Raw genomic sequence first — 408,424 nt, 5'->3', positions numbered from 1 at the left:
TAATCAATAATTTATCACAAAAGAGCCCCAAATATTTTATTAACAACATCCATGTAGGAATGCTACTGAATTACAGCTACTACTGGAGAACAACAGCACAATTTCATCTCAGTCTCAAAATTCTCTTGCAAAAAAGAAGATCCTCCAGGCAGAGGGCAGGATATGGGAAGTGCCCCTGCTTCACTGGGATGTGCAGGGAGAGGCCAGGCCTGGCCTTTTAATCCCTCATGTCAAAGCACCTCCCACAATCAGTTTTACAAGCCTGGTTTATCCACTTCAGAAGAACAGGGACGAGTTTCCCTGTAGGAAATGAAAATGGCATCCAGGTTGTGTGGCTGTTTCAAAGGGGGCCACAGCCTCGATTGTGCAGGTTACTGCCACAGGCCATGGCTCTGCATCCATCTATCCATCCATCATCCATCCATCATCCATCCATCCATCCATCCATCCATCCATCCATCCATCCATCCATCATCCATCCATCATCCATCCATCCATCCATCATCCATCCATCTATCCATCCATCCATCCATCCATCATCCATCCATCCATCCATCCATCATCCATCCATCCATCCATCCATCCATCCATCATCCATCCATCCATCATCCATCCATCATCCATCCATCCATCCATCCATCCATCTATCCATCATCCATCCATCCATCCATCCATCATCCATCCATCCATCCATCCATCATCCATCCATCATCCATCCATCCATCATCCATCATCCATCCATCCATCCATCCATCCATCCATCATCCATCCATCCATCCATCCATCCATCATCCATCCATCCATCCATCCATCATCCATCCATCATCCATCCATCCATCATCCATCATCCATCCATCCATCCATCCATCCATCATCCATCCATCCATCCATCCATCATCCATCCATCATCCATCCATCATCCATCCATCCATCCATCCATCCATCCATCCATCATCCATCCATCATCCATCCATCATCCATCCATCCATCCATCCATCCATCCATCCATCCATCCATCCATCATCCATCCATCATCCATCCATCCATCATCCATCCATCCATCCATCATCCATCCATCCATCCATCCATCCATCCATCCATCATCCATCCATCATCCATCCATCCATCATCCATCCATCCATCCATCATCCATCCATCCATCCATCCATCCATCCATCCATCCATCCATCCATCCATCCATCCATCCCAGTTCTTCAGCACTCTCAGGGGAATGGAGTTGTGGAGGTGTCTCACTGCTTTTGGGGTTGTTTTTACCTTTTTATCTTTTGTGATTCATTTTTTATGCTTCCCTCCCTTCATTTTGATCCTCCTCATCTTGCTTTCTGCATATTTTTTGTTTTTCTTCACCTTCAACTCCAAGAAGCTTTTCCTTCCAAAGCATTCACTCCACCATGTGCTAGTTCAGGACTCTCCTGTAGCAGCAACAGCTAAATCCTCTTTTTACTCCTAATTTTTTCCTCCTTGGCAAGGGTAACCTAACACAGCACCAATTTTTCTCTGCTCCTACAGACAGAGGCTGGCACACACTGGGTGCTTGGTTTGCTTTGAAAAGCCAGGGAGAACAAATCCTGCAGCTGGAGCACCTCTGTGCTGGGAGGTGTGTGCAGGAATAGCTCGCCCTGGGGGTCACCTGTGACTGGGAAAATATCCAAGGAATGAAGTGATGAGGATCTCCCAGATCCTATCAGGGGCGCCTCTGAATTTTGGCCCCGCTTCCCCCAGGAGTGCTCTGGAAACTCTTCTCGGGCATTTTTTAGCCAGAGAATGTGGGAATTGGAGATTCTTGCAGGGATGTGCCCTGCATTAATCGCTACCTGTTGTCATTCCCCTCTCCCTCCCCTGCCCTGACTTGTCACCGTGTCACTGTCGCAGGTCACAGCTCAACCCTCAGTTCACATTTAGGTGCGGAAATAATTTGATGTAAAGGGCACCCGCGATTTGAAACGATGAATATTTGACCGTGTGACAACACAGGCGGCTGGCTGGGCCTCTGCTCACCAAATTAGCGATTCATGAGGAGCTCCAGCTCACATGGCATGGAAAGGTCAGTGTGGAGGAGAGAATTGGGAAGGGAGCAGTGTGGAATCACTTACCTGAAACCAGCTCAGCACACACACACACCAGCACTGAGGGAAACACGGATTTCCATTCCTTCCCCCTTGCTTAAAGGAGTTTTGAGAAGGAATTAGTGATTGATGGAGACAGCAGGGAAAAAATGAGAGGAGAGATGATAGATTGAGTGTAAATAAATCCTTCAGACTATGATACTGTGATGCTTTGGTAACATTAGCTCCAAGGGAATGTACATTAATTAATATTAATTGTCAGATGGGTTATGTTATGCTATGGGGTGTGGAGTACGAGAAAAAAGGAAAGGAAAAGAAGGAAAAAGAAAAAAAGGTGGAAAGGGAAAGCTGTCTGCCCTGCTCTGGCAGAGCAGGATTTGCATCCCTTGTGTAATGAAGAGAGGTTAAGCCACTTCAGAGAACGGAGCAATTTCAAGATAAGAGGTTCTGCTGGGCAGAAAGCACCTCTGTAACACTGCTCTCACATCCTCCCAGATCAGCTGTGATCCCCTCTTGGATATCCAGGAAACCTCACTGTAATCACAGCATTGAGTATCATCCAGATTTTTTTTTTAATTCCCCTATGTGCCAAAATGCATGAGGACTTGTCTGGGCTTAGCTACAGGGATCTACAGTTTTGGGGCCTCCAGGCTAAAGTTTTTCCTTCTCAGAGTAAACAAAACAAAACAAAAAAGCTTTTCCCTTTGAAATCTGTGTGTCCCCAGGCCAGCTGCTGAGACTTTGTGTCTCCAGTCCTCCCTCACTTCATTAACTCTCTGCACAATCAAGATCCTGCTGAATTGTGGCTGCAGTGGCAGATTACAGTCCTCTATAATTAACAGGCATAGATAGAGCATAATTCAGCCTGACCTTTAGCCACAGAGCTCTGCTCTGCTCTGCAGACCTCTGTCCCAGCCTGCAGACATGGAACAGCATCCACCGGGGCTGAGCTCTGAAATCAGCCCCTGGCTGTAAATCCTGCTTGCTGCACATACTTGAGAGATGGAATCTGTGGATTTCCCGGTCTCCAAGGGCAGGTTTCACCCTCTGTGCACGCCTTGGGCTGCCCTGAGCAGCACAGTGTGTTTGCACCACGCTGTGACACCCAGGAAATGCAATTTGAGATCAGCAATCTCTGATCTGTTACCCATAAATTCACCCCTGCCTTCCTCTCCTTTGGTTATGATTTTCCCTTCCTGTCCTAAAGGTCCCATAATATTGGATTCATCTGGAATTTCTGTCCCAAAACTGTGAGTTGGCCAATGCAGCTGGGAAGAGCAAGAGGGGGCAGAGCAGAGAGCCTGGCTGCAGTTCCTGCACTGGCCCTGGTGCATCTGTACCCCAAAATAAAGAGTTCCCAGTGCCCAGCTGGGATCCAGCAGAGCCCAGGGACAGGGACAGGCTCCTCCTGGGCTGGCAGTGCCCAAGGCCAGGCTGGACAGGGCTTGGAGCAGCCTGGGACAGTGCGAGGTGTCCCTGCCATGGACTGGGTGATGTTCAAGGTCCCTTCCAGCCCAAACCATTCTGGGACTTTCTGACTTTGAAAACCAAGTTTCTCCCTTTACTGCACACATAAAAAGGACACACTGAGGAAGGTGGGGTTTTGTGGAGATATTGGGAGTAACGTGGTCCTTTGTAGAGAGCCTTGAACTGCTATGGCAAATCAACAGCATAAAACATGGAATTAAACACTGAAACCGATTTTTTTTTAATAAAGAAAAAAAACTAAACCAACTCCTACCATGTCTGAATGATAAAGCACTGTAACATTAAATTCAAGCATAAACAAAACTGACAAAGCCATCCTGAATTTCTTTATGCTCTTAATAAATGAGATGCAGGATTTTCAGCCTGTCCCAGGGATAAAACAATCAGAGAGAGCAAACCCCTTGCACTCAGCTGTGTTTGGGGAGCACTCCCTGCCAGCATCGTTTGTACCTGGAAGGACAGCAGGGCTGGTGCTGGGTGCCACGGGCTCATCACATTCCTCCTCTCCTGTTTTCCCTGCCCAGTTTGTCCTGCTGCTCCACAGGCAATATAATTTTGGAAAGCAGCTCTTTTTCTCGAGCAAGGCAGGGGAGTGAGCAGTGCTTTAATGCTGATTAAGCTCCATGCAGTTCTTTATGGGGAAGCTGCACAGAGCCCGTAGCAGGCGGCTGTCACAGGGCCAGGGGTGAAAAAGCCAAGAGGAGCTCAGGGAAGAGCAAACAAAGAAATCCACCCCTGCAAGGATCCAGGACCTTAACAGCAACAACAGCAACTCTGAAATTCTTCAGCAGTTAAAACACAAAGCCCCAAAGCTCACACGTTCTTTGCCTGCAGCACAAAGCCTTGGTCAGGCAAACACTGAGCTCTCCATGAGCAGGGACAGCAGGAGCACCCTGCCCACCTCGGGGCACCCCTGCACCCCAAACACCCCAAACCTGCAGCCACATCATCCCAGGAATGCAGGGATATAACCCTATACCCCCAAACCTTACAGCCCCAACATCCCAGGAATGCAGGGATACACCCCCAAACCCCCAAACCTCCAAACCTTACAGCTCCAATATTCCAGAAATGCAAGGATACATCCCTGCACCCCTAAACATCCCAAACCCTACAGTCCCAACATCTCAGGAATGCAGGGATACACCCCTACACCCCCAAAACCTTACAGCTCCAACATCCCAGGAATGCAGGGATACATCCCTGCACCCCCAAACCTCCATCCACAACATCCCAGGAATGCAGAGATACACTCCCAAACCCCCAAACACCCCAAACCTACATCCACAACATCCCAGGAATGCAGGGATACACCCCCAAACCCCCAACCTCCAAACCTTACAGCCCCACCATCCCAGGAATGCAGGGATACAACCCCAAACCCCTAAACACCCCAAACCTACATCCACAACATCCCAGGAATGCAAGGATACACCCCCAAACCTTACAGCTCCAACATCCCAGGAATGCAGGGATATAACCCTACTCCCCCAAACCTTACAGCCCAAACATCCCAGGAATGCAGGGATACACTCCCAAACCCCCAAACCCTACAGCCCCAACATCCCAGGAATGCAGGGATACACCCCCAAACCTCCAAACCTTACAGCTCCAATATTCCAGGAATGCAGGGATACATCCCTGCACCCCCAAACCTCCAAACCCTACAGACCCAACATCCCAGGAATGCAGGGCTGAGGGGTTAAATCCATCAGAGTGTCCAAAGGAGAGTTATAGGGTGGGTAAGGGTTTGGAGGGGCCAAAAGAGGAACATTTGAGGTCACTGGGGTTGCTCAGCTGGAGGAGGCTGAGGGAAGAACTCGTGGGGGTCTGCAGCTCCCATCTGTGACAGGGACAGCAGCCAGGGATGGCTGGGGCTGGGCCAGGGGGTTCAGGTTGGGTTTTAGGGAAAGGTTCATCCCAGAGGTGCTGGCACTGCCCAGGGAATGGGAACAGCCCCAGAGCTCCAGGAGTTTGGACAGAGCTCCCAGGGGTGCCCAGGGTGGGATTGTTTGGTGTCTGTGCAGGGACAGGAGCTGGATCCCTGTGGATCCCTTCCAGTTTGGGATTTTCTGTGATCCCCTGGTTCCCAGCTTTACCCCTCAGGAAATTACCCATCAACATTTTCCTCTTCCAGCCTTCCTCCAGGAAGAGGAAAAACCCCACAAGCTGAACATTCTTCTGTTTTAGTACCACATGAGCAAATACCTTCATAAAACCCAAACAAATAAACAATTTTGGGGATGTCTGCACAGCCCCAAACCTCCACAGAGAGAAGAAACATCATTTTAGGCTTTCCCACAAATTTCAGGACTGAGAAGTGAAGATTTTCCAGCAAGATCCTTATATCAGACAGAACATTCCTGACAATCTGTCAGGAAGGTGCCCTGTGCTAAAATCCGTTTAAATCCAACAAATAACCCATTAAATATGTGGGGAGGGTTGGGTTTTTTTTTTTTTATTCCAGACTAGACATTGAGAATAAGTGCTTTGATGTGTTGCCTCAAATTTCACTGTCTCTCTGAAGACAAAAGAAAGACAAAAAGCCACAAATTTTTACATGTCTCACAAGAGGACAGCATTCAACTCAGACTAAAAATTATGAAGTCGTATATTTTTAATATTCCTGTCTAGCTCTGCAAACCACAGAACAATGCAACATCCATCATCATAAAAGCTGGGGCAGTAAATTAGGAAGACAGCATATTTGGGGGCATTTTTTAAAGAAAAATAAATATTCCTAATGGGAAACTTGAGAGAAATCATTAAAAATTACTGTGGTATCCATCACAGGAGAATGAAATCAATTAGGTCTTAATCTCCTGTTATTTATGAAGGGAAGAATGAAACAGAACTTCTTTATTACAGGCATTTTCTGTTAGGTTCTGTTGCACAACTTTGAGCCCCAAACACAGCAAAACCTCTCAAAAGTAAAACAAATAGGAGTCAAATGTTGGTTTTGTAACAGCAGCTAATGGGGTTAGATAGAGAAACATCCCATAATTATCCATCTTTCACACACTTGGACTTGGGCCATGACATAATCCCATTTAGGCCTCAGAGTTGGGTTTTCCCCAATGGCAAACACCAAGATTGGAGATGAGCTCCCAGCAGTGTCACAATCCAGGGTGGGGGAAACTCGTGGCTGATTCCTCTGCAAAACATCACTCACAGAGAGCTGGGGGGGATGTCCCACCCAGGCTCTGGGTTAGTCCCCAAAAACTGGAGATCTGCAGCACAATCTGTCCCTGTCACCGGGGCAGGGCTGGGCAGGACAGGGCTGGCATGGGGGACAGGAGGTGGCACTTGGGGACGTGGCACTGCTGGGCTCAGAGGGCTTTTCCAACACAAATAATTCCAGGAATGGAAGGTTGGAGCCCCTCTGCTCTGGCTGGGAGAGCTGGGGGGTTCACCTGGAGAAAAGGAGGATTCAGGGAGAATTTAAAACTCTTGCAGGGCCTAAAGGGGCTGCAGGAGAGCTGGGGAGGGATTGGGGACAGGGATGGAGGGACAGGACACAGGGAATGGCTTTAAGCTGACAATGGGCACATTTAGATGGGATTTTGGGCAGGAATTGTTCTCTGGTAGGGTGGGGATGGAATTCCCAGATTTGCTGTGGCTGCCCCTGGTCCCTGGCAGTGCCCAAGGCCAGGCTGGACATTGGGGTTGGACACTGGGGACAGTGGGAGGTGTCCCTGCCATGGCAGGGTGGCTCTGGGTGGGATTTAAGGTCCTTTCCACCCCACTCTGTAACTCTGGGATTGTTCAAAGCCCGTTCCATGTGTAGCCTGGGATTTAACCAGAACATTGCTCTCTTCTCATCAGTTCTTCCCCCAAATCATGGCAAAATCTGTCTCCAGCTCATTTCCCTGCCTCCCTCCGCAGTGTCACAATTTCAGAGGACAACCCCGTTACAAAACCAGACTTCTGTCCTCAGTCTGGTTTCTGTTTGACTCCCTGGCCACAGTTATACATCACAATAAATTAAATGAGTGCTGAGGGACCTTCCTTCCAGACACCATTATCAGGCAATCAGAGAATTAGCCCACATCCAGACTGGACACTATTCCCCTGGCCACCCTTTGCTCGGGATTTTTATGAATTTTCCCCACATCATGGATACAAAGTGCTCACTTCAGGGCACAGAAAGTTCTGGAAAACCACAGAAACATGAAATAGAAATGGATGGCTCCCCATTCAAACACAGCTGCAAGAGCCCATTAGATGGTGAAATAGCAGATGGCCCAAGGAAGAAGTTGAAGATAAAGTGGTTTCCAAAAAAGTTTTTTGCTGTTTTATACCAATTTTTCAAGCCAGTTGCAGACCTGAAATATCTCCAGAACCATGGAGCAGCCTCTCTGTGATAGGTGTTTGTACCCCATAATTATATATTAAATAAACTCTAGTCATGGTAAGATACTGCAGAAAATAAAAGTATTTTAAACATGAAGTCTGAAAATACATCCTGAGACTTTAAAAAAAAAAAATCACCAAATTTCTGCAACTAAGAGCACTTTTACATATTCCTGTCTATGCAACACCACCCTCAAAGCAGTTTGTTGCACTTCTCCTATTTTATATCGTTTTATATAACTCTGTGTATCATGAGAAAATTGGTGCAGTTTCTTCTTTTTTTTTTTTTAATTTTATTTTTACTTTTTAATCACTCTGCAGCTGGTAGGGAGATGATACACCTCATTATCTTATTCTGTGGGTCACCTAAAATGAGTATTAAGTCATTCTACCTCCCACAGCTTTGGTATGGAGCCAGGGAGAACTCAGAAAAGTAAAATTCCTGACCTGAAAAAAAGAGAGGAGGCTTTATATTCTCAACATGAAAATGAGGTTTCATACAGAGCCATGGGGTGGTTTGGGTTGGGAGGGTCTTAAATCCATCCAGTGCCACCCCTGCCATGGCAGGGACACCTCCCACTGTCCCCAGTGTCCAACCTGGCCTTGGGCACTGCCAGGGATCCAGGGGCAGCCACAGCAAATCTGGGGTCTCACCACCCTCCCAGGGAACAATTCTTTCCTGATATACATGACAAACTTATTCTGCCACAGCTAAACTGAAAATGCAAGAGATAAATCCATAGCATCCCAAAATACCTGGAGCTGGGACACAAATTCCCCTTCCAGAACCCAACACTGGCACTTCAATCTCCATGGGCAGAGTGGCACCACAGGCTCCTTCTGACAAGGATTTTGGGCAAGGATTTTTGTGATTTTGGTATAAATAGAGACATACTTAAAGCAAATCTTAAAGGATATTTCCATCCATGCACTGAGCTCCTCTACCAGTAGTAAATGTGATGAGTTTTCTGTAGCTTCTTTCATTCTGATCCGGTTTCTATGCTCACATAAATTTGCATTTCAGCTGAAATAAATGCCCTTTTATTCAAGGGGCTGCAGCTGGGGAATGGGGCTTCTCCAGCCCCCATTTCCTGGTGCTGACCTGTGGCCAGGACAGGGGGACCCCACAGGATCCCAACCCAGACACAAACCACACAGGCTGAGTCACAGTGACCCTGAGGGACACCCCTGCACCCTGGTGGGCTCCAGCAGGGACAAGTGGCCACTCAGAGCTCCTGGGGAGACAATCCCAGCCCTCAAAGCACACAGGCTCTTCTGTCCCTGCAGATGACACCAGCTGTATCTCCAGCCCTGCAGCTCCCACTGCAAGGGCTGCAGCAGGGAATGGTTTCCTCTGGAGAGGGCTGCCAGGAACTTTATCCCTGCTTTTGTGTGCTGTTTTCCTTGTAAATCAGCTCTCTCCCAGAAAACATGACACTAACGTGACCAACAACATCCAACAATAAAACCCCTCAAAGTCTTACCCAGACATTGTCCTATCTGAGCAGCTGAGTAAACTCCAAGATGTGACTGATGACTTGCACACACACACACAGAGGAAAATATTTGGGTTTAACTGGAACCCTCAGTCCTGGAAGTTACAATGACTCCCAACCTTTAATGAGGTTTTTTTTGTGGGGTGAGATTCATGATGTCAGCAAACAAACACCACAAATAAACAGCAGGTTTTGCACACCCCAGCCCCCTGTGCTTCACTTCCATTCCTGCAGAATTGCAGCCCTGGGGGTGGGTTTGTGTTTGGGAGGACAATGCCAAGGCAATGACTGCTCTGCAGAGGTTCTGTGCCTGACCACCCCAAACCATCCCAAATCTCCCCCTGTTCTAAATCCTGACATGTCCCTCCCCAAGGCACAGCACCAACAACCACAGGACTTGAGCTCAATCTGCAAATTTCTCCAACAAGAAGGAAAATTCCAGCTTGACAAGGGTGGGTGACCTCCAATTTTCCTGGTGCCTGCTGGTGAATGGGCTCTTTGAAGAGCCTGTAATTCCAAAAGGAGGTGCCACCACTTTTTCCCCAGCTCTGAACTTCCTTCAGCTGATGCCTGTTTGTCCAGGGCTATTCCTGGGAGGCTCCTGTTTTCCTGAAGTGACATTTTCCTGCACAGTCCATTTGCTATCACAATGATTGGATTGTAGAGCTGAAATGAATGTCAGAATTGTTTGCTGGATACATTGCCAGATAACTATTTTTTTCTCAAGCCCAGAAAGAGAAATTAGGTTTGCAACAGAGATAATTTCTGGTTTTCTGAAGCACAGGTTTTGTACCATGTAAAACATTCCCAGACAGTGATTTGCATCATGCATTTTCCTCACTAGCTTGTTTGTACAAAAGAAATTCCACCTCAGACTGCCACAGATTTGTCCTGCAGGTTTTAAAAATCATGTTTAGCGAAAATAGAAACATTTGAAAATAACCCTTTTACAAACCCAGAGGATGTTTTTGTTGTTGTTTGATGCTGTGAGCCATGGGGAGGTGAGGAGCAGCAGGTGAATGCTGTACCTCAGAGAGGGAGAGAAAACCAGGTCAGGGGAGGTGTCATTCCCTGGACAGGGCATCCATGGTGGTGCAGGGGGTGAAATCCCACCTGAAGCCTGTGCTGTGCTTCCCAGGAAATGCTCACATCATTCATTTCCTCACCTGGGCACTGTGGTTTCCAAGGATCAGCTCCTCTGCTGATGTCAAATACACATATTTATTTACATATATTCACACGTGGGAGTAGGGACACACCATGGCTGGTAGATTAAACAATTTCCCTTGTATTCCTGCAGGAGAAATGTCTGATTTCCATGGAAAACACTCATTTCCAATGAGGAAGATCCTGTCTCTTCCTGTCTGCCAGAGAAAAAGTGGGAAAAGTTTTGGGGTCCCTTGTGGGCCCCAGCCCAGGGGACACCCTGGGATTGTTGTGCTGTGTCCTCCATGGATACCAAACTCCAGATGTTTTCTCTCCAGGCTGTGGCTTTAGGGTGAGACTCCAGGCAGGCCTAAGGGCACACACTAAAGCAGGGTGAAGTGTAAATAATATTCCTCTATTTCACAGATGTGCAGGAATCCTGCACCTGAAGTACAGGCTTGAGGAACCAAAGCTGCATTTTCCTGAAGTAAAAAAATCAGGGAGTGAGCATTCAAGAGGGAGAAACTCTCAGTTTCTGCTGAAATACAATAATTTGGGCACTGATTCTATAGGAAATGTCTCTGGTCATAGTGAGCAAGAACTGGGTGAAAGATTTAAAGGGAATCCTTGGTGTCCCTTTTCTGAGATCTACCTGGAGTCATCTGTGCCCAGCCTTGGCTTTGGTTTCCAGTACAGAATGACTTTGGTTAAAAAGATGTTTTTTCAGGGAAAACCACTGGCAGGTCTTTCCTCACTGCTTTACCTTCCACATCCTCTCCCAATGGATTGAATTATTGATGAGTTCTTGAGGATATCTATCTGAAATGTAATGTATTTGTTCAACAGATCTGTGTCTTCTCTGAGAACAAAGATTAACATCATTATTCCTACGTTAGCTGGGAAGCTGAAACACAAAAAGGCAAAAGGATCCAACAGAAACAGAGCACAAAATATCCCCAGTGCCTGTGTCCAGCACAGGTCACCCAGCTGGAGGTTATCCCAGTGGCTCACAAACATCCCTCTTCCAAAAAATCCTGACCTCACATCCCAGGCTGGATTAGGAAAACAAAGCAGAACTATCAAAGGCCAAATTCCAGCCTCATTCAAACCCCTGCTCAAAGTTTGTGCAGCAAAATTTAACACTTGCAGTGATTTTTAGGGGCAGTATTTTTTTTTCCCCATGGGATTTGTGGGTGCAAAGGCACAACTTCTCAGGCCATTTCAATAATTGTTTTATATTTACCAGCACCAAATAAAAACACAGCACTTGGATCAATATTATCCTCATGCTTTATTCCATAAATAAACTCCATTGCTTTGTGAGCTGCTTGTTTTTACTTCCAACATGTACAAATAAAGATTTAAATATTTTTTTGGAGGAAACATGACAGCTGGTTTGAGTTCTGCAAGTTTTGATGCAAACATCCTTCTTGGCACCACTCCTTCATCTGCCATTTCTAGAAACACTTTGTGCTCACAGAAGTGGAGTAAAACGCAAGTTACAATGAAAAACGTGAAAAAATGTTATAAACAAATACTTAAATATTGTGTTTTAGTGGGAGAGCTTGCTAGGTAGTTTCACTCCATGAACAGGAATGGAGCTCTTCAGAAAGCTGAAATATTGGTCCCTTTTGGAATGTTAAGCATTAATGTGAAACTGCTGTGGCTCTGATGATGTGGTAATGCTATTTCAACTGGTTCCTAAACATAACAAATAACAGTTTTCTTCAAGGATTTAACTCACAGGAAATCAATTAATAAAATACTTCAGAGAAATAAGTTTTCCACATCTTATAAACACTGGGCTATTGCTACAGAGAAGTGTACTTTAAAAAAAAAAAAAAAAGATTAAGATAAATAATACCCCTGTAATTCAGTATTTGCATCAAAAATTCTTAAAATTATTTCCTCTGGGTAAACTGACCAAAAGGTGATGCTCTGCAACAGCTGTGCTCCCTTTTAGGCTGTTTTTGATTACTTGAAAATTGCCTTAAAATTTCGATTGAAACATAAATGATCTTTCTTTATACAAAGAGCCAAAGATAAGAAAAAATACCTCCAGGTAATTGAGATAACAGTTAATTTTATGGCTTATCTAGCAGTCAAAGGCATTCAAGATCCAATTAGGATGATGGGCAAGAGGCTCCTTTGTCACTCCGTGTTTCTGTGAAGGAGCTGGTCCAGTAATTGCTAGGAAAAAAAAATGCAAAAGTGCTTTAGAATAATGTTAAAATCCATGAGGTGATAGAAATCTGTAGGGATACAGGAGGTGAGACTTGAAATTCACTGAAATTTGCTCCAGAAATAAAAGGGAATCCTCACCTTTTTAAACATCTCCACACGCAGCCTGTTACTCTGGATGATGATTCGCTTCTGTTTCTCTTCTTGTTTCTTTTTCACCTCAGGTAAATTGTCATAAATCCTGTCAGGAATTCACAAAGCCAAGTTCATGTCATCCCTGGGGCTCACAAATAATTATTTTGTCTTGTAGGGGATGTTTGCCTTCCGTGCAATTCTTGTAATGGGCATCTCTAAGTACCTGAATTTGATTTATGGCACAGGAATGATAAATTACTGACAGTCATGGCTTGATACCAGATCTGGCTGGTTTCAAATCTTGCTGAAAATTCTGATTTTGGAATTAAAAAAGTAAAGAAAGAGATGGGGGTCAGGTGATTTCAATGCAGCAGCTTCTAATGAGCTCAGTGAAGTTGGTTTCAAATTCCAGCAACAAAATTCAAAACCAGAATCTGGGCTGTACACTTTTTTTTTTTTTTATTTTTTAATGCCACACAATTAATATAAAGCAATCATTTTCAAGTAATTTTCTAAAATATAAGTAGTAAACCATCATTATAAGTTTGCAAACTGTTGACTTTTTTTCACTGTCATTAGGAACACTTTTTACCAAGGGCAACACAATCTTTCCATTCTAATAATAACAGGAATTGCCATTAAAAAGGTGACTTCTGATCTTTTCTCATTAAAATCACTGATAAAATTCCCAGGATTTGGAAGAGAAAGTCCAAGTCCTGCTTTTGCATGAGCACAAAGCCTGTTTACTTCTGGGTTCTCCTCATGATATTCTGCAATTCCAGGTTCTTGAAGCAGCCTGTTTTGGCTGGGGATTGTATTTTGGAGAAGAGGAATGGGACACATCTGAAAATGGGGATTAATTCCTCACAGTGGCTTTTGCAGCTTCCCTTGCATGGAGTGAGAAGATCAGACCCCACAATCCTCAAATTTTGCTGTCATTCCCACCCTCTGTGCCATAATCAGGGGGAAAAAATCCAAAGTGACCTCATTGCTTTCCATTTTTGTGTGTTCAACATGAGGGACCTGCTGAGGATTTGCTTTTCATGCCATGGGTGCCCCATGCTGTCAGAACCTGCTGGAAAAGGGGGACTCAAAGGGCAGGGCTGCCCAAATCTGAGCTGATACAGCAGGAAAAAAAATCCATGGAGAAACTTTAAACCAGTGGAATTTGTACCTTTTAGATCTCATGTGCATCTCCTTCTCAGGAATGACTCTTTCCTTTGGTTTGAAGAGGTTGTCTGGCAGAGAGAAAATAAAGTTACTACTGGAGATATCTGCTTTTACTGAAATCCCACATGTCATAGTGCATGGAGCCACAATTTGCCATTTCTGGTTAAAGTTTTGAAGGCTTCAGGCCAGAACCAAATCTCCAAATCTCTCCAAATGTTCCCCACAGGTTCCTGCAGGCAGTTGCACCCTGGCTGCCTCAGTGTGTCAGGAACCTGCCCTGGTACAGTTATTTCTGATTCAATTTACACCTGTTTTGCAGGGCTGGGGATAATTGTGTGAGTTTTAGAAGGAGGAAAATCACATTACTCCTTCCTGATCAAGTATGAAGAGATCTGTGATAATTCCAATCAGCATTTCCCTGGATACAGGAAAATAATTTCTGATCTGAGCAGTTAGTGGTTCCCAGGAAATGTGATTTTAACACTTTCCTTGCAAAAATGGGTCCTGGATGGGAAAGGAGGATATTTGTACAAGGTGGGAAGCCAGGAAAGAAATGAGATTACTGTTGTATCTCTGTGTGAAACCCGTGGGATCACAGAATGGTTTGGGTGGGAAGGGACCCTAAATCCCATCCCATTCCAGGCTGCCATGGCAGGGACACCTCCCACTGTCCCCAGTGTCCAACCCCAATGTCCAACCTGGCCTTGGGCACTGCCAGGGATCCAGGGGCAGCCACAGCAAATCTGGGAATTCCATCCCAGCCAGGGAACAATTCCTGCCCAAAATCCCATCCACCCATCTCTTGTCAGCTTAGAGCCATTCCCTGTGTCCTGTCCCTCCATCCCTGTCCCCAGTCCCTCCCCAGCTCTCCTGGAGCCCCGTTAGGTCCTGGAAGGACTCTGAGCTCTCTGGATCCTTTTCCAGGCTGAACAATCCCAAGCCTCTCAGCCATTCCTCACAGCAGAGATGTTCCACCCTCCCAATCCAAAATCAGAGGAGCTCTGCAGCACTTTCAGTTCTGACCTGGTGCAGTTTCCAAAGCACAAACTGGGAGAGGAGAGAGGCTCTGAAGCCTCCTCTGCCTCAGGAGTGACTTTTCCCCCCTCAGCAGTTGTCTACACTTAATCATCCTTGTTAAATCTTCAGTACACACAAGCCCCATGCTCGATTTGCTAGGAAAACATCATTTGTCTTTTATTTATTAGTGTTCTAACACTCATTTGCATGTTGATTCACTTAAAAGGAACAAACACTTGGATGCTACTGCTGTCCAAATTACTCTGGAAGTGCAGGGAGCAGATTGTGTGTGACCCAGGGACACCTTCCACCATCCCAGGCTGCTCTAAGGGATGGATTCCAAAGAGACTCTGAGGAAAATGCTCCCAGAAAATAATAAATCACCTCAGTTATAAAAATGCTCTTTGTGAAGCCACAAGGTTTATTCTCGTGGCCAAACCTTCCTGCAGCATCTCCCAGCTTGCTATTGATGAGCAAGAAAAAAATCACATGCAAAGGTCAAGGCTGATCCTTGATGGATTGTAGGGTGAGGATTCAAAAGTTAAATGAGAAATAAATAATAAAATTGGTAGAAATGAGAAAATAAAGGTGGTGTGTGCAGCTAAATAGTTGTTAACCCTCAACACTGAGAAGAAAGTGCATTTTAAAGGGGAAGAGCAGCAAACACTCAGAGCTGAAATAACCTGCCCAGCTCATCTGGAGACCTGAATTAAAAGCCTTTTCCAACAAGCAAAGAGCAGATGGGCCATGAGACAGACAATCCCCCAAGCTGAGAGGCTTCTAAATTGTGTTTTATCACAATTTTTAAAAATTATCACAATTTTTATCACTGTTCCTTATCAGGTTTCACAACCTTGGATAACTTTTGGAAACAAAAAGTGAGTGAGGGAAAAGAAGGGATTTCAGAGCAGCCCCTCAGCATCAGCAGGGATACACCAGAGTTCAATAAAGCTTTAGGCAGAGAGGACTGAATCACCTCCTTGGTGTTTTATTCACACCTTGTGACACTCCTGAGCTCCTGGCACTTACAAGTGGTCTCACATCTCCACTAAAACAAGCTGTAAATGAATGTAAATGGGTCGTCCTTGTAATATATTTTAATTAATGCTAAACTGCACCTCCAAGAGGATGAGTAACTCTCCTGCTTGGGAAGTCAGTAAATATTTAGACAGAGAACAGATAAAATGATTGTGTTGGAACCAGCCCCTGACTTCCCATTTAGCACTAAATCACTGGAGCACTTAAAAGAGAAAAACAGTGGCAATATTTATCAAAATATGCATAATACAGATACATTTTTTAACATGAATGTGAATTCTCAAAGTCTGGAGCTAAAATGTGCCTCTGAGAATGTGTGAAAAGCAAAGCACTGCTTGTGGTGGATCTCTAATTTCACTCTCTTTTGCTGAACTGACAAAATAATTCAGCAAAAACACATTTGCCCAGAGAAATCCTAGGATACAGAACATTTTTTCAAACACTGGGGTTTTTTAAATCAACAGTACCCTAAAAAATAAATCAGCCTTGAATCTAAGATAGATGTGGAGGTGATGTTCAGGTCTCTCCTACTACTGCTGAGACTTCTGACCCTCCTCAATATTTCAGTCTTTATGGAAAGCATTACTAATATCTCTAAAAAGCTGTAAAGTTGAGAGGTTTATGAAAACATTTTCATATTAGAATAATTTTGGGATAGTGTTGCTGGAGATTTGAGTCCTCTCTATCCAAGTAATAGTTAAATGTTCATGGATTTTATTCAGAAAAACAAAAAAAAAACATCTCACCTGGCCTTCCTAAATATTTCTAATATCATTAGAGCATATGATCCTAAAAGGTTTTTTTTTCCCAAAAAAAATAGCAGCTTTTGAAGAAGGTGTGGCAGAGTTAATATTAATTTAATAACATCTGTAAAACAGGTCATTCCTCTTTCTAATTCCATTACCTGACTGCAGCTTAGACTTGATTCAGAGCTGCCAGCCAAAAAGGCCAGAAGAATGGGTGGCACTATTAAAAGTATTAAAAGGGAGCTGGGAAATGACCCAAATGACCACGAGAATACACCTGAGGGGCTGCAGGATTATTGCAAATTCTCTGATTGCCACCTTCTCCTCCCTCAGTCCAAATCAAAACCACCCACCCCTGGAAAAGCCAAAAGAACCCAAACCCCTCATCCCCCAGGCTCCTGCAGTCCCAAAGAAACTTTTGGGGAAACAACTGAGAGGATACAAATTTTTTTTTTCCAAGATATTACTAAAGATTGAGGGCTGAACCTTCAACTTGTATGGCCAATTCCAAAGAACAGCCACCCCTGAAAGGAAGGGAAGGTGGGGAAAAAAAAAATCCCCAGATGTGGCTGAGAAATTGCATTAAACCTCCCAAAGTGCCTGTGCACACCAGGATCACAGGGCTGTTCATTATGCAGATTTAAAGGCCTATAAACAGCTGGTAGTCCTGTCACTGCAGTAATTACATTACGCTTTTGGAGATTTAAATGCAGTTATTTGAACATTGTTTCTATTCAGCTCGTCACAGTGGGATCTCTAATTTGTTCGACACAGTCAACAGCAGAGTTGTCTATCTTGGACTAATTAGCACTCTCAAAATTTAGCAGTACCCATTACCCAGCACAAAGGCTGCCTGAGAGTTGCAGGTTCTGTGCCTTCAAAGAGCTCTGGTGACGATGAAATCTCGTGCAGGATAAACATTTTCATTTTTCCTGAGATGACTTTCAGCGTTTCTAAAACCCTGCTCGTGAAGGACAATTAAAAACTGGTAAACAGCTCGTGGTTCTGAGGAGGGGAAGGTAAATGGGAACTGCACAGATGCTGGTATTTATATGGAAATGATGTTGAATGCCAATTATTTCTTTCTCTTAGAAGAAATGGAAGTTGTAACAACACTGTCAAAACACAGGGAAACCCTCTAGTCAATGATTTCATGTTATCAATAAAGATGTTTTGGGTTGTTAGAATAATCTCTCTGGGAGAGAGAAAAATCTCTGCAAGGTGCAAATTATCTTACTGGAATAAAAGTTGCAAGACCTGAGAGATGCACATGTACCAAACTTATTTCAGAGAGAGAGAGGAGTGCAGCAAACTCCTCAAAACACCTTGGGCTGCCCCATTTCCACCTGGATAAATCAGGCACCACCTGTCCCCATCCTGGGCCACCCTCCTGTGTGGGAGCTGGGCAGGGAATGGGAATGGGAATGAAAAATGGGAATGGAAATAGAAATGGAAATGGAAATGGGAATGGAAATGGAAATAGAAATGGAAATGGAAAATGAGTTCAGTAACTGCTGTCACAGTCAGTGCTGGTGCTTTGGCACCTGCTCCTGCTGGGTTCCAGTCTGTCCTTGGGGTCACTCTGGCAGGGTCAGTGGAAATTAAACCCATCAGCCAAGCTGCTCTTGGGAAAAAGAGCTCTGGAAAATGTGTGAGGGTGTGCTGGCAATGAGCCCTGGGAACCTCAGAGCTGTAAAGAGCTTCATCCCCACAAATTCACAAATTGTAGGACATCAGGAAAGAGAGTAAAAAAAAAAAAAAAAAAAAAAAACACGAAAGTAAGAACAACCCCAAGATCACAGCCTGGAGCCCAGAGGTGCCATCAGCACAACCCTGAATGTTTAAACATTTCCAGGCCATCCTTTCACCCTCCAGTTCCCAGTGTTGTTCCAGGGGGTGCAGCTGTGAAGGAGCAGCCTGAGTCCCCAAACCAGGAAAGCTGGGGGAGGGAATCTTTGCATTTCAGAGATTTCTTGAGAGAACAGAGCAGCTGTGGCTGCCCCTGGATCCCTGGAAGTGTCCAAGGCCAGGCTGGACAGGACTTGGAGCAGCCTGGGATGGTGGGAGGTGTTCCTGCCATGGCAGGGGGTGGAATGAAATTATTTTTTAATTTTCCCATCCAAACCATTCCTTGAAGACTTTGCCTGGGCCAAAGCTTTTTGGGGATGCAGGACTCTTTCTCCTCTAAGATCTGCTGGGAGATTCCCTCTAAAAAGATCCATCAGCAATGGATCTGTCACCAGCAAAGACATCAGTGCCCCAGGTCAGCCCTGCTAGGAAAAAAAATTCCCCCACTCTGGGTCTCACTGATGACACTAATCCAAACAGCAGCACCCACCAGGACAAATCTTAAAATACCAAATACCAGGATAAAGAGGGAGTTAGAGATGCTCAGCAGTGTGACAGAGCCCTCTGCACTGCAGCCTGCAGGGCTGTGCTTTTCCAGGCATTCTGGACTTCCAGTATTAACTCCAGCTCTGCTTCAGTGACAGACATGTGACATTTCTGCCATTATAAAAATATCAAGGTCTCACAAACAGGAAACCATGCATGGCTACACAAAGGCAGATGAGTTACAGAAACCAAAGATTCTCTCTAGACAAATTTACCTTTAATGACCAACCACTAAAAGATGGGAATAGTCGTTAACTTCAATAATTAATGAATATATTTCAATATTATGATTTTATTACTCATTAAACAAGCATAAAGATTAAAATTTCATTATAATTTAAGGAGAAATAGGTTTAGCCTTTCATATTTTGCTTCATAAATTATTTGCAGAGTGGTTTGGGGGATCTTCAAAGATGATCAGACAGAAGTGGGAGATTTTTGCCATTTCCTCTAAGATAGATGACAACTCCTGGGCTGCTGCTGGCAGAGCTTGGAGTCCTCACTCTGCACTGAGAGATCTGATTCCAGGTAAATTAACTTGGATAACTGAAATGGTGAATTAATTCTATTGAGTCTTTAAGACAGAATTCATGCTTTGTGCTGAGTTTCCTCATGTTTATTTAGCTCTCACTATAAAATCCCAGTAGGTCTCTGATGTAGGACAGAGCAGTGGAATTTGGAATTCCCCAGGAGTCTCCAAGAGCCCTGAAATGGGGCTGCACCCACCTCTCCTGCACCACCCTCATTCCCCAGGGAGCCAAAAACCTGTTTGTGCTTCCCCAGGCTGAGGACATCAAATATTCCCTTTCCTGCATCCTCCAGGTGTCTTTTTAGTTTGTTTAATCTTTCCAATTAATTTACTTTTCGGTAGAATAATGTATCTTCAAGCAGTTCCAGATTTAAAACCAAGATGTGAAGAGGAACACCAATCAATCAAATAAATCTTTGTTCTTTAGTCAACTGAATTAATTAACATCCAGATGGCAATTTTAAAAAAAAATAGAAAAAAAGAAAAGAAAAAGAAAAGAAAAAGAAAAGCAATTTGTTTAACATCTTGAGCTTAGATAATATTTACAGAGGTGCAGTATGGGAGGGAAGGGTTTCCCTCTCTGGGGGTTGAGGCTGTTTGCCACAACCTCACAGCTTCAATTAGAAAATCACAATTTGCATGCCTTGATTCAGCAGGGCTGGGCAGAGCAGAGCTCTTCCCCAGCTCTGGGATTTCTGACAAAAGTGCCAAATCCACACCTATCCCAAATCCCACCTGCCTCCCTACTGTCACCTCTGTCCCCAGGCTGACCATTCTGTCAGCTGGCAGGAGGTGAAATGTCATTTATTGCCATCACCCCCACCAGCAGCAGCACCTGCACCGTGCTGAGGAACACAACTGCAGGTGACAGTGACAAAAAGTCCCCAAGGAGCTCCCTCCCATCTGGATCTCCTCACCCCACTGCCCCATCTCTGAGCTGCTGATTTCTGCCACCAGCCCCTTCACAGATCTGGAGAGAGACCCAGCTGCCCAAAACTGGAGATGGAGCTGGGATTTCCAACCAGGGAACTGCTGCTGCTCACAACTCACCACTGAGAGGGTCAGGGATGGTGAATTGTTTCTTCCTGCTGGCAGTGGACGTGGAGAGCTTGCGGGGCAGCGCTCGGGGGGTGCCTGGAGGAGCCTCCCTCTGCTGAGCCCTCCTCAGCTGCACCCTCAGCTGCAGCCTCTTCTGCCTCTTCTGGGAGCGGGAGATGAACTGGGGGTTGTGGAACTCCAGGGCTTCCTGAGGAAACAGAGGAGATGAATTCTCACAGAGTGCGAAGGAGGGGAAAGGTGTGGTGGGCATGGGGCTGAGTTCAGTGAGAGATTGTTAAAGTGGTGAAAATCAGTTTGGGCTTGGGTTGGAAAGGACTTTAAAGCTCATCCCACTCCTGCCATGGTAAGGACACTTCCCACTGTCCCCAGTGTCCAACCCCAGTGTCCAACCTGGCCTTGGGCACTGTCAGGGATCCAGGGGCAGCCAAAGCAAATCTGGGAATTCCATCCCAGCCCCTCCCCATCCTCCCAGGGAACAATCCTGCCCAAAATCCCATTTACTCTGCTCTCTGGCAATGGGAAGCATTCCCCCTTGTCCTGTCAAGGTTATACATGTCTATGTTTCAAATTACAGATTTTTACATCCAAATCCAAGTTCTTGATGTTTTGCCTGTTTCCTTTTCTCACCCCATCACCGAAGCAACTCGTCACTGACAGTTCACAAACTTTCCTGTTTATTTAGATTGTCAGATCTCTCCGTGGCTGATCCAGAAAGAAAACACTTCCCAGTCAAAGGCTGCTTCAACATTTAGGAATGTCTTAGGACAGGAGAAAGGAGCAGAGATGGGTCTGCAACATGTGCTGGAGAAAAAGGCAGGAAAATCCATCTGCTGCTGGAGCCTGGTACCAGCCTGGCTGTGTCCACATCTACAGCTGGTGCTGGGCACTTGGGAACTGGGAATTTGTAAATTCTCAAACTCTTAACAAGTTCCCCCAGAGAAACAGCCCAGTATGGGGAGCCTGGACAACCAGACAATCAAGCAAGTTCTGGCAGTGGATACAAACTGCCAAAACTTCACTGGAGAGGGAAAAATCAAGGAATGTGAACTTCTGCCCATAACAAGTTCCCAGGAAGCAAACACCATCCACAGGGGAGAAGGGAAGAAAAAACAAAAAGGAAAAATAAAAATAAAAATAAGCAGGGAGAAAGGAAAAAAGAAAGATGCTTTACCCGCAGTGTCCATGGGGTTGCTGGAGTTTTCCCCAGCTGGGAGCTGCCTTGGGGCCAGGTGAGCAGGTTTTTCTCCCAAGTCACACCTGGAGAGGAGGCTCTGGGCAGTGGCACCCTGGGCAGTGGCACCCTGGCCAGTGCCACCCTGGCCAGTGCCACCCTCCTGCCTCGCTCCCGCTCCTGCTGTGCCTCCAGCTCCTCTGCTCTGTCCCTCCAACCAGGGAATTCACAATTGCCTTGGAGAGATTTAAAAGTTCATTAGGAGTGCATGGCTAATTTTTTATTGGGTTCTCCACCTCATTAGACAGAGAGGGCAATTCCTGAAATGAGAAAGCCAGGCTGTTATTAACAGGCCTCATTAGGCACAGAGATCAGATCTGATGGTGGCTGCTCCTCGCTGCCCTGTGACACCCGAGTGTCTCACATCACCCACACCTCACTGCGAGGAAATCTCAATTAAAGCTCTCACTCAGCTCTCCTTGCTGGTGCCTCCCAAAATTTGTGCCATGGAAAGCCAGGGGTATCTTGCTGTGACCTGCAGTTGGAGCTCATTCCAATTTATTGCAGAAAATACCAGATTGTTACGGGCTTTAAGCACAAATCATTTCCCTTTCACCACACTGAGTCTTTCATCAGCACCACTCTTGATTTGTTTTTCCTTTTTTTTTAGTCCAGTTTGTTTCCTGTCATTCCTATAGATCCATTAGCCAGTGGAAAGACTCCATTAAAAAAATAATCAACAAAAGGTTATTGTGCATTATAGGGCATTACTATGAAAGTTGTCAATTCACATTGAGAAAAAGAGATTATTTTCTAACCTTATAATGAAGTTTTAATGCTCACTGACTGATACTCCCTGTTCAAATTAGGACCAAAAGAAGCTGTGTGCTCAAAAATCAGATTCTCATTCAGAGCACAGAACAAATCCAAAATAACAAAGGAACTTGGGGAAGGCTCCATATGAACTATTTGAAAAGTCACACTGGAGTGCTCCTTCCTTGCCAAATAATTTGATTTCTAGAACTAAATATCTGGGAATAAAGCCCGTTACTGTTTTATTTCAATTTTTGGTTACAATAAACTTAAAATATTTTCCTCTTTATGACATATTGTACATATTATATTGTACTTAAAAAACATATTAAAACGATCTGTGTTGGGTACATTTGCCTTATAAAAGCCTGAATTGTATTTCCTCCCTAACACTGTTCTCACCAACATTTTGGAATAAACCTTGAAACCTGTGAACATGAAATTAAATTCCTCCCTAAGCCAGGTTTACAGAGGTGTGGATTAAGTTGGGCTTTGCCAGATCTCAGTGGATGCTTCACTTTTGTGAAACAAAGTCGATTCCAGTTAGAGGATTGCCATGACTGAACTTCAGGCACTGAAAACAGCATTTATGCTTCTAAACGTGTGACATTCAGTAGCTTTGTGCTCAATGATGACAAATTTTGCCTACCTGCTTACAAAAAATTCTCTTCAGAAAAAACAGCTGTAAGAAAAAAGGTTCTATGACCATTACAACATTTTTAAGGAATAAGTTTCTCACAAACATATTGATATTAAAACCATATTAATTTCAGTCGTCTTCTGCAAAAATACCTGGTGCATGAATACAGCTGCTGGTGTCATCTGCATTTTAGCTGTGAGAATAAATGTTGGAAGTAAAACATCCCAGACACTGCTGAACCCAAAGAAATTATGTTTCACTCGCTGAAATCTTGTTAATAATCACAGTTCAGGTTGTTGTGTCAAAAAAAAAAAAGATTGAAGGAGTGAAAGAAAGGTATCAGAGCAAGGTTGTAAAAATAACCTCACTATTTGGTTAGGCTGGGGCTGCTTTGCAATTTTAATGCTTTTCCAAGATTTTCTTGGGAATCTAAGCCTATCTTGGTCATTTGAATCTTGTTTTCTATTAACCATAGCAATGTATACAGTCAGATCAGCTGATTGATCTCTCACCAGATGACTCACTCAGCACTTAAAGCTGGACAAAAATGGCCTGACTTTCCATTATTTCACTTTTTTTTTTTTCTCTGAGACTGATCTCATCTCATTATTGAAACCATATTCCTGACAACCACAGTAGGATTTGTACCTTACATTTTAGGAGCTGCTCTTGCCCGTGAACATTTTCCTCCCGGAGGATTCTCGATGACGCCTTTGTGTTGCATTCACTGCTGGAGACAGACATTTTTGGTTTCAGGACACCCTGTGCTTGGATCTCTTTGGGTTTGGAGGTGTCTTTGGAGGGATCTGCCCTGCTGGATGAGCCATCAGTAGCAGCAGCAATGGTTTTTCTGGAGGCTGCATCTGGAGGGGAGCCAGGGGCTGTTGTGCTGCTCCTTTTCCTGCTTCCCAACAGCATTGGTGTTCCTGTGAAAACAGAAAAACAATCCCAGATCCTATAGCATGGCTTGGTTTTTTTCTCAGCCCTCTAATCCATTTAATTTTTACTGTCATGGCAGGATCCTGAAGTTGTAGGGACTGAGCAATGCCCTTCTCATCAAAAACTTCCATGGCAAGGCACAAGTTGGACCTTTTGGGTGCTGGTGCCTGCTGTGACTTTGCACAGAGGCAGAATGGGGCATGGGAAAGCTGGGGATGGGAGATGCTTCTGAGGCAACCACTGCACTGCAGAGGGGTTAAAACCCTGATCCCAAAACTTGGTTTTCATCACTGCCACCACTGAATCCGTAACGACGATTTTGGTGAGGTTCGAACAATTTCAAATCCTGGAATCCTGGAACGCTTCCAATTGAAATGTATTGTAAAGATCATCCATTCCCACCCCCTGCCATGGCAGGGACACCCCCACTGTCCCAGGTGCTCCAACCCCAGTGTCCAACCTGGCCTTGGGCACTGCCAGGGGCAGCCACAGCTGTGCCAGCCCTGCCCACCCTGCCAGGGAACAATTCCTGCCCAAAATCCCATCCAGCCCTGCCCTGGGCAGTGGGAACCATTCCCTGTGTCCTGTCCCTCCAGGCCTTTGTAAAGATCCCTTCATCTTTCTTGCTGTCTTTTTTTAAAATCAGATTTAACCCAATTATTTCTCTGCTCTTTCCCATGTCTTGGTTGAGGACAGAGTGAAGATTGGAAGTGTTTTTCTCCTTTGAGCCAATTCCTGACAAAGGGTGAGGCAGCACTGCAGGGATTGAAAGAATTTGTGGATGTGGCACTTGGGGACATGGGTCAGTGGTGGGCTTGGCAGTGCTGGGGTGATGGTTGGACTCGATGGTCCTGAAGGGTTTTTCCAACATAATGATTCTGTGATTCTGTGCTTGACACTTCTTTATCTCAAAGTAACTCGCTAAAATCAGATCCTGCCTTGTGGGAAGTTTTCAGTTCACTTTCCCAATCCTTAATCCACTCACAATAAATAAGAAATATTCTTTTCCACAAAATTATGATCTCCTATGCATTTTAGTGACCTGGCTGGCTCGCTGGCTCACGTCTCTTTTCAACCATCCAGTATTTCTGAGGAAATCAGAGGCATTAAGATACAGCATTTACTGTTTTTCCCTGTCCCTGTAGATCAGAGCTTGGAGCACAGAATCACAGAATTGTTTGGGTTGGCAGAGCCCTCTGAGATCATTGACTCCAACCAAAACATCTCGAGCTCCTTTCTGTAACTGCCCATCCAGTGAGAAGGAGTCAGCTCCTCAGGGGATCCTCTCGTGAGGGATCCCTGAAGATCAGCACAAACAGAAAAAAAACAAACCTTGTTTTTAATTAAATTCATTGAGATGAACCTCATCCAAATTTCACAGCCTTACAGAAAATCTGGTCAAAGCAAGGAGGTGCACACAGAGCTCCCAAGCTCTGGGGTAGCATTCAAGCTCTCCTGCTTATTTTTCTCTGTGCTTTTCATACATTGCAAATATTTCCCTTATCTTCTGTCCCAACCAAGCTCTTCTCTCACATGGAAACAGTTCTGATGCAAATGCTCTCAAGAAACTGGACAGACTCAATTCTGTGCATCCCCTCAGAGCTCATCCAGGGACCTGCTCCTTCATTCCCTGGCCAATCCCAGTCCTGAAGTCACACAAAAATGTGTACAGAAAGGGGGGAAAACACCAGGAGAGATTAATGGGGTCATGGACTCAAAGGGTGGCTGTGGGAGAGGCAGGAACAAGCAGTGGGGTAGGAGAAGATGAAGAAAGCAGCAGGTAGCACTGAGTAACTGCAGAGCAGCAGGGGAGGAAGTCCTTTCACTCAGGCAGCCAAGAAATCAAATGGATAGAGGGGGAAAAAAAAGGAAGGGAGCTAAGCCACAGGAAGAACCTGAATGAAAAACAGATTATCTCATTAAATCACCTTTGAAATTAAAATAGTTTACTGGCCAGCAGTAAACAGAGAAGAGAAGAAAGCAGAAAGGAGGAAAGAGTTTCTGCTCATCCATGGCAGCATCACAGTGGGAGATAATTTGCCTTCATATCAAGAAATGGTCTGTGCAGCAAATGTGTGTTGTGAAGCCAAACAGCTTCACTGACAAATTGCTCAAGCCAATGCTGTGTCCCCAGGAGGGTCCATTTGCTGCTGCTGGGCTCCCCAAAATCAGCAGGAATCATCAGGGGGGTCAAATGGGCTGTAAGGGAGAAGAGTGAAACAGAGGAGAGCAGAGTGAGGGAAGGAGAAGGCTCCAAGCCACATCTCTAACTCAGAATATTGATCTGAACACAAGAAAGAAGAGCTGCCTGGAGTATTCACACTCCATTTACTCCTAACTACCAGCCTAGCTCTCCATGGATATTGGCTTCCAAGTGTAAGTACAGCAACCTTCAAGAATGGACAATTAAGCTCCAGGAAATTTCTCACACTTTGTGCAAATGGAGAAACCTTCCCTTCTCTCTGCACCACTTCCCTGCTCACAGAAATGCCACCTCCCAGCAAGGCCTGGGCATCCCCATGAAGATGTGGATTAGGAGAGAAGGAAAGGAAATCTGTGACCAAAACTAAGAATGGAGCCTAAAATTTGAAAAAGGGGATGGATGCTTCTTAGCATTTTTATGATAAAAGTTTGCCTTGAGAAAGAATTTAAAAAACCCCCAACAATTCCTGATGAAATTCAGGAATAAAATCAACACATCCTTCCTTGCATGAAAAGTGTCTTCCTTGTGGATCTGGTTCTAATATTCTAACTCAATCTTAATCCTTATTAGATTCCCAGTATGGTGGGGATATTTTTTTTTTGTGGTAGTTAATTAAGGCAATAAAAAAGGTGCATCTTGTTCTTGTCTAGCACTGAAGGCAATCAGAATAATAACAGGGTCAATTTGCTAAATTCTTTCTTCCAGCTCCCTCCTGAATTAACCTTTCCTTTCCAAAGGTGCAGCCAATCCCTGGGAAAACAGAGCAAAGCAAACCAGACAGGGGCTCCAAAAATCAACTCCCTCATCCTCAAAGCAGCTCTCAGTTACTTTAACAAACGCAGATGCAAATGATATTTAGGAATAAAAAAAAAAAATTAAAAAAAAAAGAACAAGGCAAAGGTACTTAAAGGTAAGATCACAGCATTTCACTCTGTACACCCTGGACCCGTTTTTAATATTCTGTGTGGGGAATTAGGACTGTTACTCTCATTAAGACTATCTGGAATTGTATATCTAAATCCCTCCACCAACCCAACTTGAAATATATATGCCCCACTGAGAATAGCCAGAATTGCAACTGGATGACCAGAAATAGATGTTTTTTCTATTATCCCAGCTGAGGAAAGGCTTTAAAGCTGATGAACAAAGACATGCAAGTGCAATGCTTTGGGAGATATGGGAGAGCAAAACTCAAAGAAACAGAAAGCAGAATGACTCCCTTAATAAAATTCAGCCAGTATAGATTGTAGTTGTAAAAGGTTCAGCTGCTCATAGAAGAAAATTTAAGGAACAAAGTCATAATTACATCTGGAGAGGAGTCATTTTTTGCCCTGTGCAAGAAAGATGACAACAGCTCAATTTTTAAATAATGACTTAGTGAAAACCATATGATTTTGGAGGAGTTAAAAATATTCTGTAAAACCAAGGATAGGTTTTCAAAAGCTCCTTAAAAAAAAAAAAAAAGGAAAAAAAAAAGGAAAAAAAAAAAAGAATCCTTGATCTTGGAGTAAAATAAGTATATTGTTTTACTGTAAAGTATCTTTTTACATTTCCCCTCTGTCCCTTCGGGGGGTTTTGCTAACGGGAAGTGACCCTGCATTACAGCAGGTTAAACTTGCCTTTCCTTGAGACACACACAATCCAGGCAAACATCCCCTGCTCCATTGTTACTGCTTTCTTTTTTCCCATTTCACTTTACAGCAGGATAATTCAGCTTTTCATCCTCACATATAACACTCTTCCCAGCGTTCCAGCGCAGATTTTTGATGATTTGTGACAAAGTGCTGCTTTGAAAGTGGCCAAAGTTCATTTCAGCAGAGGCAGGGCTGCAAACCCTCCCTGGCCACCGAGTCTGAGAGGTGGCTGGGGAGGGGACACTGAGTTGATTCCCTGTGTGTCCCTAATGAGATCAGACACTGGAGGCAGATTTACATCCCAGAGCAGCTGCTGGGGGTTGTTGTAATTTAATAAAAGCACATCCCGAGCTGCTGAGCTCTCCCAGAGCTGATGCTGCCAACACCCCAAGCAGAGAGGAGCAGGAATTAACACTCCTGAAATGTAAGAAATTTCTGCTTCCTTCAAGATTTAGCCCAGTTGTAGAGACCCACAGGTGCCCCAAGCCATCCACAACCCCGACAAGGCTCCAGGCTCTGTGTGACACAGACTGATGGCTCAGCCCTTATCATGAATCAAGGGTTGGCACAGCTAAGCCACGGGATCTTAGATGTGAGCAAACAGAGCACATCATCTCAACAGCCTGGTAACCCAGAGAAATGGAAACATTGGGAGCCATGACAGCATCATTAGTTATGCCAGGCTTTGTCAAAGGATGCAAGATGGGATGGAGGATTTATTTCTGATCACTGCTGAGGAAAAGGCATCACTTGTCATCAGTCAAGGAGCTGCACTTGGCCAAGGGTGCCAAGAAATTCACATTTGGACTAAAATCCCTGCTGAGCAGCAATGAGACTTCTGTCCCCAGCTGCCTGGTGATGCTCCTCAAATGACTCACTTGCAAGAGGCAGCATCAGCTGCTGCTCAGCATTAACATCCATGGAAACTACCTGAGTTCCTGGTAATGCAGCTCTGCCCACGCTCCCTGCTCAAAATGTGACGTTTAACAAGGTCTTGATTCACCTTTCCATAAAAACCTGGGGCAGGATCCTGGGAAACAGGGCTGGGCCCTGTCCTCACTCCATTCCCAGAACTGTCAAGATCCAAAGTCAAGGTAACTTTGCTGGCTTGAGGAGAGAGGCTCAGCCAGCCCATTCCTCCCAAGGAATGTGTCATTGCACCTGTATTAATGCTTCTTCAAACAGCCCTGCCTGCTGGGGATAAAGCTTAATTATCTCAGCTATATCAATAACACCTCAAGATAGGAGTCTAGATTAAAAAATTATCTCTAACAAAAAAAGCTTCTCTTTCTCCTAGCTACTTCTTTTGATTTTGGTTTGTTTTTTTTTTTTTTTAAACCATGTTGACAGCTGTGGCCACATTTCTCAGAAGGAAGAGGCTTTCTTTTGGCAAAAGCTAATATTTGACTGTAGAAGGTTGTAATCATTTAAAACAGAAAGTGTACCTAAGAGCTGTTAGGCTTCAAACCTATAATCAGTTCTAAGTAGGAAAAGCTTCTTAATGTCAAGGAACAGCTTGTTTACTGAAGGCTTTGGGCAAAATTACTGTAGTGGCTTCAGAGCAAACAATCCCAAACCCAGCTAATCACCAGCCCCTAACAATCAGCCTCTCTGTGCTGAAGGCCAATTTATTTTCTCAGAGCACTTTTCAAATAGTTAATTGAACTTCTCCCTTGGTGTTAAATAAGGGAACACCACTTATCCCAGGGGGACAATGGGAACCAGTGTGCAGCTCCCAGTCTGGCTGCCATGGAGAGTTTTGGTGGAAGAAGGGTTTGCAGTGGCTGCACCAACAAAATCCTGCAATTGAACAGCTCCAGTTGTACCAGGGCAGGTCCAGGTTGGGCAGCAGGAGAAATGTCTTTGCTGGCAGAGTGGTTAACCCCAGAAACAGGCTGCCTGCTGAAGTGTTCCAAAAAGCAGTAGCTGTGGCACTTGGTGATGTGGTTGAGTTGGCGTGGTGGTGTTGGACTTGGTGATCTTGGAGGGTTTTTTCCAACCTTATTGATCCTGTGATTGTGTGAGAAGGAAACGTTCCTGCCTGCACCTGCAGGACACTCAGGGTCATGAGAGGTTAAAGTTGCAGCAGAATATTTTGGTGGGCAGCTGATACCCCACCCACACGATTTCAGGTGACTGCTCACACCAGTGAGCTCCCAGCATCCAGCTGCTCCACTACAGTGTCTGTGTATTTCACCAACATTTTTCCCTCCTATGAGCTGGGAGAGGATGAAAAGAAAGAACATTTACTGCTGTATTTCTGAGACATTCCCTGTAACAACCACAGACCCAAAACCTCTGAGTTAGAAATCCATGTTTGCATTTCCAGGATGTCATGCTAGAAACTATCAGACACTATTGTAGTGACTCAAGGAGTAATCTGATGCAGTGTGACTTGAGAAAAAAAAATGTTCAGGATGATTCAGAACATTTAAATGGTGATTTGCAGGGTAAGAAAGGCATGGAGCACTTGGAATTCTCATCATGTCCCAGGCACCTAGTTCAGCTCTTTCTGACAATTTACCGCAGCCGGGCTGAGCCAAGTATTCATTTCACAGACTGCACAAGAGTCGTTCCTAGTTTAAACCAAGTGTGAATTAGGGGGAAATGAGGCCCTTTACTCCACTGGCATAATGCAGTCACTGAATCCACAGAGCCCATCTCTTTTAATCATTATTTTAATGATTCTGGTACTCTGCTTGCCCGGAGCGCTAACGAGTGACTCCTACCCTCCAGCCTTTCACTTCAAATTGTCTCACATCCTTACCAACTCTGACAGCTCAAGATAGAAATGTCACAGAATCACAGAATCATACTTGGAAAAGACCTTTAAATCATGGAATCCAAAATGGAAAAGAGTGGAAGAATCAAACTCTCAGTTTTCATGTGCTGAACTTCAGCTCGGATCTTCAGACAACACAAACATCTTTGGGAAAATCCAATTTATAAGTTTCACTCATAAAAATGTGTTCTGTATCATCATTACCAGGGCAGACATCCTTCTGTCTACCAGAGAAACGATGGCCTTTCCACCCAACTGCTTCTTTGCTATGTCCCATAACAGAAAACTGAGCCTCCAATCCTCAAAAGGCATCTCCTGAAGGAAACTTCAACTCCAGTCAAACTGTTTTATGATCATGCCCTTAAACACACCAAACCAAACAAAAACATCCACAAGAAGAGCCCAAAGAAAGAAACAAGCCCCAAGAAAACCCAGCCATCTCTGTCTGCTCGTTGCCTTAAACCACAGAGAAATTGAAAAAGAGCAATTGGTTCCACAGGACAGTGATGTCAGCCAGGGTCACTGTGACATCCCAGTGTTGTCACTGAATGCCAGCTCTGGCTCACACAGCCCTGAGCAGCACCCTTCTCCCCTGCTGACATCTCCAGTGGTAGCCTTGCCTCCATATGGCAGGACAGGAGGTGACAACATCTGTCTCCTGATTTAATAAAGAAGTAGTTTAAAGGAGTGGAATATCAAAGAACATCCCTCCTGCTGATCCCTTCCTTCTCCTCCACCCTTTGTCCCACCAGATGATGGGGAAGGCAGCAGGCCTTGGAGACACAGAGCAAAGCTGAAGAGCTGCAACTCCAAAAAATGCAAAAGGGCTCTCCAGAAAAGAAGAGGCATCCCCTTTCTTCTACAATGAATTTAAAAGCTCCAAGATAAAGAGAGGCAACTGCTCTGGCCCATCACACAGGCTGGGGTCTGTCTCAAAGGCTAGCCAGCATCTTCCAGAGTCACCTGGGACAGGATTGCCAGCTCCTCACTTGAGTTTTCAACACCTGAAATGACTGAATCCTCATTTTCTGGGGATGCAGCACATGAAGGTCACAGCTCAGTGTAACACGGACCCAGTGACACACAATGTCTAGACTAAGGAAAATTGACAGCCTCCTCCATTTTAAATTTATCCCAGATGAAGTGAAACATCAAAGGAGCTGCTTTTAATGGGCTTTTTGGCATGTGGTGCTTTGTTCTGAACAAGTCAGCACCAGCTGCTGTGTCCATAATGCCAACGTCCCTGGCCAGGTTCCTGGCTGGTGTAAATCAGTGTCACCCCTCTGCAGGCACAGATTTCACTTGGTTGACATCAGCTGAAGATTTGGCTCCTTGTGCTTAGCAGGTGCAAGCTAAAGTAAAATCTCCTGTGCCATATTTCATATTTCCCCTGTCTTCAGCACCAGTTCTGCTGCACACATTTGCAGGGTGGGGAGTTAATTAGCATCAGCTGGAGCTGCTCAAGTTTCTATACAATAAATTCCATATTGTCAGGAACTGCTTTCCTCTAATTGTATCTTGTTCATGTAGATATATATGCATACATATTTATATATATATTTATATTTACACACAAACAGATCTTGTCCTCTGGCTTATTGCATGGTTACCTTCCCATAAACAGAAGATGAGGTGAGAACACCAGACAGGCCACATTCCTTCATCAGAGCATTTCAAATAACATTTAATTAATGAAAGTAAATACTACTTATAGCCTTCAGATTTCCTAATTAGCTCATTCTGATTATCAGGCTGATATATTAGTTTAAAGGTGACCCACAAGATTTTTTTGATGCATATATGTCTTAAATAAGTGGAGCTCTTCAGTATGTATTTAAAACAAAAATATATTTTTGCTTTACAGCTAATTTTTGCTTATCCAAGTCAAACAGCACCAGTTGTTCTGATTTTATTCCAGTATGAGTAGGAACATACATACATGCATCAAAAAATGAAAATAGATCTTGAAACAAATTAAAGTCTGGTTATTTATCCCTTGAAAATGCACTGCTGACTTCAGCACTTGTTAGCAAATAAGTTCAAGAAGTAAACAGAAGTCTGTAATCATCTGGGGCCATTCAGCACACCCAAAGCCCAGATCCCATCTCAGTTTTCCCCACGCACTGCCTTGGGTTGTTTTAATTAAGCAAATTATGCTTTCAAGTCACCTGCCACACTCTGGGAAAAGAGATGAGCCATTACCGAGTCTCTGCTGTGACCTGCTCACTGCTGTGCCTGTGTCCTGCCCCTGCCAAGCTGAATTCTGCCCCATCCCTGAATTCTGCAGAGGGAGTGTTGGGAGTGCTCCCCTGGATGCTCTGAGGTGTCACAGGGGCTCAGGCTCTGCTGGCACCTTCATCACAGCCACCCATTGTGTGTCATCCCCTCCTGCTGCTGGTTCCAGCACGGAACCCTGGCAAACACCTTGGAGCTCCCTGGGTCCAGCCATCCCTCCAGCACTGCCAAGGCCACCACTGACCCATGTCCCCAAGTGCCACACACATGGCTTTTGGATCCCTGCAGGGATGGGGACTCCAGCACTGCCCTGTGCCAAGCCCTTTCCAGGGAGGAATTTCCCCAATAATAAACACAAACCTCCCATGGCCAGCCTGAGGCTGTTCCTTCTCCTGCTGTCCCTGTTCCCTGGAGCAGAGCCTGGCCCCTCACAGAATTCACAGAATCACCAGGTTGGAAGAAACCTTCAAGACCATTGAGTCCAACCCGGCCCTAACACCTCAAATAAACCATGGCACAGAGTGCCACATCCAGGCACATCCAGGGATGGTGACTCCACCACCTCCCTGGGCAGTAATTCCAGTGCTTGATCACTCTTTCTGTGACTTATCCAGTAATATCCACCCTGTATTTCTCTTGACACAGCTGGAGATTGTCCCCTCCTGTCAGGGACTTGTGCAGAGCCACAAGGGCCCCCTGAGCCTCCTTTTCTCCAGGCTGAGCCCTCCCAGCTCCCTCAGGAATTCTCCATTCCCTTCCTAGCCCCCTCAGGAATTCTCCAGCCCCTTCCCAGCTCCATTCCCTTCCCTGGACATCCTCCAGCCCCTCAGTGTCCCTCTTGTCCAGGACTGACCCCAGGATCTGAGGATGCTCAGGGATGGTCTCTGCCCTGGCCTATGGCCACACTGTGGCTGATGATTGTCTTATAACCCTGATGTCCCTAATTTTGGGTGGTTTACATGGGAATGTGATCCATGATTTTCCCTTTTGTCATCTCCCCCCACCCTCGTTGCAGTGGGATCCAGCACAGCACCCACCTTCCAGACTGGATCCACCCTCCACCTCACTGGTTATTCCTTAATGTCTCTCCACACCAGTTTTGGGTGTGCCAACAAAACATGAACAAAAGTGTAGAGGTGAGCAGGAAATGTTTTGGTTTAGGAAATAGCTGAGATATGTGAAGGCACTCAGGCTTGAAGGAGTTCAATGTTATCTAAGCTCAAAAGGATAAATTTAGATGTTGGCATTTATAATCTTCCCTAGAAAAGTGATGATATTGTTTAATCAAGAGGTCAAAAAGAATTTAAAATTGTCCCATTTTCTTCTTTTTCTCCTTTTTAATAATTCAGCCTACAGCCCAGTAGGTAATAGATAGTGAAAGATGGATGGAGAACTAGATATTCATGGGGAATATATTCCTCATGAAAGGTAGGTGAGAAATTAATATTAAAAATGTTCCTGTCTTCAGCAGAAACAAGACTAATCTTTTCATTTCTCACTTACCTTGTATTTATGAGGCATCAGCTGCGGACAGGAAAGGCAATTGCAGCATTGCCTGAAAAGCAGCGTTAGCAGGTTCTGACAGCTTGTTAAAAGCTGTGACCAAAGGCAGGGTGATGCACATCCATCACCCCTGGCAGGACCTGTGCAGCCTGGCCCTTGGCCACATCTCTGAGGGGTGGTGGCTCCTGTGGCCTCAGTGGGACCCTTCACACGTTCCTGCAGCTGCCCAAGGGATGGAGGTGTTGGCCACTCACTAAAAATGAACACAGCTCTGTCCTAGGGCTCTGTCCTCCCATGGTTCAAGCCTGACTTCATTATAACCTGGATTTTCCAGCACTTGCAATCCCATTTCTTGCCAGGTAAGGGAAGTAAAGGCCCAAAGCAGTGGAGCCAATAGAAGGTACAGTCCACAGTGGGGAAATATCATATTCCATCCTTGGGATGCTCCAGCATGAGCCATGGCTTTGAACTCTGAGTCCCAGAGATTTGGATTTCCAAGTGTAATTCTCAGCCACGAGCAGAGCCCAAGATTTACATGTCATTAATAATCCTAAAGCATCCTTTTCATATGTGGCACATGGTGGAAATACATAACTCTGGAGATTACCTGGCCCAGCCTCCTGCTGAAAGAAGGGCCTTAGATTGAGTTATCCAGCTCCATGTACAGCCAAGTCTTGAGCAGTTGGATTTGGACATGAAATAATGAGTAATACAGTAAGTAGAGTCATCATTGCTGCAGTGAAGTCACACAAAAGATTAGGAAAAAAGACACTCCAAAGAGCCATGACTCAACTGGGCCTAGAGGAAACAGCAAAGCAGCCCCAGCACCTGTAAAGCAGAGAAGCATTTGGGTGCTCATTCCAACTCAGATCCTAATAAAGCAACCTGTACATCCTGCAAACTGCATTTACAGATCTCATACAGACAAGTGTAGCCTTGAAAGTCATTTTTCTTTTTTCTTTTTTTTTTTTTTCAGCATAGTGATGTTATTACCACTTGTGTTTCTGCTGGCAGGAAGCTCTTGCCTACAGCTGCAAACCAATATAAACTCCAACTTTCTGGGTCATCAGAAATGTAATGGACAAAGTGCTCTCTGCAGTTACCTCATCTGTAAGATAACTGTGTTAAAGCACGAACACTGTGGCAAAGCTTGTTCCCTGCCCCTTCTTTGCTGGGTCTCCCTTCTTTTTAAACACTTCATTTCACAAACATTTCATTGCATAAACATGGAGCAGAGCAAAGCTTAACGGGAATGGGTTTGAATTAGTAAACAGCAGAGGAAAAAGTATCCAAAATAACTGGGACTCTAAAATGGGATAAAAGTTCTTCTCCAAAAGGGTTGTCCAGTCCTAGAGGGATTTAAAAACCCTTTGGATGTGACACTTGGGGACATGGTCAGTGGTGGCCTTGGCTGTGCTGGGGGCTGGCTTGACTGGATGATCTTAAAGGTTTTTTCAAACATAAAAGATTCTGTAACTGATAATCTCATACCAACACTTCTCCTCCTCACTTCACCCATTCCAGAAGTAAAAATGGCTCAGTTTTTAATTTCTCCCAGGTTAAAATCACACCATTCCCTCTCATTTTAAGGACCAGTGTGGATGTCCCATGCCTTTTACCAGGTTTCTCTGGGTTTAATGGTTGATGGCTGTGCACAAGCTCATTACTTGGATGCTCCTGCTGAGAAAGGCTGTTGTGTTGGAGCATTATTCTGGTTGTTTATACAAATGTCACACAGGAAAGTTGTGATAAGCTGATAAACACCTCCTTACATATTACAAAGGGTCTCAGCAAGAGAAATGTATATCTTTGCATTCTACATTATGGCCCACACAAAAGGTGGAAGCAGTTAAAAAGGTAACACTTCCCATGTTTATTTACACCTATAGTCTTGTGTACACAAATGGTGGAAGTCCTTTATCACAAACCAGTATTTCTCAGCTCCTTACTTCACCAATTTCCTCCTTTCAGTAAAACTCTGGAATAATGAGCAACCTCCCAATTCACTTTCTAATTATTTCTAGTAAAAGTGGTTCTTCCATGCTACCATGGCATCACTAAGCCCAGGGAAGGCTCGGTTTTAAATCTGGTTTATCACAGAGAAACTCTAGATAGTGTTGAACAAAGCCTTGAATACATAACACTCCCCATGGAGTGATAATTAAAATTAGGATGGAAGCAATGAAATGTTTCATTTGCTGGTGCCATCCCCTTATATTTCTATCCCAAACCCTTTAGCACTGGTTGGCATCTTCCCTCTCCTGCTCCCCTCCAACACCACACAGCCTGGATATGCTTAGGGAAATAGAGGAATATTTTATCTCAAAGGGAGAGCAGCAGAGACTGCAAGGATTTGCACCTTGCCCAGCCCTTGAGGCAGTCTGAGGCTTCTCATCTTTCTGTTTCCTTCCACTTGCACACTGGGAGGATGAAGGTACAAAGGAACCTTAGGAAGTGGCTCATGTTGGTGCACTGACCCTTAGATCAAAAAGGCCATACAAGAACTGGGTAATTGCAATTAAATGTAGCCCAAGGCTGCAGGATACACAGGGGGTGAGTTTAATTTTTGTGCTTTTGGTAAAAAACAGACTCCACTCATTGACAATCTGCCCATCCACCTTCCCTTCCTGGGAAGGCAATAAACTCAGCTGTGGCTATCCAAGTGTGCTGGGAGATCCCAGTGCACAGGAGCTGCACCACTGTGGGCAGGGAGCAATCCCCAGGGCCCCTCTCCCTCCCCCAGGAGCAACGCTGCAAAGAACATTTTGTGTTTGCAAAATGCTTGGAAAGGTTGGGAACAAATGTGTTCAAGATTTGCAAACCTTTTACCTGGTTCCATTAGGTATAAAAGCCTGGGCTTATTACTGCAGCCTTCCAAATAAAAGCTGAAAACAAGATCATTTTTAATTGCAAGGAGCACAAAACCAAGCTCAGTGCAGTCATCTCCTTCTTAATTTCACACCTTGAAATTCAGCCCTTATTCAAAGATAAACCTAATTATTTTCAGGGGATAAGCACCTGCAGGTTGCTTGGAGAATAATAATAAAATACTGTTATAAATGGTGAAAAAAAAGAGATTTAATGCAGAAAACACGAGGGATTTTTCTCTCTCAGCTGATGAGCAGCACGCATCACTAGCATGGCAAATATTCATGGCAGTGCTGGAGCTGGAAAACCTCTGGGTTGTGCTTTAACTCCCCGAGCCTCTGCAGAGCAGGGATTGCTGTTATCTGCTCTCACAGAATCCCTGTGGTGGGGCTGCTCCAGCCTGGAAGCTCTGCTCCAGCAGCATGAGCTTTATGGAAATGTCTTACCTGCCTCATGGCTTGGGTTGGGAGTTTGGAGGGAAAGCCCAGCGTGGTGCCTGCCAGGCTGCTCATCCTCTTCCTCTGCTGCCTTGGGAGGTCCTCTGGGAATATCCACAAATGCTGCACGTCCCGGGGCAAGGACACTTTGCAAAGGGTATTTGCTGCCCAAATGTCCTTCCTTTGTGTTCCCCCTCTCAGTTACCTTATTTCCCATAAAGTCTGTGCTCAGGTGTGATCTGAGAGGAGCCCCCTTTGCTCCTGGGAGCTTCCTTGGAGCTCTCTCCTCCATGGGCTCTCCATTAGCTATGCCATCTACTCCATCTGCTGTTAATCCGGACAAACTGCACTTCAGCCTCAAGGACAACGTGGATCTGTACATTTTTTGGCATTTAGCTCGGGGCTGGTCAATGCACACATGGAGTGACTTGTCTAGATAATAGATGGTGTTTGGACACGGCTGAGACACCTGGAGCTGGACACTGGAGATGAACGAAGGGACAATTTTCTCCCTCCCATCACTGCTTTGAAGACCCACACCATCCTCCTTGATTCCAGGGCCAAAACGATGCTTTGGGAGCTCTTCACCTGATTTTGAGCAAGGCTTGGGAAGCTTTGCAGGAGGTTGGCTTGCTGGGGGAGGCCAGCGCTCGGGGACAGCAGGGACCCTGCAGGGTGTTGGGGACACGGTGTGGGGCTCCTGGGCAGCCCCAGGGCCACCTGCCAGGTGTGCAGAGCCCACAGGAACTCTCCTGGCTGTGACAGTGATGGAGGCAAAGCCTCTCTGCTGGCCGGGACGCTGGTGTGCACTGGGACAGTCCGATGGTGACATGGTGTCTCCTAAGGATGTCTGAATCTCTAATCGGCTGGGAAGCACCAAAAATGTTCTGCTGATGGTGGCTGAGCCGTGGTCAGCACACGATGGCTTTGTGGGAGAAGCTCTGGGCTGGGGGATCGGAGCCTGCATGGGCAGACAGGGCTGGCTTCCTCTGATTCACCCTCCAGTCTGTGCAGGGATTGCTGGGGAAATCAATGCTGTGCTCTGGGAAGGCAGAGACTCCTGCAAATGAAGAGATTCCCAGTTATCACCATTCTCCATTATCCTGTGTGCAACTGTTTCTCATCCACCATCTACCACAGCAGGCAGTTTTGTTCAAGATCTCTTGTTAACTTTCTATTCATAATAACTTTTTTGTAATTTAAAAATCCACGCGCTTGAAATCAGCTCTGAATTGTCTGGGAGGCTTCAGTGAAAACTGTATCACTCTGATGAAGGAAAAATATTACCATTTAAAACCTGTATTCCATAGTATTATTTTGAGTATTTAAATCCTCACCATGGGTGGGATTGGTGGATGTTTAAAAATGGACATGGCAAAGACAGTTGCCAGTTTCAGAATACAAACTCCTCTTTGATGATGATCTGCTGGAATTTAAAATGCCTTTAAGTTTATTGTGGATCACTGACTTGTGACATCACATGCTGCAGAGGACAGGTGAGCACCAGGGGCGTGACAGCTTTACAACCTCACCGGTTCTAGGCATGAAAAACTCCCAAAAAAGTGATACAGTTGCTCACAAGGGCTCTGGGTACTATTTTAATTAATTAGTTCCCTCTTTGTTATGATTCCTTGGTGACACCTGCCAATGATGTACAAACACATGAGTACAAGACTGATTGACAGAGGCCCAAAGACTGACAGTGGCCCAGATTAATTTTTCCATCCATGGCAGGAAACATCCATCTTAGACCACATCTGACTTCCCTTGTGGTGACAAAGGAGGTGCTTTCATGTTTCCAGCTCTCTGACAAAGAGTAAACCTGAGTTCAAAGCCTCCTGCTATTATTATCTATATAATCTACCCCTCTGGGCACCTAAATCCCATGCAATAAAGCATCTGGCCCAATCTCATTGCTGCTGTAAACTGGCTGATTAGATTGCTCCTGCCCTGTGTTCCCAAACAACAAAAAAACCCCAAAAATCCCAAACACAACACTGAACTGGCCTGCAGATTCTGAGGATTAGCTTCCCAAAGAAAGGAAAAGATGGCACTGAGTTCAGGTGCCATCGACTCCTCCTGGCTGGGAATTCACCCCAGTCCCAGCTGAGTGTCTCTATCAATAGACAATCAATGGATAATCAATGCCAGGCTCAACAGGGCTTCACAAAACCCAATATTGCTCTTCCTCCAGAGGACTGTGAGGGTGACAGTGCTGTGGGTCCCTGGCCATGGTCACCCTTCTCAGGGCTTGGGTGACACCTGGACAAAGCCCAGGGGGAGATGATCTTTAAGGACCCTTCCAACTCAAACCATCCTGAGCTCCCATGAAACCACCCCTGGGCTCCTCCTCCATGCAGGAAAAGCTCACCAGAAAGTTCCTTTGCATCCCTTGGGAAGGAGCCTCTTGGGAACCCAAATGGGCAGAGGCAGATTAAGAGTTTATTAACGAGGTGAAATGCCAGATAAATTTTATCAACTCTTTAAACCAGCTGCCTGTGGTTTGGACAATTCAATAATTTCACAGCCTCAGGGAAAGCATTTCTTCCTCCTCTGTTTCTTTCATGGTTTGTAACAACATTTGCCTCATATTTTCTTCACTTCATTTACTTCTACCTACAGGTTTAAGACCTTTGCATGCCTTCCAAAACTCTCAACTTCCCCCAGATTTCTACAGGGCACCAAAGAAGAATGTTCCTTGAGAGACTTTATTTTGGATGCATCTCTCATGCTCCAGTAGTTAATTTGACATTTATTTCTTTTGTTGAGAGCTGCACAGATGGAGACATCCTGCAAGAGTCCAAAGGCATGTCAGAAATGCTCCTGATTAGCTACAAACTCATGCACCAATATTTTAAATAATTTATTTTTCTTTTTTTTTTTTCCTGCTGAAAATATGTATTATTTCCTCCTTCCAATCTTTAGCAAAGAAATGGATTTTTAAAGTTTGCCCAGCTGATCCTGTGCTCGTTGGGAGCTTTCAAGCTTCGCTGCACCTTCTGAAAAAAATCCACACACAAAGTAATTGTGGTGAGCTGAAAACCTCAGGCTTTATCCTGAGGACATATCAGGCAGAGTGTACTGATATTTGGGATGTTGCTTGATTTAGTCTCGTGGGGGGTTTTTTACAACTTATTTTCCCCAACAAAAAATACAATTTTTCCCCCTCACCAAGAGCACGCAGAATCACAACCCTTAACCATCCTTTTATTTGGCTTTTCTGCTGCTTAAGCTAAGCTTAGCTAAACAAAACCAAGTCCAAACACACTGCTCAGCAATCAGTGCTTGTTTTTTAAACCCTCCTGCCTTCTGCTCCCCAAAGAGAATTTATTTATTTTACCTTGGTAGGGCTCGATTTTCCCTGCACAGCACTCTGCTGCTGAAGGGCTGTGCATGTCCTCTGACCATCGGGGTCCCAGCACTTTGGTGTCACCCCTGGGGAAAACACAGAGAAAGGAACATCATTGTCAGTGTTCTGGGGGAGATGAGTGAGGAAATGTGCTTTTAAATGAGAGCAGCAGGAGGGAAAGAGTCCTGGCCACGACCCCTGGGATCTGTTTGTGCCCCTCCATGGAAGAGGCTCTCAAAACACCCCTGGGATCCTTTGGCAAGGATTTGGACAGTGCCACACTGTGTCCAGGGCTGATCCAAAGCTTCACTATCTCTGCTTTTGATTTCCATGGCTTCAGGTGTGACTGTGGAGGGGCTGGGAAATGTGGATTTCAGCAAACACCCCCTGGATGAGCTGGATTTCACTGTCACCTTCACATTTAAAGAGCTGCAGTGATTCCACAAATTCCATCACACCACAACACTCCCAGCTCAGTGATAACTGCTCCACCAGCCCCTCAAACTCTGCCTTTGTCACAGGTTGTTTTCTGTGAGCACTGTTCTCTCTCTGCAGCTTTTTACACGGAGCTAATTTCCATTTAACACAGGCTGGGCTATTGCACTGATGCATTACGTCTGCTGTCAGCTTCTTTGCCAGAAATTACGTTACTTTCTAGTTTGTATTAAGCATCCAAAATTAATTTTCAGAAATTCTCCATTTGGACTGAAATCTCCTGACATTCCTGGCTGTTGTTTTACAGCAACATGTCACACCACTGGTAAGACCTTTTGTATTATTTTTCTTCCATCCAGGCAGGCTGCCACAGGAGAAAATTTTTTGCTAAGCAGAATGTCAGTTTATGTGTTACATTATATTAACAAAGGAATATAAATCAGCTCCACTTTAGGAATTGTTTATTAAACCATGCCCACCACAACAGAATTCATCTCCTTGGGAGAAGGAGAGGAGGAGGAAGGTATCAGATCTATCCCAAAAGAAATCTGTAGTCCCACCACAATATTTAGAGGGTGTTTGATGAGCTTTTTGTTTTAATAAGGACACTAAAATATGCTTTAACACTTCCCTAGCACAACTCCAAAATATGAATGCCACCATGTACCTCCACAGCTGGCGTGAAGGAACAGATTTGTTTTTGTCATTGAGCAGCAGAGTCCAGAGCCACAGAGCAAACAGCCAAACTGTGGGACAAAGCAGAACCCAGAAAACAGCCAGAGCAGAGCCCCACTCCATGGTTTTGGCCAAGGAATAATGCTGGGCTGCAGTCAGTGCAGAGGCAGCTCTGGCACTGGAAACTGCGGGCACCAAACAGGGGTGAGGTGCCCTTGGAGCCAGGGCAGGATCAAAGGACAAAATCCTGCTCTGCTGCTGGGGAAGCCTCGAGGAAAGGTTGTTTTGGGTGTATCAGTGAAATGACACACTGTGAATTTGTGCTGTGGTGAATTACATGTGGGCACCTTCATGGTGAAGAGCAGCCACGTGTGCTCTTCTTTATTCTTTAAAACAACTAAATAGGGAATAACTTGCAGAGAGGGTAAAGAGGAAATTCTTGGATTGAGTAAGACATTAATAGAAAAAAATTGATAAAAAAAACACTATGTAATTAAAGCAACAGCTTCCACTAAGTTATCAGTAATTTCCTGAAATGCTTTGCATTAAGAACCCCACAGTTGTGTCAGATCAAGGAGGAAACTACAACAGGAGATCATCAATTTCAGAAAGTAAACTTTTCAACAAGGAAATGCAGGGGCAGGGCAGGATAAACCAGATCCAGGCTCCTTCTTCCATGAATTTCATTCAAATGCATTTCCAGCACCAGAGAAAGACTGAGGACTGCAGGGTCAAGAAGAACCAGTTGTCAAAGCCCACACTGCAGATTGCACATAACAGGTAAATTGTTCTTATCCAAGTAAGCTCCTGTGATTAGCAATAATCTGTGGGTAAAACCTTCCAATATCCCACAGATCCCTTGGAATAGATAGCTAAATTCTTGCCTAAATTTGAAAAGTAGCTGTTTCTGGAGCAGGAGAGGCAGGAAGAATGGAGGTGAGAAGAAGAGGAAATATTTATTTTATTTGGTAAATCATTCACAGTGGAGTTTTGCATTGCCTTTTGTACCCCATCCCATGCAAGGACATTCTCATATTGCTGTAGGAATCCTACAGCTGGAAAACACTCAGACTTTTGGCAAGTATTTGCTGAGACAGATTAAATGGCATTGGTGGCAAAAGCACTGGCATTTATTGTGATATTATTAAATCTATCCTTGGAAGCTTCAAGTTTGTTAATTCATGTTAAGAGAACAAGCAAAAAAAAAAAAAAATCCCAAACCCTTAAAAAGAGCTTGAATCTGTGTTTGCAGTGAAGGCACTACAGGGAGCACAAGGCTTTAGCTGAGATGTGTCACACACAAATTCAAATTCTCACTGCTGACAAAACACATTGCCCCGGAACCCTTGTTACACAACAAAATGCAAAGTTCACTTTTTCCCTGGTGCAAAGGCATGAATGAAATGGCATTTCAGGTACTTTCTGTCTCTGTGGGGAGCAGGAGAAACTTATTTCTCTCCAAGCTGAAATCCCAAGGGTTGGTTTAACCTCCCTGAGTTAAACCTTCCCTTCCCACCACAATCCACATCTCCAGCTTAAAAATGGGAGATGCCACGGGGGACAGAGGAGCAACTGCTGGCACACAACCTCTGTCCTTTGACATCTTCTCTCTTTTTCATTTTCTCCCCTCCCAAATCCTGTTTGTTGAACCAAAAGCTGTTCTCCTTGGCAAGGCATCTGGACACCCGGCTGCAGCCCAGGGTTTTCCTAATTACAGAGTGCAGCTGGGACCCATCCCCAGCCTCCAGCGCCTGGATCCTGCCTGGGGCCAGCTGGCAGCTGCCTCAGGTAAGGGCTCAGAGAAGATGTACAGTAATTTCACAACTATAAGCCACACCATTTTGACTAAGATTTTGGTCTGAACCCGGAAGTGCGGCTTATAATCAGGTGCGGCTTATATATGGACAAAGAATGAAAAGTTGCTGTTTTAGTTTGGAGGACAGGTGTCTGCTGAGAAAGGCAGCAGCCTCTCTTTGAAATGGAGAATGTAAACCCCCTCCCTCCAAATTATTATAATTTTGAAATCAAGGGGCTTTCAGGCAAAGATACGGGAATAGGAATAACAGTTCTTTTCTAGGGAAATTAAAATAGAAATACAGCACTACAAAGAACAAACCCCAAACCCTGACACAGTCAGAGTACAACCTGACACCCGTCAGGCAGGGTGTTGGCAGCAGTCCCATTCCATGGTGGCTGCATCCTCCTGCAGTGACAGATGTGGCTCAGCTGGAGCAGTGCTCCTGTACAAGGTGCAGTTTCCCTCCGGAGCTCCAGTGGGGATGTGGAGAAATCCGGTTTTCCTCTGGAGTCCAGTGGAGAAAGGGGCTCCCTTAGTGTCACAAAACCTCTGTTTTTATCTTGGTAAGAAATGTTGGGCTCTTCCCCCCGGCTGGAGCAACTCCCAATGGGATGCAGTAATTTTATCAGTCCCACAGTGGGACTCAATGGCCATGAGCAGAAAATGACTCGCTGGAGGAAGGATGGGTTGTGAAAAGATAAAGAACAATGCCCTGCCTGGTTTCAATGGATGGCCCATTAGCAGAATATCTCCCACGGAGATCAGGATCACTGCCCCACCCTCAACAGATGGTGATAGAACAGATACCTTTTATCACACTCTGTAGTGTAAGCCAAGACAGTTGCTGACACCCGGATGTGCGGCTTATAATCCTGAAATTACTGTACTTGTAAACCAGCTGAAGTCCATCCATCTGAAGCCCAGATCCATGGCAAAGGTGGGGGTGTTTGGCAGGTCCAGGACAGCCCCACACTGAGCCAGCTCAAGTTTTGTGTAAAATTTGGGGTTCATGTAAAAACCGTGGAAAATGCTGGTTTCCCAGTGTTTCAGGCTGGGGGACACTGTTTGGTGACAAAACAGATGTGAGAAGGACATTGAAGGGCTGGAGTGTGTCCAGGGAAGGGAATGGAGCTGGGAAAGGGGCTGAAGAATTCCTGAGGAGCTGGGAAGGGGCTGGAGAATTCCTGAGGAGCTGGGGGGGCTCAGCCTGGAGAAAAGGAGGCTCAGGGGGCCCTTGTGGCTCTGCACAAGTCCCTGCCAGGAGGGGACACCGGGGGGATTTGGGATCTGGGAACAGGGACAGGGACAGGAGCAGAGGGAACAGCTCAGGCTGGGCAGGGGAGGCTCAGGGTGGAAATTTGGGAAAATTCCTTCATGGAAAGGGTTGTCAAGAATTGGAATAGGCTGGCTGGGGAAGTAGCAGTATCAGCCCCGCTGGAATTGTTCAGAAATCTTGTGAATGTGACAACTGGGGACGTGGGTTAGGGGTGACCTTGGCAGTGCAGGGGGAATGGTTGGACTCGATGATCTCAGAGAGCTTTTCCAACCTGAATCACTCTGTGATTGACACCCAGAGTGGCACCAGGCAGAGCTGGAATCACTTCAGACCACTGGCCCTGGCCTTGTCCCCAGTTTCTGTCAGGAAAGGTGAGTATTTCAGTCACTTACTGTTCACATGCTGACAAATGTCAATGTGTGTCAGCACCTCTGGTTTTCCTTGTTCTGCTCCAAGCCCTGCTTGCTCTGCACTGACCATGTCCCCTCTGAGCCATCACCTATCAGTGGGCTCCTCTGGAGCCTCCAGGAACCTCCAGTGCCCCCCTGGAAACACCATCAAACAGCACTGCAGAGCACACACACTGCTATCAAAGAGGAAAACTTCACTTCACCAAAAAATGACCTTTTTTGGTGATCTTAGCTCAACACCCATGAGAGTGGTGAGGGGAGTTGTGCTCCCACCCATGTCCATGGCAGCAGGATCCCTACAGCACTCAAAAAATCCCCAAAATTCCTCAATTTCCCCACTTAGCACCTGGGAGCTAAAGGGCAGGGATGGCTTAGCTGCAGGGTTGGCTATCAGAGAATCACTCTGCTAACACAGTGTCTTCCTTCACCATTTTTTTAAAGCCTTTTCTTCCTTCTGTGTATTATTCTTATAGGAAGTAATCCATACTCGACTCTGTTTAAAACATTAGAACTGTTTAAATTTCCTCGTGGCTTTTTAAAATTCAAATACCTGCAGAAGCCTGGAGGAAAAAGAAGTGTCATTGTTAAAGATTCATCACATTCCCTGCTCAGTGAGGGCTGGGAGAGATCATGGTTTGCTCCTTCAGATCTGAGGTGAGTCATCCAAAAAAACCCATCCGGACATTCCGGATACATGGGAGATGAAAGCCAAGCTGGAACGAGCAGCAGAACCAAACCCATGTCTTCTGGTTTTCTTCATGTGTCAGAAAGAAAGGATTTCATAAAACTGCTCAGCCTGGTGTCATCTCAAATCAGACTGAGCACTGGAGTTCACATTCCCAGTATGAAAAGTAGAGACACAAATGCTGAAAATTCCGTTTATCAGAGTCCTTGCTGATGTCAAATTGATTTATAGGGAATTTACCCCAAAATGGTGTGTTTAGTTGTTAGTGGAGAGAGTGCTGCATCCAAGAAAGCCTTGGCACAGGCACATGGAGTGATTTGGGTTGGAAGATCATGGGCAGGGACATCTTCCACTATCCCAGGGTGCTCCAAGCCTTGGACACTGCCAGGGATCCAGGGGCAGCCCCAGCTTCTCTTGTCCTTCACAGACATTCTCCTGAGCCTCCTGAAGTGATGCTAAATTCAAAGAAGAGGGGAGGGGTTACACTGATAATCTCTGCAGGATCTGACATTTAGCAACCTTGGAGTAAGGCCAGGCAGGAATTTTCACCAAGGTGCCTAAGGAGAGCATGGAACCATCCTGAGAGCTCAAAACCACCCAAAATCCACATGGGATGTGCTCATCAAGGAGGATGACAGAGGGACAGTCCCTCAGCCCTCTCAGAGCATCTTTGCTGAACTTATAAAAGTCACCTGCACTCCTTGACAACAAGGGTCAAACAGCAGTGTGGGCTCAAGCAGGGGAAAGCAGCTCCAGCTCTTTCCTTGAAACCTTTCTTGTCATGAAAAAATAGTCAAACCAACACAAACAAGCACTTTGCCACAAAATAAAGCACTTGAACACAGTGGCACAAAATGATGGTGCTTTAAGGCAGCTTTGTGGGGAAGGCTTTCAAATCAGAGCAAGCCTAACAGCCTGAAATCATTGCAGCCTGAGCAGGATTCATTGTGTAAACAAAATAGAAGGTGTCAGGATGGATTTTCTTCTGTTACAAGTGAGATTTGATAAGTGAATTATCTCTCCCTGCTTGCACACCTTGGAGCTGTGCTGGCTGCCTGCAGAGACGATTACAGGATCCACCATGGAAGGGACAAATGAGTTCTGGTCTATTATCAAAAAGCCACAAGTCATAAATGTCTCATTATCTGTGCCATTAGAAGCAAGGTGCTCATCAGGGGGCTAGAAAGAGGAATTAGATCTTCAAACCCACGCATGAGTGAAAAAAAAATGGTGTTTTCATTATGCATTGCTGTTATTCTTTATCTGCAATTAATAATATTAAAAGAGGGATCACCCCCAGCACATCCATCACACAGACAAGATTAAGAAAATTCTTCACTTTCTCCCTTTTCCCTTTCTCCTCCAAGTTTCTTTTTTTTTTTTTTCCTTTTACTTTTTAAAAATTTTCAGTGATGTGCTGTTGGGCAATCCAATATTATCCATACATAAGGGATCCCAGGGAGGTTTTGCCCTGGAGGTTTGGGACTGTGTGGGAACAGGAAGATCAGTGGGAATCAGCTGGAGAGGAGAGGCTGAGAGGCTCTGGATGCCCCCCTGGCATGGGAAGCAAGAGAGGGGGAAAAACCAAAAGCAAGGCACTCCTCAGAGGTTTTATGTAAGAAATTTGTAGCACTGACTTGTGGGTTAGAGCAAGCTGAATAAATATATTCAATATTTCAATATGAACATTGGATGTGCCAGAAGTTTGTACAGAAAATAAAGTAACAGGAGACAGAGACAAAGAAAGGAGGTGAGTCCAGGCAACACCAGCACCTAAATTTTTCTAATTTTAGGGAATTCTGAAGACAATTCCTGGTTCAGAGCTTTGCACTGAGTTTCATTAGTACCTACTGTCACATTATTTGGTTTATTGACCACTGAGCACTCAATATCCTCTCAAAATAAAGATATAATTAACAGAAACATTCCATAAAGAGCTGATGGAAGGTTCCCTTCACCCCTCTCAGAGTCCCCTTCCCAACCTGGCATTAAAACAAACCCATTTTTGATACCACATCCATTTCTGGAAGTCCAGGAATGCTTGAGACAGCCAGAAAATTCTTAAGTGACTGTAAACATAACAAACACAATGCATAAGCAAACAAAGGCAAAGCAGTTCCACAGCCAAAAAAATTATATTTATGAAGAGTGATTTTAGTGTTATTATGAGTATTTATGTAAAGGTCATAACATACATAGAATTTGATGGCACAAATGGATTCTGTAAATAAAAATTCCGCCCGTGCTGCTCAGAACTGGTAGCAATTACAAAATGTACACATTTGCTCAGAGCTGCTTGTGCATAATAAGAGCTCGAGGTTTTTTGTGTGGACTCCCAATTCAATATTTCTCATATTTACCTGCTTTTGAAAGAGAAACTCAGAGAGGACAAGTGCACTGCCTGTTATGTATTTCATGACTCAATATATATCCTGCTGCAGGGGTTTTTTTGAGATGCTTTGGCTTAACAATGGTATTTATTGATTTCTTTTTTTCATTTTAATCCTCTTAATACAGCAATGACTCCAGAAAGCGATGTGTGCCGTGGGTACAGATGTTTTTGTGGAGGTATCAAAGGAGTGATTCCAGCCCACATCTCTATCACTCCCATTTTGTTTGCAAAACAAAGAAATGGGATGTTCAGGAAGCAAATTTGACACTGAACGATTCGTGCAACAAAACAAAACTTGCTGGAGCTTCAGCCATGCCAGATTGAATAGAGATTTTTTTCATGATACTTTTGTACAATAGAAGCATTTATATTTTGTGTAATACTTGGGATTATTCTTTCTTTCTGGGAAGTCTTTCACATTAACTGCTGTGATTACAGCCATCACAAACTGCTGATAATAGGGGATGCAGGGGGCTAAAACCAAGATTTAAAATAAAACCAGTTTTCACAGGATAAAAACACAATAGCCAAGATTTACATAACTGTGAGGCCCCAAAATTTCAGTTTCTAAGTTGCTGATGTGATCACAAATAGTTTTGCTTTGCATAATTTAAGATTATTTTGTAGGTCCCTCTAATTTATTTCAGTTGCCATGGACTTGCCCTTATTCTAAATCTAACAGCTGAGTTAGAATAGAATAACTTTGCAGTCATTCCACCACATAAAACTTTTCAGCTGGTGAATTATTACCAGGATTTGCCTTTGGAAGGGAAAGCAGAAAACCAAATCTCTATTCATAACATTCTTTTACTACGTACCTGCACTTTGTTTAATCTTGAAATTATCCTTTTTGGATTCCATTTCAACAGGTGGAGAAACACAGATGGAGATTGAATAATAGAGATTAAAAACAAAATGTTGCCATATGACCATGAAATAAGGCATGGGGGCTGTTGGTTTTATCCCCAGATTCAGCAGAACACAATTGGCCATTGCCTTTTTTTTTTTTCTTTTTTTAATCACTCAGGATCTCAGCTCTGAAATGCTGCAGAAAATCTGGGATTGATGATTAAATGTGACAGCTCTCAAAGCCACAACTCCTGGCAGCTTTTTGGATGAGATGTGGAGTTTTCTCCAGCTTTCCTTGGGCTGGGGATGGCACCTGGATGGGAGGGAGCAGGGCTGGGGCTGTCAGTACCCAGCCCAGGCAGCCCTGGCTGCTTCTCCAAGAAGAAATCAGCTGCTGCCTAGCAACCACCCAAACCTGGTGCCTGTTTGTGTATTCCAGTTCTTGTGCAAAACTGAGCTCAGATCCCAAATTATGGCATTCAACAGGAACTGCATTCAACAGCAGAGCTGCAACAGATGCATAAGAAAGAGCATTTCCCTTGAATTCCTCCTTCTCCAAGGTTGTGTTTGTAAAATACACACACACACCCCAACAAATTCAATGCCAGGCCATTCAGAAGAATATTTCAATATGTGAATAGTTGTTTTTCATAATAGTTGTCCTTCAAGAGCTGCTTCCATGAATAAAGTCATTCATATACCTTTACATTTTAATGATGATGTCACCAAGAGTCATACAGGAACAAACTTGAAGTGCCACGTTCTCTTGGGCATGACACAAATTTCCCTGCAAAAAAGTTGTCCCTGTGGTTTAGAAGTCCTGATTTTTTTTTTCTTCATTATTATTTACTGCATGTGAAACAAGTAAGGGGAAAAAACCCAAACAACAAAAAACCCCAACAACCCTTTTGCACCTGCTTGGATCACATTTCCAGCCTGATTTCCAAAAGGAATTTGATTTATGCCCTCTCCTTCTTTATGCCCAACCTGGGTCTGCTGAGGTTTTGGCCTCTTTCAAGCCCCTTGACAGAAGGGTCGATAGCTGATCTCCCAACAAGCTGACATGAAAATCAAGGGATTTGTGGGATGAGAGGCTGCCACAGGTCACCAGATCATCCCTGTGTGATCCATGGACACTTCTCCCTTGTCGTGGGAGCAGAGAGGAGCACAAGGGGCAGATGGGAGAAGGGAAGGGAGAGGTGGGCAGGAGTGAGGAGCAATATTTGGGTTTGGGCTCATGGGCTCTGTCATGGAATGGCCTCTTTCTTGTCAGCCTGGATTTTCCATTTCACATTCTTGTTTTCATTCTCTAAAGAAACATGGGAATCTCATGGTAGGATCATGGAAATTGAGGGGCTCAGAGAAAATCTAATAATGCCACAGCTGCTTGACCCTGGTAGTGGGGTACCTTAGACAAAACCATGTGCAACATCTGCCCTGTTTGAAATCACAGAGCAAAGTCACCCTCCTAAATGTGACAGACCCAGCACCAGATTCCCAGATTTTTCTGCAGAGAATGCTTGGAATGATGCCCTGTGAAGTGATAACTGAGCAGCTCAGAACAACCAAATGCTGAAACAATTCTCTCTCCAAGGCAGATGAGGTGGCTGGGGATGGTTGCCACCAGCACCACTTTGTTTGTCCTGCAGTTGTTCCTTCCCACGACAATCTCTGATCCAGAGCCAAAGCACAAACCATTAAATAACTCAGCTGCACTCTTCCCCCAGCCAAATCCTGGCCCTTCCACATCCAACCTTTCCACTGGGTGCTCTGGGATGGGAATTGATCCCAAATGTCTCTCCAGGGCCACCAGTTACAGGACACAGACTTGGCTGAATGTGCTTTCAGAAACTTGTTTGGTCACTATTGATATTCCCTGTTCCACCAGATCCTGGGAATGAGCTGCAGGGCATGGCTGAGCCTTTCCAGGCTCTGCAAGGAGCACTCTGAGCTCCCAGCCCTGTGCTGGTGACACCGAGCTCAGGTGGGACGTGGCCAGGTCAAGGGCAGCAAAGAAAGGGGGAATGTTCAGTTCTTTTGGGAAAGCTGCAGCTGGAAATGTGGATTTGAAATTGTACAGCCAATCCACATGGCTGCAGCCCTCGGGAAAACTGAGTGCATCTTTCCTCCTCCTTTCTGCACCCACATCTTCCTTTTTTCCTGATTTTCTTGGACCAATAGGCTCAGGTGGACATCTCCATTGGATTAGTTCCAGTTACTTTGCTGAATTTACAATTTTAATCTGATGGGGTTTTTTGCTTGTGTAATTTTTGGGGGTTTTTTGGGTTTTTTTTTGGTTTTTTGTTTTTTGGGTTTGTTTTTAAGGATGTGATGTGTTTTTATCTGGGTTTGGGGTTTTTGCTTGTTTTGGTTTTTTTTGGTTGTAATGTACCTTTTTTTACATCCACTCCAAAAAAGTACCTTGGTGGCGCTTACATCCAAAGGGAAACTGGAGAAAAGCCTGGTCTTTTCTAGGACAAGTATAAATGTGTGCTGGGAGCACTCCAGCAGCTGGCCCACCCCGAGAAGAAAACTGGCCAGTTTAATTTCAAACCCTGCACCATGGATCCTGAATTTTCTCTCCCCAAACACATCCACACAATCTGGATGGTGGGAATGCTAAACAGATGTGGACACACAGGGGTTGAATCTAGAGAGCATTCAAAGGGGTTGAGGCAAAAAAGCCAATATTTACACCAGGAGTATTTATTGTAAATTAAATCCAACCAACAGGAGAGACAAACACTGCAGGGATACCTGCAAGGGCATTGGGTTAAAGTTTTGTCCTCTTTAAACAGATTAAAAGCCAAGCTTTTTAAATTCTTCCCCTTTTAAAGAGCAAAAAAAATTTAAAATACACTCAGAATTATGTGCACTTTTTGGTGCTTAGTGGGATAAAGGTCATCTATGATGTAAAAAAAAAAAAAAAGAAATCCCAAGAATTCCAACAAGTCACTCATTGCTTTAAATAAAAAGGCAAAAATGTTTCTCACAACCTGAACTGAAAGCATGATTTTGGAGGATGTCTGGTCTATGTCATATTGATTTAAAACCATTTTATTACTCTAAATGTAGCACAGCTTTAGTTAGAAGAATGTGAGGATTAACACCTTGGCCAGAATGCTGATAGATGTGAGAATATAGATTTATATACTTCATTCAACAGTTAAGGAAAGTTTATTAACTCAAAATTAGGTGGATTTCTCTAATTTATAATGGACTGTTTATACTTAAATAAAATACTGAAATGAGCACAAGATGTTTCTGTTCCTTGGGTGTACACTGGTGTTTCTGGCTGTGCATTGTGATATTATCAGGATTTTTCCAGGGTTTCCAAGGTTGAGAGTGTGGGGTTTTTAATTGGGATTTTGGGGGATTTTGGGTTTATTCCTCCAGAGAGCAGTTCCAGCTCTGTTCCCTGTTGCTTTTAAAAAGCAGTGGCTAAATCAAGGTTCTATTGATTTCCTTGCAAATTGACAACTAAAATCTCCACCAGCTCCAAACCTTATTGTCCCCAGCCCTCTCCTTTCCTAACAAAGCTTCCAGGCCATGGTTATCCTTTGCAGAGCTGGATTAAGATCTGCTAAATGCTCAATTATACTTCACTCTCTTTCTTTATACTTTACTCCTCTCTCTTCACTACACTTTCTGCACAAAGTGTAATTAAATCCTGAATCTCAATGACCATCATTAGGATAATGATGATTCCTCCTTTTGGGACACAACTCCAAGGCTAGGCCAAGACCACTAGAGAAGGAAGCAGGGAAAGGAGGGTGTGAAGTAAAGCTGCCATAAAATCCAAAATTTCCCTGGAGGAGGAGTTTGCAATAGCTGCACCCACAGCAGGTTATGGTAACAGCCTCTCTTTGTGGGGACAAATAAACAGCTTTATGTTCCTGACCTCCAGCACACACAATCAGAGTGCAATTGGAGTTCTTTGCTGCTCTTTAGATATTCATTTCTCTTCCCTGGTGCTGAAAAGGCCTGGCTGAAGGCAGCTTGTGCTAGATTAGGCTTCATGCATTACAGACTCCAAAGATATTTTTTCCCCTGCTCTCAGAAGGTGAAAGTGTTGAGGCATTTCTTTTAAAGGCCTGGTGGAAATTATTGCTCATTAAATGAAACAGCTGTTTGACCCAGGCTCAGGGATGCTCTCCCAGGCCAGGCTCAGGGATGCTCTCCCAGGCTGGGCTCAGGGATGCTCTCCCAGGCCAGGCTCAGGGATGCTGCTCTAGGCCAGGCTCAGGGATGCTCTCCCAGGCCAGGCTCAGGGATGTTCTCCAGGCCAGGCTCAGGGATGCTCTCCCAGGCCAGGCTCAGGGATGCTCTCCCAGGCTGCGCTCAGGGATGCTCTCCCTGAGCTTCCTCCTCAACTCCCATCTTCTCTCTGCTGCTCTGCTCACCCTTCCCTGGTTTAACTGAGCCAGGCTCCAGCAGTTTAGCTGGGATCCCAGCAGGGATTAGCAGGAGCTCAGGGGTGCAGCCTGGGCAGCAATAATCAGGGTTTCAAACACGCCTGGTGGGAAGGGATTGTCATTTGTGGAGCCAGTCCCTCTAATGCAGAAACAACCCCCGTGCTCCAGGAGAGGATAATTTGGCAGCTCCAGTCCCAGTGGCTCAGAGACATAAAATCCAGCCTCATCAATGTGTAAGATTAGAAGTAATTAGCCCCCATATGGTAAAGTCATCGCTCAGGAACTCGGGGCTGTCTGGGGACTTTGTGTAACGATGCCTCAGGGACGACTGAGATGGGACCTTTGACTTCAGTGATTTGGAAGGGGCTGAGACCTAATTAAATCTGCAAAGATGCTGTAACTGCATTAAAAGGGATTTTTAAATATGAGCCATATTCCCTTCCACTAAACAAACTAGGTGTATTCCACCCTGGAACAGGGAGAGAATTAATCAAGGGACAGCGAGCCAACTGCTGCTGTGTGGCTGCCAAAGAGAAGATGATACAGGATTATGTAGAATTGAAGAACATTTAATAAGAATTGAGGGATATTTACAAGAATTGAAGAATATTTAACAGGTTTTTTGCAAGGATGAGGTTTCATTTAGCTGTGGTGAAAACCAAGCACATAATCCTCATTGTAAATCCAAGAGACAATGTGGGGTTCTTAAAATCTGTTTCTGCAAATGTTTGCCTTACATAAAGAAAAGCTAATTTTCTTGTAAAAATAATATACAATTTAATTTTTCACTCATTAAAAAAACCATCTTGCAGCTTTTCAAAGAAGGGTACACAGAGCTGTTATATTTCTGCTACTGAGCCCCACACAGCACTTGCCATCTCACTTTTCCTTAAAAAGGTTTGGCACTTTGTACTGGAGAAAAGAAGGATTTTAAGTTCTCTTTTCAGCAATGATTGCCTCATTTATATGATCTATCTTTTCCCAAGGATAAAAAACATTCACTGTATGATATGAATATTTTTCTAGCATAACCCAGCCTTTTGTTAGTGCAGAGCTGGATCCTCAGAGCTTGGCAGGTGAGTACAAAAGTATTTTCAGGGCATGAACTCAGAGTGGGACAAAGGAAACATCCTGAGAAAAGAGCATTGGGATGACACAGGCAAGTTTAGACACTTCATCATTCTGCTTGAAAAAGATTAACTAAAACAGCATCAAACTCATGGGTGGGCAGGTCAATGCTGAGAGAAATCACCATTTAGCCAAATAGCTTCAATTTTATTTTTCTAAAGTCTTAGAAGCAATTTGACCTTTGCATTGATGATGGTGGTACAGTTACTGCTTTTACAAAAGAACCATCTTCAGCCATTCCTGAGTGAATTCAGGGTTATTTATATCTAAATTATGCATTATTATTATACTGAAATTACCCATTGCTATTTATACTGAAATTATCCATTGTTTGGACTGCCTATAAACCTGTGAAGTCAGTAATCTTTATTTGAGCCAAACTTGATGAACAAACCTATAAATACATTCTCTCACAGAACACATCTACAGCCTGTGGGATGACTCAAAGCATGTTATTAACATGATCCCAAAAATTATTCAGTCAGTAAACATCACCCTAAAACAAAGAGGTGCCCCATCCAGCCTGGCCTTGGACACTTCCAGGGATTCTGGAGCAGCCACAGCTGCTCTGGGCTCTGCACTGAGCGCCCCAAACACTGCTGGGCTGTGGAAATTAATCCCTCATCACCATCACAGCTTTAATTCCAGCATGTACATGGGATGGTTTCTCCTCTGGGTGTCATTCCTGGGGATATCCATCCCTGAATAATGCAGTTCCAGCAGCATTTCTTTATGGGCTCTCTCTTTCCAAGAACAGAAAATTTAACCAGTGACTGTTTTTAGTAGAGAGGCTTGATGAGCTCGATGGCTCCTCAATCACCAGGAGAAAAATCAACAGCAATCAAAGTGCTCTGGTATTTCAAACCTTCAAGTGACCTTTCAAGAGGATTTCAGTTTGAAAATACAATATGAGGAAACTCTATGGATTTGGGAATTCATCTTATAGCCAAAGCCTTTGCTAAATGTCTCCTGCTAGAAATGTAGAATAAACAGCACAGGGGATCAAAGGTAGGGCAAAAAAAAATGAAGGAAAAGGTGGGTGGTGACCAGCTGGTGACCTGGGTCAGATATCTCAATATTTGTCTTCAATTCTGGGTATCAGAAATGCCCCTCAGCTTCCAGAAGATCAATCCCAGTTAGACAAACTGGGAAATAGGAGAGGGACACAGGAAACAAAAGAAAAACCCACACATGAAAAACAGTCCCACTCTAATGGCACAGGAAAAGGCTCTGAAGAGAAGGAAAATTGGGAATTTTCCTGGGAAAACCCTGGGGACTGAGGAGGAGGCTGCAAAGAAAGCCTGGCTCCATCCAGCCCAGAATAGAACAGCAGGTAATGCTTTTAAAGTTGAGTTTTCATGGATTTTTTTTTTTAATTGGGTGGGTTTTTTTGTTTTTTCTCCCCAACTAAAAGCTCAAGAAAAGTTGGTTGTAAAAGCCTCTGTATTTTTGGACAGAATGAACAGAGAAAATCTCAGGTAAAAGAAAAAAAATTGCAAAGAACAGTGAGGACAAGGAAAGCTGCATTTGTACCTGGAGCTTAAAAACAGCAATTGAAGCAACACAAAGTGTGTGAGTTTGAATATGAGCACCCAGCACAGAAGTGCTGAGTAATCCAGAGTGCTGCTTAATAAAAAAAAGGGATCTTGATATCACAGAAACCTCAAAATTAGGATGGGATTAAGATACATCAGAGGATAATATTAAAAAAAACAAATAACCCAGTGTAAATTACCTTGACAAGACTGAAGACCAGGGTGACAAAGGAGCAGAGCAGGAAATTAAATGAAATATAAATTAATAAAAATAGTGCAGTGCCTCCACATCTCTCTAAACTGATCCTAAACAAGAAGAACTCTAGGAACTGATATTTTCCCAGAATGGCCCAGAAAGGGCAACATTACTGCAAAATACTGACAATAAATAAGTTGGGAGGTGTCAGCAAGTCAAAAAAAAAAAAAAAAAGCATAGAGATGCAGTAAAATCCCAAAATTCAGAAGATGCATAAAGAGATATGAGGAGATGTGAACCTCCTGGGTGCATTAAAAGAGAGTTTTTCTGCACAAAGTGCAATTAGATCTCGAATCACAGTGACCATAATCAAGATAATGAAGCAACTGATGATCTACAACAAAATCCTGCCCTTCCCAAAGAGTAAATTGATCCAATCACTCCATTTCACCATTATTTTGGCATGTATAAACTGCAAAACCCACAACAGGAGGAGTTCATAGCTGCAGCCCTCTGTTGTATTTTTACAGAGGAATTCTCTCACTGAACAAAAGAGAAACAAGTTTACTTAAGCCAAACCACCATGCACTGGTGTGAGGAGGAAATCTCTGCTCTGAAATAAAAATTAAGTTGTTTATTGAATCACAAAGCAGCACATTCAAGGCTTTTGCTCATCCCCTGTTACAGGAGGATATTTTAGAGGAAAGGGTCATAGGTTTCACACTCCTTATTGATGTTGGGAAACAATGACAGATTTATTGCAAAGATCTGGCAGCAGCAGCAGTGAGGCCACTGTGCCCCAATAAAGAGAAAATGTTCATTTACCTGTAACCCCACCCCAGTGAAACCCTTCCCTACCCAACCCTTTGTCTGGACTAAACATGTATTTACCTAATAAAGCTCGAATTTTGCATCACTATTCAGCTAATTGGAGGTTTGCTGTCATTAATTTAGATAATAGACATTCATCTCACATAAATAGCTTCTAGCAGCTTCTTTAATTTAACCTTTCTTTTGGCCTCCTTTTTTCACTGTCACACAACCAGCAATTGAGAGCTCACAAATGACCTCCTGTGCCACAGCCCTGCCATAACAATCCATGGGAGGAATTTCATAAAACAGATTAAATTCTACAGCGTTGGCTTTGATGAATTAGGAGAATTTGTTCCCTGCAGCTGCTCAGAGTTAATCTTTGATTTTTAGCTGAGTGCTGGAAAGAGTAAACCAGGGACACGTTGTAGTTTTGATACCTTCATGGCTGAAATGGAAATAGAGCCAGAGCATCCACAGAAACAAAACTTTTAAAGATTTTTGCCTTTTATCTCTCTTGTCTCACTGCTTTAAACAATATCTGAGGAGGGACTTCCCATGACAAAGTGTTTCTGTATAAATTTTGAGATGATTACAATTATTCTGTACTGATTATTCCTCCCTGCCTGGTGTCACATCACAATGAAGCAGAGCTGAGAATCATTTGCCCACAAAGCTTCAAAGGTGGCAAATGATCCCAAGGTAAAAAATGAGCTCCAGCACAGCAAATCACCCAAAATGTTTTGTTCAACATTAAATTATTATTCACCATTTAAATTAAGGGTTGCAAGGGAAATTCATTCTGAGCCTTTTCCATTTCCTTCATACTCACAATTTGGCTAATGAACCACGAAAGCAATTAGTGAAACATCTCAATTTATAGCAGGTTGAGGTAATCTTCAGCCAGGGCACAGTTAAAACTCCTGCACTGTGAAAAGGAGAATTTTCATCTCCTGGAGCAGCTCTGGGGAGTTAAGGAGCCCTCCCTACACAGAGAGAGCATCAGTGATGGCACAGTTTGTCATTTCTGGCTGCCCTGAGCCCTGGCAGTGCCCAAGGCCAGGTTGGACACTGGGGACAGTGGGAAGTGTCCCTGCCCCATCAGGGGGTGGCACTGATGGGATTGAGGGTCCTTCCCCACCCAAACCATGGGAACACAGCAGGGATTTCCACAAGACATGGGATTTTTTTTAGGCATTTATCCCCTGCAGCTCAGCCAAACACTTCACACAACATCTGGGAGCAGCCACCCAAAATTCCCCAGCACTGTGGTGTGCACACAGCTCCCCAGCTTCAGAGGGATTCATTTCTGGGGCAGAGACCATGGATGGTCCTGTGCTGATCCTTCTGTGCCATCCCACTGGGAAAAGGGGAGAAGCAAAACAAGGGGAGCTCATCCATGGGAAGTGGAACCTGATTCAGGCAGAATTAACGAGCTCCAGAGCAGGACACAATTCAGGAAACGCAAATGGAAACACTCAGATCACTACAAAAATGCAAGAATTAATTCAATCTACTTAAACATTATTGAGCTGCAATCAACAGACCACTCACAAAAGAAACCAGGAGTTGTGAACAGCTTAATGCAAACAATTTTTCAGCACAAAAAAAACAGGGAATAAGGAAAACAAGGCTGCATAAGGAGCAGGATACATTTTGGAAAATACAGGGGCAATAACATAACTTAGTGGTGTGCTGCAGTATTTTGCCTAGTAATGATCTATGTCTGTAAAATTTTAAGGGGACATAAGTTGATTGGTATATTTGTTATTTTAAGACTTTATGATAGATACTCCTATAGCAAGGATTTGGGAATGTGCAACAGACATGGGAAGTGGGGGTTTTTTTTGTTTTTTTTTTTGTTTTTTTTTAATTCAGTGCACCAATAACCAGAACTTGGCTAAAAAAAAGAGAAATACTTAATTTCAATTCAACCAAAAGCTCCCCCTGAGGCTTGGGTGCTGGGTGGCAAAATCAGCCTCTCCTTTTTCCTTAGAATAACAAAGAGAAAGGAGAATGAGCTTGACTTTATTTACAGCAATACTAATCTTAGGAGAAGCATGAGGCTGGGTAATTGAGTCAGGAATAGGAGTGGAAGTCTCCTGTGACAGCCTGTAATTGTCAGAGTTCCAGTTAAATGCAGCAGACACGGATTTAATTCATATTTTGAATGCCTGGACAGTGCCTGGATCAAACCTGGCCTCCAGCTTGGTCCTTCCACTCTGATACAGAGAACATTAACCAGAAAACGACCCTGCTAATTCTGCACTTGGTGCTGAAAATATTTCATTTAGAGCTGCATCAAAAAATCCATCCCCTTAGCAACTGGGAGACTCCTGCTCGAAGCAGGATGGGGAAGAGGGGGCTCTGGGAGTGACAGAGGCAGGCAAGGATTCTGTGGGTGTGAAATTGCTGGCAATTATGTCTGAGCACTGGCTGCACATGTTTTTGTTGAATGTGCTCAGATTTACTGGAGGAACTGGCCTGAAGTATTTACTGAATTCTGGGAGGCCTGATTAAAATAAACTCTGTTTGAGACACTTGTACTGCACGGAGACTCTGGAGTGCAGGGAGAGCTCTGGACGTGTCAGACACCAAAACAACAACAAATTAAAGAAAGGAGTTGGCTCAGGAAATATTACTGCTGGTTACAAGCTGAAATGCAGTTGCTACCTGAGGAGCACAAAGGGAAGGGGAAGGAACATGAGAAGCAATAAAGTGGAATTAGGATGTGGCAGAGCAGCTTCTGCAGATCCACCCAGGAAATGAGCACAGGTGATGCAGACTAAATCATTCCATGGTGTCCTGCCATTCCCACCCAGGCTGGGAGGGTTGGAAAGGCAGTCCTGGGATGAGGGGAAAATTCCCCTTCCTCCCTCAGCTGCCAAGCCAGGGCAAGGCTCCATTTACCAGCCTGGAAACGCAGGAGCAGCACAGGTTTCCTGGCAGCTCTCTGTTCAGGTTTCTCCCCTCTGGATCTCTCTGACCTTCCTGGGGGAAGGAGCCACCAAACCAGCTCTTGCACTCTGCACAAGCCCCAAATCCCTCTGCAGCCCTCTTCCCTTGGAGGTTTCCATCAGCCTGCCCAGAGCAGAGCATTTGATCACGGAGAGGTTTGCAGGGAATGACCATTTGGGAGAGGGACTAATCCCACCCAGGCACTGTGGAATCACACAATCCTCAAATGGTTTGGGTTGGAAAGGCTGGAAAGGGCCTTAAAGGCCACCAGAACCCCTCCTGCCATGGGCAGGGACACCTTCCCTAATGCAGTGGTGCAGGAGCTGTGACCCCACCGTGCTGCATCCCCTCCTGTGCCAGCCCTGCAGGGGAGAGCAGCAGCACCAACCCCATGGGGCCCTTCTCACAGCCCCCAGCGAGAAGAGCAGGGGGAGATCCCCTGCCTTCATGGAAGAGGGCTCAGAGATCCATGTCCAAGCCCTTTTCTCTTCCCACCTGCAGGAGAACAGGAGCTGCAGTGGTGTTTGGCTCCTGCATCCTCCTCCCACCTACAGCAAACCAGGTGAGCCCAGGGTTCCCCCAGGACAGGAGCAGGAGGAAGCTGATGCTGATTCTGATCCTCTCCTCTCCATGAAACCTTTGTTGATGATGTGGGCACCAAGGAGATGACAGAAGTGTGGCTCTGGCAGGGATGACTCCCCAGGCCACAGCAGAATTTTGTGTTTCATGCAAAGCTGCAGGATGAGGAACAGGTCATTCCCCCAAACATAAAAATACTGCTTTGAGCACAGAAGCATCTTCCTGCTACCTTACCCATAAACTCCAGCTGAATCTGCTGTTCTGAAGTGTTTATAGGTAATATCATGAGAGTTTCCTTTTAAAGAGTTTTATTTTACAGCTGAGTTGCCAGCTTGTATCCCAAAATCTCAGGTTTTTGTGGGGGTCTGCAGGACTGATGTGCTCAATTTCTGCCTCTCAGACTCTACTGTCTGCCTTCCTCAGTCATCCTGCTACGAGGCATTTCTCCAGGAAGGTGATTTTCCTCCCTGTTCACCATATCTCTGGCAGAAAATGCATTTTAGTGAACTAATTAAATAGAGTTGGATTGTACATCAAATATCAGTAATAATATCAGGCACTAACGTCCTGGCTGCTGTGAGAACAGGTTGCAATACACATTGTACCTGTAATACATCATTGGGATAATGATTTGATGCATCTGTGCTGTTAAATCCTCCCTTGGCAGAGTGGCCAGCGAGCAAAAGGCTCTGGAAAATATTTATGGGAAAGAGGAAACTGGAATGGTGGAGGGAAGGATCTTCCTCTGTGTGCTGTCCTTCCCTGGATTTCTCCTCCCACCCACATTTCAAGGCTTGTGTGAGGCTGTATCCCCAATTTTCTCCTCTTTTTCTGACCCTCCAGAGTATGAGCAGCTCTCCTTTTCTGTATTCTACTTATTAATTATTATAATTAAACTCCTGTGTAATTAAAATCTAGAGTATCCCAGAAAAACCTGAGCTAAACCAGCTTATGTTTTTAAAATGTTTTTTTTCCCCTCCCAAAGGATTCCTGAGTCCTTCACAAGCTACAAGCACAGAATGATTAAAATTAAAACTTTTCTTGAGTTTAGTTTTAATTCTGTGAGAGTTAATTTAATTGAGTAGAAGACACATTGATAACTTTCCCTCAGTTCCCATTTCTGTGGAATAAAAAGAGGGAGATCTTAGCTAAGCAAAACAGTGGCCCCTGGGAGAGGAAATCCTTGAGATGCTCAGAATGCAGCACCTGCAGGCAGAGTTTCTTCTCAGGTGCAGAGAAGTAAAAAAGGATATTTTTTGAGGAAGAAGGGTTCTATTCACACCAAGCTGTGATCTCCCCAGATCCAGAATACTGAGCTTCCAGTGACCCATTCATCCTCTAATGTCCATAATTCCCCAAAAATAGCCATGAAAAGAAGCAAGGGGAATTAAGTATAGTAATAAAAACATAAAGGACAATAATGGACTCCTATAAATTGTCACTGCCCAGCTTCATTTGGACACTGGGGATGGAAGCACAAGGCTCACATCCATCTCCATTAATATTTCCAGCCAAAGGTTAAAGAACAGTAAAACGAACTGAGCTGTCAGAGAAAATACATATTAGCATTTAGATTAGCAGTTATTATCTCCATTTCCCATCAGCAGAAAACACTGAAATACGTGATGATGGCGTCAGATGTTTTTTCAGAAAGGTTAAGGGGTCCCTGGATTCAAAGGGCTGGGGAAGACTGGCCTGGGAGATAAATGGCCTGGCCCTGGCATGTGCTGTGCATCCCCAATACATCTGGACTCTGGAATTAAAATTCATATTGCAGCAGCAATTAAAAGACAGAAGTAGGTCAGGAGCTGTTGTTCAAGGCAATGTGCAGGCAAGGGAAGAAAGGAAAAAACCCAAAGCAAGCAGTGTTTGCCTGCAAGAAAATCCTTGAGAAACTCAGGATTAGGTAACAATGAGAGGATAAAACAGGGAGAGTTTGGGTGGGTCAGTTCTGGGCTCAGCAGGCAGAGGCTGCTCTCAGGCTGCATGGGGACATCAGCTCTTATTTTCCATGGATCAAGTGTTTTATTGTCCCTATCTCCAACCAGGAGATCCTCCCTGGTGCCACAGGCTGGGACAATTCCCACTGTGGGAACCACAACCAGCTCCAGGCATGGAAAACAGCAATAAAACCACATTGCTGCAATTGCTGTTTGGAAAAGAGAGGAATTTGGTGCAGTCACCTGCAGGCTGGCACAGACCCTCCCTGCAGGCTGCTCCTCTGCTTGGGCAATGCTGCACAATTCATGCAGGTGAGGGATCCATGGGCAGCTCAGATTTAGTCCTTCAGCCCCCTAAAATTGAGCAAAGTGAGAACCCAGCCACCTAATATTGATTAAACCTTGCTTTCAGTAAAATCTATTCTTAAAGGTGTCCTGTTGACCAAAACTACACGAAAAAAAACGTTCTCTTGTTCTGTAAGAATTTGTATGGGAACTTGTTCTGTTAAAGTTTGGCTTTATCCAGGGAATTTAAAAGGGAAGGGAAAGAAAGGCAATCTAAAAATATTTTAAAATAATTTTTAAATTTTAAATAAAATAAATACAATTTTTATTAATTATTTTATAATTATTTAAAATAATTTTAAATTATTTTTAAGAGCAGCAGTTGGTTTCAGAAGAGGCAGGAGCTCTCCATGTGTGGCCCTGGGCTCTGCCTTGCCCTGCTTCCCATGGGAATTTCTGAGCCAAGCCCTGCCAGGTATCTCCCCAACCTGCCTGGCAGTTTGTGCTCAGCCTCCCAAACCCATTTTCCACATTGGCAGCTCCAAGTGGCACCAGGAACCCAGAACAGAAGCAGAAAACTCAATGCAATCAAACCCAAACAGATTTCAAACCCAATCCCAGAGGTGTCCCAGAGCACCCATAGGGATTGTGGCCAGAATTACCTTCTGTTGCTAAAACACTTTTTTTTTCCCCATATATTTATCCTACAGACACAAGGGGAAATGTATCCATGTTCTCTTTTCTCCATTCTTCCAAAAGACAGCCAGAGTAATTGTCAATAGCTAATTTTGTCACTGGTTATTTTGTGTTTTCTGCCCCTCAGAAATCCTCAATGACGGGCTTTAATCACCAGCAAAGTTTCTATACCTCATTCCACCTCCTGCCATGGTTTAGTTGTTTGTGATACAAGCCTAGGCAGGACCCTAATAATTATTAATGGCACCACCCCATCAACAAGTGAGGATGCAACACTTGGAGCTGTTCATACTTTGCAGGGAAGGGAAGAAAGAAAATCTCTTTTTCCCCACAGGAGCTCACCCAGCTTGTCCCAGGTGCTCAGTGCATTGCCAGGTGTGTGACTGACGTGTTGCAGCATCACCCAATTAACAGGGTGATTAATGCACAGCCCTGATGGCAATCTGGGACCTGGTTGGGGCTGGGACCACACACAGAGGGGAGGGTGGCTGTCCCAGGGATGCACAAATGAGACAAGAGCAGCTGTAGCAGAGAAGAACACCCTTGAAAATGCCCTGGGGGGATTTTGGGGCTGGGCTGGACCACAACCAGAGCTGGGATTGTTGGGAACTCTGCTCCTCCAGGCTCATGGAGGACAAGGGAGAACCTTCATTTTATAAATATGCATTTCAGTTTTACCTGCTGTAGCCATGCATTAAATACAACACCCACACCAGCTCAGCTTTTCCACTTCAAATCACAAGATCATGGAATAATTGGGGTTGGAAAGGACCTCCAAGTCACAGGATCACAGCAATATTAAGGTTGGAAATTACCTCTAAGATCAAGTCCTTTGACCCAATACCAACCATGACAACCAGACACACAAGAATGATACATCAATAATCACAGAAATCACCTTTTCCATAACACATTTTTACAAAAAAACCCCAAACCCAACTGTTCCACATCACTGCACCCACAATTTTTGATACCAAAAGGCTGAGCATGTTTTGGCCAAACTGGAAAAACTTTTCAACAAATTTGCTTGAACATCCACCTCTAAAAGTAATAAAAACTAAAATGGGCACCTGACCTGTGCCCAGTACCAGCAGGAGATCCTCAAAGAAAAATTGCTGCAGGTGTGGTTTGGATTTTTATAGCTATAATTCAATTAAGAAGAGATATTAAAAAAACATACCTTCAAAATGTATAAAATTCAAATTAATGTGCAATCAGTGCTTGGGGGGTTCTCCAAGGATTTGGAGCTCTCCATGGGCAGGGGTCAGGGACAGAAAGGGACCTCCCTGCAGAGAAGTGATGCTCCTGCTGGGACTCTGCAGGGAAATCCTGCCCAGGGCCACCCCAGCCTCTTCCAGCTGCCTCTTCACCCCTTGGCACTGGGGACATTTTATGGCTTCCAGCTCCCTGCTGCCCATGAGAGCCATGGAACCTCAGCATTAAACTGCAAATAAATTCTGACAATCCACTAAACCTCGTTTTTAAATATTAACCACCGTGCAAGAAAGCTGATGGCAGAAAAGCAGCTGGTTCTTGAGAGCTCCATGCAAAAGCCAGGAGAGACTTAATGCCAACTTCACTTAAAAGCGTTTAATACCATCTGGAATCATCACCCAGTGCGTTTTTATTAGTATTTTTTTTTTTTTATTTTGCCCCATTTCTGGGTGCTCAGAGGAGAATTTCCCCCCACAGGGAGCAGCTCAGCAGAGCAGTGACTGCAGAGGTAACTCCCCACCACTGCTGGCAGCAGCACAAACAGCACCAGGAGCACTTCATGACTATTTATACCTCACAACCCCATCCTGCTGAAGGCTTTTAGGTAATTAATTTTCCTCATTAACAGATGCACTGCCTGGGGAAGGGCAGGCAGGTGTTCCTGAGCCCCATCCTGGATTACAAGGCTGGGAGGGCAAAGCTCAGAAATGCTGAGCTGGGCTGGTGAAAGGGGCAACAAAACCACCACATTTCTATAAAAATGTGTCCTTCCTGCAAGGTCACAGAACATAACAGCCATAAAAAATATTCCCAGGGCATTACCAAAATTCCCTTGTGTTTAAATCAGATGGACAATGTTTCTCAGTGTTTTTTTTCCTCAATGTTTCTCATCCCTTTTAGGTAGACCCAAATATACTTTAAGGGATATCAGGAGTTTTTGGTGCTAAAGTTGCATCCTATCCTAAAAAAAACCCAAATTTTATACATCCCATGGACCAAAAAAGTGATTTGCAAACACAGAGAGCAGGGAGAGCCAAAAAACCACTTGGGGTTTGTCCCTTCTCCCTGCTGCATCTCATCCATTATCCCATTTTTCCTCTTTACATCAGGTAAAGCCTAATTTAATATTATCACTAATGCATTCAAACACATCACCAAGAGCTGTGCTGCTAAAATTGCACTGCAGAAAGAATAATAAAAATAAATAAAGCAGGTAAAACATTGTTATCTCCTTGGAAAAGCTGGGCCTGGTGCTCCAGCACCCAGTGATGTCTGTTGAAAGCATAAAGATTATTTTCCTGAATAAGGATTACTGCCATGATTAAGGAGTGCAGGATTACATCCATTCTTTGCATATCTCCTGTTGTTTACATATCCCTGTTTTCACCTCTTGGTTTTTTGTTGGTTTTTTTTTTAAACACTGGGCATTTAATTACTGTTAGCACCAGATATCATTGTGCTGGACTTTTATCCCTTCAAAATTTGGCTGGGTTTTGGATGCCAAATAAGAAATGCTTTTGTGACCAAAACAAAGGAAATAAAGCAGAAGCAGCAGAATCTGGACTGTGCAATTAAAAACAAATAAAAAGAGAGGGAACTTGTTATCCACAATCAAGGCTTATTCAGGATTCATCTCACATCCCTGCTCCTACCCATGGCCTCTGCTCTTGGGAGCTGATTGTTTTTGTATCAATTTTTTAACTGTGCCAAGGACTGAGTTACCTGAGAGCTCCCAGGCACTGCTGACACCATCTCTGCTGGAAAATAACAGCACTAAGACGGGTGGAACAAATATTACAGGTAGGCTTGCTGTTAATGATTAATAAATAAAAATGCTTTCATGTTTTTCACCTTATAGAGAAGGGGTGAGAGTTGCTTTAGTTCATCACTGCCATGTGCTCTACATATAAAATATATCTGCTTCCTATCCTTAGGAAAACTAAGTTACTTTTCCACTGTTTTGTGGTAAAACAGAACATTTAATGCAGAATTATTAATTAAGAACTAAATGCAGGGCTCAGATCACATTCTCAACCCAATGAGAAATGTATTTAACTGAATAAAAAACACCACCACAAGTTAAACTTCCAGCAGGAAATAACTTTTTTTTTTTTTTAAATGGAAAACAAAACTCCTTTCAATTTCTCACATTTGACACCAAATTACATTAATCTGTTTGGGAGAATCATAAAGGGAACATAAATATCTTTAGTTTTAGCAGTGTGAAAACTTAAATACCAACAGATAATTTCAGAGGGCTTGGTCATAACTTTATAACTTTATGATTTAGAGTGCCAGGTCTGCAGGTGCTGTTTACACATTGCCCAGAGTTTAAAAGAGTAAACAAAACTCCTTTCAGTTTCTCACATTTGACACCAAATTACGTTAATCTATTTGAGAGAATCTTAAAGGGAACACAAATATCTTTAGTTTTAGTAGTGTGAAAACTTAAATACCAGCAGATAATTTCAGAGGGCTTGGTCATAACTTTATGATTTAAAGTCCCAGTTCTGTAGGTGCTGTTTACACATTGCCCAGAGTTTAAAAGAGTAAAGAAAGCCCGAAAAGGCAGGAAGTAAGTGACTTAAAAAGGAAAAAAACTCCAAAAGAACACATCCCAATTTTAGAAGGAGTGTCAGAAGACAGCAAGGAGCTGCAGGACGCTGAGAACCCCCCGGACTCACCGCAATTCCCGAATTTCTACGGGCTCAGGGTGCAGAACGCGGCTCACGGTGGTACCCGGAGCATCCCCGGGATGCTGTGCCCTGCTCCTGCCACAGCCTGTGACAGCCACAGCCAGCAGCTGCCAGCACATCAATTATTCACCCTCCAGCAGCAGCTGCTCTGCTCCGGCACAGCGCTCACTGCCTGCTTTGTGTCCCGGGAAAAATGATTTAAAAAAAAAAAAAAAAACAAAAACCAACCCTGCGTCAGTCAGGAGTCTGAATTTTCAGAGAGAAGTCAGTGCAAGGGTTGAGTTAAAGCCTGTGGGTGGATTCAGGTGTGTTAAGCCACTCACATAAAGTGGAGGTGTAAAAAAAAAAAAAAAAGTTTAAGTTTTAGGATAAGTAAGTTTTAGAATGAGCTTTAAGTGCTTTTAGTGAGCAAAAGGTCTCAGATAGCAGAGTGAAAGTGAAAGTTCTAGTGAAGGTTGAAAAACATAATCTTAGATATTAGTGTTTTCCTTGAGGGGCTCCAAGAACATAGTTTAGATATAACAGAGCTGTAGTAAGAATATTGCTTATTTAAAAAAAAAATAATTAAATTTTTTTCAGCTAGAAGATAGACCATATGTGTAATTTATACATAACCTGGTGTGCTAAGAAACCAAAATTCTAATAGGTTAGGGAGTGATGGTCTGAGTTTGTGTCTCAGCTTGTTGGGAAGTTTCTATATAACAAACTGGGGAGAGCTGAGCTTTTTTGCCATTGCTTTTTGCCATTTTGCTTTTGCTTTGCTTTGCTGCTACCACCATCAACACCCAAGAAGAAGACAGGAGCTGCCACAACAACATCAACCCCACCAGGATCTCCAGGAGCAGCTTCTGCTTCTATCTGGGACTTTTTACCAAAACTGAGCATGGATTTTAACGTCTGTGACTTTGTTTCTGCAATAACCAACTATTAATTGTTCATTTAATAAGACAACCTGACAAAGTTGGTGCCCAGAGCAGCAGAGGTTTAACCCCACCCCTGCACAAGGGAAAACCTGCCTGGGGATGATTTGAGTCCTGGTTGTGCCCTCTCACTCTTGGCTGTTTGGTTTTGAAGTTGTCTCCCTCCCTCTAAGTGTTCTGGAGCAAAGTGGAGAGGAAATGTCCAAATAATGCTGCTTGCACATATTTCTGTAATGACCTCCCAGACTTTTAAAACAGTGAACACCTGTTTACCAAAATGTTCCTGTTTACCAAGATGTTCCAAGCATGAGGTGGGGGAAAACATGCAGCAAGTTCCTAATTGACTTAAAAATCCATTGCAGTGTTGTTTTGGAAGTTATGTTTTGAAGGTGGTTTTTTTTTTTAATTTTTATTGCAAATTTTTGAAATAATCAGTAGGTGCAACATTGTCCTCGATGTTTGCCACCCAGAAATCATTACTAACTGAATAGATTAACAATTGAATAATCATCCTTCTGATAATTGATCACAAGACTAATGCTGGAACACAATGAAGGATTTTTAATCATTTACCTGTGTAGTTATGCAATGCTTTAGTGGGGTAAACAAAGATTGACTTCATTTTCTCCAATACTCTAAGAGCAACACTGCAATGTTACATTAATTTTGACATCCATATTCTAAATAGAGCTATAGAAAAACACTGCTCAGAAATGATTTGAACTCACTAAGGAAAATTACAAAAAAGTGATTCTGCTTTGCTGTCCAAAAGGAAACTGAGAGTTAATTTGATTAGAGTGCACCAAGGGTTTTTCAAGGAGAAAATACCTCCAAGTACTTCTGAGGTAGATATTTCTTTGGAGACAGTGATTACCTGCTACAAAAATGTTCTGAGTACACCAATGACCTCTGCATTTCTTAGATACCTTTCTAGAAAATATGCTTTTGCCAAACAAACGACTAAATTCACAGAACTTAAAACGCAGAGAACATAGGAGCAGATTCCTTTAAATCCTTTCAGAATTGCTTTGTGCTCCTGTTGTTCACTGAATCTCCAGTACCTTCCTGTCAGCTGCATGTGGTGATTTTAGCAATCTTTAAATCAAAAAAATAAATTGCAATGATTTCAGGATTTCACCCAGAGAACCACGACATTGTAATGCAAATGAGGCTGATGAATGTTTCATGGCAGACTTCAAAATGTTTGCTGCTGAGCCTTTCTGGAGCAGCCCAGGTGGATGCACTTTTCCTCCCACCTTTTTCTCATTATTCCAGTTAGGATAAGAAAGAAAAACAACTCGGGGCACAAGGACACGAAATAATTTGATTTTGCTTGAGAATTATAAATGAAGCTTATTTCTGCCTCTAATGTTCTGGCTCTGGACAGGTTTAGACTGAGAAAAACACAACTTTATTCAGTGTTTGATGTGGATGGGATTGAATGACTTTCAAGACTTTGATCACCAGCTTAAAACTGCAGCAGGGACAGAAGGGTTTGTGATTATCTGCTGGATTTTGGCACAAACCAGGATCTGCTGTTCCTTCCAGATTGCAGGTGCACCTTGGGGGTGGTGATTGCAGAGATCACTGCTGAGGTCACCCCCTCCTATGGTGGACTTGTGACAACGGCCAAAAAAAATGTGTTTTCACCTGAACTGAATGCTGGAAATGTCCTTTAGGATGTGTGCAGCATGAAAGGAAAGGTTAGGCTGCAAGAGAGAAGGCAGCCAGACAGATTTTGGCCATGCCAGCCCTTGGAAGTGTTTCCCAGCAGGATGCACCGAGCCCAGACCCACTGCTCACTCTGAGCACTAAATATCTCTCATTAAATGATATCTGTGAGCACTAAATGATCTCTCTGAGCATTAAATGGTATCTCTGAGCATTAAATGCTATCTCTGCAGCTGGGCAGGGCATTCTGCAGCCCCATATCAGCTCCAGCCTGGAGCTGGCACATCCTGCCACCCCTCCTGAGGTCTCCAGGGGATGGAGAACAGCAAAGAGTGTAAGGGGCACAGAGAAGGGGAAGGGAATTGCTGTCTGTTGGTGCTCTGTGAGTTTTGCCTGGATAAAAAATGGATTGACAGAGTTGTAGCTCAGAGTCCCTGTTCAGACAGTGTCACACATGCAAGGCAGTGACAAATTGTGCTTGACTGTGCTTGAAAGCTGCAGAAATGTTGAGTAGCACGAGCAGGGAGATGGGGTTCCTATCCATTGCCATCAAAATATCATCTTTTAGTGCTGATGACAGTTTAATAGCTACTTCTGGATGGTGGAGAGCATTGTGAAGTGCTGTCACTGTGTTATTAACCCAGGCTGGAGCTTCCCTGCAAATCAGAGCAAAAATCCACACAAAAGGAACTTCTGAAACAGTTTTAGATTAAAAGTGTGCTGGTCACAACAGGAATTGTATCTCTCTGTCTGCATCTCAGGGGGATCCAAAAACTCTTTAACCCCTGATTACATTATCATATCCTTCCTGAGATCACAGAATCATTAGTGTTGGAAAAGACTCCAAAACCATCGAGTCCAACCATTAACCCAGCACTGCCACACCCAGCACTAAACCACGTCCCTGAGCACATCCCAAGGGCAAACTCCATTCCATTTTAAAAATCCAGGTGATGGAATTCTGCTCAAATCCAACATTTTTAATTCTGTTGTCTCCTCGAGGCAGCTGAGGTGGGGTGTGGGTACAGGACAGCTACACTGACCTGCAGCACTGTGTGAGTCTGCACTGCCCATGAGAAAATGCAACTGTGCAAAGCTGCACCCCTGGATGCAGTGCCTGAAATAATTCCTGGGATAGACAAAGCTGTGCCACACCTTGGAAATGGTTTGCAGGGCCCCAGTGAGTGACAGCTCAGAGATTTGTGTGATATCGCACAGGCTCAGCATATCCTGTGGCTGGGGAGGGACACGGTGCTGGTGTGACCACAGAAAAGGTTTGGGATTCCAGGGATTGGAGTGTGACTGCCTATTGATACCTTTAAATTAGCTATCACTGTACTATCTGCTTTCTGTCAAGGTGCTGCAGGAAATCACTGAGATGCATCTGGGAGGGGAGTGAATCAATTCCCTGCTCTGCTGGGGGCTCACCCTTCCCTGTTGGCTGTTTCCCAGCTCGTCACCTCACTTATTTCCCCTTTTTTCCCATTGTTCCTTGGCACCATTGGCAGGGAATGTGTTCCCTGCTGGGACACCTGTCTAGAACTGCCACCTCCCCAAGGTGGCACCTGGCTTTGGGATGAGATTCCCAACATTTTCCCTCTGTAATCAGCACTGGAGAGGAGCACCTCGAATCCTGTCCCCTCTTGGGAGTCCCTCACTCAAGAAAGGACATTGAGGGGCTGGAGGGTGTCCAGGGAAGGGAATTGAGCTGGGAAGGGAATGGAGAATTCCTGGGGGAGCTGGGAAGGGAATGGAGAGTTCCTGAGGAGCTGGGAAGGGGCTGGAGAATTTCTGAGGGAAATGGGAAGGGGCTGGAGAATTCCTGAGGAGCTGGGAAGGGGCTGGAGAATTCCTGAGGGAGTTGGGAAGGGGCTCAGCCTGGAGAAAAGGAGGCTCAGGGGGAATTTCTGGCTCTGCACAAGTCCCTGCCAGGAGGGGACACTGGGGGGATTTGGGATCTGGGAACAGGGACAGGAGCAGAGGGAACAGCTCAGGCTGGGCAGGGGAGGCTCAGGGTGGAAATTTGGGAAAATTCCTTCATGGAAAGGTTTGTCAAGAATTGGAACAGGCTGGGTGGACAGCAGCAGGAATTTCTTCCTGGGAAGGACTGGAATCATCAGGACAGGCTGCTCAGGGAGGTGGTGGCATCCCCATCCCTGGAGATCCCAAGGAATCCTGGATGCAGCACTCAGAGCTGGGGACAAGGTGGGGATCAGGCATGGCTTGGACTCAATGATCCTGGAGCTTTTTTCCACCCAAAATAATCCTGGCATTCTGAGGCACCAATCCTGTGGCAGGTGGCACCAAGAGGGGAACGCTCCAGGACAGCCCCAGGGAGCTGTGGCAGAGCTGCCAAAAAACATTCTGCTGGAACATCATTCCCCATCTGGGGTTTGCTTCTTTTTTTTTGGTTTTGAAGTCTCAGAAAAAACCAGAGCATTACGAAAACGTCAAGCTGTGAGAAGAAAAGTCAAAAGGCAGAAAATTCCAAGTTAATGCTGACTCCTTAATTCACATCATTAACTCGGAGGCACGGCGGAAGTCTGGGCAGCAGCCTGAGCTGAACTCTGGTGGGGTTGTGGATTTGCACAGCCAAGGGAGCACAAATTCCTGTGTGGATACAGGAGGGGAACTGGGACTGGCTGAGGAAAGGGGCTGGATGACACTGGAATGGGGAAAAAAAAAAAAAAAAAAAGAAAAAAAGAGGGGCAATCAAGAGACAGATTTCCTGAAAAATTAGGTGAGGAGGTGAGAGAAAAGCTCATCCCAGAGAAGAAAAAGATTAAGGACACTGACAAATGAGGGAGCCAAGAGATGAATTAAAAGGTGGGCAGGGAAAGGCAGATACTTAAACAGGAAAAATAGGGATAATTGTGAGAAAGGCAAACCCAACAGTAAGTGAGAGGAGAGCACTTGGACAGGGATCTGGGATGGACCTGGCACAAAGCTGGGGACTGCACTGAAAGGGAGAGGAGAACAAAGATCTCTCAGACAGGGGGAAATGCAATTAGAGCTGGGAGAGACTGAAGAAGGAAAATCAAGAGGAAAAGAGGCTCAGGTTTGGTGGGCAGAGGAGTCAGGGTGTTTTAGGCTCTGTCCTTGCTGGAGCTCCCATCCCTCCCTCTGCCCAAGGCTTGCTGCACATCGACCCTGCTGCCTGAGCCCTGGCCTTCAGTTCTGCTTCTTATTTCAAAAAATTCTAATTACACATAAGAAATAGAGCCTAAACCAATCATTAAGGCTGCAAATGAAATACCCCAAAGTAAGGAAAGCTGAAGAAAACTGAGGAGGGAAGGGTTTTGCAAACCCTGTGGTACATCAATATATATATTGCTCTTTTGCTGAAGATCTTAGAGCACTCGGGCTCTTTGAAAATACACACAGCTGGATACTTACATTTAATTAAATAGTTTTTAAGATAATGACTGCAGCAATTTTGGCATAATTCACAAGTAAAAGCAATCAAACCCAAAATTCAAAACTGCTTTTATTCAAATATCCAGCATCAGTTACAGCCTCTACAGTTTTCGATGGAATGGGAGCCATAAAACTCCATTCCAGAGTTTACAGTTGCAATAAGAACAGATTTATGGGCAATAAGAAGTGTCTGTGTGCACCTTCTTGTGCCTTTCCTTTATTAGGCTAAAGCTGAGACATCCCCAAAAACGTCTTTAATTAGCTCAAGCACTTCATTTAACAAAACAAGCAGTTTAGAACAAATATAAACCACTATTCTCCAGCCACCACGCACAGGAAGCAACTATTATTTGTGCAAGATTAATAAAGTCACAGGTGATTTTAGAACAACCTAATTAAAGCATGATTTAAACCTAAGAGCAAATGGGTTTTCATCAGCACTGGATCAAGGAAAAGAAAATATTGTGTTAATAAATACCCTGGTTTTGTAGAATTCCTCTATGTTGAGAGTGGGTATGAAGACACTTTGGAAAGGAAGTTGCTTTGCTTGTAAAGCATTGCAATAAAAGTATTTGTGGGATTTATCACAGAATGGTTTGGGTTGGAAGGGACCTCAAAGACCATCTCATTCCAGCCCCCAAAGAGGAGACAGGTCCTACCATCCTTTTTGTCATTTGATGTAAGTTCTGCTGGAGTTCAGCGATTTCTGTGCTTTTCCCTGCACATTTCTGAGGTCCTTCTCAGGCAAGCTCTGCTTTCTCACTGCACATTGCAAAGTGCTCATCTTGACCTTGATTAACCTCTGTTAGAAATCCTCTCTGACCCTGACAAACCCCAACCCTCCCCACTGACAGCCATCCTTCTTCACAGATCATTTTTCTGGCTTGCTGCTCCAGCAGAATCCCTCCCCTGCTTGCTGCCCTGCTCTTCCCTGTTCCTCGCAGCACAAACCACCCCGGAGAGGCTGATCCCAGCCCTGCTTTTCCCTATTCCTCCCAGCACAAACCACCCCAGAGAGGCTGATCCCAGCCCTGCTCTTCCCTGTTCCTCCCAGCACAAACCACCCCAGAGAGGCTGATCCCAGCCCTGCTCCCATCCTGGCCCAGCCCTGGCTGCTGCCAGCTCACCCCTCCCTGTTTGGGATTGCATTCCATGCCAGGCTTAATGGACTGAAACAATTCCCCTCTCAGAGTCTAAAAGGAGACCTGATTTTCCTCTCTCCAGCCCTCACTCTGAGGTCACCTCTGCTGCCAGAATAAAACACCAAATTCCTCAATAACAGTGCAGGACCTGCTCTTGTGATCCTCACTGTGACCTTGCATTTCCCTCAGTTTTTGGGACAGCCACCCATGTTTTCCCAGCTTTTACTTCAGCCATAAATTCTCTGGCACTGCTCCACTGCAGTCTCTGTTCAGTGCCTGCCCCATGAGCTGAGCCTGGCCAGTGCTGCAGGACAGATGGGACTGTGCCTCCACTTTGGCAGCCACAGCAAAAGAAATAGATCATCACAGACAGGAGAAATGTGATGTTTTCCCTTTCATGTTTTCAAGGGTTCATTCAAGGCTCACAGAGGTCAGGAAAAACCCCCATGAATTGTGGAGTGAATGGTACACAAAATTAACAACAATATCTGTAAAACAGGATCCCAAGATTCCCCAGTGGGAAGGGACTCAGATTCTACTCCTACAGCCTGGCTCAGGATTTCCCCCCAGCACACCTTGAAATCCCAAGGGTGGGGATGGAAAAGCTCCCAGGCAGCTCCTCTGCCTCCATCCTGGCAACCCACACATCCAGCTCAGAAATCCTCATCTCCACAGCATGAGAGGCTGCACTGAGCTCTAACACAAATCTATGTGGTTTTATAAAAGAAGAGTTAACATGTGCTATTTGCACTAGAACTTTGGAACTGCCTAGGAAATGGAATAGCATTGGATCACAGCCTTAGAATTACCTGTGCTGCTCAGTTCTCCCGTTACCATTTAACCCAGACATGATTATTCTTTTTTTTCCAAATAAGATTATGAAAACACAGATGCTGCCACAAACCCAGGAGTGCACCCTGCACCCTCCCCTCTGATCACAATTTCCTGCTGCTAAAATCTTTCCTGGGGTCTGTTTTAGACAGAACCATCCTTGGTCTGAGTGGAGCAGGTGTGAGGCACTGACCCTGCATCATCTCTGCTTTTCCATGTAAATTGCTGGGGCTCCCAAGGTTTTGATTACTTTGTCCTCAGCAGCAACTGGATCTTGTATAAAAGAAATTTCCAGGCACAATAACCTGCCTGACCTGAAACAAGGAGCAACAAGAAGCAATTTCATCGTGTTGTGTGTGGGGTTTCACGTCCTCCCTTTGGCCACTTCCCAACCCAAGGCAGTAAATTAATTCCCAAACACAAACTGCAAAGGGCTCTCTTCACTCCTCCGTGTCTTGTTGCCCGATTTTCTAAGAAATTCATGACCTCAGTGAATAATTCAGGAGGGAAGAGGGAGCTGGGAGAGGACAGAAGTTTATCTGGCTGCAGAGGGGAGGGTGCTGTTTCTGAAGAGGTCACAATGAGGGCAGGTCTCTAGAAGATCAAAACTTAAGCAGGTTGATGAGGTTGATGGCCGTGGTTATGAGCTGGAATTTGGGAGAACACAGCAGTGATAAGGATGACACAAATGCAATTCCCACCTCTAAGCTGTAGGTGACTGCATTTGAATTTTTGTCTCACAAAAAACATGAAATACCTGGTGCAGGAATTAAAGGCAGAAGGATTTGTGATTCCATCTTAAAGTCCTGCTACACTTGAAAAAAGAAAAATTAAATGGCAGGCAAGGAAGGAATCCATATTTCATGGGACATGATCCACAGATTGTGTCCACTTGGATCAATATGGGAAATCACTTTTGTTCCAGATGTCAGCTCTTCTCTCAGATATGTACATTTGTAATGAAAGTTTTCAATGCACATTTTCTGTGGGACAAAGTTCATGCCAGGTTGTCACAGGAAAGGCTGATGGACCTTTCAAAAGGGAAATATACCTAGGAGGGCTAAGTGTAAGGTATATATATTATATATATATATAATTAAAACATATCTAATTGCAATATATACCTATATAAATACACAAAGTGTGTGAGAGAGATCTCAGTCATACAAGTTCTGAACATTTCAGCTTAATTAAACATCCCAATTTAATTACACAGCAACAAAACAACTTCCAGCCTTGGGAAAAGCCAGCTGCAAACTTCTGTCTGTGGGATGCCAACCTGCTGTGGATGCACAGGGGCTGGGGAGCTAAAGAGGGATCAGATCTGGGACACAGTGGAATATTTTCCATTGGATCACAAAAGCACAAACACAAAGAAACGATTCCTTATCACTCTTAAAAGGCTTAGTTCTTGCAGGAGCAGCCCAGGCTGCAGCAGTGTTGTCACAGCTCTTTAATGAAGTGCTGCTCCTGGCTGCTCTGTTTCTGCTGCTGCTGCTGAGCAGAACCTTCCAAAAGAAGCAATCAGGGCTGGGTTTACTCAGCTGTGGCACTTCTGAGCTGATTTAAGCACTCTGTCAAAATGGAGTGAAATTAATTAATTCACTGGAGAGCTTTGCCTTCTCCAAACTTAAGGAAAAAGGAATGCAAACGAGCGCTGATCAGATCCACAATTTTTCAGGCAAGATGTTCTGTTTCTGCCCAAATCCAGAGAAGGACAATCCCAGTCCTCTCCCCCTGGAATAAATTTCCTCCTCAGTGGCAGCTCCTGTGTTTTGGGTGTTTGGCTGCTCCCCATTTCACTCCCCAAACTGTTGCAGGGCTGTGGAGGCACTGGAGGGATGAAATAAAAGACAATTGGAGCTGGATGACTTCCACGTCCAGCTGCTGGAGATGCTGAAGCAGACAATTGCCTTCTGCTTCTTACTGAGGCTTTTTGGGGTTTAAGTGCTCCTTGATAGCTCGGTACACAATTAGAGGTGGATTAGAGAATGTGGTAATAGGGTATTTTTGGTCTAATCTGCTCTCAATTGTTAATATTAATTAAAGGAGTTCTTCCTCTTACACAATAAACACGAGCTACTCTTTAAAATGACTTTGTAATGATTTTAACTTCCTAGCTGCTTAGTGCTGCTTATTTTCAACTACTTCTTTTCCTTTTTTTTTACTCCTTAATTTTATTTTTTTTTCCCCAGCAGAAACCATGGCAGGAGCCTGACACACATCACAGCCAGGTGAGGTCATCTGATCCCAACATCATCTCATTCAGAACTGGCTGCAACTCATAAACCCTCGAGTTGTTTTTTCCTTAATACAGCTGTCAAACTCACACAAAGAAAGAGCAGAAAAAATACAAAACAACCCAACCATTTCAGAAACTGAGAAGGGAGATGCAGAGCTGCTGTTCCAGCTGAATTCCTGGGACAGTGGAAGGTGTCCCTGCCCATGGCAAGGGTGGGACTGGATGAGCCTGAAGGTCTCTTCCAACCCAGACCAGGCTGGGATTGCATGAAATTCAAGAAAGAAGCACTAAAACCCTCCTGCTCTCATTAGGAGCTCACCTGTAACAAGGTGCAATGATCAGAGAGATTGTTCCTGTCAGTTAAATTAACTCTGGTTATTAGGTGAAGAAAATATTCTCTTGTAGAAAAATAAGACAAGAAGCTGTGTCAGTACTCCATGAGCAGCACACACAGGGCAAAGAGTGCTGGGCCTCTTTGGGAGGGAAAGAAAGACAAAAAGAGAGAAAAACAGCAAGAAAAGGCAGCAAAGAGGCATCACCCAGGGCCACAGAAAAGATAAAGGGAAGAAAACCTTTCTGATACTGAGCACTGAGTGTTCAGTACAACTCCAGGCCTGCTCTGCCCGGGGAATGGGAGTGGGAACATTCCCTGGGAACAAGCAGGGGCTCATCAGAGGGTGACCCAGCTCCATCAGCACTGGCTGCTCCTGATGGGAACAGCCTGCAGGACAGGAAAACTCCGAGCCATGCCTGGAACTCACAGCGTGCTTTTACTCTGATTGCTTCCCAGCCACGCTTTTTGATTTCTGATGCATCACGTTGGGCTGGAGAAATGAATCTGCAACAGGTGAGAAAATAGCTGGGCTCATCATATCCATGAGAAAAGAAAGGGGAAGTAAGCAATACATGCACCCCAGGCAACATCATAGCGATAAATAGGCAATAAATCCATCAGAGGATTAAATGGTAGGGCAGAGGTTCCACAGTACAGTTTATAGCGGTATAATTTATATTTATAAAATTATAGCTCCCTTATAAACTTCAACTAATATCTATAAATGTATAGATACATAAATCAACTGTGTAAAGCAAGGAGAAGAGTCTTGGAGAGACTTTTGCAAAGGGTTTGGGTTTTAATTCCTAAACAGGTAAAATAAGAAGCACAGAACAAACCCAGGACATTTCTGTCCTCTACCCACTTCCAGCCACCCTCAAATCCCATTTTCCAGAGGAAAACTGCAAACCCAGCAAGTTTAGTGAGAGAACACAAAGAAAATCCGCCCGATCCAATCTGAGCCTCCTCAGCATCGCCTTTCAGAGGTGGGGTGGATGCTCTTACACCGTGTCATTCCCTTTATCTCGGGCTGCATTTCAAGCTCCTTCTCCCGATAACAGCATCTCAAGGACTCGGACTATTAAAGTTATCGGCAGTGATAATCGCTGTCTCCGCAGGGAGCCCGTGTTCTGCTCCCCCTCCTCCCTTTGCTGATGTTCTGCATCCCTCTCTGCGCTTTTATGGCAGCTCTGCCTCCAATCCCCTCTTCCTGCGCCTGTTAATTTTTAAAGGCACCTATCTTTGTCCATCAGCTCACCTCCATCTGCAGCAATCCCTCATTTCACTCCAGGCTTGCCATAAAATCATCCACTAATGCCTGTTTGCTGTCCAAACACCTGCTGTGTGTTCCCAGCCCAGCCAAGCTGCATTTTGCTTTGCCTCCCTCCCCTGCTTTGTGTGCTGACACTTTTTTCCCTAATTATTTTATTTACCCAGATACTTTTTCCAGTCGGGGCTCCCATCTTCACAAATCTCTGTCATGGATTCACCACTTCAAACTTCACTTCAGATGTGTTTAATAAGATCTCGAATCTCTGCCTGGTTCTGGGTGTAAATAGGATGTGCTCCCCAATTTGTGTAACAGAAGTCTTTTTAATCTAAGATCACTAGCATGAGTCCAGCGCTGTAGGTGCAATTAAATGCAAAATTAAACGAGGACAATTTGTCGGTTTTGAAGGAAAATTTGAGGAATCAAATTATTCAGAATTGCCTGTGTTTATGCTTTGCTGTGGGAGGGTCCCCAGGTTTGATATTGGACACTTTTGAGCACAGTTTTGCTTCTGGTTCACATCTCTCTGCTCCCACAGCACAGCATGAAACTCTTCTGAACTGGTCAAAATGCAAAATCATCCCCAGTTCTCAAAGAAAATAAACCTGGTGAAACACACATTAAAAAAAACTCCTTTCTCCTCCTAGATTGTGGCTCCACATCTACATCCTTTACGGCCCAGGGAAAGCTGAAACCATCCATGAATCCGTGGGTGCTGGAGCAGCATTTTCCCTGGATGCAGGGATGCCCAGAGGGGCAGCAGCTCCTCCTGCAGAAGCCTTGAGAAGTGATTTCCTCCTGAATTAGCAGGGAGTGCAGCTTGCAGCAGGTCCCAAACCCCTGTGCCACCTGTGGCAGCAGCCAGGACAACCTGCCCTTGTGTGAGCCAGCACTGAAGGCTGCATAAAAATGTGCCTGGGATGTAAACCCCAAGCTCCAAGGGATGCATTTTCAGCCTTGATTTATCTGCAGGCCACTCTAAATTAATTATGGCAGGGAGTTCTCCCTTCACCTTCCCGTGGTGGCAGGGCAGAGGTGCCTGGTGTGGCAGCCACTCTCTGTCCATCCTGGCATGGACACAGCAGGGTCTGTCCTGTCCACTCAGCTGTGACCCCCAGAAACCCTTCACCTGTCCCCTGAAATCCCTGAATTGTGGCTCTTCTGTTCCTGCAGTTCCTCTCTGCACCACAGTCTCCACCTGGCTCTTCTCTCCCACCCTTCTGTCGTTCTTCCACTTCTCGAGTGCCAGCTGGGCAGCCCAAAATGTTCTAAGCTCTTTCCCAGACAAAATCCTCTCGTGGCTCTCCAGAGGCATTTCTGAGTGCCCTGGAAGGAGGTTGTGTGTGAGGGCAGAGTTAGCCCGAGGGCAGGATGTTCTCTTCAGAGGGAAGGAAGCCTAGAGCAGGTGAATTTATCAATTCCAACCTCCTTGAAGGGTTCTTAGCACCAGAGGATGGAGAAAAGCCAGGTTAGGTGGGAGAAGTCACTCTCAACAGTCTCAGGTGGGTTCTCTTGATGTGCTCCAGTGCAGCAGAAAGGAGAAATCTCCTTTCTCTCTCCACCTCCCCAAGGCTCCCTCCATGGGATATCTGGGATATATATGGGGATTTCTCCAGGAAATCCTAAGAAGCTGCAGACCAACCTTCCACAGGGAATGTGAAATCCTTAACACCCTGCATGGCTCAAAGCAGAGGTGACAAGACTCTAAACCAAAGTGGGAAAACCCCCAGTGCCAGCACAGAGCAATCCTGGTTTGACAAGCTGCTGTCCCAGCTCTCTAATAACTCCTCTCCATGAGTGCAACAGCCAGCAGCTCTACTGGGAATCGTTTTTTCTTTTCCCTTAGAATTGGTTAAACACGCTGAGGGAAGGAAAGAGAATTTTTTTCCAAAAGAGAAAAAGACACAGCTCAAGTTGACCCGAGCTCAGCCCCCACATGCCTGGTAACATGTCTGCACTCTGGCTTGTTCCTGAATGTCAAAATAAAGACTCTGAGCCGGAGCTTAATAATTTCCCTGGAGCACCATTGTCCTGCAGTTTGCCTTTCAGTCCTGCACTGCTGCCAAGGGAGAGGTGAGGGAAGTGAACCACTTTATTTATTGAGTTGGTTGCTGTAACCATTTAAAGCGAGCTCAGCATCGCTGCTGCTTTGGGCTGGGCTCCTGCAACGAGAGGTTTTCCTTCAGATCTGCGTAGGGAAATCTCCCTGCTTTCATTGCACAGCTTTGTCCTGGCTTCAAACACATCTCCTGACCTGAGAGAGGATTACAGCACCTTTGATACCCCAATTAAAATGGATCAGGAGGGGGAAGGGGCGATTGATCCTGCAGCCCCCGTGCTGGAAGTGCTGACTTGTGCCCATGAGCACAAACACTGAATCACAGGGATCAATAAGCAGAGCTGGAGTCTGCACTGCTGCGGGCAGCACGGCAGCCCTGCATGGCAATTACAGAATCTGGCTTGGTTTACACCTGCCTCAACAAATGCCCTCTAACCCTCATCCTTCCTACCCAAAAAAACCCCATTAGCTGGCCTTTGAATTACCAAAATGGCACATTCAAAGGGAAAAATACCTCAATTGCCTGGGAAGTGCTGAGAGCTCTGTGTTATAAACATTCTCGTTTCAAACTTAGGGGTATTAGGGAAGTTGTTCTTAAATCTACAAAGCTTGGATGTGCTGTGGAGAGAAGGTTTATAAATGAATAAATGATTCATCTCTTTTGCTTTCTGATGCTGCAGGCAGGCAATTAAGTGGGATTGAAGTTGATAGTTTAGGGGGGTTTGGAAGTTCTTAATATGAAAGATCACAACTACAAAATACTTATGAATTATAGAAGAGGCCAAGGGACAGAACGGTATAGATTTTAATGGCACTTGAAAAAAGTGCCTAGAGGAGACAATAATGTGGTTTTCTTAGCTGTGACCTCGCTGAAAATGATGTAAAGACTAAAAGGGCAGAGGGAAGTGGAGGAGGATGTGTTGTTACATTTTGGGTGTGTCGCCCTTTGGACAGTGAGCACATCCTCAAACTTCCTCCATCTGCATTTTCCCCACTGCCAAACCCAAGGACTGGGCAATGATTGGGGAATTGTGGTGTTTGCTGACTGTAAGACAAAGCAGGCAAAGTATCTTCCTCATCCCCAGCTCAGCTTTGCAGGTCAATATTTACATCCCCTCCGCAAGAGTCAACACCAAATATTTGGGATGAGTATTTCATAGGTAAATATCAATACCAAATATTTGGTTCAAGCATCTCAACATCCCAGATATTCGGGGAAAGCCCGATTTTACCGCCTGCAGCTCGGAGTAGAGTGATGAGATGTTTTAAAAATAACCTTTAATTTTTCATGGGCAATTTTGGGATGAAAGAAAGCAAGTTGTCGCTGTACTTCCTGCTCAAAACTCCAAATTTTCAACCCATTCCAGCTTTTTCAGCACTGAATTAAATTTTTAATCAGATATTTACCCGATAAGCTACGTCAGCTCTTTCTCTGTGTAGGAATTTTATCTGTTGGCTTTAGAATACAAGGAAAACTGAATTTGAGGTCAGGATCCATCAAATCACCAAGGGGAATCTCTTCATCTGATAACTCTGCTTTGTTCTTTCCTTGGGTTTTTCATCCCTTTTTTCATCTCTCACATAATTTTCATTTATTTCCCAAAAATATTGCCATGAAGACTTCACCCCCCAAAACTGAGAGTTTTAAGAGCTGGGTATTGAACTCTATAAATTCCACTACTTGCAGCTCGTTCTGTTGATTTTTCCCATGACAGGAGGTTATGTGGTTTTAATGGAATATTAGTAGTGTGGCTACATTAAATGCCATTTAAAACCTCTTTCAAAGTGGTATTGACTGTGTTGGAATGAGACTATGGAAACATCCCAGTGATGAGAAATAAGTGTGAACATTGTATTTTCATCACAGCATTTTCAAACTGATGCAGAAAACCCTGATACATAAAAAAAAAAGAGCCCTATGAAAATTATCATATTGTTCTGAGTGAATTTGCCTTTCTATACAAAAGAGCTAAAAATAGACTCGTTAATGTATTAACAACAAGGAGAAATATTCCAAGTAATTATCAGCTCTCCCCATGTGTTGAAAGCCCATTTTGTCCCGTAGCTGTTTCAATCAATACACTATTTATTTTCAAATAACCATGCACTAAGGATCATTTGGACACAGAGCCCATAAATACACATTACCTCATTATCGACCCTCTCTGGCCACTGCTGCATTATTAACATTTCACTGGAAGAAGCAATCAAGCTGTAAACAGGAGGAATTTCTAGAGTTATTCTTCCCCCGAATACTTTTGAAAGGATGACCAAGCGTGGAATTTTGCCCCTAAGAATTACTTTTCTCTGTGATATTCTTTACAGAGAAGCAAATGTACCCAGTAGCCAGTGAAATGGGAAAAATACAATATTTGCAAAGAGGGAATGTACACAGGACAGTTAAACTCGATTTTTTATCCAGGGATTATCACTTGCACATACATGAGAACGCCGAATTTCGGTTCCAATGCACCCAATTGTTTTAATCCTATAAATCCAATTTTTCCAGTTGCTCAGTGAGCTGGAAAAGGAACCAACGAGCCAACCAAGCCCTGGGAGCAGAATCCCTTTGCTCTGGGCAGGGCAGCAGCGTGCAGTGCCATCTCTATGCAGCTCATGCAGGGAAATTGTGCTGCTTTGAGGTGCTCTGGGATGACTGACGGCTTTCCCATAAAACACCAGCCACTGGGGGCAAGAGCAAAGGCTGCCGTGGCAAATTGCCAAGAGCTGGAGGGCTGCACCTCATTTGCATGTAAATAAATTTACATCGTTTTTAAAGCCACTGTAAGGAGTGCACTGAGTATTTCTTGATGGGTTTGTCAGTGTGATCTCCAGAAATGAAAAGCTGGCTGTGAGGGGCTGCCCTCTGTGCCTTTGGGGTCATGTCCTGATCCTGATCTTGGCAGGACCTCCAAGGTTCACCCCCAGCTCCCCCCACCTTCACCCCAGTGCAGGTTCCATCACTTAGGGCAGTGCCATGAGCATCGTGAGATCTGTGCCCAGATAACTCGGGCTAAGCCAAGCCCAAACCAGCCCCACTGGTACCACAGGAATAAAATTATTGGGGTACAGACTCTGTGTTACTGCTGAGTTTGCAAAGTGCACTCCCATGCTGATGGTTAATAAGAATATGATGAGTTTATGGTGGGTTTAGATGGGATTTTGGGCAGGAATTGTTCTCTGGGAGGGTGGGCAAGGCTGGCACAGGGTGCCCCTGGATCCCTGGAATGCCCAAGGCCAGGCTGGATGGGATTTGGAGCCACCTGGGACAGTAGGAGGTGTCAGGGTGTGTAATGAGATGAGTTTTAAGTCCTTTCCCACCCAAACCAGCCTGTGGAATTCTGTGACACATCTGCATCCCTCCATCCGTGTGCTGGCACAGGGATGCGGCTCAGGAAGGATTAAATCCATTTTACATAAACCCAATTGCAACAAGTGAGGGCAGAAGGTGTGTAGGGATGCAAAGTGGAAAATTACTGGGGGAAGGAAAAGAAGATTGAGAGGACAGAGGCAGGTCCGTGTGCCAGCTGCTCTGCAGAGGAAGAAAATGGGAGGGATGAGTTCAAATCTTTGGATTTCAGATTTGGACTGAGGCTGGGGATAATGCAGAAGTTTCCTGGCAGATCGGGCATCTGCTGGCAGGAGCTGCACTCAAGGTGATCTTCTGGGGAGCTGCTGTATTCACTCTGTTTCCAAAGCCTGCACTCCTGCTCCTGCTGTCAATAAAAATCCCTGCCTGAATAGATAAGCCAGAGCCCCGTATCTCATTAAGCCTGAGAATTCAATCCTCTGCTTCAAGCTCTGTGCTCCTATGCTACTTTATATCATTAAGAAATATTGCCCAGGCTGATCCCTTAAATCCTTGTATTAGCCAGCACAATTAAATCTAATATGGATGGAAAAATGGGAGCCAGTGGGATTTCTGCATGGTGTGAGCATCCCCACGTATGTGACTGAAGAGTGCACAGGCAACAGGTTAGAAACGAGACACTTAGAAGCCCTAAGTCATTCTATTTTAAATAGCTTAAGAAAATGCTGAGGCTTTCTCAGGATGGATTGTGGAATACCTTGAAGTGAGACCCTGAATCCCTGTGCTGTCACTCTTTTTCTCCGAGGAGTTATTAAGTGAAGCATCCAAAATAAAAAGTCAGGCTGTGGAGCTCCTGGGGGTTTGTTTCTCTGTCAGACAGGAAACTCGGTGACTTCTGAGTTCTAAAACAATGGCCTAAACCTGCCAGCCATTAGCAGTGGTACTTAAGGAGATTCTCAGATAACCCTTTAACAGAATATGCAGTGATTAAGTCAATTTAAATGATTCATCTCCACTGCAGCCTGTGAGACTTGTACATAACCAGCCATTTGCATAGCAATAAAAATCTCCATTTCTTCTCACAGGACAGGTTTATAAGGATATTTCCAACCTTAAAAATGTCTGTTCAAAAGTGTTTTTTTTTTCACTCCTCCTTTTTGCCAGATGCTTCTGCTGACAGGGGAAGATCTCCGGGCAAAGCATCTCCTTGTGCAGTGCCACAGGTGAGTCCCTGGGGAGGAGCATCCCCAGCCTGGCTGTGAAGAGGCTCCGAGGGGAATTTTACCCCTGTGCCATTTCTGGGCTTGGAGCATGGCCAGAGCATCCCCACAGCTCTGCAGTCACACACACAGAGCAGCCCTAATGAGCCCCAGCCCTAATGAGCCAGCCCAAATTAACCCCGAGCTCGGTCCAAGGGAATTGCTGAACTCCAAAGGTGCGGGATCAGATCCTCCCAGGTCTGAGATAAATCCAAGGGCAAAGCTCTGCCAAGCCAGGCCCTGGCAAGGCTGAGTTTGCTGCAGGATGCTGGAGCAGCACAGAGTTGTGTAACACCCCCAAGCCTGCTCCCCCAGCCCAGGCAATTAATCACTAATTGAAATTGCTTCTCCCCAGCTGACCCAGAGCCACAAGGATTAAACCAGATTTCGGAATGCTAATTACACGACATCATTTTCCCAATTATTCTTAAAATTGGATTATCTGCCGGGAGATGGGGTGTTTGAAGCAGCCACTAATGAGCAAATCATGCATAAAAAAACTTGTTTGTTATGTTGGTGATTGAACAGAATAAGGTTGCAGGCGTGAAGTCATGTCCAAATAAACAAAAGAAACCTGAGAGATTCTGAGAGTAGCACCAAGATGGAATTTAGGGAGCTTCAAAAGCTGTGGCAAAGGCAGAGAATGGGTTTTTCTTCCTTTTTCTCCCATTGTCCATCGATGGCTAAAGCTGTTTCTGGGTTCTGGGGTGTTCCAGGCTATTTTCCCAAGAAATTATTCTGTTATCTAAGTGACTAAGTTGCTTATAATCCATTTTCAAAAGTGGAGCTTAAGAACACAAATGTGATTATCAAAGAGACTCCACTATTGCATTTTTCTGTGCCTGCCCCACCTTTCTGATGTAATCAAGAGTGACACAAAAATTTAATTGCTCCAAGTACTCTCTATATTGCAGCAGCCAGAACTCTTTAGATTCCCTGCACAAATATTATAACTCCAGTTTTAGTCCCTTTGTACTTTTGTGGCTGAACAGTTTTGCTGTCATTCCAGGGCAGTTCAGGAGAATATTCCAAATGGGTTTCCAACCCAGGAATAATTCTGGAGATCCATCAGTCCCCACCTGTCTGTCTGTCTGTCTGTCCACCACCACACTTACTGAAAACATTCATTGCTAATTTTTCCCCAATATCCTTATAATTCAATTCCACAGCCAATTTCAGCGCTATTTTTTTTCTCAAGGATTTAAGACAATTATTGCTTAAAAAAACCCATCAAAAAACCCAACAGAAATCAAGACATGAATGCAGTGTGAAAAAAAATAAAGTTTCCAGGGTACTTGCTCCAAAGCTTCAGATTTAAGTCTACAAATAGAAAAAAATACTCCCTTCTCAACAATGTAGAATGTTTAAGTCAAAGTGGGATCTGCTTTAAATCTAATTTTTTTTTGAGTATGATTTCTAACAGAGAAACTCCAAACTCCTTGATATAACCCTTTTTATTCTCTTCAAAGGACATAAATTTAAAAAAAAGTTTTCAAAAACTCAGGATATTATTACTCCCTGGACTGATAAGTGAATTGTGTGCTGTCCTTCACAATTCTCCTTACCATTTTCAAGGTCTCTCTTGCCCACAATTAAAAAAAAAACCTCATATCATTACTGATACAATTATTTTCTGATGTAAAAAATCTGTTATAAGTTTGAAACTTACATTACAGGCCTATTCTATATTAAAAAGAAGATGTATAGCAAGAAAAGAATGAAATTACAATGCACTTTGTACAACAATCAATATCTTTGAGTCAATCTCCCATTTACATTTTTAAACTCTTTTCTCTTTTAAACCTTAAGACAAGACTTCCATAGCAACAGAGGCAAGGTCTGGCTCACACTGCAAGGAATCCTAACAAAAACAAAATAAGAAAAGAACAGGGGGTGATCATTTATTTTTGTTATTTGAATGAGGCATATTAACCTCAGTAAAAAAAAAAAAATCCAGTGTTTTTCTTCAGCCCAGCCATCAATCAAAATAAAATAACATATTCTGTTAATTGCTCTCTGTTATTCTCACAGTTTCAGGGGAGTGCAGGGAAATTCTTGTTGGGTTTAGGGGTTTTTTTAAGCTGAGATAGAAATCCTGACATCTCTGGAACAACAAAAGGGAAGTCAGAGAGTTTTCTGGACCAACTTGAGTGGCCAATGTTTGACCCAGGAAAAGCTGTCCCAACAACTGAGCACCTCTAATTAATTTTTTTAGTAATCTTTTTTTCTCATTGAAAATTTCAGTTTCCATAGTTCCAGGTTCAGTGAAGCCTCCTTAGGGTTTTCAAGCTGCTGTGGGGATGGGAGGAAGGTGCTCACCAGCAGTGGGACTTCTGTCAGATCCCCACCTGTGTTTCCCACTGGATTTACTTTTTCCTTTTTACTTTGGTGATTTTCATGGAGCTCAGTGCTGAGGATTTCCCTCAGACAAATGAGATGAAGAAGGTGGCAGAGCATTGGCTTCAGTGCCAATATTTTGCATCCACTCAAAGGATTGTCTCACTTCTGCTTTTTGTTTTCTCCTGGTTTCTGTCTAATATCCCTTCTTTTTGCTTCCTGTTTGCTTTTAAAATTATATCCTCAGTAATTGCATACACAAACCCTATAAATGTTTTTATTTTTGGGTTTTTTTTCCCTTTACATTTTACACTGTAGGTAACACATCATTGCTTTTCTTGCCTTGCTGGTAAAATTTTAAAATCCCACTGTTTGAGGCAGCTCATGGTTCCTGAGACCTTTAAAAAGCAACAAAGCCAGAAAACTTATTGCTACCTGCAGTTCCTTCCCTGCACCTCTCTGCCCCTAATCTGCTCCTTGGGAAGCAGAGCTTGGCCAAGCCAGGCCCAGCAAAGCTGGAGCTGAGGGAGCAGGAGCCCAACAAAGGCAGAGCTCCCTGGGCAGCAGCAGGGAGGGATTGCTGCTGGAACAAGGAGCTGCACAGCTCATCTGCTGTGTGGATTTTTCCATGGTCCTTGGAGGCTCCATGAGGGAGATGTCAGGCAGAGAGCAGCAGAGATTAGTCTGGAGTGGAATAAGGGCTGCCTGCAAAAACAACCTTCCCATCCCATCAGGGAAGTCACTGCCTGCCAGAGGAAATGCAGAATTGTTTGGGTTGGAAAGGATCTGAAGATTATTCATTTCCAACCTCCTGTATGGCAAGGACACCTTCACTGTCCCCAATGTCCAACCTGGCCTTGGGCACTGCCAGGGATCCAGGGGCAGCCACAGCAAATCTGGGAATTCCATCCCAGCCCTTCCCACCTTCACAGGGAACAATTCCTGCCCAAAATCCCATCTAAACCAACCCATTTTCAGTTTAAAGCCATTTTCTGTGTCCTGTCCCTTCATCCCCTGTCCCCAGTCCCTCTCCAGCTCTCCTGGAGCCCCTTCAGGCTCTGGAACCCTCCTCTGTCATTTGGACAATTTCTAAATTTTCAGCAGTTTGAGGCTTTGCTCCATGCAAAGAACACACTCTGGCTGTGGATCTTACAAAACCTGTGCCTCTTATTTACCTCTTATTTAACCTCTTGGCAAAGTGTGAGAAAGCCTTGGAGAAGCTGTCCCACAGAGATGACACTGGTGCCACCCCACCCTAAATCCATTGGAATGGATGTTACCTGCCCTACAACTCTCACTCGTGCCACTATATTTCACTGAGCTGCTACAGTGAAATACTACTCTTTTTTTAAGTGGTTTGCAAGAAAAGATTGTCATCAATATTTAAAATTAATATTTTCCATGAAAATTTAATTGTGTGCTATGGTGGTTTTAATCTAATCTAGTCAGCAATCTTCAGATAGTCCCAAAAGGCAGCAACAGCATCCCAGGGGACCAATTTTTTCCTTGCATTTTCTTTGCTTGGAACTACTTTGTCATTTAAAAATGTTTTGTTTAGAAACCCAGATTTACCTTCTGCCTCATCACTGCCATTTCATTATGCTCTTTATGTGTAAACAGAGCGCACTTCAAAGAGCATATATCATTATTAATAGTTAATAAAAGAAATGGAAATAAAAGCTCCACAAGCTGGTCCTGTAGCTGGGAAGCAATTCTCTGCACTTTATGGGAAAGGCTTTCCTTCCTCTTAGATGTCCTTGATGACTCCTGCAGGGACATAAAAACCACCCCCTATTATTGCACTTACTGGATATATAATCTTCAAATAATGAGCAACAGGATGAAAACAACTCAAAGAATTCTCCTGGAGCATTTTCCCCCTGTCTTGCCGAGGCCAGCAGTTCTCCTTGATGAAGGGTTAGAGGATCAGAGTCCCAATAAGCAGTTAGCTGTGGAATTGAATCCCTGACACATCCTTCTCCTCTCCCCTGAGCTAACTCTGCCACCAAATGAGCCTGGGATATTGATGGCTTCAAAGGAGCTGCAAAAATGAAGCAACAAGCCACGGTCAGCCAACATTCCTAAACACTCTGTGACAGAATTACCTTCAGAGGGGGAAGATTTTGAGCCTGTAGTATTTTACTACAAAGTGTAATGAAGCCTGCAGGGTCCTGTGCCCACCATAGCGAAAGCAGCTGCAGGGGAGAGCTGAAATCCGATTTATTCCCATTTTTGTGAACAGTTCTTAGCTCAGCAGGAGATGCTGTGTGTTGTTTATAATCCAGCCCCCAGGAGTCACAGCACTTGTGTGGTTTCCATGAATCCCAGCAGCTCCTTGAGGCCCTGCTGGGAATGGATCTCCTGGTGCTGGGCAGTTCCCAGACATTTGTATAAATGCCATTTTTGAGGCTGAATTCCCAATGCACTGCATGCACACCCTCACTGCCATTCCATGGGTCCAGCCAACAAGGAGCTGCCTGTTATCCCATTGGGAACTGAGCAGGAGTCCTTGATCAAAGGACAAATACCTTTAGACTCAGTGATTCCCAAATCATTCTCTTGAAAAGCTTTAGCACCAGCAGATGGTTTTGGTGGTGGGATATTTATTTAGCTGCCCATATTGCTCTCCTCTCATCAATGACAGGCTCGTTTTCCTTCTACTTAATTAAGACTACCTTCAAAGAGACCCTTTTATAAACAAATTAGGGCTATCTGACTCAGAGTTTAAAATGGAGCAGTGTTTGATCAATACAATCGATTGAAGAGATCTAAACTCATCTCTGGGATACTCTGTTCCTGTCTTGGAAAGTTTTTAATGCCTTGCTGAAGCAGAGGTTGAAGTGTGTGGCAGGCTCTGGCCTCTTACAGCATTAACTGGGCACTTTTGAATGAGGCAAAGAGCACTGAAAACCTTCCAGCAGAGTCATTCCCTTTAAATAACCATGTGTGGAAGGGAGGTGGGAAGCCTGGAATGCTTTTAGGAGGATCATGCAGAAGGTGATGCTGATGACAAGACAAATGCTTGTGTATTTTTAGCTTCCACAGAATGCGGTTTGGCATTAAAAGAAAAAAAACACAGAATGAAAAGAAAATCACAGATAAAAAGGAAATCACAGAACCCTTCAGCCAGCTATCCATCCATCCATCCATCCATCATCCATCATCCATCCATCCATCCATCCATCCATCCATCCATCATCCATCATCCATCCATCATCCATCCATCATCCATTCATCCATCCATCCATCATCCATCCATCATCCATCCATCCATCCATCCATCATCCATCCATCCATCCATCATCCATCCATCCATCCATCCATCATCCATTCATCCATCCATCATCTATCATCCATCCATCCATCCATCATCCATCCATCCATCCATCATCCATCCATCATCCATCCATCATCCATCCATCCATCCATCCATCATCCATCCATCATCCATCCATCCATCCATCCATCCATCCATCCATCCATCATCTATCATACATCATACATCATCCATCCATCATCCATCCATCCATCCATCCATCCATCCATCATCCATCCATCATCCATCCATCCATCCATCCATCATCCATCCATCCATCAATCATCCATCCATCATCCATCATCCATCCATCATCCATCCATCATCCATCCATCATCCATCATCCATCCATCCATCCATCCATCCATCCATCCATCCATCATCCATCCATCATCCATCCATCCATCCATCCATCATCCATCCATCCATCCATCCATCCATCCATCCATCCATCCATCATCCATCCATCCATCCATCCATCATCCATCCATCCATCATCCATCCATCATCCATCCATCCATCCATCCATCATCCATCCATCCATCATCCATCCATCCATCCATCCATCCATCATCCATCCATCCATCCATCCATCCATCATCCATCCATCATCCATCCATCATCCATCCATCATCCATCCATCCATCCATCCATCATCCATCCATCCATCCATCCATCCATCCATCCATCATCCATCCATCATCCATCCATCCATCCATCCATCCATCCATCCATCCATCCATCATCCATCCATCATCCATCCATCCATCCATCATCCATCCATCCATCCATCCATCATCCATCATCCATCCATCATCCATCCATCATCCATCCATCCATCATCCATCCATCCATCCATCCATCCATCCATCCATCATCCATCCATCATCCATCCATCCATCATCCATCCATCCATCCATCCATCCATCATCCATCCACCATCAATCCATCCATCTATCCATCCATTCCTATCTTAACACCAAGACTGAACTGGAAACACTTTAAATTTATTTTTTTGTCACAGCAGGGAATTCAGATTCACCATGTGGAGATCTATGGAGATTCACATGTAATGGATAGATACATTATTTATTTCTATTTCTTGCATGGAATGCAGTCTTGGAGACATGAACCTCATTTGTGCTGCTTTGATATAAAACTTTACAGGCTTGTTCTCATTATAAAAAATATAGATTGCAATATATCAGTGAATTTAAAGAAATTTTTAATATCTCCTCCAGAAGAACTTCTCCAATTGGTATATTCTGAATATTTTACCTGTGTGTATGAATTTCCTAACCAGGGAATCTGCATTCCTGCACACATCCCTTATATTCATTTCAAGATGCAGACAGCACTGCACTGCACAGACTTTAATAAAAAGGACCTAATTACACTGCAAACCTAGGAGCAAAATCAGCCTAAAGAAGGAGCAGTAACTGAAGAGTTACCAGACACACAGAAACTACATCTCTGTCTCACTAATTCAATACTGCCACCTAATTCCTGACAGTAACTAACAATTTCATGATAGCTGTCCACCAGGAAATTCTCTTATTCTCACCAGGAAAAATCTCTTATGCTGGAGTAAAAAACAGCTGCTGCTGAGTAGGCTTAGAAAAACACTCACTGTGTCTGTGAATCTCTAGTCTCTTGTTTCTCTTTTTTATTCAGTGTAAAGTGCTCTTTTTGCTAAGGAAAAAAATAGAGTTTATAGATAGAATTCCTGCATTTCCAGCATTTGGGAATAAAGGATGCTGCTCCAGGCTGCACTGGGATCCATTTCTACCCCGTGCCAGTAATCATTTCAATGTGATATTGATATCATACATTTTTGGATGGTTAATTTAGTTCAACTTTATCTGTGCCAAGATATCAAGCTGATAATTGATCTCCAGCTTTGTTCTGCGGCATTAATTAAGTTTTAGAAAAGCTTACAGATCAATTTATTTGAGTTAATGCAAATCTGCACCTAGAACAACACGACTCAGATATTTATCACTCTGCTGTTAGTCCCTTCTCATGCCTCAGCAATTCAGGTTTACATCTGGTTCAAGTTTCTCTAATCTAAAATAAACCAGCATGAAAAAGCATTTGATTTCTCATTTAGATTCTCGATAGCCTTTTATTGCAAAGATAACTTCCCTTGTCTGATTTGAAATGGTGAAATTGTTGGGTCAAAAGTAATGAATAAAAATGTTAGCACTCCCAAGTTTTTGCAACTAGATCTAAATAAATTTTTTCGGTTTTTAAAAAATTAAAAGCAAGTTTGGGTTCTTTTCCACACAGGAGATAACACAGCATTATTAAAGTTGTGCTACAACGATGATTAATGTTTATGCCCTAAAAATATTGACTGCAAAGGCGTTGAAAGGTTGATGTGAAAAGCTCCTCACTGTGAGGACCTGGCTTGACTTTGCTCTTGCTCAGCCCCTCAGGTGTGGATGGGGATAAAACCAGCTCAGGCCAGACCAAATCAGCTACAGCAGCACCAGGTTTGTTTATCTATTCTTCAAATGTAAAGGATGGCTGTTTCCAGGCGGATTTATCAGAGAATGGTTTGGGTTGGAAAAGGGAATTTCAAGTCCGTCCAGTCCCACCCAGGGACACCTCCCAATGTCCAACTCCAATGTCCAACCTGGCCTTGGGATCCAGGGGCAGCCACAGCAAATCTGGAATTCCATCCCCACCCTGCCAGGGAACAATTCCTGCCCAAAATCCCATCTAAATCATCCCAATTTGAAGCCATTCCCTGTGTCCTGTCCCTCCATCCCTGTCCCCAGTCCCTCCCCAGCTCTCCTGGAGCCTCTTCAGGTCCTGGCAGGGCTCTGAGCTCTCCCTGGAGTTTCTCCTTTTCAGTCCCAGCTCTCCCAGTGTGCCCTTTCAGCAGGATGTGGATCCTGCTCATGGATCTGTGCTTTACAGAGGCCTTTTGTTTCATTTTTGAGTTTAAACAAAGCTTCCCTTTTCTTCAGTCACGCCCAGGTGCTAAAGAGTTACAACTCCAAAACATCCCTCGATTTTCCCACAGCTTTTTTTTTTTTTTGCAGAGTCACGGTTTTCTCAATTTTGTTTCAGAGCATTTAAACACATTTAAAGCTGAGCTGGCCACAGTGACCTTTCAGCACAGCATGCAGAAAACTCTGACTCTGGTAACTCTGTTTTCACTGACTGTTGCACATTTCCCACTTTGCAGGATTTCTCTAACAACAAATCTGCAATATAGGGATGGAAACATTTGCCCACCTTAAAATTTTTGCTGGAGGCAACCTGGATTTTCCTTAACCTGTATTTATTTAGTATGATTTTCTATCAAGCTGATAGATGATAAAAGGGAGGATAAAAAAGGGTTTGTAAAACATGAGCTCTCTGTATTTTTCATGAGAGGATTTTTATGTACATTGTGTTAGGTCAATGAGGTGTGAATTTTTGCATAATTAACAGAGCAGGATACTAGTAATTAATCAGATGAGATACGTGCCAGTAGGGCCCCCTTTGTCAGAAGCAGAGAAAATGGCTTTAGGAATTTTCCCAACATTTTAAAATCAGGAGTTTGTATAATGTGAGATGCCTCTGCCAAGCCCTTGCTGGGTAACTCCCCACAGCCAGGACTGCCTTCACCAGCAAAGAGTTAAAGGGTGAGAGTTTTCCTGAAGAAATTGGTGAGGTTTTGCCATGTGGGTCCCACCTTTCTGTTTCTCTAATTGCCCTTGCCTGAACATTTCCGTGGGGTTTTTTCCCTCATCCAAAACCCCACGTGGATCCTGCTCTGTATTGATTGTGTTCATTGTACAAAGTGCTGACTGCAGGAAAAGGATAAAACTCTGCTCCTCTTGGCTTTTCCTGACTTCCATTGGTTCAGGGAGGTCAGAGGAGAATTCCCAACTCCACCTTCCAAATGAGCTTTGCTTGGGAACTGGAGATTGCTCAGATTGTGACAAACATCACAAGCTGCTGCTCAAACAGCTCCACAGCTCGAGGGATTGGCAAGGCCAGCAAATTCAGGGCTTGGTCATTGATTTTTGGGTTTTCCTATTTGTGGTAATTTTAATCTGGGTGTGGGAATGTGTCTCAAGTGCTTCCCTTTGTTTTCTAGGAAAATAAATTATCATGGAATGACAGGACGGTTTGGATTGGAAGAGATCTCAAAGCCCATCAGTCCCTGGGCAGGGACCCCTCCCACTGTCCCCAGTGTCCAGCCCCAATGTCCAGCCTGGCCTTGGACATTCCAGGGATGCAGGGGCAGCCACAGCAAATCTGGGCACCCTGTGCAGGGCCTGCCCACCCTCACAGGGAGGAATTCCTCCCCAAAATCAAATCTAAACCAATCCTCCTTCACCCTAAAGCCATTTCCCTTTCTCAACCTCCAGCTCCTTGTGAATTGTCTCTCTCCATTTTCCCTGTAGGCTCCCTTCAGGTCCTGGAAGACCACAATAACATCATCCCAAAGCATTTTTTTTTTCCAGGCTGAACAATCCCAATTCTCCCAGCTTTTCTCACAGCAGAGCTGCTCCATCCCTCTGATCAACTTGATGGTTCCTTCTTGCCTTGCTCCAACACCTCCATGTCCTTCCTGTGCTGGAAACTCAGAGCTGGAGGCAGAACTCAACAGAAAATCTTAATTCCAGAATATACCAGTGCCTGCAAAACACCACAGCTCCTTCTGTAGCTCTCAGCTGGTGGAGGGAGAGTGGGCGAGTCAATAGCTGCACTAGACAGCACTTCAGTCTCCATGAATTAAGCTGCAATTTGTATATCCTACCTGGAATTCGAGTTGGATATTTATTTCTCCAAATTAGCTTAGCCACAGTAGTGGTGCAGATTCCCATTGCTATATTTGATGGGGGTTTTTAGTATTCAACTTGAAAACTGGGAATAAGACAGCTAAAAGAAAGAAAAAAAAAAATCACTCCAGCTTCCTCTGGCTGTAATACCTGAGGCAAAAGACCCTCTTTGAAGCAATGAAATGTTTCAGCACGGTGTGGAAGGCAAGATGTGCTGAGGGAGCTGCAAACATCCTCAGCCACTCCCAAAATGAGGGGCAGACAGAAGGAAGAGCCTGAGCTGCTCCCTCTGGAGCAAGTTTGGTGTGAAAGAACCTTTAATACCAGACAACCCTTGCTCTTCATCCTCCTAAATTAGAATTTTCCTCCTTGGGAAGGAAAACTTGGTCCCTTCCAACCCAAACCATTCTGGGACTGACCCTACAATTCTTGGTTTTCATCACAAAATACTCTGTGATGCTTTTTGCATGAGCGACTGTAGAATGTTCTATTCTTCAGCTTTTACTGACAATTTTCTCCCTCTGGAACAAAAGATTAATTTATATTTTCCTATTAATAGGCACATTTTTACAGTGCCTGCACCACTGGAGAAAAGGGGCAGCACAGCATTATTTTTTCTGTCTGCTTACTCGATTATTGTGGGAGAAATAAGCTATTTTAGAGATGCCTTCCAAAGTAGGTCAGGACAGAACGAGAGAGGAAGTCTGTGAGTACCTTTCCAAAAATAAGTGATATCCCCTGATCTGAGGCAGGCTCTGGGTGCCTGAAAACCTCATTGGCTGCAGCACTGCGTTGAGAGGACTGTTAATTAGGAGTGAAAAATTAATTACCTTCCTCTGCCTGCCCTGGGGCTGGAGGTGCTGCTGGCAGATGGGCAGGGCTGCAGCAGCACTGGTGATGCCAAAGGTGATTGAGTTTGGATTATTTGTTCTGAGCTTCTGATTTTCCTCTTTTTTGGGTTGTTTTGGATCGTTTAGGGAAGATTCATCTCCTTCCTCAGTCAGGCCAGTCTGTTGATGAAGCCACCAAGTGGGATGCTGAAAGATTTTAATAAGATATTGACTGAGGTTGGGTTTTTGTTTTTTTTTTTTGGTGGGATTGGTGTTTTGTCTTTCAAACTTTGGAGTGTCACTGGCTTTTTAAGATCTCTCCAGATCTGAGCCTTGGTTTCTCTCTGCTTCAGCTCCCTGCCAGTAAAGCAGATTAATCACCTTTCCCCATCTCACAGGAGCAGTGTGTAAATGAATCCATGAAAAGATTGCCAGCTGTCCCTATATCATTTAACGAGAAAATATGGGTACCTAAAATCAACATCCAAAAGCCTTCCTGGCCAGGGCAGAGAAAAACAAAGAATATTTTTCCATGCCAGCAGCCAGCAAGTAATTTTGAGTGTGAATAATTCTTTCCTTCAGAGACAAGCACCAAACACATGCACTGAGCTCTGGATTTCACTGGAAATGTGGAGTTACCAAGTGTTCCACCAAGGCTGATCTTGCTCATTAATCCAGAATTTGGCATTGAGGGGATCAGAAAATAGTTTGTTTAATTGTTTTTTTTACTCTGCTTCCTTCCAAGTCCATCTTTTTCCATTAATGAGACTCTCCAAAGCATTTGGAACCAGGCAGACACCAGGAATTCACTCCCCTGATAATGTGGATTGCTGGCACTGGTGTGGAGCTGCCAAAGCACCACTGCCTAAAATTGTGCTCCTAAAAGTCAGTGGCTGAACTCTGGCCTTTGTTTTCCTGCTCTTGGGGGTCATTATTCTATTCTATTCTATTCTATTCTATTCTATTCTATTCTATTCTATTCTATTCTATTCTATTCTATTCTATTCTATTCTATTCTATTCTATTCTATTCTATTCTTTTTATTTTTTATTTATTTTTTATTAAACATTTCTCCAAGCCCCAGCAGTTGCACCTGAGCCTCCAGGTTTTTTGAGTAAATTCATCCCACACACTCAAACTCTACACACTAATTAATAAGGCTTCATTTATTAAATATCTGCATACATATAATTATCTTAATCCTGTGATTTTGGAGTCAATGATTTTTTGGTTGACCTGATGGTGATTTTAATGGGATTACTGCTCCTCACCTGCAAATAGAGGAAAAACAAAGATCTTCCTCTCCTCTGCTGGACAGCCCTGCAGACCCAAATATGCCAGCTAAAATATTTATGTCTCTGCAGAATTAAAAATGAGAATTTTATGTGTCCAACAACTCATTGAGGGATTTTTTGGGGGGAAGTATTTAGTAAGTTTTTTGTGTTGGAGCAATGCAAAGGACTCCAGGCTCCTGGAAGTCTGAGTGAGACTTGATTAAGCTGAAAAGCTCCTTGCTGGAATTGCTGTTGTCATGTCCACATGAGGATTAAGCCCACGACACCCTGGCACTCTGGCTTTTAAAAGGTTCCTTCACTATAAAGCAGAATTATCTGACTTCCTTGGTGGTTTCACCAAGTTCTAGCTCATTTTTAACATTTCTGCTCAATTTTCAGCAGCAGCTCGACTTCTCAATATCCCAAAGACTTGTGGAAAAGCCATTTACTCTCGTGCTCCCTCCCCAGCTCCTCAACTCCTTCCCAATTCCTCCTGGCTGGGATGAACCAGGAATCAGAAGAGGTCTCAGCTTGGGGATGTTTTGCAGCAAACCCTTCCTTACCTTGTCAAGTGAAATGATCATTGCAGTGTCAAACATCCACCCTCAGCCCTGCAGCTCTTTTATTGGCAGGGGATTTGTGTAATCCAGCAAACCCCTGCTCCCCCCACATCCACCAGCCCTCACATGCTGGGAGAACATCCCAAAAAATGCTGCTTTTCCTTTTTTCCTTCCCCCAAAAGCCTTTTTTTCAAGCTTTGACTTTGTGTAAGAACAAGAAGGCTGCAAGAATAAATAGCCTTGACTTTGAGAAAGGAGAAGATTTTTAAATGAAACTTCAGATTTCCTTTAGATTTGCTTCTTCCAAAAGAAAAATCTACAAATCCTCACCTTTAGAGTACAGCATCCCTTTCTCTTTTTTTTTTTTTTTTTCATTTTGCTGCCAAATAAGAAGGAACATTTTTGCACAAAAAAAAAGGTGTGCACATAATTTCAGTCCCATTTATCAGCAAGTATTCTGTAGCAGGACGTGGCTTTATTGCTTTGTAGCACTATCACACAAGGTTTTAGCAAAAACTGCCATTGCACAGGTGCTTGGGAAAAGCTTCCAACATCCTCGTTGTGGATTTGATGTGTGGGGATCCTCAGTGCCTGAGTGGAGCCCCAAACTCAGGACTTTAAGGAGCTTTCTTTTCTTCAAATAGACTTGATGGGTGCTTTAAAGTGAGATAAGTACCCCAAATTATTTACCTTCGAAGAGTTTGATTTTTTGTCATTTAAATTCCCAGTAATTCCTGTAGTTGGTGGATTAGAAGTGCTTTCCTCCTGGACAATAAACCCATGTCTTTTACCCCAACCACTTTACACCATTATCAAAACCACTTGAAACCTTTAATTCTCTGACAGTGAGAAGAAAATTTATGAATTCTAAAGAAAGGTCGTTTGTACATCCCTGAGCAAGTCCCTCCCCAATCAGGGCCCTGCCAGCTCTCAAAGAGACACAGAAAGGTCTTTGAGCTCCTGTCATCTCTGGGAATAACAGCATCAATATGCACCGAGGTTAATGCCTCACAAAGGAGCAGGGATCTGCATATAACATTTATCAAAAGATGTGTAAATGAGCCGTATAGGAGTCTCCTACAATGCCCTGCATAATTTATTCCGTGTACAATAAAAAGCCGATCAGATTTCACGCATGTTTACTTTGGGAAAGATAACTGAACCAGCCATGGAATACAAATGTGGTTCACAGTAATGTGTTTATCTACCTGACATTTTAATCTTGAAAACTTTCTTATTCCCATTGTTTTGACAAAGAGGTTCCCTTTTGTGAGAATAATCTCTGCCCAACACCAGAGGACTTGCTTTGTTGGAGACACACAATATATCTGGGGGTTTATTAGATATGCACAAGTGAAACAAAAGGCCCATAGGAGCACCATTTATATTTCTGATATGGTTTATTTTCTTTCTTGAACTTTGAAGGAGAGGAAAATTAATTGAACCTGAAGTTTTAGAAATAGAGAAATCCTGGTTTCATAACGCAGAGGCGAAGTGCTGCAATCTTGCTCCTTGAGCAAGGTCCTTGACGAGTCAAGTTGGGCCCTTGTACATCCATTTCCCTCTCTAATTCTGACCAGCTCCCATTTATCCTTTCAGTATGAGTATTAGCTAAGAGAAACATGCAATTTAAACTTTTTACAGTTCAATTTCACATTGCTTAGGAATCAGTTAGTGACCAGCTTCCCCCATCATTAAATATCCTGATTTCACCAGCTGGGCATTTTTACTGCAGCTCTGAATTTACCCTCGTTTTTACCTTAGGTTTGCTGGCTCTTTTCTCTTTGTTCTCCAGGGTCTGGCAGGTGCAGATGAAGCTTTTCAGTTTTCCTCTCCCAGTGACTTCCCAAGGTTTTCCTCACCATGTGAAGGTTTGCAGATCCCGAAGGGGAGGATCAGCGCTGCTGTTTGCTGAGCCCTTCAGCATCCCCTGAAGAATCCTCCGTGGCTGCAGCTGAATTTCCCAAACCCTCCATGCTGGAGAGAATCCTGCTGCTGTCAGGGAGCTCAGCAGAGGAACAGACCCTGCTTTGTTCCCAGTTCAGGTGTTCCAGGCTCTTTGGAGCTGCTGCTGAGCTCCCTCTTTCACCTCCCCGCCCAACTCCCTCCAGTCCATGGGATCAGGTTCTCAACCTGCTGGATATAAAGCTCCAGACAGAGATTTTGGCCTCATCCCCAGCAGGGTGACACTGCCCTCCCAAATCCTTGGGAGTGTGATATATGTTATGTTGTAATTCGTGTTTATGTGATATAAAATGGTTGTATAAAATAAAGGAATAAAGAAATGAGGAAACTTTTAGCCACAGCCAGGGAAGGATTGCTTCACCAGACTCCAGCACCCATGGAGAAAAGCCTTGATTAGCATGTTAACAGACCTAGGGCAGACCTGAAACTGCAGGAGAAAATCAGCAATAAAAAACATGCCAAGTATCACCCATCAGGACAGCCAGGAACCCCCTGGGAGAACCACATATCAATACCAGTTCCTGTAAATCCAATCATCTCCCCCAGGAAAAATTACATTCCAAAACCTTGATTACCATAAGAGAAAATCAACCCTCCCAAGGAAAATGGAAAATTACACCTCAATATTGAGGAGACCCAACCCTCCCAAGGAAAATGGAAAATTACACCTCAATATGGAGCAGACCCAACCCACATCAGGATTCATCAATGTGCTGGAAGAACCTTTGTCCAGGGCAGCACCAAGAAAAGGATTTATCTGAATATGAGAATCCACAGCAGAAACAAAAGGGACTCTTGCCCCAGGCCAGAAAAACTGTATAAAAACAGACTTCTCAGGATGGCATTGGTGAACACAAGGGGATCTGGTGTGACAGAGGCCAGATCATCATGGTGTGTTCACCCAGCTCCAATCCCAGGCTCACTGTTTTCTTTTTCATTTGTGACTTCCCAGGACCGTGTTTTCAGTCACAAAAACAAAACTTTCTATTTTACTATTTTAATTCAGCTTAATTCATTTATTATCTATAACAGGAGCATCCTTGGCCCTCGTTTCCCTGGTTTGTGGGGCTGATCCATCATCCCAGGGTGATCAGGTATCAAAGGCACAACCCCATTTTACTCTGAGTTACTCTGAACTGAGGATTTCATTGCAAACACATAGCTGTGTTACTCAGCCCTCAAATTCCAATTTTAAATCATTCTTTAATTTCTTCTAAAAGGTCTGCAGAGCGCTGGAGTTTTGCAGAACTCTGCCAAAGCTTTTTTCCCTTGATTGATAAGTGAACGGGCATATAGATACTTAACAGAACAAAACTGTTTTCATAATTTACATTATCATGGTATTTTGTCATCTTCAAGAGGCTGTGTCTGTCTGCTCTGCTGTGCCAAAGCACACAGTGACAGCTTCAACAGGTCCTTGGTTAATATAGTGCTGCTGAAGGGAAGAATTCTGTGCTAAATCCAGGCAGATTCACTTAAGTATGTAATACCAAAAAAAACCCAAAAAAATAATTGAAACAAAACGAAACAAAAGCAAAAACAAAAAACAAAACAAAACAAAAAACAAAAAACCCAAAAAAACCCCCCAAAAAATGCAAAAAACAAACAAACAAAAAACCCCCAAAAAACCAAACCAAACCAGATGTCATTTGAAGAGTCAGTTTAAAAAAAAAACAAAAAACAAAAAAACAACCAAAAATTCACTCCTTGCACTGCAGCCTCCACTGAGTCATGTTTGCCCATCCCAGCCTCCATCAGGTGGAACTGGCTTTCCCCAAGGACAGCCAGCTCCTCCTTTGCACAGATCCTCTCATTCTCCTGTTGCAAGTTTTACACCTTTTCTTTTCCAGCAGCCATGAATTAGGGTATAAATATCATTTCTTCATCAGTTCACAAGTGCTCCCCATTAAATGTGCCCAGATAATGCAGTCACTTGGCTTGGAAAATCACTGCCAATCACTCCTGTCAAACTGATTTATGCTACAACATGAATATGTCAGTAACTCTTCATTTAAAAAAAAAACAACAAAACTTTTTTTTTGGCAGAGAGGAAGACTTCACCAGGGGGATTAGCACAACCTGAAGAAGCAACCATGGAAACCACACAGAGATAATGTCCCAGGAGACAAATTTCCTTCCCATATAAATTTAGATGGCCTGTATATGTTTGCAGCTCCCTCCTCCAGGCTGTTCAGCAGGAGATGATCCTCGCTGATTATTCTCAACTCGGAGCAGAGATGAGACTGAACGTGTATTATATACATTAAAAAAGAAACCCCTGTTTCTTTTCAAGCCCTGAAACACTTGTCTTTTATGTGGAAAAACTGCTACAGCAGTGTTTTATTCCGGCAGCCCAATTGCCTCTGTGTGAGTCATCCGAGGAGTTAAGTCAGCGAAAACATTTGTGATAATACAATGAACCAGCAGAACGGGTTTTGCCACAATGAGTGGATTCAAAAAAAGGGCCCTGTGCTTACACACAGCTCACTCTGGGTTTACTCACAGCCTGCTGCAAGGTTTGGGGCAGATGGAGGTCCTGGTTCAGGTAGATTTGGGGATATTTCAGGTGATTTTGAAACTAGGCTGGGAAAACCAAACAAAGAGATGAAAAATAAAACGTAGCAGCAACAAGTCATATGGATGGAGAATGCATTCATTCTGGTCCATAGTGCCAGTGAATTGGAAGTGTTAAAACTGGGGTTTCAGGGCTGGAACTCACAGGGCAGCGGAGGAGAGAGGCTCCCCTGGAGTGCAGGGGGTTTGGGGTTGGAGCATTTGTTCTTTCTGTCCAAAAATTTAAAAATTTTATTTTGGAAATGGTGCTGTACTTGGGTCTGTCAGGAGTGATGTGGCCTGCTCATGAGCTGGAGTCCTTATTTATTTCTAAAGAGTGTCCAGGGGAATCCCAAAGCCTTTTCCAGCCCTTTGGGGGCTGGGCACACTCTGCCCCTGCTGCATTTCCACACTGCCAGCTCCATGGGACCCTTTCCCCTCCGTGCTGATGGAAATGCAGGATTTTGTTCTGTTATTCTGCTCTGGATCATGGTGGAGTTTCCAGGTATTTTCTGGAATCAGGTATTTTTCTGTATCACCAATACAGGTGATGTGGGGTGTCCATCAACCACTGCTTTATTTTTTACTCCTCAACACTTGCTCTGGACAAGAAAATATTTGGATTTCCAAACCATTCCCCAACTCTCCCCATGAAAGAAGAACATACTCAGTTACCTTTGGTGTAAAATCCATGTATTTTATCTCCAGTGCTCAGGGATTAACCTGCTCTCTTGCAATGCAGTACAACTCACAGTGTTTAATATGGATTTAAGCATTTCAATAATGAATTGCTTTTAAAAACTAAAATAACTACAGGTGCTCTATGCCAGATATTTATGCCACTGAATTCTTAATCTATTTCAAGGATGATTTTTAATCTATTTTATGAGAGTAACATTCACTGTCATGAAAGATCATCCACTGCAGGTGATGCAGCATTTCTGTGCTGAAACCTCAGGATTACTCTGAATTTATGAACTAACAATTTAGTTTCTTTTGAAATGCTGATAATGTGGGGTTTTTTTGTTTTTGTTTTTTTTTTTGCTTCTAGATACATGATGGGCATGGTCAGATACGTGGTTTTGTACAGTTTGAATGCAATTTACAGCTAAAACCTGTGGGAAACAACTCCTTGTTTTTTCCAAGAATCATGATGTGGATCAGTACTTTTTGTCACTGACAGGTTTAAGATGGGTGTTGAAATCTGAGAGAGAGAGAGAAGGGAGAGATCATAATTTCCATGGGAGAGCATGAACTAATTCCTCCCTGGGCTGTTGAATTCTCCACTGAAATCCTGATGCAAACCCTAAGCAGCAGCAATGGCTCCTTGTCATTAAATACCTTGTGAACAGTTCCAGTGTAAATGACAACCACAAAATCAGAGTCACTTCCTATTTTTTGTGTATAATTATCATAAAATCACAGTCACTTCCTATTTTTCGTATAAAATCATGATAAAATCACAGTCACTTCCTATTTTTCATATAACATCATCATAAAATCACAGTTACTTCCTATTTTTCATATAAAATCATGATAAAATCACAGTAATTTCCTATTTTTTGTATAAAATCATCATAAAATCACAGCCACTTCCTATTTTTCCTGCTTGTGTTTGCCTACTAAAGCACCAAAATCTTTTAAAACTTCTAATGCTTTTAGAATTTTGAACAGAGAATGGGGAGATTCTATCCTCCAAAATATTTTAAAACTTCTGATGGTTTTAGAATTTTGAATGGAAAATGGGGAGATTTTATCCTGTGGAGAGGATCAGCCCTAAATGCTTGAAGCATCCAGTCTCTAAAACAGAGAGAGAAGAGTTTTGCTCTCACTGCTCCTGTGTTAAGCTTTGGTTGAACTCAGCAATTATTGGATTTAGGATTTTTTCTGTCCAACCTTTTGTCTCAAAACACTTTCCTTCTGCATCTCTCACAAGGATTTTCCTTGAAAGGCTCTGTAAATCACTAAAATCCTTGGGGGAAAAAATAAAAATAAAATCCAGTTTCAAATCTCTGAAAAAGTTTTCTCTCCCCAAACCAATTCTGAGCATTTTGCAAGTCCCAGTGTGATAAAATGAGTCTGTGTTTTCCCTGCTGGGACAAAGGCAGCTCTGTGCCAGTGGTGCAGATGGGGTGGCAGAGGGTGGCTGCTCCTTTCCTGAAAATGGGGTTGGGATCACAGCTCTTCATGGTAAAAAAAGACTGCTGTAAAAATTCCCATCCAGCTGCTCTGGGGAGCTTTGTTTGCTCTGAATGTAAATTATGTGATAATGGGTTTGGGTTTGGGTTTGAGTTTGGGTTTGGGTTTGGGTTTGGGTTTGAGTTTGGGTTTGGGTTTGGGTTTGAGTTTGGATTTGGATTTGGGTTTGAGTTTGGGTTTGGATTTGGGTTTGGATTTGGGTTTGGGTTTGGGTTTCGATTTGGATTTGGATTTGGATTTGGATTTGGGTTTGAGTTTGGGTTTGAGTTTGGGTTTGGGTTTGGGTTTGGATTTGGGTTTGGGTTTGGGTTTGGGTTTGAGTTTGGGTTTGAGTTTGGGTTTGTGTTTGAGTTTGGGTTTGGGTTTGGGTTTGGTTTGGGTTTGGGTTTGAGTTTGGGTTTGGGTTTGTTTGGGTTTGAGTTTGGGTTTGAGTTTGGGTTTGAGTTTGGGTTTGGGTTTGGGAGGACCCAAGCTGAATGTTGGAGCTGCCCAGACACAAAATATCCTTCTTGTATCCATCAAAGCATCTCATTGAACCCCACAACTGGCCAGAGCCCTCCACATGAAAGCAATGAAATTATTTATTTGGTATAAATGAGATACAAATAATCCATCAACCCACTATATTTTTGGTTATTTTAATCCAATTTTTGGTTCAAAAGGGAGGAGGACCTCTTTATTATCACTCAGGGATTTAATTTGGTGAACTGCAGATTTGAGGCATTTAAAATGTGCACAAATACACCAAAATGCCAGGCAGCCTCAGGTGTACCAAGTATTTCTTGACACAGTGAGACATCACAGCACGAAAGGGGAGAGGACAGAACCTCACCATTTCCAGAAAGAAAGGAGGCACATCCTGCTTTGGGCACACAGGGGTCATTGCCAGGGCCCAGGGTGGCCAAACATTCCCAGGGACATTTGAAATGGGGCCTCTTTGGTCTTTTCTTCAGTGGAGAAAATCTCCTTGTAAAGAAAAGCCAAGCACAAACCCCCTCAGAATGATGTGTGTACACAGCTGTGAAATCAGAGCACACAGGTGAGCTGAGAGCATTGTCCTGAGCTCCACTGTTATTTATAGAGAAATAAAATCTAACATCAACCCTTGCATCACGGTAAATTTTGGTTTCTTTTGGATAACGGATCATAAAAATATAGATTTGTCAATATACAGCAAGATATACCTCAGCAAAGCAGGTATGGATTTAGGCATTAGGATCAATGGCCAATCAAAAGAAGATCAGTGTTTAAAGAGCATTAAAATGACCATTTTAATAAAAACAGCAGGGGAAAAGCAGATTAAGGCTCAGGAAACCAGTGCAGCTCTGTTCTTTTCATAACTACACTTCAATATTTGCTTGAGGAGAATGAGGGGACCTTGAAGCAAAAATTGTAAAATCACTTATTTGCACTGGTAAATTCTAGGGTCAAAAATCAGATTTTTTTAATCTGTTACAATTTCCTAGTTTTACTGTCCAAAGGAGAATTTTTACATTGCTTTGAGAAAATTTTACAGCCAAGGGTGCAGGGTTATGGCAATGAAATCCCAGAATCATGGAATGCTTTGGGTGGGAAGGGACCTTAAAGCCACCCAGGGTGCTCCAAGCCCCTTCCTTGAACACTTCCAGGGATCCAGGGGCAGCCACAGCTGTTAAGAATCTCTGTAATTAACTTAAAATTCTTCCTCACACATCTTTGAACTTGATTCTTTTACTTGAATACTCATATGTATTTAAACTTTATAATATGTACACACTTTTATATACATTTATATCTATATAAACTTCTATGTACATTTCCCTAAATATTCAATATTTCAGACCTGAATCAGAGGTTAATAACAACTGATGTGGTAAAAGGATGAGGACCAAATTTACTTACTGATCTGCTGGGGATGAGAAAGTCAGAGTGTTGTACCAAAGAGAGGAGAGCATTTTTGTACATCTCCATCCTGCTTGTCCCAGTCTAAGCATGATGCACTTTCTCAGGATTTTTTTGGAAGTAGTTATGATAAAAAACAACCCATCTTCCTCTGCAGGAGTACTCCATTCCCATAACTTCATTTGAAAATATTCCTTGCATTAAAACAAGCTCTGAAAATACCTGAGTAACACTGAGGCTGCCAGCAGTGACCTTGGAGCACACTCAGTTTTCCTGGCAATGTTCTCACTGATTTCAGCAGCTTGGAGTGGTGTTTGACTGTGAACCCCCAAAATAAGAGGAGTAGAATGATGTACAGTAATTTCATTATTATAAGCTGCACCATTTTGACTAAAATTTTGGTCTGAACCCAAAGTGCGGCTTATAATCAGGTGTGGTTTATATATGGACAAAGAATGAAAAGTTGCTGTTTTAGTTTGGAGGACAGGTGTCTGCTGAGAAAGGCAGGAGCTTCTCTTTGAAATAGAGAATGTAAACACCCTTCTTCCAAATTATTGTAATTTTGAAATCAAGGGACTCTCAGGCAAAGATATGGGAATTAGGAATAACAGTTCTTTACTAGGGAAATTAAAATAGAAATACAGCACTACAAAGAACAAACCCCAAACCCTGACACAGTCAGAGTACAGCCTGACACCCGTCAGGCAGGGTGTTGGCAGCAGTCCCATCCCATGGTGGCTGCATCCTCCTGCAGTGACAGATGTGGCTCAGCTGGAGCAGTGCTCCTGTACAAGGTGCAGTTTCCCTCCGGAGCTCCAGTGGGGATGTGGAGAAATCCGGTTTTCCTCTGGAGTCCAGTGGAGAAAGGGGCTCCCTTAGTGTCCCAAAATCTCTGTTTTTATCTTGGTAAGAAATGTTGGGCTCTTCCCCCTGGCTGGAGCAGCTCCCAATGGGATGCAGTAATTTTATCAGTGCCACAGTGGGACTCAATGGCCATGAGCAGAAAATGACTGGCTGGAGGAAGGATGGGGTGTGAAAAGATAAAGAACAATGCCCTGCCTGGTTTCAATGGATGGCCCATTAGCAGAATATCTCCCATGGAGATCAGGATCACTGCCCCCATCCTCAACAGATGGTGATAGAACAGATACCTTTTATCACACGCTGTATTGTAACGTGCAGCTTATAATCAGGTGCGGCTTATAATTGTGAAATTACTGTAATTTCACTTTTCACTGTAATTTCTCATTTCACTCTATTCCCTACTTACCAGGCTCCAGTTACCAAAGAAATAATAATTCCTTTCCTGGACAGCCAGTCCCAGGGTTTATCCTTTCTTAAGTGTTGTTTACAACCCAGTTGTGCCATTTCTTCTGCCAGGAGAGATTTCATTCCTCAGCCACCCTGAGCAGGGTCCTGTGCTGGAGCTGCTGGGATGGAGCAGCGCTGGGGGCTGTGAGAGCAGCTCAGGGATTCTGTGCTCAGGGGCTGCTGCTCATCTGCCACAGTGGCAATCAGTGCCCAGCCAGGCCAGGAAATCATTTCTATTCTGGAAACATTTTCTTCATGCTCTGCACAGAATTCTAAAAGCTCGTTACGGAAATTAAAAATTAACGCGTGCATAATTCCGTGTTTTTTGGGCTGGAGCTCTGCCCCATCAGGGACAGCACACACAGGGACAGCAGCAGCTTTTTGGGACCCTGGCCCACTGAGGGAGCTATGGGAGGAATATCTTCCTTGGATCATCACTCTGCTCTAAGTGCCATGACAAAAACACGGGAAGCCACCAGATGTCCAAAGTTGAAACAACAGATCTGGACTGATCGCTTGGAACTGGGCTGGGACAGGGGGAACATGTGCACACAGTGTGCAGTGTGGGGATTTAAAATCAAATGTGCACACAGTGTGCAGTGTGGGGTTTTAAAATCAAATGTGCACACAGAGTGCAGTGTGGGGTTTTTACACCAAATGTATACACAGTGTGCAGTGTGGGGTTTTTAAATCCAGTGTGCACACAGTGTGCAGTGTGGGGTTTTGAAATCAAATCTCTACACCATGTGCAGTGTAGGGTTTTAAAATCAAATGTGCACACAGAGTGCAGTGTGGGTTTTTTAAACCAAATCTCTCCAGTGTGCAGTGTGGGGTTTTTAAAATAAATCTCTCCAGTGTGCAGTGTGGGGTTTTTAAACCTTAGTGAAAAGCTGGTTTGGCTGTAAGGTCCATCTGATCACACACCTGGTGTGTCAGCCACTGTTTATTTTGCCTACAGCATTTTCTTAATAACCTCTAATGAGAGCTGAATTTGCCCTTCATTTGAAACCAGACATTTCTGCAATTCTCTTTTCTTCCTCTTAACATTGCTGCAGCTCTCATTCCTCTGTTGTGCCTCATCAAAGCACCCCTTCCCCAAACACATGTTCTCGTCCAGCTGCAAGGATGCATTTTTGAGAAAAGAGAAGAAATTGGAGTTATCTGCAGAAATAAAGAGAGAAACTCAATCTATTAGATAAGCTCACACAAACCAGCCATGCATTCAAAATCTTCATGGGTCGTTTAATAATTAACTGGATTCTGAGATGCTGGTTGATGTCTTTTAGCTCAAGAACTTGTGCTTATTATAGGCACAGTCCAGAGTGTTTGTCTCAGGAGAGGAGAACACAACACCACAACCTGGAGGTTTTATTCTTCTCTATGCAAAGAAAAATCATGGAATCATGGAATTATTAAGGTTGGAAGAGACCTTCAGTGAGTACTGCCCTAGGGAGCCTGTTCAGTGCTCAACCACCTCTGGGGGAAGAATATTTCCTGATAAGATTTATTTATAGATTTAGATATGTATTCATATATATATATATATATATAAATAATAACTGGAGTAAAAAGATAATTGAAACACCAGCATTTTTTTTCTTTAAATATGGATGTCCTTATTTGTTAAAAGAACCACAAACCATTAAATGTCCTCAAGGAGGAAGAATTCAGACAATATGTTAGGCTGGCTGGTGAATTCCACTTAAACCCCTTCTTTTAGATCCCAAGCTGTATTTATGATGAGCTCTGTGTGCTTAATCTGTGGTCCGTGTCCATAACCCTTGAAGAAAGGTTTCCTTTCACTGTAATTAGCACTATTGTACAAGACAAAAAGTGCTAATGAGAAGTAGCCGAGGAAAAGATTTTGCTTTGTAAAATCCCATTTCAGGGAGCCTTCCCTGGCTGTTCCTGCTGAGAGAGGGGTCTGTCCCTTCACTCAGAGGGGCACAGAAAAGCACCAAGCATGGAACTGGGTCCAAAACTGAAATATTTACACCCAAATCATTCCTTCCTCATCTTCCTTTGCCTTGAAGGAATCACTTCCCATTTCCCCAATTTCCTATTGCAGAAGTGTTTAAACTGTCTGGGTTCCCAGGAAGAGAAGGTAAATTGCTGTTCCTATGAGAGTCCAGAAATCCAAGTGCACCTGAACCTCCATTTCCCCACTGGAAACACAGGGATACAGCACAGGGACACAGGTTTAGTGAGTTGTGCCACTCCAGCTTTGGTCCTCAGCTTTGCTTGGGAACTCCACTTGTCTGTGCCTGCCAGAGGAGCATGGAATGGTTTGGGTTGGAAAAAACCCCAAAACTCATCCAGAGCCACCCCTGCCATGGCAGGGACACCTCCCACTGTCTCCAGTGTCCAACCCCAGTGTCCAACCTGGCCTTGGGCACTGCCAGGGATCCAGGGGCAGCCACAGCAAATCTGGGAATTCCATCCCCACCCTCACAGGGAACAATTCCTGCCCAAAATCCCATCTAAATTCACCCTCTTCCAGCTCAGAGCCATTCCTGTGTCCTGTCCCTCCATCCCCTGTCCCCAGTCCCTCTCCAGCTCTCCTGGAGCCCCTTTAGGCTCTGGCAGGGCTCTGAGCTCTCCCTGGAGCCTTATCCTCTCCAGCTGAGCTCTCCCAGCCCTGGAGCATCTCCACAGCTGCTCTGGAATCTCCCCAGCAGCTCCAGATCCTTCCCGTGCTGAGGAGCCCAGGGCTGGATTCAGAGCTCCAGGTGGGGTTTCAAAAGAGCAGAGCAGAGGTGAAGAACCATCTCTCTCATCCTGATTAAATATAAATGATACAAAGCTTTGTAGGTCAAATAATTTACAATTTTAAGCTTGTTCTTCGGATTTTGCAAAAGGGGAGAAAATTTACAATTCTAAACACCTAAACCTACACTCCATGGAAACTTAATGGTTTAATTTTTTCTCTTATATATCTTTTATAAACTCTCCTCTGAGAGGGGCTCCCTGCCAGATTTCAACAAGACCCTGTGCTGCTCCTCTGCTCCCAAACACGACAGTGCCAGCAGCACCTGGGCTTGGCAATATCCTTCTGTCACCAGGAGCTGGGGAGTGTGTGCAGGGCAAAGTGAGTGACAGGGAGATGTGATTTGGGAGTGTCAGGCTTGATGGGGAATGATGGAAGGAGTTTGTTTCCTCGGGAGAACTTGTCACAGTCATGGGTGAGGAAGTGATGAACGGTGCTTTGAAGGAGTCTCATCCTCTCTCCTTGAAATCAATGTGAAAAAAAACCCAAAAACAAACTTCCCAGAGATCATTCCCTCCCCAGAAGCTGTTTACGTAAGAAAAATGCATCAGGAATGAAATTCCAGGGGAACTTTTTATTCCTGTGGGGATTTTATTTCTGGTTTAGAAAGCAGGAAGAATTAAATACATAAATATGTATATATTTATATACATATATTGCAGAAGTTGTACAAATAGTGGTTGAAATGAAGAGGGGATTCCTCCAGAAGCCCCTCATTGAATCTCACACTCAACTGCATCCTCACTGACCCTCAGGCTCAGGGATTGCTTCCCTGTATCCATGAGTTCTTGGCCTCTCCAGGTTTGGAATTCCACAGCATCCCACACTCACAGGGACCAGCCTGAGCCTCTGCAAAGTGCCAAAACCCCCAAACCTTTCCCTTGCTCTTGTTTCCCATCCTTTCTCTGGAATTCTGCCCCTAATTCTCATGCTGAGCAAGAAACCCATCCCTGCTGTCCTGGTCAGATTTTGTGCTCCAGCACAGTTTGGTGTTTTCAGATATTTTTAATGTGTAAAATATGAGGAAAAAAGGAGATTACAGGAAAGTTGGGCAGGGACTTTGGATAAGGGATGGAGGGACAGGGCAAGGGGAAATGGCTTCAGACAGAGAGCAGATTTTAGGTTGGATTTTGGGCAGGAATTGTTCCCTGGCTGGGATGGAATTCCCAGATTTGCTGTGGCTGCCCCTGGATCCCTGGTAGTGCCCAAGGCCAGGTTGGACATTGGGGTTGGACACTGGGGACACTGGGAGGTGTCCCTGCCATGGCAGGGGTGGCTCTGGTTGAGTTTTCAGCTCCTTTCCAACCCAAACCAGTCTGGGATCCCATGAAAAGCAGGTGCATGGTAAAAATAATTTAATTAAATAATTAATTTAATAATTTAACCTATGTAGTGGGTTTTGTTTGAAGTTCTGGGATGCTCACTCCAAGGTGGAAAAAATGAAAAAAACCCTGTAATTATTTAAATTAATAATATGGTGAGTGAGGAATATAAAAATTGGAGTTTGTTCTTCTAGACAGTTGTATATCTGCTACCTCATGTGCTCATGTTTCACTCTACAACTGTCCTTTGCTGGATTTTCCCAGTATTCTGCTACTGCCAGCAGTCACCTCTCAGTTCAGCAAATATGATTTTATTTTGGGAAATTTTTTGGTTTGCAGCTTATATACTTTAAATCTACTATGTGCATAGTGTGCAGTAGTATTTATAGACAATGTGTATATGTATAATATATATATATATATTTATGTACATGTATAAACACACACACTCTCTGTTCACCTCCTGGGAACTTCCCTGAGCATTCCAGGAGATTTCTTTGCCCCATATGTTCAGGAAGAGAGCACAATATTGCACATCAGGCAGAAATACCATTAGAAGAAGTTTCTTTTAAAGCACAGGTCTCACAAACTTCAGATTTGTAACTTTGTTCCACTTTTCCAAGTAATAAAATAAAAATAAAAAAAGAGTATTTTAAGGTTCTATCACTCAACACCAGGGGAATAGAGAGGATACAGAGCAAAAGTTGTGATCTTTTTTCTTTGGTGTCCCAGATAATGTACTTTCATATTGCTGACAATTTTTGCAAGACTTTTCTTCCTTGTTTCTTGGGAATGGGTAAAGGCACATCACAGGCTGAGGAAGGGCTCCATCATCATCTTCCCTCTTTCTTTGTTCCCTGTCTCATTGTGTAACAAACCCACTGCAAAATTAGTCTGGGGCTTCAGGCTGCCTCTCTCTAATTTAACCATTAGGAGAAGCTCACAGAGCCCAAAACATCTCATTTTATGAGAAACACTCAAAGCATTTCTTTTTGTTTTGTTTTGTTTTGCTCCCTCCACAATTTTATTTTCCTGAGCATCAATTGAGGGAGATAAGGCAGAGTGGAATTGTAAAGGGACATAAAAATGATTTGTTTTTTCCCTCTGTGTGGCCAATATTGAGAGGTGTGGGCTTGGGGGACCCTTTAGGGAATGTGATCCTCAGCCCACCTTGTGCTGGGATAGAGGGAATAATGCTGAGAACACACTGACATTTTGGAATCAAGGACTTCTCAGTGTCCCAAGCTCTGCCTGTGAGGAGCTGCAGGAGAATTTGGGAGGAGCATGGGCAGGACAGGTGACCTGAAGTGACCAAAGGGACATTCTACACCTTCCAGTGCCCAGTTTATAAACTGGGGGAACTGGGAGCCACCAATCACTGCTGGGGCACAGGAACTGAGCAACTCTTGGGACTTTATTCCCCCTTCTCTCTCTTCTTTATTATTATTAAACCCTGACACTCTGCAAAATATTTCTGGTTACTTTGAGTGAAATAGCTAAAAGTTATTTTAGCTTTTGTCCTTTAAAATGAATTTTTTAAAGCCGCCAACGTCAGTCAGGCACAGGAACAGTCCCAGGCTTTGCTCACCCTTAATAAGAGCTGAAGCCTGGTGGCTTCAGCACATACATTAGAGATTCTCCAGCAATTTTTTCACTCATTTATCTTTCATTCAGCAGAGTTTGGGCTGCCTGCTCCCCTCCCTGGAAATAGGAAGGAAAAACAGAGCCACCTTAATCACCAAGGTAAGGGGAATGAATTCTTTATGAATTGCCCTCCATATTTTCTAAGAAGTGAATTATTCCTTGCATTTCAAGCTAAAATAAAAGTTGGCTGAGGGAGGAGAGTTGGCAGAACTTTGGCATTTCCTCTGAGTTCCTCTGCTGGATTTACATTTCAGCACTGGCCCAGCCCCATGGGATTCCCATTTTTAAAGGGAATTCATGGATGTTCCAGCCTTGCCAGCTGGCCCCAAGCATGAGCAGCCCCCATCCAGCCCAGATTTCCAGCATTAGTCCCATTCCATACCCTGGAGGAGTTTTAAACCACTCCTGGATCTGGGGAAAAGGTTCCACTTGCAGCACATTTATCCATCAGGCTTTTTTTGGTTGAATACATCCAGTGGTTCCAAATTATTGTGGATTATTCCAAATTGTTGTGGATTATTCCAAATTGTTGTGGATTATTCCAAATTGTTGTGGATTATTCCAAATTGTTGTGCATTGTTCCAAATTGTTGTCTCCTTGATGGGATCAGGGAGAAATCCATGATGGAAATGCCATGGCAGATGTTCCTGTATTTAATATTAGGTCCCATGAATTAATACACTGCAATTTCTGCAGTTTTTCCAGAAAAAAAAAAAACCAACTTCATCTTCCCACCCATTTGCAAAAGAGAGAAATATTTGTTATTGTTAAAGGAAAGCAAGAAATCAACAGAAAGGGACAATTAGAGAAGTTCAATAGATTCAATACTACAAGAGATTAATTCTATAGAGAGGAAAACAGAGATCTGATGGGTTCATTGTTCATTGTTCCAGTAGTTGCTGTTGGATTTTGCCAGAAGAAATTCAATGTGGCTTTTGCAATTCAGTTACAGACTTTAGGATTAGACCTAATTTTGCAAATATATAGATTTGATTTCACGAGGTGTTTCACTCTGAATTTGGGTTTAGATGGAGACAATGTGTAATAAATGTAGAATCTGAAGGAGCAAAAACCTTCTGCAGTGTCACTGGTCCTGGTATTTTATTGCACATGAGCTGGACCCCTGAAGGAGAGGAGGGATCCAAATTTTCTGGAAACACAGTTTTAATGAAGGAGTTCATCCCTTTGGAAGGGCTCTGAGAGGAAAACTGACCACAAACTTTTCAGAAATGTTGATTGCATTAGATTAAAAAAACCAAAAACCACAAAACCAGAAGAGAGATTTTCCTCTCTTAATCCCTTCAAGTGAGGAACAATCTTCACAATTAAAAAAAAAAATACACATTGCTCTCCACGTGATACCTGAAAACATTTGCCATCTCCTGGGGGCTGGAAGAGAAAGAGAAAAAAGAGAGAAGAAGCTCATGAAATATAAAATTACCCTGGAATCCATATTAATGACTGCAGAGTGTTTCCAGTATCCTCCTCAGGCAGCACAGGAGGAAATCAGCAGCCAGGGAACACTGGGAGAAATTCTGGATTTGCTGCAGCAGGAAGGGAAGGAATTCCTCCCTGGGAAGGTGATTCTCCACCTCTGCTCTTGTGAAAGAGCACCTTTTATTGAATCCACAAAAAAGAATTTATATGTTGAAGATGCAGGCCTGGGGATGACTCCTGGTCCACAGAAATCCTTTCACCTGGCAGATTTTTGTCCAATAATGTCATAAAATAAGAAAAAAACACCAATTGTGCTGCTGGATATCCCCAGACACCAACAGAAGATGGAGAATTGCAAGTGCCAGGCACAGGAAGAGGATTTTCAGGGAATAGCACAATTCCACCCTGCTGAAATTTGATAGATTTGTGACTTAATTCCAACTGACCAGGACAAGGATGCTCATAGCAAAGGTCAAAGGGAGGCAGGGATACAGGAAAAAATACAACCAAGAGCCACAGATTGGCTTGAAGGAAGGAACAGATAAAAGAAATTCTAGCAGAGAAATGATCTCCTTAACATGCCCAAAAGGCACAACTAAAATAAGAGCAGAGAGAATAATACAATTAAAAATATGTTTATTATGACATTGTGACTGAACCCAAACTCCTGAAGGACCAACCCCTAAATTTCTTTCCATTTTTGAGCTCTTAGTGATTGATGCATTCAGTGTTCAAAATGTAGCTTTAATTTATTCAAATGTCAGAGACACCACAGAAAATCCAGCCACTGACCTAGATTTATCCATTCCCATGCCTGAAATTTGGCTTTCATTGATAAAAGATAAAAAGCAATTTACTGTTTCTTGAACTTGGCCATATATAACAATAACAGATGATTAATTATTTTTAAAAGCATTAAGTTTAAGCACCTTTTCATTCCCCCTGCAGGTCAGGAAGGCTGTCTGTTATGTGGGTGATAGGATACAGAACAAGATACATAAAAACCCCTGGCAAAATCACCCTGGGGTTCCTTTCTTTCCAGCTGGAGCCGCCTTCTTTTCCTAAATTGAAAAACCAAAATTAACAGTTGTTCCCTGTTCAGTGACACACGCTATTTGGGGATTTTTTTAGATTTATATTTTATTTTAATTTATTGAAACAAGTTCCTGTGGATCTCTGCTGAATTGCCAGAAAGGGGATGCACAGATCTTTATGTTTTTCTAAAGGATGAGAAGCCAGTTTACATGGAACATCAGCATCACAGAATTGGTGCTGTCTCTGAACTGGTTTTGCCCACAGGAGCAGATAAAGCTCTCAAATTCTCTGGGAAGATCCAGGGTCAACAGCTGGAGTAAGGGCAGCTTTGACATCCATGGCTGGTACCCAAAAACCATGGAACACAGGGAGCACACCAGGAAATAACCACACACTTTATAACTCTGGGGACAATCCTTTCAGTGCAGGGGAGGTTCCAGCAGTTTAAAAAATTGGGAAGGATCAGGGAATTTGGTCCCAACACTCCTTATCTGAAAAGGGTCCTGAATTGCTGACTGATGTGGGTGAATTGTCTCTGCTCACTGCTCACCCTCCAAGCTGCATTTCCATGGATGCATTAATTGCACCTGTCCAAGGGACAGCAGAAAATGTCTCTGCCATGGCAGGGGCGGATCTGGATGGGATTTAAGGTCCCTCCCAACCCAAACCCCTCTGTGCTTCTATAAATCTGCAGGTAAGGAATTGCTGTTTCCCTTAGAGGCAAGGGAGAGGAGGTGCAGATGGGTGGAAAAGGTGGAATCCCTCTTTAAGGTGGAAAGGGAAGCGAGTCAGGCAAGCATGCAAAATAGCTTCTTACAACATCTGTGCATCAAATATATTTATCCAAACTGCTGCAGTCAATCTTTTCCAGCTGAGTGTTCAGCAGTTCAAATCCCTACAAAACCACAGTAAGTGTTCCAGGAAACCAGGGAAATATTCTGTAGTCTAAGGGAAGGAAACTCCAAATCTCAGAGGGAAAAACTCCCTCTCCAGTAGCACCAACTCACCAATGGAAGAACTGAATTTCTTTCAACACTTCAATGGGTAAATTGGAACTCCAATATTTCTTACAACTCATGATGACTTGATGTGTCTGTGTTTTTATATCCACATTCACTTCCCTGATAAATTCTGCTAATTACTGGCCTGATGGGACTGACTGGCTTGGGGGATGGATGTGTTCAGTGTCACCAGAATAATGAAGAGCTGATAAGAATATCTGAGCTGCTCTGCCCAGCAACTTCAGCTAAATATAGAGGAGTGGGAGTGGATGGAAGGCTGCAAGGAACCAGATCTGTGTTCAGCAGTTCCTGGAACTCCACAAACCCAGCCAGGTCTCCTGGACCTTCCCGTGGCACTGCAGCCAAGCCAAGGAACGTTAATTGACGCATCTCTAATTGCACCTAATTACTGACTCTGAATTACTTAGTGCAGCAAGAGGGAGCATAAGCAGAAGTAATGGGATTAAATTAAGACAGGGAAAAATTAGGTTGAATATAAGGGAAAATTCGCTGGCAATGAGATTCATTAGGATGGCTCCCAAGGGAAATGTTGGGCACTGCTTTGCTGCAGACACAGAAAATTAAGTTAAACCCATATTCAGGAAAATTACCTCGATAATTTGGTACGTCTTTTCCACTTTTAAATTATTGAACTCTTCAGCAACTCAAGTGCTGCTCAAGTTTTAGCAGGCAGTTCAGGTGCCAGCCCGTCCTCCCAGCTGAAGTCTCTGGGGAGATGATTGCCCTCAAAGCGCTTCCAGGAGAGCAGACCCTGTACTTATTCAAAGCAAGTTGTACTTAAACTTTACTGCAAAGCCAGCAATGCTTAACCCGTGGTTAAGTAGTGCTTAAACGCTCCCCAGGGTGGCAGTGAGGAGGCAGACAGTTATTTTCCCACTCTCAGATTATAATTATCTCCTGCTCTCCCCAGTAGAAATGAGCGATGGCAGGACATGGGGAGATAGGAGAAACCTTTCAGAGGAGGCATCCTCAGCACCTGCTCTTTCATCTCCTTTTATCATTTGACCCAGGAGAAGTTAACTGCAACAAGCTCCAGAAGGAACTGTGAGCACAGAGAGACAAGTGCAGAGCCAGCTTTTATCGTGACATGATTAATGATGTTTGAGGAGGCTGTGAGTGGCAGGGGGGAGAAGGAATCCAAACCAGGGAGTGAAGACTCATCCCTGCTGCTCACACTGTGTAATGCCACCTCCAGGCAGGCAGGGAGCTGTGAACCTTTACAGGCTTATTCTTTATAAATCCTAAATATGATTCCTTTGGAATTGCCTGAAAACTTCAATGTGATGACAGGACTCAGAAGACAGAAAAAAAATCTCCAACTGTGTGGCCACTGGTGCTTGCTGGGTCTATTTATCTTCATCTGCTTAACAGCTGATGGGGTTTATTTGAGCCTTTCTGGTGTTTAAATTGTACACCAGCAGCCTCAGCAGAATTGGGGGGGATTTTTTGGGGAGCTCAGCCAGCCCTCACTGCCAGCAGGATGTCAGCCTGGAGATGAGATGATGCCCACTCCAGGAATTACCAACATCCCAAAACAGCCTGGCTGCTTCCAGAGTTCATGGAATGATGGAAACTGCACCCTGGAATTCAACTGGAATATCCTGCACAGCTGAAAATAAAGGGAAATTGCTCCTGTTTGGAATAAAACATGAAAGAACACACACTGAAACCCAAACAGAATAAACCTCCCTGGGTTTGTGTTCTGCAGTGCTGGGAGAAGCTCAGAGAAAAATAAGGAGTATATTTCCAGGTCTTAAACACTCACACAGACAGTGCTACAGAATGAACACCCATTATTCCCTGTTAATTTAAGGCAAGGTGTGCCAGCAAACAAAGGCAATCCTAAACCCTTCTGCCTTATTTTGCATCTCGTGATCTTTACAAAAATGAAAGGAAAACATCTTAATTGTTGTTCTGCAGTGCATGAGTTACCTTTTCCTCCTCCTGAGTCACTGATTTCTGCCTCTCTGGAAGCTGGCATCCATCAAGGTGAGTCAGTTTTCAGGAGATATTCTGAATACCTGGTCATTTACAAAGCCAGCTGAGATTTTTCAAGGTCCAGACCATACTCACAGACTTCAGCTGCTCCAACCCTTTGCTGCCTTTTCTCAGAACTGCTCCTGATCAATTGGAAAGCTAATTTAAAGAGCCTTTTTTAAACCTTTATTGATGAACTTGAGCACGTCTCTGTAATTTATAGCAGCACACTCTCCCAATGAATCCCCAGTACTCATTTTTCAGCCCCCACCACCAACATTGCAAAGTTCAGTGATCTATGGCAGTTTCCAGAAGTTATTATTCATTTTACCTGGCACAGCACTGAGGGCCACATTACCCCTTCACCAGTAACATCATGTCCTGGGATTTAATTGCAGTTACTGGGCTTGGATGCATTTCCAGAGATCTGCTCTCACCACTGAATGACTCTGCCTTTCATCTCCTCTGAACGTGGAGTTCTGAACCTCCAGCCTCAAATTCCCGGTGGGCTGCAGCAGGAAAGAAGAGTGGAACATAAAAAGCTTCAAAGACAGCTACTTCAAACTCCTGCAAACTGGCATCTCTCCCTTCCTCACCCATTTTTCTCTCACTCTTTTGGTGTAACTCTTGGTTTGGGTTTTAATTTTCAGCTCAATTATTTTATTTTTTTTTCCCCCCACCTGTAGAGGAAACCAAGAGTTTTCTGATTGTGTAGGAGGTTCCTCTGTGGTCATGTGGGCAAAATCCAAAGGAAAAAGAATAGGTTAATAACCAGGTACAACCCCTGTGTTTCCTGCCAGCTCTAGGTGGGCACTTCCCAAATATCACTGGGTTCTTTAATCCTCAACAGCAGCACTGCTCAGATCACATGGGAATGATGAAATTCAATCAATTCCTGAAGGTTTTATTTCTGTTTTTGTTTCCCACTGTGCCCTGGAGGCTGACAAAAGGTGAGGAATGATCTCTGGTGGCACTGGTTCACATTGCTGTGTCCCCTTTGGGAAATCATTGGGAAGATTCCCATTGGAATCAAGCTGCCAGGGGACAGGATTAGATGGGATGTTGGGAAGGAATTCCTCCCAGATTTGCTGTGGCTGCCCCTGGATCCCTGGCAGTGCTCAAGGCCAGGCTGGACATTGGGGTTGGAGCAGCCTGGGACAGTGGAAGGTGTCCCTGCCAGCAGCAGATGGAACTGCGTGAGTTTTCAGCTCCTTTCCAGCCCAAACCATTCCATGATTCTGTGAAATTGTGGTTGTGGTGATGCTGAGAGCTTTTCCAAGGATCTGTGGGAAATCTCAGGGGGAGATTCCCACTGGCTGCAGTGAATCCAGACCCCACTGCTGCTCCTCAGCTCCACTGAACTCTATTTAAACAGAGCCAATAAATTGCACCTCTCCTGGTAACCTCCAAAAGAAACTCTGGGTTCAGGTTTACATTAACTCCAAAAGAAACTCTGGGTTCAGGTTTACATTAACTCCAAAAGAAACTCTGGGTTCAGGTTTACATTAACTCCATAATTAGAGTGACAACTATTAAAGAGTGCAAATCCTTATTTATTTGCCCAGCTGTTACCAGCAGTGCTCAAATACTGAGAGTTACAGATACTTTAACTTGATCTGGGTTTGTTTGTACAACATTGTGAATAAACAGTACCAAAGCTGGCAAAGTGTGACATCATCCTGTGTCATACCTGCAGTGTGTGGGAGGCAGACAAGGGAAACTGGAGAATCCAAAGCCCACAGGCTCCCCTGATGATGAGGGGATTTGTTCCTTCCATAACTCAGAATGTCACAAAAGAGCAATGTAACATTATGCATTATTCTCAATAAACATTTACACCGAATTTAAGGATAATTATACCTTGAAAGGAGGCAGCCAGGGTTTGACAGAGTTAATCTCCCACAGCTGATTACTCAAATTGACTTGACTTTTACTTTGCACACAATCACTCTCCCCTCCTTCCCATTTTCTCTTTCCTTCCTGCTGGAAAGCAGGGAATGTCCTGGGATCCTAATGGAGCCTCCAGAAGAACTGATGGAATTTTTAAACCCTCCATATGTTAAACCCTCTAAGGGGGTTGTGTGGTGACCTTTAGGGACAGCCACCACATTCCTGGTGGCATCAGAGGAAGCCCTGATGTTCCCACTCCAGACCTGCCACACGAGGATTTTTTATTTTTTTTTCAGGATCAGAAGAAAATTCTGGACTGTGCTGGCCCTGTGCACGATGTGAGTGCTGAGATGGAACCCAAGGAATTTCTCTCTCATTTGAAGTTCAAAATTGAGTCAGCTGTTATTAGCCCATGATAATTGCACCAGCATAAAAGATGGGTGAGAAAAGATAAAAACAGCTCTGCACAAAGTTACAGTTTTCAAATAAAAGAATGTGCTTAAGCACCATTCTCCTGCACACCAGTAAGTCTCTGCTTTGAAGGATCTGTTTAATTATCTCCTTTGTTTAAACCCTTGAGGATGCCAATTCAAGAGCATTTTAGGGAAGAGCACTCCCAGAAAAATCAAAAACTTCTGGCAAAAAGGCAATTCCACTTGTATTTTTTTAATATACGGCTCTCAAAAGTGTAGTCACTGGGTTTTGGTTCCCATCAAAACATCCATCCTGAAGGGAAATGGAGTGGGGTGCAAACATCACCTCCAGGAGCATTTTTGGGCTTTCAGCTCCATGAGGAGCAGGGGGCAGGGCAGGAGCCCTGGCACCAATTAAGGAGAAATGAATCTACCAGAATAATGGCTATTGATTATTGACATTTATTTCTGATAAAATGAGGAGAGTCAGCAAAAGGCAGAGGTGTTCCAACTAATGTGAAAGAAAGTCAAAGCAGTCACTTGTTCAAAGCAGGCCTGGGACAAAAGGAGCAGCAGCCACAACATCCAGGGACACTCAGAGCAACTCCAGGGCATGGGGAGCTCTGCAGAACCTGAGTTTTGTCCTGGCAAAGGTGGCTGGGCAGGCTCACAGAATCATCCTCCCTTCCCTCCCAGACTGAACCCTCCACTCACCACATTGTGCTCCTGTCCTTGAGCACTTGGGGATTTTTTTTACAAAAAAAACCATCTGGAAATTAAGGCTGGAAGGTGCAGGGCAGTTTTGCTGCAGAGATTTTGGAAGAAGGAGCAGAATCCCAGAGTGGTAAAGGGGTCACTGCAATGGGAGACCCCTCTGCCCTGGCAGAAAAGGAGAAGTGACTGATGGAAGGGGAAATTTCTGACCCTATCAGAGGGACAGGGAGGGCACAGTGCCCAGGTGTGCTGGGGAAAGGAGGGATCCCAAAAAGGAGCAGGGGAAAGAAGGGAACGCTGTGGTTGTGCTGCCTGGGAGCCTTGTGTGCCCTTGGATCTATCCCATGCCCCAAATTACATTCAGCCATCTAAAACCTAATCCTGAAATTGCTGTTCCTGAGTATGGGCTGGGATATTCCTTGCAATGTTTTCTTTTATTGTCTTTATGACCAGATCTGCTGTGGGGTGGGCAGGGAAGCTGTGGCTGCCCCTGGATCCCTGGCAGTGCCCAAGGCCAGGTTGGACATTGGGGCTGGACACTGGGGACAGTGGGAGGTGTCCCTGCCATGGATGGGGGAGGAATGGGATCAGCTTCAAAGTCCCTTCCAACCCAAACTATTCCATAATTCCATAATTCTATGAAAACCCCAAATATTCATATTCATATTCATAATTTTCCTATTCAAATCAGACTTATCAAATATATAAAATCCCACACTTTATTACAAAAAAGTATCTTCCACACTAGCAAATTGTCTTATTTTACACATAGAAAGTTATAAAGGCTGTAAGTTTGAAAATATATTAACCTTGGAGAAAAGAAAAATCATTATTACAATGCCCTGTGCTATAGTAGAAGAATTTCTTACATGTTTAATAATAATAGTAATAATAATTATAACAGCAATAATACATGCTGAATTACATGCAGTGCTGCAATATTTTAATACATAAAAAAATTGTATACTTTAATTCTCTGTTTTTAAATTTTTCTGTGGTCCCAAGCAGAGCAATCAAATCACAGAGAAGCTTTTGAAAGGGAAAGCCCTGGCAGGGTGAAGCTGGAGAGAGGGAATGTCTGTCCTGGGTGATTTCCATCAGTAAACAACCAGCAGCTCACTTCATTTGTTCCTTGTAATTCCTCCAAATTACCCTGCATTGTGCCTGCAGGGGACAGAGATCTCCTCTCTCCTCCATGGCACAAGGCTCTGTTCTCTTATTTCAGTGAAATCTCACCAGAGAACCAATTTGAGCAATTTCAGCACAGAACCCCCCTGGGAAGGTGCCCATGACACTCCAGTTTCTCAGCTGATGAGAAAAAGATTTTATTTTCAAATTGCACCAGCTCCACAAGGCTTTGCCACAGGCTCTGAAATCAGAGATGTTGGTGCTTGCCATGAACCACATTGCCAGACTTTGCAATTCCTTCCCTGCCACAGCACAGGAATGTTCAGGAAACTCCAATTTATTCCCAGAAGGTTCCCTTTGTACGTGGGCAGAACAATCTCACAGTTCAGAATTAATACTTCTGATATCTTTGAAGTTCCAGCTAATTCTCTGCAGATTCTTTCTGAGGCGTTTTTGGGATGTTCTTGCTCGTGGTAAGAACACCCATGGGATAAAGAGACATTATGAGAAATATTAAAGGCACAGAAAAAAAAAATAATAATGCTTTTCAGATGAAATAAGTTGAACAAGGAAAAGAATGAGCCTGTTATCCTTGGAAAGAATCAAGATGCTTTTTCAAACATTTAATCCCCTGTACTTCCTTGAAAAAGATATCAAGGCTAAAACAAAGCATTGTGATTTTGACCCAAAAAAGCAAAAAAAAAAAATCTCCTATTTTGCTAGCAGGCACCTTATGGCTTTTTGAGGTTCACAAGGACCCTGAAACAATTTAACTGCATTACAGTTCTGCATATTCATAAAGATATGCTGAGCAGATAACAGAGCAAATGATTTAATTGAAAAATCAGCCAGTGTGAATATTTTTTCCTGTGAATCATGGAAATGCGACAAGATCTGTTAATTAACATAATCTCATTTATTTGACATTATTCTTGTCACTTAATATAATCTTCCTACAAAGAGGAAAAAATTGAAATTACCAAATTATTAAAAAAAAAAAAAGAAGCAAAGAGAAAAATATAAATGGGGAAAAGGAGAAAAGAGAGAACGCCCTGGAAAATGAGCAGGGAAAAAAGCAAAGGGAAAGAGATTAAAAAAAAGAGAAAATGGGGAGAAAAAAAACCCAAAACATTGAGAAAGTGCTTGGGACTTTGTAAGGGTGAGGAAGGAGATAGAGAGAGGCTGTTTGGGACCAGATTTGGAAAACTGGGGTGTGGAAGAACCAATCAATATAATTTATCAATCATTTATCATTTATCATTTACCTTCAGGAATTCCTTCTATTTGCCACCATTTTTTCCCTTCCCTTCCAGGGAACAAGGGACAGGACAAGAGGAAATGGCCTCAAGTTGCACCAGGAGAGATTCAGGTTGGATATTTGGGAAAATTCCTTCACCAAAGGGTTGCCCATCTGAACTTGTGGTGCTGCATAAATAACAAAAAAAAGGAAATAATGCAATTTATCCAACGCTCAAGGCTGCAAACTCATTTAGTCCTCAATTACTCCTGTTACTATGACCACAGATATTTAAATGGGAGATAAATTCTTATAAAGCCAGTTGTTAATAGACACTATTAACTAAAATTTCTATTCGTAATTGTAGATATTATTAAGTGTGGGAACTGATAAAAAAAGAGAAGCCTAATTGGAAAATGGAGATTAATTTCATTACAAAGAATGTGTTGATAGAACATGCCTTGTTTGGCTTCTCCAAATAACTGGATTTTAGGGCTGAGCTGTTTGGGAGGAATGTTTTCCTCCCAGGTCAGGAAAATCAGGAGGAATACAGATTTAGAAATCCCATTTTTAGTGCCATTGGAAGGAGAGAGGGATGGATGATGGATGATGGATGGATGGATGGATGGATGGATGGATGGATGGATGGATGGATGATGGATGGAGAAGTTTTCAAATTGTATGGGAAAATAAGTCTAAAAAACCAAAGCTGAATTAAAGACAACTAAAGAAAAAATGAAATTAAATCTCTGCACGACAGCAGGGCAAACAGACTCCTGTGAAAGTACTAAACAAACCTGAATTCTCTGATTTATTTTACAAATACTTGTTAGTACAACTGATCAGGATATATAATTTTTCATGGCTGTTTATTACAATAAAATGTTCTTTTAAAATCCACATAAGCAACGTGCAACAAACAAACTGTGAGAGCTTTATGGCTGCTCCCTGCAAAGCCCCATTTATCACCAAGACTGAAGGGAAATAGCTCCAAGAGTGATATCAGAATGAACAGGCAGGGGAAAAAAAAAAATAAAGAATTATTTCTTTATTTTGTTATTTTCCCAAGCAGAGAGGGAAAAAAAATAAAATCAGGAAATGCTTACAGTATTTGTTCTGTCATTGACAAAATCCCCATAAAAGCAAACAGTAACCCACAGGATAAATTGCAGAGCTTTTTATTTCGCAGTATTTTCACTCGATTGAAAGAGATGCTTGTAAATGTACATTCTTATTTTACCAGATTAAAACCTAATTTCAATAAGGACTGCTTGGAAACTGCTTTCATAGCCCCACTGTAAAGCCTTTTACTTTCTTTATTTTATGACTATGACTCCACCATTCACATTTTATATTCTCCCTGTGAGACCACCACACACAAAATAGGATTAAAGAGTGAATTTTGGGAAGTCTGTTGAACCAGAGCCTTCTCCAGCCTGGACACTGATGCAAGAGAACATCTCAGTGTTAATTCATCATCCAAAGGGATGAGAGGGAGCTTTAATAGATGTAAAATCTTATTTTTAGCAAATTAGCAAAGTGTCCACAGGTTCATTACTCACAACTGTGACAACGCTTTGCTCAGTGCTGGTGGCTGCTTGATCTAGAAATAAAAATGAAGAATACAGGAACATGAAAGCTCCTTATGCTCCTGCTTCTGGAATGTGAGGCAGTGAAATCATTTAAATGGCAGGAATGGCAAAACCACCTTTCTGCAGTTCCCCAGCCCAGGCAGCCTCAGCTTGGGCAGGTGGAACTGGTTTTTACCCCTGGGAAGCAGCTCCCCAATCCTAAATCCAGCCTGGATTACTGGAGTGAAACATATTCATGGGATTGATTGAAATATTCTGGTTAAATGCTCTCCTTTTATATGCAGAAAACATACTCAGCTGGAAGGCTTCTTTCTAGAGTTTAACAGTGGTGGGAGAAACAACTAGGTTGGAGGGGACCTCAAGGATCTTCTGGTCCAAACTTCCTCAGCAAAAGCCTGGGAAAGATTTACCTGTGGGGAAAAATATATATATATATTTTTCTACTTCATAAAAAAAAAGTTTCAACTGATTTCTGAAGTTTGATCAGTGGAGTCAAGGCTGCTTGAAGGTTTCCAGCGTGCCCCTCTGCCCTGCAGAAGGGGAGAACAGCAGAATGGGTGGGCAGGTAGGACAAAAATGTGGGGAAATCCAACACAGGATGTGCCAGTGGTTATAAATACTTGTAAATAAACCAGAGCTGAGGTGGGTAATGAAAGTGTCAGCCTTGAAGAACTGCCCAGAGTTCAGCCTGGCACAGCTGCCCAGGTTTCCTTTGGCAGAAAAAAAGAGGTTTTCTCTTCTACCTACATGACCTACTCTGTCCATGTTTAAAGGTGAGCTGTATTATCCTCCCTTCACTGATTGCTGGGGGAGACTGGATGAAAACTCAGCCTAAATATTCAATATTTGAGATATTTCAGGTGGGTGAGCTCCACCATGGCCAAGTGTCCTGACAGGAATGAGGAGAATGGTCCTGGCCCTTCCTCTCCATGCTCCCACAAAGGCTGACAAATTCTCCTGAAGGATTTCCCTGATGAAACCCCCCTGGAAGGATTTCCCTGATAAATCCCCCTGGAAGGATTTCCCTGATAAATCCCCCTGGAAGGATTTCCCTGATAAATTCTCCTGAAGGATTTTCCTGATAAATCCCCCTGGAAGGATTTCCCTGATAAAATCCCCCTGAAGAACCAATTCCTGGAGCAGAATGCAGGGTCCAGAATCCACACCCCACATTGGCTGCAACATTTATTTTTCCCATTATAACTGCTGGAGCTGTTGGATAAACATTCCCAGCTTTCTGTGCTGCGATGCCTGAGCAATAAGAAAAAATTCCTGCTACAATTTCATCTATTTCTGTATTGCAGAGAGCTGACTTGGGGTTTTTTACATCCCACCTCACTCATCTAAACATGCTGCCTTCCCAGAGCCAAACCCAGCACCTCTGCACCTGTGCAAAGCAAAGCAGGATATAAAAGGGAGAGCAGGGACACAACCCCAAATGGCAGCAGTTTGCCCTCCCTTTTCAGGAAAAACAGGATAAAAATGGGATAACAGGGACACAACCCCAAATGGCAGCAGTTTGCCCTCCCTTTTCAGGGATTTAAACACATAATGTGAATTTGGGAAATGGGCCAATTATTCCCCTCAGCCCAGCCTGTTGCTTCCTTGATGATCCAAGCTGGTGTTTTACTGGGATTTGTGCCTCACAGGGAAGGCAATTGCTCAGCTCACACAGGGACTTCAATTTATTTGTCCTTTCAGCAAGGAAATTTCCTTCTCCTGATGATTGGGGCCATGGGTCAGTAGTGGCCTTGGCAGGGCTGGGTTAATGGTTGCACTCCACAACCTCAGAGGTCATTTCCAGCCTAAATGATTCTGTAATTCCCAGCATCCAGTCTCCAGGGATACTCCTGGTGAGAAAACCCTGTGATCTGTGGGTGGCAAGTGGATTGGTTAAATTTGTGTTTGCACAGGTGGGAACAGCCCCCAGAGGTGACAGCCTGGCACAGGAGGTGATGCTGAAATCTCTCTGTAAATGTTCCTCTGGGAGTTCTGGCTGGGGAAAGCTGCAGATTCATTTGTGATCCTTTGTGATCAGATGATTTGTGAGCATTTCTGCCGCCCAGCACACCTCCAGCTAGGCAGCAACAAAGCAAAGAATATTTCTCGAATATTTCTCCCCAAACCCTCATCTCTGCCAGGTACACAACCCCACGAGTTAAATTGTTTCTGCAACATTACCACCACAAACCTCCCTCCTCAGGGTGCACTGAAATCCCAAAAATGTCCTGTGTGGGCCCAGGAGTGCAGTCCCCTGTGGATCATTACTCCTCAGAACATTCTTTAGCCAATTACTGGGGCTCATAATTGCATTTCTGCGTAATCCACTCGGATTCATTTGTCAAACACAATTTTGAGACACGCTGTGTGGAATGCTTTAGTAAATTCTAGATGTTTTCATGCACTGCCTTGTCTTCTCCCACTAATTTGGGATTTAATTAAAAATGGAGTCATCTTTGCTTGACATGATTTGTTCTTTACATACCCACGGAAATGATACTACTTCTAAAATTAAATACAACTCTGAACCCTGCAGAACCTCCACTGTTTTCTCTGAGGATTCACATCTCAGTCAACAGGATTTGCCTGGAGAGGAAGAAAACTTTAGATCCTGAAAGGCTCACGATGTTCTGTCTATTTTTGGGCTTTCCTGCTGTATTTCTATCACACAGCCAAAGAGCAAAATGGTTATTATTACATAGTTTTTATGTAGTTTAGATTTTCACTCTCCATGCCCCAAATATACACTGATCTATAAAGAGTGAGATCAGACTTCTTCTTTCTTTAATCATGAGGGAATATCTGGTTTATTAAGTATGACAAGCCTGTGGTTTGTCTGAAAGTATCTGAAAATAGGATAATTATCAAGGTGAATTGGATCCACATGGCTATGTCTGTACAATATTTAATATTCCAGCACAAACTTTAACACCTTCTTACCATTTTTGTCCTGAAATTGAAACATTAGCAAGAGATTTCTCACCAGAGATTCTTCATGCAGAGTTTCACCAACTTTTGTCAAAATAAGTTGCAGTAAATACTTAAAAACTTACAGAATGAAAAAAAAAAAAACGTTATTTGTTAGAAGAGGAGAATCAATAGCATGTAGCAATGGAAGGCCTAGTAAATCATTTCCTGCACACCAGTTCATATTTACTCATAATTATGATTCACAGGAGTGCATTCCTGCAATCAAGAGACAGGGGTGCACAGCATGAAGAAACATTTAGCACCGAGCAGACTGCATGAATAATTGCCTGTCAGAGTGGCTTATTAAAGGGAAACTACAATTTTACAAGACAATTCTTGTATCTGCTTGTCTAATCTAAAGACAGAGGGCTGTACAAACGCAGAGAGTTCAAGGAAGAAATATTTCTCGCTAGAAGTTGAGTTTTTAAAGCATTAAAAGAACAATCAAGGTGTGACAGCTGTGAGATGCTGCAGCTCGGACCTCTCTAAATTGGAAAGTGAATCCTTTGTGTTGGAGGTGGCAGCACAGGCAGGGAGAGGAGGGGATGGAAGTGTGGCCATGGAAACCACACTCCCTCCTGATGTCACCCATGGGATGTCCTTGGAGATGTCCCAGCAGATGGACCCAGAGGGTGACAGCAACCCAGCCTTCCCCAGGGAATACTGGCATCACTGGAGCCTTGCAAAGTGGCATTTTCCCTCTAAATTCTTTAGAATTTAGCTATGGGAACCTCCAAGGAGCACCTCATGTCCCCTCTCCCCGGAGTGGAGGGCAGGGACAGCTCTCAACATCCCCCAAAGCTGTGGGAGGGAAGAAGCTGCAAATCCTGGAAGGAATCCTTCTGCTTTATTCACCCAATTAAAGAGTTTCACTTCTCCTTCTCTGACTGATGCAAAAGTTCTCAGACAACAGACTGAATTTACACAGAAATAAATTTAAAACAGGACAATGCTGTGTATAATTTAAATTGAAATTAAATTTAAAACAGGATAAAGCAGGAAAAGATTCAAAAATTAACTTAAACCCCCCCAACAACCCAAACCAAGCAAAGGTGCCCTAAATGAACTCATGGCCTTTGGTGAAAATCCAGCTCCATGCAGCTACTTTGGCTTTTTAAAACCATCCTGGCATTCTTTTTAAAATGGCTTTGAGGTGATTGAGGTGCACACCTGGTAAGTGGGAGAAAAGAATACTTCATTAATAAAGAGCAGTGAGAATGAAAGGAAAAGGTGACTTTATGAGCCTCAGGAACAGCACCTGCAGCCCTGTGGAGAGCAGCAGCATTTAGCCAGGCTGGCTTTAACACTTGTGATTGAGAGGTCTGAAACCTGAAAGCTGGGCCAGAGCTAAATCCCACCAAAACCAACGTGGGATTTCCATTGATTCCAGGGAGCTTGGACCAAGGCCAGGGGGGAGAGCACAAAGGCAGCAGCTTTAAAAATGCTGCACAAAAAGATCTTGTCCTTTGTTCCAACAACCACTGCTGAGACTTTAAAGCCATGTCCTGGTCCCTGCCTGGGTGCTGAGGCTGTCCTGGGTTTGATAATGGTCAGAATTTGGATTTTCCACTGTGAAATACACTCAGGCAATTTATGTTAATAAAAATCATAATAAAAATCATCACATGGAAACATCCTGCAGTCACTGAAAGAAAGCTTTGCTCCTTTCCAAGTAATACACTTGATAATGTTTCACTTGCAAAAGAAAACCTAATAACTTTTTTAATAACAATCTGAGGGAACTTTCAGCTGAGGGCTCTCGCAGAGAACACTCAGACTCCAAGAATAGGGGGCTTGGGTTAGAAAAAATTATTACCAGAGCTGAACATTATAAAACTGCCATAGTTTCCAGAAAAGGTTGTAAACAAATTTATTAGGACCTTTTCTTCCGAGAAATACATTAAAAACAATCAAAGTAAAAAAAAAAAATTAAGTTGGCCACTGAGAAATGTGTCTAGACAAAGCTTCCATTATATGATTTAACAATCCTTGGCAAATGCTGCTTAAAGATAAAATTGGATTCCCGTCCAGAATATTAATACTTTTATTGCAGAAATATGTGTATTTTAGAGATAAAAGTACATATTCCTAGACAGATAGATGATGAACATTGAAAATGGCCTGGAACATGGTTTATTTTATCAGTGTTTCTCTCTCTGTCAAACAAGTAAATCATTGTTTTTCAGGTGGAGGCTTCTGATGAGGAGGAAGATTTTCTCATTTTCAGACAAGGGCTTCTGTATTTCCATTTCAACCACTGTCAACACACATTGGTGAGTAGTTCCTGTGGCTGACACAAACAACTTTTGATTACAGAATGAGGAACAGCACTCACAACTTTCCATTTCCAAACAACTCCACATAAATAGTTTGTAAGCTGAAGTTTGGGCAGAGCCAGAGCAAGCTCAGGAATACAGATATCAGCTTTATTGTGTTTGACTCATCTCAGAGCAGGAGCCTGCTGGAAATAAAAATGTGACATTTTTCCAACATGACAGGAGAGAATTTGGAGATGTTTTCCTAAGCCAGACAAAAGGAAGGCACTGAGCATTAGATCAGCTCCTGTCTTTTTTCCAAGGTGCTGTTTCATGTTTGGCAGCCAACTCCAACCAGCTCCGTGCTCCACGTGGAAAACTGAGCCTGGTGCAAAGCACAGCAAATACCTGTCCTCACTTTCCAGGAATCCTGGATCAGGGGAAGCAAAATTCACCTGGTTTCATGGAAATGTAGAATGGTTTGGGTTGGAAGGAGCTTAAAGCTGATCCAGTTCTATCTGCTACAAGGGCAGGGACACCTTCCACTGTCCCAATGTCCAACCTTGGGCACTGCCAGGGATCCACCCTCCCAGGGAAGGATTTACAGAAGATCAAACAAGTGGCTGAGTTCCTGGCTTGCTCTTTGTCCCCTGGTGAAGATCACACCTCCTTCTGGAGAAGCCAGCTTGAGCTGCTTCAGTCATTTGTGAGCTGCAAGGTTAAACAAAATTATTTGGGATTTTCCAAAAGGAACTGGACCTGCCATGGGAGGTGTGGAGCTGCCACCCCATCATCTCCCCTGAGAGTGGCTGAGCTGAAGACTCCATCCAAGGGCAGAGCACAGCAAAGGCTTTGTCCTAAGGCACAGCTGATAAAGTCTTTTTTAAAAGACTCTTTAGGAAACCAATCCTGCTCTCTAAGAAAACCTACCAGAGCTTGCAGTGAGAAATCCATTTAGGAACCCAGTTTTGGAGAGCAGCCAGGGAGACATAAAGGTGCCACTTGCTCCCAGACCCTACCAGTGCTGCACAGTTCCCCAAGCAGGGTTTGCTGACTGCTTTGGATCAATCCCTTGTCAAAAGTGATGTCAGCCCCTTGCACTACACTCAGTTTCCCTTCCTAACCTGGTCCTCCAGGGGCTCAGATGGATAAAACTTGGGTAGAGAGTTGATGGGATTTTTTTTCTTTCCCTTAGGAAATGAAAATTTTATAGGTGGAAGCCATTTGTGTGAATCCTGCCCGCTTCTTCGCTCCCACAAACTCATTTTCCTCGCTGCTTCCAGCACTCCATATTCCAGTAAGCAGTTTTTCAAACCTTCTAACAGGTGCTAGTACATCATGTTCCCTCTCTGTCATTTCTCATTGTCATCTCATCTCGTTCATCAAAGGATGAGAGGGAACATTGTCTGCAGGCCGAGGAAATCATCCAGCCTAACCCTGCCCCAGCTAACGTGTCACTTTTGGCCTCAGGAAAATCACATCATCAGGAGGTGACAGAAGTGGCCTGGCATTCTGAGTTTCTCAATTTCTGAATGCCTGTCACATTTTAAAAAGCTGGCCTTAGCTCAGCTGCAAATGGAGATCCTGAAACCTCCCTGGATCACAAGAGAGTTAATATTTGTTCACTGCTTTCAAAATGTTAAGTGCAACATGAGTGCTGAGCCTTATTACCAGAAATAATGGATGTTTGCAACTCCAGCCTGCACTCTTCTGTGTAATCATTATTTGGCTTCTAATAAGTAACAGCTTTACCAGAATACAGTCCCAGGAAACATCTTTTGAAAATGCTTTTATTTTTCTGTGAGTTTGAACACAGATTTAAAATCACAGACCTGTTGGAGTTGATATAGTTAAATTTTATTGACTTTCTGGGAATGATTCATCCCCGACTTGTTACATCCAGCTTTTTGTTTCGCCAGTTATATTTGTCAGAGAGTTTTGTAAATTGAGTTCATAATCTCATTTTGAGTGTAGACATCAAATATATGAAAAATGTGCCAGTAAACACCAACAGAAAAAAACCCACATAAACCCTTGTACTGTTGGTTATTCACAGGTGTTGCAAACAGAAACAGGTTGCCACAACAGTGAACTCTTAAGTTGATTTGTATTTTAGATTCATTTGTACAACCCTTTCCCTGAACTGCTTTGGGCTTGACTGTGAAATTTGTAAAGATATTGCTGAGCCTGTTATTGTTTATAAGAATTAAAGCCCAGTTTGTGCAAGGAACTGCTAAAAAATTAACTTTTGTGTGCTTTTGGAAATAAGAACATAACATTCACGTGAGTGAGGGTATCTAACTCCTGTTGGAAGTCCTTTAGCTGGGAATAAAAAAGTTTATTTAGATTTGGTGAAATTTCTGGCTGCAGAGAGTTGGAGAAACCTGCAATTGCTAAGAGGATTTCAGCTGCCTCAGTCCTGCAGGAATGAACATCCTAGGAAGGGCAAAAATTCCCTGTAGGGAAAGAGCTCATGAGTTAATGTCCAAGACATCAGATAAAATGTCCTTAAGGTGGTGCCTGATGGTTTTGACAGAAGATCTGCTCTTTATGTAAATGATGTTTGCTCAGTGATAGCCTGACCCACCATAAAACCCCACTGCACTTTCTCCCTGAAGGATGTGAAACCTCACACCCTGGCACGGTCAGAAATCAGATTTCCCCCTTCTGCAGACATGAAGCTGCTTCCATTTCTTGTGGCATTGTAAACCACTTTTTATCACAGAGCACAGGATGAAACACCAGAGCATAAACTAAGCTGTATCCATAATAACCCCACCCTTCCAAAACCACATCACTTTGGGAAGCCCTGTGCTTTTGTAGAGTACCTGGGACATGTTCACACATCTGCATCTAAACATCCAACCCCCCCAAACAAGATTCCTTGTTTCTTCTGTGACTTTCAGCTGCAGAGTCTGAAGGAACATAATTTAGGAAACAGTCCTTTTCATTATGTACAGCCAAGCCCCATTTTTTAGGCTAAAACATAAACAGTTTAATAAAATAATATTACTTAATAAATTAGTGTCTTCAGCTCCTTTCTGGACTTCTCTCTGAAGGAAATAATTAATCACCCTCTAAATCCCTAACAGCCCCATAATCTCTGAATATAAAAATTCAAATGCAAGAAGGCAGAAAGTGCTGATGGAGCCAGCAGGATGGAAGGAGAGATGCTCTTTTTATCCCCTCCCAAAGACCCTAAATCAGTGCAGTGACTGCAATGTACATCCCAGGAGCTAAATAAATTCTGATGTTGCCTTTGAACACTTCTGCTGGCAAATGAAGCACGTTGGGCATCCCAGATGTCATCCTGCTGGAAGAAAAGCTGAAGACACACCCAGAAATAACCAAAATGGGAGTGAGAGGAAGGGGAAACATTACTGAGTACCTTCCAAAAACACAGAGCTTCCCTCCAGCTCTTGTCCAGCTTTGGCCAGGTTTGTAAAGCCACACCTTGGCTGACAGGAGCCAGCAGGAATGGCAAAGGAAATGCAGTTTTGGCTTCTTAATTCTCCCTGAAAGTGGCTGCAAGAGACCCCCAAGCTAATCAGACACATCAGCGATCTGCAAAGCCAAGGCTGAAGTCATGTTTGTAACAAATTCCTGCAGTTAATTTTATTTCCACCCTGATTCATTGTAATACATTGTAAACCAGAGTGTTTATTAAAAGCCTCTTCCCACCAGGTGTAAAAACCTCTTATTTTGTGTACACCCAAACACGGAACATGCAGCCAGTCACAGACACAGAGGTCATTCACCCCTCAGGGAAATCACAGCAAAAATAGATGATCAGCAGCTGCAATGGAAGCCGTAAGATTTCCAACACAATATCTTTAGTGCAAACAGAAAAGCCAAAAATGATTACATTACTTTTTTATAAGTCCACCCATCTCCTCTTGGGAGGAATATTTCCAAGAAGAATTTGCACTGTGAGTGTACAAGAACTACTTAATGTTTTGTCTAAAAATGCTGAATTTACCTACAAGGCCTGTCAATGCAAAAAAAAATACGACAAAAACTGTGATATTTAACTGAGCTGGAACAAACATTCCCCTGGTGTAGTCATCTGCAATAACCATGAAACAAATCTTCATCAAATCTGTACATTTATGGAATATCTCCTTTTTTATTGCAAATCTGTCTCAAGCAGGGCAGCAGCTCTGTTTCCATTCATCCTTTTGAAAAAAAATGCTGTGACAAGAATTTCAAACATCATTCATGGCCAAATACTGCATTTGGATTTCTTGGAACTAAGAAATGAAAAGGAATGTTCCTTTGCTCCAAGAGAAGTGTCTCCAACTCCGTGTGATGCATTAAAAAAATCAGATGAGAACCCCAAGAGCTGACATAAGGATGTGATAAAACTTTCAGGTTTTATGGAAAGAAGCATTTTTCAGTTTCCTCTTAATAAATGAAAAACACACATGCACAGTGTGAAGAAATATATTATGCCTAAGCATGTAAAATATGTCAGCTTGAACATTTTACAGTTTAATGAAAATGCTTTTTTCAGGACAGTTTATATTACGTTTGCTGGAGAAAAAATAAAAATCTTTTATTTTCTCCATATCACAGTCCAAAAATTACCATTTTTTCCTAGCTGTAAAACCCCAGCACTGGGATATTTATGCATGGTGAATTAGAAGCATTTTTTTACTGGCTATCACAATTTTAATAGCATTAGCCCTACTTGTAACACATTTTCATTAAAATGAGAACGTGGAAAACAGTAAAATGAATATAGACCCTCATCAGTAGCAGAGAGGCTTTATGTTGGTCAGGGGATCAGCTGTGTTATATTTGTTACAGATCATGATCAGTCAACAGGACAGACCTCTTCTTTTTCACTGACTCCAACATAAATTGTGCTATTGCATGGATTTAATATGTAGAAGTTATAAGTAATTCTTTAACTTTCATTTTATTGAACCTGGTGCTTCCTGCCTTAGGCTTGTACTTGATCTTTGGTGTCCATATAATTCCCATTTTGTGCAGATATAGAGGTAAGCTGGGACTAAGGAGTGCCAATTTGGGGGAGAATTTAATTTAACTCTTGGTTAACACCTGAAGAAAGCTTGGCAGGAGCACATTGCCCATGAAGGGAAACTCAAGTGCTCCCTCAGAACAGAAACAAAAACACCTCAGCTTTGAACCCTGAGGCCCAGAAAGGACAGACTGCAGCAATAACTCATTTATTAACTAATTACAGGTTTAAATTAACATCAGTGCCCTGCTTTGTGTCCCCTGCTCACACCCCAGACCTGCAAAGCCACCATAGGTTATCAGTGATGTAAATGAGAAGTCAAACAGCTTCCAGATTTACAGATTGTTCCAGTCACAGCCTCAAAAATCCCCAAAGCACCTGAGGCCTGAGCAGCTCTGGCAGTTTTGCTGCATATATTTAGGAGCACCACAAAGATAACACACCAGTTGTATAAAAGGGTGAAACATTCATAGCTGGAAATAAATATTATTGCATTTCACTTTCCCTGGTGCGGAAAACCAAAGGTGACTACAGGCACAGAGCGAGCACATCCAGCACTTCAGTCAATTCACTTTGATTTCCCTTATGAAAATAAAGGTGTGAAATCAAAGAGCTCCCTTGTAAAGTTGTCTTTGGGAAGGCTCAAAATCATTGATCCATTAGTGCAGGATAACAAGGACAAGCCATGACTGAAAAACTTTTGATGTCCTCACTCCTGGGCAGAATGAACAAAGGTGCAGGAGCTGGCTGCATCAAAATCCCCTGGGATTCTGCAGGACAGCTACAAGAAAATCTAGATTAGTTTGAACATGTTGGTGATATCCCAAGGGTGGGAAAAGGGAAGGTACATGGAAAGAGGAGCAGACTCATTCAGGGGGCTGAGTACTTGATCTCAAAACCTGACAGCAAAAATGCTGTTGCAGAAACTGGTCCCTTGCCATCCACATAACAAAGAAAATAAGGAGAAAAAAAGATTCAGTCCTGGATCTATTTTAATCCTTAAATTTGTGCTACAGGGCTTCCCCTTTGGCAGAGGACTAATCCCACCAAATGACAGCCAGTCAGTCATTTCACTTCTCTTTATTCCTTTTAAGTGTTATCCCTCTACTGTTTCTTGACTTTTACACACTTTATTTTCTGCTTCGTAAAGGTTTTAAATTTTTTTGTAAATAATGGTCCTGGATGTCTCCAAGACTAGAGGGATTGGGAACAGAAAGTTCATTTCCCTTGCTTGCTCTTTCATAATCATTTATTCCACACTTGATTAGCCAGGAGATGCTAGATTTGGACACGATTTTGGACTTCAGTCTAAAAACTAGAAGATTTATAATCTTTATATTCTAAGCCCTGATGTCCAACCTGGCCTTGGGCACTGCCAAGGATCCAGGGACAGCCACAGCAAATCTGGGAATCCCATCCCAGGTGCTCCCCACCTCCCAGGGAACAATTCCTGCCCCAAATCCCATCTACATTTACCTTCTTCCAGCTAAAGCCATTCCCTATGTCCTGTCCCTCCACTCCTTGTCCCCAGTCCCTCTCCAGCTCTCCTGGATCCCTTTAGGCTCTGGAAGGGCTCTGAGGTGTCCCTGGACCCTTCTCCTCTCCAGCTGAGCACCCCCAGCTCTCCCAGCCTGGCTCCAGAGGGGCTCCAGCCCTTGGGGTACATCCATGAGTTGCTCTGGACTGGCTCCAGCAGCTCCACATCCTTTGGATGTTGGATTCCAGGGCTGCAGGCAGCTCGGCAGTGGGGTCTCACCTGAGCTGGGCACAAGGACAGAATTCCCCTCTTTTGTACTGCCCACGTGTGGGATCAATCCAGGACTCGAGGTTTTTTTCCCACATGACCGAGGCATGCCCAGCTCTGAACACTAGACCTCCGAGCCCTTCTCCATCAGTTCCTGATCGGGTTTTTCCCAACACAGACACCACCACACTTAGCCCTGTTTAACCCTATAATGTCCTTACAGCCCCGCTTCTGCTCGTCCAGCTCCCACGGCAACCTCCAAACGTGCATCTCGCTCCAACTACCACACATTGGAAAAAAAGCCCCAAAAACTTGAATTTAAAGCTGCATCCCCGGGGAGGATGAAGGCAGAAACTTTCGGGTAGAGCACAACTGGGTGTACCCGGGACAAAACCAGGGATAGACTGGGACACAACCGAGTGCACCTGGGACGTAACCGGGGATAGACAGGCAAGGAGGGACAAACCGGGTGTACTCAGGATAAAACCATGGATAGGCTGGGAGAGACCTGGAACATAACCGGGTGTACCCGGGACAAAACCAGGGATAGACTGGGAGAGACCTGGAACATAACCAGGTGTACCCGAGACATAACCAGGGATAGGCTGGGACACAACCGGGTGTACCTGGGACATAACCAGGGAGAGGCTGGGAGGTACCCGGAATATAACCGGGTGTATCCGGGACAAAACCAGGGACAGGTTGGGACACAGCCGGGTATACCTGGGACAAAACCAGGGATAGGCTGGGACACAAGTGGGGATAGGCAGAGAGGGACCTAGAGCACAACCAGGTGCACCCGGGACAAAACCAGGGATAGACTGGGAGGGACCTGTGACACAACCGAATGCACCTGGGACATAACCGGGTGCACCGGGGACAAAACCAGGGATAGACTGGGACACAACCGAGTGCACCTGGGACATAACCAGGTGTACCCAGGACAAAACCAGGGATAGGCTAGGACACAACTGGGGATAGGCAGAGAGGGACCTGGGATACACCTGGATGCACCCGGGAGATAACCGGGAGAGGCTGGGAGGTACCCGGAACATAACCGGGTGCACCCGGGGTAAAACCGGGGCTAGGCGGGGAGGGACCTGGGACACAACCGAGTGCATCTGGGACGTAACCGGGGATAGACAGGCAGGGAGGCACCTGGGACAAACCGGGTGCACCTGGGACAAAAGCAGGAATAGACTCGGACACAACCGCGTGCACCTGGGATATAACCAGGGCTAGACGGGGAGGTACCCGGAACATAACCGGGTGTACCTGGGACACCACCGCGTGCACCTGGGACAAAACCGGGCAGGTACCTGCGACACAAGCGGGGCTAAGCGGGGACACAGCCGGAATAAAGCGGTGCCACCGCAGCGCTCCCTTTGTGCGGAGCGGAGCGGGGCCGGCCCGGCCGCGGAGGGCACGCTGAGGGGCGGCGGGCCGGGCCGGGCTGGCTCCGCCCGCACCACATGACTCCATCGTCGGGAGAAACTTTTCCCGTCCCGCGGTCGGAAAATGGCGGCGTAGGGAGCGGGGCTCTGGCATCCCGGCGGCTCCCGGCGCCATGACCCGCTGGGTGCCCACCAAAAGGGAGGAGAAGTACGGCGTAGGTGAGGACGCGCCCGCCCCGCTCCCGCCTGTTGCGCACGGGGCACCCCCCGGCCGCGGCCTCCCCGTCCCGTCCCTGCCCGGCTCCGCGCTGCGCTCCGCGGCCGGGATGGAGCGCGCTGCTCCCCGCTCCCCTCCGGTTCCTGCCTGCCCCGCCCGGCTCCTCCTGGCTCCCAGGAACTCGAGGAGTTGTGTGGGAGCGCTGGGAGAAGTTGCGCGTCTCGCCGCGCTCCCGTCGCTCCGCCAGCGCCCAAGCCCCGAGTTGGTTTGTGGATGCGCTCCGAGGGGAGCCCAGCCCGTGCCCTGTGTGCTGTCCCTCCGTGGTGTGCGGCAGTGTGATGTTCATACAGATGAGGGCTTTCCCTGCGCGCTGGGATCCATTTCCTAGCGCTGCTTCCTTCCCGAACAGAGGGGGATTGTTCCCGGCTGCTGCCTCGGACATCCCCGCTCGCCCCAGCCCCGCAGAGCTTCGGGCAGGGCTGTGCCGGGAGGGCCCCGCACGAGCCCAGAGATGTTCGGAGCAAAAGGTTTTATTTTGGGGCTGCGGCGCACAGAACTTTATTGGCGTGAATGAGCGTTTGTCTGAGGGAAGGAAATAATAAATCTGACTGTTCGAGTGGGAAACGCGAAGTTCAATGCACACCACAGTTCTTGGGCTGGATTGATTGTGAACAACTTTTTGTGCAAACCCGCGGCTAAACCTCATGAACAAAGCGAGCACGAAGAGGGGAGTTTCTGGGGCTGAGTAAAACCTGAGCGAATTGTAGGAATTAATTCTAAATTCTGTGTGCATGTTCCTAGAAAAGCACAGCTCGACTTTTAAAAGCTGTTAGAAAATCCCAGTTACACCGTGTGGGCAGTTCCAGCACTGAGGATGCAGGACAGACACAGGGAAGCACAAATGCCACCCATGGCAGCTGTGTGTTAAGTTTCTAAATTATCTCTCTGCTGTGGGATGGGTATTTTGGAATGTCCGAATTGTCACGTAGTGTGAGCTGAGAGACACTGGAAAGCAAGTTCCCCTTTTGCAGGAACTCTGTATGCTGGGGGTGAGTCCCGGCCCAGCTTTCCAGGAATGTTTTGAAATTGATTTAAAAGGGACATGAAACAAAAGGAAAACAAACATGAAATAGACTGATGGTTTTACAAGATGTTTGTGTGTCTGCATCTCCAGTGTGGGGATTGCATGTGTAGTGAGAAAACTGGATTTAAACAGAACTTAAGAATAAATAACTCCTAGTTTGAAAAAGCACAAGGTGGTGTGCTCACTTGGTATTTTTTGTGTCCGCCTCTCTGCAGAAAAGTTTGTAATGGTTTTGTAATAGGTTTGTGTTTCTCTGGTAGTTTGTTTTCCTTTCCTCATCAAACTGGGGGATTTCTCTGCTGAATGCCAGGGATGTGAGGGTTGAAAGTGGATGAAGTGTCACAAGGACATAAATCAGATTTAGAGCTAATTGAACTTTGGATTCCCTGGCCTGTGCCATTCTGTTACAGGCTGCTTTGGGAGGGATAGCTTCTTTTTGCAGTCCTCCTAAAGAAAATGAATATTCAGTTTGGTTCTATGTGTTTTATGGACCTTTATGTTGTTAAGAACAGGCGCTGTGAGTCTTCTGATGTTTTAATTTTTGCTGCTTGTGGAAGATGGAGGTTGTGGAGAATTGATGCAACAGTTATGTAGTCCCAAACAGAATTGGAGATGTCACTGTTAACCTGAAAATTTGTGCTTGAGAATATTTTTCTTCCTATTTGCCATGACCAGCCCTGGGGCCTGATGTTGACTCAGTATTGTCTGACAGGGAGAAAATCTCTAATAGGAATTCTAATGGGACTTGGTGAAAGATAATGTACAGTCCGTTGTGTGTCTCATCAATCCATGCAAATATCCCCAAAAGGATGGTGCCACAGTCATTCCAGTGGTGCTCAGTGTCAGGATGAGGAGCAATGGCCATGAACTAAACCAGGAGAAGTTCCACCTCCATGTGAGGAGGAATTTCTTTCCATGAGGGGTGGCAGAGCTCTGGAACATCTGCCCTCCCCTCTGGAGACATCCCAACCCACCTGGCTGTGTTCCTGTGTCACCTGCTCCAGGTGACAGGTGGGATGGACTGGATGATGTGCAGAGGTGCCTTCCAACCCCAGATATTCTGGGATTCTGTGTGCAGAAGTACAGGAAGGTGTGTTGTGGTTATGTTTGTTGTATCACAGCAGTGGGAGCTCAGAAAGATATGTCTATGTACAGAAATGTGTATATATGAAATACACACATCTGTTTATATAACACATTTCTATCCCTTTTCCACCTCCTCTGGTACATCCCTATGCACAACAGAGTTTTCTTAACATCTGAAAACCTGAAGATTTACTGGTTGTGGTGCAGCTGGAACAAATTATACCAAGAAGCCTGCAGTGCCAGCTGGTGGGACACAGGTGTGTTAAGGAGCACTCCCCCCGTGGCACAGGGGGATTTGGGGATGCTGCTGCATGCCTGTAAAGCGAATTTGCTGCCCCAAGCCTCTGTGCAGAGGCATTATCTCAGCAGGCAGTTGAGAGAGTGACTCAGCTCCGCTTCCTGAGAGCTCAGGGCGTGCGGGAGGCTGCAGCAGGAATGGGTGTGGATCTCATGGGATAATACAGATATTAGGTTAACATATGGGGAGCCACACGAAACAGGGAAGTGATCAGCTTCCTTGGAGAGGCTTGTCCCAGTGCTCTGGATCCTTGTCCTTCATCTCAGCCCTTGCCCTGAGCTGTTGGGGAGGACTGTGGTTGTGTGGAGGGGACCATGTGGGTGTGTGGCTTCCTCCAGGGGACATCAGAGGCTTCCAGAATGTCCTGAGAGCTGCTCGTGTCCCCTCAGTGTCACAAAGTGGCTGTGGAGTGTGGCTGCTCAGTCTCCCTTCTTTCCCTGCTTTTAGTGTGGTGTGAAAATTGTACTTTTGGTGGTTTTCCTTCTGCTGGGGAAAAGGGATGTAAAGAATTGCTTTGGGAGGTCTGAGATAGTGCACAGTGGCTGTGGCAGCTTCCAAATCCTGAATTCTGCTGTTCTTTGCCCCTTTTCCTTTATGCTGAGAACTTCAGGGAGAGGTAGAACTGATGCTACTGTGGTTAAAAAATATTGTATTTAAAATGTCCAAAGGTTTGTGTCCATATGGAATAAATAGACAACTGCTGTGGTAGGTTAATTTTTTTTTTTCCTCATTGAATAAATGGGGAAATAAGAAAATTAGTGCCACGTGCCCTTGGATGATCAGAGAACTTCCCAGTTCCATAGCTGGAGTCCCCATCCCTGAAGGTGTCCAAGGAAGGACTGGATGTGGCACTCAGTGCTCTGGGCTGCTGACAAGGTGGGGTTTGGGCTTGTACTTGATGGTCTTGGTGGCCTTTCCCAAATTCAGTGAGTTCCAGTATTTTTGTTTGTTCCTGGTGAGTTTTTATTGTGTGTCATGGCTTGCCAAATAATAGCAAGCTTAATTTTAGATGAGGGCACTGGCCACACTTCATGGTCAGGGTGTTGGAAGACCTTTCTGAGATTGAGATAGCTTTTCCAAAGGGGTTTGTGGAAGTGCCTTCAAACCAGTTTTATAGAAATACTGATTTTATTATAGGGCATGGCTATAATGAGTTGGTGAACTATGAGGTGATACGAGGATCATGATTTAAAAGTTTTGCAGCCAAGTTCTGCTCTTGTAATATTTTTGAATGGGGGGGGAATAGAATTTGTGAAGAGGAGAACTGGTGAAAGCACAGGAAATCCTACAGCCAAGCACTGCTGCTGCTCCTCTGCTGCTTCAGGGAGGACTGTGTTGCTGTAGGACAGATTTAAGGCTTTTGTGAACCCTGGAGTTACAGTCCAGGCTGTGGTGGCATGTGGAGACTCTTGCTTGAGGTGATGATCTTGTGCATATTTGTACCTTAGAGCAAGGAAGGAAATATTGTGAGGAAATAGAAAAGGATGAATCTTAGGAATGCATCTTAGTGATTTTAGTGCTGCTGTGCTGTGAGGTTTGGAGCTGCCTGGCAGGTCAGGAGAGGTGACTGCTGTTAGTGACAGCAGGGCTGTGACACACCCCAAACCCAAGGAGTAAAAGTGAGAGTGTAAAATTAAAATGTCCATGGAAGATTCGCTGCTGCATTGATCAGTGTTGGAGTGAGCAGGTGCAGGTTCAGTTTGTTAGAGCCAACGTGGGCACCCAGATTAGGGTTCTATTTGTTATATCCCTCTGCTGTGAGGAAAGGCTGGGAGAACTTGGGGGGGTTGTTCAGAAGAGTTTTGGGGTGACTTCATTGTGGACTTCCAGTACCTGAAGAAAGATGGAGAGAGACAGTTGATGAGGGATGGAGTGACAGGACAAGGGAAGATGGCTTTAAAATGACAGCAGACAATTTTAGATTGGATGTTGGGAAGGATTTGTTCCCTGGGAGGGTGGTGAGACCCTCACACAGCTGCCCAGATTTGTTGTGGCTGCCCCTGGATCCCTGGAATATCCAAGGCCAGGTTGGACATTGGGGTTGGAGCAGCCTGGAGGGTGTCCCTGCCCATGGGAGGAGTGGCACTGGATGATCTTTATTATCCCTTCCAACCCAAATCATTCCCTGCTTCTGTTTTACAATACCTTGAATTCCCTGCTTGCTGAGGGGATGCATTTCTGTGCTGCCCCATCCCTGGTGTCTCCTGGAGCAGAGGGAAGGGGCTGGAGGTTGTCCCACCCCTCTTCCCACAGCAATGACCCGAGTTGGACTGCAGGCATGTGCTCAGTTCCTCCCAGTTTACTCAGTAGCTGCTCTTGTTCTCTGTCAATAAACACTTGTTGCAAACAACAGATTGGAGAGGGATAGCCATACCAGATAAGTGCAGGGGAGTGTGGGTTTCTGTTTATTTTCATCCAGGCCAGCAACAATATTACAAGCTGGGATTGTTCTGAGAAATGATTCCTGATGGGATTTTCCAGGATTTTTTTGTTTCCTCTCATGGAGCATAACCTGATTTCAGTAGGTAGCCAGCTCCTATGGCCGTAATACAGAGCTTTTATTTAACTTTGCAAAGAAAGTTTTCAGTCAGTTTAGGGAATTTCCAGCTGCTAAGTTTACTCTTTATCCTATAAAATAAAAGAGGAGGTAGAAAAGTGAGGTTTTACACTTTACATGGTATGCAGTATGGCAGTGACAGTAGTCAGGGGCTGATTTAAGGTGTTTGATTTGGTATTTCCATCCCTGGCAGTGCCCAAGGCCAGGTTGGATGGGGTTGGAGCACTCTGGGACAGGGATGGAGATGGATGAGCTTTGAGGTCCCTTCAACCCAAACCATTCTGGGATTCTCTGGTTTCAAGTAGCACCTTGGTGGGTTTTGTGATGATCCCTTTATTGTTCTATTGGAAGCGCCTGACCTAGCTGCTCTCCAACAATGCTAATTTTGGGCTGTTTGCCCCACTTGGCACAGATTTCCTTGTGTTACAAAGGCATTTTCCTTTCTGCAAAGGCAAAACTTTCAAGGAACAGGGAAAACAAAAAGCTGAGGCAACTCAAAGTCAAACCAGGAAGCCCCTCTGTCAACTTGCAGCTACAGGAATAAGGGTTGGGATAATTTTTCCTTTAAATGTTGGTGTTTCTGGAGTTTGTCCTGTGCTGGCTCTGGAGCACAGGGAGGATCCTTTGCTTTGTCTCATCCTGCAGGACTGAAATCCAATAGCTCTTGTTGAACACCTGTGTCCAGCTGTAGATAAACAGCTGAGGCTGTAATTGGATGGGAGCTGTGAGAAGGAACCGCTTCTGATCCAGTTTGAAAGTATTTATTCCATCAAAACTGTCACTTTTGCCTCTCTTGGACTTCCTGCACAACCAAAACTTCCTCAAAATACCCAGTGGAGCTGCTCCTCCTTATGGGTGTTCTTTGGCAGGGTGATGGACCACTGACAAGTCAGTTTTTTTTTTTTAAAAGCTTAAAAGCAGTTTTAATCCTATTTTCTAGCCTGTGGTAGCCCCCCAGGCTGTTCTGACAATAGTCATTTTCTGAGTAAGGTTTTAATGAATTCCTTGATGAGTTATTGGAATACTTTCCTCCTTGAGCTTGTGAGGGGTGGAATTAAAATCATGCCCTGTTTAAACCAAAAAAATGCTCAATAAGAGATAATTCTTGTAATTCTGAAACTTTGTTTCCCTTTTCAGACTGTAGTTGTGCAAACATTTATGTATTTATAGAATTATCTGCCCATGTTTATGTAATTTGTGCATTAAATCTGATTTCTGATGTAAAGATTTGCAACACAAGAAGCAGCAGTTGCTGCATTTCAGTTTCATCAGCAGAAATATGAAATATCTCTGGAAGTATTTTTCTGCTCCATAGAGCTTTGTAACTAAACTGAAATAATTACATTGAGAACTATTATGTGTAATCATGTACCATATACATAACAAAACAAATGGATGGAGAGCATTGGCTGCCATGCATGAATTTGGGGTTTTTTGTATGATATTTTTTAGCACTGCTGCCTTATTTCAAGTGCTGTTTATATTATTTGAGCACAACCCTTTTTAGAACATGTTTGCAGAGGCTTTTGGTGGTTGATTTTGCCTGAGGGTGTTGGAGTAGCAAAATGTCTTTGTGTTCCCCAGTAGAAAATACCAACAAGTGACTGGAACAGGATTTGCTGTGTAATTTCTGAACGGGAATGGCAGCAAAATTGCACATAATCAATGTTTGTGCTTGTAGGCACTTGGGTTTTTGAGGCACTCTGTACATCCCTGCTCTTGTAGTAGCTGTGCCACTTTTATGGATGTGCTGCACAAATTATTGAGTATTGAGGTGGAAGAGCTGCTGGAGCAGCTGCCTGGCTGAGCAGGTGTGGGGGTTTTTGGGCAAATCCTGTTATCCCTGAGGAGTCCCAGTGGGGATGGCATCAGGGATTCTCTTCCTCCTGGCTTGACCTGGGGAGTTCTGGCTGGTTGTGGCAGAGCATTTGGCAAATTTGGCAGTGCAAGGTGGGCACTTGGGACTGGAGAGAGGCTCTGGAATACCTGAGAGCCTCTCCAGGCACGCAGCTGCAGTCTGGGAGTGCAGCCTTAGGTGTTTGTGTTTGCTCTGCCTTCCTTGTCCTGCTTGTCCAAACAAAGCACGGAAGTGCCGGCGTCACTGGAGCTGCGTGGAATAAAATCAAATAACATCTGTGGAGGGAGTGGGGCCTGAGTGTCCTGGAGAGAGAACCCACACTGTACCCAAAGACCTTCAGCTGTGCTGGATTAGGAGGGTTTTCCCCATTTTCATAAATGGAATTAAAAACAGAATTAAGAGAGGACACAGCCAGCCTTGGTGCTGTTGGTGCCTCTGGGAGTTGCAGAGGTACAGGATTATGGAAAGCTCCACTCCTTACCTGTGTGCAGCAGCTTCCCTGCCTCCCAGCTGCTGCTTTAGCCTTGAGCATCCTCCCAATAGTGCCAGCTGGTCTGCAGGAAAAAATGTTGGCAGCAGGGAATGGTTCAGGGCATGGCGTTGGGTGCTTTTATTGAGTGTGCGGTGTCTGTGTGTCAGAAATGAAGTGGAAGCAACTGGTAACAGAAAAAAGTGCTCCTGTAGTAGACCCTGACACAGGAAATCTCTCAGTGCTGAGCCAGATGGAAGCTGTTGATGAGAATTGGAGTTTCTGAGTCTTGAGGCAGATGGTGAACGGTTGAAAAGGACGCTTGCTTTCAGAAAAATCTGCTGTGCATATGAGTGCAGTGAGAAATCCTGCCCCTGCCATGCCTGGGATTGTGGAGCACTGGAAGGGCTCTGGAAGTGCTGTCCTCTGAAACACTGCAGCTTCATGGCTGTGAGAGATGCTGAAATGTGTCACTGGGCCAGGAAAGTTAGAGATAAGGGCCTGTGGGAATGTTTCTGTTGATAAATATGAGGTTAATCTCTCAAAATAGAAGTGTGTGAGTGAAAGCTGACATCAACATGACATCTTCTACTTTAATTACTGTATTCTGAGTAATGGGAAGAGCTAAAAGAGGATGTGTCCAGCAGCTCTTGCTTGATTGACTTTGACTTTTTCCTGCTGCTTTGGGGGGCTGTGGGAGAATTATTGTTCTTTTGCATCAATGTGTGGCTCATTTGTAGCTTTAGTGTAGAAAATAATGCTTACACTCAAGCCTTTAGTATGCTCTAACCTGTGGTAGTGGTGATGTTACCTGGTGTCCAGCCTTTTTTGTTTTCCCTTTTAGCTCTTCTTTTGTCATTACACACAAATTTCCACCAATTTTCTGCAGGCATCACCTGTTGCCTTGTCATCTCTGCAGGAATTCCTTCCTTCCTGCTCACCTTTTTTCCCATTAATCTACTCCCAGTTTTACTTGTTACATTTTTCTTGCCACAACTGGTGGATGTTGGTGTTTCCATCAATCCATCACTTTCTTCTGCCATGAATCTTATATGGAATAGACTTGAGAGCCTATTTTATTTCCTTCTGTCTGAGCCTGGTGTAACTTGTGGGTTTGTTTTTTGGTGTTTGTTTTCCTTCTGTGGGTTGTCTCAGAAGTTTCCAGTGTGAAGGATAAATGGTGTGACTCAAAAAAAAAAAAAAGTGGTTCGTAGCATTTTTAATTTTTTAGTTTTGGAGGTCTTTTGGCTTCAGTTTCTCATCAGAGTTGATCTGTAGAAGGTTTATTTTGGCATGGCAGGATCCAGCTTTGTCCATCTGCAGCTGCTGACAGTCTGTGTCCCACCTCTGTGTCACCTCCACTGGGCTCTTCTGCACTTCTTTCATGCTGCTCACTGACATTGGGCATAAAGGAACCAAACTTTTCATCCAGGCTATGGCAGGAGTGTGCACAAGAGCAGCTCAGAATTCCTGCAGCACTGGGACTGCCTCACAAACATTGACATCTTCTTAAAATTAATTTAGTGACATGTGACAAAGCAGTGAGTAAAGATCCTTTTTCCAGATATTTCAGTCACTGAGTTTTGTTGGGGTTTTTTTTGTGAGAAAACAGTTGTCCTTGCTCACAGTGAAGGGGCTGGAGATGAGAACAGATATTTTTTGTGGTGCAGAGATATTTCTTGGCCAATAGTTTCCACAGTGCATGAGTCAGACGGGACAAAACACCAACCCCAAACTTTTTAATGCAGAGCCAAATATTCTTTTGATATTTATTACACTGTGCTTTGTTTATTTGTATTTGTTGCTTGTGTTCTTGAGTGTTTGACTGGAGCTGAGACTCTAAAAGGATTTAAAAAGCACATTAGATGTTTATCTGGGTAATAGGGATCCTGAGGGGTCCATGTGTGGATGTGACTTGGGGACATGGTTTGGTGTGACCATGGTGCTGTTCACTGTTGGACTGGGTGAGCCTGAAATCATCATCGTTGGAAAGGACCTTTAAGATTAGCAAAACATTTTTGGGAAAAATCCCAAAATTTAAGATTCAGCTGAGTCTTCAAGGAGTGACTGAAGTATCTTGCTTTGAGCTCTGTGGGGTAGGAATTTGTATTCCCAAAAAATAAAGACTGGATCTAGCCAGATAAGCACATTTCAGTAAAAACTTGAGAGAATGACTCAGTTATGGTGCTGCTGACATTGTTGGAAGTTTTGTGTGGGCTCAGCTCTGGTTTGATTTTCTAGTTGAATGTATTCTTGAAGTGATTTATTAACAGATTTTTAACAATCACTTGTGCTGCAGAGGAGGCCTCTGTTTATTTACTGGGCTGTGATGAGTGATGGAACTGGTTCAGATTTTTGCCTTAAACACAAAGTACAGTTCGGGTTCCTGCAGCAGCTGCAGTTTGCACAGTTAGAGCACACAAAGGTGAACGTGTTCTTGGCTGAAAACCAGGAGTTTTAATACTTTTAGGGCTTGAATATTTAAAATATTGGCATAACTGCAAGCTTTTATAGTCAGAGTGTGATAGCATCTATAACCCAGCGTGCTGATCTTAAATCAAGATAAAAACTTTTAAGACCAGGAGTTCATGTATTATATTTGTAAAGTGCTGTCTGGCTGCTTCCATAACATTTACATAAAAAGTGTGGAAAATAAAAAATAATTTTGTGGCAGGGAGCTAGAATAATTGTGTGCCAGCTGAGGCTTTCAGGAGATGGGTAGTGACAGCTTTGAGAAATGCCTGGGTAAGCTTAGTGAAAGTAAAATATTGGTGATCATCAATAAAATCTCGAGTTCTACAATGGTTTCCCTTCCTCCTGTATCTGCATAAGACAGAGTTTGTGTTGTTACCTTTGCATCAGCAGCTTCCTCTTGCTCTTGGACCATTCATGGAGCAAGAAATGTTTTGAAAGTTGAAGTTTTCTCCAGAACACTGAAGGCTGCTTAGCAAGAGGATTGAGTTAGATTCCTCCAGGAAAAGCACAAATGATCTCCTCACCTTTTCCAACCCAGGTCCTGCTGCTGGGTGCTCCTGGTGGCTCAGAGGATGTGTTCACCAAAGCTAGCCAGGGCAAGTTTGTGATTTATATTTAAAAACAAGCTGGTTTGCTGCACATGAATTGAGTGTGGAGTGTGCTGGCTGTCACTAATTTGGTTTTTTAATAATTCTGTTTTGAGGTAGAGGTGCTGCAAGTAGAACTGAGTTGAATAGTTGAGAAATAAGAAAAAACCACTCATTTTAGATTAATGCAGTATTTTTTCAGTCAGAGAAGCAAATGCTTTAAGGTGAAGTTACACTGTCCAGTCTAGCACAAACTTCTGCTGCATGTTGGAGCTTTCCAAACAGAAACTGGAAATTGAAGCAGATTTTGGGGGTCATGGCAGGGAAATCAATCCCCTTAAGCTCTGTTTGCAGTGGAGCAGTGCTGGGAGCAGCAGGGATCTGCTCCTTGGCCAGGAGCTGCTCTGGCCCCTGCTCTGCCCCAGGCATGTGCTGGGTGCTAATGCCTCACCCCTTTTCAGGCAGCTCTTGGAGTGGTGCTGGGAAAACAACCTGCCAAAAAGGGGGAAAGAATAATCAAAATAATCCCTCTCTTATAGCAGAGGTTAGTGAGTTGCTGCTGGGTTAGTGGCACTTTAATCACCCTCCTGGCATTAATGTGACACCATCAGGGGGTTTTTAAAATACATTTTCCTTGGATGATTATGCTTGGGAAGGAAGGAGTTACGTATTTGAGCTATTCTGAACTAACAAGGGTAATTCTGAGGCTCAGGGCAGTGAGGGAAGTAGCTATAAGGGTTATTTTTGATGTATTTCAGTAGACTGAGGGGTGCCTTAGCAGTGGGGAACCAAGTTCTCACCTGGGAATTCCTGTGTACATCTGGGATTGATTACTGGGCTGCATCAGCTTTAAAATATTAATTTATTATACTATATGCATATTAAAAATAGTTGATAAATTTTAATAATAAAAAAGAGTTGGACTTGATGATCTTTGTAGGTCCCTTCCAACTTGGAATATTCTGTGATTAAGCTAGAAAAGGTTTTAGAATTATTAAGTTAACTCATGATGAAGTGAATGGTTGTGAATATACAGGTGGGTTCTTACTGTGCCAAAATTGCTCCAAAATTGTGGAGCTCAGTGTCTGGAAGCAGAGATTTAGAGTGTTCCTCTACTCTGGTTTTTCTTCCTTTCCCAGAAATCTGTGAAGTTATGGAGCAAAATGTGGTGCTGGGGCTTTAATGATCATATCAGTTACCTTTCCTTTCTTCTTTCAGAATGAACCCAAAAAAGGGTGTGGGTTCACAGGATTGCCCTGAGGTGGGAAAAATGGATTTGCAGGATATGAGCTGTGGGAGAGCTGCCCCAGTCAGAGGGAGCTGGACAGTGACCCTTTGTTAGGGCCAGTGGCCGAGCCAAGTCCGCTGGAAGCTGCCTGCAGCATGTGATTGCCCCTGCTTTGGAGAAAAACAATTTTTCCCTGTTTTTTTTCAAAATGCTGCTCTTCTTTTAGTGCATTCAGTGCTGTTTGACTCGCTCCCAGTTCCGGTGGGAGGTGCGAATTCGAGAAGAGTGTCGCTGATTCCCATTTCAAAATTTCCTGGTTTCCCATTTCTGCCGTAGCCTGGGTGTTTGGTGGGTCACACTGGGGCTCTCAGCAGGTCACTCCTCTCTCTGGGTGTTCTTTTGGGTGAAGCAGAACAAGTTCCTCAGGGTTTATTTCACTTGGGGTCTGTCTTGCTGTTGGAGACAGTCTGATAAGGTGATGGCAAAAATAAAAAAGGAATTGAGTAAGGTTTGATGTGTAAAAAGCCTCAAACTCCTTCATCTTTTTTTCTCCCAATCCAGAGGCTTTCCTGAGAAAGGACCAGAGGAATTTTGATTTTGTTTTCCCTTGTAGAAACACAGAGGAGGAAGAACAGTAGGAAATGAAAGCATCTTCCCATCACCTCATTTCCTCCTCGCTTTAGGCTCTGTGCTCTGCATCAGCAGCTCGGTGTAGCACTGAATTGTCATTTTCTTCCTGTTTCCACAGCAGTGCAAGAGCAGTTTCAGTGTGTTGAACTTGATTTTTATAGTCATTGAAATGCCTGGTAAAATACAGCTATGCCATTAAGCTCACTGCTGTAGTAATGCTTGGTAAAAGATCCTCTTAGCACAGTTCTGCTCAGTGCAATAGGAATTTCCTGCCATGGCAAGGGAGAGGATTTGGGACTGCTCCTGGGGCTCTCCTTGCTGTTGATGGAGTTTTGGGGATTCTCTTTGTTACAGGCATTAATGTTTTCCCCTTTGCACAGTTGTCCCTCTATCTGAATGTCTAGAATATTTTTGTGTGTATTTTCCTCCCCCCCAGCCAGGTTGCCTGGCTCTTACATCCTGGGTAATTGCTCCCTGTTTTTCTCCTTCCTTCATTTCTGGCATTGCAGCACAGTGAGGTTTAATGGGAGATAAAAATAATCCTTTTAATCAACCATTTAGATTAGATTTTAGGAAAGCTTTTTCCATGTTGTCATAAAGGGGCTGCCCAGTGGCTTCTCCTGGAGCTGTCCTTGCTGTTGATTGAATTTTGGGGATTCTGAGGCTGTCCTTGTTATTAATGGTGTTTTGGGATTCTGTGGTGGGACTTGGGACTTTTCCTGGGACAATCCTTGCTGTTGATGGAGTTTGGGGATTCTGGGGCTGGGTTTGTGACTCCTGGGGCTGGATTTGGGATTCTCCTGGTGCTGTCCTTGCTGTTGATGGAGTTTTTGGGATTCTGGGGCTGGGTTTGGGACTTCTCCTGGGGCTATCCCTACTGTTGATGGAGTTTTTGGGATTCTGGGGCTGGGTTTGTGACTCCTCCTGGGGCTGGGTTTGGGACTCCTGGGGCTGTCCTTGCTGTTGATGGTGTTGCTGTGTCCTGAGGTGCTGGCTGAGGATGGGGTGGGTGCAGTGCTGCTGCCAGGGATGCAGGGATGTACGGGGATGCCCAGGGATGCAGGGAAGAGCAGGGATGCCCAGGGATGCAGGGATGTACAGGGATGCACAGGGATGCAGGCACACAGGCAGGGTGGGTGTGGAGCTGCAGCTCTGCCAGTTCTGGTCACTTCTCATCTCCTGGGGAGCCTGGGCTGGAGGATCTGGCGTGACTCACCCCCTGCCCAGGCACATCTTAAGCTCTACCAGCCCTGGCCATAAGCTGGACAAGTTCCTCCTCCTCTCCAGCCTTTAACTCTTGTCCTTTTCCTGCCCAGCAGACCCCTGGGGGCATTTTCTGCATAGCAGTGTTGAAGCTTTTGCACATTTTCTAATGACCATGTGTAGAGGTGGTTTTGAATTTTCCTTAATTCCAAGCACTGAAATCCTTTGTTGAGGCACAAATCCTTTCATGGGTGAGCACAACTAAGGCTCAAATGCTGTCCTTGCCTTCCTGGAGGATGTGCCAGAGCAAGAGCCAAGTTCCAGCTCCTTAGTAGCCCCCAGTGAAATGTAGGAGGTCTGAGGGAGTATCAAAACTCCCTTACTTTGTGATTCTGAATTGCCACAAGACAGATGCCAAAACATCTGCCTCTGGATAATGTTTTGTGTTAGTCTAAATCAGCATCTTGCTTTTCCTGCAAGAGCCAGTATTGAGAGCTCGGGGTGATGTGATTACTCTTTGCATCCAGGGTGTTTCACTTAATGGACTTCTTAATATTAAAAATCAATTTGGATGTTCTTGATTGTACTTCTTGTTAGCTGTGCATTATGGCACATTAATAATCCTCTTAGTCAATAATGATGTGTATATATATATATTTTACCACTAGTTTCAGCTTTATACCCTCAGTACTTGGTGGTGAAGTACTCTGAATACAGATTAGCCAGAAGAAGGGGGGGAGCTGTTAAAATGGTGACTGAGCAGCTCACTTCATTAGCTCCCTAAAAATAAAGTGTCTGGCTTGACAGGGGGGAGGAAGGAAAGCAAGAAACTGAACTTGTTTCTTGGAAATCTTGACTTCATCCAGAACTCCTCATGTCACAGAATCCCAGATTTATTCAAGTGGGAAAAGAGCACCAAGATCTTTAAATCCAGGTTGTGTCTGAGCCCCACCTTGTCCCCAGCCCAGAGCACTGAGTGCCACCTCCAGTCCTTCCTTGGGTACCTGCAGGGATGGGGACTCCAAACCTCCCTGGGCAGCCCCTGCCAAGGCCCAGCCACCTTTTCCATGGAGAAATTCCTCCTGGTGTCCAACATTTCCTCTCCCTGTCCCTTTCCCTGGGAGCAGAGCCTGACCCAACCTGGCTGTTCCCTCCTGTCAGGGAGTTGTGCAGAGCCACAAGGTCCCCCTGAGCCTCCTTTTCTCCAGGTTTGATTTCTTTCTGTATTTTTAATTAGTGCAGAAAGGACAAGTGAGCATCTTGTTTTGCTCTACCATGGTTCTCATCACGGTGGTTGTACCTGGGGAAGGCACCAAGCCTCAAGTTCGGATTGTTCTGCATTTCTGAAGTTTCCTCAGTTTATTCATTAATTCATGTTGGGTAGTGAGTGATGAGACACCAGATGTGATGCAGAATGCTGTGAAACCTGAGGTGTCTGCTGGTGCTTCAGAAAGCTTGGTGGCCCTTCACTCTTGGTGTCCTCACTTTGGGAGAGGGATTGCAGGGCTGGGATTGCAGGCTGGAATTGCAGGCTGAGGACTTCCAGACTCTGCTTTAGAATTCTCTCACATATTCCCTGTGTACTCATGGAGGAGTTTCCAGGTGAGCCATTGTGTGTTTCTGAATTTGCTGCTCACAGAGGGCAGGAGTGAAGGGAGCTGTCTCACCTTTGTAAGGGAAACTGGTGATAAATCCTTTCTATCTACTTGAACTTGTGGGATTTAGGCTAATCCTGTGATGAAAGTCACATTTGTGGATTGAATCAATAAGATTAGAGCATCACTGGGCAGGAGGAACCTCAAGCTGGATTTTCTCCTTTAGCTTGGTGGTAGCTGTTCAGATGTAAGAATTTCTCCAGGTTTCTCCTCTCTTCAGGAAATTAATTTTTTGGGAATAACAGAATAATTAAAATATTGAAAAAGAACTCTGCATCAAGTTTAGTGAGACAAGGAATGACAAAACCCAAAGTGAGGGCAAGAGGATCTACCCTTGATTAATGAACACATGAAATAATTTTCTTTAACAGTTCTCAGGTGCAACTCCTGGGTCAAACTGCTTTGTTTCATTTTGCTTTTCCATTAGCCTCAGGTGTAAAAATTAGAAACTCCTCTGGGTGAGTAGCAGAGCACTGAGAAATCTGCTCGAATACTCAAATCAACCATTTTCATTTTAGGGAAAATAGGAAAACCTTCAGGTGTCTTTTAATACCAGAGAATTTACAAAAGCCTTTGCTTTCACCTCTGCAATTTGTCTGCTTTTATTGAAAAAACTCAGTTATGGTTTAGGGATTTTTTTTTTTAAAGGCAGTATAAAAGAAAGCTGGTAATGTGTAAGTGTAGTTTGGTTTCTTTCAGGAGTTTAGAATGATTAATACAGCCTGTAAAGCAAAGTAATACCAGGGAACATTACTCTGTAACATCTTTATGGTATGTTAAGATATCTCACCTTTTGTACAGTCAGAAAAAAAGCTTTTTCACTATAAACTGGTGTTACCTTTGTTTGCTTTTTCTTTTTTTTTCTCCCCCTTCTAGTGTTGGCCTCCTCATTTTTGTGATGTGTGCAGATTGAGTGCAGCTCACAGAGGAGTTTGTTTTGTGTTCTTGCATGGTGAAAGGGGGCCTGGTGCAATTCCTGTAATGTCCTGTTCATCATTCCTTCTTTTATCAACTCTTAGAGTTGAAAACATGCCTCTTTCTGTGCCCACACTTAATCCTTTGCTTTTGGGACTCTCATGTGGGTGTTGGATTTTTATAAATTAAGCAAAACATACTTTAGTTCAAAAAAAACCCCCAAAAATGAAAAGTTTTAAAATATTTTAAATGGTAGCTCAGGATAACAGTTGATGAGACAAAATGCAAACACATCAGTTTCATGCTCTACTCCTCCAAACTTTGGCTTTTCCTTTAATTAAAGCCTTGTTGTTTGCTCCAATCAAACATTTTCTGTCACAGCATCTTTTTGATGTCACAGTGCATAAGAAAAATTGCTGTGAGGAGGAGTTACCTGCTGCCTTGCAGGGGAGTTTGTGGTGCAGTTCAAGCCTTGCTTTGTAATCACAGGGGTGGAATGCACTTTATAGTTATTTTGGTTGTTTCCTTCATGATCTGTCAATGCTGTTGGAAACCAGAAATGTGATTTATTTTCTCTTGCAGACATATTTTTCACACATATATGTATGTTTTTAAAGATAAATCACCCCTCCCTGGCTCCTCAGTCAGCTGAGGTCAGTGGGAGCTGTGGAGGGCAGTAATTACAATTTGATGGCTGTTTGTCATCTTCTGTCAGAAGAATTGGTCATTACTGCAGCTCCTGGTGCCTGGCCTGCCTTGTTGTGACAGACACCAGTTTTAGCACTCCTGGGCATAAATTTTAGTGCCTTTTATTCATAACTGCCTTTGATCCTGAGTGTTATTCTGCTTAAATGTTGGAAAATGCTCAGCTGAAGTGTGAATTGAGTACAGGAGTGGTTTTTAATCTGTTAAAATGCAAATTTTTCCTGGCTGGGATGTCTGGTGTGAGTCAGTGAAGCTGCCTGGCAGGGTCCTGGAGGTGGGAGACTGTCCTTGGATTCATTTTTGGATGTGTGAACATCCCAGGGGCCCCTTGGTTGAGCTGTGAGCATTGAAGGGATCTGAGTAAACACCCCAAGGATGGATTTTTGTGTTGCACTGCAGCTGTACAAGTTTGGAGGAGTTAGGGCTGAAAATGAGAATATTTCTGGGGAGTGTTTCCCAGCAGACTCTCCCACGTGCTCTGTGTTCACACTGTCATCATCCCCCTGTTCAGAGCAGTTAAAAATGCTCATTTTTGTTCCTGTGTTTCTCAGAGCCCCCTCCTGCAGAGTAGCATTTCTGGCTTTCAGATATCCTGTGCCAGATACCTGGGAGGGAGGGCTCATCTGTCTCTAATAATGGTAAAAAATTAATGAAAACATTAAAACACAAATAACTTGGCTTGTTTTGATGTTAATAGAAACTGGTACTTTCTAAATTTTCATTTAAATCCTGGTGATATTGGTCTCTGCAGTGCACCTGACCTTTATTCTTTTTACCCTGTAGTGTCTTTTTATTCCATGAATCATCTTCCACTTTATACAGTGTTTTCCAAACTGCTTTTCCATGACCCTTTCTGCTTGTACACTCAGATTTATTTATTTACCTGTAAACTCCAAAGTCTGTCAAGCCAGAGGAATTCTGCAGAGGAAAGGACCCAGCCAGCCTGGATGGATTATGTGTTGGTGATCCAGGGGATTAATTTATGTGTTGGTGATCCAGGGGGGATAATTTATTTATTGGTGATCCAGGAGATTATTTATTTATTGGTCATCCAGGGGATGATTTAGGTATTGGTGATCCAGGGAATGATTTAGGTGTTGGTGATCCAGAGGATAATTTATGTATTGTTGATCCAGGGGATTATTTATTTATTGGTCATCCAGGGGATGATTTAGGTGTTGGTGATCCAGAGGATAATTCATGTATTGGTGGTCCAGGGGGTTATTTATTTATTGGTGATCCAGGATATTATTTATTGGTGGTCCAGGGGATGATTTATTTATTGGTGAGCTGGAATCCCAGGAGTTCTGGGGAGAACAAGCACTAATTCCTGCAGGCAGCAGTGGCCTCTGTGCCCCATCCTTGTGCTGTGATGTTCCCACTGGGTGAACTCTGGGATAAACTGATTATCAGTTTTGGGCTCAGAGCAGTTTTTTGTCCAGTTCCCAGCTCTCACAGATGTAATTTGTGGTGCTGTCTCCTGTGTGACACAGGAGATGAGCTGGCCAGGTAAGGCAGGTGTTTGCTGGGTCCCACCTCTCATTGCTTCTGTTTATAATTTTGTATTTGAATTTTATCATTTTGTATTTATTATAATAACACTATATTTTAATTTTATATTTGAATGTATAACTCTGCCATAGGCTCTGAATTTGAGGGGTTTTTTGGAAGTGCTTTGTCAGCTGTAATGAGTGTGGATTGTGTTGTGGATGCTCTGTGAATTCTTGGTGTGAAAATTTCCTGTGAGAACCACATGTCCCTTATCCAGGTCATTCTGTTCCAATAAAACATCCCTGAGTCCTGCCCTGGAAACTGAGGCAGAAAGAAAAACAGTGATCATCTGAGGGGTGGTGGGAACTTGGGAGGTAATTATTATATTTTAAAAATGCTTTTATTTCCTGAAGAGTTACAACAAACAGTGAGAAATTCTGATTTTCAGGTATTGATCCTTGCTGGAGGGAGTAGCTGCAGTTGTAAAATGAGGAAGAAACTTCTGTGGGTCCACCTTGAGTGAAGTTCTTTAATTTCAGTCTTGTGCAATATTTCAGTCTGTCTTCAGTCATGAGGACCCTTATTGATATTGGAAGTTTTTTTTCTCCCTCAGAAAGTTTACTCCATAAAAAACTTAAAAATTTGGCTTTGGGAGTTGTAACTGTTTTGTTTTTCAGATCATGGGTATTTTTTTCCCAACCACACCTGGTTTGTAGCATTCTTTGTCAGATGGATTTGTGAATATTGCCAATCTCAAGAGTGTCCAGATTTTCTTTTGGGAGTGGCAGGGAGGAGTGGTCTTGGAATTCTGCTTGATTTATTGTAGTTTATTGTGCACTGGGCTGGTGCAGTTGCCTCTGGCTCTCAGAAATTCTGAAATCATATTTTTCAACATCCTATGCATGCAGTAAATGAATGAAGTGACTGAGAAATCATCCTTTAATGTTAGTGTGGCAATTTGAGTTTTCTAAAGACACTTTGTGAGTTTTCTGTGTGCTGAGCTGACAGGGGAAGACAGAGCAGTTCTTTGTAGAAGTGCCTAAAATTGACACAAAGTGCTGTGCAAGGCTGGCAAATACAACAAAAATTGAGTGTATTGCCATGAAGAAGCAAAGCATTATAAACAGAGTGAGGGACAGCTTTAGAAAGTGAACTTGTGGGTTTTAAAATTTTGTTACAAAGGGAAATATTAATGGGTTTGAGAACTTGGCTGAATTTTTTTTTTCAGCCAAGAACTTTAAAAAATATTTTTTTACTAAAAGATTCAGAATGGCTCTAACAAGTAATAAAAGCATTGGAATTGTGCCTTGCCTGTTCTAACAGCAGTGTTCTCTCTCTCCAGCTCTCTACAACTACGATGCCAGGGGACCAGATGAACTTTCCTTACAGATTGGTGACACTGTGCACATACTGGAAACCTATGAGGGTGAGATGGCAAAAATCAAATTGGAAAACAGGATTTTTTATTTTTTTTTGGAGGAATTCCTTTTCTGTTTGTGACAAGGAATTCTCATGCTATCAAGTGATGAACTGGAGGTTGAAGAAAATGGAAACACTGGTTGGTGAGCTGGTGAATAAGAACTGGATTTTCTGGGGAGGAAGAATTTTCACAGAACTGGGTTTGTATGGATCAGTTGTAGCATCTCCCCCACATCAGAGAAATGAGAGATACTTTTTGGGTACCCTTGGGTAATGCAAAAGAACCTGCTGCTACAAGAGGTTTAATCTGAATTTGAAAGTCACCTGGGCCCTGAATTATTGATGTGTCTCTTCTGAGATGGGTGCCTGAGTTAGTGCTGTGCACTGATTTCAGCCTTTCCCAGACACCTCTTTTGATGTGAAACTCTGCAAACATCACCTGTACCAAAGTCTTTCCTCCCTGATCCTTGTACAAGGGAATTTCAATGCTGAGTTTGATAATCAACACGATGTGGAGATTGTTCTCTCCATTATCACTCTGATTTTTATACCTTCCAGGATATTAAACCTATGGAAAATTGAAATTCATGTGGGATGTGCAGGGCTGAAGCATGATCAGAAACCACCTGATGATGCTGTAGAGCTGGGAGGGAGCAGCTGGGAGGTGCCAGAAATGAACTTTTTTGTGCTTTTCCCCTTTTATCTCCCCTAGGTTGGTACAGGGGTTATACACTACGGAAGAAATCCAAGAAGGTGAGTGTTCCAGAGGGTGATCCTCATTTTTCTCTTGGAATAAGATGGATTTTGGCATTGGGTGTGTGTTTGATGGAGCTGGATCCCAGGTGGCCTCAGCCTCTGGTCAGTGTAAATATTTCAAGTTAATAAAAACTTTATTTAGCAAAACTCTGGGCTCCAAAGGAAGGATTTGGAGCTGCTGGAGAGAGTCCAGAGCAGGATGAGCAGAGGGATGGAGCAGCTCTGCTGGGAGAACAATCCCAACAAGAGCTGGAGAAGGGAAAGTTTGAGGTGACCTCATTGTGCCTGAAGGAGCTACAGGAGAGATGGAGAGAGATGGGACAAGGACAACAACAAGGACAAGGGGGAGTGGCTTTAAGCTGAAGGAAGGGGATTTAAATGGGATTTGGGGCAGGAGTTGTTCCTTGGGAGGGTGGGAAAGGTTGGGATGGAATTCCCAGATTTACTGTGGCTGTTCCTGGATCCCTGGCAGTGCCCAAGGCCAGGTTGGACATTGGGGTTGGACACTGGAGACAGTGGGAGGTGTCCCTGCCATGGCAGGAGTGGAACTGGATGGGCTTTAAGGACCCTTCCAAACCAGGCTGTTTTATTTCTGTGATCCCAGTTTTTGTAGTTGAAAGGTAAATCAGTCATTAAATCCTGACATGCATCTCTTTGTGCAGTAACTGCTGCACCAAACCTTTCCTCAGTAAAAAGTTCAGCCCTTGGGTCTGTTCAGAGGCTGACGCTGCTGATGTTAAATTCTGGGTTCCTGGTGAAAAGTTGCAGCTTGGAGAGGGATATGGAGCCTGACATTGGGAATTTTCATTTGTCCCCTTTGGAGAGAGGAGGAGGCTTCTCCTGCAGTGGAATTTCAGTGTGCACCAAGGGCTGCATTTACAGCAACTTTTCTGAAATGAAAAGAGAGGAAACCACACAAATACTGGTTGTAGCATTGTGTTTTATTTTTTGAGCCTTTTACTTCATAGTGGTAATTAAACAAAATTAAACTTCAGGGTTTGCTGCTTTTTTCACTGAAACACTGCAAATTCTATGTTTGCCTCCAGAGGTGTGTGTTTAGTTGTTTCCATGTCCAAAAGTCCAGAGTTGGGTTGTTCATCCCACCCATTTCCTTACCAGGCCTGCGTTTTTATTCTATTTTTGTCCTTGCCTTTTTTTTGTGTGCATGTGAACACATTGAATTTCTTACCAGCCATATTTCATGAACGTGCTTTTTACAGTCTCAGAAGCAATTAGACATTTTTCTTGCCTTAAATTATTTCCATGTGTTGCTGCATTTGTCTGACTGCCACTAAATTTAGTGGTTTTAAAACATTTTTTAAACTGGGGTAAAAAGTCACATGCCCATGCATTATTTCCCCCAGTGGCTTCCCAAGAATTTCTATTATTGGATCCCCACATGATTAGAGAACTGAACTTCTGCCTTGAAGTGTGAGATGGTGGAATTTGCTTTATCAGCCTGACTTGGATTCTTTTAAAAACATTGTTTTGTTTCTGGCATCTTAGTTAATCTGGAATATTTTTTCAGAGAAGCTCTAAGGTTGCAATAACATCTTGAAAGGACAGGCAATGCAAAAATTCAATGTATATTAAAAAAGTCCTAAACCCAGCTCTTGTGATGCTTGAGGATGTGAATGGCTCTGCACACCCAGCAGTGTTCTGGCACATTTTAGGAATAAACACAATATGTAGTGTGCAGCTGGTTAAATAACAATTTTTTTCTTTTCCCTCCCTCTCCAAGGGCATATTCCCTGCCTCCTATATCCATCTTAAGGAAGCAATTGTTGAAGGCAAAGGGTGAGTTGGATTTGAAAAGAACAAAACTCTCTTTTTTCTGTGTTATTTACATTTCAGTGCATTAGCAGGTAACTTACACTTGTTTCCAGGTCCTTACTGAGAAGTTGTTTTGTGATTTTCCTGTTCTCTCCCTGGTGTGTGGAATAGTTTGAGCTGTATTTGTTGTTCAGCAGCTCTTCAGATCCTTATGTATCAAATCAGCTTTGCTGGGCATGCAGGTAAAAGTCTCTCACAAGAATATAAAATTTGAGTTAAAAACCAGGGAAAAAATCGCAACCTAATCCCAGAGGAAAAAGGAGGTGGAGTGAAATTAATAAATCATTACCCAGGTATGAAATGGAGTGAAACAGGATTAAAATGTTTTATTCCTTTGTGCCTGATTTATTTTTATACTCTGTTAAATATGTAAATGATCAAACTACTAATCATGAGGCTGCTGCATAATGACATCTTCCTTGCTGATTGCAAAACTGCCTTGAAGGACCCTACTGCTGCAATATTCAAAGATCTGGCTGGTGTTTCTTACCTTTGTGGCACCTCATTTTAAAACAAATCATACAGAAACTTCCTGGTGGTGAATGGAATCTTAATTTTGAAAAAAGAGAACAATTAAGGAGGATTATGGTGGTGTTGTAGGTTGAGCACATCTGGTTTTTATCTTGGTTGTTTCTTGTGAAATAAGTCAGTAATGAATTTTGTAATGAGGTGTGCGCTGGAATCCTTGGGAGTGCAGGAATGAGGAGAGGGTGGGAAAAATTCTCAAGGGTATGGAGGGACAGAATAAGAGGGGATGGCCTTAAACTGAAGGAGAACAGGGCTGGGTGGGATTTTGGGCAGGAATTGTTTCCTGGCTGGGATGGAATTCCCAGATTTGCTGTGGCTGCCCCTGGATCCCTGGCAGTGCCCAAGGCCAGGTTGGACATTGGGGACAGTGGGAGGTGTCCCTGCCGTGGCAGGGGTGGAACAAGATCTTTGATCCAGCCTAAACCATTCCATGATTGCATAATCTGAACACATCAAGATACTTTTCATGTGGTGTGGCTTTACTGATGTCCAGTGCTTCAATAGCTAAAACTGTCTTATTTTTGATAATAAACTTATAACAAGTGATGTTAGTTCCACCCCAGTTCAGTTCCCTTTGGAAATGAGCAGTTCTTCCTAAGGAATTATTCTAGATCAGGTGATTTACATTTGATATCAGCATAAATTTCCTCAGAGGCTGCTCTGTGCAGTGGTGGTGTCACCATTCCTGGAATTGCTCAGGTACTGTGGATGTGGCGCTTGGGGACATGGGTTAGTGTGACCAAAGTGATGCTGGCAACACTCAATGACCTTAAATCTCCTTTCAAACCTTTACAATTCTGTGGTTCTTCATCCCCACTGAAATTGCTGATTAATCCAGCTCTTTTTTTTTTAACCCTTCCTCTTCAGGCAGCACGAGACAGTGATCCCCAACGAGCTGCCCCTGATCCAGGAGGTCACCACCACGCTGAGGGAATGGTCCAGCATCTGGAGACAGCTCTATGTGGTAAGGACAGCTCAGGAGAGGTCACACTGCCAGCCTGGCATGGCAGGAGTGCTGCTGGTGAGAAACAGGGAGGAACTGCTGCTTGTGAAGGAGCTCTTCATGAATTTCCACCTCTGTTGTTGTTTCTGAAGGCTCCTTTCAGTGCTGAAGTCCATGTAACATCATTTCTGTTCATGCACAAATCTCAGGTTTTTTCTCCTTGTTAAAGCACAACTCTTGCCTGTTTTATCAAATCTTTTTTCCCATGTGTAGAATCAGGTTGTTTTTGAGTGTTGCCTTGATCTAGCAATAATTTGTTGAGTAGTTACAATCCGTTTTTTTTGTGCAGATTATATTATAAAAAATGTTTGATTTGTTGGGCAATGATTTGTTGAACAGTTACAATCCCTTTTTTGTGCAGATTATATTATAGAAACTATGTTTGATTTGTTGAGCAGTTACAATCCCTTTTTTGTGTAGATTATATTATAGAAAATATGTTTGATTTGTTGGGCAATGATTTGTTGAACAGTTACAATCCTTTTTTTGTGTGGATTATATTATAGAAAATATGTTTGATTTTTAAGGTTTATACACATTTAGAGTAATTTAGCCTGTAATTTTATTAAAGAAATTAAATTATTTTCAGGCTGTTTCTTAAAGCTTCTGATCTCTGTAATGAAATAATTGAGTATTTAATGTTGGATTTGAGGGTGTAAATTGAAAGCTTTATAAAATTATCAGTGTAGGCCTTTTACCTCTCAGTATTCCTTTATGTAAAGTTGATTGTTCCCAGATTTTAACACCTCACCTTTCATACTTGTTTATTTTGATATGCTAAGATTTCAACCACGTAAGAATGTACTCTTAGACATTTGTGGTGATAATTATTGATAGTCTGAGATGGGGAGATACAAAAACAGAGGTGAAAGTGCACATAAATAAGAATTCAAACATATGTTGAAAAGTGCAGCTGAGATGTAAAGCAAGGCTTGCTGTGGGATTTCAGGTCCACACTTGTGATGCTCTCATTGTGCAAGGTCACTGTAACAAGATAATGGGAACATGAAAATTCCTTTATTTAAAGCAGGGTTTAATGCAGTCTCTGTTTGCCATAAATATGTTTGAAATCTTGTATCATAAAAGTGCAAGCTGTGTAATGAAGACACCGAGTGGTAATGAAGACGTTTGTGCTGACTAATGTGGCTTTTAATCACACCCATGAAAATAAAGATTAGGAGTAAGAGCGTAATGGAAATGATGTAGTGTGGCAATAGAGAAGATGAAGGATAATATCTTCTATGAAAAGAAACAGATTATGTAATAAAGAGAGAGCTTGAAGGAGTTGGAATAGCAGGGAGTTTGTGTGGGGAGGAGCAGAGTCTCAGGAGGGAGCAGCTTTGCCCTTGGTTCCACTGCTGTGGAATCCCAGAATGGTTTGGGTTGGAAGGGACCTAAATCCCACCCAGTGCCACCCCTGCCATGGGCAGGGACAAATTCCACTGTCCCAGGTGCTCCAAGCCCTGCCCAGCCTGGCCTTGGGCACTGCCAGGGTGGGAAATGGGGTTGGGGCTTGGAGCAGCCTGGGACAGGGGAATTTGTCCCTGCCCATGGGACTGGTTTGGCTTTAAGGTCCCTCCCAAGCCATTCCATCCTATGATTCCATGTTCAACAGTACTTCCGTGCTTTGCTGATAATTTTGAATCCAAATCAAGGGTGATTTGGTTTACTGGAATGAATTGGTTTCAGATTGGGCAGACTTGAGGATATTCCATGCTGTCCTATCTTGCATGACAAAACCCATTAAGCTGCCACATTTATGCCTTGATTCAGTTTCTGGTTTGTTTGAATCTTGAATGGATGTTCAGTTTTTGTTTGCAGAGAGCAGGGGATGTGGAATGTTTCCCATCTCTCTGGTTTATGATTGCCTGCAGCCTTGAAAATCAGGAACCTCTTCCCCATTTGGATTTGTCTGTATTTAGCTCCCAGCCATATGTGCCTGTTGTGTCTTTCTCTGCTACATTTAAAGCTTTTAATAATGGGTATTTTCTCTCTGTGAAGGTTCTCCCACTATAATCAAGCCAGCTTTTGGATAATCTGAACAGACTGAAGTCTTTAAGTTTCACAGTTAGATATCCTTTTCCCAGAGTCTTGGAGTCATTATGTTCTTTTCCTGCATCTTCTGCAGTTTTTCCTTGGGTTTTTTCTAAAGTGGAGAATTTTATTGCAATTAAATAATTATTTCTAGCTTAGCTGAGTGTTGCCAAGGAAAGTTTGTGTATGCTGCAGGCAGTATTTAATATCCACAGTTCTGAGCTTTATAAACAGTTGAGGTATTTCACTTCCTATCTTTCCTGGTGTTTCACTGTCCTTTAAAAGTTACCTGTGGACTTGTATGGCACTGATGTGCACAATGAGGGAGTTTCAAGTGTTGTTGTGGAGGTTTAAAGAGGGAGAGAAAGCATTCTCCCATCTGTTGCACAACTTGAGCCTCTTGCTGTTAAAATGCACTATTTTCAGTCCTGCTCTGCTCAGTGCAGAGGGTCACTGAACAAAGCTGCCCTGGGAATCAATAGAAGGACATTTTCCCTTGGATGCCTGAAAACAGCATGACCCAGGTTTGAAGGGAACATAAACCCAAGCATTTCCACTCATTTATCTCCTTAAGGCTGAGTGCAGCACTGAGAATATTCAGTGTTCTGTGCTGTAACAAGTTAGGCTCCTGTTTCAGAGCTACTGTAACCTTCCCCTTTCAATTCCTGTTTATAATTGCAATTTATCCTGTGTATTCCCAAACCTTCCAGCCTGATTTCTCTCCCATTTTCCCCCCCAAAACAGCAGGACAACAGGGAGATGTTCCGCAGTGTCCGGCACATGATTTACGACCTGATCGAGTGGAGATCCCAAATCCTCTCTGGGACCCTGCCCCAGGATGAGCTCAAGGAACTGAAAAAGAAAGTGACTGCCAAAATTGATTATGGCAACAGGTTTGTGAACAGCACTTTGCAAGTTTTTCCTGCCTGAAACCAGCTCAGCCTGTGTAAGACACATCAGCTGTCAGTGGATTCTTGGATTCTTTCTTTGCCTGGAGTTGTAGATGAGATGTTTGTGTATTCACACTTCTGTTACAGCAAGATAAAGATTGAAGTGGAGGCAGCATCTTGAAAGTATAATATGTAAAGTGGAATCCATCTCTCTCTCTCGATGGTATCATCAATTTGGTGATGGTATGAAGCTGTAATTTTTTAAGGCCAATTCAAAAGTGCAAGTGTTGCCTGCCTTGAAAATAGAATTTTAAACTCCACTTGCTTCTGCAGCACCAACAGTTGTCACCCTCTGAGCACCACCAGCTGCCTGTGCCCTCGAGTCACTCAGCTGTAATGTGATGTTGAAGGATTTGGCTCAGAAGCACCATTTAGCTCATGGTTCCTCTCCTTCCACAGCATCCAGCTGGTAGCACAAGATGAACAGGGAGATTTCATAAAAGAAAGGAGCTATTTAGCACAAGAGACTGGAAGTTGGGAAGGAAATATTGACCCAAAAAGCAGTGCAGGTTGCATGTGTTGGATATCTTAGTGATTCAGATGTGTTCTCTCCCCAGATGGTTGGCTGGGTTTAAAGACAATTTTTGTAAATGCAAGTTTTAGATGATAACTCGTCTATAAAATTGTGATTTTGCATTTTGAGCAAAAATGAGAAGTCAAATCTTACTCCTCATCATTTGGAGGAGTGTTTTGAATACAGAGAGACAATGTTGTGCTCCCTTCAGTCCCACCATTGTGTGGGATTGTTGTCCTGCACACCTGGGGAGTGGAAAAGTTTGCACCAACCCAGTGTTTAAATGCTTTGTGATGCAAATATCTCTTATTTCAGCTATTTTTGTTTAATTCCTTAAGAACTGCCAAATTTGCAGTATTTCTGCTTGTGTACTTTACCAGCAAAAGCTGTGATTAAAAAAAAAAAAATTCAAACAATAATCAGTAACTGCCTTCAGTCAGTAATTATCATTTGTAATCTGAGATCTGGACAGTGGTACCTCTGCAGACAATTAACCAGATGTTTTTGGGATTACTTCTTTGGCTACTGGATTTCACCATCTGCCCTAGAAGTTGGTAAAAGTTGCTCTGAATAACCTCCAGATGCTCAGCCTTCAAATCCAGTGGAACATCCTGTGCTGTGCTTTGTGTTTGTAATGTTCTGATGGACTAATTAAGTGATCAGAATGTTCTCTGGGGAGTGCAGGAGGGAGGTGAATGTGAACTTGTGAGTAAATCCTCAGCACTGAAAGGTAACATATGTTCCTAATAAAACCCTACATTCACTTGTGCCTGAAAGGAGCATGAATGGGGATTTTAGGATCCAGACAGAATGATTTCATTATCTGCTTTATATATCTACTTTTTTGAGGTCCCAGCCCAAATAATTCTAAATGTTTTCTGTCCTTATGCTAACTTTTCCTGACTTGTGAAACTGATTTGTAAATAAGTTTTTTTCCTTCTATAAATACAGACAGAAGTTTTGCAGCATGTTGTCAGAATAACTGAGGAAGCAAAAATGGCCTTAAGAATCTGTATTTTTAATATCTTTCTGGAATTGGGTCAGGTAATTTTGTTATGAAAACACTTTTTGTTCAGTTGCAAATATCTGTAACTGGGACATTTAGGAAAAAAAATCAGATTTTTTCTCAAGCATAATTTGCAAGTTAAAGGCTAAAACAAAGGAGTTGAATCAAAGGAGGGTTTGCTGTGAGTCCTTTGACAGCCTCTGCAAACATTGGTGTGTTGTAGGCTGGGTTATGAGACTTCCCCTAAATTTCTGAGCTTCTCCCCTGGCCCAGGCAGTTCCTACCATGGAAGGGCTCTGACAGTTCCAGTGCTCTCTGGGTGTTTCTGCTGCTGTGGCTGCTGTCCAGGGAACAGTAGTAGGGAGGAAGAAAACAACTTTGGCTTCTTTTCTGTTTGCTTTCAGTGATGAAACCATTTTCTCACCAGAAAATTCATCTGGGAGGGAGATGTTCTGGGGATGCTAGAGAGTTTTGTAGTAGCTGGGTGCAGCTCCAGAGCAGAGCTGTAAAATCTGCTGCCTTGAGTGATCTTTGTCTCCCCTGCAATTAATGCAGTGCAGTTAATTGGAGGGGTTTGGGTGTTGACCCCACTCAAGGGTTTCACACTTCCAGGTGTGGGAGGGGTGAGGAGGAATCCTCCAAGTCCATGGAAATACCTCTGTGTGCCACAGCTCCTGTTTCCACATCCTTGCAGGTTATGCCCAGAAGGAATTTACTTTCAGCTAAATCATGAACCCCTGTGTGACTTATCAGACACAGCAAACTTGATTTAAGCTCATTGATCAAACATATTTCAACTCTGAAGTCAGAGCAGCTCCACCAGGAGAGCTGACAGGACACATTTATTGGGGTGGAGGTGCCAAGGGCAGTCCTGGGGAAGGGATCTGATTTTTTAACTCTTGGTACTGCTGCCAGCAATGTGGAGAAATGTTGTGCAAGGTTTTTCCTGAGCCTGGATTTGATTGTGGCAGAAAGCTTCCTCTCTGCAGAAGGTGATTATGGATGTTCACACCCTGCTGACAGAGATCTGGCTCCTGCTTTAAAAAAAGGAAACAACTTCTGCCTGCTCTTGTGGGGTGTGGGTAAAACATGAATTTGCAGTTGGAGGGGGTGGAGTGGGAGACATGAGCTGTGTGTGGTGGGACTTGGTTGTTCAGACTGTTGGATAAATCAGAGGAGGAGACCAAGTCTGTGGCAAATTTATTTGCTTAAGAAATTACATCCCCAGCTGTTGTGCTGCTTCATTTCCATCAGTTCTCCCTGTGCTGTGGGAATAAGTGACTTGGATCTCCAGGGTTGGTGACATGTTAAATTGCATTATCATGTCTCAAATAATTTCTTTTCCATCACGTCAGGTGTGTGAGTTGAACACTTGGCAGGTGGTTTTTAGGCATTCCTTTGAGCACTGTTAATCCACAAACATATTTTCTGTCTTGTTCAGAATTCTGGATTTAGATCTGGTGGTTAGAGATGAAGATGGCAACATTTTGGACCCAGAGCAGACCAGCACCATCAGCCTTTTCAGAGCACATGAAATTGCTTCCAAGCAAGTGGAGGAGAGGCTGCAGGAGGAAAAAGTAAGAGACTCTGTGGCTTTTCCCTGTGAAACACAAGGCTGTAAACTAATTGGATGACTGTTACTTTTAGCACTGGTAATGAGGGATTTGATGTGTTTATGAAGAATTATCAGGCTTAAACATTTTGTAAGAATTTTTATGTCTTAGGCTTTTTTTTTTCCACCCTTGGAAGGGTTTAGTAGAATTTATGATTCAGACCTGTAGAAATAAATCAACTGCATTTGTAGGTTGATATCAGAGGTGCATGTGAGAAGTTTGTAAGGTAGGTTGTCAGAGTTTCTATTTGAGAATCACAAAGAATAAAATCCTATTCTTATGTGTGGTTTCTTTATGCCAATCCTAAAAACTTGCTGAAATAAAAGGGGAAATTTAAAGCCCTTCTCAGTCTTGAATTGTCAGCACCTTTGCAGTTCAAAATCTTTAATTTAAAAAAGAAAAACTTTTCTGTTTCCTTTTTTGTTGTGTTCCTGGATTTTTTTTCAGGTATATTTGAGGCTCTGTTTTTTTCTCTATTTGTCTCTCTCTATTTAATAAGTGAAGAGATCTTTTTCTTTTTTTTTTTAACATTTTCCTTATGGTGTGGCACTTCAAGACAGATCCAGAAAATGCTGTCTGTCATAAAACTTAACAGAAAAAAAGATCACAGGAGCAGACACTCAATGAAAACCTCATCCTCTTCTTTCTGGAATGTTTTAGAGAAGTTTTCTAGCAGTTGGGTGTCTGTTAAGCTAAGTTAAACTTTTATTTTGTTCTTGAATTGCAGTCTCAGAAGCAGAACATTGATATCAACAGACAAGCCAAGTTTGCTGCCACTCCTTCATTTGCTTTGTTTGTAAATTTAAAGAACGTTGTGTGTAAAATAGGAGAAGATGCTGAAGTGCTGATGTCTCTGTATGACCCACTGGAGTCCAAATTCATCAGGTCAGTGCCATTTTTATCTCTGCTTACTCAGGGATGGTAGTCAGGGAGTTTTGGGGCTTAGCAAAGTCAAATTGCTGTGAAAGGCAGGTCCCTTCACTTGGGGCACGTTTCAGGGTCGTGCTGTGCTTGTGGTTCCCCAAGAGCAGATGGAAATTCAGAGGTGAACACACCTGCAAGGGCTGTGACCCTGCTGAGCTGCACAGTCCCCACACTTGGTTGCTGAGAAGCTGCTTTCTGTATAAAAATTGTGTGCACTAAGGGAAATGCCAGCTCTCTGCTCAGTATTTGTTTCCTTAGGATAAGGAGATTGTGTTGGAAAGTCTCCTGTAAATTCTGAAGTTGATTTTATCTGCTTATATTAAAGGGCATTCAGTGATAGGATATGGGGGAATGGCTTTGAGCTGAAAGAGGGTAGGTTTGGATGGGATATTAGGAAGAAATCCTTTCCTGGGAGGGTGGTGAGGCACTGGCATGGGTTTCCCAGGGAGGTTGTAGATTCCCAATCCCTGGCAGTGTCCAAGGCTGGATTGGAGGGGCTTGGAGCAGCCTGGGACAGTGGGAAGTGTCCCTACCATGGCAGCAGGGGGTGGAATGGGATGATCTTTATGATCCCTTCCAGCCCAAAGCATTCTGTGGTTCTGTTGCTTTATGATTTAAACCAAAAGTCTTCAAAATATTGTTCTTTTCAGTGAGAACTACCTGGTGAGGTGGTCGAGCTGTGGCCTCCCCAAGGACATTGACAGACTGCACAACCTGAGAGCTGTGTTCACTGTGAGTGTGCCCTGAGAGCCTGGCAGCCACACAGAGGGGACAATGGGCTGGGTGTGACAGTGTGGGGCACCCCTGCAGGGTGGGGAACAGCTGGAGAGGGGCTCCAGGACAAGGAGGTGGGTGGGATTTGGAAAGGAATTGTTCCCTGAGAGGGTGGGGAGGGGTTGGCACAGGGTGCCCAGAGAATCTGTGGCTGCCCCATGATCCCTGGCAGTGTCCAAGGTCAGGTTGGAGCAGCCTGGGCTAGTGGAAGGTGTCCCTGCTCATTGCTGGGCTGGAACAAGATGATTTTTGAGGTCCCTTTGTGTCCCTACTCATTGCTGGGCTGGAACAAGATGATTTTTGAGGTCCCTTCCATCCCAAACCATTCCATGATTCTGTGCTACCAAAGCCTCACATGAGACATTTCTCTTAAGTGGCTGCTAAATATTCTCAACACCTGGGAAAAGCCAAAGTGGATTTTTGAACTTTTAACTTACTAGAAATGGTTTGGCCTTCGAAGGAATTAGTTGACACAGAACTCCAGTAAGATGTTCAAACACTTACTCTACTCCAAGGGCCCTTTTTGTTAGAGCGCAACAAAGGCAAATCCTGAGCAGCAAACCCTCTGCCTACTGAAATGGAACTGAAAATCCAACTACCAGAAAGCAACCTGGTGTTATTGCTGTTGGTAGGACCTGGGCAGCAAGGACCTGAAGAGGGAGAAGATCAGTTTTGTGTGTCAGATCGTGCGCGTGGGCAGGATGGAGCTGCGCGACAACAACACCAGGAAGCTGACGTCGGGGCTGCGCAGACCCTTCGGGGTGGCAGGTACCTCTGGGGGGCACCTCCCCACCTCCTGTTCCCTTCTTCCATGGAAATTGGGTGCTGGAGCTGCTGTGGGGTTGTATAAACCCAGAGTTGTTGCTGTATCCTGTACCTTACAGGGTTTGTGTTAGCAGAGACGCCACAGCACTGTTATTCCATAGAAAATTCTGAAATCCCACAGTTGGTAATTCCATCCCTCTCTGAGTCACTGTTGCTTCAATTCCCCAAGGGGTTCCCTCTTCCCACGTTGCTCAGTTCATTGAGTGCCCTTGGTTTGTCTTTGCAGTGATGGATGTTACTGACATCATTAATGGGAGGGTTGATGATGAGGACAAGCAGCACTTCATCCCGTTCCAGCCGTAAGTAGGGAACAGCTGCAAGAGCAAGCAGGAGTGAAAAAAACAGGATTTTACCTTTGATTTTTAAAAAAAACCCAATATTTTAAGTTAATTTACTTCTATGATATGTTTTCTCCTGTGTAAGATAATTTGCCATTAACTGCAACAGTGATATCCCCAGAAACTTTGGGATTTTTTGAGTTTAAAGCATGCATTCCTACTTTTGCAGCTTTGTTTTCTTTTTGTTTCAAGATGTCAGGGGGAGAATGTGTAAAATTAAAGTTTGTTCATTGCTGGTTTAACTCTGCCTGAGATCAACAGAGATCATGTTCCATCCATAGATCCCAAGTTTTTACTTCTGTGGAGTGAGGAAAGGTAGAAGGGATAAGGCAAATTTTCATCAAGTATGGATGCTTAATTTTCCCATTGTGGGAAATGCTGGACTGCCATCTGTTCCAAAAGGCAAAACATAGTTATGGGAGCTAAATTCCTTGATTAATACACTAATGGATATTCAGATGGGCTTTTAATGATATTTAAAAAAAACCAAAAAAACTTGATATAATAAAATCTTAAATTAACTTTGTTTATGAAATAGAGATAATTCAGGAAGCCTTTGTGGTTTGAAGGTGTGGGGCTGGTGAGAGGACTGCAGTGTGCAGGTCCTGCAGGGCTGGGGGCTGTTAATGACAAAAGCACAATTCCATTTTTCAAGGAAAACAGAATTTGGGGAGGAGAAGGATATGTTTATTGCGTGGTAAACAACAGCAAAGTTGTTTTTCAGCCAGTGTGGAAGTAGGCAATGAAAATGAACCTTTCAGAGGGGGTGCTAATGGAACATCCAGTTTTCTGCTCCATTAGCACTGGTTCATTTTTCCTGTTACATATACACAGAGCTTTAAAAAGATGCACAATGTGATTTTTACTTTTTCCCCTGTAATAAATGAAAACATTCTCCTGAAAAAGCCCATCCCAAAGGATATGAATAAGGTGGAAACAAACACAGGGTGAACACTGGTGTTATTTCCAATGTAGACTTGGGCTGTGTATATGAGACACATTTTCTCCTCATCCCATGCTTTGTTTCTGTTGTACCACATGCAATTCTGTTTTCATATCTTTGTTTGTATTCATTCACTGGCCACACGTGGCTGTCAAAAGCACTTGGCAAGATTTACTTCAGTGCCACCTAATGCTGCTGTTTATTTATTGTCCCCATCTTCTCATTTGTTCACCATATTTGGGTTGTCTGCTCTTCTCCTCCTTTTCCCTGTGAGATTGATGGGGCTTTTCCTTCAAGCACTCCACCTGTGGAATGACAGAGGTGACCCTGGAGGTGTTGCAGGGCCAGTCTGCTATAAATAAATCTATATATATATATTTCAATATTTATATAAAAGAGAGCTGCCTGTGTGGGTTTTCACTTCTTCCCTGGGGACTCTCAGGTGGGAGATGTCCCCCTGCTCCCTGAGGGAGCAGAGCCCTCACAGGTGTGCTGGACTCTCTGTGGTAGATCAGCGTTCTTCTGATTAATGATCTCCCTCTGTCTTTCTTGTTACCTTTCCTGTCCTTTGTCCTGCGTTGACTAATAAATGCTCTTTGTCACAACTGTGATACAATCTTTTGTGTTCCCTTGTCACTGTGACTTCTGGTTTTCTGTGGCCCTTTGTCTCCTGGTGTTGGTCGTCATGTGCATCCTCCAGGCTAGCGTTGGATGACGCCATTCGACACAAGCAGCTGAACATATCATCCCGTTTTTCACCCAGGGTGGCAGGGGAGAATGATTTCCTGCAGACTGTTATAAACAAAGTGATTGCTGCTAAAGAAGTCAACCACAAGGGTCAGGGTAGGTACTGCTCTTTGCTCTGTGTGGTGACGGGTTTCATTTTGGAGTTGAACGATTGTTTGTAGGGTTTGTTCTTCCCTTCTCCAGCCTACTCTTCCCCAACACTTTCCCCCTGCCCAGTGTGGATTCTGCACGTTGTTCAGCTCTTGGATGTCTTTGCAGTTGTGCTGGAGGGGGTCCAGGGGATGAACAAAGATGGTCAAGGGTCTGAACATCTCTGTGATGAGCAGAGACTGAGGGAGCTGGGCCTGGCTGCTCTGGGTGGGGGGAGACTGAGGGAATCTCATTATTCCATATAAACACATCCAGAGGGGTCAGAGGATGAGGCCAGACTGTTCTCAGTGCTTCCTGTGACAGGATGAGGAGCAGTGGCCAGAAATTAAACACAAGAGCCACCTCCATGTGAGGAAGAACTTCTTCCCATGAAGGGTGGCAGAGCTCTGGAGCAGCTGCCCAGGGAGGATGTGGAGTTTCCCTTTCTGCAGACATTCCCTGCACACCTTCCTGGGTCACCTGTGCCCTTGGCAGGACTGGGTGATCCCCAGAGGTCCCTTCCAACCCCCCCCTATCCATGACTGTGATTCTCTGTGGAGGTGATGACTCAAGGACTCTCCTCTTGTGCCCTTGAGCTGTGCATTTTTGCCTCTCCATGCTGAAGGAGGGGATATTCCCTTTCTTCTCTTCCTTCCCCTTATTTTTCCACTCTGCAGCTGAATTTGCAGCATTTTTGTCCTTCCCCAGGAGACCTGAGCTCACAGGAGGTGAGGAGGGAGCCAGAGCCCCTCTGAAACCCTCCCTGATACCTTCTCTAGGGCATTGGTCTGGGTTGATTTAATTTTGTGTGATCTCATGATGAGACTGTGCCCAGTTATTCCTCTACTGGCTTCAATATTTTCTGGGGATTCTGGATTAATGTGGAGTTATGCTGATAATACAGAGTTTCCACCAAACACTCTGTGAATGTGTAACTCCATATCTGGCCAAACCCCAGGAAAACTACACACTTTCCCTGGTTTGTGCACTAATAAACAGCAAACAAAGTTGTCCATAAACCTTATTTTTAGGTTCTCCTTTAGCTGAGAAGTTTTATCTGCTTCCCCTCCTTATTTCTCCCTTATTTTACCTGTGGCCAGTGTGTATCTGATAGGAGGAAACATTTCAGTGTCTTTGATTCATTCTAGATTCTTCCCCTAAAAAAAAAAAAGTACTCAAGCAAAGAGCAAAAGGATAAAGAGTTGTTCCTTAGCCAGTCAGTGCAGGTACAGTTGCAGCTCAGTAAAACAGCAGCTGTCAGAACCATCCCTGGCAACAAATCAGCTCAGAAACTCTTACAGAGATATCATGGCAGAGACAAGCTGCCAAGTGTACACAAAATGAATGTACAGTTAATTTTCTGACAGGGTAACCCACAATTTATTTCGTGGATGAATATTTTTGGGGTGTTTTTCGTAGCTTTTAATTTCAGGATTTTCTTCTGCAAATTGCTGCTGTGATTATTTTGTGCTTAAACTTGATTGCCAGCCACTTCACCGAGTGGTAGGCTTCTTTGGGTTGGGTTTCTTTTTTATTTTTTGGGTTTTTTTTTTTTTACTTTGCCATTTTTTTTTTTTTTCTGTAACAAATGTGCCTGATGTTAGTTGGCAAGCAGCAGCTTTTTAGTGGCTTCTGCTGCTGAGCAGGAAAATATCAGCTGTGTGAAGCTGATGCTGAGATTTGTGTGCTCAGAGCAGTAAAAACAGCTTATGGGAGTGATGATCAATCAGTTTTGGGTATGGATTGCTTGGAATCCTTGGGTTTCTCCATGCAAATCATCCTTGCTCCTTTTCTTTTTTTCCCCATGGAAGATAAACATCTCATTACAAAGAACATGGAACATAAGCAGAAATAATTCTGTGTGCTGTACTCATATTTTTATGTGAAGTGATGAGATCTTTGGAGTGTTTTAAAATATTTTCTATTTTTTTTAGTAAAAGAAGATCAGTTATTTTAACATACCTAAATTATTTTAATCTTCTTACATTTTTCAATTTGCAAAAAGAAATCTGTAGCATCTAAGAATAAATCCCAGCAGTTTCATAACTGGGTTTTTTTTACACAACAGGTTTGTGGGTGACTTTGAAACTTCTTCCAGGAGATATCCATCAGATTAGGAAAGAGTTTCCACACTTAGTGGACAGGTCAACAGCAGTGGCTCGGAAAATGGGCTTTCCTGAGATTATCATGCCTGGTAAGGCTCTTAATTAATGCTGCTTTGTTATATTTTAACCTGCTTTAAATGTCTGTATGTATGGATGGTTTGGAGAAAAAATAATTATAGATGAATTTAAGGTATGTGTGGTATGCATTAAAAAAAAAAGGATCATCAAAAGATGTCTCTTTGAAAAGAAATGTAAAATATTTTGGTGATACCTGCATCAATAAATGAAGCTCCCAACCCCCTTCAAGAAGACAGGAAATCCCAGTGAGAGTGGAAATTCTCCTTTTTTAAAAGAATTTTAAAAAGAATGCACACAAAGTACACACTCTGTTATCTCCATAGCAAGGGTAAATGTAAAACTTCTCTCCTGTGCTGAATCCAAAGCAGGTTTTTGAGGCCCAGGCTTGATTTAGAGATAGCAGCCCTGTAGGGTTTGTACCAGGTTTGGATAATGCATTTGAGAGAGAACCACATCATCTCTTTTTAAATACATGTATTCTGTGCATGTTCAGATGTTTACAAAGAAAAAACCAAACCAAAACCCATAAAAACCAACCCAAAAATGTGGTGCCTCTCAAAATAAAAACTGCCATGAGCAGGAGCAGAACCTGCAGTGTCCTTTGCAGATTGAGGGGCTCTGGAGGATCCATGAGATGTTTCCAGAGCCCCTCCCAGTTCCAGATGGTCCCTGTGGCTGCTGACAGATGTCTGTCAGATGTTTTACCGTCTCTTCTGCAAGTGTGAGTGCCTCAGCACCTTGTTTGCATCCTGTGTTGGCTCAGAAAATGATTGGAAATCCCTTGTTTCCCCAGCTCATTTCAAAATTTCAGTTGAATTGGGGTGGAGCTGAGGAGCGTTTTCAGTCATAAATCTAAATACAACCCTCCCCTGCAACCCCCAAGCCAGCAAAAACATCAAACCTCTTCCTGCTGTAACAAATTAGAGACCTCTTGTAGGCTGGTAAAATATTTTGAATTGCAAAATACATTTGTGTGGGATAAACGACTGTGTTGAAACTTTTCCTTTTGGGTGAATACTGAAAGAAGTTGTGTAAAAATAAAGGAGATGGCAGTGTTTAAAGTGTCTTGCCGTTGGTTCTGTGTGTCCTTGGTTTCCCAGCTCTGTGGGTTTGCTGTGAGAATGGTGGGTGACTCTGTGCTTTGCTTTCCCTTGTAGGAGATGTTCGTAATGACATCTACGTCACCTTGGTGCAGGGGGACTTTGACAAGGGCAGCAAAACCACAGCAAAGAATGTGGAAGTCACAGTGTCTGTTTATGATGAAGATGGCAAGAGATTAGAGGTATTAAAGTATTTCATGTCTGGGGGCTTTTTGATTTTGATACATATCATGTTAAGCCTTTTCAACAGCTGTATTTGTCAGCTTAAGGTCCCAGTTTTTATTTTCAGCCAAACTTTTGTCATCATTAAATGCAGCTTGCCTTATCAATGCATGCATTTTGATACCAGTTTCGTGAGGAGTCTCTTATTCTGACCTACTTCACTGATTTTATTTTTTTTTTGACTGAAAAAGTGGAGTTGAAGTGACATAAAGGCTTCCCCTTCTGTGTATTCTTGCAGAGTGTTATTTTTCCTGGTGCTGGTGATGAAGCCATCTCAGAGTACAAGTCAGTGATCTATTACCAAGTAAAACAGCCTCGCTGGTTTGAGACTGTGAAGGTATTTAAACTGTTAAAATAACTTCTCTGGGTGTTAATGTGCCATTAATGGAACTTTCAGTGGGAAACAAAGCTGGGGAAATTCAGTCCCTGTTCAGCAGGGCAAGGAATAGCTCAGCTAAGGAAGGCTTTGACTTTTATTGCATATTGAATTTTATTTCAGCCATTGCTCAGGGTGACTTGTGGGGAAACTCCAGCATTTCTTCAGGAATGGTTGGCTCCATTTCCATGAAGCTGACCTAGAGGAGAGCAGGATATTAAGGCTAAAACACATTTTCCATAGTGTTGGACTCATCAGTGTTTGGGGAGCTGGTTGTGCTTGAAGCCTGCTTGTTTTGCTGAGGTGATAACATTTCCACAACCAAGGTTGGACATTGCAAAGAAGGCTGATTCTGGAATCCATGCAGTCTGTGAGCAGGGGCTGTGTGCTCACAAGAGCTTTGGGGCTACTCCCCACCCCAGAATTGTCCCTCCAAAGGTGCCCTGTTGTGTCTGCAGACAGAAAAGCGCTGTTGGGGATGGGTGTGCTGCTGGGATTGTCACTCACTGATCATCTGGGGGATGTCTGGGTGGGGCTGGGGGTGCTGCCCTGACCATTTCCTTGCTGCTCTGCCTTTGTTCAGGTTGCAATCCCCATCGAGGACGTGAACCGCAGCCACCTGAGGTTCACCTTCCGCCACAGATCCTCGCAGGACTGTGAGTAACAACCTCTGCTGGGGCTTCTGGGCAGGGGACTGTGAGTAACAACCTCTGCTGGGGCTTCTGGGCAGGGGACTGTGAGTAACAACCTCTGCTGGGGCTTCTGGGCAGGGAGGGCATCCCCACTTCCCAGTCCAGAACTGCTCACTGCCATTGCTGTTAGTGCAGGATTTCATTTGGGACACCTGACTTTGTCATATCTCAGCTCCTTTTTCCTTTTACATCTCCCTCACTCTTACCTCTCCTGTTTTTTTCCTTCTCTGCCTGGTTTTTTGTCCAAAGGGAATAAATGGAATTTTTTACTGGGTTACTAATGGAGTAAAGCTTTCCATTACTAACTCAGTGTTGTGGTGTTCTGTATCTCAGAGGTAGGGAGTAGAAAAGGCCTTAAACAAATGGGAATGTGAAAGTTTGCAGTTGGCTTAGCATCAGTAATCGAAGACTTTGGGATTAAGAAAATCAATAAAATTTAGAGAATGATACTTTTAAAGGAAAATAATGTTCAAAAAATCAACGTCATTATCAGAATTGCTGTTGTGTGCTACAAATTATTAGTCAGAAATTTTCTTGCAATGACTCAAATGTTTAGGTTGGCCACAGCCTGAATATTTCAAAGAGGTCATTCCTAAATATTAGAAAGAACCCCTTTCAGGCTTTCTCCCAGGCTCCTTGGGCTGTCTCAAGGTGATGACACTTTCCTTCTGGCTCTACTTCTCAACTTCCTTTGTGATCTCTCCTTCATATGTTATTTTGTTTTTTTAAAACTTTTAGCAAGAATAAGCTGAGTGCATTTTCTAGTTCCTGTTGGCTGCAGAATGGGTCAGCTCTCAAAAAAATGAGGCGCTTCATCTGCAGTTATGGATCCAGTTTGTGTTTTGCTTCTAATGTTCCCCCTCCAAATGTCTGTCCTCAGGACTCTGTGCTCTGATGAGCTCCTCAGTGCTGGTGTTTAATCTTTATTCCAGCTCCCAAACACTGCCATTTTTCTAAAGACCTGGGCTTTCTCAATGCATCACATTTCTGTTTTGTTTTTAAAATTTGCCTTTATAAAGCTTTCCAACAAAAGCAGACAGAATATGGAAATATGAAGCATCTGGTTACTGTTGATGTGTTCATTTGGCCTTTTTTTATTTTTTGGTTCTGTCTTGCTTTTAGAAAACTTCCCCAGTTCTTTGTACACTTAATTTACATGAGAATCTTTGCTGTGGTCACTCACTGACAGGTTGTCCGTTTTTGTGAGATTTAGGTGTTCTGACTGGAGAGAATAATTATGTGATTTGTCTTTATTTTTGGTAACAGCCAAAGATAAATCTGAGAAAATATTTGCTCTGGCATTTGTGAAGCTCATGAGATATGATGGGACAACTCTGAGAGATGGAGAGCACGACCTTATCGTTTACAAGGTAGAATCTTGACTTCCCAGCAGGGAAACTCCCCTGACTTCTGGGGAATTCTGTTCCAAAATGACACTGGAAATGTGTTTTGAGCTCTTCTGTTAAATCAAACTCAGCAGCAAGTCCTGAGCAGTTGGTTTCTGTGGAAGATTGAGAGCTAAACCTTTAATGTTTTAATTTCAAAGGTATTTGTGGAGTTTTTTCTTGGGAAAAGTGAAATCTGTAGCCTTTTAAGTGACACCATTTTGGCTCTAATGTAGACAGATTAGTGCTAAATTAATGTGTTAAAGATGCATTTGATAGCTCCAAACCTAAGAAAATCCAGTATAAAAGTTAAAATTTTCTTATTGCTGAGATTTTCACTGGCTGTTTTCTCCTGCTGTGTTTCAAACATCCCTGTAGGCAGAAGCCAAGAAGCTGGAGGATGCCTCGACCTATCTCAGTCTGCCATCCACAAAAATCGAGCTGGAGGAGAAGGGACACTCAGCAACAGGCAAGAGCATGCAGAACCTGGGGAGCTGCACCATCAGCAAAGACTCTTTCCAGATTTCCACTCTGGTCTGTTCAACAAAACTTACCCAGAATGGTGAGTTCCCAGGGTTGGGGTCTGTGTGCTGGCTTTGCCTTCTCCATCCCAATTCCCTGTCACTGCCTGTTTGCTGGGTTAGGATGTGTGGCTGAGGGTGTGAACCATCCAGCCTTTGCTCTGGTTTGCTCCAGAGCAGCTGATGTCTCTGAAATGACAGAATAGTCCCAAGTTAATAGGAACCAGGGCTGTTGTTTCCCATATAGTTGAGACTTTCTCTCAAGTGCACTGAAACAGGCTCTGTGGCATTTTACCTTGAAAAATAGCACTGAGGAAGGGGAAGAGTTTGCTTTCAAGAGTAGGCAATAGCAGGGCTCTGCTCCCAGACAAACTGGTTTGTTACTGCAAGGTCCAGTACCCATATCTCAGGGCTGAGGACAGCTCTGATGTTTTCTCCTGGTGTGCAGAAGGGATGTTAGGGGAGGATGTGTTGCCTGGAGGTCACTCTTGTTCCCACACCTTCCCAGGAGTGACCTTGGCTTTGTTTGTTCCTTTTAAACCTTGCATTCCATGCATTTTTCCTGTCAGCTGTCTGAGTGCATCCCAAGGCTGTGGAGAGCTGGTGGCAGCCACCAAAGCAAATATTTCACATTTTCAGGCTGTGGCCTCTGTGTGATTTCTGTGCTCGGTTGCCATGGAGCGATGCCTTGTTCTCCTGGCTGCACCAGCAGCGAGTGGGGAGTGTGGGAGGGTCATTCCATAGGGACTGAGTCATTCCAGGGAGCTGCTGTGACTCAGGATGCTCTGTGGGGAGCTGGGTGAGGACCATGGTGACACTGGCACATGCACAGTCCCCTCTGTGCAGGGCTGTCCCTGCCCCAGGGCCAGCCGGAGTCACTGCGCTGTTTTCCAGTGCCATCCCCAGCCCATCCCGGTGTTTCACATGCTGAGCACATCAGAGCCACTGCAGTCTGGCAGCCTTGGAGCCTGCCAGGGTGTTCAGCAAAAAATCTGGGATGTGGTTGTAGGATTTCCCAGCACATTGGGGCTGGGGCTTGGAGAGCAGCATCCAACATCTGGGATTAAACTGCTTTTTGTTGGAAAGTCTGTGCTGTTGTTCCCTTCAGCCTTCCCCAGTGCTCCTTAGCAGTTAAAAGTATTGCCCAGTGATCAATATATTGATGTGGCTTTCACAGAGCTGCTATTAAAATTAAGCCTGAGCATTGTTTGGTGCTTAATTTACATATTGTTTGCTTTGAAGGCCTGATCTTTATTTAATGCTGCTGTTAATTATGTTGTCTGGGAAACTTTTCCTCCAAGTTGCTAAAGTCTTTTCTGTCTCTTCCAAGTACTGTGACATTATTAAGCAAGATCACCATGTCTTGTTTAGCAGAAAAGAAAACAAAAAAATCATCATTAAATTCCTTCCTCAGGTATCAATTTTCATCTAAAAATTGGCAGTGCTTTTCAGATGGTGATTTCTGAAGCTGATTTTAAGTTTTGTAAAATGTTTGATTAATATTCTTCCTTTAACTTTCTTAAAAACAAGTAAATAAAAATCCATTATTATCCTTACAAAAAATGTTGAGCCAAAGCAGACTTTTCTCCTTTTGGTTGCCTATAATAGTTCTTTCTTTATCCCTCATAACTATCTTAGAACTGGCTTTAAGACTTATTTTTAGTAATTCTGAAAGTATGTGAATAAGTCATCTGGCTTTTTCTGTTTGGTGGTGCAGAGACTTCTTTGTGTCTGAACTCTTTGAACACTCCCTTGACTTCAGTTCTCTATGAACTGAGAGTTTTTAATGTTGCTTTTCTATCAGTAATCGATGTCCTTAGCACAGAAGAGTCTTCAAAATAACAGCTTTGCCCGCTGCTGAGACTTTGAGAGTGATGGGGTGAAGTATCTTAGTTAACACTTGACCAGTTTTTAGTGATTTGAGCAGAATTTATTAAAGCAGGACATTCCCTGGCCTTTCCCTGAATTTTGCAGTTAATTTTGAAGGAGAGCAAGACAAAGAGGAGGAGAAAAAACCCTCAGTGCCTGTGCAAGTAAATCCTCCTGGTGCCTCTTCCCAGACATCCAGGATGTCCTTTTGTGATCAGGGTGGTGGGAACAGAAGTGGAACTGCATTAATGGGAAATGTTCAGTTCTCAGTAGGTTGGGAGCTGGCTGTGCTGTCCCTCTGGGTTTGCTGGTGGAAGCATCCAGGGCACCTCTAAGGCTTATTCCAAGAATTCCTGTCTTTTCTCTTCTCTCTGAAGGACTCAAATCTCTGGATAATAGTGGCTGTTCCTTCACTAGAATCAGGACTTGGAGGAACCAGGGAGACCAGGACTGTGGAGAACACTTGGGAAGAATTTGACTTAGCACAGTTGATAATTAAAAATCCAATACACACACGACAAATTTTAGTGGCATAAAAAGTGAAGATGTAAGCACATAATTAAAATAAAATCATCCAGATTGGAAAATCTAATGTTAAAGTCAAGAAGGCAGAGAATTTCCAAGAACAGATGGGAGTTTAGTTAGAGGGGAAATATTATCTAACTGAGTTCAGTGGCTGGGCTTGGAGGAAAGTTTGGGTATTTCTGTAGGGAAGCTTTTGTATAGATACAGGTTAAGGAAAGCAGGCAGGGACTTGGGGTGTTTCCACTTGTTAAATACTCTGTAAAAGAAAACCTTCATATGCATTCCATAGAATAATAAATCACATTAATAAAGCCAAGTTGCTGTTGGAGGCTTTGCAGTTTAAACCTTTAGCAGTGGGAAATGACAGAATCCCAGACTGGTTTGGGTTGGAAATGACCTCAGTGATCATCCAGTGTCACCCCCTGATGGGGCAGGGACACCTCCCACTGTCCCCAGTGTCCAACCCCAATGTCCAACCTGGCCTTGGACACTGCCAGGGACCAGGGGCAGCCACAGCAAATCTGGGCAACCTCATTCTGTCTTCCTGCTGATGTATTTTAGCCTCAAATTTTACTTGACCTAGGCTGGCTCCAGCATTCCTGTTTCCTGTAGGCTAAAATACTGTTTTCCCTCCTTTTACTGCATTATTTTACACACAGCCCTGTGGAAGGAGTGGGATTAACTGCCTGACTGGTGCTTTGCTGGGGTTAATTAATGCTTGCATTACAGGGAGTGCCCATTTTTCTGTACCCTGTAAGTTATTTTCCCCTTTCAGCTGGCCTGCACTGACATTTTGTGCTCACAAATGTATATTCATTTAGCATTTGCTCTGCCATCACGCTGCCAGTCCACGTGGGTTTGTTTTCTTGGGGCAATCCATGATGCTGTTCAGAGCTCGTCTGTGGGCTGGCTTTTGTTCAGATCATTTCTTCTGTCAAGCTGATGCCTTGTTAGAAGTCAGACTGCAGCCAAATTCAGGGGTGGAAAGCTGATATAAATATATCCATGAAACACTTTGGATAACTCACTGAGGCATCTTTGCTTTGCTTCCAGAAGCAATTTTTTTTTTGGTTAATACTGAGTTTCTAAGAGTTTGGGTTCAGGCTATAGACTTCTTGTAGGATGTATTAAAAGGAATGAAGGACTTGGATTCAAGGCTTTAATGTAGTAAAACTCTTGATTTCTCCTCACAAAGAAGGTTTGGTTTGAGTGCTGCTCAGAGGGGAATCTTTCCAAGGAGTGCTGAGGTCCTTTCCACTAGAAGTAATTTCATTTATTACTTAAAATGAAAGATGTTTGTGAAAAACATAGCAACTACTTTGAGTCTCTGCAGACAATTTCCAGAATAAACTCTGCAGATTCATGCCTTGGTTGCTTTGGAAGTGTGAATAGCAAAGAGGTGAGGGGGTATTGGTTGGGAGAAAGTGCCTGTTGTGAGTTGTTTTGGGCAGAATTCTCTCTGTATGAATTATATGGGGAAGTGAGTCATGTGCAGTAGTGGGCCAGGGGCTAAACTGAAGGTGGTGTCTTTAAATTAGTAAAAAAAACCATTGAAGTTGGAGAAGACCTTTAAGATCATTGAGTTCAGTTTTTCATTGAAGGCTTCTCCTGAGCAGGAGTTGGTGCCAGTTTGGTTTTGTGTGAAAGCTGACTGTGCATGGGTGAGAATTCCCCTGGGGCTGCTTTGGCTGAGGCAGGAGGAGTGTGGGGTTTGGGGGCAGTGCTGGGTTGGGATTTTCCAGGGAACCCCTGCTCTGCAGAACCCTGCTGAGGGCTCCTGCCAGGAGTTCTCCCTGAAGGAAGCTTTGCAGTGACTAATGCAGAGCTGCCCTTCTGTGTTCCCTTCTGTATTGCTGCCAACACCTTCAGCATGCAGGGTTTGGGGTGAGACATTTGCCATGATCTGGCTGTGCCCTCAGGCTCCATCCCCTGAGAGGTGGGCATGGGGGGATAATTCCTCACCCAGCTTTCCCCCAGTCTCATTTAGTTTGCAGCTCTTGGTGCTCCATTGTGCTTTATTCTCTTTTCAGTGAGAACAGAGAAGCTGCAAACATTAATGCTGGGGGAGTCACTGCCCTGTAGTATGACTGTGTTGGTGGCTGACTAATTTCATTTTGGCATCTTTTTCTAAATACACAACTGTTGTGTACAGCAAATTAAAAACTGAGGCTTCCTTGGCCTAGATTTTCCTGCTGATATTTCAAAAGCTGGCTGCTTTTCTGAAAGCCTCTCAGAGTTCTGTCAGGGTAGAAGGATTGTTTGAGGTTTCTGCAGTGTCAGAGGGTACCAGAAATGTGGTGTTGTCCCAGGAAAAAGGCTGAAGGAAGGAAATAAAACTTTGTCCTGCATATGGGGATGGAGAGTGAGGAAAGGGAAATAACCTGCATGAGATAACTGCTGGTTTTTATTTTTTATTATTCCTAGTTGATCTCTTGGGGCTGCTGAAGTGGAGATCCAACACGAGCCTGTTGCACCAGAACCTGAAGCAGCTGATGAAAGTTGATGGTGGTGAAGTGGTCAAGGTAATGAGTTCATGTCTGTAAAAACAGATTTTGAGGTATCTTTCTTTTGGCTCCCCACACTTTGCCCCTCAACCTCACTGCACTCACTTGCACATTAAATTGGAACCAGGGATCTCCAGCTTCAGGGTGCTGGTGTTCTCTCCCTGCCCTCCAAGAACATTTCAGATGTTTGAGAACTGATAATACACATAAAATACACATTTCTGAAAATTAGGTTGGTTTTTTTCTAGCCCTTTGGTGAATTTTTATGTACAGATACATGAAGAAAAGGTGTTTTTCTTTACAAGATCAGACCATCTCACAAGTGTTACATGGTAATATTAAAGACATTGTTAATCTGTGGATGTGGAATATAATCCTGGTGTGTGCTGCTGTTGTTTTCCTTTAAAAAATACTTCTGGAAACATTTAGCTGAGCCAAGTTATTTACATTTGCCAAGGCCACTGAGTGATTGCAGAGAGCTACATAAAGACAGATTCAACTGTGCAAAAGAGGAGGCTGGGACTTCATTGAAGGTGTTGTAATAAATCAAATCTGGAGGAGTGTCAAAAGATGTGCTTGGGGACAGGTGACCCTGGAGAGCTGTGTCCTTACTTCAGGGGATTTTTGGTTGGTTCATAGAAGCAGAATGAAGCCTCAGCTTGAAGTAACTTAAACCTGGGAATGCTGATGTTGTCATCCCTGGAGGGTGGGGTCCCACAGATTTGTGTTTTGGGAAGGTTCTGCTTGCTGGGCTTTTGTCCTGGGTTATTTGAGAGCAGAATCTTGCCAGCAGTGCTGGGTCCTGCTGAGCATTGCCATGGCTCTGTCACTTGGAATTCTCCCTCCTCTCCAAATGTGACATCTCAGAGTGCCTGGCACATTCCTGCTGGGTGGGGATCAGGGATTTCCTCAGGATGCACCACAATTGGGCTTTAAGAAGCAGTTTTATTTTTTTGGAGGGAGTTTTCCAGCTGGCACAGGCTCAGGACTCAGTGAGATTCCCTTCTCCCTGCTCACTGAGCACCACTGGAGCCATGCAGAGGACAGAGTGTTTAGTATTGCTTCCACCACCATTTTTATCCTTTTTTTGGAGGGCCAGTGTTTACATTGTCCATCTGTTCCATCTTTGTGGAGCCTGCTCTGCTGCAGGATCTGGTTTGTAACTGTTCCTTTCTGTTCTTCCAGCTTTGTTTGCCCTTCATGTTTTTAACTACAATACCCAATGCAGTCTGGATATCTTTAGAAAAAGTATTGATGTGATAAAACACATTCATATTTTTTGTTAAGCCATAGCCTGTTTTTAAAACTCCCAGTAAAAGGCCTGGGCTTACTGGTATTCATTGGAGTGGAGATGAGCTCAGATACCCATTCTGTGCCTGTTCCCAGAGTGTGTGCAAGCTGTAAATGTTATCTCCCTTCCCCAGAGGCTCTGGCTCCATTTGTGCAGAGTCTGTGGAGTATGAGAATGTAAACTAATAGTGCAGGAATTATTCATGCTACCTGAGAAATGTCCTGCCCCTTCACACAGCAGCAGCAGCATCTCTGCTCTGCTCTTCCTGCTGCTACACCAAGTCCTGGTGAGCAGATTTAAAACTTGAACTCTGCTAATGAAAGTCAGGCTGAATGGGAAATCAAGGCTTGCTCAGCCTCCCAATCATCCTCTGGCTTCCAGAGGACTGTGTGGGACCCAAGAGTGCAGCTTCTCTTCAGACCAAGAGAGAAACTTCTCCTGTCAAGGCTCTAAACTGTGCTTTGCACTTCCCTCCCTGCCAGCTGGCAGCAACCACAGAATCATTCAGAATTACAGAACCATTTAGGTTGGAAAAGACCTCTGAGATCAGAGTTCAACCTTTAGAACACCGAGTCCAGCCTTTAATGTGCTTTATTTGCACATCTTCTTTAATGGAATGAGTAAGGCTGTGAGAAGGTGATGTTTTTCTTTTGCCCTCATAGTGAAATTATGAGCTGGCTCTTCCCCAGGACTGGACTAAGATCAGCTGCAAGAATTTTGGCTTTTCTGCTTTTTTTTTTTTTTAATCCTCAGCAGCACAAACTGTGACTGTGCTCACTTGGTTGGAGTTTGACATTCAGCTGTGAATGGGGGTTAATTCCTGACATTTGGCTGTAGATTTAGGAGATCAGCTGAATCAGCCTTGATCCAGGAGACTCATTGCACAGCTGGACATTTTTAGAGGAGGAAGGTGGGAGTCAGGCTGGTTTTCCATCCCTCTCACAGGATGTTTAATGCCTCTTGCAGCTGGAATCTCAGACCAATTCCCTTCTAGTCGTTGGGATGTTCTTCCCTAATTGCACCCTGTCTCATCTACAAGGCAAAAATGTTTTAAATTTTTTATTTTACTTCCCTGGGAGGGTGAGCAGGGCTGGGATGGAATTCCCAGATTTGCTGTGGCTGATCCCTGGCAGTGCCCAAGGCAGGTTGGACACTGGGGACAGTGGGAGGTGTCCCTGCCCATTGGCACTGGATGGGATTTAAGGTCCCTCCCAACCCAAACTATTCTGGGATGATTTGAGACAGATCTACTGGAACCATCCACATTTAACCCCTTCTTTCTCAACCCAAACTGAGCTGTGATCCAGCCTGGCTGTGCCCTGGAGGAAGGAGCTGCTCAGACTCAATCATTGCAGAACTGATGAGTATCTGTGGCAGTGCATGGAAGAACTCCTGCACTTAGGAAGGTTTTATGAACCCCCTGGCACTAACCTGCTTTTCCTCTGTTGCACAGATTGGGGGTGCCCAGCCAGGGGAGTGAAGACCTTGCTGTGTAGGTTTGGGGCAGCAGTGGGGTGCTCTGTTCCCATGCCTGCATGTGTGAGCCCCTGGAATTGTGGATGTGTGCTGCAGCCTGAGCTGGGATGTTCTGAGTGCCTTCCAGGACTTCCCTTGGCATGAGGCTCAGGTGCTTGTGTGGTTTGTGCTCTGAAACACCCAAATTTTCAGCAGTGCATGGGCCTGGTGGTGATCTTGCAGTTTGATCTGCAGTTTGGAAATTCTTGTTGTCATAGATTCAAGTCCTTGTCCAGGTGTGCCAAGTGTGACTTCATTTTTTCTGTTGGAGTGATAACCTGTGCATAGATAATCAAGTTGACTAAAAATCATTTGTTGAAAAGCAGAGTGTTGGATTTTCCATTTGATAATCAACTTCACTAAAAATCATTTGTTGAAAAGCCAAGTGTTGGATTTTTCCATTTTCCAGCTAACTTTTAAAATGCCTTTATTTTAGCAAAAATGTCTATGGAAACCTGTGTGGAATCTAAATTTAATTTTCCTTTGAAAACATGATGAGCTGTGTTGTTCCTTTGTAGTTTCTCCAAGATACACTGGATGCCCTTTTTAACATCATGATGGAAAACTCAGAGAGTGAGACCTTTGACACTTTGGTGTTTGATGCTTTGGTGAGTTTGCAGTGGGGAGGGTCTGAAATGCACCTAAAAACGGGGAATAAATGATACAATGAAGTTTATTAGTGGAAAAGATCTGAGCTGAGAGTTATTATGTAGTTTAAAAGTTAGATTCAAAGTTTCAGATCTGGAGGGAGTTAGATTGTAGCATGTCATCCTCTCAGAAAATAAGGAAGCACTCAAATCCAGTCATTTTAATTGCAATAAAAGCAGAATTTAGGACAGAAACAAAACAGAAATTTTAATGTCACTAATGTGTCTTCTCTGAAAAGAAAGAGGAATGGACAAAAACCAAAGATTTTTTTGAGAATAACACTAATTATACTGGATTTTTCAGGTATTTATCATTGGACTGATTGCTGACAGAAAATTTCAGCATTTCAACCCTGTCTTGGAGACCTACATCAAGAAGCATTTCAGTGCTACCTTGGCCTACACGTAAGTTGGAAAATTTCCTTTTCCTGGTGGCACTTGGAGAATTTTTCCAGGTATTGTTATTTAATTACAGTAAATTCACGAATACAAGCCGCACTGACTATAAGCCGCATCTCTGGGTGTTGGCAAATATTTTGGTTTTTGTCCATAGATAAGCCGCACACGAATATAAGCCGCTTTGTCGTTCGCAGCGAGGACCCGCGTGCAATTATTAACAGAACGGCGGGAGGGCGGGGTTTACTGGCTGAGCTAAGGCTGTGCAGGCTCGGCCCGCTAGGGGCCGCTGACGGGGCCAGGTGGGCCAGCACGGTGCTGCAGCTCGGGGCCGGCCGGCGCTGCCACTGGGCTCGGTCACCCCGGGTCGGCGCTGCCCTGCGGTGGCAGGCAGGGACGGAGCTTCCCCTGCTCCTACGGCAGCGGCGGCGGGCGGGGACGGAGCTTTCCCGCGCCCGTGGCGCCGGCGGCGGGCAGGGACGGAGTTTCCCCGCTCCTGCCGCGGCGGCGGCGGGCGGGGACAAAGCACCCCGTCGGCTCCCCGAGCCGCGGCAATGGCTGCGCGGGGCTCCCGTCGGCTCCCCGGGCCACAGCAATGGCGGCGCGCGCTTCCCCCCCCCCTCCCTGGGCCGCAGCAATGGCGGCGCCGGCTTCCCCCCCCCCTCCCCGGGCCGCAGCAATGGCGGCGCCGGCTTCCCCCCCCTCCCCGGGCCGCGGTAGGGGCGGCCCGGGTCCCCCCTCTCCTCCCCGGGCCGCGGTAGGGGCGGCCCGGGTCCCCCCTCTCCTCCCCGGGCCGCGGTAGGGGCGGCCCGGGTCCCCCCTCTCCTCCCCGGGCCGCGGTAGGGGCGGCCCGGGTCCCCCCTCTCCTCCCCGGGCCGCGGTAGGGGCGGCCCGGGTCCCCCCCCCCCCCCTCCCCCGGCCGCGGTAGGGGCGGCCCGGGTCCCCCCTCTCCTCCCCGGGCCGCGGCAATGGCGGCGCCGGGCCCCCCCCGTCTCTCCCCTGGGCTGTGGCAGAGGAGGAAAGAGAGCTCTCCCGCCTCTCTCCCCGCCCCCCGTTCTGCCTACACGGAGCCAGGCTCCACCCGCGGTGCAACAAAGTAGCGATTTGTAACAATCGCAAAATGCCGACTTTGCAGCTGCTCGGCTCAGCACTCTGGCAGGCACTTCTGAGGTTGTATTAGCCGCTCCTGATTATTAGCCGCATTTCCGGTTTAGGAGCAAAATCTTAGTCAAATTGGTGCGGCTTGTATTCGTGAAATTACTGTACTTGTTTATGTAGCTTAGGAATGTGCCCATGAGCTAGGGAGAGTGTTGAGAAGACTGGGGTAGTCTTTGTTTCTTTCTTGAAATAAATTGGTAAAACTTTCAGTCCTGTGCAGGAAGTGTTGATTGTGCTGTAATGAAGAAGGGAATGATGTGACAATTTCAGGAGTTTTGTAAGGAAAACAAAAGCAATTCTCACCCATATTGGAAGGAAATTGTGTCCATTTAGGATGCCCCAAATACTGGGGGATTTTTATTTTATTTTTATTTGTTGTACCCTCGATTATCCCCGTTGCTGTCAATGTGGGGAAGAAGCAGTGAAGGACAAAAAAAACAAAGGCCCATTATTTTTGTTGTCTTGAGTATTTTTTGACTGTTGGAATCTTTATTCCTGTATTAGACTGTCAGTGTTGGAGGAAATTTATCTAATGGCTGTCTCTGCAGTGCTGGGGGAAGGCAAACCCAGACCAGGAAACCTGGGATGCCCTTTGAGTCTCTACTAAAGGACCTGAAAATGTTTGAAAATTTGTGACGAATCATAAAATATCCTGAGTTGGAAGAGAACCACCAAGATCATCAGTGCAGCTCCTGTCCCTGCACAGACCCCCCAACAATCCCACCCTGGGCATCCCTGGGAGAGCTTTGTCCAAACTCCTGGGGCTGTGCCCATTCCCTGGGGCAGCACCTTTGGGGGAAGAATCTTTTTCTAATCCTTTAATTCCCAAAGGTTTGAGCCTTCAGTCTCAAGGCTGATCCTTGAGTTGGTGCTGCTGTTGCAGCTCAGTGTGGGGTGAGCAGAGGGTGGAGCATCCTGAATTTCTCAGGAAAAGCTGAGGGTGCTCCTTTCATGGAGAGCATCCTTCCCTTCCTCAAGTGCAGGGAGGCAGAAACAGGAGCTGAATTCTGCCTGGAGGTGTCCCCATGGATGTGACAGATCCCTGCCCTCTCCCTGCTTTTTATTCATAGAAAATCCAGCGTGGAAAAGAGCTCCAAGACCATCCAGCCCAACCTTCAGCTGTTGCCCTGAAGTAAAGAGAGGTGGCCTTGGCAATATTTAAGTGGTTACTTGAAATTCTCAGGCAGTTTGCTGCTGCTCCAACAAATCCCCAGGCAGCAGGAGCTCTGTGAGCTCAGTGTTGTTTGCTGGTAGTGGGAATAATGTGGAGCTTGTTTACTTGGAGTGGGGATGTTGGATCATGCACTGGAGCTGGGATGATTTAAAATGGAATTGCTCGTGGTTGCATTAAAACCCTGATTTATATTCATTGGAAGGGAGGGAGCTGAAATGGGATTATTTTGAAAATTGTTTCACTTTGGAGTTTGATAGGCTTTAAAATGGGGAAGGAGAGAATTTCCAGCTGGTGATGTGTACTTGGAGAAATAAATTTTGCAAATTTCAGCCCAAAATCCACGGGAAAGTTTTCTGAAGGGGAAAGAAACATACTTTGTTAATTCTAACAGCATGCTTGTATTTCATTTAAATATTTAATTATTCTGATTATTATTACTAGGTGCATCTTTCTCAGAGCCTAAATCTGAATATCCATCTGAACATCCAGCACAAAATCAACCTTACTGAGATTTGTTGTATTGCTTGTGTGTTAAATGAGGTTATGGTCTGTGGTTTCTGTTTTTTTGCTCCAGAATAAGTTCCAGCTACTTATCAGCAAAACAAAACCACACTGAATTTATTAGTTGAAGAATGAACTTTTTACCTCTGTGGGCACATAATTTTTCTTTAAATCTTTCCAAATGAAAATTCTGTGAGAATACTTATAAGTTGTATATGGGTTTTTTTTATATTTAAACAGAAAACTGACCAAGGTTTTAAAAACATATGTGGACAATGCTGAGAAGTGTGGGATCACTGATCAACTCTTCAAAGCCATGAAAGCCTTGGAATACATCTTCAAGTTCATTGTGCGCTCCAGGATATTGTTCAACCAGTGAGTACAGCAGCTCTCACTGCCAATAATGCCCCAAAACTGCCAACATTTTACAGTCCATCAGTTAAAATCGCTGATTTTAGAAGCAATTTTATTTATTGCGCTATTTTAGAAGTACTTGAAGCTGTGAGAAGTTATTTCAGGAGCAGGGTTTTCCCTCTTCAGCAGAGATCTGTGTTTTCAGTAGCAGTGAATTGGTAAAATCATGATAGTTTAGGTCTCTGAACAATTAAAGCTTGGCACTGTTTGGGGAAACTTCTGTTCCTGTATTGTGCTTTATACAGAAGTTATAAACCAAACTGATGAGAGCTTCACTTAGATTGAGTCTTTTACTGCTTGTTAGCAGTGGTAGCAACCTTATTGCAAGGGATTTATGTACAGCTCTTCAGTTACCATCTCCACCACCCTTTTCTCTAATTTAGGGCTTGGGATTTATTTCTGTAGGAGCCCTGCTGCGAGATTCATAAAATACTGGATGTCACTGAGGCTGTAGCAGGCCCTACAAATCACTTGAGAACAGAAAATAAAAATTCCCTCTGGCTGCAGATTGGATTTACAGACAATCTGACCCTCCAGGACTGGCTGTGGGATTTCCTGGTGGGAAGCAGGAATTCACAGCCCTTCAGTGTTGGGAAGACCCAGCTCTCCATGCCAAGGGATTAATCAGCAAAATTACTGAATGCAGAAGGAGACTGTGATTTGTTGTGCTGCAGGACTGAAGGCCTGCCTGGGGGGTGTGATTTGGAGTGATTAAAATGCAGGAGTGTGGCAGGAGTGATTGCTGCTGCTCTGCTGAGGAATCACAAGCAGCAAGCTGGAGCTTTTATTCCAAAATCTGGCATATTTTTAACTTCAGGAAGAGGGTGGTGGGCTCAATGGATGGATGGAGCATTTTAGCAGTTGAGTTCTGGGTAAATCCATGGAATTTCATCCACTTAAAGCATGGTAGCACATCTGTGTGCTCACTGCAGAAAAGGTTGATAAAGGCAAAGTATTACAAGTGACCTTTAGAAATATCTTTATTTGATTTCCCCAGTTATGATCCCAGTGCTTATGGTATATTTACTACAGTCTTAAAATCCTCCAGGCAGTGCTGGAAGGACCAACCTGGTGTAAACCTTGTTTTCTCCCAGCTGCAGAGATTTGTGCTTTATCAGTTATATTAAATAAATAGATGTTATTAACTGACAGTAGGAACACATTTGTGACTAACTTGTTTATTTTTATTGTTATAACTTCCTTTTTGAAAGGCAGAGCTTTTTGTCTGAAGCACTGTGATTTATTGGGCTGTCAAGTTCAGTTACTCTTTCTGTTGGTATAAGTTTCACCTCTCTAATCTGTTCAGGGGGACACTGAAATCCATTATGGAAATGGGGACTTAACAAGTTTTTTATCCTGCATAACCCCCAGTTTTAGCCTAAAAGGGGAATAGAACTGTGTACAGCCAAATAACACAATTTAGTGGTTTGGGGTTTTTTTCTGTAATATTTATTTCCTCTGTGTCCAGGTTAAAATAAACTTCTTTCATATCTGGTGCTTCCAAAGGTTTATGAGCACAGCATTAAAAATGATACACATTAACTTCAGTGTAAAGCAGCAGGAGCATCCTGAACTCCATGTTCATACCAAGAAAAACTCATTTCCAGCTGCACTATGTGATCCATCATGATGGAGCTTTAGATGGGATATTGGGAAGGAATTGCTGGCTGGGAGGGTGGCAGGGTTAGCACAGGGTGCCAGATTTGCTGTGGCTGCCCCTGGATCCCTGGCAGTGCCCAGGCCAGGTTGGAGCAGCCTGGGACAGTGGGAGGTGTCCCTGCCATGGCAGGAGTGAGACTTGATGGGATTTAAAATCCCTCCCCACCCAAACCTTTCCATGGTTCTGGGATCTTGGAACATGAAGAAGTTGTACAAGGATGAAATTCTCTTTGAGCTGCAGACCACATTCAAAACCTTCCTACTGGGTTTAATTCCAGGAGAAAATAGAGGAAGGTAAAAGGGACTTGAGCTCTTGCTGGGAGCTGCTCTAAAGGGTTTTGGTGTTTGGGGGGATCAGAGCCAGTGGAACCAGGGAGGGCTTTGAAGCCCTGATGCTGTTGTTGGATGAGGCAATCAGAGCTGACAGAGTCAAGGTGGGGTTTAACTGGGGAGAGGAGTCATGGGATGGTTTGGGCTGGAAGGGACCTTGAACTCATCCCATCCCAGCCCTGCCATGGGCAGGGACACCTCCCACTGTCCCAGGCTGCTCCAAGCCCTGTCCAGCCTGGCCTGAGGTCCATGTGATGTTTCTAACTCCCTGTTTAGATTTAATCTGGATTCCAGATCCCTTTTTTGGTCATGTTAAGTCTGAATAACCGTGGTGTGGGTGAGTCCCACGTGCTGCCCAAGGAGGGCAGGGTTCTCAAGGATGCTGTTGTCATCTCCCCCTCACTTTGCAGTGAGGACTGTGCCATCCTACACCTGAGTCAGGGCTGCTCCTGCATTTAAAACACTCCAGGGAGTTCCAGGCACACTCATTGTACCAGTGGCCCAAGTTCTTCACCTTGGCTGTATTTTCTTGGCCTCTGGTGTTGCTCAGGTGCCTCTGTGCAGTTTTTATCCCCTGAAAGGATTAGAGAGGAGGCAGTGGGCAGCTCAGTTCTGAGCAATCTGCCTGAAGGCACAGGGACCTTGCTCCTGAGGCTGAGCTGGGGCTGAGTCATTGCTCTGTGTCAGCTGTGCTGACTCCATGGGAAACTGAGCCTGAAATTAGTGCTGAAACACAATTTAACCTCAGTGCTTCCTTCCCACAGAAAAAAAACCCAACATCTTTTTAGCGAAAACAGGGTCGATGGGTTTTTTCTGTCTTTCTTTCCCAGAGTTTAAGGTCACTCACCTTAGGCCACTGGTGGATTTTAATGATTGCTGGCAAGTTGTCTGGCTGCTTTCTGGCTCCATCAGCACAGAGCTGCCTGGCCAGGGTCCTGCCAGACGTCTGCAGGGTGCAGGGGCTGTCCCAGGGCTGCGTGGGCACAGGGAGCTGGGGCAGTGCTCAGGGATTCATCCAGCACTGCTGCATGTGCCATTTCACACAGACAGCTTCACAGTAAAAACCCCTTCTTCCTGCTGGCCCAGCCTGGCCAGTCTGTCTTGTCTTGAGGTTTTTTTTTTGTGGAAGAAAGCTCTTGATTTGGTGAAGAAAGTTGTACAAATTCTTGAAAAAATGTAAGACTACAATTGGCCATGTGTCAATTTATTGTCAAAAAAACCCACCAGATTTTTTTAACCAGTATTTCCATTGTGGTTTGTGCTGATGAAACCTCATTCTTTTTCAGGCTGTATGAAAACAAGGGAGAAGCAGACTTCAGGGAGTCTCTGCTGCAGCTCTTTAAGTCCATCAATGAGATGATGAGCAGCAACTCTGACCAGACTGTCATAGTGAAGGTTTGTGCTTCCCACATCTCCAGTTCTGCCTCCTAAACCACAATAATCACTCTCTGAAGTATTTGCTATGTTTGGGCTTAAAAACTGCCTTTGATTTAAGCAAAGTTCATTCTTGGTGTTTCTGCTGTGGGTTTGTGGCTGTGTAAAGAACTTTCTTGAACAAATAAATTTATGGAATTCTAGAATTGTTTAAGTTGGAAGAGACATCTAAGATCATGGAGTCCAACCTTTAATTGCTTCAAAAATCTCACTTTTATTTTAAATAGTGGACTTACTTTGGGTTCAGTGATATTTGGCTTTAACCATAATATTGAGGTGTTTTTAAGGCATTATATATAAGATGCTGATGACAGTGATGCATTTATTTATCTCTGAGGCTGCTCAGGAACTTCAGTCTAGGATCTTAAGCCCTATTACATATTATAATGAGCAAATTAGTGAGTGAGACTGGAAGCTGCACCTTTCATCCCTTAGACCTTTTCTAGTATTTCTTTAAAAACAGCATCTGTTTTTAGTAACAATGGCTCATGCAGTTGGGGGCCCAAATGGTGCTGATAGCAAAGAGCAAAGGCTCTGAATTGTGGGACTGGTAGATTTTGGTATCCAGAGGAGGCTGGATACACAAGTTAGTGCATCTTTTTCATCATGGAATACTATAGAGACTGCCCTAAATGTGTTTGATAAGCTGCACCTTGAACTCCTCCTTGTGCTTCCAACTAGTTTACAAACAAGATAAAATTCCTGACCCAGCCCTGCTGAATCAGTTGAGAGATGATCAAGGGGCTGAGATTTGGGGAAAGATTTGGGGACACTTGGACTCTTCCTGCTCAGGTGGTTGCAAAGTCAGAGAGTGGCAAATCCCTGTGCCAGTGGAAGAAGTTCCTGGAGGAGTCCAGCAGGAAAAGTCCTGAGTGAAAGCCCCCAGTCCTTTGTAGCTGAGCTCTGGGGCTCCTGATGCCATGCTGAGCACACAGCAAAAAGAGATAGTGGGGATAAAGCAGCTGAGGAGGAATATTTTATGTAGAGAGGCTGAGACTGGATCATCTGATAACAGAATAGGGTTATTACACATTTCAGGGAAGCTGTATTTTCATTTCATTGCCAGAGCATCTGTCCTGAATGGAAATGGGCAGTTGGAGGCTGAGGCTCAGAATGTGCTGTCTGGGGTTTTACAAACAGGGAGCTTGCAGATTGCAGGAGTGCAGTGTGAGATTTCTGTTCCTGAGACTCCAGGCCCTGCTGCAGGAAGGCAGATGAACTTGAGAAAAAAGCTAAAAATGGATTTGGTTGTGTTCACCTGAGATGCAGGAAGGAAAACTTCCTAACAAGGACTGGAGAGATGCCACCAGGAGTGGCTCAGGTTCAGAGCTCCTGTCTGTGGCTGTAGGGTGGCAGATGAAGCTCTGAGGGATGAGCCAGTGTGGGGTTAAGTGTGCTTGAGGATGCTTTTCAGAAGCCTTGACAGCCTTTCTTTCATTATTTATTGCTTTCATCTCCTCTGGACTCCAATTAGTGAGCTCTTAGAACACATAATTGTTACTATTGGCTTTTTGCAGCTTGTGAAATTGCTTTTATGAAGTTCAGGTATTCACTGGAGCTTTGCAGTGTGAGCACCAGGCAGAAATGTGTTAAATGGGTTAAAGAGATGCAGGAGGTTGGGAATGCTGCACCCTCCCAGCAGGTGGGACACTGATATCCTGTGCTCTGGGATTTGTACAGAGGGCAGGCACTTGCTGCCTTCCTTAGGAGGGAGTTAAAAGGAAGAAAAGGATTTTTTTTCTTTTTTTCTGAAGTTCCAGGGAGTTGTGGAGGCAGCCAGGGCAGCATTAAATGGTTATTTTAAATTTGACTGGTACTACTTCAGCTATGGATTTTTGCAATAAATAGGTGAAATTCCATATGATCTTGGAATGTGGTTTGAGCAGAGCTTTACTAGCACTGAAACCTCTTGCAGCACTCTACTGGTGCTTATACCTCATTTCTATTGCCTTTTATGTACTCAAATGTGTTGGAATCAAAATGTTGAGGTGCAGGAATGACTAAAACTCACTTTCACCCCAGGCTATAACCAGTCCTGTGGGTTTGAATTTGGGAAGGTGAACTGATAAAAATTAATGGGTTCAAAACAACACAGAAGTTTGGGTTTTTTTAGTTAGTTAAATAAATTTTTTAGGGATTTTTTTTTTGTTTCAGTGTGGTCTGCTGTGTAGACATTTCAGGGCTGCCTTTCCCAGTTTTTTAAGGTGTGGAGGTGTCCAAGCTGGAGAGGGAAATCCAAGCAGTGATTTGAGCTGACATGTTGTGGTTGTTCTGTCAGTAACAAAAATTCTCTTCATGCTCAATGGCAGTGGGCAGCAGCAATGGCTTGGGAAGGGGAGGTCCCAGTTTGTTTTCCAAGCATCAGTTTGACTTTGAGGGTTAAACCTGATAAAATAAGGTGAGCAGCATTTGGAGTGTGCATGCATTTTTAATGGTTACAAGTGTACTGAGCCTTCCTGAGTTTTTTCCTGTTTTCTGCTAATTGGTGCATGATAATTATTTCCTTAACCTTCTCCTGCTGAAGTGTGAGCTCAGCTGGAGCCTGGCAGTGATGTCTGAAGTGTGGAGAAAAATGCAGATATTCCTTAGTCAGGGATTCCTGCCTCTCTTGGGAGGCAGGGGGAGCTGGACCAGCAGGGCCCCTCTGATGTTTGCTGTTCTGATTTTGTTCAGGATGGCTGGGAAAAGGCTGAGTGATCAGAATGAAGGAGGTGTGAGCACTTTGTGTGGATCAGATCATCCAGTGTGTGTGGCCACAGACAGCTGGAGTGGAAGAGGAGATAATTTTTAATGTGAATTCTCCTGTGCCTGTGTGTTTTAATAATTCTGGTCACACTCCTAACACATTTCTCAGTGTCCACTCTGTGCTTTAATATTCAGCATTTATTGCTAAAGCCACAGAAAAGTATTTAAATCAAGGCAAGGAAATAGAAGGTGCCTGAGGAGAAAACAAAAGACTGTGTTTAATCTGCAAGGCTTTTCCAAAAGGTGGAATTCTTAATAAACATCACTTCAGATTAGCTGAGTAACAAAATGCAACTGTGGACTGAGGTTTGTGTCTCTTAGAATCCATGTGGGAAATATCTCCAGAAGATATTTATTTGTGATGATGCTTTGGGCTGCTTTACACTGAATTAACTGCTTTAGTTTATGGGCTGAATAACTGCTCTAGGCTGGGACAAATCTAAAATGGAGTTTAGGTGTTCCTGGGTATTGTTTGATCCAGCTGCTGACTGGGCTTAATTAGGTTTGGGTGAGTTTAATGGAATGGCACCCAAGATAGTGCTGGGGTGCAAGGGAGGTGCTTTGTTGAATGGCACAAAAGATGAAAATTAACATTAAAATAATGTTCTCAAGTGGAGTCAGGTAAAACAAATTTATTGCTTTGTCAAACAAAAGAGTTCAGAAGAATATCCTGTATTTGGCACAGGGTTTTTGTGCTTAATTTGGAGGCCAGGCGTGCTGATGGAAACGAATGGCTTTGGAAAATGACAGTTTTAAATTAAGGATTTTTTGCTTTTATGGACTACAAAGAGCTGAACTTAAACCCCAGAAAAAAGCTGTGGTGTTCTGCACAGAATACATTTTGTTTAATACTTTGCAAATGTCATTTGGTCAATCGAATGACAACCTTAAGTTAGTTTTTTTTTTTAAACAGCTGCTGCAAAGAAGCTTTTGTGACACCTTTTTTTTCCATTCCATTTATAAACCCAAGAATGGGATAATTTTCCATTATTGCAGGATTCTTTTTTTGTCCTGCTTTCTTTTCACTCACCAGTGACCTACTGTAATTATCACAGAGGTGAAATCACTTTTGTATTAAGAGATCTCTCAATATTCTCAACTAAAAGTAAATGAGTAAAACTCATTTTTCTGTTATCCAAAATTAGCAAGGTTGCCCTGTCTTATTTTAATGTGCTTTTATTTGCCTGATGACACAAAGAAAAGGCTTTTACTTGTCTTCTCATCCTTTTGTGAAGAAAATAAAAACTCCAGAAATTCCCTTGAAAAACAAGTTTTCCTGGTGGTTTTAGCCACTTTCTGTCCCAGTAAATAAATGAAGCTTACTCTTATTTAAATACTCAAGTGTCAAAGTGAAGTTGTTTGAGGCTTGATGTTTTCCCCACACAGCAAAAAAAAATTGTAGGAGAAATTCCTTTCAGAGAATCAAGATAAATAATTCAGATAAACTTTTAGTCACAGAAACTCCTTGAACTTTTAGATGTGGGCAATGTGCTAATTTTCCTCTTGGTAGATCCCATTCTTTACCCATTTTTGTCTCATTAAACCTGTCTGGAAATGAACTATCAGTGAGAAAAGGGCAGTGCAGGGGACTCTTCATTGATGTACAGAGGTGCTACAGTTGGGAATAACAATTCTGCTCCTGATCTTACTGATTCTGGCCTTTTTGAAAGGTTTTTTTTCCCCCTCAACACTGAGTTTGTTCCTTCCACAAATGTGATTTCCCTGCCAGCTCTGCACAAGTTTAGGAGAACTGTTAAATCAGTTCAGAGGATATTCTCTGTTGGGAATAACAATTCCATTTACACCTGATCTTACTTATTCTGATTTTTTTTACCACATCTGAAGGGTTTTTTTTTCACTCAAATAATCTTTTGGTACCCAGACTGCATTTGCTCCTTCCACATAAAAGTCATTTGGCTGCCACTTGAGGAGAAGTTCAGGAGAACACAATTAGCTGTGAAATCATTAGAAGCCCATCAATGAATTTATCTGAGAGGTTGCAGAGGGTCCTGCTCCAGACAGAGCTGCTTGGGATGATTTAGGGAATAAGTTGCAATTAGTCCCTGAAAGGATAAATCCTGGGAATTGCTGTCCCCTGCATTGGCTGTGCAGAGAGCTGTGGCCATCAATTATTACTTAATTTATTCCATTTAAGGCAAAGCTTTGACTTTTCTGGCCCTGATGATTTTCACTTAGTGAGTTGTGGTTCTTGGCCCAGTTAATTGCCTTTTCCCCATTTTTTCAAGGTATCCTTGAGGCACTGAGCAGCTCCATGGCTTCTCTTGTGTCAGCTCATGGTTCTTCCCATACTTTGTATGGAATAATTCCTTTTACAGATCTGATGTTCATGAAATTAATGTGAGTTTGTGTGGCTGGGATGTGGAGGATGAGCCACAACATCCAGAGTGCTCAGAGTTGGCTGCAGGCTGCCATGGCCTGCTGATGTCATGCTGAGCCATGTGAATCACACAAAAATAAAATCCCAATAACACCCCACAGCCACACAACAGTGAGTGTAGAGGAAACTCAGCTCAGGGAGAATTTATCCATTATTCATGGGCTCATTGCTGCTCTCACTCCTTTTCATCCTTCCCCTTTGCTGCTTTATTTGTGTGCTTTGTAGTACTGGAAATGAGTGATTTTGTAACTTGATAAGGGTGGGAATAATTTGTCACTGGTTTTGCACAAAGAGAGAAGCCCCTTTGGGCAGTCAGGTTTTTATTGCAGCCCAGCTTGAAGCTGTGTGTAATTATTGAGTGCGTGTGTGAGACTGATCTTGCCAGCTTTGGGTGTGCTCCTCGTGTGATCACAGGGAAATGACTGCAAAATCCTGCCCGAGTGAACATTAACATTCCTCAGTATTAATGCTGGTTGGAATTTTCAAGTGCTTAATTCCTGTGTAACCATGGAATTAAGATTTTGGGCTTAGTTTGCTCTGTTGCTTCTTGTGAAAATGAGGAATTGGAATCTTTGTCCAATGCTGATCAAGAGTGAAAAGTAATTAATTGAATTTCTTTAAATGGGAGGGAAAAGACAAACAAACCAGATGCCTGTTTGTTTTTTCCTGATGTTATATGGCAAGACAAGAGCAGGGTTTTTTTTTTTTTTTTGGTGGATTTTTTTTTTTTTGGTCTACTGAATTTCATATTCCTCATTTATGCATTGCAGTGTCCTGGGAATAACCAGCATTGCAATGGAGCTACTGCTCACAGAAAATCTCCTTCACTGCAGCTTGAACAGAGCAAGATCTACAGCAAGAGCTGCTCTTCTAGATGATTTAATACCAATAAAAAATTATTTCAGTGGCCTTTTGGCTTACATAGATACAGATTTAATCATGGGGCTGCACAACCTCATAGTCTGATCATCTTGTCACATAATCGAGCCAGCTGAGGTGGGAAATTGGAAAATATACTTTCACAATCTTCTTTAAATCTCCAGAATTAAACTTTAATTGGTTTGTCCATAAAGCAGACCCTCAGTTGCTGCTAATTGTTGCAGCTAGGAGCTGTAAATGGCTGTTGTAAATAGTTTTACCCCACAGTAGTTCATGGGAGCCATTCAAGTGTTAATTTTTACACCGGGTGTGAAATTTTAATTCAAGATATAAAATGCAAGCTCTCTTTTAAGATGTGTTACTAAACATTTATGGCTCCATGCATGTGAATGATCAGCAAATAAACCTCAGTTGCTGCCTGTGGTTCCTGCTGGTCATTAGAGCCTCATCCAGCACAGAATTGTCCTTCTGCAGAATCCAGAGTCCTTGCAGCAGGTGTGGGGGTGTTTGATCCAGCTTGACAGCTTCAGTGCATTGTCACTGAGAATTGGATGGTCCAAAATCTGCATCCAGCCCAGGGACAACGTGGGGGTTCCCTTTGGAGAGGGGTCTTGGCTTTGGTGGCCTCTTGATGTTCTCCTTGGGTGTCTCCAAACCATTGAGTTGTTGTTTCTGGAGCTCTGGGGCTGGTGTGGAATGTCAGGGGAGCTCTTGGTAAAGGAGGGAGTGGGTTTGTGTTTGCTCAGGGAGATTGTTCTCCTTAGAAACCACTGGGGATGGAGAATGCCTGTGGACAAATTCTGGGGACAAATTTTTCAATAATTTTTTATTTCCCAATAATTTCTCACATCACACAGGGGGGCTGGCTTGGAAAGATCTTAAAATTCATCCAGTGCCACCCTGCCATGTCAGGGACACCTCCCACTGTCCCCAGTGTCCAACCCCAATGTCCAACCTGGCCCTGGGCACTGCCAGGGATCCAGGGGCAGCCACAGCAGATCTGGGAATTCCATCCCAGCCAGAGAACAATTCCTGCCCAAATCCCATCCCTCCCTGCCTCATTTCAGGCAAAACTACAAACAGTTTTGTTATTGTTATCAAACAATTCCACTGAATCAATAAAACACAAGGTAAGGCAGACAAAGTCTGGCTGTTTTCTGGTTTATATTTCAATTACTCTGAAATTTTTTTTTTTTTTTCTACTCTGGTGCTCAGTGCATGCAATAACTATGAATTGTTCCTAAGAAAAAAATGAAATGAGTAAAAATTCCTACAAACAGTTGAAATATTAAACATCTGCCTGTATCTTCTGAGCCCTTTCATGTGCTGTGCAGTGGCAGCTGTGAGTTCAAGGGGAATTGGGAAGAACCAGGGTTTCATGAGTGGCTACCAAGAATTTACTGCAGGGAAAAATGCTAATTAGGTTTTTTGTTTAATTTTTAAGTAGAGGAGTGAAAATTAAACCCAAACAACTCCAGCATGGCTGAGGAGGAGAATGACAAAGTGCTCAACAGAAGGTGGGGATAAAGGGATTAGAGGAACCAAAAGGTTTCTATAAAATGTTGGAAGGAGCTTATAAATCTCTAATTTTGGTCTAAGTTTCCCCAGTTTATGAACATTTCATGCCTCTCTTCTATTTTAAATCAGGTTAAAAGTTTAATTTTTGCTGAGTTTCAGCTCAAGTGTCACAGAATGTGGTGAAACCAAAGCCACCTCCTCGTGGGTGAATCTCTTCTTGCAGTCTTTGCATCACCTTTCAATTAATTAATTTTGCTAATTTGCGTTTTTTGGTTGTTTTTTTTTTTAGGGGGCAGCACTTAAATACTTGCCAGCAATTGTCAACGATGTGAAGTTAGTGTTTGATCCAAAGGAGCTCAGGTGAGTGGAGTTAATTAAGTGTGGGCTGTTAATTCTATATAAATATTTATAAAGATATATATAAAATATACACAAATATAAAAAATATGTATATAAATATGAAAAAATACACTATATATTTTTCTGTTACTACTATATGTATTTTATATATAGAAAATATTTAAAATATAGAAATTTATACTGAGACAGTGAAATATGGATCACTTGAGATGTTTTTTCCCTTTGGTTTTATTCCTTTTTTTTGGGCCTTGCAGGTATTTTAAGGGTTACACAAAGGGCATTATTTTTATTGAAAATAATGCCTAACAAATACCTGACAAACTTTGCAGTACAAACAATTAGCAAGAATTATTGATGAGGCAACTGCCATCAAATCTCTTAAACTGGACCATGATGTTTCACTCTTTCAAGTATAAACTTCATGTAAATAATAAAATAATAAATAATTCAGCGAGCCCTGTTGCTGGATCGATGTCTCAGCAGCTCATAAACACTGCAGTGTTGCTTGTAAATAAAAAAGGGCAATAAGAGGATGTTGAAGGGGGAAAAAAAAACAATGGGAAAACCAAATAAAAACTGGTATTTCAGGAGAAATTTTAGCTTAAATTGAAAAATACTACTTTTTTTTACATGGTTCTGTTACAAACTGAACAGATTTTAAATCTGTTTGCTGCACAAACCCTTCTAAATTTTGTCTGGTTTGATTTCTGTGGTCTTGATATTGTCAGAAGGAGGAAAAGAGATAAAATAGGGGTGAAAATAAATAAATATAATCTTAATCTAAAGTTCTGTGGCCTGAGGAGCCTGGCATTCACCTTCTGCTTGCCTGGATTGTGAAATGTTTTACATCCACACTTCTCTGGGCTTAGGAAGTGCAGATCTGTAGAGTTTCTGGACTAAATAATCATTTTGGTATGTGACAGCAAAATTCCTGGGAAAACAGAAAGGAAAATGCAGGACTTGGCCTATTTTACCCCACATATTACATTTTTTTTCTGTGCTATTACCAATATAAATTACAGTTAAATCCTGGGATTATTTAAATTGAGGATGACCCAAGATTTTGGAAAGGGATGCAAAATTACTGAAAAGTCTTGTCAGTATTAGGTGGGAGCTCAGCTGATGGGTGTGGTGGTACCTTGTCCTGAAATGTCCATTTCTGGGTTTTTTTAATTATCAGGTTTATTTTGGTAGCTTACAGTGTTAATTATCACTTTATTTTTGGCATCCATAATCACAAACGTGCTGATTGACATGAAACAAGGAAAAAAATTTTAATTATCAATTTTTTTTTGTTGGTAGCTTACAATACTATCCCCTTATTTTTGGCATCCATAATCACAAACGTGCTGATTGATGTGAGGCAAGGACAATTTGAGACCTAAAACCTTAAATGAAACACGACCAAAGAGTCCAAAACTGATATAAAAGGGAGGGGATAAAAGAAATGACATTGAAAGCTGAAGAAATTTTATGTTGTTGAGTATTCTTGTTGTCTGATTTTTTTTTAATGTATCAAAAAATTAGAGTTTGCTCTTTCGAACGCATAAAGCTGTGTGTGTCTGATCTTGGAGTGACTTTTTGATGCTTGTAAAGAGCCAGGGCACTGATTCTTTATTCCTGGCTGTTCTCCCATGGCTGGGGGGGGGAGTTTAATTAATTAATTAATTTTCCCTTTGTGTGTGCAGCAAGCTCTTCACTGAGTTCATCCTGAATGTGCCCATGAGCCGCCTGACCATCCAGAAGCTTTACTGCCTCATTGAGATCGTGCACAGCGACCTCTTCACCCAGCATGGTGAGCAGGCACAGCTCCAGCCCTGCTCCCCTGTCCCAGGCTGTTCCTCCTCCCTCCTGCCAGCCAGGTCCACTGCCCACCCTGGGCTGGGATTATCTTTTTATACTGTAAACATTATTTACAATTATCTTCCAATACCTATCACTTATATTGTACAGTCTGGTTCTGCTCTAAACCAATCTAAAAGTGCCAACATCACCCAAAAGGTGGTTGCTAGGAAGGAGAAAGAAGGACAGAACACACTCAAATTCCTCCATCCTGACCCCATGCCCTTATTATAAACAATCTTAAAAACCTACTTGTTCACCTTGTAATAATCTAACTTACACTCTACTTATTTTTTGTGACTTGTAATTCTTCATGTAAGGGTGGTAATTTTTCCCAGGGAGAGAAGTCCAAGGCACAGGGGTTCTGGGCTCTGTGCCAGGGCTCCTGAGCCCCTGCCTGGGTCTAGAACCATCCAGGGAAGCCAGAGGGATGTGCTGGGTTCTCCCACACCACTTATTAACCTATTAGAATTCTAATTTCCTAAAATGCTAGGATCTGTATAGGATCAGTCTTGTTCTGACGTAAAAATGTCAGCAGTGTCTCACTGGAGCCCTGTTTGGTCTCAGCATGGTCTCCCAGTAAGCTTCTTGGAGCCTCTGTTGAAAACAGTGCTGTGTTTTTAACCTTCACTAGAACTTGTTCTTCTACTCTGGCATCTGAATCTTTTACTTACTAAGAGCACTGCAGCTCACACTAAAACTTCCTGACTTACTTGTCCTAAAACTGAAATCTATACCTAAACTTATATTTGATCTTCTACTTTCACTCTGTGTATAGGTGGCTTGATATGCTTCAGTCCATCCAAGGGCTTTAATTCAGTCCCTGCACTCTGGGCTCTGCCTGAGGAATTCAGACAGGCTCTTGTCTCACTGACTCCAACACCTCAGGGCCTTCCATTGGGAGGACAAGGTGGAAAATCCCAAGCCAAGCTGGAAAAGCCCATCCAGTGCTACCCTCTGCCAGGCTGCTCCAATCCTCATCCATGGGAAAATCAGCAAAATCCTGATTGGAACTGCAGTGGTGAAGAAGTGAAAGTGCAGGATGATAACAAAACTTGCAGTTTATTTTAAAAGGGCACGAGGCAGCCACGTTGTTGGGCTCTGTTGTCACTTTGTGCTGGGGTTTATCAAAAATCCTGAATTCAGCTGTTGTGCTCAGTGGGAAATGCAGAGTTTTGATGTCCTCTCTGCCTTGAAGCTGTTCCCTGGCTGAAGGCAAGCAGCACACAAACCTTCCAGAGGGTGCTGCTCATCCATGCCTTATTTTCTGCTTTCCCATTAATGGGCCAGTGCAAGATAAGTTCAGGCACTTGTCCTACAGATTTCCACCTCTGAGGTGAAGCATTGATTCTTTTTCAGGCTGGCTGCAGGTTAAACTGGCCCAAACAAAATGTTTGTGTGCAGGAAAGGAAGGCAATGAGGGAGCCAATAGGGAGAGGAGATCTGGAAAGATTCTACTCTCAAATCACAAAAACTGAGACTGCTGACTGCTGATATAACAAGTTTTGCTGGTTCCAGTTTAAAAAATCTTGGTGGATTGGCATTGTGGTGGTTTTGTACCACTCTTACAATCTCTGAAAAAGTTCGCCACTTGTGTCACCGTGTGTAGAAATTTGATAGAAACAGCAAGTCCAGACTTTATCTTCACTTCTGGAATTGTTTGAAATATTCAGCCCTTAAGTGCTGGATTTTCAGCGAGTAAAAGGAGGAATGCAGGTGGAGTTGCTGGTGTTGGGGCCTGGGTAGAATGGTGTCCCCAAGAATCATTTGATGTTTCCTGGGTAGAGCTGTGTATCTGTGTTACTCATTTGCTTCCCTCATTCTCAGCTCACTGTAGTAATTTTCCCTTCTCTTGACTGCTCTCAGATTGCCAGGATTTGGGGCAGAAGTCAGTAATATCAGTAATATTTGGGGAGGAAGAAATGGAGATAAGTCAGATAAAAAAATAAATATAACACACCTGAGAAAGGCTGGAGGAACACTTGATGCATTTACCATTTTCATCTTTGCCCTCCCTTATTGAAGCAGCTCCATTTTCAGAGGGGGAGGCAGGACTTGTGTGTGCCTGGTTTGTTTTTTAAACAAACTGAGTCCCCAGCTCAGCCCTTGAGGTGCAGGGAATGGTGCAGTCCAGCACTGAGCTGCTGAGGAATTTAAATGGATCTGTGTTAATGGGAGGGTGATTAATCAGGGCCCAGGCCAGGATTGCTGACAGAACAGGATGCTTAATGACTCTGAGATGCTATCAGGAGGCTCCAAGCAGGGTTTTTCTGTCACTGCCTGTTAGGAGTGTCTGAAATCAGCAGCCTTGGGGCTGGGATGGGATTCCAGGCACCTGCACTGACCCAAACCACTCTGGGGGTTTTATTCAATAAACAAAGTGTGCCCTTAAGAGCTTCTCTTGCCATTGGTGTCACAGGACCCCAGACTGGTTTGGGTTGGGAGGGACCCCAAATCCCACCCAGAGACACCTCCCACTGTCCCCAGTGTCCAACCCCAATGTCCAGCCTGGCCTTGGGCACTGCCAGGGATCCAGGGACAGCCACAGCAAATCTGGGAATTCCATCCCAGCCAGAGAACAATTCCTGCCCAAAATCCCATCTGAATTTACCCAGTAATTCCCTGTGTCCTGTCCCTCCATTCCTTGTCCTCAGTCCCTCTCCAGCTCTCCTGGATTCCTTTAGGTCCTGGCAGGGCTCTGAGCTCTCCCTGGATCCTCCTCCAGCTGAGCACCCCCAGCTCTTCCTCATAGGAGGGGGTTCCATCCCTCTGATCCTCTCACCATAATTCTACATCATCATCTTCTGAAGTTTGTATCTGAAGCCTCAGTTGTGCTGGGAACCTTTCATAAACATTAAATTCACTTGAAAATGAATCAAACCCCTATCCACAGCCTTAAAATTCAGATTTTCCTGTCCCTTGCTCTGTGGGTTGGAGATCTTTACTGAAATGTTGTTGCCTGCCCTTCCTGCCTCTCACTGATCAGGAATTTTAAACTGATAGGGAATACTTTCATCTAAGCTGTCAACTAATCCTGGATCCTGTCACACAAATGAGATTTTTCTTTTCTAAAAGCAATATGCACTACAGGATTGTGGACTTAGGGAAGGTTGGCAAATGCACAGAAAATTTCATCAGCCTCTTTCTGGTGGAGCAAAAAAGGCTCTAATTCTGTGCTTTGAGAGGTCAAGGAAGATTTATTTGTGTCTCCAGAGGAATTAAAATTCAAAATACATGAATTTGTGAAGCTTGAAGGATTTGGGGTGAGAGGGGTGGGTGTGTGAAGCAGTTTGCTGAAGCATTTTGCTTTAGTGGTGGTGTTGAGTGATGGATGATTCATTGGGAAATCTGGAGTTTGGGACCTTGGATCAGAATGGAGTCTGGTGGTGGGGATTGTGTATCTTTAAAAATAAAATTTAAAACTACATTTTACATTTATTTTATTCATATTTATAAACACCAATATGAATAATTAGTGACTATATAAATAAATGTTTCCATACATAAGTAAATGCATATTTATAAATAACATTTATCCCTACCACCATATAATAACATAATATATATAACCTTATATATAATTTTTACTCCACTACTTAAAAATTAAACAAAAAGCCATGAATATAATTTTTCCCTGAGTGTGGAGCAGTTTAATAATAATTTAGTGGACATTTTCAGTGCTCATGGTTGGGAGTTAAATCAAGTGTCCTATCCCTGCAAACCTCAAGGTTCTGGTTTATGTAAACAGTGATTTGTCTGATTTGTTTTGTCCTATGGAGTTGTTTGGATTTGCTGTTGCTTTGTTTTCCAAATGACTTCCACTGATTGCCAAGTGAGCTGAGGAGCTGCTGCAGTTTGAAAGAAAATCCAGGGATTTTTCCATGAGGAATTGGAGTCTATTGAATATTAGTAAACAACACCCAGCATTTATGAGTTCTTATTGTTCAGTTGTGACTCAACTCACAAGCTGTGAAGTGGAAATGAAGTTACTGAGCACAGGTTAAATTTTTTTGGCTACATGAACATAATGAACCATGAAATAAATGCATTTATCAGTGCCCCAAGAAACAAAATGTTTTTATGGCACAAATTTCTGGTGTGTATTCACCTTCAGCAGAGCTCCTGTGTCTGTTCATTGAAGGCTTTCCTTGGGAGCTGCTAATTGATAATTCCTGCTGAGCATCCTTTGGTACAGATGAATTTTGGGTCTTGAATTTGAGGAATTCACCACGGGCTGGACTTTGCTGTGAGCAGATGTGGAATTATCATTGTCTGTGATCAGTGTGCAGCAGATCCTGAGCTGGAAGGGTTCTGGACCAAGAAGATTCCCCATTAATCTGGGCTGGGAGGTGTTTGTGGCAGGCAGGGTGCTGAGGGTTCCCCTTTCCTCCTCTGTGCTTCCAAGTCATCAGTGCAGAGTCAGCTCAGTGTTTTCCAAAATAATTCACAGCAAAGATGGACTGAAAATCTCCTCTCCCTGCAGGGGATGTCACAGCACTGGGCTGGGTGAAGCTTCACAGACTCAGGGAATGGTTTGGGCACCCAGTGCCACCCCTGCCATGGCAGGGACACCTCCCACTGTCCCCAATGTCCAACCTGGCCTTGGGCACTGCCAGGGATCCAGGGGCAGCCACAACAAATCTGGGAATTCCATCCCAGCTCCTCCCCACTCTCCCAGCCAGGAATTCTTTCCCAATATCCCATCTACATCTACCCACTGTGAGCTTAAAGCCATTCCCTGTGTCCTTCACTCAATATTCTCTCCTGCCAGGGAGTTGTGCAGACCCAGAAGATCCTTTTCTCCTGGCTGAGCCCCCCCAGCTGCTCCTCATCCCCCTTGGGATGATTTTGTGGAGTTCCCAGCCCATTTTGTTCCCCCCCTGTTTCTCTCCAGCCCCAGGTGGGATGTGAGGAGCCCTGGCAGCTGCACCCAGGGGACCAGAGTGTTCTGTGCTGGTTGTGTAACTGCAGAGCAAGCACTGTGACAAATCAATTTGTTTTCCCTTTCTCACAAATGCAGCCTGGCTGCCTCCCCCATTGATCAGAGCAGCCCCAGCCAGTGGAGCTCAGAGGTGGCTCAGACACCAAACTGATCTCTGCCCCCTCCCTGCCATGGGGCTTGGCAGGGCTGGGAGACATTCTCAGCCCTCTAATTAGGGGCTTTTTCAGTTATTAAACACTGATTCACCTTGCAGGCTCTGCAAAGACAGGTTCTGTGCCTTTCCTGGAGTGCTCAGCTGCTGGGATTTGGGGTTCTTCCCCTCCCCTGCATTTGGGGACAGCTCATATTGCACCCCCCTCTGCCTATGGGGCTTTGCTTCACCTGCTGTTGCTTTTCCATGTTAGTCCAAAATTCAGGGAGCAACGTATCAGGGAGCAATGAAGATTCCCAAATGCACAAGGGTGTGTTCACAGAGCAAATCTGCAGAACAAGCTGCTCACTGGGCTGACACTTCTATGGGTAATTAGTAATTAATTTTGACCTGGTGATTCCCTCCATGTAGGAACAGTCTGAGTACTTGAGCAAGGAAGGAGGATTTTTTCTTTTTTTAATAAGAACAAATGGTCAAAGGTTAGAGAGTTCAGAGGCAGAAGTTTTTAAGGTGAGGTTTTGGTTGAAAAGCTGGAAGTTAATTTATTTTTCCTGATATTTTTATTGTGTCTTATGTAAGCACTGAAGCACATCAGCCTGAAGGCCCTGAAAACTGTGTTTGTAACCTCATGTTTTGTGTGCAGACTGCAGGGAAATCTTGCTGCCAACAATGACAGACCAGCTCAAGTATCACTTGGAGAGACAAGAAGATTTGGAGGCTTGCTGCCAGTTGCTGAGTAACATCCTGGAAGTGCTCTACAAGAAAGACGTGGTGAGTGTGGGGTGGCTCTGTGATGAGTAACACTTGACAGAAATTGTTTTAGTAATGGGAATTAAGCAGGTAATTCCTGAAGCTTTAGGTTTTTAAATGTTTCTTTTATATAACATCCTAACCAGCCTGTTCTAACTCTGTTTTCCAGTGATGAGGATGTGTGGTGTGGCATCTCACACATCACATCCAGCACAGCTCTTGTTGTTTCTGAGGCACAGCCAGTACAGCTTTTCTGGTTAGGCAGTGAATAAATAATTATCCTTAGGAGTTCAACCTTCCTCACTGACTGTGCCTGGCCTCTTCCAGGTGGAAAATGCTTTGTTTTGGTGATTTTTCTTTTCTCCCATGGGCATTTTGGGAAATGTGCATTTGAGTTGTATTGTGGCTGACATTGTTCCCAGACATGCAGCATGTGTAATACCCTTTTTTTTTTAATTTTTTTTTTGCATAATAGTCTCCTTTTTGCTTTCTCTTGACCTCAACAAGCACACAAATATTGGTGCTCTGCCAGAGAGCTGCAGTGATTTGATGTTCTCCTAAAATTTGGGCTGCTGCTGCCTGACCCTTCAGTGCTGTGTGGAATCATGCACTAATTCAGCTGGAAAGGACCCCAGGGGTCAGCTGCTCACATCCTCTCTGGCATCTTATTTAATTTTGTTTTTTTGGGATTTTTGTTTGTTTTTGGGAGTAGCTCTGTGTGGCTATTTCAGAGAGGGGGTCATTTCACAGGAGGAATTTGGTTCTGGCAGCCTGGCTGCTCCTGCCACTCTTTCTTGGCTGCTTTTCTCTCTCTGGTGGGAGCTCACCTGCAGCTCCACCCTCTCCAGTCTGATCCTGGCAGCAGGATCAGTTCCTGGGGGGCTTTGTGCTGGTGATGGATCGTCCTTCAAATATGCAAATGTGTTTTTCATCCATAAAATAAAAGATGGGAGCAAAGCTCATCTGTTTCTTGCTCCTTGTTGTGTTTTTGGCTGCATTTTTTGCCCATCATTCTGTGTGAGGTTTCTGGACTTGTCCTTAAAAGCTGCTTGGAATAAATATTTAAATTTAACTCTTTCAGAAGTAGTGGTGGATGGCTTCTAATACTCACTGAAATTGGCAGTTCCTTAATGAGAGTTTTGCTTTGCTTTTCTCTTCCTTTTAATTGAGCTTTTGCAGAACAGCCCCCTCCCCATCTGGTAATGCCTGTGAGGGTTTGATGTTGGAAAAATGACTTGGGGGAAGAAAATTAATGGGTAACTAAATGTCATAGGCTGCATTTCCAGGGTCTTGGCTTTTCATTGACATTGTAACAGCACATTTTAATTTATCAGTAACACATGTCACCAAAATAACACTTGGTTAAAGTGGGAAACCCATTCCCTCTTTTGATGGACAGCAAGTGATGTTTTATTTAATTTTCACCAGACAGGTGGGTTGAAAAGCAACACAGATGGTTCAGTTGTGCTGGTGTCTGCTGTTTGTAGTTATCAGTGATTTATTCCTTGTCCTCAGGGCCCCACACAGCGCCATGTCCAGATCATCATGGAGAACCTGCTGAGGACAGTGAACAGAACTGTGATTTCCATGGGACGGGACTCTGAGCTCATTGTGAGTAAACTCAACACCTCTGTCACATCTTCCTCAACCTGCCTGTAATAGGATTGCAATCCCAGGTGACCCAAAGCAATCAAAACCTCTTCTCTGTCTGTGTGTGTGTGTGCTCAGGAAACTGCAAAGCACTGCCTGGGAAGAGCAAAAAAAAAACAAACCAAAGAGCTTCAAAAATATCTGTGAGCAGGTGATTAGCCAGGATTGATATTTGTGTTCACCAAAATGATGTAGTATTGGTAATTAGGCAGCTGAGAAGTGTGGGAATGAGATTTGGCTGCATTTACTTGTCTTTTTGACTTAAACTGAGCTAACCAAGGTAAGTGTTCAAATGACTGAAGAGCAGAGGCCAAAATTATGTTCAGAGGGGAAAGAGTGATGCATGTGACCCTATTGATTTAACACTGATTTTTAGGCCATGCTACCTGAGTTTTTCCACTGTTAATTAATGAAATAATAATGAATAATGGAAGAAATAATGAGGCCTGTTGATATCTGAGATGGGGATGGATCTGAGTGTATTTTTGGGAGTCTCTCAGTGTGTTTGCCTTTGCCTTGTGTTGTTCCTTAGCTGTGTGCATGTGGCAGCTGATGTCTCCAGGTTTGTGCTGTCTGAGCACTGCTCCCTCAGTTCTGCAGCAATCTGGGTCACTGTGGCTCAATGCACTGATTTCTTAGCACAGGGTTAATTGTTAGTCAGATAAGTCCATCAACATCTTGGTCTTTTGATCTCCTCTTTCCTTCCCAATTTGAATTGTCCCTGTAATTGCACACAGTGATATCTGACTTTTACAGGGCTCTGTGTCCTCAGCACATCTTCCTGACCTCCTGCTGCCCATTTCCTTGGCATTGGGAGTGCTCCTGTTGGCAAAGCTGCAATTTCATTTTGTCTTTGGTGCATCATCCACTTTTAGTTTTGATCTTCCTCTTGCATCACTTTGGCATTTGCTGTAAAGAAGGGATGATGGATCTCCAGATGCACTGCTGGAGCCAGAAGTGACAAAATCCCAGGAAAGACCTAAAAACTCATCCAGTTCCACCCCTGCCATGGCAGGGACACCTCCCACTGTCCCCAAGCCCTGTCCAGCCTGGCCTTGGGCACTGCCAGGGATGGAATCCACAACCTCTGTGGGGAAATGGTTCAAGCAGATCATTGCTACAGAAAATTCCAGGGATGCAGGAACAGTGCAAGGAAGTCCAAAACTTGTGTGTTACTTCAACTTCCTCACTTTCAGGCTGAATGTGAGTTAATTATTGTTTTGCTGAACGTGATTCAGGTGATATTTAGAAATGTTAATTATGCCTTTTGCAGTTAGCAGAGTAGATTTGAAAACTTGTGTGTGTGTGTTTGAAGTCAGAACAGGGATATTAAAGATCTGCATTGTGCTGGTGAGCACAGCCTGGAATCCCTCCCCACACAGCCTCTGTAATCAGCTAATGAACACTGAGATTTCAGGGTACTTTTAATGAGTACTTACTCCTACCTTACAATGCTGAAGAGATTCCCCTGTTGAATAACCAGCCACAACTCATTTTTGTGGTGTCAGCAAAGGAGGAGTAGTAAAATGAATAATAATAATAAAAAAGAAGCACAGCCTGCCTTGTCTTGGATCAGATTTGGGATGAAATGATTGCAGTGACTTTTCTTTTTTTTAGTTTTACCTGTAATAGAGAATTAACCATACAGGATGACTGGAGGGAAGGAATTTGAAATTTCTGACAGCATTCAAGTAATGATAATTTCTTTAAAAAAAGTAAAATGCAGGACATAACCAGTTTTGTTTTATTTTAATTATATAAATAGAACTGTGTTTGTGTCCTAAAGCTGGAATGTTTTCTCCTTGGAAGAATACTCAGTGGCACCATCTCCATCCAGAACCTGATGGTGCATAATTCAGTTTATGGGCAGTGGAGGAATTTCAAGGATTGAATGCTCAAGTGAAAAGTTTTAATTACAGGATGAGCTTTTTCTACAGCTCTGAACTGGAAGGATTCTCCAACAGTCCCCTTTGCCTTTGCACATTTGGTTTTCATTTTTTTCCTCCTTGAATATGAGTTCCTTTATAAAATCAAAAGCAAGTTTTGTCCTAATATTTAAAAAGAGAATTACCTTGAAATAAGAGACCAATTGCAAGGAGAAGAATAAGTTATTAAGTAAAATGAAGTACAAATAATGAGTTTAGAATCTAATTTGACAATAATTTTGGTGGCAAAAGAATTTTTAATCCTTGTTGGTTTGGACTATTTTCCCCTCTTTAAGTCTCACTAGTGATTTGTACGTGATCCATTTGCTGAGTAGAAGATTCTATTGTTATTTATTTTATATAATGATTCTGTTATTAGTCCAGGATGCAGCCTGAAGGTGCTGAGCTGTGTCCTGCTGCTCCAGACTGCCTGGTTTGGGTTAATTTTGCTCCTGCCTTGAGCTGCTGCTGCTCCTGGCACAGTGAGAAGTCACCTGGAAAAAAACCCACAAAACCTTTCCTACTGAAGAACACATTGCCTGAAGAAAAAGCAAATTGAGCAAACTTCCTTGAACCTTTGGCAGGGTGGTTTTAAACCATCTCTGTCCTTTCCTGGTGGCTTTTGGACAATGTTGGGTCCCATGTGAGGCAAATCTCAGCCTCCTGCAGTGGGTCAGGACAGAGCTCCAGGGTGATCCATGGCAGCAGCTTGGGAGGTGCCTCATTTCCCATTTCTGAAAGGAAATCTCCTGACCTAGGGGAAGATTGGGGTTGGAATTTGATGGTCTTTAGGTCCCTTCCAACCCAAACCATTCCATGTCCTGTGGTTTTAACTTCCAGGGGTGTGTCCTTAAGGAGAGTGGCTCTGGAAAAACATCTGGAGGTGTATGGGAAACAAAATTAGTGCTGAGAGCACAGAAAATGGATGATTTTGGATTTTGGGGGTGTGAGTAGAAAGGACAGGACTTGGTGGTGTTGCTGATCAATGGAACCTTCTCCACTCTGCTGCTTTCCCCTCTGTGCTTTGGGATGAGGTGAAACCAGAACAGAAACGATGCAGGAGCTGTCAGGAGGAGGAAAAGGGGTTTGTGAATCTGCCTGAGATTGAGGAGGGGGATCCCTGTGCGGTGCAGGTGACACCTGCCACAAGGAGGGTGACAAGGGCCATGCAGAGCAGGGTGACACTGATGGGGGAGCTCTGGATAATCAATCAATCAATGATGGGATTGTCCATCAGCACTTCCAGGCTGGAGGCTGTAAAATAAAAACCTGAAATCAGAGTTATTGATGGTCACAGGAGACTTCTGGGGCTGCAGTTAGTTATTCAGGAGTTGAATCTGGATGTAAATTATCTTCCTGTGCCTTAAAATCTGTCCAGGTCAGTTTTTATGGAATCCAAAATGCTGGGGACAAAACCTTGTTTTTTTCTTCCCCAGACTTCTTCCATGTAAAAACACTTTGCTTTATTGAGTCACATGATTTCTCCTCTTTCAAAATCATTTGGAATTACATATTGCAAGCTAATTTCACAGAAACTGAAGTGGTGTTTGGATGGTGGCCAGGATTTTATTCCATCACTAATGCTGAGCTTTTTTTGTGCTGTCAAACCATCCCTGTTGCATTCCCTACCAACATTTATGGGAATGAGCTGCACTCACCTAAACAAATGGACACATTTGTAGCACTCCAGTTATTTTAATGAATCACAGATGGCTTTTATGGAATATTAAAAATCTTCATGCCTTCAGTCCCTTTTTGTTCTCCCCGACAAAATGGTGTTGGTGCAGTTGGATTTTTAGTGACAATCTGGTTCAATTCCAGCTCAATTCCAGCAGCAATATATAATATGTGGTAATACACAGGTCTTGGTGTAATCTAACAGCTGACTTGGTTGGGAAGTTCATGAAAAATTACCTAATTTGATTTAACCTTTAAAACATCGAGTGGAACTAAAGGCATGGACAATAGTTTTGCATTTTAGGCAAGAAAAAGCAAACACTTTGTACCCATGGTAGGATTTTCCAGTTTTAATAATTTTTTTTTCAGTTTATCCTCGTTTTCTAAAAGTATTTTTACAGTTATTTTTGTTTTTAATCTTTCTTTAGGAAGCCAAGTGCTACTCACAGGAATAGTGTTTTCCTCACAGTTCTAAACCAAAGAATGCAACTGTTGCTGTGTGGAAATTATAAGGACTCAGCAAAGAGCAAGGGATGTAAAATCACTGCAGTATTTATTGGCTAAAAAGTATTTTGAAGCAGGAGATGGGAGAAGTGCAGCTAGAAAATCAATGTATGAAGTGCAGGGAACTGCCAGTGAATCCAGCAAAGCCACACTGAAAATAAAAACACATTTTTTCCTCATTAGAACCTCCAAGATCTTCTACATGAGGGTGAAAATAGCTCTGTCACATTGAACTAAAAGCTCTAAAGAATTAAGTTTTTTTTTTTCTCTTGGTGTCTATCTAACCTGAGCCTGAGTGATTCTAAAGGCAATACAATTATGATACATTTTACACACTTGCAAAAACATTTTATTACAAAGTACATCGGAGGGGAGCAGAGAACACGAGATGTCAGTTGGAAGCAAGACTCTATGGTAATGTCAGCTTTCCCCAGGTTTAAAAAAATGTAAAAAATTAAAAATTTGCAACTTGTTAAGAAAATAGCCTGGACATGTAGAGAACACGCCGTGAGAACTTTCCCTTTGAGCTCTTGGTTTCTCCAGCTTTGTCTCCTCCCTCTTTTCCTGTGGTCCAGGAGCTCTGGATCACTCAGGAACCTCAACCAGATTTGGGAACTCAGTGCCAGGGAGAGATGCTTGGTTTAATTTCTTTAAAAAACCCCAAAAACACTAGGCCTGTTAGCATGGAGGAGTGCATTAGTTATTAATGTTATGTTAATCATGAATACTACTGCATTTTCTTTGTTCTGCCCATTTTTGAGATTCCTTTCTGCTTAGGGAAAATAAAATATTTATTTATTTATTGGGAAGTATTCTAAGCCATGACACGTGGGCTGCCTTGTAAACAGTTCTATATTTTAGTTAAAAACACTATAAAATACATGAAACAGGGTTTTTCCACATGAAACAATGGCACTTCCTTCCTGCTGTCCAGGATCACCTTCTTCCTCCTTCAGCTCCCACCACAGCATTTCAGGATTTGCTGCTGTGCAAGAGCTCATAGCCCTCTTGAAGGTTTACTGCAAATATTGAGCTGACCCTGGCATCTTCTGCATTTCTATTTCCATTTTAACTTGCTTTTCTTGTTCTTTGGGGGGAAAAAAAATAAAGTTGTTTTCCTCCAGTTTTCTCTTGGGAATAAATTGGATGCTGAGCTAAGAGGAGAAACAGTGTAAAAGAAAAAACAGTTCTCCACTTTTTTAGTCTGTGCAAATCAATGCACCCAAAGGCTGAAACATCTGTACCTTCCTGCTGCTACAGGGGATGCAATTTCCAACCCAGTTTGGCACATGACACTCAAATTATCTGAAATCCTCAGGGAAAAATCCCAAACCAAAACAAAAGACAAGATTCCCACTCTCTAGCCACTTCTAGCATGAGGAATTTTTTCCACCAATGATCATTTTAGATGCAAGTTTAATGACAGTAGCAAATACTTAAAGGAAAAGTTGCAGTTTATAAGTCAGAGCAAAATTTTAAGTGCCATTTCAAAAAAAAACCCCAAACCCAATTAGGAAAAATCTGATTCCCATCTCTCCCTTAAGTGTTTTAATTTATGTGTACAATTAACAGATTGAGATATAAATCATAATAAGCTGGGAAACCCATTTGAGAAGCTTAATAAATAAATAAATAAATAGCATTTCCAATTTCAGCTCCTTCCAAGCAGTGCTGCAGCCTCGACATCTCCCGCTGCCTTCTGCAGTGGTGGAGAGGTTTTCCAAAGACTGTTACCAAAAAAATACTAACCATGGCAAATGCCAACAATCCAGAGTGGGCTGGAGCTATTTTGGGGTGAGGTTTTTTGTTCCTGTGTGTTGAGACCTTTCCAAGGTGACACTGAGGGGTCGTCCCATGGCCTGGACCCTGTGAGCTGGAGCTGCTCCAAGGCTGGGCTGGATTTTTGGGAGGTTTTTGGCTGGGGCTCAGTGGTTCTTCTGGTGGTGAGGACACAGCTAAACCAGAGATGATAAAATGTGAGAGCTGGGTTGGAGTCCACGTCGCATGAAGGCAGAGAACACACCACAGTCACATCTCGGAGACGGCCGCGGGCCGCGGCAAAAATTGTGCTTTGTCCAGGAATTCTGTGCTGAAAACTGCACTCCCCGATCAACATGGAGCTGTAAAACTCAACACCACTGCACACATAAGGCTTGCTGCTTGTTTTTCCCCCTGCTTGTTGTCCAGAGACAACAGCCCAGACCCCAGCAGGCTTGGAGCATTCCTGGGGGAGCAGGGTCGCGCTTCAGCGGGTCGGAGCTTTCCGATCTGACGGGGGGGAACAGTTTTACTTCCCATCTTTGTCCACATTCCCATTCAGGTTTTACATCCCACATTGGCAAGGTGGAGGTGGGCAGGGGGTTCCCAAGCCCGTGCTCCTGGGCACGAGTCCCTGGCTCCGGAGGCCTTTGGGTGCCCGCGGTGAGAACTGCGCCGCCCTGGGCCAGGACGCTCCTGCCACCAGAGCCCCTCAGAGATGATGGACAGAGCTCCAAAGATTTGTCAAAGAAGGCCTTGAACTCCACACCTCATGGACTTGGGTTAAAGGAACCAGAGTTTCCATCTTCCATGCTTTTTTGATTCAGTTTTGGATTTTTGCTTGGGAGTAGAGGAGTAGCTCTCCTGAGAATAAGGCAAAGGTGCAACCTGAGTTTCCTCAATAGGATGAAGTTTTCTCAAAACTGGCTGTAGTTTATCTTCTTGCTGTTTAAAATCCAATTCCACGCTAGAAATAGGAAAGAGAAAAGCACTCCTTAATTATGATGATAAAGACAACCCACTGTCTATGTGCTTACTTTATGAAAATCAAATAATAAATAGTCCTTGCACAAAAATGGAAAGGGGAAGTTCAAAAAGGACATATTGCAGAAGAAAAACAGGAATGGGATTGTTCAGCTTTTCCCTACTGTTAAGGAAGGTCTTGAGGATGATGGCAGAGGTTCTTGGAAGTAACTTTTTTTTATGGAGAAATGATTTTTCAGGGCTTCCAGGCTCAGTTCTCCCTTCTGGGAGGTCAGAGTGGGAGCCAGGCACATGCATCCTTGTTCTTTGGGAAAAGCTGAGGGGTTGGCCAGAACAAGGAGGCTGGCCCAGAAATTCTTTACCTGAGCTGTTCCTTGCCACTTCTACCCTGGAAAAGATCATGTTTGTGTTGCATGCATAGACTCATATACACATGTGGGATAAATAGTTAAATTAAAAAGCAATTCTCCTTTCTAGTGCATCCTTGCCTTCAGAAAATAGACTGAAGCTGTAAAATCCTGTCCTGAATTCCAAACACTGTCGCCTACAAAACCCTTCCAGCAATTAAGAACCACAGTAGAGTTAAAATTCCAACTCTCACTTGAGCTTTGTGCTGCAGAGCGTTTTGAGACCACCTTATAAACCAAAGGAACCACAGCAAAAAATGGAACAAAAGTCCTGTCTGATGATGGAAATGAATTTTGGCCCCTCAGAAATACCCTGGAACTTGGTGGGTTCAGTTGACCACGTTTTGCACTGAGGCTGTTCTTGTCTCTTGTAGAATATTTGGGTTTGGAAGGGACCTTTGACAGAAATCTCATCCAACCCTGTGGCAGTGGAGCCTCTGGATATCAGAGGATGAATTTAAAGGGTGAAATTTTAGCAATTTAGACACTTGTATTGATTTATTTCTTTCTGCCCCCCTCTGCTGCTGAGTTGTCTCGAGCTTTGCACTGCTGCTTTCATCATTACCTAAATACAAAATTATCATTCCTGGCTTGAGTTCACTTTTAACTGGGATTAAACATGTTTTCTGAAGTATTTCTGCCATTGCTTGTTTGGAGTTAACCACTAAAGAAATGACATCTGATTCCTCAGATCTCATCCAAAAAGAGATTATTTTAAACTTTGGTTTAAGCCTTGCCTGACTTAAGGAGAGCAGGGATATGGCACAGAACACCTGCAGCCATTGCAGAGGGAATTCTCCAGCAGAATCTTTAAGGTGGAAAAGAACTCCAAGATTTTCAAGGGGATATTTGGGTGGACTTGACTTTACAGAGGCTTTGTAAACTGAGCACAGAATGTCATCTAAAACCTTCTGCTGATTTAGGTGGGGTTCATTTTCCTCTTAGGAGTCAGAGATGCTGAGAGAAGGATTAAAGGAGAATTTTGTGCTTTGTTTTTAAGAACTGATGATTCTGACTACAAGGACTCCAGAAAGGGGTGCTGGAAAGGTGTGAGGTCTTTTTACATCTGGCTGTGCCTAATTTGGTGCTTGGTTTAATTGAAAATTCATTTTTAGCAAAAGGTTCAGCATTCAGTGATTTGGATAAACTTTCAATAGCAGAGAAGAGAAATACAATAGGTTAGAATTCAAGGAGAGTATTTTACCCATTGCTATGCTTTTAATGAATCAAAAGCCATAACAATAATTTGAAAAACTTCAGCTCAATGCTGGAAGTGTAGAATGGTGAATTTTCATTAGGCAGCTGTACTGGTGCAGAAGCACATTCCAATAACTATAAATTAATATTCCTCCTTGTTAATGAAAAAACAATGTTGTCTTCAGTGCTCACATGTTCTGTGCTGGCAAAACCCAGTTGGTTTGAGAAGTTCAGCATGAATTTAGTGCTGAGCTTGGACAGCAGCTCACTGGGAATGTCCCAGGACAGGAGTTGTGCACTGAGACAGAGAAACTGTTGAATTGAGGGAGGTACTTCTCTAAGAGCTCACTAAATCTCATTTAAAGTGCAGCATTTAGCATGTATTGTATCTGCTTTTTTTTTTTTTTTCTCAGTGTAAAAGTTTTTTGGGTAAAAAAAAAAAAATAAAAAATAAGGTTTTTCAGCTCTGGCATTGCCAGAGTTCATTTTTACTCCTTTCAAACATTATTCTTGCAGGGAGGCTCTTAAGAGCTGCTGGAAATTTCTGTAAAAAAAAGAAATTGTTATAAAACCCCCTTGCTGAAGAGAGTAATTTTTTATATAATCAATTTCTATTAAAGATAGACTTCAAGAGAAAAAAAAAAAAAGCATCTTAGTTCTGGTCCATCTGACAAGCCCCATGTTATTGCCTTTTGCTGCTGCAGCACACAGCAGCTTTCAGCTCTTCACATCCAGGGAAATATTTTGCTTGTGAAGGGTGTAAAGAAACTGAAAAAAAACCATTTGTGTTATTTCAGCTTTTAGAACTGTAATTTTTGCAGAATAATTGATTGGTGTCTATCAGCATCAATTTCTCCAGCATTGGAGGTGTTTTAATGGAATTGCTCCATGGGGCAAATTATTTGATTGCAAACTTAGGCTTTAATTTATCCCTGTTTGTGCTGCAGAAATAAGACAAAACCCTGATATTTTTACAAAAAAATCACAAATATTTCTATATTTTACTCTTTAATTTTCTGTCAGTCATATAAAATACTACTAATCATCATCAGTGACTGCTTCCCAGAAAGGTTTGGGTTGGAAAGGACCTCCAGGATCATCCAATTCCAACCTTCCACTATCCCAGGTTGCTCCAAACCCATCCAACTTTGGCTTGGCCACTCCCAGGGATTAAATCCAGTAAATATTCCATATTTGTAGGGACTTCTTGATATTTTTGTTCCTGAGCTGCATTCCTGAGCTTGATTGTGTCACCTGTCACAGCTCTGCCAATCCTGTTTTGCTCAGTGCTATTTCTGTCCCCTCAGCATCTCTAGGTGTCCTCTCTCCAAATGACCTTTTCCTGAAATATCCTCCCTGCCATGTGCCTCTTTTCACTTTCAAACTTGGATTTTGTCCCTTAAGCCTGCCCATAATAACTCCATTAACTTAATTATCCAGGACTCTCCTGTTCTCCTGGAGATGGGAATTATTTGCTTCAGAAGCACTTTTTCTTTAATAATATAATTATATTTTTTAATAGACTGACAATTCTGAACAAGCCCTACAGAAACTAATCTTAAATATCATTTAATAGCACAAACCTTGGCCTGACACACCTGGTCAGGACATCCCAAAGTTTTGCTTCCCTACATATTGTTAAATTTGTGAAATCTGTTATATTGTTAAATATTGTGAAATTTGGACTCAGAGTTTTCACATGTTTAATGCCTATCCCAAATTCTTCCTCCAAACAGAGGAACTGTTTTTATCAACCACTACAAGCAGTAAAATTCTATTTGTGATAAACATTTCAGTGTTTTCTGCCCAGAATCACTATGGACTATCAAGGTTTGCAACCCAAACTTCCCATTCTAGAGCAGTTTCAATGCTGTGTATCTGTGCTGTCCTTCCCAGGAAAATTGGGCCAAATAAAATCAGCTAGCAGCCCTTGGATGATTCTATTTTGACACCCCCCTCACAGGGAAGGATTTTTTCCCAAAATCTCATCCAGCCCTGCCCTCTGGCACTGGGAACCATTCCCTGTGTCCTGTCCCTCCATCCCTTGTCCCAAATCTGTTTCCAGCTCTCCTGGAGCCCCTTTAGGGGACCTGAGGCATTGGTGTGATGAATTTTCTGCTTTTGACAGTATATGTTAATGAGTTCACTTCTGCATGCAGGCAGCAGTGAAGCTTTTCTAATTTAGTTGCTATATGAGGGATCAAAAGCAGAATTTGAGGAGTGAGAAGTATTGGGATTAAACATATGGACTGTGGGAGGGTATGGAGCAACAAGCTCTGAGATATGGATGGGTTTTCTGATTTTCTAGCACAGTCACACGTTGTTGTCATGAATCATTTGAAGGTTTTAGCTGCTCATGATCTGTTGGTTACTGGAGAATTGCTGAATCAGAGAAATCTGGGTTCATGGTGGAGTTGCTGAGGATTTATCAGAGAATCATGGAGTCACAGAATGGTTTGGGTTGGAAGGGACCTTCAAGGACACCTCCCACTGTGTCCAACCCTAATGTCCAACCTGGCCTTGGGCACTGCCAGGGATCCAGGGGCAGCCACAGCAAATCTGGGAATTCCATCCCCACCCTCCCAGGGAACAATTCCTGCCCAAAATCCCCTCCATCCCTGCCCTCTGGGTTCCCTGGTCCTGTCCCTTCAGTCTCTCTCCATCTGTGCTGTAGCTCCTCGAGGCACTGGAAGGGACAATGAGCTCACCCCAAAGTTTCTTCTTTCCAGGCTGAACAATCTCAATTGTCCCAACCTTTCCCCAGAGCAGAGCTGCTCCATCCCTCTGATCACCCTGCTCTGATCTCATTCAGCAGCTCTACACCCTCCACTTGTCTCTTGACACCTCCAAGGCTGCAGCTTTTTCCTCCTTCTCCCTCCAGGGAAATCCTTTTTCCTTCCCCTCCAGGTGACACCTGAATTTCCCTTTTCATCCTCCAGTCCTGCAGGCACTCAGAGCAGCTGGACCTGGGAGGTGAAGCAGAATTAGAGAATCCACTGTGTCTCCTTAGGGTCACATTAATTGGATGACACAGCATTAGTGCTTCACATCCTGGGAAAACAGGGTCCAGATAAGCACTAATCACTTGAAAATGAGCTTAATGCACTTCCCAGCCATCTCTGCTGAATTCCCTATTCCAGCCCAAAAACCTGCCCAGCCTGGGATCCAAAGCACTGCCACCCTTTGAGATCCACTTTTTTTCCAAGCATCTTTCAGTCCAGAAGCAAGATGAGAAAATGTAAATTAATGGATGTGGGTAGGAAGTAAAAAGGTGATGAAAATTGCTATTCTCAGCATTGAGCCACCTGATTTTCTTACACTGCTGCTGTCCTAGAGATTGATGCCTTATGCTCACTTTTTATTGCCACATTTGTTAATTTGAATAATTAATATTTAAGTGTCTAACCTTTAAAAGTGAATTTCTTCCATGTGAGCTCTGTGCTGCCTGGGTAGCTTTTATCTCCACATTCTAACCTGTTCCACCTCTTGTACTGAATTCCATTTTATAGGTTCTAATATTTTATTTTCTGCTGCATAGTGAGAGTCCACCTTAAATTAATATAAAGTAAAAACACAGCAGCATAAATAAACATTTTAAAGGAATAAAAAGTAGCCAAATAAATTGTTGAGACAGCTTTGAGTGATTTTTTTCTTCCTTACAACTCCAGTAGTGGAGTGTTGATTTGTTTCCCTTCCAAGTCAGAAATTGGGATTTCAGCTCCTAAAAGTTTCCTTCCTGAAGCTGAAATTTCCTTGTGAAAGCTGTAGGAAATTCCTGCCTAAAGGGAAGTCCAACAGGAATTCCACAAGATGCTCCTTCCCAGAAATAATTTATACTAAAACCTGAGAGAAATACACAAAATATTCAAGAGAAGCCCCATTTTTTCCTGCAGATTCCTGCTCAAGGATTAACATTCATGTGGGATGGGAAATGAAACAGGAGCAGAAAGGGCAGGTCCAGGAAAAGATAATTACAGAATAAAACAGATTGGGAAACTTTCAGTCCACCTGGCTTTGGGGTTTTTCAGAATTGCTGCAGTTCCTGCATTTCAATGCAGTTCCTTCTGAACAGCAAGATTTTACTGCACTGTAAAAACTCCATATTTACTGTGATACACAGAATTTTTATTTAAATACTTCACTATTTAAATTGACTTTATCCTGGCAAAACTCCACGATAAAATTTCTTTTCTGTCTTTAAAAATATCCATGATGCATCAACATCAGACAGAAATTTGTGTTGAGTTTGTAGCAGATGATTTTGGAAATGTTCTGTGACCTCATGATTGTTGAAACTGCTGGATAAAATGATAAAGTGGTTGGGTTTTTTTACAGTATATTCCCATTTTTGTCTTCTGTTTTAAGTTCTGCCTGACCATGGCTACACAGAATATTTTTTACTGACAGCTTTAAGGCTGTGGCTGCTCTGGTGCAGTGAGAGAAGGTGTCAGTGATTCCTGGGTCTGCACTTCCAAGTTCCTGAACATACTGCAGAAATAAGTAGAAATTTGAGGAAAGTTAAATATCCAAAGAGGAATGTCCTTTTTTTTCCTCCTGATTTTCAAAGCAGCTTCAGGTTTTGCTAATTTGTCTTTTTGTTACTGTTTAATATTTGATCAGTTTGCTATTTATTTTAAAAAAGGAGAAAGCAACCCAATTTTACTTTTTTTTTTAAGTACTAAGAAACATTTATTCTTCTCAATATAAAGAGAAAAATAATATTAAAAATTTTTTAGTCCTAACAAAACATTTAAATTTAATATGCAAAATAACTGTATTCCCAAAAGGCTCTTAGAATTTTTACTGACAGTGTTGATATTTTGGATGCTGAAAATCCTTTAAAGAACATCAGGGGGTTTTTGTTGCCTTCTCCCCTGTCTCTGCCTTTTGTGCTCCATTACATCAATACTCCAAAATTCATTTTGAGGGGGAGGAATTTAATTCCACGAATTTCTACCTCCTCACCTGTCTCTACCTGACACTGCAGGATGCACTTGGGTAACTCAATCATTCCTATAAGAAGCTGTTTGAAAATAAAGATTTGAAACAGCTGTAAGTATATATTTTTTTAGTGTTACAATGTTCAGAATTGAATCAAATTGAATCAAAAAAACCTACACAGTCAGTTAAGGCAAAGTGAAGGATTTCTCTTTAAATATTGATATATCCCATAAGGACATTATTTATACACATATTAATTAATGGGGAAAAAGAACCTCCTGCTCTGATTTGTCCAGTGCACTGCAAGAACTCAGGGATTTCTGGCACCTTGAACAGTTCTCATTTCTGTTCCTAAAAGCTGTTTGACCCTTAAGAGAGCTCAGGTCACATTTTCCATACAACATTGGCAAAGGATTCCATCCCAGCCTGGGTCAGGAGTGCTCCCCTTTCCCAGAGCTGTCAGGACTTTGTGGAGCAGCAGAAATTCCTGCAGGACATCCCAGGCTGGTTTTATCCCTGAATTCCTGCTTTATCCCTTCTGCTTTATCCTGTCTCCATAATCCCCTTTTCTCCTGCTTCCCCTGCCTGGCTGCAGGTTTCACATTTTCTTGCCTGCAGCACAAATTCTCCTAAACTGGCACAAAGCTGAGCTGGTTTTTGCTCAGACATCTTGAGGCAAATATCCAAATTTCAGGTGGGAATGGGAGCTGGACCTGCCCACTCCACCCTCTCTCATAGGAACACTCTCCCAATCTGCTTTTCTGGACTCTTTTCATTTACATGGAGCTTTAAATCCGTGGAGTAGAAATGCAGATTTGCAAAAATTTCTGATTGGATATTTTTTCTAGCTAATGAAACAAGGAGAATTCCCTGATGGAATTGTGCTGTGTTGTATCTCCAGGCTACTCTGAGCCAGGAATTGCACAGGAAAAGGAGGCACAGGAGGCTTTGGGTGTTTCTGTGCTCCTGAACTTGGCTGTAAAGGAGGAATAAAGACATGAGTTGGTTCCTGCCCTGCACAGAACCCTGCTGTGGTCAGTTGTAAGGTGGAGCTGGAGGTTTCCATCCTTTCTTCCTTTATTTCTGTGCAGTGAAGTGAAAATTCATAAATAAATAGCTCCAGCTCTTCTGCCTGAAGCTGACTGAGCAGAGGATTAAGAAGTGGGAGGGGAAATCCTACACTGGTGCCTTCAGTTGAGTTTCTGTCATCACTGGAATTGTCATCTTTGTGCATTTTCATTTGTGCTGCGCTGCCTGATTTGCTGAAACCCTGGGACACGTTTGTGTTCACCTCACCTGCACTCCTGCAAACAGTCACTTGGGTTTTTGGGACTCCAGAGGAGGAGGGACAGTGAAGCTGTCAGTGTGAAACATCATCAGCCTCATGATGGCTTCACCTCATGCCCACTGCCTCTTATTCCTTCACTGGATGTGCCAAAAAAAAATAAAAAAAAAAGCCTGGGTGGGAATGGCAGTTGATAAAATCAGAATATGGTTTGGGTTGGGAGGGATTTTAAAGCTCATCTCATTCCAGTCCCTAGGACACCTCCCACTGTCCCAGGCTGCTCCATCCTGGCTTTAGACAATTCCAGGGATCCAGGGGCAGCCACAGCAAATCTGGGAATTCCATCCCAGCTCCTCCCAGGGAACAATTCCTTCCCAAAATCCCATCTAAACCTGATTTTACTCTAAAACTGTAGTTGGGATCTGTATCTGATTCCTTTTGCTTTACAAACCCTCTCTCCAAATGACTTCCCAAACCCAGTTGTTCTTGCCATAAAAATAAATCTAAAATATGTACAGGAATGTATAAAAGTAAATTTGAAGTTGACTTGGTCAGAAAATCCTGAATACCTCCAGTAAATTAAAAGCAAAGCTCACACCTTGTAACACTTGCCACCCCACAACCATCTCTTTGTGATTCAGATATTGAATTTTCTGCCTTCAGTGGAGTTACATTTCTGTTGTGTTGGCTGGAACATCAAGGCCAGTCCCTGAGCTTGCATTAGGGACTGAATCATTGCTTTCTCTCAGGGAAAAAAAGGGAATATTGGTATTTTGAACCTACCTGTAGATAATACATGCACTGTTCCTGCATGTGTCACAATTGGCCGTGTCCTGACCAGTCCGATAGGAAAGCCTGCAAAGACAACAACATGAAATCAGTAAAAAAAGATTTTTATTTAAACAAGTTATGCCCATTCTCAGAATTTCAGGATTATTTTTTTATCTTGAATATTGACTGCAAAAAAATCCAGACATTGGGAAAGTAGCATCAAGAATGGCATATTCAGCTTAAATTGAGAAATTACTTCTTTGGGGTGGATTAATATTTTCACTCTAAGCAAACTGTGAGCATTAAGCAATAAATCAAAAACCACATAATCCCTTCTATCAGGAGGAGTGTACAGGCTATAATAGTGCAATATATGATCTGTTTAGGAATTTTGTGCCTCTCAGTGAGGTCTGATGATTTGTTGTTGGGATGTTCCTGTGTTAAAAGGAAGAAAATGCCTTTGAAATGACATTTCCTGTGCTCCCTTAGCCTGCAGCTGTGCTTTGTCACACTCTGGTTTGAAATATCTTGCAGCAGTGACTTCTCATTTACCTGTTCTTGTCTCTGCTGTGCTCACTTTTAATTAAAAGGGGGTTTTTAAGGTATGTTTTTATACACAGAATTGTCATTAAATAAATATATTTCACTCAAATAGAACAGCTGCCTGTGAACATGACTGTTCTGTCATGCAGATGAGTTAAAAATGAAAATTGTTAATTCAGTATTAGAGTTTTCTTTGTAAAATCACAAATTTAGACTTTTTCAAAGTTAATTTCAATTTGTAAGTGCTGGCAACATTTCTTCATAGTTGTGTTTAGAGGCAGGGGGGAAATAAATAGTCCAGGGAACTTTGGAGATGTGGAAAATGGATGCAGTGAGGATTCCTGCAGGGAATGAGGTTCTGCCCTGGAGCCCAGGCAGTTCAGCTGATTGACCTCCAATTATTCAGGGCTGCTTTGCTTAACCAGAGGCATCTCTGCCCCTTCCCTGTCCCTGCAGGGACAGAGCTCCAATGAGCAAAAACCAAAAATCCTGCATCTGAAAAGAAAAAAAAAAAAAAAACCAAACCAAAACAAACCCAAAAAAACCTGGCTTAATTTTTACCTGACAAAACATCCAGCCTATGCAATATCAAGTGTTAATGGGAAATTCTGCACCAACTGTTTGATGTGCCTGTCCCCAGGATGAAAAATGAGCATTTTGGAGGTGCTGCAGGCTGTTTGTGTAGCTCAGAAAATGATCAGCTGAGCCTGTGTCACTTTTCTTTCTGATTTTAAAGATTATCAGTGGCTGGGGTGGTGGCACAGCCAAAGGCTCTGGGTGCAGCTCTTGGCACTGTGGTGGCACCAGCAGAAGTTCATAAGAGGGTGAATCCACTTCTTCTGAGAGTTTTTTTTCCTTCTAAAAGTAAAATTCAGTGTGGAATTCTGGCTGTTCTAGATGGTGGTTGTTATTTGCCTCAAAATTGCTTTTTAATCAGAGGAGCATGCTCAGATTGCCAACACTGCTGGTTTTTAACATCCCACAAAAGCCACATCACAGAGCCATGGAGTGGTTTGGGTTGGAAGGGACCCTAAATCCCACCCAGTGTCACCCTGCCATGGCAGGGAGACCTCCCACTGTCCTCAGTGTCCAACCCCAATGTCCAACCTGGCCTTGGGCACTGCCAGGGATCCAGGGGCAGCCACAGCAAATCTGGGAATTCCTTCCCAGCCAGGGAACAATTCCTGCCCAAAATCCCATCCAACCCTGTTGTCATTTTTCCCAACCTGGAGAATTAAATTTGAGATAAATGTAGTGTAGGAGGTAATCTAAAAGTGCATTTTTATTGAAGGCTTTCAGGGGTAGTTATGGAAATATAATTTATGGAAAGAAAGTCTACAAAAGTCTATCCTCACAGTGGTGAGTACATTTTTACAGGTTTTAGGAAAAAAGCATAATTGATGAAAACACTAATTAGGACAGCTGGTGATGCAATTTTCTCTAGGTTAAGTCCCTTTTCTGGAGTTAGGCACTAAATTGTATTTTGTCCATGAAATGTATCTTAAAGAGTTCTTCTCAGCCTTGGTAGCTGAGAAAACCAGCAGTAGGAATAACCAAGATAAAAAAATTAATGGAAAATTATTGGGAAAATCAGCCATTAATATAATAGATAACAGAGCTCCAAATATATGTGCAGAGAATGCAGAGAACGTGAAAGGAAAAAAGATAAAAACCAAAACAGCATCAAACCCACCCTCCTTCAGACATGCAGAGGAATCCATACAAAGCAAAATGTCCATTTGGTGTGCTCTTCCTTCTGGGAAAAACCCCAGCCCTGGGTTATATTTGCTCTTATCCTCTCTAAGAGAAGCAATTCCTGATTTTCATTTCCCCTCTTCAAATCTTTCAAAAGCTGACTTTCAAATCGTCCCTACTATGAACCTGAGAGTTGTAAAATGAAGTTTGTTTTTTTTTCAATCTATTGATCAGCTCCTAAAAGCTCTAACTGGAGATGCAGCATTGAAAGTCTCCAGATGAGCTGGGGAAGGCCTTTATTTACTGAGGGCATAAAGAACAGTCAATAGGTGCCTTCAGAGGGATGGGGCTCTGCTCTTTATAGGTAAAGCCATCAACACTCTGTGCTGCTGCCAGCTTGGTTTGGTGGTTTTTGTCTCAAGTTGTTTTCCAGTTGGGACATTTTCAATCATCTTTGTAGCCCTGCAAAGAGCTGGAACTGGATATGTTTAAGGTCCCTCCCAACCCAAACCATTCTAAGATTTGATGGTTTTTAAATGCACAATAATTCCAGATTTCCATATACTTAAAAACATATTTCCTGATATAAGGCTGACTTGTTAAGCTGATGAAAATGGTCCTTGGATGTGAGTGTTTAAAAATGAGATGATTTTTGGATGATGAGTTTGAAATCCTGAGGTCCCAGCTGCCACATTCAGCTCTGCTTGGTTTTAGCATCTTTGCAATTCTCAGTCTGCACTGGTTATAGTGATACATTCATTTGCTAGTTGGATTTAATTCTTGATTAAATTTTCTTAAAGCAGTTTTTCCTTACTGAGTATTTTTAGCTTTTCAGAGATGATTTTTACATATTTTCTATTATTTCCTTCTTTGAATAATCCTGTTAGAATTCCCTGAAAGCCCCAAGAACACTCCATGGTGTCCCAGTGTTTGGTTTCCATCTGGCACTTTCAGAGCTCTTTAGCCAGAACTAAATTATATGAGTGTTAGAACAGTATAAATTCAATTATTTCTATAAAAATTAAACTCCTCATGAAAGAATTCTGTTGTTGATACCTCAGGGCTTTGGACTTTTACTTTCTTGTTTTCACATAATTATCTACACAAACACTTGCATGGAATTTGTCTCCAGCAAGGATTTCACTACTGGCCCAGCATTTCCATGCAGGTTTTAGGCAATGAGGTTGATTTTCAGTGAGAAAACACTGAAAAACAGAGTTTCCATCAGTTTGAACTGCTGGGAATGATTTGAGAGCAGAGTCTGGATGCCAGGAGAAGGAGAGCAGAGTTCTAGGTGATGATGCTTTCCTTGTGCCATGCAGTGTTTTGAGTAAGCTGCATTTTTTCCTTCCTCCTAAAAATAATTTGCAAAGTATTCCAGTGTAGGAGAGAGACCAAAAACTTTGTCCTTCCTTAGTAAACCAGTTGTTATTTTCGCTAAAAATAAATTCTTTCAAATGTCAAGTCTTTCACCAAGCAAAGTTTCCTACAGAAAATCTGTCACCTCTTTTTAGAGAAAGGAAAGTTGGCTTTGACCTGGTGTAGATCCCAGGATTTTTGCTGGAGTTTCAGATTCTTTTGGAGTGATGTGTTTTGATCTCTTCTGAGGAGGAGCTTTTGCTCCTTTGTACCTCAGCCCCTGTATTTTCTGTTTCCATGTGGATGTGCAGAGCTTGGGCAGGTCATGGAATCCCAGAATCCCAGATTGGTTTGGGTTGGAAGGGACCTCAAATCCCATCAAATTCCCTGGGCAGGGACTCCTCCCATTGTCCCAGGCTGCTCCAGGCTCTGTCCAACCTGGCCCTGAAGGTCCTGGAGCAAGGATGGATGGAGAGAATTCAGTTTCTCTGTCTGCACCTCCCCTTGGAAAGGAGATCCATATTATTTTCAGCAGACTTTTACTTTCTGATAGGGTTGAATTTATTTTTTTTTTTAGCATTCTGGGTACAACCTGAGCTTAACCTCAATTAACACTTCCAGGTGTTAAAATATCACAATGAAGAACAACGATTTTGCTGACATGGACTGGCAGGAACTAAGAATAGGCTGCAGTTTCCAGAGCAGCCTAAGGGGATTACACTTTAAATCCCTGTGAAACACAGAATTTGTGCACCTGGAGGCTTTTTTTTTGTACAAAAAATACCAACTTTAGCATCAAAATCTTTACATTTGAATATTTTTTTTTGCTTGTATAAGTTAGAGAGACCCCATTGAGCTGGGAGAGGGAAGCTTAGATCTGTGTATGCTGATTTTTTTTTAAATGGGCATCTATTAAAAACAAAAAAAAAAAACACTAAAAGTGATTTAGAAGGATTGATCTGTTAAATCTGGATGTCCTCCCTTCTCTGCTGGGAGTCAGGAAATACTTGATATTACTTGAGTGCCCTTAATGGCAGGATTTTCCACAAGTGAATGTGATGGGTACAGAGCAGGAGGATCCTGGTGCTCCTCACACTTTTTATCACCAGCAAGGAGGACGAACAGACTTCAAGAATATTTGTTTTGGTTGATGTTTGTTATTTAAATATAATGAAACAAATGATCTTAAGCAGGCAGGGATCCTTTGAAGTGTGTTTGAAGTGACAGTTCTGGCCTTGCTCAGAGGAAGTGCAGGCCCTGCTTCTCCTCAAGTCTTTGTGTTAATTGGAGTTGTTTTATTATTTCCTAGAGCTGCTGGGGAGTCCATAACACAGCTGATTAAACCCAGAGTGCTTTGGTTTGGAAAGGATCTTGAGACCCACCCAGTTCCACCCCTGCCATGGGAACACTTTGCACAGAACAGGTTGTTCCCAGTGTTGCCCATCTCTACAGAAAAATGCTTTAAAAATCAACAGTTGGATGGAGAACTTCTCCAAATCTTTGTTTCCCACTCTAAAGTGTTACAGAACTGATAATTCCAGTAACTGTGCCTCAGGAGAAAATTGGGATTGCTGTGATGAGCATGATCTGCCTTTTGGCACAATAAAATGACTCCACTTTGTCACGAGAGCTTTAGTTGTCCTTACAACTTGAGTAAGTCATTTTTCACGTGAAATGCAGAAAAATCTCTTGTATATCTTTTGCATCTTATTTTAGGTTAAAATAAATCCTGCTTAGCCCTAGAGGTTTATTCTGCCCTAGGAAAGATTTACCACTTTACTTCAGTGGGAAACTCATACAAATACATTTGTATCAGCAAAAGGAGGTTTGTAGTGGATGAAAAACTTTAAGGACTTCAGATTCTGCCCCAAAAACCAGGTCTGAGCAGGTCTAAGCCACCTTGGGCCAGCCTTTGGCTCCTATAAAGGTGTTCTGAAAAGCCAATTTCAAAGTAGAAAAATTGTCTTAACCTTTTTGCTGCTGTGTTTTCCTGAAGTTGCTAATTACCAATTAGCAGTTTGCATTTAGAGATGGTAAAAAAATCAGGATGGATGTTGTGCTTGAATTACCTTGGGGCTCTGCCTGATGCAAACATGGATTTGTTCCATGAGTTTCAGGGTCTGGTGTGCTTGGGTTATTTCTGGTTTTCCTCCTAACAGTTTTTCTATTTTCTGTGGTTGTGTTGTGTGTTTTTCCTGTTTCCCTCTGTTTTGTTTTCCTCTGGGAGCACTCAGAGGTCACACAGGTCTAAATGATCCCAGCTTTGTGCTCCTGGGTGGTTTTCTAGCCAAGGATTAACTAAATCTTAATGAAAACAGTTTTCCTCTCTCCAAATCTCATCCCACTGCACCCTCTGCCCTGGACAGGGAGAACTTCCACAATCCCAGGCTGCTCCAAACCCATCTAACCTTACATTCCCCCACTGAACACTCTTCTCTCTCTTTTTATCTCAGGGCTGATATTATTGATTTGATAAAAATCCTTTGCCATGTACAGAAACTCAACTGTGAGATTTTCCAGGCTCTTTCCAAGACAGTGGTTTGTCTTTTGCTGCATCCTGACAGTTGGAAGCAGATGACTAATTTGCTTTTTGAGGTATTTGCACTGTGGGTGTATGGCACGACTCCCACAACAGCAATTCAAGTGCTTTCACCCTGTAAATACATTTTGTATTATACTCAGGTTAGTCAGGGAGTGAGTTTTTTAAAAATAAATACATACTTTAATAGGACTGTTGAGTTATTAAAAAAAAAACACAGTGAGAATGAAGAGAATTAAAATTCCAAGTGAAATCACATAACCTCACAGAAATTAGGTGTGTGCAAGGCCAAACATCTCTCCTGAATATTTGTACCTTTGTTGTCTCATCAGAAAAATCAGGAGGATAATCAAAATGTCAGCTCATGGTGTTAATAACAATTCAGGGAATTTGCTCTGGTGAGGCAGCAGCTGCACTGCTGCTCTGTAATTCCTAGGCCAGGCACTTCCAGCAGGATTTCTGTAGTGAGCCTGGGATGAGCTCTGGCCCTTCCCCCTTCATCCCAAATCTCTCTGCTCTGGTTTCCCCCTGATGGAGGATTCAGGACTGGATTTGGGGTCATTACCTGCATGCCCAGAGCCTCCTGAGCCAGCAGCTCATCATCAGATCTGCTGCATCCCCAATCCCTTCCAGCAGCTTCCAGTGCTCCTCTTCCCACTTCCCACTGCTCTTACACACCCAAACCCATGGAATTTTATATTTAGTTTTGTGTGTGTACCTTTTGGGATGTGTTAAATCCTTGTGCCCTCACAGCTCCTGCTGTCCCACCCTGAGCTGAGGAATTCCTACCACTGAAACAACACCTGGCATTCTGCTTGCCTTGGGCTTCTGCATGGAGGCTGCTCCCAGGAATTGTTTCTGGGAGAAACCAAAACCTCTGGCATTATTTCATCATTTTGCTGTGATTAAGATTTCAGTGCAAGCTCAAATACCCTTCATGCATTATATCTCTAAGCCTACACTGGCTTCAAATAATAACTGCCTCAGCCAGACTTGTTTAGAATTCCAAACATTGTGCAGTAGCATAAAATTAAAAGGGGAGGAGCAGTGCTGGCCATTGCTCCTGGTGTTTGTTGGAGCCAGTGCCTGGTGTTCCAGGGAGGCCTGGATGTGGCACTCAGGGCTCTGGGCTGGTCACAAGGTGGGGATCCTGTTTAGGAAAATGAATCCAGACACAGTTGGGAATGTTTGGAGGGATTTCCAGCCTCTCTTGGAATGGAAGTTTTCCTTCTTGGTTGACCTGGAGCACTGATTCCCTCCATGACACATAAAAACCATCACAAAACCATCACAAGAGAGCATCACAAAAATTGGAATTGTCCCAGTTTCACTTAAGTATTTTACTCTCTACTGTATAACACGGAAAAAAGGGTTCCATGGCATCCATGCATCTTCAAAATTCCTCTGTTCTGGCATAGCTCAAAGCAAAACCTGGAAGGGCTGTGGGAGAGTGTGGACACCTCAGTTTTATTCAGGTGTGAGTGAGAACAGAGTGAGGCAGAGGTGGGATCAGGAGGATGGACACATCCATGCCTGGGAACTCCTCACTTCAGTTTTCCTCAGGTCACAGATCCCTGGATGTGTGGGTTGGGAGGGACCTTAAAGATCATCTCATTCCACCCCCCAGGTGCCTGAATCCAGCTCAGGTCTCCATCATCTCCTACTCTGTCACCTTCAGTTCCCTAAATGGGTACACAGGAGCTTTTTTAAGCCTGTCCCAAATCTGGAACCTGCAGTTTGAAAACAAAGCTTCCCTGTCTTCAGACAAGTCTTTTTCCTCTTTTTTTCCCATTTCTCCTCAGTCAGGATAAGAGATAATTGTACCTTTGTGCAAGCACAGGGGCTCAGAAGGAGGTGTCAATTAGAAATCAGTTGTTTCATCTCCTGGTGAAGGAACAGCAGTGAGAAATTTAACACTGTAAAGCTCTTTTTGGTCCCATTTTTACAGGCTCGTGGCTCTGCATTCTGATACTGCCAACAGCCAAACTGCAGTTATTAAAGGATTATCCTAATTGTGAAAAACTGATCATTCCTTACCTTCAATCATGCTGGTTTTTAACAAAAGACTGATTTAGCAGGAAAACTCTCCTTGCACTTGTATGATTTGGGCAGCTTGGTGTCTTTGGGAAGCTTCTGATCCATGGTAATTCCTATGGATATATTTAGCAAAACCACTGTTTGCTTACACTTTTATTTTAGTCTTTCATTAATAGACTCCATCAGTGTTTCCAGATTTGAATTGTGGGGATTTGCTTTTATTGCTCTTTGTGTCCCTGCAGCCAATCTGCTGGAAAAGTCCTGAACCTTCATTTCACTTTGAAGCTGCTGATCCCAGGCTGGAGCAGGGAGGTGTGGTGGGGAATGACATTTCTTCTTGGTTTTAAAGTCCAGTTAATAGCAACCAGATAGAAATCAAATTATTTTTCTCAGTATTTCAAATACATTTCCATTGAATTGTGCCTGTACACTATATGCAGATAAAAAGCTGGACTGCATTAGCAAAACAAATTCTATTTTCTGAGATTCAGAACGTTCCTAGTGGCATTTTTTGAGAGAAAACAGAGTATTAATACCAAGTAACTCTGATAAAAAGGTTATTCCTTTTTTTAATGTTCATTCTACATTCTGGTTGTTGTTAAGTGTTGACTTTTCCATTTTTTTTCCCCTCACTTTTTTGCTGAAAGCCTCCCACCCCTCTGTTCCTCACAAAAGATTGATAGAAAGTGGTTCTGACAGCAGGGTTATTTAAGAGCTCTCTATCTTCCATGTTCCAGTACCCAGGTACTCTGAATTATTACACATTAATGTTCCAGGATGTCTGTGAACTGTGAGACTTTGCCCTTTTTATCCACTCTGACAATCTGATCTGAAACTTGGATTATCAGCCCCAGAATAAATGTGTCCAACTCTAATGAAAAATTCTATCAAAAAATATAAATCTCATCGTGGTTGGTATACTGTGCTCTGAAATACTCCTGGTACCTGCCTTTGGAATCCAACTCCAGATGGGTTTAGGGAGCTAATTCAGAAAAAAAATGGTATGTGAGGTTAAAAAATGGAGTTTGAGGTTCAAAAAATGGAATTTGAGCTTAAAACTTGGGTGATGCTGGATTTTTTACCTTCAGTGATACTGGATATTTCAGTGATCAGTCCAATGTCATTGTTTGGCTGGTTTGGGATGGTTTTGTGTTAGAGAATTTCAGATAAGAGGGGTCAAGGGGGAAACAGGTATTGGAATAACCTCTGTGGAGTTTTGGAATATAATGGGGTAGTTCCAGTGGTGAGGTGTCAGTGTGTGCTCCAGCTGTGCTTGGGGGAGCAGGGAAGGGCTGGTTCAGAGCTTGGAAAATCAAATTTCTTATGGTGAGGGCAGGGAAATGGATTTTTGGTGTCTTAGTGCTGCTCCTGCTTTGGGTTGAGTGAGCAGCACTCAACCATCATTCCATCAAGGATCACAAGATCCACAAAGCTCTGATTTGTGCAAAAATTGCTCCTTTTTCCTAACTGAGGAAGATGCATCCAGGGAGATTTCCTGGCTCTGCCTCTGGAAGGATTGTTCCAGTTTCTGAGGTGTTTGGGGGTGTGTGTGTTTGGGAATGATCTGTAAATGATGCACACCCCAAAATACAGCAGCTCCAGTGAGAGAAGAGAGGGGAGACTTTAGGAAATGGTTTCAGGGATAATGAAATGAGTGTGAGCATTTCAGAGGTGATTCCAGGCAGAATGGATGGATATGAAAAGGTCACAGCAGGAAATAAAGGCACTCATCACAGCTGTTCCCAAGCTGTTCTTACAGTGTCCCAAAATCTGGAGTCACTCAGAATATGACACAATTTGTGCATCCCAGATGCAATTTGCTCTATTCTTTCTGCTTTTCATGTATTTATTTCTAGTGAGCTGTCTTTTGGAGTTAAGCTTATCTATTGTTTCCCTCCATTTCCAGGTTTTCTCTTAGAAATGATCCTGTTATGCCTTCCCTTTGCCAGGGCTATAATTGGAAAAAAGCAAAACAAAACCAGTGAGGGGGGGAAATCCCAAACCAAGCCCTGTCCTGCCATTCCTGCAGCTGGCACATCACTCCCAAAGGCTGTGCTTGCAGAGGCTCTGCTCTTTGTAAACCCTCTAAGCTTCCTTTTGTCCAGGTGTGAAATCAGGAACTCCAGTTTGGGAGGTGGGGGGATGGACAGCAGAGTTTGTTCCTGCCTTGATTTGCTCTGTCTCCTTGCTCTGCTCTGAAAGCTGGGCTGGCTCCTGAAAGGGAGCAGAGCAAACAACCCAGGCAATAATTGCTTTGGCTCCCTGGCTTTGATTTGCCATCAGTGCTGAGCAGGAGGCTCGGTTTGGGTGACCTTGAGGAGCAGTGCAGCTCAGGCAGGACTCGGGTGAGGATGCTCCCTGCTCTGCCCTTCCCTTGGGTGCAAACCTCCATGCAGACACACAGTATGGGCTTGTTTTCTGCTCAGAAATGAGAATGTGAGGCACAAAAATCCCTTAGTCATTGAAAAACGTGCAGTGACATTTAAATTCCATCCATGACAATGTGTTCTCAAAGCCTCTTCGAAGGAGTTTGTTGAGAGCTCTTTAAATTCCTGAACCACTGCTGACTAATAGAGGAATATAAATGAGCTCTGAAACAGGTTCATTTAACTCTTGTCTAATGTGTAGCATTTGGCCTGGCAGAGTCAAAATACTGTGACTTGTTTTTGTGTGGCAAATTGAGCACTTTGTTTATTAAAATTGCTGATTTGTTGTATAATGAGGAGGGCCCAGATTACTGTTCCTTGCATGGGAAGGATTTAAAGGGCAGGTCACTGCTGTTCTCCAGCAGCAAAGTAATTCTGATTATGTGCTCATCTTTTGTGCTATATTTCACAGATCTTCATTAGCCAGGTTTTAGAATTATTAACTTGCAGTCCTGTCAGCCTTAGTGATGCTCCACACATTTGGCTTCCTAAATTCTCCATCTGAACACGGACCAGTATGTCTGTAAAGTGAGATTGCTGGTAATTTATCAGAATAAAACCAGAGCATAAAGCTGGGTTTGTGTTGTAAAGCTGTACCCTGCATCATGTAATATTCAATGTTTTTTTTAACTCTGATCTGGGACTCTTAATTGAAGCTGCAGCCCTGCACTTCCTTCATGCATGACTTAAGGCATCCAGCAATGTTTGCTGGGATGTAATTTGCTTTTTTTGTAGAAGCTTCCACAGAGAGAGGTAGAACAGCCATTTTGCCAAAGATTTAGTAAATAATGATGCACATAATAATTTTAATGTCCTCTGATATTGGGAGGGGGTTCACAGTTTTTGTGTTTCTCCTCTAGCTCGAGTGGCTTTCCCCTTCCCTTCAAGCAGAGTTGAGTGCTGGCTGTTGTTGCTAATTGCAGATGATGGAGCACTGACATTTTCAAAAGCACACATAGATGATAGGCACCCAAAGGATGAGACTGCTGCCTTCAGAGATGCTGCTACAATTCTGCTGGCATCGACTCATTTAGTGATGAATTGCAGTAATAGCAGTTCAGGACCTACAGCATATTAGTGAAAATGAATCCACTGAGCACCAGTCCCACAGCACTGCAACAGCACTTAAAGAACACTGATTTCCTTAAAGGCAGAAAAATCTGATTAAGAAATTCAGTTGGGGCTTTGATTTTTTGCTTCTGGTGCCTTTTTTTTTCTTCTTCATATTTTTTTTCCCTTTACCAGCAGTGTGTTATTTGTATTTGTTTCTTGTAATGTGTTATTCTAAGGAATTTAATGTACATGAGAAAAGCAGGTGAGTTCCATAAATACAAAACATTTCTTACTGTTCTAGCAGATGGAGGATGCTACAATAAACAGTAGAACTGCTTTAATTTCTTTATCTAAACTGACCTAAAACCTGGTTATAGCAGGAAAAAAAAGCTCAGCATGCTGGCACTGAGGAGATATGTAATAGTTTACACAGGGTCTGTGGCAAAGATGTTGTGGGATGAATGCAGCAATTGGCAAGAATTATTCTAATAAAAGGATGGGGCTGCCTATTATTGCAGGAGTTGTGTAATTTGAGGGAGCTGGGGATAAAGACAGGCTTGGTGTTAATGATGTGTTGGTGTTTGCAGGAGAACAGAGTGTTCTCCCAGCTCGGAGAGAGCGATCACTGCGGAGATCCCGAGCACAAAGCTGTGCAGTCTCCTTCCAAATCATCCCACAGCCACAAAATCAGAGGGGTCTGGAATGCAGGCAGTGGAAAATACACAAGTGTGCATCTCCCTTCTTCTCCTCCCCTCGCCATCTCGATGCCCTCCATGTCTGGAGCCTGTGCAGGAGCAGCTGAGGTGGCTCCAAGGGAAAGCAGTGCTAATAACCTGGCTCCTCTTGGTCAGATGGAGTCTTTTCAACTCCAGTGCACAGGCCTGAGTTCTAACAGGCTGTAAGGATATTCTAAACTGGGCTTTATGGATAATGTCACCATTTTAGGCTAATACAGCTTTGTAAGGCTGACAGCTGCAGAGGAATTGTTTGAAGACAATCCTGGATAGTTTGGCCAAGATCTGTTGTGTGCCAAGGGCAGGGTACACTCCTAACACTGGCTGCATTACCAGCTCTGCTCTGTCAGATGGAAAGTCTGGGTTTGCTGCACCTGTGGCTGTACTATCTTTGGGAAGGGATAAAATCTGGATATGTAATTGTATGGAGGAAGCAGAGTATTTATAGCAGGTGACTCTGGGGTGATGTGGGTGTTTGTGCACTCAGGGTTCTCAACGAGCAGGTGATGAGTTAGAATGATGAAATGGTTTTCTGCATTTTGTGATTTGAAAAGCAGCTTGGCACTTCTTGCCAAAGCTCCTTCAGTTTCTCTAAGTTAAGAAAGTCAGGGGAGTTCTTCTGAATAATATTTTTTTAAAAAATTGAATTATAGATTTGTGTAAGTTGGAGAAGATCTTTAAGATCATTGAAACCTGTGTGGCTTTCAGGTAGGCCAAGAAACGTCCCAGTCTGAATATCCATGACTTGATAAGGTCCTTGATATAAATAACTGATAAGGATATAAATAACAATATAACCAGCTGTAAAATAAACTAAAAACACAAGGGCTGTGTTGACAGCAGGATCCAGCTAAAATGACTTTTTAATGCCAAATATTTTGAGTTTAAGGATTCACATGATTTCTACATTCCTAAAAAAATTTAAATTAAAGATGTACCTTTCTGACTCAAACAAAAGCAGGTGCTTCTTAAAGTAGCACGAGCTGCTGGTTTCTGAATTTTAAAGTTCTGATTTCCTAATTTTAAAGTCTCTTCTGGCAAATTGTAATTTAATTACAGAAGTATTTCAAAACACAGAAACAGCACACATACATTTTGAGGTATGTTCACTGAATAAAGATGAGGGAACTAAGGTGAGTCAGTCTGAAAATATTTGTTAAGGTGATAAAAGATGGGTTGGACTGTCCAGGTAAAGACTAAAGGTTGTACTTAGTTACAGTTTCAGTATTTTTAATGCCTTAGGGGTTGATTTAAATAATGAAAGTTGGGGATAAACATAGTTTTGTGTCTTTCTGCTTGGGTTTGTTGCGTTTAGAGCTGTGTGAAAGCTCCAAAGAAGACTTTGATATTCAGAGTTTTTATTTAATTTCCTTCTGAAAGAAATACCACAAAAAATTCAGGTGAAAGGAAACCAGACGAGATTCATATGCCATTAAGGGAATTATATTAGGAGTTGTAATAATATCCCTTAATCTTAAAAAGGTAAGTCTCTTACAGAATTAAGGTTTTGCTGCTGCTTTTCATGCCGTGTGAGGAATTACGGCTAATGCAAGTTGCTGATGTGAAAACATCCTCGCTAATCCTGTTTGGAGAGCGGCTCGTTCTGCGCTCCGTAGAAAAGGCACAAGAAGATGTATTATGGGCCCTTCGTTAAATAATTACTTAATTACACCCTGGGACTGGCAGATAGCAATCTGAATGCTGCTGGCAGGTTTCTCCAAAGCAGCACAACTCCGTGTGAGGAGCGCCACGTGCGTGGCGGCGGGGGCGCGTCGGCATCGGCAAACCCAAGGTGGAAAAGACATTTCAATCAGCTCATGCTCATTAAAAAAGCTTCTACTCACCCTTCCCTGTGAGCTTCTCCCTTCTCTAGCTCCTGTATAACACCCAACAACACTTTGATGGTCTCCTGACTAGAGCTGATCAGGTTCTCCATCATCTGAAGCTGCGCTTTCAAGTCCACAACTTCGGTGTGAGGCACGATTTGTTGGCACTCCTGGCTCACGGCCACGGCCGTGCGGCAGGGCTGGCTCTCGTCCGCGGGCGCCACGTTCACCTGCAGGCTCTGGTCACTACATTCGGGGGCCGGGCACTGCGCCCGCGCCGCGCACGCTCGGGCATCTCCGGCCGGGGGCTGCACCCCGTTCAGCTGCACCGTCCTCTTGTCGTCCTCCTCGGGGCTCAGCCCCCAGTCGCCCAGGCCGGGCAGGTCGGGCTGCGAGGCCGGCAGGTAAACGGCGGCCACTTCGGTTTTGAACACCCTGCCGTGGAGGGGCTGGGCGGCCTCGTCGCTCCCCAGCCGCGCCGCCGCCGCTCTGCCCCGGCCGGGCGGCCGCGCCGGCTCCTCCTCGCCGGGCTCGGCCACGTTGGGCAGAGGAGGCTCTTTGGGAGAACTGTGCAAATCGCTGCTTTTCCAGGCCTCGGCGCCGTCGTCGTGCGCGGCGCGCTCGGAGATGTGGGAGATGAACTCGGCCGTCTGCAGGCTGCCGGCCTTCCTGGCCTGGCCCTCCCTGTCCTTCACCTCCACCAGGAACCCGTTGTTCTCGCTCGGTAACGTGTCCACGGTCGAGGCGCTTTTCAGAATATTCCCTTTTTTCCTGTCCAGAGGGAAGGTCTGGTAGCACTTTTTGAGATCAGGGGAAGTCTGGACTCCTGTGCTCTTGGTGACGTTGGGGATGGACCTGCGGGCGGGCACCGTCATGTACTTGCGGTAGGCCGTCTTGTAGGAGATGGCCTTGGCCTCCCTCTTGTCGGGGTCCTGCGTGGAGGAGGTGGAGAGCTGCTTGTCCCTCTGCTCGTTCTGGGCCTCGCAGATATCCTTGAACCTCACCTGGAGGGCTTTGTTCCGTTTCTTGATCTGCCGGTTGGGATCCAGCGCGTATTTCATCTCCAGCGCCAGGGATGCTGCGGGCTCGACGTCGCTGTCCGAGGCGGTGAGTAAGCATTTGCTGGGCTCCTTACTCACCATGGTGCCTGCAGCCAAAAACAGAGCAAAGAGCCTCAAGTTACAGCAGCAATGTGACTTTTCCCCCTGGTTTTTGCAATATTTGAGCCACGTTCCTGTGATCCCGCTGAGATGGCTGCGACTCGCGACCGATGCACTCAATTCTGTCGAGTCGCAGCCCTTGGTGATTTTCTGGAGATTTGTATCTTAATCATGCTTTTTATCTTGATCTGTTAGAATACCTGCTCCTCAGAGAGGTGCCAGGAGTTTTTCCACAACTATTTTCCCGTGATAGAACTGTGGCTGTCATGCCAGGGCGTCCCAGGAAGCAATTTCCTTCAGGAATATGTGCTCCCAGGAATCCTCTGAATTTACCTGGTGGTAAAAGCTACAGGGAGAGTGAACACCAAGTTTGGTTTTCACTTTGTCACTTGGACAAGTGTCTTTGTGCAAGGGAAGAAAAGTTGAGAGCTCTGCCCACCCTTAGTTCTCCTTTAAAGCTAATATTTAGTAGCAAGAAGTGTCAAACTGGCATTATTTTTAGAGTGTGCTTGCTTACCAAACACATTTCTGCTGTGTAATGTATTCAGCGCGCTTTGCAAGGAATTAATTGGTCGTTAGAGGTGTCATTATTTGGATTTTTATAAAAAATTTCCTTATGGCTACAACTAAATGCAGATTAATTATTATTAGCAACTGGTTGGTAGTGCTGGCTGCATAAAATGTATGAATTAGTGAAGTTTTGGAGGAAGTCAGCAGTGCATCAATTAAGGTTTTGCTTCAAATGCAAAACAACTCATCCTTTCCTAGAAGCAGTAATGTGCTTTTATGGTACAGCTGCTTATCCCAAAAGATCCTAAAGCACTAAAATCCCTCCAAACCTGAGATGATTCACAGAAATTATTTCATCTGCCATTGAAATACAAGCTCCTCCTCAAGGAGGAGAAGATGCCAACTTCTTAACACAGCATCTACCCAAAAAAACCCCCAAACCCCAGTGGTTGTACAGATCATAGAGGATCTGGAGTAGCTGCATAATTAAGATTTCATTTTCACACCTCATTTGAAGTTGTAATTTTTACTTTCCCGTTGTGCAGATTTCTCCCTGAGACTTGCTGAATTACCAAATTCCCACTTAATCCAAACATTCTTCATATATCTCCTGGTGAAACCCTCAGAGGGACTCGGGAGTACAATGTAAAACAAGCAAAGGGACTTTCAGGTGTACTTGAAATATGTTTTTAATTAAAATTCCTTTGTCTATTTAATAAAATATGTGAAACTCTTGAAGAGTTAAGTGCCATAATAGCATCTGTTTTAGAAAGCCAACTCAGGGGCACAAGGGAACGAATCCTTGACTAGTCTATATTTAATGTGAGAATGCTTAATGGAGAAATAATTTTCAGTAGAAAACTGAATGTTTATGAGGTTTAAAAGTAAAAGTAACACTTCCCTAAAGATACACACAGATGTGCATGGCACAGAGTCCAAGGTTGGACTTCTGGGTCAAAAATCTCATGAAAACGTGTCATTACTTATTGTTTTCTTCATTTTTAATTCCCTGGCGCCAGTAATTTGTGAAGAAGGAACTGAAATATTCCAGAATTCCCCTAGTTTGCCTTTTTCTCTCTGACTTGTGATGCTCAGGGAGTGGTGAGGGAACTGCAGTCATTGGAGAAGGGGAAGAAGTTTTTCTGTGACTCTGATGTAGTGCAAAGTCTGTAGAAGAAGCAAAAGAAGGGAAAATCCAGGACAAAACTGTTCAAATAATGGAATCTGAGATTGCCAGATCTCAGTTTTCAACTGGATATTTTATATATACAAGCCTAGGGTCTGATACCAAGGTGACCAAATCCCTTTTTTGGGGGGAAAAGAGAGAATAAAACGGAAATTCTGAGGGAGAGTCTGAAGATAAAAGTGGAGTAGGGGGATAAGATCAGTTATCCCCGTGCCCTTACAAACAGGGACAGATTTTGAGGGGAATAAATGAACTCCATTTGAATGTCAGCAATTTTTTGTTCCATTTGAAACCCTAAATAAGGAGTGGGTTCTGGGGAAACATCAGTGTCCTGTGCTGGCTGGTTTGGGCTGTATTTTAATTGTGATTGTTTGTGAGTGAAGGTGTGCCTTTATTTGAGAGGCATTCTGCAAACAGAGCAGGTAGGGAGTACAGCCATCCATCTTTTTCTATTTGGGCTGGAATTTGGGAATGTTTCAGTGAAAAAAGTGCTGCCTAACACACAAACCTGCTCCTTTAGCCTGCAGCTGGACCACGTTAAAGCCTATTGTAAAAACTGCTGTCCAACCCCACAACTCTGCACTTCACAATTAATGGAAGCAAATTTTCCACAAGTCTGGTAAATGAATGAGTTGACCAAAAAAACTCTAAATACAAGAACATGAGAGCCATTCCAGCCATTAGTTCCAAATCTGCCAGTAGGAATTTCTGAGCTCCCAGAAATTGTGGCAACAATGAAATGTTGCATTCACAAAGATGTGAAGTATTCAGTAACTGTGTCTGAAAAAGCCACATTTTTACCCAAAAGAGCTACAAAAATTGGCTGTTAGCTCTGAAAGTCACCCTTTAGAACCATCTCTTAGGATTGCTCAGAGGTGTCAAAGTGAGTTTTTGGGCACTTGGTTATTTGACAGCAGGATCCATTAACATGCAATTTATTTTCAAGTATTGGCTTGATATTTCATTAGTGTCTGTGAGCTGTCTCAATTTTCAGATTCTTTTACCTCCCACTTGAATCCCATCATTTTTGGGGGCTGCAGGATGCCTGGGTTTGTTTGGGACCAGGAGTCTGGAGATCTCTTCCAAAGCAGATAAATTAAGAACTTCATTCTGCAGTTAATTTTAAGCATGTCTTTAATAGCCAATAAATTGATTCTTCACCAAATTGCTTGTCTCCCTTTCCCAACAGCACAGGCCTGATCGATTTAGCTGATCCAGAATTTCAGAGTTTTTTATTCCCACTAGTAGCTGGGAGTAATAATTTTAGAGATATCTGTGATTAAGAATGACAACAACCAAAAGAAGTCGATTTTTTTTTTGAAGCCTTGCTCGGATCCCAGTGTCTCTGAGGGGAACTCTCTGTGCTCAGCTGATAAAAGAACAGTTGAGCAAAGAGTCAATTGTGAGTTAAACACTTCACAGGGAAGAGTTGATAAAATATTTCCTGTTTGGTTTCATTTTTGGTTTGGTCAAAGTGTAGAATCCTATTTTGGTTTATTTAGGCCCTGCCACAGCATCATCTCTCAAGGATTTTTGGATACTCCAGGAAACAACTGAGCTGGAGTTTCTCAGTTTATGGCTCATGCTGTCAGGGGGGTAATAAAGCCTTTGAATCTAAATTTTAGTTGCAGATGCCAATTATATGCAGATAATAGAGTTCAACTTTTTATCTGTACTTACTCCAAAGAAAGAGCTGATTTGCTAAACTAAATATTTAAGTAATCACAAGCTTAGTTTTTCAGTTTTTAGCCTTGATTTGTTTATAAACTTGTGCCTGATTGCCCTTAAGCAGCATCCCTCTATGTTTAAATATGGAAATAAACTATCAAATAATAATAATAATAACAATAACTAAAAAGTGATGCACAGAGAAGCTCTGGGTGGGTATAAAACCTTCAGGGTAATTATGGAAACCACCAGTTCAGGTGGCACAAATCTTTGCAGGACCTTCACTGTGCATCCCAAACTCTGCAGAGTCACTGCTCAGGGAGGAGAATTACAGGGTGGAATTTCCAGACTGATTGGTTAATGAGGGGAGAGGAGATTTGGAACTCACCTTGCAATTTCCATTTTGTCTCTGTCAGTTTTATGACACAGAAGCAGATTCAGGATGTGTTAATACTCAGAGTGGGCTTAAACTTCCCAGGTTCCAAATGCAGGTGAAAGGCACAGATTTGAGTCCTTGGCTTTCCAGAGCTAATGAAGGCTTTGGAGAAGCAGCTGGAAACATCTGTGCACGTATTAAGAGCACACAGGATTTTGTGGATGGATGGTTTGGCTTAAAATAATGCAGGGAATTGCAAATAATTGGCTTTTTGCATGGGAAGTGATCTGCAGCATCTTTAGGCTTCTGGATCTTTCCAGGCTGGACATTCTCCTGAGAAATCTCCACTGCCTCAGATATAATTTTATCTGCCTAAATACCACCTTAAACCACTTACTTTTCAAAAACTATTTGATGTCTATAAGTCATAAGTGTATCCATGGAATATTTATCCAATTGTGCTGTTAAAAATAAAGAGCAGGAAGAAACTCAGATTTACTTCATAGAAACAAATCCAGGATAGAAACCTGATGTTAATTCTAAATATCCCACACATTTTAGCTTCATTAAATGAATATTTTTTATTCTTTTCGAAGGAATCTAACTGTTAATTAGCTGACAGTGTTGTTATGTTAAAAACTTCAAAATTATTTACTATCATCCTAAAAGTAATGTCCAGTAAATAAGACTGGCATGATAAAAATGTTGGAAAACATGAATTATCTTAGGCAGTTATTAATTTTAAAAGTTGTCTGCAGAAACTTTGCCTGTGTCAGGAATTTTTGGAGGGTTTTAATAAAAAAGGACTGAGGAGAAATTCTGACTTCCAGATAAATCTGAGGGTGCAGGTATTCCCAGTTTGTAGGGGATAAAAAATTACTGATGAGAGGATTATTAGGAAAACTGATGGGGTAACCCAGCCTGTCTTTATTTCATCACAGAATCATTCATGTAGAATAACAGACTTAGCAGTGCTGCTAAATGTCAAGCCAGTATTTTTTTTAACTCTGTTTTGAAACCCTGAGGCGCTGCACTTGAATTTGCTCTCTCTTGAACTTCCTTATTTATTGCTCAATACCGAAGTCATCCTTACTGCTGCATTTCCAAGTGCCTTGGAAGTCTTCCTTTGGAATTAGCAGGATCCTGTGGCACTGGATTTGTCTTTTCCCCCCTCCCATCCTTTGGCAGGCTCTGTGAGAATGATGTATAAAATAATAGCTTATGGCTGAGATACCCAATAAATGCCTTTAAATGCTCTTGTGAGCTTCAGCTTCAGAACTAAGTGGCAACAAATAAAATGTTCGATTTAATAAGCCTGGAGACTTTTAGATAAAACAGGAATCTGCTGGAGGATAAACTACTTAAAATTTTCCTTACAAACCAAGCCAGTTTCCCTGAATGCAGCTGGTAGAGGCAATTTTCTTTAATTTTGACATCTCTACTATGCTTTTGGAACACAAATTTTAATAATACTTAGGTTTTGTTGCTTCCTACATTGTTCTGTGCATAAAATTAAAAGGAATCCATTCAATGTGATAACATTCTGGAAAAGAAGGGTTATTTTCCCCATAACAGAATTTTGCAAGGAGTAGCACCATTAACAGAAGATTTGCACTTGCACTAAAACCAGTGTAGACTTATGGGGTGAGTTAATAACTATTAACTTCCCAGTGGAACAAATGCAATGTCACAAGATACTCCCTGTGAATCAGAGTGTTCTGATCTCAAACATTTGCTGGGATTTAGTGGACTGGAAAAAATAATGTCACTGCTAAGAGAGCGATGCTGATTTTTCTCCCTGTGCTCTGCAGCTCTGGCTCTGAGGACAGAGGAGGGAAGGTTTCTTTAGCATTATTTTGATAAATATTTATTATTCTTTAGAATTATTTTGCCATGTAAATCTGGGCAAAGCTTTGTCCCTGCTCCAGGGGAGGAGGAGGAGCAAGATGCTGCTGAGGAGGGGTTGCTAGGAGAATCTCTGATAGTTCTGCTCAAACTCTCCTGGCTTGCAGGAGTCCAAGAGCCACAGGACTTGCACTGGAAGGTTTTTCATTTTTATGGGACTTTCTGGTAAATAATTTAAAGGGCAGGCTGTTAAAAACAAGGGTTTAAGGCAGTTCCTTATTGGCATTACTGTTGAATACTAAGTTTAATTGTTCTTAGTTGACATCAATAGGTTTTGTGGGTGTTTAAGGAAAAAAAAACAAACAGGCAAATGACAGGGAAAAAACAGTGCTGCTCTTTAGCTTTGACCAACAGGGTTGTAAAACTGTCAGAGCTCTGCACAGAGGGATCTGAGTGCTGGGAACACAGAATCATGGAATGGTTTGGGTTGGAAAAGACCTTAAAGATCATTTCATTCCACCCCTGCCATGGGCAGGGACACCTTCCACTGTCCCAGGCAGCTCCAAGCCCTGTCTAGCCTGGCCTTGGACACTTCCAGGGATTTCCAGACTGTGAGCACCTACAGGAACTGTAGCTGGTTTTGTTCCTTCACCAGAGATTTTCAAGCATTGGGTGAAGAGGATAAAGCAGATAAGCAGGTCCCAGCTCCAGGCTCTGATCCTGCATCCTTAATTTTGCTCTGCAGATGAGAACATTCCCTTGGGAATGGAGGTGATCCAGTCCTGCTGGAGCTCCCTGCAAATGGGAGGTGACAGTGACATTGCTGGGGTCAGAGCCCTGAGCTCGTCCTGCTGGGATCAGGGATCCAGGCAGATGAGCTTGGGAGGGTGTGAAGTGTTGTTAAACAACTCAGCTGGGTAATTCAGGTCTAAAACCTGACATCATTAGCAGGATGTTAATTGGGGAACAGGATCTGTCTAGATGTGTTTCTGTGCTCCACTGCACTCCACCAAATAAGAGCTGTGTCATTTGTCACCTTCTAGAGGAGCACATTCCTGAAGCTTCTGCTTTCAGGCAGGTTCTGGTTCTGCTGGAATTCTGAATTATCCAAGTACCGGTGGATCTGAGCATGCTGGTGTTGGGGGAATTGCACAGATCAGTCTGACTCCTGCTAGGGCATTGTACAAAAATTCCCATTAGTTACCCAAAAAGAGTTTTAGTAGAGCAAAAAGCTTCAGTTGCTGAGGGGAATTACAGTCCCTAAAGCTGCAAAGCTTCCTCAAAGCTGGATCTAAGATGCTTTTGAAATACTGGGAAGGAAAAACCAAAGTCCTGTGTGAGAGGAAGTTGTCTTAAATTCCCCAAATCCCAAATTTTCATCAAACAGGAGGATTCTGGGAGAGGGCTGATGGAAATTCCTCGTTCCAGGGAACAGTTTTGGTGCCACGTGGGAAGAACTACGTGGGGAATGAAGAGGGAAGCAAATACAGTGTGGAGTTGCTGAGTACGTTGTTCCCAGGTTTTGTGGACCTGGGATAACATGGAATAGGATTTTAAAATAAACCTGGTGTCCCTGCCCATGTCAGGGGGCTGGAATGAGATGATCCTCAATGCCCTTCCAACCCAAACCACTCTGTGATTCTGGATTTTAGGATGGCTTGTTGGTGACAGGGATGATTAGGAAGTTTATTAAAGTAATAATTAAAGACCCTCTCAAGGATATTTTTTGGAAGGCATCACAGATAATTTGCATCCCTTTTCTTGTGGCTTTGGGTGCTTTTATTACAAATTGTGAATGCAGGAATGTACCACGTTCTTCTCACCAACCTGCTCGACTAAAACCCACGGATTCCTCTGGAATTCAGCAATTTGGGCTCAGTCTCCAGAAGGGATCAGTGTTATCACTGTCAGCAGGCAGTTCAAGCATAATTTCTGCTGAATTACTCTCTCCAGCAGTGGGATGTTTTATCTGTCTCTTTGTCAGCTCTGCAGAGATATCGCTGTGTTTTATTTGCCGATGGCCTTGATACACAGAATGTATTCAACTGATCCACAAGTTAAATTTCTCTACTCGTGGATAGCTCCTCATTCATTTCTCTTCTCTGTTTGCAGGAGAGAATAATGAATATAATAACAAAATGGGCATGAACAACCAAGTAATAATGGTTGGAAGGAGACTATGGGCTTGTTGTAGATTTTGTGCTTATTCATAGATAAAAACACCAAAATTAGGGATTTTACTGAATTCCTTCTTCTTCTTCTCCCAAGAAGTAACTAACCAGACCAAAACTACCTGATGTGTTATTAACTTTTAAAATACAGTCCTGAATTCACACCTCTTTGTCTTGGGCATCAGAGAGCCCCTGTTGCAGCTTTTAAAAAGTAATTTACACCATGGTTGGGCTTTATAAGCTTTGACCTCACCAAAACTGTTCCAAGCAATGCGATCACAACCTTGAGACGAGAATTGGGAAAGAAAAAATGGAAGAGGAGAGAAGGGCAGCTGTGAAACAAGCAGGGAGAACACAAAACAAGTAACCCCTTTTTTTTGTGAGCTTGTGACAATTCCTCCTCATTCAGACCAGATGGAAAGAGCTTCCTCTGCTTTTGTTTTTAAACTGGTTTAATTTGGTAACTACATGGGCTTTATTTATAGGCTTGCTCCAGCAATCATGGGCAGGCAAAAATAACAGCAGCAACCTGCTTCTCCTGCCCATGGATGTCACAAACACGAGTTAAAGCTGGGGCTTCTGAGATGTTTAACAGATATTTTTGGTATGAGTTGAGTCTGAGACCAGATGTCAGCAACTCTGGGCAGTGGGACATGGTACAGCTCCAACACTTCCCTGCCAGGACAGAAATCTCTTGTAATGATTTAGAAGTTTGGATCTACACCTGAACACAGCAAGACTTGAAGACCTTTGGTCTTTTTAATCTATCTCTGTGAATTCAGACTTTGAAAATGGCCCTTACTCCTCTAGACTCCTCTGTATCAAACCCAGTGGATTTAGCTGGAAAAACTGGAGTAAAAACAGGCTCAGTGTCTTGTGCCGCTAAAGGGGGAGAAAAACAGGCAAAGAGGACATCAAATGTTGCCGTTTGATCACTGAATTGTTATTTTTATGTCAGCTCTCTTTGCCTGGGGGACTTGTGCTGGGATGTCTTAATGGGAAGCAGTTTTCAGGCACTGATCACCCTGACACAGAGCAAAAGTATGAACAGGGTGAACTGTTCTCAGGAGTGTTAGGATCACTTTTCTGCCTGAATGTAGTAAAACTGGAGTAAACACCTTCAAATGGGGATGTGCCACTACAATAAGAGAATGCTCTGAGCACATTCTGTGTGGTCAATAACAATTTAAAATCGAGTGTCAGTACCCAGGGAGCCGTACCTGTGTGTGTTCAGAGGTTATTTAGGATTTTCTCACCAAGCACCAGTCTACAGAAGGCTGAATGTGGAGCCCCCATTGAATTTACCACCCTGAGATGATTTTTTTCCTTAAAATATGCTCACAACTTCATTTTCATAAAGCCTATTTAATTTGCAAGCTGATTGGTAAAAATACAAGGGAGTACTGAGCTATAAAACAGATTTGTTGCTTACATGTTTTTTAATATGTTAGTCAAATTTTCAGCAGTTCTTTAAACTGTGCCTGTCATAAAGCAGAATATAAGAGCTTTTTATTAATAGCTAGTTCAGATAATCACGTGAATTTTTTATGGTCTCAGATATTCTAGATTTACTGTCATTTCCTCAAGAGGGCATGAATTATGGGGCTGTACATCCCTAGTTCTCCCTGTCCTGTGCTTGGATAAGGAATGGCCTTGAGACATCCCAGCTCAGGAGCTCTGTGGAGGTGTCCTTACATTTTAGCAGAGATTTTTGGCGAGCTCACAGGTCTCCCTGACTGGTTTCCACATCCGTCACGGCATGGCTAAGTTTGCTTTTAAATCCTCCAGAAGCAAACATGAGTGTTGGTATTTCCTTGCCTTCTGTACAATCCTGGCTGGGTTTGGATTTTTGGGTTTCCAGGCAGTGTCCTGTGGTGCCCAGTGGTGTCTGGTCACTGGTGCTGCTGGGCTGGGAGGGGACGCGCGCTCCGTGACTCGGCAGCTCCTGGGCTTCTGAACCACATCCTCCTTCCCTGTGCTCCTCTCCACTGAACTTAGCACTCTTTTCTCTGAGTTAGGGATACCTAGATTAGAATATAGAATATGCTGTGTGTGCCCCTCATGCAGAACTGCTCTGTCAGTGCAGTGGTTATCTGGGGAGAAGGGCAGCCAGGATCTTACGAGCTCGTTGTTTGTGAGCTCGGTTAGTACAGGGGTGCACTGAATGCTAAGTGCTGGCCCTCCTGATAAGGAACTGAGCACTTTCTCTTGTGGTGCTCCTGCCCAGCTGGGTTTTTATGTGTCAGTCCCAGGGAAAAGCTCTGATTCCATCCAGGATTAGAATTATCTCCAGCATCTCGTTAAAAGCACACATCGTTAATAATGATGGAGTCCTAAAGAACAAACATTTTTCATCAAGGGCATTGTAACATCCTTACAGAAAAGCCCTAAAAAAGCTGATTTACTATCAGCTTTCCCCATCATGTGAAGGGAGGATGCTGGCAGTGCAACAGCACCTTAAACTCTGGGGCAGGAATTTTATTTTAGAACTGTTGGAATTAAAGCAATTCAGTCTGAGTCTCTGGATTAGCAATCTACATTATGGATTTCTCCTGGAATTGGGCCCTATGCCACCACTGTATAGCAGAATATCACCCTCCAGGTGATAAATTAGTCATACCTGAGCTCTGAGATATTTTCATCTAAATATGAATTTTTAATGCCAGGAGAAAAATCCAGCTTTTAACTAAGAACTGTTATTTGTACTCGGAGGGAACAGATCATCGTAGTCCAGACAGCCAGGCACGAGCAGGCTGGTGGAACACCAAGAGGCATCACACCAAGAGTGAGGAGATCCATTCCTCTCCCTGATTTCCTACATTTCCTATTGTTCTGCTGGCTTGAAATTAGACATGAAATTAATCCCAGTCCATGGCTAGGACACAGTTGCATCATGTGATTATTCCTATTTATTAATTTATTTATTCTAGCTAGTAGTTTTTCCATCTGGAAGCCAGATTTTAACCTTGCTACATGCAGCATTCCTGGCAGCCCGGTAAATCCGAGCACGACCGACACTTAAGCCAAGGGAATAAATTCCCAGTTTATCTCAGACCTGACCTGTTACTGGTTTGCCTTTCCTCAGCACTTGCCGGCATTCGGCTGGGGAAAAAAGAAATGATTCTCCGAGGCTGGGAAAAACAGGTCTGCCCAGACTTGCCGTTTTTAGAGCCTAACGAGTTAAATTCTCCTCCGTGCAGGGTTTTAAGCTGCTTAGACACACAAGGTCAAAGCAAAGCGCTCCATTCCCTGTTCCCACTCGTGGCTGAGAGGAGGGCACGGCTCCCTTGGGACAGAGCCCTCGGGAGACGGTGACAGCAGCAGGGAATAGATTCCCTGGGTATATAGTGCTGGATGTCCCTGGCGGCCCCCCCGGCAGATGCCATGGAGCTGCAGTCCTGCATGCTCTCCCTGCCGTGACTCCGTGAGCACGGGCTGAGGTCACGGCACTGGGATTCACCAGCGAGGGAGGCAGGAGGCGATGGCAGAGCTCGGGATGCTCTGCAGGATGCAGGGACTGGCACTCCGGGGATGCTTCCCTGCCACCTTCTGTCCCGTTTTCCCACGGCATCCCCGGTTTCGGTGATGGTGGTGGGGGACTCGGGTGTGTTAAATCGGGAGAACCCTGCACGCTTCGCTGAAGAGCAGCAGCTTCAGTCCCCGAGGAGGATTTTTGGGCTGGTTGGGCTTTTAATGAAGTGCTGTAGCGCGAGTTCAGGGATGAACACATCCCGCGTTCCTCCATCGCCGCTGCACGGACACTTCATTAGGACGGCTGAAGTTAATAAGCAGCGGTAGTTCCTCGCCATCAGCCATGTGAAAAGCCAGAGCACTTCGTGCATCCTCCAAAAATCCTCCAGCTCCCCCTCTCCCCTCCCAGGCACCGCTGGAAGGGGAGCAGGCAAAGGAACGCTGCTATTTTTCTATACGAAAGTCGCGTATCGAGATATTCTCTCCTTATCTGTCACCAAAGTTATTGGATGCAGGAGCTGTTCGCAGGCAGGCAGATACGCTATTGCATAACGCTGGCGCTCAGCCTTTCTCCTCATCCCTACGAAGTTTTCCGCCGGCAGAACCGGCGGACCGGGCTATGTCTGGGGGTCGGGGCGAGCGCTCAGCGCTTTCCTTACCTTGTGCTTGCTCACGCAGAAGCGGCGGTCTGGGCGAGCATCTCCCTCCAGCCGCCGGGGCGAGCTGGGCGTCAGCGCCGGAGCGCCGGGGCGCATCTGCCGCGGAGCCGCCGAGCCGCCCGCGGAGCCGCCGCGCTCCCCCGCTGCCCTCATGGGCTGCGGCGGGGGCTCGCTGTCCGGGGGTCCCCTCGGCCGGGTCCCCGCCGAGGGGAACTTGTTGAGCGGGACCGGCGGGCGTCCCCCAGCCGGGCGGGAGCGGGGAGGAGGAGCCGGGGGCCGGGCTGGCGGCGGGGGCGGGCGGGGGAGGTGGGGATGGAGCGGTGCTCGGCGGAGCGGGAGGGGAGAAGCGCGGAGCTGCCGCTCGCGGGTTCGCTGAGAGCCTTCGGTTGTTCCTCTGGTTCCTCTGTGCGGGGGTTCCTTAATGACAGAGCCCTGCTCGCCAGCCCCGGGTTTCCAGCCGCGCTACGGGGAGCGGTGGAGCAGCCGCAGAGTGGGTGATGCTGATCCTTTGGGAATTTCAGCGAAGCGCTGGGTTAAAGCTACACGGCTGCCTTTTATTGCGAGGGAAAGTGTTTAAGGTGCTGAAGGAGTAGCTGCTCCCATTTGCTTTTAAACCTTGTAGAAAATGGACGCAAGTTCAGAGCCAAGCAGTTTGGCAGAGGGGATTGATAAACGTGATAATCTGCGTAGAATTTGAAGCCCATCTTTCCTCCTTTTCTCTCATTTTACAGAGGGTTTAGCAATGATGTTTTCATTAAAAAAAAAAAAAAAAAAGTCGGGAGTTAAATAGGTCGTGTGTATTTAACCTGAGTGATAGACAGAAAATGCCATGAGAGGCACAAGAATTGATCAGAGTTGGGAAGCATTGGGTTTGTGTTTCATTCTGACATTCCCAGGAGTTTTGCTGTTCAATAAATACTTTCCAGCAGGAAACTCCCCTAGCCCAGGTGCCAGCAGGTGTGGGCCACAGAGTTACTCGGTCACAGCCCTGCCTTCACCACTGATGTCCATGAGGGTTATTGATGTTGGGGGTCACTGAAGCCACCCCTGGTTTGGAATGACAGAGGAGAGCGGCTGGACCAGCCCAAAAGGTTCCAGCAGAGCCCCCATGGCACAGCAGGCAGGGACAGGCGAGCTGGGCACTGTGTGAGTGCAGGCATCCAGGGACACGATGCAGCAGAAGCACTGGCTCGAGTCCTGGGTGCTTTTTGCAGTTAATTAGCTGGAGCAGGAATTGCAGCGTGGAATTGCCGGCGCTGCCGCAGCGGCCGGGACACCGGGCTGTGCTGGGCCAGGAGATCCGCGTGGCTCTGGGTGTCACACTGAGACTGGTGTGGCTCTGGGTGTGACACCGAGATTGGTGTGGGTCTGGGTGTGACACTGAGATTGGTGTGGCTCTGGGTGTCACACCGAGATTGGTGTGGCTCTGGGTGTCACACTGAGATTGGTGTGGCTCTGACTGTCACACCAAACTCATTGTGGCTCTGGCTGTCACCCTGAGATTGGCATGGCTCTGGCTGTCACACCAAACTCACTATGGCTCTGGCTGTCACACCGAGCTCAGTCTGGCTCTGGGTGTCACACCAAACTCAGCATGGCTCTGGCTGTCACCCTGAGATTGGTGTGGCTCTGGCTGTCACACCAAACTCACTGTGGCTCTGGCTGTCACACAGAGCTCGGCCTGGCTCTGGGTGTCATGCAGAGCTCGGTCTGGCTCTGGGTGTCACACCGAAATCATTGTGGCTCTGGCTGTCACACCAAACTCACTGTGGCTCTGGCTGTCACACCGAGCTCGGTCTGGCTCTGTCTGTCACACCAAACTCGGTGTGGCTCTGGGTGTCACACAGAGTTCAGTTTGGCTCTGGCTGTCACACCGAGCTCGGCTCGGGGATGGAGCACGGCCAGCCTGGCTGTGCAGGATGGATCAGAGCAGTGTGAACAAAGCAGGCAGTCAGCAGAGGGCAGCTCCGTGTCTCTCCCTGTGCTACCTGGCCAGGTACTCCGTTCCCTCTGTTCCTTGTCTCTGCTCTGAGCCCTAAACAGGGTGCCAGGGGGGTGCTTTCCACATCACCTGCTGCTCTGCCCTGGGTAGGGACTGTGACACAGCCAGGGGCCACAGCTTTGAGCACGTTTAGCATCTCTCATGGTATTTTATCAGTGATATTTATTTTACAAAGAACTTAAATATTGACCTGCTTATTGATGCAACAGCAACCACCATGCTGTTGTTTTTTTTTCTTACTGTTTTCTTTCCAGCAGAAAGTGCTGGACTTTTCCAGTGCTGACTTGCTGTATTCTGGGTCCTCTGTGGATTTCTCTCTACGAAAATAAATGTAGTTTTGGCTGCAGCCTGGATACAGACGTGGGTAAAATTACATGGTAGGGTGACCACGTCTGAAATAATGCAGGCTACTTCCTCAGAGCAAACAGATCAGTGGTGGGAGATGCTACTGCTTTTTCACAAGCTGAAAATGTGAGTTTATCCAGCCCATGATTACTGGAAGGAAATACTATAACTCGATATCCTGAGTGACTTGAAAGGAGAATGTCTCTGACAGAAGCAGCAGTTAAACATCATTCTTGTCTTCTCCATAATGATATTTAGAAGCTGTTGTCTCAGGGCTGATTAGTCTTGCACAGCATTATGCATATGCCCCACTTACAAACTGTACAGCATCTTCTGGAGGTTTTCAGGGAATTAAAAAGTACTTTCTGATGTGGACCAGATTCATGTGTAACTGCTGACACCGTTGGTGTATACAGGGATCTTTCAAATCAGGCTTTGTGAAAAAGAAAGTGATTCGTGATTATCATGCTTGATGTTACTGTAACAGCACATAGAGGTAAATACACTGGGAAACTGGAAATGCTTCATCATCCCATTTGTCAATTTTTTAGCCTTTGAAAATGCTGAGCACAACTGTTGCATAATGAAATGTAGTGTTGAAGAGATGCTTGAGAGGGGAGAGAGGGGTTGGGCACCTGGGAGGGTGCAAAGAGAAGGGAGACAATTAACTGTAGTTGCTTTAGGTTTTAAATTTATTTCTCTCTCATGGAGTGTCCAACCTTCCCAGATTGACCTTTTCTCCCTGTGTCTGTCAGGGAGGAGTGTGCAGTGCTTGGGGCTGCAGTGCTTCCTTTGTGTGACATCTGCAGGTGGAAATCCTGCCTTGGACTTCCAGGGGGAGTAGGAAAACCAGGGATTGGAGAGCAGTGAGATGGAGTTTGAGTGCCATTCTCAGTGGAGGAGTGCAGTAAGGGGCCCTTCTCCCTCACTGCTCATTGCATCATAAACTCAGGGAGGCACCTGTGTGTGTATTAGGAAATATTCATCACACACAGCCTGGTGTTACAGGGTTTTACTTATTTGTTTTTCTTACATTCAGTTTCTGAGGACACATCTGGGTGACTGTGGGAGGGTCAGCCTGGCACATCCTCCCCACACTCAGGTTTTGGCTCCAGGACTGCCCCACTGAAAGCTGTCCCTGGGGGGATTTTTTTGCAGAGCAACTGCTTTGTGGGATTATGCTCCTCTAGAACATGCAGGTCAGACAGTGGAACACTAAAATGTCATTTTCTGGAACAGTCTGTGAAGATCTTGTGGAAGAAAGTTCAGATGCAGCTCAGGGAAAAGCAGGTGGAAGCCAGAGCTGGAGTTACCTACCAGGAGTTTTGGTGACCACCAGTGTGGGGAAGGAAGGTGATGAACCAGCACCAATGGATGTTCAGATCTACATTGAGTAAATTATATTAGGAGGAATAATTTAAGTTCCAGCCATGCCTGATCTGGGTTCCCAGGCTTATCAATTCTTTAGGACCAGGCTAATTTATGGCAGAACTTCCCACCTGTGTTGGAGGTGAAAGAAGGGTGAAGTTCAGTTGGTTTGAAGCAGAGCTGTGGACAGAGTTGTGCCTTTTCTCTCTGTGGACACTTGGGACCAATGCTGTCATTCTGGCTTTGCTAACACCAAGTATTCTCACATTGCTGAACCTTCATTCCCATTAATTGGGTGTTTATTTCCATGCCTTTAGATGATAACTGCCTGGCTTTCTGGGCTAAATTGATTATTTATTTATTTATTTGTTTATTTATTTATTTCCTCCAAGCTGCCATTGGAAGAGAAATGGAGGGATGTTAAATCTGGGATGTTAAATCTGCTCCCCTGCTCCAGCTGAAGGCAAACTTGGCTGGAATTTCAAACAGGTCTTCATGCAGTCAGATCCTTGGAGGTGCTCCTTGCTTTGGGGGAGGATATTTTGTGCTTGGCTGTGATGCAGAGAAATAAGGTCTCTTGGAGTCATGTTTGGCAGAAGTTTGGGAGATTTGCTGGAGTGTCTTGCTCTACAATAAGTCTTTTCCATGAGCTTGGAAAATTCATTTGAGCCTATGCTGATGTCTGTTCTTTATGTGTAAAGTGCTAATTCCACATCTCTTTACTTAAAGGAACATTTTGAAGATAAAGTGGATTTAAGAATATGTGTCTAATACCCATAATACCTGTGTGCAGCTGAAATATTAAACAGCTGATTGAGGGAACTGCTCTTTGTGGGTTTTCTGCTCAGAGAGGAAAAATGCTGAGTAACCTCATTAGCTCTGATGGTTATTTCTGTGCTTCGTTGGGATAAGAATGAGCAGGATTTAGTTCTCTCTCTCATTTTCCCATTGTACAGATCATTGGAAGAAAAATATAACAGCAGCTTTCACCAGCTAAAGCTGAGATTTTGGGTTCCAGTTGAATGCTGTCTCATCAGGAGCCCAAATTGCTGGAGATGTTTATCAAGAAAATCTGAATTTTCTTGGGATAGGAGTGGGAGTTTTGTCATATTTTTACTGTGTTTATAGTTCAGAAAAGTTCCTTTTCAGCACACAGATGTTTTTGGGAAGGGAACTAAACTGGTGATTGGTTGTTCTTCCAAGGATGGGCATTCTGAGCTGCTCTCTCATGGGGTGGAATCACTTCCCTGATAAAGATGTTCTCAGGAGATGCCAAATTCTGGTTCCATTTTCATGCAGCCTGTACAGTTGGGAAATAAATGAGGGTTTGGGAGAACGTGATGTATGAGCCCCTAAATGGCTGCATTTTGTTCATATTTGAAAGGCAGTTCAGGCTGTCGTCATTACTGATGACTTGTGCTTTTAGAGCCTTTTTTTTCTGCATTTCAGAAATCCTTTGTGCCCATCTGAATAATAAATCACCCTGTTTGATTTGCTCACTGAGAGCAAATGGGAAATTACATCCTTGTTAAGATGTCTTGAAGAACTGGAAGTGTGGGGGAATGCTTTTAAAGGAACATTCTGCCAACTTTGTTAATATTTTGCTTTGTCTCATTTATTTTATGACCTTCCCAAATTCCAGGTTTTTTTCTCTCTGACTGCTTTATGGCAAAGGGAAAAAAATCCTGCCCTGCTTAAAAATAAACAATAACAAATCTGGTCGTGCTTTTGATTGCCTTTAGACAAATGGTTTCAGATTTAAGCACCTAATGAAATGTGGGATGAGCATGAATTCCATCTCCAGCCTTAAGTTATGAGCAGAAAAAAGGCAAATCCAACAAATAATGGGGATACTTGCATCTGATTCCTATTTGCTCTTTGCTGGAATAATATATTATTTATACAACATTGATTACATTAGATGGAGGATTTAATGCAACTTTTCTGTCAAACTGGAGAACATTCGATGCTATAAAGTAATGTAAACTCCCAAAGCCTCAGGAAGGTTTTCTCATTTGAAATATTGAACTATTTAAAATTTGAACATAGCATAAAAATACAGACTTTTATGTGCTTTTGCATGTTGCCTTCAAGTTAGAAGCCCAGAGAGAAGCCTGGTCCTAATGCATAATGCTTAACAGAAAAAAACAAACTGAAATTAAATGTGTTAAACCAGTGAAAAATGAAAATCCTACAAAATATTGAAGAGAGAAATTATGAACAGTGCAAATAGAATTAAACTCACCATTTCTGTCAGTGTTCTGAGCCTAAACCAAAATTAAGTATTTTGGCCATAATGTTCAGAAATGAACTCTTAGTGTAGTTTCTAAAATCCCCAAGCAGGTGCCAAAATAAAATTGCTCTTAATAACTTTGATACATGACAGAGAAAAATGATTGCAGTGAATAAAAAAGGGATATAAAGAGGCAGTTTGCAGCATCATGGGCACCTAAAATTTAGCCATATGCTCATAATTAAGAATTTCTCCTCCCTTACTTATTTTTTTCTAAATAAAATTACCTAGAAATTTGCCTTGCGCAAATAAGAATGTGTGCAAAAACCTAATTCTTTTATGTATTAAAATGTCTGGGACTGGGTTTTACCTTAAGAAAGGAACAGAAGTTACTTTGAAAAGTCTGGAAATCCTAAAAGCCCAAGATATTTCAAAAAGTTGTGTTCTGAAAAATATGGGAAGGCTGATAATGACATTAAATGAGTTTCATTTGACAGCAGAGGCCACGTGAAGTCTTTGTTAATCCTTGGTCTGTGGCTCTTCAAAACACAGTGCCGGAAAAATGGCTCTGTCCTTTATGGCTTGGGGACACTGAATTAAAAACCATTCAAAGCAGCATCACATTTTGAATTTTCTTCAATTTTTAAACAAGTTCAGGACTTTAAATATTAATACTTAGCAGTGGTTGAGGAGCATAATTAGCAGCTGCTTTATATCCAAGGAGTGTCCATCAGTATCCTGGAAAAGCCCAATAACTGCAAGAGCTCTTGAGGAGGAGAAGGATGAAATCTCTGAAAACTCAGAAATCAAATTATAATTTGATAATAATGTGGCACTTCTTCTATTTACTTCTGGGAATTCAAAGTAGTGCCCTAATAATTTGAGTGTATCCCCATCCTTCCCTTCTCAGCATCCTTCTGGCCAAGCCTGGATGGGAAAGTTTGGAGTGGCTGTTCCCTGTCTCCAGATTTTCCTTCTCCTGACTTTGCTCATCCCTTTGTGGAGCTGCCTTTGCTGCCTGTCCCCATCTTCTGTAGGCACAGCTGCCATCACTCCCTGGCTGGCAAAAAGAAATGCCAAGGTTAAAAATCCCATCTCAGATTTGTTTGAAATTCATCTCCTGTTGGTTCCATCTGCTGCCTCCTGGTCCTAACACAGGGAAATTTGTGAGCAGCAGCTGTGAGCTCCTTGAATCCCCACTGCTGTGGGTTTGGAAACCTCAGGAAAATGGAAATGCAGCCATGCTGTGAATGTTGGGAGAATTTGGGAAATGGAAATGCAGCCATGCTGTGAGTGTTGGGAGAATTTGGGAAATGGAAATGCAGCCATGCTGTGAATGTTGGGAGAATCTGGGAAATGGAAATGGAAATGCAGCCATGCTGTGAATGTTGGGAGAATCTGGGACTTGGTGGCCCCTTCTCAGGAGGGAATTTCTCCACCCCTGTCACAGAGTGGTTTGAAGGGACATTAAGGCTCATCTCCTTCCACATCTTCCATTATCCCAGGGTTCTCCAGCCTGGCCTTGGACACATCCAGGGACAGCCACAGCATCTCTGGGCACCCTGTGCCAGCCCTGCCCACCCTCCCAGCCAGGAATTCCTTCCCAATATCCCATTTAGCTCTGCCCTCTGGCACTGGGAAGTTAAAAGTCTCTCTCCATCTTTTCTTCCAAGCCCTCTTTAAGTACTGAAAGCCACAAGAAGTTCTCCTTGGAGCCTGCTTTTCTCCAGGCTGTCACTTTGGTGGCCTTTCTCGTGCCTCCTGCCATCTGTGACATCCCCCTCCAGCTGTGGAAACTCCATTTATTTATGGAATTGTTTTACTTCTCAGTGAGCTGATGGAAACCAAAGCTTTCATGGAAGCCTGGTAGGAAACATCACCAGGGCTTTATCTGAGCTCAGCCTGTCCTCAGGACAATGAGCTGACAATGAGCTCTGTTTGGAAAATGGTTTTGTTCTTCCACATCAGTTAGGATTGGTTAGGTAATTAGATAAGGTCTGAGCAATTGATTATCTAATGGGGGACTTGATGTCTTGTGGGAGAGCTCCTGGGGCTGCAGGGGGTGACAAATGGACAGTGGTGGCATCATGACAGCTGACACATCATGTCACAGAGGTCTTTGGTGGCTGGGACAAGGGACACTGAGTGCTGGGGGCAGGAAAGGACAAACCCCTTGCTCTTCTCACTGAAGAGTCCCAGGATGGTTTGGATTGCAAGGAGCTTGAAGAGCATCGAGTCCCAGCCCTGCCATGGGCAGGGACACCTGCCATGGGCCCAGGTGGCTCCAAACCTCATCCAACCTGGCCTTGATATTCCACAGGAGCTCATTTAACAGACAATTATGTTTTTTCTATAAAATTTTAGTTTAACAGACTTGAACTTTAAAGTATCTTGTTTTGTTTGTTTGGCCTTTTTAAAATTTTTTTTTTCTTTAATTTCAGGTGTTATCCAAAGTTACAAGGGTAAGATTTCTGCCTAGGAAAGAAACCCAGTAACTGCAAAAAAGCAGAATGCTTGTACATGTTAATTTTTCCATTTATTAAAGAAAGAAAGAATTTTAATAATTCACAGGGATGCAATGAGTATTTGCCTTTTCTATATTCATATTTATCACTTGACTTGAATTGTAAACATATTAATTCCTGCCTAGCAGTTAATGACTTTGGGTAATGTTGTACTCTCTTTATGCAGAAATTGGCCATATAGCTCACAGTTACTTCTAGGGACAACCTAATCACAGCTACTTCCTTGGCTCTGGAAAACATTTTGTCTTGTTCTAAGTAGCTTTTCTGAAGTATTTTTAAAGCCTTTTAAAAATAATGTTTAAATTTACCTCCTCAACAGATGATGAGTATTTTTCAACCATATCAAGAGACATTACAAATCCCATTTTTGCCAAATGTCAAGAGTGGGATGAGTGTTGTAGGTTCTGCCAGAAGTCAGGGTTGGTGGATTTTTCTCCTGTGGTTTCAAATATTATGCCCCCCCAAAAAAAAAATTAGTTGAGAAAGTTTTAAATGCATGGAAATTATGCCAGGAAAAATACTTCCCAAATAATGACACTTGCATTAAAGTAGGAATAAAATGTTTCACTCATGTTTTGAGATCTAAAGATGGGTCCTGGGAATAATTGGGATGTTTTGGTATTTTTTCTTTTCCCATGTTTTGTATTTTTAGTATCTCTAAATAGTGCTGTAGCATATAGAAATACAGAATTATTTAAATTCTATGGTGTTTTAATCACAGAATCCCACAATGGTTTGGGCTGCAAGGGGCCCTAAAGAAAATTTAGTTCCACTCCCTACCATTCCATTGAGGTTTTGCAGTAGCCTGTGTGCTGATTTTAGAGTTTTTTAAATTCTTTGTTAATATTTATTTTATATTTTGAATTTATCTTAAAGCTGCTTTGCTTTGCTGGTTTGATTTTACTTCCCCTTGGGACAGATTCCTGAATCTCCAGGATTGGGATGGGCAATCCTGGGTGAGCCTGGGTATGAACCTGAACATCAGAACCTGGAAAGAGATTCTGCTGGGTCCTGATGTTACTGCCCAGATGGGAGCATAAAACATGGGAAAAAAAAGATGTGTATTATGGGGTGTCCATGCATTTCCTTGGAATGCTGTAGCAGGGCTGGGCTGAGCTCTTGGAGCAAACCTGGCCCTTCCCAGAACATTCCCTGTCCTGCCCCTGCAGCCCAAGGAGCTGATTTTCACTTTGGAATGTTTTAAACCACTGATTTTAATCTTGGCTTGGATTTAATTGCTTTTTCCAATGAGAGATTAGTTCTCATTTAAGTGTGGATGTGTAATTAAAAAACATCTCTGAACTTAAGTTGCTTTTGTTACCCACAGGCTGAGGCCATAGGTAGGGAAAGCAATTCCAGAGCTGAATATCCATCTCTAATCTGTTGTTAATGTGGGAGTGTTATTGTTCGAACGTGATAAATGACTCCTTATTTGGGAGGGATTTACTTCTTTCCCTTCTGATTTCTACCAAAATAAAGCTGGGGAGGAAAATAAAACCCAATTTTAAGTCAGAATTTATTTCAGTGGTAGAAAACCAGCACTTCAAAATGTCTTTTTGTTGTTGGAATACCTGGAGTGTGCTGGATATCACGAGGAAAATTGTCAAAACATGTTTTGCACCTTTGGTTTAGTGAGAAAATTACAGTTATTCTCCTAAAATATTTTAGGTGTATTTTGGTTGACTTACAAGCACAGAGAAACCTGAATTAGCTTCATGTGGAAACAGCAGAGCTTCCTGAGCAGATATTCTGTTCTTGTCTCCAGGAGGAGATCCCTGGCAGTGCCCAAGGCCAGGCTGAGCAGGATTTGGAGCATTTTGGGAATGGGGGAATGGGATGAGCTTTAAATTCCCTTCAACCCAAACCAGTCTGGAATTCCATGAGCTCTCAGCTTTTCCATGGAATGGAGAAAGGAATGAGATGTATTCAACATGTTCAGCTTGTTTCTTAACTCCCAAATAAGTTATTGATTAAAATCAATAGAAAAGCAAAAATCTGTGTGTGACAGGGAATTCCACACTGGTTCATTTACCCTGAAGTTTGTCCTTTACCTCGCTGAGGGTCTCCTTTTGTCCAGTTGGGTTTCTGCTGAGTTCAGGTAGAACAGGACAAAGAGCCTTTATCAGCAGCATCCTGGTGGAGCTCATTCTGCTGAACAGTTTGGTCATGGGCCCAAATTGTAATAAAAGAGGGGTTTAATTAATTCACTTTTCACAATAGAGAAGTTCATCTCCTTTTGCTTAGATTGCACTTAGAGATTGAGTTCATATTCTCTTCATGAGACACCTCTGAAGCTCTTCTGGAAACACTGTTTAGCTCTGGGTTGTCTGAGAGAATCCCCCAAAGTCTTCTGAGTTGCTGGGAGTTTAATAAGAACCAAAATTCAAATTTAATAATGTTAGGGAAGAATTGGGTCATTCTTGGAGGCTCAGCCCACATATTCTCGTGTTCAGGTCCTTCCCTGCTCCCTTTAAATAAATGCAAAGTATTAAACAGGTCTGTGTTCCTTGAGAGGGCAAAAAATACAGATATGGCTCTTTCTCCAAAAACCTGCAGACAACTCCTGGAAAATACAGAAACCTGGGCTTAGGGATCTGTGCTGGAAAAGGGAAATGCTGTGGGAGTTTCCTTCTGCTCCTCGCAAACCTTGCACACGTTTTATAAAACTGAACAATCTGCAGGAGTTACAGGTAAAGTCAGATTGTGCAAGAGACAACTTGTGCACGTAGGGCAAGGATAAAACTCCTCTCCTCTGCTCTGGAGCCAGTCTGGGAGAATTGGGATTGTTCACCTGGAGAGGAGAAGGATCCAGGGTGAGCTCAGAGCCCCTTCCAGAGCCTGAAGGGGCTCCAGGAGAGCTGGGGAGGGACTGGGGACAGGGGATGGAGGGACAGGACACAGGGAATGGCTCTGAGCTGACAAAAGACAGGGCTGGATGGGATTTTGGGCAGGAATTGTTCCCTAGGAGGAGCTGGGATGGAATTTCCAGATTTGCTGTGGCTGCCCCTGGATCCCTGGCAGTGCCCAAGGCCAGGTTGGACACTGGGGTTGGACACTGGGGACAGTGGGAGGTGTCCCTGCCATGGCAGGGATGGAAGGAATTATTTGGGAGCCAAATTCCAAGGGAAGAGCCAGGTAAGGTGAGGACATTCCTGTGGGCAGAGAAGAGCAATCTCACTCCTGTGAATCCCCTGTTTGCTGCTACTGAGTATTAATCTTTTCAGCTCCTCTTATCTGTCAATGTTGGAGCAGAAATTCTCACTTGAAATGTGACCTGTCTGGAAATTGTATTTCTCTTATTTACCACATTGATACATGCATTTGTGTAAATACCATTAATTTGCTGCTGTAACATAAACTATCACAGCAAACTGAATTTAAGTTGGAGAAGTCAGAAGAAAGAGCAGGCTGTTATCAGTCTCTGTGTATTTTAGCACTTTTCTTGCTCTTTGGGGAGGAGGGAATGAGAACATTGCCTGTGCTGGGGATTTCATTGTGATATCATGCAAATGTGGAGAGAGCCCTGCCTTTATTTTCTCCACTGATTCCTGTCTGCAAGGGCTGGGTCACCTTCTGCAGCCCTGAGATCTGAGAGCAGCAGCACAGCAGAGCCTGCACCCCATAAACCTTCCCACAGCAGCCCCCAGGGTATGGTGTGATGGTTGATGTGCTGAGGGAACCAAAGGTAGGAATTAATTACAAAATGCAAAAGCTTCCCCAAAGAGACCTCCTCCTGCAAGGAGCTTTTTAATCCAGGCATCTCTGAGCTGTGTGGTTTCATCAATTAAATTTGGATTGCACACATTTCTTATCTCTCAAGCTCGCTGAGCCCCTCAATAAAGCAGTTGCTAAATAATTTACATTAAAACAGGCAGATGAGAAGCACCAAAAGTGGGATAATTTGTCTTCAAAATGGCTGTTGCTTTTAGGAGTGTATTCATCTGGCAGCATCACCTGTCTGGTGGGAAGATTATCAGTTAAAAGATCATTTCTCTTCCTCTCATTCCCATAATTTGTCATAGTGATCCCTCAGTGCTGCAGAGACAAAATCCCAAATACCTGAGGGCTGTCCCCGTTCCTGGGATTGCAGTGCATTCCTGACTGGGAGTGCCACTTGTTCCCAAATATCATTTCCTCTTTAAAGTTATCTTTTCCTTCACTTCTTTTTCTCTGCATCAAAGTTTTTTACATGGCTTCCAACATGAATTGTGTTTAATAAATAAAAGAGGGTTTCTCATTATGATAGATTTGATTTAATTGTTCCTCCTCAGTGACTTTTTGAAGGAAATATCTACAAGGGCATTGAGTGGCAGGAAAACAGGGAATGGCTTTAAAATGAAGGAGGAGAGATTTAAATTGGATATTAAGAAGAAATTCTTCCCTGTGAGGGTGGTGAGGCTCTAGCACCAGGGTTATATTCCCATAGTCAGTGCTGCATTTTTGCAAAATTATTTAAAAAACATTTTTATGGCTTTTCCTTTTTGTTTTTTACTGTTTGAGTAGTGGCCATTCCCATAAATACAGCTGTTTTCTGTATTTTATGACTGCATTTATAATTTTATGATCAACATTAATAGATGTGTAAACCAAGATACCTGAAACAGATTTATTGAGGACAGTTCTGTAGATTTTCAGTGAAATGATGTTTAGTGTAACAGAGGGAGGGAAAAAAAAAAAGGCATGAGGAAAGGCAATTGCATTTAGAAAACCAGAAATAAATGTACTGACCTTGAGAACTCCTAAGCACTGTGGGTTCCATTGAAGGGCACAGTTCAATACTGACACTGTGTGGAGCTTTTAAAAGAGAAGCAATTTTTGGTTAAAATGGACTTTTTTTTTTTCTTTTTTTTTTTTTTTTTTTGTAAAAGAGCCTTAGAAACATGATAAATGGTGTTGCTAAAACATCTCATTAATTTTTTTGCCTGCTTTTTACAAAAGTTGGTGCAAAGCACTTTTGAATCAGGGAACTCTTTGTGTCTATTCCCACTGTGTCATCATCAACTTCCTAACAAATAAACCTTTGCAAAGGGGAATTTCAGTTGAGCTGCTGTGATCTTGGAATCACAGAATCATGGGATGGGTTGGAAAACCCTCAGAGTCCATCCCATCCCACCCCTGCCATGGCAGGGACACCTTACAGATGTTAACTTGATTCATGCAGTGATTTGCCTGTGCCCAGGAGTGAAGAATAGGAGTCAGCTCGTGGATTATTTTCACTTGGAATGTTCAGCTCCATTTTGATGACTTGAAAGACTTGCAGGGTAAATTATTTCAGTGAATAAATAACTGATAAATGCCCTGGGAGTATTAGCCCATATCTCTGCTGAGATACCCCAGTTCACATCTGGGGTGCAAAAGTTGAAAAAATGATTTCAAATTCTATGCAAAGTTAAGGAAGGTTAAGGTAATACTTAGTTTTTTAAGGTCAACAAAAGTGTGGGCAAATATTCACCCCAAAGAACCCACAGGGCTGTGTAATTTTGGGGATTTAACCTTGATGGTCATGGAATTGTCAGAGAATTTTGGAGTGATTTGGGTGGGAAGGGATCCATGGCAGGGACACCTCCCACTGTCCCCAGTGTCCAACCCCAATGTCCAGCCTGGCTTTGGGCACTGCCAGGGATCCAGGGGCAGCCACAGCAAATCTGGGAATTCCATCCCCACCCTCCCAGGGAAGGATTCCTTCCCAAAATCCCATAACTCTACCCTCTGGAATTGGGAAACCATTCCCTGTGTAAATATTCTCTCTCCACCTTTCTTGTCAGCTCCTTCAGATCCAGAAGGGCAAACTCAGGGCTGGATTCTGGTTGTGATCTCTGTGAAAAAAACCCTTTTGATTTTCTTCCCAAAGGGCTTTCCCTGCATTCACCCCTACCAGGGACTCAGGGCTGGATCAGTTTTCCTTTTAAAACAACTTTTCTATTGACCAAGACAGAATTGTCTGGGATAAGTCAGGATCTGTAAAATACTTCTTGAGGTAGAACAAGGTTTGAAGAGTAAATAAACTGCTGTTCACCTCTAAACCCTCTGCATTTTGCATGGACTTTTCCTGCCTTGACCTAAAATGGGTTTTGCTGCTCAGGGAGGCTCTGAACTCCTTAAGTCACATCAGGTAAAGGAGGTGGCACATCTTTTCCAGCAGCTCTGGAAGCAAACTTTGTCACTGGGAATGCCTTACTGCATCTTGATTGGCAAAATGATGCTTTAAAATAAGGTTTGTGGCAGCTGGAAAATGCCCTAATATTTATCACTGCCATTATTGCAGGTGTGAACTTGTGTTTCTGCAAGGAGAAAGGCTCCCATGTTTTATTCTGTGTTTGGCCTGAGGAAATGGAATATTCTGGGTATTCAGTAAAAATGTGATAAATGGGAACGTTTTGCACTTGTTCTTATCCTGCTGCTGTAGCCACGAAATAATTTTGTCTCTGAAGGTGCTGCTGAATTTACTGTGGGGTTTTCTAAAAGAAAAGAAATGTTTGTTTAAATACTGTGAGAAATACATGTATGAATTTCTACACACAGAGGGAAATTTCTGTGCCTTGGGGGGGGTTCTTCTTTGTTTTGAGTCTTTTTCCTGCCCTTGCTGGTGTGATGCTGATGGGAAAAGCTTCAGGAATCAAACTCCCTTCAGGATATCCTGCAAGCTGAAACTCCCATCCACATCTTTATCTATTTTATATTATAAAATATTCTTGAAAAAAGAAATTATGGCAGATCCTCTGCCTTATTCATGCTGGGTTTTGTGATACCTTTATACTATAAATTATATAAACTGTATTATTGAAGTCAGCAAACTTGTCTGCAGACAAATCAGATTTTTACATTTTCAAATGGCAAAAAGATGAAATTTGGGACATTTTAAAGTTGGATTTTATCTTGTGAATCTGTAAGTGGTGACAATTTAATGAGTGGCTTCTAGAATTGATAACAATTGATTTTTAGTTCTTTATTTGTTGCTAATATAGTGAGAATATAAGTTGTAAGCAGAGAGAAAATTTCATTTTTTAATCTTTACAAACTCCCTGGGACTTATGAGGGAATTAAATCCTTTCCAACAAAGTAAATTCTATGGAAATGTTCTGAAAGCCAAAATGTAGTGAATTAATTCAAGTCATTTTGTTTGGGGTTTTTTATTATATATTCATCCATTTATTTATTTAGCTGTGTAGTCTTTAAAGGCCACATAAGGAAAATTTAATGGAGAAAATAAATGAAACTTAGATTTTTCTTCTCTTCCTGGTAACAGGGACACTTTAATGAGACATCACTTAGCTGAGTGGAGGTTTGATTTCTCTAGATTTTCTCCCTATACATAAAGAGCGTAATATTTCAATTAAAATATTCCACTGGGAGAAAATGGACAAGCCTGTTAAAAACAGGATTTTTTACCCCTGAGGGAGAAAAGTGTTGGCACGTGTGTCTCTCCTGCAGGGAATTCTCATTCTGGAATTTCTCAGTGTTAATGTTACTTGTGGGGGTTATTTAGAACTAAAATTTCCCTTCTTGTGTCTCTTCAAGAATCATTTGAACATTAAGTGTTTCATTTTAAAGGTGATTTAGGAAAATTAGGAATTTTGGAACATTCCTGTGCCTCTTCAACTTTTCCTTCACAACTGAATTTTACAGAAATCAGAAGTAATTTCACAGTTTGGAATTGCATATAATTTAAAATATGTTTCTAAATAATCAGGCATCCTTTCCAAAGAAAAAAACAGATGCTTTGGTGTTGGGTTTAGGTTTGTTTTCTTTTAATGGAGCTGAATTTTCACTCAATCCTGCTTGGGAGCTGGATCTGGCTTCCCTTTGGACAGATATCCTGGATCCCATGATTTTGCTTTGGGAATAGTTCAGTCATAGAAGAGAATCATGGAATCATCAAGGTTGGAATCCAACCATCCCCAGCACTGCCACCACCACCACTGCTCCCTGTCCCCAAGTGCCACCTCCATGTGGATTTTAAATCCCTCCAGGGATGGGGGCTCCAGGGCTGGACAAACCTGTCAGTCAAGAAACTTTTCCCAAATTTCCACCCATAAATAGCTGATAAATGCCCAGGCCAGTGGAAGCCCCTTGCAGGACTGGCTGGATAAACACAGCTTTGCAATTATTCCTAGGGTTCAAATTGAAATTGATTTTTTAGAGAATTAGGTACCTTTTTTTTTTTCTATGTATTGCTTCCAGGGCTGGTCTGTGATGATAGTGATCTCCAAATATAGCTAAAAATTAAAAATCAACTTAAGATTAAAATCTAATCATGTTGTTAGCTATTGCTAACTAGTTAGTAGAGCCTATTAAAAACACCTAGAGTACAAATATTGCCTCTAAATAATTACAAACCTTTATTAGCATTGTAATTAAGAGCATGCTGGCTGCAAGTGACACCTCACAAAGAAAATGATGACTGGTAGCTGTACTTTCCTCCTGGTATTAAATAGATTTTCCTTCCCAGCAGGGCCTTGAACAGTGGTTTGCAGATAAATGTTGGAGCAGGGATGTGTGTGATGCAATGTTGGCTTCAAGGAACAATTTGGTATCAAAGGAAGGGTTTTATTAGCAAGATAAACACCAAGATGAGCATGAACCATAATTTAATGCAGGGAAACAGCAAGAAGTGTTGATAACTGATTAAAGACCCTCACCCAGTCTGCTCAGCACCACTCTGGGGGCTCAGCCTGAGCTGAAATGACAAAATTTAACAAGTTTCTGTCAGTTTAACTAAAACTAACAGCACTCCTGTTCATGTTCCATTTCTATTTGCTTATTGTTTATTTTCCTGTATTTATTTTAACTCCAGCAGCCATTGCAGGAGCTCGTTAGGCACTGTTTTGACAATTAATGTTTGGATTTTTGAGATGGTCCCATCTAATTTCCATTTCATAGCAGGAAACATTGTCTTTGTAGAGCCCCAGCTTCTATTCTTGTCAGGGGTTTTTAGAAAGTTCTTTTGATGTCCCAGAGCAGCAGCTCAGGTGGCCTTTCCTTCCATATTCATGGAGATTGCAGGTGCCACAGAGCTCCCATCAGGCACCCTCTGGATATCCAATATTCCCACGTGGAAAAAATCCTGTGGAAGTTTAGATCTCAGCTCCTTTGCAGGAGAAAAGCAAATTCCAGGAGTGCTGATCAGCTGGAATTTGGGGATTAACCTGTAAATAAGAGAGCACATGCAGGTGACCCGGTGTCATTTCAAGTTTTATCTCAATTGCTTGGACTGATGTGGAAATAAAGATTTTAAATTGAAATTAATGCTGATCTTAAAGGTAACAATTAAGGCTTTGTGCCTTTGTGGAGAGAAAATTCCTGAGTGTTCTCTTGGGTTGTGGCTGGGAAAAAAACAGCACAGAAAAGGGGATTTGCAATTTTATCAACCCATAGAAATCACTTCTTTTTTAATTTATTCTGCTGGGGTTTTTTATCAACTTTTAATGTTTTTCCTCCTGCATTAAAGACCAGAAAAGATGTGTTAAAGCATCATGAACAGGCTTTTAGCAGCTAGGCAGAGAGGGAGGATGGACAAGAAGCTCCCATTTATGGGATTTTCCATCCAGGAGCCTTGGGAATGGGTTGGATTGTTACTACGACACTTTCAGCCACCAGAAGGAAAAACTAAACTTCCTTTTGGTCACTTTTTACTCTTTCTGTGGATTCAGAGAGATCTGGTGCTGCTCTTCTGGTTTTCTGGAATTTACTGGATTTTGGTGGGGTTTTTTTAAAGCATCTTTGTATCTGGAAATACCACACAGTGAAATGAGAACTTGGGGTTGGTATGATAATTTTGAAGATTTCTTCCTTGAGCAGAATATTGACTTTCCAAATGCAAATGCTGATATTGTGTGATATTTTTAGGAGTGCTGTTTATTACCTTGCAGAGACTTTAATGTCTGAGCCATTTTTAGATGAAGAATATGTCGCAAAAGCTTCAGTGATAAACTCATGAAATTGGAAACTGGAAACTTTTCGAGATGGGATTTTTTTTTTTTTTTTGTTTCCTTGACAGAATTTTGCAGATGCATTAATGAATTTTAATGATAGAATTATCTCCACTGCATTCTGTGGTTCTCTCTGGCAATATTACATTTTGATAGCCAATATTATGTTGCATGATCCTAAATAATGGATTCCTTTGCTTTGCTTTTTGCCAGGGGAGTTTTGTGGCCTGCATGACAGCCATCCTGAGGCAAATGGAGGATTATCACTATGCCCATTTAATCAAGACTTTTGGCAAGATGAGGTCGGATGTTGTGGTGAGTTTTAATTTGTTTTGTTTCTTCATAAGATGGCTCAGCTTGAGTTTGGTTTCTTTTCCTGTTACTGGTCATTAAATGCACTTGTGAGAGGTGAACAGAATGTGTTTGGCATTACAGATTTAATATAAAATAATTATTTAGGCACTGTGACACACACAGGAGTACAGCTGGAGCTGGTCAGTGTTTTAAAACATGAGGCAGTGGATTGAAGGCAATTCAAAGAAAGCAGTAAAAATTAGCAGTGATGAGACATCACAAAAATCTGGTAAGGAAAGAAGAAAAAGAATATAAAAGAGGCTTTCTTAGGAAAGGAATTTTCAGAGTTAAATTTTCCAGATGTCCTGATTTCATTTCTTGGAGTAGCTTTTACTTAGAGATCTGCTCACTCTCCCTTTCCCTTCCATGCAAATCACTTTAACATTAAAGATGCCCTTAGTTGTTAAATAAGCAGTAATAATTGAAATTTGTCTTCTCAGAGTCATTGGGCAGCCTGGCTGAGACAACAACCCAAGTTAATTAAAGCATAATAGAAGGGAGTTTATAGCTGGGGACATAAGTCTGGAACAAGCTGCAAGTGCCAGTGCCATATGGGCAGGCAGGGACATCCCCATCCCCACTGCCACCCTGGCCATGCTGCAGGCAGCTTTCCCTGCCTCTGAATCCTTCTTCAGCTTCTCTTCTCCTCCCCTCCCCACCACAACACCAGCACCTTTCTTCTGTGCAATTTTTGTTTGGACTTTCCAGTTTGTCTCGAATTTGTTTGCGCAAGGTTTGAGCTCTGTGCCCTGCTCCAGTTTTCTGGTTCTTTTTGCACCTCTGGCATCTCTGGAGCTCAGAGCTGCTGGTTTTAGGAGGGGGAAGGCAAATTCCAGCTGCAGATTGCTGGGAATAGGATCTGCATGAAAGGGCTGGGCCTCCTTTGGCATCTTGGAGCATTTAGATGGGCACTGAGAGCACAGCACTGCCAAAGAAATGCAGATCATGGGAGAGGTTACAGCAGAGGGGAGAGAGAAAAGAAAATCAGGAAAGGAAAGTCTTTCCTTTGTGTAATTTTAATGTTTGGACTTCCCAGTTTGTATTATTCTTCTTTCTGCCTGTTTAAATTTTAGCCCAGTTCCAGTTTTCAGGTGCTGAAGCCTCTGTTTTTTCACCTGCTCTGGCATCTCTAAAGCTCAGAGCTGTTTTTAAATAATATTCATTAAGGTGTGGAGGTTTAGTGGCAGAGAATTGTTAATTCTGTGAATAAAGAAAACTACAGGGAGTAAACTGAATTTTCTTTTTTTTTTTATTTCCCGTGGTTTTTCCACTTCTATAACCCAACAATTTTTTTGTGTCACTCTCATTTGACTCACCCAGTAGAACTGAAATCCAGGAGTCTTGGCTTTTTAAACCCAGAGCTGGAGGTGAAAACTGCACCTCCTATTGCAGAGGATTCAGTTTAATCACACAGCAGTGATTTAGAACTGAGACTAAATTCAGCCAGGCAGAAATGAAAAGCTTTTTCTTAAAAAAAAAAGGCAAGAAAAAGAGAAAATTTAGGTTGTGGTTTCTTTTTCACCACTGGAGACCTTTAAATCTTCCTTCAGCCTCTGCTCTTGCTCAAGCAGGAGTTGGAAGCTCAGGGCTGGAAGTGCTGGAGGAAACTTTATGGTCTGTGTTATGTAGGTGGCAGGTTTAGATTATTATAATGGTCATATTTGGCCTCAAAAGTCTGCAAAAGATGAGGTGCAGTTCAATAAAACCAGTCTTTTACCTCTCTGTGGAATAGAGAGTTTAGATTTATTAAGGAATGTCTGTTCAAAGAGGAATTTCTTGCTTTAAGATTCCTTCCAGCCCAAACTCTGCTGTGATTCTGTAAAATCAAAATCTGTGATTCTGCTGTCACCCTGAGATGGAACATATCTGAGATTAGGGAGGTTATTTCTGGGACTATATGATTTTTTTTCCTCTTTTTACTTGGTAAAAAATATTTTTATTTGAGGCACCTGTGGTTTAGTTGACAAAAAATGCCTTTTAATGTGGAGAATCTCAGGCTAGGCTCAGGTTATTTCCTTCTATCAGTGGATGGGAGTTTTTTAGGGGTCTTACCTGCTGGGAATTTTATTTCCTATTAAATAGGATTTGTATTTCTAGTTGGAGAGAGAGTAGGAGTTATAACCCTTCCTCCTTTAGTACAGGATTTTATGTTAAGAAATACTTGTCCTGCTTCCAGTTACACTGAAAATAAGGAGCTTTTTCTTGTCCTGGTGGCTTCCCTCTCTTCCCAGCCCCTCAAAAACCCTAAGTTTCTTCATAAAATGAGGTTAATTCATCCAAACCATTTGCTTTTCTATGAGAGCCATAAAATGGAAAAAAAGAACAATATTCTGAATACATAAACCCCAGGTGAGAATCAGGAGCCTTTTATTTGATCAATAATTAGCTGAGTTATTACAGAGCATTATTTAAAGTACCTGGGTGAGTGTGGGGTTATTAAAATGGAAATATCAGGGGATGGAAATGCAGAGCTGAATCAGCAAAGTAGGTCAGAACCCCCAGGCTCAGGAAGGAGCCATATCATCAACAATGGGATATTTTCACCAAAACACAGCAAAAACCAGGGAAATGTGCAGCCTGAGCTCTTCAGTGAGGCAGAAGCTCTGGGGTGAGAGTGTCACTGTCACCCAGTGGTGACATCTGAGCTAGGAGCAGCTCCAGACTGGCTGTTCATCCTCTTAGTGCCACAGCATCAGGATCTGCTCTGCTGGGCACAGTGGTGTTTGCTCAGATTGGATTTGTTGGTCCTGGGGGTCTTTTCCCACTTCACCATTCTGGGATTCTGTGATCCTTGTTGATTCTATGTGGTAAAATCAGCCAGGAGCTGTTTTAGCAGGAATATTCTGCACATAGTGCCTGGAAGCCCCAGAATCCCAGAATTGCTGGGGTTGGAAGGGACCTCTGGAAATCAGCCAGGGCAGGGGCCAGAATGACTCCAGAGAGGGACAAATTTCACATTGCTTTGTTAAATAAGAACCATGGAGAGAGAATATTCACCAGGGCCTGCAGGGACAGGATACAGGGAATGGCTTCCCATGATATTGGGAAGGAATTCCTGGCTGTGAAGGGTTACAGAGAAGCTGTGGATGGTCCAGGTCAGCTGGGTCACCTCAGGTGGTTCCAGGTCTTTTTCCCTGAATCCAGTGGGGGGATGTTTGCACAGGGTGCTTTTTTGTAGCAATATTTGGGAAATGAGAGCCTCCAGCAGAACGATGGGGATCAGGAAGGAGCAGCCTGGAGAGGGAGCTCAGAGCCTAAAGAGGCTCCAGGAGTGCTGGAGAGGGACTGGGGACAAGGGATGGAGGGACAGGACACAGGGAATGGCTTTAAGCTGACAAAAGCCAGGGCTGGATGGGATTTTGGGCAGGAATTGTTCCCTGGCTGGGATGGAATTCCCAGATTTGCTGTGGCTGCCCCTGGATCCCTGGCAGTGCCCAAGGCCAGGTTGGACACTGGGGTTGGAGCACCAGGGACAGGGGCAGGTGTGGAACAAGATGAGCTTGAAGCTCCTTCCATCCCAAACCAGTCAGGGATTCTGGGATTCTTGATCTCAAAGCTGAGATCTCAGGATCTCTGCTTCTCCCTGCATCCACTGCTGAGGAATTTCTGGGCCAGGAAAACATTTGGACAGAGCAGTGGATGAAGAGATAAATCTGCTGAAGATTGTGGCTCTCAGACCTGAAGAAAGACTGATAAGAGCAGAGACTTCAGATTGGTTTCTCTCTGAAAAGGTTACACAGAAACCAGTCTTAGTTAAAAGTCCAGTCGATGGAACATATTGGGGATTTTTTTTGTAGGCATTTGACATTTTAAAGATAGACCAGATAAATACCATTACTGAGAAACTGTATCAAAGGGAAGATATTCTAACCTTGGAATAAAAGTTCATTTTTATCTCTGTGTGAAGTGGATCAAGGACTTCCTGCATGAAGTTCTCTTTTTGCCTTTATCTCTCTCGCAGCATTTGATATTACTGAAATTGTTAGATAGCAATTACAGATTGCCAAATTGTAGGAGATGATTTACATTGTAAAGTACACAAAGTTTCTGGTCCAAAGAATTGTTTGTTTATAGCTGTGTGGGAATAAATTGGTTTATGCTGTTCAATTAACTTGTTCTTGGGCATGTTTTCACTTGCAGAAGCAATTCCTGCTGCTCCCTTTAGGGAGGGTCCCTCTCAATTTTGGGATGTCCAAACCATTTTTGTCCTCTGCCCCATCTGGGAGTGATGATTTAAGCTGGAACATGTTTTTATTTTTATACATAAATAATCTCCATCTCTGGAGAATATCCATGAAGGGAGGGATTATTCATCACCTGACTCCAGGGAGCATTTTTAGTGCATCATAAGAGTTAAATAAATATTCCGTTTGTTTTTTCCATCTTTCCATGAACCACTGTGCTTTTATCAACTTCCCCAGAGTGTGTCATGACAGGTGTGTCACGATACATGAAGGAACTGGGAGATTTTGTCCACAGTATGGAAAAAAATGATGTTTTTTCCAGCAGAAACTCCTTTTGGATAACTGGTGATCCAGTGCTTGGCCTTGCTGAATCCCATGGTTTGCTTAAATGTGGGATTACTGTTACTGTAATTTCTGAAATGGAATTATTGTAGGATTTATGGGCATCCTGTATAAATGTGCTTGAGTAGGATTTAGGTGTGTTTTTATAAAAAATGGCTTTTTGAGGAAGCTGAACACAAAGATCCCTTTGGAATGCAGTCATTAATAACTGCCACCATCCCTTGGAGCTTTTTTGATCCAATTTTCTCCAACTGTTGTCTCTTCTTGTAGGATTTCCTGATGGAAACATTCATCATGTTCAAGAACCTGATTGGGAAGAACGTGTATCCCTTTGACTGGGTGATCATGAACATGATGCAGAACAAGTGAGTACGGGGGGAAACGAGCGCTCTGCCACACAGGGGTTGCTTGGAAACAACAAACACCAGGCTGCAGCCAGCCTGCCCTGCCTTCTCCTCCTCCTCCTCCTCTGAGGCAAAGAATTCTTGCAGGATTGGCTCTGGAGGAGTGTTTTAGGGGCCTGGTTTAGGGCTCTTGGAGTCCACCAAAAATCAAGGGTGGCGTCAGTCTGAGAACCTGGATTTTGGAGCCAGCTGCAGGTGCAGTAAAATTCTGTCCATATCTTATCATCATTCAGTTTGTTCTTTGGAGGATGAATTGCATGTTGTGCATATGACCTCAAATTTGATGTTTTTGTATGGAGTTGTATGTCCAGGAATGATTTCATTGATGTTGCAAGAAAGAATTAAAAAAGCTTTTAAATCCAAATTCCATCACCCCAGTAATGTAGAGAGAGGCTGAAAATGTTCCTAATGCTCATTTTTTTTCTTCAGTAATTGCAGTTCTGTCATTATTTAGCATTCCTTTGTGCAGTGTTTTATGCTGGTGACATTTTATTAAGTGTGTCAAATGCTTTTATGTGTACTGAGATGAAAGTATAAGGGAAAAACATTATATTTACCAGTTGCCTGGAGAAATCTCTTCTGTATTTACTGGAAGCTACCATGGCTGTAAAGTTGTCAGTGTTTCCTTATATAAAATCCTGAACCACAGCTCCTGCTGTCCTTATAAAAATGCACCATAACTTTAATCTTGGCTTCTGAAGTCTCCTTAACTCCCTAATAAAATCCATTGTGAATAAATAGGAGTCAGGAGATGGAGCCATCTTTGGGTTCTTCTCTGAGTGCATTGGGAGCTGTGCTGGAGGTGTTGGGACACCCTCCCAGTGTGTGTTAGCTGTGAACAGAACTCTGGGTTATGTGAGAGGCTGAAACAGGATTGGGAAGGTTTGTGTTTGGACATTCTTAATGCCTGAGCTGGCATTGATCAGTGGATGCAGGGCAGTTCCAGTGTGGTCAGGGAGTGTCCTTGTGTCAGCACAGCACAGGAGGGACCAGGAGCTCCTGGACAGGATCCAGAGGAGCTGGATCCAAAGCTGGAGCCCCTCTGGAGCCAGCCTGGGAGAGCTGGGGGTGCCCACCTGGAGAGGAGGATCCAGGGACAGCTCAGAGCCCTTCCAGGAGAGCTGGGGAGGGACTGGGGACAAGGGATGGAGGGACAGGACACAGGGACTGGAGGGACAGGACACAGGGAATGGAGGGACAGGACACAGGGAATGGATTCCACTGCCAGAGGGCAGGGCTGGGTGGGATTTTGGGCAGGAATTGTTCCCTGGCTGGGATGGAATTCCCAGATTTGCTGTGGCTGCCCCTGGATCCCTGGCAGTGCCCAAGGCCAGGTTGGACACTGGGGACAATGGGAGGTGTCCCTGCCATGGCAGGGTGAGCTCTGCAGGCTGTTCCAACCCAAACCCTTCTGGGATTCTGTGATTATTATTTTTTTTCATAGCAGTTTGCCTTGAGAGTTCTTTAGGTATGAAATCCATCTGGATGGGTTTTAAGGTCCTTTCCCACCCAAAGCAGTCTGGAATTGTGTTCTCCTCACGTTACTGCCAGGTGACCTCTCAGTGTTCACTTAGGTGGGGATTTCACCTTGGTTTTATTTAATTTGTCCCTGTGAAATTCTGGCCATACAAAATGAAAGAGCAAAGGTACAAAAAGAACCTTTCCCTGCCAAGGGTTTTTTTCCTTAAAGCACAAAGGGATCCTTACCCCAGGCAGCTCCTCATGGAAAATTTGGAGCAATACAAAGCACAATGGTTCACAGCTAGGACAGGGATTTGGATTTTTTATCCTTAAAAATAGTCTTGTCTTTATCCCATGCTGAACATGAAGTCCTGAGGAAGCAGAAATGGGATGTGTTGATGATCTTTGATTGTTCCTGACTCCCCTCAGTGCCTGTACAATATCTGACTATTATTTAAAGTAAAAAACAAAAACATTTTCCAGTTTTTTGGTGTAGATGAGTATCTTCAGATGTCCTCAGGGGGTTGTTCATCCCTAATTCCCTCTTTCTTTCATTCCCATTGCACCAGCTCCTTTGGAAATTCTTCTCAATTGATTTCCATGTTTTTCATTTTTCCTGTTGGAGTTAATGTGGTTTCCAAACCCTGAAAACTGCATTGTAAAATACCTTGTTCTGTCCATCTGCTCCATTTATTTCCACCCTTATAAAGTTTTATTGAGGAAAACCAGATGAAATTTAAGAACAAATTCTGTCTTTTAAAGCTGTGGTGTCCTCTCCATAGAAATAACTCCAAACATGCAATTTTGTGTCATTTCTGAAAGCACCTCCTTGGGCAGTTTCTGTGCCATGAGCCTAATCAAGAGAACTAAATTTTAAATACATCTACAATTTCATTTATTTCCTGCATGGAATGTACCTGGTAGTGTGAAACAATGGGAGAAAGAATAAAAATACCTGGAAAATCGAGCTCTAATTCCTCTTTTAGACCAGTCCTTTAGGAGGTTTATCCTAAAGCTCCTCTCCATGCAGTGCTTTGCTTCCAGGTTAAAATGCTTTGGATTGAGCAGTGGATTCAAATATTCTGGATGAGATAAAGTTTGTGGGCATGGAGGAAGAGGGGAAATGGAGAAATGCATGTGAACAACTGGATTGCAGGGAATATTTGCACACATAATTTTAGTTCAAATTTGGTATTACATTTTTATGACCTTCACTAGTGGGATACATACATAGAAATATATATATTTATATATATATATAAAATATATAAATATTCTACACACTCATTAATAGTGACAAAAATTACTCTGAAAACTTTGTTTGCCTGTTTTTGCATGAAAACATCAGAGTCCTTTTCCTTTCCTACCTCCCAGTATTGCTGTGCCAGGCTCAGGATCCCACCCCAAGTTCAGGATCCCACCCCAAGTTCAGGATCCCATCCCAAGTTTAGGATCCCATCCCAAGTTCAGGATCCCATCCCAAGTTCAGGATCCCATCCCAAGTTCAGGATCCCATCCCAAGTTCAGGATCACACCCCAAGTTCAGGATCACACCCCAAGTTCAGGATCACATCCCAGGTTCAGGTTCCCATCCCATGCCTTTGTTCCAACACCACAGGGAGTTTTGCTGTGCTCCCTCCTTTCATGCCAAAATGAGCACAAAAAATCTTCATCTCTAACAAGATAATTCTTCCTTTTTTTGGTAAAATACTTTATTTACTGACTTGTCTAATGTAGCAAAATTCTCATTTTAGCAAAGCAATTTGCTGATTCAGAGCCCAAGGTTCTGGTGTTAATTTGGTGGAATTGCCACCAGTGTGTTCAAGGTGACATTGGTCTGCAGGTGACTGATAGCATTTTGGGGGTAAAAAAGTAATTTTGGGGGTAAAGAAGAGAATATTCAAACTGATGCAGTGGATTTTCTTTTTGCTTCCAAATGTTGGTCCAGATCCCTGGTTTACAGTTAACAACAGTATCCAAGAAAAGGAGATGGAAAAAACCACTGAGGGATGACAGAGATGGATAAGGGACCATGAAATGAGCTCCTTGTAAGGAGGAGCTGGAAATGTCTCATAATTCCTTTTAGGATACTTGTCCACCTTGAAATCCCAGCTGTTGTAGGGTTTGTCTGTGCCCACATATTCAGGAAGAATTATTCCTGTTCAAGCCATAATATCTGTATTTAATAGTTTTGAGCAATCAGGGAGTTCCCTTTTGCTCCTACATAGAGTTGGAGAGTGCTTTGGAGGCAGATCCTTCACTCCAGGCACCTCCAGGAGAACACACACGAGGAGTTGGAGCTGTAGAAGCACTTCCAAAAAAAGGATTTTGTCTTGTTTCCATTTCTTGTTTCCATTTCCCCCATGTTTCGAAACGATTCCGAAATGTTTTCCAAATTGTTTTTAACTTTTGTCAGAAGCTGACAAGCTAAACTTAGGTTCCTCCTAAACACATAACTCAGAACATGAAAGCCATTCCTCCCTACGGTCCCGTAAATGAAAATAATTTAGTCTTTGGTCTTACTTTTGGCATTTGAGACAATTCAGTTCCTTTGGTAAGACCTTATGATATATTAATTTGTAGCTGCTACTTTCATCTGCAGCTGTGCTAGTGGAAGCTGAGTTGCCTATGAAAAAGGAATTTGATGTTTGCTGTTCTATTTTTTGTTTCTAATGTCCACATTTACATAAAATACCTGTTTGTTTTGCCTTTTGAAGTCGGAGAGAGCAGGATGAGATGCTCTCAGTGAAAATGAGGTTTCTTGTCTCTATTTTTTTTTCCAGAGGAAATAGAGCTGGTGAGGGAATCTGGAGAGTGTTACCTGTTGTGTCAGTGAGGGTTAGGTTGGATATCAGGAGAAGATTTTTCCCAAAGGATAGTTGGGCATGAAAAGCTCCCCAGGGAATTATCACAGCCCCAAACTGTTCAGCAGCACAAAAATATTCCTGTAGGATGCCCCCCATTCCCAGCACAAATCCAAACTACCACTCCACACCTTCCATGAAGAAAATGCCCTCAAGCCCACCCAAACCCACCCCACCAGCCCAGAACCTCAATGAATTTTCTGTATGAAAAACCAAAAAAAAAACCTTGCAAAGAGCAGGACAAAGGACGGGGGAGACGCTCCGGATAAACACATCCTGGAATGTTTATTTTTGGAGCTTCCAGGGAAATGTGGGCAGTTGTGCTGCCTGGTTGTCATAGCAGTACCTGTCAGTACCTGCTGTGCTCTCAGAATTACCTCCAGTGATGTTTGTGACCGTCCATCAGCAGTGGGCAAACCCCGGCGTGCGTCAGGAGCCGCAGAGCTCCCGCGGAACTCGGAGCCTTCTGAAACCTCTGAGTTCATCCTGCCTGACAAGGCACCCAAACCAAACTGAAACTGGGCTTTAGTGCATGGAAATTTGCCTTAATTGCCATATCCTGCTGGGTTTGAGGCAGGCTTATGGAAACAAAAGCAGGATGGTTTTAATAAATGTATGAAAATAGGCTCTTTGCACTTACATAATTGGCCAGTCAAGTTGCATCCATCACATGAGTGCAAGTGCAAAAGCTCTTATTTAAAATCCATCCCTGCTGCATGAGGGGTAGTTTTCATAACAGGGAAAAAGAGGCCAGAAGAGTGGCAAAGATTCTGGATTGAAAACTCCAGGGAAAGCAGGGCACCTCACAGTTTCACAGCCTATCAAGTGTTATTAAATCTATGGGATTGGGGTGGAGGGAGCAGAAAAAAGCTATAAAATCATCTCTTCATTTCCCAAATCCCTTCAGGGGTTCAAACCTCTGTTAATTCCATGTTCAAAGACGTATTCATGGCTTTAAATTGCTCCAGGGGAGGTTTAGATTGGACATTAGGGAAAAATTATTTTATAAAAAGAGTTTTCAAGCAGTGGTGGAGTCTCCATCCCTGGAAGTGTTCCAAAAACATCTGGAACAAGGTGAGTTGAGGGTTGAACTCAATGACCTTAAAGTTTTTTTTTCCAATCTTAACCCATTCAATTTTATGATTAATGGATGTTACTTGAAAACCCAGATTTATAACTGGGACCCCAATCACTTAAATATTTCCTCCATATATGTTTTAGTGGAATAGGGTAACTGGTTTACATCTCCAAATTGGAATTGGGATGGAGGAAGTGTTTGAAATGCAATTATGTTTTAGGAGGCCAAGGGATGCATTGTTTCAAGAAGAGTTTGAACAGTACAAAAAGCTTGGATTAGAAGGAATTGCTGCTACTTTTGCTGACTATTAATGCATTTCCTACAGGACTCTGTGCTTACTTAGGAAGTTTAAGAGTCCAGACATGCAATTTGAACAATCCAATAATGTAATTCAGGGCTGGAATGCAATGAGACTTCAAATTGGAGCAATTTTGTTTTTCTGTAGTGCTGAATATTTCTCTCTATAGAAAAACCTCCCACTATTTCCCATGTATAGACTGAGGATAACAATTTTCAAAGCTTGTATCTTCCTTAGGAGCCAGTTCTCAAAATTAACTCGTGTGCCCCAAAGTTTGCTCCTCATCTGGGAATAAAAGACAGGAACCCACACTGATAAATCATCTAAAATTTCTGTACAAGCTGGGATTTTTTTTTGCTGCCCATAAAACCCTGTTGCATAATGTACTGACCTTTTCAGGAAAGACCTTGCAGGATTTTTGCTTTAGCATTGTACCTGTCAAATTAACTGCACCTGGGAGGAAAATGAATATACTTGACTGTGTTTGAAATAACAGGGTATTTTCTTATTCAAAGAGCTGAGATTCCTTGAAGCAATATTCTCTTTTCCCTTGATGATTTCCAGCCCATAGCAGGTGGTTTTGTCCCAGCCTTTGCAGTTAGAAATGTCCCTGGCATTGGTGGAATGTTGATGCTGGTGTGGTTGTGAGAGCTGATGGGCAGCTGGGGCAGCTCACTGGATTGCATGATCTGATTTTCTCCTTAATTTCTGTAATCTGTGATCACATAAAAGGGAGAAATCATGGAAGGAGGGCAGGGTTAGGTGGGATTTTGGGAAGAAATTCTTCTTTGTGAGGGTGGTGAAGGGCTGGGATGGAATTCCCAGAGCAGCTGTGGCTTCTCCTGGATCCCTGGCAGTGCCCAAGGCCAGGCTGGATGGGCTTGGAGCATCCTGGGACAGTGAAGGTGAGGAGGGATTGGGATGGGATTTAAGGTCTTTCCAACCCAAACCAGTTTGGGATTCTGAGAAGCTCCTGGTGGAGATGCCAATGATGGGATGTGGGTGTGAGATGTCCCAGCCCTCCCAAATCCATCTGCTCCTTTTTTCAGCACTCCTTCCATCTATTTGGGTCATGATTAATCCCTCCTGGTGTTTAGAGATGGAATAATGATTTCCAGCACTACAAATAATTACCTTGTTGATCATAATTGCACCATCTTAATTATGGTTTTTGTGAGTTTGGAGCTGTCTTGGGTTTTTTGGAAGGTGGGCTTGGGCTGGTGACCATGTCCAGCATCTGCTGTGAGTCTGCTTGTTCTGGATTTTATTCTTGTGCTTCCCTTGACAAAGACACTTTCCTGTCCCTAAAGGTGGATGGGATTTGGTGTCCTGCCAGGAATGGAGTTCTGGGAGCCACAGCAGCTCTGTGAAACCAGGAGAAGGCTGTTGCAGCTCCTCTTCATCCTAAAGCACAACTTGTTTTTTTAATTTTACTTGCAAAATATCACTGTGGAGCATTAGCTCCACCTTCATTGCCCAGCAGCAACCCTGTGACACTTCAGCTTGGATTTGCCACAAGAAAATTACAGTGCAAAGGATTGTGTGTAAGGGAACAGCTCTTCTTCACTAGGAGAAAACACAGAGGGATAAAATGATCCCAGCTGATGCTGTTCTTGACTTCAAGGGGAAAAAGGTGAACAAAGAGTATTTTAGGGATTTTTTTTTCATCTTTTCTTCTGTTAAAAGAAGAAGTTTTTGTTATTTTTGGCATCTTGCAAAGTTTCAGGTAGCGAGGCAGCGCTGAGGTTTAGATCTGGAAAATTCCTGGGCAGGAACTGGTTGTCCTCCTTGGAGTGGGGGCAAATTGAATCCCTTCAAAACCTTTTGAATGCTCCTGGGGAACTTCAGGGATTCTGAGGGTTTATCAGAGCTGTGAAGGCTGGGGAAGAGCTCTGAGATCAGAGTCCAGCAGCAGCACCTCATCCTCAAGGGCCACACCCCACATTTTTGAACATTTCCAGGAATAGGATCTCCACCACTGCCCTGCTGGACAAACCTCTCCATGAAGAAATTTTCTCTAATACCCAACCCAAACATCCCTTGCCACTACTTGGGGCCATTTCCTCTCATTAGAATAAATGAATCTTGAATGGAGGGGACATCCCATGTCACTGCTGGGGGTTTTCCATGGAGGGCATTTCCCCCAAGCACCAGTTTGCCCTGCTGCTCTCCCTGGTGCATTTTACCTGCTCTGAAGTCACAAGCAGTTAACAGTTATCTCCCATTCTGCCATCTCCCAGACTGGCTCAGAGATGGGATATTTTAAAGAAAACCAGGGCACAGGAGCTGCACACAGCCAAGTGAAAGCAGCATCATGGCTCAACTGCTACACTGAGAAAAAGCAAGAAAATGTTGAAAATGGCTTTTTATTCTTTACTTTTTGGAATCATCACCCTCAGGATGCTGTGCATGTCTGGTTTCCTTTGTTTTTAACAAGATCCTTGGAAAGCCAACTCATTTTTTTGGCTACTTACCCTCTTTTTTTCCCCAACTTGCATCTTGACAGTGTTGAGAGCTGCAGGGTTTAACAGTGTTTTGAAAGGAAGCTGTAAGAGGTGATTAGCCTGTGTGTCATGGTAATTCTCTGCTAAGAGCTAATTGAGACCTGCAGAAGCCTTGCCAAAGTAATTTCAAATGGAACACAATGATTCCAATATTATTTTCCCTTCTGGAATCTAAACCTGGGTTGACATGAAGGTACTTTGGGATGACTGTACTCAGAAGGCTTTTACCAGCCAATATCTTCATCAGTTTGGGTTTAATGATATTTTTTTATTAAATTAAGCAAGAAGAATCCAATCTATTGTGCAGTAAATGATGGATAATAATGTTGTTACATATTTTTGGTTTTTGTTTTGTGCTCTAATTACTTCAGTAGTGGAAACCCTTGGCAGATTACATTTCCTCAGATGGATCCTTTAGCGTAAGGCTTCCTTTAATTTACTTTTCTTACAATTTCCTAATTACGACTGGAAAGACCCTTAACTGTCATTGTAAATTTTACATTTTATTTCATGATCTTAATATTGTTTTCTCCACTGCTGCCTGAACCCACTCCAGAGGCCTTGGTGTGTAGCTACTCAAAGTTTAGCTCTCTCTAAGATGATCTCATGAACATTTGAATCCACATTATGGTACCAGTGTGGGTGTTTGGGATGAAGCTGCATCCAAGTATTTGCTTTCTCATTTCATGGAGCTTTGGGGACTATTCCAGCTTTATTCTGCTTTTCCTGGCTCCTCACAGCCAATTTTGATGCCTGCAGCACCACATTCCTTGGGACCACCCAGAGGAGTTTTCCCACAGTAAAAATAATCCCTGGAACATGTGCCCAAAACCAAGAGTGAGAAAATGGTGATGGTGCCCTTTGGTGGGAATCCAAAGACCATGGAGCATCCTGGTGGCACCTGGGGACACAGTGGTGGCTTTGGAATGCCAGGTTGGATTTGATGATTCTTAACCTAAATAATCCCACAATTGAGTGTGGAAGGGAATTCCATTCTACCTTAGCAGCCAAACCCACCTGGATTTGCTATTCCAGTTATTAATTAGGATTCTGGTACCCTGACTGCTCATTTTGTGCACATTTCACCCCCCCAGGATGTGTGTCCATGTCACAGCCCCAAATATGAACATGCTGGGATGTTTTTAGGACAGGATGTAAGGATGAACTCGATGTGGGAACCTTGGTGCTTATAAAAGCAGCAGCATGAGGGAGATAATGAAATAAAGCTGAAGGTGTTAAATCCCAAAGCAGGGCTCCATTTTTACCAAGTTAACACCATGTGATGTTTGTTTTTAACAGGGAAGGTGCAGCAACTTTCATTTCAAATCATTATTTTTCCACATCAGCATCATTTCAGGTAGTACCACTGCCCAATGAAAAATATCCAGGGAGTGAAATTTGGTTTATTCATCTTTTCCAGTAATGTAAAAAACCCCGATATTTCAGTCTTGAAAAGTAACAAAAAGTGGTTGTTTGGATATTATTTTCAGGCTTAAATGCATATTTGGTTGTTAGTCTGGAATTTACATTTCTGTAGTGAGTTTTGCACTGAAATTCTGTGGGCTTGACCATCAATGAGTGACTTGAGGATTTTCAACACTTAGAGCTAAACAGAGATATTGTACATACTATAAAATAGTGTAAAACAGGGCTTTGCTCTTAATGTATTTTTTTTAATGATTCACAAGAATAGTGTCCAACCCAGTTATTAATTTAATATAATTTGGGTAAAATATGCCTAGAACCTGCTTGCTCTTACCTTGCCAACACTTTCCTTTTCTGAATTTTCGTCTTTCCCAGTGACTGACAATGGTGCAGCATTTTGGCTTCTGAGAGCAGCAGCCTCGGTGCTTAAAAAGCCAGCGAGGCCTTTTCTGGGGTTATTAAATTTTAGGATCAGAAATATTTCATGAACAAATTCTAGAAAACAAGCTTTTGCAGTTGGAGTACGAGAAAGCACAGCCACTATAAGAAGAACTAGAGCTTTTTTTAAAGATGAAGGAAATTATTCATGCTCTGACATAACAGATGGGTGATTGTAGGGCAGGAAGAGTTTAAAGCATATTTAGAGAGAAAAGAGGTGTCAGATCATTGGCTATCACCAGTTTGAAGGTTTATATCACTGAATATAAGCACTGAAAAGTCATCTTCTCTCTCTCAGTGCTCTGCAGGCAGAGCTTGAGCTCAGCCTTTCTTGATGAATGTTTCTCCTTTTCCATCAGAAGTGTTACAGGAAAGCAGGCACTTGCAGGTAGTAAAACAGAGATATTTCTAGATCTTGGGATGAACAGGCTGAACTGAGAAGGGAAATTCATGATTTTTTAACATTAACCAAAATGAGAGCATTTTTGGATCCAGGTGATGAATATAGATTATCACTGGTGTTAGAAAATATCCATCCTGAGGCACACACTGTGCAAATCCTGTTCCTTGAGTGGCTGAACTTTAAACTTCCAGCATGTTTTTCATTTGGGATGTTCAAAGCAATAACATGAAAGATATTAAAAGCAAACCTTTTCCTTCTTTAAATCCCTTGTATATAAACATTCACCAAATGCTTGTTGAGCTGCAAAGGGAATTCACTGTCAGTGTGTTCAGGGATGTTTGGATTTGCTCTGCCTGGGACAGGAGCTTTGCTCTCCCAGCTTTTTCACATTTTTTGTCCTGGATGTGTGGGAAGGGCTTCCCCCTGCACAGTCCATCTTTCCCTGAGCCTGTCCATGTTCCCAGCCTGCATCCAGAGCATCCAGGCACTCTGGAAATGCTTTTGCTGTTCTGCTCTGACCTTCCCCACCTCTGCCTGACTTCAGCTTGCCTAAGCCCTGGGCTGGAGACTGGGGAGAGCATCCACTGCCCTTTGTGGGAGTTGTTGCTGCTTGCCAGCAGCTCCAGGAAAAGGAAAAAATAATAATATCTTGCTGCTGCAGAAGGTGTGAAAACTCTCATTTCTCAGGTCACTGTGGTTATCAGGGACATGAAAAGTTTCTCTCTCTCTCTGCAAGTGGCTTCAGAGAGAGAGAGCGAGCTGAAATGGAGCCTGATCCCTGATCCCATCTCTGCTCTAATTTCTTTTGGAGCTGCTGGGTGACAGAGCCACCTCCCCATAGCCACAGCATTCCTGGATGGATGGATGGATGATGGATGGATGGATGATGGATGGATGGATGGATGGATGGATGGATGGATGGATGGATGGATGGATGGATGGATGATGAAAGGATGATGGATGGATGGATGGATGATGGATGGATGGATGATGGATGATGGATGGATGGATGGATGGATGATGAAAGGATGATGGATGGATGGATGGATGGATGGATGGATGGATGGATGATGGATAGATGGATGATGGATGATGGATGATGGATGGATGGATGGATGGATGGATGATGGATGGATGGATGGATGGATGGATGATGGATGATGGATGGATGGATGGATGGATGGATGGATGGATGGATGGATGGATGATGGATGGATGATGGATGATGGATGATGGATGATGGATGGATGGATGGATGGATGGATGGATGATGGATGATGGATGGATGGATGGATGGATGATGGATGATGGATGGATGGATGGATGGATGATGGATGGATGGATGGATGGATGATGGATGGATGGATGATGGATGGATGATGGGTGGATGATGGATGGATGATGGATGGATGGATGGATGATGGATGGATGATGGATGGATGATGGATGAACTGCACAGGAAGCAGGGAAGGCTTCAACAGTTGTATCCCCCCTCATCATGTTTTTAATTTAATTTCTTTTTTTCTCATCTTCCATGTGAAAATATATTTTGGTTCCTGCCACAGTTGGAGGAACAGGGATTCTGTGTTTAAAAAAAATCACTTTTATGCCATTTTGTATTTCTTAATGCTGGAATTTTCCATCTGAGGGCTCAGACACTCCCTGGGTTTGTTCCTTTCTGTTTGATTGTTGAATGTATTTACTTTGTATGATTTGCCTGTAGCTGGTGCAGTCACATCTGCACTATGTGGGGTGTAACAGAAGTACTCAAAAGAAAAGATGCAGGAGAAGATAATTGATGCTTTTCTGACAGTTCCCTGATAAAGATATCCAAACAGAAACACTTCTGGGATGAATTTCAGTTGCGTGCTCGCGTCAGTGAGTTTTTAAAGGAGGTGTGATACTACGATGGCTTTGTGAGGATTCACTCTCCTTCCCACACTTGTCTCATGTTCTTCCTTCTGGACTGTTTTGCATCTTCTCATGCAGAAACCACTTTTCATTTTTAAAAATCAAAGTGAAATTGCCGTCTGTCAAAGCCAAACATGTTTTCTGTGAGTTCTTCTTGAACACAGACTAATTTTTTATATGTCAGACTATTTTTGACAACGTCCTCCTTCCCCAACCACTTCAGTTTTGTTTCCTCAAGGAAAACAAGGAAAAAGTTTTCTTAAGAAAAATATTTCCATCTTTGAGCTATGAATCACAGTTATTACCTGATATTTGGTGTCATGTTGGGCTGGACTTCCCTGGTTTGGTGCAGCCTCCAGCACTCTTTGGACTTAGAGATGTGCATTCAGCACTTGGCAGTGTTTGTATCTCTGGAAATAGTATTTCTTCGCCAGAGTTTCCTGTTCTACACAAACCTGTAATTGTCATTGGTTTTGACAGAATTTTAAGAATTTTAGGTTCTTTAAGAATTATTTTTCATCTTTTCCAGTTTGTCCAAAGCTCCAAAGCCTCTTTTTCCCTCACCATGTTCTGACACTACTGAGGGGGTGTTGGTGCTCCTTGAGGGACAGGCTCTTGGCCTTTCTGGAATGTCTGGAATGGATATGGAAAAAGATATCATGGAATTATGGGTCCCATCCTGGAGGGGCATCTCAGGGATCAGCTGGGGCTATGTTCCTTGGGAAGAGCATAGGGAGAAGCTGAGGAAGGGAGTTTGGTTCTCCTTGGAGAGCACATTATCAGCCCTGCTGTGATTGTGTCTTGGTGAGAGGATTCTCATTCTGCCTGGAATCATGGAACCACGGGATGGTTTGGGCTGGAAGGGACATTAATGCTCATCCCATTCCAACCCCTTGGGCAGGGACACCTCCCACTGTCCCCAGTGTCCAACCCCAGTGTCCAACCTGGCCTTGGGCACTGCCAGGGATCAGGGGCAGCCACAGCAAATCTGGGAATTCCATCCCAGCCCCTCCCAGGGAACAATTCCTGCCCAACATCCCATCCATCCCTGCCCTCTGACAGTTTGTACCATTCCTCCTTGTGCTGTCACTCCAGTTCCAGGTGATTTGTCCCTCTCCAGTTTTCTGGAGCCCCTTTAGGTACTGGAAGATGCTGTGAGCTCTCCACACCAAGTTTTCTTCTCCAGGCTGACCCATCCCAACCCTCCCACCCTGTCTCCACAGTGGAGGTGCTCCATACCCTGCATGTGCTTTGTGACCTCCTCAGGACCTGCTCCAACAGATCCATGCTCTCCTCTTGTTCAGGGCACCAGACCTGTCCTCAGTTCTCCATTGCTTCATTTTTCCTGGTTTAATTTACTATTTTCTGATCTAGCCTAATGAAAAGAATCCACCATTGCAGTAAACTCTTGCCTCTTAATTGCAGAGGGTGCAAATCTTCCTCTCTGCTTTGCTGCTCACAACTCAGGGTTAATAAACAGGAATCTAAACATGGATTGGATGGAAAACACGAGGGAGTTGTGAGATGGTCACCAACCAGTCAGGGGTGAGGCAGGGTTTGAAATTCTCTGTATTTGTCTTTAAAAGGCCCTTGCACTCTTTGCTGTGTGTTCTGGGTGATCTGTAGCCTCACCCAGGGCTTGTCAAACACCACTGGAAGGAGGCAGTTGGCTTAATTAAAGCAGATCAATGTACTTACAGCTTCCTATATTTTAGTTTCTGCCAAGACAACTGACAAGAAGAAATGAGGAATTTATGGTGGAATCATGAAAAATTTATGCTGGCATGTGAGATTTATTCATCCAGCATAGAAAGTGTGTTTTAAATTCTGACATCAGAGCTGCTAATAGGAAATTTGGAAAGACTAAAACTGTTTGTTTTGTATGAATATGCAGATTCCACACTGGATTTCCATCCTGTGCTGTGCTTCATATTCCACATGGAATGGTTTGGATAGGGAAGGACCATAAAGATAATCCCATTTCACCCCCTGCCATGCAGGGACACCTCCCACTGTCCCCAGTGTCCAACCCCAATGTCCAACCTGGCCTTGGGCACTGCCAGGGATCCAGGGGCAGCCACAGCAAATCTGGGCACCTGTGCCAGGGCCTCAGCCCCTTCTCAGGGAACAATTCCTGCCCAAAATTCCATAGAAATGTACTTTCCTTCTGCTCAAAGCCATTTTCCCTTGTTCCATCACTGCAGTACCTGTAGAACTGAGTTTGTTTCACTGTTAGTCAGGATTTCAAACTTACTATTTGCAATAGTCAAAACTCATGGAATAAAACCCCTCAGAAGAAAACTGGAGTATTGCCAATAATAAATCTACATCAAATCCTTCACTATTAAAACTTTTAAAAAAACCCCAAAGCCTTAACCAAACACTCACGTGCATTTCTTGGGGAAAAAAAAATAAAAAAATTGTTTATATATTTATTTTTTAAGCTTTGCTGGATATTATCTTCACGAAGCAGAACTCGATGTGTGGACACATGAGTCCACAGGGACTCACAGCATTTTCCTCAATCTCATTTCAGCTCGACTGTTGCATTCATTTCCTTTGTAACTTCTGACATCTGTAGCACGAATTGCTAATTTGTTTGGTCTGGAAGTTGGTGGGAAATGACTCCACTGAAGTCAGAGTGCAAAGCCACTGTTGCATTCAGCATTTTTTGTCGTGGTTCTCCTGATGTGACTGATTTCCTCCATTTTGTGCTTAACCTGGATTTGATTGAAATTTGTAAACTTTGCCCGTACATGGGGTTTTGTATCCGAGCTCGCTGTTCTCTCTGCTGTAAAATATCTAATCCCTTCTACTTACATGTTTCTGTTAAAGCTGTTGCCTTGTTCTGACATGGAAATCCTCCCTGTACAAGTGTGATGGATGAAACACAGCACTTGCCTTGATGTAATGTGGGGAGAGCTTTGTTAGAGCTGATAAATAGAAAGGGGTTGTTTTAAAACACCCTGGAGTGGGTTTTGGGCAGAGATGTGGGTGTGGGATGAGCACAACGGCTCCAAGACTTTCTGATCATGGAAATTAATCTCCACATCTGGGGAAACTCAGTTCAGTCTGTCAGGGATCGTGGAAATTAATCTCCAGATCTGGAGAAACTCAGTTCAGTCTGTCAGAGACGTCTCACAGCCAGCACATGGGAGAGATAACGATGCACCACAATTAACCTGAGATGGGCAGCTTGAGATGAGACAAGCTTTACTGGCACAGGAGCTTTTCCCAAGTTTTTCCCCTCATTCAGTTGAAAATCTAGAATGGCTGGGTTGTATTTTTTGGATAGATATGTTAAATAGCAAATAAATGTTGTTAAAGCTTGGTGGGTGCCAAGGGCAGGTTCTTGTGCAGGAGAAGAGATTTGCTGGGTTAGGAATAGGACAGGATGGAGGGGAATTGCCTTAAACTGTAGAAAGGCAGGATAAGGTGGGATTTTGGGCAGGAATTGTTCCCTGGCTGGGATGGAATTCCCAGATTTGCTGTGGCTGCCCCTGGATCCCTGGCAGTGTCCAGGTTGGACACTGGGACTTGGAGCAGCCTGGGACACCAGCAAGTGTCCCTGCCATGGCAGGTGGAAGGAAGGAGATGGACTCATTGTAAATACTTCTCTTTTTTTTCTGTAATGAGATTTTGGTGAGTTATATCGATGTGAAAGAAATCTAAAAAGTAGCACAAAGTTCTGGTGGAAAAGTTTTAAAAGAAAGAAAAAGCAACAGCTTGTCAAACTTGCTCAACCCTGCAGGAATTTATGTCTGCACATACCTGGGCCAGTAATCAGGAATTTTGCTTGAAGACTGGCAAGGAATCCAATAGAAATGCAGGAAAACTCAAGGAAGGAGATTCTGCCATGCAAATTCACCAGCTTAAGAAGGATGTGATTTGTGAAGGTTTTAAATTTTAACCCTTTTTTTTTTCTGAGTTCCTCGGTCCATTTTGCAGGCTGAATTATAGGAAGGATAAGGAAGGGACAGATTTAATGTCAGAATTCAGGTATTTCAAGGCACAAACCTGGAGAATTTATGCTCCAGGTGTCAGGAGGGATGCCAGCAGTAAAGCCACAGCGACACCAAGAAAGGAGCAACGTTTGAAATGAGCTGCAGCTCATTTTGGGGTGTGCTGCAGGCTCTGACAGACACAGGCTTCCAAAAAATGGGCAGGAATTGTGCAGACAGACATTGCCTTTGGGCTGCTGCTGTGGTAAATGTTGGGCAAAGGGTTTGCAGCTGGATTTGAGGGCTCTGCCAGGACATCAGAGGGGTTTTCCTGCCAGGGATGGGGGCAGTGCCCATCCTGGAACACAGGAGATCAGGGATGAGGAGAGGGTGGGAGATGCTTCTGCATGCAGGTGAGGTGGAAATAAAACCATCAGGATGATATTTCCTGATATCATTGAGGCTTTGGGAAGAATTTATTGGTCCTTAAAACCCCCTGACAGGAGGGTGCAGCCAGGCTCTGCTCCCAGGAAACAGGGACAGGACAAGAGGAAATAACTTAAAACTCTTCCAGAGGAGGGTCAGGTTGGATATTTGGGAATTATTTTTACAAAAAGGGTTGTGATATGTTGGAATGAGGTGTTGAGGGCAGTGCTGGAGCCCCCATCCCTGGAGGGATTTCAAAGCCCTGTGGATGTGGCACCTGGGACATGGCAGTGGTGACCATGGTGATGGTGCTGATGATCTCAGAGGTGTTTCCAACCATATCAATTATGATTCCATGATTCAGGGATTAGTCAGGCTGCAGTTTTGATTCTTTTAATTTGCATTTCAATTTTATTTCAGTCTTTGAACTGAATCTGAGACTGTGGCAGAGAGCTGGGAGTGAGCTTGGTGTAAACTCCAGCCTAATGTTTATATAAATTTCATGCCAATGTAAGGTTCAAGAAAATCAGTGATTTCTTTATCAGGAATTCAGTATGTGGTTTTCCATTTTCTATGGATTTTAATCTGTAATGTTCTAATGACCTTTTTTCAAGAGCATTTTATTATGGTGCCTCATTTATCACGGTAAAAGATATTTTTATTTTTTATGTGATGTTAAAAGTCACACATAAATTTGATCTTCCATTCACAGTCCACTTACTTAACTTGGTATTTGATTTAAAGGTGCTTCCATCTTTGAACACAATTTAAAGGTACTTTTGGCTTGAATTCAGTTAACTTAAATATTTTTTGAGCTAATTACCACACAAATATCAATGGTAAATGGACCAAATGCAATCTTATGGGCAAGAATATATATATATAATTTTATTCCTGCATTTTAGACTGAAAAACCATCTATTGGATTTGTTACTTAAGCAGTTGGGCATTGTGGGAGAATTAAACTTTGCCAACTTTTCAGCTCTTCTTTGCTAAAGGGCCACTGTCAAGGATGCTTTGTTTGCCATAAAGCAAGATTTGCAGTGACAGTTTTATGTAACAACAATAATATTAATTTGAATTATTTTTGGAAGAATCTCCGAGCAGCTGGGGAAGATCATCTGCATTATGTTGACCTTACAGATGTTCAGTTTGATTCATGGAGGAATGCAGTAATTTGCCTGTGCCCATGCAGTGAACAACCAGCAGTGAAGAATAGGAGTCAGCTCATAGATTATTTTCACATGGAATGTTCAGCTCCATTTTGATAACTTGAAAGACTTGCAGGGTAAATTATTTCAGTGAATAAATAACTGATAAATGCCCTGGGAGTATTAGCCCATATCTCTGCTGAGATACCCCAGTTCACATCTGGGGTGCAAAAGTTGAAAAATTATTTCAAATTCTGTGCAAAGTTAAGGAAGGTTAAGGTAATACTTACTTTTTTAAGGTCAACAAAAGTGTGGGCAAATATTCCCCAAAGAACCCATAGGGTTGTGTAATTTTGGGGAGTTTAACCTTGATGGTCATGGAATTGTCAGAGAATTATGGAGTGATTTGGGTGGGAAGGGATCCATGGCAGGGACACCTCCCACTGTCCCCAGTGTCCAACCCCAATGTCCAACCCTGGACACTGCCAGGGATCCAGGGGCAGCCACAGCAAATCTGGGAATTCCATCCCAGCCAGGGAACAATTCTTGCTCAATATCCCATCCATCCCTGCCCTCTGGCAGTGGGAAGCTCTTCTTACAGTGTTAAACAATAGATTCAAACTCAGAAAAATCTGAAACTGTGGGAAAAGCTGTGCAAAGGCTCCTCACTGCTTTTCCTGGGGAAGAAGTGCTTCTGGAATAAATAAATCCCTTTTCCTGAGCCCCCTCCCCAGTGCATCCCACACCCTGGCACTGCTGGAGCTGCCCTTCCCCTGCCCCTCCATGAAGGAGATGTGCAAGGCTCTGTAAATGTTTGGGTTTTTTTAAATGTTTTTTTAAATCCAAACTATAAATGTGCAAAATGATGACAACATGCCTCCCTGCAAGAACCCACATCCAACCTGGGAAACCCCAGCCACAGAGACTTGAAGAGAAGAGCAGGAGAAGCTTGACTGTGTAACATTTATTTCAAATTAATTTTCTGCCATCCAGCTCCAGCAGTTCATTTTTCCTACTGAATGGGATCTAATAAGACCTAATAGGTGATAAATCAGTTTCCCAGGTTTGGGCATTAAGGAACTGCAGAGCTGTTTCTGCTGGAGCAGGAAGGTCTCCAGCTCTCTGTTCCACAACAAGCAGGGCATTAAATAGTCTTAAATCATCAGCCTGTCCCTTCCTCAGCTCCAGGACCACTCCTGAGGCTGGGAAATTTCACAATGAGGGATCATTCTTTATGGCAAACTCTGTAGCTGCGAGCAAAGCAATTTAAAAAACACTTTAGGAGAGTGGTTCCTACATCCTGCTCCTGTTACAAATCACTTGGCCTCAGTGTTTACAAAATCTGCAGTTTAACTAATACAGATGGGTTATCAAATTATCCTGATGGAAACAGATAGAGAGGTTGTTTCCTATCAACAGATCCATTAGGAACTAACAACAAAATGGCATTATTTACTCAGCATCTATTCATTGCTGCTAATTTGGCACAGCGTTATTAGCGCTGAAGCTTTACATGCAAAACACTGCAATTCTTGGGGTAATCTGATAATGCAAGACACGTTCCTGATCTGTCATTTCATAGGATGGATCCCATAAACCTGTGTTCTGACAACTCAGTCCTTACCCAGCCCATCCATGGCAAAGCCCATCCATCCCAATTAGGAGCAGCATCAGCTCTGGAGAAGGTTTAGTGAGCCTGGGGTTTATTATCCTTGGGTCTCTAACCCACACTCCACAGCCTTTATTGTTCCAAGGGCTCTTTTTTCCCAAGTTTAAATCTGAATAAAGCTTCAGGAAGGTTCAGAGCTGCTGCAGTTCACAGCAAAGGGGTTCACCAGATCAGCTGATCCAAAGCAGCTGGGTTACCTCTGTTGGTTTAAGTCACAAACCCATCCGAGCTCTTTTCCCTGAATCCAGGGGTTGGTGTTTGCAGAAAGTGCTTTTTTTCCAGCAGTATTTTGGAAGTGAGAGGCTACAGCAGAAAGATGGGGATCAGGGAGGATCAGTGTTCAGCCCAGAGAGGAGAAGGCTCTGGGGAGACCTTAGAGCCAATTCTGGATCCTAAAGGGGCTGCAGGAGAGCTGGAGAGGGACTGGGGACAAGGGATGGAGGGACAGGAAACAGGGAATGGCTTCACTGCCAGAGGGAAGGGCTGGATGGGATTTTGGGCAGGAATTGTTCCCTGGGAGGGCTGGGATGGAATTCCCAGATTTGCTGTGGCTGCCCCTGGATTCCTGGCAGTGCCCAAGGCCAGGTGGGACATTGGGATTGGACACTGGGGACAGTGGGAGGTGTCCCTGCCATGGCAGGGCTGCAAAGAGAAGATCTTTAAAGTCCCTTCCAGCCCAAACCATTGTGGAATCCATGGTTTTATGGTCAGCAGAGCCCTGTCAGCCCAGGCCCAGCAGGTTTTGGGTGATATTCCTTGGGATGAGGAGTTTCCAGTGTGTTTGTCCTGCCCTCCTACTCCTGAGTCAAATCATCCTCTCTGGGCAGTGATGTGTCCATTGGCTGCCCTGCACATAAAAGGAGAAAATATTGAATTCAGCTGGAGAGGAGGAAGGGAAGCACAGCTCTGCTTCTCACCCTGATCCATCCCACTCCTGTGGCTGCTGAGACTTCTTAAAGGAGAAGATGAAGTTTCAGTTGTTGTCAGAGGCAGCAGTGAAATTACCTTTTCATTTCCAGCTGAATGAATGAAGTTTTACTTATTCTCTAAAACCAAACAGGAGATAAAACACTCACACCCTGTATTTTGTTTGTACATCATCACAGCAGCATTTTTCCTGCTCAAGGATTAACACCAATTGTGCTTGGATTTGTTATTTACAGGTTTAACCTCGGGGCACCGTGCCTTTATTGAGTAGGAAAATCAAAAATTGCCCTTGCATGACATAAAGGCAGAGCTTTTAACATGGGAGGTCGCTGGCTGCTCAGTGGCACCTTCTGATGTACAAAGTGGGGTCAGCACTAAACGGTTCTGTCTCAAAGACTTTCAACACCCTTTGAATTGCAGCTCTGCCAGAGCTCTGCCCTCGCCTGCTGGGGCATCCCACACCCCCTGCAAGAGGGGCTGGAGAGTGGCCAGAGCAGGGAATGGGGCTGGGAAGGGGCTGGGAAGGGGCTCAGCCTGGAGAAAAGGAGGCTCAGGGGGAATTTCTGGCTCTGCACAACTCCCTGCCAGGAGGGGACAGCAGGGGGATTTGGGATTTAGGGACAGGAGCAGAGGGAACAGCTCAGGCTGGGCAGGGGAGCTCAGGGTGGAAATTCAGAAAAGTTTCTTGGCTGAAAGGTTTGTCCAGCCCTGGAGTCCCCATCCCTGGAGGGTTTAAATCCACGTGGAGGTGGCACTTGGGGACAGGGGACACTGGTGGCCTTGGCAGTGCTGGGGATGGTTGGAGTCGATGATTTGAGGGCTTTCCCAGCCTTTCACTCCATGCTTTTCTGTTCATCTTTGCATTTCCCTGGCTCCATGCAGGGCTGGAGCAGCTGATGATGATTTTTAGAATCATGGAGTTGTTCAGGGCAGAAAAGCCCTCCAAGGTCACTGAGTCCAACCATTCCCAGCACTGCCCCATGTCCCCAAGTGCCACATCCCATTGGCTGAGTGCTCCTTTCATTAATTTAGCAAAGCAAGGGGCTACAACATTGTTGTGATTTCCAATCCTGCCCTGTAAATGTGTTTTAAAGAAATCTTGAAAGAAACCAAGTGACTCCTCCAACTTCCTATGCTGTCCAAAGCAGCTTCCAAAAAAATCTGTTTGTCATAACCTGAAATTCCCTAGCAGGAGTCAGTTTAAACAGCTGTGACCACCCTGTAATTATGATTTGTCACAGACTAATATTTATTTTTGCATTCATTTAAATCCCCATTTGTTTTATTGTGTACAAATTAAGAACAAAGCATTGTGGTGGCCCCTGAATGCATAATTGCAATTAAGGTGGTGTCTTGCAGAAATAATACATGGAGGGTTAATTTGGACCACGAGCTGGTTTTAATTCTGCTTTTGTGTTTCTCTACAAGTGAATTATCCTAGGGTGGCACAGAGAAAATCAGAGTTATTTGTAGCTGGGCTGTAATGTCATGTTTTTAATGGGAGTATTTTTAATGAGGGCTTGTGGCCTGAATTGTTGATGAAAAGCAGATTAGTTCTGTTTGCTGATTCCAGGAGAGGTGAGAGGCTCTGAGCAGTGTTTGTGGCCCCAGCTGGGAACTTTCCTGACAGAAATTTGGGAATTTCTGAGAGAAATGTCAGCACTTGACAAGTTCAGACACAGGAGGGCTCTGCACAAGTCGCTGTTTCTCCCCTTTTAGTGACATTTGGCTCTTAAACATTTGATGACGCCTTGGGAATAAAAAACATGATATATAAAAATATTATCTGTTTTGTCATGAGTTACAAATGGGACCTAAATGAGCACACTCCCTATTATAGGAACAGCATTGGAGTGGTGTCATCATTTCATTCTCTCTTGTGTCTTGGACTAAATCATAATTTTTTGATGCCCGTTTGCACCATTAAATGCTAGCAGGGAGAGGTAGAAGAATCATCTAACTTAAATATTAATAAAGTGAGAATTTCCCAATTTTAGTACAGCAAAATCAATTATAAGGTTGATATAGATAAATAAAAAACCCCACAAAACCCTTTACTATTTTCCCCAGTAAAAGTTAAATTACTCACCCTAAACATCAAGGGGGAAAGGCAATTATTTCTAAAAAAGTGAGAGAAAAAAGAAGATCTTAAAATACCTTTTAAAAATTCTTTAAAAAAATAAATCTTTATCTCAGATGAGCCTTTTAGGGGAAAAAAAAGTAAAAAATTGAAATATTTTGCAATAATTTATCAAACACTTACAGCATGTTTTCTTTTAAAGTACTGTTTTTAGCTGAAAACCAGGCAGAAAAAGCAAATTCCTGAATTTCTCAACCCCTGGTTCTTCAGCAGTGGCCCTCAAACCTCTGTGGCCTCTGGGTGTGATCCAAAGCAGAAGCTTTTTGAAGGTTTTTGTGTGGCTCCTGTAACATTAAAGCTTTGGATTGTAAGACTGTAAATTATATCCCAGGTTTTGTGCTGCCACTTTCAGTATCCTTTGGGATCCATTTTCAGGGATCAATGTTTGGAAATTGCTGATGTTAAAGATGGATTTACTTAAAATCTGGACAACCTGTGTGTGCCATTCTGCTTTTAATTTTTCTGGAAAAAATCCAGGAAATGGAGCTTTTTACCTTGTATAAACCTTTGATCCCATTGATCATTGCTGGCCTAGAGCCCTCCTGGCTGCTGCCAGGCTTTCCATAATATCTGCTGCAGATGGAGCTGAAAACTCTGGCAAATCTGCTCTGCACAAGCATCAATATCCATTGGAAAAGCAGATTTTTCCTTGCCCTTGATGGGTCATTGGATGCCAGCATCCCTCTGCATCCTGCTCAGCTCATCCCCAGCTTTGTTAGGCCCTGCTTTGCTGATATCCTGAAATTTTAGTGACCAGGCAGTGCTGCCCATCCCACCTGGATGCTCAAATCAAGGCCAGGATGAAGGAACTGTGTGTTGGTTTAGTCCTGGAATGAGGAGTTTGGAGCAACATTCCCTGCCCATGGAATGGGATGATCTTTATGGTCCTAACCCAAACCATTGTGGGATTCTCTGATATAATCCTATTAAATGAGGATGGCTTTAGGTGTTACTCCACACACAAGCATTGGGTGAAAAAAATCAACCTGAACATTTGGTTTGGTTGTGTTTTCTGAGTGAGAACATCTCCTATCAGGACTAATCTGAATTTTCCCCATTTAGTTTTTTTTGCTTCTATGAGCCCATCAAATAATTGCAGTCTACTCCCAGAGAAGCTGCTGGCTTTCAGTGCCATTGGCATTATAAATCTTCTATCTAGAGACAGCCAAACTCTGTAATTCAGGCCAGGCAAGAACATAAAAGGAGCAGAAATTATGCAGAAATGTTATTTGAGCTTTGTGCCCAACTCTAGTATGCCCCAGTGCAGGAGAACCAGGCAGGGATGTTGATTTTTGTGAAGGGACTGCCTGGTTCTCTTGTCCTTGTGAGGCTCAGAAATACTTTTCCATATGGGAATTAACTTCCCTGGCACTGCATCCCCCATGTGCACTGTGGGATTGGTGGTGCTCCAGTGTGCTGGTGTCCAATTCCCAAATTCCAAGTAAATTAGCCTTGCCCAGATTTGGAGATTCACTCATTGCTGTGTCCATAAGCAATAAAACTGATGGATTTATGAATTACAGCAAACTTTTCCATGGCTCTGCCTTGGGAAGGTGAGGATTCACCCAAGGGCAGCTGTACCTGGAGGTTATTGCACTGTCTCAAACTCACCTGTCAGAAATGAAATTTTAGTCCTGTGGTGTTCTAAAGCACTGCTTTTATTTCAATGGCCAGAGAATTTCCTGGAGATTTAACAATTGTTTATCCACACAGCATGATTTAGTAGCTTAAAGAGCTTTCTTGGGATTAACAGAGGGAGTGAAATTAAAGTATTGCATAAAAGAAATTGCAAAGAACCTGATTTCAGAGAGTCCCAGAATGGTTTATCTTGGGAGGGACTTAAATGCCATCCATTCCCATCCCAGCCATGGGCAGGGACCCCTCCACTGTCCCAATGTCCAACCTGGCCTTGGGCACTGCCAGGGACCCAGGGGCAGCCACAGCAAATCTGGGACCCTGTGCCAGCCCTGCCCACCCTCCCAGGGAAGGATTTACATCCACAATTATGTTTCATTACTTGTTTAGTATAAACCAGTTTTTATCCAAGCCTTTGTCCCATTGACACACTTGGCTGTGTTTTTATGACCCTGACTGTGTTTTTCCTCTTAGGCTTTGATTTCACCAGGCAAAAACTAATCCCCAGCTGGAAAATTCTGGGAGGATTGGCATGTCCAAGGCAGCACTGAATCCTCCCTGGCCTTGAGCCCATCAGAGGCTGCCCTGGTGTGATCCCTGCTCAAAGCTGCAAAGGGATCTGTGGTGGGGTTGGGAATGCCCCTCTGCTGCCCTGCAGAACAGAAAAACCCCACGTTATTCATGGCATTGTGGTGCCTGGAGGGGCTGCCTGGAACAGGGGCTGGGCAGAGTTAAAGGAATGAGGCAGGGATTTATTAAACCCTTCACAGGATTCACCTTGGGCAGTGCCAGAGCCCAGAACTCCACCCAGGATGGAATCAGAGTCAGGAGTTTCACACTTTGATCAGTTCTGTTCCATCCCCACCTTGGGTTCATTGTGCAATCCCAGCCCCAGCTCTGCAGTCCCACCCTCCCAGATTCTCTCCTCCATTCCCTGGTTGCACTTTTTGGGGCTGGAGCTGCAGCATGTCCTTGGTGCTGGGGCTGGAAAAGGATTTTGTGTCTGAGCTGGGAGCAGAACCTGGAACACTTTCTGTGGAGGTCAGAGTTACACACCAATGCAGGACAGAATCTGGAAGATATCAAAGCTAAAACTTAAGGCATCATTTTGTGCCCTGGGACTGTTTCAGTGTGCAGTGCTGTGTGTGTTGGGTGATTTCACCCTTCCCACAGAGCCAGAAATCTGCCCAGAACCACCGAGGGGCTGAGGTTCCTGCAGGTATTGAAGCATCCTAGTGAAGCATTTATTCCACTCCTGTCTCACTGCTCCAGAGAATATCAGGGTGCTGAAGGATCAGGATCTTGCCCAGATGTTCACAGCTGGGTGAGGGGGGCAGAGTCAGCAAAGGTCTCTCTTGGCTCTTGCCACTTTAATTCTGAGAGCCACCCCTTGGATCAAACCCAGCTTACCTAAAGCTCCAGCAAGATGTTTTTTTTCACTTTCCCAGCATTAACGTTCCCCTCCCAAAGCGGCACAGCCCAGCAGAGCAGCTGCTGCCGTTTATCCCGCTCATCTCTTACAAGAAATCACATTTTAACCTCTTCCCAGGGAGTCTCTGCTTGCCTGTGTCTGCTGGGGAGATGGATTCCAGTTTTTGTGAAGGTTCAGCTCTCCTGGGCACTGCCTCTGTGCTTGTGATTGCTTGGATTAGAGAATAAAAGTCATTGGGATAATTCAGCTCCCATGGAAACTTTTCTGCCATCAGAATGAACTTCACATCTGGGGGGAAACTTCAGCAAATGGAATTTCTGCACACACCTGATTGGTGGCCCCAGCACTGAAGAGGTGATAACCCACCCTTTGCAGATTGCTTTCTTTTTCCTCATTGCTATTCTCTGGTGGAATTTGATAAATTAAATACCTGCAGGAAAAAAGGGAGATTCTTTTCCAAGCAACATCACGACATTTCTTTGGCCAGGTGCAATTGTCTTCCCAGTTGATGGCAAGATGGATGAGAATGCCAAATAATTTGAAATGTAGCAGATCAATTCTATTGATTTATCCATAAGTAGCTAAAGTGGCCTTAATCACCTCCAGTATCCATGGAAATGGGGAAGGAGCAGAGAGAGGCCAGTGCTGCCAGCACAGAGCAAGGGAGGTTCCCCTGCTGCAAATCGTGAGGCACTGTCAAGAATTTGAAAATATTTTGCCAAATTCAGCCAGAACTTTCCATGCTTTGCAGGAAAATTGTGTCCTTTCCCAGCCTGTCAGTGAATTATTTCTGGGCTGAATGTTTGTGTGAAAAGCAGTGCAACAGGAAAACAAAAAATCTTCTTCTATATTGATTTTTCCCACTGTAAAAAGTGGCTGAATTCCTCTGTGAAATCAAGTCCAAACAAGAACTGAGGTGAAAAGTTGGGTGGTGAGGCCCTGGCACAGAGGAGCTGTGGTTGTTCCACCCCTGGAAATGTCCAAGGCCAGGCTTGGAGTAACCTGGGACAGTGGGGAGGGGTCCCTGCCCATGGCAGAGGTGGCACTGGATGAGCTTTAAAATCTTTTCTAACCTTTTTGGGATTCTCTGATCTTTCCAGAGGGGGGAAGGTGATGATTTCTGTTCCCAGCAAAGGCTTTCTGCATTTTACTGAGCACTGCACTACAATGAAATGCTTGTTTAATAACTCACCTGATGGCAGAGATCCCTTCCAGCAGCACTCCAACAAATTACATTTGTTTGAAATTACAAGCTCTGTTGGGAGTTTTTGCCAACTGTCACAATAGAAAAAGTCTCTTGGAATTCAGCAAGTCTGCTTCCTTTAGAATAATAACTTTTGAGTAGAGGAATAGTAACACTGTCCACTTGCAAGAGATGCTACTTTGCCAGCATTGTAGCCTTAGCTAAAAACTCCTAAATTAAATTGTGTGCTAGCATTTCCATTAGAAAATGTGATTTCCAAGCTTTTATTACTCTGCCATAAAATTCTCCAGGCGCTAAAATTGAGCACGGACGGTTCTGTCCATGGAGTTATATCTTAGATAAAATTCCAGGAGGCAAAGTTGATTTGGGAAAGGGGATAGAAAAGGCTAAAGCCTCTTATTGCCTGCACTCAAAATCATCCAAAACCCACAGCTGAGAGCTCAGACAGAGTCAGGGAAGTGAGGGCAGTCCCATCCATGGTTATCCAATCCCTGGAGAGACTCAAACCCCACCTGGGCACAGCCCTGAGCAGCTGCTCCAGAGGCACCTTGGAAAAGGATCCATTGTGCTTCTTCAGAGCCCTGGTTATTGGTAGTCAGCCCACAAGTTTGTCCTTCAGCGTTTTGTAACTCAGTTATTTTTCATTCATCTGTCCCCTTTGTTTTAGAGGACTCTGGGCCTGGAATACAAATGAGGGGAGAGCTATCAGTGATTAGAGATAATGTGCTAAAGCAGGGGCTGAAATATTTGTTAGAAAATAGGTTAATAAAGTGACATGGAGCACCTGTGCTGCTGTGGAGCAGGCATTATGAGGAGATTATGCTAATGTGGGTATTTAGTAGCAAGTCTTCTTTGGGATTACTCTCTGCTATTATCATCCTCAGCCCAGGAATTGTAATTCAAAAGGCAGCAAATGATCAAGGATTTAGTTTCTTTTTTTTTTTTCTTAAGTTTTGACTGCTCTTTAGCCTGCTGAATTAGAGGATGTTGCAAGGAATCTTTTAAACACTTTAAAAATGTTCTTTAAGAGAAGGAAGTGGACTGAGCAGGGATGTGTAAATATAAAGAAGTGTTAAATGAAATTAATTCATTTGTGGCTGACAGCTGGTGGGACTGGAGGTGCAAAGGCAGGTGAAGAGGGAAAGAGAGAAAATTTGGGAAAGGAGAAAACTGGGGGAGATGCAAGAGCACCTTCAGGCTGAGCTGTTTAAAGGATTTTGAGTCTCTTGTGAGGCACCTCAAATTCTGGGAATTTCTGGCTCTGCACAAGTCCCTGCCAGGAGGGGACACCGGGGGGATTTGGGATCTGGGAACAGGAACAGGAGCAGAGGGAACAGCCTCAGGTTGCACCAGGAGAGATTTAGGTTGAATACCAGGGAAAATTTCTTCTTTAAATTCATAAATAAGAAAAAAAAACCTATTTAAAATGATGCTGGAGGTGAGGGGTGCTCAGAGAAGGCTTTGCTGTGCTGTTTGTGCCTCCTGGGTTTCTGTTCTCTGGGATTTCCAGGTTGTTGTTCGAGGACTCTGTCTCCTGTGAGCACCTGGGATTTGTCTCCAGAGAAGCAGGAGCTCAGGCATGGGGAGCATGGTGATGTGCAGGAGGGCTGATCAGCTGCAATAAAGCATTCATTATCCTTCCATCTAAATTAACTGAAATTGCATCATCATAGTGCCTTGTAGAACCTCACTCCAAATTCCCTCTTTTTTCAAATTATCACCTACACCAAAAGTATTTTAAGCTGGCTCTGTGTTTCTGGTATAGATAATTATTCTTCCATCAAGAAAGTCATTTTTTTCATTCTTTTTCCTTCTTTTTTGATGCTTGCTTAAGGAAAAATTGTGGGAAGGACATTCCTAGTTTGTATTGTTCCTTTTCCTCTCAGAAATTTTCCTGTCAGAAATATTTTGCATAAGCACTCACAGTGTAAATCCAAATCCCTGGGTACTGGAGCTAACTAAATAATGTACAGAATGGCATAAACTGTAAAAATATTTCCACTTTTTAACTATTTCTCTGTGGATTATTCCTGCAGAGGCAGCTGGATGGGTGTTACATCCTGCACCTCAGCTCCTGGAGCTCCTGCAAATCCTTTCCAACAATGTCAGAAGCTGAGTGAGAGAAAATGAGGCACAGAATGTTTTTAAACACGAGCAAATCAGGGCACTTGACTAATTAGGAGGGAGAATGGCAGAATGAGAAGCGGCTGAACCTGAGAAAGGGCTAAAAAAAAATGACTTGTTTGGCACAGTGACTCCTGTTCCATTTATAAATGGAGTCCCTCTGTCCCTCCTTCATTTACCATTGCCACTGGAGTCAGGATTTGATGTATGCTCCCAGCCTCCTGCAGGGAGTGAGCTTGTTTGGAGGGAAAAAAAGACCTTTTGGAAAACTACAGAATCCAACCATTAATTTTTGCTGTGTTTGGTGAAGCAATCTCTGCATCCACAAACCAATTAAGCACCTATGGGCCTAGTGGAAGTGAATAATAATCAATAACAGGAAACATTCCCAGGAGTCAGGAGCTGAAATTGGAGTCAGGAGCTGAAATTGGAGTCAGTTCATGAAGCAGCAGCTCATTCCTGGATGGATTAACTGTGGAGTGAGAGCCATAAAGGGGCAGAAATTACTGGAGAAATCAGGAGTGCCTAAGGCAAGGTGCATGTACCCAGCAGGTCACTGAGATTTGGTCACCTGCAGTTTTGGTTTGGTTTCTTGAGAATTTCTGCTTTTTATGACCTGTATTTCCTAATGTTGATCTCTGCCATGGTTTCCTCCATCTCCTTTTCCCTGGCTTCTCTCCCCTGAGATCTCAGCCACACTTGTGGGGACAATTCACTGTTCCTGCTGGGTCCTGGAGAGCTGGTACAGGTCTGATCAGGGAATGCATAAACAGGGATGAAATCCAAAAATCCTGGTGACAGAGGAAAGCTTTTGGGGACACCCCAAAGTCTCTGTCAGGGGCTCCAAGAGAGCTGGAGAGAGACTGGGGACGAGGGATGGAGGGGGAGGAAAAAGGGAGAATGGCTTTAAGCTGAGAGTGGGGGGATTTAGATGGGATTTTGGGGCAGGAATTGTTCCCTGGCTGGGATGGAATTCCCAGATTTGCTGTGGCTGCTCCTGGATCCCTGGCAGTGCCCAAGGCCAGGTTGGACATTGGGGTTGGACACTGGGGACAGTGGGAGGTGTCCCTGCATGGCAGGGGTGGCACTGAATAGGACTTAAGGTCCTGTCCAACCAAAATGATTCTGATTCTGCTCTGTGGAAGGTCTCTAATCACAGAATAAGTGGTCAGTCCCAGAAGAGACAACAGAAATCTCTGGATGCACCTGGAGCCATCCCCACCCCCCTTCCCCAGAGCTCACACCAAAACCTCTGTCCAGGGTGTTGGATTTGTTCCTTGGTGGATTTTTGTGCCCTTCTTTCTTCCACATATCCTGAAGTGACTTCCTTCTATAATCATATTCCTTCTATTCCAATCACATCATAGAAAATGTTAATTTCCTGCTTTTAATTGGCTTGATAAAGTCTTTTGTCTCACAAATCTTTCCCAATACATTCGGATTAGGTTTTGTTGTCTTACATGGCAGCAGAGTCCATTGTGTTTGCTTCCAGTCTCTGAACTTCTTCCTTTTTTTAAAGTTTAACTTGTGTGCCTCTTCCTGACATGGATAATAAATTCTTTTGTTCATTGAAACTGAATTTCAAGAAGAGCACTTCTTTTTATGCACTGGGAGCCAATCTTTGTTATTAATTACAGCAAGATAAGGGCTGGCACTGCAAGGGATGCTCTCCAGCTGAGAGTTTTGATTATTTATCCCTTGGCCCAGTGATGTCCAAGTCCACCTTTTATCCTTGAGAGTGTTCCAGCAGCCAGTTCCTTTCTTCTTCAGTACAGAACTGTTGCTTTTGGGTTAATTCCACTTATTCTGGAGAGGCACTTTGTGCTTCATTTCCCATTGTCTGTAACTTTGGACAGTGAAGTTACTGAAAATTGTCAGGACAGGCTTTGGAGGAGGATTTAACTAACACCTGGAATGATAAAACATTTCACCTTCCTCTTTCAGTTTTTATTTGGGCATAAACCTGAACTGTTTTTATATTCATGAGTTTCAGCAACTTCCCAGGTGATAACAAAGCATTGCCCAGGTTACAGCCAAGAATTCATCCAGCAGGAATTTCTACTGTTGAGATTCTCTCTTCAGAGTAGTGATCTTGCAACTTGCTACTTCTTCTTGCCAATATTTTAATAAATGTATTTTTAAAATTAGCCTCATTAGATAAAAATCATCTTAATTTTGCTGTTTGCTCTTGGCACTGGAGGTGCTAAAATATCCTGAAAAGTGCTGGGAGATTTGCATGACATTTGATTTGCAAATGAAAATAGGCTGAAATAATAATTGTAGTTGTAGTAGTGGAAGTAGGAGTAGTTGAAGAAGAATTAATAATAATAATAATAATAATAATAATAATGTTCTGTTGACTGTCACTGGGATTTCTCCACTGACCTAGGAAGTGTTTTATCCAGTCACAGAAGGATTGATCAAATAAAAAATTGGGATTTCAGTAATTCAAAAATCAACCTGAAATCTCTCCATCTCTTCTTTGGGATGGTCCTTTATGGAAAATGGGAGGAATTCCTGACTTCCTAACCCCCCTGACACCCAGGAGTTTTTTAATTCCAGCTCCAGTTGAACACATTCTGCCCTGCTCTTTTTCCAGTGGCAAATACAGCAGAATTTGTATTTTTGTTCTTTGTTGGTATTCCCTGGAACTAATATAAGAGAAAAATGAGATTTACAATTTAAAGAAAAATAAAGGTATATAAAGTAATGAGATTATGCCAAAACTTCCTTAGATGGAGGAGATTGAGTACATTACAGGGATGTCTGAGGCAGCATCGTGGAGTTGCAGGCTCAGTCCTGGTGAGCTGGACCCTTTTTTATGTCCATGAAGAGCAGCCCTGGACCTCCTGCACCACAATAAATTGTTCATTCTGGGGAGATTCCCAGCCTTCATTTATTACCAGCTTTGAAAAGCACAAAGCAAAGCAGGGATGAGGAGAGGATAAAGCTGCAGTGACAAATTTTTCCTTTTATTGATTTATTTTCAATATATAAATAAATAAACTCTCTTAGAATCCTGATGAATTTATGTACATATTGATGCATTTATGAATTTATGTACATATTGATATATTTATATAAATACGTCAATATGTTCATAAATACACATTTGGCAACATATAAAAATATTTATAAATAATGTCTGTTTCCAACATGTTGTCCATGGATTATCTGGAGGCTTCTTTTCTCTTGGATACCAAACTTTCAGCTAAATATTTTTTTTTTCAGGAGAAATTGCTAAGTATGTTAAATTCAGTACAAACCCTTTCTAGCTGGTTAATTTTAAATAATTCTGGTTTGGGGTGGTTTTTTTTGGTGTTTTTTTTTTTTTTTTTTTTTTTTTTTTTGGCCATCCTGAAGGAAAATCAACTTTTTTGTTTGCAGTAGTGAACTTTCTTTATCAAGATTGGTTTTGGGGTAGGGAAAAAACAAACCCAGAAGATATCAGGAGGTGTTTTCATCATTTTTGGGGACTCTGAGGAGCCACAGATCTCTCCCAAAGAGCAGCTCATTTTTCTGCCATTAGCTGGCAGCTGCACAGCATCAATTTTGGGTTTGCAGGGGGAATCTCATGTTTGTTTTGAAAATGGAGATCAGGCTACCAAGGAATAATCAGTTTATTTTTCAGCACCATGAATATGTAGTGCCCTACTTCTCCTGTGCCATTTGGTTTTCTCTTTCAAGCTTGTCAGGCCAAGTCCTTTTGCAATTTAAGAAGCCTTTTAGAAACTCCAGAAACTACAATGGGTACTGAATTAGCATTTTGGAAGTAGAGCAGTGAACAATGTTTTAAAGATTGTCCTTCAGCAGCATTTCTCTTGTGCCATAAGTGGATTTATTTTTTTTTATCTCATGTGTTTAAAAACGTGTTTTCTTGACCTTAAAGTTAAATTACAAGGAGTTGCAGGTCTGAGATAGACACAACATTGTAACTTTAAAAATGTATGTCTATATAGTGCTAATAAACTGAATGTTTAATGATCTCTTGATTATGAAAAGATATTTTAAAGACAAGTGATTTTATCCCAAACACTCCCTCTGTTTCTGCATATGCTAATTTACTTGATTAATTTGGAGAACATCTGCATAGAATTCTGTGCACTTACCAGTGGTGAGATCACACTGCTTTTCAAGTATCAGCCTCAAATTTCACTTTGCAGACAGACTCAGATTTTGTGTCTAATTGGGATGCCAAATATACAAAGGTACCCCAGAAGTGTGTAATTATGTCATCTTCTCTTGATCTTTCAGAGTCTTCCTGCGAGCAATTAATCAGTATGCAGATATGCTAAACAAAAAATTCCTTGATCAAACCAACTTTGAGTTACAGGTAAGAAAAAAACTCCCAGCTTTAATGGAATAAATGATATTAATGGAATAAATTTCTGCCCTAAACTTTGTGGTTTTGGTGGGTTTGTTCATCACTGTGAATCCCAATTATCCCAGTTAAATCAGCAGGTGTTGGGATCCATCCCTGACTTGTGGTCTTGTCACAGAATCACAGAATCACAGCAGGTTTGGGTTGGGATTGTGCTTGAATCATCAGAACACAAAGAATTGGGATTTGTAGCTGGGAAATATTTGTTGGAAACATAAAGGCAACGAGGAGCTGTATTAAGAATTTATCAAGAAACACCATCTCTGTGGTGTCTGTTCTTTTCTCCTTTAAATATTTATGTGCCTAGTTTAGAGACTTTTAAGTTGTTTTGTAGGTGTGTAGAGAAACATTTCAGAGAATTAATGGAATCTCTTCTTGTCATTTTGGGGGCTTTCAGCTCTGGAACAACTATTTCCACCTGGCTGTTGCTTTTCTCACACAAGAATCTTTACAACTGGAGAATTTTTCAAGTGCAAAAAGAGCAAAAATCCTTAACAAGTAAGTCCTGCTCATCATTTAAATCATGGCCATGAACTCGAGGTCTATTGCCATAATTTCAGTGTAATTTCTTTGCTAAATCTATTCAAATTGAGATGCAATCAGGGGATAATGAAAGGTTGGGTTGAAAACCATGAATCAAGTGGTGTGTGTGTTCCTGCCCCAGCATGGAGATCTGAGTTTCACCATTCATTGCTGATGAATTCAGTGTTTGCTGCTGCAGGATGTTCACAAAGTCAAGATCCTCAGAAGTGCCACCACGTTCTAAAACTGCATTTTGGAATCACTTTGTGCTTTTAATCTTATTTTACATCTCTTTATTGGTAATCCCTGATATGTGTTCAGAGGGAATTTTGGAACCCCAGTCCCTGAAGGATGGGTTGGGATAAATCCAATCATTTCCTGCTGCTGAGGGGTTCATTCCCCCTGCCAGGCAGAATCCCAGAGTTCAGGAAAGCTGTGAAAAGGGGGGAAAAGCCTGGAAATAAGAGTGGAACATGAAGGTTTTGTTTAACCAGTGATTAAGGGTGGAGAAGACCTCTAAGGTCATGGGTCACTGCCCCATGTCCCCAAGTGCCACATCCTTACAGCTTTTAAATCCCTCCAGGGATGGTAAACTCCACCTGAACCAATTCCAATTTCTTCTGGGTGAGGAAATTTTCCCAACTCTCCATTTAACCTCCCCTTGTCCTGTTGGTATTTCTCCTTCCTTCTACTGGTGTTCCACATTAGTGACATTATTATTATTTAACTAAACACCAAGCTCTGCAAAGAGCCAGTTTTGTGATTTCAGACACTGTGTGTGGATTCTTTTTCTGTGCATAAGATTTGGGAAGAGCAGCTAGAAAAGCTGGGTGTTCCCATAGCCAGTGAGGTCACAAAAATGGGAAATTCCAAGCTGTGATTCCCTGAACAAGCACAGCTCATGGTGTGTACAATAAACAAAATGTGTCTGTATAGAGAAATAAAATGTATTTTGTATCCCTTCACCTTCCCAATTCAGGCTTTTCTGTTGGTTATTATGACAAAAGAAATCCCAGGGAGAGTGGGGACAGTTCATCACTGTTGCAGTGACTTGGATTTAAAGGCTTTTTGCTCATGTGATTTTAGGTTTTGACCAGAAAATTCAGGAAAGGCTCCACATCCCAGCCCTTTTTTATGGGAGCCAAGTTCTGCCCTGCAAACTCCACTGCTCCCTCCTGATTTTGAGGTGTTTCCTTTGGAATTCTGCCTTGAAAGAAAATTTTAAAGCACTTTGGGATCTGCTTTACCTGGGACTTGTGGGGTTCCTTGATGAAACAGGAATATTTACAAGTTCACTGGAAAAGTGGTGTCAAGCAGAGCTCAGGGTTTGGGGCTTGTGCTATAAATACCATAAATAACATTATAAATAAAGGTTTTTTTGAGGAAATTGAGCTGGTGTTGCAGAGCCAGGTGTATTTTATTTAAGGAAATCGAGCTGGTGTTGTGCAGGCAGGTACATTTAATTTAGGAAATTGAGATGGTGGTGCAGGTAAATTTTATTTCATTAAATTCAGAATCCCTTTGCTCCCTCTGCCCAGTGTTAGTGAGCAGCTACAAGAGCATTTTAGTTCAGCTCAGACTCCTGACCTGAACAAAGAGCCAAAAGCTGAGCTGTAATGGGGCTGGAAATTGCTGTCAAATACATTTGTGGACTGGTAATTCCTCTTTGTCAGGAGGGGAACCACAGGCCCACAAATTTTCTTGGAGTGATTTTTATAATAAACAGAGCAGTTTATCTCACTGAAGGAATTCAAGGAATCAACAGGCATTTCTCACTGCTAATATAAGTAAATAAATTAAGTCATTTGAAGTGGTTGCTTAATAAAGTTTGCAAAATTGTAAATCTTTGTTCATAATGAATTTGCAAATTGTTATTTTCAGTTTAATCAGGTTTTGGAGACAGGAACCAAGACAATAAATTTGAGATTCAATAAATACATGGTCTGGAGGCACTTTCATTGCTGTGTGAAGGCACTTCTGTGTCAAAAGGGATATAATTAATCAGTTAATTCAATATCACACTCACCCATCTTTTTAAGTACATATTTCAATTAAAACGTCAAATATTTAATAATTAAAATTTAATTATTGTAATTTGTAGGTTTTGCTAAACATTGCATTTAAGCATTAGATAATAACAGATTCTTGATGATGCAGAAGATTCTCTTTAATCCATATTAATGACAGGGTGTCTCACTATTATCCCCCAGAAATCCTGCAAGTTGCCAGATAATACAATTTGGCTCATCTTGTTATTTAAGTAATGATCTTTAACTTGCAAATATTCCACGTAGCAAAGGCATCCTTGGAGCTGGTTCTGGTGCTGATCCCATCCTTAATGAAGGCATTGGGATGATTTCCACTCATCAAAGCTTTCCTGTGGAGAAGGAGGGGAAAGAAAAATGCCCCAGGTGGGAGGGGGAGGTGCTGGTGCTGCAGATTTAGGGTGGATGGGCTCCACCTCTGCCTGGCACCACGGAGTGTTGGAATTTTGGGGGCTGGAAATTTTTTTTTCTCCAAATTTTGGTGTTTCCAGAAGCATTGCTGAGCTGCTGGGGATAGCCAGGTAATCTCAGTAGTGTGGCTCCAATTTGAGAACCTGTTCTGGAATTTCTTCTCTGTTTGAAGGCTGTGAATCTGATTTTGAAATGAGATTTATCTGCTTGTAGGTCCTAGATTTATTTTGTTTTAATTTAATGCTGGGTTTGTTTTCCTTTTCAAGGTACGGGGACATGAGAAGGCAGATTGGGTTTGAGATCAGGGACATGTGGTACAACCTGGGTAAGTACCCTAAGCATGTGTTACCTTCAGTGTTCCCAAAAAACAATTCAGAGGGATGTTCCTGGAAAATGCAGTGCCAGCTTGGATGGGGCTTGGAGCAGCCTGCTCTGTGGAGGGTGTGCCATGAAATGAGAGGATCTTTGATGTCCCTTCCAACCCAAACCATCCCTTGAGTCTCTAAAATGAGTTTGCTTTCTCTTGAAACAAAAGAATGCTTGCAGAAAGCTTTTAAAAATCAGGTGATTGAAGAAATCAAGCCACCTCTGCATATTGAATTCACCATCTGGGAAGGCACATCACTCTTGTTAATGTTTATGTGTCTTGTGTTTTTTGTGGGTTCAGCTGAACACAAAGCCATTGCTATGGTGATACCTACTCAATGTCTTTTTTTTCCCCTTAAAAATATCTATATACACACATATCTCTATTTACTCACTTGAGGATGCAGTACCTGAGACTTTAGCAAAATGGTGTGGCCAAAGATTCTCAGTACCTCAGCCTGGAAATTCTGCTTAAACTCTGCTGTTCATCCTAGTGTGGCTGCACCAGTGACTTGGGAAAGCTAGAAAAAAAAAAAAAAATAAACGTATTTCAGTTTACTCACTTGAGGATGCAGTACCTGGGACTGTAGAAAAATGGATGTGTCCAAGGGTTCTCAGTATCAGCCTGGAAATTGTGCTTAAACTCTGCTGTTCACCCCTGTGTGGCTTCAGTGGCTCAGGGGAGCCTGGGAAGTTGGAGCTCGTAGGTGAATGAGGCAGCTCTGCCTCTCTGCAGCCTGGGCTGCTCTCCTGCCATCATTTACCTGTACAGGGATTGAATTTCATGAGAAGCTGAGTATTTACTCTGACCTGGGTGTACTCATCTGCCAGATTTCATTTTCCTGAGCTTAACAGCACAGACACTTCAGCTCTTGTGAGTTTTATCAAAACTTCCTTCAATGATCAGAAATAAAAGCGTTTGCCACTTCACTTCTATCTCTGCCTGAGCTGTTGTTGCTGAGAGTTGAAAAAGCCCAGGATCTCTGAGAGAAGAGAGTGCCAAGGCTTTATAAGTTTTGATATCACAGAATTTGCATCCTATCTGCTGGAATGATGAGGAAAGGCTTCAGAGAGCAGCTGAGTTCACTTTTATTAGAAGCATCTTTGGTGAATTAAGTGTCTGGAGAGCAGATTAGAGCTTAGTGCACGGCTGAGATGTGACTTGACAGGCAGGTAATAAAATCAGTGTCGTGCCTGCTGCTGCATCACCCAGCGTGGGCTGCTGGCAGCCTCTGGCTCAGTAATTAGCCAAATCCTTCCCTCTTCCAGCCCCACAGTCAGGGAGTCATGGAATTGTTAAAGCTGGAAAAGGTCGAGTCCAGCCCAGCATTGCCATTGCCCCATGTCCCCAAGTGCCACATCCACGTGGATTTTAAATCTTTCCATGGATGGGGGCTCCAGCGCTGCCCTGGGCAGCCCCTTCCAATGCTTGTAAATCATTTTGGTGTAGAAATTGTTCCCAAATTTCCACCCTGCCCTCCCCTGCCCAGCCTGACCTGTTCCCTCTGTCCCTGTTCCTGTTCCCAGATCCCAAATCCCCCCCAGTGTCCCCTCCTGGCAGGGACTTGTGCAGAGCCAGAAATTCCCCCTGAGCCTCCTTTTCTCCAGGCTGAGCCCCCCAGATCCCCCAGGAATTATCCAACCCCTTCCCAGCTCCCTCAGCCGCCTTTTCTCCTCAATAATATTTCTGTCCTCTGGATTCTTAATGGATTCTAAAACTTTTCCCAGGATTTACTTGACTGAAGGTAGAATTTTTGATGCAGACTTTTCCATCCAGCTGTTGTTGAGTGAGATTGTTTTTTTCCAGTGCATTGTGCCTTTCACTGCTGCTGCTGTCACTGGCTGCTCTTTACAGGTTATTTAGTTGCTCCAGGGTTCAGTTTCTCACCATTAACAAGGATAATAATTTCCCCTGGAGTTTTGGGAATCGATTGGCACAAGGGGTAGTGTTTTCTTCAATATTTCTTTCTGTGCTGTCATGAAAGCCTTTTATTTTTAATGGATTTTTTATAAATGGGGATTATCCAGGTAAGATGCCTCTGTGACTCCTCAAGCTCTAATATCTGTGATTCTCCAAGATCCATTAATGGGATCATTAATGCCAAAATCCCACATGTGGAGGGAGTGAGGAAATTGCTGCTCCTCCCAAGAAAAGCTGGGAGAGAGAGGTAAATGTGAGGCAGGACAGTCCCAGGCAGCCTTTGTGCTTCTGAGCAGCACCTTGATTTTCCTCATTTTGTCACACAGAGTCCATGTTAAACTCATGGATCATGTTTAACTTCTGGCCCCTCACCAATCTCATCTGTGTCACAGCATCAATTAAGAAGGAATTCCGACTTCCCACTGCATAGGAATCGATTGGAGGGGGGCTGACACTTTTCTCTTGGAAGCTGCCCTGCATTAATCAAATTATTCATGTGTATGGTTAGAAAGCAAATCAGAAGTGAAAGGCTGGAATCCTGGAGCACAGGATTTTTATGTCTGTGCCACTGTGCATGAGATGTGATGAAACCAAACCACCCTGACTTTTGATTTATGGATTAAAGGGTATAGAAAAGCCTCAAAAATGAATATTTAGTCTCATCAGGTTTTGTTTCTAAATACCATGATTAACACACGATGCCTGCTGAGTTAAAAGTCCCCAGCTGGGAATAAGGCAGTCCTCCAGCTAAAATGCACATTTAAAAGTATAATTCTTGTCCTGAAATTAAATGGTAAAATAAGAATTCCTAAAGTTTTAACTTGGCTGCCTGTTTCTGATGCAGGGGGAGCCTCAATAGTCACACCTTCCTATTTTTATGAACAGGAAAAACAAAAAAGAACATTTATAGTGCAGAGCAGCACTTTACAGGCTTTTTTCCTTCCATGCCACAACCTGAACTTTAAAATGTGTTGCTTTGAGTCACTGTTTTGTTGAAACTGGGGCTTCTTAAAGCTTGCTGAGACATTAAGCATCAAAAAAGCATCAAACAGGTCATGGCCTGTCTTGGAAATGCAGGAACTCAAAACCCACACACTGAAAAGAGTTTTGTGCTGCAGTTTAGCCAGCAGAGCCTCAGAGTCAGTGCCCAGGGGTGCAGTGGTTAATGTCCCACAGGTGAGTGGCACAGGAGCTGAGGTGACATTTCAGTGACATCCTGGTGGCACAGGTGGCAGGGCTGCTATTGGTGATGTCTGAGCCAGCAGGGGGGAGATGGAGAAGAGAAACTCCTCAAGGTGAAGGGGATGGCTGCTGGTGTCCTCCAGCAAGTGCCACCATCCCTGGCAGGGCTTGACGTCACCAGAGGTGTCTTGAGAGAGCCCTGGATGTCATTGGAGGGAAGGGCAGGGTTAAAAATAGCCCTGAACTTTGGGTGTTACATAAATAGAAGTCATTGCACATAACCCTCTCTGCATTAGTCAGGCGTGTTCCCAGCCCAGGGGACAGGGGAGGCTGCTGGCAAATTCCTCCCAGCTTTGTGGGGCCCAGACTGAAATGGGAACAGTGTGGGAGATGAGAATCCCAGCAAGGAGAGCACCTGGGGTCCCTTCCTGCTGTCAGCACATCCCATGGCCAGGCACAAGATGCTGCAAGGGGAAGGTTTTGCCTGTTCAAAGGTGGCTTTGGGATTCCTAAAGCAGCTGCACAAGTTGGTTTTTCAGAAGAGACTCCTCAATTTTCTCCCAGACTTGTCACATTTGGTGTCTCTGTGTGGGAGCTCCCACACTCCCCCAGAGAGCAGAAAGGTGAATTCCATGCTGGGTTGTTCATCAGACAGGGGGTGGATGCCCTGGGGGCAGGGCAGGATTGTTTCCCTTCCATGTTTTTTTAGTGAACAGCATCTCCCAGGGTCAGGTTGTCACAGCAAACTCATGTGTGTCACCATGGATGTCACCCAGGGCTCCCACTCCCCCCAGAGAGCTGCAAACACATCATCATCAAATCAAAAATCCCAATCTTGTATGGATTTTTCACATCTCAAGTTCAAAAGATACTCCTCTTCTGAGGGAATTCCTGTGCTTGAGGCAATGGAAAAACCCTCTGTGGCACAGGAGAGCTCAGTGTTCAGATGAACAACTTTTGTCACTGTCATTTGTTTTCTGCAGTGTTGGCTCTGACACTGCTCAGGATAGCACAAGAAATCTGTCACCTGAGAGGCCCAGTGTGATAATCCTTGTAGGATTATTGAGGGAAGCTTTAGGCCTCTCACTTGATATTCCTGAGCAGCCCCCAGCACTGCAGCAGCACCCAAAGTCACCATTTTCCTTGAGCATTAATTTGCCCTGATCTGCTTGCTAATGCTAATAGGATTCAGGAGTTTGCCAAATCAAGGAACTTAAATTATATCTGCTAAAAAAAGGAGCGTGTTTTGGTGGTAAAGGATTTTTCTTGATTACATTTGTTGAGATTTATGTTAGTTCTGGTCAAAGTGAAACTACCAATTAAAGACTTCACTGGTTACTGTCACGGTGGTGTAGTGCAGTGGAATAAAAATGAGTTGAAATCTGTTTCTGTCCTGTACCACTGGTGACTGCAGTGGGAAGCAAGAGTCTGAGAGCTGGAGGAAACTGAGGGCTGGACTCCAAAGAAGCTGATCTGGAACACAACACTGGGCATAGAAACAGGGATTGAAGCTGGATGTGAACATCCCTGCCAGGGCATTTGTGAGGAACATCTCAGTTCTGGCCTGAGCTGCCAGGGGATCCCAGCCTGTTGCACATGGAGAAATGTATTTATGTTTGTGTTTCCTAAACTCCTGCCTGCAGCTCTCAGGGCTGTGCTGCTCCAACACCACAGTTCAGTGAGGTGATGAAACACCAGCACAGGGTGCCCAGAGCAGCTGTGGCTGTGCCCAAGGCCAGGCTGGAGCACCTGGGATAGGGAAGGTGTCCCTGCATGGCAGGGCTGGAATTGGATGAACTTTAATGTCACTCCCAGCTCCAACCATCCTGTTGATTTCTCCATAGACTTATTCACCAGATCATTTGCAGCACCCACACTCTGCATCCATTAACACAAACAGCAACCTGCTCTTTTGTCCTAGGCCAGTATTTATTAGGTACCACACTCCTGCTAAGCTTTAATTTCCCTTCCCTGTGTGGAGCAGCTTCCTCTTGGGAAGCTAAATCTGCAATCAGGTTTTGCAGGCAGCTGAGCTCCAAGGAAAGGAGACATATTGTGGGCTGGCTGAGCTGTGCTTTCATGTCTGGAGGCTCTGTTAGGCTGCACTCACGGTGACATTTTGATAGACTGACACCGAGAACATTTTGTTCACACAGGAGTCTAAATAAGTTAATACAAGTGATGTGCCTTTTAGCCTCCCTCCCTGCCAGCCACACATTGTGTTTTGAAATAAAACTGGAAATTTGGGTGTGAAAATCTGTAGTGGGAAATGTGGAGAGTCTCAGCTCGACGACTGATTCAACAACTCCTCTTGATTTGGATTTAGACAATACCTCCCCTCCTGTGGAATTAATAATAATAATTATAATGGTGGTCATCATAATCATCAAATAAATAAGAATAATAAAAAAGTGTTTCAATAGTGCCAGATATTAAAACACACTTTGTTATGTTCCATGAGGATTTATTAATGAAACTTTTACATCTTCTGCCAAAGTTGTTCACTCTGAAATGCATCTTTTCTCCTAAAGGTCAGCATAAAATCAAGTTCATCCCAGAAATGGTGGGGCCTATCCTGGAAATGACACTGATCCCAGAAACAGAGCTGAGGAAAGCCACCATCCCAATCTTCTTTGACATGATGCAGTGTGAATTCCACTCCACCAGGAGCTTCCAGAGGGTAAGCAGAGAGCTGCAGACCTTTAAAGTGAGGAGGATTCGACTGTTCTTTGACAAAACATAAGGAGTTCTGTTATTTCTCATTTTTCTAAAGAATAATATAATTATGGATTTGCTTGTTTCCTGTAAAACTGAGGGGCTGTGGAGTTTTCATCTGTTGGTTATTGAGGGAGAAATTTGCATGTAGTAAATGGAACCTTGGGTTATGGCACAGGAGCAAAGACAGATGTCTTAAATTGTCGCTGTGACTCACACAAGGAGTTTGCTCCTGAGATAAATGGGACATAAAGGAAGCCTGGTAATGTGGCAAAAGTATAACCTGTAAGGATTTATCATCTCTGCTCTCTTATAATTCTGATTTTCCATAGCATTTTATGGATTTTGAAGAGGAAAAAAACAATCCAGCACTATCAGTGCTTCTTCTTGCTCTAGAGGCACTGCAAAATCTCAAACAGTAATGGAGCATGTTGATTCTATTTTATTTCAACCTGCTGAAGGGAGCCCTTGAATACACACACACCATCTTTTCCTGATAGATTCAACTTTTGAAAGACAAGTGAAGTGAAAGCAAGTTTCCTGATATCATTCATCTGACATTGCTTCCCTTGAAACTTTGCTTATGGATTGAGTTTAAGACTAGTTAGGCCAGGCAGGGTTTGGACTAAGCCAGTGGAGCTCCTTCCCACTGAGATTGCTGTCAGTTCAGGATATGACCTTGTGAATTTTGCAATAAAGCTTGACATGTGTTGTTTGCTTTTGTCCCTTTCTATTGGCAGATTTCTTTCTTGGATGAAAAACCTTATCCTTTTCCATACCTTTCTTGTGAACTGCAATTGAGAAGCAGCTCTTAATAAATCTGTAGGCAGAGTAAATGAAAATCTGCGTGGGGAGACTTAAGCAAGGGAAATGGCATCAGCTTTATTGCTTTGATTTGTTTTGTGCTGGATGGTGTGTGGAGAGGTTGTGAACTGTGTTTTGGCTTCATCCAATTACTGCATAATCATTTTTTCTCATGTTTGACTCCAGTGCTACTGTAAAGATTGAAAGGCTCGCTGGGATGCCATTTAAACAGTTTCCTGTCAGATGCTCTCTTTTGTTGCTTGTCATTTTTTATTTGTACAATTATATAGATCATGAAAAATCCGAGGGTAACTTTATAGCTAAATTTATGGCCCTCAATTTTCCTGACAGAAGGAAAGCAGCTTTGTGTGGAATAGTTGGCTGATTTTAACAAATGAATGTCTTAAATATTTCACTTAGAGTTTGGGGGGTTTTGCTATTTGAGAAGAAAAATGCCTCATCCTCAAGTCAGAGATGTCTGAGATTGTACTTGACATAGAATTCCCTGTGGCAGTGCAGCTTCTTTATGGTTGTAGCATTGACAGGACAGGTGCAGAGGTAACAACCCCCTTTTCCATGGGTTTGGAGGAACCAGCCACATCCCACGAGGAAAAATCAATCTGTCCATTGATCATGCAGTTCTGAGTTTGCTGAGTATCAGGTTGGCCTTTGGGGAATGAAGATCACAGGCAGAAAAAAAGAAAAACCACAGGCAGGTGAAAAGAAGATCCCAGGCAGAAAAATGGAAGTCAGAGGCAGAAGAGCAGAGGGTTGAAGGAAAATCTAGGCTGGATGGGACCTTAGGTTGTGTTATCTGGGACCCCTTGAATCTCAGTTTGGAATATCTCCAGTGAGGGTTGTTTGGGCATTTTCTGGGTGAGCTGTTGCAGTGTTTAATCCTGGCCTTGGGAAGGTGTCCTTGCCTGTAGCAGAGGGTTTGGAATGATACAAGGTCTCTTCCAACCCCAATATTCCAGGATTCTATGATTCAGACTTTCTGCTTTTTATTTCCTGATGGAATTTCTGTGGATCAGCCTGTGCTGTTTCTGCTTCCTTCTCCTCTCTGAGCACCTTTTAGGTGTTGGAATGTTTGAGTTGGATTTTCTGTGGGCTGAACAAACCCAATTCCTTCAAGCAGAGCAGGTTCTGCAGCACTCTGCCATGTTGGTGACCCTCCTTTAGACCATCTCCAGCTTGTCAGGGTCTCTCTAAGCTGCTGCATCAGAGCCAGACACAGAATTGCAGCTGTGGTTCAACAAGTGCAATAGTTCCTGCTGCTGCTCTGGCCATGCTCTTGCTGGTGCAATCCAGGCTTCATTGAAGGGGGACAATTTTTTTCATATTCAGCTTGGTAAATTGGATTTTCCCAGTCACCTTCTTGCCCTTTGTGTACCTGGAAAAACCTTCCATGAGATCTTGCCCTGTGGTTTCCTCAGGAGCTGAAGTGGGGCTGCCTGCTCTGTAGATTCCTTGCTCAGTTTTTTTGTCTCTTTTGTGTTGAAGTGATAGAAATAGAGTTTTTTAAAAAAATTTTTAAATATTACCAGTACCTAGGCAAGCTTTGATGCTTAATGGGTTGATGTAATGTGCAGCTTTATATCCTTTATATGCAAGTACCAATTATCCTTGTCCAGCACTGCTTCCAAATGGCATGGTTGGCTGCTGTTAAACTAATCTGCCAGAAATCCAATTATCTAACCTTATTAGTCACATCAACAAGGGTTTAGATTGGCTCCACTTCTCCAGCAGATGCATCAGCCTCATGATTTGTGGGGGAGGAACTGCAGTTTTGTGCTGTGGTGGTTTGTGTGGTCAACAGGCAACTTTCCCTGTGGTGGTTCTCATTTCTGCAGGATTTGGGTTTGGTGTTTTTTTCTTCTCCCAGAGTATTTAGAGGCAGAACAGGATAAACTCCCCTTGTTTTTACAGAACTATAACAAGGCTGACTGAATTAAAAGCTGGAGTTGCCCATTTTGTCCTGTCCCTCTGAAGGTTTTTGAAGCCTTTATAAGAGTTCAGAGTGGCCTCAAAGCAGGAATCCCATCCTAAACCAGTGTGGGGCTGCAGCTTCCCTATGGAAGGAAACTCCTCCTTCTCCCTTGGATGGTTTCAGTAGCAAATGAAATTTGTGAACCTCTGGATCAAAGGGAATTTGTCAGAGCCACAGGAGTGATGAAAGAGAATTGGTTTGATTGTTCAGGGCCTGCTCAGGTGAGTGGGATGGATCCTTGGTGACAGCAGGAGGGAAAGCTTCAGGTGAGACAGCCCTTGAGCTGGATGTGGAATTGGGAGCATGGAAAGCTCCTGGAACTGCCTGTTCCTCCATTCCTCATTTCCCACCAGCACCCTTTGCATCAATTTGAACTCACCTTTTCTGTGCTTGTGTCGCTGCTGATACCACAAGAAATCTCAGTATCACCAAACATCACATCAGCATTTGGATTTTCACATGCTGCTTGTTGATGAATTTCAGATGAATTTAATTCCCCTTTGTCAGGTGTTTCCCTAGTTTATCTGAATCTCTTTTGGCTTTCAGAACCTGTAGTTCCTTATTAAGTCTTTTTGTCACTTCTGAGCCCTTAATTAACCTCCTTTTCCCTGTGCTGTGAATTTTCAGACAGGACACAAGTAAATAACTCTCCCAGCTCCTGTGATCCCAGTGAACATTCAAATCCAAATAACTGATCCCCCAAAGGATTGGTTTCAATAAGTAATATTTTTACATTTCCTACAGTTGAAGTGTAACTTTGTAAGGTTTTCTTGGTTTCTGGCCTTTTGGAAAATATCAATAATCCTCTCTCCTTCCACCAGGAGAGCAAGGGAGAAAAGTAATGCAGTGGCCTCCAAAATGATCCCATCATTTTGAATGGCTCCAGATCTGTTTCCCAGCTGGAATGCTGTGGAAAAATAGGAAAGAGAGCAGAATGAAACCATTGGGAATAACCACCAACTTTCATAAAAACCTCTGAGCAAAGTTCTGCTGTGCTTGTGTGCCATTCCTGCATTAGGACTGATTTCTGGTGGTGTGATCTGTCACTTTTATATAGCAATTTTAAGTAGCCCACATCAAAATGAATTTATAGCAGCTTGAAGGGCTGGAAGTCCTCCTCATCTACAGCAAAATTAACTTGTCAGCCTGTGCTACAAATTCAGCCTTCCTTGAGGTAAACCCAAGCCCCAAAGTGATCAGTTGAGTTGACAAGAGATGGCTCCCCCTGATTAATTTGCTCCAGGTGGGAGATGGTCACAGACACTGGATGTGCTCTTTGCTCAAGTTCAAACTCTCATCCTAAAGAGAAGCTGAGATCTTGATCAGCTGAGAGGAAAAGTGGATAAAAATGTCCTGTAATCTTCCTGGTGTCACCCCTCAGGCTTTCAGTGTCAGCAGGAGGATGTGGCTCACTGATGGTGCAGATGTTCCCCCTAAAGCCTCCAGGAAGAGCCTCAAGTGGCACTGGCTCTAATGGAAACATTGGAGATTTGGCACTTCTTCATTTGAGACTAAATCCCATTGCTATAATTGCAGGCTTATTTATGCATTAAATTAAATGTAATGCATTTATTTTAAAAAGCATTAGGGGGAAAAAAAAAGAAAGAGAGAAAAGGAAAATGGAGTTTATCAACAGATGCCAGGTGCAGTGTCCCAGAGCCATTGGCTTGTGCAGCTCCAGGGTCACATTCCTGCTCCCATCATGGGAAATGATAAACAAATTACAAACCTCCAAAGCTCCAGAACCCTCAGCTGGTATTGAGAAACCTTCCTCTGTGGAAAGACCACAGAAGGAATTTTAACTGATGGTAAATAACATTTATTCATGTGGCTGCCACAGTCTGCATCACAGCAACTCCATGAGAAATACCAGGAATGACTGAAGAGCAAAGAAATTGTTAATAATCCTTAAACCCCCAAATGCCACAAGTCTGGCTCTGTTCAGCCCAAGAAGCTGTTAGGGGAAATGGCCCAACAAAATGTGGATTTACAGAGATTTAAGTAAAACTGATAGTGGGAAGATCCTCAAGATCCTGCATGACAAATGTAATTGCTCTTCTCTATCTGAGTAATCTTTTCCTAAAAAATCCATCACCTGGAGGGCTGGGGCTGGCAGCAAGTGTCATTTTTTACATTGGGTTAGAAAGCCAATTTCTTTCTGGGCTCATTAGGGAACAGGATTTTTGTGACTTCTCTGTTTCATCATTGTGTTGTTTCAGTGTTTTACTCAAGGCTCTGCTACTGTGGGAAGATGTTTGCTTCTGGGAGGGGGTGGATTGCATTATCCTGCCTTTTCTCATTTTCCTGTCATTATTTTAATAATGGATTCATTGTATTCACTGTGACCAGAGACAGGACCTGAGGGAATGGCTGGAGCTGGGCCAGGGGGTTCAGGTTGGATTTTAGGGAAAGGTTCATCCCAGAGGTGCTGGCACTGCCCAGGGAATGGGAACAGCCCCAGAGCTCCAGGAGTTTGGACAGAGCTCCCAGGGGTGCCCAGGGTGGGATTGTTGGGTGTCTGGAGCTGCACTGATGATCCTGTGGGGTCCCTTCCAACCCAGAGTATTTAGTGATCCAGACAATCCATTCTTTCTCCATGGTACATTGTGTGCTGTTAATATCACCTGCAGATGGAAAGTACATCTCTTGACATTTACAAAATGTTGGTGCTCTTTGTTCTTTGCTTCTCCTCAGCGTCCTTAGGGGTGGCTTAAGCAAGTGACAGTGAAAAAACCTGGTGACAACTGTTCTGTCACCAAACTCCCACTGTGAGCACTGGGCTCCCATTCCCCTGCCACAGGCTCCCAGCTTGCCCAACCTGTCCTGCTGAGCTCTGTCTCTAATCCTGTGGCTGGCTGTGCTTATTCAATGAAGAATAAGGATTGAGGTGACTTCACTGATTCCTTATAGAGCAGCAGGTCTAGAGTGAGCCTTCCTCCACCAATAATTCATTCCTAGCAGCAACAGCTAAAACCCTCTGTAACCATTAAAAATCCAGGGAATTACCCAGTTTGCATTTAAAACACATTCTGATGGCCACTGAAGTTTTAATTCTTTTAATATTACCCAAATAAAATTATTCTGGAGTTGTTTGGAAGTCCTCCCTTGCCTCCCTTTATCAGGCTGTGTCCTGCAGTCAGTGTCTGTGTGCTCAGAGGGGTGTCAGGGATGCTGGGGCTGCACCCAGCAGGGTTATCCAGCCTTAGGTATTGCCTCTCCTCTCTCAGAGACCTTCCAGCATTTCTGTGTTCAGTTCTGTTGCTGGGGACATTCTGTCTCCTTTCTTCCTGCCCTCAATTCCTGTCATTAATCTCACCCTTTAGTTTTCCATAATTTTTATTTACACTTCGTTTAACAACGCGACCGATGATTCCTTTAACCAGAGAAGTCCTTGTAGGGCAGGAGATCATCGTGGAGACTCCAAAAGCAAAGACTGCAAACTCTAAAAGTCAATCAAGCTTTAAAGCAGGAGCTAAACATCTCACCAAGGCACCCAACCAATCTGTGAGGCATTGAGGCTACAGTAATAAAGTGAAGAATTTGCCAGCTGATTATTTACGCTTGCTTTGTTTAATTACAGTTCGAGAACGAGATCATCACCAAACTGGATCACGAAGTGGAAGGAGGCCGTGGAGATGAGCAGTACAAAGTGTTATTTGACAAAATGTAAGTGTTGATCAGCAACAAAATTTATGTCATGGGAAGTCAGGAGAGAGAGCAATTAGACTACAATGAACTTTGTAGCCCAGAAATAATTAAAATCTGTTAACGATGCGCAATATTTAAAACCGCACCTGAGTCAAGGTTTTTTCTCTGCGTGTGATTAACAATTAACTTAATTGGTTTTGCAGTCTCTTGGAGCACTGCAGGAAGCACAAATACCTGGCCAAGAGTGGGGAGACCTTTGTGAAGCTGGTGGTGAGGCTGATGGAGAGGCTGCTGGACTACAGGACCATCATGCACGACGAGAACAAGGAGAACCGCATGAGCTGCACCGTCAACGTGCTGGTGAGCAGTCACAAACCACTGCAAAATCACCACAAAACAGCACAAATACACTGTGAAACCACTGCAAAATCACCACACAAATTCACTGTGAAACCACTGCAAAATCACCACAAAACAGCACAAATTCACTGTGAAACCACTGCAAAATCAACACACAAATTCAGTGTGAAACCACTGCAAAATCACCACAAAACAGCACAAATTCACTGTGAAACCACTGCAAAATCACCACACAAATTCATTGTGAAACCACTGCAAAATCACCCCAAAATCAATACAAATTCACTGTGAAACCACTGCAAAATCAACATACAAATTCGCTGTGAAACCACTGCAAAATCAACACACAAATTCAGTGTGAAACCACTGCAAAATCACCCCAAAATCGACACAAATTCACTGTGAAGCCACTGCAAAATCATCACAAAATCGACACAAATTCAGTGTGAAACCACTGCAAAATCACCATACAAATTCAGTGTGAAACCACTGCAAAATCAACACACAAATTCACTGTGAAACCATGGCAAAACCACCACATAATCAACACAAATTCACTGTGAAGCCACTGCAAAACCACTGCAAATTCAGTGTGAAACCATTGCAAAATCAACACAGAAATTCGTTGTGAAACCACTGCAAAATCACCACACAAAATCAGTGTGAAACCACTGCAAAATCACCACAAAATCGACACAAATTCACTGTGAAACCACTGCAAAATCACCCCAAAATCGACACAAATTCCCACGTGAGGTCTCAGAGAGTTCCTAATTGGGATTTATTGATCCTGAGTTCTCCTGGGATAAATTTGTCTGCACTGATCATAGTTTGACTTGGAGGGTTTGATCTGCACTTAAGCCAGGGACAGGAGCAGAGGGAACAGCTCAGGCTGGGCTCAGGGTGGAAATTTGGGAAAATTCCTCATGGAAAGGTTTGTCCAGCCCTGGCACTGCTGTCCAGATGGAGTCCCCATCGCTGGAGGGATTTAAAATCCATGTGGATGTGGCACTTGGGGACAGGGGGCATTGCATTGGCAGTTTGTTATCTGAATTGAACCCAAAACTAATAAGAAGTTATATCAACTTAAATTCCCCTGGAACAACCCATCCTTCCTCTGGGAAATGTGGATTCTGTCTTGCATTCCAGTTCTCTTTAAGAGATCACTTTTATACTGGATTTATGTCTCTTTTAGTTCAGGTTTTGTGCTTTTTTAGTGTCTCCTCAAATTTCTTTAATTTAGCATTGAAATATATTTAATTCATTGAAGAAGGACTTTCTTGGTATTTTGTTTTCTTAGATAGATTTTAAATTTTGGAGTCAAACTTACAATTAGATTCAGAAATGCCTTGAATCTCTCCCCCAGTTTATCATATTTTACATTTCCAATATTTGCACTGTTAACCAGTTTATCTCAAGGCTGGAGGCACTCAGAGGAGAGTGATGCTAATATGTGACATATGAAACCAGATAAATAACACTAATCTAACTTTTTATTTCCAAGGAAACTGTTAGAATCCAAGAGCAGGTGATGTATTTCTCAACTAAGGTTTGGAGTTTTCAATCCATAGAACAACTGTTGCTTAAAAATGATGGGTTTGTTGTACATTGGAAAATTTTCAGCTGGAAATGGTTAATGGTGTGTGACATGCAAATGCCAGCAGCAGATTTCTGGCAGTATTGTTCTTGCAAATTCTTAACCTTTGCAATGAGACTGCAACATGAAACATCCCAGCATTTGATTTTCTGAGTTAAATAACTTGTTTTCCATCACTGGAGGCAAATTTCATTTTGCAGTTTGGAGGCTGACGTTACGCAATTATGAATTTTTAATTTGGAGCGCGTTCTGTGTACATTCCAAAGTGTGAAATCAAAGACTTTGTAACCAAATTATGTTGTTTTTCAGAATTTCTACAAGGAGATCGAGAGGGAAGAGATGTACATAAGGTTTGTAAACATGACTGGTGACAAACTGCCTGACACAGGCTCTGTAATTGGGGAAATTAAGTTCATATTAAGCAGTCAACTTGGGGCTGGAGGAGAAGAGTAATGAAAAATCACACCTTGGCTGAACCTGAAGTAATTCAAAAGCTTATCTGCACTGAGAACAGAGTGCTGAGAGTGAAAGTCAGGAGATTATCTCTGTCCCCTTTCTCCAAGTCCTTCAGTTCCATTACAATGAGCACTGAAATACTCAGGAGCCAGAATTCTTCTGGTGATGAAGAAAACAAGAAAAGCAAAGGCTGAGTAAAGAAAGGACATTGCCTCCTGGTGAGGTGCAGAATAAAAACAACTATTAAATAATACCTGAGTGATTCTTATTTTAAACTTAAAGCTTTCAAAATATCTTTTCAGACCAAGTAAACATGGAAATCTTGTGCTTTCTGTAAAGCTCATTGTTCACAGCCCCCATTTGTGCTTTGCTGACTGTTGCTGACACTGTTGTGCTAAAATGATGAAGTTTGTGTTTGTAATGCTATTTTAGGTGTCTCAGTGTTACTCATTATTCATTCTCAGGTGCTTGTTATCTTTTTGGAAGAATTTTCACTTGTGAACTCTCTTCCTGTTGTTTAAATGTTTTTAATTGGTCTTTTAGAAGTTTGCAAAAGAATAGGAGATGGCAGGATTAATAATTGTGGACAAACACTTGAAGTTATTGCTTATTATTTAGGTCTGCCCTGTTCAGCATCTCTCACTGTCTCTCCCAAATTGTCTCTCACTGTCAAACTCCCATCCAAATTCTCTCCAGTTTCTGTTTACAAACTTATAATGAATATCAAACTTGAAAGAATTTTCACTGGCTTTTTAAAAATACAATTTTAATAGTTTTGTGGGGATTTTTTTTAATTATCAATAGAAAAATCATCAAACAAATGAAGAGACTCCCCTGCCAGAGGGGTGATGGTATTGAAATTAAAGAATGAAACTTATTTATGTCCCCATAGCTCAACTATAAGAGTGCTCTGTCTTGCACATAATCTGGATTGGATTTATTACTCAGCACAGGTCATTCTTATGGTGTTCAGACAAAGATTGGACTTGATGATCTTGGAGGACTTTTCCAACCTTAATGATCCCATGGTTCCATTAAAAACAGCAAAGTGCAAATGCAAATTCTGCTAAAGATTGTCTGCACACAGAAATGGGAACTTAACTAAATATTTGTGGGATTGGTTATTTGAAGACAGACTTGAACCCTTGTAATCTTCAAAATAAATTACTGATTGACACCTTACCCCAGTGTTTCTAAGAGCCTTTGTTTCTGTCTGGCAGGTACCTGTACAAGCTGTGTGACCTGCACAAGGAGTGTGATAACTACACAGAGGCTGCCTACACCTTACTCCTGCACGCAAAACTCCTCAAGGTAACCCCCAAAACACATCCTAAATCTGGGGAATCCCAGCAGCAGCCAGCCAGGGGGTGTTTGGCACTCAGAACATCTGCACTGTCAGCTGATGAGCAGCTCTGGGCTGGGTTTTCTTTTGCACATGGAGTTCATACACAGAGGAAAACAAAACTTCACTGCATGCCAGAGGTGGATCTTGAGCTGGAGTGAAGGGAATGTGGTCAAGTCAGCAGCACAAAATCCAAATATCCAGATTGTACAGTATGTGAGAACCTCTAACCAGATATTTTAGTAAATGAGCTCTCCACAGATCTTTGGTGCTGGAGCCTGTTCTCAAGTGCTCTTGGCTGTCAGTAACTGATTCAGTTTGGATTTCAGACAATTGGAGAGAGATTCAAATGGCCTTCTGTCCAAGTTCATGCCTTTAAAAGGTGCATATAATTTCAGTGCAGTGTTACCCAGTTTATGGCACATCTGAAGAGGCACAGCAATATTGCTCCTCTCCAAGGAACGCTGGGTGCAGCCTGCAATATGCACAAATAACAGGTTACCTGCAGAAAGTGCCTGAAAGAAAGCATTTCAGTGGTTAACACTGTCCACTGCCAGCCAGAAATGGAGTGAGGCTGTACTTCAGAAGCATTAATCTCCCTGCAAACATTCAGGAGAGGTGTCTAACAGGCAGCTTTTTTATGTGCTTATGTCACAAATATGGGAGCAGGTACCACTTTGCTCTCCTGGCTATCATTTAGGAAGATGCTGCTCTTGCCAGCAGATACTTGTGTTGTGAAATCACATTTAATACAGCTGAATCATCACTGAATTATGTTTTTGTTTTGAAAAGTAGTTCATGGGAAAAGTAAAAATCTCAGTGTGATAAGAATGAGAGGTTTTGGAACAATTTGATTTAGTCCTGTTTGTCTTCCTCACATTTCACAACCTGCAGTGAAACCTTTCTCCCTCAGGGAGGGCTGGGTCTCTTTTCACTCCCCTCAAGGACACAACTCCCCCAGGGCAGAGAGTCAGGGACAGAATAAATGAGAATTTCATTTTCCCCTTATCTCCTGCTCATTGCAGGGTGAGTGTATGAGCCAGGCAAAGTTTCCCTTCCCATGGGAGGGATGGAACAGGATGGGCTTAAGGTCCTTCCCAGCCAGAGTGTTAATGTGGAAATACAGAGCCACAGGAGGATTCTGTGCAGGGGCTTTTATTGCAGAGCTCTGGGAATCAGGGGTACAAACCCAAATCTGACTCCACATGGGTTCCAGAGGGACAGGTTTTATACCCTTTTCCTTATGGAACTATAGAATAATTACTAAACCCATATTGTTCTGTTGTATACATTGATCTTATCCAAGCATGGATTCTTGTGATTTCCATCAGCTCCCCAAACATCCTTTCTCATGGTTCTTGTTACCATTACATTACTTCTCATGATTCTTATTACAATTAAACAATAATATATTTAATTTACCAAACAATTATTACATTTAACAATCATACTATTTATCATATGGTGATTACAGGTGCAGTTTCACGTGATTCAATAAAGACAAAGCTCAACATTCATCCCAGGGCCTGGTTCCCTTTCCCAGCCCTACCAGACCCAACCTTTCTTTGCACCCCCTGAATCTGCTGTGTACAACTCCCATGATTTTAGGAACATTTTTAACCCTGTGCTATCAAGAGCAGCCTGGGATTGTGTTATTGCAGCCTGCTGTGCTCATGGTGCCCCTCTTCAGCCAGGAGCTGCATCTCATCCTCAGCAGCCAACTGTTCTTAGCAATCCTGCCTTTAATTTCAGCAATCCCCAGCAAAGTGTGAGTGTCAAATGTCTATTTTGGAAAGTTGAAAAGGGGAAGGTGTTAAATGAGATCCTTCTGATGGATGCACTGTGAATTATTCGTACTTCAGAGTTGAACAAACTGCATCCAAGCCATAAAAAGACTAAATATGATGCAGAGTGTATATGTGCAATTTAAATTAAGACACTCTGAAATGTATTTACTGTATTTTAAAATCATTAGAGGGTTATTACACAAGGAAACATCTCTGAGATTCATCTGGAGTGCAAAATCACTGTGCCCACTTCACATGGATGAGGCTTTTAGACAGGATGAAGGATCCATTCCCTTCCATGGGGCTGTGTTCCTGAATAAATGATGGAATAAACCATGCCATGAAACATCACTCAAACTTTCACCTGGCATGGCTTGGACTTGTTAGGCTGCTTACTTTCTGTGACCTCAAATTAGAGTTTAGCCAGTTGTGGCTTGATGTACTCTTGAAGAACTTCATGGGAAGAAATTCCCATTTTTCTTTCCTTCTAATGCAAATTGATAGCAGGCAGCAAATGCCAGGGTGGGATTTGTCACAGGTTTTCATCCCTGAGTGGATGTTTATTTATAAGTATCATTTCATTAGAGGCTGGAATTACTTTATTATAGAAATGTATCAATCTCAGTCTCAATCCCTGCCCTTGCAGCCCTGAGTGGAGGGAGGAGTTCAGTGTTGCTGAGGAGCAGCAATATTGGGGGGTGTGGAACTGAGCAATTGAGTTTTTCTGTCAAGCCTCAGGACAGGATTTTCAATGACACTCATCATGGGCAGATATTGCATCCCACTGATTTTAATGGGATCACATCGAGGGCAAGACTGAGAGCATGTGAGAATTTCACCTTTAAATCTGCAAGAAGGCTCAGTCTGTGGAGAGAGAGAGGCCAAATTACTGCAAGTTGATGAAGCACACTCAAGAAAAGAGACTTTTGATGTGTTTTCAACCCTTTTTGTCAAAATTGAGGTGTTCACAACTAACAGAAGATAGCAGCTCTTAGCATGCTGAATAAATGGCACCACATTGCAGCTCCAGCAGGTTTGTGCTGCTCAGAAACAGAGCTCAGCACAGAGCTGTCAGAGCTGTCTGCACCACCCAAACACATCCATTGTGGCCAAATCAGAAGGGAATGGGTGAAATTTAATAATATAGAGGAGGCAAAGTAGCAATAATTCTGGAAATTAATTTGGGAGTTGCTCAGAGAAGCTGTGGCTGCCCCTGGATCCCTGGCAGTGTCCAAGGCCAGGTTGGACATTGGGGACAGTGAGAGGTGTCCCTGCCATGATGGGATGGGATGGGATAATGAGATGGGATAATGGGATGGGATGGAATAATGGGATGGAATAATGGAATGGGATAATGGAATGGGATAATGGAATGGGATAATGGGATGGGATGGGATCACTGGGATGGGATGAGCTTTAAGCTCTTTTCCAACCCAAAGCATCCCATGATTCCTGTGATTGACATCCTCCCCTTGATCCATCAGGATTTGCTGGCAAAGCCAGAGCTGCTCATTGCAGACAGGCTGGATAAAGTTAATTCTGCTTTCCCTGCCTCTGAAGATCCCCAGTGAGTTTGAGCCCTCTCCTCTCCCTGCCTGCAGCCCTTTCCTTTGTGGTGATGGGTCTGGGCTCCAGGGTTTCTCCCCATAAAGGGAGGTGTTGATGGTGTCCCCAGCAGGTTGCACCCATCAGCAGGCTGGGGTCACTCTCACTGAGGAGAGGAAGCCACCTCCAGGAGCTCCCTTCCAGCTGCTGGATGTAAATAATCTCCAATTAGAGCATCCAAATAAATGCTCCTTGTGCCCAAGGAAGCAAAGGGCACAACTGTGAAAAAATCTTTGTTGGTGCAGTAACTGCAGCACCACTTGTTTAAATAATCCCCTCTCTTTTATTTCCCTCCTGAACTCCTACCTTTGGATTTGTTTTCACTTTTCCCCTTTTTTTTGTGTGATTTAGTGGTCAGAAGAAGCATGTGCAGCACATCTCACCCAGAGGGATGGATACCAAGCTGCTACTCAAGGACAGCTGAAAGATCAGCTCTATCAAGAAATTATCCATTACTTTGACAAGGGCAAGGTAAAAAGGGAAGAAAAAAAGTGCAAATGTATTTCATTGCTTTTCTCTCCAACTTATAAATTTAATAGTAAACATAGTTTGCATCCAGTGACCTTCAGGAAGCACTTACAGATAATGATACTACAAAAAAAAGTCAAAAGAAACCAATGGTACATTTATAACTCCTCTCTTAAGGGTAAATATATGGGCATGTGATGCCATGGAGTAAATAAAAAAGTGATGCATGTAATTTGGAGGGCTTTTTCTGGCAGTTACAAGAATCCTTCAACTCCCCTTGTTTTTCCTCATGTACACAGAAATAATTTCCTTGGGGGCTGGATGTCTGTGGTTCATATCATAAATATCCTGGGAGGAGGATATTTCATTGCAATTGCATCTTTTAATGCACAAGGAATTTGCATTTGGCATTGCTGGGTGTTGGAGAGGGAGGGGGTTAATGTGAGAGGCAGGGATGGATCAGTGCTGGGATATTTCAGGCACAAAATATTCAAACATAGAAGTAGGAATGTCTTTGTCAGAAATTTCAGGAAAATGAACTTGGGGTTTAAACTCTGTAGAGTGAACAGAAATGGTGTTTTCTGGTAGAATTTGAATATTATCCACCCAGCCCATCCTTTCCAGTTGTTTTTAACAACATCAGATTAAAATCCTAGAATAAATCTGATAGGAACTATCATTTCTATCATTTTGTTAAAAATGTTGCTTAAAATGTCAAATTGTCTAGCTTGTCTTAATACAATATTTAATAGTTGTTAATGAGTGATGCTAAAAGTTGAAATTCTGGATTGGGGTAGAAATTGTGATTTTAGACTGGGGTAAAAGTTGTAGAAATAGAATTCTGGAGTGGGATAAAAGCTGTAAAAATAGAATTCTGGAGTGGTGCAAAGTGGCTGTTTGGGGCTGGTGGAGGTGACCTGGGGCAGTTCCTGCTGCCCAAAAAGCTTTTCCTGAGTGAGTGAGAAGAATCTCATTTGAATGAGGGTCACAACTGATTTAAAAGCTAATTTTAGACTTACATTCCTGTCTGGAAGGGAAACCAGGAGTTGCCTGGTTTTATTTTGTTGGTTTTTTGTCTTTATGGTTTCCTGTTGGTCCTTTCTGGTGTCCAGGCACTGGGAATTGTTCTGAGCACCAGTTCTGTGCAGAGCTCAAGTGCCAGGACTGCTGTGGGATTTTTGTGTGTGAGAGGAGTTGATTCATTTCCAGAGGAATCTACTTACAGATATTCCTCCTCTCATTTTTTGGTCACTCAAGCTGGTGATAATTTTTCACATTACTCCGTGAAAAGGGAAATAAAAAAATCAATATACACTGAGAATATTCATTTTCTGTGATTTTGCAAATGTCAGGAAGCTCCACGTGGAGGTTTCCAGTGTAGATTGAAGGTAATCCTCTCACTTGGGATGTTCTGACATTCAGTTAAATCAACTTCTTGCATTCCTTGAGCAGTTTGCAAATGCAGCCCAGCAGCTGCTGTAACTCTCCATGGGCAGTGACACACCTGAAGAGCCTTTGCTGTGAATTTTGGGGAGGCTGAAGCAATGCCCAAACCAATTCCTGGTTTTTTTTGTGCCATAATCACCCAGCTGGGTCCCTGGCAGCTCACTCCAGATCCCACTTGCTGGATTTCCCTTCCCATTAAGTGAACAAGAGATGTCAAATAAAGGTCACCACCAGCTGCAGAGGCACCTCCAGGCTCTCACAGAAACTCAGGAGTTTTGTTTTGAATTGTGAGCCTGTGCCTGTCCCACCCCAGCCTGCCTGATGGGATTTGGGAGGGGAGGGGGATGTGGGAGTTAGAAACATTATGTAGAAGAAATGGAGCAGAGGGATTTCCTAAAATTGGGTTTAAAACATTGGATTTTTGGTTTTTAAAGGCTGGTGTAGTTCAGCCTCTCAAAAATCAGGATCCCTTTCTCTTGGCAGAGTAGTTGGGAATTCAGTTTCCTTGGCTGTTGAAAGCCAGCCGTGAAGCTTCTCCCTTAAATATTGGCATTCTTGGGCAGGTGAATTTAGATTTAATCCTCCACACACAGGCTGGAATGGCGTGAGCTCTTCTCTTCTGGCCCAGAAGTGCCTGAGGAATTTGTAAGTGAGTAAAAAGGAGTGGATTTGCCCCAAAGGCAGGAATGTGGCACCTTGTGTGGGCTGAGAACAGAATGCTCACCACCACCATCCCTGCTGCTTGTAGTTCAAGGTCCATTTGGGATTCCTCATTTTGGTTTCCATTTTTAATCTGTTTTTCTTAGGAATATTGCTTTTTTACCTGTATTTTACTTTTGGTCCTTAAACCAACCTTTTATAAAGCTGAACTTTTCACCTTTAGGGAGGGAGAATTTCTGAGAAACAACTTTTGCATTTTGAAGTTGTTCTGCTTTATGGATTTGATTCCTGATTGTGCTCTTCATTCCTTTTCTAAGCTCCTTCTTTCCAAAAGGAAAGTTGTTTCCCTGGTGTAGGGATCCTTTTCTCTCCTGGATTATTCTTCTTCACTGCACTTTGCAGCCTCCACTCCATCTCTCTTGGCTTTTGCCCTTAAAATCCTTATCCTCATGCTTATCCCAGCAGTCTGACCCATCCTTTGAACTGCTCTCTAGTGTTTGCTCTCTCTGTGTTTTCCTGAAGCTTTGTGATTTCCAACAAATCCCTTAATCCAGGGACTTGCCTGGAAATTGTTGGCTTAGAAGATCCCAAGGTGAGAATGAAAATAGTGATGGGAGTAAAGGGATGAGGAAAGGGGTGATGCTTTTCCTGTGGGAAGGAGGTGATGGAAATCAATGCTGCTGAAGTGCTGAAGCCAGGGATTGCTCCTTGGCAAAGTTTTAAAGTTTGTTTGTGGGGCCCCAAGGGAAGCAGCAGCATTCCTGTTCCTACCTGGTGCAGTGTGGGACCAGCAACAGGATCAGGTTTGCTGGTGATGCTGCTGCCCAGAAATCAGGACAGGTTTTCCTCTGCTCCTCCATAAATTGAAAGTGTTGGTCCTGAGGAGACAAAACTAAACAAATGCACACTGCTCATTTATTTCTACTCATCCTTCGTCCCTTCCTCCTCCAAAAAAAGCTTTTACTGCTTTACAGCAGCCTCAGAACAGAAAATATCTGAAATTATACAGCAAATGCCAAGCTTTGGCTTAAAAGCCTTTTTTTTCCAGCTCATGGGATGACATCAAATGGCTTTTTCTTCCATCTTAACAAGTGAGTGGTGAAAATCACCAGTCTGCCAAAAATGTGTGTGAGGCTGGTGGCCAGCTCAGCCCTGAGAGCTGGGAAGGACACAGAGTCTTGGGACAGGCAGGATGCAGACTCTGGTTGTGTTCCAAATGAATATATTTATTTATTTCAAGAGTTTCCAACCTGGCTGTATGTTGAATGCAGTACTACCAGTAGAGAAATGCTGAGTTTCAGCGTTTTATTTAAACTATTAAGCCTTCATGCTGGTTAATTAACAGTACCTGAAATTTAACCAGCTTAGAAAGTCCCTCACACGTCAGAATATGGCACCATAATATTCTTATCCCAGACTATTTCCCTGCTCCTGACCATTAACTCTGCAGGAGCTCAGAAATACCCTGAGATCCTCCTTTGCTGCTATTAACCTCAAAAACTCAATTGAACACTGTAGTTCTTTCTGGCCAACAAGCAATCCAGCTTGAAAAATAAATTAAATCGCTGGGTTTTCCCTAGTAAAGATCTCCTGCATCTGCAAAGTCTTGCCCATAACAATTTGCAGCTCGTGTCTGCACAACTAAATTTAGGCTCTGCACATTTTTCTTACCCCCTGAGTATAAAAGAAGCATTTTCCTTGCAGTATCAGCAGCTCTCTCCCTGGTACCCTCTCCAGATAAATTGTTTCTCCCATTAATGAGTTGTACCTCGTACAAATCCTGTGTAGCAGCTCCCTGTACAACTCATTTCTCCAGAAGCCTTGCCATGTCCTGGGCAAAGCTGGGCAAGTTTCCAAGGCAGGAAATCTGTGAGGCAGCAGATTGGGAGTTACTGACCTTCAAGAATAGAGATTCCATTTATCAGGATCCTGGGCTGCAGCTGTGCTGTCCTCACCTGAATAAACTGGCTGTGCAGTAAAAGCTGCATTTTTCCCAGCTTGTGCAGACACAATCCCTGCTCCTCTGAGAATGGAGAAAATTCCAGCTTTGGGTTGGTTTTCTGTGATGCTGGAGGTGTTGTGGTGCAGGTTCAGGAAACAGCCTCAGGTTGCACCAGGGGAAGTTTAGGTTGGGAATTAGGAAAAGTTTCTTTGTGGAAAGGGTTGACAAGCAGAGCAACAGGCTGCCCAGGCAGTGCTGCAGTCCCCATCCCTGGAATTGTTCAAAAAAATGTTTGGATTTGACAGCTGAGGACAGGATTGATTATTTAACAAGGTGATGGTTGATGATCTTAGAAATCTTTTCCAAACTTAGTGATGCCATGGTCTGCTGGGCCTCTGGAGTTCAGAGAAATGGAGTTCCATAATCCAACTTCTCATTGTTCCTCTGAAGGAACAGCTGCACTGTTGGCATTTCCAGAGATGTTGGAGCACAGTGAGGTTTTTAGGAGGCAGGAAAAACAAAAAGGGGGTGAGCTTCTCTGAGGCAGAGGTCTTGGCTGGGGAGGGACAAAGTTAGAGACTGGCAAAAACTGAAAGAATCTTTTCTCCTTTATCCCTTTTTTATTGTGTATTTGAAGTATGATAGAAAAAGTACCATCAAAAATAATGTGACACAATGTCAGCAGGAGAACTTGTAAACTGACTTTTACAGAAACTTCCAAGGAATTCCAGTAATTTAAGCCAGAAACAAATGTTGTTCTGCTATCTGAAGCTGCTCTGCTGAGAGGGCTGGGGTTGTTCAATCTGGAGAGGAGAAGGCTCCAGGGAGAGCTCAGAGCCTTTCCAGGACCTGATGGGGCTCCAGGAGAGCTGGAGAGGGACTGGGGACAGGGGATGGAGGGACAGGACACAGGGAATGGCTCTGAGCTGACAGTGGGTGGGTTTGGATGGGATTTTGGGCAGGAATTGTTCCCTGAGAGGATGGGCATGGAATTCCCAGATTTGCTGTGGCTGCCCCTGGATCCCTGGCAGTGCCCCAGGCCAGGTTGGACATTGGGGTTGGACACTGGGGACAGTGGGAGGGGTCCCTGCCATGGCAGGGGTGGAAGGAGATGATCTTTAACCCAAATCATTCCAGGATTCTGGGATTCCATGGTCTGATTTTCTCCTGTTCATCTCCACTTCCTTGCTAGGAAGAACTCAAGGATTATGTGATTACTGTCTGTGTGTTGTACATGAACTAAATCTGGATCACATTTAATTTGAGGATTCATTTTTCAGGCTCTGGAACAGTTACAGAATCCATTATTAATATTAATATTCAGTAACATCTCAAGGCTTTGTTCAGGCTCAAGAGGTGCAGTGGAAGCAGCCTCTGCTCTGGGGTGTTTATGGTGTTGACAGACAAGGGTGGGAAGGTGAAAAAAAAAATCAAAGGAGATTTAATTCTGCCAAAGTTGGTATTTAATCAGTGGCAGTGCTGTGGTACCTATAGGCAGTGATGTGTAGGCAGAGTGTCTGCTTGCAGAATCACTGAATGGTTTGGGTTGCAAAGGACCTTTAAAGACCTTTGAAGACCCCACCCTGTCACAAGCAGGAGTGTCTCTCAGCTCCCCCAGGTTCCTCCAGCCTGGCCTTGGGCACTCAGGGATCCAGGGGCAGCCACAGCTGCTCTGGGCACCCTGTGCCACCCTGCCCACCCTCCCAGGGAACAATTCCTGCCCAAAATCCCATCTAAACCTACCACCTTTGGATTCCCAGACATGGCTTGGGAACACATCCAAGGGAGTTTGGTTACAGTGTTGATGTAAATCAAAAATGATTTAGGCTTCAATTTATTTCCAGTCTCATTTTAGAGAGGGACTGGTTAAATCTGGAGCACACAAACAGGGGCCCAGGACAAGGAGTGATGGTCACACATTGTCTTTGAAATGAAAATGTGCAGAAGTTATGGATGACTGAAGTTCAGAAGAAAATGGCACTCAAAAGGAGGGAAGGTTAAGTGATTCTGAAAGCTTTCACTTGCTGACTTAACAAACACCTGAATATTAGTTCAGTTCCTATAAATTGGTGCTGTATTTCCCTTCTGAGTCAAAATTAACTCCACTTGGTGTGTGAAAATGTCCTCCTTTTTCTGCAACTGTGCCTTTACTCTTAAATTCATGGTAATTTTTGTTTAAAAATAAAAACATGCTCTGTATCATCATGCTAGATTAGATCCATAATATGGATAAAAACATTCAGCTCCTTCCATTTGCAAAAATTGCGTTGCAGAGCGTTCAGGCTGCCTTGTAATTTCCTGCAGACGTGATCCCTCATTACCGTGATTGTAATTAGTCCTTCTGATGCATTTTTCACCTTCAAGGCACTTTACAAACATGAGGCAGCTCATGCTCATTCCAGTCCTCTTCCCTAGATAAATAATGTTCTGAACCTTGTTGGAGAAATAAGGAAAATCAAGAGGAGGGGTCGAATATCACGAGGAGCTGCAAGGGAAGGTTAATGAAGAACCAGATCCTGCTCCCTGGGAGCGTTCATGGCTCTTTTATCTTCAGCTGGGTCACCACTGTGCCCAGACATCATCCCAGCTGGTTTTTGCAGGGTTCAGAAGCTCCTTTCTCCTCACTCAGCCCCGCAGTGCAGTTTTTAGCCCTTATTTTATCTGTACTTGGGAGGCAGAAATCTCTCCTCTTTCTCCCTGGGATGTTTTTCCCTCTGCATTTCCTCATCCCCTGCCCCATCAGCAGCTCCCTCCCTCTCCAGCTGCTGCATTCCAGCCATTCCCACTCAGTTTGCCACAGTCCATCCCTCCACTTGAAAATTGGCTCCTTTTTTCCAGAGAGGAACAGGGATGGACAGTGAACCAATGGGACCCATCTTGTTTTTGGTGACATTGCCATGTGAAGACTTGCTGAGGATTTGTCCTTAATTTATTTTTATTTTTCGTATTATTTATATATTTATAATAAATATAATTATATTTTATATAATATTTATATTTTTTTTTTATTGTTATTTTTCAAATCGGCTCTAGAACCAGGAATTTTTGTAAAACTCGTATTTTTTTCCCAAGTTTTATATACTAAGAAATGCAATTTCCACTTGCAGATCAGCAGACAAATAGAATTCACCTGACACTGATTTTGGGGCTTTGAGTGTGGAATTTAATCTGTGTGATTTGGGAAGCTTTTGGGTTTTTGGGATGTAAAATATTGTTTATCTCTTTTTTGCACAGTGCTTTATAGAGGATGGGATTGAGGGATTTTATGGGATGGATGAAGGTTTCTCCAGGTTTCACCATTCCTCTTCTCTCCCCAGCATCCACTTCTCACCATCTTTGGAAGTTGTGGTGCTTCATCCCAAACTCCTGTCCCAGAGATGGATGTTAGTGGGGCAAAAAGGGGAATTGTGTGTTCAGCCCTCCTCACTCCTGGCTGCTGCATCCCCTCAGCATCCCACCAAGGAGAGAAAGAGTTGGAGTGGCCAGAGAATTTAAATTTAAGATGAAGGCTAACAAAATCTGCATTTCTAACTCGTTCTGAAACTCATTTTTAAAATAAAGTGAGGTCAGCAATGCCAACCAAATTTCAGCAGCAGAGGCCGATCATCGAGTTTGATCTCAGATAGCCTGGTGTGCTAATTTAAGCATATTTTTGGGTTTGAGTGGTTCTTTATCTTTGGAGTGGAAAAAACAAATGAAAAATGCACATTTAAAACCATTCTTGCTGCTCCTCATTAAGATTGTTGCCTTCTGAAGAGCTGAAGGATATTGTTAAATTTCTTTGGGTCACTTGAGACGGCTGCTGAATTTCATGGTTGAGGAACAAGAAGAAGAAGAACCAATGGAAATATAATGAGTATTTGTTCAAAGCAATATCTGCAAATTGCCTGTCCTGTCTAATACAGATTATAGATATTAGAGGGCGAGAGAGGTGATTATGAAATATAATCAATCAGCAGCCTTGGGCCCTGGCTTCCTTTGTGGACAGGCTGTGTTTACACATTACTGCCTGGGCTGGCAGGAATCATTTCACTTCTGGAGCTCTTTGATCATTTGACTTGATTTGCATCCAGTAAATTTGCATCCTGTGCCAGGGAAGGTGATGGAGCAGATCACCTTGAGTGCCACCAAGCCAAGAAGGCCAATGGCACCTGGGCTGTGTTAAAAATGGAGTGGCAGCAGGAGCAGGGCAGGGATTGCCACCTCCAATCCTCTGATAAGTTTTGGGTCCCTCAATGATAAAAAAATCATTGTGAGGCTGGAGTGAGTCCAGGGAGGGGCTGAGGGAGCTGGGGGAGCTCAGCCTGGAGAAAAGGAGGCTCAGGGGGGAACTTGTGGCTCTGCACAAGTCCCTGCCAGGAGGGGACACCGGGGGGATTTGGGATCTGGGAACAGGGACAGGAGCAGAGGGAACAGGTCAGGCTGGGCAGGGGAGCTCAGGGTGGATTTTGGGAACAATTTCTTCACCAAAATGATTTAAAAGCACTGGAAGGGGCTGCCCAGGGCAGTGCTGGAGTTCCCATCCCTGGAGGGATTTGAAATCCATGTGGATGTGGCACTTGGGGACACGGGGCACTGGTGGCTTTGGCAGTGCTGGGGATGGTTGGACTCAGTGAACTTGGAGGCTTTTCCAGCCTAAACAATTCCATGATTCCATTAATAGAGACATTTAGAGCCCCAGCACAGCTCTTTGGCACATCAGATGCTCAGTGTTTTCAGGCATGTGACACAATGCATTTGGTTGCTTGATTCAGATTTATTTGATTCTGATGTTGATGTTTAACCAAGGTATGTAATTCAGCTTCTTTTTGTTGTTTTGTGATTTTTTTCCCAACAGATGTGGGAAGAGGCCATTGCCTTGGGTAAAGAACTTGCAGAGCAGTATGAAAATGAAATGTTTGATTATGAACAACTCAGTGAACTGCTGGTAGGTTTTTTTAATGACATAGACACTGCAATAATTTATTTTGAAGTTGAATTTCTAAGCTTTTAAAATTATATAAAAATACTATAGCTATGGCAGTAAGATGCAGAAACAAATACCCACCATGGCTTTGTTGGACCAGTGTCAATTAACTGGCTACCACTGGATTGTCTGAAAAACATTTAATTTATTTTTTTTAGCTGAAAGAAAAACATTTCAGTAATGTTAATTTAGGAAATTTTGAATTTAAATATAAATGGGAACATGAAAAAAAATCCCCATTCTCTCTCAAGTGTCTTTCTGTATGCACGTTTCTTTTTTTAGGTATGAATAATCCCCAAGCATTCATGTCTCCAGTCAGTTATTTTTGCCCTGATGTTACCCATTCATTATTCCTGCACCATTTTTTCCCTCCTGTTCTCTTCCAAAGAGATAAATGGCAGCTGTCACTGTCCCTCCTCGGTCCCAACCATTTCCACAGGAGCTGGGATGTGATTCTAGATTGGTTCTGAAAATTCTCCACTCTCAAGTTTTTCCTTTTGCACTCAGAGTACATTTTCTTTAATTTCTTTGAATTATTTATCTGTTTTTTGTATCCCAGTGTGTCTGAGCTGGGCAGCGTTGAACTCCACACATCCCCAGCTCACTGAGTCTGGTGGGATGGGCACAGAATATTCTTCATTTCAGTACAAAAGGAATTGGGCAGGATTGTTCCTCTGCTAGAAATCATTGTCACATGTGGTTATTCACCAGGGGGTGGCTGCTCTGAGTCCCTCAGTTTTCATTTTCCATCTCCTTTTTGCTTGCACATGGGAATGTGGATGGGTTTGTCACAGATGCAGCCACTCTTTATTACCCTACTGGATCCATTCTGGAGGAGAAGTTGGAATTAATGATCACAGAGTGATTGAATTATTTGGATTGGTATGATCTTAAAGCTCATCCAGTTCCACCCACTTTGCCATGGGCAGGGACGCCTTCCACTGTCCCAGGTTCCTCCAAACCCTGTCCAACCCGGCCTTGGAGATTTCCATGGAGTTTCTTCTTCTTCTAAGAACTTCCAATCCTTTCATCAGACAATTGAGTTTATCTGTTCTTTGTTCATCAGCCAGGAGATGAAATGAGATGTCACAGAATTAATCCTGCTGTGCATTTCCCTCACAAGATCAAAATTCACTCTCCCATATGAGTCAGGTCTCACATGCCCCATCAGCTTTTGTCATTGCTGTTGCTGAACAGCTCTTTTTTTTTGTCCCACAATAAAGTTTAGAAATTTTTTGTTCTTTCTATTCTCCCTCTTATTTCTTTACTGCAATATTAAATATTAGCCTCTAAGACAATTCACAAATGACAAAATAGTTTTGCTCCAGACTGAGAAATACTCGGCAGATCTGGGTCTTTGTAGTCTTGGTGCCATTTACTGTTATCTGTCATGTGGGAGCAGCACTAAAACTCCCCCCAGATCAAAAGTCATTCTCTTTGCAGAAATAATAGACTAAAAATAAGTTAATGAACAGATCTTCTGAAGCTGCTCATTTGTTATTATTTCATCATTAGAGATAAAGAAGAGCTCGGCATTGAAAGCAGATGGCGTCTGACATGCGTGTGTTTATTCCAAAATTTACATTTCCCTGTAATTCTCAACTGCCTGCTTTCCATATGCAAATTCATGGCTGTAAATATGGAAGAGGAGTGGTAGGAGCATGTAATGATATGTAGGAACCCAAAACTACCAAGTCAGCACTGTTGGGATGAGCTGTGTGCAGCTTCATCCTTCCAGTGTTTCGCCATCAGAAGTGTCACAGCTGGAATTTCAGATTGCTGTGCAGATTCCTGACCTTCACTGCCAGTGGAATACTGGATGGGAATCAGTGAGGTTCACCAAGATGAGGGCCATCAAGATTGAGATATTGCAAATGGAACAAAAAGGTTCACAGTGATGAAGTTCATCAAAATAGAGATACTGGATATGGAGCAGTGGCGTTCATCAAGATCAGATCCATCCAAATTGAGATATTTGATCTGGAACAAAAAGGTTCACAAGGATGAAGTTCTTCAAAATGGAGATACTGGAAATGGAACAATGAGGTTCACAAAGATGAAGTTCTTCAAAATGGAGATACTGGATATGGAACAAAGAGGTTCACCATGATGAAGTTCATCAAAATGGAGATACTGGTTGTAGAACAATGAGGTTCACCATGATAAGACTCATCAAAATTGAAGTATTCCTTTGGGAACAGTCAGATTCACCATGATGAGTAGAAAAATCAAGGCTGGTATTTCCAAATAATGCCATGAATCTGATAGAAAGATGGGGAAAAAAAGAAGGGAATGAAACATCTTTAAATTAGAGATGCACACAAGATCTTAAGTATAAGGAATCTCCTAAAAGCCCATTCAAATCCCTCCTGTTTATTTTGCAGAGAAAACAAGCCCAGTTCTATGAAAACATTGTGAAGGTGATACGACCAAAACCTGATTATTTTGCTGTTGGATACTATGGCCAGGGATTCCCAACGTTCATAAGGGTAAGTGGTCACCTGTTCCCACAGAGGTTTATTTCTCTGGAAATTTCCCTTGGCTTGGAGAAACCTGCCTGACACTGACAGGTGCTTTTTAGGTGTATAAAACAAACACTGGTTCTTCCTTGCTGGTTTTTAAGCTGGAATAGTTGAATTTTAGTAGAAAACTTTCTCTTCAAACATATTTAGTGCTTTCTATTTCTTCAGGGTATCACTAGAAATGAAGATAAATGACCCAATCCATCACTCGGGGTCATAACCATCTGAAATGGTGACATTTTTCCTGGCAGGTTAATGTATATTTATATATATAGTATATATATATATATATATGAGCATGGTAGACAAGCCTTTTGTGTGTGACTGTTTTCAGGTGAGTGTCCTTTCCAGCACTCTCACTATAATGAAGTTGACTATCAAGGTGTGTGTGGTGACACCTTTAGTAATAATTTTTATCATTGATTTGTCTGGGTCATGTGCCAATTTAAGACCTGTGTCACTTGGCTGGTGCCAGGATCACAGATTTAGTGACATTTTAAGGATTTTTTCACTAATATTAGGATTTTTATGGGTTGAATTAGTGGCTGAAGAAAAGTAGGGCTATAACACGTCTGAATTGCATCTGTATTACGATTCTCTAAGCCATTAATAATTCCATAACCCATTATTATTTCGTTAACTCCCCTGGGCATCCTGTGCCAGGGCCTCACCACCTCACAGGAATGGATTCCTTCCCAATTTGCCCTCTGAAAACCAGGCTGTAGAGTGCCCTGCTGATGGAGAAAATCCTCACTTTTCCCTCTATTCCAGCATTCCCTGTGAATTACAAATGTATATACATAAATTACAGTTATCCAGAAGCTCCTTAGCCATCTATTATTCTAATTTCTTTCCCCTACTGAGCTTTTCAAAAGGCACCATTGCAGAATTAAACCCAACTGGGCAAATGTGAACAACTCCAGGTTCCTACCCCCAGTCAAAACACCCTTTTTAAAATAAGTGCTGTATAATTTTTTCACCAAGCATTCATTTTGAGATGAGTAATGAGGTTAAACATATTCAGATGCAAATTTTATCCAAACTTGCTTTAATATGTTTGATCAGTTAAAAATATGCAAGTTGTCTTTTACATTTTCCTTTAGAATTTAATGAACTCAGCATGTAAAGGGACTGTATAAAATATCTCTTAATTTTCTTTATTGGCCAAGAAGAAACCAATGCTTACAAATACAATAAACTTACAGTTATAAAAAGTTTAGAGTTTATAATGGCAAAAATCTAAGACATTAATGTGAGTCTTTTTATAAGAGTAAGTATTTTTGGGTATTCCTCCTCAAATCTGCATTGTTTTATGTTTCTGTTTTTCTCTGCTAGTCTTATTTGATCACTTAAGTGCCTTTGGATAAATGTTTATATTTAACTCAGTTTATTTATTGGCATCCATTCCATCATTAGCCATGGAAGGTGGAGGAGACATGTTGGATTCAATAATAATTTCTCTTAATATATTTTCAATGGCCACCAATGTTACAGATCCTTGAAATTGTGTTTTGAGGTGATTTTAGTGTGGCTTATAAAAATACCTGAAGGTAAAAGTGGGCTTAATGATCCCAGGATGGAATTGGAGGTGATAAAAAATTATTGATAAAGTATTGATTACGACACAATGCGAGGAGTAGAAGTCCTTCACGTACTGAGAAGCGCTAACAGCGATGGTGTCAGCGCTTCTGACACCCAGTTCTGTACTGGGAGCACTGGTTTTTGCCCTGGGGGAGCTGGTGCCAGCTGTGGGTGCCTCTGTTTGCAGAACAAAGTGTTCATTTACCGGGGCAAGGAGTACGAGCGGCGCGAGGACTTCGAGGTGCGGCTGCTGACGCAGTTCCCCAACGCCGAGAAGATGAAGACAACGTCACCCCCTGGAGATGACATCAAAACCTCCTCTGGCCAGTGTATCCTTGGGCTGTACAACCAGTACAACCAGTACAACCAGTACAACCAGCAGCTCAGGTCAAGCATTTATGGCCAGCCTGTTGCACTTGTGCCCTGACGGGTGTAACGCACAAATTTTGGATTTTTGTCCTTTTTTGTGTATGTGTTCTGTTGAGCTGTTTGCTCGGTGTGACTGAAATTCCCTTTTCACTTCTTAACCCCCGAAATTCAGATATTCAGTGCTTCACTGTAAAACCCAAACTGGATTTACCCTCCAAATTTCACAGGCCAGTGTCAGAACAAATCGTGAGGTGAGTTTGGGTTGGGTTTTGTCGTTTTCTCATTCCCCTTTATAACACATAAATTATTGTTGGATAGTGAATCTCTTCACAGCCATGGAGGGTGGGCATTGTGAGGCCGTTTAATGGTGATTTTTAGCATTGGCACGCATTCCAACCCACTGGAAAACAGTGATCCCATATTTGTCCATAAACTTCCTCTAATATTAGAATTTATATCAATTCCTAAACTGACAAAATTTGATTTTCATTGTGCATTTGGGGCTTGGTACTGGATGATGTTTGAGGTCATTTCCAACCCAATCCATTGTGTGATTCCATGATTCTTTTCCCTCTTTTCAGTTTCTACAGGGTGAATGAAGTCCAACGCTTTGAGTACTCGCGCCCTGTTCGAAAAGGAGAGAAAAACCCAGACAACGAATTTGCAGTAAGAAATTAGGAAGAAAATAAACCACTTTGGGTTTGCTTGTTTATCCCCCTCTATTTTGAGCATCTGAGCCATTCATTATCTTTTGCTTGTTGAGAAATAAATTCTAGGTTTAAAGGGATTATTTTTCATAGAAAGTTAATTAAGCCAATTTATCATGTTCTCGTTTATACCAATAGGAAACAAAAATGGGCAAAGCTGTATTTATTTTGTAAAAACAGCTCTTCTGAGAAAGGATTTTAAATTGTTACACCTGAAACTTGTCTTGCCATGAAAATTCCAGTTAGGCATCTGAAAGTCTTTTGTCACTAATACCTTTTGGGTTTTTTTTGGTTTTTTGTTTTTACTAAACCATTTGTTTCATCTAACAATCAATAAAATGAGTGCTGTGAGGAGGCCCTGGCACAGGGTGCCCAGAGCAGCTGTGGCTGCCCCTGGATCCCTGGAAGTGTCCAAGGCCAGGTTGGACATTGGGGCTGGAGCAGAAGTTGTCCCTGCTCCTGGATTTTAAGGTCCTTTCCAACCCAAACCATTCTGGGATTCCATGAACATCCAGTAAAACCAGGGGATCCTTCCATGGTGTTTTCCTTCAGAAAGGGAGCAGTTGTTCCCTGCTGAGTCACATCCAGATTTAAATCACTGCTGCTCCATCTTCCATTTGGAATCCCCCCTGGCTCTGTAACATCTGCCATACCTTGATCCTTGTCCTGGGATGATGTTTTAGGGCTTTGTTCGGGGTCCCAGCTGTCTCCAGTGACAATGTGACACTTGTGTTCCCCTTGCAGAACATGTGGATTGAGAGAACCATCTACGTGACAGCCTATAAACTACCAGGGATCCTCAGGTGGTTTGAAGTCAAATCTGTTTTCATGGTAAGATCAGCTTGGCTTTATTGAGATTGTGTAAAAAAAATGGGGTTTTATTCAGCCAGGGGGCATTTGTGTGTCTCAGTGCTTAGTTCTGTGAACAAGGAATCCATGGGATTGTCCCTGGCACATGCTGAGGGAACCTGCTGAGTGTTCACTGAGGGTGACTCAGGCAATGCTTTTCATTCCCAGCCCTCCAAGGCCTTCAGCCCTTTTAGAAAGCACTTGTGTCTCTCAGCAGGTGCCTAGAAAGAACAGAGAGCTGAGGTGATGTAGGGAAACCCTGCTCCATACCAGAGAATCTGGCCTGAACTTGATAAAAGAGGATCTGGATGCTTTGATTGCCATTAATTCAAAATACCCCAATAATCAAAGGCATTGTATGTCTGCATTTCTTACCACTTGTGGTTAAAGGTTGTTTTTGTTTCTTCTCCATATTTAGCTAAATATACCCTCAGCAACCTCACAGAGTAACTCCAAATTACTCATTTCTCTGTTCAGCCATTTAGACTGTTTAGATAAGACATATCCATTAAACGCCTTTAAGATTAAATTATTCTTATGCAGCTGTAATTTTTAAGTAGCAATAAAAACATTGTTACTGCGTTTTTGAAATCTCTCTTGTGAGGCTTATTTTTAAAGGAAAAGAACAATTTGCATATGATTAATTAAAACCTTTTTCATTGCTCCATTGAGGTTATGTTGGACAGTTGTATTTGGATGAACAGAAGTAATGCAGAAAATTACTATGGTATCTATAGTAACAGAATATGAATGTGATGTGTGACAGTAATAGGCAGCTGAATAAAACACATTGAATTTTTAATGAATTTCGTAGTTTCAATATAACCCTGATGGAGAAGATTGTATTTATCTTCATGATGGCAAGAAGTGCTGTTTGTAAAGGCTGGCAGATCTGATGGCAGTCCTGATGAGCAGAGAGCAGAGCCTGACAGGCACTTTGTGTTCACCCTTCATGCTCTGCCTGGCATCAAAATGGGCACAAATCCTGGGAGAATGCTTCTGTCAGCCTTTTGGGAGCAAGGCTTGTATGGGTTGCATAGCTGAGAAATGAGAGCAGAATGGAACTTAATAACATGTGGGAAGAGTGCTACAGATAACTTCTGACCTCCTCTGGCACAGCTCCTACAAAATGGGTATTGACTTTCCTCAAGATCCCTGTCAGCTAAAATGCTGCAAGGAGGATCACAGGGTTTACATCCCTGTAATGCTAAATTGTGATTATGGATACAGATATTATTGATCCCTTGCTAAGCACCAGGATACTCCAGCAGCTCTGCATGTTTCATATTTTATTGATGGAACTGGAATGTCGTTAAAGGGAGAGGTGAGAGTGCATCAAATCAGTGCTGAGAGAATGGAGTGATTTCATAAATGCACTGTATTATGTTGCATAAGCCACAGGAACATGCAGAGTTGCTTTAAATCTATTGGCTTTTCAAATTCCTTCTGAGCACTTTTACCTAAACCTTTGCAATCTGTTCATTATCTGCCAGGAATTTGGGGCCAGCATTTGTTGTTCTGTATCTGTGTCTGTAGCTGTTATTCAGCTGGACACAAGAAGTTGTAGGGGAGAAATTTGCTGAGACCAGCCAGGGAATTAGAAATCAGATTTTGAATCACACTTGAGTTTAAAAAGCACAAATGCTAATGTCTGTTTTGTTTTTATCTTGGGATTTTGTACTGGTGCAAATGTCTCAGGAGAATGTAATTCCTGTTTTCCCTGGCCAGAGTGAGGAGTGCCCAGAGTCAGGAAAGCACTGGGAGCAAGGCTCAGAATTTACACTTGTCATAAAGAGCTTTCACCAGGTTCCAAAGCCCAGTTTGTAGTAGTGAGATGGCAACTGCAATTCTCCATCTGCTTTTAAAAAATTAGAGGGAGTGTTACAAGAGTAGTGAAAGAAAGGAGAATGAGAAAGAAAGCCATGATTGCTGCTACAGAAAAGTCAAAAAGCTGTCAGCTCAATGAGTGCTAATTTCTGGAGATGCTCAAGAGCTTTAAAAGCAATGGTTCATCAACACATTATTGCATAGTTATAAGGCCATTAATACAAATGACAGAATCCTAAATTTAGCCTGTGATGTTCCCAGCAGTTCTTGCCCAATCAATGCTGAGTGTGGCTTCATTCCCCAGTCCAGATTGTCCCTGTGGCACGCTGGGCTCTGTCCCAGCCTGGCCTGCTCCCTGCTCCCAGCACAAGCACCAGGCTCCTTCCCTGCCTTCCACAAGAGTTCAGCAGGCAAGGCTGCTCAAAATGCTAATTAAAACATCCTTGATGTAATCAGCTGGCAGGTGTAAGAGTAACAACTAAAGAGATTTGATTATAAGTGCTTCTCAGAAACAGGGTAAGCAACTGATAGCCAGGTAGAAGTGCTGCTTTGTTTATGTAGCATTTATGTAAATGAGGCTGTAATCAAATATACACTTGCATTTTCCTCACAGGCCTCAATTAACCTTCCTTTCCTCTCCCTGCCACATCATTTTTTTAATACAAGCAGGCTGTGGCTTCCAGTGAGGACACTCTACACTCTGGGTCATTGCAAGTTGCTGATTCTCAGCCCATTCACTAATATTTAAAATATTTTAATACTGTTTTTTGTAGCTGGAGGTCAGTCAATTAAAATAAAGCAAGTTTTAGCATAAGAGCTAATTCACCCCATGAAGGCATCTGAGGACTCTCTTCATTGAAGTAGAAAGAAAATTTCTCTCTTCAGTTCTCAATACTCAGAAATACTGAAGAAAATGTGACCTCTTGGGAAAAATCACAGCAGATCGTTTAGATGTCATCTCATCAACATATGCAAGTCGATGTCCTTGGAAATACACCAAAATAATCACTGCAAAAATATCTTCTTGATTTTTGAGCAGCTTAGGATTACATTTGCCACCAGAAAATCCACGTTAAAGTTATCATTTCTTTCTTACTGTTACGTTAAGCTGGATCTTCTTTGTGCTGCTAAAACTCACCAACCCTTAATCTCTGATGTTCTCCATAATCCTCCAAAAAAACCTCACGTGGTTGCTGCCAGAGCCTTTCTGGGTGCTGTGCAGGGATGTAATCCCTCCTGCAGCAGCAAAATGCAGTTACCTTCCTCCACTGATACCCAGCATCCTATCAGTTACTGCAGCCCTGAGATCCCAAACACCTCAGTGCCTCAAATCAACCTTTCTGCTCACTGCTGGTCAAAAATCTCACAATCTGAAAGGCCTGGGATGTTTCTGCCTGCTGAGCACCTTAAAAATTCTGACCTGTGATAAAATCTCCTTTTGTTTGGGTTTTTTTTAGGTGGAGATCAGCCCTCTGGAAAATGCCATTGAAACCATGCAGCTGACCAATGATAAGATCAACAATATGGTGCAGCAGCATCTGAATGACCCCAACCTCCCCATCAACCCCCTGTCCATGCTGCTCAATGGCATCGTGGACCCTGCAGTCATGGGCGGCTTCGCCAACTACGAGAAGGTAACTGCTGGAATTCTGTCAGCATTCCCTGCCCTGGGAATGGCCCTTCCCAGCCAGGAGGGACAAGGACAGAGCAGGGATGGAGCAGCTGTGCTGGGAGAGCTGGGGTTGTTCAGCCTGAAGGGGCTCCAGGAGAGCTGGGGAGGGGCTGGGGTCAAGGAGGGAGGGACAGGACACAGGGAATGGCTTTAGCTGACAATGGGTTGGGTTAGATGGGATTTTGGGAAGGAATTTTTCCATAGGATGGGCTGGGATGGAATTCCCAGATTTGCTGTGGCTGCCCCTGGTTCCCCAAGGCCAAGTTGGACATTGGGGTTGGACATTGGGAGGTGTCCCTGCCATGGATGGGGGGAACTGGGTGGGATTTAAGGTCCTTTCCAACCCAAACCACTGTGATCCTGTGATTCCATCATTTTCACTTTGTAGCTGTTACTTGGCAGAATTCCTGAGCTGATCAATTTATCTTGGTTGCAGCTCATTCCTCTGGTAGTAGATGTTTCATTTTCTGAAATCATGGCTCATTTCTCTCTCTCTCAATTAGGCTTTTTTTACTGAGAAATACATGCACGAGCATCCAGAGGATCACGACAAGATTGAGAAGCTGAAGGATCTGATTGCTTGGCAGGTAAAAAACTTGAAGTCAGGTTTGGCAGAGGCAGCTGCTGTGGAAAGGCAGCTGGGTGTCACTTGGGAGGAAATTCAGACATTATCCTCACCTTGGATACATTTTGTTGCCATTTAAATCTGTCTTGGAGCTTCAGTTAAAGTTCATCTTTTCAAACCTGACATAATTGCTCATTTTGATAAACTTGCAGAGAACAAATATGACCAAGATATTTTCTTTTTTCTTTTTTCTTTTTTTTTTTTTTTAAACATAGTAAGTGACAATCTCCCATCTGTATCAGATGAGAAAATATTTTTCAGGGCAAAAAAGAGACAATTCCAATTTTGTTCCATAGACACATACTGAACATTTTTCTATGGTCTCAGAATAATTTTATAATAACTAAAAAAATACCAGGTTGATTGGAAATAGGGTTTTTTTCCCACAGAAGAAAAAAGTGAATCTTTTCATATTCAGTTCTGTCTTTATAATAAAGGGAATAATTTACATTTCTGTAGATTTCAATCTTAGAGGTAGTAGAACCAAAGCTACAGAATTCAAAAATAAAATATCCTCTGAAGACCATAAAACTATCAGTGAATTAAAAGTCCTTTGGTCTGGAAAAAAACCCCATTTTTTCCTTTATTTTCTTGTGAGCTTTTAGATAAGATTAGATTTTATAAGCTTTAAGTTTTATAGAGGAAAATAATTTGGTCCCAGCAGACTGTCTTGGTGTCAGCTCTGTGTCTGTGCCTCTGAGAGTGATACTTCAAATGAATTCCAAACACACTTTCCCTCAGCAAAGCAAGGGCTCACTTTGGTGACACTTGTGTATTAAAATAATATTACAAATTGAAAATAGCTCTGGCAGCTGATCACACTGTATTTTTATTATTCAGGGCTTTTAAACACATCAGTTTTGTACTTCTAAAACAACAGGAACCATGAAAATAGAGAAGAGGGACCAACACTTATTTTTATATCTGAAAATAAGATTCACTAAAAGCCCTTTCAATGCTTTTAAGTTGCCTTGGGAGTTTCATACACATTTAGGGGAGCCTAAAATTTAAAATTCATCTCAAATTACTTCAGTTTCAGCCAGGTGGGACTCAGCTCCCAGATGTTGGGATGTGTATGGAAGCCTTGGAAGGGCTCAATTCATCCTGGGCTGGCAGTGATGCAAAGCAAAAAGGAGATTTCATTTTTCAGCAGTGTGGGGCTTGGAGTTCTGTAATCACATGGAATTCTCTCCCTGCTGCATAAATCAATCTGAGGATATGAAACAGGAGCCTGACAATTGTATTACCAGCTGACCAGTTAAATTTCATTTTTTCATCCCCTTCCCTCTTTCTGTGGAATTCAGGATATTATCCTTTATAATTCCTGCTGACTTCAAGTGCACATTTTGTTTCTGTCTGTTATTAATTCAGATGAATTCCATTAGCAGAGCAATGTCCATTTTGGTCCTTCTTGGTGCTTTTCCAGCTTAGGCAAAAAAAAAATGTTCCCATGCAACTGCACCATTTCAAGCTGATCTTTCATTTTAACATGAAGATAATGAAATGATTGATTGGAATTAAGGCAGAGAAATGAATGATTGATGACATTAGTCACTCTGCATTTAGCTAAAGTATTTACAGCACAGCAAAACAGAAAAATACCACAGCAAATCAAAACCTTGTGCTCCTTCTACAGAGATGAAGGAACTGCTGCATACCAAACTCAGGTTTTGTGCTCATAGTTTATGATCCCCTTGCTCTGAAAGATTGTTTTCAAAGATTAGTTTAATAATTCAAATCAATGTCATTTTTTTTTTCATTCTTTTCAGCCGAGCAGATCAAGATTTAAAAAATAAAAGGGGGAAAAACAAATCAGGGAATAATTTGAAGTTGCAGTGGAACTTCATAAAATTTTAATATCAGCCAAGAACAGGGTTGTGAAATAAGAAAATGCCCTTTCTCCAAGGCCAGATTAATTGGGAATATCCTGAATGTGGCAAAATTCTTCATCTGACAACAATTCATGGAGGTGTGGAAGTCCCTGTCAGTCATGACCACATTTCCTGTGTCTGGAAAGGAGACACAGGAGGAATTTGGAAGTTGGTAGAAGAAGTTGGAAGGTTCTTCCTGCACTTGATAAATGTTTAAAGATTGGGTGGTCTTGGACAGGGAGGCCAAATATCCTGACAGAGCAGCCTCATGTTCTTCTGTGGCTGAGCCATGGAACATTCATGAATTTCATCTTCTGTAAAAGAGTAACAAACCTGTCCTTCTCCTCCTTCTACTTCTCCTTCTTTTTCTTCTTCTTCTCCTTCTTCTTCTCCTTCTCCTCTTTCTTCTCCTTCTTCTCCTTCTTCTCCTTCTTCTCCTTCTTCTCCTTCTTCTCCTTCTCTTCATTCTCATCATCCTCCTCCTCCATCTCCATCTTTCACCTTCCCCTCCCCTTTCCTCTTCCCCTTTCCCTACAAATAATGTAATTTATTTCCTGATTCTCCAGCCTGGAGGTGGCTGTTCCCAGGACAGGTTCCTCAGTGCATTTCCTGTCCATTCTCAGATGTGTCTGAGCTCATAGCTCAGACCCCTCATGTGCTTCACCTTGGTAATTCCAGTTTTTTAGAAAATAATCCATTTCCAATGTCAGCATTTCTTTAAAAATAAATGAGCCAAGTGACCACTGCAAAACAGGAGGGTCACTGTGGCCTGGTAATTATGAAAATTCAGAAATTAATTCACTTATTGAGAGCAGGAAACTTTCTGGTTTCATGTTTAATTTTTGTTAAGTGCAAATCCACATAGTTGTAAATAAAAGCCACTACATTAATAAAAAAAAAAAGTCATTATTCTTCTCTTTGTAGTCCCTTTGGAGAAGCATCTCTGTCCATTTAAATAATGCCAAATCTTAGAGAATCATCTTGATAGGATTTCTCAAGTTTGTTCATCTGTAATTCATCTGTGTATTTATTATTCTTCTTACTAATAAAGCTGCTCCTTCTGATTGCTTCTCAGTCTTATTAGAAAAATCTGTTTTTAATCAGTATTATGATTTAATTATGAATTATTAAGAAGGAACCTCTTAGCTTGATTGCTGCAGAGAATATCTGAGTTAGAATCAGAGCACTGTGTGGGCTGAAACGGACCTGGAAGAGGAAATATTTTTCCTGAGCTGGAGGTAGAAAACTCTAATGGTGTGTCTGGATAGCTGTGGGAATGAAAATGTCTCTCTTAAAACATTTCCAAAGGTCAGCTACACCTCCACACTAGGAACTAATTATATAATCCTGTGCTGGCATGGATATTTTCTGACAGAAGCCTTGAAGATAAATGATTATTTTCAGTTACAAAAGAGAATTAATTTAATTTTTTCCCTCTTCTGTTTTCTTCCCAGAGAAAATAAAATAATTTTTCTAAGGAGAACTATATAGCATCTAAAACTGTATGTTTTATTAATAAATATTGCCCTGCAATATATATCTGTCTAAGGATGGAGCTCATTTGCAGCTTTAGAAAGAGCATTTATTAAAGAAAACATAAACTATTTTCTTCTTCAGGATGTTATCCTCATGGAACTGGGAAAGGATTTGATATTAATAGCCTGGTGTGAGACTCATCATTCATCAGTTTGGTGTTTTAAAATACAAAATCTGTGGGAGCTTGAGAATGGAATATCACAGGAGGGTTTGTGCTGTGGGATAAATGCAGTGGGGGATTTCTGGGCAGAATTAGGGCAGAATTAAATTTAAAGGACTTAGTTTAACAAAAAAAAAAAGGGAAATCCTGGAGAGCAGGAGTTTGGATCCTGTCATGCATCATATGCAAGAAATGATGATGGTCACTGTGATCAGAATAATAATTCTTGTATTTTTAAATATTTTGTTATTGTTATTAATATATTGTTACCATTTATTATTATTGCTGTTATAATTATTATTAGTGTTATAATTACTATTCCCACTGCCCTCATTACTGATGTTATTGTTACTGCACGAGCTCTTTCCCTGCCGTGGGAGCATTGCCCGTCCCTTGGCTATGGAAGGGCTGGGCAGGGTGGAGCAGCCAAATTCTGCTTTGCAGATCCCATTCCTGGCTGAAGGCATCAGGATCCATGGGGAGAAGGTGACAGAGGCCCTGAGGCCCTTCCATGAGAGGATGGAGGCGTGCTTCAGGCAGCTGAAGGACAAGGTGGAGAAGCAGTACGGGGTCCGCGCCATCGTAAGTGCCCTCCCAGTTTCTCCTTTCCACAATATCTTAAATTCCCTTAAATTACAGCAACTCTCTATTCCTGTGTGATGATTCCATTGATTAAAAAAAAGCAATGTAGAGGCAGCATTCCTGATTATTCCCAGTGGTCATCAAATTATGGAATGTGAGCAGATGAGAGATGTTGAGGAAACCTCGGTGCTTTCATTTCCAAGCAATTTCTGAACTTCTGTTCCTTGAGAGTCAAGATAATCCTTCAATTCTGAAGGATTTGGGTTACAAAAAAGAATTTTAAAATGGGCACTTAGCAGGATTGTTCCTGAATGTCCCCTTTGCCCAGGTGCAGTTCCTGTAGGGCAGGCAGGGCTGTGCTGCTCTGTGGTTGTACCTGCATTGAATGTTGACAGGCAAGAAAACCACAGCTCCTACTTCAGGTTAGAAGGACTGAAATTCATGCTTCTCTCACTCCAGCAACTTATTTCCAGTTGCTGCTTCATCCTTAAGAGAAAGCCAAGAATTTCATGGTGTTTCTAATGGAGGTTTATTCTGCTTTTGAGTGTTGAGTGTGAAGGTCAGAACAAACAAAGCAAACAGCTTTTTAATTCAGAATTGATAATTCAGTCAGAACTACATGGATTGGGTGCTATTGTGAGATATTTAGCCTGGAGAAAAGGAGGCTCAGGGGGGACCTGGTGGCTCTGCACAAGTCCCTGCCAGGAGGGGACACCAGGGGGATTTGGGATCTGGGAACAGGGACAGGGACAGGAGCAGAGGGAACAGCTCAGGGGGTTTAGGTTGGACACCAGCAGGAATTTCCTCATGGAAAGGGCTGGAAAGGGCTGCCCAGGGAGCTTTGGGTCCCCATTCCTGTGGGTGTCCAAGGAATTCCTGGATGTGACATTTGTGCTCTGGGCTGGGGACAAGGTGAGGATGGGGCCTCAATCTCAGAAGACTTTTCCACCCTAAATAATTTGGGATTCTATAGCAATGACATCTTTTTTTAATGGGGACACTGAGATCTTACAGGGAACATTGCAGCCTTTATGGTATCCTTTAACTGCTGTTCTGTTTGTGGTCCTTCAAACCCATCTTAGGAATTTATATATTCAGGAAAAAGTTCAAACAGTAATTTATTCCCAGGGAGAGCAGAGGTAATTAACATTAATGATACCTGCATGTCAGTCACTTCACTAATATCCATTTACATCATCAAGGATGACTGGAAAGTGGTGTTATCTCTAATTTCACTCTACCCACCAGTAAGAATTTTCAGGATTGATGGAGTTTTATCACTTCTGTCTTCCTTGTACAAGGCCAATTTACCAGTAGTTGACAGGGTGGAAAATATACCTGTAATTAAACAGCATGAGATTCTTATTTGTTGACTGCAAGAGTTCAATTATTTTATGCATATATCAGTTATTAATGACTAACAAAGCTTGGAGAAATATTCAGAACTCTGAAATTGTCTGAAACAAAACCAAAACTTTCATGTATTTTCTTCTTAACCTGGTATCACTCTGTAAATTGGCTCTCCTGATACTTTCAACATAAAGTTTTTCTCCTTGGGTTTTTACTTTGGGTTTTTTGGTGTTTTTATGAAGTCCATTTCATTGAAGTATATTGACAGGGCAGTCACAACGATTGCAGAGATGGATTAAGAATTACATGTAAAAAGATTGGGGTTTTTATATGGAAAAAGATTTTTTTTAAACAAAAATTAAAAAGACATAAAGATGCAAAAAAGCATGGAAATACCATTGGAACAGAGGAATTATTGGAATATGCTTAAAATTCTAAATATAAATATAAAATATTTTCTAAAAATATTTTCTAAATATAAAAATAAATATAAATAAATATATAATATATATAAATGTAAATATATATATTTCTAAATATGCCTTTCTAGTCCTATAGGCAGATTTCCTTTAGTACCTGTTTCTTTGTGGTTAACAAGGTATTGATTGTTATTAACTTGTTAATGATAACATGAGGTATGGGTTGTTATTGATTTATTAATGATAACACGAGGTATGGATTTTTATTGATTTATTAATGATACCAAACTCTACCTGGAAGAAAACCCGCAGAACCATCCCACATTCCCTTTGGCACGTGGCTGTGGGTTTTTTTGGGATTGATCACTCAGATGCGGCATTCCCACACTCCCTTTGGCATGTGGCTGTGGGTTTTTTGGGATTGAAGCACTGAGATGTCCATTGCCACGTGTCTCTGGGGTTTTTGGGATGGAGCACTGAGCTGTGGCATTGCCACGTGGCTGTGGGGTTTTTTGGGTTTTTTTTTTGGGATGGAGCACTGAGCTGTGGCATTGCCATGTGGCTGTGGGGTTTTTTTTGGGATGGAGCACTGAGATGTCCATTGCCACGTGGCTGTGGGGTTTTCTGGAGTTTTTTTGGGATGAAGCACTGAGATGTCCATTGCCCTGTGTCTGTAGGGTTTTTTTGGGGTTGAGCACTGAGCTGTCCATTGCCATGTGTCTCTGGGCTTTTTTTGGGGTTGAGCACTGAGCTGTGCCATTGCCATGTGTCTGTAGGGTTTTTTTGGGGTTGAGCACTGAGCTGTGCCATTGCCATGTGTCTCTGGGGTTTTTTTGGTGTTGAGCACTGAGCTGTGGCATTGTCATGTGTCTGTAGGGTTTTTTGGGGGTTGAACACTGAGCTGTGGCATTGCCATGTGTCTGTAGGGTTTTTTTGGGGTTGAGCACTGAGCTGTGGCATTGCCATGTGTCTGTGGGGTGTTTTTGGGGTTGAGCACTGAGCTGTGTGTTTGGCACGTGTCTCTGGGGTTTTTGGGATGGAGCACTGAGCTGTGGCATTGCCATGTGTCTGTAGGGTTTTTTTGGGATAGAACACTGAGCTGTGTGTTTCCTGTGCAGCTGGCCAGCCTGGAGGAGCGGCGGGGCAGCCGGCCCCGCTCCATGGTCAGATCCTTCACCATGCCCTCGTCCTCCCGGCCCCTGTCCGTGGCCTCCGTGTCCTCCCTGTCCTCGGACAGCACCCCCTCCCGGCCTGGCTCTGATGGGTGAGTGGGGAATCCTCAGCCAGGGCTGCTCCCTGGGGGCTGGGGGTGCTCAGCATTCCCAGAGAGCAGAGCTGGAATCTGCTGGGGTTCACTTGGAGAAGGCTCCAGGAGGGCTGGGGAGAGATGGGGACAAGGGATGGAGGGACAGGACACAGGGAATGGCTCTGAGCTGGCAGAGGGTGGGGTGGGTGGGATGCTGGGATGGAATTCCTGGCTGGGATGGAATTCCCAGAGGAGCTGTGGATGCTCCTGGGTCCCTGGAAGTGTCCAAGGCCAGGTTGGACAGGGCTTGGAGCAGCCTGGGACAGTGGAAGGTGACCAGAACCTGTCCCTGCCCATGGTTCTGCATGAGTTTTAAGGTCCCTTCCATCCCAAACCATTCCATGGTGTTTTTTAATGACAGCCTCATATTGTCTAAAATTCCACCTACACAGACATTTCTCTCAAGGTCTCCTATTCTCTAACCTACCTAAACACAATTTTGCTCTTTCTTTGCCCTCTAAGCATTCACAGAGCACCAGAATCCCCAAAGAGGAGATCAGTTCCCCTTTCAGAGTATCCCAGGTGTGAGTGCAGCAGGATGCTCTGCAGGCTGGCTGTGCAGCCAGCCCAGTGCCAGCAGCTCAGGATTACCTGACTGCTCAATCACTGCTGCTCACTTCCCCTGCCAGAGGAAAAGCTGCTTATGGCAAGATTGTACTTCAAGACTTATCAAGATATTTCACATGAGAACTGGGAATTCTGTTGATAAGCCCTGTCTCACAGTCACATCCCTCAAAGAACAAAATAATCTGTTTGCTGTCTGAGCTTTCCATGCAGCCTCAGAAGTCCCTTCTCTCTCTTCCTCCCCTCAGGCACCCCTGTAATCCAGAAATGCAATATTTGACCAAAGCAGCAGTTTTTTAAAGCCTTCTGAAGGGCTGCTGATTTACAGGGATGTGCTGGAAACTCCTGTGCACCTTCAGAGGGGAGTTAATAACTGCCTAGGGACTAAGGGCATCGAGTAAAATCAAATCCAGCACCTAAGGACCAACAGGATGCCTGCCTTGATTGCAAAGGGTTTATTTGGGAGGAGCTCAGCTCTCATTCTACTGCCCTCTGGAATGTTCTCTCACATTGGTGTAAATGTGGGACAGAGATCCTGAGTTTTGAATAATTCTGAGCAAAGCTGTCTTGCTGGAACTTGGGTGGAACCATCCCAAGTAAGTGAGCAACTTTGTTTTGTCTCAGAAGAAAAATATCAGTTCTTTCCCTTCCTCTTTGTAGTTTTGCCTTCAAAATCTTCAAATGTATTTTACTTTCTCATTGGGTGTGATTTCCTTCAGGTTCACCTCTCAGCTAGGTGTGCTAGGTGTCATGTAGCAGATTTTGAGGATCTGGGTCTCCTCAGAGTGTGTTTTTATAAAGATCCCACAGAAATCATGGTGCAGCTCTGAGCCCAGGGCAATACAGGAAAAGAGAATGAACAACTCCTGTCACTGAGAAGACCTGAAAATACCCCTCATTGGTTTGATCAGTGAAGGAGGAGAAGAAAAATCATTAGATGTAAATAATGCCATGAAAGACCTCAAAAATTCCAGTGGCTGTCAAATCATGTGGATGGGTTGGCACTGCTCACCTGGCAGAAGTTCCCTCCTGTTCCTGCTGGAGTTGGTGGGGTTTATGGTTCATTCTCCTCTTGTCTTTCCATGTCTCTTCATAAATTAAATTTGAGGATGTAGATGAAGCTAAAAAACAATTAAACATAAAGCTAAAGGAGTGTCTTATCCAAATCACCACTTTCTATTTAATGCCATTCCCAGCTCCTGCTCTGGAGCTTTACAACAGCAGAGACTCAAAGCAGACTTTGACACAGGATGTGTTTTACAACTCCCAACTCTGTGTATAAATAAAACTGACTTTGAAAAGGGGCCTTGGGTTTATTCCCTGTTTAAAATGAGACACAGAAACACAAATGTGAGCACTCAGTGGTTGGAAGCAGGAGAATCCTGGTGGGATTTGTCAGCTCTTGGCAATCCCAAAGTGCTTCCACTTGGAGCACAGTGTGCTGACCCATTTTAGCACATTAATAATCCAAATAATTAATAGTGCTAATATAGTGCTTGGAAGGGAAGCAATTCATCATTGAAGGATGGAAATTCCTCTTGTAAATTTAGGGTTGGCCTCAGAGATGCTGGCACCACCCAGCCCAAAATACAGAACTCGGGTACCTGGGAAGTCCTGGTGCTGGGAGAGCTGGGCTCTGCTCTGGGCTCTGTCACTGCAGTTCTGAACCAATTGTCACCTTCCCTTTTCTCTGTGTGTAGAATGGGATGAATAAACTCGTGGGTTTGTTCCCAACCCATGGGATTCATTTGGGAAATGGCTCAGGGGCTGTTGCAGGTGCTGCCTTGAGCATCTTCCCAACAAATGAGCTGGTGCAGAGTGGAAACAACAACAAAAAATAACAATAATTTGGGATATTGCTGCTAATGGTGGGGATTAGGATAATGTCACTGCAAATTGGCTGAGATATGAATACTCTGGAATTGCACAGCAAAGATTGTGGCCTGTACCTGCATGCAGCCCATGGCATGAGGAAAGCTTTTCCAGGGCTAAAAAGTGGAACTTTGGGAGTTTTTGGGTTGATTTTAGTTTTGAAATGTGGTTTGGGACAGTCTTAAAATCTGCCAGTGTGAACTTGTCTAGGTGTGATCTTAGGGGGTTTTTTTCATTCATGATATAAAATAAAAAATACTTTGTGTGGCTAAGAGTGCTGCATCTCTGGAAGTGATGTCTCATCCCTGGAATGTCCAGGCCAGGCTGGAGCACCCTGGGATAGTGGAAGGGGGTGGGACTGGAGTTTCCAGGTGCCACAGCATGGAGAGTGGCAGTGCTGAATGAGAAACCCATTTTTTATGTGAAATTCAGGAGTTTGTGCAGCCAGAAACCAATAAATTTACTGCAGAGCAGGGAAACGCTTCTCCAGCAGTTCTGCAGTAATTTTTATTATAAGACAATTATGATTGTTGTGACCTTCTGCCCCCTCCTTCTCCCTCTAATGAGTTTTCCTGGATTAGCAAAGCCTCATTAACTCAAGTGAGACTTTGGGAAATATGTAAATAAAAATGAGTTGTTTTGAAAACAGCGTTTTATTGATCTGAGCAACAACGTTTTTCTTTAGGTTCGTGCTGGAGCCCCTCCTGCCAAAAAAGATGCATTCTAGGTCACAAGATAAATTGGACAAGGATGACCTAGATAAAGATAAAAAGGAAAAGAAGAAGGAGAAGAGGAACAGCAAGCATCAAGAGATATTTGATAAAGAATTTAAATCTACTGATATTTCTCTGCAGCAGGCTGAAGCAGTGATCCTTTCAGAAACGGTAACTTTATTAGCAAGGAAAGCTTTATCTAATTCTGAGCCATGTTCTGTCTCTTTTGAAATCAAAATGTTGATTTTTACCATTTAGTTCCTTTGTAGACCAGAAATAACTCAGAGGGGGTACACCACAGTGTTAATATACATGCTAATGAGTCCAAAATACAGATTTGATTTACAGTGGGGGAAAGATCCTCTGAAAATCTTCACCCAAAGCCCTGTGGGGCTGTTTGGTAAAGGAGCAGATGGCACAGCACAGCTGAAATAAATGCTGCCATCCCAGCAGCCTTTGGAATTGCTGGTTGCCAATAGATGGGGATGGATTTGCCCATATTTCAGCTGCAGGGCAGTGTTTGGTGGGATATTCCAAGGTCATTCTTGTCCTTGAAGGGCTGTTTGGAGCAGAAAATCCTGAGCAGTTCCTGTGTGTAAGGATATTAAAACCAGGACATATCTCCCTTAAACCCTCTCTTGTTGGCTTAGATTTAATTCACTGGAACTGTCCTCAAGGCTTAGGTAACCTGAGGAGCTGGAGGTGGGAAATTGAAAGCAGGGATGTCTAAAGCTGGAGCAGAGAGAGCATGAACTGACTGTGACCTCCAAATCTCTGCCTGGACACCTGTTTGGAGGCCAAGAGTTTAAAATTGCCTCTCAGAAATAAATGGAATGTTCTTTTCAAGATCTGCACAAGTACTTGTAGAGCTTTGCACTCAGCAGAGTCTTGCTGGTGCTGTGCTGTTGGCATTGGATTTTGAAACAATTTCTCTCACCTGTGATAACTGGATCCTTTAACTCTTTCTGTTTGGTATTTATAGGAATATATTATTTAGGCTGCCTGGCAGCGGGGGAAGCCCAGCATAATCGGGGCCAGCAGCGTGGGGGAGCCCGGCGGTGCGGGGGCCTGCAGTGCCGGCCAGGGCGAGGAAACGCGGCGGCGGTGCAGATGGGAGGGGGCGGCCGGCGAGCCTGGTGGCGGCGGCGGCAGCCCTGCCGGCGGGGCTAGGGAACGCGGCGCTCGCGAAAGCGCCGCCGCGAACCGCGAACCGCGAGCCGCGAAAGCGCCGCCGCGAACCGCGAGCCGCGAGCCACGAACCGCGAGCCGCGAACCGCGAGCCGCGAAAGCGCCGCCGCGAGCCGCGAACCGCGAGCCGCGAGCCGCGAGCCGCGAAAGCGCCGCCGCGAGCCGCGAACCGCGAGCCGCGAGCCGCGAGCCGCGAACCGCGAGCCGCGAGCCGCGAAAGCGCCGCCGCGAACCGCGAGCCGCGAGCCGCGAAAGCGCCGCCGCGAGCCGCGAAAGCGCCGCGGGGCGGGCGCGGCGCGGGGCGGGCGCGGCGCTCGCGAGGCGCGGCGCGGGGCGAGCGAAAGCGGCAGCGGGGCGGACGGCGAGCCCGGCGGCGGCAGCCCTGCCAGCCGGGCGAGCGAACGCGGCAGCGGGGCGGTGCTGACGGGAGAGGGGGGCCAGCGAGCCCGGCGGCGGCGGCAGCACCACCCGGCCAGCCCCGCCGAGCCGTGGCGCTGAGCTGGGCCACCCGGCCCCGTCGGCAACCATGAGCGGGCCGAGCCTGCCTGGCCCCGCCCCGAGCCAGTAAAGCCCGCTATGCCGCGATCCTCTTACTAATTGGCCAATTTGTGAAAGCTGCGCACGGATTCTCGCGACGAACGAAAGTGCGGCTAATATTCGGGGTGCGGCTTATCTATTGACAAAGACAGCAACATTGTCGAGGCACCGGGGGTGCGGCTTATAATCCGTGCGGCTTGTATTCGTGAAACTACTGTAATTGTTCAGCCACTTTCTCTGTTTTCTGGATTTTTCCCTCCTTTTCCACCCAGAGATGAGTTATTCTCTCCCCCATGTCTTGGGACATCCTGAAAAATCAGAGTTCTTGTGTTTGATGTGCCCAGAATAAAATCTTATCTGGGGGTCTCAGGCTTTTCACCTTTGAAACCAAAGAGTTTTTCCATTGACTTCAATAAATTTGGCATGGTTTGATTAAATGGAGTTTCCTCCAGCCAGGTGAGCATCACTGCACAGATTTCCATGATTTTTCTGCATTTCACTTTGCACCCTGCAGCAGCTGTGCTGTGACTCACTGAGGACTGGGATCACCATGGCAGGACCTGCCCTGGCATCTCCCACATCCCAAACGGACCAGCAGAGCTCAGGGGGTGCCACAGCAGCAGCAAATTGTGTCTCAGGGCAGCTGAGTCACTTGGAGCACCCAAGGATGCTGGGGAGCAGCTGATGTCACTGTCAGCTCTCAGGGGTCTTGGACATGGGAAAAGCTTGTTTGGGACTGGAAAAATGGAAATTGTAGCTGGAAAAGAGGGCAGGATAACCCCTCAGGGAATATTCCCACTTGGCATCTGAGGAGCAAAAATCAGGAAAGCCCAACATGGTTTGGCTCAAGTTTTTCCAATCTTCCCAGTCAGGAGCTTTCAGTGGCTGACTGGTGTGAGCAATATTCCCCTGCTTATGGACAGGGAGGGAAATTAAATGTCAGAACTGGTTACTTACAGTTACTTTGAGCTTCTTCAAGTCCACAGATCAATAATATGAAAAGGAGTTTGCTGTTGAGAGAAAAACTCTCCCTTTTCAGCCTCTGCAGAAGCCTTGATGAGCTCCAAGAGGACTGAGTCAGTTTGGAATGTTTGATGGGAGGGTTTTTTGGGGTTCATTTCTAGGTGAAGCTGAAGAAACTCTTTTGAGATCAGTTTACACAAGTGCTTGCCCAATTCCCACTGCTGCCTTCTGGAATTTTGAACAGATGATATCAAGGATGAGTTTAAAGATAAAATTTGTCTTTAAAATTTTGTGTGCTGGAGGCATCCCCTGCTAATGATGTGAAGGGAAATTTGGTAGGAATTCAGCTTTCCCAGTGTTCAACATTCATGTGCAAGTTCCCTTTTTAAAATTACTTTTTAAAATTTGAAATTACTCCCAAAGCACTTTGACCACTGTGCTTTATGAAGAAAAACACATTTTGCTTTTTCCTGCATTAAGAGCTTGGAAGAAGAAAGAAATTTGTTGGATTAAAAATGAAGAGGAAAAAAAAATAAAGATTAAAAAAAAAAAAAAGTTGGGAGTACAGATTTGACTAGAAATAGAAATTAAACTTTGAAAAGTTTATAAAGTGACATTTTAGTAATTAATACTTTTAGTTAACAACATTTTTTATTGCAGATGCTGGATTCATTCTGCTGAGAATTTTACAGCTCGTTGTGCTGTCACTCATTCAATTAAAACATTTCAGTTATTTGGTGAAGTTTTTAACAGATTCTTAGTTCTCACTTCAGAAATATTTGGAGATTTTACAGCAGAAGACAAATTTCCAGAGAATATCAAATGAGAGGAATGCCAGTGGCCATCCCCATCTCTGCAGAGCTCCTGCTGCTCTTCCCAACAGTGATGTTGTCTAAAGAAATGAGTGTTTCCAGTCCTTTATGGGATCTTCTTTTTTCCCATCAAATGAATCATCATGGAAGAACATGGGGAAATTCTAAAACTGCAGAATTATTTCATGGAGCTTTTAGATTTGCATGGAGAAGGAGCATTCAGAGGCTGTTTAATTGCATGGTTGAAATACTCTTCCCCAAATTTCACTGCACTCACCACGAATTTAATGACTGATCAAACCTCAGGCCTTAATTACATAAAACAACAAAGATAAATTAAGCACTTGAGTATGTGAAGATGATCAGGAATATCTTCATCATTTCCTAGAGATTTATTACCTTATTTGAAGTATCACATCAACATCTTCAGCAGAAATTGTCCTTGTTAGTGCTTTGATCCAGGAGCTGGGAGCAAACCCAGCTCTGAGGCCAGGTGGTTGCAGAGCACTCCAAGGCTGCTGGAAATCAGAACAGGCTGTGTTTTATTGATCTGCTGCTGTCTAACATCACTGCCATTGATCTTCTCCCTTAGACCAGGAAGAATTAGCAATGGCTTCATTATGGATTGGTGGCCTCCCAAGAGCTCACCTTCCTCAGCAGGTCTGTGATTTATGGGGAGCTTTCAGAGGAGGCCAGGGTTGTCAATCACAGGAGAAATTCACATTTAATTCAGTAATTACAGAGGGGCTTCACTTGGGGTCCTGCCTCCAGCTGGGTTTTGGGGACCTGCCTCTACTTGGTTTTTGGGGATTTGCCTCAACTTGGTTTTTGGGGATCTGCCTCCACTTGGTTTTTGGGGATTTGCCTCAACTTGGTTTTTGGGGATTTGCCTTCAGTTGGTTTTTGGGGATCTGCCTCCAGTTGGTTTTTGGGGATTTGCCTCCAGTTGGTTTTTGGGGATTTGCCTCAACTTGGTTTTTGGGGTCCTGCCTCCAGCTGTTTTTTTGGGGATTTGCCTCCAGTTGGTTTTTGGGGATTTGCCTCCAGTTGTTTTTTCTCTCATTTCTGGCGTGTTTCCCTCACCAACTGACATGTTTTCCTTAGTTGCTTTTTTATAATTATGTGTCCCTGAAAAAGTGATTGCTTTGCTTGTCCATTCTACTAAAAATATTCTTTAAAGGATGTGGAAAACAGAAACCTTTGGAGTCTGTAGGATTTGATTTTTAGCATCAAAAAAATTTCTTGGAGGTCACCCTGAGGTCTGGATGAACTTTCCAAAAAAAAAGATCGATACCTTTTGGTCATTCATTTGTTGTAGAAGGGTCTCAGAGGCACAACTTTTGATGCAAAGCCTTTTAGGCTTTGTTTTCTGAAAAGAAAATTTCAGATTTCTCCTTTCCAACATACTTCATAGAAACCCAAACATTGGGAAAAGACAAAATCCTTTGAAAAGGCCTGGATTGCTGCTGGCACTTTCTGTTTTGTCCCAGTGCAGCACCTTGGAGTAATTCCCCTTTTAGCTTCAGGCTGCTGCTCCATTTTCTGGAATCTGTTTGAAATTAAATCTTCATTTTTTTCACTGTGATTCCTTTTACTATGGGGGTGGTGAATGGGGAAATCACTAGAGCTCAGATTGAAACTAAAAAGAATTGCCTTAACTAAAGCACGAGTTGCCCATCAGATTACAAATATCTTTTGAGGGTTCCTGATGAAAAATTTGAATGGATTATGAAGCAGCCAGAGCAAAAAAGGAGATATTTCAATGAATTAAATAATAAGCACTGTCAGGAGCCACCAAGAAAGTGGGTGTGGACAGATGATGTCTTCATCAGAACAGCTGAACCTGCAAGTGGTTAAAGAGATAAATTTTAACAGGAAAGTAGATCTGTGTGAGAAAAAGTGATGATTTTGAGTGCTGTATAATGTGGTGTGAGACTCTAAAGTTCCTCAGGTGTTACTAAACAAGTGTTTGGGGAATTAGCTCGGCACACCAGAGCAGGAGGGAAGGACCTGGAGCTGGGAATCACCAGCACTGGCTGTTAGCACTGCTCTCATCCTGCTGAGCATCAACCCATGGCAGTCCAGCTCTGACACTGATTTCTCTGCATTCCTCTCCCTGCTTTGGTGCCCCAGATCAGCCCCCTGAGGCCGCAGAGACCCAAGAGCCAGGTGCTGAACGTGATGTCCAGCGAGCGGCGATTCTCCGTGTCCCCGGGCGCGCCCAGCTCCCAGCTGAGCCCTCCCCCCATCACCCCTCGGACCAAACTCGCCTTCAGCATCCAGCCCAGTAAGTGTCCTGCCACATCAGTTCCTTTGCAGGGTGCAGATGCATTTCCTGAGCCTTTCTTCACACTCTGGAGCGTCACTCCACACCCTGGTTTGCGTTTCGCCGTCTCCAGGTGATCAGCACAAATACCAGGGTAGATCTTCCACCAGGTATTTCTTAACCTCTTACCTTTGCCAGCAAAAATTAATTCAGTATTTTACAAAAGCAAGCAAAATCGTTCCACTGAAACCATTTCTTTTCAAGTAATCATTAACAATTAATTAGGTGCAGAGTACCAGTCAAACGTTCATGTTGTACTTGATCCCATATTGAGTGGTTTGGAGCATAAAGGATTCAACAGCGATATTTTTTGTAATTGTACATTAAAAAAACTTCTCTTTGATATGTTGTGAGTGCAAGCCAGAAGGGAAAATAAAGGTCAGGCTTTTTGAAGTAGTTTTTGTTTGGCATTGACAGCTATCAGTCAGCTTTTCTGTAAAATATCATCTGTTTGCTTCAGTCTGCAGCAAAGCCTATTGCAGAGCTGGGTAGAATCCAACACCTATTTCTTTCCCAGTGCTCTCTCCCAAAACCTGTGATTCAGAGTTTGCAGCTGCCAGCATGTGACAAAAAAGCCAAAAAAAGATTTTTTTGATACATGTACCAAATTCTACCCCAGTGGTCAAAAGTTCAGTGTTAGTAAGGAGGAAAAGAGATGATCAGTGTTCAGAAAAAAAGTCTTGTTTCATCAAGGTCACTGCTTTATTTACTGGTTTTGGTACTTTAAAACTTTTTATCTTAAATAGTCAGACACACAAAGTAAATATTTTGATTACAATGAACTTGTAACTCTCATCTTTACAATTTTATAGCCAAAAACCACCAGAATGCTAAAAACTGGGAATACAGAGAACTAGAGGATATATACTCCTGCAAAAGATATTTTAATTGGAGTTTTTGTTCATATGTACATTTTATTAACACTTAATTTGATTTCTCTTTTTAAAAAATATCTGAAGTTACCAGGCATTTCTGAGAATATTTTTGTGCTAGAGATTGGTGGGTGTTACATAAAATAAGATCATCTTATTGCACCGGTCCAGAATCATTTCAGGAATTGCAGTGATAAAATTTTTTAGGATAAAGAAGTTCTTTCAGAGCCCAGATTGGCTAAAAGCAGTTAATGGGTTGCTAAGCAATCCTGGCTGCCTGTTAGCTTTAGGAGAAGGGAGTGTAAAATGTGATCATTGGGGTAAGGTGGAAAAAGGGTCCCTTAAATGATCCTTTGCCAGCTCCAAAATCTTCCCAGTGGCACATGTCCAGCAAGGAATAAATATCAGAGCACACTCATCTGCTGAACCACCTTGAATAACGAATTTCACTGAATAAGGGGAGCACACCAGAAATTTGGGGGAATTATTTGTACAGTGACCATCTTAGGGGGGTTTAGTTCAGCTGAGGAAATGAACAGATCCACAGCAAAGAGATTTTCTTGGGCCAACACTGAGAATTCCTGGAGGTTTTGTTCAGAATAGGTATTCCCTGAATTCACTGAATTTTGGGACAGATCAGAGATTTGGGCAAACCTTTGTTTTTCAGGACAGAACCTTGTTGTCCCACTGAACAGTTGCCAGATGAATGCAAACACGTTGCTGGTGTGTTTTATGAGCTCTGCCCACATTTGCAGGGATTTATTGCTGCCTTCAGCAGGATGAGGTTGGGAAGGTGCCATGGGCAGGCTGCAGGAAATTCCAGCTGGAGCAGGAGCTGGGAATGCAGGGAAAGGGGGAGAGGCAGAGCAGGACACAACTCATGGACACTTGGCTTCCATCCAGGTTCTCTGTACAGAGTTGTCTCCACACCTCGTTTCCTCTCCAGCTCTGCTGAAAACATTGCTCAGATGTTTCCTGAAAACCTGCCTTTCCATGGATCTTCCAAGGATTTGTTCAAAGAAACAAAGGATTTGGGTTATTCCTAACAAAATGAGTCTCAACATTCTCTTGGGAGCACCTTGGTGAAGTCAGAAGTTTTATCATGGAAGAAGTTAAATCTTGTTAATTGAAAAAATGTCATAAAGAATGCAAAGCTGAAGTGTTCAGGGGCATTAAATTTACTTTATTTTTGGGAAATTGTGTGTTATTCCACTCAGTTTCCCAAGGAATGTCTACAAAGGGGCTTAAAAACATGGGTTGTTTCTGGTAAATACAGAAAGGTTTCTCTTTCCAAGGTTTTGCTAAAGCTCTAACAAAAGAAAATGCCATTTCCCAAACAGTTCCCTGTAATATCCTAAACTGCATGGAAAAACCAACCCAAAAAAATCCAGATATAAATATATTTAGCTAAGATAGAGATGTTTAGTTGTGGGGAAGGTGTGCAGGACCTGTGCCAAGGAGTTGTTCTGTGACATTAAAGATCTCAGATTCCTGATTTCTTTAGAATGGATGGGGAATTCATCCAGAATGGACAGGGCAGTTCATTCCCAGCATCAGTCTTTAGTTCCAAATCCCCAACGTGGTTTTGCAGCTGCAGTTTCATTCCATGAGCTGAGCAGGAGATCCTCATGGACATCCAGAAGGAAAACTCTTAGGAATGTCTGGGGAAAGGAGAAATGCTCTCTGTAGAAAGGGAAGGGTGAAAAACAGGAGCAGTGGAAACAGCAATGAGAAATTCAGGTCCTGGTGGACAAACAACATTTTTCAGCCTAATGGAGAGGAAGCCACTGAAAATGTGGAGTCCCAGGATGGAAAATAAAGTTTTTTCAAGAGTTCAGGTGGAAGGATGAGGAGTAAAATTACAGTTTTCAGTGACAAATCAATAGAGCCACCTTAGAGTTAAATCGTGTTGTGAGAGGCCATTTTGGAGAACAATAAAATCACACTTTTAATAAAATACTGATATGAGCTTTGCAATAAAAACATCTGCATAAACAAGTCCTCTCTTGTTTCACAGATCATGCCAGGAAAATAAAATAGAAATCACCTTTTTTTTTCCTTTTCCTAAATCAAATTCCCTCATTTATAAAAGGATCATTTCAGTTTCTTATCTCATAGAGATCGCAGTGGATTTTATTCAAATGGCTGAATTAAAATAAGTGTATTAAAATGACTGAATTACCCTGAAATACACCATGGGGGGATTTCTCCCCAAAAACCTATGTATCACTCAGGCCTCCATAAACTTTATTGTCCCTCAGGCTATTTGCCTCTCCAGCACATACCTGGGAGGATTTATCTGCTAAGAAAAGGGAATTTTCTACCCAGCAAACAGGAATAATAAATGTTTGGTACTTTCTCGTGCATGATTTTATTTACTCAACAACTAATGGCTGCTCATTTGTTATAGTTACCTGGAGCCTGAAAGTTTTGGAGAGAGATGTACTTAATTCCAGGCTTTCATTTGTGCATTTTATTAACAGGGAGCTTTTATTTTACTGGGAGAAAGTCAGTAAGACTTAGCCAGGTTATATTTTCTTCGTGCACTTTGCAAAACTTTTATTGTGTTTTAATGTACATGGCGAGCTTGAAGGTGGGAAAATGATATTTTCTAAGCTATGAATATATTGGTGGGAAATATGAAACAAAAATGATGTTTTATTAAAAACAAGGGGGTGTTGAAGTATTTTGAAGACATTTTAAAGTGAGTCCAATGCCAGGGCTTGGAGCAACCTGGAACAGTGGAAGGTGCCCATGGGCTGGATGATCCATGAGGTCCCTTCCAACCCAAAGCATTGTGGAATTGCAGGATTCAGCTGCTGGCAGAGCTAACCCAGGGTTGTTTTTTGCAGATCTGGAGCTGAATGGGATGTCCAGCTCCGACATCCCCGACGTTCCCCCTCCTCTGCCCCTCAAAGGAAGCACGGCCGACTACGGGAACCTCCTGGAGAGCCAGGACCTGATCAGCCCCACCACGTCCCCCCCTGCCCACCAGAGGGTGAGTGCCCAGGTGTCTGCTGAGAAAGGCAGGAGCTTCTCTTTGAAATGGAGAATGGAAACCCCCTCCCTCCAAATTATTATAATTTTGAAATCAAGCAGCTCTCAGGCAAAGATATGAGAATTAGGAATAACAGTTCCTTACTAGGGAAATTAAAATAGAAATACAGCACTACAAAGAACAAACCCCCAAACCCTGACACAGATCAGAGTACAAGCCTGACACCCTGTCAGGCAGGGTGTTGGCAGCAGTCCCATCCCATGGTGGCTGCATCCTCCTGCAGTGACAGATGTGGCTCAGCTGGAGCAGTGCTCCTGTACAAGGTGCAGTTTTCCTCCCAAGGTCCAGTGGTGATGTGGAAGGGTCTGGTTTTCCTCTAGAATCCAGTGGGAAAGGCTGCTCTGATGTTCCAAATCTCAGATTTTATCAGGGTAGGAAATGCTTGGCTCCTCCCCCTGGCTGGAGCATCTCCCCATGGGATGATGGAATTTTATCAGTCACACAGTGGGACTCAGTGGCCCTGAACAGGAGAGATCTCCTGGAGGAAGGATGGTTATGAAAAGATGAAGAACACTGCCCCAGCTGGTTTAACAGCTGGCCCATTAACAGGAATATATCCCATAGAAATCAGGATCACTGCCCCAGCTGGTTTAACAGATGTGACAGAATCCAGACTTTTGGTCACATCCTGTATTGCAAACAGGGAGTGATCCCTTCTGCAGGTCTGTGTTCCCTGAGCCATCCCAGGGGAGCTGGAACCTGCTCCTGCATCCCTGAGCTGACCCAGAGGCTCTGCAGGGTCAGCAGTGTGAGGATCCACCTGCAGGAAAACTGGATTCATTCTGGGGAATTCCACACCTGATGTTGTTGGGTTTGTTGGGCAGGGAGCTTTAACCAGCAGGAGCAACAAATTGGATTTAAAGCCTTTCAGTCCTGTGTCAGGAAAGGAAATAAAACATGAACTTGCCACCTTCCCTTCCTGCAGCTCTGCTCTGCCTATGTTGAGTCACCACTCATTGATTTCCTTGAGGCAAACTCGTGTCCCCTTTGAGGCAAAGGAGCTCAGAAACCCTTCATCACCAACAGGGTTTGCAGCTTTCTGAGGAAAATTCACTTTTTCAGCTTTGTTTCCTGTAGCTGGAAGCTTTTAAAAAGAATGTGGTCCTTTTCTTTAAAGCAGCACTTTTGAGAAATACCTTTTATTTTCTTTATGGGCAAAACAATACATGTAAAGGGGTGTGGAGGGTTGGTCCTGGCTGGTGCCCAGCAAAGATTCTCCATCACTGCCCTCCTCAGCTGGGCAGGGAAAGAAAATCTGATGAAAGTCTCATGGACTGAGATAAGGACAGGGAGAGATCATTCACCCCTTACCCTCTAAACAGGCTTGACTTTGGGGAATTAATTCAATTTTTTTACCAATCAAATCAGTGAGACCCCACATGGTCACAAGTTTTGTTTGACTTTGAAATGTCGAATTTTGACCGAGCTATTTTGTGAAAAACTTCCCAGCAGAACTGATCTTTTTTTCTTGGCAGAGGTGTCATCCAGGATTTTCCTCTGAAGTTCACCATCCCAGTGAAATTCTGTTGAGTAATTTGCTTTCCAGCAAATTTCATGGCAACAGGAAGCTTTTCTAATGTCAAAGAGGAGGAGTCAGGCAGGAGTTTGGTTTGACTCTGAATAGTTGTGTTTAACACAGTTTGTCCCAGTGCACGAGTCCAGCTTTTCCATGGCTGAAATTGTGCCTTTGTTGTTACAGGAACTGTGGTTTTTTTAAATTGTTTTACAATTTCAGGCTGAATGGTAAAAAAAAAAACAAAACAGAAAACACAAACAGGTATAGAAGTAACTTCAGGAGTGTCAATAGAGATATTCAAAACATCATGTTTTACTCTTTATTTGCATATACTGAAAAATTCCCTGCTCCCATCCTCTCTTCCATAGCTGTTCCCCATGGCTGGATCATTATAGTCAATATTTTCATTTTTCCTCTCATTTCCATCAAACTTTACTGCACTTCTAACCTTGTAGCCCATTTCCCCAGCTTCTGTCTCAGGGGCCAGTTCTCATTTGCCCTGAATACAGACCTCTAAGTGGAAAATTACAGAATGTACAGCAGGGCTGCCAGGAGGTTTGTCTAAGGAATCCATCTTCAGGAAGAAAGTTGAGAAACTCACATTAGAATTCACATTTCTTCACCTCCTTTCTGCATAAACTCCACAGCAGTAAATTCATTTTGTGTGATGTACTATAAGGTTTAGGCTGTGGTAGTAGCTCAGGATTGCTAAGATGAGTTCAGTTTTTAGCTAAAAAGTATTAAAGAGTGATAAGAAATAAAATCCTGGCAGACAGGTTTCTTTTTTCTCTGACTGATGAGGATTTTGGAAGGGGTTTCCACTCTGGGGATTGATGTTTTTATTTACTCTACAACCCCCAGATGCCTTGGGGGTGTGGTTTTGGGAGCCCAGACCTGGAGATAATTCAGCCTGATTTGCTCTGTGACCTTGTGCAGCTCCTGTACCTGCCACAAGCAGCATTTCCACATCATTAAATGGGAGTTCATAAATATACTACCAATATACTCCCGTGGTTTTTTGCAAAGTTTTATTCAGCTCTTAATATTTCTGCTCTTTCCAGTCTTGATTGCTCAAGCTTCTCTCGTTTTTTTTTTACAACATTTTGTCTCTGTAGGAACAGAATCCATTTTTTAACATCTGGTGTTGAAGGGCATCAGGATTTAATAGCTAAGAAATGCAATCAGACCCAGGCTACATCTTCTTATGTAACTGCCCAAAATTCTCTTCAGCATCTGTATTTTTATAAGCTTTCCAAGACCATGGGATGTGGATTCAAAGCCTGGCAGAAGGACCCAAAGCAGATCCATCCCAGAGCCACCTGTCCTGTGCAGGCCAGGACTGGCTGATCCTTGCAGGTCCCTCCACCTCAGCAGATTCTGTGATTATTGGGTTTAGAATTGATTTTGGAGAGAGTTTCTAATCTTCAAACAGTCACTCTGTGCCTTTATTTCATCAGGCTGGTAGGAAGGAAGCTTTTAAAGAACATCAAGAAAATGAGCAGTGCTGGACATGAAAGTTCAGATGGGTAAATTCTCATTGCTGCTGTGATTAAATCCCACTCCACAGTTTTAATGACTTATGTTTCATGGGTCAAATAGCTCCATAATTCATAACTGGATAATTCTCTGCCTGGTAAACTGATCATCTTTTAAATTACACTGCTGTTGTATCAGTGAAGAAAAATCAGTAAAACCTATTAGAGATAAGATTATCTGAGCAGCTTTTAAACTGGAAATATCTCCTCGTGTGAGGAATGATTGTGTTTTGCACTCTGGTTGTCTTGCAGTGGGTTGGGAAAGGCAGGAGAAGTGCTGTAGTGAACTCAGAGCAGGCAGCCAGAGAGGGATCAGCTGCTCCAAGCCAACCTGCAGGCAGTAATGTCATTTATGAGGCAGCAATCTCAGATGGTCAGAGTCCACTGTTACCTTGCTTTACCTGAAATCTTTAGTCCAGGTGATCACCTCATTATCATTTCCTGATTGTCCCTTACTCTTTTTTAACTCTGAGACCCTTGTAGATATTTTCTTGCTCCCTGTGATTTGTTCTGCTAAAAATGTCCTTAATAATATATGGGAACATAAAAAAAAAAAAAAAAAAGAAATCTACAACTCCTGCAAGGATTATTATTACATCAAGGGATTCCTTTAGGCACTTATCATTCTTTATGGGTTCATCCTCACCCTTGCATACAAATCAAGCTCCTGCTTAGTATTCAGAGCAGGGAAGGAGCTCAAAGAAAATAGACAAAGGAGCACTTGGGTTGCTAATATTGGCTATAACACTTCCTAAGCATGGGATAATGGTTGGGATGGGAACATCTCCATCAATCCAGCACAGGTGGGACTGGGGATGGCTGAAGCCTGCAAGGAGCAGAACAGCCTTGGGTTGATTCTCTGCTCTATGGGGAATTTTCTGGTTGCTTATTGGGGTATAACAGGATGATAAAATTCAGATATAACACACAAAAGGCTCAACCCAGGGGGATTTTTCATGTGTTGCAATGCAGGTGCTGCAATACTGGAAATTTTCTCTTGTATCAGCTGCAGGGAGGAAAAAATTAACCTTAAAGGTTTCAGCAGATGTGCTGTCCTCATGTGGACAAGGACAAAGAGGCTGGAAATGCAGCTGGAGTTTTGGGGAGCAGGGAATTGAGGAGCACAACTTGAGGGGTTGCAGGAGCAGCCTACAGCTCCTCTCTGCTCTCTGCTGTCTGTGAGCAGGGCCAGGAGCCAGGGAATGGCTGGAGCTGTGCCAGGAGGGTTTAGGGTGGCTATCAGGAAAAGGTTCATCCCCAGAGGGTGCACCCAGGGAATGGGCACAGCCCCAAGGCTGCCACAGCTCCAGGAGTTTGGACAGTGTGCCCAGAAGAAAAAGAAAAATAATTAAAATGCAGGGTTTATTTGCCATCTGATCATTATTTTTGCCTGCTGGGGATGGGAAGCCTTGCAAGCCCTTCCTCCTGTGCCAGTCCCTCACTCTTGGGTGAGTTAAGATGTTGCTGAGCAAAGAGTTTCTGAAGAATTCATTTACTTTTTAATAAGTCTCCAAGTCAGTGGGCTGCCACTGCTTTTTACAGGATTTGGAGTGAAATCTGTGTCCTGCTGTCTGCCCAGACATGTGATGTGTCCCCTGATTTATTTTAGGGAGTTGCCATGTCCTGCTGTCCCATGGGATCAGGCTGTGGTTTGGGCCAGGCTGATGTGCTGGTTTCTCTCTCTTGCAGGACCTGACCCTTCAGTGAGGAATTCAGGGTCAGTCTGGACTCTAAAGCTGATTCTGAGTGTTTTGCTCATCCCTCCTGAGGTCTGTTTGTGCACAGACTGGAATTGGGGAAATGGAGTTACCATCCAGAGTGGGCAGCAATACTGATGGTGTGCCCATGGAGGAATGTGCTTCCACAGGGGGAAGGTGGCCTTAGCTGTGCCCCAGCAGAGCTGTCACACTCCAGGAGCCAGGTCCTCCCTGCATGAGGGGTGCAGACCCCTGTCAGGTCCAGCTCTGCCCTCATCCATTGTCCCCTGCAGGAGCATCCCCCAGGCAGGGCCCTGCCAGAAATCATGGGGGAAGTCACAGAATCATCAAACAGGGTGGGAAGGGACCTTAAACCCCCCAGTGCCACCCAGCCATGGCAGGGACACCTCCCACTGTCCCCAGTGTCCAACCCCAATGTCCAACCTGGCCTTGGGCACTGCCAGGGATCCAGGGGCAGCCACAGCAAATCTGGGAATTCCATCCCAGCCCTGCCAGGGAACAATTCCTGCCCAAAATCCCATCTAAATGTACCCACTGTCAGCTTAAAGCCATTCCCTGTGTACTGTCCCTTCCATCCCTTATCCCCAGTCCCTCCCCAGCTCTCCTGGATCTCCTTTAGGTCCTGGAAGGGGCTCTGAGCTCTCCCTGGAGTTTCTCCTGTCCAGGTGAGCACCCCCAGGCTGTCTCAGAGCAGAGGAGCCCCTTTGGTCTGCTCTGGGACACTGGAACAATTCCAGGTTACCATTTTGCTGCCCTGGGAAGGGCTCAGGGATGGGGTCACACCAGAACATCTCTGCAGAACCCTTCAGATGCCCCTCCCTGCAGTCACTCAGCAGGGACAGCAGTGGCTGTGCCACAGACCAGAGGAGACTCTAGCAGCTGATGGATGAAGCAGGGGCTGGAGAATCATTTCACATCAGTTACCTGCTGGATTTTCCACAGAACTTTGCTCCCTGGGTCAAACAGCCAATTAGCTTAAACTGTCTGTAATTTGGCTGCCATTAGTGGAGCTGGGCTGCTCTCCCTGCTGGCTCTTTCACAGAGCAGAGTTGTTCAGCCAGAGCCTCACACTCCAGTGTTATTTCTCACTGCAGACATGAAATAACCACCTTGTTGTCAGGGCACCTCAGCTCTGTGCTGAAGGAACAACACAGTGAAAGCATTTTCACACTCCTGGGTGTGATGGGCAACATTTCCATCCCATTTCTGCTGCTTGTGATCCCTTAATCCAAAGCAAAAATGCTTCTCACTGGATCTCCAGAGTGTGTCCTATGGGTGACCATTGAATTTCCAGGAAAAAGAGTTCCTTGCACAGGAAGAAATCTCCTGCAGTGCCACAAGGACCGTTCTGGAGAATCAAATTCTGTTTGATTTTTTTTGTAGTTGTTTCTTTTAACAATGTTCTCTCAACAAAAAACAGCTCCTCTCTCATTTTGCTGCTTCAGAGTAGCAAAAAAAAAAATAAAATTCATTTTCTCATCTTCTGTAATTGATTTTTACTACATCCCGAGCACGCCTGGTGTAGTGCAGTTTATATCTCTCTGTAAGAGAATGCAGACAAATGTTTTTAAACTTGATTCTTTTCTGTATCAGGGAAAGAAAAAAAAAAACCAGCAAACAAATGGGAGCAATTTCATGTCTGAGGCAGAAGGAACAGATTGTTTCTGTGTTGCAGATGTGCCTTTTACATAAGGTTTCTGCTTCCCCTGAGGTCCCCCTGAGTCAAGGATTCTGCCCAAAATAGGTTGGGATGTGAAGCAGCAGCCTCTGTCAGTTTGTCAGGAAGGAAGGGGAAGAGCCAGGTTCACAATTACCCACCGAGATACAAACACAAACTCTGCAAAGAGAGTCTTAATTAAACACAAAATCAAGGCAAACTATTTTTATTGCAAAGTTTCTGAGGGGAAGCGCAGCAAAAATGAACTTTTTAAACCCAATAATGATTGTTGTGAGTGTGGTGGTAAAGGGAGGGAGGAAATGAGGTTGAATTTCTTCTGTCCTGGGATAGAAGAAGGAGGGATCAGCCCTGGGAGTGCTGCTTTGGAGCAGCCCCAGCTCCATAATGGAATGTTTTGTCTTGCAAAATTCCCAACAATGCTGCCCCACCAGCATTACACATCCTACTGAATATATTCATTGGGAGCTTATTATATAAATGAGCATGTGCTAAATTTATCCGACTTTCTAATGGAAATTGTAAATTCAATTATAATAATTATCTACCTATCTCTGCTATTTCTTTCTGCCTAATTTGCTTGCAGAATCTGAGCTCGGGTAGGTTTTGAGCTTGTTATTTATAGCATATATATTTAGCTTCTTCTCATTGTATTTGCATTGTCTCTGCTTTTCAGAAGCAGGTTTTCAGGGCTGATTTGATTGTTCTCTGATCAATATGAAGGGGCTCATTTGGTTGAGAAATGCCTTTGATCTAATTGAATTGAGAATTATTGCCAATAGAGTGTTATTTAAATTCAAAATGGATTTGCACAAATGATGCTATCAGCAGAGTTGGATTTTTTTTTTTCCTGGTGATGAATATGAAGTTAAAGAGAGCAAAGCAGAGAGGAAAGGTTTATATTTATATTTTATATTGCTGTGTTTTTGAGGGACACTTGGTGTATGGAGTTTGAAGAGAATGTCAGCTCCATGAGGTGTTGGATGTTCTGCAGACCACCAGCATTTCCCAGAGCTTTCCCAGAGCTCTTGTAATTGAGCAAGTTTTCAAAGTTTTTTGGAATCTTCAGATCACAACTGACACTTATTCAGGTGCCTTAGCAGGAATTCAGGAGTTAATGTGCCAAGTTAAGGAGGGGATTTGCTCAGGTAGAGGAAATATTTAATGGTTCTGGCTGTAACACTTCAGAGGCAGATCAGCAGTGGCATTTTAATTAAAAACCAAACAAAATCTTCCATTTTGCATGTAGTAAAAAAAATTGACATTCTTATTTTATCTGCCTTTCATATGAATCTGTTGACTTTTCTGACTCAGAGATCATCACACCCCGCTGGAAGTCAGGAGCACACAGTGCCCACTTGGAGCCTGCTGTGGGAAATCATGGAATCATTTATGCTGGGAAGGGCCAAAATCACCCAGTCCAGTGTTCCCCCAGCACTCCAAGGCCAGCAGTGACTCCTGTGCCCAGTGCCAGCTGTGGCTGCCCCTTTTCCAGGCAGACTTTCCAGACCTGCCACCTGGCTCTGGAGCCTTGCTTTGGGTTCAGAGATTCTCACTCCACAGCAGATCAAACCCAATGGATTGCCAAGGTGCCAGAGAGCATTTTGAAGCCAAGGAGGAAGCTGGGAGCAGGCAGAAAGAGAGGCTGGGAAATGGAGAGTGGAGAATGGAGAGACAAGCTCAGGGCATGGCTCACCTGTGGTGGTTTGGGATCCCTCTTCCCTTTCCTGGGGAGAGAGTTGGGAGGGATGAGGAGAGGTGTAAAATGGATTGGAAAGTGCTGCTGTGCAGGTGGGATACAGGAAAGAGATTCCAGCAAAAATCCAGCCTGCCTGGCTCAGCCAGCTTGCATTCCAGCTTTCTCCTTAGTCTGTGATCAGTAAAACTGTCTGGTGAAGTCTCAGATTTGTAACTCCATGCTCTCCTGCTTGGGAGAGCATATTTAGTTACCTTAAAGGTTGTTTTTCTTCTGCTCTTACTCATCTCTGAAAACTCCCAGTCATGAGAGCACCACTGAGCAGAGGAGGGACTGAGATGTCCTGGCATCACCCTGAACCTCTCTTCTTTTAGGGACAGCATCCTTGGATAGCTCTGAAAAGAACCAGTTTGGGGTTTATGCACCTCCCTGGGGTGTCTCAGTTGTTTGGATCCCAGGATCTTCCTGATCCTGACAGCCCAGCAGGAATTGTGGCCAGCACTGAGGCACTGCAGGTGCTTGGGCTGTTCTTGCAGAGGTGACCAAGGGATTTGGGCAGAGCTGTGCCTGTGTGGAGCCAGCTGGGCTGGGGGAGGCAGGACACGAACAAACAACTGGAAAAGCATCATTGACCTTGGAGGAAAACAAAAGGGGGAGAATGTGAGGGAAAAACAAAGGCAGAGCAGCGTTGATGAGCTGTGACACTGCAGCACAGCCTCTGGGAAACCTGTGCTGCCTGCACAGCCCAAATGCTGGGAAAAGCTGCTGCAAATGCAGCAGGCTCCAGCTCTTTCTGCAATGGGTTTTATCATTTGTGCGTTTCAACATTAGGGAAAAAAAGTCTTAATTTCCATAATGGCTTTTTTAATTTGTCCAATTAGCTGGTGATTCTAACTGGGGATGCTCTTCTGTTGTGAGATATGTAAAGTGATTTAGAATTCATATATTTGAACGTTCTGCATTTATGTTCAGGGTATTTTAATTATAACTGTGTGGGTAATAGTAAATTGCGAGTTACTTATCTCACTAAATGATTTTAAATTGTTTCTTTTTTGGTTTTTGTTTAAATATTTCTATTCTAACTGTGCAAAATCCAAACTATAATGGAAAAGCAATGAAGCCATTGCTTCAGCTTGGCTTTTAAGCTCTGAGTGCCTAGAGGCTGAGGGCAATCAATATGGACCAAGAAATCAATATCCTATCATGATATAAAGTGGGGAATTATAAACTTCTCCAGTGCTTTCAAAAGATTTTTTCCTTAAATATTGAGCTAATTAATCCTGAACTCCTGAGAGAGTTTTTTTTCACTGTCAAAAGTAAAAGTTATATTTAAAAGTAATGGCTGAGTGTGTTCACAGCAAATCCTGCAGGGAGAGGTTTTTGTGAGGCACAGGGCTCCACACTCACCTGCTGCCTTTTGCACTGAGAGATGGCACAAAAACCTTCCAGAATTCCATTCATCCCTAACACTGGAGTGCCTGATAACCTGGAATAACCTGCCCAAATTGTTTTCTTGCAGCACCTGCCTCCTCCACTCCCCAGCAAGACTCCGCCGCCGCCGCCTCCCAAGACGACGCGGAAGCAAACGTCTGTTGACTCTGGGATTGTCCAGTGAAGAAGGAAGCAGGGTTTTTTTTTCCAAAGATAAAGCTGTAACAATTCATTTCCCTAAGTATTTTATGGTCTATAATGTTTACCTCATTCAGGTGTGCAGTATCTAACATTTAGTGCAATGATAACTCCGTAAGAAATCCAATTCTCGCCGTGTGTCGGACCCAACACTACATCCCCCTGGTTTTGGGGTTGTTCCCTCCCATAACTTGAAAGAAATCTGGATTTCTACTTGAGACTGGGAACTCCCATCAACTGACAGAAGCCTCTTCCTAAACCTTCTCCCTGCTTCTGGATAATGCCAGGCACAGAGCTAAACGTGGAGATGGAAATGAGAGCTGGAAATTTTGTACCTAAAGATTTTGGGTACCTCTGGAGTTTCAAATGAGCAGAGTTTTTGTACCTAATCTCAGTGTATATAGGAATCAATGACAATGTTCAGGGCAAGAGGGGATTTCCCAGTGAGGTGAAGCTGCTGTAGGATTTCCCTGAATACCAGGGATTTTAGCCCAGGGTTAAAAATCAGACACCACTGATTTGTGAAATTGGTCTGTGTTGCAAATAACCTGATTGCAATGAGCAAAGTGGAGATTTGGGGCTGTCTTGGCCACTGTGACCACCATGCCATCGAGTTTGAAACCTTTGGTGAGAGGAGGAAAAGTGCAGCAAAACCTCCCCTCCCCATGAGAATGCTCAGGGAATTTGTAAAGTCCCCTGGGAAAATGTTTTTGCAGGTGCTGGGGGTCCATCAGTGCTGGTCCCTTTTTAAAAATCACCTCCCAAGGGCACAGGAGCAGCAATTCCTAAATGTTGGAAGTCAGAGATGAGCAGGGATCTCCTCTTGGGTGTCAGGTGGAGAAGGAGGGTGTGTGCCAGTGGAAGCAAGGGCAGGGGGCATGGGAACAACACAGGTGCTGCTCCCCACTCTAGGGAGAAAATTCACGTGGTCAAAGCTCAGCTGGAGCTGCCAGAACTGGGGAGGACAAAATAAAAAAAGAGTTTTTTTCAAAGATATCAATGGCAAAAGGCAGTGTAAAAATACCACCAGCCCATTCCAGGATGGGGATGGGCACCTCACACACAGGGACAGGGACAAGGCAGAGGTGTGCAGCACATCCTTTGTCTCTGTCCTCAACTTGGGTCACAGAGCAAGAGCCCAGTGCCCTGAGCTGGAGGACCATGACTGTGACAGTGACCACCTCCCAGACAACCTGAGACTGCAGGAGCTGCAGCCCCAGCTGGATCCCTGCAGATCTGTGGGCCCTGATGGGATTTGTCCAGGATCCTCAAAGAGCTGCTGGTGTCATCATAAAACCTCTCGTGATGGTTTTTGAGCAGTCTGGGGAGCCCAGAGAGGTCCCAGCTGGCTGGAAGCTGGGGAATGTTGTCCTGATTTTCAAGAAGGGCAAGAAGGAGGACCCTGGAAACTACAGGCCAAATAAAATCATGGAAAAGAACATTCTGAGAGGTTCTGGAAAACATCTGAGGACAATGCAGTCATGGGGCACAGGCAGCACAGCTCCCTGAGGGGAAGGCCCTGCTTGTGGAGCCCCATTTCCTTTACAGCAGTGATCCAGGAAAACTAGGAGGTGGAATCTTTTTGGACTTTTGCAAAGCTTATTGACACTGTCTCCCATGGATCCTTCTGGACAAAATGTGGACAAAAATTCTGGACAAAATGTGAGCCAGCTGGCTCAGGGGTCAGGCACAAAGGGTGGCAGTGACTGAGTGACACCAGGCTGGCACCAGTCACAATAAAAATGACATTAAACTGTTAGAGAGTGTCCAAAGGAGCCACCAGGATGGGAAGGCCTGGAGGAGAAGCCGTGTGAGGAGCAGCTGAGGGCACTTGGAATGTTCAGCTGGAGGAGAGGAGACCTCCTTGGGCCATCAGCATCATCCTGAGGGAAATGCAGGGGCAGGAGCTGAATCTTCATTGTCACAGCTAGGGATGGCTGGGGCTGGGCCAGGGGGTTCAGGTTGGATTTTAGGGAAAGGTTCATCCCAGAGGTGCTGGCACTGCCCAGGGAATGGGAACAGCCCCAGAGCTCCAGGAGTTTGGACAGAGCTCCCAGGGGTGCCCAGGGTGGGATTGTTGGGTGTCTGGAGCTGCACTGATGATCCTGTGAGACCCTCCCAGCTCAGGATAATCTGGGATTAATTTGTAAAATGAGTCATTGGTGATCCCCCACTGCCATTTTCATTCAGCTGCATCTTCTGGGTGTCCACGAGGGGGAAAACAAGGAATCCTAGAGCTGCCAACAGCACGAGGGAGTGGGAGAGAAAACTGAGCAGGGAGGGGGCTCCTGGTCACTCTGAACCTAAATGTTGAGTACAGAAATGGGAAGAGCCTTTTCCTTTCTTTGTTGTGTAATATTTCATGTTGGATCAGGATGAACTGAACGGAATCACTTTGTCCTTGTGCCATCATTCTGTACAGTGTTTGTATATATGATGGTTTTTAGAATGTTTTAATTTTTATGGTGCCTGCTTTTCATGTCATAATGAATTAATGTGCCTGCAAAGAATGCTTTATGTATTCTTAATTTCCTAATTGCTGAAAGTGTAAAGAAAAAAACAAAAAGCATTTTTTTTTCCAGATATTAAGCTCTGAGAAATATCAGACTGATGGGATGGGGTTTTGGGAGGGAGGAAGGAAACTAACTTTATATTCTAGTGGTTTTTTTATTGTCATCACACCTCGGGGTTTTTTTATTATCTACAATCTTTTTACTCTTACAGTAGATTGTTTTTAAATATACCACTGACTCAAAAAAATAAACTGTTATTTTAAAAGCTTGTCTAAGAAAATGAATACATTCCCTGGGTGGTTTTATCCTCACTGCATTGTGTGAAGGGCTGTGTATACACTTCCTTTTTTTCAGGACAGTTTAGGAGGGGAACTCATGAGAAAACTGAGATTTTCACTGCACTGTTGTGGTTGTCCCTGCAGGTTGGAGCTAAAACACACATCAGCACTAAGAACATCCATCCCTGTGTGCTGTCCATGCCCAAAATGATGGCTTGGGTATCTCTAAGTGAATGCTTCAGAAAACACATGAGTTTTATGTCATATTTTCCACCTCAGGTAGCTGCTACACGATTCAAGTTCCAAGCAGAAGTGACTTTACACAGCAGTAAAACAACACTGTTGTTACCAAGACAGAAAAATTGCCCTTCTCATAAAAAGTGGCTCCAGTGGTCAACTACATATTCTCGTTTTTTTGCCTTAAACCACAGTGTCACTTTGGATCACACCAACACACTTTTCCTTTCTGTAAAATCAGCTCCTGGAGTGGCTCAGGATTTACTGCTGGATCTCACCCTGCAATTCCCTCTTTGTTTTTGTTCATACAATCTCTGCTCAAGAGGATTCTTGGCTGCAATCAATCAGATATCCATAGCCAATCAATAATGTATGACAACTTTAAATCTATAAGTCTTGTATTTAAGTGAGGATTGCTTTAGAGGCTGCTCTTGCTCGTGCTGTGATGCTGGGTGAATTTTCCTCTTTTCCATTTGCTTCCTAAAGGATGGGAAGAGTTTTCCCATTGACCTTTTGGTGGGTGCCTGTAAATTGTATTTCTGATAATGTGTTTGTTTTCACACGTCCTCAGCAAATTCCTGTGCTCATGCAAGTGTTAAATTCAGCCCTGTGAGACTCCTCCAACAAGAGCTGCACTTCCAAATGGGTCTTACAGACTCCAAACCTCATCTGTGTGTGTGTTTTACAAATATGCAAGCTGAGCCTAGGAATTGAAAATCAGGCTCAGAGCCTCTCCCAGACCCGAATTGTCACTGCTTTCCCAATCTGACAGCTCCTGGGCTGTGTAGAACCCAGGCAGAGTGAATCTCATGCTCAAAGAGAGGTAAAAACACACTTCAGCAAAGCCAGCAGCTAATTCCTTCCATGCAGTGAGCAATCCCAGGAATGCTGTGATTTCCCATGGTTTGCTCTCTTCTTTTCAATCCACTTGGGAGTCAGAGCATCCCAGTGCCTTGGGAATTCCTTGTCTCGTTCTTTGGGACCTCTAATGCAGAGAGCTCATGTGAAACAATTCAGAAAAGAAACTCATTTCAGAGACTTTACCCAGATCTGTGTCCCTTCCACCTGCCCCATTCCTGTGGGAATTCATCCCTCAATGGCCTCAAGGAGATTTTTGCTTTGCCCACCCCGTGCCCTGAGCTGCCTGTGGAGAAGGTGAGAGTGGGTGACCTGATTTATTTATCTCTTCTTCATCCCCCCAGTGCCTCCACACCCAAAGATCCCCACTCAGACTTGGTTCCAATCAACATTTCTGCTTCCAGAGGTGACCCTTCCATCTTCTCCATAGCAGACCTTGGTCAGGGAATTGGCAGCATCCACAGGGGCCAGGTTTTCACCTTTTGGGATTTTCACCTTTTGGGACAGGTCAGGGATTAACTTCCCCAGGTGCTGTCCCTCTGCTCACACTTGAGAGCAGCTCCTCAGGGCTTTGTGACACAAATTTCCCTGAAATAAATAATTCAGAGGTGCCAAGTTCCTGGACAGTGGAAAAAAACCAGAATTTCAGTGGTCACTAATTTTCACTTCCTGAAAAGCAGCTTGAATTCACTTAGTGAAAGTCAACTCATGGGGTAAAAGGAGATTCCTTAATTCCATTTCCCTGAGTCCCAGCCTGGGTGGGTTTTACAGGTGCACAGATGAGACCCACACAAAACCACCCAAGATTTCTTGGGCAGGGGTTGTTGGCTTTTTAATCCCATTTCTTTTCCCTGGGAAGCTGAACACAAAGGTCACTCCTGAAGCTGTTTCCTGTAATTGACATTTATGATTACTGAGATGTCTCCCATGATGCCACAAATTCTGAAGGTAAAAATGGTTTTAAATTCAGTTTTGTCTTAACACAGGCATTTTTCTTTACCTTGGCTGTAGTTCTGTGTGACTTTACAGAGGACAAGGATGAAAAGTTTGCAGTGAAAATGTATTTATTGATGATACAGGAATAGAGATTCATGTGAGTGCAGGTACAGCTGTGTATTCATGCACACATCAAACACATTTTTTATGTGATACATCTCACTTCACTGGCTGGTTGAGGTCTCCATATTCTTGCTGCATGTTAAACATTGTCCCTGTCAGTCCTTGTGGCATTTTTGGGGACATCCCGTGCCAGAAGTGTGATGTGTGCCCTGACCAGGTAAGGCTTTTCCACCTTCCATCCTCACCTTGCCCTGTGATCGATCCACAAACTGGAGCATGTGTAGGAATTATTGATGGAAAACACACCAAGCCCTCCAGTGATGGTGGGCTCTGAAATTCTGGGTTTTCCTCTGGCCTTGGTTTTCAGCAGTGATGGGAATTGGGAGCTGCAGCTCTGCTGACATTTCAATTTCTTCCCATTCTCCTTTTGGACTTTCCACGGTTCTAAACTGAATTTCAGGCTTGCAGTTGCCATCTCCTTGGGCATGTGGAAATGTGGGATCAGTATAAATACTTGGTTATTGTAGGGGGTCTCTCCAGCTATTCTCCAGTGAGGCTATTTATAGGATTTCTAATTTCCCTTGGGGTTTTTTTTCAGATGTATTCTGCAGACGTGAATAATTACTGTAAATTGTGTTTCTCTGTTGAATGACACTTTTATTTTTCATTTCCAGTGTGTGTGGCATTGTGTTCAAGCACTCAAAGGGAAGTGGCTGAATTAAATAACTCATTTCCCAGCTAAGGAAGGTGGCTGCAGTGCTGGGGACTCGTCCTCACCCCCTTGGGATGATGTTAAAATCCAAATACTGAGATTCCTCTGCCCAGATTAATCTGCACAGGAGATCATGTGCTGGAGTCAGAAGTTCTGATTTTATTTAACAGTAAATGTGAGGTGGAGGAAGGAAATCGAAAAGAGAGAGATGGAGCAGAAGATATTTGTCATCTTTTAGGGAGTCCTTACCAGGAGAGAGCAGAACCAAACCCAAACATGACACTGCTTCCTATTGAGGAATTTTTGGTGCATTCTCCTGTTCTTGGCTGCTCTTCCCAAATTTATTTCACTCTCCCAGGCTGTGCTTGCATTTCCTCAGCTCTGCAATCCCAGTTCCAGACGAGTTTCCTCCCTCCACCCTCACCAGGAGCGATGCTGGATCACTGCACTGCCAGGGGAAAGCACAGCAAAGGAACTGAAAAACCTCCCTGGACCCCAGGAGAATTCCTGGGGATGTGAAGGAAGCTGTGGCAATGAAGAGGGAGCCACAGAGCAGTGTGACACAAATCCATGTGGGATCACCACGACTCAGCCGTGGAACAGGCACAGAGGTAAAACAATCTCCAGTCTAAGCAAAACATTTCCAGCCCAGCATGAATTATGCAGCTTAAACCACTTATTAACATCCAATTTAACAGGATGAACATTGGTTTGGGGAGTGTGTTCTTGCAGCAAGAGGGGAAGGCACTGCAGAGGGCAGGGAGTTGGGTTAAGCTGTAATTATTGTTTCTCTGGAAATTAGATGTGTTTGCCCGTGTTTAATTGCATGAGCTCAACAGCTCACCGAGAAAAAATCCAAAGAAATCAACCATAAATTAAAAAAATTAAAAGTAAACCACCTTTTTTCAAAAGATGCAGCATTTACTACCTACTTGTGTTGCAGGAGGCCTGTTGTGAGATTTTTTTTTTACATTTTATTGAGATCTGCTTGTCAATAATACTCAGTTTGCTGGCTGTAAACTTCCTTCCATGAGTTTATTACTGTGTACATTTGGCAAATAGATTTGTTGTTGCTTTTTTTCAAAGCAGCCCATTATTGTTGACTTGCTCCACAGGAGGAAATAATAGAAAAAAAACCCATAGAAATAATGGGATTTTTAAAGCAGTCTGTGTCTTTCTTCACTTTGTGGTCCCTGTGGAGGTGGGCAGAGATCTGTGGGAGTGTTTGAGCAGGGAATGTAAGCACATGTCCAAACAAAAAACCCTTGGGAAGAGACAGAGCTCCTCTGGACCATCAGAATCCTGGAGAGAAAGAAATCAGAGTTGGTCTGATCTCAGCTGGACACAGAGGCAGAAAAGTGACTTTGGAAAAAGAAATTTCCTTTTCTCTGATGTGAGGTTCTGGGCTGTGCTGTTTGTGTGAGGTCAGGAGCAGAAATTGTGTCTCAGCTTAGGTCTGGTCTCTTAAAGCCCTGGAAAATTGGAAATTTGGGGTTGGTTTGATGGCTGGAGCTCCATGGACTGGGAGAGCTGGGGGTGCTCAGCTGGAGAAGGATCCAGGGAGAGCTCAGAGCCCTTCAGGACCTAAAGAGGATCCAGGAGAGGAGGAAAGGATGGAGGGGCAGGACACAGGAATGGCTTTAAACTGAATGAGAGTGGGTTTAGATGGGAAATTGGGAAGGAATTGTTCCCTGGCACAGGGTGCCCAGAGCAGCTCTGGCTGCCCCACCCAGACTGAAATATTTTTCCATCTAAATGAGTTTGATTTTATCATCCAAGACTTCCCAACACATCCCTTGCACCAGGTGCTGGTGACAGAAATGGGATTCAGCCATTCAGGGGGAAACTCTGGGCTGTGAATACTTCAGGGTTTGTTCCAAACATTTGACTATTTCCCTTTATTTAGGGAAATATTTGTTTGCTGCAGCCCTAACTCAGCTCAGGACTGAGCAGATCAATCTTCCCATTTCTCTCTCAGCCTCAGCCTTGTCAGGCTCCATTATCCTCACCACCCTCTGACAGTTCTGGGTTAAAAAGGCACCAATTCCCTTTGGAAATTCGCTCTCCTGTAGGAGCAGCTCCTTTCCTGCTGACTTTGGAAGTTCCTTGTGCACAGCACAGGTTTTTTGCTTAAAAATGTTGCATAAACTCATTTTATTGCATTTTATGGCAGTGGCTGTGGCACTTGGTGGCAGCCATCCTTCTCAACCACATTAGGGAGCCAATTTAATTATTAATAGCACTGGTTTGTGTGGGTTTACTGGGGCCATTTCACTCCTCTTGGAATCTGCAAAGCCTGGAAATGTGGAATTCTGTCCCTGCTGGATAACTGCTCCTGTGCTGGGCAGAAAAACAAATCCCAGTCGTCAAAATGACCTCAGAATTTCATCTTGGCCAGTAAAATGTGATCAAACCTGTGCAGGTATTTTTTATTTTCTTTGGTTCCTTTGTTGTTTTGCTTTTTAAAACAATTATTTATTAATTTATTTGGGAAAAAAACACAAAGCTAAATTAAAAATAGGGAAGGGCAAGATGGGCTTCTCCAGGGTATGTTTCAGCAACAGGTGCTTAAAATTTCCTTCTGCAGAAACCTCCGTGTGCAATCAACATATTTTATAAAGCAGGTGGGGCAGTGTTCTTTACCTTAAACCCTGAAGTGCTTATGAACTATTTTAATTTGAATTTTGCTGTTGTTTTCACTGTTTTCACTGCCCTGGGAGATGCTGCTCCTGACCTGCTCTGGTACTGCAAAAAAACCCCCAATTTTATGGTTTTTTTTCTGAAAAGCAGTGGTTGGGAGATCTCTGGCAGAGACAGGAGAAGGGCATTTTAATGATTACATTTCATTACCTGGCTGATGTCACCTAAAATCCTCACTCTTCACCCCCTGAAATAATGGGAGGCATTAAAGGAGCTTCAGTGGGCCCAGAGTGGCCCAGGGTTGCAGCAAATGCATCAAAAAAATCACAGAACAGTTAAGGTTGGAAAAGGCTCCTGAAATTGTGGAGCCCAGCCCTTCCCAGCCCTGCCAAGGCCACCACTGCCCTGTCCCCAAGTGCCACCTCCACAGGGCTTTGGAACAGAGCTGGTCCAAAAGCCTGCAGCTCTTTGAACAGGGCAAACACAATGAAAAAAAAAATTAAAAATTGATTTTTAAGTGTCCAAGGCCAAGTTGGACAGGGCCTGCAGCAGCCTGGGACAGGGGAAGGTGAATGAATTTTAAAATCCCTTGTGAGCCTTTGATTCTGGGATTTTTCCATCCCAGACCCATTCCTAGTGGGTTTCCACTTTAGAAAAAAAAAATTAAAAAACAGAGAGCTTTGGGAAAGCATTTCCCAATTGGGAAAAATATTAGTGGAGGATTGTAAAGCTCCAGCAGCAAAAACTGAGCTGTCCTGGAGGGGCTGTCAGGAAAGGTGGGGAACATCCCAGGAATGCACTGGGGGAGCTGGTGTTTGACAGGGCAACAAAAATTTGTGAGAACTTTATTCCTTTGTGAGAAATTTTTGAGAACTTTATTCCTTTGTGAGAACTTTATTCCTTTATTCAGTCAGGTCTCGTGTTGGGGTATTTATTTCACCCAGTCCCTGTGTGAAATGCCTTCATTTTGCAGCATTCCTGGGATAATGTCACTTTATTCTGAAATTTGTTTTTCTGGGTATGGTTTTGCACCTATTTTTGCATTCTGGTTTGTTGGAATTAGAGCATTTCACCTCGTGCTCGGGCTGTTGGTAATGACACAGTGCCTGAGGAAATGGAAATGAAGCTGCTGCAAATCCCAGAACCATATTTTACAGGATGTCACTGCCACATGCTTTACCCAAGCTGGGGGCAGAGGTCTCATTTGGGGACATTTTCCTATGTCAGTGCTTTTTCTGAGTGACTTTCTCCTTGTAATGATTTCTCTTCAATTATTTGACAGGCAGTTGCTGAAATCCTGGAATTTTCCATCCTAATCGAACCTGCATCCAACAAAACATCACCTGAGGAGTGCTGAGCTCCCAGCCTGTCACACTCCTGTCACTGCAGCCTCCTGCTCTCTGTTCCAGGAGCCTGAAAACCTCTTCTTTCCAAGGTAATTCCTTTCATCCACGCTTTTCTAGCTGCAACCTCCCACTGCAAACACGTCCATCCCCATTTCTGGGGGAATTAGGATGGATGGGGATGGTCAGGACAGACAGGTGGAGCCTTTCATGGGGCCTGGTGGAGGAATTACTTGGAATTGCTTGTCTGAGCACGAAATGATGAAAACTGAGGAGCTGGAGTCTCTGTGGGAGTGTTTTTCCAGTTCTGTGCTGCTGCAGGACAGGGCTGGATCAAACCCAGTTGTGCTGGCTCTGTGTGAGGAGATGCAAATGTCACAACCCAAATCAAAGCATTGCAGTGATCCTGATGATGGAAAGGAATGTGGGACCTGCAAAGAGAGGTGAACCAGCAAAATAAATCCTGGAGTGCAGGAGAAATCCCACAGGCTGAGAAGCAAATAACAAAGGGCTCCATCATACAGAGACCCTGCTTGAAATTAGAATCTCACATAATTGAGGCACTTCATTTACAACTGGATATTGTCCCAGGCTTTTCCAAAGTGATTCCACAAAGGAAAATCTGCTCCATGATCTGTAACATGCAGAGCCCATGTGTTTGTACACATTTGGTCCCTCTGGCTGCCAAATTTAAATCCTTTTTTGGGGTCAGACACAGGACTGGGTGCACAGTAAATATCAATTTGTGTTTTCCACTTAAGGCAGAATAAAATAATCCCAGAAAGCCCTAAAGCCTGAAGTGCTGATGGGTTTTTCCAGGGGCAAAGACAGACAAAAGAAAACACAGAGTTTTCCAGCAGCAGCCCCAAGGCAGCAGAATCCCCTTTTATTTCCAAGGATGTTTCAGCCCAGGCATTTTTTTGCTTTCTGTGCAGCAGAACAGGAGAGGGGAGCAGTTGATGTGATGTAAAGGGAACCTGTGGGGTTTTTTTAGGGTTTTTATCCAGAATTCTTGCTGGAAAATCCTGGTGTCTGACCTGCTAACCCTGTGAGATGGACACAGGCTGCTTCTCCAATATTTCAGTGCATTGATCTCCTTAAAAAATGTGTAAGGACATTTATTTGCAGAAAAAAAATGTAGCTATAAAGAAACTACAACAACAAAACACCTGTGGCTCGTCCAACAATATCTGAAATTCTTTTATCTGGGTACTTGACATTCTGTTTACTTGCTCAGCTTCATCACAAAACATTTCCTGCTGAAACTACAGAATTTCTGTCCAGATCTATTTTGTTTTAATTTTTTTTTTTTCCTTGACATGGGATCTGTGCCCCCTGGGGAAACAGCAATTTTCTCCTCTGCACTGCAAATCTCTCCTGGAGCTTTGTGGTGAGATCCTCTCACAGAGTGTTGGAGCTTTTGCTTTCAGGAGGGGAAAAAAGAGGGAAAAAGTGAATTTGGGGACTGTGCTGTGGCTGTTCAGCTGCAGGGATTTCTGCTGTGGCACAGATTTAGTGCAGTTGCTTTGGCAGGGCTGGGTGGTTTGCTTGGAGTGCCTAAACAGATGGAAAAATGGATAGAATTTGGTTTGGTGGCATCCCTGTGGTAATATCTTGGAGCTGTGTTTGGGTTTGAAATGAGCCTTTTTTCCTTTCCTTCTCCCCTTTTTCCTTCCCAATCCTGGTTGCCAACAGGACACAAACTCCTCCTGTGTTCTCCTAAACTGAAATCCATGGCAATTCCCCTGGGATGGGATTAATTTCACTCCATTCATTATTAACATTTTCTCCAGAAACTGACTTTCTGAAAATCTCAAATCACATCCAGCCAGAGCTGAAATATTAAAAAAAAATATATAAAAAAAAATATAAAGTCCAAGCAGTTACATTGAAATATATGTTAGGAAGCAATCTGCAATTTCCTGACATTTTAATTTTCCTTGAGCAGCTGTGAAGGAGCTGAGTGTGTTCTCAGCAGTGCTTGGTGTCAGCTGGGTACAACAACCCTTGATGGTGACCCAGCCAAAACCCCAAGGCTGCCTTGCCCTGATCATCTGAACCTCCAGATGACTTTTGGATGCTCAAAAATTTATGCAAGTTTATGTTGGCAATAAAAAAAAAATAAAAATAAAACCCGTTAGGAATGGAAGACTCAATTATATTTTGCTGTTCTGTTTAACAAGGAAGATGCTGTATAAATTAGGAAGGATGTGTATAAACACAATTTAATAAATGTGAGAAGAAAGCTGCTTCCATGGCCCAGAATGGGGAGTTTATGGCCCTGTGCTGTGTAATTATGGTTAGATGAGAATGAGCACCATAAACTGAGCAGGGGGGTGGAATTCTGAATTCTGGGGGTGAGCAGGACCCCACTGAGACACTGAACTGCAGAGTTTGTGTCAGAGACAACAGGGGAGGGGTTTGGTTTGGATTTTTGAAATGAAGGACTGGAAAAAAAAATACAGGATTCTCCTGGAATGGTACAGCTGCAATTTGCTGTTTGATCCCAGAATCCCAGACTGGTTTGGGTTGTTGGGGCCTTAAAGCTCATCCAGATCCACCTCCCACTTCCCCAGTGTCCAACCCCAATGTCCAACCCCAGTGTCCAGCCTGGCCTTGGACACTGCCAGGGATCCAGGGGCAGCCACAGCAAATCTGGGAATTCCATCCCAGCCCTGCCAGGGAACAATTCCTGCCCAAAATCCCATCTAAATTTACCCATTGTCACTTAAAGCCATTCCCTGTGTCCTGTCCCTCCATCCCCAGTCCCTCCCCAGCTCTCCTGGATTCCTTTAGGTCCTGGCAGGGCTCTGAGCTCTCCCTGGATCTTTCTCCAACTGAGCACCCCCAGCTCTCCCAGCCTTTTGTTGAGACACTTTTCTCTTCCTCTGAACCCTTTTTTTCACCTCAGGCCTGAGGGAGAGCAGAACATTCCCTGCTGACCTCAGGGGCTGCACACAGACCCTGCCAGGACCCTGCAGCTCTGCATTTAAATCCTGCAGGGATTTCAGCCCCAGGACTTTCTGAGTGCCCTGGAGCCTCCAGCATGAGCTGCAGGTTTTCAGCATCTCCTGCAAAGCCTGGATTTTCTCTCTGTTTCCCTGTGTTGCTTCCCTGCCCATGACCTAAATTATGAGGAGAAGATATTAAAGCCTGGATTTTAACTTAAGAGCTGACTACACCCACAGGAGAAATTAAAGCCCAGTGTTGTTTTTTGATGGAAGGTAAGCAAGCAGTGAAGTGAGGCTTCTTTCCTTGTCTAAATGCTGCCAGCAACAGGGCACTTGGAGCAGTATCCTGCTTTTCTTTATGGCTTTTTGTCCTCTAAACTCAGGCTGATACCCCAACCCTATTTCCATGGGAATTGGATTGGAACAAGATGGTTTTTAAGGTCCTACCTGGTGCTCCTGCTGTAAGTATTGAATCCATTCTTTCTTAAAACAGGCCAAAACCCATCCCAATTTGCAAATATTTAATCACAATAAATGCTCCAGTCCTTGAGTATCCCCTTCTCCTTTGATTGTAGCTCCTTTATCTCTACTCAGCCAATTCTTCCACCTGCTGCTAATATCCTGATGGGTTTATTTAAGCTTTGTCCTCAGCTAAAGAATGAATTGCTCCAGTGCTCTGGCTCTGACCCATTTTCACTCTTTTGGGGCAGAGCTGGTTGCTGCTGGCCCATGAGTGACTTTACACTGGATTTATCCCATGGAAGGAACAGGATTTGGTTCCTGCAGGTTCCTGGAGTCAGGATTCTCTCCCAGACAAGGAGCTGATGGTGTGTCCAAGGCAGAGCTGTGGGAAGCATTCCAGGGACCCCAAGTTGTTTCCCAGGCAGCTGGAACATCTTCATCCACAGCAGGGAGCAGCAAAATCCCCTTGGGCTGAGTTTGGGATGTTTCCTCACTGAGTTAAGGTCGTTCCTGGGCTGGGATTGTCCTGGATTGAGAGGATTTGGGCTCAGTGGTGTGGGCAAGGATGGAGGGGGTGCTGTGAATGCACAGAATCCAGCTCAGGGGCAGAGGAACAGCAGTGAGGAAAGAGAGAAAACCCCACATGGCTGAAAAGAGAGGGAGAAGTCTCTGGGGTGAGCTTCTTGTGGCCTTTCAGTGCTCAGAAGGGTTACAAGAGAGCTGAGAGGGATCTTTAATAGGGCAGGTAGTGATGGGGAAATGGGGAATGAAAATCAATATGGGATGGGATTCTGGGGGGAAATCCTTCCCTGTGAGGGTGCTGAGGTCCTGGCACAGAGGAGCTGGGGCTGCCCCATCCCTGGAGGTGTCCAAGGCCAGGTTGGAACAGCCTGGGATGGTGGGAGATGTCCCTGCCCATGGCAGGGGAAGGAATGGATGAGGTTCAAGGTCTGTTCCAACCCAAACCAGCCTGGGATTCTATGAAAACATCACTTTATGCAACAGGAAAAAAACCAAAAAAAACAACACAGTAAATACATTTTGTTTTGGTTCTCTGTTCATTCTTGCAGAAAATGGGACTGAGCACAGGAGGACAGCAGGGAACATGAACTCCACATGAACACAGTTGCTTTTCTTCCAAGTCCCTCCCCAGCCCCTCTTTATGCTGCTGTACCCCAAATGTGCCAGGGAGGTTTGGAGAGAGGTTCTAGGTTGGGAAATAGCCCTGGAAAACACAAAGTTACCCAGGTCTGTATTTCCCATCACTGACATTTGCATCAGAAATTGCCAATTTGCAGCTTGTGAACTGCAGGGGCTGCACAGGGACTCGATGTGGCTGCAGAGCAGTTTGGCACTGAGAACACAGCACTGGGATGGAGCAGGGAAGCAGAGCAGGGCTGAGCTGGGAGTGTTGCAGGGGCATGGAGAGCTCTGTGCTGGGCTCTGGGCTCTGCAGCTGTGGGGCAGAGGCTGCAGCATTGCAGGGAGCACATGTTAGGGGCTCTGCCCTGCCAGCAGGAGCCTGGGCTGAGCTGGAGCAGAGTATTTTTAGCTGCTGTCCTGCTGGCTTAGGCACTGCTGATGTTATGGAGTTTGGCAAGGCAGAGAACTGTGGGGTTATTTGAGTTCCAAGGGATCTCTTCCCTGTGCTGTGGCATTCCTGCCGTGCTGGAGAGCCTGGGAGCTGCTCATCCCCAATTTGTTGTGGTGCTTGGAGCTTCTCCCACCTCCTGAGGCCATGCTGAAGGGCAGGAGCCCTGTCAGGGATCCCTGAGCCACAGGATGCTGAGGAAGCAGCAGAAGCATCCCCTTATCCTTGCAATCCCAAACCCAGGGGCAGCCTGGGAGCCAGCAGCCATCCAGGTGAGTGGTGCTGCCATGGAGAGCTCATTCCATGGAGAGCTCATTCCATGGAGAGCTCATTCCATGGGGAGTTCATTCCATGGGGAGTTCATTCCATGGGGAGTTCATTCCATGGGGAGAGTGCATTCCATGGAGAGCTCATTCCATGGAGAGCTCATTCCATGGGGAGTTCATTCCATGGGGAGTTCATTCCATGGAGAGTTCATTCCATGGGGAGTTCATTCCATGGGGAGTTCATTCCATGGAGAGTTCATTCCATGGGGAGCTCATTCCAGGGGGAGAGTGCATTCCATGGAGAGCTCATTCCATGAAGAGCTCATTCCATGGAGAGCTCATTCCATGGAGAGTTCATTCCATGGAGAGTTCATTCCATGGAGAGAGTTCATTCCATGGAGAGAGTTCATTCCATGGGGAGTTCATTCCATGGGGAGCTCATTCCATGGAGAGCTCATTCCATGGGGAGCTCATTCCATGGGGAGTTCATTCCATGGGGAGTTCATTCCATGGGGAGTTCATTCCATGGGGAGCTCATTCCATGGAGAGCTCATTCCATGGGGAGTTCATTCCATGGAGAGTTCATTCCATGGGGAGCTCATTCCATGGGGAGTTCATTCCATGGGGAGTTCATTCCATGGGGAGCTCATTCCATGGAGAGCTCATTCCATGGGGCGTTCATTCCATGGGGAGTTCATTCCATGGGGAGCTCATTCCATGGAGAGAGTTCATTCCATGGGGAGTTCATTCCATGGGGAGCTCATTCCATGGAGAGAGTTCATTCCACGGGGAGTTCATTCCACGGGGAGTTCATTCCATGGGGAGTTCATTCCACGGGGAGTTCATTCCATGGGGAGTTCATTCCATGGGGAGTTCATTCCACGGGGAGTTCATTCCATGGGGAGTTCATTCCATGGAGAGTTCATTCCATGGAGAGTTCATTCCATGGAGAGAGCTCATTCCATGGGGAGTTCATTCCATGGAGGGCTCATTCCTCACTGCTCCCAGGGCTCCCTGCTGCTCCAGCAGAGCCCCAGCCCCTCTGGAAGCTCTGCCCTTCCTCACCCCTCCCAGCCCAGCCCTGACTGGGGAGGGCAGCACTGGAGTCCCTGCTGGCAGCTGTCCTGAGCTGGGAATTGGGTTGGAAGGAAGGAAGGAAGGATTCCAGAAGGATTCCAGGAAGGATTCTAGGAATCAAGGAAGGATTCCAGAAGGATGCCAGAAGGATTCCAGAAAGGAAGGAAGGATTCCAGGAATGATTCCAGGAAGGAAGGAAGGAATGATTCCAGAAAGGAAGGAAGGATTCCAGGAATGATTCCAGGAAGGAAGGAAGGAATGATTCCAGAAAGGAAGGAAGGATTCCAGGAATGATTCCAGGAATGATTCCAGGAATGATTCCAGGAAGGAAGGAAGGAATGATTCCAGAAAGGAAGGAAGGATTCCAGGAATGATTCCAGGAAGGAAGGAAGGAAGGATTCCAGAAAGGATTCCAGGAAGGATTCCAGGAAGGAAGGATTCCAGAAGGATTCCAGGAAGGAAGGATTCCAGGAAGGATTTCAGGAAGGAAGGAAAGATTCCAGGAATGAAGGAAGGATTCCAGCATTCCAGGATTCCAGAAAGGATTCCAGGAATGAAGGAAGGATTCCAGAAGGATTGCAGGAAGGAAGGAAGGATTCCAGAAAGGATTCCAGAAGGATTCCAGGAAGGAAGGAAGGATTCCAGGAAAGAAGGATTCGAGGAAGAATTCCAGAAAGGATTCCAGAAGGATTCCAGGAAGGAAGGATTCCAGAAAGGATCCCAGAAGATTTCAGGAAGGAAGGATTCCAGAAAGGATTCCAGGAAGGAAGGAAGGATTCCAGAAGATTTCAGGAAGGAAGGATTCCAGAAAGGATTCCAGGAAGGAACTCCTTTCCATGTCCTGTGCCTCCAGTGCTGTTCCTGGGACACTGGAGCAGGGAAGGGCTGTGGTGAGGAGCTGGAGAACATCCCCTGTCCTGCCACAGGGAACAATCCTGACCCCCAGCACCTCCGGCCTTTCCTGCTCTCCAGAGAAGGGGGATGAGCTTTTCTAATATTGGAATTCGTGTTTATTCAGATTAATCTGTGCTCTTGATTAAGAAGTAGCAGTTGATTACCTGCAAATGTGGCAGCTGTGGGGAGGGGTAAAAACCCTGAAGACCCTGATGCTAAAAGGGGAACTCAGAGGGTGGAGAGGGGAGAGATGAGCTTTACAAATCAGGTACTGATGCAAATAATAGAGGAATTAGGGAGCCAGGTGTCACAGAATCATAAAAATATTGAATCATGGAACGGTTTGGGTTGGAAGGGATCTCAAACACCTTCCACTATCCCAGATTTGCTCCAAGCTCTGTCCAGCCTGGCCTTGGGCACTGCCAGGGATCCAGGGGCAGCCACAGCAAATCTGGGCATCTGTGCCAGCCCTGCCCACCCTCACAGGAAAGAATTTCTCCCTGATATCCAAACTAAGCCTGCTTTCCCCCTTTTCCTGTGACTCCCTCACCTCATTAAAAGTCCCTTTGCAGCTTTAACTTCCAGAGGAGTGATACCAAGCCTTGAAACATAATTGGGCACAAAAAAATCCTTGCACAGAGCAGGAAAAATCCAGCCAGCTGCAACAGGCTCTCAGTGAGGAAACAGAAACTTCTCCTGTCTTGTGGTGTGGGATATTTTTGGACGAAGCCTTTACAAGAGGGAGAGAACACAAGGGGAAGTCAGGATCATGTTCAGACAAAAGGCACTGAATTGTTTGATGGCCACATTCCCTTTCTCCTGCTTGAGGACCTTTACAAGCAACCAAAGTCACCAAGAATTGATCCAGACCTGGCATTTCCAGAGCCTGCAGAGCGAGGCAGACTCACTGTTTGATTTTATCTTCCGACCAGCAAATTTTAAACCACCACGGTGCAGCTGGGGCTCAGCTCCTGTTTGCTTGTTTGCTGTTCAGAGGATCCTTCTTTTCCAAAGGCTTTTGCAGGAAAGGAGTCTCTTTAACAAGGCTGCAATATCCTTGTTTATGGGAGTGGCACGGAGAGCAGGGGGACAGATGGGAAGCACTCTGCATTTTGGAGAAGGAAAGGTGTGTCCTCTCACCTCCTCCACATGATGAGTGCTGCTCCAGATGCAGCCACTTCTTTCCTGAAGGTGCTTTAGGTCTCGTGTCACAAATTCAAGCTGGCATTTTACCCTTCTGCAGAAATGCCACGAGCTGCTCTGGTCTGTCTCCCTCCCAAATGCTGCCTGTCCAGGAGGAAATGAACTCACCCACTGAGGTGGGGATTTGCTCATCATCCTCAGCCAAATGAGAGCTCCCTTTGCTCCTCACACCACTGATCAGCCCAGTATTGTGTTTTATCTTTTTTTTTTTTTTAATGCTTGAAAGACAGTGTTCTTTTGTTCAGACTTAGATGTTTATTAATTTTTATTTCTATTACAGTGAGTTCTACAGCACTTTTAACAAGCTAAAAATGGAGATGTACTCTCTCTTTACAAGGCCTTTTAAGGCCAAACTGTCCAATTAAGAATAGACACCTAAATTATTTTTACTTTTAATGTAATAGCTAATCACTCATGGCTCCTAATGCAGATTTCACAAAAGATCACTCAAACCCATGAAGAAGAAGGTGAAGAAGAAAGACAAAACTTCTGCCCTAAAACCTCCACCTTGTTCTCTGTATATTACTATATTCTAAATTCTCAAATTCTGTTTTCCACACTGCACACTTCTATTCAAGCTGATCTTAGTTCTGTCATTCAATTTTGGAAGCCTTCTCCAAGGCCTCAGGTCAAAAGCAGTGTTTTTCTGTCAGCACAGAAAATCTGAAATTTTCACTTTCCTGGGTTCCAACAGCCCAGGAGGGTTTGCAGGGATAAAGAGAAATCCTCCTGGCAGGTGCTCTGCGTCCACCTGAGCTGTTTTCTGGGCCAAGGTCACTCTGGATTGCACAAAAACCTGCTCAGGGATGAGCAATTTCCCCTCTGAGTATCCTGAGGAGCATCCAGCATCCCCTGTACCCCTTATGGATCCACAGGTTTGTGTCCCAAAAGCTCCCAGCATCGTTCCTGGCCCTGGCTGTGCTGCTGGGTTTTCCCCACTCTGCTCCCTTTTCCCATTCCCAGCTGACACAGTGCTGGGTGTGTGACATCCCAAAGACCTGGGGAGCAGAAACAAATGGGTTTGTGCTGGGATTCTTTAGGGGAAAGAAAATATGCAAACTTGCTTGAGTCAGGTTATCCCAACAGAAAATATTTTCCTTGTCTTGCCTTCACCTTATCCATGGCAGAGCCTGGAGGTGCAGTGCAATAAATCCATTACAGAACTGTGCCCTTCAAAGCCCCCCAGCTCCTTCTCCCCATTCCTTGCTATTTATAATATTTATGTTAGCTTTCCTTGACTCCTTTAAAGTTTGATTCCTTTAAAGTTTGAGCTCTTCCTCTAAAGTCACATCAGACTTTCCTGCATCCTTTTCTCCTGTCTCTCCTCAAAACCCTTCACCTTTTCTTGTCTATCCAGGCTCTTTTCTCTTCCTGGCTTCTCCTTCAACAGCTATTCAGCCTCTCTCAGATCATCCAGATCTTTGTTGCATCTGAGCAGGAATTTGGGTTTGGCTTTGACAGGTGTCTTTTTAGCTCAGCACTGACATCTTTTCTTTTGGCAGCCACTTCCTGCAGGATCTATTTGAGACATTTCCGAGCGCATAAATTGCGTTGGCACGCGCAAATCAGCGTAGCAGAAACGTGAATTACCTCCCCTTCACAGCATGAGCAACTTTTGTCTGCTCTGCTCCTCTCTTTCCTTCCTTTTACCTCCAGATGAATTCTCAGAGGGCTCTGAAATTCGAGGTGGTGGTGCAGGAAGGGTTTGTTGTTCATGCTGTGCTTTGTGCAGGTTGTTTTTTCTGGAGGCGTGCTAAGGACCCTGACCAAAAAAAAAAAAAAAAGGAGGGATCCATAAATGAGAAACATTTCCTGCCGTGTTCCAATATACCCTGGCCAAAAGATTCACTCCTGCCACTTCGAGTGGGCTCCAAGAAGTGGTGACATCAGCAGGGTGGGGACATCAACAGGGTGGGGACACCAGCAGGGTTGGGGACACCAGCAGGGTTGGTGACATCAGCAGGGTTGGGACACCAGCAGGGTTGGGACACCAGCAGGGTTGGGGACACCAGCAGGGCTGGGGACACCAGCTGGGTTGGGGACACCAGCAGGTTTGGGGACACAGCAGGGTTGGGGACACCAGCAGGGGCTCTGTGGCCATTTGTGGCCTGGCACAAGCCCAGCAGGTGCTGTGGGACGTGGGGGGTGGTGACATTTTCCATCAGCACTTTGGATTCAGTTTGGGACACGGGGTGAGGAGCTCCTGCTGCTCTGCCCACACCAGCTCTGGCTGCAAGCAGGAAAAGGAATTTATAGATTTACAGATGATGATTTAGACTTTAAAATCCTGGGGATGGCGACTGTGACACAGCCCACGATTCCTGCGTGATGTAAGATCCAAAATGGGATTTTGGAGCTAATTTTTCCCCTGGCATGGGAGGATCCAAGTGCAGCTTCCTCCCTTCTGTGGTGGCAGTGACGTGCACAGCCCCAGTGATGCAGGAGTGCTCCAAAATCCCGTGGCCATGAAGATCCTGAGGTTCAGTGTGACAAATCCTGAGAGCCCTTGCTGCTCCCCTCCTGCCTGCTGAGCATCCATCCAGGAAAACCAGAGCTGTGGAGGGGGGCAGGACTGGCAGTGCTGCTCCTGCCTTGAATGCCTTTTGATTTTCCTTCTGTCACAGATCAAACCTGAGCCTCGCAGGGGGCCTGAACTGCTGCTGGCTCAGGCTGCCAGGGCAGCGCTGTCTGAGTGGAATTGCACTGAAATCTGGCTTTTAAAAAGGAGCCATGCATCTTCCCAGGCAGGGCACGGTGCCAGGGCTCAGCAGAGGAGCTGAGCAGTGTCTCACTCACAGGGTTCGCTCTGCAGGCAGAATTCAATAAACAGCTCTGTCCTTCTGGGAGCCTCTGGGGCTGGAACAGGAGCACAGAGCTGGTTATGCACAGGAAATGTGTCCCAGAGAGGCTGAGCAGGGTGGCTCAGGAGCCAGGGCAGTGGCACAGGGGAC

General features: G+C 43.5%; 3 protein-coding genes across 4 annotated transcripts; 1 reads left to right on the top strand and 2 right to left on the bottom strand.

Moving 5' to 3' along the window:
• Nucleotides 1-11,842: 11,842 nt before the first annotated feature.
• On the bottom strand, nt 11,843-68,545 carry C8H10orf90 (chromosome 8 C10orf90 homolog). The gene is made up of 9 exons (XM_033066585.2): nt 68,375-68,545; nt 41,405-41,499; nt 38,074-39,124; nt 24,117-24,389; nt 22,011-22,246; nt 20,831-21,026; nt 14,061-14,124; nt 12,893-12,992; nt 11,843-12,760 (listed from the first exon to the last, which is right to left on the bottom strand). The coding sequence occupies exons 3-9, from the start codon at nt 39,029-39,031 to the stop codon at nt 12,722-12,724; spliced, it is 1,866 nt and encodes a 621-aa protein (XP_032922476.1). The 5' UTR covers nt 39,032-39,124; nt 41,405-41,499; nt 68,375-68,545; the 3' UTR covers nt 11,843-12,721.
• Nucleotides 68,546-141,450: 72,905 nt separating this feature from the next.
• On the top strand, nt 141,451-388,354 carry DOCK1 (dedicator of cytokinesis 1). Of its 2 annotated transcripts, none has more exons than XM_033065521.1 (52): nt 141,451-141,595; nt 161,177-161,260; nt 161,966-162,006; nt 163,751-163,806; nt 165,238-165,334; nt 168,152-168,300; nt 171,319-171,454; nt 172,218-172,375; nt 173,065-173,146; nt 173,821-173,956; nt 174,240-174,312; nt 176,058-176,137; nt 178,239-178,364; nt 179,511-179,635; nt 179,914-180,012; nt 180,635-180,707; nt 182,010-182,113; nt 182,507-182,690; nt 187,468-187,565; nt 190,872-190,961; nt 191,305-191,405; nt 194,470-194,604; nt 197,919-198,027; nt 205,896-205,966; nt 207,655-207,761; nt 213,545-213,672; nt 215,167-215,262; nt 276,624-276,725; nt 281,561-281,655; nt 314,980-315,058; nt 315,504-315,604; nt 318,351-318,409; nt 324,085-324,233; nt 330,643-330,728; nt 330,914-331,070; nt 332,977-333,017; nt 334,344-334,434; nt 338,209-338,328; nt 347,211-347,300; nt 349,724-349,828; nt 351,630-351,771; nt 351,984-352,062; nt 352,393-352,477; nt 353,263-353,349; nt 356,652-356,828; nt 357,370-357,453; nt 361,503-361,640; nt 364,528-364,673; nt 367,837-368,035; nt 373,498-373,651; nt 377,415-377,560; nt 387,280-388,354. In XM_033065521.1, exons 1-52 carry the CDS (start codon nt 141,550-141,552, stop codon nt 387,373-387,375), a joined length of 5,592 nt encoding a protein of 1,863 aa, XP_032921412.1. In that variant the 5' UTR covers nt 141,451-141,549; the 3' UTR covers nt 387,376-388,354. The 2 variants fall into 2 exon arrangements, with proteins under 2 accessions (XP_032921412.1, XP_032921411.1); XM_033065520.1 differs by having other exon boundaries at nt 175,995-176,137.
• Nucleotides 219,440-258,257, bottom strand: INSYN2A (inhibitory synaptic factor 2A). The gene is made up of 4 exons (XM_033065522.2): nt 258,009-258,257; nt 244,981-246,109; nt 230,763-230,834; nt 219,440-222,132 (listed from the first exon to the last, which is right to left on the bottom strand). Exons 2-4 carry the CDS (start codon nt 246,102-246,104, stop codon nt 221,949-221,951), a joined length of 1,380 nt encoding a protein of 459 aa, XP_032921413.1. The 5' UTR covers nt 246,105-246,109; nt 258,009-258,257; the 3' UTR covers nt 219,440-221,948.
• Nucleotides 388,355-408,424: the final 20,070 nt, after the last annotated feature.

Source organism: Catharus ustulatus, chromosome 8 (genome assembly GCF_009819885.2).
Source record: "Catharus ustulatus isolate bCatUst1 chromosome 8, bCatUst1.pri.v2, whole genome shotgun sequence".
Taxonomy (NCBI): Eukaryota; Metazoa; Chordata; class Aves; order Passeriformes; family Turdidae; genus Catharus; species Catharus ustulatus.
Note: the sequence above shows the minus strand (reverse complement) of the source record. Positions and strands in the feature narration are given on the sequence as shown.

What these genes read in the sequence shown, in the direction of transcription:
- C8H10orf90 (XM_033066585.2), bottom strand. Translation starts at nt 39,031, where the DNA reads ATGCAGGCTCCGATCCCCCAGCCCAGAGCTTCTCCCACAAAGCCATCG. An exon ending in CAACCCCATGGACACTGCGG is followed by an intron (nt 21,027 to 22,010) that starts GTAAAGCATCTT and finishes CTGTTTCCTCAG; the next exon opens with GAAGCCCTGGAGTTCCACAA. An exon ending in ATGCACATGAGATCTAAAAG is followed by an intron (nt 12,993 to 14,060) that starts GTACAAATTCCA and finishes AATTCCTGACAG; the next exon opens with GATTTATGACAATTTACCTG.
- INSYN2A (XM_033065522.2), bottom strand. Translation starts at nt 246,104, where the DNA reads ATGGTGAGTAAGGAGCCCAGCAAATGCTTACTCACCGCCTCGGACAGC. An exon ending in GGAGAAGCTCACAGGGAAGG is followed by an intron (nt 230,835 to 244,980) that starts GTGAGTAGAAGC and finishes TTGTCTTTGCAG; the next exon opens with GCTTTCCTATCGGACTGGTC. An exon ending in AGTGCATGTATTATCTACAG is followed by an intron (nt 222,133 to 230,762) that starts GTAGGTTCAAAA and finishes TCCTATTTCTAG; the next exon opens with CGTGGAATTGGATTTTAAAC.
- DOCK1 (XM_033065520.1), top strand. Translation starts at nt 141,550, where the DNA reads ATGACCCGCTGGGTGCCCACCAAAAGGGAGGAGAAGTACGGCGTAG. An exon ending in CTGGAGTCCAAATTCATCAG is followed by an intron (nt 172,376 to 173,064) that starts GTCAGTGCCATT and finishes TGTTCTTTTCAG; the next exon opens with TGAGAACTACCTGGTGAGGT. An exon ending in CAGACCCTTCGGGGTGGCAG is followed by an intron (nt 173,957 to 174,239) that starts GTACCTCTGGGG and finishes TTGTCTTTGCAG; the next exon opens with TGATGGATGTTACTGACATC.